The 447,941-nt window shown below is 37.4% G+C and overlaps 1 protein-coding gene across 1 annotated transcript; it reads left to right on the top strand.

Annotated features, from left to right (window-relative positions):
- Window positions 1–83,654: 83,654 nt before the first annotated feature.
- On the top strand, window positions 83,655–376,217 carry FBXL17 (F-box and leucine rich repeat protein 17). Its single transcript, XM_082336203.1, has 9 exons — window positions 83,655–84,631; window positions 96,387–96,509; window positions 99,782–100,039; window positions 100,834–100,965; window positions 166,154–166,261; window positions 177,795–177,925; window positions 278,728–278,804; window positions 359,917–360,059; window positions 374,363–376,217. The coding sequence occupies exons 1-9, from the start codon at window positions 83,864–83,866 to the stop codon at window positions 374,498–374,500; spliced, it is 1,878 nt and encodes a 625-aa protein (XP_082192329.1). The 5' UTR covers window positions 83,655–83,863; the 3' UTR covers window positions 374,501–376,217.
- The last annotated feature ends 71,724 nt before the right edge of the window (window positions 376,218–447,941 follow it).

Below are 447,941 nucleotides of genomic sequence, written 5' to 3'. Positions count from 1 at the left end.
AGCCTCCTTTCAGGTAGTTGTAGAGAGCGATAAGGTCTCCCCTCAGCCTCCTCTTCTCCAGACTAAATAACGCCAGCTCCCTCAGCCACTCCTCATAAGACTTGTTCTCTAAACCCTTCACCATCTTTGTTGCCCCGATAAAAAAGGCATTTTTATAGGAATAAACATTTTCTTTCCTTTTAAAGGAAAGATTTTTCATTATAAAAATCTTAATTTAGATGCAAATACTGAATTCAGTATAAGAAATCATCAATGACAGGGTTTTATGGCAAATGCAGGTGCAAACGGCCTGATTCAGTCTTGGTTCAGCCATATTCAAACATAACCTATTTTATTGGACAGATATCAGTCAAGCTGCTCACATGCCTAAAGAAGATCTTTTATGAGTATGTCTATGGTTTGGTAATTTAGCTGGCCTTGAGACCCTTGAACCTGATGAAAACTGGTAGACAATGGTATGAGGGTATCTCTCCTTGATAGTTTTCTGATTAGAATTTTTTAAACTTTACTGAAGAAACTGCTTGACTTTTGAGGAAGAAAGGATTCCTCGTTCTTTTTTGTAGTAAGTTTTTTTTTTTCCAAAGCTTTCAGATATTTGTTAAATGAAGATGAAAAAAAGTTAGGCCTATACTGTAGTCACTGCAGTACAGTGCAGAACTATGCAAACTATTTTGAAAATCAAATTGTTAATTTTATTTAGAAAGTGCAATTATTTATTGAATATGAAAAGCTTTAAAAGTAGATGAGCACTTGCAATTAAAAGCCAAATTAACAATTTTATTTCCACCAGGCTGCATATGCTAATCCTTTTCTCTCTTCCCTGACCCAGCCTTCCAGTTCTGCACACATTCTTCCACTCAGCCCCATACCTGATTTCCTCTGCCTCATTCCTACCTGGTCTGACCCAGGGCCCACTGTCTAACTCCAGAAGCAGAGAGACTGAGTTCTAAAAGTATCCAAAGGAGACAAAAAGGATCAGGAAAATGAACATGCTTTTGCTTCAGCACTTTCTGTCAATCCCTGGACATACTTTCTTCCAGCCTCTCCCCTTTGCTTCTACATGTTAAATCCTACACATTAAATCTATAACTTCATGCTAAACCAAAGCTGATCAACATCACTACTTTAAACCTGCTGGTTTGGACAACAGTGGCATTGAAGCGTTGTTTCAGACCTTATTGCAAAATCGCCTTCTGAGAAACTCAGCAAACACCTGGACACATGCCGAGTTCTGTGCTGCAACAGCTCAACACCTACTGGGCAGAGCACTTCATGGCTCAACTAGATGAAACAATAGCAGTTGTCTAGTAAAAATACCTGAAACATTCAATTTAGTATCCTGGGTCTGTCTTCCTCTCTCACATGACTCATCTTCTGTAAGCTCATGCTTTAATTTCTGCTGGCTTCCTAACTACCAGAGAATTTTCAGTCTTTCAATCATAATCTATTTGCCCACCATTGTGACCCTAGAAATACCAGAGAATTTGCTCCTTAAATCGTAAAACTCTTGTCCTATTTCGTTAAGCTCTAGGTTTTAAGGATCCTTTTCTTTTTGTTCTTCTGTTTGTTGTAGCTCTTCTGGTACCCTGCCAGTCTATAATTCAGTCAGCACATTTTCATAATTTTGAATGCTTCTTTTCTACCTTTATCTAATTTCTTTGTTTATGGCTCATTGCCTAAAATTCCTGGGTGTGACATGCAAGTTATCTGCATTATACTGCTGATACTCATGTTGAAAAACTTGAAGTTATTCTTAGGGGACAGATATTGTAGCATTATATTACTTCAAGAATTATAACAACTTTAAATTAAATTACATGCCTGGAGGGGAAATATAAATGTAGGAAAGAAAGAGAGGGAAAGTTCCTCATTATCACTCCTTCAAAATGCTAAAGTAAAATGGGAGTCATTGCAAAATCCAACATTAAAAAAAAACTCCTGGATATACTAAAGATCCTATTATACACAAGTCAGTAACACAGAGAAGTTATTATAGAGGTATACTCAGAATAAGGTATACTCAGATTGCAAAGAGATATCTGTGAGGGATAAAAAAAATAAATTGAGAAAATAAATTGAGAAAAAATTCCCCAGTAATCTCAGGCTTTTGACCAACAACATGGTTCCTTGATCCCCAACAAGGGCATATTAATTCTTTCCTGTTGAGTTAGATTTGCTGCACTTCCTTGATGAGTTAGGCATAGATGAATATCTTTTTCTAAACTATTGTACATCTTTGGAAAAAAAACCTGCAGTTTACCATTTTACTGATTCTTTCCCTATTTACTATCACTGTTACTGTAAAGAAATACAGTAAAAAGTTTAAATAACTATACAAACTGTGTATTAAAGCACTGGGGCTTTTGTGTCAGAAACAGAATACTATTACTACCACTATTATGAAAATTACTCTGGTTCTTCTATTATATATCTAGATAATAACATCATAAAACTCAGGCATGGTAAAACAATGAAACAAAGAGCATGTGAGTACAGAGCTGAGCAAACAGCTGAACTCTCTTTTCACCTCTGCCATAGACATTCTACTTATACAAAGCTCTCTCTGCCTCAGTATTTCCATCTATAAATTGAAACATCAATACTTCCCTTGAGGGATGTTAGAAGGTGTAGATTGTTAATATTTTTACAGCATTTTCAAATTGTTTTACGGAAAAGGTGAAAAAAATGCAAATAATAGTATGCAAAATAAGGATATTTTACTTATTCTATCATTGGTTATAGATGTCTAATTTTCATACTCTTTTTACAGATTTTCATTATTACTTGCTATTTTTCTCTTCTCTACCCTTCTTTTTCTCCCACTCTCATTTTGTACTTCATATTTTGAATTTCAATGTCTGTTGCTATGACAACACCATGATCTGACTAGTGCTGCCTTCAGACCGTTTTCAGATCTACATTGTGCTATTTAAAACTACACATTTTGTGTTTAAGGTGTCTGGAGATTTCCTTAGAATAACCTGACAGGGTTTTCCCAATCATAAACTATGGTGCAGATATGCATTCCTAAATCCTAGTACCTGCCATTGCTTTTTTACCCCTGTACATATTACTTTGAATAATTGCCTCTCTAGGGCATGGTGGCTGAATAGAAGATGGTGGGATTAACAGAAGGAAACGTATTTGTTAGTCTTTCCATATATAGAAATATATACACACACACATATATATGTGTACACTTATACAAAAAGGCAGGCACGTGTATGTGTGCACATACGCAATTTGGTTTTCAGCTGTGTGCAAGCTGGAATCTACCACAGAACTTCTTAGAGAAGTAAAAGAAGCCAGCAAGTTCTGTTTAATTTTAAAATAATTAAAACTCAGCAGACATAAGGGAAGATGACCAATGATGTGAGGAAATTCAAGTTGTGGTTTCATTTTTAAAGAGAGTTACTGATCCTTGCCCAAATACAAAAGGAGCCACTCATAATCCAAAGCTAAGGACAAACATTCAAATCTCTGATTTCCTAAGACTATTTAAATTCCTGATAAATTTACTGCTGTTATTATTAATTAGAGTCACAGGCTGCAACCTAGTAGGTGGCCACAGATACGCTGCTTAAGAACTGGAACAGACACACTGTAATCTAAATGTGGGATCTAAATGATGCACTGCATAAACTAGTGATAAGGGACGGGACAGAAGTCCCATAGATAAGTTCCTGGGCGCTTAGACCAATTTAAAAAATAATTACAGAGTTTATGCAAAGTCATTACCAACACTGGGCCCACATTCCTCCTATGACCAGCCCTGGTTTTATCCTGTACGTCAGACTGCATTACAGACTGACACACTGTTTTCATTTTCCTACCTCTAGCTCCATAGAGCAAGCATTGCTAATCCATAATATTATGCCCCTGACTAGTATAAAAAATAGTGCAATCTGCTGTGAAAATTTGTTTCAAATTCCCCTTCAGTTGCTGACTGAAGAGCTAGTTATTACTCTTAAGCTTGAGGAATAATAATGACTCAGCTGAATATCTCTCCTTGAAAGTCACAGGGATTTATGTCTTGCCACTTACTTACCTGGATTGGAGAAAGATGTGAATGTTTACCATTCACACGGTACAGAAGCCACCTTAAAAGAGTTCAGCAGTGTTAAGGCCAATTAATTTTCCAACTGCAAGAAAGTGTGACAGCTGTACGTTGGTATACCTAAGTAAAAGCACACTGAGCTTTCTCTCAGACTGTAGATTCATGATGTGAAATCTTTGGATACAATACCTTAAGTCAGTATTGCTCCCTCTGCCACCCTTCCACTACCACATATTCACCTCCTCAGTATTCAGCATGCCGTTCCCTCACTTCTGCCTGCAGAAGTGTTGATGCAACTGTTCTGCAAAGCAGATAAGGGAGATGACCCAGCTTAAAAAATAGTCTTGCTATTATTTTTAAATATACATAATTCCTTTATATAATTCTTGTTATGCTTTTTTAAACCAGATGTCTTCCCTATCTAGCTAACACCACAGCCAACTAGTTGGGCCAGCACAACTCAGCCACACAAGGCTAGGTATGAGCAGTCAGGGAAGGGGAATGAGTGTGGCAATACCTTAGTCTACTCTTGCCACTAAAGAGTACAATTCCTGAAGCGGCAGACTGAGGTTACCTCTTTGGTGGCGTCATACTAGCCCTCCAAGCCTGGGATAAGAAATCCACTCTTTTTCAGCGTATTTGGTTGCTGCCTTATCTACTCTGAGGAGGAGACAGTAGTGTAATGCACATGCTAAGCTACTTTATATGCTTAAATAAATCATGGCCTTCACTGTACATGTATTTGTATGAAACAGGCATCAGTGTATTGAAAAAAAAACACCTTGAGGACCAATTCCAGCTTAAGGTATTTCTGCCTCTCTCCCACAATGCACATTCCTTCTCCTCTGCTGCAAATGCTACTACCTAGGTTGCGCTGACACAACTGTTGGTAGGATTACATTGTGAACACAACTGATAAGCCTAAATAAAATCCTGCAAACAAGCAAAAAGACTTTAAGACAGGACTTGTTAATCCATCATGTAGAAGTTGAGCCTTTGCCTTGAGACATCAGCATGTTTTTCAGAACAGGTTGATGTTTTAATCCATCTTAACAGATTATGATTATACCGACTATGGTGAAGGACAGTAGTCTTTCTAAAATGTAAGCGGCAGCAGAAGATAAAGGTCAACATCTTGATTAACTTGAAAATCCCCAAGAAGGCAGACAGGAAACAGAAGGGAGAGTTTATAAGATTACAGATTTCTTAGGCATTCTTCCTTGGCTGGTTAAGTGACTTGACATCTTTATAGGTGAATGATGAAGAGAGATTCTTCTCAGAGTTAGTGTACCAATATAACTCTTCCACTAAATCTCTTCCTAGACCTAACAAACAAGTTGCACACACTTGGTTTGTGGAATTAAATTACTCTACTTTTATTTTAAACTTTGGTGCCAAGGGTAATGTCAGTATTAAAACCTGTATAAATCTTTTCCTCACTTTCTCATTTCCGTACTTTGGAGGGTTTTTTTCTGAGTGGGGTATAAGTTGCCCCATATTTTAAAATATTGAGTTTGCTACCTAGATAGAGCTCAAAGAAAAAGACAAAGTATTATTGTTGCCCTGATGTCAGAAATATCTTATTAAAATCCCATGTCTTTCCATAATGGAACTACCCTGCTTGACAATATTTTTGGGTACCTATCAGTAAGAGTACCTGGAAGGACACCACATCATTGCAAACTACAGAGCAGGAGAATTTAGGAAGAGACAACACGGGAATTCCCAAGGCAAAAAATGTCAATTTCGTCATTACTTACTTTGAAGCTTTTATGGAGAGACACAGCGACTTTCTTTAGAAGGTCTCTAAAATGGAATTTCTTCTTATCAGAAATTGCTTTAGATTTCTGGAGCTCAGTCCCCTGGGATACTTTACACATCATAACTCTTCTTGAAACAGAGTGTATTTCACAACTAAAATTGTCTTTTAAGTATTACACAGCACAGCAATAATAACTGGGTACAAAGAGCTACCTGCCACACAGTTTCTGTCTCTCAGACTCCATCCCAAATATCTTCCAACTATATAAGAGCTCACACATCCTTGCCTGGAAAGACCAGCTAGTCAGGTCTGTGAATAAGCATACATACATTCACAAGTAAATTCTCTCAGAACTTGAATTGGGAGGGGGGAAAAAAAAAAAAAAAGGGAAATGGGATTAATAGCTTTCTCAGATTTTAATACAAACTCTTCTACTACTACATGCTACTGGTGAAATTATAGCAAGTTCATTAGGTCATAGCCCTGGAAATTAAGCTGGTGCTTCCTGGTGTATCTAGCATGTTGTGCCACTGGGCATTCAATGAGTATTTAGCAGACTTTACCACATTTATACAGTTTAGACAGCCCCTGAAAGGCCTACTAAGGATGAGTGAGTACACACACACTTTTTCATGAGACCTTTGGTCAGTGAATCACACTGAAACCGGCAGTAGGATTTGCAAATGAGTTCCATGCAACACCAATCGTTATTCCACATAGCGGGAAGCTTTTCCTGTAAGGTACTGATACTGTGCACATTGAAGCCAATGTATGTCAACATCGATGGAGTGGGAGCACATCCAACAGCCAACACTATGAATTCCACAGCTTGCAGCAATATACGCCAAATGCAAACCAGGCAGATATCCGTCTTCTGGCTTTGAACACCTGCAGGTGAAGCTGTAACAAATTGATTAGTGGTTTTTACTTTTTTGCCCTTGTCTGATCAGCTACAGTAAATCAATTGTGCCCTCTAGAATCCAAAGCAGGATAAGACAAGCTTCTGACTTGATTCAATTTCATTATTTAAATACGAAAGTCAGCAAAAGATATTTTAAAGGAAAAGTTAATCAAAATAGTTTGCTTTGTTTCATAAATGTTAAACTCATCTCTATTTTATTCATATTGTATGTGATTATAAATAGTGTTTCTTGTAAAACACAAGATTTTTCCCTGCTCTAATAGGCATTCTAGAATTATGTTGATACCATTTTAGTAGAAACTGCACTAAAATTGTTGATGTAAGTGCAGAGAATAAAATGTCTGTAGCTTATCAGCATTCCTCACTTACTGTTAAATATCAAATTAGAGAAGTTACTTGACTAGTTTACATTAAATATCTGGAACAGTGTTTGCACTTAGCTAAAAAATAATCTTTTTCAACTGTAGGAAATATTGTTTTGATCTGATTTATTATGATCCTTTCAGATAATCAGGCTAGCACATTTAAAGACACATTCTGTTTGTTTCATCTGAGTCTCTTTTTATATAATTTATAAATGCGACAACATGCCTAACCTTGAAAAGAGTGAATGTAGCAAGACTGGTCTTGCTGCATTATGGTGAGTTTACTTATTGTAGAAGACTAAATGGACCTTCAAATAAAGCATATAATCCAAGATTTCCATTGGCACCTTTTGTATAGATTACGCAAATAAACTTTTTTAAGTATCAATCTGATCTGAATCTGATCTGAATTCTCTCAGTGCCAGGAGGCACACAAGGCGTGAACATCGTTCTTCCACTTCGATCGGTCCGCGGCTGCGTGCTCTGGAGTCACCCAAGGGCCACAGCGCAGTCTTCTGTTGTTTTTTTCCTCAAGACATGACCGATCCAGTTCCATCTCCTCCTCCTCGCTTCATTACTGATTTTCTCCATCTCCATCTCGAGCTGATGCTAGTCGTTTCTGCAACTTTTTTTTTTTTTTTTTCTGGGAGGAGGTAGTTGGCCTCCTGCCCAACCCCCATGACTTGGAGGGCCAGTGGTTTTTCTGTCAGGGTGGCCTTCCCTTAGGCTGCGTTGGTTCGCGGCACCTTCTTCAATTTTATCCGGTGCACCCTCCAGAGAGGGATCCCCTATCCACCACCTAGGGGACGCGCCTTCTAGCCGTGCAGCCCCAGCTGAAGGTTTAAGTATCAATGTCTCACATTATTATTCTGTCTCAGTTCAAGCAAGACATGGCAGCATTATTATCTTGAACCCCCTCTATAATAATTAGGAAAACTGTGAACCTAACAAGTATTTGTCACCATTGGACAAGGTGAGATGCCTTGTTCCCAGGCACCTATATTTAAGCATTTGAGTTGTAAGTGAGTGCAGAGAACAAGGCACCTCAAAATGTGATCAAGACTAGCCAGGTGCCAGAGCACAGTGAGGCCCAGCTGCTTCCCAAGGGCCAGTATGTCCCCAGGTGCAGGGAGTCAAGGGGAAGCCCAGGGCTGGCAGGGCAGGGGCCTCACCAGCCATCTCACCACCCCAGGAAGGGAGCAGGGCAGGTGCTGGGCAGGGGGGCAAGGTGTGAAGAAAGGGCAGCCCCAAGTCCAGGGCATCTCACAGATCTGTGAGGGTGGGGCAGGTCTAAGAGCAAGCCAGGAAATCAGCCCACAGGTCAGCATTGGTAGGGTGTACAGGCAGATGTAGCTGCAGACCAGCACTCCTAGGTAGGGGCCAAAGGCCCGGGGCTGAGCTCAAATGGAGCCCCTGTGCCCATGGGGGAGGGCGGCAGTCCATCACATGGGTGAGGGTCCCATATAAGGCTGATCAGAGCCACTAGAGTCGATTAGTGCCCTACCAGGAGATTACCAAGAAGGGATATTTGAGGGAGACGGAGACCCTGCTTGACTTTCTCTGGTTTGCTAACATTTCTTGGACTGGGTGTCCAAAACTGGATGCAGTAGTACTCTAGATGTGGCCTAAGTGCTGCATAAGGCAGGATAATCACGTCCCTTAATCTGTGCTTGTGCTAGTATAGACCAGGATCCTGTTGTCTGCCTTTGCTGCCAGGGCACAGAGCTGACTCATGCTCAGCTTGCTGTATATCAGGACTTCCAGCTCTTTTCCAGCAGAGCTGCTCCCCAGTTTGTTAGTTGTTACATCCGTAACATCCTAACTTGGATACAAGAATATTGCAGAAGAGGGTGTTCAAAGCCTTGCCAGATTTGCAATATAGTCAGTGAATGAAGCTGCAAACTGCAAAGGAAAAAAGTAGTTCAAAAATTTAAAAGTTAAGACAAATGAATGCTGGTCACAGGAGTTGAATTCTGTCCCTGCCTTTGTCGTGAAGAACTTATGTTGTGTTTGCAGGTTAGTAGCAGTTCTGAGAATCACGAACTTGATATTTCATGGAATCATAGAGTCATAGAATGGTTTGGGTTGGAAAAGACCTTTAAAGGTCATCTAGTCCAACCGCCCTGCAATGCACAGGGACATCTTCCACTAGATCAGGTTACTCAAAGCCCCATCCAGCCTGCCCTTGAATGTTTCCAGGGATGGGGCATCTACCACCTCTCTGGGCAACCTGTTCCAGTGTTTTACCACCCTCATCATAAATATCTAGTCTGAATCTGCCCTTTTTCAGTTTAAAACCATTACCCCTTGTCCTACTGCTACAGGCCCTGCTAAAAAGTCTGTGCCTCTCTTTCTTATAAGCCCCCTTTAAGTATTGAAAGGCCACAGTAAGGTCTCCCTGGAGCCTTCTCTTCTCCAGGCTGAGCAGCCCCAACTCTGATCATATTTGTGGCCCTACTCTGGACCCTCTCCAACAGGTCCATGTCTTTCTTGTACTGAGGACTCCACAGCTGGATGCAGTACTCCAGGTGGGATCTCACCAGCATGGAGTAGAGGGGCAGAATCACCTCCTTCGACCTGCTGGCCATGCTTCTTTTGATGCAGCCCAGGATATGGTTGGCTTTCTGGGCTGCAAGCGCACATTACTGGCTCATGTCCAGCTTTTCATCTATCAGTACCCCCAAACCCTTCGCCACAGGGCTGCTCTCAATCCCTTCATCCCCCCAGCCTGTATTGATACTGGAGATTGCCCCGACCCAGGTGCGGGACCTTGTACTTGGGCCTTCTTGAACCTCATGACGTTCACACGGGCCCACTTCTTGAGCTTGTCCAGGTCCCTCTGGCTGGCATCCCATCCCTCAGGTGTGTCAACCACACCAGTCAGCTTGGTGTTGTCTGCAAACTTGCTGAGGGTGCACTTGATCCCACTGTTTATGTCACTAATGACAATATTAAACAGTACTAACCCAGTACTCGTTCCTTGTCTTAGAGTACTTGATGTGGCAACTTCAATGACGTTATTTTAAGATAGGTCTTTATATGCAATTAAACAAAATTTCAGTAAGTTCACTAAGTTCTTCTCTTCCCTGCAATTGTGTTTTTCATGCAGTACAGAAATCATTTTGTAACTTTAAATATAAGCAGTAATAGCTGTGTATTTTCTGTTTTTTTCCCACTCTTCAGCTTTTTAAAACAATAGCAGTATCTAAAAATGTTTCTCACATTCATCTGGAAATGCCATATGAATATTTAATAGTCTAGTTTCAAATCTGCATATGGCCAGCTGTCACAGGATGGCACTGCAGAGAATCTGGTATAACTTTGGTGTAAGATACCAAGACATATCCATCCCTAAATCTAAATTCACTTGATATTGATAGCTTAGAGATGTAGCTATCGTCAAATACAGGAATAAATCCTTTGTTGCTTTGGTCTTGAATCTCATCACTTACTTGGCACAAATTGGCTTCTGTAGATAACAGGTGTTGAGTCTCACCAGTGAGCAAGCTGAAAAGTTTGTTTTCTGTTCTGAAAGTCAATAACATTTCTCCAGAAGACCTGCAAAGGTTTGTGGTACATTCATCTGGGTTTTGTTTTATCTTTCTTATTCTATCCCTGGGAGAAACTGGTAGATAGCTACAAGTGAAAATCATTATCTGGTGAACTGGATTAAAAATAATCAGACTCATAAGTGTTTTTTCTAACTGTAATTTAACAAATTGAGAGTATAGATTTAATGGGCAATAAGATCATGAAACTGTAAAATGGTCACCAACTTAGGCAACTATCTAAGTCCAACTGTTCACCTGCTAAATTTCTTCTTTTAATTTTATTGGTAGCCATTCTTTTAATTTTCATGTAAAATCACCCACACTTTTATTGAGAAAAGGGAAGATGAAATTTAGCTTAGATGAAATTTAGCTTAGAACCCACTTCTTATTTTAGTAGGATAAATGCCCCACATTACAGCTGTGTATTAAATTTTTAAACTTTCTTCTCAAGCTCCTAGGTGATAGCTATGAATTCGGGCATAAATCTCTGATTAAGAGTGCATAAATCATACAATGCTTTCTAGAATACTTTTAAGATTGGAATGCCTACTAATAAAATCTCTGAAATTTATGTAGCACTGATCATCCCCCAGAAACAAAAAATGCTATAAAAATTGTCACTCAGTCTTCTATTCCTGACTCACAGTAATAGCAATGCAATCCAGATCTGTGGGTGAAGTAATTTGTGATAAGCGACAAAGGTTATTTTCACAGCTATTAAATCCTGAGGCTACTAAGTGCTTTGGATATGCCTATCCGAGTATATTCCCTGGCATATTTTTGTCCTGTGCCTACCATTGCCCAAAATTATCCTTGGGCATGATTTGGGAGTCAGAATTTATGGAGGCCTTCCCCCTTCTGACAGGTAGTTTGCTTGCAGCCCCTCTTTTGGAGACCCGCCTAGAGACTTTACTAGAATAGCTGCAGTCATTTTGTGGCTGTTGGCCTTGATTTTCAGGAACAGACCCCGGCACATTTAATTTACTGGTGTGGATGAAGCCTCTGAGTATACTTGGCATCAGCTGCAGTAGCCCTTGATGGTGTTTCAGGGTGCATTCACATCTGTAGGGCAGGAGAGAGGGAAGAGGGTTTCTCGTTCACATGTTTCTTCTAAAAGGGGCACTGACTTGTGCATGCTGAAGTGACCTAAAACTTACCCCTTGTCAGAATGATCTCTGCAGAGTAGTATAAAAGCACTTCCCAACTACTAATTCCCTAAATATATCCCAGGCTGTGAGGCCCTGAAGACTTACTGATGTTGCCCTCTGTCATTATTTGCTGATACTGCAGCCAGTGAAGAACATCAGCATGTCAGCATCACTCAGACAGCAGAAATCATCTTGTCCAATGTTGAATGCATGCTCATATATTAAATATTACATAAAACATTACTCATGCACAAAATGTATGACGCTCAGGGTCTCCGATGTGTTACGGGCTTTCTACTGAGGGCAGATAATACTAACAGTGATGACAGTGTTGGTCATAAGCTGTTTTGCTTAGGCAAAGCTGAGTCGTCAGGTTTTAACGTCTGTCCCTCATGTGCTAGTGAGGCTTCTGGGTCATAGTGCCAATGGCCTGCTCCAGCAGCCAGTGGCTGAAGTACATAAATACTCTTTACCCATGACCACATATTGGGACTGTTAAGAAAGGTGTCATAGCACTGGAAGTATCTGGTCAGGGGAAACTGAAGGTTTCTTTATGCTACCAGATTAGCCAAGGCCATCTTAATAGAGTAGGATCCGATTCCAGAAGTTTTCTTGTGTTGTCTTGTGTTTTCATGTTTCAGAAAAGAAGTGAAGAATTTGCGGAGGTTTATTCAAAATTGTAAAGATTATCTGCTTTTAACAAGCATTTCAAACTGGAAACTGGTTAGTATGGTTTTTAATGCTGGATCTCTTGAAAAAGTGTCAGGGATCCTTTAATAACAATAAGAGGTCAGGCCAAGTTGTTGTGCCCCATTTTAAAAATTGTAGCCTTGAACTGTATCTGCCTTTGAATTTTGCACTAGAGCACATGACCAGAACTATATTAGAGACAACATACCACTTCCAAAATCTCTGATACCATTCCATTTCATACTCATTTTATTCCTTTTATCCCTGAAGATAAGAGGAACCTTCTTGTTTCTCACACAGCCAATTCCAGCAAGTAATATCATATTCTGGAACAAATTCTGATACAACAGAAGAATATTTTAAGTGAAATTGGAAAGGTAAGGAAGAGCAAAGAATTGCTAAGTGTCAGTGATACAAGAGTATTCTTCTGCTGTAATTTATTTGCTGTTTGGCCATGCAGGCTGATGGCATACCATACCCAGAGCTATGCTGTTGGTTTTTGCTGATATAAGTTTTCCAGCCGCTAACATATCATGAAAGTATCATTCTATGGAAATCTTTTTTATGTTTCATTTTCTACTTTATTGGATTTTTTTAAACTTTTGCTTCACTTCCTCCAAGCTTGATATTTGTACTAAATTCCCACTAATTTTTTTTGCTTGCGCTCTAATGATATTGTTGGTTCACTGTCTTACTGTAACTAACAGTATTTTATCGTAGCTAGAGGATTTTTAGATTTCCTGTCACTCCTGGACTTTTTTTTTTTTAAAGAAAAGTACTTTTCATCCATTGTTATCAGAATTTGTACTGTTTTCCTAGATGTGTGTTTGCAAAATTTCTATTTCTCTGATTGATAGATTCAGGACAGTATACCTCATGTTACACTTCAGAAATCAAATTATAAAATTTTTTCTTGGATACTACCTGTTATCTGACAGATTTAGATAGCTGCTATTGTTGATCTCTGTCAAGGGATGCACCTTACTGGAAAAAATATATAATCTGTGTGCTGTTCCACAGAACCATCATATGAATAAGATTCTGTATCTTATGACAGCTTTTGTAAGCATTAGAAATATCAGGAAGAAATTTTGCTATGAAACATGTTGTCTATGATCTGCTTCACCGCTGTACAGTGCTTAGTCTTGTAACCTGCTGTACAAGAACCTCCCATAAAGGAATTCTGACCAAGCAATTTTCTATCTATCTTAAAATGGTGTATTTAAAAAAAAAAAAAAAGTTAGTATAATAGCTCTAAATTTCACACAATCAAACTACAATTTACAAGTGTTTGAATGAACTTGCAAGAAATAAGCCCTTTTGAAAATCTCTATACTACTGTATTTTTTGAAGCTATATAATGTATTTGAGATCAGTGTCCAGGGCTTGCTAGAAAATCTGGCCTTTATTTATTTGTTTCTGTGGCTTTTAGTAAGTTTATTGCTTTATGAAGACAGAATCCAGTCCTTGAATGCAAATTCATGAAGACCTCCAGTAATGCCATGGAGATCCCCTTTCAGGCATGCCCAAGTTACCCAAAAGTGTCCATGGCCACAGAATCTTTAAAAAGCAAGGACAATTAGATGAAGAAAAATATCACTGAAAAAAACCTGATATGCCTAGTCTCCTTTAGACCACTGACTCACGGAAGGAAAATCGTTCTGCAAAATTACACAACACTAATATGCAAATATTCTGCAGAAGCACTGGAGGGAAAGAGGATGCAATAGACCGCATTTTCTTTATCATAATGACTTCCTGTAAGAATTGCCTGATCTATGACTTAGTTGTTCATAAAAATTAAATTATGCATTAGCAGACTTACAATTGGATTTCTTTTTGTATCACCTGTGCATAAAATCTTAAAAGATTTTAATTAGAAGTCAATTTTTAAAATTTCTGTTGTTCCATTTTTATGGAATAATAGGACAAAGAAAGATTTGATACAGGTAAACTACGAGTCTTCCTTTAATTTATTTAAAATAAATCTAAAATATCGATTTTTTGTACTATCTCAGTCCAAATTTTTCTGGTTTCAAAGAGCAAGTGCTATGAGGTTGAATGCTCTAGGTAACAGGCACAATAAAAGACCAGATCATTTTATGTACGAAATGTAGACTCAGCTATAATTACACAGTTGTGGGCCGCACCTTAATAGTGGTCTCTTTTACACAAGGTTTGTGAAAAACTTTATGTAACTTTATTTAAAATATAGTAAGATTTATTTTACTGCAATGTAGAGTAGGGCTTGCAGGGAATTAGTAACAGGATCCTGAAAAGATACAGCTTTTCTATGTGCCTTCAGATGACATTTAGAGATGGAGCTGAGAGGAAGGAGTGAAAGAACAAGAACTTATGTTTGTATGCTATTTATTTTTAAAAATTTATTGAATGGTTGCTCAAACTTACTAGTAGACAAGAGGATCAAGTTACATGGAGTAGGTTTTATTTATCTTCAGGCCTGGAAAAACAAGGGCACTGGCACTCTGAACTTCCCCCTCTGCTTCATTTGACCTGCCGTTCAGATTTTCTGGGGTGAGAGTAAATGTCCAGTATTGTGCCTGTTTGGTGCTTGTTTCCTCTGTTAAGGCTAGTCAGGCTGCTTTGTCAGTTTGGCTAAGTAATGCAGACTCTACAAGCTTACAATCAACAACTTAGACTTCTTTCTTTCATGGTAGTTATTTTACTGGTTGCTAACAGGGCTAGGATACCAAAGAGTTCACCAAGGCTTATAAATTCAGCATGCATTTGGGTTTTTTAGATATGAAGTCTACTTGTAAGAGTAGCTTTCGATTAAAAATGTAACAAAACAGGAGTAAAAAACTGCATCCGTACATGGCGAGTTGCCTGTTTCTGAGACTCAAATGTGTGAATTCTCCAATTTCAAAGGAACACATGGTTTCAGTAAAACATGATCTCTTGATATTTATACACATATCAAGAAAGATGTGAAAGAAAGTCGAGAATGCTGCATAACTGTGATTTAGATAAGCAATTTAATTTCTAATATTTCATTCTTTTGTCTTGAAACCTGTCCTACACCTCATCATAATGGCATTTTGGTTTGGCAAATGGGCTTGGTCAGCTTTTTGGAAAAAGCAGGTAATTTCTACCAGCAGGAGTGTGAGATCTAAGTGCAAAAGAGATATTGACAGAATATCTTTTTAGATGTCCTATTCATTGTTTTCCAGATTTCAGAATATACAGAATAATTACAGTAAGTACAGCAGGTGTTACTAGTGAAGCTGGTGGCCTAAAACCCACAATTCGCATTATACTAGAGATTAGGGTTTCTGCTGAGGTCTCTTGAACCTCCTCTTCCCCGTTGCCCAAGGTGAACAATCAGATCTGAATAGTTGCTACAGAATTATATTAAAAAGGATTAAGTCTTTTGTTACACTTAACTGACCAAGAGAGATTTCTGAAGTCCTCAGGCATGCTGAAGCTCATCCATTACGTGTGGCAACTTCTTGAAGCTTTTTAGCAAACATCTTGAACACTAAATGACATGCTGTATACTGTCACATGGTGTCTGCTTAGACCCATCTGTTTGTACTTGGTGTGGATGATGAGTTCAGACAATTCATCGTTCGGTTCCACACAGACTCTTTCTTCTCTTAAGCTTTACGATTACGGCTGATCTTATGTCCATCTCATTGTAGTCTCACTTCTGGAAAGATGCCCAGAAATTCAGGTAAAGTTAATATACAGTCTTAGATTAGGAATACTGCTTGATATCTTTCAAAAATGGAACTTTTCTCCAGTGAAGTGAGACAGACTTACTTAACTTTACCATTATCTGTATTTCCATGACTTATAAAATCTGTTATCGTTTTGACATCTATAATTTTGTTCTTCCTAGGTTCCAGGCATATTTGGTGTTCACATGAGTCCTGTCAATGTGGGAAAAACATAAAAATGGAAAAGCACTAAACCCAGTAACCGCCAAATGCCAACTACAGAAATGTTCATTATATTTACTAAGTAAGTACTCATATTCATGAATTCCAAGTAGTTTTTAAGGTAGATCAATTAAATTCCTTTTCCCTATAATCATATTTAAAATATTTCTAACTTTTAACCTCTAAACTCATATCTAAATAGAAAGGAAGCCTAAAAGACTCAAATATATTAATTAAAATATACCTTACTGCTATTAAGCTTGATCTACTTTATACCTTATCAATTCGCCTTCATTGTGAAATGAAGTTATGTACAAAACTACAAGACTACTAATGAGGTACTTTAATAAACTAGTAATTTAACCTTCTTTGCCTTTGCTTTATGTTTCATAGGTATAAGAAATTATAGAATATTAAGATTGTTAAGTACTGTCTGGGAAAAGTGATGTCCCAGATTTATACTTTGGTAAAAAAAAGAGTATTCTGCAAAACTGAGCATAAGTTTTAAAAAAATAGGAAAAATAATTACAAGTACTTCCCTGTATCTGTTTGTTCTGCAGAGATCTTGAGAACAGCTCTTCCCCCTTCTAAAAGAATTTTTTCCTAACAAGAAAAAGGAAATTTATTGCTAAAGAAGCATCATCCCATATGTCTAAGGATCATTAGTTCATGTTTTATTTAAAGCTTTCTGTGAAGCAAGAGGATATAGGCTAGTGGGACACTATGAAACTTGCAGAATTTGCTGATTGACTTGTTAAGGGATAGTGCAGCAATCAGAGCAATGAAAAAAATCACACAATCAGAGCAATGTCAACAGAATTAGAAAGGTGACTTTCTGAAGGCAAAACCAAACTGCCAATGTGAATTTTTAATCTAGTTTTTATACTTAGTAAATGCTGTAAGCAGTGTTTTATTTGTTTAACTAAAAGTGTTTCAATTGAAAAAGACAGTACTGTAGTTAGACATAACTTAATCTCAGGTGAGTTTAACATTCTTCAAATAATTCAGCCAGCAAATTTTAGGTTTACTTAATATAACATGTATTAGATGGGTACAATTAACTTTTTCTTGAGATTCTTTTAACAGCATTCATTTTGTATATCACTATTACAAAAAAAATCAGTTGTCTTTGGTAGGAACCTACACATTTCAAAGAAGGTATCAAACTGACTTGAGAGAGGCAGGAAAAAGACTGCAGCAAATCTACTGATTTAGGAGCTCACTGTAACATTAGACAAAACTATGGCCACTGTCATGTCTCAGTGGAAGGAATTAAGGTAGGTAGAGCTCTTTTAAGCTTTTTCCATATTAAACATAAAAAGTACATTGAAAAAAAAAATGCCATATATTTATAGTCAAGTACTCAACTGCTGGAATAGCCAGAATTTAGATTGTCCACCTACCTTTATTTACCTATTTTCTGGCATGCATTATGAGCCTAGTTTTGATTAACTGATCACACATGGTTTGCCCTCTGTCCCCCTCCCCACCCCCGCAGGACTCTTGTCTCGTGCTGTGCACAATATACAGATAATGCTCACTGAACGAGTAACTATTCATCATTTTGTTTCTTTGTTATTGTTCAGTGTATGGTCCCATGCCACCTTTTTAAGTTCTACTATGAAGACAGAATTTTTAATTTCCTCCTGGGCTTTTCTGTGGTGCTCATCACTACAGTGTCGAGTGCTTTACGAATCTTAATGAATTTATCTTCACAGCACTTCTGTGCACTGAAGAGGAATTATTATTCTAATTTGACAGAGAGAGAACAGAGACAGAATAAATTAGAAAATATCCACTATTTTTGACAGTCAATTTGAGGTGTTTATGAGCTGATTTTTCTGATGGTTTACTATTATACAATACAGGATACATTCAGTGCCAGTTGCCTATGTTGCAGGTGTAGGTACTTAATGTTTTCAAACCACAGCAAGGGCCTGGAGTTGCAAGAAAGAGGAACACAAAGGTAGTGACCACCTGCAAAAAGTTCTGTTTAAGTGATTTGGCTGGGAGAGATCAGTGAGAGAGAGGGGGATGCAGTTATTCAGGGCACCATTCCATTCCCCTGAATTTTCAGACCATCCTTTCTTTTCATCTAGTTTCTACTGCATCCGCTGCTGCACATCTTCCAACTTCTGCAAAAGTAATGTAGGGATTATACAGCATCCTACTCTGTATAATTCTGATTTGTCCCTAGAGCAAGACTATCCAGAGAGCACTGGATGAGGAACAAATCTTGCGTAAAATGAATTTCCAAATTATAATGCAAAAACACGAGGGATTTATTGAGTTTGTGTAGGAAACTTCAGCAATGCTTTAAGCTATATTTTTGCATGTGACCTCCTGATTTTTTTTTTTTTTAAAAAAAAACCACAAAGCAAAGCTGTGAACTGTATGTCACCATACAGATACTCACCTGGCTCATGCTGAGTCTTTAGACAGCTCAGAGCTGAGCTGGGGCAATAGTCTCTTTAAATTGACTGACAGTAAAAAGGATTTGTGAAGGATTTGCTGATAGCTCAGGAACTGCAAGATTTGGGAACTGTAAGTTTTAATCTAATTTCTAAAGGAGATTGTGCCACTGTGAGCTCATGCCCCTGTTGCAAATTTGTCTTTTTCTGGTGGTTTCCCTCCAGCCTATGACAGATCCAGTTTTGTTGCTTTATTCCCATTCTGAGTCCTCGCTTCCTCTAGGTGCCCCTTTATCCCTGTTCATCACAGTTCTTATCGTCTTATTCAATCTGCTCCGTCCTCTAGGGTCCCTAACGAGGCCTTAAGCTTCACAGAAAGGCCTCAGAAAGAATGGCTTTCAAAATACCCTTTAGTGAAGTATTGTCCTCGTGTTGCTTTTTAAATGATACCTGTATGCTCATAAATCCAGTTGTTATACTCCTCTTTAATGCATTATAATTCAAAATACTATTATTTCTATGCTATTTTAGCTTAAACCTTATTCCTTCTATTGATTAATAAGCTGCAAGAAAGAAAGATCCATAAGATTACTAACTGAAAAAATTGTATCTGCTGTACCATGAATTTCTTGTGTGTCCTGGATAAATCACGTACGTTCGCTGTCAGTTTCTATCCCATGGACAAAACAGGGGTAGCAATATTTCCATTCTTTAATCCACAGTTTTCCTTGTCCATGTCTGACATGGACATGCTTAACATTATTACTGTGCTTAATTCCATTATTTTCACAGGGTCAGAAGCTGAATTTTTTTTGCCCCTTGGCACTGCTTTTGTAATAGGATCCTGATGTCAGTTAGGGCCTTTGAACTCTATTACAGTTTCAGCAAATAACAGCAGAGTAGCAGCAGTTACTATATACCGCATAAAACATACACAGTGCTGTGTGAAAGATTAGCTATAGCAAAATTACCTTTCTTTCCTGCACAGGACAATATGCAATGATTCAGCTCAAAGCCTGTTTGGTAAAAGTCAGTCATGATATAAGTGGATTTGAAGAATTTATTGCATTTATTTTAACAAGAGAATATTGTCTTTATTTTAGAAGGAGAACATATCTGATGTTGACTCTGACTATGTCATAATAGTATCTACAGCAGCAGACATGAAAAAATAGGACTGTTGAAGAGCATGAAAATTAAAAGTTTGTTCAAAGGAAACAAATGGTTTAGGGGGAAGAAAAAAAGAGCAGAATGTACAGAGGAAAATTAGTCTCCTGGAATAATGTAAATAAGACTTTTAGTCATATGAGGAATAAAAGAAGTGCACAGTAATTAGGACAGGTATGTACATATATATATGTTGTCACTGTGACTTGCAGATATTCATTACTGATAGTTATTGTTACTGAATTCTTAAATAAAATTCACTCGGAAATCTCACAGTCACCATTGTAGTACCAGTTCATTCCAGTTTCAAAAAGTGAATTGTTTTGTGTGGCAGTGGGCATAACAGCAGCAGCACAATGGTAAAACACTATAGATCATTTATAAGAGGAGCAGGACATGAAGACATGTCAGGGCATTAATGCATGCAGTGAAAAGAGGCACCCAGGATTATTTCTTTTTCACTACTTTTTCAGTGATATGTTTTTGATTTTATTTTGCTGGAGGATGGCAGCTGATTACACCAACCCACACGTAGTAAACAACAATCTATGGAAGATGCTTCTTAGTAACCCCTCAGGCTGCAGCAATTCTATCTTATCATCATTGGCTGTGTGGATGTATTTTATCTTCCAACATAAGCAGTTAAGCTCAATAATCCCATTACTGTAGCGAAGTAGGATGCAAGAATCCTCCAAAGCAGAAAAAAGCCAAAACTAAATTAAATACATTTTGAGACATCAAAATATCCTTTAAAAATCTGCTTTACGCAGTGTTGGGACTTCTGCATAGATTTTTGTTATTAAATAAGCAAGTGAATAATCACTAAATGATTTGTAGTTATTCTACCCTGAAGGATACTTGATGGGATTCTGTGTCATGGTTCTGCTCAATATAAGTTTCAGGCAATTGCAATTAGGGGAGTCTGTGAGGAAATACAGGTAGAAACATTTTCAGGATGACAGCATGCACTCATCTTGTATCTGCAGCTCATCCTGCACAGACAGTGTGATCAAGCATCTCATTAAGAGCTTGGTAGAGACTGTGGCATGGTTGAGAGCAAATTGATTAAAGTTCAGTCTGGATATTGATACTAAGATGATGAGACTGGGGAAAGCAACCAGAGGATATGGAAAAGATGTCAGTCCTTTTGCTGAGGATGTACCTCCATCAGTTGTCACTTCAGCTGCCTTCTGAGGCAGCTGAATCTTACTAGATTTTCTACAGCTTTTACATCATCATGTAGCTACATGGATCTGGGTGGCATTTTATTTATTTTTAAACCTGGCTCAGGTCACACTATTGCAGCGGACTGTCCAATTTTGAAACTCATGCAGAATTAAGCTGCTTATGTGTAGAGCACAACATCTTACTATGAACACTTCCTACAAGGTTTTTATCCTTGTCTTCTGCTAGTTCTGGATAGAGCAAGTGTGCTGATTTCAGCTGATAGTACGGAGCACTGAAGCTTTAATAGCTTGGGATCTGACATCTATAAGACCAGAAGTAAGGAGACTGGCAGGTACTCTAGGCACACAACCAGTGGACAAATCACCTCTAAAATAATGTTCCTCATTGTGGCACTTCTTAAACAATTTTAAAATCTTGAAATGGAAGGCCCTATGAATTTTCTGGGTTTGATTTTCTTATAAATAAAGGGCTGATTGTAACAGTATTTCCTATGGAGATACTTGATTATGTAATTCAGTGAATTCTCCTGTATCTTCCTCATCTGAACAAGGTCCGTTTTGGGTGGGGAGTGGGGAACAACAGACTCTTGTGGGCAGAGACTGTGGCACTCTTGACAGCATACTGAGAAAAGGTCAGACTGGGTATCAGCTCTGTGGTGATGAGGCTAGGATAGGGGAAACAATGTGTAAATATATAATATATATATAAATATATAATATATATAATATAATTGGCTGGTTTTAGTTCTGGAGCTGTTATATCCCAATCCTTCCTTGTCCAAGCACTAGTAATAGGTATCACAGTGAAAGTATTAAGGAATAAATCTGGCTGAAAATGTATCTTCTTTCCTTGGTGAGTTTTCAGTTTCAGAGGCAGCGGTTTGCACAGAAGGGTGCAAAGAAGGGCCTCAGCTGAATTTGTGTCTACATAAACTATCTCAGGTACGGTGGTGACAAGTGACAGGGCAATCTCCCCAGCAGGTGTTGGAGCTGCTGCCCCAGCCAAGGTAGAAGCATCCACACAGGCAGAGCTTCGGATGGTGGACACAGCCCTCCAAGACCCAGGCTGCAGGGAGCACTGGGGCCTCTCTCTGATGCCAGGAGCAATGGCCCTCTGTCCTCCAGTGCTGTCTTGGAGGAGCTGTGCCGTCAAATGGAGAAGTTACAGGAGGAAGCGAGCAGGCTACGCAGCATCAGAGAAGATAAAAGGGAGATGACAGGATCTTCTCTGAGATGCAACAGCTTGAAGAGCCCCAGACTCCACCGGCAGTAGAGATGCAGGCAGTGTGTACGCCTAGTATTAAGGTAAGGGCAGCCTCTGGAGAAGATGAAGCTCATGACTTCTGCCGCCAACAGGAATGCTCCTGCCCTACCTTAGGGCTTACAACCACAAAACAGGGTCACCACCCTTGGAGTGGAACAGGAGCTAGATGTGCCTTCAAGTAAAGGATCTGGGCCACCTGACCCTAAACCATGCAAGACCACCAGGAACAAGTGGTGAGTGATCGTAATGGGCAACTCTCTGCTGGGGGGGACAGAGGCATCCATCTGCTGACCTGACCTACGATTGAGAGGTTTGCTGCCTGCTGGGGGCCTGAATCCAGGATCTTGTAGAGGAACCGTCAAAGCTTGTCCAATCCTCTGGCTACTACCACCTCTTGTGCTTCCATATGGATACCAGCAATACTGCCAGGGCAACGAACAAGTGGATGAGGCCCTCTGCAGACAAGAGCAGCCTCACATTGGCAGGACTTTGTCCTTATGGGGAACTTCAACCACTCTGATATCTGCTGGAGGGACAACAGAGCAGGGCATAAACGATCCAGGATGTTCCTGGAGTGCATCAATGGCAACACCCTGGCTCAAGTGATAGAGGAGTCAATGAGGAGAGGTGCTCTGCTGGACCTCTTACTTGCCAACAATGAGGGGCTCGTTGGGGCTGTGAAGGCCAAAGGCAGCACTGGCTGCAGTGACCATGAGATAGCAGAGTTCAGGATCCTGAGAGGAGGGCAAAAAGCAAGATCACATCACTGGACTTCAGGAGAGCACACTTTGGCCTCTTTGCCTGGCAGAGTCCCACAGGATAAGACCCTGGAGGGAAAAGGGGCTCAAGAAAATGGGTTAATGTTCAAGGATCACCTCCTCCAAGCTCAAGAGCAGTCCATACCAACAAGTAGGAAGTCAGGCAAAAATGTCAGGAGGCCTGCATGGATGAACAAGGAGCTCCAGGCAAAACTCAAACACAGAAAGGAAGCATACAGAGGGTGGAAGAAGAGACAGGTAAAGTGGGAGGAATACAGAAATATTGTCCAAGCATCCAGGGATGAGGTTAGGAAAGCCAAAGTCCAAATGGAATTTAATCTGGCCAGGGATGTCAAAGGCAACAGAAAGGGCTTCTGTAAGTATACAGGTGACAAAAGGAAGGCTAGGGCACACTGCTGAAGGAGATGGGGGACCTGGTGACACAGGACATGGAAAGCGTTGAGGTACTGAATGTCTTCTTTGCCTCAGTCTTTACTAGCAAGACTGGCCTTCAGGAGTCCCAGGTCCCAGAGACCAGAGAAAGTCTGGAGCAAGGAAAATGTGGAAGATCCTCTTCCTTGGTGGAAAAGGATCAGGACAGGGAATACTTAAGCAAACTGGACTGACATAAGTCTATTGGCCCTGATAGGATGCACCCATGAGTGCTGAGGGAGCTGGCTGATGTCACTGCAAGACCACCACCATGAAAATCCATCATGGTGACTGGGAGAAGTGCCTGAGGATTCGAGGAAAGCAAACGTCACTCCTGTCTTCAAGAAGGACAAGAAGGAGGGTCCAGGGAACTGCAGGCTGGTCAGCCTCACCTTGATCCCTGGAAAGGTGAAGGAGCAGTTAATCATGTAAACCATTTCCAGGCACATGATGGACAAGAAAGTCAACATGAGTAGTCAGCATGGATTCACCAAGGGCAAGTCATGCTTGACTGACCTGATTACCTTCTATAATGAAATGACTGGCTTGGTAGATGATGGGAGATCAGTGGGCATTGTCTACTTTGTCTTTAGTAAAGTTTTTGACACTGCCACCTGTAAGATTCTCACAAAGAAGCTGTTGAGGTATGGGCTGGATGAGCAGTCAGTGAGGTGGACCGAAAATTGGCTGAATGGCCAGGCCCAGAGGGTGGTAGTAAGTGGCACAAGTTACAACAAGTAAGTTGGAGGCCTGACAATCAGTGTACCCAGGGATCAATACCGGGTCCAGTCCTGTTGGACATCTTCATTAATGAGCTGGATGACAGGGCAGAGTGTACCCTCAGCAAGTTTGCTGATAACACCAAACTGGGAGGAGGGGCTGGTACACCAGAGGGTTGTGCTGCCATCCAGAGAGACCAGACAGGCTGGAGAAATGGGCTGACAGGAACCTCACGCAGTTCAACAAGGAGAAGTGCAAAGTCCTGCACCTGGGGAGGAACAACCCTAACCACCAGTACGTGCTGGGGGCTGCCTGGATGGAAAGCAGCTTTTCAGAAAAGGACCTGTGGATCCTGGTCGACACCAAGTGCTGAACATGCACCAGCAAAGTGCCCTTGTGGCAAAGAAGGCCAATGGTATTCTGCGTTAGGGGCTGTGTTAGGGGGAGTGTTGCCAGCAGGTCGAGGAAGGTGATCCTTCCTCTCTACTCAGCAGTGCTGAGGCTACATCTGGAGTATTGTGTCCAGTGCTAGGCTCCCCAGTACAAGACAGACATGGACATACTGGAGAGAGTCCTGCAAAGGGTCACCAAGATGACGAAGGGACCAGAGCGTCTCTCCTAGGAGGAAAGGCTGAGAGAGCTGTGAATGTTCAGCCTGCAGAAGGGAAGGCTCAGGGGGATCTTGTCAATGTATATAAATACGCAAAGGGAAGGTACAAAGGGGACAGAGGCAGGCTCTTTTCAGTGGTGCCCAGTGCCAGGACCAGAGGCAATGGGCACAAACTGTGAGGGTGATCGAGCACTGGCACAGGTTGCCTGGAGAGGCTGTGGAGTCTCCATCCCTGCAGATATTCAAAAGCCATCTGGACATGGTCCTGGGCAACCAGTTCTAGGTGGCCCTGCTTGAGCAGGGGGGGTTGGATCAGGTGACCTCCAGAGGTCCCTGCCAACCTTAGCCATTCTGTGGTACGATAAGGAATAAATTACATTGTATTTTCTGATTACTTTTTATAGCTTATATTTATTTTATAATCCATTATAGTATGTCATGTACATATAGTACTGCTATAGTCTTTCCTTATGCTGACAAGACACATTTTTCTTGTCTATTATTTCTTGCAGCAGGGACTACTGTGCTGTACTGGATGTTTTAAAGTACTTTGCAGTTCTAAAAATGAATGTAACAGGAAGGCAATTTAGAAAAAAGTAATTCAGCAGCCCCATCTTTCAGTTCTTTAACATTTCACTGTGACTGGTAAGTGAGCTTATGCTAGGTGGATGAGACTGGTTAAACTAGATAATATGTAAGTGTTTAGCTGGATGTGAGGGGAGATTGCTGTGATATAGTTATAAAGCTCAAGAAAGGAGCACTCCTGTAGGGAGTCAGAGGGGCAATGCTAGGACAGTTCACTACAGTAAAAAAAGGGTTACAGGTCAATGTATTCCTCTAAGTTCACAGAGAATGAGTCTGGAGTGACGGGTTAATAATGACTAATTGAAACTGGCTGCATTTCACAGTTACTGCAAACAGGGACATTTCTAATGCAAGATGGCCAGTCTGGCAGTTTTCCATCCTTCGGGAAAAAAAGATCTTCTGAATGAAGAATGAATACTTTGTTCTATTATATAATCTTCTCACATTGATTTTTTTTTTTTTTTTTCCCCTTTAAGATGCTGCATTCTGGCCATCTGGCTGCCTCTCCCTGCCTTTGGCTCTGTTATTGAAGCAAACAAGATAGACTGTTGAAAAGACCAATATTATTCAGCACATTATTGAATCTCGAAGACATTCATACTCAAGTTTCTCACTCTTCCAATAAGCTTTGTTGGAAAGAAAAGTGGCTGGAAGTTGCTGCATGTGAATTTATCAGTGTTTATTTACTGTGAGTGGAATTTTCAAAATTTCACAGTGTGAGATCTTGAATCTCTTTTCAAAAAATGATCTCACAGTAAAACCAGATTGCCAAAAATATGCATATCCCAGATCCAAAAGAATATTTAAGATCCTAATCCTTGTTTAAGGCCTCAACTTTCTATCAATTTCCTTAACTAGGTAGTAGGATACTAAATATTCTATTGGTTCTGTGACTAGTTATCTAATGATAGAAATAGGCACCAGCTCCTACTTTGAGAAGAATCTATGTAGAGTATGTACCTAAATCTCGAATCTCCCATCTATTAATAAAACATGTTGGAATGATCATATAAGAGATGAAAACCAGTTTTCATAATCTATTGGGAAAATGTTGATTGTTAGAAAGAAAGAGGATATGGTACTATATGCCAAAATTGACATCACCTGCCTCAAGTCATTTACAGCCTGGAAGCAAGTTATTTTGAATGCGTACGGATTATTTTCTAATAGGTAAAACACATACCAGTGTCTTTTATACATCATATAATGCCATATATCACTAAATGTCACTAAAGTGCTTGGTGAGCAGCTGATTGCACAATGTATAATGTGTAGGGTGAAAAAAAAACCCTCAAACCTGAGTTACCAGTCTGAATGACATATGCCATGGGACTTTTCCACCAGTGCTACAATATGTTTGAAAACTTTAAAAATCCTAAAGAATAAAGTCTTAAACTTAAGCCAAGATGAGGGGAGAGCATTCCATATCAGACATTATTTTGTAACGTGATACATTTATTTGTGATAAAGTATGAGTTTGGAACTGAATGATTGCTTATTATAACTGATTACCCTTGCATGAAAACAGAACTCAGTCGTGCAACATATACTTGAGACTTCACAAATGGATTTGTAAATCTTAGTGCCTGCCATGCTAAGGCGCTTAAGCTCAAAACGGTAGCCTTCCAAATTCCAGGTGAGCTGCAGTCTATCACAAGGGAAATTTAAGGTCAATAAAGGTCTCAGTTGCTTACACCAGCATGCACTGGGTACCTAATGTTGACTTCTGGGTAGTGTCCTGATATAGCTCAGCTTTTTCAGTGCTGACCCATTCACTGCCTACCAATTGCCAGAGGTTTCTCCAGATCCATGCCCAAACCTTGCAGGGGTGGTGCTTGATCCAGCTATTTATACACCAAACACAGTCACAGCCTAAAGACATGCAAGCTTTAAGCACAGCAAAAAGGGGCAGCAAAAGCTGCTAAAATTACTTTAAGTTTGTGGTATAGTTTGATGGTTTAAGATATATATATGCTTATGAGGGAGATGCATGTCTGGATCTCCCTCAGGCAGAACAGACACCCAATACTCTCAAAGACCAGGGAGTTTCTAGTAGGCTTTCAGAGAGAACATTCTTAATGAGGGAAGAGTGGGATACATCTCCAAGTTTTATGTCCACCTCTTATTCACTTAGATCCATGATAATAAGTTTATCAAAAGAACTAATTAAAAGTGTATTATTGAATTGCAATTCTATGAATTGCTTTGCAATTCAACTTTAAGAGTAACTTGAATTAGTCTTTCTTATACGGCATGCTAACCTGAAAGTTAAGCAAGCAGCTTAACTTTAGTTAAAGCTAAGAAGCACTGTCCAGCGGGAACTGGCTATTGTATGTATTTTAAATTAAGGATCTTAAACATAAATGGCATTTGGAGTCCATAGTTTATGCTGTCCTTCTTTTTAAAAAGTTACCAACACAGGCATCTTGCTCACCAAGAGCCTGTAAATTAGTCTCCAGGCTGCTTTTATACTGGTTTAACAATTAATAAGAGCTATGATACTTGAAAATTTAAATCACCTTTTTATTCAATTAAATTCTACAGAAAGAAAGCCTTTTTTTATTAATTTTTAAAGCAGTACGAAAGCAGGCTGGAGACACTGGGATTTCACTCTGGTTCTGTCAAAAATTTTACCTTACTGTCAAACAGCTACCTGATAGAATTAGGAAAGGAAATGTTGAACATAATATTAAAAAAAAATTATTCAAGTTAAGCAATTGTAACCTCTAGGTCAAGTCTCGGTCACCATTAACCAGCTGAAATTGTTAAGCTTCTACCAAATGCTTCTCTTGGTAGCTACACAGGTCTGTCATCAACATGTAACAATTGCAAAAGAAAATGTTTGGATTTTAAAAAAGCCATTTAAAATAGATATCCTTTGCAAACATAGATGTTTTTTCACATCTGTTAAATTACTTGAATTCCCCTTTTACCAAGATTTGCTTTGTCTTTTGTACCTGCTTGGAAGGCTATGTCATCACCTACCGTATCACGTCAGTTGCTAAAAACCAGGAATGGCTTAAATTTAGGCCAATTAACATACCGCATTCGAATGAAGGAACAGGGCAGCTATCAACAAGTTTAAGGACAGAACAGCCAGCAAGTCTGTCCAGAACCTTGCATCTTTACAAAAGTGTTTGCAAGCAGATGCATGTTCCCTCCCTTTCTAAAAGAATTTGAATCCAGGTGTAGCTTTATTTCTAGTTGTGAACAGCAACGAAAACGAGCAGTTTAAATTTAAGAACTGTCAAGATCTCAGTATCACTTTTTGGTCAGTGGTATCAAAAAATGCTGAGATGATCAAGCTGGCCATAACTGAGAAATGTTCTTTCTAATTTTATGAAAGTTTCCATAGATTACTCTGGAGACATCTAAAAGCAAATTGCCAGTGGCCTAGGAAACTTGAAGTCTCTAGCTTCTTCAAGGATAGCTTCAGCATAGGCCTAAGGAGAGGAAGACATTTTCCCTGAAATGCGAAGTTGTTAACTATTAAAGATCTTCATGCATAGATGTTTTACTTTCTGCAAAATCTTTGTCATATGAGCTCTGGCAAACCTTACTGCAGAGCTTTAAGATGTTATTTCCCCAGCTATCTAACTTACCTTGTGCTGAAGATTATGTCCAGTAGCAGAGTCAGAAAACAGAAGTAAGTTTTTGAGCTTCAGTTGCTCTATGAGCCAAACCTTTAACGAAAAGTTTGGCTGACAAAGGTGGGCTGTATTATGGTCCTGACCTGTGAACAGCTGACTTCGAAGTATGTTGACTTTGTCACATATATATAAGTGACTTCTACCACAGATTTGGTGACAAGCAACTGCAAGGTGGTAAAATCATAGATAGCCACAGCTGTTTGATCATGTGTTTCAGAGTTCTTAATCTGTTTTCTATCTGAAGGATGCTTAATTTATCAGACGTGAAATAAACATTTTTATAGTGCATTTCCCATAATCAACAAAACTCTTTAATGATGAAATTAAACACAACTGATACACTGGTTGATCATTTCAACTGAGGCATGAATAAGTTTAGTGACTGAGCTGCTCTTTTGTCTAAAACAGAGATGAAATACAGCCAGCCTGACCAATCACTTGTTAGATATAACAGGAAGAATTAGTTTTCAATAATTTTTATTCTAGGAAAATATGCTTATCAGAAAAAGATCAGGTTTATAGTTTTTGACATATATGCCAGTCTGTCATGAGAGTCTCTAATTGCCTATTCTAAGCAAAGACATTCACTCCCTTCAACACATTAAAGAAAAATTAGAGCAGATACCCAAAGAGCTGTACCTATAGAGGCTCCTTTTGAACTGCTGAAGAGTTGATGAATATGCTGAACTGTTTTTATATGAGGCTTATGAATAGAACCTATCTAATACCAGGCCACAAAACTGAGAACACGGGCACAATGAGCAGCATGGATTTGCCTCTTTAGGCTAAATTTATTCAGTTATTGGACCCAAGATAGAGGGATCAGGCAATTCCTAAAAAGGGCTGAGAGAGCTGAGCTGGAGGGGATTAAGTAGTATTTCATGGCTCCCTCTTCATTTTGTCTCAGAAGAGAGAGAGCTAAAGGCAAAGGACCCCGGATACCTGAAACCTACTTGACTGGAGATTATTCTACGTACATTTACCGTGCAGTTTTCATTTGAAGAATGAAATGGAGAGAAGGACCTGGATACATTTTGAGGCTTCTATTAATTCCTGTTGGAGTGATATGCCTAGAAATTTAAAGACTTCCCAGAGAACATTTTCTTCTCCATGAATCAGAGGTTGAAAATTTCATATATAATTCTTTAACATGGTCTTCCCATGCACAATATACCCCCATCCCCAGACAGGTTACACTGGCAACCCACTAGAACTTTAAGAAATAAATTAGAAATCCACCATACTGGAGAGTTTTTGTGATTTTCTGTCACTTCATGTAGACAGTGAGTCCTCGCAGACCATGGAAACTGTCTAAAAAGAAAATCGGTCATGAATGCAATGGTCCTTGTATTCATTACTATCATCGCTGCTCTGCATAGTGGTTTCTACTTTTAGCCAGTCCTTTCTATCTGCTTAATAATCTATAGGTCCTCTATAGACTTGGGAAGGCTTTGAGATGTGCAATATTTGTAAATAATATTTAGTTTGTGCCATATTAATTTCCAAACGCCATTATTCTATCAGTGAGATGATCCAGTTGTCTCCAGAGCACAATCCTCCAGTATGGTTGGTATGGGAACACATATGCATGCAGTCTTTTGTATTTACATGGCTTCTGCTGACAAACATTTCCAGTGGTGACACTAAGGTAATACAAAGAACTGACACTACGGTTATTTTTCTAGGAACAGGGAGAGCAGGGCATTTTAATTATAGTATGACTTCTTAGTCACTTCTGCCCTACAGGGCAGTTACAGTACTTTAAAATTACTCCTTCCACCTTTCATTACTGCAAAGAGTTTTTCTAAAGTCAAGTATATATGCCTTTCTAAGACAGCTTATAAGACAACACAAAACAAAAACCCATTTGAGGTTACAACGTATAGTAAATTTGTCTTACGTAAATCATGCCATTGTCCTTGCCAAACTGCCCCATCATCCTATCTGTGTCCTGCCTAGCACCAACTCCCTAAGTTCTTTCTTTACTAGGTAAGGATTAACCACCCTCTCTGCATTGCTTTTTCTCCTTTCTGGGCAAGTGAGGAGCACACTTTTTCACCACCACCTGACTTGTGTGTCTTAGTTTTGGTTGTGCTGTTTGGTCAAATTAGCAACCACAACCTCTTGTCTTTGGCCTTTACCAGCACACGCAAACACGCCTCCCTCCAAGCCATGCAAAGTTTCTGCCAGGTACCAACTCACACTTCCTGCTTCTTTTGTATCCCAGTCACAGGTGAATCAGCCTGCAGTTGGAAGAAAGGTTCTTAATACCTCCATGGAGCAGAATATTACATTACAGGTCTAGAACAATTGGTTTCTTGGCAAATATCTCTTTTCTTTTTCTCTCTGATGCTGAGGATGAAACACTTTGGAATATCCAACGGCATTTAATGAGTTTGGCAAAATAAAGCTAAGACTGTTCATCAATGAGTGTTGACTTTTAAATATGTTACTATATATTTATCCTCTTCACTAGCTGTCTGGTTTTAGCTACTGTTGCGGGTAAGATATCGAGCTAGTGGACCTTCAGTCTGACTGAGCAGATGTCTTATGTGACTTTTATATTTACACAGAAAACGCAAAAATAAATTATTTGGGCAACAAAAATAAGAGGGCAAAACCCCACAAAACTGAGATGAGTCTTCTTTTATTACATTTTCTTTGAAAATTTGGTGCAGGTGAAGCTGGGATAAGAATAACTTCGGGTGCAAATGAACTCTGGGCAATTTTTTCATTTTTTTCCCGCAAGATATTCCAGGGAGTTGTCAGGACTACAGAAAACTAAGTGTAAGTTAAAATCTTGGTTTATTAATCAGTGGTAGATTAAAACTGTGCATCTTACTGTAAGCTGTGTGTTTTTGTCCTGCTTAGTCCTTTGTCTCTATCTTGCGTGAAGCCATCTGTTTTGTAAACACAGCTACCTGGGAAAGGAGGACACCATGTACAGACACTAATCTGAATTCTGAACCTTCTGTTTTGCCAAGTTTTTAGTCAGATTAGTGCAGAGAACTGCAGTTGTGTTGGCAATACTAAGAATGGGGATGGAGGGAGATTCTGTGATGCAGAAGTAGGGCTGAGTCAGTGTACTGGTTTTGGGTGGGCTAGCGTTAAGAAATGGGGAGCAGCTAAGTCAAAAGTAGAATTGTATGACTGCTGAATGTAGACTTTTATTTTCAGGAATGAGACATTACAGCGAAATATGTGTAGCCTATGGAATTTCAACGATACCAGGGGCTCTGATGGTGAAATTGAGTTTATAGGATCTATTGACTTTTTTTCTTCCTCATCTCAAACATCATTCACGGTAATAAAATGATTAATTTTTCATGACAGTGGCAGTCTTCTCTCACAATACCTTCAATTTAAAAGCTTTGCTCATAGATCTGCTGTGATATAATATAACATCAGTGCTGGCAAAAATATAAAAATGATGCCATCTGTTGTTGGATTGGATACAGATGTCAATTCTTTTACTGGGCAACCAATCTGAATTGTTCACAGCAGGACTAAGCAGGGTATCCTGAATGTTCACATCCTGGATTGGCAATCATAGTGATCCAATGGTTACTCAATTATCATTCAGTAACTTAAAACATCTGATAAGCACAAATTAGACATTTAACTTGCACCCTTTTTAACTTTCCAATACCCAAAATTAAATGGGAGTATGCTTCTGGCAGTGGAAAATCAGCCTGAAGGCTTTATGATCAGAGAGAATAATATCTACCAATAATACATGTGAACAAACTATTTTACATTTATTCTATTCCTAATATATCAAGTTATAATTTAGTTTTCCACCTCTCTTTCCTGCTAGTGCTTTAAAGTCCATTCCTGTATGAATAAAGGTGAAAGCATAAACATCACGATGTAAGAATCAATTGTTAAAGATTTAATGAAAGTTCTGTGAACCCAACAGAAGGCCAGGTTTAAACTCAATGACAATGCTCCATGTCTTTTCTATACCATGCCAGTTCAAAATTAATATGAGAGATAATGATGCATTACATGTATAAATATTATTACAGTCAGTGTAATATCCACTGTGATGTTTATTTTATATTACATTCAAATAATTTCTACACTTTTGACCCAAGCAGCTTAGTCAAAAGCCTGGAGTATTGCTGGTTGTTATAATTAGGAAAAAGAGTGCTGATGCCCTTTTAACAACTCCATGTATTTTATTCAAAAGTAGCCTGGTATTTTTCTTGTTTGTATCAACCCATATTTTCCCGGATGCTGGAAGAACTGAACATTTTTCCCATGTTCATTATCTTATGCTATGTCAGCTCTGCCTACATCAAAAGCTCATTCTCTTGACAATTTTTAGGATTAAATCCTGGTCTTCATATAAGTCTTCAGCTATACCTCAGGCTGTCAGGTTTCATACCATGAACATAAGGTGCATTTGGCTTCTTACTTGCAGCCCCTAACAACAGCATTGGCATCTCCTGCTTTTGCAGTGTGCTGCTATGGCATCTCTCCCTGCACCTGGTGTATGCAAACCCTGAAGCAGGAAAAGCTGTGGCACTGTGCTGCAGCCAGTGATGAGCACCCCAGTGGAGCCCAAGGTCAAGATGTCCTGCTACCACGGCCCCGAAGGCAGCTGCTCACTTTTATTGATTTAGCTTACTGTTGAAATGTATCTTACAGATCATTGTTCACTAGGAAGAGATGAAAAGTGTACTACACGCTGTGGTTGCTGAACTGTGAACTATATGAGATCCTTGAGTAGTGTAAAGAATATCCTGAAAAAGGGCACAGTTGTGTGATCCCCGCATCGCGAGGATCATACTTGATCGATCTTTTCACTTTTAGCAGCAGAGAGAAAAATGAATAATACAGAAACAGTTATCGTAGTGGAACAGAGAAAATACGCTTCTAAAAAAACTGAAATTAACCTATGCAAATAACTATGAACTGACTCTGGAATGCCTTTGCTTCCATTTGTGTCTCACTTAAATGAGATTGAGTATAAGCAGCTGTTCTATACAATGGAAATCACTTGTAACAGTTACTGGCAAATTTTGGGCAAAAACATTTCTAAATTAGTCTTTGCATTTAACAATTTTAAAGGAGAAACAAATGTATCTCTGCTGGGCGTGCTGTCTTGTAAAGGGGAAGACGTTCATTCAAGTGCCTGTTCAGAATCAGGCAATTAATGTATTTGATATCTTTGTAGCCTCCAGCCAAGATCAGCATCTGCCAGTTTTGCGGAATATACTGGGTTTCCCACTGTCTCGTCTGCTGAGGCTTTCCAGCTCTACATGAAACACTTGCACTTTGGAGTTCTTGCAACTGGAAAATTCTTATTTCAGTTAGCATTTATTTTTATTAAAAAAAAAAGTTAAACAGCTTTAGCAGGAAAGGCTGTAAAAGCACTGTAAAATGATTAATCACAACAGAGCAACTAATTGACACAGTCTAACTAGTGATTGGTGAACCAGATCTGGCCCACAGGCTGCTTATATCCAGTCTCATATCAAGGGCAGCTGAGTGCCTGCCTGCTCTGCCACAGAAAATTCAGAAAATCCTGCAGTTGGATTGGAGTTGGATCTCCTGACAGAGATGCTGCTGCTCAGGTGTGCTTCTACCCAGCCAGAAGTAGCAGCAGCTGCACAAGAAGAATGAGCAGGGCTCCAGCCTTCAAGTGCATCCACTTGGGGATGCATTGGGGGTAGATGAGATACTTAGCAGTAGCTGAATCTTCACATCCCAAGTATCTTCTCTGGACCAAAGAAAGGTGGGTTTCAGTAATTTCCCCCAAATAATCGGATTGTAAGTATATTCAAGCATCCCTGAAAATCCCAACCGTAGCTTTTGATTTATTTTATTATTCTATATATTTTATTTTATTTTACTGTTAAATAAATATTCAAGTCAGTATTTGTCATTTGCTTTTAAATTCTGTCTGATGTTTTCCTTGAAGTAACATACAGAAAAGGAAAGATTGCCTCCATATTTGGAGATGAAAAGACAGTCTTGCCTGTTACAGGATGTAATGCTGAAATACAAGGACTGATTTCAATCAAATGACATTTTAATTATTTAGTCTGTTTAATCTATTATTGAAAAACTCTCATAATGCAGCTCTAGAAAACCTTCCTATACTAAATTGAGTTTTTTTCTGGCATTGAATCAGAGGTTTTCAATATTTTTAATTAATCATAGCTAGGTTATATGCCCTATAAAATTAACAATATATGAAGCTTCAATATTTCATTGGATCTTAATAAGAATGGCCCACTAGAGCCAGAGAGTTTTTCAAAATAGATTAAGCTACAAAAAACAAATAATTAAACACTGATTTATTTTTAAAACCAGACCATCATTCTCAGATTTCTTCAGCACTTTCTACAACTAGAATATTATTATGCATATGTAAGACTTCATTTAAAAGTTAATCCTCCCAAACACACTTCTCATGGAAAAAAAATTAGATCAATATTTACTGATTGTGCACCTATGAATTCTCTAAGGATTTGGAGGCCTGTAATTCTGACAAAGTTATTGGCAAGGAAGGTGATCCTTTAAATCCCAGCAAGCATATATTCTCATTCAGTCAAGGTCACTTATCAATCAAATCAATGTCATTTCATAAACACCCCTGAACAACTGTGTTCTATTATCTAAATGGGAAGGAGAGGTGTTAATGGGTGTCTAAGGGATGAAATCAATTTAGCTTGGAGGCACTCAGCTGTTAGAACAGTTGTGAACATGTCTGGCTGCTAATATATGCTGATTAGCATTAATATCATACGATGTCTGAAATGTGGCTGGCATGACATTTCTAAACCAATGAATGGTGATTACAACTCTGTTTTCTTTATTCTCTTATTTGAGTAATCGCTTCTGGCTGTGTGGACTATCAGGTTTGCAACATGCACAGTACTGAGTTGGAAGATTTGTACCCACAGGCATCTTCTCATCGCTGTGATCCTGTTGGAGAAGGAAAATAAAGAGCATTTGACCCGTTATTTACGGGCAGCAAAGGGTCCTGCATAGCCCAATGAGAAAGAAACAAAGACCTGCACTAAAGAATTAGAAATATAAGCATATCATAATATGCTTGATATTTAGGCTGACAACATATGCTTGATGTGGTGATGCTGACAAATTGAAGTGGAGTTTTCAAGTGCCGAATTACCGAATAAACTTGCCTTTATAGTCCAGTCCAGTCAGGCTTTCTCTTTGATTCCACCCCCCCAACCCCCCACCCCCAACATGATGCAGATATGATGGAAAAGTTCAGTGCCAGAGGGGAGGCAACGTTGATTAAAAATATCAACAAAACAAAGATAAAACAAATGTTTTGTTGTCTCTGCAGATGAGTAACTTGTCTACTTTGCCATTTCAGTAAAAGAATGCAGAAGGATCAGGAAAAATCAGGGGTGCCCAGACTCTCTGCACCATCCTGGTGTATCTCAAATACTCCAGTGAAGGCAGCTCTGCAACAGAGGTAAACTTGGGCCGCCTGTCCTAGAAAAGGAATCTCTTCCAAAAAGCCTACTCAGAATAAGAGATAATGAAATCTGTTCCTGGAAAACTTTCGGCTTTTATTCAAAAGTATTCAGTGGTTTCTGAGAGAACAAGCAACAAAGAATCAGAACTTGAGGGGGAAAAAGGAAAATATTAAGTAGTTATCAAAACAGGCAAGTCTCTTTATTAAAACCAAATAAGTGTTACAGATAAAATTGGAAGTAGAAGAAGATAGGATTTCAAGATCCTATGAAGAAGATAGGAACCTGAGAGAAGACAGGTTTTCAAATGTTTTTATCCAAGCTTGATAATGCAAGTTTTTCAAGTCTGGGTCATAGAGGAGCAAATAGCTAAACTGATGAAAATTACAAATAATTCAATTTTTATACACAGGAACCTTATGTGTGAAAGTAATAAAGTGTACATACTTTGTGTGCAAGAGGAAACAAAAGCTGCTAAATCTTCATAAGAATTGTTTTTAATTATTATATTGAATCTAGACTGTGTCATATAGCTTAATTTTAAATAAACTAATTAGGCTTTATTCTAAAAAAAAAAAGACAAATTAAAAGAATTCAAAATTGCAATATGTGTCATATTCCAAACACAACTCCAAGGTTTGTCTTGGGTATTGAGTCAGCCAGCGTCAAACTAGAAAACATGTTCAGATGCCTCAAAAAATAAATTGCTAAGCATGACTTCCAAACATAGTTGTCCCCCCACCATACATGAATGACAGAAAACTTTTTATAATGCTGGAATGCCATTAAGGAACATTTAGGGCAATATGATAGATCCACTCCTTGGATGAGTTATACTTTTTGTCATGTCTACTTGTCATACAGGGAAGAAAAGTCAATTTGCAGAGAAAAAATGACATGGGGCATAATTAAAAATTAAAAAAGCACTTTCACAATATCTGTGTAAGAAAACAAGATCTCTGTTAATTGGTCAGAATCAGTCCTTAAACTGCATAGAAGAACACTGGGAATAACTGCAATTGGCTTCTCATGGAAATAATCTTCCCTCTTATATTTTTTAACATGGAACATCTATAGATCATATTTTTTCTCAGCTTAAAGTAGCTTGCACATGCGTTCATTCCCTGGCAACCCACTCCAAAGAAAAACAAAGTCTTATGTTTTTTTTAAATTAAACCAGCAATTGCTTGTATGTATTCAGAAGGATACACTGATGGGCTTGTTACTGATACAAAACCATGGGGTAACCAAGACTAAGGCATGTGGATTTAACCTGTAAATAATTATAGCCACTGTTTACTTTTGCTTAACATAATCCAGATGAAATAAATATTACCAATTAATTTAAACATAAAACAGTTAACAGATACAGTTTAAGCCAATGGTGTAGGTAATTCAGTTGTGGTCATTACTCCAACTCATAAACATAAGTATTCCTTTATTGTCTTTAGAGTGAAACTGTTGAAACTCTAGAGCTTGGGAAAGAAAGAGAAAACAGAACACAGAAGGAGATTTTAAAAAAATCAAAGAAGATAAAAGTAAAGGAGGAAGAGACATTAAAAAAAAGAAAGGATTCAATGCAGAAAAAGCAACCTCATACTCTTGTGCCAGTATGGTAAGTTTTAGTAACCTTATTCATATATTATAAGATTTAAAAATTAACATTTTTCAAATATAATTAAGTAAATAGTAAAAACGATGGAAAAGAAACTCAGTTCTTTCAGAATTAATCTACTTTCAAGATAGAATTTTGGGAAACTATCAAGATTATACTCTTAATGATGTTCAAAATAATTTTAAAAATATGGTTCATGCTGTAGTATTTTTATTGAGATAATGTGAAGACTTTAAAAATCTTTCTTACATTTGGGGCAATTTGGTTCAGGAGTAGAACTGGAGAGCTGTTATTTTTTAACTACTTCAGCTATGCCTTAACTCATTTACTTATTGAAAAAACAGGTAATATTGTTCGTAACAGTATTTCTGAGTTACAAAAAAAACCCCCAAAATTCAAATGAGATTTCCAGTTGCTGAGCTCATAAAAATTGGAAGAAGCGGATTATTTAATGAAGTTATAGGCCTAGGGTTTTTTTCCCATGGTTATTTTGAAAGCATTGTTTTTTTAAAAGAAAAAATGTTTATGTATTTCTATTTTGAAAGTTATAACTGCAAAGCAATAAAGCAATTTAACAATTTAACATAGAAAAATTATAGCATTTGTGACTCTGTATTTAAAATTATGCACCTCTTTAAAAACCTTTAAAAAAAAGTTTTTGAACATATAGACTGATTCTATGTTTTCAAAACAAACAGAAATAATAAGCCAGAATAAACATACATTATTTAGAAAGGACTTCAGATTGTATATTCTTAAAGAGTGTAATTGTTTTGCTTTATTTTAGTATTTTAAGCAATACATATTCTTAAGAATACGAAATAATGGAGATCTGTTAGAAAACAGAGGATGAGTGAGAATCATCTGGACAAGTGGGTACCTGTTAGCAAGGCAGGTGCTTGAGAGAAGGCAAACTTTCATTTTGGGTGTCAAAAGCCCTCTATATCTTCTGCAAGGAGACCAACACAGACATAGAGCAGATTCTTTGCCTCTTGAGGAGACCTGAGGGATGCAGCAAGCATACTTGTGAGTGCTAGTTGAATAAAAAATAGCCCTGGGATGAAATGCCTTCATCCCAGGGTACCTGTATTTCATGTTGTATCAAAGCCTCGACTTTAAAACTTTTAATAGCTTTTCTGTGAAAGAGATTCAAGACGGAGAGAGCTTCATCTGCCTTGTAGTCTTCATGGCCTTGCTATCTTAGTCTGTAATATGTCATCTCACTCATAGCAAATTGCCATGTTCATGAAATAGCAATGCCCAAGTCCAGGCTTCTGTGCTGTCAGTAACATACCTCATTTTACCTGTTCAATGCTCTCTCATGGGAACCACAAAGCTTCACTCTTGTAATAAAGGATGAGCCAGGAAGGGTAGTCTTTTTCTTTAAACATTTGCAGCAGTAATAGGAGTGGATGTCCTCCTTACTTGATGGTCCATGATGCTTTTTTTTACGTCACTAGTATACCCCATGGCCCATATCTTAGCCTATCTTATGGCTCATAAGAAGTCTTTCTTTGAATTCATATGCCTTAGCCTGTTTTTTCAGTAAAACTGGTACTATATAAATGGTTCCACAAGAAATGGAGGTGTACCTGATATTAATGACATAGGTTGAGGAGAAAAGAAAAGAAAACAAAACAAAACAAAAAACACCACAGAAATATTTAGGAACCATTTTATCTCACTGCAAACTTGGTTCTCTATACTTAAATAAGATTGGACTCTGTGAGTACTTGGGTAGGAGACTTTAAAAGAAAAGCTTATTCAAAAGAAAAGCTATCTAACTGGGCTTATGAAAAAATCCAATTTTTTGTACTACTGTTTAGCACCACCTCTGTGCCATGATGTTGTCTGGAGTCTTACCATCCTTATATCTGTAATATCTATGGGGATGCTGATGTGATAAAACATGACTAAATGTAATTTTAATAGGTGAAGAGGTGAGATCAGATTTAATTTCAGAGACTACTTCCATTGCCTTGACAGAATGATATTGCACAGAACAGTTTTTCCACAAAGGTCTTATGTGGTACCTCAACCTGCTCTAAACTTCAAAAATATCAGTTAAGTGCAAGTCATGATTGAAAGAGCTGAAGTGTTCACAAACATGAACACAATGAAGAAACAAAAACACAGAAATGAAAGTAGTGTTTTTCTGCCTATCTGGGCATGCTAGCTGGATTTGCTGACTTACACCCTAACATATACCATGCTAACTGGATATCTGGGATGTATCAAGACAAACATCCTTTTGTATCCCTGTCACCTGAAAAAAGAATTGTCATAGGGTCAAGAGACAATTTAGGATTGTACTATATAAAAGTGGCAATATATACATATATTTTTCACCTCTGTCTTGTCACTTCTTATTAATGCCACACAAGGTTATCATTTCATAGACAAGTTATTCACTTCCTTCTTTACGTAATTTTTTCACCCTTTTGTGATAAAATGCTAATCTTCAGTGCTTTACAAGAAATGACCAGGCCAAAATAGTTTCATAAATTTATTCTTATTCTTCATTTTGTGTGTGTCCAACTGTAAATGCAACAGCAGGTTGGCCGTGACCAAGATGAGCCATACCACTGTGCAAATTTCTAAGCCCTGGTAGATACAGACATCTAGATGTAATAATTTTCACTGTGCCTAAAAGTCATCACATAAAAGAGATAAAGATTGTCTCCATTTTGGCCTTAAGCAGCACATCACTGACAAAAGTTTGTACAATTAGTTTATGCTGTGGAACAGAATTTCACTATATTTTCTAAACATGCAGGAAAAAGACAATTTAAACCCGCCGTAGGTCTCAAGCTGGTATCTCCTAAGGCTTCTAAGTTACCAAGTAGCTAAAAACTGGCCTGTTGTGCTATGCCCTAAAGCAACACAGTGGTGTTGAAACTGTGTCTAATTAACCTCCTGCTAAATTTGAAATGTCAGGAAGGAATATTACTAAACCTCACAGGCTTTTTAACTTGGTAGATATGGATAGTACTAGTTTTTCTAGAATTCAAGTCAATTGCTCTAAAAATTGACTAGAAAGTAATGGATAGCTAGTTTGCATTTAAAAGCCGTGATTTTGCCAAGAGGGAATTTTAATTTTGTCTGTTTTCAACCTAATGGGTTAGGCAGAACTACTATCTGAAATAACTTTTCTGGTCTGCAGTTTTTAAAGTGACATTTGTTTGTAAGCAGATACTTTTTTCCACTGTGGAGCTTTCTCCTCCTATATGTGCATAGAACAATTTTAATCCATATAAATGTGGTAAAGAGAAGTGATCATGTGTAGTAATTTTAATCTGAACATTTGGTTTATGTGATTTAATTCTTGATCCTCAAAAGTTATATCTGGATATTATGCAAAACTATTAATTAACATTTTTCTAGATAGCTTAGTAAAACCAGGTGAGAGGAAAAAGAAAAGGTTAGAAATGAAAATGCCCTCTATGAATCTCTGCCTGGCTGGGCAAATATTAGTTGTCACATATTGATCTTGCACATGTACAATACAAAATAGAGAATATGAATTTCAATATGTTAATTACTTATGGTCAAATTTACATTGCCATATGCAAGAAAATTGATTGTTTCATTAAAATAAGATTTTTTTGACTGGAGTCCAGGAACTCTATGAACAGGGAGGCATATATATCGTTCCCACATTTGTCTTCTACTATTTATGAATTATCTTGCTCATGTTCAAACAAATTTGTCACGGGAGGCTCAGGTTTTACACAAACTCACCCTCTCAGGATAGGTTGCACTGTAAGGACTAAGATTTTAAGAAGGTTGGTTACACACCCCACCCCACCGCTCAGCCTTTCCCCTCCTCTCAACGCCCCCCCCCCCCCCAAGTTTATTTTACCAGCAGAAAACTTCATTTTCCTCCTTCTTAAAGGATACTAGCATACACATACACTTCTGTAACTTCCCAAAGCTGACTGCTATGCAAATGAATGACCCGGTGGTCAAGGTTATGGATGAGGAGAAACTGTCTGCAGCTAAGGAACCTACGGAAATATGCATAATTTTTTGGTGTCCTGCAGGATATGTAGAGAACCCCCTACCCACCTGTCACTACTTTCAAGCCTAAAATGTAATAGATGAGGATGCAGATTTAGTTTGAGAGAAATAAAATTATTTTTCCATTACTACTGCCTATGAGAACTTACTCACCATTCTGGACTTTGCTTCCCCTCCCAGCTATTTTACTTTATCTAGCACCACTGATGAAAAACACCAGAGTTAGCTCTGAATGGTGCCAGTTCGGTCTGGCAGAACTTACTTCCTTAGACTTAGCAATAGAATCATAGAATGGCTTGGGCTGGAAGGGACAATAAAGATCATCTAACTCCAACCCCCCAGCCATGGGCAGGGGTGCCACCCACTAGACCAGGTTGCTTAGGGCCCTGTCCAACCTGGCCCTGAACACTGCCAGGGATGGGGTGTCCACAGCCTCTCTGGGCAACCGGTTCGAGTGCCTCACCACCCTCTGAGTAAAGAATTTTTTCCTAACATCTAATCTAAATCTCCCTCTTTCAGTTTGAAACCGTTCCCCCTTGTCCATCACTATCTGCCCTTATAAAGAGTCTCTCCCTGTCTTTTTATATAAGCCCCCTTTAAGTATTGAAAGGTTGCTATAAGGTCTCCCTGGAGCCTTCTCCTCTCCAGGCTGAACAAGTCCAACTCTCTCAGCCTGTCTTCACAGCAGAGGTGCTCCAGCCCTCTGATCATCTTTGTGGCCCTCCTCTGGATCTGTTCTAAAAGGTCCACATCTTTATTGTGCTGAGGGGTCCAGAGCTGGATGCAGTACTCTAGGTGGGGTCTCACGAGGGCAGAGCAGATGGGGAAAATCACCTCCCTTGACCTCCTGGCCACACGTCTTCTGATGCAGCCCACGATACGGTTGACTTTCTGGGCTGCTAGTGCACATTGCTGCCTCATATCCAGCTTTTCATCCACTAGGACCCTGAAGTCCTTCTCTGCGTGGCTGCCCTCAATAAGTTCTTTTCCCAGTCTGTACTTATGTCTGGGATTGCCTCAACCCAGGTGCAGGACCTTACACTTGGACTTGAACATCATGAGGTTCACACAGGCCCATTTCTCCTGCTTGTCGAGATCCCCCTGGATGGCATCCCATCCTTCAGGTGTGTCAACTGCACCGCTCAGCTTTGTGTCATCCACAAACTTGCTGAGGGTGCACTCGATCCCACTGTCTATGTCATTGATAAAGATATTGAAAAGCACCCGTCCCAAGACAGAGTCCTGAGGGACACCACTCGTCACCGGTCTCCACCTGGACATAGAAACATTGACCGCAACTCTCTGGATGCGTCTGTCCATCCAATTTCTCATCCATTGAACAGTCTGCCCTTCAAATCCTTATCTCCCTAAGGTAGAAATAAGGATGTCATGTGCAACTGTGTCAAAGGCTTTACAGAAGTCTAGGTAGATGACATCGATTGATCTTCATACAAGAAGGTGAAAATACCATTTCTGAGGTATCTGCCCACTTTTGTTTCTGTGAGGCTTTAGTAGTTTTGGACCAGACTGACAGTGCTTCAGAGTCCTGTACGCATGTTAATCATATCCCCCGGAGTTAGTGTAATGACATTGGACATAAGTCTGTAATCAAACTTCTGTTTGGCTGCAATATTCAAGTTATCATCTGAATCTGAATCTGAATTCTCTCAGTGCCAGGAGGCACACAAGGCGCGAACATCATTCTTCCACTTCGATCGGTCCGCGGCTGCGTGCTCTGGAGTCAAGGGCCACAGCGCAGTCTTCCATCGGTTTCCCCCTCAGGACACGACCGATCCAGCTCCATCTCCTCCTCCTCACTTCGTTACCGATTTTCTCCATCCCGCCATTTCTGATGCTCGTCATTTCTGCAACTTTTTTTTTTTTTTTTTTCCAGGAGGAGGTAGTTGGCCTCCTGCCCAATTCAAGTTATCATACTTAAGAGAAAAAGTGGTAGGAATGAGCTATCCCAAATCCACTATCACCTCAGAGTACTACAGTTTAACACGTATTTAAAACTTTCCTAAAAATAGCAATTCCTTGCCAAGTTTTATAGAGTTTGATCCATTTAACTAGTTTATTTCCAGTTAATCTCCCCTTGCCTCCTTGCCCCTCAAAGAAAAGAAAGAGCTTCTCGTTTTGAAATCTGAATTACTCTTCAGTCTTAAACCCTGAAATTTACTGAGGAAACTTCCCTTGGAAAATCCTGCATTAGAATTGCACTGGACACGAGTGGTACAAAATAGGAAGTACACCACCCAGCAAAATACATGTTTGTTTTTCAATGTAATAGCAAGAACTGTTGGTGCCTGAGGACTTCTGAAGTCAAAAGGAGAATACCCTGTGATTTCAGATGACAAATAATATTCAGCAGTTATTGCAATTTGCCGTAATATTCTATCTTTGAAAGCATGTCATTATATTAAACACTAAAGACAATTTCAAAAGTTGTGGTAAGTGACCTTAAATACTTCTTATGGGGTTCCAAAATATTAGGAAATTAAACTTTGGTGGGACGAGTACAGAAGTAGGAGGTACATGGTGCCAGTGAGATCAGCAGTCTACCAAACTGACACAGCCCACTTGGGATGGAGGAAATTATTTAAAGAACAGTTTGTAAATGTACTAGTACGCAATGTTAGTCATAGTCTGCTTATTGGAAATGTTATGATGTGATAATTAGTCAACAATAGACTTGATCAGTAAGGTAAGAAGGCAATGTTTCTCCACCCATTCAGCGTATGCCTCTTGAACTTATGCTTGGATTCTTGCATACTTTTTGGCCAGAGGCTTTTTGGAGTCTCTTCAGTTACTCACTGGAAACTTTTGTGGTGCTCTCTGCAAGACAAATGGAGGGGCCCATGTACATTACCTGAGGGTACAAATTAATGTGAAAAATACCTCTGCTATGTTTGCTTCAGGATTTTGAAACAACTTTACACTATCTTTTACAGCGAAGAGATCCTGAATCTGTATTCTTTAATTCTAGCAGACAACATACTGTCTGCAAGCCTTTCTACTGAATGGGATACACATCAAGCTTAACTGCTGCACTGCATCAATTTATCATTTATGTAATCTATGTCTATTTTTTCACGGGTTACCCTCTGCCACGTAAAATACTCTCTTCACTTCATGGATGTGATAAATGGAACGAGCCCCCGATCTTTCTTTGTAGGTTGAAGTATACCATTAAAAGTCTGGTGATTGCTCAGGTCAAAATCGTCTTGTTGATTACATAGAGTTGAACAGCTTTTTGCTTTTATTTTCACCTTTTCATTTTTATTTCTAGTATCTCTTCTTGCCCCATATAGTCTATCAAATTTTAGAGATGTAACTATGTGTTGTTTTGAGAATACTACTACTAGTTCTTTCATGATTTTTTTTCAAAGAAGTTGTAATAATCTCAAGATATATAAGTGAATAGCAATTATCACTCACTTCTAATACTCAAAAATGATGGATACCTGACTTTTTTTTTTCCTATCTCAGAGACAATTACTTCCTGAGACTATGAGTTAAATTGAAATAACATTTATAAAGTAACAGTGAGATTTAAAGAATGCAGTTGTTCTATATTTTACATTTTACCGATAGGTAGGTATCTGTTTTGCCTCCCAGAAGACCATGCAAATGAGTAGGCAAAAAAAAAATCCCAAATAACTCTTATGGGACACATTGCTCTGGCTGGTTGAGTTAGAATTACAGTTCATAGTGAGATAAATGGGTCCTGTATTTAAAATGTCTTAATTAGCACCTGCTTGACAATGTATTTCTTAAATTTGGCAGATTTGTGGAGCTTCCTTTTGTTTTGCCAGGTGCTTATATTCTGTCTTTGAAATTTGAACTCAACTCTTAACATTTACAGAGGCATTTGACTCTGTCTTCTAAACAGTTTCACATTAAAAAGAATTTTGAAACACCCCACCCCATCCCCACCCCTCCCAGATCGTAACTAGAAGAAGTCAGAAAGAGAGAACTAGTGGTTAGGTCTGACCTAAGGGCAAGGAAATGAGCTTCCTTCCATCGCAGAGGTGAGGGATAAGCAGTGTGCAGTTACACTGCCTTGCTGCCTTTCACTGCTTCCCATTGAGAGTGTGTTCAGAAGTAACTTGTGTGGAAAGATACAATTTCTCGGAACAGCAGACTGACTAAAGAGGTTACGAAAAAAAGGAATAAAAAGTAAAAAACCAAGCAAACAAAATAGAACATCTGCTTTAACTGCTGGGACGTTTTATTAAACGCATAAACCAGAAAGTCTGAATAAAGTAAGAAGTCCTCCAGTATGATGAAGGTGTGCTTGGAATGATAGGAACCCACTGGGACTACCTGAAACACAGCCACTAGGCCTCTGGTGAAATAAGAGTACAAACAGATCTGCTTCATAGTTTCAGCGGAGCTTGTGTGTGCAAGGGATCCCCTGCACCTCCAGCCATCCCCTATACATCTTTTCCTCATACTTTGCTATTGAGAGGAGAGGGACAGTGAAAACGGACGTTCCCCTTACATGAAGAAAGTCCTCCTTTGGAAATCACAATTTGGCTTAAGTTCATTTTTTACTGTTTGCATACTAGAGAGTGCTTCAGCAGATAAGGGAACCCAGCCAACACATTTTGCAACTGTTGTGCCAGCCAGTCTGTTAAGCACAGGAACTGCCAGATTTTTTAAATTTTTTGTGTTTCATTTTCTCTTTTCACCTTAAAGAAAGTCAAGTCAGAAAACAGTGTATCTGCCTGTCTTTAAAAAAACAAACAAACAAACCAACAACCTGCCCCCCCCCCCCCCCCCCCCAATAACCATAATTTTATTCAACACAGGTTTTTTTTTTATTTCATATGTAATACAATGGAGGGAAATGAACACAGCTATGGGTGGAATCATGTTGCAAGACCTTGTGTGTGTACCAGAGTATCCCCTGGGTTGTATATAAAGGCTGTAACATGTTAGTTTTCAGCTGGTTTGGGGGGGGGGGGGGGTGTCTTGGTTTTCTGTGTTTTTTTTTTCTTGTACTATTCTGCTTATGTGACCTTCTTGGAACACATCTGCATTTTAAATACTGTATGGGATATCAATTTTTGGAAATAACAGTCCACAATATTTTCTTCACAAGTGACATTCACAGCTCAAAGTTTCTGAAAATCATTCCACTGTCACTTCTCTTTACTTTAAAATGCTGAGTTATTTGTTTCTTAGTATCAGTGCAAGTACTTCTTTTTGATAACTTAACAAGTACTTGAGCAGTAAGGCTCACGTATATTTTGTAAACAGTCAAGACCCCAAATTAGTTTAAAAAGGACGGTGCTGGCCAGAGCGTTGGGAATGCAGAACAAATTACAGCTAAGTTTAAAGACATATTTGCAATCACAGCTGTACAGTGCTGAGGTAGTAGTATGTTGATCTTTCACTTCTGCACATGATGAAACAAGGTCAACTTGTATTCCAGCTGCTCATTTTGCTACTCAATATGATAGGCCATCAATGCATTCTCTGAAAACTCAAAACAGATACTAGTGTTCATACTAAGTTGGAAAGACATCTCTGACAAGGAATTACTCTTTTTAAACTTTACATCAAAGGCTGAAAATCCAGGACAGATTTATTACAAAGAGTGAATTCAATAATACTAAATTACATGTTTATATTGAATACTAATGAAGTTTTTTAGGAATTGACTTAGAATTAGCTCACCCAATCAGACTGCAGGGAGTCTGTGCAGTTGCTGCCCCATAATGATGGGATTCCTCTCAGCCATCCATTCTCTGTGTTCTGAGTGGTTCTAGGTCATTGATTTGCATAATGACAATGTTATTATTTCCCTAGCTAAAAAAGAAGATGTGCATCTCTCTCTCCTGATCACTACAGTGTTGCCACTCTGACTGGCTCTGAGCCACAATTTTAAAGCCGTTTGTTTGTATAGTCATACAATCTCTGTTCCAACTTTCCAGAAAGTTAAGAGTAATGAACACTTGCATGAAAATAAAGTGATAGTTGAAAAGTTGAAAAAATTAAAGTTTTGATGTGAAAACTGAGGACTAAGGATTAAGATTGAAAGCAACTCCTTTTATTACACGCTTTCTCCCTGCTTTTTATCCAATTCTCTTCCTTCCAAATTCTGTTTTTATGACTGAGTACATATTTTCTCTGGAGACCATTCTTGGTTACCACAGTTCTTTGTGTAAGAAGAATCCCAGACTCAGTTCAAAGTAATAATTCTGTCTAATAAACTATCATTTTTTATTTTTTTTTCATATTTGATTCTGACATTTTCCTCCTATTTGCACTAGTATGCTACTATACTATGTATCTTTTATTTCAAAATAGTACACTTAGGTCAAGGCTAGAATCAAGCCTGCAATGAATAGAGTTAAGATTAATTCAATACATTCATAACAGCCTAGACAGTGGATTTAAGACAGAAACTGGAAAAGGTGTAGGGGAAGCCTACCAGAACGATAAAGGGAATGAAGGATCTGCATTAGAAGAGGTGTCTGGAAGAACATCACTTTTTTGGCCTAGCAACATGAAAGAGAAAAAAAGGATACCATTGCTCTTCGTAAATATGTGAATGACATATTAGGAAATATCCTATGGATATTGCTGACAGAAGACCGAATGGTTATAAAATGCTCATCAGTATAGTTAGGTTGTAAACTAGAGTATTGTTTCTGACTATGAAAAGTGTTCTGCAACAGTTTTTTGGTAGGAATAGCAAGGGTTTGGGCTTCCTTATGAAAGTGTTGGTATACCATGCTTGTCTAAAATAGTTGAGGACTGGATATAATGAAATTATTTGAACAACAGGTATATAAAGCTCAAATCTGGCAGGACTGCTAACAGAGTAAAGGGAATACTGAAAAATTTGTCTGTTGCTGGTGTTTTAAAGACTTTTATCTCCTACAGACAGGAAGTAAGTATCTAAGGAAAAAAAGCTAGCAGAGGTTTGTCAAGCAGAGAACACCAAACTAAGTTTATATGTCTGTTCTGACACACAGTCTCAGTGGATAAACGCGATGCAGCAGATCTGAACAAAACTCATCTAACTATACAGCACAGACAATTCATGGAAACAGCAAGAAAATCCTGCCTCATTAGCAGTACAGAATAAGGGAATACACTTTTTTTGTATCAGGCAAACTCACAGCAATGAACGTACTGATACAAAGACTCAATATGAAAACAAGCGTAATTCATTTATTTAGTAATGACCTAGAGGATGATGTTAATTGAACAATAATTAACTTTGGTAACGAGAAAAGAAAACAGTACAACAAATACAAAATATTCAATGTACTCATGGTCTTATTTTTCTCATCTTGTTCTGATCTATGTGCTAGATAAAGGCTAAGTATAAACCAGCTGCTATGATTATTATTTTTCCTTGTAATCTATTTTTTTGTTTACAGAAAAATCAATGTAAGCTATACCAGATGTCTGATGCCAGAGAAAAGGCTGCGTAGGAGAAATTTCATGAATGCAATTTTTGATTTAGTACTCTGGGATTAAAATATTTTAAAGTTATTTTCTGCTCTTGTGACTTCATATAGTTTAAGTAATTCAAATCCTAGTCCATTCCACTACCTCAAAACAGTGAATGCTTCTCTACTTATTTTTTTATCCTAGTTAAATTAAAAAAAGTATGAGAACCTACCAAAGCTGCTCTAGACAAAGCCTCCTACTGGTAAGGAATGGGAACTAGTTTTTGCTTAGCTCTTTTTGCTGAATATTTTTTCATATTTTGAGTTTAAAAAAATGAGGAAGAGAAGCTAGATAGAGTTTCCATCCTTTCTGCTTGGGACAGTTGCACACAGGAATAACTTCAGAACAAATCTTGGAAGAGAGAGTTAACTAAAAATCAAAGCAAAGCACTGTGAGAGAAAATTTTCTGGTTTAGCTATATTAAAAAAAAGTATATATTTGATAGATTTTCCTGCCTGTTACTTCAAAGTTTAGCTTTAAAAGGGAAAACTGAACCAATAAATATATTTGAACACTGTTTACGAAATCTACATAGACAATCTTCATGTGACCTTACATTTGGTAAGAATGGTAACAAGAATGAAAAAAAATTTTTTGAAAAAAATTGAGTTAATACTGAAATTGACTGAAATTTAAATCCACTGAAACGATTTCATACTACAGAAATGTAGGCTAGAGCCTTCTTGTTTGGTGAAGATACTTACAACTCTCTTGTCATGTCCAAGAGCAGAAAAGAGTCCCTGATAGAAAAGGAATGCAGCAGTTGTTAGTTAGTTATCTGTTTTTCTTCTGCATAAAGCTCTACAGACATGTCTAGTCTAACCCAACTCAGCTTTGAAAAGTCATTCCTACAATAAAAATCTAGTGTATTCAAGGTAATTTTTACTAGAGCATATCATAGGTTAATGAGAAATTCTGGCCCTTCTTCACCCAGCTGAACTCAAATAAGTTTCTCAAATTGTCCTTTAATTGGATTTTGTACTGTCTTGCTTTAAGACCTATTGCTGGAGTACGTTATGAAAACAGAATAAACTTCAAATCTGAACATTATCAGAAACAGCTAAAGCTCATCCATTATCAATGATTCTTGTTCCAATGACAACTTAGGTACAGAACGGTACTTAAGCAATGCAAGTATAAGATGAAAACTACTGGACAGAGAAAAATCAATTTTTTCACCTCTTCAAGGAAAAACCCTTTAGGGGACAGAAAAAGAGCAGACTGTAAATAGTTTATTACTTGATGCTTCAGTCTAATGCAAAGAGCACTGATGCTGACAAGTTGGCATGCAGTCAGCAGTGCCAAATAGCTTACTGTAGCCCAGCAGTTTCTCCATTTGGAGACATATACCATTAGAAATATTGATGTGGAGGAACAGAGGTCAGTATATAACGTGCTGTTTACAAAATGCAGGGTAGACGGAATAGGACAAGATACAGTCTTCAGGATTTTTCATTTCTGGAAAAGAAACAAACCAGCATTAAGTAATGAATTTGCAGTAAATGAAAAAAGTTGGAGACACTTCTGAAAAAGCCTAAATATGTAGATTGCTAGGTTTAAATTCTCTTTCCTCTTCACTTCAAAATTATTTATTTAGACTCTTTCCCACTTTGTAGCCATTGTCACTTCTATCCTGAGCTAAAATGCACTGATACTTCTGGGGCCAGATTCCAACCCAGTATTTGGCAGACAGCAACTCAGTGCCTAATCCCATCGTATTAAGTTTTCACCAGCTCAGTCCCCCAAAGCATAACTTCTGACTTTCAGGCCTGAGCAGAACCTAAATCTTAACAATGCTAAGCTTCTTGGTACTCCATCACATGTATTCCAGTAGGATTTAGATACCAGATGCTCCTCTGCTGTCTCTCATTTGAGGCCTAATGTGATAAGTATATTCAGAGCATGCTGATTTCCTCTATGTGCAATGAACAGGATAACTAAGACACTTAATTCTAGATTATCGATTCCATTGGAAAAAACACGTAAGTCTTTTGATCATTTTGTAAATCTATACTTTTGCTTTAGCACTTTTAGGCTATTAGTCCAGGAATTAGCTTTTGCCAGTTTTGCAAACAACTTCTTATTAATATTATTTTGAAACGTAATATATCAAAAGCTTTATTCTAATTTCTTATGTCATAACTTCAAACTAGCTGTTACTTTTCAATACCCATCTTCTGCTGACTGTCCTTTTTTTCAGGTACTAATCTTGGAATCAGGAATACTTCCATTTTTATCTCTGTTTTTAACATCTATTGTTTCTTAAAGAGATAAGCCACGGAAGAGGTAATAATTCAGTCTACTAACATGTTATAGATGGTCCGTGACTTATCAGCTCTCATCCAGTATGTAAGTGCACTGTCCTGGGCAATTCCATATAGCAAGCAAACTACATTACTAGTTTTGTGATCCACAGAATCAGTTTGTCAGCCTTCAGCAGAAGGATCCTACCTTCTTCATATTTTACAGTGTCTTCATTTGATGCTACAGGCTGATGAATGCAGAGGCTTGCTGGTCCTGCCTGCTGATTTTCTCTTCATCTATGCTATTTATAAAACAGTCACATCTTTCAAACTTAATATTCCTCTTAATCTTTTCATGCCCTTTTCATACCTTCCCACAGCTACTATCATCTCATGTACTTCCATGTGATGCTGTGTTTGGTCTTCAAGAGTGTAACTCCTCATATGAGAAGAGTTCATTTTTAGGTTACTATTTTGTCTCAATCTCTACCTGAAACCATAGATCTGGGATCTAAAAGACAAGCAAGCAGTATCTACTGCCAGCTTGTGAGAGGGACCCCCTTGGGATGAAGAGGGGGACCCCTTATCAAAGGGGGGGTATTGTGTAATTTTTTTTTTTTAATTTGGGGCATAACATGGATATTTTAAAAATATTTCTTAGGGTACTAACTAGTTAGAGGAGAGGGAATTTTCATAGCTGTTATACTGAGTCAAGTACAGCTACTACATGAATTGCTTTGCTCAAATTAGTAAAGGCAGCTGCAGTATATCTGTTCTATTAACTGTATAATATGATAGCTATTAATGAGAAATTTATAACAAACATTTTGCAATCTTAGTAAAATGCACATACTACCTACATACACAGCGGATGTAGAGGGTATTGTGATTCCTGGGCTGTTGTGTATTTTGGGAGAGGGTTTCATTGGCGGTGTAGCAGCAGCACCTGTTGCTGCTGGCACCTCTTACTGAGCTCCACTGCCTTCTGCTATTGTGGAGCTGCATTTCTACTTCGGGATGGCAGTATGCAAGTGAACTCTGAGAGAACTGCAAAGGCACAATATTTATGTTATACCTTCTGTGTTTAATCTTAGTAAGTCACTGTCATATAACTTCAACTATTTGATACCAGTTGAAGTTCTGCACTCTTTGGTGATGGTTATTTTGCAACTGTACAATGCCAGTTATGACAGCAGTACTTACTGCACATTTTCCTATTAAAATTTCCCATATTAAGTGAAGTGGAAAATAATATTACAAGTATTGCGCTTGTGTTCTTTCAGAAGGGTAATAACTTATGCACAGAAAAGGTCCCTTTTGCATTAATCTAAAATACTATCCTTCTCTTTCTGGAAGGAGGAAAAAGGAGGAAATTCCTTGTCTCCAGAGATAAATACTTCTACAGCTTGGTTTTTGAAAACTTGCTGTTGCTGGGTTACATGTTGCTACAGGTAGTGCTCTTCTAAGATAAAAGTCCTTACAATAAATTACCATACAAGGAATTGACTCAGATAAGAAATGAATCTTGATCCTGCAGTATGGGAGGGAGGAGGAAATTGGTTTTCTTGTTTAGGATTTTGGTTTGGTTTTTTATTTTTTATTTTCAAATTCCTGGTTAATTATTTTTCAGGAATTTAGTATATGTGCTGTTGTAATTATTCCCTCTGCAAACTTCTGAAAAAATGTTGCTGCTGATTTGACTACTTTAAGAAAATACAGGTAGAAAACCAATCCAAGGTTTCCCAGAGTCCCCGAAAGCATTTTTTACTCTAAAATAATTCAAGTTGCCTAAACTTTTCTGCTGATGCTGTTTTTTAACCCATCATCAATTAAAGATGGTCTTACTCAATATGCAAAACCCCTCAAATTTGTAGGGTATTATAACCTTCAGTATGGTTACCACCTGGGAATAAGACTCAATATTATTATAACGTGGGACTTGTACATTTTATGTTCTCTTACATTTTTTAAATTGCCAATGTCTCATCTAAATGTCTCATACTATAGAATATGGCTTTAACCTTGAGCTCACTGTATCTGAAGCAGTTGCTGTCACTGAATTTTAAGTGGGTATAGAATCTGTATTTATGGATGAGCTTCTGGTGCAAATTGTCGTGTCTCTACAATATTAAGCAGCATTTGTTCAAGACGCATCTGATGATAGCTTTCATGCAAAAAACTCACAGAAAAGAAATACATTTTTAAGTTAATTACTAACAAATCTGATTTTATTTCAGTGAGATCAGGATTCAGTCCCAGACACGTATATGACCTTTCATATAGTTCAAAAAGTGACCTTTCATATAGTTCAAAGTTGACCTTTTCAACTTTGGGGGTTCTTTGTAAGTATTCTTATGCAGCCAGTAACAAAGCTGTTTGTTTGAGACTTTGTACATATAAAGGCTTTTTCCTTTTAAACACCAAAAGTGTCATCTTTTGCATGTGGTAACACCCTATCAGATGTATGCAGAAATCCAGAGTTAAAGCTAAAAATTAGTGGTTGCCTGTAGTGCCAGTGATCATCATTTAATTTTATATATTCTATACATACAGAATGCAGTACCAGCATGCAAATAAAAAGTTTGAATCTTCTAAGAAGATAATTAGACTTAAAGCAACTATTGTTATAATGATTTGAAACACTCTTAAACTAAAAAAATGAAAAGTACTAATGAAAACTAGAAATTCTCTTGAAAGATACCTTACTGATGGCCAAAAGCCATTATTCCATTATCAGAAGTTACGCTGCGCAAGAAGTCATTTAAGGCAGATGTGCTGATAAAACATTTTTCATGGTGAATGTGCTTTTAAATAGAATATAAAACATGGAAAGTAAATGTCAATGAATATACACTTAAAAAGTAAACACAGGTTCTTAATGAGGAGAATTAAATGCATATCAATGGCCACCACAATCAAGGAAACAATCAGGCCTCCTTAAGTCCTATATTCAGATCACAATTGAGACCCCTGTCAATTCATTATGTGAAGGTTTGGCTTTTATATCTTAACTGGTGGAAACATCAATGTAACTTGCTGAACACTGCCTACCACAGATGAGACAATACATCCATGTTCAGTACCTAGCACCTTTGACACCACAGAGCACAAATATGACCTTGCCCTTAGGCACTGGCTGCACCAGAGTACAGTATCCCATGCAGGTGGCATGGGATATTACATCCACAGCTTTCAGAGCTAATGCCAAAGAGCTGAAGATTTTTCTGTAAGTGTAATCTTGTAATGTTTCAATGACTTACCTCTGAATTGCTCAGCACAATGAAAGGACCCAGCAAAAACAGTTCTGTGCAAACTATTGTACTACCTATGCACCATATGCCAGCAGCAGCATAACTAAGTCAATGAGAGCATTGCTTTGACGACAATAAGATGCAGATGGTTGTCGTGGTTTAACCCCAGCCAGTAACTAAGCACCACACAGCTGCTCACTCACTCCCCCCCAGTGGGATGGGGGGAGAAAATCAGAAGAGTAAAAGTGAGAAAACTCATGGGTTGAGATAAAGACAGTTTAATGGGTAAAGCAAAAGCCACGCACGCAAGCAAAGCAAAGCAAAGCAAGGAATTCATTCGCTACTTCCCATCGGCAGGCAGGTGTTCAGCCATCCCCAGGAAAGCAGGGCTCCATCACACGTAACGGTTACTTGGGAAGACAAACGCCATCACTCCCAATGTCCCCCCCTTCCTTTTCCTTCCCCCAGCTTATACACTGAGCATGACGTCACATGGTATGGCACAGCCCTTTGGCCAGTCTGGGTCAGCTGTCCTGGCTATGCTCCCTCCCAGCTTCTTATGCACCTGGCAGAGCACAAGAAGCTGAAAAGTCCTTGACTAGTGTAAACTCTGCTCAGCAAGAACCAAAACACCAGTGCGTTATCAACATTATTCTCATCCTAAATCCAAAACACAGCGCTCTACCAGCTACTAAGAAGAAAACTAACTCTATCCCAGCTGAAACCAGGACAATGGTGAAACTGTAGATGGCAATGCAGAAAAAGTAGAAGTTTCTGCTTTGTATTTGGAGCAATGTTGGAGATTGTAGCTGTAAAGAATGGCAGAGATAGATCAATCTCATATCCTTTTTTTTAGAAAAACATTAACAGCTTTAATTCAAGATAATCACAACAGTAATACTCCTTAAGAATGGAAAAGTCAATTAAACATAGAATTGCGCCTAGTCCCAGGACTGGCATCCTTGAGAGGCAGGACAGTATGATTGAAGAATGCAAAGAAAGAGGCCAAGAAACAATCAAATCTGATCAAAACAATTTCACTGTAAGATGAAACCTGTAGTTCTGTCAGAAATATGTTTGTCCAACAGGTTGACAGTGTATTGATTATTGTAGACCTGGATTTTTGCAGACACTTTATTTAGTACCATCTTATACTTCAGTTGCTTAGCACAACATTTTATCTGTCAATGATATTTCAAAATTCCTTTATGTATGTCCTACTAATACTTACTGCAAGCTATAAAAACATTCAATTGGATTAAAAATTGTTTCTGGCAGACCTAAAATGGTGTCAAACATGTGAGGTCACTGAACAGAGCACACAGATTTCTCAGGAAACAAGCATTGTCCCAGGATTTTGATATTTTTCTCAGTAACTCAGTGGAAGTCAAATCTCTACTGATAAGCTTTGATGATAACACAGCAGGAGATGCTCAACTTGATGACAAGTTGCTCTTCAGTAGAAATCACTTCCCTGGCTAAATGTTTATATCCAATATAAGGCACTTGGATTTCTGGTTGGTGTATTGAACACATATACTGAGAGGAAACCAATTCCCAGATCTGCGGTTTAGATTTAGTAAGTATTTCCAATCTGACAAAGAAAAAACAAAGCAATATCTTGCACCTTCCTTTCATAGCCAGAGGCAGACTGTGCTGAGCAGGCCCATGTAAGCACATCTTGCCTAGGAACCCTCTGCAATTCCAAAGTCTGGGGTGCACTTGGTACACCTCTTTGACCATTCAGCTTGTCTCATGGGTGATATGCTCCTGGAGGTGCTGTGGACGGCCATCAAAAAACAGTTTGCACTGCGGGAGAAAAACAGTGCAGCTGACCCAAACATCAAAGCTGGTTAACATCAGCAAGGAAGAAAGTACTGTAAACTATACAGCTAACTGTAGTGACATGTCAGAAAAGAAAAAAATAAAATGCTGTGCTATATGCACAGGTCTGCAACGGAGTTACAAAGCACCTATGGTCAATGGGCTCTGGATTTGGAGTGTGACTCAAATTTTGGGTTCTTGCTCTCCTTCCACCTTTCTCTTGTCAGCTAGGGAGAGATTAATCTTTTTAAAAGCTGTAATACAGGGAGAAGACTTAATATGATTGTTGGCAGGGGATTGTTTGTTTTTCTGGTGTGTAGGTCCCTACTGTAATTCACTGTAAGTTACTGAGTGTAGCAGAAAATAATTTGACATTAGGCCCTGGCCTATAGTGTTAACTCCTATCATCTGTGAAGCTATAAATAAAATGAGATCATCCTATTCAGTTATTTTCAGCTGGTATGCTCACTAATGATATCCCTATCCCCAGTAATGAGTCCCTTCAAAATGCCATACAAAATACTCAGGAAATGGACTACAAATAATAAATGCATGAAGAAGAACATTATTGCCTTTTTTGAAAGCACTGTGACTCAGCAAGATGACAGAAGCAGCTAGTATATAACCTATAAAAGTACAATGCAAATTATAATGGGACCCTGGTTTAATGAGAATTTTGGAGTGGTTCTACCTGTACAACAAAGTGGCTTTGGATGTCTAAAGTTGTCTTTCATTTGAACACAAACTAGGATAGAGCAAAGTTTTTGGAAAACATGGAGGAAATGGAGACAGACTGAAATTAAAGGATTCATACACAAATCTTGCCTTGCCTTGTCCACTGTCCTGGCAAGGCAGTCCTCTCGTTTAAGCTCATCTTGAGCTGAAAAACTTTTCCTGGCCTCCTGAGTTGCCGTGAACTTTCAGGACCCTAGGCTCCTCCAAATCCCTATGAGAAGTTTGTGTTTCTGTCTGTCCTTTTTCACCTCTCTCTGCCTGGCCTTGCTCTGTAGGCCGTTGTCACCTTCTCCTGTCCCAGCTCATGCTGCGGAGACCATCAAGGAGAGTATTGATCTTTTCCCTCCAGGCACAGAGCAGCCCAGGACAGAGCAAAGAAGCTACCTTCTTCTTTGCTGCCCAGCCACTCTGTTGAACACATCCAGCTGTCAAGCATGTATACAACAGACTCTGAATGAATAAGCAGCTCTACAGCTACACAAATACTTACTTAAAAAAAAAAGCTTGCTTGCCACCAGAGCAAGTAGCTGTGAGGACTGCAAAACAGTAACGTATTCAACTATAACTGGCTTGATTTGCAGATTGTCTTCTCTGGCTTAAAGTGTATGAGTACTAAAGACACTGAAGAAATATTCATAAAAGGGTATATACTGTAAGATGATACCTTTTGCTATGTTAAGGCTTTTGATACCATCCCTCACAGCACCCTTCTGGACAAGTTGTCCATCTGTGAGATGAGCAGGTTCACGGTGCACTGGGTGAAGAACTGGCTGAACGGCAGGGCCCCAAGTGTTGTAGTGAATGGGGCTACATCTGGCTGGAGACCACTCACCATTGGTGACCCTCAGGGCTCAGTTCTAGGGCCAGTTCTATTCAATATATTTATCAATGATCTGGATGCCCGAGTTGAATGCACCATTAGAAAGATACCAAACTGGGAGGTGCTGTTGACTCTCGCAAGCGACAAAAGGCCTTTCAGAGGGATCTAGATAGACTAGAGCATTGGGAAATCATCATTGGCATGGAGTTTAACAAGAACAAATGCTGGATTCTGCATCTGGGATGGAGTAATGCCAGGCACAAGTATAAACTGGGAGAGGAGTGGCTAGAGAGCAGCCTTGCAGAAAGGATCTGGGAGTGCTGGTCAACAGAAGGCTAAATATGGGTCAGCAGTGTGCCCTTGCAGCCAAGAGGGCAAATCGCATCCTGGGGAGCATCACACACAGCACAGCCAGACGGTCAAAAGAGGTGATTGTCCCACTGTATTCAGCGCTGGTGTGGCCTCACCTTGAGTACTGTGTGCAGTTCTGGGCCCCACAGTTTAAGAAGGATGTGAAGGTCCTTGAATGCGTCCAGAGGAGGGTAACAAAGCTGGTGAAAGGGCTGGCAGGCATGTCCTGTCAGGAGTGGCTGAGGACTTTGGGTTTGCCTAGACTGGAGAAAAGGAGGCTGAGGGGTGACCTCATTGCTCTCTACAGCTTCCTGAGGAGGGGAAGAGGAGAGGGAGGTGCTGATCTCTTCTATCTGGTACACCTGGGAAAGGCTCAAAGGTGCACCAGAGGAGGTTCAGACTTGACATTAAGAAGCATTTCTTTACCAAGAGGGTGGTCAAATGCTGGAACAGGCTTCCTGGAGAGGTGGTCGATGCCCAATGCCTGTCAGTGTTTAAGAGGCATTTGGACAATGCCCTTAATAACAGGCTTTAACTTTTGGTCAGTCCTGAATTGGTCAGGCAGTTGGATTAGATGATTGTTGTAGGTCCCTTCCAACTGAAATATATTCTATTCTATTCTATTCTATTCTATTCTATTCTATTCTATTCTATTCTATTCTATTCTATTCTATTCTATTCATGGGTATTTATGATAGTTTCATGCATTATCTCCACAAAACATACAAAGCAGCCTCTAACAGAGAAATCAAAAGGTTCTCCATCAAGTACTGCATTACTGCATTGGGTGTCCATGCCCAGGCACTGGTGGAGGGAGCTGCAGGGGTGGCCTCTGTGAGGGGAGGCTGGTGTTGTCCTGTGCCGGACACAACGGATTCCATCTAGCTCCAATGGACCCACCCCAGGGCACAGCTGAGCCCCTCAGCCAAGATGCAGGTGACTCTGTAACAACACATTTAAGAACGGTAAAAAACACTGCACAGCAGCTGTGAGAGAGAGGAATGAGAAAAATGGTGGGAGAAAGCCCTGCAGACACTAAGGTCAGTGATGACTGAGGGGGAGGATGTGCTCCAGATCTTGGAGCAGACATTCCCATGCAGCCCCTGGAGAAGACCATGCTGATGCAGGCTGTCCCCCTGTAGCCCGTAGAGGTCCACAGTGGAGCACATATCCACACTGTAGCCTGTGGAGGACCTCATGCCACAGCAGATGGAGATGCCCTGAAGGAAGCTGTAGCCTGTGGGAAACCCACACTGGAGCAGGCTCCTGGCAGGAGCTGCAGCCCGTGGAGAGGAGCCCATGCAGGAGTAGGTTTCCTGGCAGGATTTGCCACTTGTGGGGGACCCATTGGAGTAGTCCAGTGCTGAAAGACTGCACCCTGTGGAGAAGACCTATGCTGGAACAGTTCTTGGAAAAACTACAACCTGTGGGAAGGACCCACTTTGAAGAAGTTCATGAAGGACTGTATCCCATAGGAGGAACTCCATGCTGGAGCAGGGGAAAAGTTTGAGGAGGAAGGAGCAGCAGAGGGGAACTGTGATGGACTGACCGCAACCCCTATTCCCTGTCCCCCTGCTCTGCTTGGTGCAGAGGAGGTTGAAGAGTTGAGAATGAAAGAGTGAAGTTGAGCCTGGGAAGAAGAGTTGGAGGGAGGTGGTTTTGTTTTTGTCTTTGTTTCTCACTATCTTACTCTATTTTTTAAATTGGCAATAAACTAAATTAATTTTCCCTGAGTCCAGTCAGTTTTGTCCATGGTAGTGACTGGTAAGTGATCTCCTTGTCTTTAATCTTGACCCATAAGCTTTGCCATCTTATTTTCTCCCCAAGGAGGAGTAGTGAGAGAGCAGCTGGGTAGGCCTCTGGCAGCCAGCAAAGGTCAGCCCACCACAATTACTCTCCCCAAGTCCAGCCTAGAGCTATTTTTTTTTAACAGCTTTACTCCTATGAATAAGTTGCCTTCAACTTTTAGTTCACCATTGGGAAGCTGTGGAACAAGTAACATGATAAAGGCAACATCCTAATTACACTTCCTGTCAATGTGGGCTGCAAGGACAGATGATTTGTGTGGCCACAAGTGTTATTTTCAGATCTTGTAAGCAATATATTGCTTGTGAACCAAAAGCTGGAAAATACTGATATAATACTGTAAAAGTTAAAAAACAAACAAACAAACAAACAAACAAAAAACCCCCACAAAGACAAATTCTAGTAATGACTTTGAAATGCCGTCAAACTGAACGCAGTGCAGAGGAGGAAGGAATACAGGTTTATAATTTTCCATCTACATACTAATTAAGACTGGATTTTCTTATATTCTGGAGCCTTTCATGCTGATAAATCACAAGTTGTATGTCAAGAAATAATATAAATTGTCTGAAGACTCAGCATAAATCTCTTCAAACTGGAACTGTTCTCTTTTCATCTCCAAATTATTTCACACACTTTGCATCATGAAGTCTTCAGAACATTTAATCCTAATGAAGTTGAATCATTTCAGACATTTTAAGACACTCCAGCGTTTTAGGATTTGTCTCAGGGATAGTATTATTCAGGGAAGTACGACAGTCCTGAACACTTCTCCCTCCTTCCCCTGTGTGAAGTTCTGGTATTAAGATGTGGAACTAAAGCCCAGCCCCCATTATGGGGGAAATGAGTTAAATAAGGAGATCGTAGGAAATGACTGACAAGTTTTGTATCCTATTTCTTATTCTGCCACAGCTTTCCTATGTGACTATAGGCTGTCTTATCCTGCCTGTGCCTCATATTCCCCTTCTGTGCATGTAGATAACAGGTTTTTTTTCCTTTCTTCATGGTAACGTGAATCTGAATTCATTAATCTTTAGAAGTCACTTTCTCCTACAAGAGACACACTTGCTGTGTACAGCTCCCTCAGTAAACAGTGAAAAGGCTCACACTATTCTTTTTCCTTCTTTCCTGCACTTTTGAAGCCATTAGTATTTCAATGTTGGCTCAGACTTCTTTCCAAGACAGCAGAAAAGCCCTCTGTCCTTCTCTCACTTGTGGCTGTGACTGCCAGCGCCAACATCAAGGCTCTTCCTTAAGAAAAGCTGTTTCAGAACTGTGGACTACAAGAAAGAGAAGAGGAGGCTTATCTTTTCAATTAACTTCCAGAAAGATAACTATTAGGTAACTGCTACTGAGGAATCCATTTTCCAGTTCATCTATCCTGTTACCAAAAGCGCCCCGTTGATGTGTATGAAAATTGTTAACAATTATATATGAAAAGTGTGTTATCTCAGGAACAGGCAAATCAAATGATCAGCAAACAACTTATTGGAATGGCTGATTTGGGTAGAAACAGTAAAATGTTTTTGTTGATAAGGGATCAGAGTTTCATGGCTTAATGGCTTCCTGGAGTGGTGTGCCTGTAAGTGGTATGCCAGCTGAAATGGGCATGAGCAAATGGAAATAGTTGTATTTCTCTGTTCTCTCACATTCAGATCAAAGCTTTAATCTGCAGTCTCTGGTTTTAATTATATTAAAACAACTTTAGAGAAAACATTTTTTTTTTTTAAACTTGAAATACTATTCCTCTTAGAAAAAATGCTTTGAATGTGAATTCCACATGCCTTATGGAGGAAACACGAGATTACTTTGTGCATGCCCTACTACTGCACCTGAGGACATCAAGAGTTGTAGGTAGGACTAATTGACTTTTCGTTTCACGGGCACAGATTCCCACGGGAGGACTTACCTAGTAATCACCCCCCAACTTGTACTGTACTATGCAGCTCACCTCAGTACTAACAATTCTGTATCAACAAGTATCTAAACACTTCTAAGACAATGCAGAAAAGACTAAAAGGAGGCAGGCCAAGTGCATCTTTCCTTTGATCTTAACTCTTATGTTCCAGTTGTCTTCCTATGAAAACCACAGCTTCACCAAGCTGTTCCTACTAGTCCCTGCATCATTCCTACCTCATTCAACATAACTACACTTCATGCAATTAATACAGCTTGATTTCATACAGATAATTTCCAGCATCTACTGCCAGCCCCTGCACAGAAAGTGTCAAGATACATCTGAGGCGCCTGTTAAAGTAATAGTTTTTGCTTTTCAAAGACTTGTCACTGCACAAAACATTCTGGAAGAGCATAAGGCACCACAGGGCAACTTTAACTTTATGTTAATAATACTGAAAAGTGACACTAGCTTATTTTAAACATCCAGATAATGACCAAAGCATATATTTGAGTAAAGAACTTAATTCTGAATATTTAACAGGAAACATAATCATAACCAACTCATATTTACATCAGTGTACAAAGTGAAGAATAAGACACAGGATAATACTCAGGGAATACAGACCTGTAATTAATTAATATTAGGCACTACTGCTCAAATTAACTGCAGCTGAGAGAGTACCTCTCAAGCAGTAAAGGAATATTGTATGTGACAAGCAATTTGTGCAATTACTTCTAAATAATCCCACTTTGTAATAAGACAGTTTGAAGGTTTCTGAAAAGAAGCTGAGTAAATATTAAATTTCAGAAGTATAGCTATGTCATTCTGCAAAATTAGGCAGCATATGCTCTAGTTCTTGCAACCACTGACATGCAGTTGTTTTGCTGCTGATTTCCTATAATGGTATGATGATTTCTGCAACTGCCAAACTGCCATAGCTGTGCCACGGTGTCCTTTGCTTGTACTGCAAAATGGAACCACCTCTCTCTGAATCCTCTGAATTATATTTGCCTGCAGGCTAAACGGTGTCATGTAGTGCACACACAGGTAAAAGAGGAATATACTGTACTTTATAGATTGCAACAATAGTATTAGGTGATGTAGACTTTGCCAAAGAAAAAAGCAAACACCACCCATCAGGGTTCAGCTGGGCAAAAAAGTAAGCAACAGGATGAGAGGAAATGGCCTCAAGTTGTGCCAGGGGAGAATGGGCACCAGTTTTCAAGACTCCTGTAAAGCATCTAAAGAACTTTTCAAGGTGTCTTCAACACCCTGAGCAGTTAGAGAAAGAATCACATTTTCTGTGTAACATTTTCAGATGGTTGTTTTGTGGACCATTTTTTCTTCTGAAGAAACCTATATCAAGCAAGCCAAACTTTTCCTGTTTTAATACTTGGAGAAACACTCTTCAAATGCTACCTTATTTCTGTCTCATAGTTCCTTTAGTCTAAAGGAAGTCTCACAAATTGTTTTTTTTCTCCCTAGCTTCGTAGCCCCTGTATTTTTAAACATGAGTATGTAAACTGCACATTATGTGTCTGACAGAGAAGTTGAGCCTAAGTAGCGAAAAGAGAACCTCTTTTACAGCACTTTTATGCACAGGTGGGAGAGAGGCTCTGCTCACTTCCTTGAAAGCAGCATTATGGGCTTTCTACCAGCCTGGGATCCCATTTACCAGACAAAGCCTGTCAACAGCTCAGGCCAGCTGGTTGCATCACAGGATTTCTTCCCTCCATGCCCACATGCCAGATATTGTTAGACAAATGTGTAGGGAGAGTGAAGCAGCAGCCAATTTTGTAAGTAAGTCTCGCATTGAGCATGGGAGACAATGGCTGTCCACAGCTCTCTCTGGCAGTTCCTACACACTTGTTGCACTTTTGTGGCAGGACCCTTCATTTAATCTTCTAGTGCAGTAGAATTGTTGCAGTACATAATTCAGGACTTGACCTTACAACCTTAAGTCCCACATAGCTATGCTGGACTTTGCACATGGATAAAAACTGGAGAGTTGGGTCCATCTACTTAACATTCAACAATGTAAGTGCAATATTGCATATAGCAACTGGGACAGTTTCATGCTACGGCAGAACATTCCTGGTTTGAAACAATCTGTCTCTCTCTTTGGAAACACACTGGTAGGAAAAAGTTAAAACTTGCACAGGAAATTTGCAAAGCTTATTTTATGCACTTTTTAATTCAATCAGTTTTGTTCCCTCCCATCCCTCAGCCATAGGACAGCATGGAACCTGAACAGGCTTGTGCACCCAGAAATGTGTTTCTTTTTCTAGCTAGGCTAGTTGATCTCATAATACATATCACATGCATTTCCCTGCTGTGGTGACAGATGGGAGATATGTTAATTTCATTCAATATGGGTCAAGCCTTTAGGAATATGTCCTATCTTACTAAAATGTGGAAAATGCAGAAACATAAACTATCCTAACAGAAGCATTCATATAACCTGTCAAGGTGTCTCTCATCTTCCTAGACTTTTTATATTTGCCTGTTAGATATTTCTTTAGTTTTAGGAATATGCATTTTGCAAGAGTACAAATGTTTAACATAGCTGCTCTTATGGGAGCAAGGTGATGAAATTTTGAGAGGCTACTGAAAGATGCAGTTTCTCTGAAATGTGGTGCTGCAGCTGCTGCTTCCAGATAAAGGGCCAGTTTGCCTGTAGGTTTTTGCCAGCAATAGTTAACATGAATTCTGGCAAAGGCCCCAATTTTGTTTTCAAAGACAGAGACTGCAGGGAGTTGGCACTGCCTAAAAATGTTGCTACAAAACCAAAGACTACCTTTCAAAAAATCTTTTAGCCATGCTTGATTGTACTTTTTTTTTATATACATCTGCCAAGGTTATAAGTTTATACCATCAGCCTAATAGACACACACTAACTAGGCAGAATAATACAGCAGTGGGTCATCTATTTTCAGCCATTCTGCTGTTTGGCTGCTTGAAACAGAAACATTTATGGGCAGGACAGAGGGATGAAGAAGAGTTCAGACAGGGAAGGAAAAGAATATGACATGAATGATGTTACTAATTTATAATTTTATCATAAAGATTTCTTACAAATTTTGCTTGAAAGTGATTCTTCAAACATCTTTCTTCATGGAAAGTTGTCATGGGCTATCTTACTTGCTATCTTGGGGCTTGTCAAGAAAAAATCCTCTTTAAGTCGCCCCACTTATTTCTACCTAAAAAAGTCAGAGAATCTTAGCTTGGCAGGGGTTGTTCTCAGAAGGCTTCAGCACCTACTCCTATACTTAGACATCCCATACCTAGACAGACTGTATTCTCAGTCTGTGTGTGCCTGCAATCTAATTTTCCTACAATCTCATTTTCCTGCTCGTCTTAGAGGTATATGAGAGAATGAGGAGTGGCATGGGTGGGATGTGGTTGGTTTGTTTGCACTTGAAGGTGCATGTATGAATCCTGTTTGGGAGCCATCCCCCAAAACCCCTCCTGTTTTTTTAAAATTCCTCCCATCTCTTGTAACACTTTTAAATTACTGTGATTGGTTTTATTATACATCCTTTCCAAGATCACTCTCCAACACAGATTAAATGAAGTGAAATCTGCTGACAAGCCTTGATTAGAAATAATGACCCCAGTTAAAATCAGGAACTACTTAAAATGTCAAGTTTCTGTGCATTAATGAATTTCCCATACAGCTTCTCCTTTCTTTTTCTTTGTATCCTTGAAATGACTGTGACCCCTTTAACCAAAAACTAAACACAAACCACAAATCCCGGAAAAAAAAAAAAAAAAAAAAAAAAATTGCCCACTTTCTGGAGTACTGGGTAATAGTTCTGGTGTCTTGCCACATATTCAGGTGCAAAATTTGAGCATTGCTCTAGACTTGCCAAAGGCTTCCTCTGCTCAGTCCAGTTGTAAATGCGTACCAGTCACTTGGACTGGAATGTCAAAAGCTGCAGGTATGATGCTTCCTGCATCACTCCTTTGCATGGCCCTGCCTACAGGAACTCCTACATTTAACTGTTAGTTATGGGGACTATATACACTCAGGTAAGGTAAGTAAGCCTCTGAGCTTTGCAAAATAATTACCGAGGTAAATGGTATGTCTGCGTGGCTGACTTAGTGCAGCATATCACCCTGCCCACCCTGGCATATGCAGGAGAAAGGGAAGGGGCACAGCTCTAGTTCTGCAGCAAGCAGTCCCTTGATGGCAGGCGGGGCGGACATGCAGCTCTCCACTGCTACCTGCCACATCTTAGTAGCAGGCAACTGCTGGCTGTAAATGCTCATAAGCCTTTTTCAAGGTGAATCCTTCTAATGTGACCTAAACTTGACTGATACAGATTTGGTCGCATTTCATATTCACTTGCAGCTGCGAGAGTCCTAAAAAGCTATTGCCCCTTTCCTGACACACAGTATTTGAGTGCGACAACGGGGATATGTTCAGCACACACTAGTACATCAAATGGACGCAAAAAATCTGCGATCTTAAAAGTATTTTAAGCCAGCCCAGGAGGCAAAGCAAACTTCCTACATAGATAATAAGCAAGTAGCAGAAGACACCACATCTTTTAGAGGAAGTAAAAGGTCACATGCCTAACCCCTCCCCCTCTCAGGGATTAGAAGCACATCTGTCAAATTATCAAAATCTGTCATAAAAGATGCACAACTAATCTCATGGTCTAGAGAACTGCATTTATGAGCACAAGAGTTTATCTCTCATTATGATGAGGAGAGGATTTATGAATCCACTATTGGTTGAATGCCCCAATTTTACCTTTCTTCAGATCTTGCAAGCCTCATAACCCAGTCTGAGAATCACAGCTCTACTTTGGAAGCAACTATCATAAATAATAAAAGGTGACCATGTTACCAGAAACTAATTTCTCAACTCTGGAACCATCCAGGAGCGTTGTAGTCATGATGTCCACTTATGACTTGCATCAAACCTCGGGAGTATTGTAAAGTCTTTAATCAAAGCAATAAAAAGATATTCATACACCTATATAACCCAGGCAAATAAATGATTTGAGATGTTGAAAAAAGCATTTATGCGTAATACAGACAGGATTTCCATGGATATGATGAAAATAAGAATAGCCCAGATATTCTCTTTAAGATAGATTTCATTTTGATTTGGGCTGGTTTGTTTAGTTATTTACACAAGGTTTTCACATGATACTTTTGTAAAGAAGAAATTTGCTACAAGTAATTGTAATGATTCTGTGAATTACTGACAGAAATCTAGAGTGAATACTTAGTAAGTTATCAATCAACTTCATTTTCTCCTAAGGTGGTAGGCCCTTCGAAGTTGCATATAATTTTAACTTAAACATGGTACTTCATAGCTAATCTTTAAATATCTGGATACAAAATGATTTTTAGTACTGTAAATTCAACGTATTCTCAAGCGCTTAAAAAAATCGTGAAATGGAAGCAATATAGTGCTGACATTTTTAACATCGTCACTTCATTATAGGATAAATCTTAATTGACAAATGATTAAAAACCAAAAAACCTTGAAATGAAGGATTTCTTAGGAAAGGTTGCTGGAGACTGGAATGCAGGAGTTGTAATGTCTGTAAATAGATTATTACTACACGCTCACTAGAGAATCTTCATGCTGAGAGAGAAGGAAAAATTACGGCAGGTCAGAAGACTGTGAAACATGTGCCCTCTCTTCTCCTACCCTCCCTTTAATTATTGACAGCCTGTCACTTAGGTGCTGTGGTACGATGAATAATAAAACAGTATCCAAACTGCAGTTCTCACCAGGATTTATTCTTCCAAATCTAATGCTGCCATCTTCAGGAAGATCATGCTTCATGTTTACCAGTTCGAGGGTTTTTTTAATGGCTAAGTAGATCATCATGTCAAACAAACAAAAAACTTGTTAATTCTATGCTCTGCCAGATAAGGGATTGATACCTTGCATAAGATACAAGGGGATCTTGAGAGGTTGCCTTCTACCTTAGGATACAGGGTTACCACTACCTAAACATACCTAGCTGTTACGTTGGGCTAAACATTAATGAAAACATCCAACTATTTCCCTTGTTGTAATGAGAGATAAGTGGTCAAGATTATAGCCATACTTGAGACCATAACTGCTAAACACTTCTGAGTATGCATACTGCATGTTGTCAAACACATAGTCAGATCTTTGTAGAAGCAGAGTGCAAACTATTGCAATTAAGCGGGTTGAAATTATGTGTCATATTTATACTTTTTTTCCTTCCCTTCCAACAAAGTAGAACTTTAAGACAGCATTTCAACATCAGATGATTATATTTGCAGAACAAATCAGAAAAGGCAATTTATCCCAGCAAACAGATAAATTGTACAGTATATAGAGTACCCAAGCATTCAGCAGAGCAGTAACATTAACTTTCCTTTTACAGTGCCCTGAAACTGCGATGACCTACTGTATTCAGCCATAAGGATCACATAATGAATTAGACAGGAAAATAGTTGAAATGAAGACTAAGTCTGTAAAGGTATAGATAAGCGGCCAAGTCTTTCATTTAAACACTGAGACACAGATTTTTAAAATTCCTTATTAGAATGCAAAATCAGATACTTATATTTTCCCCCAAATATTTTTTTCATAATGGGAACCACTGCTGCTGTATTACTGTACTGGCAGGATATGATATGATAATACATACATATTGTATTCACTGCAAACGCATCTGAACACCAGCCAACAAAAAACAAGTCAAGAGCAGCCAGCTCCTGACTGCTGTTTTCAAATAAGTATGCAAGTCAGTTAAAATTAGGTAAGCTTTTTATATACCTTAATATCCTATGAAGGAAAAGACAAATTCTAGATTATGTCCTCACAGACTTTCAAGATGTTTCACTTCTTGTTTGTGCTTTTTCTAAAACTGAAATCTGTTACTAGGTGTGAGCTCTCTGATCTCAGAGAAAGTCACCTCTTTTCTATGCTGGAATATTCTTTTATACTTTCATATGCAGCCTCTGTGTTGGGGAACTTATCCTTAAAAGTGATTCCTCCCACCCTCCAAAGAACAACTTTTTTGCAGAACAGTATCTTTAGAAACTTTATGATCTAATTCATCAAACATATCATGACTTCAAAAATCTTCTCCCCATCTTCTCCACCCAATCCTGAAAAACATACTGAAATATGAACCTCCCACACTGCACAGACTGAGATTTGAATCCCTACTAAGTTTTCAGGATAAGGGCCATAAGATATTATTCCCTTCAAATTCTGTTTCTTCTCTGGGCCTACTGTAAGAGCTGGCCCTGTCTTACATTTTCCAGATATTTTTTCCTATTTCTGCTTATGTCTTTTGTGTCAGAAAAAGATCTATGACTTCTTCTAGTCTCTCCTACACTGCCTTTTTTAATTTCCTTATATTATGGAGAAACTTGTAAACTAAATAGAGCTCTCAGGTGTTCAATAGTTGTTCTAATTAGCCCTCTTGGGTGCTTCCTTGCATTATTACAAGGTATGTAACATGGAACATGAATGTTGTTGAATTATCTTACCAGTTGGAGTTTCCTCATGCTGGAAGAATTGCCTCCTGGTCCATCAGGAGTAGGAACTCATGACTGTTGCTGAATCTGCCTCTGCCACAGAAAGGAGAAGCATACTTCTTCTGATCCTTAGTAATTAACATTTTGCTCTTTGAAATATGAAAATTTGACATTGTAAATTGTTGTGAAGCAAAGCCAGTAAGACATTTCATATGAATTTGTAATATTACGAAATATTAGGTAGTGATACTTGATGGGGTGAGGGTGGGGAGGAGGAGATGGAGAAATAAAATATTTTTGTGTATGCTGAACAAAGATCCAAGGAGTTTAAAGGTTTCTGTGGACTTTCAGGTAAAACTTTATAAAGACACTTGCCTTCCCTCATATTTTCTGTGATAAAGTATGTAAGTGATCTAAGCGTGATAACCTGTGGGTTTTAGTCTTAGTATATCTAATATAATCACCACAGGCCTAAATAACCTTTATTAATCACCAACCTTTCAGCATTGGAAAAATAACACACAATAAAAGAAAACTTACTTTGTCAAAATAATGCTTTTGAAACACAGAGCTTAGAACTTGCTCTAATAGTTGTAGAAATCAAAATGCAGACAAATTAAGACAGCTGAAACTTATCCATTGTCCTTTCCCCCAGCTGCAGCATTAGATGAAAAATTGAACATAATCAGCCTGCTCTTAAGGAGTCGCTCAAGTAGCCCATGCTTTCACTGTGTAAAAGTATGGATAAAGTTTACATGCCCAAATGTACTTCCACAGTTGCAGATAAAATGAAAGACTGTGTTACTAATCATTTCCGGGCACTATCACAGTAATGACGTGCACTTATGTAGGTGCCATCTTCCCAGGTAATTTATGGCTAGGTCTCTGTCACTTCCTAGAACAGCCCACCAGTTTCATGCATGTGTACTGCAAATCACCGTACATAGGGTATTTGCAGCTTCACATTGGAGACGAATCCTGCTCTCCTTCCATAAATCTGGAGGAGCTTCTTCAAGGTCGTTATACATTTATAGATAAGAATTTAGATCTTTTATCAGTAGGACAAAACACACTTCCTGCCATCCACCTTCTGTAGGAAATAAATGAAAAAAGTGCCTTCACTGTCTTTCTTACACACTTTTCTTCTGGGAGTTGCTCTGAGCAAATCTCACTGCATTCACTCTTTCAGTCAGCATGCAACACAAGAGACAGCAATGCCTTTCAGCCTGCAGCCCCTCTACTTGCCCAAGAAACAGGCTCACCTCAGTTTTTATTCCAGGGCCAGGAAACTAGACAAAGTGAGAAAAACACTGCAGAGGCATAATTTGAAATTAGAGGCTGAAGGAAGATATCCACTCTTGCTTTTTTTCTCTTTCCTCCCTTGCCTTTTTCCTCACTCCTATGCCTGAAGTTCCATACCAGTGCTCACCCAGTACAGCACAGTGGACCATGTCTGTCTTATTGCCTTGTTGCTATCTAACACGTTCTTCTCTGTGGCAAAAACAGTCAGGAGGAAGGGTACTTCCCCCACCCCCTTCTTGAGCAGAAGCTAGCAAGATATGGGGGGGTGGGTTAACCCAAGAAATGAGTTGGGATGGGATGGATATGGGGTGCAAGCTGGTGGAGGAGCTGCACAGGAGTCTCTAAAAGGCAGGGCATAGTCAGGACTTTAAAAAGAAAGACTTTCTATGTCTTCCCCACACCCCCTACATCCCTGTCTTGGCGTGGCTGCAATCCAGGGAGTCACTAAAAGTTGCTGGGGAGACTAACTCTGGAAGAACACTGAGTGCAGAAAGGAGATTTTTATGTATATCCTTCTAGGTTTCATCCAGCAGGTCTGAGATTTCTCTGCCTAAAAAGTTTGTTGCTCTTGTCTGTGTCCCAGTAAAATACAGCTGTAGAGTTGCAAAACTCTAGGTGTTCTACTTAGAAGGAAAAAAAATACAGGTAGATCCTTTTCAAAATTCTGGCTGACTCACGTCACTATCTCAATAGGCTTATAATTTTTTGATTCCTCCAGTATCTTTGTACTTTTCACTGTTCTGCCCATTTTGCTATTGTCTTTTTTTTTTTTTTTTTAATTCTATCTTCCCAATCTAGTCTTCTAACTGAGGAGCTCTGCTCTCCACCAGCAATACCTTACTGTTCCATATTGGTGTAACCTTTGCAGCTTGATAAAAATTGTACATCTACAGGGATGGAGGAACTCCATTCATACTCATGTTTAAGGGTACTGTTGTGGTTTAACCCCAGCCAGCAGCTCAGCCCCACACAGCCACTTGCTCACTCCCCCTCAGTGGGGTGGGGGAGAGAATCAGAAGGGTAAAAGTGAGAAAACTTGTGGGTTAAGATGAAGAGTTTAATAGGTAAATGTGCAAGCAAAGCAAAATAAGGAATTCATTCACTACTTCCCATCGGCTGGCAGGTGTTCAGCCATCTCCAGGAAACACTTAATGGTTATTGAGAAGACAAATACCATAACTCTGAACGTCCCCCTTTCCTCCTTCTTCCCCCAGTTTCATTGCTGAGCACAACGCTGTATGGTCTGGGGTACCCCTTTGCTCAGTTCGGGTCAGCTGTCCCAGCTGTGTCCCCTCCCAGCTCCTTGTGCACTCCGAGCCTGCCCGCTGGTTGGCTGGTGTGAGAAGCACAGAAGGCCCTGATGCTGTGTAAGCACTGCTGAGCAGTAACTAAAACATCCCTGTGCTATCAATGCTGTTTTAGCGACAATCCAGAACACAGCCCCATGCAAGCTACTATGAAGAAATTTAACTGTATCCCAGCCAAAACTGGTACAGGTACCAAAGGTAGGTCTGTGCTAGCTCTTACTTTTATGTAATTTATTACAGGCTTTATGACTCATCTACAGCCTTTACTCTATGCATGCATTTTTTTTCTTCAATAGCGCATACTGTTCAAATTTGTGTTTCAGTCATGACTGCAGTTCCGTTGGGTTTCTATAGTGCTCTATAGAAACAGAAGGAGAATAAGGAAGAAAGAAGTGACGCTACAGAGTAGACATCCAGATAACATGGACAAACACAAGATCTTCAAGGTCACCTCTCGGCAAAGGATCTTCTGCCTCTTCCACTGGCTTATGCTAATGCTTCCGGGACCTTGACTCAGGCGTTCCAGGGCTGGCCTTTCATATTGCAGACAGTATTAATATTTGCTGCTCCAGAGTTTCTTCCTCTCACCCAAGAGGGATTTTATATGACATACAGCCAAAGAAGCTGTCCAAAAGTCAGTGGTTTTTTTTCAGGTAGTATGACAAGTAAAACAACAATACTGAGTGTTGGAGACCAAACAGCATGCAGTGGCATCTAGCAGTCCAAACCAAATTTGCAGCTTCCATTTATATACAATTTGTCAGTACCTTGCATCTCTCTGGTAGATACAGTTTTCTATCATCTGTTTATCTGATTAATATTCTCTTTATATGTGAAGCAGGGACTCCACTCCCTTACAGTCCCCTGCAATCAACTCATGCTGTGTATCTTAAATTCTTGATTTTCATAGCTGGTCTGCACATCCTCGTTGTATCAGGATTTTGTATGTAGTGTGTACACCTCATTAATGCTTTGAATTTACATCTTGCTTATTTAGTCTGTCACCCAACTGCTTATCAGTCACATGTGCAAGCACCCCAACACATCAATTGCATAGCCACAATAATTAGACTTCTTGTTTTTTAGGTTTTTTCGGTGTTGTTTTAGCTTGCACTGAGATAAAAGCAATTGTAAAGCAGTTAACACACTAAAGGCAAAAGAAAAAGGCTATATTGATCTCAGAACTTTGCAAACTAAGTTGCAGATCTGGTATAAACTAACTATAAATGGATGAAGTTGGGAGCTTAATTGATGATTAATAAATTTAATATGAAAACAAGTTGGCGATATCCAATCATGAAACATATGAGATTGTAGTATAGCTTTTCCATGGGTGTGGTCAGACCAAGAAAGATAATTAGCTTTAAACCGGAGCATGATAAATGGATTGTGCAATAACAGGATTGTGGAATGTAACTGCCCATGATGGCAGATGAATTGACTCTGGAGGTGTCCCTCAGCCCTGTATTTTTATATAGATTCTGAAAAGATGAAACTTGATTAAATATATGCATATGACCAGAAAACAGGACATAGTCTTTAATCTGGCATGTTAACGCTGGATGTCTCAGAACACAGATATTAAGTCATTATGCCTTTTACACAGAGATCACCTAGTTAACAGGCATTAAGTCTTGCTGTTCTCAGACATGCAAATGTTCATTTGTAGGATAAGTTACTGTTTTCACATTACAAACTTTCCACTGTATCACACCATAGATTTCAAGCTCTTCAAAGCTTGAAGTGCACATAAAGTGCCTGGGAAAATGAGGCTTATATCTCTCTTGAATTTTCTATGAGCACACTTCCAAGCAGATACCATAACTTACTGCCTTGATAAAAATGTTGCAAGTTGCAACACACAATTATATGCACACCATAACTGTCATATACACATACTTATTTTGATGAGAAAGTTACAGCAGATTGTTGTAAAAATATCAATAAAAACAACAGCAACAACAAAAACAACAAAAAGGAAAAACTTCAGGTCTCTATTTTGTACTTTCATGCTGTTTCTAAACCCAAGGTGGAAATTCTGCTACTTTCTTCCATCTATTTCTTAATGGCATTCCTAACACACCATTTAAAATCTAATCTTTCCTTTAAGAACATTTTCTCATGAACAGGCAATTTTATGAACTGTTGGTGGGATCAACCCATAGCTATGGCAATATGGCCAAAAATTTCTTACAGATCCAGCTTCCTAAAGGTCAGCCCTGAAATCCAGATGAACATGCACTTGTGGGTATCAGGAGCAGCTACAATATCATAACTATTCTTTTAATTATTATTTCTTGTGTTCTTTTTTAGCCCCAAAAATAAATATCATCCTAGTCTTGGGTCATCAGTCTGTGTGGCCTATTTAAATATGTACAGAGATAACATTGAAAAATGTCACAATCTATTGCTATATATGTAATAAACCTTTAACATCATAAATTGAGGGGATTTTACTGCTTAATTCCTCGGTCATGTTAGTTGTAGTAGCTTTCAGGCTTCCAACATTACTGGTTTTATGACTTCTAATATAATGAAATATAAGCAGTGATAATGAAGAAATGAACTGTTAGTTATATCTTCCTTCTGACGTTAATGCGGTGAAAATTTCACAGCTGATAAAGATACTTGGTCATGTAACATTTCAGCCTGCTTCTACAGCTAGTGGTTCCCGTGCTACCCTTGCATGAAGCAATAGTGACACCCAGTGTTAAAACCCTTGTATTGACCAGAAGCACGCTGCACTTCCCTATGTTTCTCACTTATCATTCAACGTTGTAATTTAAAATTTGTTCAGCTCTTGCAGGCTATCAGAAAAAGAACAGTCTACCATCCTGAAAAATTATCTAAAGCCTCCCTGTATATATGTATGTTCATATTTGAAAAGTCTTGCCTAGATTATTAAAAACAAACTAAAGCTTATTTTTAGTATTTACAACATTCTCCTTTTGAAATGAGATCTTGATCCAATTGAATTTGTTTCACAATTCAGAAACTGTAGCAGCTGGTGTTTTGAGAGAACTGGGTTTCAATTTCAGATGAAAGAGTGAAAGCAATGGAAAGAATCTGGCATTCTCCAGTTGCCTACAAATATCGGAAATCCTTAGGGAACTTTGAAGACCTACTTGATTGAAACAGCTAGATGACTAGACACAAATACGTATGTTTAAGTAATAAAGGTATTTGAATAGAATGCCGTTAATTAGGATGTGGATAAAGGTTACATCTGGCCACAGCTGGTGAGTCCCTGTCCTGCCCTGCCTGCCCCACGGAGACCCCCTGTGGTCCTTGGTACCCTGGCCTCCATGGCACGCTGACAGCATTATTGGCTTGTAACTTGCCTCCTTACAGTGTTCAAAAATTTTATTACATGGGGCAACTTCAGAAATGTTATAATTTCTGATATGCATTATGTCTGCTAACCCTTTTGCGACAGCAGCTCGGCTGTACAAAATACTCCCTTCTGAGATAACAGTGGCATAAAACCACTGAGAGGAACAATCTACTTGGAGAGGAAATAAACACACTGAACATAGTTATGGTAAACATAGTTGTTGTGGTTTAACCCCAGCTGGCAACTAAGCACCAGACAGCCCCTCACTTACTCCCCCTCACCCCGCCAACCTGGTGGGATAGGGAATGAATTGGAAGTGTAAAAGTGAGAAACAAACTCATGGGTTGAGATAACAACAGTCTAATAATTAAAAAGAAATAATAATAATAATAATAATAATAATAATAATAATAATAATAATAATAATAACAGCAACAACACTAGTAAGGAAAAGAGGGGGGGGAAAGAAAAAAGGAAGAGGAAAATAAAGCCCAAGAAAGACAAGTGATGCAAATGAAAACAATTGCTCATCACCAACCGACCGATACCCAGCCAGCTCCCGAGCAGCAGCCCCCCTGCTAACGTCCCCCCAGTTTTACTGGCCTCCCTGATAGTTTTACTGCTAAGTGTGACATCATATGGTATGGAATACCCCTTTGGTCAGTTGGGGTCAGCTGTCCCAGCTGTGTCCCCTCCCAACATTTTGTGCACCCCCATCCTCCTCGCTGGAGGGGCGGTGCGAGAAGCAGAAAATGCCTTGACTCTGCGTAAGCACTGCTCAGCAATAGTGAAAACATCCCTGTGTTAGCAACACTGTTTTCAGCACAAATCCAAAACATAGCCCCATACAAGCTACTATGAAGAAAATCAACACTATCCCAGCCAAAACCAGTACAATAGTGAAACAAATAGGATTTTGCAAAAGAAAGCACACGGATACATAAGAGAATAGTGATAGGTAAAAAAAGTATCTGCTGACACTCCATACATTACAGGGGGTCACTCAGCTGTCTAAACATGGGATGCCATAGAGCAGCTGGTGCTCCTGCAGGCTATAGCTATGCCCTCCATCACATACCCTAGCCCTTTGCGGACAGCTCTGTCACCTGGCACATCTAAGAAAGTGCTACAACTGTTTGTAGGCAACTGAACCCACCCTCTGATTCTGCATCCAGGTGACCTTTTCAAAGCATTTATCAGATGACTGAAAAACATGATTCTACATATTAACAACAGAATTGGCTAAATCCTGATCTTGACAGAGTGGCGAGATGAATTCAGTAAATTAAAATATCAATATAACAGATGGGCAGAGGAGGCAGAAAAAATGAGCAGCAGCAAGTAGAAATTAGAAGCTACTTATTACTTCAAAAATTTGGTAAGGGAAGTTGAAATCATTAGGTGAAATGCCTGGTTTGCAAGGCTTAAAACAGTAAGACGATGATAATGTGTTACTGTCATAATCAAAAGTCACTCTACCAATTGGATTACTGCTGGTTTTCAATCTGACATCTTCTAGAGCAAAAAATTACTAGCATATACAATTTACAGGAGTTGACATTTCCAAAGAGATTTCTCTAAAGAAGAATTCTGAGGGATCCACAAAATTGAAAGACATTAAAAACAAGAACTGGTCTTTTCACAGATAAAGGGAATAAATTTGTCTTAATGTAACACTATAGAAAAGAAACATTAACCACAAAATTGTATTTAATTCTGTACTGGAAAAAAGAAGCAATTGATAATTCTTATGATTTTTTTTTGTGACTGTTCTGCCATCATTTGTCACCATGTCACAAATCTTTGTGCTATCTGTAATTTTATTGACAGTGAATTTATGTTTTACCCCTGTTGTGGATTGACCCCGGCCAGGAATAATTCTTAACCAGTGCAATAAATATTTTAGGCAGTACTCTTAAAACTAGAGTTTCTTTTACTAGCTGAAGTAATTTGGAAAAGTTCAAGTCTAATGCATCCACTATCAACAGAATTTATATCATCAGATTAATTGAGCTGATCCACTATCAACAGAATTTATATCATCAGATCAATTGAACTGATGGGATAGCCTGTCCCTTTTTTGAATATTGCCATACACTCAATGTACTTTTAATTTCCTACAAGTTCTGGTTGTTCTGTTTGGCCTTTAGGCAGAGGGCTTGGGGGATGGAAAAGCTTTTAAGAAAACCAAAAAAACTCCCTCCCCCAACTTCTCTTATTCAAAGTCCTCAGAAGGCTGAGTAAGAAAATCATCCTTGGTGATTAATAGTCTCAGAAGTAGCTTGTCATCTTCAGCTGAGATGAACATACTATATTTGCTTTGAATTTTCAAATAGATTATCCATACCCTGGGTAATTAGTATACATATTCAAGCATGCACCTGGGGATTCTTATTTTGCCTATTCAAATATAGCGTCTCGTTAATAACATACTTTTCATGCATTTTACCTGACATATTTATACTGTGCTGCATTTTTTAAGAGAACCCAAACAAATCATCATGCAAACATTCTTTTATTCACCCATAATGAAATTCTATAATTTTCTATGCTTGATCTATACTTAAGTTTGGCAGCATGGCCACATCAACTGCAAGAAGGGAAGTGGGATGGGAGGGTGGGGAATGCTCTTTCCTTATAACCAGAAAACATTTAACTAGAATAGCAGAAAGGATTTTCTGGTATAGCTCAAGTATAAATGGAGTGTAACCAGTCAACAACTTTCCTAGGTAAGTTCAGATTTGCAACATTTATGAACAAACTATGAACACAGTCTCAGTTCCTAAACAACATTAACAACTGAGACAACGCAAGATCATAGAATCATAGAATTATTTTGGTTGGAAAAGACCTTCAAGATCATCGAGTCCAACCATTAACCAATACTACAAAGCCCACCGCTAAACTATGACCCTAAGCATCACGTCTACGTGTCTTTTAAATACCTCCAGGCGTGAGGACTCAACCACTTCCCTGGGCAGCCTCTTCCAATGCTTGACAACCCTTTCGGTGAAGAAATTTTTCCTAGTATCCAGTCTAAACCTACCCTGGCACCACTTGCGGCCATTTCCTCTTGTCCTATTGCTTATTACTTGGGAAAAGAGACTGACACCCACCACACTACAATCTCCTTTCAGGTAGCTGTAGAGAGCAAAAAGGTCTCCCCTCAGCCTCCTCTTCTCCAGACTCAACAACCCCATTTCCTCAGCTGCTCCTCGTAAGACTTGTTCTCTAGACTCTTCACCAGCTTTGTTGCTCTTCTTGGGACATGCTCCAGCACCTCAATGTCCTTCTTGTAGTGAGGGGCCCAAAACTGAACACAGTATTGAACAGTGAACACACCGGTGCCGAGTACAGGGGGATGATCACTTCCCTAGTCCTGCTGGCCACACTATTTCTAATACAAGCCAGGATGCTATTGGCCTTCTTGGCCACCTGAGCACACGGCCGGCTCATATCCAGTTGGCTGTCAAACATCACTCCCAGGTCCTTTTCCGCCAGGCAGCTCTTCAGCCACTCTTCCCCAAGCCTGTAGTGTTGCATGGGGTTGTTGTGACCGAAGTGCAGGACCCGGCCCTTATCCTTGTGGAACCTCGTACAGCTGGCCTTGGCCCATTGATCCAGCCTGTCCGGATTCCTCTGTAGAGACTTTCTACCCTCCAGCAGATCAACACTCCCACCCAGCTTGGTGTCATCTGCAAACTGGCTGAGGGTGCACTTGACTCCCTCATCCAGGTCATTGATAAAGATATTGAACAGAACTGGCCCCGATACTGAGCCCTGGGGAACACCACTCGTGACTGGCTGCCAACTGGATTTAACTCCATTTGCCACAACTCTTTGGGCCTGGCCATCCAGCCAGTTTTTTATCGAGCAAAGAGTATGCCCATCGAAGCCATGAGCAGTCAGATTCTCCAGGAGAATGCTGTGGGAAACCATATCGAAGGCTTTGCTAAAGTATAGGTAGACAACATCCACAGCCTTTCCCTCATCCACTAAGCAGGTCACCCTGTCATAGAAGATCAGGTTAGTCAAGCAGGACTTGCCTTTCATAAACCCATGCTGACTGGGCCTGATCCCCTGATTACTCAGTTGTACATGTCGCGTGATGGCACTGAGGATGATCTGCTCCATAACCTTCCCCGGCACCAAGGGCAGCCTGACAGGCCTGTAGTTCCCCGGATCCTCCTTCCAGCCCTTCTTGTAGATGGGCATCACATTTGCAAACTTCCAGTCAACTGAGACCTCCCCGGTTAGCCAGCACTGATGACAGATGATGGAAAGTGGCTTGGTGAGCACCTCCACCAGCTCCCTCAGTACCCTTGGGTGGATCCCATCTGGCCCCATACACTTGTGTGTGTCTATGTGGTGTAGCAGGTCGCTAACCATTTCCCCTTGGATAATGGGGGCTTCATTCTGCCCCCCGTCCCTGTCTTCCAGCTCAGGCAGGTGGGTAACCCAAGAACAACTGGTCTGACCACTAAAGACTGAGGCAAAGAAGGCATTAAGTACCTCAGCCTTTTCCTCATCCGTTGTCACTATGTTTCCCTCCACATCCAATAAAGGATGGAGATTCTCCTTAGCCATCCATTTGTTGCTAATGTATTTATAGAAACATTTTTTCTTGTCTTGTATGGCAGTAGCCTGATTAAGTTCTAGTTGGGCTTTGGCCCTTCTAATTTTCTCCCTGCATAACCTCACAACATCCTTCTAGTCCTCCTGAGTTGCCTGCCCCTTCTTCCAAAGGTCATAAACTCTCTTTTTTTCCCTGAGTTCCAGCCAAAGCTCTCTGTTCAGCCAGGCCAGTCTTCTTCCCTGCTGGCTCATCTTTTGGCACATGGGGACAGCCTGCTCCCGTGCCTTTAAGATTACCTTCTTGAAGAATGTCCAGCCTTCCTGGACTCCTTTGCCCTTCAGGACTGCCTCCCAAGGGACTCCGTCAACTAGGCCCCGAAACAGGACAAAGTCTGCCCTCCAGAAGTCCAAGGTGGAAGTGCTGCTGACCCCCCTCCTTACTTCTCCAAGAATTGAAAACTCTGCCATTTCATGATCGCTATGCCCAAGATGGCCTCCAACCATCACATCACCCACCAGTCCTTCTCTGTTCGCAAAAATAAAAACATTGAGCTAAGATTATTTTTCTGTGAACATTGTTGTCTCAGTTTCTCACTCCTGCTCAGTGGACAGTCAAAACTAATTTCTCGTATCTCATGGCAGAGCAGACAAATCACATGTGCTACACTGAATCAGCAGCAGTTGTTCTGCAGATATTTATGGTTCTAATATCTGCCAATAAAACTGCCAGTGGAACAGCTCTGCTGTCGTCTTTAGGGTCAAAATCTTGTTACCAGCTAAGTGACAGTGCACTATGAATGAAGAGTGTATGAAAACTGACCATTTATCATCTTAGTTTTCTTTCTTTCATTCTGCAATCTTTATAGCAACAAAAAACCCCTCAGGAACAGTGTCCCAAAGATCAAATTCAAAGACTGAGCTTTAGTTATCAGGAGAAAAATGACAAGAATTAGGCAGGAAAATTATCTGATGGTGAAACTGCTTGGGAAAAACAAGGTGAGATGAGATGTATCCTTGTCTATGTTCTGCACAAGTCAACTCATTTCAAAAGGAGGTGGCAGGGATGGATCACGTCAAGGTAAATATTAGAGGAATGGGAAGAATTCCTTCTATATGTGTGTGCGTGGTGTCTATATATCTCAAAATAATGGGGCAATATATGTCGGACATGAAAGTGACATACAAAAGTCAGGCACCCTCGCCAGCATTTCTGCAGGAAATACTAGTATGTCATGATATAAGTAAAGACCATGTCACAGTGACTAGTCAGAAGCTGCACAGCCAGGCTTAAAGATGAGATTTATTTTGAATATTTGACATTGCAAGCATGTATTCTGAATGCTGTTTGGTTTGAAGGTTTGACTTGGACCTTCACCTTCTTTTACTGTTGACTTTGTTTGTTCTTATTGAAATATATTTTTGAAATCAGGGAAGAAAAGACCTTGCCAAATTTTTGCCAAAATTTGCTGCAGTTTATATTGATGGACCTCAGTACGCTATAAATTCAGATAAAATATTCTATTACTCTACTTTTATCCAATGGTGTATTTAGTATTTTTCTCATAGCAAACATTTTTACAGAGCTGTTGAAGACTAATAATACAGGTAACAAACAAAAAAAATGGCATCGGGTATTTTAATCCTAATAAAACGGGTATTTTAATAATAAATATATATTATTATTATAAATTATATAATATATTATTATATATAATATATATTATAATATATATTATATTATAATAATATAATATAATATAATATAATATAATATAATATAATATAATATAATATAATATATATTATAATATATTATTATAAATAATTATAAATATATTATTATAAATATATTAATAATAATAAATAATAATAAATAATAATAAATAAATAATAATAAATCGGGTATTTTAATCCTAATAAAAACGGGTATTTTAATCCTAACACAACTTGTTCCTGGGCAAAAGGCCAAAAGATCTGCTTCACAGTATATAACACTGTGCATTTCTTCTGCTGCTCTTTGTAATTTAATAGTAGTACTGCACCGTATATACTCTAGCTATAACTTGCCTTCTCCCTCCCCAAACACCTTTTACTGAAGACAAAATTCTGCATGTATTTAAACCTATACACCTAAGTCAATTTACATCAATAATTTAGAACTGAATGCTGAAACATACAACTGCATTTTGCTAGGCATTGAAGAGAGCCTTAATTAAAGCATTACAGCCCACATTTGCAAAGATTTATGTGCCCTGGGCACCTGCAGCGGGGTACAACACACTGCAGTTAGAGGTGAGGATCCTCAGGAGCAGGGTGCACTGGGATGGAGGCCCCATATGGGCCCTGGTTCTGGCCTGACAATGATTTAAAACAGCAGAAGCCAGGTATTTGCTGGAGCGCGCTGGTGGGAAGGCAGTGTTGACGGAGAGAACTTGGAGAAACGCTTTTGGTCTCAAAGCTTGCGTTACCCTGCCACTGCAAAAACCCATCTGCGGTCCTGCACAGCTCCGTACAATCTGACACCGGTGGGCATTAGCCCTCTCACCTTTCCCTACAAACTGTGACCAAAAAAACCCTTTACTTCAGGTACTTAAAAATATGTATATATTCTATACATATTATATATGTAATAGCATATACACATATATATTAAATGCTTATATACTGGCTCCACTCGATACATCTGTATTTATACCCAGAGTGCATTTAAATAATGGATGTACACCGCGTATTTGGAGGCACGCAGTGGATCTGCACACCCACGCGCGGGGGGGGGGCGGCGGCCTGCGCGGCCGCGGAGCCGTTACCGCCGCCCCTGCCGCCGGGCTGCTCCGAGGGGAGGCCGCCGGGGCCGCCTCTGCCGCCGGCGCCCCGCAAGGCCGCTCCCCGTCGCCGTCGGCTCCCAGCCCGGCCGCTGGCGGCAGCACCGCCGGGCGACGGCTCGGCGGCGGAGCGCCGCCCCCTCACCTCCCCCGGGGGAGGTCAGGGCGGCGGTAGCGGAAGCTTCTCCCTCCCGGCGCCGCGTCCCGGAACCAGCCCCGCCGCCGCGTCCCGTCCTGTCCCGTCCCGTCCTGTCCCGGCCCCGCCACCTGCCGCCCCCGCCGGCAGCATGACAGCGCCCGCCGCCGCCTCCCGCAGGTGACACCCCGCGGGCCCTTCCGCCTCTGCCGCCTCCTATATGGGCCACCTGCTCTCGAAGGAGGCAAGCAGCCTGAGCCGGGACCGGGACCGCCGCTGCCGCCGGGGGAGGAAGGTGCCGCCGCGCAGCCGGAGCTGCTTCCTGCGCGGGCCCTGCATGCTCTGCTTCATCGTCCACAGCGCCAGCCCGCCCGCCCCGGAGCAGCCCCTGCCCGCCGGGGACCCCCTGCTGCCACCGCCGCCCTACGCGGCCCTCGCCACCGCGGAGCAGCGCGCCGCCCGCCGCCTCCTCCGCCTGCCGCCCGCCGCCTGGGAGCCCCGGGGCCGCTGCCAGCGCCTCCTCCTCTCGGGCCTGCTGCCCTCGCCGGTGCGGGGCCTCCTGGGGCCGGCCAGGCCGCCTGGCGAGGTCCCCTCCGAGATGGTGTGCAAGCGCAAGGGGGCCGGCCTGCCCGCCTGCCCGCCCTGCAAGCAGCCGCGCTGCGCGGCCGCCGCCGCGGCGGAGCCCGAGGCCGCCGCCTGCCAGTGCCCGGGGGAGGCGCAGCTCTGCGCCCTGCCCGCCGCCGCCGGCTGCGCGGCGGGCGGTGGGGGCGCGCCGGCCCGGGGCGCCGCCGGGGACAGTGGCGGCGGGGGGCAGCCCGCCTCGCCGCCGCCGCCGCCCCCCGCGCCGGAGCAAGGGGAGAAGGAGAAGGAGCGGGGCGGCGAGGCGGGCTGCGAGGAGCCGCTGGAGCACCCCGGAGACTGCTGCCGAGAGCCGCTGCCGCCGCCGGCCCCGGACATTAACCAGCTGCCGCCCTCCATCCTCCTCAAGGTGGGTCGGGGCGGGAGGGCGGGCGGGCCGGCCGGCCTGCTCCTTCCCTGCGGGGCGGGATCGCGGAGGCCTGGGGCTGGGGCTGGGCCTGGGCCTGCCCCCGCCCCCCGGGAGGCCGCGGGGGTGCTGGTGTCCCTGGGCGGGCTCGGTGGCCGGGAGGTGCGGTGCCCCAGCCACTGCCGGTGCCCCAGCAGCCGACCTCGCTCACCTGGCGTTTGGGAGATAAGTAGGGTTGTGGGTGTGGTTTTTGTTTGGGTATTTTTTTTCCCCCCTTTGTTTTGGTTTGTGAACGGCGTTTTAAGTCATTAACTGGAGGTGAAGACAGACAACACTGCTCCAGCAGCTGCCCTGTAAATATTTTGACCCATACGTGTTAACTTCGTAATGTGTCCTTTGGAGGTAGCTTCTTATATCACTGATGGACTATTCAGCAAGGGGGACAATCACTGTATTTAGTGCTTCTGTGTAGGTCAGAACTACACAGACAAGTTTTTGATGTTGATTGGGAAAAAAATTGTATTGATGTGCATTTTGAGTCAGTTTTGGCTTTACCAGTTTCATAGTTAGCCTGAGTATTTGTAGCCCTCTTGAATTACATGCTTTCATAACCTCTTACTCTGTATCTTCAAAGAACAGTCTTGCTTTCTTTCCTGTCCCTTTTGCTGTCTTTTGGTTCCTGTAATACTGTTGTCTTTTGAGAATGACTTTTCATTTTTAAGCTACTCTGTTGATCTAGTCAGTGTGCTGACTTTCTTCAGCTAAACCTTAGCTAAAAATATGAGTCTGTCTGGAACTGAAGTCTGTGATGTTTTCCATAGTTTGATGTGAGTGTGTCTTTAAATGTTGGGGAATAGGGTTTCAGTATACAGCAGTTTACTCTGGGGTCAGATGGCTAAACTTAAAGCAGGGCATGATGATGGAGGAGTATGAGACGGATCATTCTTCCTGTTCTTTGTATACTGCTAGTTGTACAACCCCAATGTAGAAAGTACTTCCTTTACTCTTTTATTGTCAAACAATAACAATCTACTTACCTGTCTGTCGTGCACATAAAATTAATTATGTGGGGTTTTTGGTTGTGGTGGTGTCTTTTTTTTTTTTTTTTTTTTTGAGGTACATGTGAATATGTAAGTAAGTGTACATCATGTTTTATAGATGCACTATTCAAATTACTTTTTGGCAAATATTTAAAATTCATGAACCATCATATCTGAATTAATCTCTTCTGTGATTGCAGAATTGAAACTTTGTCTTGTAGTTCTTCTAAAAAATAATCCGTTTGCCGCTGTTATTGGAAGATACCTTTTTTCTTTGATATTCTGTTGTTTTAGCATTTGAAACCAGACTGACTTGATTAGTATGGCTTAAACAGTTTTTCTGATCAATGGTATGAGTACTTTCCTGTGGTTACTTTAGTACTCAGTTTCACTTTTTCAAAAATATCAATCTCTAACTCTGCCATAAACCAATTCTTCTAATAGTGAAGGAATGTCATGCCCATCTCACCTGTGGACTAGTTTAAATGTTTTTTCCATATGGTTTTCTGTTTTATATTGACACAGTACTGTTACCGCAAACCGGTCCAAAAACTTTCTAACATCAATTTGGCATTTAGAAAGTAGGCATTCTTTATTGCAGCGCTGGATGCACGGGGGTATCTCCACCTAGCGTGAATACTGTAGGTCATGCCAGCAAAGTATTTGTCAAACTTAAAACATACATATTCATTAATTTTCCAAGAAAAGTCATTAATATTACAGTTATTTCCCAGAAATCATTAACATATTTCCCCTCCCACTGGAGCATGTGCTGTTTAATTCTGGGGATTCTTTCAGGGGTCCTTGGTGGTTGTTAAACTCAAATTTGAGCTGTCCGCTTGTTGACCACATTGATTCCCCCCCCCCCCCCCCCCCCCCACCACCTAATTGTGCTGATTTGGCTGTTCTCTTCTGATAAGAACACGGCTGACACTCCCCAATGTTCAGGGAGTTTCTTGTTTTATGTTCAGACTCCCCATTATCTTTGTTCTGGGTTCACTCTTTCATTCAGAGATTCCTTCTTATCTTACAGGCCTCTCCTCTGTCCTTGGTTTCTGCTGGCATGCTGGTGATTAACTTTCTTCCTAGCGCTACTCTGTCCTTGGTATCTGTCTTCTAAGTAGTCCTTGATGATTAATGTTTTGAAGCAGTCCTTGGTGATTAACTTCTTTTCTGAATCCCACATGTTAACGGTACTTTATTTGTATCTGTACTTTCAATTTTTTTTTTTTTTGACATGTTCCCCACCTCCTCCAATGGTTTTGCCTCTCTAGTCTCCCTGTAGTCCAGCTGCTTCTGCAATGTTTTTGAAAAAGCCTGCTCCTAATTCCAGCAGGTGGAACCAATCTACTCACCTATTGTGGGGTTTTTTGTTTTTTTGTTTTTGTTTGTTTGTTTAATTATGTCACACACTGCTTCCCCCCCCTCCCCCCCCAATTTGCCCTTCAATCCATAGCTTATGCACTGGGTTGATTTTGGGTTGGGTTTTTTCTTTTTTTTTGGCTGCTTCCATAGCATCCTGTTCTGTTACATGACTTTTAACTTCAGAATTCTGACCAGGCATCTTGTTAACTGGATTATACAGGTGCCTAAAGGCCTTCATATGCTGGGTTTTGATACAGATAGAATATCCCAAATATAATCCTTTCTCCAAAGGTGCCGTTTTGTTATGAGAGGGTGGGAGACAAATATACCCAAAGTCTTTACTAAACTTTTCACAGTGGGTAGTGGAGGCACTAACCTTAATACAAGGACAAGAGATTCCATCCTCGGAAGTCTCAGGAGCCAGATCCTGTAGATTTTTGTTTCCTTCCCTTGATTCCCATCCCTGTGACTGCCTGATGCAGTGGTGTTAATGCAGGAGTGGCTGTCAGCCGTGTCTGTATGTGGGCTGGAGACAAGCCCAAGGAAACATTGTAGGAACTCCCAAGTAATAGCTGGCTACTTAGAGGTGGCTGCTGTGGGCTGCTCAGGTGCTGTTCTGTTGCTAAATCTCTCCTAAGTGAAGGATATGGGGCTGGATGGAAGGGTTTATCAGACTGAACTTGGCTTGCTGGTCATCAGATGGGCCCTTCTGAATCAGGAAGTTCATAGTGCAATGTGCCAGTTGATCCTGTTCCCCTGGCTGGGGAGGAGGTCTCTTCTTCAGCATGGGGGATAAAAGAACTGTGGTTCCACAGATCAAACAAGCTTATAGGTTGTTTTGCTTTTCATTTGGTCACTGAAAAAAGTGTTGTACAGTGCGCAAAATTTCATCTTTAAGTGTTGTAGGTGAGGGTGATTACTTTTGACTAAAGGGTAATTTAAATTCATTCTCTTTAAAATCTGAGGGCAACTAAGGAATTACAGATCAGTCAGCTTGACTGTAACCTAAATAGATGTGTGAATGAAAAAAATACAAGGGAGCTGTTTGTAAGCATTCACTGCAGAAGATTACAATATATTGTGCAGTGTATTGCTAAGTTTTCAAACTTTGTGCTGTATCTTACAAATCTGTGCCTATTGCAGTTTCACTATTTATTTCTGGAAAGCAGAAATAAATCTTCCTATTGTACCTGTTACTTCTTTGCAGTGCTGCTGTTTAATCAAAAAAGTTAACTCGTGTAAAATGGTCTGCAGACTGAGTGAACTTAGTCTTGCCAATTCAAGCACTTTAGATGCCCTTTTGAGCTGTATTAACAGGAACCGTGCATGTAGAACGTGGAAAAGAAGTTCTCCGCTGTGCTTCGTGCTTTTAAAGCCTCTGCTAGAGTCCTGCATTAGGTTGTGGTCACTGGGGTCTCCTTAAAAAACCCACAGACAAGTTGGAGAGGCATCAAAGGAGAGCTAGAGGTTGTGGAAACATGGCCTGTGATGGTAGTTGGAAGATTCTGTTCAAACTGCATGACACTTCTATTCAGAAAGAAGACTGAGATGCACTCTTTTGTTAGAATAAAAGTGATTAAAAAGTTCGACTGTGTTCCTGTCCTTTGTCAAATAAAAAGAAATAATAAGCTTAATTTGATGTGAGGGAAATTGAGGTGAGATACTTGGAAAATGACACAGTGTGAGAATATTTAAGCCTTGGCACAGGTGGTGTCTTGTCTCTGAGGTTATGTGAGGAGTTGGGATTTTTATTTATTAATTCTTTTTTTAGCAACAAGGGGGATGTCCTTATCAGGGATGTTCTAGGTGTGCTTGAACTTGCTTCAAAACTGAGAAGGCTGTAGAATAGATGACCGTTTTGATGTTTTCTCTCTGTTTGCTGCTTTTATTGTTATAAAGCATGAACACATGCTGTTCTGTCTGCAGCAGAGACCCTGTCAGTTTTAGCTTAGAGGTAATGCAGTATGAGGGGAAGGTAAGCGTGTGTGTGTATATATATATGTATGCATGTGTGTGTATTTTATTTAATATATTTATGAAAACCTTATTTGAGGCACTACTGGCTCCTTTTCTCACATCTTTACTCAACTTTTTAAACTTATTTTTCTCCCTCTTCCTTTGCTGTAATAACTTACATGTTAGCTTTTGTTGCTGTAATAACTTACATGTTTACTTCTGATAAAGTTGTTACTAAATGCAGTGCTGCTGGCACTGTGCTACTAGCGCTGCACTGAGTGATATGAAGTGGGTTTAATAGACCAGAGCTAGGCCTTTGTTTTTTCCTTCTGACTTTTGAACACTGGCATTTATTTTTAATGAATTTATACCTGAAAAGACTGGATATACATGTTATAGTTGCACTGTCTTTTTTTTTTTTTTTTTTCTTTTTTTTTTTCCCCTCTTGTCCTAGTCAGGAGGCAGAGGCTCATTTTATCCTGTCTAGAGTTTGTGTTGAGCCTTACTTTTAGCTATAGCACTAAGAAGAATGGAAAGGGTTGTGAAACTTTGTGGCTGCTGATGCAGGGAGATAAATGTTCTTTTCTTTTAATCCTAATTATTCTGCTGAACTCCTTTTTCTGTAGCAATAGATAACACAGCAACATAGACTTCCCCCCCCCCCGCCCCTGAAGCTTACTGTCATCTTGTGATTGCAGTAGGGAAATGAACCAGCTTTAACTTCACTGTGCTGTTGCTGAGCTTCTGGAAGTGCAGCTGAGTGGGAAGGAAAGGTGTGCCAGTAGACTATTAACAAAAGCAAAGATAATATATGGACAGTATTTCAATTATAAAGTTCTGAAAGGTGTCCTGATATATTTTGTGATTTGTTGCAGAATTATAAAAATAAATAGGTATTTTACTTTCTACAGGTGTGTTTGAAAAGGTGGCTTTTGTGTAATCATGTAGGTTTTCACATTACATAATGAGTTACGTGATGGAGGAGACAAATGCCTTGGAATGAAATTTCTGCTTTTCCTGAAGGCAGATAGATGCCTTGACACTCACCCACCATGGCCGACCAAACTTCTGCTAATGTTGTTTAGATGTTGCTTGGCTTGGTGTATATCCCCAAACCTATCTATTATTGCATGAAGAAAAACTAGTAGATTACGAGTTGTGCAATGTTTGAATGCAAAGTAAATTAAATGTAACTCTTGCTTTCATTTCCTATTCTTTTATTTGTTTCTTTTGTTCAGGGTGCCTGACCTGTGTTTGATCTTTCACAAATTTTGGTATGTTTTAGTGTCTCTGTTTTTAAACTGTTGTGGTGATTCAGAAGCAGCACAGGTGTCTTTAAGTGAGGACAGTTGGGTGGCTGGGAGTAAAACTTTAGCAGCCCCTTCAGGTAAAGATACTCTGCTTATTCGTCAGAACCCTTTCTTTCCATTGGTAGAAAAGATATGGTATCAGCGTCTCCTGTCATTTCTTATAGACAGAAAATAAAGTTGTGTTTTGCATTACAGCTAAGGCAATCTGTTAGCAAGTGGCTGTTAAGGGCAGTGTCCTCTCCCTTTTGTAACCTCTGTCTGCATGTTCCTGCTGCTAGCTTTGTGCTCTGTAGAATGATCAGGCAATTGCAGAGTGAGTTGATTCAGCTGGCTAATCTCACAGCAATCTAACATTGCAAAACTTTTCCTCAGGATCAGTTGCTTGAAAAGACTTTCTCTGTGTACAGTCACTAAATCCAGTGCAAAATTTCAGGTAACCAGGAGTAGGGGGCCAGTAAACTGTTCCTACTAATGGCAGCTTGCCATAAGAATTTTGGCTGCGATGTGAAATCACACCGTCACTTTTCCAGGCTGACACATTTTTGCTAATCACAAGAGCATTTTTAAATGGGTGTACTGAGGCTCCTTTCAGATGTGTGTGCCTTGAGTTCTTATATCTTTTTCATATACTCAGGTGGTCATGAATCATTCCTGTTTCCCTTGTTCAGTTGAGGGTATGTGTGGATAAAGTGATGGAACCTCTTAAAAACTAAGCAAATGTTTCTCTGTCCTTTGTCTTCTGTTGATAGATGATTCTTTAATTTTCTGAAATACAACTAAACAATAACAAAACTAACAATAACAAAAACATAAAATCACTGGAAGCTTAACTTCTGTATGCCTGCAATTAACAAATACTCTGTTTAACACTTCAGAGTAAAATGTCATGTACTAAGCATGTTCCTTTTATTAAGTGGTACTTTAGAATTATTTTTGATAATGAAACTTCAATTAATTGCTGAAAAATTTGCACCCAATTGATGAAACAAATGAGCAGTTTTCCAATAACGAATGTATCAAGTTCATTAAGCATCATGAAATGTTTGAGTTTACATTTTAATGTTCTTTATGTGTACTGTTGTTGTTAATGCCATAAACTTCTTGGTTTGAAAACAAATCTAGCTGATGCAATGTAATGAAACCAATTTCATAGATACCTATTCTTCTTGGATACAAAATATTTTTATTGAGAAAAGAAAGCTTCATTCACAGAAATATTTAACCTTCTAGTTAGATTGAAAGATCTTTCAAATGAAAATAATGGACAGAAATAGGGGATGCATGGATTCACTTTTTATAATCTCTCTTCTGCCCTGGGGCCTATGGTCTATATTTTGTTCATGTTCATAAAGCTGTAACTTGTTCTTAAAGTTAGTAGTATCTTTAAAGAATGGTATTAGCAATCAACTGAATTTTCTTGCCTCTGTTCCTGAGGCAAAAGCTTCTTAAGTCTGTGCCATCAATAATTCTAACTCCTTGATTGTGGATTTTTAAAAATCTTTTATTTTTGAAATATGATTGTCTTTTGATAAGTTAAAATTCTTTCTTGAATTATGCTTGTGTTTACTTCATATTTGATTTGTGTGATGTGAGTTCTTGATTTTGGAAAACTTGGTGCTGATGATATTGTGTCAGCAAGCACATGCACAATTTTCTAGTATTGTACCTTTTTCATAGTAACATTCATGGGCGTGACTGGCTTTATGACTTCCTTTGATTAGAAGTGCAGTTAAGTGTCTCCTTCATTTGATTGAACTTGGTTTGAGGAACTTGGTTTAAGGCGAAAGCTATAAAATATTTACAGATAAACTTAAGTTTAATGTATAGATTTATGATATTTAAATCTTTTAAGAAAAGATATTTATAGGATGTCTAGGGTTTTTTTTGTGGTGTCTGCCCCCCCCCCCCCCCCAGCCCTGTTCCTGCTAAAATGCTAACAGCGCCAAAGTTCACAGTAGGTCTTTTTGGATACATAGCTTCAAATACCTAACATACGTTTCATGGAGAAACAGCGGGGAAGTGTTAAGGGTGTAATGTCTGAAGCCCATCGCATAGGGACTTGGTGGTGAAAGAGACAATTACCCAGAAGAACTTTTATTTCTAGCTTCTCTGGTCGGACCCCTCAATAATGTTAATCAGCAGCTTCTTCCTCCCTTTCCCATCAATTGTCTTACAAAATATTTATTACAGAAAGTTGAAGAAAACCCCAAAACTTGGTCAGGCACTGTTTTTTGACAGACGGAAGCGTGCTGTGTGAGGGCTTAATTTGGCTGGATTAAAATCAGTTGAACTATCACCTGATCCAGAATTGTGGATTGCCACAGATGTGTGCAAACATGCTGAAGATAGTACTGTGGAATCAGTTGTGTTTTGTTCTTAAAGGTAAAACAACTTATTTGCATGGATTTTCTCCTGTAAGGGGTTTGCATGGTGGTATCTGTCAAGTGCATAAAATTGGACTGTTTGAATTGAATTCAGCAGATTCAGTGTAGTCTGACTGAAAGCTAGCTATGTCTGTTAGTTGACTTTTGCCATCCTGGGCATTGCGTTTTTGGATTTTCTTATCACTGTGGTCTTTAATGAGTCTGTGTGAATGCTTATTTTGAAGCAAGAGCTTGACATTGAAGAACCGAGTGTATCTGGAAAGTGTGATAAGGCCATCAGTGTTGAACATTATGGGGGTTGATCCTTAAATAGGATGTAGCCTGGAGGCCCAGAAAGTCTTTTGCATCTATTGAAGGGGAAGAAAAACCCACTAATCTTAACTATCACTTGAAAGGTTAAAGCAGGAGGCACTGACATCTGTTTTAGGAACTTCAGCAGAACGAGGGTGAGATGAGAGAGAACAAGGAACACAAGTAGGGTTTTTTGCTTGTTTGGTAGGACTGTGCTTCCTCTACCCCTGCCTCTTGCCAATAGGGTAAAAAAAGTGTGAAATGCATCTAGCAAATACTTTTAAACTTGTTTTTTGTTTTTTTTTTTCTTTTGAAAGTGTGGAAGGATATTTCAGTCTCTGGTGCTTGGAAGGAGGATTAGACAGGGAGTTGAGGGGGGGAAAAGCGAGTATTGGACATACAGGTTACATGCTTGAGTACAATTTTCAGGAATTAAATGTGCTAACTAGTGGACCCACTGGCCCCAGAAAGTTATCTATCATATGCAGGAGTTAAATGAACAGCCTTGGGGGTAGGAATGGTTTTAGCTTTCAGCTGTATTTATACAGCCCTGGGAATTAGAAAACAATTTAAAATGTGGAGCAATTAAGCTGCCACAGTATCAGTATATATCTAGAGAATGAAACTGAATTAAAGGGTGGTGAAGGTCATCAAAGTGAGTTGTAGCATTTTATGCATTAATACAGTATTTTAACCAGCAGCTAAGATAATCCCTTAATGTAAGGATGATGTGCCACCAAACTGGAATATATATACACTTTGCTACTAAATTCCATTTAGTGTAATTCAATACATCTTCTTTTAACAACTGCAAGCTCTGAAGAGAAACTGGTATTTTACATGGCATTATTCAGAATCTTTTTATAGTTGGAACTTTTATAGCTACTGCAGACAACAAAACCGGCAAGGCCTTGTCTTTGAACATGTACTGCTTCTTTGGCTACTCCTGTCTGTGCTGGAACTGCTGCAACAACGGCCAGCAGCTGCTTTTCCCCCTTGGTGGCTTCGCTCTGATGATGGTTTCTCAAGAAGTCAATTTGCAATACCTGTACACTCCTTACTTGTCTCTGCAGCTATAATTAAGTACAGCATGGACTAAAACATGACCACAAACGCTTTCAGATATTTCTTACAGAATTATATTGTCTGTTCAGAAATACTGTTTATGTCAAGTACTGAATCAAACTTGCTTCTTTTTTGTTTTGGCATTGCTACTGCTGTGCCTCATGCAGTAGTAAAGCAGAAGCAGTAGGTCTTCTGTGATTTGTGAGGGCTTTCAGCTTTTGATAGGATGGTAGTTGGAACAAAAATTATTTAAGACCTTTCATATTCCCAGTGGCAGCTGAATTAGCAAGTCTTCCCTATTCTATGTTTGCTAAGTTCTTGTTTTAAGAACTGCAAGCTCTTGTTTCTTGAAGTGAAGGTGGTGTTCCCACAAATAAGCACATTTATTTCCCACTGTAGCAAAGATTAGTTAAAGTATTTTATAATGCTAACCTTGGCATCCCTTCTTAATGTTAACTGGAGTAAGTCTGATGTCCATCTAAACATAACATCGATCATATTGCCTTGTTGTCTTCTGCGGTTTTTGTTACTATTAAAAGATTCAGGTGTCTGTTTCATACTGGTAGTAGGAACTCAAATTTCCTACTGCTTTTAGTAACTTAGAATTGCTGAGAATCATCAGACTGTCATCTTTTTATAATGCTTAGAATTATACTTTTGCAGTAGGAACATCAACAAATTACCACTTACTATTTAGTGTTTTTTCCCTGCTTTACTGGGGGTGATGGCATTTTTTGGGTGCTGATCACAGCCACCTCTGTGCATGGATTCACCAGTACAGACAAAGAACTGCAGTGAGAAAGCAGGCATTGATTGTTTCATCCACCCTTCCATCTGCCCATATTCAACTGATTCCCTAATAAGAAACATCCATTGACTCTGGTAATAGTCAGGCAAAGGCCTGCAGGAAAACAGTGTTCATGCACAATCCTTCAGCGCTGTGAGGAGTCTTACATAATTTTGAGTTTTTCATAGCTAGAAGAAGAAGATAGCAGTGATAAATCTTGCAAGCATTTACAGAAGGTGGTAAATTTGATTTTTTTATTTTTTTTATTTTTTTTTTTCCCCACTTATATTTTGCGGATCTTTTAGGAATAGTCAACCAACTCCCCTTCGCCAAGGGGTCTTATACGGATATACATATTTAAAACTGCTTAGTTAAGTCATTTCCTAGAACAAGGGGCCAGTAATGGTTGTTACTGTTGACAGTTTATTATCCAGTCTGTTCTAAAGACCACTGATGTTGGAAGTTCTGCAAGTTACCAGGTATTATATTCCAGTGCTTCATTTTCCTTAGTTTGAGACTAATTGTCCTACCCACCACAAAGAAGATGAAAGCATTGTTCTCTCTAGTTTGTTTACCCCTTTTCCCCTCTCTCTTCCTTGGTTAAGCAGTCCTAGTCTTTTCTTTGAATGTTTTCATGTTTTCTACCTCAGTGCTTTCCTATGGACACTCCAATATTTTCAGATTTTCTTGAGCCCATTGCCTGAGATTGGCTATAGTGCTTCTACTTAGTACTTGATACCCTCATCAGTTGAGTGGGGGGACTGTTTCATGTTTTGCAGTCTGTATTCCTGTGTAAGTATCTTAATGCAGTGATTGCCTTTTTTCATTATAGGATGATGCGTAGATTAAAGTTCATTTGTGATTATAGGGTACCTTCATATGTGACTCTTCACAGACCTTCTTTTTATATTTATTAAGAACTACTTTTGAGGAAGGGCTGAATGTAATAAATGTAAGAGCAATTTATGAGCCTGCCACAAAGTTACGGTTTATTCTTTTTTGCAGGCTGCTATGGTGCTCAAAACCTTGGGGTATAAAATGCTAATTCTGTGCTTAGTTTCCTTGTATAACACTGATTTGCTCTGCTGATCTGCTCCACCATCCCATGCCCTCTTCCCACAAGACTGATGTTTTAGTACCTTTATGACTCTTCTTTTCAATTCAGTTAAGAAATAAAAGGAAAGGTTTTTCTGTCTGAATCAGAATGGGAATGAAAACATCTTTTAAATGGCTTGCAAATAACATTGAGCTAATATTTATATTTGTAATTCTTTAGGTGTGCCATCTCAGAAGCACATTTGAAATTTGGTCTCGGAGATGAGTGCTTGAGTAGGATACATTCTGTTGTTGGTTGTGCTAATGTGACATCAATATTGTCAGCTGTTGGGGGATGCAAGTTTTTTTGTTACTGTCCTTGACTAACCAAGTTGGGGACAAATTCTAAAACTTGGATGCTAATGTATTTCTGTCCCTTACAAGATGGGTTAGTAATAAAATATTTCTGTCGCTGAAATATAATTACTTCTGACAAATAGTATTTTTTTTTCCCTTTCTTTACAGATATTTTCCAACTTATCCCTGAATGAGCGTTGCCTTTCAGCGTCATTAGTCTGTAAATATTGGCGTGACCTCTGTTTAGATTTTCAGTTTTGGAAGCAACTGGATCTCAGTAGTCGTCAACAGGTATGAAGGTATCATCGTGGAAAAATTGTGTTTTAATGACTCAGAATTTGTTTCCAGAACTTGTACTCTTGACCACAGGTAAACAGAAGAAACCCATACAGTGGTGATGTCCCTGCTTTCAGGGTTTTTTATACTAGAGGCTGAAAATCATAGAATCGTTAAGGTTGGAAAAGACCTTTAAGATCATTGAGTCCAACTGTTAACCTATCACTGTGAAGTCCACCACTAAACCATGACCTTGAGCACCACATCTACCCTTATTTTAAATACCTCCATGGATGGGGTCTCAGCCACTTCCCTGGGCAGCCTGTTCCAGTGCCTGACTAACCTTTCAGTGAAGAAATTTTTCCTAATATCCAATCTAAACCTCCCCTGGCTCAACTTGAGGCCATTTCCTCTTGTCCTATCACTTGTTACCTGAGAGAAGAGACTGACACCCACCACACTACAACCTCCTTTCAGGCAGTTGTAGAGACCGATAAGGTCTCCCCTCAGTCTCCGCTTTCCGAGGTTAAACAATCCCAGTTCCTTCATCTGGGCTTGTGCTCTAGACCCTTCACCAGCTTTGTTGCCCTTCTCTGGACACGCTCCAGCACCTCGATGTCCTTCTTGTAGTGAGGAGCCCAAAACTGAACACAGGACTCGAGGTGTGGCCTCACCAGTGCCAAGTACAAGGGGACGATCACTTCCGTAGTCCGCTGGCCATGCTATTGCTGATGCAAGCCAGAATGCTATTGGCCTTCTTGGCCACCTGGGCACACGGCCGGTTCATATTCAGCTGGCTGCTGACCAACACCTGCAGATCCTTTTCCACTGGGCAGCTCTCCAGCCACTCCTCCCCAAGCCTGTAGTGTTGCATGGGGTTGTTGTGACCCAAGTGCAGGCCCTGACACTTAGCCTTGTGGAACCTCATACAGCTGGCCTCGGCCCATTGATTCAGCCTATGCAGATCCCTCTGTAAAGTCTTTCTACCCTCCAGCAGATCAACACTCCCAACCATTTTGGTGTCATGGACCCTTAGATTAACTCCTTTGAATGTAGTTTCTTTTGACTGAGATCAGTTATTAAACAGTGTGAGGAGAAATACTGTTTGAGATGGATTGTGGGTTACCTGTCTCAGTTCTGCATCAGGTAGTGGTAGTTCCATTCATAAGAACTATCAGATCTCATGTTAATTGAAAGATGTACATAAGCTTTGCTGTGGATGCTCTAGTTTGAAGACTGGTCACCTAACTAGTGCTTGCTCAGTCTGTTTTAATAAATTTTCTTTAATTTTTCTTCAACTGATGTGGCTCCTACTAATCAGAAGGCATTGTGTCTTTTTAGGCCTTTAGCTGATCCTAGAATTAAATATGTCTGGGATTCATGGATTTCATTTAGTGAGATCCTTACAGAGCCTAGCCTTAGATTGTTCAGGGTGAGTTTCCTCCTTGAAAAACTTTTTTAAGGATGCCCATGTTGTTTGGCCATCCTCTTTAGGTTTTATCGTTAGTTACTTGCAGAGGTTTATAAAACAATTTATTGAGAGTTTCATGAAAATATAGGGTGCAGGGGAACAACCTTTGGAGGGTCCCATTTGAAGAAGCAGCAACATGAGCTCATCTATGTTGGACATAGAGAATGTACATGGGATATTAGTTTCAGATCCTCAATTCATAAGAAAGTGTGCAAGTTCTCTTGCTTCTAGAGTACTAGTTAACATATTTCTCAAACACTATGGAAAAGTTGTACAGCAGATTGTCTGATTTTTCTGAAGTGACTCCGAAGCACACTCAGACCAGAGGTCCATCTTTTTGCTCTGTAGGTACTATGTGTCAAATCAGTCTTCCTTCATTGTCTTGAGGTGTAGCCTTATTTCTACTATGAAGTTTTTAATGGTTTTGCGTATTAGATATGTTGGGATCTCACTAAAGTTTATCAGTTATGGCATTGCCCTAAGAAACCTATCTTGCCAATTTTTCATTGAGTTCTTAAAACCAATATTAAGCACAAATGTTATCCTTCTCCGTGTGTAGGGAGGGTTTGGTGATTTTGGATTTTTTGGTTATTGTTGGGTTTTTTGGGGGTGGAGGTGTTGGTTTGTTTGTTTAGGTTTTGTTTTTGTTTTTTGTGGTGTGGTGGTTTGTATTTTATTTGTTTGGTTTTTTTTGCAGTTTTGTCATGTTTTCTAGCTAACAGCTGCCTGATAAAATAGCAAGAACAGAGATAAGACTTGCTACTAATGGAAAACAGATTGAATGCAGCAAAGAAAGTGTTTGTTTCTCAGCTGTGTAAGAGAAAAACAAAAGGAATTCATGTTGCTCTCTTGCTGTCTCCAGGCTTAAAACTAAATCTCATCTATGCTAAGTGGTGGATAAGTATGCCTGAATGGTTTTGTTAGAAAGGCTTTTGTCATATGCCACCTCAGGTTTCTTGAAAATAAACTTTTAAAGTGAGGGAGTTCATTGTGTTTTACCTGCTTTGGTTTTGCTTGTTTTGTTTAAACTTACAAGCTTGAGTTTGGAGACCATGAAGAATATCTTATGTTCCTTACCTGCATTGTAGGACTGGCTTCTCTTAACATTATTGGCATGTTAGCTAACTAGAATGTGTACAGAGACAAAGTGGATAGAATCTTTTTTCTTCAAAGGAGCTCTGGGAAGATAGTGCACATATCTGATTTAATAGTCTTTCATAGACTAACAATTAAAATGTGCAAGTATTCTGTTTTAAAACTGAGCAAATAACAGGAGGAAACTTCTGGGTTTTAATTAGTTTTTGTTCTGTTACGGTGTTGTTTCCTTCTCACCCCTTTCATTTGTAGCTACCTTAGGTCACTGTTTTCTATTGTTAAGAAGGCCATTGTTACCTGCATCACTGTCGTATTTGTCTGCTGGCACTTGGTTTTGGATGATTACCATAGCCTAAGTAAAAACCTGTTGCATTTTAAAGACATATAAACCCTTTACTTCTCTGTAAATGCTACCTTAGGTATGTAAGTAGAGTGCTGCTACAGAAGGGCAAGCAAATCCTTTTCTTCTAAAGGATGGAGAAATCTTTGTCTAAAATATGAAGAGGACCATTAACTGTTATTCTCTCCAAGTGTCGGAACAGAATTCTTTAAAGATAACTGTAAAAACTGATCATACCAATACTCTTATATTGGAAAACAACTCTTTTCATTGTTCCAATAGCTTATGTAAATGCATCTTACAAATATGATTTTTTGTGCTAATGAGATTAAAGATGTTTATGAAAAAAGTTAAATTTTAATATTTGGATTTTCTTTACAGGTTACTGATGAGCTGTTGGAAAAGATAGCATCAAGAAGCCAGAATATTACTGAAATCAATATTTCAGATTGTCGCAATGTATCTGATACAGGAGTATGCATATTAGCAATTAAATGTCCCGGACTCCTAAGGTATACTGCCTACAGGTGTAAACAGCTTTCTGACACCTCTATTATTGCAGTTGCCTCTCAGTGTCCTCTTCTTCAGAAAGTGCATGTAGGCAATCAAGACAGACTCACTGATGAAGGCCTAAAGCAGGTAACCATCCATTCCACATATTTCTGTTGTAAATTTAGTATCTTTCAACTTCTTACCAAGTACAAAAAGGGACATGGAAGAAGATAGTCTCTTCTAGGATTTAATTAACATCAGATGACCTCTTCTACTTTAAAAATTGATTTATGGACATGTTTTCTTGGTGCAGTAAATGCTGTTCTCTAGAGACTATACATAGTTGGTTGGGTGTTTTTTGTTTTGGTTTGGTTTTATATCCAGGGATTAAATGATCCCTATTATAATGAAATCTCCAGTTTGACATCCTGTACTTCATCTCTGGCTGACTGCGTTTTCCTGAGCTTAGTTGCTATTTGGAACCAGTGTTTAAGTAATTCTTTTTTGCATCATGAGAGCTGAAGATGACTGAGATCTTTATTTGTTAGGCACGCAGGAAGGTTTCATCAACTGTCTCTCTCTTGTGTTAGAGGAACATTTAGGGTAGGCTGTGAAGGAGTTATGTAGTATATAGGCTGTCAATGGTCTAGCATACAGGTGTTGTTACCTACTTATATGTATGCCCAATAAATAACTTGGTTCTTATGTACTGCTCTTAGTTGCATTTTGTTGACTGCAACTTCATTTTGTCGTGTATGTAATTATCTTTCTTCTTTGTGTATAGTAGTTACAAAACCTGTAAAGAAAGATAATTTTTGGGGGGGGGGGGGGGGGGCAGAGAAGCAGAAAGAAATCTTAACTCCCAGCTCTCCAGTTCAGTCAAATCCTGTTGATCTTTTTCCTTTATTCTTAAATACTTGCTTTGATTTCATTAATTGCAGCTTGGTTCAAAATGCAGAGAATTGAAAGACATTCATTTTGGGCAATGTTACAAGATCTCAGATGAAGGAATGATCATTATAGCTAAAGGCTGTCTGAAGTTGCAAAGAATATACATGCAAGAAAACAAATTAGTAAGTACATGTTATTTTTTTTTTTTCCACAGCGTTCTCATTGTCAAAGCTTTCTCTTCCTTTGTGTCTGTTTAAAAATTTCTTCTGAATAGCTGGTTTTTGGCAGTGAATTGCTTAAAAATGTTCTCTAGCTGCGAAAATTTTGGTTCTACAGAGATAGCTCAGAAGATGACTTGCAGTACAAGTTAAGCTAAAGCTATTCCAGGTATATATTAACTTTTGGTTTTGATGTGACGTTCCAGGAGTAATTGTTTGGGAGATGCCTGATTTGTGTAGGAAAATACTTAATCCATACAGGAGGTTTCTTTTGTTTATACCTGTACGTTTTTCTATAGTAAAAATTGCAAACTTCCCTAAACTAAAAGATTTTTGGAGGTTGAAATATGTCACTTTTTGAAATATGTCACTTTCTCATAAGGATGCAGTAGAGTAGTGTGTCTATATTAGTAGAAGGAAGTTGTTGAGGAGTAGTGAAACTATCTTCTGTCATAATTATAAGCAGTCCCTGAAATGATGCTTTCTGATGTTGAAAGCCAGTATCTGCTAAATGGTATAGTAGAGCACTGGCTTTGATTTTTTTTTTTTTATTTTTTATTATTAATTTTTATCTTTTCTTGCAAGTAAGTAGAAAAATTTGCTTGCAGTTGAATTCTTAACTATAAGCTAATGTCAGGGTTATAACCTTTAGTTTGAAAACTGCTGAACTGGAACAAATAAATTGAATTTGTAAGGAAACAGCATACCTTGTACTCAGAGTCATTTGATATTTGGCTTCAGATAGACAGATAGTAATGCCTAAGATGGTTCATTTGAGAATGGTTTTAAGAAGAAAAAAAAAGCCATTTATTGGGTTTGATCAGAATTGTAGGAAGTTGAGAAATAGGAGATAATGGCCAAAACTGAGATCTCGGAATAGTTCTAATGCAGAAAAAAGGGTGTCTCCTCTCCTCCTGTATCAAAACAAAATCTTGAGTACTGTCAAAATTAGTCCTTGTAGTATTTATCTTAATACATGGAAAATCTTTTAATTAAAAAAAAGAAAGAGAAATGAAAGTTCCAAGAAGCCTGGAAGGAAAGCATACTCCTGCAAAAATTAACTGGAGAAAGGTATGGAAATTTGAAGTATTATTTATCCTTGAATGAAAGTGGAAGAACAGTTTGTGCGTGTTCAAGGTTTGCATAACTGTACTTGATGGTACATGATTATTGTATGTATAAACACCTACGTAAGTTCATGATCATTGGAAAATATGAGGGTAAGGTGTTAATTTGGTCTTCCTTATAGATACGCCTTACACTTCTTGCCATTGAAGTTTTTGTTCTCTTTATAGTCTGAAGTGTAGCCTAAGAAGTTGACATTACAATTGTTAGCACTTAAAAGTTCTGTGGTTTTATTATCTGAAGTGTTATCTAAGTTCTCATTTGAAATGGGACATAGGAAGTTATCTTCTTGTTTTTAAGACAATCAGGAAAGATGTTCTTCACTTGCACTTTATTTGGTTGCCTTCGTTATTGGAAATGTAACATTAATTGTTCATTGGAAATAAGACAAAAATATACACTCTTAAATGAATAGGAAACTTCTTTTAATTATTTTGTCACTGCTGAAAATTTGTCAAGTGACTTATCAAAACTAATGCTTTGCACAATTTTTGATTAATATGTTGGGTGTTTGTGTTTTTTTTTTTTTTTTTTTTTTTTTAAATGTCTAATTTTATTTAAGGCTGCTGCCCGGTCTTAATTTTTCGGGAAAAGAATAAACTTGAGGCAAAGTTGGTTTAGCTTTGTAAAGTCCAAATTCAGCTGCTTGAATCTTGGTCTAGAAATGTAAACATGAAATAAGTTATAAAGCTGTTTCGAACTCCAGGGTGTTGAATCTTTAGAATAAAATAACACTTGAATGATTCTACTGGATGACAAAGCTACAGAAACTGATACGCTTTCCCTTTGCTAGGGGCAAGAGACTTTCAAATCTTGCTGGAAGTGTAATTTGTGTGATGAACCAAGACAACTTGTAAGAAGTTCTTGTGCAGTTGTAAAATAAAAATTTTCACCTTCCAAAAAAAAAAAAACAACCAGGAATTGTTTAATTGTTTGAAAGGGAGTAATGGTTGGTGGCAAATGATAATGCACTCTTTGATGTGCCAAATTCTGTAGGTTACTTTTGTTTTTAGGACTGCCTTCTGAAATAAAACCACTGTTAGTATTTGCTGTGGCACATCTTAGTTCCCACTCTATTGGTGGAGAAGGTGGTTTGAGGAAGTGTATGTGTTTGTTTTCAAAATAAGTAAGTATTCATTCTCTGAAATCAAATGTTCTGTGATAAGAAAAATGTACTTGACATAGAAGGGCTTGGTTTGTGTATTTGAAGTTCATAGATTGTCAGTCTGCTATAGGAAGAAGACTCCTTTCTCCCCCCGCCCCTTCTTTTTAAACAGCTTCCATGTAAAGACTGTACATTGAGTCCATGTGTCTTGTTTTTTATTTTCTTATTTCTTCCTTTTTCAGATGTGCTCAAAATCATGTGACTCTTACAGACAATTTCTATTAATTTCAAAATATGTAGTCCATTACAGATGGTACATGATGGCTGGGTTTTCATGTAGGCTTGTCTCAGACTAATGGATTTTGTACTTCAAAAATACATCTATACAGAGGCAACCAGCAGCCAAATAATGCTTTTGTGAGTGTTACTTTACAGTGAAATGTGGATCAGGCAACACAGTTCAGTTGCTTCATCTGTTGCTAAGTAACTCTATTATCAGACTGCTGAGCAGAAACACAGAAGAATTTATGTTATGATTGTTTAATATACTAGGCATTTCACAGAAAAATAGACCCTTTCCTTTCTTTAAAATGCTGATTATGTCATGGTAATAAGTGAAACCTGCAATTAATAAATGGGTGCAAAGGCTGTGTGAGGAAAAAGTTAACATCGCAAGGCTAACTTAACAACACAAGGTTGTTGTTGTTTGCATAACTGCTTATGATTTGTATCTCTTCAAAATATGTTTATTTTTCCTCTGTCCTTTGAATGGAAGAGTAATTATATGCAAAGCCTCTTTTCTGAAGCACACTGGCCAAACTGGGAACCTAGTGGGGGGAAAAAAAGAATTGCAGGACTTACGAAGTGTGCCAGCAGGTTGAGTTGCCTTTCTGTATCCCCAGGCCGTTTGATACAATCAAGCAATCTCACAGAAAGTCACTGTAAATGCAAGAACTGATTATAACTCTGTCCAGGCAAAACTAGGAAATTCCCTAGCTTCTTGATTGAGTTTAGTTGGACTTCTTATTTTATGGTCATGACTGGAATTGAATGCTGCGAGTATAACTTTTATGTTTGCCTCATGTGAATGATTGATTAATGTCAATGAAGCTGGTGGAAGATGAATTGGTTAATTTCACTGTTAACTTTCTACCAACCCCTCTTTTGTCCCTCCACCCCAGAGAGACAGTACATAGCTTCAGCTGAAAAATCAGAGAACTGCTCCACACTAACATGCAGTACTCTCACTTGAGACGTGGAGTGGGACTCTACTTAACCTGAATTGTCAAGGAAAATTAACACTTTTCATTTCAGCCTTCCCTGGAAGAATGGAGCCCTAAAAGGTTTTAAAGGTTTTGTGACGTCTTCATAAGGAGATGCAGAATAAGTTTTGTGACTACAGTGCACCCAAAGGGAAGGGTTGCTCCTAGAAGCAATTTTGTACAAGCAGTGTGTAAAACCTCCATTTCCTCATTATGAATAGAGTAGACCTAGATTTGGCAGCCCCATTTTAGAGCTCGGAGAAACCTTCTCCACTTAACTATGTTGATTTTACACACTGATTTCTTTTTCGGTGCCTTTCCTTAACTGATTGACTTAATGGCTAAAATCATAATACAATGATTACTGAAACTTAGCAGGTGGGCGTTATAGATTTGTACCTCCCTATTCCACACAGTATGTGTGTTTTTTCATGGTGAATTAGATGTGGATGAGGAGAAGGAGCTTCTAAAGATGAAGGGAGATGGAGTTTTAGATACTACAACAGGATGACAACATTCCTACCTCTATGCTTTCTTCCCCTCCTCTCTTCTCTTTTTCAAGCTTGTTTAGGGGTAGATGGGAGACAGTACTGCCACTAAGCTACTACAGTTGGAATGCTGGCAGCATTTCTCCCTTTCCAATAAAATGATCTTGTGAAGTAGATGCCTGAAAGACAAATCATTTGTCTGATGATTCCCAGATACGTTCATTAAGATGCTTATGGTCTAACTTGACCATGTTTCTAGTTTGTTGTTTGTCTTTCAACTCTGTCAGAAACAGTATCTACTGTGAGTGGAAGAGATTTCAAGATAACAAAATTTTGGTCCAATTGGCAGGGTGTTTGATAATCTTTTTTCATGCTCAATGTGTGAGAACACTTTTATAGTAAGTATTTTATGGATAATTATTTAATGGTGTTTTTAAAATGAGTATTCTGTTAGTATTCTGCCTACTTTTGCAGTTTGTAGCAGATAATGCAGAGTAGAAATTTGTTACCTGTGGCGCTATGTTTGATAGAAGCTATAATACTTAAGATATGTGAATGATACACTTTTTTAGTTTCAGTAAGAAAGAATTAAGATAAACTAAAGCAAACATTTAAGATTTATGTGGTATAATTAAATACTTAACATACCCTTCTACAGCATTGACTGTAATCAACCTAGTATAAAAATGTATAGGACAAAATAAACTTAATTTTCATGTTTTCTGAATAGTCACAGCACAGTATAATGTCTTACATTCTGCCCCCTCCTCCCCATTCTTCATGTTGGAAAGCAGTTCTCTTCTTCGTACATGTCAGCTACAAAACACTTTACTTCAGCAGTGTGCCTGAAGGCCTTTGTGCATGACACAGGACAAACATGGAGAGGAGAGAGTACTTTGCTTTGAGTTTAGTCTAGGCAAATTGATTGAGAAGAGTCAGTATTATTAGGCATATAAACTGCACATCATCCCATGTGAACTACTGAGGTTTAGAATATATAGAAATAACTTACTGTTTCACTGGTAACAAGTAAATGAAAGAGGCTTTGGGGGAAAAATATTCCTAAACAGTGTGATTTCCCTGCCCTCCCCCCCTCCCCCCGTGTTCCATATACTATTTCAATTTTTACATTTAATTACTTACAACTGTTCTTGGAGAAATTTCAGAAGAAGGATCATTTTCCCATGCTGCTTCATGAATACTTTCTCAAAATGCTTTCTAACTAGCTTATTTCATTGTTTTGAGGTTTTGAAAGGAACTATAGTTGTTCCAGACTTTTCCCCTTCAATTTTTTTTTTTTTAAATTGAAAACTTATGTTCTTCAGGAGAGCGTAGCTGGTTTTCTTTGTAGACACAGAATGCACATATAGGACTATTTACTTGCTAAACACATGCATACATATTAAGGATGATGCCAATACTGAGGTTGATTTCTCTACTGTATCTCATAGCTTTGGACAATGATGATTCATCTTCTGCCAAGTATTAAATTAGAGCTTTCTAAAGCAGAAATTCCTTACAGATGACATTGTTGGTAGTGTTCACTAGTAATGATAAAGTCCCCCTTGTATTTTAGTTTGTCAAACACATTACATATGCATCAAAAACTACTAATGTACTGTAAAAATAATGCATAGTTCTTTAAAAATGCATTGAGTAACTATACTGAAACTAAGCTGAGATATGGGAAAACATGCTTTCGTAAGAACTGTTTGAGACATCTGTTCAGTATTAAAAGCTGTTTCGGAAAGTTAGTCTTTCAATAAGCTTCACTTCTGAAACATTGACTCTCTTCATTTTCAGAACAAAATAAAATGGTTTGATCATTTGTTCAGAAATCTAACTGATACAACCTTATTTCTCAGAGTTTGATAATTTCTTTGGTTTTTTTTTGTTTGTTTGTTGTTTAGAACTGTTGCATTTTGACTTGGGCAGTTTCTGTAATACGGTTCTTAAGATAAAACCTGAATGCCGAGTTTGATGTTAATAGAAGAAAAAAAAAAAAGTGAAGATTGTGTGCTCATGCATAAATATGTATTTGCTGTCAAGGCATTTGAACCACTATGCAGGTGTCAAGACTTTTATTTTCTATATAAATATTTCTGTAAACAATCTGGCGATAAAGACAATACTCTGTCGTCACCCTTAGGTGGCGGTATTGACTTTGTAGTGGTAACAGGTCTTTGAGTCCTTGCTATAGTGAATTACCAATACACAGCAGTTAACTTCTGAATATTGTGTTGTTCCCACAGATTCTGTTTTCTCTTCCGTTCAGCTGCCAGGATCGCTGTCTAAGTAGTTCTTAAATGTCTTCAGACTGTTAGTATAACAAAGCTTACTCAACTAAATAGCGTTTGACTCTTGCAGTGTAGTTATGTGTATTTCTTACTGAAGTATTTGAAGAGGTTTGCTTTGTGTAGGTCATTAAATATTAGTAAAGGGGAAGGAGAAAACTGATAAAATTTTGGGACATTGTGGAGTATTTTGTGTGCTTTTAAAACAGAATGAGTTCAAAGAACATACGATGGAAATGTGTACATCTTGCAACAGGTTGTCCAGAGAGGTGGCAGATGCCCCATACCTGGAAACATTCAAGGTCAGGTTGGATGGGGCTCTGAGCAACCTGATCGAGTGGAAGATGTCCCTGCTTATTGGAGGGGGCTTGGACTAGATGACCTTTAAAGGTCCCTTCCATCCCACACTATTCTGTGATCTATACTAGATATACTGAATATAAAGTGAATGAGTTGAAACTAACCACTGCTGGAGATTCTGAGCGAAACTTTGGAGAAAAGCAACTGTTGTTCCTTGATTTGTTTTTTACTTGTTCTTAGATTAGACCACCTTCTGCAATGATAATGCAGTTTTGAACTTGTGGCTTCTTGAAGGCCAAGAATGTGTCTTCTGGGAATGTGTATTGAGGAATACAACACAGGAAACTTTACTTTTGAAGAAATTATTTTATCTGCACCCTTGTCTAATAGCGTAGATTTTCTTATTTATTGCATTCATTTTACTTTTTCAATAGTGTAAAACAGAAGTACTTCAAATGTCTCTTCAGTTATATTTCAAGGGTATGTGTCAGAGAAGCAAACTAATTCTGCTTAAGCCCTTGGTGTCAGATAAATTAGGAGCCCCGTAAAGTAATAATTTTCAGCTTAATGCTTAACACCACAATTTGGGTTTTAAATGCAGTACCTTAAGTTACATTGAAAGTATTTTTCTAGATATTGTTCAAAAGACATCTTATGTCTGCAGGAGGAGATTTTACTCAAGTGTTGCAGGGTGTGGGGTTTTGGATTTTTTTGTTTGTTTGTTTGTTTTCTTCTTGTTTGTTTTTTAACCCTTGTTAATGCTTTTGTCTTTTTGTATAATTTCTGTCTCCCATCCTCCCCCCTCCAAATATTTGTCTTCAATGGAGAAACTTTGTATTTAAGCAGGTGAAAGAAAATTTCATTTTAACATGAATTCAGTGTTTGTGAAACTCTTCAGACTGACAGCATTAGAAACTGAAGTCCTCTTTTTGTCCACTAAACAGGTACAGCGTGAGCAGCAGCAGTGCAAGCTTCACCCCACTGCCCCACCAAAGTGCTGCAAACCCTGACCTAGAGAGAGACCTCTAGCAAGGGTTAAGAGGCTTGTTCAGTCTCCATGCTCACTCAATCGTTACTGTGGCTGCCAACGGGAGTACCCATTTGTGATAGTGGATAGATATCCACATCACAAAAGCACCAGGAACTGGAGTGAAAGCACCAGCTTATTTCATAAAAACTACCGACCATCTGTCAAATGATTTAACTTCACTTACCACAGACCTGGGCCACTGGTAGAAGTGAATGGCTCCATGTCCCATTGCCAATTCCCCAAGTTCAGTCTCTTTATAAATACTAGTGCAGCTTATTTATAGTATATACTATGCAGAAACAAAATGTACAGACTGTAATTTTCTTGTAAAGCTAGTTGTATACTCCTTTCAAATGGTTGACGGTACATGTAAATATGATGGCTTAATAATAAGGTCAGCTATATGGTTTCACTAGTCTGTGCTTTTTTTTTCTTTTTTCTTTCTTTTTAAGCAAGTACTGCATTTATTGAGCTTTTTAACCAACTATTTGATGTTGTGAGTTGACTTGTCATGCATGGTGTGTGTGTATGTGTGTATACATTTTAAAAGCAACTAAGAACTGGAGTTGTAATATATATTGTAGCATTAATTATGTTTTTGGACTCTAGATAGGTTACATGTGGTAGATTAATGTCTCTACCTACTCTACAGCTTAAAAACATTTCAATTTTTATATTAATATAAAATTCGGTATTATACCACTTCTAGTAATTCTTTAGGCTGTAATTTGTTACCACTTTTTATGAATATTTTATGTATAAAAATGTGTAGTATATACACTGTAAATTAACATAATGACAAAGAGCTGAGGAATAAAATAGGAGTGGAAAAGTGGCTGATGCAGAACTTTTTTTTTCTACTTTTTGGTAAACATAAGGTGATTACTTGTTTGATACTTGCAGATGATCTATTTTGCAAATAATTTTAGAAAAGGTTAAATACATTTATTTATATATTCAAGTGATGTCTGCTAATGCCTGCACATTAATGACTGGCATGTTAGTGAACTTGTACATTAAACTTACAAAGTACTGTGATGAATAATATTCTCAGTATTGAAGATGCATGTACTAAAAATCCAAATGGATGGAGGTAATGTGGAAAACCTGAAAGCAACCTACAAGCAAATTGCAGTAAGGTGGGAGTTTTAAATATAAATAAATTTTTATGCTTTCTGTATGCTTATTGAAAGAGCCATTGTATATTGTAATTGAAATACACACCAGAGGCAATGGCAGTATTATAGGGTGTTTCTGTATTTTTAGAACATGCAACATTTTGTTTTTATTAAGCACACTGTCAAACTGCAAATAGAAAGTTAAAATGTAGTTAGTGGTCAGCTCAGAAGATGCCCATACAATTTCTTTACTGTTGTGATATTTTGTCTAATTTGACCTGCTAGCATTTTATGTAAAAATGAACGTAAGTAAAACTAAATTAATAGAAAGTTGCAATAGCACATTGCCTTCAAAAGAGGCTTTAACTGAAGCTATAAAACCTCTGTAATAGTATGTAACTGCTATACTGAAAAAGATGTATGCAGTGAAATTATACATTTTTTTTTCCTCTGGATTCCAGTAATTAATAAATTTTGCAAGAAAACTTATGCTTCAGTCTGCTTACTGAAATGATAAATTGTTACTGAACTATGCAAAATGTTTAAGTTTTATTATGTAGGGTAGACTTACATAAATTTTAATGGACTTAATAGATCTTTAATTAAACTAGAGTGTAGGCATTTGTTTGGTTTTTGGGGGGTTTTATTTTGTTTTGTGGTTTTTTTGGCTTTTGTTGTTGTTGTTGAACAAGTTTTTGAGCTTTTAATCTAATTTAAAAACTTGATGACCAGGGATTGGTAGCTGGATATGGAGCCTTTTTGATTGTTTGAAATATCCATATTTAATTGCCATTTGGGTCAATATCCAAGTATTATCGCACTACTTTAGTCACGAGCAGAACTCCATGATACCAGAGTGAAAAATCTTTCCACTAAAACACGTTTTAAAATGTGTGCTGCTAGATAATAAAGTTACCTAAAATGAGTTGTAACAAAAGCCTTCAATTTCTGTAGGGTTTGGGTTTTTTTTTTTTGGGGGGGTGGGGGTGGGGGGTGGGCAGGGGGAATGAGTTGGTTTTGTTTTTTTAATATAGTGATATCTTGTGGCAAAGAGACCACTGGCAGACTCCAGATGAATCAGTTGTAGTTCTTCATTTGTTAAGTCGGTATCTTGACCCATGTTGTACTTGGTAAAAATCTTCAGCCATTCACTTAAGGATAGCAATAAATCAAAACTGATAATATTGCTCCCAGTGAGCTGTGATGTGTCTTACTGAAAGAGATCACAAGTATGATGCTGTGAAGCAAATCCTTAAAACTGTCAGTATCATTATTTTAAAATGGTGGTAATTTGCATCCATCAAAGATAATACAAATATGCTTTTATTTGTGTAGGACAAAGACAAGATTAAGTAAAAATAATGAATGACAGGCATCTTTGTTTATATCACCTGTTCCAGCAAATTCCAGTTGAACTTTTTATGAAGTAGAAAAATGAACTTGTCAAATTTCTGAAGCTGGATGAAAACACTTTGTTTCACAAAGAACTTGACTGTAACTTTACATAGCTTAAAGTTTTAAGTATGAGAGATCAAACCTTGTATGCAGTTAGGTGTAATGGAAGTAAGTTCCACAAATGTCTACATTCCCTCTTTGCATGCTGCTATAGTGACCAGTATCTGGCAACAAGTATATTCATGTTCTGTCATTGATATTTTGAGATGCTCTTCAAAGTAGTTGTATTCAACAAACTACTACGTTGTTGGCACATCCATCACAGGGCAAATTGAGTGGGCATGGAGAATGAACTGCTCAAGCTATCCTATGTCTTTTTTGAGTCAAAGTTAAATTGTTGTAACTTTTGAACTGCAACATCAGTGCCCCAGATGCATAATTTTTTGGATTTACACGTAGCTGTTGGCTTTTCATTGTAAATTTATCATCCGTATCTAAACCTGGTTTTGGTGTTCCACATTTTACACACGTCCATCATCCTAGAAATTTCAGCCTTATTTACTGTAGAATTTGCTATGGTCTTTCAACTGCCATTGTTCTTTTTATCAGAATGCTAATGCTAAAGAAACTCGTATTTGTCTGGGTGTAGGTGTAGATGTAGGTACCGTTGTACTTACTGTAGCTAATCTTGAACATCCTGTTCTGCCTCTCAGATCTATGTGCAGCTTTGCCCCAATATTTTTCCCAGAGTCCTTAACTTAGTGTTCCTCCTTTCTTCTGTTTTTTTTTCCATATTAACCATTTGAAAGTTCTGTTGTGTCTGAAGCTTTCCTAAAGAAAAACTGGTGTTCCATTTCCTACCAGTTTCAGTTTGGTAAAATTATAAGCCTGGTTTAGGAATGTTTTCTGTATAAACTATGAAAATGTAAATTAGAAAAAAAATCTAGGTTACAAAATTATGGTGAAAAAGTTCAAATGTGAATGGGAAGTATTTCTTTTTTTAATATTTTTCTGCTTAAACAGAAAATGTCTGAGCTGTGTATGAGCTGAAATGGGAAACAGTAATAACATTTTGAAGGGAGACCAAAAAATGGTTGCTACGGTTAATATTATCTAAGTAGTACTTAAATCTCATAGGACAGCATTGGTATTTGGAGGGCTAAGCTATACAAGAAATAAAAGTAAGTTTGTTTCTTTTAGGCTTAGTGGTTAATTGAGAATGAAACGAACGCATATAAATGCAATGATCTTGCCTTACTGGTAAGGGCTGGAAAAAAAAAAAAGGCTACCTACCCTGTATAACTTGATATTCCAGCTCTTAAGAGATGAATGCTGTGTAGGGTAGAAGAGTATATGTGAGCTCACTAGCTGCTTGTATGCCATTAGTGGAAAGCAATCACCAAGGTATGGCTAAGTTCTGCAAAACAGAGTTTGCTGCAAGGAATCAGTTGCACTGCATGCTGCTACTTTCTTCCCATGTGCCATCTCCACTGTTCTGACCTGGGTGATCTCAACCTGTGGAGTGGGGGGCATTAAAAATGAGTAGCTTTCTGCTGGGTTGATACGCTGAGCTCACTGTGCAGTGCACTTGAGAAGGTAATAGGTCTGTCAAGCAGCATGGCTGCTGTAAGGGCAAGAGCGTGCTTGAGGGTAAACAGGAGTGGACAGCTGTGAACTTTTAAGATAGCTTTACTGTTTCATTAAACAATGCTATGAATTCTGAGAACTTCCCCATACTAAAAAAAAAAAAAAAAATAGTGATGTTCTCACAAAGTATTTTCCTCCCTCCCAATAGAAAAAATTACTGGTTTTGTTAAATATAGGCCAGTGAGCCTGCTTTGATGTGAATAAGTGCAATGGCAACTGCACTTTTCCAGAAGACTTCCTCTGACTGCTTCCAAAGATTGCGTTTTTACAGCGATGATCGCACCGTGCAATGGTGCTGCTGTTGAAGGCGTAGCTGTGCCTCTGCTGTTGTCTCCGTTATTAAAACAAATGTCAGTGCCCAAACAGTTTGTTTCTAGGCCTTGTGTGTTTGGAGATGTTACGCCTCTGATGCTCTGTGATTTTGCACCAGAGGTAGGTCTAGCCAGTTTACTGCAGTCAGGCTTTTCAGCAAGGATGCAGTTGCTACAAAGGAGGTGTTTACTTTGCACAGAATGTCAACTTCGCTTGCTACTCTTTGCATCTGTGCAGTTCTCTTTTATTGTATATCCAAATCTGTTCATGTTTGGAGACATTTTATAGTTTTGAAAAGAGACTATTATAAAAGCAGTTTTATATTTTTCTTTAATATTGTCTTAATACTTTTTAATACTTTTTGATTAACTATTTAAAATACATGAAAATTAAAGTTGTGCGTTGCACTGAAGTTGTCTGATTTTTTTTGGGGGGGGGGAGTGAGAGCTGTTAATCTTGTGCATCCTCTTGAAAATACTAAGGACTGCTTAAGTATATATATATACTACTTAAGTATACCTACATTGTCTAACATGAGTAAGAGTTTTGTGATTGTGTTCTTGAAATTGGATTATTTCAACACATACTACATAAATCTGTTTAAAATACAGTTGTTATTTAATGAAAATGTGAATTTCAGGAATGAAATAGTGGTGGAGAAATTCTGTGGTTTAGGCATTTCTGAAAAAACCTTAATTGTGGATACTTCAGATATTTGTATTTTATATATTTCAGAGCAATTGTATATATTTCATTTTCTTCTATTTTTAGTACTGCTCATTACATGTCAGAATATCTTAGAAAGTGTCTTCTTCCTACAGGAGTCATTCTTGTGCTAATGTCTATTTTTTTTTTTTTTTAAATGTCTCTTAGCACTGTACAGTCTGTGATGCTCATAGGTGATAATTTCTCCAGATCGTGAAGTATTTGCAACAAACTTTCAGTCACAAACAAGCATTGCAGTGCATTTAATGAGATAGAAATAGTATGTGTTTGAGCTATGATTGTTTACAGTATGTACATCTTGTAGATGTTCTTTGCTTTTTTTTTTTTCCCTCCTACTACAGAAGTTTTGTCTTACTTGGGAAAGGTATTGCAAATAAACTATTACAGAAGGGTTGCTACAGCTGACCTTCTGGTTTTATTCAGTTGTGATGCTAGTCCTCGGGGAAATGATGTGAAACTTGTGGAACTCTGGTGTCAGTAGAGATGAGTGGTTGATTTTTTTTCTTGCTGGAAGAAAAGAAGTCTGGACAGTGGATTTTAAACTTGAATTATACTACCTTGATATTTATGCTATTATACAAACTGAAAACAAAGAACGTGATCATGCTTTAGAGGAAGTAATTTTTTTGGCGCAAGGTAACAAATTTCCTGTGATTATATCTGGTAGGGCTGTGACGTCCTGTGAAGGTCTCCACCCCCCCTCCTCTGTATTCCTCATTTTTGTTGTGGGTGGAGATATCTGTAAATTCAAAACTTCTTTAACTCTGAAGGTAATTCCAGTGTTTTCACTGCAGGAATGACATTTCAGATAACATGGCAGTAGCTTACTTGTTGCTTTCACACAGGTGACAGTTCAGTTGCATTACTGTGTGGACCCAGTAAAGGACTGGGTAACATACTCATGTAGGTAATTGTTTTCCTCTCCCATAAAGTGCTCTCTTCTTGGACTGAAAAGAATTATATAAACAAGGGATATCCTCTATTGACATGGTGAGATACTACTGTTTTAATTTCTTTTCTTGCTGCTTTTACATGGAAGTAGCCATTAACTCAGCAGTATCTTGGACTGTAGGAAAAGGTCTAATGTATCTGTGAATCTACCCCTTACTTAAATAAAACTTGGGTGAGGTAATGCAAAAAGTTGCTGTGTTAAGTTTTTTTACACTAACTTGGGATTTACCAGTAATTTGCTCTGATCCTACGAAAATGATAGTACAGTTTGCACATTACATTAGACACAAGTAGAAGACTAAAACAAATACTTTAAAATCCTGTTCTCAAACCACAGTTATTTTTAAGGAAAATTCCAAGTATATTTTAAGTAAGTGTTATGACAAGAAATATCTAAATCTGGACACGTATTTTGACCATTTTTGTCAATTTTAAGCTATTTGGTTAGTAATGCATAACAAAGTGGTATCATGTGACACTAATTTCATGATTTGTAAGGTGTAGGTATTTTTGTGTCTGCAGAACAATTTCTACATGTCATTTAGTACTGGCTTTTAAGTTTGAAGATGAATGAGGTGATAGTAGTTCTAAAGCATATTAAAGATACTAAATGTACATTAAAAACAGCTGAAAACTTGGTGTTTGTGGTGGTATAAGCATTTTTGATCTGAAGAGTGTCTCTCTGATTGCACTTGGCTTACATTCAGATGCTACTAGCTGTGCAGAAATTATTGTATAGTATATATATAAATGCACCACCATTTTAGCATGTTATTTGAAGAACAAGAATTTAAATATTTCATTCTATAATATTATTGGTTTTATATTTTTAAGGAAAATTTGCAAGCAAAAATGTAATATTTTTGTCCAGTAGTTCCAAAATAACTTTTAATAGATTCTTATTGAATTAAATATGCTTTGTATCTTTCTACTGTTGGTATTTGTAGGAAATGCTGCTTTAAAAGAACATAAATTTCAATGCATAATAAAAGGCATCAGGCAGATCAAAGATTTAGATACCTTGGCTTAAGACTTTGTGCCCAAAATAAATTGTTCCTTTTATCTGGTAACTCTGTTAATGATGTCATTCTTTATGTATCAGCTCTGCCATGCTGGATTTGTTGGTATGCTGTGGCTGTGTTTACTAGGACAATTGACTTCTGCAATAGTTAGTGTTCATCATAGGAGAGTGCAATCCTCTTCCATCTATCTAATTCTTCAGGAATATTTGTTTCTGACAAATCCGGCTATCTTAAAAGTAACATTCGATTTCTCTAATTTCTAAAGGTTGTAGTTAGTTGTTTTTGTTTAGGTTAGCACTGCAAATTATTTTCTTTGCTGAACTACGTGGAAAGGGGACATAATTATTACTGTTATTACTGGTTAACCTGTTTGGAGTTGTATTCAGAAGACGTGTGATTATGGGTTTCTTGATTTAAGCTTGTCGTGGAGAAAAGTTAGGCTTATGAATATAAGGAGTAATTACTAGTCTCATACACCACGGAACTAACATTTTTGTAAAAGCAGTTGTTGATTTTGAAAACAAATATTATTGAAGAGCAAACAATTAATTTAATATTGCTGTCTGTGCAGTTTGTATTACCTATGTAAATACAGCACAACAATTTCCATTTTAAGACCTTAAGTTTTCAGCTGCATGTAACATTCCCTCCTTGATTACTTTGGGCAGAAATTTCCCTTCTAGCTAGAGAGTCTGTGTGTGAGCAAATATTTTGCTTAGAAAAGTTCTCATTTTTCACAAAAAAAGTAAGAAATCTATATGAATGTCTGCTTATGAATCCTTAAAATGCAGTTTTTCTGTACCAATTAGCACGGGAAACCACCACATTATAAAGGATGTGCTTTTGCTCTTTTATTGTCCTCTGAAAAATACAATTTGCCTGTGTTCAAGCGAAGGTTTGAAAAGAAACTAACATTACTATTTTCTGCCTATATATACTGTCTATGTTAAAGATAATTTATTGTGAGATGAATTACTTAGCTAAATGTATATAGAGCAATGTGGCATGACATGGCACAATATGAATATTTTCTGTTTAGGGTCTGAAAAGATTTGGTAAGGCTTCCTGAAATTTCTTTCCCTAGGTGCTAGGGGTTGCTGTAAGTGTAGGATCAAGTAAAAATAGGCAGTTGTGTTTTTGTGTTGTTTTTTAGTTGGTTAATTTTTCCTCATCAACATCTTACTCCTTGGTTGTTTTTGTGTGAGAAACATGGAAGAAAGAGGAAACTGGGAGCCTCTTGACCCTCTGGTGTAGAAAATGGATGCAACAGTTTAAAAAGACATCCCACTCTTCTCTGGGAGGCTTTCCATCCCTGTAGTAAAAATTAGTGGAAGGAATGTGCTGAAGAACAGACCAGTGCAGTACCATAGAACATCTTTTTTTTTTTAAGCAGCTTTAACTAAGATGCCAAGCTTTTGTGTTGGAAAAATTAAGAATAAAGTTGCTTGGTGTGGGTTTTTGGTGGGCTTGTTTGTTTGTGTTTTTTGGGGGGAACTGATGATCAATTGCAGAATATAGCCTGGGGGTTAAAAAGAATGAGAAAAGTTCTGGAAAGCCTTGCTGGTCAAGTCCTCAAGACAAATAAACTACACTTGCTTTCCCAGAAGTCATATATTCTGTGATATTGAAAAGAGACTTTATAAGGGGTGCTCTAAACTTCCTTCCTACGTTTTTTTTCCATAGATCCCCTTGAAGTTGAGGCTAGGCCTAATCAGAGAATAGGTTCATTGTCTTATGCTGCTCCTCAAACATATCCAGTCTTACAGCCTATTCTGGCTTTTCCCTGGTGGAAGAGAATGGGGAGTAGTGGTCAGATTCCCTGAAAACCAACTTTAAAAAAAAAAATTGCCAAAGTAACATACAGGTGTGGAATAAGAGCTGTAGGTTATGAGCATCAGACTAGCTTGGGTAAATTAATTCTTGAACGTGTTCCATGGTGTATAGTTTCCTCAAAATGAAAAAGTGGGGGGGAGTCACATCTTAAAACATTGAGTCTGCTGATAGGAATTATGAAAAATGGTTTTGGATTCATCTTGAAAAGTGAAATCTCAGACAGCTATACAACATAACGTGAAAAATTAAATTAGAGCCAAGCGGGAGCGTTTTTGCCATAGGTATGCTTCTACCATTTAGATTGCAGGTATAAATTGACACAGATATTTTTGTGTTTTATGCTATGCTACCATTTACATTTTATGAGCATTTAGCAATGGATTTCAGTTATACAAAACTGTCTTTAAAAAAGACAAATGTGTTAAGTAGAGTAAAGGCTAGGAACTGGCTAGTAGACAGGTACCCACTCAGAAATGGTGCCTTATTTCTAACTTTGGGAACTTTTACCTTAATTTGTATGTACTCTGATGTCTTGCTGAAGTCCAATTTTTATATTAACACTGTGATTTTTATCAACTAAATCAAGAAAATTAGCAGTTTTTAAACTATTTGTGTATGAATTTTTCAGCCAGCAATTGCCAAAATCAGTTCTTAGACTTATTAGATGTGAATTATACAGATAGTGAAGCTTTAAATTACTACTATTCAGTAGCTGCTATTGGTAGAGTCCTTGAATTAGTGTTGGAATTGAAGGCATTTTGTCATGCAATATTCCTGTTATTGCTTGTTTTCCTCCTTCTCATCACAAACTTAATATTATGTAAATAATTTCAGTATCAATTTATATAATGCTTGAATTTGGTATCTTAAATTTCACTTAGGGTGAAGAACTCTACTGTGTCAAAATTGTGGTTTGGTTTTGTTTGTTTTCTTTGTGGTTTTGTTTTTTTTTTTTTTTTTTTTTTTTTTTGTTTTTTTTTTTTTTTTTTAAAAAAGCCCAACGCACAACATGATGTGGTGAATCTCATGAGTCATTGCCAATGTGCGAGTTCTTCTGATGGATTGAGGCTGACAATTCAGCCTGGGGGTTTCGGGACAGGAGGCTGACAATTCAGCCTCAATATTCTATTCCTGTTATTATGAAAGTGTTTTTCCTGACCACTGTGGACTGCTTGGGGTGGGGGCGCAAAGGAGGAACTTTCCTTTACCTACTTACTGTATGTTTCATGGGAACCATTTACTTGTTACTGTAATCAAAGTTGGACTGTGGAGTGGTTTTAGTCTCATCTTTTTTGAAACTCTTTGCTCCCCAGCGAAGCAAACAAGAACAGAATTCCAAAGCTTCAGATAAAAGGAAATATTGGACTCTCTTCTTTTTTGAGTGAGAAATTTGGTTTAACAGTAACAGCATTAAAAAAAAAAAAGTAAACTTTTACATGAAGTATGGGATTTTTTTTTCATGCTTTATATAACTATATTTTTGTATATCCACATTTTTTTCTTTACCATTTCTCCTCTGGAAGCTAAATGATTTTGCAGAGGTTTTATCTTTGTTGTTGAATGTAATCCAGTTGTTACACAAATACCAAGTCCTTTCTTTCAGTAACTAACTCACTTTTTTCTATATAGTGCAAGTGGTCTATATCGAAAATGTTTATTTAAAGCTATTATTTCTCTCACAAAGACTTTTTTTAAAATTACTATTTTGTCTTGCAAACTGTTTGAAGGAGGCTAAGGGCCTCTGTGTTTGCAGACCTTAATTCCTTTTCAAATTCAAGTAGTACATTACAATTATGATGCAACCCCATAATTTTTACCTTGTTATTCAGTGTTATTGAGATCCTTTCAAGTTGAGTGAAGTGATTTTTTTGTTGTTTTTGGGTTTTTTTTCCCATCAAGCATTCCTTCTGTTGAGCACCTTTATCTTTGCCTCAAATACTTTCACAGTTTATTTTCAGTTTTCACTTATTGACACCAAGTTTGTTCAAGGTCAGTTTGGTTAGCTTCAAATCTGTCTGATGCCATTAAGACTGGCATGCTCCCTCCACCCAGTACAAAAAAATAAAATTTCAAAAAGATTGCTGTTTCTCATCAGAACAAGAGTGTTAAGGCTTCTATGAAGAGGGAAGAGAAATTACAAGCAAGAATCCCTGAGTTAAGGGCACTCAGTTGACAGTAGGATCTGTTCTGCTTTGCACAAAACAGTTATTCACTAGAATTTGATCTGTAGAAGACAAGCTGATGTGTGCATGTGGGATTGGGTTAGTTTCCCCCCCCACCCCTGGGAGTGGTAGTAGCAGGCACAAACGCATTGTATGCACTGCTGTTATTGAGTGCATGCCATTAATACAGCGCTGAGTGTGCAGGCCTGGTTTGCATGTAAGACAGGGTCAGACTTGGCATTATGCTCACCTCATTCAGATGGCTTCCATTTAGTCTAAAGTAAAGATTAGCCTGAAATAAGTCCTGTATTGATACAACTTTATGCTCAGTCACTGTAAATGTACCTCAATGTCCAGGCTGCAGAATCTGTACACTGTTCTTTATCTTGCTTGACAGGGAAAACATGTCTCTTCTTCTTGCAGTTGATCATGTATGCCCCTGACAGTTATAATTTCAATGAACTTTTCAACTGATTGTGGAAAAGTATCTAGCAGTCTCTAAATGCCTGCTGTCTAATTATAGTTTTGATTATCTTTCAAGATTGCTAAACTTAGGTTTTGTTCTTTTTTACATTGTCTGAGTTTTTTTTAATTCCAGAATAGTTGAAGTATTTGCCTTCTAGGCTATGTTTAAAGTTTCCCATAGGTTGCCATATGCAAAGATGTCTCATCAGTTTGATTCATGTGCATTTTGTTATATTTTGTTCAGATAAGCCAAGAAGTATTGCAAATACTTTTTGGTTTCTTTTCCTTGGGTCTTGCAAATGCTTTTGTCCTCCTCATGATTTTCTTTTAAAGCTGTTAGCTTCGTATTTTAATTCAAATCAGAGATCTGTTACAGTTTAATTTTCACAATTTTGTATACTTGCCCTTCCTGTATTATTTTGTTCTATTGAATTGAAGATCTATTTTGTACCCATTATATTCATCCAGTAACCCACTTTTTAGTTTAAAAAACAAACAAACATTTGGAACAAAGATGGTATAGGGATAGACAGTGATATGCAGGTTTAAATTGTCAGGCAAAATGTGATTATTTTTTTTGAAAATGCTAAGTTTTGTCAAGAAACTGCGGTTGTATTAAAACCTCTGAGAATCATTGTCTGCCTGTCTTTTAAGGTAACCAGCTTCCTTAAATGCACTCATATGTTTACAGTGCTTTAGCATTCCCAGTTAGTACCTTGCACAAAGTCTGACAAATCCATCTGTTGTCTTGTCTTCCTTTATGTTTTTTGTCTGATATTGCAAGAATGGACTTCAGCATTCAGTAAATTGTGATGATGTTAATATAGTGGCCTAGAGCTTCTTGATGGAAAAGGGCTGAGCAGAGACCTCATTTTCTATGCATTCTTTCACTTCATTTCAGGATTATTCTAGGATGCATATGGGGATGTCAGCAGGTTATGATGCACTGTTGCTGTGCCTGATTATCTTGCCACATGAAGTTCAGGAGACCTCGACAGATACTGTGCCAGCGTTTCAAACATCAACAGTTAGATTCCAGAGTTTGATTATTATTTTTAAGTGGAAATAATTGGAAAAATTAGTTGAGTTTTCAAAAGAACTTAGTTAAAATTTAAATAGTGACTGGAAGTACTGATTCTGAATCATTTAAGTGCTAATTAGACCTACAGCTCTTTAGAATATCTGGTTTCAGTTTGGAAATTGAGCAGTTTACATCACTGGGTTCCTAAACTCACACTTAGGTCTTCAAAAAGTTATTTCCAAAGACTTCTAGTATGCTTAGTTCCTATTAATTTTAAAGTATGAGTATGCAACACTGTGGAAGTCAGGACCCTTTTATTTAGGATATCAAATGTGTAATCTTTTAAGAGTAGACTCTGACCCATGTCATGCAAATCTATGTTTACATCGTAGTGGAAAAGTGAGATCGTATCATTGCAATGTGAATTTCAGTTCTTAACTGAACTTCCAGACCGATCAAGGTTTTATATCTTTGAAATATATCTTAGCACACTGAAATTCAAACAACAATACCATTAAAATACTTATAATTAAAAGCTAAAACAAAATCAATTTTATCTTATTTTGTGTAGCACTGTGTGTGTGTAGTTTTTATGCTTTTTAAAATACATTCTCCATGTAACATGATCTGATTTAAATCCTCTTCTACTTTTCTTTACCTGCTGTTAAAGCACACAAGAGTTCCAAAGGAAAAAACATGAATATGAAGAACTCACTCATTCAACTCTCAAACACTTTTTGTCAAAAAACCAAAAATCATATCCTTCCCCTCTCACTTTCTCTACCCTTTCAGTGCTACCAGCCAGCTGGCCTTCAGTGACCTCCTACAGCATCAGTTGGAAAACTTTAATAATAATAATAATAATAATAATAATAATAATAATAATAATAATAGTTGGGGGGAAAAAAAAAGCGCTGCTCAGTTTAACTAGAGGACATTCACTGGCTTTTCTGTTCCGGGGAAAGAGGATTTAAACAAACTTTCCATAACATTTGTTGGATGTGTATTTCATAGTAACCACCATGAAGTTCACCGCATTTAAGGAGACGACGAAGCTGAGATGAAAAGATATAAATTCATGAAGGCTCAGCTTCACAGCTGGTGTATAATCCTTTCTGTTGTCACTGGTGCCCTGGCCCCAGTACCCAGCAGAACAAAGGGAGCTGAATTGGAAATGGTGGGAGCTGGGGAGCCTGTCGCTGGCAGCACATCTAATGGCCATAGGCCTTGTCAGGGCGCAGTGTGATACCCTTTATTCTGGGTGACAGATGCGAGGTGGGTTCTGCGAGGGGGAAGTCATTACTAGTGTGAGGGCAGTGTCAGATCAAAAGTAACCAGCGATCAAACAAGGTAAAGGGCTGTGGAAAACAGGCTTTCTGTCTGGCCTCAGCACCTGCTGGATCACTGAGGGGAATAGTCCTTGTGTGTCAGGTTGCGTTGCTTCCCTTTGATGTATGGTGAATGAGTGGAGATGGAAACTGAAGTGGAGAGGGAAGAGTTTTATTTCACGTTTCTTCAGGGCAATTAAAGGTGCTTTGCTATGTAATGCTGACATGGACTTTACAGCTGAAAAATCTCTGAAAGACCCCTATTTGAAGCGAAATGTTCAGGGCTTGGGTTTTCTATTTCCAGACCTGTGTCTCACTGATGAATTTTTCAATGGTGTTGCATTTCGATGACTGAAGAAAAAAACTGACATTAATATTTTATTTTAGTTTCTTGAAGAAAATGATAAATTGTTACAATTCCGTTATTTTTTCTAAGCTGTTTAATGAATTACTGCATACAAGAGATTAATACTGTGTGGATTTGTTCAGAACTGAAGGATTTAGAATTTTTTTTTTTAGTTAATGTATTCATTAAGGCATCTCTTAGGCTCAGTTTCTGCATTCTGTTCAAAATTTCACAAATTTATCAAAATTTATTTAAACAGAAGTGGAGATGTAGAAGCATATACTACAAGTACGCACATCAGTTTCTTTATGCGTGAAGACTTTTACTATGATTTCAGAATATAAGATCTAGCTAGCTATAAAGTAACAATAAGTGATCACCTGTAAACATTTCAAGTGTGATAATAATACTTGGTGTTCCATAAATAGTGTTCCACTTGTGAAATATTTATCTATACATACATGCCTGCAAAATATAAGTAATTTTACAGCTTTGATGTTTTTTATGGTGTTTCATGACATAGTTCTGTAAATTATCATATTTTATTAAGCAAACTTACTGGAACTTAAGCTAACTTCCTCATTTCTGCATGCTTTTTATTCTATTAAAGATATTTTACAATGCCTTTTGTTATGGTTGGCTGTCTTTATACAGCAAAAGTAATAACAAAAAAAGTTTTTATTAGGAGGCATAATTGTCACATTTCAATTATAAATTTGTTTTTCTACTCTCAAAATAAGAAGTATCCATATACATCTTGTAGACTGTGTCTTATTGAAAATAAATTTTAATCAAATCAGCTGTTAGAAATTGTTCTCTAGTTTATTTAACAATTACATAATCCTTTTTGCTGCTAACTATAATCTAAATGTTCAATGTTTTCTAAAAGAGATTCCCAACTTTTTTTTTTTTTTTTTGGCCTAATGAGTATTTGTTGGGGTGTTTTTTGTTAAATCTGGAAGTGTAACTTTGTATACTGCCCGATATTTCAGAGAGTAAAAGGGTCCATTATTATCTCCCTTGATAACTTAGAATAAAAACAATAAAACTTGCTTAAAAAAACTCCAGCAGTTTTATTATCAGTTGGAAAGCTTTACAGAGTTCAGTATTGACTAAGCAGAATTGAAATGTTTATGCATCTCTGTAGACATTTGAAAGATAGTGCAAAATTAACAGAAACAGTAATATTTTGCCTAAAAAAAATACTGGTGTTCTGAGATAGTTCTGTACATTTGTGGCAGGCCTTTTGTTCTTCATTGTGTAATAGTTCAGCTTTCATGCAACTTTTCAAGTTTTACTCTTACATTAATTGACCTCAGAGTTTCCCATTTGAAGTGACCATGTGGTTTAAAATCAAAATAATTTTTACACATACAATAATTGCAATCAGTGACTAATATTTGTATATCTTTTGGAGAAAAGCATATTTAGTTTGGTTTATTCTTTTCATCACTGAGCTACAGAGAAACAACTACAAATCCACCAAAAAAGAAAATTCAAAATGCATTTTTGTATTCAAAAAGGAAGTTGTATATGGTTTTCATCGTGTTGTAATCTAGATAAATGGGTACCAATTTGCTATGCATGTGTGACTTCTTTATTATGTCTGTTATTGTTATTATTAAGTAAAGTGGGACTCACAATCTTAAAGTCCTTGTGAGCAGTAAACTGTAATACAACTTCAGATGTGGTGCCATCTGAGTTTGCATAGTAATCACTTTGGCCTAAAAATTTGGAAGAACCCTATTACATTTTGCCTATAGTTTTTGTCCCTTTAACAGATTTATCATTTAACATCTAGCTTCAGGCAGTGTGTTTTATCTTCTGAAAGTTAATGTTCCAGATGGCAAAAAATAAAACTATAACAAAACCAAAAATGTCTTCCTAAATTCATTCTGCATTCTGCCTGGATTTGCAACCAATGGAAAAAAGTGTGAGACCCTTTTGAAGGAAATGGGCTGTTGGTCTTTTCTTTAATTATTTTTATTTTTTCTTTGTATCTGTATAGACCCTACTAGAGCAACTTAATGTGATGCACCCATTTTGTAAGTTTTGCAGCCCTCGCTTTCGACTCAAATTAAAAAAAAAAAAAAAAAAAAGTCAGAAATTGCCTAAATTTTATAAATAATGCAGCCTTCTGTATTAAGCTAATTTTGTTTACCTTGAGTTACTTCTCTTAAAGCATTGCATAATTTTAGAGGTATCTTTCATGCATCTAGGAATTGAAGTCTTTTTCATATTATTAGACTATTTATTCTGAATTGTTGTTTGACCTCCCTCCACCTGTGGGTTTTAGTTTTCTTCTTTTTTTTAAAAAAAAGCTTTTCCTTGTGAAAGGTCTGCTTTTTAAAAGTAATGTGAGCATGTGCATCTGCTTTTTAATCCACAGTATTTTACATTTTGATTTTACATGCTTATCCAACTTAGTCTAAAGCCATAATGACTTGTGACGATAAATGCATGATTAGTTGCAGGGAATATGGAACTCTCAGGCTTTATATTCTTTTGTAGACTGACTCCCTCTACATTTCTTTCAAATTTAGATGCCTGTCTTCTTTTTTTTTTTTTTTTTTTTTTTAATAGCATTTCTACCTTGTTTAGGAAGGTAAAATTGAAGCTTCTTTCCATGTTTACTTTCAAAACCTCCTTTTTTTTAATTCTGAATATGTAATGAATTTGCTTTATTTAGAGTTGCTTTACTGTCAGATCACATTTTTCCACTACAAAGCTAAATAACTCTTTGCAGTGTTAAAATGGAAGTTCTGAATCTTAGCAGGAATACTGAAATCATCTGAGCTTCTCTGGGAAGGTACAGTAAGAGAAATAGATATAAAGCTGAGAAAAATATGACTAAATAAAGGGTAGATGGATATTTTTATTATATAAATACAAGCTAATAAGAACATTAGACCTCAGAATAAAAGAAGTCAATCAGCCAGCCTTTTTAGCTAATAGTTGCTAGAAAGGTCTAACTACACTGTAACTGCAGTATATCGTAAAAAACCCGCTCAAGCATTCTGTACTTCAGTGAATAAAACAACTTTGAAACCCTGAGAAAGATTATTGGTATGTTGTGTGCATTTTTGTATACTCTTTCACAGTTGGTGGGGTATCTGTTTGCAAGATGTCACTTAGGCAGTCAGATGAGACCCTTGAGGTGTACCAAAGTATTGACTACCACTTGAGTTTCTTATCTATTTGCTAGAGTGCAGAGAACGAACAGGAGGGGAGGGGTGGGAAAAAGGAAAGCTTGGACAGTTTCCAAGGCCCCAGTGTATGTGTATGAGAAGTTATAATTACAGGCTGCAAGGCTGACTTTTATTGGGCAGGCTTTTCTGGTGGGCTTAGAGCCCCCTGCCATCCCTTCCCAGGTGGTAGCTGGCTTTCATAGCCAGAATTGCTTGACATTCTCAGATGTGGCTAAATGGGACCTCCATCCCAGGGTTCACATGCTGCCAGCTGAAAAAAAGTAACAGATGCGAACAGATGACAAAACAGAAGTGCATAGTAAGAGAGAGGAAGAAGAAAAGCAAAAACAAAAGGTAGGAATAAGAAAGAAGAGGAAAATCGTAGGGAAGGAAGGGATGGCGAAGAAATGAAATGGTGGTAAATAATGAGCTCTAGGAAGTTGTATTTGTATGGTAGGCACTCTTTTTGTTGCAACAAGAACTGCAGTAGAGTTTGCATTTAATATTTTGATGATCTTTGTTGTACAGTGACAGTGTGCTTTGTAATGATGAAACAGTTACCAGGATGGTGAAATTTGAGGGATATTTAATGGTGTTTCTTGTCAAGGCCGTGGGTTGTTGACCCTCTTGTAATAATTTTGCAGGGTAGCTTGTATGTTTGTTTTTCAAATAAGTTTCTTCAAATATTTTTTTTAGTCTTCTTTCTTACTTGTATAAGCTGTATCTTTGAGGTGGCAAAATGCTCTGTAATTTGGAGATCCCCTTAACTAGCAAAATAGATATTAATGAGCATCACAAAAAATCCTTTGCAAAAAAAGAGGAAGGAAGTTGAAATTAAAAAGGAGTGCAATAGGTCTGAAAATGAATAGAAAGAAATTCTGCACTTGACATGCTAACATGAGTTCTAAATTACTTGTTTTTACATTATGTTTAAGTCTGTTTACTGTTCTGAAGGGAAAGGATGCCAGTTTTTTAGATTAGGTAGTTTTTCAACCAACAGAACTTCATTGTGGTTAAAGATACTGCTAATTCTTTTTGGCCTGCCTGAACTGTGTAATATATAAAGTTCTACTCCTAATAAATCAAGTCAGAAATTTGCCACATATTTCAAGTTTGAGAATTGATCTCTTCTAATTAACTTTGATTCTTAAGATGAATAATTCACTATGATTTTGCTTAGATATTAAATATCATAAACATCTCATAGGAATTTTTTATTCTATTTTTTTTTTTTTAATGCAAAAGCGTTTTAAGTCTCAGATGGTGTTTGAGCATGGTAAATACAAGGTCATGTGTGTGCAGTCTGCATTGGCTATTTTGAACATAGTGTTTATTGTCCCTTATATTTAAGAGTACCTTGTAATATTGGTTGCAACATGAACTGGGTTTATTGCATGGAACTGTAATAAATGTGGAAGAGTTTAAAATAATGTACAAGTATTTATGTAAACTTCTAAAATGGAAAAGGCAGTAGGTGTTAAATAAAAAAAAAATGCCATGTGTAACTTGACTCAGTTACAATTTTAACTTTAATACCTGATGAACACAGTCTACACATACTTTGGCAGTGATGAGACCTTCCGTTAGCATCTAAATTTGTAAGCTCAAATATAAATCTTGGATGGTTTAAAAAAATAGAAAATAGCTAATGTACATAAGTGGTGTGGTTTGTTCTCGTCTACTGTCCTTTTTTCTACCTCAGGCTTGATGACCAGTCATCTGCTTGTTAGTCTTGCACTGCTAAAACACAAATAAAGATGTTTCTAGGGATTGATTGAGAAGGGCAAAACACTGAGCTGTAATGGGAAGACAATTGGGAATGTGGAAATTGATCATTTTAAATTTACTTTGAGCACGAGCTGAGTAAAGTGTGGGATGGAACAATCCTTTTGCAACTAGTACTGCTCCAAAAAGAAAAAGCGGTTGCAGGTGGGTGGTTTGTGTGATCTGGCAGATGAATTTTTAAAAGGTGACTTGCTCATCAAATTCTGTGAGATCTAATACTTCTTTTTCCTCATCCATCTATTCTGTTTTTACTCTTTCCTGAAAAAAAATTTAATAAACTTCACAGTAAAGCATAATGATAGAACACTAGTTATACAGCACTCAGGTTATTTCTGGGATGCCGATTTCTGCTGCCTTATGTATGACTAGCTCATCACCTCAAGAATATATCTAATTACTATTATAAATTACTACCAGTCATTTTTGTACTGTTAGAAAAGCTTTTGTAGAAGTTAACAGTAAAAGTATGACCAAAGCATGTTGTTTTTTTATTATCTATGATTTAGCAGGAGAGGGTTGGAGCAGCGTCTTAGATTACAATCTTGTTTCATTTACTGTATACTACTATTTATTTACTTTCATATTACTGGATTACCATTGTGTTTGGTATTTTCAAGGCATATGAATGAAGTGTTTATCTAAAAGGAAGAAAATCTAAGAAAACATTTGATGTGGTAGTCATGCCTCCCCTCCCACTGCTGTTATTTGTGGCACACAGTGCTTTTTCTTTAACATGTTAGTAAGGTCTCACTAGGCATACTGTTTACTCATGATGATTTGATCCTTATCCCCAGAATTTTACTTTCATTATTTTTCTGAATTTAATAGAAACATATAATCAGCTATATTAGTTGTTAGGATTTTTTTTCTTGTCTGTTTCCCTGGGACTTACATTAGCCCAGGATATGCATTTCATAGCTTTTTTTTTCTTCTGTAACTGTATTCTACACTTAAACAATTGCGGATGTATCTAACAAGGACCCAGCTTTTGTTTTGTAATTCTGGTAAGTCTAACGAATGTAACTAACTAACTACAAGGAAGAAATGTTTGCTTTGTTTATCATTAATCACACCACAAACATCTACAAAGTAAAGAACAAGTAAATAAATCCTTCAAAAGGGATGTATGTTACTATGTTTATTACATTTACTAGTTCAGAGATGTTAGTTTGAAGCTGAATACAAAAAATATGTTAACTGAATAGCAAAGTAATAATGGATAGAAATGTCCTGTGTTGACTTTTCCAGTGTGCTTTCTGTATTTTGAACTTCTTTTTGAGATTGTTTAACTATTTGAAAAATTAGTATTTTTATTAGACCTCTTTAAGTGCAGCCTTTTAGGTTCAAGCTTTTATGAAGGGAACAGCGTTCATAGTACTTCATTTTCAGCTTTAATTAGAAAATGCTTTTTCTGTTTCATTCGATACATACTATCCTAAACACTTGTTATTTTGTTGGCTTTTTTTTTGTGCAGGGACTCTAAAGGCTATGCTAAATTTATTGAGATACTTGTTTTTAAAATTTAAATAAGTTATTTTACAGTTAATACATTTTATTTGAATGTACTTTTACTTACCAATACAAAACATGTTCTAGTTAGTGTTCAGTTTTTGCTTTTAATTTTTTTTTTATTTTTTAAATTTATTTATTTAAATGAAGACATTAATGGTATTGTCTTTACTGAGCTTCCATATAAGCAAAAAGAATTTGCAAGTTATGCCAGTCCTATCCAGCACTATGGTTATATGGCAGCAACTTGAGACTTTTTTTCCTGTTTTTAATTGGAATTTCGGAGATCAAAGTTAATGAAAGGCTATATTTTGCTCAACGTGCTTACTGCCGAGTTCTGTGAAGTGAGTAAGATGAAAATTATGATGCCATAATCTGTGTGCTTTTAATGCTAGTGAGCATTGACTGGTATTCTAAATATTGGTATGTCTAACAGCATCTATTTAGCAGGGTGATGTTCTGTTTTTCAGTTCATATGAAAAATGACCAAAATCATACCAGTGTGCTATTATAGCAACTGTCTGAAAACAAATTTAATATTTGATAAAATAATATTGCAATTAACAATCTGTGTATAATACTTGCAGTAAAATAAAAAAAAAAAAGTAAAAATACTCTTTTACTTCAAAATACTTCATATATGTGTGCGTTTTAAGTCCTGAATTTAAGAATCTTCTGGTTTATAAGAGGTGACATGAGTGTGCCAGTGATTTTGCGTAACAGAAAGTTACTCTGTCTTTATACAGTTAAATGTATAATTAAATGCGTAAGTTAATGTAAATCTGTTCTTACAGAAACTATTTAGCACTTGCAGACAGTAATTAAGTTAATTTTTATGTGTTATGCAATCTTTTTTAAAGACAGGAAAAAACCCACTGCATGCAGTATTGAATTCCCATCAACTGTATGTTCAATATCCAGGCATGCACATGGTGTGTAGGGGGCTGAATACCTTAATTTTAAGCTTTGTGCATGTGGCAAATTCTGAGAAATAGAAAGAGAATTTGTAAATTAATGCAAGAACTTAACATCTACTTTCTAACAAATGATAGTAAAAAATTTCTTTGGGGATAAGTGCAAGTCATATGTTCATGTGTGTGTACAATTTAGTAAGTGCAAACAAGGCTGTTGCAAGCCTTTATATCTCCTTCTAAATTGAAGACATGGTATACAGTACCCTTTCTCAGTCAGCTATCTCTTAATTGCTGTAGATTGCGTATGTAACAGAGAAAATATTTTTAAATTAATGGAAAAAGTACCTTTTAAATAAAAAAATAACTTTGAATAAAAAAATGCAGCTAATTAATCAGTGTAGTGCTATTCAGTTAATAGTAAACAGTATTTTTCTTTTAAAATTATTCCAACTATTCTAAACAGTAATAGAAGACAAATAATAATACAAGCTTCATAAATTTGATTTCGTTCCTGACATTTGTATGTGATTAGCCATTACGTGGTTGTTCTTCAGAATTGAATTTAATATATAATAAATGCAATCCATTAAAAAAAAGTAATAGTAGTTTTAATTATTATCAACAATGCTGTGGCTCTGTAGAATAGTCATTGCTGTACTTTGAAATTGCAGAGGTAGTTTCATACTGACCATTTGTATACGCTGTTGCAGCACAGTCTGATTGTTAGTAGTGCCTATTCTGTAATATTAATTTAAATAATACTGTTTATGAAGTATTAAAAATTAATGTATGCTATGCCAGGTACCAATAGGAAAAATATCAGAATATTTACTATCTCCTAAGTTACAGGAATAATCTTGAGGGACAGTATGCAAATAGTTTTAGGTTTGATGCTTGATAGCTTTGTATCAAAAGTCAGCTGTTTGTGCTAAAGTATCTAATGTAAAATTGTTACAGCTGTACAACATTTAGTGTGCTCATTAGTTAGCAATGTAATTGTTGTCAAGAATAGTTAAGGTGTGTTAATGAGGGGAACGGTAGCATGATACCTTGGGTGGTTTTATGCATCTTGAGATCATTAGCAATAAAAGACTGTTATTTAGACCATTTCTTTTTCCTCTATGTGTATTAGGTAACTGTTTTGTTCCTGTGATAAGATAGACCATCTTCTTGCTGCTGTGAACATTAAAGTAGCTTTTTTTTTTTTGTGTGTGTGTAGCTTTTTTTTAGGTCTTCCTTTCTCTTTTGTGCTCTAGTATAGCATCTCACTTTAGGTTCACTATATTGTGAAGGTTATTTAAAATATATGTTTACTTTTGTTTGGGTAAACGTGACTCAGTGTAGCTGAAAAGAACTAATTAATACTGAAGGTCAGGCTGTACGATATAAAATATATCTTTATATGATTATTTCATAGTAGGTTTTTTGCATAGTAGGTAAGTGTTTTGTTTGAGCAAGTCCCTTTTTTTTTTTCCTCTTCTTGACTAGTGTTACGCTGTATGATCCGTGTAGTGCTGAAAGGGAGTAGCTCCATTTGCTCTATTTATAGCTCAAATAAAACAAAACAGATTGCTACCTTACTATGCACCATTTTTATCTCAGTATATGGATAATAATAAATCTGGAGGAAAAAAAAGGTGCGTAAAAGAAAGTACCTCATCACAAGAAAAGGGCTCGTTTTTGAAGAGGGACTAACCAAATGACACTGATGAAAAGAGGTCTTTGAATCTTTATTATCTGATGTAGATGGGTGAGCTCTCAAATTTTGTACTTACGAGTCACATTTTTCAATGCAGTTTGTCAAACCAGAGTATGATTAATCTATCTGTCATTCTGAATTGATATCGGGAAACCTTGTCAGAGCGTACATAATGATGTATGACTTTGTCGGCTTTTGATAGCAATATTATATTTACAACTAACAAAATTTAAACATGCATTGTTTTGACCTTGAAATGAGCTTATTCTGTTCCCTTGATTTGCAAAAGCATGTGGCTCTTGATAAAAAGAAAAACAGCACTTTGCTGGAAAAGTATAGCTCATTTTAGCTTTTTGCACTCATTAATTGTGTTGTTGCACACCAACTCATGTGCTAACAGTTTGTTTGAAATTTGATTATAATTATTTTTTTTTCTGCCTTTCCTTGCTGCCTTTGTGTATGTATCACTTGAAAGACATAAAAATATTTTAAAGTAGCATTTGTATTTTTAGGTACTACCTAACATATCAAAATATTATTTTACAGTTTTATCAGGTGGTCCTGTGCCTAAGACAAGTTTAGGACTGAAGACGAGTGGGAAATATATAGGCAATATATATATTTGACTTGGAAGTCAAAGTGCTTTTTTTCACCGTCAGCAGCAGCTGGCTAAAAGCCCGCAGAATGTCAAGGCAAAGGAAATGTTTGTTCTTTCTCTGTGATAAGCTTTTCTAGATACTGTAACACTGGAGTTTTCCAAATAGGACAAGCTTTCCTTGTCGTCTTGGGTAAATCACCCAACTCCTTTGTGCATCGATTTCTCCATTGACACAACATTGCTAATAAGAGATACCTCTTGAACTGTTTGAAGAACAGTTAGTATTTTCAGTCTGCTTTAAGACTGAGACTTAAGCCTCATGGAACATATTACACTAGTTGTTCAAGTTTGACTCTTGAAGATATATTAATTTAGCTGGGAGTCAGAATAATTGTTATAGTATACGCTAAAATGTTTGGCAATAATTAACACTGAGGAAAAAGAATCTACTCATACAAGTTATAGAATTGTCTGTCATAAAATCACATAGATTGGAATGAACCTCCAGAAGTTATCTAGTCCAGCGTCCTGGGCAAAGCTAGAGCAGGTTGTTCAGGTCTTGTCGACGTGAGTTTTGAATATATGCAAGGATAGAGATTCCACAGGCCCTCTGGGCAACCTGTTCCAGTGTCTGACCACCCTTCTGCTGTTGTAGTCTTGCTGGCACAGCCCATTACTCATGCTAGTGAGGCAAATACTTGGAATATCCAGTCAACTCCTGTGTAGCAATATTTCGTTTCACTGGTGGAGACAGAGAAATTACAGTCAGACTGTAGTGCTTGATACATTGAGTCATTTTTCCAAAAATAGGAAATAATTTTGAAAATCAAAAGCATGGATCTTATTTTTTCCATACTTTTTGTGTAAGTGGACAAGAGATCTACATATCAGTGGTTAAATAATCATTAGTGAGAATAAGAAACTGGACTATGATTTTTATGTTTTCAACTGTTAGCTTTTATTTATATATAAAATAAGTATATTGAGAAATATGTTAAGAAAGGAACATGAAAGATGATGTAGTGATAAATAGAATGGAAAAAAGTAGTTGGAAGTTTAAGAGTATCATTGTCAGTTCATGTACTGTGGTGTATCGTAGTCATGGAATTGTGTCTGAATAGTTCATCTGGGAGTTTTTGGGAGGGGTGGTTACAATAAAGACAAATGGATGAGAAATTTCTTGTGCATTTTTAAGGCTAGTGAGCAAAGGATATTGACCTTTTCAGTGGATCACTAAGATACAGAAATGTAAACATTTTAGAGAAGGTTCAGTGGTACTGCCCTATTTGGAAGACTTTGTTTGCTAGAGAAATATGGTTGTAAAGAGCACAAAACAACTGAAGAGATGAGGAACTCTAATAGTTCTCCCATCAGGTCTGCTATTGCTCATAGGTTTTGGGTTTTTTTGTTTTTGTTTTTTTGTTTTTTTTTTTTTTAGTAAATGAATCCTTTTGTAGGGGCAGTACCTGGTTTTCTATCCATGAATTTATTGGATTATATTGCTAATTTGCTTTATGACTTTACAGCGGGAGGAATGGCATTTCTGACACTGAAAAAGGTTGATGCTGTCTTTGCGCTATCTATGTGCAGGTCCCAGAAAAGAAAGGATAGCCTTTTGGGTAGAAATGGCAATTTCAGAAAACAAACAACAGAAAACCCCACAAAACCCTGAAAGTACTTATGTAGCAAGCACAACTTGCAGGTGAAGTGAGAGGTATTATCCTGTACAATAAGGAAGCCTTTTAGGAAAGTCTTTGGAAGTCTTTAAGGAAAAGTGGTCAGCGGGAGTCAGTCTACGTACAAATTATACTTTCAATGAAGGTAACAATACTAATGGACAAATTCTGTCCTGTTCCCCCGTCGTCCCCCCCGCCATTATTTCCTGAATGAACCACTCCATTCTTCGATATTTTTAATATGAAATACAGGAAAGAGTGGAGGTACCTTAAACAAACCAGCTGAACATTAAAAAGGATGTGTGCTGGAGAATTTGTCATTATATTTGTGGTTGACAAGCTGCTTTGTAAGGACGTTGACCTGAAAAAAATGGTAGTGGACTCAGATGCTCTTAAATATATGATAATTTTTTTAATATAAAAATAGGACCCTCAATTATAGCTTGCTGGAATTGAGAATTAGAATGTGTTTAATGATTTTATTGTATTTCTATATATCTGGCAAAGGAAAAATAAAAAGAACGTGAGTACATGCTTCTGTTATGGTTAGAGTAAGTTATTAAGCTCAGTTCTCTGGATGGAGAGTGTAATTATAAAATTGTAATGGGAGAGATTTTTTTTTTATGCTGGTGAGATAGATATAGGAATTCCTCATCTCCCCTTTGCTAATGGTTGATATTCTGATCTTAAAGGAAAACTGTTACACTGTTCATTGCTCCTTTATTTTGTATATAGATAAAACTGTCATTTTGTGAATAACCCTCAGTAGCTTCGGTCAAGTGAGATTTATTTGATGTCGTTCACCCAATGCGCTTTGACAGGAGGTTCTAAAAAAATTTTTTTATAAAGTTTAGCTTATTCTGATTAGGCCAAAGCATATAGAGTGTGTCTCTTTAGATATGCTGCCATTCTGTAGAAGTGTTTTATGTAATAAAAATGTAATAAAAAAACCTCTCCAGGAATTAAAAAAAATTAAGATCTTCTTTCTAGGAACTGCAGTCCAGTAATTTTGAAAATCCTCTTTTTAATGCATTTGATTTTTTGGAAAAGAACAGTATCTTGTCTTTAACTTATTGGCCAGAATGCTTTGAATGATAATACCTAGCTCTTATATAATTCTCTGCATTTCTAAAGTACTCTATAAATATGGAGTAGTTAATCCTCTTGAAGTGTATCAATATTAAACAGTGAAAGGCTTCATGAAACCCAGACTTTTTCTGATACCTCAGATCCTCAGGCCCACAAGAATTAAAGCTTCCTTTGCCTTTTCATAGGATGTTTTTCTAATCGTATTTTGATGGTGAATGTCTGCAATTAATGTGATCTTTTTCGGAATATTATAAACACATATTCTAAGAATTCATTTACCTCCACTTATGTCTTTTACAACTAGGGGATTGCATATGTGCTTCCTGTTCTTGTAACCATAGAACTAACTAACTGTAACAGAATAATGGCAAGGACTTGAATAGTGCCTACTAAAACATTGGTTCAGATTAAAATAATGTAACAGATTTTGTTCTTTTAAGTGGTGTGTGAGAAGATCACTAATACATGGAGATCTGTTAGCACTCTAGTGCTGAAATTGTGGTGACCTTTAAGTCGTGGTTACTAAGCAAGAGTGAAGGGTGCCCGTTTAGGGTTCATGTGGTTATCTGTCGCTGACTGTTATGTGGCTCTTATGGAAATTACCAAATAATGTAGGTAGAATCAGATGCAAGCCTGCTCTCTCCATCTTTGGAGAGCTGGTTTAGCAAGGTATGTAGCTGATTCAGGATCGAGGGTGTAGAACACAGTGACTACCTCTTTGTCCTGTCTTTGGAAATTCTCTTCGTAGTCTACAGTATACTTGAGGTAAAACCAGGGTTTCAGTTGGACACTCATAGCTAAAGAACCACTATCAATAATACTGATATTAAATACTTATACTGACTGTAAATTTCTTTTTTTATCTTCTGCACTAGTTAGGAATATTAGACTGGAAATACCATTCAAATAATTTCTTCCTGTAATGAAAGATGCAGTTGTTTGTTTTGATCATGTCACTTCTGAATCATTCTGCTACTGTATAATTTTGTTTCCAGTTTACCTTAGCTCATCTGAAAATTCGACATCATATCTACCCCCACAAGTTTCATGTTTCTGCCTTTGTCCACCTTGTGTAAACAGTGAATTCCTTTCTTTTTAAGTTCAAAAGTGTTACTCTCTCACTACACCAAATGAATGAATAGTAGGGATTTTTCTTTATCCTGAATCCAATTCCAGTGGCTTCTTGTAGTTATTTCACTATGCAAGTGTTTGCATTCTGGACTTTGTCCTGTAGTATATTTTAGAATATTTTGTGCAGTATAACTTCCTGGGGTGCTTGCTGCTGCCCCTTCTCCCCTGCCTCGCCTTCCCACCTTCCCAACCTCAAGTGCAGTGTGGTGTAGAAACCAGGGAATAAATTAATCTGTCACAGGAGGGAAGAAGAGTACATGTAGTGTTATATCTGATTAAGTAAAACATGTTTCCTTTCCCTCTTTTTCCCAACCTTCCCAAGGCCTTTTAAAAACATATCAAGAACACCAAAATTAGGAAGCATATTTAGAGGGTGAACTTATTTAGAAAGCAACAGAAAAAGCAAGACAAAGAATTTTGAGGTAATGAGCAAACAGTACAATTTATAATAATTTGAAATTTTATCTTAGAATTGCTTCTGTGAAGCTGTTGAAAATCTTCACGTTTCGTTTTAGAAAACTAACTTGGTGTTTCTTCTCTCTTTGAGAGCAGCTTTCTTAATTCAAGGCTTTCAGTGGAGTTCTATCAACATACATGTCTTTAGTAGCAATTTTATTGTCATTCGCAGTAAGACTTGGAGGGTGAAGGAGAAATGAAAGTACTATATTAAATATAACATTTATAGTGGAAAATCTTAGAATGAAGAAATGTTCCAGAAAGCATTTTAACTGAGATTTCTAAACATTTTCTGTGTCAATATATCTTTTTTATGTTTTGCTTAAAATAAAACTTGTCAGTTCTTTCTATATGAAAATAATTGACTGTCTCATGTTTTGCTTCTGGTCTGCAGGAAAAGTTGTCGTGGTAAAATTTGCACTAAGCTGTGCACATGTTTTTGTTTAAAAATATCACATATAACAAGGCAGTACTTAAAGCAGAGATTAAAGTAAGTGTAATAACTTGACAGTCTACCACAGTATAAACATGGGACAGATACAAAAGGTATTGGAAGTGCAAAAATTACTAGTATAAACTTTTAGAAGATAATTTCTTTAACAAACTGTGTTTTTTCATACTATCATGTGCATTTAACTGTTTAACCTGTGCTTCAAAATGACAATGTATTAGTTTATAACACTGAGGGTCAGAACTTCAACTATATGTCAGTGATTATTTGCCAACATGAATGAGCATCGCTGAAGAATCCTTTTCCATTTCACTTCACCGTACTCATAGAAAGATCAGACAGGTGTAGATAGGAAGAAATTTAAAATAATGTCGGGAAAATTATGCACCTGTTAACACAAGCTGTTATTCTTGTATGAAGTAAGAGTGATAGGTGATATTAGGGTTTTCTACTGCTCTACAATATACTTACTGTATGTAAAGCTGACAAATAACAAGGTAGGATTCTTTAGAGTTACAGCAATGCTTAAAATGACTGCATATTTTGGAAGGAATCAAGTTCTTATTCACTTTTTTCTTCGTATTCGTGCCAGGAGTATTTTGTGAGATCAAATGCTTCATGAAGAGGTGATAATTGCTGTTGTGAGGGAAAAGAATTGTTTTATTTCTGTGTCAGTTTAGGGGAAATAGTTTAAATGTTGGTTCACTGTTGTAGCATGTTTTGACTGAATGTTATAAGATGCTTTAAAATAGTAACACTATCTAACTTATTGCCAGAATGACAAATTAGGTTATTCTATGACACAGGTGTGTGAATTTGTTTTTTTTAGGAAAATAATAGATAGTCTAGGACAATGGATTGATTGTCCTTACATTCTTGTGTTCACTTAAGATCTTTATTGCAAACAAACAACAGAATATCTGTAATTCATATAAATACTATTTGATGTGTAACTCAAAAGATTTGAAATACTTGTTTTTCTCAGAATCCTTAGAAACAAAGTATTTGTTGTGTGTCACTTTCTTCTCTTCCTGTTTTCATTCTTGAGGAAAAAAAACAACGTAATTTTCTAGAGACATAAAAGTATGTCCCAGAAATGGGGTGCCACTATTTTGGATAGGTTGTTTTTTCCTTGAATAAAATTGCTTTAAACGTTAAGTTTTATAAGGACAGGTACGGTAAGAAAGAGCTGTTTTCTCTTTAGAAATATCACAGAGTGAGTGGACTTCAGAAAGCGCATATACGGATACTATTCTTGAGTTGTTCCCCTGGCTGTTTTTGGCAGTGAGATTCCACATCAGCTTAAATGGATTTGATGTTTATTGTTCCAAAACAATACATTAGATAGAAGATGGCTCTTAACTTCATATACATAAGAAAGAGAGGATGACATAGTTCAGAACAAATACTCAAATTTTGATAGGGGCTTCCAGAAATGCAAGGTATTTCTTTGACAAGAGGTATGGTTGAAGATACGATGATAAGTTGATGATTATGTTTGATGATAAGGTGAAAGTGTGTGACAAGTGTTACTGAACTACATGCTTTGAGTTACCTATGGCAACAGGTATAATGTTCAGTATTAGCATGCTCACAAGTCTTTACTGTAATGATTCAAAAGTATGTATTTTCTCTATTAGAGCTTCATTTTGCCGTAGACATAACACTTCAAACCCTCCTGTCATCTGCCAGGGTTTGAGCAAACAAATTTTGACACAAATCAGAAAACTGTGACAGTTGAGTGACAAGCTGTCAAAGGTTCCAGATCAATTGTACAGTTTATTGCCTTCGACTCTGCTAAGCAGATAAATATCAGGAAAACCCCTGAAATTAATCATTAAAAATAGTGCAGAAATTTAAGTGATTTAAGAATAATAGGTATTGAGGATCTTCAGTTATTTCAGGGCTAGAAAGAATGTTGCAGCAATGCTTTTTATAGAAATCATCAATGCTAAATAACTCTTCATATCGTAGGAGTGTTAATTTGAATATTTTTCAAAGATTGTAGCAGAATCATGAGTTAAATTTTAGGGTCTAGAGCAAAGCATGGAAACTAAAAGGTCAGTAGGCCATTTTCATCTCTTATAAATACTGTGTGTGGTAACCAGGTCTGATCTTTGTGTATGCTTAATGGGAAGGGTGAGGTTGGTGACTGAACCCCCGTAGGTTGCTGCTGCACCCTGCTCTTGGAGTCTAGTTGGGATGGAGTTAACTTTCTCCATTGCAGCTGAGCTTTGCGTTTGTGGCTGAACAGTGTTGATAACACGCCAGTGTTCTGGCTGTTGCTGAACAGGTGCTTGCACAACATCAAGGCTTTATGTCCCAACCCCATCCCTCCCAAAGGTCAGTAGGCTGGGGGTGGGTAAGAGGTTGGGAGAGGACATAGCTGGGACAGGTGACAAAACTGACCAAAAGGATTTTTCCATACCGTATGGTCGTGTGCTCAGCAATAAAAGCTGAGGGTAAGGGGGAGAATGCAAGGACATTTGTAGTTATGGTGTTTGTCTTCCCAAGCAATGGCTACACATACTGTGGCTCTGCTTTCCAGGAAATTGCTGGGCATTGCCTGCCAATGAGAAGTAGTGAAAGAACTCCTCTTTTTGCTTTGCTTCCATGTGCACCTTTTGATTTTTCTTATTAAACTTCCGTTGTCTTGACCCACAAGCTTTTCCATCTTGTTTTCTCCCTCTGTTCTGTTGAGGAGGAGGAGTGAGAGAACAGCTGGGTGGGCATCTGGCAGCAGCCAAGGTCAGGCCACCACACCTGTGTAAGTTTTAAATGGAGAGGTGTTAACAAATAGAAGACTTATAGGATGGACTATGCTGAGGATGGACTTACTGCAGAAAATACTAAGTAGATTTTTGAGGAGCAGAAGGGCATCTTTACTTTGAGGGATGGCCAAACATATTTGATCTTTGTAGACCAGGTCTCCTCTTTTCTTATGTTAGTACTCATTCAATTGAGTTTTTTGGTTTTTGGGGGTGCTTTTATTTTTTTTGGTATACTGAAACATAGGGAAGGAGCCTCCGTGTTCTTGTGTTGGACTCTATAAATGCCACACCCCTGCCCCCAAACAACCCTTGCCACCTACCTACCTACCTACAAATGTAGTTGCAGCCTTTCATTTTCACTATGACTTCAGTGTCTGTGATTGCTTACTTGTAGAAACCAACATGTGTAGAATACGCTGAAGACTGTTCTGCCTTTTAGCATTACCCTGTCACTACTTTCTGATTCTGTGATTGTTATATAGGGTAACTAAATATTGCATGAAAAATAAGAAATAAGGCTAATTCTGTGGCTGAAACAGTTATCTCTCAAACTCAGCAAGCCAGTTCATCATTGGTAGACTAATAAAAGTCACTTTTCTGTTAACTTTATGATGATATTTTGTTTTAAAAAAAAATTAATGTACTTTTGACCTATTTGGGAATTCAAATTTCTTCCTTCTGAAGAATAGAATCATTAGATTCTGAGTTATCCTAGACAAAAAGATGAAACTTCTTCAATTTAATTTAGAAGCTTAGTCAGACTAATGAATTAAATCTTTTCCCAGTGCTTATTTTTTCTTTTTTTACCCTGAAGCTGATACTGTTATTATGAAATTGATCTTAAGTATCTGAACGTCTATAAAATTTTGAAAAATATGTTTGTGGGAAGGACTTGAGTCTTCACATATGATTGTACAGTATGTCTCTTCTTCCAGTTTTCTTTGTTCTGGTGTATTTCTTAAGCAGAAGTAACTGCTGAACATTCATTAGTTCAGTCAGTAGAACTGCAAATGTAGGATTTTTGTTCTGTAGACAGGAAGTGAGAATGTTGAAATGAAATAGAGTGGTGAAAATATAAGGCTTGGAAGTTGTTTTAAATTATTAAAATTTGGATGTCAATAAAATGAATTTCTTCATTCTTAAGTCACTATAAAATAGATTTAAAGACTCATTGGCTGCAAGCTTATATCCAGTTGCATGACTGTTGTCTTGGTCAGATACGCATTTGCACTTGGTGAAAAATGGTTCTGGAGTAAAAGTCTTTTTTTGGTAGTATTCAAGCAGTTTGAATTTAGAAAGCCAGGATTTTTTTGTTTGTATGTTTTGTTTTTTGGGGTATTCGGGATGAGATGGCATAACAATCACAGGTTATCTTTGTTTAATGTTAGTAGAAAAACAAGTGATTGAGGAAATACACAACACTATCAATGTCTTGCAGATATGATTTTCTTTATGGTGCTCTCCTGCAAACCATGGATACCACTTCTGCATTGTACATTGAAACGTGAGGTGAATAAAAATTTAATTTGCCTATTCCAAATCGCAAGATTGTTAGAAGAATAAGGACATAACTTGAGTTCTTGACAGTGCACTGGATTCACTGTGCTCATTTCCAATTAGGGATTCATAAAAGATGCTCACTGAGGTCTTCAACATCTTTATAAATTTTAGCATTTTTTATACCATCCTTCTACCCCCAATTTTACCTTATTTATCTTTTGCTAATCTTTCTCTCTTGCTTTAGGTCATGTGCTTGAATTTTCTGGACTAAAAACAGCAAGGTATTTACAGGCATGGTGTCCTTTTGCCTGCTGGTAGTGGTTCTGTGGTTTAGCAAACTGACTTCAAGATTGCATGTATTTGTATTTAGGAATACTGTCAGTAAGAGATGCAACAGACTACATTTTTTTTCATTGGCTAATACAAAAAGTTAAAAACAAGCAATGACACCCCACCCCCCCGAAATTTTCTGTTTATGTTCAGTCTACTTTATTTTGCTTCTTTAATGTTTCTAATCATGGATATTACCAGATATAAGAATAATTTATGAAATTTCATTTGTCTTTTATTAAACTCAAGGGTATCAGGAAATGTAAGATCCAAAATATGACTTTAAAAGCACTTCCCTTCCTTGGATACCTATGGCATCTGTGGTAGAGATGTATGTATTTCCTCTCTTAAAGAGAAACAAGGAAGTTAATGACTAGTGCAGTTTATTTGGGTGCTTCCAAGAATCTCCCAACATACCTGTAATGCAGCATGGAATAAGTCTAAGCTGACATATGGTTGTGTCAAAAAAGGCATTAAAAAATCTGTGTCGTTCTTTAAGGTGACAAAGGAATCTAGCTTTTTTCCCCCTACTACCGATGTTTTAGAACTGCATCAAAGTCTTAATCTTTATCAATGGATAATAAACAAGTAGTGTAAGGTTTTTTGATGTATGGTTATCTCAGACTATTAATGCAATAAAAATAGTTCTTGCAAGTAACATTTTTTTTATTTGAAAACTTTGTATTTGGTAGCATTAATAAGAGTGGATACAGAATTTAATCAGAAACTATAGTTCGTAAGGAAGACGTGACTTCTATAATTCTTACTACATGCTTTCTGTTCTTATAGGTTATTGTAAATGACTTTGTCCCTTCTAAATCTAAAGTTAAAATATGGCATTTGCTAAAAATAAAAACACAGAAATATTACAGTCATGATATTGTAGTAACGTTTTTGAAAACATTTTATGTCCATTTAAAAATAGTATATTAATGGTGAGTGTATTTATTTATTTGGAGTTCTGAAGTATGAATGTAACATTAGTAAGGAATGATCACTTTTTCTAATTGACTATTTCTAAGTAAGCTTTTACAAGGTAGATTAACATTTTTTTTTCTGATTTAAACTTTATATATTTGCAGAAGAAGCATTTTACTTCCTATTAGTATAAGGCTGTTTCATGAGTTTGAATTTGCACTTATATGCAGTTGAAGGGAAGTTATCTTTAACCTTGATGTACAGCAATTTCGTGTAAGCTTCGAAAGTTGTACTTTGTTAGCAAGAATTGCACTGGGTTCTATTTGTGTGTGAAGTTGGGGTGAGGGGGCAATCTAGTTTTAAATTTGAAGTGGGGTTTTATGAATCTGAGCTTCATGTCGTAAATACGTATTATTCATAGTGCATTTAGAATAGCAAACATTTTTTGAATGCTTGGGTTATTTTAAGCAGTTTTCATAAAAAGTGAAAGTGAGGGAACAGTCAGAATGGGGTTGGAAAAGAATGAAAGTCTTGTAAAGGCTTTTCCTTTGAGAGGCACTTTAAAATGTTTCAGAATCATGTGTTTATTTATATTTACTATAGGTTTATTTTTTATTTTAGAAACATTTTACATTTGTTATGTATTTATTTTATATTTACTTGTATTTATCATGATGATGAATTCCAAGACAATCTGTTTTAGATTGCTGTTTCTAAACCTAGCAGTACAAGGTAAATATTTCTGTTAGTCTGTTAATTGAACTTTTGTTATAGCATTTAGCAAACAAAGGCTTTTCGATTATAAGTATGCTGAGTACCATTGAATCTCTGCCCATTGCAGTAAGAAATATAAGAGAAACCCCCCCTTTTTTTTTTTTTATTTAAAGTTTGATGTACTTAGGAAAATCTCTAACCAACGTGTCAGCATTTGTTATTGTCTTCAATTTCTTTTTTTTAATTATTTTTAATTCTGAATAGGTATTATCTGGTGCTAAGTTTTTTAATGATTTGAATGTAAAGATGAATTTGATTCTTTACACTTAGGGAATAATGTTTTAAAATGGGAGCCAGAAGAAAAATAGTTTTCACGTTACAGAAAAATTATTTTGTTCTGTTGATTTTTCTAATGCAAAGAATATATAGCTTGTGTGCAATTTTTTAAAATTTTCACTCTGAAAGACTGACAGAAAAATTCTGTGAGTTTTCCATTATGTTAGCACCTGGCTAAATTTGAAGTTTTCTTAAGGAAGACTGAGGTGTAGTGGTCCAGTACACTGAACTTCTTGATACCTTCCCCAGTATTCTTTGAACTCCAGCTTTCTTTAAAAAATGTTCTTTATTTGTTACTATACAACCATCAGAGGATGTACAAGGAAAAATCATTCCATGTATATTTTGCTTCTAATAAAGTTCCATAAATGAAGTCATAGATGTAATGGACATCTAATTTAAATTGCAAGGAGAGCAATAAGGTCATGAAGGTAGTGGTACATGCTATGAGAGTTTGGGATTGGATCAATTTAACAGAATGATCACCTCACCATGCAGAATTTTTATAGGTAGAAATACTAGGCCTAAACAGGAATAATATATATAGTTTCTGTTTACTGACATCTTGACCGGGATAGTGGCACTGGCTATATGTAGTATACTGAAAGAGGTAAAAGAGGAAGAAATATAATGATCCTGAAGTACAGTAGTCAACAGTTATGGGAGAATTTCACACTGAGATGCAACTGAAGTGAGATTTATAGACTGTCAGTGATATGCAAGAACTGGTTATGGAGCATGTAAGAGGAGATTTAACCAATGGGGTAGTGCTGAGTAGTCCACAGGATCTGGTGCAAAATCTTTCAATACGAGCACCTGTCAGTAAAAGTGACCATTACATATTGTGAATCAATATAAAAAAATGGAGGACCAAAAAATCCCCAAACCAATGGCAGAACAGCCCCCAGACACAGCTGTTAGTGTGCACAACTTCAAGGAAGTAAGTAAAACAAAGCAACTTATTGAAAAGAAGTTAAAATGTAAAGAAAATTAAATCCATGTAGTCAGTGGAGGATATTTAAGGAAGAAGAGGAAGCATACAATAAAAAAGATTTAAAAAACAGCAAAAAGATAACAAGCAAGGTTAAACATGGTGGTGAGAGAAATCATTGGAGGCAAGAATGTATCCATTAAAAGTTGAAGTTACAGTCAGATGAAGGAAACAGCGTCATAAAATCTGGGAGATACATTTAAGTATGCGGTAAAGCAATAAAAAACAATATGAACAACTAGTAAAAGAAAGAAACTATTGAGGAACCTTTTCACAGATGACTCAGCTGTGGGAACATTGTTGAGGGGGAGGTTGTAGGGCCAGCTTGTACAGATGCTAAATTAATTTCTCACAATGCTGTTGTGGAGGACTCCCAGGCTAGAGCCTCCCTTCATAGAGAGCTCATCACAAGTTGTGTTTGAAATCAAAATGCCTGCAGAAGAAGTATGGAGCATATGCACGTACGTTCATGTTTGTTGTGAAATGAATATAAACAAGGTGCTGGACTAGCTGGCATTCACTGCAGAGTTCTTAAGGAACTCAAGCATAAAATATCTGAATTACTAATGGACATGAGTAACCTCCTTGCTTAGTACTGCCTTATCCCCTGAGGACTGCAGGGTGACAAATGCAACATTAGGTATTTTGCTTGTTTGTTTTTGTTGTTTTAATGTTTTTGGTCCATGACCCGGGGATTTATGGGACTTAATTAAGCCATGCAAATGCACTGGACAAAGCTGAAATGATAACAGAAAGTGGAATTGTGGACACTTGAGTAAGATCCATTTGGGAAGAGTGTTTAAAGAGAAAATTATTTCGAAAGGATTAAAAATAATAGAAAAAATGTTTTGGTTGAGGTAGTCCATTTGGAGTTCCAAAAGACTCTTTTGTGCAGCCACCCATTAAAAGCTTCTCAGGAGACTAAGCGTTAGTAGGATAAGAGGCAATATCTGTGAATGACTAAAGAACACTTCAAAACATAGGAAATAGAAGGGCAGGGGTAACGGATTGTCAGTTAAGTTTAAAAAGTTAAGTTACACAAATTATTGAGCTTTATATAACTTCGAAAACATGTTTTAATAAGCAATAATTATTTTAGGTTTTTTGCTGTCATACATGTTAAGTATAATATCGAGGCCTTAATAATTGGAATTTATTTTATTCAAGTGACCAGAAAATCATCTGTTTGTTTTGTACGCACTTAAATTTGTTGATTCATTGTCATATTTATCTAAAGAGGAATAGCGTTGTACTACTGTTATGTAACGAAGAAAGTAATTTTTGTGCCTTTTTTTTTTTTTTGTAATATTGATTATAGGTAATTATGTGTGGAAGAATAATTTGGTTATTGGTGATATTACTCTTTAATATTCTGTTGTATATTTAAAGTTAGTTATATTAAATGCTTTTTTATGTTTATTTCCTTTTATGTGCCGAGATCATGTTAAGGCAGACTAGAAAAGAATTTAGTCAATTTTATTTGATTTTTGTCAATAAAATTACCTAGCATATTTTTATATAGTTTTTACATAATGAAAAAAGTTTCACGGGGACCATCACTTAGAAGCTGCGACTAAAAAATATTTCTTAAAGTCTTTAATACCTTTAACTTCTGTGTGTCAGATTTTTAGCCTTAATTTTTCTGCTCTATCTCTTCCATTTTATCTTTTTATTTTAAAGAAGATGTAGCAAAGTGAACATATGGTAACATATGGTACATGAAGATATTTTATTTAAATTATAGCAAGCAGTTGAATAATAGATTATTTATTATAATTAAAATAATTAAAAAGAGAGGTGTTTTATTTGCCCAAACATATGCTGACTTCAAATATACACTGAAATTATTAAGGACACTTGGGGGTTATGTGTTTTCCTAATTAGTTAATAAGTTTCTCACATTATTAGTATCTTTACTAAGAACCTTAATGCTTCTTCAGTTTAGGAAAATACTTGACAACAGTGTAGCATCAGCTATTCAGTCACTTTGTTATGAAGAGATCATAGAACCATAGAATAGTTTGGGTTGGAAGAGACCTGTAAAGATCTAGTCCAACCTCCCTGCAACGAGCAGGGAAATCTACAACTAGATCAGGTTGCTCGGAGCCCCGTCCAAACTGACCTTGAATGTTTCCAGGGATGGGGCATCTACCACCTCTCCGGGCAACCTGTTCCAGTGTTTCACCACCCTCATTGTAAAAAAAGTCTTCCTTATACCTAGTCTGAATCTACCCTCTTTCAGTGTAAAACCATTACTCCTTGACCTGTCACAACAGGCCTTATTAAAAAGTCTGTCCCCATCTTTCTTATAAGCCCCCTTTAAGTATTGCAAGGCCGCAGATGGGGAGGCAGGAAGCAATGCCACTAAGAAAAAAAGTTGCTTCTTAATGAGGTTTTTATTTTTCACGTGTGAGAAGTTTGTGTTCAAAATATGATTAGGTATAAAAGTTAGTAGACAACATCGATACTTTTTTTTTTGTGTGTGTGCAAAACATTTTGTTTCCCAGAAACAATTTAGCACTTGAGAAGAGTCTCCAAATTAAGTTTACCTGAATTCAGCAGCTCTTCAAAATTCTGTGATACACTCTTCTGTTGCCTAAGAAAATTAAGTACTAGTGGACGTTTTGGAAGAAAATCCCTGTAAGCTTGTCACAGAAACTCTTCAGGCTGATTCTAAGAACAAGGGGAAGAAATGGTGCTTTTTTTTCCAAAAGAAGGCTTGGATGTTATTTCTAGTTCCTCACTGGTTAATAATGATGGGAAAGTAGTTCAGTCCTTCCCTGAAGCTATATCATGTCTTTTGGTATAAGTTTTGCAAGTAAAAAGAGAGGTCTGTGTTCTTCCACCTTGTATGTGCAGCAGTGAAAGAAGATATGATTGATTTGTTTACAACAGTATGTTTTTCTGAAGTGGAAAATTTCTCATGTTTTTGTCAAAAGCATCTATTTGGGTATCCATTCAAATCTAATTACAGAAGGAGAATAGTGGGGGTTTTTTTAAGTCACTTAAAAATTATCACTGATGTTGTTGAATCCCAGTAGTCAGAAAATTATTATCAGTTTTTTGAACAATCTGGTTACAGTTTCAGCAGGCACAGCACAATATGGTCTTATTTAGATACTGTCAGTGCAGTACTAATTCTTTAACCATTTGTGCCTTTGAGCTTCAAATTTTTAGCCATACCAGTTATCTCCAAGCACTTGAAAGATGTAAACATAGAGGAAAAGAATAACTTAAGTTGGTACAAAGCAACACAACTAGGACACAATGCACAAAAGGTAAGTGACTTGATCTTCAAAAATGTTGAGCAAACCAGCAATCGTTTATTTATAGTAAATCTGTTTTCAATCCATTATTTTTGTGTAACCAAATTTTAGGTGAACTGTTTGGTTTCGTTCTAGCCTGTGCTTTACAGTCTGTGTGGCTGCTGGGATTTCTTTGTAACAGCATTCTACATAACATGCATGGAGCCAGCAGGTTCCTCAAAATTTTGGTCCTGTTAGGAGTGAGATCTTTTGAGGAACTTGGCTTTGGAAAATGAGTACAAAGTGAAACATCCCTCACAGTGTGTGCTGACCTGTCTGAAAATGTGTGTATTCTTTGGCTAATGTGTAAATATATGGTGTATTTTATAATATAGTGTATATATTATATTTTTGTAGGTCAAGATGTTATGCAGTAGCACAAAAGTGTTTCTTAGGCTGAGGTTTTGTGTATAGTTTTATATATAGCTTTGCAATGCTTTATATAACTTCATATGCTCGGGTATTCAGAAGTGCTGACGGGAGAGAGTAAGATTTATTGAAAAGTAAGTGAAAAATTATTACCACCTTAAAAGATCAGGTGTTTTTAATACTGGGGATGTTCATAGTTTTGCATGTAACTCCACTTTCTTCTTCTGTACTTTAGCTTCTGAAGATACTGCTTTAACCTTTAGAGTAGCCTAATTTGAAGTATGTGAAATTATAGTTTGTAGTTGAAAATATTAATGATTAGGATGCTGTGATTTGAACTAAGAGGTGTTTAAAGCTAAAACAGTGCTTCAGTAGTAAAAGCAAAGGAGTGGGATTAGAGAGATGTGCAGTCTTTTGTGACATTGCTTCAGATCAGGTCTGTGACCTGAAGCAGTTTAATCTGTGTCTATATAATGGAATTATACTACGCTTTTAGTAAAAACTGTGGAGATTGGCTAATGAAAAGCAGAGCTAGCTAATATGTTTTTAGCAATGTAAGCCTATAAATATAACTTTGCTATAAAATGTTTTTGTGTATTAGAATCCAGAAGTAAGTGTCAGGGCATGGGTTTGAACCTTGACTTCCTGGAGTCCCAGGTAATGAGAAGCACTAATTTAAAAGTAGTCGCTATTAAGAAGTCTACATCTAGTTGCCACCTTCGGATACATTATATAATATCTTTATCTTTCTCCTACCTAGTCAAGTCCCAGTGAGTTTACTGGGTTCTTTTCTAGGGTTTTTTTGTTCATTTGTCAGTGTAGTGGGTGTCTGTGGTGAGGTGCTGGCAGTGGGGTGGCTGCAGGGCAGCCTCTGTGAGGAGAGGCCAGGGCTGCCCCTGTGCCGAACACAGCCGATTCTAGCCGGCTCCGACAGACCCACTGCAGAGCACAGATGAGCCCAGCAAGCAAGATGGTGCCACCTCTGGGAAAGGGGAAGAAATGCTGGACAGCAGAGTGTGAGAGAGGAGTGAGGAAGAAGTGTGAGAAACAATTCTGCAGACACCAAGGTCAGTGAAGGAGGAGGGGAAGAGGTGCTCCAGGCACCGGAGCAGAGATTCCCGTGCAGCCCCTGGAGAAGACCATGGTGGAGCACATTTGCACGCTGCAGCCTGTGGATATGCCCTGAAGGAAGCTGCAGCCATGGAGAGCATGTGCCAGAGCAGGCTTCTGGAGCTGCAGTGCATAGAGAGAAGCCCAGACAGGAGCAGGTTTTCTGGCAGGAACTGCAGCCTGTGTGGGACCGATGGCGGAGCAGTCTATTCCGGAGGGACTGCACCTGGTGGAATGGACCCATGTTGGAGAAGTTCATTAAGAACTGTATGCCTTAGGAGGTACCCTGCACTGGAGCAGGGGAAGAATGTGAGGAGGAGGAAGCAGCAGGCAGGAGATGTTATGGACTGACCTCAACCCCCGTTTCCCGTCTCTCTGCACCCCTTGGGGATGGGAGGATGTGGAAGAGTTGAGTCTGTTTCTCCTGTGACAGTAATTGGTGAGTGATTGCTTTTACTTGACCCATGAGCTTTTCCATCTTATTTTCCCCCCTGTCCTGTTGAGGAGAGGGCATGAGAGAGTGGCTGGGTGGGTGTCTGGCAGCCAGCCAAGGCCAGCTCACCACAGTCAGTTCTGCTTGTAATAATTTAGTGTTCCATCTTTTGTAGTGTCTGTAGCTGGTACAAATCGGTAATTCTCATTTGGTGCCTGAACCTGTCCAAATGTAAGTTCCTGTTGGAGGCTGCCTTCTTTTTGGCTCAATTTTTAGCGAACAAAGTTGATCTGCAGAGAAATTTCCTCTTTCCTGGCGATTCTCTCAACTTTGCCTTTGTAAATTATTGAGGAGAGCTCCTTTTAGAGCATTTGAACATGTGACATCCGTGAACCTTGCTGCGAATGGGAAAGTTTCCTGATCTTACGCAGAAGGTTTACTGTTCTTTGTACAGAGATACAGTTGCTTCTTGGGTACCCTATCCTGAAGTACACCGTCAGCATGACCTGATTGAGTTCCCATATGAATTAAGATGTGCTGCTTTCAGAGACTGAAAGTAATACAGATATTTTTATCATGCCTAGAGCCCAAGTGAGTAAATGCTCTGAATCTTCTCTGGCTCCTTTCAAAGCCCTTCTGGTTATCATTGCAATGCGCCTGAACTCGGTGTCAGGCAAAAACAGGTCAGGTACACTTGAGTAGCTCAGCAGGACACACTGTCTGTGATCAGGTATGTCTAGAATATATGTGTTGATTACAATTTCTTTATTAATTTTTTCACTTTCTTTTTTTGTCCATTGGGACAACCATGAATCACCAGCACCTAGTACTATTCAGAATCTGTAGGATTCTCCGGCTGTTCGTGGTGTTGGATATGTGCAAACTAGGTTTGGATATTATTTTGCTGTTCCTTAGAAATAACGTTCTCTGCTAATGCTCTGTCACAGCACCTCATAAGCAGAAAGATTAAAAATACTTGTTGCTAGAATGCAGTATTTTGTTCTTGCACCTTATTGATCCATAAACACTTTCAGTCTATTGTGAGATCGCTGTTGAAAGACTGAGGAAAAAATTAAGAAACTGCACTTAACAGAAGTCATCATTATAATGACAGGCAATTTAGTTTGAGGTAACTGGAGCAGTGAAGAATGCAATCAATCATATCAGCAAGTATCTTTACAAATTTTATTAGTCTCTGACAAATGTTATACGGATCATCAAGGTCATTTCATAGTGAAGCTGGGATATTGTTTTCATATTCTTACAGCAACAAGAGTGCTTTGAATAAACTGCATGTCCAGTTCCCTGGGGTTCTTGCAGTTCAGTGAAGCAATGAGACAGGAAATAAAAACAGCTGCAAAATAAGGCAGTCGCTTTTTCCTATTTGTGTAGGGCACATTTTAAGTCTAACAATTCTAACTTTGGGGGAAAACAGCTTTTTTTAGTGACATTCACCGTCAGGTATTAAGTCTTTCTGTTTTTCCAGTCCCTGTTAAATGACTTTACCACAGTAAAGCACATACCATGGGCCTTGGGTTAAGTATATTTCCACAGGGCACTTATTGGATCTATTTCTCACAAGAAAATTACCACAGACTTTGTAGCATGTGGAAACAAATATGCATCCCTTAGATAAGATCTCATTAAATTAAAACCCCCAATTGAAAACAAAAGGTTTATTACTATAGATGCAATTTTAATTTTTGTAATATAAGTTTTTTAATATATAGGAAGGATATTGTCCTTTTCCTTCAAAGAGCAAAGTCTTTTCTTATTACACTTCCTTGAAAACATTTACCCAATAAGCTTTTGATGTTGTCACATACACATTTTGGGGAGATACCAAATATGGTACTCCCCCAACTATACATTTTTATTTAGGAAACAATTATTTTCTGCTGGTTACTTGCTAATATATATGTCTATAGTCACTCTGACTACTGGATGAGAGTCCCAGCCTCGTGGGTGTGGTGGTTTTTGGTTGGTTTGTTGGGTTTTTTTTTTCTGCTTTTATCTTTGAAACTCATATGCTTTCTGAAGGATTTGTCATTGTGAACTGGAGGACTGTTTGGTATTTTAAGTTATTGAGAAGAGTAAAGAAGAGTAAAAACCACTAAGCAAATCTGCTGGCAGCCATGATTACAGTTGAATTATGTTGTTATGCTCTCACTACTATACTGCTGTTTCAGCAGGATGGCTATTGGATTACAACACTGTTCCAAAATTTTCCTGTGTAGTAATATTCATTGAATTCTGCCAAGTAGTCCAGAGTCCATGGAGTTTCTCGTTAAATAGGTTCCTAAAGCCTATGAGACTTGGCTGATTATTTTAACTAGTGTAAGGAATATATGGAAACATATGGAAGAGAGTGAAATCACATGATTTAGCACTGTTTGGAAGTATATCTGTTTCGATCCAAAAATAGTTACATTGCTTACACTATTAATACTGGGAAGTTGCAATGCTGTGAAATTTGAAACTTTATTTGAATTCCTAGTCTGCTTGTTACCAGTCTTCCGACATAAGATTTGTGGTTATAATTGTCCTTAGGTAAGATGATTTTTCCTTACATTCTCACCTCCTGGTGTGTCTCAGATGAGAGATCAGATCCTGGCTTTATCTTTGATAAACGCTGTGCTCTTTTGAAGTGTCTCATTTGCTTCCATTCCATTCCTTGATTTTGGCACCTGTTTTCTTCATTTGTCTGGTCTCAATATGAGTGAACAAAATTGCAAACAACTTCTTTTACATACTTCTACTGAATGCGTTGCAGAATTGTGTTCCTTCTCTCTTCTAGGAAAACCTTGCCTGATATGTTATAGGGCAGTTTGTCTTTTGCATGGCTGCATGTAATTGTGCTGGTAGTACTAATCTGTAACCAGGCAATATACCCAGTGTTTTCTCCTCTAATATGTTTCTGGCTGATAAGATCTGGGTTTGGAACGGAAGTTCTAGTGACTTTGTACATAATGCTCTTCAGTTTCGTCCTGTTTGCTTTACACCACTGTTCAGACTCATCCAGTTCTTCATGAACAGGTGTGTTATTTTGATCTGTGTTGATTATACTGCTAACTTCACCAGTAAAGTTCCTTACATTCTGCTTTTTGGAGATTGCATATTCTTCTTAAGAAAACTATTTAATACCTATTTCAAGACTGTTATTTTACGAACTCTGCTTGTAACTGTTCACCCCACCCAGCTCAATTATTCTCTTTTCAATCCAGTTCATTGCTATGTCCATCTTAGCCAGTTCCTTTCCTGTCTTTTAATTCTTATATTGATTTCCACCTTCCTCAGTTTAATAACTTATTTTGTGATACTCTGTGAAGGGCATTACTCATATAAATTGTTGTTTCTGCATTTTTTTAATCCAAGAAAACTCCCACAAACAGTTGTAACAAATACAGATGCTAAGTTGACAGTAGCGTACTTCAGGTAAACGTGTAGTTTATATTTTTTGTTGACCTCTGCATCCTTGTTCTTTCCTTAAAATTTATTCTGGTAATTGTTTGCATGAATTATACTAAGGAGGTCAGAAGAAGAAGAAGAATTAAGTTAATGAGTTTGTGTCTGGCCAGTGAGCCAGTGTCTGGCTCTGCAAGCCTCATTTCAAGCTAACGAGACTAAAACAGCTAAGCGTCCAACTATCTAAGGATAAAGGAACAAGGTAGAAGATGATTTTTATGATTGGCCAGCTGGTCATTCTGTTTTTTCTGAAGAAAGAGGTTGCCAAGGAGAGCCTGAAGAGGCCTGAGGTCTCATTTATATTCTGGTTCTGCAGATGTATGAGGATGGGAGAGTGAACTGGGGATGGAGAAAGACAAAAAACAAAAATAACTTTCTAGCACATTTCCAGATATTGCATTGGGAATAGAAATAACATAATTATTCTTCTGTTTATACTTGTGGGTAGGGAGAACTTCATTCTTGATGTCTCTCTCTCTCTTACTCTCCTCTCCCACCCAAAAAAATTTGCTGACGCAGTAGAACTGAAAGTCATTAAACAGTGTACTTGGGCACTACTGATGGTTATTTGAGAGCTGACCTAATTGATTGCTTTGCCAGAAGCTGGAGATGTTGAAGATGCATTGATTATGCAAAGCATTGGATATTGTATAGTTTGCTGTTTTCACAAAATTGCAGCTGATTTGTGAAGGAATTCATCAGAAGATTTAGGAGGCTGGCAATAGTTTGTGTGTTTTTCAGTAAGGTAATGGCTCATCTTCCCTTATCGATTTGTATAGCTTGTTTTACAGCTCTGGCATAAAAAATTACTTTCCTGCTTGTAATTGTCATATTTACCAATAGAGAAGGGTAGGGTAAAGGTGAAGGGTGTTATATTGGCAAAGATTAGAAAGATCAGGGAAAAAAAAAGCTATTTCTTTCAAAAAATGTTGTTGACTAGCTTGACCAGAAAAAAATGCTTGATATGTCTGTTAATTTGTGTCTATTCAGAAATGGGTTTATTTGTCTGAAGGTATGTTAGTTTTTTGATGATTTTGGGGTTTGTTTCTTTGGTTTTTGTTTTTGTGTTTTTAAACCTTTGACTTTCTTAAACCAAAATGAGAATTTGTGATAATACTGTGTACTGGTTTTGGCTGGGATAGAGTTATTTTCGTCATAGTGCATTGCATGGGGCTATGTTTTGGATTTTCTGCTGAAAAGAGTGTTGATAACATGGGGATGTTTTCATTATTGCTGAGCAGTGCTTACACAGAGTCAAGGCCTTTTCTGCTTCTCACACTACCCCGCCAGTGAGCAGCCTGGGGGTGCACAAGAAGCTGGGAGGGGACACAGCTGGTACAGCTGACCCCAACTGACCAAAGGGCTATTCCATACCATATGACATCATGCTCAGCATATAAAGCTGGGGGGGAAAGGAGGTTGGCTAGGCTACCATTGCTCAGACACTGGCTGGGCATTGGTCAGTTGGTCGTGAGCAATTGTTTTGTGTTTTTTTGCATCATTTGTTTTTCTTGGTTTGGTTTTTTTTCCCCTTCTTTATTGTTTTCTTTTCTTTTGATTTTTTTTTTTTTTTTTTTTTTTTTTTTTTAACTATCAAACTGCCTTTACTCAGCCAATGACTTTTCTCACTTTTACCATTCTGATTTTCTCCCCCATCCCACTGGGTGAGGGATTGAGTGAGTGGCTGTTGTGGTTCTCAACTGCCCACTGGGGTTAAACCAGGACATACTGTCTTAGTGATTTGAGTAAAGTTGAAGAAATTTCAAAATTTTTTTTCTTTTTTTCCCTGCTTGCTTGTTTCTTACTTTTGTTTTGTTTTGTTTTTTCCCCCTTCCTTCTCTGTGATGGCCTAGAGACTAGCAACAGTTGTGATGTCTATTTTCTGAATGTGCTGAACTCTGGGAAGAGCAAGCAGGTTTTTCTTTCTTTTCTTTTCTCCATTTAAAACTGAATTGCTGAACTTCAGCACCCTCTTGTGCTGGTCGTGTCATTATCACACAGCATGCAGGGCTTCACACAAGCCTGTTAGCCGTTGGGTTGCAAATCCATGTGATGACAGGTTTTCCTGTTTCAGCCTCTCTGCATAGAGGTCTGTTTCTGCACTAGGCTTAATCAGGATTGTAGCCGCTTCCAATCACAACTAATGTAGTAGTCCCACTTGCTTTTCTCATTAGCAAGATGCTGTTCTTGAATGCATGTATGTGGTCATGGATTGAAATAATCTGAACACGTCTTTCGTATGCCTTTAGACAACATGTAAGGATAAAAAATCATATCTAACTCATGTTCACCTTCACATCATATCACCTACTTGCTTCTAATACCTTTTATAATGTCTCAGCCATAATTTTCTGGGCCTGTTTAAAGTTTTGCCTTGGTATGATGACAGAGAGAAACACCCTTAATGTCTAGTTTAAAATTGTTTAATCCAGATGACAAAAAGGCAAATGGTGCTCATTAATATGTTTAAGTGCCTCCCTGACTATATTTTGTTTGTGCTTACTGCTACATATTCTCAGTTTCTTTTGCCATCATCATCCAGACAGCCTCTTCAGACTTAACTCTTGATAGATCAAAATTAGTGATGTAAATGATACCACCCAGGTAGAGTACTGTAAATATGATTTTCTTACCAAATAACACTGATTGCTTCCTTCTTCAACCAGTTTTCAGAAAGGAAAAAAGCAAGAGTGCTTTAAATATTTTGAGAACAAATAAAGCAAAACAAAAAATACCCCAATTTTTGTGTTTTGACAAACTACTTGGTGCAAAGGTCTGTTTTAAAAAAAATAACTGAAATAAACAAGTCTGTTACAAAGAATTTGAGGAGATTATCTGTTACCAGCTATAAACACCTTTTCTTTAATGCTTTTTGGAGGTAACTGGTTTTCCTTGCTATTGTGATTAGTTTTTTTGGTTTAATTTGTTTTTTTGTATGGGTTTTCTAGTGCAAAGATTAAAAAAAAATATAGCTCAGTTTCTATTCCAATATTTTCAGGTTTTTGTTAGAGGGTGTAATAGTGTACTATTTGTAGCTGAACAAAGAAAGATGTATAAGGAATAAAGCATAGAATGTGCAGAACTTCCACTTAAGAGTTTTCTTTTCTGGGCTAGATGTGATTGTCTGCTAAAATCTATAAATTAGGTTTCCACTGAAGTGTATGCAAGAATGTATATATGCATCCTATGCAATATCAATTTTTATTTTAACTTTTTTGAACCAAACTGTGTTACTTGAGTCTGAGTCCTTGTGTACATGCATATTAAAGCTCTATTTCTGCTGTTTTAATTTTTTTTTATTGTTGCTATGTTTGGAGGTCGCTCCTACCAGTTACTGCTGATATCAAACTGTGATTGTAATGAAGTAGTCAATCACAGTAGTGAACGCTGAAGATTACCATTTTAATGACTAATTTTCCTGCAGCTTTTCATTGTAGGCCAGTACCATTCATGTAATAACTCTCACAGGGTGTAACATGTTTACTTCTTACCATAAAATTTCTTGGAGAACTCTATACCAATTCATAAATGTACGGACAAGACTCTAAAGCTGCTGTTAAGAGAATCATGATGTCCAGTCTGTTACACTAGCATCTTTGCTGAGAGGCCATATGTTCACTGATTTGTAGTGCTGAGTAGATCAGAAAGCATGAAAACAAACGTATTTCATACAAGTGCAAAACTCAGAGAACCATATTAAATCGCATCCTCTTCCTATTGGTCTTTTCATCATGTCTGATGCATTTCAAGATTTTAAGTACTTCATGATGTAAAGCTGATTCTGTTTCAGATTGACAGAATATGTCAGTTGGCATACTACTTGATTAGACTGCCCTAACAGTTGTTTATTTTGAATTAGTTGCAATACATGCAGTTCAATAAGGAAAAAAAATTACAAAGGAAAAATCTCTTCCTATTGCTTCTAATTATTAAGTGTTTCATTTTAATGGTAGTTCTGTTGTGTGAAGATCATTTATAAATCAACCCAAAAACATTTCAATTTCTATGCAATGTGTCTCACTTTCACTGATGGTAAGCTCAGGCTACGTTTCCTGAGTTCATCTGAACTTGTGATTCCTACCTGTTCTGAATACAGGTGTTTTAAAAAAATGTCTGCTCCAGTTAGGATTTGGATTCTGGCTTTACCTGGTTTTTGTAGGCTAGAATAGTATGGAATATTCTAGACCTTTCATTAATGAAACTTGAAGACTTCTAGTACTCAGATTGAGCAGGATGAATAAGCATTACTGCTGAATGCCTAATACCCTCTCTGTTAGCCAATAATAAAGGTATAATACCATGCCCATTAACCTATATTACGGGCAACTTTTTTCCTGCACATATAATTCATCTTTTTTTTCTTTTTAGGAGATTCTCATAGGGAGAATGTAATTTCATTTTAACACCTTACCATATCAGAAGAAAACCTGCAAGGCTGGTTATAATTTTTAAGTTCTCTGTCCTCCCTAAGAGATGCATTAAAATAAATTCATCCAGTAACATTACTTGTATCTGAAATTTGAGTGACATTCTGTGTGTTGTTTTCTTGTTTGTTTTAAACATAATGGCATATATTGTATAATAAGTGTGTTACCCAAGAAGGCTAATATGTAAATTTCTTTGAGCAAGATGTAGCTATTTTAAGAACCTCTTGTGGTATCACAGTGAATTGTAATGTCCGCTAAATGATTTGTGCTTTTTTGTGAGCTTTGCTGTAGAATGTTGTTTTTAGATATTACCTACAGAGTCATTTAACATTTTTCCATAAAATACCTTTTCCCTCTCCTGCTTGTGGAGTAAAGTTATTAAAGTATGGAAGAAGAAAAACACTGAATTATGAAATTACTTTCTTTGACCTATGCAGCTGTAATCATAGTTCTGCTGCTGTCTTCAAGTTAATTTGTATTTCTTGCAATATGTGGGAAATTCTCTCATTTTATTTCTTCTCCTGTTTCCTATGTGACATGGGATACCTTTCACCAATTAAGGAGCCTGTGCTTCATGTTTAAGAGTGTAATTTGCAACATAAGGCTTTTTCCTTCTCCCCCTTAATGCATGTATTTATCCCATCATTTGTAGCATATGGTGACTGTATGCTTCAGATAGAATCCACATAATCAGAATTGAACAGTTCCTTGGTTTAAATTTTATTTTGGTGGATTGGGCAGGCAAAACTTTTGCACCTGTGACGTATACTGGAAAATGTGGGGAAGTCTTGTGTTTGCTTGTGAAAGATGAGGACATGATAAATCTGTAAATAGTGTATATGGAATGCCATAGGATGGAAGTGTCCTGAAGGTGGGTTGCAAGAAAGATTTTGATATTTGTGTCCACTTTCAGTTTCTGCAGTAGCAATCTTTAGATATTTGCTGGTGGCAGCCTTACCTGTATATTATAGCTGATGATATCAGCTTTGTGATGTCATACTGTTGTCATACTGATGTCATACATACTTCAGTTGTGTAGTTTTATGTGTGGCTAGTATGACTAGATTTAGCTTAAGAAAACAAGGTTAGTTGCATGAAAAACAAATGCAAATGTTATGATTTCTTTAGTGGTTTTTATGGTATAGAATGTACTGTGTGTATACATTATGTTACATTTATAACTGCTACAAGAGTTTCCCCGCTCATTAAAATTACATGGTGTCTCTGAAACTCGAAGAAAAGGTTTGAACAGGAATTGTGTAATTTTCTAGTTGTACTAAATGTTCTAAGTGTCAAATCTTTTTAAGAGAAAATGTTCACTTTATTTTAAGAGATTACCTTTTCAGTCATACTTACTAACTCTTAAAATAAACATGTGATACCAAGGAATATATACTATTTTTCATCTTAAGATTTCTGGATGATTTTGTAGGCATGAGTAAATACCAGACATTTGCTGTCTTCATGTGCATATTAGCCTTAGAGGTTGCAATGCGTGTGTTACCACTGTCATATGTATTAATGCTATGTAGGTGTTACAAGCCTGTGTTATTCATTGCATTGCATACTAGGAATATGCTTACATGGTGGCAAGATGGAGGGATTTGGGGTTTTGGTTAGATATATCGCTCTTATCAGTGTTTTGGCTTGCTTCAGTTTGTTTATTACTTTGTTTCACCAAGGAAACTTCTTTAGACATATTGAAAAATCTGGCAAATACTTATCCCTATAGCATGCCACAATGACACATATAGTAAGTTTTGGTAGAAGGAGAGTTACAGTATGTTCATACTGCTCTGTTGCTTTGTTAATGTACAACAGCATGTGAAAATCTGTCACAAGCAACTATTTCTCAGTTGGTATTGTGTGACAGCAGTGAGATTACCTGAAATAAAAATATTGAGGCAATAATAGATTAGTTTTGCCCATGACAATGATCTGACAACAGAGCAAGCCTATGCTACGATCATAATAGTGCTGTTAATGAAAGGAACACGGATTTGTCAGATTCTTGACCAAGGAAACTGAAAGGGTTTATTTGGGCAGTTAGGAGGCCTTCAGAAGGTAACCAGAGTAATGAACAAGATGAAACAGGTCATGTTTTCTATGTGTGAAAATGACAATGTTCTTCGAATAAAGCAAAAGGAAGTAGACTAACAGTGTTTAATAGTTTGCAGGCGTAATGACCTAAGAAGTTGAAGGGTTGTGTACTTTGAGTATTGCAGCCTCCTGTAGAAATGAATTTTAAAATGAAATTGTATTTGTATTTGAATTCAGAAGTGGTTAAATTAAAATGATTTGCTTGTAATTTCTTACTCACTGGACTAGGAAGGTACATGTAATGTTAAATGTTTGTAAGTGTATGTTTTAGTTTAATACTGTAAAATCTGGTAGTATTTAACTTCTAGTGTAATATTGTGATCTCTGTTTGACCCTCTGTTAAAAAATAATTTTAAAAGTGTTAAGTCAAAATCTTTCCTTGTGTGGCAAAGAGGGATCATCTGATCATAATTCTTTGCAATGACTAGCCTTTATTTCCATCTTCACCTTTTGACAAAGCGCAGTAAATTAAACAACTTTTACCTTGCATCATGACAAGCTGTTGGTGGTTACATTTTAGTATAGAGGTAGCAATGCAAATTTTAAGCTAAGGAGGAAGAACGTATGTAAACACACACCTGTGGTCAGGCACTTTCTCTCAAAACTAGTTAATTGCTGTGATTTTTTTTTTTTTTTAATTTTTATTTAATGATATTTAGTGTCTTTCCTGCTGATAGAACACTGGTAGCCTGGCTGCCTTCGTTTACAGTAGATACAGATATTTCTGTATATGAGCAATCTTATTGCTTTATGTTTCTTTTTTTATATATATTACATCCTTGTGTATGTAACTGAGCTCACTTGTAAGCTGGTGAGCTGAGCTAGTCCAGTATAAATGCCTTCATTCTGTGTGATTTGCCTGTATCTGGTGAAATGAATGCATTTCAGGAGTTTCGGTAAAAAGGAGTAAAACAAGGTTATGCCTGAGGTTAGCCTAACTGCACATTATGGTCAGTTATGGCATGCAAGGATTTCAGGGCAAACAGACCAGGGAAAATGCACATTGTTTGAGTATGTGATGTGAAACATGGTATTAGAGGGCCTGGCCACATGCTTTGTACAGGGCAGTTTTCTGAGTGGGTTGTATGTGGGCCTTAGTTTGTAGTATATAATAATGCACAGGTAGACAAGAAAGTTTTAGGACTGAATTAGCAGATAAGCTTTTTATAAGCCTAGCTCTTTTCAAACATAAAACTGAATTTTAGTAAGTCCTCCCAGACCCTTCCCTTCTTCCTGTGCTGCCCCAAAATAAGTATGGTTAAGCTCATGTCTGACCAAGACAGGTAAAGATATATGGAGTAAGAAACTGGGAGAAAAGGGGTGTCTTCTATCAGTAGTGCTGACTTCCACAGCGGATACTTAAATGTACATTTGTGGCAGACTGACTCTCTACTTACATAAGAGCATATTTTACTCTGGCAGAGTTTGTCCTGCTAGGTGTCTTTCTTCTGAGGAATATTTTACTTATTTTGCAAACTTTTATTTATGTATTTTTACATGGAAAAAATTGCACGTTAAGATCTACTTACATTGCAGTGTATCTGTTTAAATAAGAGAACATGGTGTTCATTCTATGTCAATTACTATTTATATTTCTTTCTCTTTTTCAGTTCTTTCTGTTTCAGCTTCTCTAAGTTTTTATTAATTGTTAGGCTTTTTAGTTGGAATTTAAGTGGGTTGTATTGTTATACCTCAAGCTTTCTTTTTGAATTATCATCTTTGCTTCAGAGCTGTTCATTTTTGCTCCTTCAATTATTGAATAGAACATAAAATGAACTAATACTTATAGCATCTAATTCAGAATAGTCAAAATATTGGATTTCTGTAAAACAATGCAGAACTGGAATTCATATACAATAGGCTGCAATACATAAAAAGAAAATGATTAAACCACGTCTCACTTATCATAGATCTTTTTAATAGGAGCAAAATCTGTGCCATTAGTTCCAGACCAGCGTATTTCCCATTCACAATGCTTTAGTGCATAACTTATAAATCTGTCCTCTTCATCCTATATTACTTTTTCAAAGCAAGACTAACATCAAGCAAGACAGGATGAATGAAAGTCAATGAAGGTCGACTAGACAATCCAATTATTAAAGATTCTTGGAAGAACAGTACTGTGACCTATAAAAGAATTGGGTGTGAATTTCTGTATCTTTGTTGACAAGGGTCATTTCTGTAGAACTACGGTATATTTTCTGTGGTAATCTGTTTTTAGATTATTCTAGTCTAATCTGTTTGTATAGTATGTCTGAATGTCCGTTGTTTATACTCGAAAATATTTGTTAGTTTGCAGAAGCCATATTTATAATACACATTTCATGTACCTGTTCTGTCTCCTGAGTGGTGAAGAGGCCTTTGAGGAAAATGCAACATACAGTTACATATTGCATTGTGAAGAGACAGTGTTAAGATTGCATAATCATTGCATACGTGCCATTGCTAATTTTCCATGCATTTTTTTCATCAGTTACTTATCATTTTTTTCATTCTGCAGAACAGGCCATCTCTTGGGCGCATAAAACACATCGTACAACAAAAGAGGATACTATTTCTGGCACCTACTTCTGGTAGAAATAGTGAGCTGGCCTGCATGTTTGAGTTTAAATATAAAAATTCAAGTATGTATATAAGCCATCTGTGCTAGACACTGCAGATGATAAAATAAAAGAAAGTCTAATTAAGCAGAAGAATGGTTTTCAGTCTTACAAACTTACTTGAGCTTTAAATTTAGCTTTGTTGCTTCTGTTTCAGATCTGTCTGAAATTTACCTACTTTTTTCCTCCCTTCTACAAATAAGTCTAATGAAAAATAATACTTCTGCATACAAGCCTTGTTTTATATTTTTTTTTAAAGCCATATATAAATAAGGACAGATAGGATTCAGTTATCAAGTATTCTCACTGAAGACTAGGTAATTGTACTTGACCATAATACTACACATATGTTTATAAATAAATTAAAAACTATTACATGTTTCTGCTCTCCCTCACCCCTGCAAAAGGAGAACAAAAAGACCTAATACAAATTTTACGTTTTAACCTTTCATCAGATATTTAGTTTACAGGTGTTTTGATCTGATATTTCTGTACATAGTATCTTATATTCATTCTATGAGAAGCCATTCTTGTGAAATTGCAAGTGTGTGTGTATGAATATATAGAAGTATATATGTAGATCTCCCTTCTTAACTAATACCATCACAGGAGAGCGTGGTCATGTGTTAAGAGTAGCTAATCAAACAGAATATCAAGTGCCCTTCATTACAGGCTGTCCGGGTGGGAACCATGTTATTAAAATATCAATTGCTATAAATGACATAGGGTCTGAACAAGAAGTAATATATTCCTAGACACTGGTATAGTAAAGAATGCTTACTGTGGGATTACAGTGCTGATTGAGAAGATTTTTACAATGTTTCCCAGTAAACTCCAAGTCAGCTTCTGCAGGTGGTGGAGTTTTGCTGGCTGACAGCAAAGGATGGGATCTGTTATTGAACTGAGCTTAAAGCCAGCAACAGGTTCAGTGTACTGCTATTTTATTTATAAGTCAAGATTTAAGAACAGAAATTGCTGTTTGCAGTAGCAAAATGCCTGTCTAAAGTGGTGATTTCTACCACAGTAATTGTAAAGTGTATTCAGGTAATGTCACACTACTTCTGACAGATCATAAATAATTTTTCTAAACCTGGAAAATATGAGGCTTGCATGGCATACAAAAGTAAGGAGGAATCTTTTTCTGACTAGGTAGATGCTGCTTATCTAACGAGCACTGAAAAGGTTCACTACTCATCTGTAAACTATTTAATATATGTAGTCATAATCTACTGTTATTAACTTTTACGAAAACTGTTTTTTTCACAAATTTTATTTAGAATGCAGAAAATTCCATAATATGAACAGAAGATATTTAAAGACACAGTAATTTTATTATTTGCATTCAAAACTTCATTTTTTAAAGTCTCCATGCACCCAAATGTCAGCTCTGTGTAAGAAATTATTTGTATTTTAAAGTTTTAAGCTCTGTAATGAATTTGTGATGTTAGCATTTATGCTATTGATTTTTCAGTACTGTATTTTCTTGCTAGCTAGGACAAACCTGTCTGCAATGGAGAATCATATTCTAATCCTCTGTGGAGAGAGGAGGGTAAGATTGTAACAGGATCCTTCTCTCAGATCATTAGCTGAAACAGAGGGTTTAGTTTACCTTCTACAGAGAAGATAAACCCTGCCCTCCCTCCCCCAGTGGTCCTGGTAGAATGCTAAATAGTGCAAATCTGTAAGTTTTTGACTTCTGATAGTATTTGTCAAAGATTTTTAGTAGTCAATATCTTAAAATTCTGAAATAGTTGGTGTGGTTGTCCTCAGCTGAGAGAATTGTGCAAAAATAAAAACGTAAGATCATATCAATCAAAATCAAAGAAGAAGTTTCTTACTACATTGGGTTTTTTTGTTCAAGTAGGCAGACCTGAGACATGGGTTGGGTCTACGCAGATATGACGTGGCCAATATCCAGTTTGTGATTGAATCTGTTTAGCTGACCCTTTTCCCCTTTCTTTTGGCCTGTTTTCAGTTTCACTGGCTTCTAAATACACAATCCTGAAAGACTTGCCTTTTATTTGGCAGATGTGCAACAATAAAAATGTTTGCTCACTGACAAACTGTTGCTTTGAGAAAGCTGCATTAGACCTATAACCATATTCAGTAACCCCAAACCATTACAGCTTATATGTGATGTTGTGCCTATAATCTTGTTGGCCTCCCTTATCTCTGGGCTATCTTTTCAGAAATTGTTTTGCCACTCTTCACCAAGGTCACCATATGCTGCCAGCATGCAGTTAAGTGACATGTTAGTCAGGCAAGTTGGAACTGTGGATAAAGGTGATCCACAGCACAGCAGGAATAATGTTCCTATGTATGTATTCACCTGAGGCTCAGTTGTGGACCAGATGTTTAAGGACTTGTTTTGCTTCCGAGTTCTGTGATAACAAGAAGACATCCTTACAAACCTGGAATGTTCTCAGCATTCAGGATTTACAATTCCAGACACAGTGAGACATTTCTGAAACATTTGGCTGGAAAATACAGATTTTGTCCAAAAATCAACATGGAATTGTGTATTACCATCATTTGCACTGGGAATATGTACTTCTCAAGAAAGAAAAGCCCAAACTTGTTTAAAGGAAGGCACGCAGGTGTCTTAGGGGTACCCATGTCGATATTACATTCTTCACAAAGTTCACAAAATGTTGTCCTTTTGAATATTTAGTCTACATACAAAGTATTACATTTATGCAATGGATTGTGTTTCATAGTTATTTTATTAGACAAAATTATAAAGAAAAAAACAGTTGTAGAAATAAATAAATCACAATAATAAACTAGGTAACATCTCCATTCAACTGATAACTGACAAAATGGTACATTACCATGAGATACAAGTCTGTTGTGGGAAACAGTAAGATCGTGAATTGATGTAGTAAAAATGCTTAGAAAAGGAATATAAACTTGAGATATCACTCAATTCAGATTCTGTGCAGTTAATGATGGGTATAGCATGAGTCTGAAGGATGGCAATAACATAAATTTGTTAGTATTTTCATGTTTGTATATAGTTTGAGAACATTGGATAGAATGGTCTCTTGGGTTATTTGCAGGTAACCAGGATGATGATAATATTTGAATTTGTGGCCATCATTCTCTCTTTTCTTCTGATTCTCCAAGATGATGATTCTCCTCTGCCAAAGATGATCTTTTTACTTCCCTTTCATGAACATATATAGTTGTGTGTCTGTACCTGATGTTTTCTCTCAAACTCTTGAAATAAATAACAGTAGTGATAATAATAATGAAAGTATTGAGCAGCTTGCCAGTGTTACAGAGAAACTAGTTAGACCGTATTAGGTATGTGCTCATATCACCTATTCAATTATTACCTGTATATCTTTTCTTTAGGTGACAGATCAGTCAGTGAAAGCTTTTGCTGAACATTGTCCTGAGCTACAGTATGTTGGTTTTATGGGCTGCTCTGTTACATCGAAAGGAGTCATTCACCTCACCAATGTAAGTACAGTAACTACTTTTAGCTAGTCATTAGTGTGTTTGACTATTGCCAAACCATATGTATCAGCCAGGATAAGTTTATACATATGATGAATAACACTGTCATGGATCGAAACATGACAAGATAAATGAACATTGCGTTATTTGAGCAGACACATTCAGATTTCCCTCTGTAAAAACACTGTACCAAAAACATATTCAAGGGATGGTACTTATTCTCAGAAATAATAATACTGTTCAGGTCAGAAGTCTTTGAAATGCCTAGTTACACCAGATTCCATTGCAAACAAAACAAAATTCCATAATTGGAAGTGCAAAATTCTTAGTGCAAGAAATCTAGACAGACCCCTTACTGCAACAGTATATAACCTATACACATACATTTTGTGTATAGCCATCTTTGTTTTTTAACATAGATAATGTGACAAATACACTTTGTTTCCTTTCCTTTTTCTTTTATGTAAGGGAGTGATGTGTGGGAGAACTTGAGTGAACCTGCAGAAAATAATGGAAGCGTTCAATAAAATGAATGGCTTGGATGAGGTGGACAAACAGCATATTAATTAAAATTCATAACTGAAAGTAAATTCAGGGATCATGCAAACATCAGGGAGAACAAAGGAAGAATGCATCTGGAATAGATAAATCAGTATTTATAGCTAAGAATTTTAAAAAAAGTTCAAAGGGGAAAATGGAACTTGTTATAACTGGTAAAGATGACTGTAGAAATGGGTATTGAATATGAAAAGTTCTGATAAACGTAAAAGTGGTTAAAGAGATCTTGAAGTAGCGAGCGGAGAGCATATTTAATGAAACCAGAATGTGTCTGAAGAAAATACAGGTTTTTTAATGCAGCTGTGCAGCCCTCTTGTTGTTATGTAGAACCATATATTCAGCGTATCTGTAAAATATTTTCATCAGTTTAGGGCAGCTCAGTAGCTGAGGATACAGAAGAATTGGTAACATTTTGGAACACATGCAAAAAGAAATAAGCCGGAGAAATTAATTTGCATGGTAAAGTTTTAGCACCTATATTGAAATGATGTGTAAAAGGAGCATATATCTGTGGGAGATGGAAATAATACAATGATTTTCATGTCCTGTGAAAACTATGTTATGTATAACTATAGGTTATATTTACATACACAACATAAATATAGGAGGTACATAATTTAGAAATCTGACATGGATTATGTAGCCCAAAGCTTTGGGAAATTCCCACACAGATCGCTTTTCCAGTGTATGCTTTGGTTACTGCATTATTCTGGCCTAGATTTGTTGAGTGTTTAATACATGTCTTATCCCTCAACCAAGTGACTTTATAATCCCATGTATTTGATTAAAGAAAAGTCAAGATCTTGATTTTTTTTGTGACAAACATTTAGTTCTAATTTTCTTGTAATGAACATTTAGTTCTAATTTTCATGTGGTTTAATAATAAATTATTAGAAATCCTGATTTACATAGGATTGACACTGTTGTACATAGTCCTTTAGAAAATACCTAGGAGACTGCTTTGTCACAACGTTGAAAAAACTCATATGGGATAAGTAATTGGTGCATGTGCTTTTTGTTGGCAATTGAGACTTGGGGATTCCAGTTTCATTCCCTCAAGCTGTATCCATAGAAACTTTCTGCAGGTTATTAATACTGCAAACACAGTGATGTGGCAACACTGAACATTAGGGGTTGTTCAACCTGGAGAAGAGAAGGCTCTGGGGAGAACTTATTGAGGCCTTTCAGTACTTAAAGGGGGCTTATAAGGAAGATGGGGACAGACTTTTAATAGGGCCTGTTGCGATAGACAAGGGGTAATGGTTTTAAACTGAAAGAGGGTAGATTTAGACTAGGTATAAGCAAGACCTTTTTTACAATGAGGGTGGTGAAATGCTGGAACAGGTTGCCCGGAGAGGCAGTAGATGCCTCATCCCTGGAAACATTCAAGGTCAGTTTGGACGGGGCTCTGAGCACCCTGATCTAGTTGAAGATGTCCCTGCTTATTGCAGGGAGGTTGGACTAGATGGTCTTTAAAGGTCTCTTCCAACCCAAACTATTCTATGATTCCATGATGTACAATCTTCTCTAAGGTTTGCTAAGTATTCTTTCACATATGAATGACTTCCTGTGCACAATAATAAGATGTTTTTTTACATTTATTGCTACTTGAAGCTGAGGTATATATGCATGTGATATAGGTAAGTGGGATGATGCCATATATTAAGGGGAAAAAGAGTGAGTAAGAGATCTTCCCAGTCATACAGTGACTGGGAAATTATATTGGAATTCAGCCTTCTTTACTCTGAAGCTATTGACAAATGATATATGGTGAATCTTGCTGCAGTGACTTCAGTAGTGTTTCCACCTGGTTCCTCTGGCAGGTGTTACTTCCTCATAGTAGACCAGGCTATTTTAACTAGAACTCTGAATTGCACTGAAGCATCTGGCACAGGCACATGTTCCATTTCTACAGTTTTTTGGAGGAAATAAGCTCCAGCAGGGAGTTAAAACAAGTGTCTGGGGAGTAGTAACGTGATCTTTTAACTGCTGCATCTGTCTTTTCTAGAATTCATCTGTTGATAACATCTTTTTTTTTTTTGTTCTAACCATCATGTATTTCTTATGGTCAGTTTTGTGCTGAGTTCTTAACTAGTACTTCATAAGTGCTTAGTAATAATTCCAGTCTCATGTTCTTAGAGAATGTGGATCTGTTCTTTGCTCTACGTGGCCTGTGAGTGTGTCCCGCAAGGCTGTGCAGAGCTAGTTCCCTTCTGTCCTTCTGCTTCTTCTGTGCAAACTGGAGATAACAGCACTGGCCTCTCTTGTAAAATTGCTTTGAGGCTGATGGATGTATAAAAATTGAGTGGTTTATTATTACTGTATTTTCCCCCTAGTAATGTTAGCTGTCTTTAAAAATACTAGCACTTGAAAATTCTGAATTACAGTGCTGCTGAATCGCAGAGCTTTTTTAATGGCTAATTGTGGGGTATGGTAGTGAAAATGTTGTATATTTTAGAAAAAGAAGAAACATTCAGGGTTTATTTTCATTATTTTTCCACTCAACATGGTGATATTCAAAAAAATTTGCTTCTTGAGCAATACCATGTTTATCACACTAGTGCCTTTTTTTCCTTGAATTTATTATAAACTACAAAAAATGCACCTAAAGTAAATAATGATTATTGGGCAAGATGAGAGGCACTACATGTACATACACAGAGAGAGAGAGAAAGCAAAAGAGGGAGTATGTGTATATGCAATTCACAGTTAGACTCCCAGTTAAAACCAGTGGTTTGTTCTGATGATCTAGAATGTTTTATTTTGCTTTGTAGCTGTAATGTGTGAAACTTTCACAAAAGATCTGAATGATCAGTCTATGACATCAGAAAAATTAGTCCAACATTTATCAACCTTGTTTTTGTGGAGGAGGGAAGAACATGTACTGGATATAATGTCACAGTTTTTATCTTCTGTTTTCAGTGCATCCCCAACTGTTGTTCCTTGTTTTATCTTTTTTTCTCACTTGTTTTATTATTTACGTATCTTTCCCTACATGATTTGTTTTTCTTGTTTTCTCCTTTCCTCCCCTCCTCACATCCTTGTCTCTGAAGAGTTTATTGCTGGTTATTTTTTACTTTTCACTTTCTTCTTCTCCTGTAAGTGCGAAGGTCTGTGCAAATGTTCAAAGTACTTCTGCACGTTGGGTGATTGCATTGAAGACAGATTAACCAGATGGGTAATTTTTATTCATTAACTAAGTGTGAATAAGAAACTCCTATATGCTAACTACTGAAGTCGTGATTTTTTTATTTTACATTTTTGGCCCCAAAAATGGTGGTGTTATCTTCCCGTCTTGTGGTAATTGCCTCTCAGCAGTTTAATTGTTGCACTTCTAATAGGATTTTAACAGCTGGCATCAGCAAATCTTGACATCTAGATAAAGTTTTATTTCCAAGCCAGTTCCTTGCCTTCTTCCTTTGAGTTCTGGTATATATGCAAGAGTAATTTCTTTGTAGCAGTATAACTCTTCTCTGTGCTTCTACACCATTGTACTTCTGACAGACTATGTCTGGTAAAGTTTATTACAGACATTTTAATCTAAATATGTGTGAATCCTTGGAGAACATCTTGATCGAAAAAAGTTCCAACTTATTCTTCTAATCACCAATACATGAAGTCAGTTTATCTCAGAACTATTTTTGGAATAATGTGATCTTTATTCTTTCTTTGTCTCATAATTGTTACCCGAGAGTCATGTCCAATCTAACTCAGTCATACCTGTGTCTGAGTTGGTGGCCAGTATGAAGTCAATCAAAATTCAGATTTAAAGAGCAAATATTTAGGACTCATTCAGTGCAGACATTATCAGCTTGACAGACATATAATGATAATCTACACATGACAAGATTGATTTTGCAAGAGCCTTTTCTAAATTGAGGTACTGTATGGTCCCTTTCTTTAGTAACTGATTTGTTTTGACACTAAGTGCTCTGCTTTATGCTCTTTTTATGGTAATATTTCAGCATACCTTCTAATCTTAAAATCATCATGCTTCCTGACTAAGAACATGATTGTTCTTCTTTGGCTAGGTCTAGAGAAAACAGGTTTTTAATCAAATTTATATAATGAACTATATTTCATAAGATGGCATATGATTTATTTGAATCTGTTTGCATTTAAGAAGACGTCCTTTTAAATGTTAGTCTTCCAATCATAGGAAAAAGTCATTAAGTAAGGATTTCTGAACATGGTGATTCTGGGAGATTCTTCGTGAGGATTGGCTTGTTACTTTAAATGTCGTGGTGCTATAGACTGTAAAAGAACTTTTTTACATCTTGTCAAACTAAAGCTGACCATTTTGTTGAATGAAGTTAACTGTGTCCCTCCTAAGAGAGTCTTTTCATCATTTTTAAGAATTTGATAGCTGTACCCAACTGCAGTTTCTTTCAAGTTGCAATGAAGTAAAAAAAGGCATTGCAGAGAAAACAGATTTCATGGTTGAAAGGGTTTCAGTGCTCTGTGGATGTGTGAAACTTTTTAGGGGAAAAAAAAAAAAAAAAAAGAAAAAGGTTCATTAGAGGTACTTGAGAGTAAATAAAACAAAGACAGAGTAAACTATGACTCAGCAATAATGTAATTCATCAGCAACTTTTAGAATTTATAAACTGGAAATAAGCCTTGGAACACGGGTACTTGTCATGGTTTAACCACAGCTGGCAACTAAGCACCACACAGCTGCTCACTCACTCCCCCCTGGTGGGATGGGGGAGAGACTCGAAAGGGTAAAATTGAGAAAACTTGTGGGTTGAGATGAAGACAGTTTAATAGGTAAAGCAAAAGCTGCACACACAAACAAAGCAAAACAAGGAATTAATTCCCTACTTCCCATCAGCAGGCAGGTGTTCAGCCATCTCCAGGAAAGCAGGGCACCATCACACATAACGGTTACTTGGGAAGGTAAACGCCATAACTCTGAATGTCCCTCCTTCCTCTTTCTTCCCCCAGCTTTATATGCTGACATGACGTCCTATGGTATGGAATAGCCCTTTGACCAGGGTCCCAGCTGTGTCCCCTCCCAGCTTCTTGTGCACCTCCAGCCTCCTCACTGGTGGGATTGTATGAGAAGCTGAAAAGTCCTTGACTGTGTGTAAGCACTGCTCAGCAATAACTAAAACATCCCTGCTTTATCAACCATTTTTCTTATCCTAAATCCAAAACACAACACTATACCAGCCACTATGAAGTAAATTAACCCTATACCAGCCAAAACCAGTGCAGTACTATATGTGCAGTTTATATGTGTGTGCAAGGAGCTCCTCTACAATGAGTCTTAATGTTAGAAAGGAGGGAAAAGTATTTGTTTTTGTAGCATAACTTGTAAAAGTATGCATGCAATATATCAAAACCCAAATTGTTATTGTCAGTCATCTTGGAAGGAGTAGCAGCTTAAATACAAATGTCATTCACTTCGCTGTTGTGTTTTGCTGTGGTACGTTACAAAACAAGGGAATCTATTGAATAAATTTGTTTTCTTAATTAACATGTATTTTCAACTCCCTTTCCTCAGGCATTGTTTATTAAAAATACCTACACTCTTCAAAACAACCTTTTTCTGGTTTGTTTTTTGTAAGTGATGAAAATTAAATCTCTTTGCTTATAAAACAGGTTTTGAACATGTATTTCTTATTTAAGCAATGGGAGCTCAATGTTCTGCAATATTTAACTTCAAAAAATGAAATTAGAAGTTGTGAATGTGCAGAACATTAAATCAGTCTATGGGAAAATAGTCTCCTCTGTAACTATTCAATCATTTTCCAATTCTTTACACAATGTACGATTACCGTTTCAGGAATACAGTATATATCAATAATATAGTTCAGTTACTTCAGCTGTTAAGTAAAAATTAATGTATGTGCCTTTTTATTATTATGTCAACAGAATCTATAAACTATTTCTTAAAAAAGAATGTGATTTACAATTTTTTCAGGTTGCTATTTTTTATTTCTTGTGATCATACATTTGCTTTGCGGGGCTTAGACTATTCTAAGAGAGCAATTTATTCCCTGGAGGCATGTATACACAGAGAGTGTCAAGAAAATTAAGCTTAATTAGCAAAAGATGTGAATTTAAAGCTCATTAGGTCCTTATAAGCACTTTCCTTCAGAAATAGTTTGGTTTTAGTTATGAAGAGGATTGATCTTCTGTGAATTGTTCAGTGGTGGACTTGGCAACGTTAGGTTTATGGCTGGACTCGATCTTAAAGGACTTTTCCAACGTAAATAATTCCAGGATTCTATTCTATTCTATTATTTTTAAGGAAGCATATCTGTACAGGAACTGTGGAAGCGTGCGGGCAACAAAAAAAAAGAAGAAGAATTGAATACTTATTATATTCATAGTCCCCTACAATAACAGCTAAATATTTACAGGAGTTGATATACCCACACTGAAAAATTACCTGTGACACCAATGGTAATAGTAATTCTTTATTATCTATAGTATATGAAATTTATCCTAAACTTGAACAGTCTCAAATCAGGCATATTGTCTCTTTCTGGGTTTTTTTTTGGTTTTTTTTTTGTTTTTTTTTTTTTTTTTTTTTTTGTTATTATAGTTTTCAAATGCTCTAGGTTCTTGATTAGCGTTGCATAAATTTTAATATTACAAATTCCAGTAATCAAGATTGAAGTCTTACGAACTCCATAACATTCAGGCACACAAATAGTATGATGATCTTTGATTCTTTAAATATATCAATCTCCATAAAATTTCATTTAAACTAACCAACAAAAGTATTGAACAACAATGATTTTATCATAATTTAAAATATTTGACATCCAGAAGTAATAGGTAATTTCTTAAAAATAGTAGTATCTGATTTTTTAAATTTTAATATCTTTTTAAAAGAACTGAAGCTCTGTTTTTCAAACTTCCTTTGTCCAAAACCATTTTGTGATCTAAGCGATTCTTTTGCGTCTGTCATTCACAGTGGAACAATTCCCTTTCAATACATTTTAACAGGCAATCTCCTCACAAAACCTTTACGTATTGGGCTGTCAATTCTTTTTCTGTTAGTGGGACTGAGAGGAAGGGACCAACATCCTGTTCCCTTCTAATCTCAGTCACCTAACTAGACTCTTTCTGAATTTTAAATGCTATTATTATACTATCTCATACAATTTTAACACTGAGTCAACTTCAGTAATTTCAGCAAGGTTGTGTATATGTGTAGCACACAAAATTAGTTTAACTGTTCTTGCTTTCTCTTAATTCTTTTACTTCATTTTCTATTTCATATTTTTAAGCCCTCTGTCTACTATATGCATTGTCTGTTTTATTGTCACATTAAATATTCCTTTCTCAGTTAAAACATTTTGTCTGCTGGAGTTGAGTTCAAAGTTTAAATTCTGCTCATGCTGAGCATTCTTTGTAGAGCTATAAAATTAAGAGTTGAAGAAAAGTGTGAATATCTGTAGAAGAATGGCCCTGAAATTGTTCATTAAAATGTTTATTGCTGCATGAAGAAAATTGGTTTTGATCAAAAAAAAGGAAAAGGAAAAACTTTATTCATCCTGGTGCCCTAAGATTGAGTATTTAAGTCACAGAATATCCTTTTCCTGTGGAAAAATGCTGATTAAAGGTATGCTATTTTAATCTCAAGATTTATGTATGCACTGAAGATTCAAACATCCCAACTGTCCAATTGTCTGTTTCAGAGAAGTTTAATTTTTTTTTTTATATCATACTACTTTTAGATGTGGGCGTTAGAAGTAGAATATAAAACTGAGGTAATTTTTCTTGCCATTTTATTATGATACTAGTGATAAATAAAGAATGCAGCATTGTAGCATTAGCCCCTTACAATTACTTTTCAGGTAAAATATAAAATAGGAAATTTGTCATTAAAGTATCTATTTCATTTTTTTAATGAAAAATGGTTCCATATGCATTTGTAGCAATTCTCTGACCAGTAATAAGATGTTGATACCTCTGATTTAAATAGGCGAAGAGATTTTCTTTTCACTTGTCATGTTCAGATTGATACAAAATCATGTCAGAAGGTCCAGTCCTTAAGGGAGTGTGTATCTCACTCTGCAGCTCTTGAAAGTTATTCACTCATCTGAAATGGCGATAGTGAGGTTGTATAGATCAAATTATACTTGAGGAGTTTGTATCAACCTGAAGCAGTCTCTTCAAACTTCTAAGACAGTCAGGTTTTCTGGATCGAGTACGTTGTGCCTGATAAAAAGAAGAGTTAACCTACCAAGTAGGTCAGGTGTCAGGTAGGCTGTTAAAAATGAATGAATGTGACTGTAAAAAAGGCAAGTGATGGTTGAGTTACTGTATATTGACTGCAATGGTAGACCATTATTAATATGAAGGAAAGAAACAATGAGGGAATGATCATTCTCCTGTGACAGTAAAGAATAAAATCTGCCTTGGAAACCCTATTAATTTGCTCGATGGCAATACTAGGAATTCAGTTTAGTTTTTGAGTCTACCCATGCAATGCAAAAGTCTTTTTTTTTCCTGGGAAATCACAAATTCTTTCTGCTGCATTCATCATTGCTTCAATGACGTAGATACTCTACTGTTACCTCTTAGCTAATTTGAAACCATGTTAGTTAGGCACTTTTTAAAGAAGGACTGACCTCCATACATTGGTTTATCTTTAGTGTAAGTTCATGGGTTTTACTCTGTAAGTAATAATAATGACAAAATAATCACCTATATTGTCACCTGCTCATAAGAAGAGTGTTGTCGTGGAAGAAAGCATGTTTTAGTTAAGAATTCTGGTTTGTTTTTTTTTTTTAATGGGAAGGTTTTCTACTTGTCTTTGAGGTCTCCTGGTAAATATTTCTTTACTGTCGTAGAACATATGCATTGTTGAATTGTCCAGTGGGTTTATTTCCTGTGTCATAGGCGTTGGCCACATTATTGCCAACGTAGTATAAAGGCTGAAGTATCCAATATGAATAGCTGTATGAAGATGAGGAAAATTCAAGTTGCTCTAAGCTTCCCCTTCTCCTTGTAATTTACGCAGAAAAAATGAGGGATTGGTTGTGAGCTTTTTTTGGGTGCATGGAATGTAAGTCTTTCAAGTGTGCCACGATGCATGGTTACAGGCTCTTCAAGGAGGGATAGGCAGGGCAGGCGAGGCAGGGGGGTGGCATTGTATGTAGTGGAGGGGCCAGAATGCATGGAGCTAGCCATTGGCGATGGCACAGCTGAGAGCCTCTGGGTAAGGATTAAGGGACAGACAAATAAAGCGGATGTCATTGTGGGAGTCTACTATAGGCCACCCAGCCAGGATGACAATATGGATGAGTTATTCTTTAAGGAACTAAGGGATGCTTCCAAGTCATCTGCCCTTGTCCTTATGGGGGACTTCAACTTGCCAGACATCAACTGGGAATACCACACACCTGGTACAAGCAGGTCCAGGAGATTCTTGAGGCATCTGGATGATACCTTCTTGATACAAGTACTAAGAGAACCAGACGGGAAAGGTGCCTTCCTCGACTTGCTGCTTACTAGCAGAGAGGGTCTTGTGGGTGACGTGGCGATTGGTGGCTGCCTTGGCCACAGCAACGACGAAGCAGTCAAGTTTAAATCTATAGTTTAAAAATCTATGAAACTTCCTGCTAGAGCACTATGTATGAAATGCAGAGGGACAGAGCTTGTAAAATCTGTCCATTTTACCAACACAATATCAATCCTTATGTGCTTTTCTCCCTAACAGACAAATAAGATTATCAGAATTTCAATGGGTTTATAACAAGCAGTACACTCCACAGTACACTTGTGGTAGTATCCTAATAATAGAAATAATATTGTCCTGCTTCCTATAGACATACCCTGCAGTTGTTTCTCAGAGGTCAGGCTACTTAATTTTATGCTTGTTCTGGAGAATTTTTGGAAGCAGTATATGGTTTATCTTCAGCGTTAGTTCGGAGAATGTTAAAAACTTCTGGAACAAAGCACCAGAACATCAATTTCTGTAGAAGACTACCTACATTTGAAGTCGTCTTTTTTTCCTTTTCTTTTAATCTTTTTTCTTTTTTCTTTTTTTTTTTTTAACCTTAAATACATTGAATTAATAATTAACTACTGAAGTGAACCGATTATATGATCTCAGTTGTATGCCTTTGCTTAATGAAATCCTTAGTGACTTAAATCACTGAATAGGATTATTTTTTCTCTCTTACAGGGAAGGTAAATTTAATTAAAGTGTCAGTATTACCTAATGCAATTATTTTTCCAGAGTATAACAGAGATTATTTCAGACAGCTTAAAAAGCAAACAGCACTTGGAGGTTATTATGACTAAACTGATCTGTTGTTTAGGGGTACTGCAGAAATCTTTAAAAATTTTCTTCTTTGAATCCATAGCTCATAAAAGTAGTAAGAGGGTTTTATTTGCTTTTGAAGGACATTATAATGATTAACAATAGTAATAAATCAGATTAATCAGTGCATAAATCTTAATCACATCGGTCTGTGACTCCAATTTTTGTTGTTCAGAATATCAAAGTTGTTATTGATGGCTGTGCAGGTGAGACTACAGTATAAATACTGTATTTTCCAGGGAGTTTGTAGTATTTACTTAGTTTGAAAGCCTTAGACTCTGGAGTCTTTAATCACATGAATTTGAATCTAAGCACAAATGTGCTGTCTCCCCTTCCTTTCATGCCCTATTTTTCTTATAATTAAATGAGCTGGTACGCTACCTTGGTATCTTACACTCCATATAGTTAAAAGGAGGAAGGCCTAGGCCCCTGTTGTAGATGTATTGGATCATCAGTGAGAGTGTCTTGATTTCATGGAGTAACTGAGTGCCTGTATTCCAAGCTTGCTAAAGTTGGATTCTATGAATATCTCTGATATGTTTCCTTTTCATGAAAAATAAAGAAATCTCATCTTTCTTGACTAGCTCACACATATTATACATGATTCCAAAAAGTTTAACAGTTTTTATAAGTTATGTATGTGTACAGATTTCACATTATTTCTTTCTATCATATTTGTCTCAATAGCTAAGAAATCTTTCCAGCTTGGATCTACGTCATATCACAGAACTGGACAATGAAACAGTGATGGAAATAGTAAAGAGATGCAAAAACCTTAATTCCCTCAATCTGTGTCTGAACTGGATCATTAATGACAGGTAACTTCATTATAGCATCTAAAACCAGTATAAAGCAAATTTAACTAGTTGTATTAGTTGAGAATAATTCCTCATGGCTCGGGGGCTGGAGGAGATCAGTAAAAGCAAGCAGTGTTTTCTGAGTGTTTATTCTTGCTTGTTTTGGGTAAATCATCTAGAGTATTTGTATATTTCTGTAGTGGAGAAAAGTTTAGTTATAACTGGATGGCAGCACTAATCTGTTCCCTGTAGATTTCATGAGAATGTGCTATTTACCGTGCGTGATTGAAATGTACAATTGCAATTATGACTCCTTCAGTAGGTAGCCAGGATTTAAAGAGATTTATATGCATACAAACAATGGAGCATATTTTTGATTACATAAGGAAAAATAAACTGCTCATGGGTTAAGTAGTGGAATTCATGGTTTTTTAGAAAGCAACAAGTCCTTCATTTTTTGGCAAAGAGACTCTCCAGAATGAGACTGAGAGAATAACTGGTGTATTACCTTAGGCTTTTCCTTTTGACTAGAACACCTGCTATCCTGCTGTATTCAGTCCTTTTGATCAAGTAATTTATTTTAACATTAAGTAAATACACACACATGATGTTTAGTTATATTGCAGATCCGATGAAAAATGAAAAATACTGAGAATTTAAAAAGTGGAAGTTTCCTTTTAAAATGGGAAAATTGAGCAAAGCCACTACCTCAAGGTTCACAGGAAAGAACATTTTAAATTCCTTTTAACAGATTGGTTTATTATAACTGGTGCTTTAAACAAAAGGAAAGAGACACTTTTAACAGAGACGAGTTCTAAAACATTTTCATATAAACCAGAATGATGTATTTTAGCAATTGTACTTCTTCCCCATGGTTACAGATTTTTTTGCTAACATACTCTCTTTCAAGGTTTTCTGAAGTCTTTAGGAATGTACTAAAGTGTAAATGAGCTTAGACTTTGATGAAATTATGATGTTCTAAAAATACTAAAATTGAAATGTGTTGAATAGGAAATACCATTGAACTTTCACTATAACTCCTTTCAGCATTTAAGACTGTTTTTTGGTTTTGCAGGTTTAGGTCAGACACTTAAGGTAACTTCAGTGGTTTTGAAAGCATTCAGTTGCCTCAGATCTTTCTGTCTGTAGGGCCTTATTTTCATATGCAGAATAAGGCTACTGTAATGAAAAATTTTAGAATAAAATACTTAGAAAATTTTAGAAAAAATACTAAGAAAAATGTGAATTTAAAAGACGGGCACTTTTCAGGTTTTAATTGAAGTACTTAGAAATGGTATGCCTTTCTGCATGAACGCTTTGAGTAGGACAATCTGCTAAGTATCATCCAAACTGATGTTAAACTGTTCTTGAAATTACTTTGCTAGAATTACTAGAATAAGAAATACATCTTATAATTATATGCATATGACTCTAAAACTTCATATTAAATATAGTTAGAATTATGAAGCTTAACAAGAAAAGGAAACCCTTTCCAGCAATGACAGATAACCTGCTGTTGTATGTAAACTTTTAGATCATTGACTTTTGTCTGTGTAGTTCTTTCCATTTTGTGTTTATTTCTGATCATACCCATCAGTACTTTTTCAACATGTGACTGATAACTAAAACTTGACTACAAATTTAAGTTTAGCTATTTAAATCAGCCTCTAGCTAAAAGCAAACAAAGAGACACTTTAGAAAATAATTAATGCCTTTGTTAAATCTTATTCATAGGCAGTCATTTGGCAGTTCAAGTATTTTTCCTATTTTACAAGTGATATGAAGCTCCAAATACTAGTCTTAAGTGAATAAAGTCATTTCCCCTGCTCCTCCTAAATGCTGAATTAAGAATTGCTGAAAATTCTATAAAAGGAACGTGATACAACCTCTGGGCTTTAATCAATGTAGACACAGGTTTAGCAGAGTATTATTAGCCTATTCACTTTGAGGGTATGAGTGATCCTTCAGAATTTCACAGCACTGTTCAGGTGCTTACCTTGGGTAAAAACTCAAGTTAGTTTAAACTAGCTAAATTAGTTTATTAATGATTTACTGCAAGATGAGCTTTTCTTTTTTTATTTGATGGCTCCTAGTCAGAGAGGATGTCAGAGGATATTCTGCGTCTTAATACCTTTGAGTAAACCTTTTGTTTATCATTGTCTCCATCACATATGAGATATAGCAGTCTAATGTTTTACCTGACTCTTGGTTTTAAAACGGAGAGATCAGTTCCACCACCTCAGCCTCCCACTCCCCATTATCAAGCCTACTTACTTGTAAGATCCAACTATATAGGGCTTGTATTCCAGATTTTTTTTCAAACTTAACAAGACACTTTTTTGTTCTCTCTAGAATGACTGAAGGTTGTTTGTTTTTTTTTTTTTTTTTTCTTTTCTTTAAAGCCTTGAAAAACTGTTTTCCTCCATTCCTTTGTGCAAAATCAAGGGTGAAAGAAAACTAGAAAGTTCTCAAAAACACCGGTATAGATGAAAGATCTGTCTGTGAATTATCTCTCAAAGTTAGTTCATTATTGGTAGGTTTTACAGCAGAAGTAAATCACTGGTTTTAAAACTTTATTTTAGATTTCTTTATTGTTTCCAGAAATCCATAAAAATTCTTCCGATAAGCAGGGCTGTGGCCCCAGAATATTTATAGCACTCTCGTACTTGTGACACAGTGTTAGATCTAATGCTGTGACCGTTACATTTCTTGCAAAGTAGCTGAAAGGAACTGAAACTTAGAGTGTAAGATCTCTGCATGGCAGGCAGTTGCTAAGATTTTTGGTGCTGTGATTCTTTTGCACATGCAATAAGTAACAAGAACTATTATTTCCCTGTTTTGATTAAAGCTATTTTTGTTTTTGAAAGTATGCATCTAAAAGGCTTATGTAGGGCAGTAAAAAATAATTTATTTTTACCTAAGGCAAAAAATATGTTCAGTATGTTCACTCTTACCATTAGTTTTAAAATGAGAGAAAATAGGTCTCTTATAATGACTTGTAAAAAAAGTCTTTAAATTTGAGAGTTAAGCAAGATCAAAAAAAGACCTATTAAAGTAATCTAACATAATGATTTGTTCTGTAAGTATTACAGCTTCCTCAAAAGTTTCATATACTATTTATCATGTTGGTTAAATATGTTATAGAAACAATCCTACTACTTCTTTCGAATATGAACAAAACCAAACTTACAAATTCTTCTAGTATGCATCATGAGTAGATTAGCTCAGATCTTTGCAGTTGGAAAGAAGTAAAAGTGAGTTTTCTGTACATGGTGGTGTAAATAATACACTCTGAGGCTTGATTTAAATAACCTTATCACCCTGAAGTTGTCTTAATGGTCACTGCATGTGTTCTTTTGAATTTCAATTGATACAATCAAAATAGTGACATCTAGAAATAAATCTCATGGAGGATTCAGGAAAATGTAGTATGACATACTGGGAAAGTTTTCAAGGGAGAATGCTTTTTCTAATAGTTTGAGGAACATTTGGTATGGATTATTATTATTATATCCATAAATAATCAAGGAGCAAGCAGCAGTTAATCTAACATTTTTTGTGAATCTTGTCACTGTGGACGTTGAGTAGCAGTTCACTTCAACTTCTGTATTACATAATTCATGTAGAGATAGACACTTAAAAACTGTGCGGTGACTGTGAAGTCTTTAGAGTATTTCTGTTTGCTTAAGTCATCCTTCTTACTAAAGCACTCCCTTAGTAGTATTTGTATAGAGGACGTTTGCCAGCCCATGTTATATCTATGGTTCTTCTAATAAACATAATGGTGCGGGGACTTGTGTAGGTAAGGTAATGAACTTTATCTAGAGCTACAGTCAGATTTTTTTGGTGCCATAGCACTGCCAGTCATCCAGGATAAGATTCCACCTGCATAACGAAATTAATGTTTGGTTTTGCAATCAGAGGACAATAATTTCCCAACCATTCAAGAACTTTGGTCCTCCTTCTGTAGGTGGTGCCAAGCGTTCTTGTAATAATATCTCAATAAAGCTGTATTTTTTCACATAATTTATCACATACTGATTGCAGTGTGACTTTTTTAGCAGGTGCTGAGGTTTGCAGAGCATCTGGAGGTTGCTAAGAGTAAGCTATGGTTGTGACTTGGGAGGCGGATATGCAGTATCTGCATGGCACAGTAAAAAAGCGTGTAATGTTGGTTGGTCACCTTGTAGTGGTATTGCTTACCGCCATCAGACTTCTGATTAGTGATGTGGGGGAAGATAAGCATTATGTGCACCTCCCTGAGCTTTCAGCACAGATGGGAAACCTGGATTTGGTCTAATTATAGCAGTTCTGAGAAAGCTGCTGTCCTTCTGTAGTGCTTCCATGAAATATCACTGTGGATAAACCAGAGTAAATGGTGTAATGGGACAGTCTCCCCATATTGTAATGATTAAGACTTGTTGGTGAGGATTCTGGTTGGAGTCAAAGATGGAGGAACTTGGAAGCACAGACTTTTGATAAGGGTAGTAGTCAGGAAGTCGAGACATTGAAGAAATTCAGAGGAAATGTGGTAAATGGTTGAAAGCCAGACCATAAGCGAGAAAACCAAAATGTTTGTGCTGCAGCACAGTTAGGAGAAAGGAGCATTTTCTCCTTTGAAGAGGCTCCATCTGCTTTATTCTGCTGGGTCAGTAATGCAACATCATTTTCTCAGGATTGGGTATCGTACTTGTTGGCATAGAGCATATGGGGGGTTCTACAATGTCACTTAGCAGAGAAAATTGTTAACATAGTCTTCCATATGCTAGAGAAGTGTTTAAAAAATTTCTGCTGCCTGCCTACCACGAGTTCATGTGAACTCATGTAATAAGCCTTGGGAGCATCTGCTGTGATCTGGATGTGTTGTGGGTAGAGGATACAATGCTGAAGATGGTCTCAGCAGGTGATTAGCTTGCTATGTTTAGTCCCAGAGCTGCTGGTGTATGTGAATACCCCAACATTTCATTAGCAGACATAAGCATCAAAATAGTAGCTCAGTTCTTACAGTATATTTTTAATAAAATGCAGGATTAGTGAATGCTAGAGTTATTTTCAAGAAAAATAATAAAATGGATCTTCTCTTCCTGAAATTATAAATCTCTGCATATTTAATGTGGAAATTATTTTAATAAAATTACTTCTGAAATAAAAATATATAAAGCTTTCAGCTTGCCTATATTTTTGCACAAGCAAAAATGTTCATTTTATCTGTGGTGACTACAAATGCTAATACAGCATCTTAGTATTCATCACCTTTGATCTAACTGAAGTGGCAATGTGCTTCAGGAGCACTAATACTTATTCCTGTCATTTCGTATAATCTGGACTTGGGGATATAGTAGAGCCTTCCAGAAAAGTAACTGTACTTTTATATGATATTTGTCATGAATCATTCTAGGTGAATACTAGCATTTCTTAATTCTAATTTAATTTCATCTTTTCAGTGTTATCTGGAAGATGATCTCCTTTGAGTTCTCTGCATATTTATCAGGTGTTTAGTCAGCTACATTAAAAACTTGAACTCCATAAAAAGTTACATAATGTAGCACAAATTAATTTTACTTTTAAAATTACTTATTCCTTTGAATGTCATACTTTTTAATTAAATTTGTAAGAAAATTTGCTTCACCCTGCAGATGTGTTTTGTAAAATGATTCGAGGCTGACTGTCATATTTTTTTAAATTTCAAAATAAAGCATAGAAGTTGGACAAAGGAAGATAATTGGCATGCTTTGGTGAGTTATGTACTTCAAATTCTGGGTCTTCTTTTTTTTATTTTTTAAGTGATTATGAAAATTATATGAAAAAGTAAGCCTTTGTGATTAGTCCAGAGTGGTGGGTTAGTGTTGGCTGGCTGCCCAATGCCCACCCAGCTGCTCTGTCACTCCTTCCTCCATGCCCCCACAACAGGAGAGGAGGAGAAAATAAGATGGAAAATCTCATGGATCGAGATAAAGACAGGGAGATCACTCACCAATTACTGTCATGGGCAAAACAGACCTGACTTGGGACATATTAATTTATTACAAATTTAAAATAGAGTAGGATAGTGAGGGAAAAAATGGCAAAAATAAACCACTTTCCCTCACCCTCCCCTTCTTCCCAGGTTCAACTTCAGTTCTTCATTCCCAACTTGTCTACCTTTTCCCCCTGAAACAGCACAGGGTGGTGGAGAACAGGGATTGCAGTTAGTTCATAAGACTTCATCTCTGCCACTGCATCTTCACGCTTTTCCCCTGCTCCAGCATGGGCTCTTGTACTGGGTTTATGTGGGCAAGGTTTTGGGAGTGGGGGGGCTGCAGCAGTGGCAGAATATGCCGGAAGCTGCTCCTATGTCCGACAGAGCCATTTCCAGCCAGCTCCAAAATGACCTGCCAGTGGCCAAAGCTGAGGCAGTCAGTGATGTGATAACATATTTAAGAAGGGTAAAAAAACATTGCACAACAGCAGCCAGGAGTCAGAATATGTGAGAGAAACAGACACCAAGGTCAGTGAAAAAGGAGGAGGTGCTCCAGGCACGAGAGCAGAGATTCCTCTGCATCCTGTGGTGAAGACTGCGGTGATGCAGGTTGTTCCCCTGCAGTCCATGGAGGTCTGCGATGGAGCACGTATCCACCCTGTAGCACATGGAGGACCCCATGCCAGAGCAGGTAGATGTGCCCTGAAGGAAGCTGTGACCCTGTGGAGAGCCCGCTCTGGAGCAGGCTCCTGGCAGGAACTGCAGCCCACGGAGAGGAGCCCACACAGGAGCGTCTTTTCTGGTGGGATTGTGACCCTGTAGGGGACCCACACTGGAGCAGCAGTCCATTCCTAAAGGACTGTACCCTGTGGAAAGGACACATGCTGGAGAAGTTCTTGAAGAACGGCTGCTTGTGGAAAGGACCCACATTGGAGAAGGTCGTGAAAAACATCTCCTGTGGGAGAGACCCCATGCTAGAGCAAGGGAGGAGGGTGAGGAGGAAGGAGCGACAGAGAAAGTGTTATGAACTTATTGCAATCTCTATTCCCCATTTCCCTGTGCTGTTTGGTGGGAGGAGGTAAAGGAGTTGGGAGTGAAGTTGAGCTCAGGTAAAAGCGGGGGTGGGGTGTGGGGTATATTTGAGGTGTTTTCGTATTTGTTCTTATTTCTCATTATCCTACTCTGTTTAATTGGCAATAAATTAAATCAGTTTCTCCAAGTCAAGTCTGTTCTGCCTGTGATGGTAATTTGTGAGTGATCTCCCTGTCCTTATCTTGACCCATGAACCTTTTTCATCTTATTTTTATCCCCCTATCCTGCTGAAGAGGGGCAGTGAGAGAGTGGCTTGATGGGCACCTGGCAGCCAGCCAAGGCTAGCTCACTACAGCTCTCTACAGGCTACTGTCCTTCACGAACTGCTCCAGTGTGAGTCCTTCCCATGGGCTGCAGTTCTTCAAGAAGAGCTCCAATGCGGGTCCCTTCCATGGGGTACAATCCATAAGGAACAGACTGCTCCAAGCATGGGTCCCCCACAGGCCACAGTTTCCACCAGAAAACATGCTTCTGCATGGACTTCTCTCCATGGGCTGCAGCTTCCCTCAGGGCATCTCCATCTACTGCAGCATAGGGCCCTCCACAGGTTGCAGTGTGGACGTCTGCTCCAGTGTGGTCCTCTATGGGCTGCAAGGGGACAGCCTGCCTCACCATGGTCTCCTTCAGGGGCTGCAGGGGAATTTCTGCTCCAGTGCCTGAGCACCTCCTCCCCTCCTTCTTCACTGACCGTGGTGTCTGCAGGGCTGTTTCTCTCACATTGTCCTCACTCCTCTCTCTCAGACTCTGCTGTGCAGCATTTTCATTTTCTTAAATATGCTTTCCCAGAGGTGCCATCATCTTGGCCTGATATAACTCTACTAAAATATTTTATGGCAGTGTCTTTGACCTAAACATACAGAAAACAAAAAATAAGACTATTGTGTCTGTTAGCTATCTCTACTATTTATATTCTTCCATAAATAACTCGTTTTATTCTTGTCATAGGTTAGCCTTGTCTAACAGCCAAATACCCACCTAGCCACTCATGCCCTTCTCAGCAGGACCAGAGGGCGGGGAGAGGAAAAAATTGGAATGAAAAATCTCATGGGCTGAGATAAAGAGAAGGAGATCACTTATCGGTTGCTGCTGAGCACAAAATAGATTTGACTTGGGGAAAGTTAATTCCAATTTATTACTAGTTAAAATAAATTTGGGTAGTGAGAAGCAGGCAAACATTAAAACAATACCTTTCTGCCTCTTTCGCAGGCTTAACTTCGCGTCTTCAATCCTGAGTCTTCTGTTGCCCTAAGCAATAGAGGGCGATGGGGAGAGTGGTGTTACAGTCAGTACACAGTGATTCCTCTCTGTTGCTCCTTCCTCCTCACAGGTTTCCTCTACTCTGGTGTGGGCTCCTCCATGAGCTGTAGTGTAGGCATCTGCTCCAGTGCAGTGGAGCACCTCGACCTCCTCCTTCCCTGACCTTGGTGTTTATATTGCTGTTTCTCATGCTCTTTTCTTTTTCCTCCTTCTCTCTGTGTTTGCTGGGTTTTGGCTTGTTTTTGTCTTTTCTTAAATATGCTTTCACAGAAGTGCCACCATCTTGGCGGAGGGGCTCAGCTGTGCCCTGGGTCTGTTGGATCCAGCTGTGTCTGGCACGGGGCAGCTCTGACCTCTCCTCACCGAGACCACCCTAGAGCCCCCCCTGCCAGCCCCTGGGCATCTGCACCCCTAGAGTTGTTTTCATTTCACAACTAAGAACAAGTTACCAGGGGTCAGGTTTTTTTCCCTAACCAATTAAAATGTGAAGTTGCATGATTCTTCTTACCATGATTATCGAAATAGATACTCTGTAATATTTCATCACAACATTGAGGTAGCATTTATGCTACAATGTTTCAACTGGTAGTCTTGGGAGTTGTCACTCATACCTTATTTCAGTGAACCATACATAATTTAGTTTTTGCTCTTGTTGCGCAATATTGTGTGAGAATGACATCTTTGATGCCCGAGAATGTAAGATGAACTTTCGGCGTGTCTGGCAAGGTTTTGGTAGCAGGGGGGCTACAGGGGTGGCTTCTGTGAGAAGCTGCTAGAAGCTTCCCCTGTGTCCGACAGAGCCAATGCTAGTTGGCTCCAAGACGGACCTGCCTCTAGCCAAGGATGAGCCCGTTATCGACGGTGGTAGCACCTCTGGGATAACATATTTAAGAAGGGGAAAGAAAAAAAAAAAAAATGCACAATTGCAGCTGGGGAGAGGAGTGAGAATATGTGAGAGGAACAACCCTGCAGACACCAAGGTCAGGGAAGAAGGAGGGGGAGGACGTGCTCCAGGCGCTGGAGCAGAGATTCCCCTGCAGCCTGTGGTGAAGACCATGGTGAGACAGGCTGTCCCCCTGCAGCCCGTGGAGGTCCACAGTGGAGCAGATATCCACCTGCAGCCCATGGAGGATCCCGCGCTGGAGCAGGTGGATGCCCTGAGGAGGCTGTGCTCTAGCATGGGAAGCCCTTGCTGGAGCAGGCTCCTGGCATGACCTGTGGACCTGTGGAGAGAGAGGAGCCCACACTGGAGCAGGCTTGCTGGCAGGACTTGTGACCTTGTGGGGGACCCACGCTGGAGCAGTCCTAAAGGACTGCACCCCATGGAAAGGACCCATGCTGGAGCAGTTTGTGAAGAACTGCAACTTGTGGGAAGGACTCACGTTGGAGAAGTTCATGGAGGACTGTGTCCCATGGGAGGGACCCCACTCTGGAGCAGGGGAAGAGTGTGAGGAGTCCTCCCCCTGAGAAGGAAGGAGTGACAGAAACAACACGTGATGAACTGACTGCAACCTCCATTCCCTGTCCCCATGTGCTGCCAGTGGGGAGGAGGTGGAGAAAGCGGGAGCAAAGTTAAGCCCGGAAAGAAGGGAGGGGTTGGGGGAAGGCGTTTTAAGAATTAGGTTTTATTTTATCATTACCTTAGTCTGATTGGGTTGGTAATAAATTAAACTGGTTTCCCAAAGCGGAGTCTGTTTTGCCCATGGCGGTAACTGGTGAATGATCTCTCCCTGTTCTTATTTCAACCCACAAGCCTTTTGTTAAATTTTCTCTCCCCTGTCCAGCTGAGGAGGGGGAGTGATAGAGCAGCTTTGGTGGGCACCTGGCATCCAGCCAGGGTCAACCCACCACACCGCAGAATCTAGTAGTGGCCACACATTTGTGCCATTCTTTATAACTCTGGTTTAAACGTTACATTACTTTTCAGTCCAGTCTGCAAGTGGTTTGAAAAACATTTGGGGTATGGTTCAACACATATCTCAGCAGTTGTCCCCCAAATCACTATCCTTATCAGAGTTAGCAGTCCTTTCTGCTTCTAGTTATAAGCCTTGAACCCACTTTATAAAGGCTTCTGAGAACAGTTACTTTGGCATTGTTATCAAAGAAATTATTTTTACCAACATTTGATTGGAACAGATCACTCTCATACTGTCTGCAAAGTTTAACCAATGATAAAAATCAGAATGCATTTTCTATAATTAAGTGTAACTGTCCATTTATTGAGGTTTTAGCCCACAAATTCTACTTCTCTCTATGACTGCTATTAAAAGAAATAGTTTTTTAGGAATCATTTTCTGGTGGAAGCGGATGTTATCCAAAAGAGTAAAACTTTCAAGCTATTGTTATGATTTGCTGCTCTTATCTTTCTTCATGTACTTGAAAAGTGGGGAAAATAGTCTACTTTTGTTACACTACTGAAATGTATGATAAATGAAGCTCTGTAAATAGTGAAAATATGAGGAGGGTGATTAAGTCTGACAATTCTCATGTAAAAAACTCGAGATGATAAATATCTCCTGTGATTAGTTATTAATTTAGTGCAAGGGACTAGCATCAGCCTAAACAATTTTATGAGTTGTGGCATAAAAAAAAATTTTGGAAGATAAGTATGCACTTGTTAAACCAAAGGAGAAATTGCTTAGACTTGATTGGCAATAATTAAAAATGGCAGACTCGACACAAATGTGGCTGGACTATTTTCTGTATGACATTTCTTACAGAAGTTAAGAAAGTGTGATGTTCCCTGAAGGCATGGAAATGACAGTGTGTTATAAATCTGAGTCCTTAGTGTGTTATGAAAACTGAAAGGTTTTGTATATGTATCATTTCTGTACAGATAAAATATTTGCAGTGTTGCAATTTGAAGTAGTACACAAACATAAAAAATCCAACCTACCAATGCTCAGAAAAGAAGATGTAGTCCTTATTGCAATTACAGTTGCATTCTGAGGTTACAACCTATAATTAACCATGCAGTCAGAATAGACACAGTACTTGAAAAAAAGAGAGAGGAAGGGACGCCTGTCTTAATGATTTACTGCACTGACTATATTGTTTAGAGTCTGTCAGTATATCCATTATAAATACCATTTGAAAGGAGCATAACCATGTTCTAAATTTGCTTTAGGCTATTCCTTGCTGCATGGGTTACAAGATCAAAATTAAAATAATTTTACAATTTTTGTTTTTTTTTTTTTTTGTGTAGGTGAACATAAGACCAATGTTATTGGTGGGATCATGCTACCATATAAACAGGAAATGTGTCAGATGCTGTATGCTAATTGCCTTCAATCCTGATGAAGTTAACTCAATGATCCCCCCCTTGTTCTCTTGTTAAAACCAAAGAAGGCTGGTTTATGATGGATTTTCTATGATTTTAAATGTATGTATTTTTGTGTGTTTGGAATTCAAGATTAACCAATAAATACTGACTTGGAAAGGAGATGAAACAATAATGTGCCTTTGAGAAGTTGTAGTAAGCTTGAAGAGGAAGATGATAATGAAACTGAAGTCGAGTTGACAGAATGAATGACTAGGTAGTTCTGGAATTGGCAGTAATAATGCAATGAGGAAAATAGGCAGTAACTTAAACTGAAAGTGGTGGTCATGGTGATGCCTGTAGGGTATAGGCAGTGAACAAGAAGTGAGTGATGGAGAGAAAAAAAAAAATTAAAAGGCTGAACAGCGACATATGTTTGGATTGGAGTCTCACTGACTTCTCTGCATACTCTGTGATCATGATCTACTGATTTTCAGAACCGTGGTGAAGTGGTCTGAGACTTCCTTCAGTCCATGCATCTAGGTTTTAATCTCATGGAGTGAGGAAGAAACTGGTGTATACCCACCTCTGTGTGCCAGAAAGGAGGTGGGACTCAGACAGCTTGTACAGCTAACCTTTGGAGGGGCAGAGTGTTTCCAGACCTCAGAGTTCTAATACACACAGAAAAGACAGGAAACACCCTGCCCGCTCATTAAATATAGCCTGAGTTTTTCATTGGCAATCATTTTTATAATCTGTGGAGTGTTCTCAGGCATTCTGCCACCCCTGGAGTACCGTGTCTATTTCTGGGCTCCCCAGTACAAGAAAGACATGGACATACTGGAGAGAGTCCTGCAAAGGGCCACCAAGATGATGAAGGGACTGGAGCAGTTCTCCTAGGAGGACAGGCTGAGAGAGCTGGGACTGTTCAGCCTGGAAAACAGAAGGCTCAGGGGGATCTTGTCAATGTACATAAATACCTGAAGGGAGGGTGCAAAGAGGACAAAGCCAGGCTCTTTTCAGTGGTGCCCAGTGCCAGGACACGAGGCAATGGGCACAGACTGAAACAGAGGAGGTTCCCTCTGAACATCAGGAAACACTTTTTCCCCGTGAGGATGACCAAGCATTGGCACAGGTTGCCCAGAGAGGTGTTGGAGTCTCCATCTTTGGACAAGAGCTCTAGCTTGCCCTGCTTGAGGAGAAGGTTGGACCAGATGACCTCCAGAGGTCCCTGCCAACCTCATCCATTGTGTGATTCTTGTACTAACACTTGCTGTTAGAGATAGTTTGTGTTTTGCTTGTTCAGTTAAGAAAACTGGTGGTAGAATAAGTGTGCTTCACTGTAGCAGCCGTCGTCCTTGCTGGCTCCTGGTTTTTCAAGGTTTGTAATGATGTGTTTGGACAGACCATTATCTCCTGATTCTGGAAAATCTATTAGCCAAGCAGGACCTAAAGAAGGTCCTCAAGGATTGTAAGACATATTGACATCATTGTCATTTATGTTATTGCTTACACTAAAGAGTGAGAAAAAATTGGTTTCTGCTTTCATTCTTTCCGTTTCCGCCGGTACCAATTACCTCCTCCTACTCTGCCTTATTTCTTGTCTTTCCTTTTCCTCCCCTTTGGATTTCATGTAGTAAAAGTCTTAAGTTATCTAGCCAATGGCATTTAACAGATGGTTGTGAGCCTATGGTATTGAGAGAGTTAAGAGCAATGCCAAAAGTTGTGCACAGAACAGGTTTGCCAGGTTGCAGTCAATTCAGACTGTGGTCTGTAATCTGCTACTGTTGCAGTGCAATTGAAAACATTGTTTCCAACGACAGAGACTCTTCTATATGTGATGTCATCCCTCCTTCCCCCACCCCGGCAACACTTTCCTACTTTTTCTTAAAAAAAAAAAAAGGGGGGGGAAAAGAAAAAGCAGGACAAGGATCTTACTGCCATCATCAATGTCTAATCTTAAGTAGTTTTGGGTTTTACCAAAAGAAGCCAGCTACTACAATCTTTATATGACCTAAAAGATTGCTGGAAGACCATTTTCTTTATAAATTCTCCTCATTTCTAAACGGGTAGAGTTTAAATAAAACTAGTTTAGAAGTACATAGTACTTTGTATTTCAGACATTCATATTTTTCTCGATGAGTTTAAAACATTTTTAAAGGTCGTTATTGCCATTTACATGATCAGACAGTATTTCTGATGAAAATCCCATTTATATTTAACTGCTTAGTTTTACACAGGGAAAGAGCCACCTTTGCTTTGCTGGGTCTATTTAGTTCTTTACAGTAGTACTTCTGTTTCCATTGTGAAAAGAGATCATGTTACCTCTTGAGATGCTGCAGCTAGCTGGATTTACCAAGACCTGCCACCTTGTCATTAGTAAAGGCTTGTTCTAGATCTTTGATGAAGCATATGGATATCTTATAACAGAAAAGTTCTCCTCATAAAGAGAGAAGTATCTTCTGGAGGAATGGCACTGCCAGTAGTGTTTTCCTACCTTCGTTCTTAAATTTTCCACAGTCAGAGGCAAAGCAAGCTACAATGAAATATTAACCTACTTGGAAAGCTGTTTAAATTGTGTGGCTAGTAAAATAAATAGATTTCTCTTTTCTTCACCTTTAGGACAAGAGTCTTCACAAATAGAAATGACAAGTCATTAATGATTAATACTTTAATGCCATTCCTATAAAATGAACTAATGTACTTTTAAATGAATGTTCTATAGAAGTCAGAAAAAAAATAAGCCATACATGATACGTCTGGCAACACAGAAAAAAATTTGTGTGTTAAAATAGAACTTACACTCGTTTACCAAGGTTAGTGAAATTAAAGTTTTGGAATGATTTCTGATATATTTTGATACTTTTTCCATTTTATGTATTTTTAGTTATTTTTCTTTCAAAATGTATATATTTTAAAGTTTATGCTTTTGTTTCTTTGTTTTATTTCATATTTTTATTGCAAATGTACGCATACACATACAATATAGTGTGTATGTAACAAAGAGAACTTTGAACATAGTATGCGTTGTTTTCTGGGTAGGTGGTAACAGATTTTTACATTTGTGCAGGCATGCTAAAGGTGTTGAATGAATGAATGCTTCCTATTTAGGGAAGTCTAAGTCTAGGTAAGAGTTACATCTAGGTAAGTTTCTAAATCGAGTTACTATAATTTGTTTGCTTCAGGAGTAACATAGCAGACAGTAGTATTTTTTTAGTTGAAACCACACTGTGTTCCAGTTTCAGACTTTACCAAGAGTTAGGCATGCTAAACCCTTTGTGCCAAAACCTAAGGCTGGATGCAGCATCTAAAAAGCCTGGTTGCAAGAAAGATGCAGTCATTTGCTGCTTATGGACAGTGCAGAGCAGAACAGAACCCAAAAGCTAATTTGGTCGTCGACCTATTATTAAACAAATGGGAATTCCTTTATTAAACTGAATTTCAAACTCACCGAAGTGTACAGTGGATTACCTGTTAGTTGTTCTGCTCTTCTCTGATTCTTTCCTGCTACAAATTACTATTAGCTAAACTTTATTAAGAGTTACGCAGTACTGTCAGTGCATGATGCTAACTAAGCTCCTTGAAAGTCCTTTTTAACACTACTAGGTTGCACAGTTTACTCCAATCCAGAAATCAAGCGTGAGTTGATTTAAAAAGGGAAAAAAAGAACCATATTAGATTGGAAGAATACTGAGATAAATTTGATTTTCACAATACTATTTTTGTATTTTTTTGATTACTGTGACTGAGAAGATATCTGTTTATGTAATTCAGAGTAAAAAGCACTCTTGAAGTATTTATTTTCTTACCAGAATCTCTTCAGGTGAATTTTACTCGCAAAGTCTGGATATCATTCTATTGTAGAAGTTGCTTTTCCATGGTGATCTTGGCAGCTATCTATCAACAAGGCATAACAATAAGCTTGTTAGACTGAACAGTGAATAAAATATTACTAAGCAAGGCCTGTCAGATGGCATTCAAATATTCATGCAGTCTTTTCAGATATTGAAAGTACTTTCCTACTGTGAATAAAGTACTTAAAGCAGAAGGTCTTACCTTCAGAATTTTATAGCTCTATTGTTTACAATCCATATATTTCTTTTTGCTGATAGTTTTCAGTGGTTTCTTTTTCTACAAAGCTGTATGCAGTGGTTCTGATTTTTTTTTTAAAGTGATCCTTTAAATTTTGACATATATAGGCTATATTGAAAGAATGCCTTTCCTCAGGTATTTGATATAGGCTAGATGTTTTATTATACTTGCATTTTAAAAACAGCAGAAAAACTAAAAACATGAAATAGTTTGGTTAAAAAATCAGATGATTAATGGTGTATTATGACTATGCTTGTCTTTACCGATATATGACCCAATTCACTAAAAATAATTTATATAGATAGTGTGAATCTGTAGTCATTTAGACTCTTCTCACATAAACACCTGTAAATTTAATTTCTGGGTTCTAACATTGTTTAAAACTTTTAGCTAATAGAACAGAAATGTAATTGATCATTTAAACTTTCAAGAAAGTGTTTCTCTAATCTGTATTGCAAACTGTATTTTAGTCCCATTTGTACTTTCAGACATACCAATTAAATATTGGCCAGCTAAATTTGGCTTAGTAAGTTTGTACCATTCTTTAGCATTTCAGCAGGGGAAAAATAAAAAGTGTGTGCACAAGTTTTCATCCAGTAGTTGTCTCCTGGCCTGGGAGGCTGTGGCAGGAAACAGTGGCAGTGTGGCAGTGAAACATTGTCTTGTTTTGAAAAAAGATTTCTTATCACAGGCTGATTGAGGGCTATTAAGAATTTGCTTAAATATTTAAAATCTTGAGTCAAATTTTAAAATAAGCGTTTCAGAAGAATTTTCAATAGCACACACACTTTTATTTTTGCCTGTACCATTGTTTTGATTCATTGCTATCCTATATAGTATATGTAGCTCAATAGTCAATACTATTGAATCTTTGCTGAATTAAGTTTGCAAAAATGTGTCCTGATTAGCCCTGATCTAAATGGTGATATATTAATATATCTATGAATCTGAATACCTGTGACTTTTATGAAATAAATAAGGTGAAGCACTGTGAAAACCATGATTATTTTTAAAAGGCAGTATAAAGGTCAGAGTTTGAATTTTCACTGTTATATCCATTATTTGCTAATGTACCAGTCATAAAACATAGAAATTGGGGTTTATCATTTGTTTTTTTAAAAATTATGGATAGGTTGGTCTCTCCAAGGACTGTTCCAAACACCTCAATACAATGAATGTACAAAGCTGTACTGTAACATATAGTAATATAAAACTTCTGCCTTTTAGAAATTAAAGGAATATGCTGTTTTCACATTGGTTTGATTTTTATTTTTACTTTTTTTTGTAAAATAGTTTTCCATAAATTTGCATTACAAATGGCTGTAAGTGAAGGATAGACTTCATAAAAACCCTCCCTGAAGCATTTTTTTGTGTTGGCTGCCAAAATGGAAACTGCCAGGATAGAAACAATAACAGGTGCCGATTTTTTTTTTTCTTCTCTAGATCTTGCCCTAGTCTTTGATCCTTTCATTTACAGGCTTATTAATACATTAATTATTGTTTATTCAGTGTTTACTGGCTTGAGTTCAGATTTGATTGTTTACACATCTAACAATCACAGAATTTAGCCTTTAAGTTCTATAAGTTTGTCCTGAATTTCTGTGAAATTTTTCAATTTGTATAAATAACACACTGTATAGGCTTTTCGGGTTTTCTTTTTTAGTGCATAGATGTCTTTTGGAACAGAGATGATTAGTATGGCTATAAAGCATTATGCAAAATGCAGCTGAACAACGGACTTTTTCCTGCTAAATTAGGACTTTTCAAACGACTAACTACGCTTGAAACAAGAATTATATCAGGAATTAAACCATCTTGTGTTGGAGATAGTTTCATGTTGTTAAAAATAAAAATGCATTCCGTGCACAGAGTAGCTGTGGCTACTTGGCTGAACCAGAAGATGGTGACAGTGCTCACACAGCTGGGAACATTTTGAGGGCTAGAGTTGCACTTTGGCAGGAGCTGTGATCAATGGGAAAGAACTGGAATGGGCTTAAGGCTACTTGGCTGCCCCCAGCCACTCTGAATGTTATAGAATACAGTGACATTATCTGATACTATTCTATTAATTTTGTCTCTGGGCAATTTTTGCTCTCTGGTACTTAGCTTTTTCATGCTGTCTTCATGCACTGTCCAGGTGCTCCCAGCAGCTTGACTTAATTGTCCTTTAAAAAGAGTTCACTTAGCGGTGATCATCCTTTGCAATTTGTTTGGACATTACCCTTTATTTTTCTTTGTTATTTTCTTTATTGTTAGTATTTTAAGTCAAGCCTATATCTTCGTTTGTACAGCATGTAACACAATCTTCAGCCCAATCTTCGTGTTGTCAAGACAATGCTCCAGCCGTATGCCCTAGCTTGTGAGGGATGAGAAGGCAGGCTGCTGTGCCTCTGTGTCTTAGAAAATTTGTCTTTGCAGTCAGAAGCTGCGATTCCAGACCTTGCATGCTACCATCAGACAGTGGATGAACAAAACTGGTGTTCATGCGTGGTTTAGGTGATGATTTCCAAGTAAGCATTTCCCTAGACATTCCCAACATATATTTTTGCAATCCCTAGGTCCTAAGACAAGGACTCAAAAAATGACCTTAAAGCTAAAATATGTCACTGGATCTTCAATTTAATTTCAGGAAATTGTTTTCTCACACTTCTCAGTCAAGCTTCCCTTTACATAGATACTTCGAGTATTCAAAGGGTAAAATAAAGTATTGCAGAGCAAAGTAAAGCTCCTCCTTCTGAGACTGCAAATTATGCTAGTCGTTGTATCAGGAGAGAAAGCCTTATAAGCACACACCCTTCTTCGTATACTGCCTATTGCCTGTCATTGCATCAAAGTAGCCTTTATTATAGTAAGTCATACGGTCATATGAAGATTAATATATATTGTTCAATTGCATCTTAAAAGGACTGCAGGAAAAGCAAATAGTTAATTTTTTTTAGGTGCTTTGGATGAGCATGAGCTCTCAGTTTACTGTATATTGAAATCCGCTGGTGGTATAGTTTGGATAAGTGACCCAGCTATGTTCTATTTAAAAACCACCATTTGAATAGCAATGCACTTGTAAATGTCTAGAGACAAGAGCTGCACAAAAATCCCTCCACTTTTGGAAACAGAAATTCTTTCAACAAATACATACAATGTTAATTACTCTTACAAAATACTTTCAGAGTGTGAGACTTGCATGTGATTTAAACCATTATTTTTACTCACTCTCTGTAAGTACAGATGATGTTTTACAATTTTTACCATAAAGGTTTCATCATCTAATGTAAAATTTTAATGTTTCCTGAAATTTCAAGATACTTTTTTGCACTGAAATATGAAAATCTGTGTAATATCCATATACATAAATATATGTACATGCATGTATGTTATGCAGAATTTGTTCAGGAACTTCAAAGTGAATTTTTGTACAGAATTTTCCATAAAGACTGTATGTTTGAACATAGGAGGAGAAGTTTTACTGATCAATGTACAGTGTCAAGACTTCTAAAGTCATACATCAAGATCAAATAGTGTTCTAGAACTATTAGATTAAAGCTAATAATATTATATCATTAAATCTGTTTTATGAACTTAATCTTAGAAAATTGATATGATTTCCCCAAGCTCATTGTAACATCATTTTTAAAAACAGGATTAAAATCTTAATTACACTTACACATTCTAGAAGAAATTAATTTCATTGGTTTTCCACATGTCCGTTGCTAGTAGCTGTCCATGTCTATCTCATTAAGTAATCCCTTCCCAAAACAGGATAGTCTGTAATATCCCATTAACAATCATGGGTATTTTGATAAATGGTGTAGCAGAAAGATCAGAATATATTATTTTTTTGTCATCTCACCTTTGACATCACACTGTAAGTATCTGCAGAGGAGAGGAAGGGGTAATGAAAAACGAGGAGACAGTTCTAATACTGAATTAACCGATGTAAAACCCAACTGTTAGGAATTGCTAAGCCTTCTTGACATGCACAGGTGGTTTAGACTGTTTTTGTATAAAACTAGATACTCGTTTTACTACTTACAAAACAGGGGCTCTAAGTGAGCCAAAGGATAAGTGAAAGTGTGAATTGTCAGGAAAAAATTCTTATTATGGTAATAGTGAAGGACACAAATGTTCATTTAAGACACAGTAGTTGGGAGATTGGATGATGTAGAGTATTTATAACATTTTTGTCACTTTTCATTATAGTATATGATTTAAGACAATTTTTTTCATTCTGGCTTTCACTCATGAATGCAAGTGTAAAATGCTGTTCTGCTGTAACATTAGCATAAAGAGGTGATTGAGAATCCCATACTTTTGCTTTTTATTTAATATATGGGAAACGATAGAGGTGATGATTTGTCTAATTGCTCTACTGTAGTTACAATTATAGAGAAAAGGTCAATCTAGTCATTGTCAATTAAACTACGAAAGAAAACACGTTTATAGTTCTGAAGAACCATAATGTCAATTTTATGCTGTTCATCAGTGTATAACACGTTTGTTAGGATATATAAATCTTATCTTTCTTAGAATTACAGCAGACTTGCTCTATTACAGGCACCTGGTGCTGCTGAGTAGAGATAACCTTAAGTATTGTCTGTTAGTTGCATATGCTTTCATTGTTGCATGTTTCTCAAGATTTGTGTACAGTAAAACCTGACTACTTTAATGAATAGAAATGGATGTGCCAGATTGCAATTTGACCGTTCTGTTTTCACATGGTTAACACACGATGGGTGACAGGACAAAATCTGTAGCTTGTAGCTGCTATAGTTCTGTCGGCATCAACTCCAACAAATGATTAGGCAATACTTGTTAAAATTGTAAATGCTCTGTTTTAGGTACACTCCCTGCCCCTTGGGAAAGTGTAGTATCTCCTGTGGGTACTATTGTAGGAAATACTTTTGTAAGGACTTCGTGTACTATGATTACTCTTAAATGATAGGAGACAAGGTAACGAGCAAGCACAACAAAGTAAATCAACCATGTGGATACAAATACTACGTGAAACTCCAGCCCTTATGATTGGCTAGTAGTCATTTTGTCTTTCTGTCCTCTATTCCAGTAGGACTGACAAAGTGACCCTCTTTTGATGTACTCCTTCTCTTCTTCACTTTGCTAGTTCATGGGAAGAGTTGTATCGCCCAGGAGCATATTCAGGCATAATGAACAAATGCCTTTGTTGTTGTCTGCTATTCTGCCACTTTAAGCAATCCTGTTTCTGCACTTTTGGCTGTTATCTGCAGTGGCAGTAGCATCTCAGTATTGGTCTGGCTGGCTACTGCATCCACCTCTAACTAACTTGGTCAAGTTTAGCTGTATATGGGTGGACAATATAAAATGAGTTTGCTGTGCTCTGCATCTTTAGGGAGCAGTTATGATTTTTTTTCATCTCTTGTTGCTCTGCCAGGTCAAACTTAAATCAGCCTCACAGCCAGTCTTCTGATCATAGTGGTGCAGACTAACATTTTTGCATATGGAAGAGCTTGGCACAACCATAGGAATAATGGGAAATAGTCTTGTGGGTTCAAGTTCCATTAAAGTAAAATTTGTCATTAAAAAATGGGAGCTTGAGAAGCAAAAGTTGAGTATTTCCCAGCAGTATTTTCCCGTGTTGTCTATGTCTTATGGAGCTTTTAGGAAGACTTTTTTTCAGGTAGAGGTGATAAAAATGAAGAACATGGTTTCTTGTTTGTAGCTGCATAATAAACTTTTTGTGAGTTTATTCCACAATGGCACTGAGGATGTAGTAGAGAGTAGGAGCAATAACGACCATGAAACTATTTTTACCTACATACTAAAATATGCAAAATAATTTGATAAATTTGTTTTTTCCTTGTTAAAGGGAATGAAGTTTAATAGAGCCACTCTCATTGTCTTTAAGTCACTAGTTTAGCTTCTTACAACTGAAGACACTGTCTTCTTCACATGATGTCAGATTTTGTACATAAAAATGATTAAATAATAAACCTTAAAAAGACTTACTATGTTATTACATGAGGAGATTAGATGTATGCAGTATTTTGAAATTTAAATGAATACATAATAAATTAACTGGTCTATTTCTTTCTCCCCTCTGCGGTTTTTTGGGGGGTTTTTTGGTGTGTGTGTTTGTTGTTGTGTAAACACAATCTTCTACACACCATTAAGGCAATATTGTGCAGGTTACTCTAGAAACACAAACATCCAGTAATGCAGTACTTTCTAATGAGAGAAAAACAACCAACCAGCTCTTGATTAAGAATAAAGTACTATGTAAGTAGTAAATTTAATTCAAAACTAAACAGTAAAAGTTACTGGCCGTTTCATCAAATCTATCTGAATGAGAGAACAGCATTCAGTAATGCAGAGTAAATTCTATTTCAGATTCCCACTTTATTTAACAAGGTGACATTGATATGGAAACTCATGTGATGCAAATATAAGGTCATATTGCATTGTTTGAAGGCCTGTTTTTTTCGTGCTTACAAAGACTTTGAGACCTCCTTCACCTTTAGATTGGACTTGCATAATCTGAAATGGTTACAGAGTTACAGCAAATACCTAGATTATAATCCATTCAAAAATTCAAACTGGTAATAAGGCTAGACAAAGAGTATTTATAATGCATAGTAATGTTAAATATTGCAATACTTGAGCTAATTTTGATATAGTTCACATCAAAAAAGACAGCAATGTCTTAACCATGACACTCTTTTTTCTACTTTCTTCTCTTTCCCTACTCTTTTTTCTTTCACTCTTGATCCTCTCCAGGATACACACACAAAACAGAGGTTAGTTATCAGCATAAGTCAATATAAGTACACTCCTAACAGCTGTATTAAGTGTGGTTATGTTTCTGTAGGTTGTCATGAAAATGTGTTTTGCACTAAGAAATTGTTGAGACCATTTTTTATCCAATAAAAGTTTCAAGGACTGTCAGTGTATGGTAACATCTTCTCTGCAAATTCGTTTTTAATCAAATAATCAGCAAGGAACAAATTAATTCTAAGGAAAATGTTCAGAAATGGGAGAACACTAAAAGTTTCATAAAATTGGAAATAATTTCAAAGGAGTTGCACCAAAATGGATAGGTTGTTGAGGGGCAACGAGAATCAATTCAGTGGAAATAGAAAAATGTCTTTTAAAGACTGACAGTTACAATCAAGGTTAAGGTTTGTATTGAAGTTGGTATTGCTTTTCTTTGTGAAGAGTTCAGTAGAGGAACGTAAAATGATATAGCAATCTATGATTAAATATTTGTACATTTGAAGTCCTCATTTCTTGTCTTAAATAGAAATCACTCAAGATATAAAAATGTGAAAAACAGATTTCTACACTGTTGGAACATAATGAAAAAATAGAGTTTTTCTCCAAATAAGCCAATTATTAATCCACATGCCTGGAAATACCCTAAGAGAAAAACTGAGTCTTTCATCATACCTGAAAAAGAAAGCTTCTCACTGTGTCAGACCACAGGTTGTTTTCTTATGTTGCCAACACCTAATAGAGCTGTATATGCCAAATTAGAACATTGATTCAAAATTAATAAAAAAAGCAATCTAGAAATTGACTTAACCTCTCATTTATGCCTTTAACTAAGGAGTTATTTTGTTAACATATGATATGAACATAGGAAACACACTGTTGAAAGATGGATTGCTTTTGGGATACACTCTCTAGCAACATGATGGAGATATTCACAGAGGTATTCATAGCAGTGGAGGCATCCAAAATACCTAGAAGGCAAAACATCGAATACTAAGGCACCATATTTAGAAGGAAGGTATAGAACGGTAACAAAAGGCAGAGGCATAGACAGCTGCTTATAGCTGGGCCCAGAAGAACAGGAGCTGTGAGTCAGCTGATTTTTTTTTTTTATCCAGGTGTGTAGGTTGGCGTAATTCAAAAGAACACACGTGACAATGGCTGTGCAGCTATTTCTTCTGAGGCATTTGCCCCTATATCACCTGACTGGCTGCAAGTCCTACCAGGCCCTCCATAGGTTCCTGGACAATCTTACCTTGGTATATTTGGTTAGAGCAGGCTTTGGAGTTATTTCAGCATCCCATCATTTGTTGTGTTTTGAACCAACATTTTTGCCATGCAGTGCATTTTTGATCGCTTCCTTTTCAGGGCTCGTGGGGAAATCCTCTTGAAAGGCCAAATCAGCGTTAGATGGACCTTGATCTTCTCTCCTTCCATGGGCTACGTACCCCTGTATAGCATCTTTTTTGGCTGTGTTTATGGCTTTGTTTTGGTATTTTTGAAAAAATTTGATGAAATGGTGAGATGTAATAGAGCTAGTATTACTAGGAGCTGTGCCTCAGGATTGCACGTATTGTGGGCGTGAAGTGGGAGAGGAGTGAAGGTCTCGTCAGACTAGAGTCTCCTGCTTATTTTCCAAAAGAAAGAATAAACTGATAGTATTTGGGGCTAGATGCTATGTCTAGATATTTATATTTGTATTAATTTATGTTGTAAGTGAAGTTGCAGCTGTTGTTTATCCCATTCATCTTATATTTGTGTTTTCATCTGGTTACAAACATTCTGGCAGATAAATCTTAGTACTTTCAGCAGGAAGCTATAGAACAACAGGTTGCAGGGAGAAGGAATTGTGCCAGGGTTTTGAGGCACTATGACCTTTGCACTTCTCTGTTGTATGGAAAACAAGGGACAAGGTAGAAGCTGTTGAATTGATTATGATTTCATAACCTTTGAAAGGTAAGGCTATATAGGATATTGGCTGTTAGGGGGCTTTGATAGACCTTGTAAAATAATTTTCCATTACTTTTAAGTGTGTTTCTAAGGATCTACAGAGAAGTAGAGCCTAGACATCTGCAGTGCTTGTCTTGAGCTCTTCGTACACAGAGCAGGATACTGGACTTTTGGGAGGGATTGATGGATTGAGACACTGAAATTAACAAGCTGAAACAGTGTTGCATATAATAGTTCAAGTTTGACCCACACATTTTGCTAAATACTATTCGTTAAATAATGTATGCTCAGAAGTTATGAAAGAGTAGTTGAATCTTAAAGTTTTAGATTAGTTTCACACTAAATATCAAGTGCCTGAGGAAGAGAGATTGTATTTTTAACATCATCCTGTATTGTAAGCAGAATAAGCTTTATACTTAAGAGAAAGAGAAAAACATTATGTATTTGTTTGCATAATAGATTGGTTAAAAAAGAAAATTAAGAAATGCAGAGACATTTTGGGAAACTGTATGGTCCTGTGAATATGGTATCAAAGTTGAGTGCTATTATAGGCTTTACTATTACTGTGTTGTTTAGCTTAACTCATTTAAACTTCCAATGAGCCTATTTCTTCCTTTATAAAATAAGAAGGGGAAATGATCTTTTTAAGGACTACTAATTAAAATATCACAAATATTTATTGTTTTGTCTTCAAAGCACAGCTGAAGTGGAGAGAGATCATTCATTGTATAAATTGGGTATTGAATTTAAGAAAAACAGAAATGGCTATATTTCAATATCTAATAATTTGAGTATCTGTCTTAAGATTTAACAGTCTGATACCATACATCAGATTTTCAGTATTTGTAGCTCTGCAGGATTCTTTTCATATACTGAAAAAAGACTAAATGAAGTAGAGTGTAGTATCATTTATTTATAAAGTCAGCGTTTTATAGATTAGAGATTTACTGTATTCATTTTTCATTTGTGCTGTGCTTCCCAAAAAAAGGAATAGGAATCTATTAAATACTTGCAGAACGAGATCAGAATGCATCACTTGCTGCTGTGGTACTGGGAATTCTCTAATACTTAACAGAAGCTGAGATTTGTAGCTGTAGTATTCCCTTGCAAGGGACATAACCTTTGATTGCTCAGGAAGTTTCTTCTTTCTTCTTCCTAGTAGTCTTGTTGCATTTCTTTCTTTTTCAAGCAACAGAATAGGGACTATGAAATACTTATTTATTCATAAATTTAAAGACTAGTCTAGCTCATATTTATAAATCCAATTTTTATATCCTTCAGAATGAAGGTAATATCATCTTTCTTTTACTTTAGAATCTTACACTTTTTTTTTTCCATGCATTTTGCTTTCTTAATTTGAACCTAGGTTGGTGTCATATATTGGAAGAGGTTGGTAAGAGATCAGCAGTCATTCATTATTTGTATTTGTATCTTCTAGATGTATATAAAATTACAGCTGGTAAAATCTGTGGATGATGCAAGAAGGAGGAAAGTAGTAAATAACAGTGAAGATAGACTGTTGAAGCTAAGCTATCTAGATTATTTTAGTGAACTAAGCCCATGCTGAGAAAAATGCATTTCAGTATAGCCATATGCAAAATTGTATATTTAGGAAGAAAGAATGCAGAATATACCTACACAATGGGGCAAGAGTTACACCTTTGAAAGCAGTGATTCTGAAACAGATTTAGAGATTATGAAGAGTAAAGTGAACTCAAGCTACTATCTAAACATGACAAAACGGCATTTGTTGAAAGGGGCTAGCATGAAGGAGCTTATTTCTTCTTTGCATATACCCTTAAAAAGGATAATATCATAATGTGACAAACAGTTCCATTATTAATATTTTTTAAAATAAGATAATATATTCTTCCAACAGTTTGGAAAGATTCAAAGGTAATTGACTTGCAAAACAGGTGTAGAAGAGTTTTAAGAACTTTTTTATCAAAAGAAGCATGGCCAGCAGGTTGAGGGAGGTCATTCTGCCCTTCTACTCTGCTCTGGTGAGACCCCACCCGGAGTACTGCGTCCAGCTCTGGGATCTCCAGCACAGGAAAGACATGGACATGTTAGAATGGGTCCAGAGGAGGGCCACAAAAATGATCAGAAGGATGGAGCACCTCTGCTACGAAGAAAGGCTGAAAGAGCTGGGGGTTGTTCAGCCTGGAGAAGAGAAGGCTGTGGGGTGACCTTATTGCGGGCTTTCAATACTTAAAGGGGGCCTACAAGAAAGGTAGAGACAGACTTTTTAGCAGGGCCAATAGCGATAGGACAGGGGGTAATGGTTTTAGACTAAAAGAGGGTAGATTCAGACTAGATATAAGGAAGAAATTTTTTACAGTGAGGGTAGTGAAACACTGGAACGGGTTGCCCAGAGAGGTGGTAGGTGCCCCATCCTTGGAAACATTGAAGGACAGGCTGGATGGGGCTCTGAGCAACCTGATCTAGTGGAAGATGTCCCTGCCAGTTGGACTAGATGACCTTAGAAGGTCCTTTCCATCCCAAAGCATTCTATGATTCTATGAAGATAAGTTGGTGAAATTTTTAGATCTGTAAATAGGAATGAACTTGGATTTGGAAATAGACATTTAAATCTGAAATAAAATAATTTTTAAAAAATAATTATATCTTAGAATAAATTACAAAGGAAAGTGAGTTCTGCTTTTTTTTTTTTTTTTCCAGGTTGTAGCTGACATGTCTTAAACTTTCCATAAACCTCTAGCTTACTAGTATACAATATAATTAGAATAGGATCAGTCAGCTTGGATCTCAGGAGGTCTCTAGTCCAACGCCCTGCTTACAGCAGGATCAGCTGTGAGACCAGACCAGGACAGTTGAGTATCAAAGTCTCCAAGGACAGTGTCTGCACAACATCTCTGGGCAACTGGTGCCACTGCTTGACTCTCCTCATGGGGAAAAAGTCTGTTCAGACACCCAATTTGAAACTCTTGTTTCAACTTCCACAGTTTTTTCTCGTTCTCCCAGCATGCACCCCTATTAAGAGCCTCGCTCTGTCCTGTTGATGATCTTGTAGGTACAGAAAAGGTGCCTTATATCTCCCCAAACCACCTCTCCTCCAGGCTGAAAGCACCCCTCTTCCTCTGCCTCTCCTCACAGGGCCTGTGCTCCAGCCCCAGACTGTCGTGGAGGGATACTGTCAGCCTTCTTTGCTGGCAGTGTGCATTGCTGGCTCATGTTCATTTTGCTCTTTTCCAAGACCCCAAGTCCTTTTCTGCAGACTACTTCCCACCCAGTCAGTCCACAGTCTGTACCATTGCAAGGGGTCCTTCCCCTTGCAGACAAGTGCAGATGAAGATAGTTAATAAATTTCAAATTGATTTAATGCATTTATTTCATTGTTATAAACTCTGTTGATGTTTGAAAATCCTGAGAAACAGGAATTGTTTTGTAGGATCTTTGTGTGACATAAGTGCTTTAGGATTGCTTGCCATTTATATCAAGAGTTCAGTAGCTGCACAAACTTATCATGGCTAACCTCTCTATCCTAAGATGAGCTTGTTGAATCTTGCTCCAAATAGTAGCAGTTAGTTCACAAAGTCATAATAGTGTCTTTTGGGAGGAAAAGAATGCCAGTGGATTAACTGTTGATACTGTGCTACAGAGCCCAAACAGTGGGTGAATACAGAATTGTTTAGATGTATAGAATGGCAAATTTCATTTTACTACTGTTCCTGAAAAACATTGACAATTCATCCATAGCTACTGCATGCACATTCTTAGCTTTTGTGGAAGTATTTTATAAATAAAAGTATTGTACAAAACTCTTCTATGTTCTTTATTGGTAAATCCAGGTTAGTTTATGCCCATTTTCTGGCTTTTTTTTTAATGTAACATGGTGCTGTAGAATAGATCCCTGCAACTTCCATAGGACTCTCATATGCCTGCCAAAATTGGGCAAGAACACATGCAAATTATTTTATTTCTCTTCATATACTATCTTTTTTTTTTTCCTTTTTTCATGTAACTGAAAGCATGGCTATAGTGGGTATTACATAACCTACAGTAACCTTTAAAGAAAGTCTCATATAATGTATGCTTCAGGCAGTGATCAGCCTCATAAATTCTGGTTCACAGTACATCTGTGTAATTTTTGTTAAAGCCTTAGGATATTAGCAGGGCATTAAACAGGCCGTTTTTTTTTTCTTTACATATTGTGTAATGCTTCTGTAATGTCTCAGAAAAAATTGGTGTTTAGATATAATTAACCTAAACAGCTTTTAAGAGATTACAAGTTGAACCAGGCAAAATGGCATAAGCCCTTCATGTTTTATTAAAGAGCCTTCTTGAATGGTTTGTACTGTCCCATGGCTGCAACAACTTAAATGTGAGATTCTTCTTTTTTACAGGGTATAATCATGATTCTGTTTCATGTTTTATGCAAGCCATGTCTTATGTAATAATTTCATTTGAGCCTTGTGTTTAACTTATTCAGATTTAAGTTTTTCTTATGGGAAAAGTAAGGAATTTAGGAAAGCAGTCAAGTAACTTAAGTAATTTGTGAGAGCATATTTGAAGAGGAGATACTCAACATCAAACTGCCACGGTTTAAGTGCTTATAGTAGGGTTAATGGATATATATCTTTTCCTAAATAAAAAAAAGTACTTATTGGAGCACTTGGAAGGCATTGGCAAAACACTAGGGCTGATGCAAAACTAAATGAAATTAAACATATTTCTTGAAGAAACACTGAGAAACACTTATTTTCAGTTTGCAACTCAAGGTATTTGGTGTGGTTATTTAGGTAAGATGGGTGTAGTACCAGTATTTTTTCTTTTTACTGGAAAAGGCAGATAATAATAGAGAAGTAAACTTTATTTATGTTTTATGAAAAACTGGAACTTAAGCACTTAATACAACTCACCTTTTTTTAAAATGAGGGATTATGAAGAATATTGATGAAGTTATGCTAGCAAATGTAATTTACACAGATTTTATTAAAACTTTTACTGTTCTTTATTCTCTCTGTTAATGGAGATTAATATAATTAATACCAATAAAGAAATACTTTTGCACTTCTTCCTCTTGCTGCCACTTACATGACAAAATCTTGCCTGGAAAAAGCTGTCAGGATCATTTATGTATGCTTCACCCATATTAAAAAGAACTGTCTTTGGAACAAAATAGCATTTGATATTGGTATTGCAAGTGTGATGTCTTGTTCTTCCCCCACCTTCTTATTGTATTTAATTTCTGTCCCCTTTATATTTGGAAATTAATACACGTAGGAATTGTTTGGGGCTACAGTTGCCTGAGTTTGTTTGGTTTTGGTTTTCCAGTAAATTGGATTTAGTCTTTAAATGTAATTGCAGTTGCATAGTAACTAAAAAAAACAACAACCAACCCAAAACAAAACAAAAAACACATAAATGGAGAACTGTACAACATTTATACTGTTATCTCTCTTTGAATATGTTATATCCTCTGACATAGATGTATATATTGCAATGCCCAAATGTAGTATCAGATTATTAGAAAGAGATTGTTAAAATATCTGGGAAGGAACTAAATATTTAATAAGTTGCTGACCCATAGTTGTTTTTTATCATTCCATAGGGATCATTTAGTGCTTTAATCATTGAAATCTGCAAGCTGGCCATGTACATACTGATGTTCCCTTGCAGTACAAATGAGAAAAGGTTCATTGTTGCAGTGCTCAGGGGAGTATTAGGCAAACTTGCTTTGTTTTGGGTGGCCAAGAGCTTGCGACATGGTTGTATGCTCCTTGACTAGGCAGGGATTGTAGCTTTAATATTAACGTGCGAACAGCAGTCATCCGTTCATGCCCTGTGCATAGTCTAAATGAAAAACAGTCTTTTGAACACAAAAGCTGAGGAGAGGAGAGAGATTCATCCTGAGCTCTGAAAGTGAAGGTGATGGACTAAGTCTGAGCAGAAAGAGAGTACTCACCTGATAGTTTTTTGGAAAGCAAGGCAGGAAGGTGCCTCCTCCTATGGGGCTACTCAACATATTGGTGCCATGTATTGCTAAGAGGAATGCTTGGTCTACCAGAGAAGAAAAGAATACCAAAGCCATATTGTGTCTTGGGCTTTTAAGCAATGCCAGGAGAATAAATTGGTCTCTGTTAGTATAAATTCACTTTCCAAACTAGCTTGAGCAAAATACTCCTGTATTGCTGGTTATTGTTACTGCATGAAGAGTTTCATGAAAACATGATGAGCCAAAGGCTTTATGGGTGCTGGAAGACTCTCCCAACAGCGATGTATATTCTATTAAGAGATTCTAACAAAATAATACCGCTATGCCTGATAGAAATTAGAGCTCCCTCACCTGAAGTAACTAATAATGTGGGTTTTTCTGCTTGTTTGTATATGACTCCCAGTCACAAAATTACCTAAAAATAAGCACATGAATAATCCTGTACTTCTTTTGATTGCTAAAATCTTGCTAAATTCATTTGGATATATTCAAGTGATTAACTTGAGCATATGCTGAAATACTTTGCTGAATTGACTCTTAAATTGGCAGAGTGGAAAGAGGAGTTATAATCTCCTTGTTCTGCAATACTTCATCTTTCAAAAACTGGATTTAAATGAAACTACTGTTATGAGGAATATGTAAAAATCAACTTTTAGTTCATTGGTGAACTGATTTAATTAAGAGAATTGCAGATGTTAGTTCAAGCACTTCACAAAGCTTTATTCCAGGATAGAAGTGCTTGAAAATGACAACAAGAAAATGGTTGTGGAATGTCTATACTAGCACTCATGGTAGTTAAATTTGTATTGCTTGTGAGTCCGTTAAAACCCAGTTAAGTATATTGAATTTTTATCTGTGGAGACGAAGTCAGATGTATGTTGGTTCTACAAGATCCAGACATATGTGTTTCTTCAGGGCCTAAGTCTTATGACCACAGATTTTCTTAGTTCTCACAGATCTGCATTTTGTTAGTTCTGTTGGCCCAGTTCACTCATATGCTACTTTATCTACCCTATAAAAAACATCACAAATTCTGATTTGTCTGCAGTGGGTCTGCACTAGGTTCCCTCTCTGTAAATCTCTGTGCCAAATAGCATGCGGAAACGAGAAATATTTTTTCAGAAGTTGTTTTCTTGGTATTATTTCCCAAAAGCTTTTATAAAAAGAAATGGTGGTACAAGATTTATGAATTTTGTTTTAGACAAAACCTGAAAATCTCATCTTAGAGTTGTATTTTAATTATACAGATACCAGAGGACAAATAGTTGTTTTTACTTCGTAACACTGGTTGAAAAATGGCTGAAGCTAGTGCAATATGCCAATTGTCATCTTAAAGTGTGTGTATTCACAATAAAATCATAGCTCAAAGGAATATAGACCCTTAACTTTTATGGATGCAGTTAAACCATGCTGGTGTTTGTCAGTATGTTTGCTTTATTTCTTTTCTTCACCAGCTGCCTCTCTGAGCTATGAGACAGCCGGACTGTGCGGCGTTTCAGGACCTCGGAGAGCAGCTGGGGCACCTACTGACTCACGCTGTGGCGAGCAGCACCTCCGGTAGCCTCTGGGCTTCCCAATAATGGAGTAGGTATAGCTGGCTAAGCATATCTCCTAATGCAAGCAGGAGCTTTAATGAAGTAATTAAATTCAGCAACTTACTTGGAAACACGTGTTGACAATTTTACTGTTACTTCTCAATAAAGTGATCCCAAAAAGTTTCTCAGTTGCTGTGTGAAAACAAATGGCCCAGACATACGTGATGCAAAATAATTTCAGAGAGCCCTCCAAAGAGAAAAAAATTATCTTCTACCTTGATCTTCATATTCCTGTTTCATTCCACAAAAAGTATCATTTGTTTGTTTCGTATTACATTTTCTCTACGTAATATTGTGTACTAATCTAGTCTGTCTACGTACCTTTCATTTAGCGATCATACTATTGCATTTTTAATTCTTTAAACCAGAACAACCTAACAAGAAACTGCTGAGTAAGGCTTTTCTTTTTATTTTTTTTCAAATTTCAAACTTAAAGTGTATTTCGGAAAAGCAATAATTGCAATTAAAATGCAATTACATGTAAAATGTAGAGGCAAACCAAGTCAACATATTGTAACAAACTGACATTTTTAAAAATAATTGCCCGGTATTTTGTGGACTGAGATTGTCTCTTGAGTTGCTTTGAGTAGATTTGCAGAAAAGATATGGAGCATTTGGAAGTGTAAAACACAAATTGCTTATAATTCTGGAAATGAATACAGATTTAGCTCATTAAACACCTTTTAAGACCCACCTGCTGCTGGAACAAAGTGGGGGGAAAAATTCCCATAAAAGACATGGAAGGAAAACATTGACTGCAAAATAATTACAGTTACAGTGTAGCCTCTAACTTTTCCCATGAAGTTGTGATTCAGCTTGCAAGAAAGATGCAATTCTGAACAAGTATACCAAAAAATAAATAGAAATATTTGTGGTGATTAAAATTCTGAATATTCTCTCTATTATCTTATCATGAGATGATGATGTTAAATCCACTGTGTAAGGATCATACAGCCACAGCACATTTTGATTCTAACCTAGATCAATGTTTCTTAAATAAAAATCTTCCTGAGAAGGCACTTAATGACATAAAAATAAAATAACAACTTTGCTAAGTACAACTAAATAGAACTTTGGTAAGACTATTTTTGAGTACAAGCTGGAAAATACTTGGAAAAGAGTCTGACAATAGAGAATTTAGGGATTAGAAGAAGGTTTCCAAGTCCTTCTTGGACATTTCATAGATATAGATTACATTTGAAGGATTTGGAGCTCATTGCTTCTTCCCTTGCATTGCTTCTTATGCAGTTTTGTTTTACCTTTCCTGGTTTGGAATAAGACGCCTTTACCTTTCCAAGAAAATCTTAGTTAAAATAACATTTATCTTATTTTATATTCAGACAGGGGAAAGGGGAGGTGCAGGAGGAAGGTCTGTCTAGAGGCTTTCTAGACTATTGTCTGTGCTGACAGTGCTGGATTGCTGACTTTTTATGGCTCAGATTAACTTCTACAATTAAGGATGCAAAGTTAAGGCTGCAAAGGATTCTCCCCCCTGCCCCCCACCACTTTTATCTGTGAGAAAGTATTTGCAGGGGAAAAGTCTGTGCACAAAAAATGGACACCTACTAGATGCATAACTAGATATGTATGACCTGAAACCTGTGCACATCAGTTGCGTGTTTCAACATTTCAGTCTCTCACAGCTGTCTCCAAAACCTGTAAAGACCTACAGGAACGGTCAGCGGTTATTTTGCTTGTGCCCATAGAAACCTGTGCTTTTTTATTCAGTCTTTTAAAATGTAAAGCAATGATAGGGCAGTACTGCCAAGTGCATGTGCTCTGATCTGATCTGCTTTCTGGATCTGGCAGCTGCAGACCAGCTGTGCTGACCTGAGTGATATCAGGAGACTACAGTCAACCCTACAGAGAGGCTCTGTGCGGACAGGCAGCAGCAGGGGAGCTCAGATTAGTGAAATCTGTTTTTCTCTGTTAAAGGAGTGAGATAGGCAAGCTGGGTCCTGATGACAGCCTGACTTTGGATCCATGTGAGAAACCAGAAATCATACATGATTTCAGTAAGAACTGAAGCAGTCTATTCTGGAGTTTCTCAAGAAAGCCAAACAAAATGACTGTGTTCAGTGCTAGTATCCTGGTGTTCTAGTTGGAGTGGTGCTAGTAGCACTGCTACACCTAATATTGTATCCTTCTGTTTTGCGTCTGTATCTCTGCTCCTGTCTTTATGAGTCCTGTGGAAAAAGTTATGGTTGAAGCAGCTTAACTTTTCTTGCTTTATTATCTGATAGGGTTTGATAAATACCTGGTTTCAAAATACCATGTTTGAAAATAAAGAATTTTCTGCCTATCAATTCTAAGCTGAATATTCTCCTCTCTTCCTGTCACTAGTACATTAGCAACAGACAATGACAGAAAGGAAAGGAGGTGATGAGAGACAGAGGAGGACTGTAAGCCCAACTGCATAATTAGATTGTAAATCCTTTGAGGCAGAGTGATAAGGGGATAAAGCATAGGAACAAAACTGATGTTACCAGGATCACCATATTAACCTGCTGTGTCCGGAAAGCATTATAAGGGTCTAATAATCATTTTGCATCAGTCTCTCTCCCAAATTTTTTTACTCTACTATTGGTGCAATTATTTTTTTTTCATGTCTAGTCTTGGAACTTGCTGATGTTGGTTTTTTTCATATAAAAAGCATGTTGAGCTGTGAATTATGTAAATAAATGTCAAGCATGCTGCAAAGAGCAGGAATACAGTGCACCCCCCAAAAAAGCAGAGAGATGATTGAAAGTAAATACCTTTATCACATACCCTAGCTGAAAAGCTGTGCCAAGGAACAACCCACTTACTCTAGAATAAGTAGAGTGTGTAGTTTGCTTTGTCTCTTCTTCTCATGTTTTATACCTGGAATTCATCTGTCTTAATAAATTCTTCTTCCTCTACTCGTCACGTATTGCTCCCACAGTGGAGATCAAGACTGGTAGAGGTCAAAATCAGAGCCATTAGTGCAACTTATAAATGACTTTAGGTTCTAAAGGGTTCATAGAGCCATCATATGCTTCATCATTTGTGTGTAATGCTTGCCCTGAATAACTTCTTTCTGTGTACATGTACAACCACCACCACAAAAAAAAATTTACGCCCTGAGGTGCCTCTCTATAACGACAGTTTATTTGAAAACAAGAGAGAGATTGACCTTAGGTATCTGATGCCATGATTGTTTTTCTTATGCTTGTCCTGCTGCTGCTCATGTCTTTTTTCTCTCTGCCTCATAATGCAATAGTGTTTTCTTCTTGCTTTCCCTTCTCTAAATTTGGTGCATGAAGATGGCCTAAAGTTCTGTGCTGTTGTGTCAACCTCCAGAACTTTCTGGTCTTTGTATATTTCATGACTAGTTACTGTTTTGAGTTGAAGAGGTTTTCGTGACTAGTAATTTAAATGAACTTCCCTAGATTGATTAACATTCACATACTGAAATCAGGTTTGTGTTTGGACAGTCTTCTGGCTTCTTCCTGTTCACTCTCACCCGTACAATTTTTCACACTCAGAATTTTTCCCTTGTCTGATGTTCTCTTTATCCTTCTGAATAGCGCTATTCTTCAAACTACCTCCTGTAACTTTTACAATTAAAAAATAATACTGCTCTCACCTCTGCTGAATTTATTTTTATTGCTCCCCTCCATCACCAGTATCCCTGTAGATTTTGTGTTGCTCACTGTTTTGAAAATAAACTCATCAGAGTATCTTGACGTTATGGATCTTCTAACCATTGGTAGCTTATCTCAGTGATGCTAACTCAGTCAGTTACATGGTGAATATGTGACAGGGTCAGGTTTAGATTGCATTAATGTGCTTGTGGATTTAACCAAACTCTTCCAGCAAACCTGGGCTGAGACATTTGGAAAAAGGATTTGTGAAATATGATTAGAAACATTGATTTTTAGTAGCTGGTACAACTGAAACTCATATTAATTTCATTATGTAGTCAGTCGGTATTTTAGAATATATTTATTTGTCCATTTGTTTGTGACTTCGACTAAGTTGTATGAAAAAGTAACCATCCATGTGCATCAGTGCCTGATTTCTTTCACTCTCTTGCACAAAATAAACTATTTAAACAAGCATAACAGACATTTCACTGCTTTTGAGAACCATGGATCTTTTTGTAGATCTGGCACTTGCTATCTTAAAATCTCTCAATAAATTTGATTGAGCTACCTCGTGACTTTGATCCTTTGGAAAAGCTATGTGTGGAAGAATCAGTTTTGCCATCTTTGTTTTCCTTAAAAGATTCCTTAAAGAGTTACAATACCAAATTTTACTTAAGAGTGTGTAATGTCTTACCATAACAGTCATGACATAAGCTTTTTGTAATGCTTGCTTACGCTGCCAGTACCGCAGTGCAGACCCATTCTCTGGTGTCTTGCTTCCAGAGTGAATGAAGGCTGCTTTTTAGTTGGAAGCTCATTTAAGTTGTGCTTTTTCAGGTCTGAATTCCAGTTTCTTGCTGTCAGATGGCATTATTGCTAATTTTGAAAAAATACAGAATTGTTACTTTTTCAGCCAAAATCCGTTTCTAGGCTTGTGTAATCTTGACAAACAAGAGAGAAATGATCGTGTTTGAAAGTCTAAGGTAAGAGTCATTGAAAAGCTATGCAACTCAGGCTGACTTAATTGTTATAAAAGTTTCTGTTCTAGTCATCCTTTTGAGTATGTGCTAAATTACAGTGCAAGACAGTAGCATCTCAATGAATGCAGTGTTTCTTTTGGTACAGGTGACTGAAAATGCTAATTGTACTGTCTAAGGAAATCAAACACTCTGATTCCATTTTTCTTTCTACAGTTTGACAATGCCAAAGTAATCCAAAATACATCAGCCTTTATGATGATGTCCCAATCTATTTTTATTCAGAAGCTGCTACTCTTGATTGTAAATGGTTGCTGGGTTGTGCCTTAGGTTGCATATATTGGAAAGCAGAAGGCTTGCATGTCTGTGGTTGACAGGGGGTCTTATAATACATGATAGGTTTTACTACCAGCTCTTAAAGTTCTTCCAGCTCATGGTTTTTCCAGCACCAGATGGCAAAATCTCTGCGGGACTCCACTGACAAGTGAGGAACTTTGCATGGGTTCTAGGGGATCAGTGCCTAAGGGAGTTCTAACTGGTTGCAAACCTAGTTCGCAGTTATTTGTCACATAACAAACATCACGTGTGATAAATGTCATGTAATGGAAAAGTAAGTCCTGCATTCATGTTTCATTGTATCAGTAAGTGAGTTTTTTCAAAATAGCTTTTAATTTTACAGTAAAGAAGAGATGTAATTTATCCAGGAAAATTCTTCAGATGAACTGACTCTATCTTGTTAAGTATCAGATAGGAAAATGTATCTTTTAAATGATATTAATTAAACATAGATGAAGCAATTATCATTGTTATAGCATTGCTCTGGCATTATTTGGTAATGCATTTTGTGAAAATAATCTTGGTACGTTTTGTCCCTTAAATAACATATAATGAAAAAAAAAGGTTTTCTGAATGTATGACTTCATATTCTGAAGCTCATTGTTGGAATCGTCATCAGCTGTATACTGAAGTGTCTCCCTGTTGCTTCTTTCAACAAGTGATATAAGAGATGAACATCTCATTAAATTTTAAAAATGCATTGGAATAAAGTGGTGCTGTGGAACTTCTCATGATTTTTAGCTGTGCTTTGTAGACTTCTATTGCATTTGAAATTTTCTGAGTGAGATGACAACGACCAGAAGATTTTTTATTTTTTAATATTGGAATACTAGTTGCTTCAGGGCGAATTATGATAAGGTGACAAACTAAAGTCAGTGTGATGTTAACCCTTTCAATTCTCCATTTATTTTACAATGCTTTTGATTTGATAATATATCAGTGGCCAAGCTGGTTTGGCTGCAAGTGTCCAACTATTTACATCTGCAGTTATGAGATAGAAGATGTATCTAATACTAACCAAGTGTAACTATTCTGTCATCACTCATGCATCAGAGCTCTTGCAATGCTAACTAAATGTGTGGCTGACAGGTATGCATTTGGGAAGCATCTAAAGGAATTTTTTTGCTTCTTTAACAGGATTATATCTTAGTCCTGCTTTGGGATGTCAGGATTTTTTTCACATAGCATCTGCATAATAAGACTTTTTTAAAAAGGTAAAAGAAACAAAAAAAAACCCCAAACCCCCAAACCCACTTTCACTAACTTCTGCATAGCTTCTCCATAGTTACTTTATGGCAGACAAAGAAACCTTTCTAAAAAAATACCAGATCTTTCACATAATGACAGTTCAGTTTTGAGTGCATGAGGCTTTTGTCTCACTAACAAAACAAATATATGTGTGTTCTGAAGACATAACAAAAAGGTTTTATAGATATGCTCTTAACTACCTTTGATTTAAGATTGAACTTGTCTTTACTGTTCCAAACAATATTCTTGTCTAGTGGCCACCTATTTCTGCTGTTTTTCTGGTATGCTTCTAGCCCATGTCCAGATTTCTTTTTCAGAAGAACACGGGGCTTTCTGGGTCTATAATATGTGATAGCCATATTCTTGGTTCATGGTATCTGAAGACTACTGTCACTCTATGATATTTCTTTTTGGTGATTCAGGAACACCAAGACCTGTTGGCAAGGTCATTGTGTTGGCCTCAGAAGAAGAATGGAAGTTTTTCTTATCTGGGTATTGAGGTGTACCTCTGCCAGTCTACAGATTCTTTCAAATATTCTGCAAATTGGGTTCTTGGTGAACCCTCAAAGATCATCCCTAAACTTGCTCAAGTTAGAAGCAGATCTGGACTTTGTAGCCGAAGGCTTATCTTTTTGAAGATAAGATTTCAGTAGTTGCGTTGTAGGACTGAGGACACTGGGATCCCACACCAAGGGTTTTTGGTTCATATTAGTATGCAAGGTGCCCTGAATTTATGTGATGACATATGTCTAGCTACATCTCAGAAGCAGGCAGGTGTAGTTATTGGAGAGGAAACACAGAGATTTCTTCCTGGTCACCATAGTAGATCTTTAAGTGAGACTTTTAAGTAGTGTTGTTGAGCTGTATATCAGCTAACCTTCCTGGAAATTTTCTGTGTTGCGTGTTTCCATAAACAGAAGGTTGAGAGAAACAGCAGTTTCTGCTAAGGCCTATTTATTTCTATTTCTACTGTGTCAATGTGCTACAAAGCACTAAGTCCTGCTGGATTTTACTAGAGCCTACATGAATAGGAGGGACTCTTTGGACTACCTCCAATCTGGACATTGCAGAATGATCAACTGGAACTCCATGCATACTTTCAACTATCCTTTCTAACATGGAAGGATTTTAAACAGATGCCATGTTTGGCAAAATAATCACCTTATTGTTCTTCACTCCATAATCTGAGTCTGACCCTGCCATTACTTGAAGTCACCCACAGTGAAATATGCAGGCAAAGCAGAAGGAGAACGTGTTTGTTTATGACTTCAGTTTCCCATATATAATTTGTCATTGTGTCTCCTTCTGTGTCTGATACTCTGGAAAGCAGCAAATGGGAAATGTGAACCATGTTGGATAAATTAAGAATGGTGGCTGAAGAAAATCGAGAGGCGTGTCCATCTCTGCCTCTCAAATTTCTTCAACTGGTCAAAAGAGGTGATTATCCCACTGTATGTAGCATTGATGCAGCCTCACCTTGAGTACCGTGTGCGGTTCTGGGTCCCACAATCTAAGAAGGATGTTAAAGCACTTGAATGCGTCCAGAGGAGGGTAACAAAGCTGGTGGAAGGGCTGTCAGGCATGTCCTGCCAGGAGCGTCTGAGGACTTTGGGTTTTATCTTATTTTGGAGAAAAGGAGGCTGAGGGGTGACCTCATTGCTCTCTACAGCCTCCTGAGGAGGGGAAGTGGAAATGGAGGTGCTGATCTCTCCTGCCTGGGGTCCAGTGACAGGGCACATGGGAATGGCTCAGAGCTGCTTCAGACATTAGGAAACATTTCTTTACCAAGAAGTTGGTCAAACACTGGAACAGGCTTGCTAGAGAGTTGGTCGATGCCTCATGCCTCTCAGTGTTTAAAAGGCATTTGCACGACGCCCTTCATAACATGCTTTAACTTTTGGTCAACCCTGAAGTGGTCAGGCAGTTGGACAAGATGATCATTGTAGGTCCCTTGCAACTGAAATATTCTATTCTATTCTATTCTATTCTATTCTATTCTATTCTATTCTATTCTATTCTGTTCTGTTCTGTTCTGTTCTGTTCTCTCCTGTAAAACTTATTTACAGACAGTACATCTCATATAAACCCAACCAATGGTAGGTAAGTTCTTTGATTTGATTGGAGGACTCCTAGACACAGCAATAGGTTACGCTCCCCAAAGTCTACAAGACTCAGTTATGGCTTTTACAGCTTTGAGTCTCTTAGACAACATCTAGGAGATCAGGTGGTATAGACCTGCTCTGAGGGTCTTATGTCTTCCCATTCTTAGAGTCATAGAATGTTTGAGGTCTGTAGGGACCTCTGGACATTGTCTGGTCCAGCCTCCTGCTCAAGCAAGCTCACCTAGAGCAGGCTGCCCTGGACCATGTCCAGATGTCTTTTGAATATCTTCAAGGATGGAAAATGCACAGCCTCTCTGGGCAACCTGTGCCAATGCTTGGTCATCCTCACAGGGAAAAAGTGTTTCCTGATGTTCAGAGGGAACCTCCTCTGTTTCGGTCTGTGCCCATTGCCTCGTGTCCTGGCACTGGGCACCACTGAAAAGAGCCTCAGTCTGTCTTCTTTGCACCCTCCCTCCAGGTATTTATATACATTGATGATCCCCCTGAGCCTTCTGTTCTTCAGGCTGAACAGTCCCAGCTCTCTCAGCCTGTCCTCCTAGGAGAACTGCTCCAGTCCCTTCATCATCTTGGTGGCCCTTTGCAGGACTCTCTCCAGTATATCCATGTCTGTCTTGTACTGGGGAGCCCAGAACTGGACCCAGCACTCCAGGGGTGGCCTCACTAGTGCTGAGTAGAGGGAAAGGATCACCTCCCTCGACCTGTTGGCAATGCTCCTAATGCAGCCCAGGATGCCATTGGCCTTCTTTGCTGCAAGGACACATTGCTGTCTCACGTTCAAATTGGTGTCCACCAGTACCCCCAGGGCCTTTCCTACCAAGCTGCTTTCTAGCTGGGTGGCCCCCAGCATGTACTGGTGCCTGGGGTTGTTCCTCCTCAAGCTGCAGGACTTTGCACTTCTCCTTATTGAACTGCATGAGGTTCCCATCAGCCCATTTCTCCAGCCTGTCCAGGTCCCTCTGGATGGCAGCACAACCTTCTGGCATATCAGCCCCTCCTCCTAGTTTGGTGTCATCAGCAAACTTAACTGAGGGAGCAATTTGCCCCATCATCAAGTTCATTAATGAAGATGTTCAACAGGACCCAGTACTGATCCCTGGGGTACACTGCTAGTTACCAGCCTCCAACTAGACTTTGTGCCACTTACCATCACTCCCTGAACATGGTCATTCAGCCAGTTTTCAGTTAATTTCACTGTCTGCTCATCCAGCCCATACTTGACCAGCTTCTCTATGAGGATCTTATGGGAGGCAATGTCAAAAGCCTTACTGAAGTCAAGGTAGACAGTATGCACTGCTTTCCCTTCATCCACCAAGCCAGTCATTTCATGATAGATAGTGATGAAGTTCGTCAAGCATGACTTGCCCTTGGTGAATCCATGCTGACTACTCCTGATGACCTTATTGTCCTTCATATGCCTGGAAATGGTTTCCAGGATTAGCTGCTCCATCACCTTTCCAGGGATTGAGGTGAGGCTGACCAGCCTGCAGTTCCCTGGGTCCTTCTTCTCATCCTTCTTGAAGATAGGAGTGATGTCTGCTTTCCTCAAATCCTCAGGCACTTCTCCGAGTTGCCATGATCATTCAAAGGTTATTGAGAGTGGCTTTGCAGTGACATCAGCCAGCTCCATCAGCACTCATAGGTGCATCCCATCAGCGCCCATGTACTTATTTATGTCCAGTTTGCTTAAGTATTCTTAAGTATCTTCCACCAAGGACACATCTCCCTTGCTCCAGACTTTCCCTCTGGTCTCTGGGACCTGGGATTCATGAAGGTCTGCTGGTAAAGACTGAGGCAAAGAAGGCATTCAGTACCTCAGCCTTTTCCATGTCCTGTGTCCCCCACTTCATTCAGCAGAGGGCCCAGATTTTTCCTAGCCTTTCTTTTATCACCAACATATTTAAAGAAGCCCTTTCTGTTGCCTTTGACATCCCTGGCCAGAATCAATTCCATTTGTGCTTTGGCTTCCCTAACCTCGTTCCTGGATGCTTGGACAATGTTTCTGTATTCCTCCCACGTTACTTTTCCCTGCTTCCACCTTCTGCATGTTTCTTTTTGTGTTTGAGTTTTGCCGGGAGCTCCTATTCCTATTTCTCTTGTAGAAAAGACCTACACAGAATTAATGGTATTCCTCCTGCTCAAACAGATCATTAAACAATTATCAGAGGATTTAAGCAAGCATACTTTATTCCGTTTGTTTCCAAGAGGAAATAATATTCCACTTGCTGCAGGAGGAACATTGGGAGCCAACACCTTTGTCTGCTACATGAGGTTTTGAATTTCCTGAGGCAGATTTATCAAACTTTTATATAAATGTCTCTGTGTATGAGATTTCTTTGTTTAGTGTCTGAGACTATATTATATATTCTTGAGTATCTCAGCTTATTTGTATTGATCATAGGAATCATAGAATCATAGAATCGTCAAGGTTGGAAAAGACCCTTAAGATCATCGAGTCCAACCATCAACCTATCACCGCCAAGTCCATCTATACCATGTCTTCAAGCACCACATCTATCCGTTCTTTAAATACCTCCAGGGATGGAGACTCAACCACTTCCCTGGGCAGCCTCTTCCAATGCTTGACCACCCCTTCGGTGAAGAAGTTTTTCCTAATATCTAACCTAAACCTCCCCTGGCGCAACGTGAGGCCGTTTCTTCTCGTTCTATCACTCGTTACTAGGGAGAAGAGACCGACCCCCACCTCGCTACAACCTCCTTTCAGGTAGTTGGCCGCTCCTCATAAGACTTGTGCTCCAGACCCTTCACCAACTCCGTTGCCCTCCTCTGGACACGCTCCAGCACCTCGATGTCCTTCTTGTAGTGAGGGGCCCAAAACTGAACACAGTACTCGAGGTGCGGCCTCACCAGTGCCGAGTAGAGGGGCACTATCACCTCCCTGGTCCCGCTGGCCACACTGTTCTTGATACAGGCTAGGATGCCATTGGCCCTCTGGGCCACTTGGGCACACTGCTGGCTCATGTTCAGGCGGCTGTCAACCAACACCCCCAGGTCCTTTTCTGCCAGGCAGCTCTCCAGCCACTCCTCCCCCAGCCTGTAGCGTTGCATGGGGTTGTTGTGACCCAAGTGCAGGACCCGGCACTGAGCCTTGTTGAATCTCATGTAGTTGGCCCTGGCCCATCGGTCCAGCCTGTCCAGGTCCCTCTGCAGGGCCTTCCTACCCTCCAGCAGATCGACACTTCCACCCAACTTGGTGTCACCTGCAAACTTGCTGAGGGTGCACTCGATCCCCTCATCCAGATCATCAATGAAGATGTTGAGCAGGACCGGCCCCAGTACTGAGCCCTGGGGAACACCACTCGTGACCGGCTGTCAACTGGATTTGACTCCATTCACCACCACTCTCTGGGCTCGGCCATCCAGCCAGTTTTTAACCCAGCGCAGAGTGCACCCATCGAAGCCATGAGCAGCCAGCTTCTCCAGGAGAATGCTGTGGGAGACTGTGTCAAAGGCCTTACTAAAGTCCAAGTAGACAACATCCACAGCCTTCCCCTCATCCACTAAGCGGGTCACCTTGTCATAGAAGGAGACCAGGTTAGTGAAACAGGGTCTCCCTTTCATAAACCCATGCTGGCTGGGCCTGATCCCTCGGTTGTCCCGCACGTGCTGCATAATGGCACTCAAGATGATCTGCTCCATGACCTTCCCCGGCACCGAGGTCAGGCTGACAGGCCTGTAGTTTCCCAGATCCTCCTTCTGACCCTTCTTGTAGAGGGGCATCACATTTGCTAGCTTCCAGTCATCCAGGAGCTGCCCGGTTAACCAGGACTGCTGATAAATAATGGGGAGTAGCTTGGCCAGCTCCTCTGCCAGCTCCCTCATTATCCTCGGGTGGATCCCATCTGGGCCCATGGACTTATGCACATCCAGGTGGAGGAGCAGGTCAGTGATTGTCACCTCTTGAACAACTGGGACTTCACTCTGCATCCTGTCTCCGTCTCCCAGCTCAGGGGCCTGAAAAACCCGAGGATGACTAGCTTGACTATTAAAGACTGAGGCAAAGAAGGCATTAAGTACCTCTGCCTTCTCCTCATCCTTCGTGGCAAGGTTACCTTCTGTACCCAACAAAGGATGGAGATTCTCCCTGGCCGTCCTTTGGTCACTAACATATTTATAAAAACTTTTTTTGTTGTCTTTAATGGCGGTGGCCAGTTTAAGTTCCAGCTGTGCCTTCGCCTTTCTGATCTTCTCCCTGCATATCCTCACAACATCCTTGTAGTCCCCCTGAGTCGCCTGCCCCTTCTTCCAAAGGCGGTAAGCTCTCCTTTTTTTCCTGAGTTCTAGCCAAAGCTCTCTTTCCAGCCAGGCCGGTCTTCTCCCCCGTGTGCTCAACTTGCGGCACATGGGGACAGCCTGCTCCTGTGCCTTTGAGATTTCCTCCTTGAATAACATCCAGCCTTCCTGGACTCCTTTGCCCTTCAGGACTGCTTCCCAAGAGACTCTGTTAACCAGACTCCCGAACAGCCCAAAGTCCGCCCTTCTAAAGTCCAGGGTAGCGGTCTTGCTGACCCCCTTCCTTACCTCTCCTAGAATTGAAAACTCTATCATTTCATGGTCGCTGAGCCCAAGACAGCCTCCAACCACCACATCGCCCACCAGGCCATCTCTGTTTGTAAACAGCAGGTCCAGCGGGGCACCTCCCCTGGGTGGCTCGCTTACCAGCTGCATCTCCCACACAGTCCAGGAACCTCCAAGACTGCTTCCTCTCTGTTGTGTTGTATTTCCAGCAGATATCTGGTAAGTTGAACTCTCCCCTGAGAACAAGGGCTAGGGATTGTGAGACTTCAGCCAACCGCTTGTAGAATACTTCTTCTGTTTCCTCGTCCTGGTTGGGTGGTCTATAACAGACTCCCACCACGATATCTGCCTTGTTAGCCTTCCCTCTGATCTTTACCCATAAGCACTCAATCTTATCATTACTGTCGTTAAGCTCCAGACAGTCAAAACACTCTCTAACGTACAAGGCTACCCCTCCCGCTCTCCTTCCTAGCCTGTCCCTTCTGAAGAGCTTGTAGCCATCCATTGCAGCACTCCAGTTGTGCGAGTCGTCCCACCATGTTTCCGTGATGGCGACCACATCATAGTTTTCCTGGCGCACAGTGGCTTCCAGCTGCTCCTGTTTATTGCCCATGCTGCGTGCATTGGTGTAAATGCACTTCAATTGGGCTATTATTCTCTTCTCCCACACAGGCATGCCACCCCTAGGCTCATCCCTAGCAAGCCTGGTTTTATCCCCTTCGCCCTTCGCATCTAGTTTAAAGCCCTCTCAAGTAGGCCAGCTAACTCCTGGGCCAGGAAGTTGTGTGGAAGCTCATTTGAAATGTAGAATGGTATCAGAAAACTATGTATTTCTTCTTTTGAAGACTTTTCTATTTCTTTGCATAGCTGGACAGAATCTTCTGGCTCTAAGGCCAGCCAGCTTTCAGGAGTATGTAACTATTTTACCGAAAGTGAGCGTGAGGGGTAATAGTGTCTCATTTCTGAAAGCTTGAGTCTTATTCAAGTAGTGGGAAATCTTTTTAAGTTTTCTTTGACAGAAACCCCCTTGACAGGGGTTCATTTTGTCTAGCGACACACGTGTGGGCATTTAGTTCGGGTATTTTTAGCCAGTTATTTTTTTATTGTTATTTATGTGTTTGTCCATTCCATACAAACAGTTCTGTTCATATGGATAGCACTGAAAACATCTTTATCAGAGTGTAAAAATAAAATGTTGATGAGTGTAATGACTTATAAATGAACAGCGTCTAGCAATATTATGCACAAGGGCTTTTTTTGTTTTGTTTTTTTCCCCCAAGATATCAACCAATATAATAGACCACTGTAGCGGGGACAGTTTCCTGAGCTACATCTGTGGGAAAAGAGTATTTACAGTTTTTAAAAATTATGAGCTTTCTAAAGCTGTATTGGCTAGATTTTGTGTTGTCAGCAAATGGAATATTGTTTTCAGTTCTTTGTCTTTTAAATACTGCTCAGGGACTTACGTACAGTATAATTGATACACGCAGAAAGATTTAGAATTTTATGTTCTTTAGTGTGCCACGCTTATATGGAACAGAAGAATGAGACTGGGAAAGATATTTTCCTCTGAGAATGATACAGATTATTGCCTGAATGTTTACACCTCCTAAACCTTTTTTGCAGTATATTTTCATACAGACCTGGTTATGTAGCCAAGTTGTTACAGAATAATATTTTAGGACAGAAAAGACCCTTACGCTTGTTTTGTTAATACAGTTTTAACACAAACCAGATTTATTTATGCTATTTTGCTCATAAAATTATAAAAGGTATTTTGGGACAAGAGACACTATGCAATCATTCCTTGCCCACTGAGGGCATTGATGTTTACCACATAAAGACCTCATTGTTCTGCTAACAAACCATAAACCCTTATATTGCCACACAGTTGTTCTCAGTAGATGATCTGCTTAAAAGAACAGATATATAGCATATGTGTGTGTAGGGAGCAAATGATACCCCTCTTCCTAAGGCATTTAAGCTTCATAACAAAAGCCATTCCCTTACTCCATTATCAGGAAGCACGCAAAGGTTTGTCAGGGTGTGAAAAGAGAAAAAAAGAATGGTTACTAATTAATAGAATCCTTTGCCCATGCTAAGAAAAATTTCTTAGATACTTGAATGCATTACACATATGTGTGTAAGTGTGTGAGTGGATTTGTGTGTATATGTACAAAGTATTTCATTCCCTTAATAGTGTTATAGTATCTGAATTGCATAGGAATTTCCATGCAAGTTCAGGGCCCTTTCCGTACATTAGAGTGATATACTGTTTTCAAAATGCTCCCTTCAAGGGCAATACAAATATCAAGAATTCAAAGGCAAGTTTAGCTGAGTCCTGTGCTGTGAAATATGGAGAATGGAGTCTTTGGTATTAGGGTTGGTGTGTTTTTCCTTTAGTTACCTGTTGTTTACGCGTATGTCCTATTGCAAAGAGAATCAATATTACACCCTCGCAGGACTGAAGTATGTAGAATAGAATGTAGATACACTAGAAGTGTATTTGTACAGTCTAGAAGGACTGATATAATACAAGGTAGAAAGGACTTAGTGGGTACACATAGAACCCACAATTTTAAATGTAAACCTAAGTACTGCCACACAAACAGAAAGACTTGCATCTGTACACTTGCCCACTTCCTTTAAATATTTTTCTCACATTGAGCTGAGATGCTATAGATAAGGCACTTTGATATTAATGAAGAGGAAACAAAATAATAAACTTGGTATGTCATATATGAAAGAAGAAAGAGAGGCTTCTAGAGGGGGAGAGAATAAATAAGCATCTTTTGTCAAGTCAGACCAGACTGTGACACATCACTCAGTAATTTATCATGGCTTTTGCCTCTCCTCCTTTGAATGTTCCCACAAAGTGGAGTAGCAGAGAATATTGTAGTTGAGATTACTTTAAGTGAGTTCTAGGTTTCATATGTATATATTTTAAAATTTTAGCCAGGGCAGTACACCATATACCAGCTAAGGAGTTACATCATTCAAACCCAAAGTAAATGGAGCTAACAGAACTAGATGAAAGGGTTATAGGATGGAATGATAGAATGGACTGAATTAAGTTATTATGTATTTAATGCTCTGTAGAGAAATTTTTTTCAGAGATAAAGAAGCATAATGGACTAATAGGTAGGTTTTAGGTTCACAATGACAGCTTGAGTATTCTAGCAGTTAGGTGGAGGAAAAACATTGTAATCATTCTTCAGCAGAAACTGCATGGCTTATAGATGGAGGCATCACACTGTGCTTTCCAGCACTGAATTACGCTCCTTAATATTGAAAAGTGTCACAAAAACCAATTTGTTCTCTTCTACCTTTTCTGCTGAGCTTATTGAAGAAGATGAGTATGGATATTTAATTTATAGGAGTTACAATTACCTCTGTTCTTCTGCACTAGACATAGGGTCTTAAGTTGTACAAGAACTTATTTGTGTATTTATGACCAATTCCCAAAGTTCCAGTGAAGAGGTTCTCTGGTCTCCTGTAATGCACTGCTATGTAATATTAAAGAAGTTTAAACCAGTTGGGATAGTTCTCAGTTCAGGAAAATATACCTGTTCAGCAAAGCAAGCAAGCTTCAATGTAAATGCAGTAACTTAAAGTCAAGTAGTTAATTCAGTGCTTCGTTGAACAAGGATGAACTTAAACATTGTGCTTTCCTGATTTCTTCCCCAAATGAACCAGTAGATCAATGTATGACCATGTTTGTGTAATTCCACAATGTCTGGTACTCCTAGTTCTACTTTCTTAAGTGTTTGGCCCATGTTTCTTCAGTTAATGTCCATATTTTTTAATTGCATCTTTGCAATGTCAGCCCATTTCCTAGCTTATATCTTCCAATCTTTTTTTAGGCCTACCTTGTCCCTTGTCTTCACATATAGTAAATGAAGTTGTCTTTCCCAATTTCCTTTCTCTATTTTTCAGTTTAAGGCTACCTCAGCTGATTGCAGGCAGTCATATTAAACAAGTCTGTCAAGAACAACCTTTTTTGTGAGTGTCTTCCAAATGCTGAACTTGCAAAAACTCCACATAGTGAGTTTTCATTAATTTGTCAATTTTTCCACCTCCTGTCAGAGTAGGAAGAATCTCTTATCAAGGAGTTTGTGTAAGTGTTACAGAGCTAATTTTAGGCTTAGATTCTTTATCTTTCATGCTACAGCATAAAATGGAATTATTACAGTTTGATTTTCATATTAAAGGATACATTTGTAGTCTTACAATAATTTTTAATTATTTGTAAAGTGACCAAACTTGTGACATCTGCTAAGAAAAAATAATGATTGAAAGCCATGATGCCATTATTTGTAATCAGATTAGAGTATTATCCTTCTCTAGATTATGAGAAGACTTCATAAAATGGAATTTTCTGCTTTAGTATTACCTACTTTGTGTAGTCTCTTTACATTATCCCCAGCCCAAAGGGAAAGACAAAAATAAAAGGGGAAAAACCGCAAATGTATGAACAAACAATACTATCTTTCTCTGCCACTTATGAACTCAGTATCATGAATTTTCAGCAGTGTTAAATGTAGGATATTGACTTCAATAAAACATCATGAGACCTATGTACCACTGTGAATTTAAGAAGGAAGAAGGGAGTACCTGAACAGAGTTGAGAGTATGATATGACTACTCTTTTAAAGTATAATGTTCCTGGAGACCACATTAGATTATGTTGTAAAGTCAGTAAAGAAGTATCCCATACCCCTGCACTCCTGATAGTAGGCATTGGGAAGAGGAATTTTTATGTTCCAAGCACAAATAGAACTATTATAGCTCCTTGTACTCTTCCTACAACCTGTGTGTTTCTCTTGAATAGCTGTGCCTGTGCGATCAGGTTCAGCAACTTATCAGTAGTACGCTTTCAGGCTCAGTGAATCCAGTCAAAATCACAGCAGATCCAAGCCTCCCAGTTTGTACAGACACAAAAATTCTGTTACAGTTGTGTACTGGCTGCTGGTCAGTATTGCAAATTGCATACCTTTCTAAATTTCTATCTTCTACAAAGCACGTGTGTATATAAGAATAGCTTTAAAATGTTTCTATCTTACTTAAGGATATGTTAAGAATTGTGGAGTTTTGAATATAACAGCTTTATTTCCTATTATGGGCTGTAAAATTATTTTCTTGCCTAATTTGCTTCAATCAAATCTTTAGTGATGTGTGTATAGTTGTCCTTCAGTAACAATGAAATTCAGTTATGAGAAATGATGATTTATATTAATTTTCACTCATTTTCATACTGAATTTATAATAATTTTAAAATCAAAGACCTTAACCTATTTGGAACTTGATTCAATGGAATTACTCACTAACAACTGAAACCACCTTAAAAGTAAGCAAATTTTAAAGGTTGCAATGCTACCAAATATTTAAAGGGCACGATAAATCAATAAGCAATTGTACAGTTTCTTAGAGGGTGGTAGGCAAAGATTAATAAATTTGTAATTGCATCATGAAGTGCCAACTCATCTGTTAGATTTATCATTGAGTATTTGCTACAGTAGGAACAATCACAAAATCAATTAACTGGCCTTCTCATTTGGCATTAGTTTATGGGAATTGTTGTATTTGCTATTCAATGCAGATTCTTCAGGAAAAAGCAGAATGTAACTGAGAGAGAGGCTTTGATTGAAACCGCATTAACCAGTAGGCATGAGTGATTGAAGTAAGATATTCTATGATAACAGTACGACTCAGATATTTGTGTAACATTGGCTCAGATTTAGGGTCACCTGTTTTTGTATGCCTGGAAAAATGTCTGTTTTTTTAGGGTATTTTGAGTCGTTGTATAACCAGAATGCATAGTTATTTAAAATGAGCTGAGTTTATCTTGGCTAAAGCTGTTTCTTGGGAAGTATATAATGCATTTTAAAAAATATATAATCCAGGCTGAATTGAAGCTTATATTTGTGCAGCTTTAAAATATCTGCACGTATTTTTTTTCTTTTCTAGAAAAGGTTTTTGTCTTAAAAAATAAATTAGAGATAGGAACAATGTTTATTTTAAGAGTAAATCTAACATGTTAACATGGCTTTAAACAAACTTTCAAATTTTTAGTCAAAACTGTGAACAAATACAGACTTCAGGCTTTTTTTCTGTTCAAAGAATACATGTATTTTAATACTTTAGATAATTTAGATAATTTCTGAGAAAGACATATTGAATAACAAGATTATTTTGTTCTAACTTAGTACTATAATTTGTTGTGGAAGGCATTGTAATGCTATTACGTTAGCTCAAATTCTCATTTTGTGTTTTCATTGATGTGTGTTAATTGCTTAAGACAAGTAATTGAAATTGTTCTAAAAATCGTACAAGACGAAATCTATAATGAAGGACATCATGACTTCTATTTTTCACTTCACAGTTGAAAACTAAGCTATTCTTTAATTAGGTTTTAGTCCCTTAACCCTTCTTGGCTTGTTTCTGTCTGTGTTCTGAAAATCACTGTCTGCAGTTAGTTGTTTGTATGTATAAATTCAGTGGTTCATTCTAGTGCAGATCAGGTCATTCTGGAAGAGTGAGAAATGTTACTGACTTTCAAGCAGTTTTTGCTGCTAAAATGGCTTTGTTGGAAATGAAAAGAGCTTACATTAGCACTTGTTTGAGGTTGCTTCTTTGTCAAAGCTAGAAACTTAATGACGGTATGAATTGTCACCTGACTATATATGCACTATGAGAATATACACTGTTGTAACCAAAATATTTGACTAGAGTCATTTTAGAAGGGTTAAAATGTCATCCAAAGTTTTGAGTTTTTCATTTTGATTTTCAAAGAAAAATATATGCCAATCTTTGACACTTCCAGTTTCTGTTTTCTCCTAATTTTGACCGTCTAGTTTGCAGCACGTTTTGAAGAATTGAGCCCAGTTCATCTGCATAATTGATCCTCTTACTTGAGTCCTGATTCTGCCTTTCTTAATGTTAGAAGTCATTGTGCCTCACTTTGAAAATCATGACAATTAAGTTTTTGCTTTTTATTTTATGAGTATACGCTTCTGTGTGCCTCTTCTGCCTGTTACTTGTGCATATGAATTCGAGAGTGGGAGGAGAGGATAGTAGGCTACATGAGTGGGTCTCTTCATTTCAGTCATGAGCACCTCAACTCAGTGTTTCTCATAAAGCTAGAGATCTAAAAGACTATGTGATAAGCTATTTATCCACCAATAAGCTATCCTGTAAGCAAAAGCCTGTAGCCTCTCACTACCCAACAGGGAATACTGAAAGCAATTCAGAGGCTGTGATGCAAGAAAGAATTTGAGAAATTTAAAATATTTTGAACTTTATTTTCAGATTCAGAAGCTAATCTTAGGGGAGAAGGTGATTGGCTATAAATCAAACAATAAGGTACAAATCGTGCCAGTTGTATAAACATTTATTTTGCCAGCAAATTAAATGCTGCTTATTCCTCGTAGGACATGAAGATGCATCCAGGAAACATATTTGTAGCCACATTACACACATTCAGATACTAAATAAAATGTACAGTGTTCTGTTCTCTTTTCTATTTTCAGTTAGATGTAAAGAGATTCAGTTATACCAATTTGATGGTTCATTTGGGCTATGACTATTCACTTAAAAGTTCTGAGTAGTGAAAACTAACATGTTACTTACTTGTAAATAATAGATTTGGAGATTTTTTTAGCATCCTCAGATGTGATACAGAAGAATAATCTGACTGCCTTTTTTCCAAGGAATATCCTGAAAGCCTACCAAAATTAAGTAAAATCGTAATGAAGAGCAAGTGAATAGAGACTTTCAATTTTTTTTTTCACTGTAACTGCTGATTTCTTTTTCCATAATTGGATCAAATATATTTGTTAAATATAAAAATGGAAGCATTGTTAAGAATCTGGAAACGAAATACTGAAAAGTCAAAAAGCCCTTAATATTATATATGAATTTCTGCCTTCATCGATTTGCTTGTGGTTATCCTCTAAGGAATGAAATTTGTTTGTGAAATGAGTATTGTCCAAGTTCTGTGCATCTTAGTCATATGCCTGCTTCTTTTAAACAGTGCATGAGTAAAGCATATGTTTTGTCTTTCACAGTATAACATGTAAAGCTGCATGTAATGCAAATTTAAATATATAAATTAAAATGTAAGTGATGCAGATTTAATGAAACTTTTCCCTTCTGAAATTTGAAATGGACAGTCTTTGTTATTTCAGTCATAACACTGGATTAATTTTAGAATTCTTTCATCTTTGTTTTATTGTCATCGCCTTTTTGAAGGGAATGAAGGAGCTAAAGAATTCAGTTGAGATGCTGTCATCAGCAGATCTTCTACATAAAATACTCTGATCTGGAAATTTAAGCATGAAGTCCTCTTTCCCAACCGTCTCTGACTTAGAGAACTTCCAGAATCCAATCTGCAAGATCGCTTACCTGTAGTTACATTTCAGATCCGTACAAATCTGAAGCTTTTTCCAGAAATGGGATGCTGAAGAGCTGTGGCTTTGAATTGAGCTAAAGTATGAGGGTTCTGAGTTGACACATTTAGATATCCCAAATTTTTTAAAAATACTCAGCTTCCTCAGATTGCCTTAGTTTTGTTCTAATTTTTCAAGTCTTACTGACACGCATCAACAGTGAATGTTCTAATTATCTGATGAACTGAATTTGCCAAGGACAACTTCAAGCTTCACTTGAATTATATTTGTTTGATGTTGTAAAAGTAATTTTTAGGTTTAGACTAAATTGGAGAATTTCCATGGAAAACTGAATGTTTGGACATTCCAAATAATTGGTTAGGATAGTCTGTAATTGGGAGCTGAGCTGTAAAGAGACACAATTCATTTCTAGTTTACTGGTGGCACTTTTTAGCCGCATTTCTGGTTTCTATCCAATAAATGTAGTTTCAGAATTTAAAGGTTAATCAGATTGCTGTGCAGGGTACTGTGTGGGATTTTTATTATGCCACTTCTCCAGCCAATAATACAGAAATGATCTGGTGCAAACTTTGGAGCCAGGTTGAGAAATTACCCATGTGGGTGTTATGTATATCCCTTTCAAATACCAGGAGTATGTTTTTGAAAGAAAAAGGAAGGAAACTGTCTGTCTTTTCTAGATCACACAAAACTATACACTGTACTCTCTGTATACTATATTATATATTATATGCAACTTATATTTATTTTAAATTTGTCGTCATAGTATATGGGTTTTAATTTTCAATGGCCCATTCTGTACTACAGAACAAGTTAAAAGTTAATTTTTTAGGATAAAACTTTTATTTTCTAATTCAGTAATTAAGTATTTCCCCACTTACGCTGGGTGATACTGAAGTTCAAGAGAAAAGTAACTTGATGTAGTTCAACAGCCACTTCATAAATCAGAAGAATTAACTAGGAACAGTACTACATTAGCACATTATGCCAGCGGCTCAGCTCTGCATACAAAACATGGGCTTATGTTCTCCTTGAGGTCCTTTGACTGGACCTAGCATTCAGCTTGCACTAAATGAGCTCTGGCTGAAGCTTGGCAGGAACCGGGAAATGTTGGTATGTGTTGTAATGAATAGTGGAACATGGAAAGTCTCAAGTGTGTTGGCACAACCGATGTCTCGGTATGATGAGCTAAACATAAGTATTATTCACTGAGAAGTCTCTGTGTCTTTTGGAAATTAAGTCTTGGCCAGTGTACATTAGGTCTGTGTACACATATTGAATTTATTTGTCTTTAGACTGTGGTATTTCATTCATAATTAAATATTTAAAGCAAAGTTCTAAAGAGGTTCTTGAATGCATTGTCCTTCAGCTATGCTGAAACAAGTTGATGTAAGGATGACATGGTCTTCTCCCTTTATTTGGTAGCATTCTTCAATTCAATTGAGTTCAATCCAATCCAATCCAATCCAATCCAATCCAATCCAATTCAATTCAATTCAATTCAGTTCAGTTCAGTTCAATTCACATCAAAAGCTTTAAGAACAAACTCACTGTACTACCTACATTTGCTAATACAAACTAGCATAGAAATTTATGGCTGTTGGTATTATAGTGCTTACAAATTCTGTAGTAATAATGACATTTTCAATTAAAAATGTAATGCACATTTATATCCTGAATAGCCCTGAATTTGCAGTCACACTTCCAAACCCACCCCAGAATACATTTGAAGAACCTGTCTTCTAACGGAAGTCTGCTGTATGAGTGCAGAAGAATATGAAAGAGAAGTTACTGTCTAAGGTTGTGAAAACTGATATGGCTATCATTTCTAAAATTATCCTTCTTGGACATTTTCAGCACTGTTACTCTTGTTCCCTGAATTTAGTAACTTAGCAATATAAGAGATGATTGAGAAAAACAGTCAGGTTAATGAATACAGGCCTTTTACCTGTTAATGAATACAGACATTTCAAATATGACTCACTATTGTGTTCAGTAGTTCTGCAGTCATGTAATTGTTTGTCGAAAGTGTCAGTCTTTGCTAGATCATGCAAAACTCCCTAGATCATAGAAAAGATATTAAAATTATTTAAAGAAACATAAATCATTAGTGTGCATAACTTTTGAACTCTTGAGCTAACTTCATGGTGGGCAGGAATTTGAATGTTTAGCAACTGTTCTTATAAGAAACAGTAGTACTTCTTCATGAAACAAATACACTTTTACAAAATGTGCCAAATCTGTATTCTGCAGAGCCTTACTGAGTAAGTAGCTGAGGCATGGAAGTCATACAGATAAATTTATGTTGTTACATGCCTCAAGAGTATTTTTCAGTTGTGTAGGAAATGTTGCTGGACTTTCTTGCTTTGAGCAAAAGCATATTTGTCTTGCAGTGCTTGTTGTGTAAATTCTTACAGTTGAACAATAATCCAGACAAATAAATAATTTGTGTTTATACTTTTTTTTTACATATTGGAAAAATATTAGTCAAATTTAGTGATCTTCCGTGAATTTAACATCTCGCAACTGCTCTCTGAAGTGCACCTTGCAGATTTCAAGTTTTCTGAATTCTTGCCATGAATTTCTTTAAATTTCACTAAAGCAGCTTGTAATTTCTAAAGAAACATATGAAGAAGAACTTACATACACTGTACAGTGTCAACATCACATTAAATGCCTAATACCCAGTATTTCAGTTGAAATTCTATTGACACAGAACTCCTGCTTTCCTCTTCCCGTGATCGTTCTGAAACACTATGTTATAGCAGACTTCTCTCTTTGGCCTGTCTGCAGTGTTCAGCCAATAAGTTTGCACATCATTTAAAGTAGCGTTCTCCAAAGCAATGTGAGTTGATTATGGCCAAACTTTGTGTTATGCTTAGTTCAGGATGTTGTAGTGGTTTAACCACCTCTGTTTTTTTTGGAGTTAAACTGCTCCTGTGTAAGGTCATTTTCACAGGCTACATACCACAGAAAGAAGAAATGAATGTTCTGCTTGTCTAACTCTGTGATCTTCCTGTACAATATAGTACTTGCATGAGAAGATTGTGACTCAGTTATGATGCCTGTGTTTTATAATAGATGAAGTACTTACTGGGAGAGTACTGTGATTATTTGAAAATGTACACCTACTAAAGTTGTTCTGACATATCTATTTAATTTCAGTTGAGCAAAATTAGCAATGTTGAATCAGTGCAATGCATATTATGGGGGAATTTTAATTGACAGCATTCTTCTTGTTCACACACAGTGACATTCTTTATAGACTTTGAATATTATGTAATTTATTTATTTGTGGACAAAAAACAGAGTGAAGTTCTGGAGAATTTCTGTAGTGAATTTCTTTCCATTTTGCAAGCAAAATTTGTTTTTTCTAAGAGTGAATGGAAAACTATGATTTTTTACAGTGTTTTGTAATCATAAATTTATGAATGGCATTTGCAGAGATTAAACTGATAGTTTAAAATATTGTGGAATTCAAAAAAGATAGTTGGTGGCGCTAAAAAAATAATAAATAATAAAAACTAATATCTAAAATAATAAAATTAAAAATAAAATAATAAATAATAAAAAAGTAGTCTCAGTGTTGGCAATCCTTCCACAAGTATGGTCGAAAAATGTGTGCCTGACATGTTCACCTAGGAATGAAGAACAATCATTTTGGTGAACAATTTTCTTCTTATAAAACCATTTTATAAGTAGTACAGACATTACTGGGTTTTACTCATATTTTCCCTAACTATTTACGAAGTTAATGATTTCTAAGGCTTTGTAGAAGATTCAAGCAATCACCAATGAGTATATAATTTATTTTGTGCTTAAAAAAATCTAGAGGTACTTTTAACTTGTTTATACAGAAGTGTGTTTCCCTTGTGGTTTGAGTCTCTTCTTTAACACAGTAGTCTCATGGCACTCAATTTGTATAGAATAATGGGTGAAGGAAAAGCACGTTTGAGTATAGAGGTTATTTTATCAGACCTGTATTTTAATGATGTGGGTCAAGAGAACTTTTATAAATATCTGTTATTGAATAATTCCAGATTGGTAGTACAATACCATAAATTCCTGACAAAACCATGATATATTTCTTCTATTTTACTCACCATTTCTGGTAAAATGGGCTGCCTATATGATTGTAACACAGAACTTAGGGGTTAATAGGTAATACTAGTATACTGAATCATTTGTGTATTCCACTTTATCTAATAATCTGTGCTTTGTTATTGAGCACAAATGGAAATTTAAATGCTCATTTTAGGAGCACTGTATGTCTTCTCATCTGTTGCCTAGTGATTCTGATTTCATGTTTATTTAGATTACAGCAAACAATTCAACTGAGTTATCTCACAGAGCATTTCTATTACATCTAAAATAAAATGAACTTTAAGAGGGTGCATTTGCTTTTTCCGTGCTACCTGCTCTTCTACAATGTGACTTCTGCATGCCCTGAGATGTTTAAAACAGACATCCTCAGAGTTTAGGATTTGAAAGCTTGTTGAACATTATTACAGTTAAATATATTTGTCCTTTTGGGTTGCAGTTCTCTCTGTATAGTCTCTTATTAATCAAAATGCAGCAAGAGTGCTATTTTGGAAGATGTTTTAAGTTGTCAGTACAGCACTTATGAAAAGTTGTGAAAATAATCCTGTAAGAAGTTAAAAGTTGTTAGACTTGCTCTTAATTAGGGGGGGTGGGGTGGGTGATATGTGAAGAGAGAGTAACACTCGATATAGCAAGAGTATTTATAATTTAAGAGTATGTAGCAGTGCAAATTGTGTTTGTGGCTTTTAGATAAGTTGCAAGATGATTTTCTTATTCAAATTCAGATATTTTCTTACCACCTTATATCAGTGTGTTCTATTTGCATCTTTCATATTTTTTCTTACTGTGACAGATACTTAAAAAACAAGAACTGGTATGCTTTTTTACTCTGTTGCAGAACAGGACAGCAATTCTAAGAAACAACACAAACCTTTTGCACTTGCATTATTTGGATCGTATTTGTTTAAAACATAACAGTAACAAATTACTATATAGTAGCAGGATGAATGGAAAAATAGGTGGAAAATTTTTTAGTCTTGTTTCAGCTGTTCATGGTTTTAGTCGAAGTCAAAGGTGGTTGTTAGCTGCATTTATTTATTTTTTTCTTCTAAAATACATTTTTAAATATATTCTAGTCCATCAATAATATTGTGTTACCATTCTTATTCCAGTGAAATGCCTCAAGGTAACAATTACTCTGCTGAAATTGGGGGGGAGGGGTGGAATGAGATTTTAAAAGACTCACTTTGTCAGTATACTTCAAAAGTGGAAAATAGCTTTTAACATAATTCAAACTTTTCAAGCTTTCTTTTTAGAAAACATTTTTTCTTCAAATGTCAATGCGATTTATGTTAGATCATTAAATGTGCTCTTACCTCCTGGTTTACTCTACCTCCTGCAAAAAGAATAAATCATCCATCTATATCGGTACAGTAAACACAGTTAAGGACTCCTAAAAGCATACTTAAAGTTCAACATGGAGCAAGTGAATTCCCCTCTTGTCTCCACGAAAAAGACAACATATCTTAACTGAGCCTCAATATGTGATACACAAGAGATACCTCTCTCTCCCTTGCCAGAATAATTGGAAGTTTTGCAAAAAGGTGAGTAGAAAGGGCAATATTCCATCACTGGATTCCAGTGGAGAGATTATGGAATATACAGATAATACATGTGCTATACAGATACATTTTATTTTGTGTGTTTCACATATACATCACTGCAGATGAACGGCAGAAGGTATTACAATACCTTCCAGGCAGAAAAAATGCTATCACATGCAGAGTTTTAAGAAGTAGTGGTAATGAGTGACGACAAGTCAAGAAGGTTTTAATAACAGCACTTATTGAATTGATTGAAAATACATAAGGGGACAGGTAAGAATATTACCCATTGTAACCTGGTATAATGATACTTAAAAACATCATTTTATTTGCCTGTTAAAAAATTGTGATAGCAAGTGGATGAGATTGCAAGCTTACTCACATTTATTAATTATACTAAATTTTTAGTTTTAATTAAAGTAGCTCTTTTGAGACTAAACCTTTTACCATTAGGCCATTTGAAACCTATGAGATAAAAAGGAAGAGTTCTTTCGGAATATTATTTACATGATTTTAATTAATGATTATAATCTCCATGGTCATTTTTGAAAAAGAGCATTTAATCCCTTAACCAGTTTTCATTATGTGCATTTTGCAAAAACATGTAAGCCCTGCAGGCTTACTGTCTCCATTTTTTTTCAAACTGAACTTATTTTTAGAGAATTTTGTTTTGTTCCTGCTCCAAGTCCCATTTCCTATCATAACACCTGTTTCTCATGCAGAGTGAACTGATTGGTAGAAAAGTAAAGTTTGCTTCCTTTTGCCAAGACAGAACATAGCCCTTGGCAAGGTTACCTTTGAAAATAGTTTTTCATGCAGAGACCGTGTACAAGCACTATTGCTGTTGCCAAGATCATCTGACTAATGAAGGGTCGGTGCAATAGTGTATTCTTTCTCGTTGCTGGCGGCACATATATGTAGCATTTCTTCTGAGAAAAGGCACTCTAGCGTTTCAAACAGAAGCTAGAAGTTCAACCTTCTAGGAGGATGGTCAGTGTTAGTTTTTATTGATAACATAGAAGAAAGCAACTACATAGGAATATGAAAGATAAATTCTACTGCAAGCTGAAACTCTTAAAAACAATGATTTTTCAAATGGTTTTTAACAAAAATCAGTTTGAAAACTTTCATGTTTACAAAGTTACTTCTTTGAATCTCAGAGCAGGCTTATGCTTAGTGTTCCATATTGATGATTTGGGAAACTGATTCCTAACTAGAAAAGATTAGCATATAGACTGAATTTAAAGGTCAGAACTTCAGGAACTCACTTACAGATTAATTATTTTCTTTTTTCCACTTAATGCAAAAATGTGTAGCAAAAAAAGATGGAATTTTCCTCTCAGTACCAGTTGTGTTTAGAAACCCTGGCTATTATTAAAATTCCATTTTTTCCAATGTGTGCAGCAAATAATCTTTTCTGTGACACAGAATGAATACCCAGGTATCTTTAACTCAGATTTTTAAGTAAAAGCTTCCAGTAAAACTTATTTAAAATGGATAGGCTGTAATCCGTTAAGAAGCCAGGAGTTTCTAAAGTAAAATTTTAATTAAAATGTTAAGTGTCTCACAGCTATAGAAATATAAAGTAAGTATATATTCTAGCAACAAATAAGCAAATGAAAACAAGATGAGGGAAGTTACTTCAGGTAACCAAATTAGTAGCTACTCTGTGGATGTCCTCAGATATTTAATAAAAGATTTTAACTCAGAAAGTTCCTAATAAACTTCTCGTATATTATGATTATTAAGAAACCATGGTAGTCCATTCACATGGAGCACTCTTCAAGATGAGGGCCTTAGTTAACAGCAGCACTCACGGTGATTAGAATTGGCTGCATGTTAACAGCAACTGAACTCTCCTTTTATAACTGTCTTTTCCCAGACTGCTAACTAACTTCTGGGAAAAATGTCTATGTCTTATATCTCAGATTACACTTAACTGGTTGCAGAAGACATTATTTTCTTTTTCTTTTTTTAATATCATTGTATGGCAGAAAAAAGATTTTGTTGTTGTTGTCCCTAGTGTACATTTCTGTACTTCAGCTTGATAGAACTTATTTTTATTATAATAACTCATAATATCTTGTTTTCATTGCAAATACATTTTTTAAGTAATCAAAGCATCCCTATCATGTATCTTAAATAATAATTGTGCCTTGAAATTTACTCTTAAAATAGGTTTTTGTAAGGAATCTTTGCTTGTTTTTTTTTAATTGATATTTAACTTTTTAATTAAACATCAGCACTGTACGTGTGAACTGAGGAGTTCCTATGGGATATACTCTTGATACTGCACCTCTTCAGTTCATTACAGATATTGTCATTTTTGCTTTCAGATACAGATTCGCTCACACTCTTTGGCTTGTTGAATACAAGCAGCACAATGGACAGACAAGCTAAATTTTTTGCCTCTTTTAAGTTGGCAACATAGCGAAAGTGTAAACCCATCATACCCAGCTTGCATGTGTAGGCACACAGTGAAATTAACTGAAAACAAAAAGTTATCACCTTTGAACAATGGTAGCCACCACTCAATATCCCTGCGGGAATATGCTTTGAGAGATATTGTTAGGGCATAAAAAGGTGTGCTAATAGAGAGAGGAATAGCCCTCCTTACCAAGGCAAGTCTGGCTGCAGTCCTGTGAAAACAATAGTATATGTCTGAAAATCTGAAAGAGGTCACCTCTTTAAATTCTCTGATAATCTACTATTTTTGAACTTGAGTCCTGACCTTTCTATTACATTTTAGCAGGCCCTTCTATATGGGAAATTTGAAATGCCCTGTGTTGTTCTTATAGCATTACTGGAGACCACAAAGATCTCATTGGACGGTATTCATAAATCTATCATATTCATCTGTCTGTCTTAGGGAGGGTAATATCTCAGTACCTCAAATGTAGTTAGCCACTACTGAGAAAGTCCTCCAGAGAGAAACTGAAAACTCAAAGCCACCTTGGATAGGCAGTGTCTCTCCTTTACCTCTTACTGATTATAAAGAGAGCTCGGGAAGCTTGGCCTTGCTGAAGTTAAGCTTTGTGAATATCCCTCATGATACTCACACTCTTTCAGGGCCAATATTAAAAATGCATTTTTTAACTAAACACCTTAAGGTGCCTATTTCAAGATTCATAAAATTGCTTACATACTAACTTTATGTAACTTATAATTTTATGGAAGATATGGTAAAATTTGCCCATGTAATAGAAATGGAACCCATGTTTTTACATGCAAAGTGAATGCAACCCTTATTAAGAAGCTGCAGGATGCTGTGTTTCTTCAGGCTTGTCATTTGTTCTTTCAAAACAAGGAACATCTCTTCTCTTGTTCTGATTAAATAAAACTGTTTGATAACAAGGTCGTAGATTTGCTGTTGTATTTAATACTTCATTGAACCACGTGCCATTGGTTTGAAACCATCTCTTTGTGTTAACATGACCTGTACATATCACAAACAGAGTTAAGTGTGTCTAAAATAATTTTGAAGCTTTCTTTGTGTGCCAGTAATGAACTTTGTAATTAAATTGTCTTAGGTCTTGACTAGCAGGATGATTAGTTCATCCTTTCATTTTTGGTATATATTTTTCAAAATCAGTATATTTCCTTGCTTCATCGTCAATAGTGTTAGCAGACATGAAGTGCTTGCTTACAATGAGGCATATATGTTGTTATGTGTGTAAAAAAATGTACTGTAGAATCTTGAGCTTAATATCAGTATCTTGACTTCAGATTTTAATTGGATGTTTACTCTTGGGGCATGAGGCTGACATGAACAGCACCATAGGAACAACACTGTTTCTTGAGCAAAGTTAATTAATCTTTCTCCAGTTTTCTAAAGTCACTTCTGAGTAATTGTGTAAATTGGACCCATTGCTATAGCTGTATGATAAGCAAGATACCACCCATTATTGTATAACATATGATGTACCATGCACTTGATAATTCTCAGAGATTTTATTAGTTATCCCATTAGTCTGAGAATTATCAAGTGCAGGATGAGTTGATTATTTGTTCCTTATTTCACTCTTTAAAATACAGAAGCAACACCTGTAGCACTTTCTTCTTTTACATATTTTAACATTTTCTGCAAGCTTGTTCAACATAATACATTTGATAACCAAGGCAGCTGGTTAAACTGAGGTTTGCAATGGTAAGGTCACTGTTCTGAATTTAATATGGAATCATAGAAAATCTATGCAGCAGGGGTCTGTGGGGATCACCTGTCCTACGTGCTTCTGAAAGCAGGGCCTTAGGTTATCAAGGGCCCTGTCCAGCCAAGTCTTGAGTATTTCCACTGGGGGAGATTCCACCACTTCTGGGAAACCTGCTCCAGTGTTTAAGTTCTGTCAGTGTTGTCTTAGTCTCTTCCCAGTGGAAGACTGACAAAAATACAGAGGAAGGAGAGAGGAAGCTCTGAGTTTTATCTCATTCCCCACCCTTCCCCTACCCACCACCCCGCCAAAAGAAAAAAAAAGTCCTAAATTACAAAACTGTAACAATTAGCTAAAACGCATTCCAGAGGAAGCAGGTTGTTTCAATATTTCATTTGACTCTGACTAAAATTGCAGCCAAGAACTGGAGCTTGTGTGTTGGTTTAGTCCTTTATGTCAGCAATGACAAGTTCAATCATACTTTCTGTCATCTTTTAATTGTTAGTAATTCATCAAAGAAAAATCACTATTCTGAACTTTGAACGGCAGTTCTTCAGGGAATTTGCTGAGATGTTCCCAATTTCAAACAGTATTGAACACCTCCTGTTGAAAAAGTAGTTATTAGATCTTTTTCCATTGTGTTTCCAGGGCAGCCAAAAATACTAATCAATTTTGAAAAACATAGGTCGTAAAAGCTATTATTTTTACACTTCACATTATTCAAACACAATTTCTTATTGCTAAACATATAACACAAATACAGCTTTTCTTTGAAAAATTAAAGTAGTTTTTCTATATTTAAAAACAGGAACAAAGACCAAGTCTAACTTAGTATGTAATTTTTTTACTGATGAAAGTCTGTGATTTTTTCCAGAAAGAACTAGTGTCTTAAGATTCTGTCTTTTGAACTCTTATCATGCAGACTGAGTAGGACACCAGTAAACTAACTAATATTAAAGCTGATTCAACCAAAACTTTGCCCTCTTGCTTATACTGTGTACAACATTTTCAATTTGTAAATTATATTTTTGGAGTGAAAATCCATTTATTTCTTCTGTATGTTAATCTTCGTAGGTATTTCTTTACCAAATAAAGCAATAGCAATGCATTTTTTGTTGTTTTTAAACTTCATTTTATAAAAGAAAAATAATTTTTTAGACTTGGAAGAAAAATACTACTAATGCACCTAATATTCAGTAACTCATTTGGAAGAGTTTCATTCCTGAGCACTTTGGTGTTAGAAACCATATGCTTTTACATGATATTCTCAAGTCGAATATCAGCCATAGCTCAAATATTTGTAAAATAGGCTTTATGCTTAGAACAACTTTAAAATTGTATGCTTTTGAAAGAGGTTTTGTTTTTTAATAGAAAATTGCTTGTTAAGAGGTAGTGTTTTTATAATTACCAGTGTCTTCCTATTCAATAATTTATTTACTGCACTAAACTGTAACAAAAGTTTATTAATGAAGGCATTGATTCATTTTATCAGCTTCTCTGTAAATAATCGTCACATGTAGAACCCCTTGATCTGAACATTTATTTATACTGTTCCAGCTTACCACTTCATAAGCCCTCTCTCCATAATGTTTTCTGAGGATTCTTGTTGAGAAGCTGCTTTTATTACAGTTCAGATCCCTGCTATGCTCCCACATTTTGACATACTCTTTTTAAGAGATTTTTCACAAGATAACCGAACAAGGCCTGACTAATCAAGTCCAATTTATGATGCTGCTTCTAAAACAAAATATATACAAGTCTGGAAGCTTCTTCTGACCTACTAATCTCCAGATAAATTCTCTACCATTCATGTTAAAATTTTGTGGAAACTCTGCATGTCCGTTTTAAAGCTTGATCCCTTGTCTTCATAGGGTGGTCTTAAAAGTTTTGGTATAATGAAATGGCTCACTACCATACCTTTTCAGCTAATTTTTCATACTTCAGCATCACAGCACTATGGTGGTCTTCTTTAGCCCACTACTGTTGTACTCCTGTATTCAAACAAGTGCAACATATTCCAGTGCACTCTCCACAGCATCACTGGTGTACCTTATTGTGTTGCTTTCTCAAATAAAACCTATTGGGAACAGCCCAGTCATCAGTGTTTTCTTCCTGCAGCTATTTTTAGCTTGGATTTATGTATACGAATGAGGGGCAGGCTCAGGGACAAACTCCAATAGCTTCAGTAGTCAAATCAGAAGACAACATTTGAGGCCAGTGGGCAGCAGAAGCTTGGGATCTGCAGCTGCAGTGTATGACCAGGCAAAAATAAGTGTGAAGTTAATACAAGTACTGGATATATTGCACTGGATAGTCTAGTTGTCAGGGAATGAAGGGCTGTACAAAAGAAGTTTGTGAGTAGTAACCATTGGGTGAGACTGGCTGTTGGGCTGTGACTTGGTTTAGGGACTTATTCTAAAGGCAAATTCAGATCAAGGGGTTGGAAGGATTGGGGACCTCAGGTTAGTGCTTAGACAGTTTTCCTGTGATGAGATCTGTGCTAAAGAGGCCAGGTGGAATGAACATGGGAGTCACTTAGTTGAGCTGTACACAGTTGTGTCATTTTTAACTTGTGGTGTGGAATAGTGCTAAAATAATTCTTAATCTAGATGCTTATTCAATATGTTCTTGTATGGTACATAAAAGATTGGTGCAGTTTGAACTTCTATTGTACAAAAAAGAAAGGTCTGCTGTTTTCTCTGCCATTTTATACCTTGCTGTATTACTCGCCTCTTGTCTGCCTCACATTTTTCTATTGAATTATCTCATCCTTCCTCCTCTCCTTCCTAAACCTTGTGCTACAGTAACATGAGTGGTTTAAAGAAAACCAACAAACACAGGGGTGCTTCTACATGTTTTATGATTTTCTCAGCACAATACAGTGATTGTGGAAGTCTTTTACAATCGTGAAGTGGTGGAGACCAAAGCACTGATACCTCTTCAGAAGCAGCATAATGTTCTATACCATGGGACATCTTCCAGATCATGACAGTGATCACTGTTCAGAGGTTTTCAGAGCCATATGCATGTAGACTGCCGCAGAGCCATAGAAAATGAAGCTTGAAATTAATCTCTGTTTGAAAGTATCCTGATGTATCTGGATCTGTCCTGTTCTTAAAAATTCCCTTCCTGGAGATTTCACGTTATTCCTAGACAATCTATTGCAGTGTCTTATTTTCTCACTAGTGGAAAGATTATGTTAATCTATAAACTGAATATTTCTTACTGCAACTCAAGACCACCTCACCATTGATCAGGAGCAGAGAGTATAGTATATCCTGTTCCTGTTTGCAGGGCTTGGAGTGGATGAGTGTGTTTAAGTCACCTCTTCCCAAAACCTCCAGTTTCAGTCCTTGCAGATCATGATTTCTAGCCTTTTGATGACTCTTCCTGCTTTTTTCTCATCTCTGGAGCAATTGGTCCACAACTTTCTTGAAGTGCAGGGCTCCAAATTTGTTATGATACTCTTTATCAGCAGCACTGAATAAAGAGAAAGAATTAGCACTCAAGTCTTAAAAGCTGTAGTTGTTCAGGTTATACAATCTTACACGATTGCCTTTTTTACAACATCCTAGTATTCATTTATCTTCAGTTTATTACAAATTATAGTTCACAGATTTTTTTTTCTTAAGTCATACCCTACTCTGTATTTGCTCTGTTGATTACTCTATAGTGGATGTAAGCGTAATTATGGGACTTACGTAGATTGGACTATTGCTAAATGGAGGACTTTTCACTTGTCGTCCTTGAATTTCATCGTGTCTTTTAATCATTTCTATAACTTGCTTGCTCTCATTCTGAATTCTAATTCAGACATCCAAACTGCTTTTTGATCTAAGGAGCACACATTTTAATCCATTGTCCAGGTCAGTCTGAAGCTTGTTATTTTCGTAATTGAGTTAGCCATCTGGTCATAGGTGATTCCTGTAGTGAAGACTAAAGTAAAAAGGGCATTTAAATCTGGTCTTTCAGCATCACATGTTGACAGATTTCCTTAGCTATTGAATGATCTAGCAATCCTTTCACAGGTCTTCCTGTAACTACTGAGCATACTTCCAGCATAATTTGTGTTGTTCTTTGTCCCTTGCTAGTTTTGTTTTGGTTTGCATCTGGTCCTTCCTGATTTTGTCCCTAAATTGTCAGTCTGTTATGCTTGTTCATTTGACACAGTATCCGTTTCTATTTAATCACTTCTGAGTTCAAGATTGTTGAAGAGTTATGATTTATCCACAATGGCTTTTTTCTTGCTATTCTTCCTCATTCTGATAAATTGTGCTTGTTTGATCAGTAGTTTTGTTTCCTTAATGACTGGAAAGAAAGAAGGAAAAAGAGAAAGGAGACCAGTTAGTTCAAGACTTGAAATACTTGGAATATAACCAGTTCATAGTGACTTTAATTTGACCTCTTATTTCATAATCATTTTCATTAAGTTGTCTTCAACTTTACATTCTCAGCCCTCTAGTTAAAATGTGTCCTAAAAAGTCTCAGTTCTAGTTACCTCCTTTGTCAAAAATAGCCATATTACAAAACATTTGGGAATTGTCTTGTCTCTTCTCCAGGTGACTGAAGTCTCAGGTCTTCTAATTCAGATTATCGTTTCATAAAAAGTGTTATTTGTGATGTTGCTCTCTAGCAAGTTCTTCCCATGAAAATGCAAAGTCCTTGCTCAGTCTGATTCTGTACTTCAGAAGGTGTCAACTGAATATTCCTCATTATAGCTAGTGTTACTGTTTTTTTTCAGTAATATTAAGTATTTTTAGAACTTGGAAATGACTTGTTATTTTATAAGCTCAAAGTGTTTTATTCCAGGGAAAAAAAGTGTGTATGACCATAGTTACTGCCATAACTTTTTATATGCTTTTAAACCCATTTGAGATACAGAATAATACCATAGCTTACTGCATACGTACTTGTAATTGTTGCTCTCCTATGTTCTTTATAACCAGTGAAAAATCAGTAATTAATAGCCTGTCTGAGTATGATGATTAACCTTAAGTAACTAAGATTGTGGCATCTTACTCAAGTTAGCAAAGAGTTGTTGGTGAGGCTGGTCTCGCTAATGGAATCTGTATTAAATACTAATTAAATAACTGTGTGAGATGGCCCTAATGTTGTGAAAATACGGCTAGGAATCTCCTTTTGATTCCAGCATTAGTGAACTGTGATAATTTTACATTTCCGTAAGAAGTGCGTTATTCATCTTTAACACAGTTTGTGTGTTAATGCATTTTCTTTTTCATGTAGGAGTAAATACAATAATTATCTCCTAAATAATAGAAGTAGTCTTTTTTCAATTAAGAGATTGTGGATTTTTTTTTTTCTCAGAGATGATTTCATAGTAAAATTTCTACTGGCATTTTTTGGCCTAACATAGTGCACTCTGATTATTTTGCTGGGGTTGTGTCATAGTGGCAAAACTTAAATTCTTAATCTATAATCTATATTTAATTGCTTTGAGAAGAAAATTCATCGGGTCTTTATGAAACAATGTCTTGGAGTCAAATGCTATTTGGGTTTTAAATTTAAAATACCTGTGTAGAAGAATATTCCACCTGAATCTTGCAAGAAGATTTTTTAAAGGCCTTTTTTACAGGAATATTTTTTTCATGTATATACAGATACAAAACAGTTGTTCTTAAGTGGAAATTGTTAATTATTGAAGGGTTTCTGCCATTAAATAATACAGGATTGAAACAAGTGGATATCGTTCTGCTTGAACTTAGAGGCTCTTTATTTTATGAAAAGGGTATCCTCAGGATGTTTTATGTATTACAAAGCATGGAATTAAATTATAAATTAAATAAAACCATTATGTGGGCCTTAGTCACACAGTAAAACTGATCTGTCCAACAAACCAGTCAATATGGCTGAACACTGGTACAGTAAGTGTTTTTTAACTAAGTTATACATGTTTCAAACAGTAACTCAGTTACAGCATAATATTTTTCTGTGCTGTTATTTAAGGTAATGCAAGTTCCATCTTGTTAAGCTTTGTGAAATTAGGAATTAGAGATTACAGAGACTGGATTTTAAAAATTAATTTAATGTGAGATTTGGACTGGTTTACAGTTTAAAAACACTGTAAAGGACAAAAATCTGTCTACGTATATAAACACTGTATATTCTTGTATGTATATATAAAAGTAGAAATCTAAAACAGTGGCCAGTGGCTTGCCAGTCGTTCAACATACTTCTGCCACCTGCTTTCTGAAGGAACTTTTTGTCTGTGGCTGACAGCACCCCTCTCAGACAAACAGCGTCTGAGGTAGGCAGCTTGGGAGGATCACTAGTAAGGTGGGACGGGATGTTACAGAGCTGTGCACCAGCGTTGCAGCCGACATGAGCAAGGCTCCTTCTGCAGAACAAGGCTCCATCCTGCATCACCCCCTGCAGCAGTCGTAGTGCAGCAACCCGGGACCTTCATGAGGGAGAGGTGCTTTTGGCACAGCAAGGGGACACCGTGCCACAGGCTGATTGTCCCCAGCTCTCTGGTGCTGCAGTGGCAGCTGAGGCGCTGGAGTCACAGTGACGCTGTGCTGCCATGCTCGTGGTGAGGATGCAAGACAGAGGCTAATGGGAATGAACTGGTACAGTTGTGCCAGTTCAGATTTCCACGCTACGGTCAACAAATACAGTGAGTTTTATCTGGAAGTATAAATGTATCATCACTGTCTTTTCCTCTCTGGAAACATTTTTGCTTACTTTCAAAGCAAATACAGTATTTTCATACTGTTATTTTATACTGCTTCTAAGTTTATTATTAGGCTTAAAGATCATGCAGAGGTCAGGCATTTGATCTGCAGAGCATAAAATTTGAATGGTGAATCCGATAGATAGGTTAGGATAAAATGTACAGAAGGACAGCAGGGCACAGGAAGAATTTTCGTTTATTCATATGTCATGATGATTCAAATAGCTTCAATGTACTAAATAACTTTAATGTATTCTAGTGCGACTATATGTATGTGTTTGTGAAGAGTCAAAACAACCCTGGGAACGAAGCAAAACTTATCGCAATTAGGCTGTAAGAATTTGTATTAAGCTTGTAATTGAGAACATCAAGTTCAGTGATGCTGTTAGTGAAGGAACAGAGGTATCCCAAGGTGCTGACAGCACAGACAGGGAGGCTGGCACAACACGGTCCTGCTAGTCACAGGTGTACCAGCTTCCCCCTCCCGAGGGCTTCAGAGCCGTGCTGCCAGTCTCCCTGCCCTCCTTTCCTCCACTTTGTAGTGAGTTTCCCCTAATAGCTCCTGCCCGTGTGAGAGAACCACCTCAGGTCAGTGTCATGCCTATTTTGTGCTAAGGCAGTCTTTAGAGTTTCTATGGAACAGTGCTATAGAGAGCAGTCTTTCTTTTATCCCTCTTTAAAGCTTCAAGGGGTAAAGCCTTGCCTTGAAGGGAATCCACACTGAGGCTCTCAATGGACTATGGTGTTCGTGCAACAGAACTAGCAAGAAACAAGAAAAAAAAATGAAAAATGTTTAAAAAAATAATTTAAATTCTAGTAAATGGGGTGATGAGGGAAAGAATCACTTTGAGGGAAGAATCACTGTGTTTATTATTATTGTGTGCCATAGGTGTACAGTAATAAACAGAATATAATTATGGAAGTCTTAATGTGATATTAACTATGTAGTTTAATTTATTTTGTACTGTAGCATAATTTTGTATTCAGGAACCCCTTCAGAGACATTGCCTTCAAACCTTTACATTTTTAGACACATTGAGGTTAAAAATAAAAATGAAAATAATTTATTTCTATAGTTACTAAATTTATAATACTTCAGGTATCCCTGGAACTTCCTATGCCACTACCTCATAAGTATATAGCACTGATATATAGCAATGAAAAAGGAAAAATAGAGTAATACTGTTTTCTCTGATTGAAGGCAATGTTACCATCAAGAGAATCTGCCCCAAAGGTTGTACACATTTCCACAGGAGTTACAGATACATTTTCTGTTGAACATGTTTCTGTAGAACAGTAAAATATTGATTTTGCCTCTGGCTTCCTTGGGATTGACTTTTCATCCCCAGAGTTAATGTTAAAAATAATATTGGTTAAAGGCCACCTCATGGTCTCTTCTTTTAATTGTACATCTGGGTACGCCAACTTACACTTTTAATGTCTAAGTTGCAGTATGGTTACGTCTGTCTAAAATATTAACCAGGTAAGTAACTTCTAACCCTATACTAGCAGCACAATGGTCTGTCTCCTTTGATGAAATACAAAATTAAAACCATTACTCAAGACAGAGCTGTAATAACAGCACGTATCATTTGACATAAAGTGCTCAAACTTTGTAAAGTGCAGAAGTAATATCCCTCTTTGGTCTTCGTTTAACAATTGTGTGCTTTCACAGGCTTTTCAAGAGAACATTTTAGACACTGGAAGTGCCTGGAAATCAAATCTTTATTAAATATTTATGGGGGAGGACACCTAATGACTTCTAGGGGACTCTGAAAAGAGATTCAGTATCCATGGAGTGCACTTATCATTGTTTGTTGTTATTATTGTAGTTGTTATTAATTATTTAAGTGCTGGCAATTTGCTCAAAGCTGTACAAGACACAAAAAAATATTATTCCAGCCTTTAAAAACTTTGTCTTAATCAAACCGATGTGTAAAGTAGACTAACTCACTATGGAACAGACACTTCTAAAAAAGCAAGCCTGTTTACTGAGAGCACCTTTTCACATTGCCTCACATTGCCTCTTCTTTCCCTCTGCCATCCTCGCTTATCTACCTTGCAAGAGCAGAAGTTGCTACAGGAGGCAGATGCGTGCTGTTGGAGAAGGAGTAAATGAAGGCCACTGTTTGCTTCCTCACATTTGCAGTAACTACAGGGACAGCTCTTTTGCTTTTTTCATTTCCCCTGTGACATCTTGCTGGAGAAGATGGGAAGGGGTACTGTAACTGTCTCCTGAAAGAGGAGGCCTGCATACCCAAAGGCTTTGCGGACCTCAGAGGGGTCAGGACAAAAGAAAATGGGGCCAGAGTTCTCTGTGGACTGGGCACTTTTCAACTCCCTTTTCTACCAGACTAGAAGGGTTCAGTTGTTTCTGCTTAAGAGTTCATACATTTAGTATGCTGTGCATACACTGGCAGTTTCGGGGGGTGGGGAGGGTGGGTGAAAATAGATTGGCTGCTTGGCATACCAGTATGGAGTTGTCATTGCATACGTACAGGAAAGTACAGGAGAGAGTGAAGGAAAGAGGTGCAAAAACTACATACCCAATGCTGCTGGTGGAAAAAGGGATATCATTTTTAAGAGGTATTCAACATCTAGGCTAAATAGATCCTCATAAGATTTTTAAAAGACAAAGCAGACTAAAATTATGAGGAGGCTTGTTTTAAAGGGCAATACAATTTGACAGCAGGTGGCACGTTGTATGTAGCATGTTTATTTCAAAATAGTTAGATGGGAGTGATACCAAACAAGCAACTAGACATTTTAACAGCTTGTGTACATAGAGATGAGGAGACAACAATTGAAACCTCTGACCTCAAATAATGAGGAAATAGTACAGGATAAAGTATTGTCATCTCCCTTGAATATTTCTGTAGATTCAGACTTCTGTTTTGCAAAACAAACAAGCAGCGGGGAAAGAAAAAGAGTGCAGAAAGAAGTTTGAGAATCATCAGCATGTGAATGAATTTACACAAGAACAGAGGATAAAATGACAAAGAATTAGAAATGGGAACCACCAGTAAAATAAAATTAGAAGAAAGAGAAGGCATCAAAAGATATGATCACTGAAATCCCAATGCCAAGGGGTGTTCAAAACCTTTGGAGAAAAGAATGACTGAGAACAAAGTGACCGCAAGGATTTTCTAGGATAGGGAAACAGGAGCCTGTGAGAGCACTTCTTTGAACTAAGCTGGAAACAAAGCATGCTAAATTAGATTGCAAGCCATTCAAAAGCAGTAGCAGGTAAAGAGGTGAATGTGTGTGTATTGGTTCTTGCACATAGCTCCTCCAAGCTGTGTTCATTACAAGGTATGATGAACTCAAACCATTGGGTATATTAGGTCTTATATGTTAATTAGGAATTGATTATGGTTTACTGGCACAGTCCTGATTTGTGACTCAGCTACAATGGTATAACAGATCTATGTGTGTTGTTTAATGTATATCTGTCAGTTGCCAAAAGAAAGACTTTAATCTAACTAAATCAATAAAACATTTGCAGTTTGGTGCACAGTTACTTCTGGTTTTGACCATTATCCGATTTTTCAAATATTATTTAAAAATAGAAAGCTTTAACTTTTTAGGACCAATGGATTCCTGTTTCAGTTTATTACACATTTCCAGATAGTTTAATGTTGGAGAATGTTTACTTCTTTAAAAACAACTACACTGGTTACTTTAGTTTGTAAAGGAGAACAACATCCACAGATCTGAACTGTCTTCCGTGAATTTAAACCATGTAAGATTTTTTAGATGTTAAATACATTTAAAAAAACAGCTCTTGAAAACACACATGTAAAGAATGATCACTTCTAAAATTAAATATTGAAAATCTTAGTTTGTTGCAGTTTTCCACTGCAAACCTTTTGCCTCAAAGTTAGAATGATGTAATATGTCATGCTAGCTACCTGGTCTAAATTTGTACCGCTATGTGCATGGAGTAGACTTTGGAATATGGTGGGGAAAACTATGGGAAAAAACACAGAGGAAATGGTGATAATTTTAGTTATATGATTGCCATGATAACTAAAGGAAGATGAGGAGCTCTTCATCATGCTAGCTGTGGTTTATCTGGACATGAACAAGTTGCACTTTGGTAAAGTTTACAAAACTGCTTTTGCTCCCAAGTGTCATTTTGCATAATAAGGAAAGGAAGGCAGAAAGCAGTTACTGAGCTTTGAGAGATTAAATTAGAAGTCTTTATGAAAATTATAGGATCATAAAAATGTAAATCTGGAAGACTAATAATTTATTTTAAATTCATTCTCCGTTCTGAGGCAATTATCAAGTGTACTAGGAATATTCATCACAAAACTATGTCTAACCTCTTATACCACACTGCTTCCTAGGAAACCTGTTTTAGTACTTGACTATTCTGACAGTAAGGTGGGAGAACATAAGCAAAACAGTCTTTGCTACAAGTGATTTTGTTTTCTTCCAAAAATCATGGAGAACAATGTATCAGTGTCTTTTTTAATAGCTACACTTGATGTATTGGAAATCTGTTGTTACATGTCTCCATCTTAGCCTTTGTATCAGACCACCTAAATCCAGTACCCCCAACCTGTCATTTCATTGCTAAGCATCTGTCTAGAGCTGATCTTGTCCATTTTGGAAATGGCTGTCCTGAGCTGGAAACAGAAGGCGGTATGAAACAACAGTAGAAATCACTTCTTGTGCCTCACACATCTTAGTTTTATTAATGCAATGCTGAATGAGATTCACTTGCATCATGCTGTTGACTCTTGAGTAGTCTGTAATAAGCTGAAATATTCTACCAGTCTTTGGTCTGTTTGCTTTTATCCTTACCAAAGCGGGAACAATAAATCTCTGGGTTTTTTCTCTGCTTTACTCTGTAGAGGGGTCTAAATTTGTGTGTATTTCGAAAGAAAAGAGGTGTCGAAATCATGATTTGTTTTTATGTTATAGTATCATGAGTAATAAATTATTTTTAATTATTCAAGGCTTGCCAATGAACTCCTGAGTACTTCTGGGCATGATCTGAGTTACAGGGAAAGTGGGAAAATATTCTTTATAGGTTTTTGTCATGTGTAAAATATAAAGTTTAACTCCATAACCAAAAAGGGGAAGGATGTGATTAATAGTTGTTTTGTTGTCAGTTGCTTGTGAGGGGATGTGTAAGAGTAATTTTTTGAAAATTAATGTAGTGGAGCATGACAATTTTCTAAGTAGTTTGTAATCAGAAATCTTGAGTCATGTAGTTGTTAATAGTATATTAAATCTATTAAATATATATTGGTACTACAGTTGTCAACCTTCCACTTTCCATTTTCCTACCATACAGGCTCTCTCCCTCCTTCGCTTCTCTTTCTCTCACTCTTGCCCCGCCCCCTTCCCCCTTTCTCTCCTCCCCCCTTTCTCTGTCTCTCTCCCCAGCTCTGTTTTTCGCCGCTTGCTGCACACTCAGCAGTACAGCAGCAATTTTCAGACCCTTGGTTGTGAGAAAGTGCAGAAGGAAACTGTCAGAAATTCTGGTGGTCTTTTAATATTTGCAGTATGAAATGGAAATAGCTCTCCTTACAAATAAATTACCAGGAAAACCAAAACCAAGTGAAAAAATACTCTTGCATTTAAATTACTAAATTTAAATAAAATTAAAAGGTTGAGGTCAGAGCTGGGTTAAGGGGGGAGAACTACAAAAACAATTTGATTGCCTAACTCTGATAAGAACCGAGAGTTCTGCTGAGGCAAAGTCATCATGCCCGAGATCATCCACAGAACAGGCACCAAGGTATACTTTCTCATCAGATAGCACTGGTTCAGGCTTATCAAAATCAAATTGGCAAGCAGGAAGCCAGGATTCAAACACTGTTGGTTGCATTTATACTTTTAGTTCTTCACCTCATATTTCTTTATGGGTACTAGTCATCAAAGCATGACAATTTGTAACTAAATGGTTGAGAAGTCTATATTTATATGACAGCCCAGTGCTCCAAGTAAGCTAGATCACATCCTACATTAATGCAGCCCTCCGCTGTCGTTGATTTGTCCTACTGAGGACCGTTATCTGCATCTACACAGCACTGCATTGTGCTATGTAGACAGTACCTAAATTTTATTTTTTTCTTTGTGAGTTGGGAAGATATACTATATCTATACATATTGAAGTAGTCATGGAACTCAATATATGTTTAGTTGGATTCTTATTGTTTACATTTTATTAGAAAACAATTAGGTTAAGGCATAAGGGGTTTTTTCTTTACTGGCAGTGTGTGGAAAGCTACATTTGGATGAGTACTGGATTTGGTTGAAGTGCACAAAACATTTTCTGATAATTTTTAATGTAGTTAATAGTTTATAGTAATTTTTACTCTTGATTTACATCACATATTCACAGTTAATTTTAAATAGCTTTATTTCTGATGCAAAGATGAACATAATTACATTTTAAATTAATCAGACAAAATTTGAGATGTGTGTTTGTATGTGATTGTATATCTATGTATCTCTCTAAATATATTTTAACATTTAAATAAAATCTCTTTCTCTTCCCCAGGCTGAAAAATACAATCCATAGAAGCGTTCAGCCCAAATTAAGGAAAATCATGTAATAACTAGTTCCATGACACGTTGAGAGTAGTTTCCCTGAACAGAATAACTAAGTATGAACTTAGAGTTATTTAGATTTCTTAGAAAAGGTGTTTTCTGCAAATATGGAGGGAACAAAACTGCCTTTTAAACAAAATTTGAACCAATTGGCTCTTGCATTATTTTTTACAGTTAGAAGTACTGTATTCTGTGGGGTTCTCACGGTGCGTGAAAGAAATGCACACAAGAGAAAGAATTGTTTTACGAAGAGGTGTGAAACCTGAGATAATTTATGGTTAAGATTTTAATGATGGCATTTACAAAGTTAGTTATTTAATTGATCTATGATCCTTAACAAGTTCTGAGGACACGTGGTTCCTCATTGGAGAAGATCATGCTAAGAAATATCAAGTTCTTTCAGTATGTTTTTGAGGCATGTCAGATTTACTTCTTGTCTTAAATTTTTTTTCTATATTATTGATGTTTCATGAACAACCACTTGATATTGACACCCTGGAAGTTTATTGCCTTGTGTCCTGTTCCTGTTTTTCTGATTGGCAGCATTGGAAGGGCTGTAGTGAGACAATTCTTATTGTGTATTGCTGCCCATAAATGTTTTTGATAATCATCAGTTTAGACACTGAAATAGGTATGGAAGGGGTACTGTATTGTTACAGTTGTAGGTGATCTCTTCTAAGATTGCTGGAGGTCAGGTAAATTGCTGAAATTAGCAGGCGTGTCTGTTTTCTTTCTGTATTGTTGACTGGAGATTGTTGATTCATCTGCAAATCATGTCTGTGCAAGGACAGGGAATGACTTGGGTGTGTTTTTATCTCTTTAAATCTTGTTTTGGACCTTAATGGGAAAGTGCTCATGATCCCTAGAAAAGTTCTTGTGCATGATTCTGTCTCGTGATGCATGTTTTTCAATATTAAGGATTTTATAAATAAATAAACAAACATGGACTGTGGTGATTTCACTATGAATGATTTTACTGTGGATTGAATGAAATGCAAGCATAAATGATAATTAACTACAGAGATTTAGTCCAGGCAAAAGTGATGCTGGATATAGAAGCAAGCACAAGGCAAAGCAAGACATAATATTCTTCAGGTATCTGTCTGCCATCATTGATCAGTTCAAACTAATTTACTTAGGAAATCAGTAGGTGCCAAGCTGATAACTGAAAAGACTGTGATCTTTCAACTATACACTAGTTTATAAGACTAAACAAATATGATATAGTATTTTATTTAAAAACGGGGTTTTTTTTATTTACACAGTATTTATAAAGCTGTCAGTGCTGAAAATAGAAAAGCTTCTTAATTTTCCTGTATTCATTTATTTATTTGTTTGTTTGGAGTGCCAGGGGCAGTACCTTTGTGGTGCTGAGTACAGCTGTCCATCCTATGCTTACTTTATCTTGGAGAAATCTTTGGGGTTTTTGAAACAAAAATAAAGTGAATACTGATGTTACAATTGCAAACCTTTGTTTCCATGTTTATTCTTGATACTTTCTTCATGCTTGGTGTTTTGGTAGCCGGTATTTTTTATTAAGTCATCATCTTTTTTGTAGTTCTTTCATGGTTTAATTTTTTTTTCCCTTCAAATTCAATGTTTTAAAATATTATTGACACAGGAATTAAATGATGTGAATAAAAATTTTATGAATGAAAAAGGTTTTCAGATAGTAATGGTAATAAATAAGTTCAATTAGCATTAAAGAATCAAACAGCTGTGGTACCCAAGTCTTATCCAGTAGCTTTATTATTATAAAAAAAATTAAACCATCCTGCAGTATCGATTGCTTATAATGTCTGTCATTAAATAACTCAAAGAACAACTTCTAGGTCCTACTCAATGAGCTGACTTTAGAATAAATGTCCGTTAGAACACAGCTTTATAATTTAATGCCTAATCTCAAAAATATCATATTTTCATATATATCAGCACATCACATATATGACATACATCAAAAATATAGTTATATTTTTAAAATATTTTTTACCATTACCTGGAGGTTCTAATCTCATACGTTTTTCCACGTTCATTTTGTTTACATATTTTTCTGTCATATAATCATATTTTTCTATCATTTATATCTTGTTCTACTTTCAAGGTACATTTACAATCATGACAAAATCGGAGAAGATGCAGCAAGTGATTATTTTTTCATCCTTTGTGCATTCTTTTATGTCCCCACTTTAACGTTTTAATTAGCCCAAAAAGCAAATTGTTGGCCTTTCTAAATGTGAGCATAAATAACACTTTGATTCTACCATTCAGTTTTCAGGGGCTTTCAGTGATTAAAAAATGTATTTTATATTAATTAATTGCTTGATAATCAAGAGTCATGTACCCTGTTTTTATTGAATTTTATACTTGCTTCTTCTTTTATTGACATTGCATTATCTGTAAATTATTAAGAACATTTTAAGTTTTAAGTACAGTTGTGTTGTCTTCTGATATGGGATAAAACCTTATACATAGTGACAGACCCTGATCCTGGAAATTGCTTTGTTTTGGTATATCTAATTTTCTTCCCCACATGATCTCTAGCTATTTTTGTGGCCTTTCCCCCAGTAACTCACAGGAATATTCAGAGGGACAGTTTCTGAATGCTGTTGCTACCCCAGCAGTTTATGAAAGATCTATCTGAAGCGTAGGACTGTAGGTTTTCTACTATTGTGCCAGGAATTTGTAATGATGTGTTGCAAGGCAGGGGTCTAAATAACTTTTTGTTTTCTGAGAAAGGAGAACTGAACTATATAAAAAATTTTCATTTTGATGTCTGTTGTACGAACATAGAATCTCAGTGTAGATATGCTTGATATGCTTGAACTTCAGTGGTGGTGTTAGCTTACATAAACTCTTATCAGTTTACAAAAGTGTATATACTGGTATTATTTCTCAGATTTCTCTAGTTTGATCACACTTCACTATTATTTTCTTTTAATGTGTTCTGTAATGACTTAATAATCATTCATAGCTGTTTTGTAATTGACGAGCAACTAAAAAAAAGGGTCTAATGTAAATTAAATTATTTTTCTTACGATGAATGTATAAACCAGTATTAACCTGTATAATCTGTATTAATCAGTACAATCTTTATGGCAAGATTGGCCCTTTGTAATCTGTCTTCTGCCTGGGGCAGGAAATAATTGCATTGTCCTGTGACCAGAAATGAGGCTATGTTACATTTAGTTGTGGTTGCCCTTCCTCTTCATGCTTTTTATGGTTAAGAATTTAACGGCCAAGAAAGCTGAATAGAACTGCTATTTTATTTCAGAATTTTGTTTCCCAGTTTCCTATGCAGCTATTTGATGATGCTGATGATAAAACTTATTGAGGTATAAATGAGAAAGGGCCATATTTCTCAGGTCACAGAAATTAGTGAAAGCACATGCATGTTTGAGGTTTATTTTAAATGTGACCATGCATCATATGTCCTAGTGGAAATTATTTTTGCTTTGGTTTATGAAGTAGGTACTATATTACAAAATGTCTGTGTTTTTTAAGGGGTTAAATTTACACACTATTAAATGAGCTACAGCAGCTTTCACAGATGCATTAATTTAGCAAATGCATTTGTTGTTAACTGCTCCCTTGACAATAACGAGAATTGAATCACCAAGCCCGAGAGCTAAAAACCTCTCCAAATTTAGCCAAATAGCCAATGCTTTGTAACTATGAGTTTCAGCAGCTCATAGCCTCTGTGTATTGGGAGAAAGAGGGACTTGTATTACACACTTACTTTTGGAATAGATATCCACTTATACTGGAGCCATGATGCAGATAGTCACCTCCTAGAGGCGCTGGCTTGTCTAAGTGAGGGAATGACTCTTCTAGTAACATGGTAGCCATCACAGTATGCCCATAGTCATACGGTGGAAGGGTGTTTTGGTGACAGTGTTTGGCAGTGGAAAAACTTACTCATGGATGGAGCTGTCATGCACACCAGCTGGCAGATAAATATACTGTTCAGGATACCCTTTAGAGAGCCCTTCAGATCAGCCAGAATGTCATGTTCAGATGTCTTAAAGTATTGTTTGGTGTGTTAACTTCACCTGGTAAGGGTTTCTGTGCATAGTATTTGCAGCAATTCTTGAAATATCAGAGAAGCATTACTGGTTTTGATTAACTGAGTGAATGAAGGATTACGAGCAGGTTGGGATTTTTTTCTCTGAGCATTTCTGTGGTAAATTTGCCATGCTTTGCTGAATTACTTCTCTGTAGAGAAAATTCATATTTTTTCAGCTTTATCTGGCTTTGAGAGCTTTGGGATTCATTTTAAGTAGTAATAGTGTACAAAAAAGTTCCCAATTTATTGTGTAAAAGTAGAAGGGTGTGACTCATCATTTTGTAATTCCTCTGCATTTTGGTAAATTCATCTGGATTCCTGATTTTAAGGGGGGGAAAAAGCTTTTGAGGAGAGAGGATAGGCGAGCAACATTTCAGTGTGTTATACCAAGTGAGGTTCTTGCTGGCTTTCACTACTTATGTTTTAACCTCCTTTTCAAAATATTTCACATCCTAGGCCTCAATATTGTAATATTATGCATGTTGTCTTTTTTCAAAAGAACAGATTTACAGTTGGCACCTATGGTCTTCAGGGAGCACAAGGAACTGGGGTGCAAATAGTAGAGGTAGCTTTCCTATCCAAAGACTTACATGCATAGCTGGCATTTAGAGAGGTTATTAAAGGGTAAGAACCTGTAGATTGATTGTTTCTCTGCTCCTTTGAAGGTGATGCATTGTATGCTATGTTTTGCAGAAATAATGTTACATCTGGACTGTGAATATTTTGTTCTGATACACCTTTATTCTTGCAGTTGTCTGTAAAGAGGATAACATAGGTTTTGATGGCTCATATTTAGGGGCATTTTTTTACTTTGGCTGGGATAATTGCAGCTATAATTTGAAGTTGTTCAAAATTTCTTTGTAAATAGCCTTACTAGTCTCCTGGCAAGGTTTATTCTTCAGACTTTCAAGGCAAGGTGGTTGACTGAGCTGGACTTTTTGTCTGCAGTATTGAGGATTTTCTGTAGGTTGGTCAAGACTCATGAAAGAAGAAAACAGTTTTTCTCTTCATGTAGGATCTGGGCATTTCATGGCTTTTGTCTGAGGTATTAATGGATGGTTTAACAGCCTAGGGAGGTATTGTGGGCTCCATATTCCTCTATGGAAAAAGCCACTTAATTGTTCTTTAGGCTCCAGCTTGTTAGAGGACAGATAAATAGTTTGCTCATCCCAGTATGAAGCTGGATGAACTGTTTATTTGTTTTCACTGGGACAGAGGAAACTTCCTTATCATTCATCATGAGTCTGAACCAACAACAAAGTAAATCCATGAAGCCCTGGAGGTCAAATTGCAGCATTCTTTTTATATGTCTGGCAGGAAGACTTGTCATCACTTATCTTCCCCATCTTTCTACTCTAACCCACTTTATATCCTAGAATCATAGAACAGATTCTTCCAGAGCTTGTTTAGGGAAGGTCAAACTGCCAAGTGATAAGGTGAGAAGAAAAGAATACAGGAGGCTCAGTAATGTGTTGATCAAAAGCTGGAAAGAGCCACGGATTTTTTGGATGGTTCTAACTTGTTGGCATGACCAAATAATTGAAGAAGTAAAAGGGTAGCATTCAGCTTGATTGTAGGTTTGGGAACCTTTAACCCTGGTGGAAGGAGATATTAATCCAAGACCCTCCTTTTTCTAGCATGGTTCTTAAACAGACTGAGATCTCTAGGTGAAGGTCAAGGGTTCTTTATTTGCAATGTAGATGCTGATTGTGCTTGAAGGTATATTGTACTCGTTAATTACAGTGGTGGTCTTCAGTGTGCCCCATATTTCTGTGTAGGTGTTATAATTTTTTCTGGTACCAAGATTAATCAGTGCCGATACATGCTATACCTTGATACATACTATACCTTGTTTTGTACCCTAAGGATTTCTTTACCCTGGATTTCTAGGTTGGTAACTGCTATCCTTACACTTTCCGGGGTGACTCTGGAAGCGTTGTTGCCCTTTCTGGTTATGAAAAGTAAAAAATGTTGGGAATCAAACTAAAAGAGCCACTTAAACAAAGGAAGGAACACTTAAACAAATAGAGAGTGAAGGTATGCGTATGACATGCTCCCTGCCCTGGATCATATGCCAAAGGATCTTTGCATCAGATTATGCAACACAACTCAAGAGTTGAATGCAGGAGTCAAAGTGAGAGTTGTGTCCATTCTTTCTGTGATGTTGAACGAAAGTTTAGATGGTTAGATCCAAGACACTTGCATAATAGAAGGATGAAGGGAAAAATCTGTTTCTTGCGGAAAATCTGTGACAAAATACTGCTGCAAATACTTTTGACAAGATGTCAGGAGTAATTTTTAATTTTCTGGGAGTGTTCTGACTAAAGGGCATTGTCTGGTTACCTTATTTGAAACAAAAAGCTCAGTATAATTGTAGGTCTTCAACAGTACTGATATAAAACTGTATAAAAGTATACATTTGTAGCTGGATACTCCACTTCCTTCAGGTAATGCTTCCCCATGTACCCTAAACTGTTTGAAACATTTGATGTTCGTATAGTTTACTGTGAAACACTGAAAACAAGATGTTTTCAATACCCAGCTTCAGGCAAAATGCATCTCCTTAGGAGCATAGATCTCTCCAATAGTCCCCAATGTCTTTTATATGTCTTCCTCTAATGAAAGCCAGTTGTCAATCCTATTCTCAAATACAGTTTGAGACAGTTTGTACTTATATGAAGTTTTATTAATTCTGCTTTTCAGTGCAAAAGATCCTTCCTGGCTTATTACAATAGCCACTGTACTGTTAAATATAAGGCTATTTTTAAGATTTCAAAAATTCATGAAAAGTGGCTCAAGAGTGTTCTCCTATTTGGCATTGTATGTTGAATTATCTTCTTAATTTTGTTGCCATACACTGCTGTTGTCAAGAGGCTGTCTATTTAGTTCAGCTGGCAAATAACCATACTGTTAGAAATATTCCTATTTTTATACGTAAGGAGACATATTTTATCTTGGTTATAAAAACCAGACAACTGAAGCATCTGCTTTCAATGCACTTAAAAGGAATTGCATTGATGTTTTTGTTGCAGAAAGAGTAAAGAAAATATATTTTTCATATCTGAAATAAATGAACTGATGTTAAGAGGCTGTGATTTTAAAAAAGGCATATGTAGAAGTGAAATCATATTTGCTGTAGTTATTTCTGCAGTAAACTAGTATTGGCTCTGACACATGTCTAAATGTATGATACACAATGTGCAGAGGTTCCTTTGGAATCTTGATTTTTAGTGACTTTTCCTGAGAATTATAAAGGGTGCTCGTTCTCCCACATGAGGGTTATCTATATGAAGCAGGCAACCTCTAATTCATGGCTTGAAGCCCTTTGATCTGCTACAGATAGCAGCCTCTATCATTTATATTGAACTTCCCACTTATTCTGGAAAGCTGGACTGATTTTCCCCTGTCTCATGCATTCCTGCTAGATGTTTTAAGATTCAGAATTTCAGCTACTTTCACGACTACTGATTGCTGCCACAGTTTTAGAAACATCAGCGTCAGCATGAAACACTTGAGGAAGTGTTGAGACACCTTTCTGGAGGACTGGGAGGAAATCTTACTCACTTTTGAACTGAACAACAATAAAAACCCACTCTGGATGCTGTTATGCATCAGTTTTCTGCAATTTTCTAGGTTTGAAACTTGAATATAAAGTGTCCATTCCTGTCTGCCTGCCCCTCACTTGTAGATAAATGCCAAAAGAAGGCAAATTCATGTAAAATTCTTCAGATAAATCAGTTTTGTATCTCACATGTACACATGTTCTTTTTTTTGGCTCCTCGACACATTTGACAAATTATTCCATGTGACTATGTAGCAACTTACATTTTCAGAAACAAAATTCAGTATTTAATTTACATGTATTTTCATACATATTTATCTGGCTTTTATTCATAGGGTTGCTTGGGAAGCTATGTATCTGTTTGCAACTGTAGTCACGTGTACAAACGTAGATGTTAAAGTTAATACTCAGCTCACACTTCTGTCCAAAAACATGGACTCTTAATGTATTAAGGCCTCTGTAATACTTATTACGTAGCATATCTTATTATAACTGGTTGTATTTACTCGTCAGTGATGGTTATGTTAATTACTTGTATTGTTTTTTTCCTTGATTTTCTGTAATTGCACAGAAAATGAAAACAACTATTTTGAACTTCATTCAACATAAAAAAGTCTTTGTTGTTTTTAATTTTCAAGGTATCTAACTTGTAACAATTTCTTTGTGAGATCTGTAAATCCATTTTTAATTATTCCCTAAAGATATAAGGTTTCTTTTTTTCTTCTTGGAACTATGTATAGTTTTTTTGGGGGTGCTTTATGTTGTTATATGTTTTTTTAATTTGTATTTATGCTTAATATAAGGAGCTTGAACAGAACTGTGAGCAGCTATTTTTTGCCCTGTATAAGGTCTTAAAAAGAACCCTGAAACCGTTAATTAGGCTTCACAGTATGTTTGGGAAGTGTATGGATAGACTGAGTAATTGCAGGGAAAAATCTGCATTGACAATTGCATTTTTTCAGCAGATACAAGATACAGTGTCAGTATCTGGGTTGTTAACTGGCAGATTCGACACATAAGTTAAAACAGTCTAGTTTTATCTTTGATTTTTAATATTACTGTTTCCAAAGGTGTTCCTTTAAACATTATTTTCTTTAAATGCTTTTTGAACTAGAGAATTCCTTTTCCTACATAAAACTTTTATCTAGCTCATTTATTTTTATACTAGGAAATATGTTTTTTCCTGATGTCTTAATATAGTCTGTTTTGTTTATTTTCTTGTCACTTGATTAATGTATTACAATGTGTTATTTACCTCAGTCTGCAGTTTTGGAAGCTTTTCATGGATTACGTCTCTCCTCCTACTCTCTTTCCCTTTTCTATGAAAGAGGAAAACAAATCACTTTTTTTTCATCCCATTTTTTTTTTCTTTCAGAGGCTAGTACTTGATTGTGAGTTTGTAGGGGATTATAGAGTATGATAATAAGTTGTTAATTACATCACTGTTATTGTCTTCAAAGACCACTGCTGAAATATTTGAGAATCCTTAAGAACAGCTTATCAAGAACCTTTATATGCCTTTGACCCTAAATTGAGTGCTTTTAAAGATTAGTGTCCACTTCTCTGTTCCTTGATCTTGTTTGGTTGAGAGGCCTACAAAGAGTTATTTGAATGACTGAGGTTTTGCTGGTTTACACAAACCACTGAGATCATAGCTGAATCATTTTATGTGAGGCATAAACAAACTTTAGAAACATGTTATATATAAACCCAGGGAGTATAGTGGGGTTTTTTGTTCTTTTTGTCCTATATTTTGTTATGGTAAGACGAAAAACAGATTTTAAAAGTTCCTGGATGTTTGCAGAGCATCTTTTTTTTTCCCCATTACTTCAATACTTTGCAAATTTTTGGGGAAAAGCTTTAATTCTTTAAGTTTATTGCAGTAACAACAGGTACAGTGAACTTTACCTGTCTTCCTAGCATTTCCTTTCAGCAATTGTAGGCATAAATTCTTCTTTTATGACTCTTTTTCTAATAGATCTACCACGTTAAGGAGGTTTTGCAAACTGTATAGGAAATCAAATACTCCCACTGTACAAACATAACCTGAAAATTGTCTTCCACTGTGTTTGAGAAAGATCACTTCTTTCCCCTTTAGTAACCCTTGAACTTGACTTGAGCTGTTAAGTTGTCATCTCATCTGTTAAGCAATTAAAATTAGTCTGGATAAATACAAATGAAAATTATTTTGAGTGTAAGTCAACATACATTTAAGTGGACACTGGAGGGAGACTGTGTGGTTAAGAAGGTGAAAAGAGAGTAACTAGTTTCCCCTTTTGACTCCTCAGAGTACTTGCCAACCCATCCTAACCATTTCAGGCTATAGCCACCTGTGTACAGTGACAGCACGCAATGATTATTTAAGACAACAGAAAGAAGTGGACACAGACACTAAGTTCCATATCTTGATATGGAAGTTCCATATCTTGATACATAAGCTGTTGCAGCCCAAGTCTGTGTGGGCTCCTTTACCATTGCCTCTTTGTTTTTATGTGAAAAAAAGACAGACCAATTAAGTTTCTGGGATGTTTGACAAACAGTATCATAGGTACGTATTTAGTATGGGAATCTATGTTGGTGGAACTGTATAACTAGGTAACATAGGAATGGACCCTGAGGACTTCTTAGGCTCATCAGTGAGTTTTTGATACTTTTAACTGAAATAGCAGTGTAAATGGTAACCTCTTAGCAATAGGACATGTCCTCATCTGCAGTCACAAATCAGTTTTGAAAATTTAGATTATATGATAGTGTAGGGTCATCTTAATTTCTGGGATTAAAATAATTCTAACTGCTCTTAGTTTTAAATTTGTGCTGCAATCCAGCCAATAGATCCATAAAGCCATTTAACAGAGATCTTTTTAGAGGAGATAGGTGCTATGTAAGTAGATAGTACTATTGTTAATAAGTATGTGCAAGATGGTATGTGTCAAGGCATCCTGAAATCCCTGTGCCACAGCTTATAGTCTTATTTTTGAAGTAAGGAGCCCAGAGGGTGGCAGTGAAGGCAAAGTTATCCAGTTGTGTCCAAGCATTTCTCACAAAGATGAGCAAGGCTGAAAAGTAGAGACATTTTAGAAGTCAACAGGTTACCACTGGTAAAAAGAAATGGGCTGAGGGGAAAAGGGAAATTTCTTTCTGTCTCCAGCTGCTTACAGGAGAGACACACAAGAAACCAAGATCTGAGATTACTGTAATCACTGTGGTATTTTGTGCAGGGACAGACTTTGGTTTCATAATTTCTCATACTGAAGGAGACTGAAAAGGGTTCAGAATAATGTATTGGGAGTTGATGGTAGTTATGATAGCTGATGCCAGCTGATGGGCAAGAATTATAGCTGTCTCTTTATTCCTATGCTAATGAAGTTATTAAGGACAAAAAAGTCTTCAAATCCAGATTCAATTGAAGAGGTACATAGATTTCATTTAAATATCTCTTTCACTTGCATATGCTTTGTGCGATTTCAGTTTCTTGTATCATGATGCTAAAGATTGTGGATTATTATTGTAACAGCATATTACATTAACAAAGGCTTATGGATTGTTTTAGGATGCCTTTTATGTTGCATCCATTTCACTGAAACACTATTCTTCTAAATTATCCATTAATACCTGTTGTTTATATTCAAAATAAGATTAATTAAAATTCATTTTAAAAGAGGGGCTATCTTTTTTTAAACACTAACTGTTGACTAATTGGTATTAGCTAATTATCTGGATTTGAAATCAAGCAAATCTGTGGACAGAAGATTCACAGTGTCTCTAATAATTATAAAATCCTATAGAATGTCTTAGTCAGAGTGAGTGAAAGGTATACACTTTTGAAATTAATTATTTCTGATGAATGCTAAGAGTAGTGTTCCAAAAAGCATTTCTTGTTGACTTGTATATTAGTTGAAGCTCTTTTTCCTGTAATCAGAGTGTGGCTGCAACTGTATCCATCCCTGACATGGAAAAGTTTGTGTTGACACTTGTGGGATTTCTCCTTAGGAGAAAACTAGCATTGTTTTATGGAGTGGCTTATATTCATATTATATGTCTAATTTACATACATAACATGGCAGTGCTTTGTTTGGGGGTGATAGTAAGGGGTGGAATTAGATCCTGTAAAACCTCTTCCTCTCTCCAGTATATCTGCACACAATATGCTACTGTAATATCACTAGCACTGTTTTCATATTCTTATACAAAAAAATGGGAAAATCCTACATTAACAGAAGTATAGAAAAATATGCAGATACTGTATATCTGGTGTGTTTTCATCTATGTTATTAATTAGAAATATCAGTGCATTAAAATGTTTAAATACATCTTTAAATGCCCAACATTTCAATCTTGAAACATTTACAGTACAGATAAAAGATCTTTATCTGAAAAACATAGCATTAAAGATCACAAAGACAACAAACTACATCATGATCATTATCATTTCTATCTAAACTGATGCCTCCTTATTATTTACTTACTTAAATGTGTGGTACTCTATTTAAATATACAGTTTAGAGGTCTTGGTGCTGCAGTGATAGTAGCTGACTCTTTAATGTTACCCGAAATATCTAAATCTTTAGCAAAACCAGTTAGCTGTCATCTGGAGGTCATTCAAGTGAAATATAAATACGTGATTCAAAGATCTTTTCCTTCTTGTACCTTGCTGAGCCAGTGTTCTTAATGTGAGCATGTCCCTCTGCTTATAACTGTATCATACAATGGGAGGGAATCTTTATCAGCCATGATTCATCAATTATAAATTTTTAAGTGAAAATACAAACCATAACTAGGAATCAAGAAAAGTCTGTTGGAAAATTTCATTAGGAAACAGTCACATTCTGCACTATTTGCAATTTTGAAAGGTTCGGAAAATCTTACTTTGTAAGATTCAAATATGTAAGCAACGTATTTGTAAGAAACAAATATTTCAAAAACTTCTTTACGAGGTGCAGGTATAAAATTAATTTAGTGGTAAATGAATTACAAATTAAAGGTACAGATACAAATGCTTTATCTGGTTTTGTACCTATGATGGTCACCAGCTTGTTTGACCACATGTTAGAGTAGGAACCTGCTGAATTGAAAAGCATGACTGGTGACAGCCTGAGTTATAGATTCTGTTAGTCTGTTTGGGTCTATAACAGATTGATGTAGTCTCAGGAAAGGATATGATGTTGATTTTCCTGTGACATGTCACCCGTACTCCTCATGATCTGCTACTTCAGCTGGTTGCTCCACTTAGCATAGAAACATTATTTCACACTGATCTAGTTTACGTCTCATTGCTGTCCCAAACTCCATCACAGAGTAGGTAAATTTTATTCAGTAGATTAGAGGGGATGGAGTTAGGTTGAAGATGCTCAGACCTTATTTCATCACGATGATGAACAAAATAATATCTTGAGGTGCCTAGGATACTGTGATTAATTCTGCCAGAGCCGCACAAAGAAGTCAAACAGGAGAGGGTCATCATGTTGAAATCAATGGAGGAGAAAAATCTCAAGGCGTATGAGCTCTGCTTACTGATACTCCCCTTGGTTTTGCCAGAAGAGAAATAAGCAGAGCTACTGTCATCAGTTTCTCAACAAAACCAGTAGAGATACTGAACAGAAGTTTAGCCACATACATGAAGAATTCATCCTGATGCCAGAAGGAAATAAGTGAACTCTTTTGTAAACCTAGGATTAAACCCAAAGTCACTGAAATCTAAAAAGGCATTAGGATTCCACTTATTAATGGAGTTGCCTTACTGAAAACTTCATAAATACAGTTGTGTAATAACTGGCTAGAATGTGAATATGAAGAGTCTGGCTCTGCTTTTTGTGGCACAATTTGGTAGTTGTTTATTTGTTGTAGAAGAAACTGGTATCTTATCTTTGAGCAGTTAAATAATGCTAATTCATTCCATCCATGGCCCCAAGCAACAGGTTTTAGCCTGACATATCACTACCTGTATGTTTTCTGGTATGTCCGAGACCAACATTAGCTAAAATGCATCTCCATAAGCACATATGATGCTAATTAGTAAAGGAAATATTTTAAGGTCTTGTCAACACTTTGAAGTAACCAGAAGTGGACGTAATTAAACCTGTCATCAAGCCAGTCTGGAGGCCTAATACTGTTTCTGGCCACATCACAGAGAATCTGTACCTGAAATTACAGATTGAAAACTACTTGCCATGGCAAAGAATTTTGCATTTATGATTTATGGAGAAATGTGATTTTTCTTCCATGGGAAGGATCATTCTGTCTAAACCAGACTCATCCTATGTACTTGATGCTGAAAGTAACAAGTACCAGACAAAATACAAAATTGGAGCAACAGGCAGAAACTCATTTTTCAATCCAATGTGAACACATTGCCTGTGCTTTGTGAATTGCCTTGGCTGCCCATTCACCTCCTAATGGAATTCCAATCCTGCACTTAGAAAACAAGTTTTCAGGCCTCCTGTAAAGTTTGGGATCTAAAGACAAATATAAACTCAAATTTACCTGTGTCTATCTTAGGTACAGGCAGATTAGTAAGAATATAAAGAAGGCTTTTATGCAGATGAGAATTTGAATTTGTAATATGTTACTAAACTATGTCGAGCAATGAGTAACAAATTCCTTATTGTGTTCTGCCAATAATCCAGGAATTACTTGAGGCTTCCATGTGAACCTTGAAAACTAGTAATTTAGTCAGAACTAAGAGAGTGAGAGCATAATCTTTTCCAATTATCTTTGCCAGTATAACTTGTGAATATCTTAGTACACAGTGGATGCTACTGAAAACAAGGTGTCCTCTGGCACAGTATTTATTCCTGAAGTACAGAATGTGCTTATGTTATTTTAGAGATTTCTTCTTACAGTTTTTCTAATAAGGTACAGCAAATGCAGTGGCAGCCACAGAAATTCTGAACACAACAGATGTCAGAACAACTTTGGCAAACAGTATCTGCTTTGAATTAATTTCTTAATAACATAAAACATTGTGTTGAATGGTGGACACGTTTGTTCCAGCTGACCATCAGCATGCTTCTGCTGTCTGAGTTGCTTAGCTGTCTGGAAATAAAAGTGCAAAGTGAGCTTATGTCTTCTTAGTACTATTCCTTCTGTGATTTCTCGAAGTTGCACATATGGAAAATATGTAACATTTTCCTGCCCCCCACTGTTTCTATCAAGCGCACACACTAGTTACTTTGCTTTTCTCTCATCTTCCCTGGTGAGTGAAGAAATGTGCCCGTGTTACTTTTATACAGAAATGACTTCTTACACAGACAGACTGGCAATTCCAACTCTGTTTGACCCGGTTTAAGTGACTGCCAAGTATTAGAGCTAAGACTAATGTGGGAACACTGTCCTTTTCTTGGAAAGCTTCAACCATCAGCAACGTTTATTACTTTAATGCAATATATTTAGAATGAAAATGTATCTCTTTAAAGTTGTGAATGAAATAAATGCAGCTTGCTCTAACACTAATTTAAATATATTACTACAGAAAAGTAGGGAAAGACAGATCTGCAGTTAAGTGATTTCATAGATTTTTTTATATTTTATTAATAATGGTTTATTAAAAATTCTATGGAATGATAGTTACGTATACTGGTTTATTAATACATTGCAGAATTCTTGCCCGAGTTCTCCAGAGAGGCAAAAATACAACCCATGGAAATTTCCTTGGCTTTTTGAATATGTAGATTTTAATTGACTACATAATTTCTAATGGTTTAGACAGTTGCACCCTTGTGGGTCCAGTTGGATCAGTTTAAGAAATAATTTGAATCTGTTTCTGATTGTCTTGCAGCAGAACATAATAATCACTGTCATAGCTGAGATGCTATTAAGGAATTAGATGACTATTCCTGTTCTGTTTCAGTGCAAAGTTGCCGGAAAGACATCTAAACTTAGACTGTCAAGATTTAGGATCTTTACATCAATGAACAGAGAAACTCAGCTAGAAGATTATATGAACTGTTGCGTGTGATGGTTTGTTAAATGCTTCTGACAGATCAGGAAGAAAAAATTATCAATCTTAAAATTTCAGTCAAAATCCTTCTACTTGTTCTTAAGTTTTTTTCTCTTGTTTTGAGTGGCAATTTGTTACATTTTAACAAACAACTAGATTTTGGGGTAGCCAATGAGACAACACTGATTGCAGATACAAGTGCAGGCAGATAACACTAAGTCATGTTTCTTTTACAAAAATATTAACAATGCTATGATACACCAAATACAAATAATTACCAGAATGCTCAATGCCCTAATAAAATCAGAACCATTTCAACAAGACTCAGGGGACCCTTAGACAGGAGGAACTGAAAAAAGTTTCTTCACTTATATCTCACTGTGTAAAGCATCAGTCATCACATTATATAAAGTTAATTTATAATCTTCTTGTGCTTTTGGACTTCTGAATTCTACAAATATGTCCAGGGTGCTAAAAATTGTTTCTGTTGCTGCATAACTGCCTAGGAAACTGTGCATTTTCTGTGAGATTCGAAGTGGTCACAGGGATCCGCCTTCAGGCTTGGTTAATAAAGCTAATTTTTACAAGTGACATACATGCCATGTAAAAATGTAAGTCCTTGATTTAGGTATAATATCTCCTAAGGTTTAGTTTTAGTTTACAGATTTTAACTATGAATTAACCTACATGTTGAAACTTTCCTATTTTTAGCTGCAGCAGCAATTTAGACTAATTTTCTTACAGATTTTTTGGTGATACTTTAAATCAGGAACACAAACAAATGTCTCCTTCATTTCATTGTGTTTGTAGTTGCTCAGTTATGAATTTTCCATCTACTGAAAACTGCCATGTTTTCTCAGTACAGTTTAAAAGGTCACAGTATATCCTAGTATTCTGTTTAGCCACATTATTTTCCAGTAAGATTACAGGAAAAGTTCTTCTGTTAAGTACTTTTAAAAATTGAATAATATTAGGTGAAGTTCATGCATTATTAGGTTGTATTAAAATCTGTATTTACAGAATATAATTGGCAATCTGCTAAGATGACATATAGAAAGAAATACTGCTCTTTCAGTTTCTAATAAATATTTTTGTTAGTATCTATCTTGTCTGAGTTAAAAGGAGGCAATTTTACTTCATACAAAGCACAGACAGTACCATTAAGCTTTTTTTTGTTGCTTTCGCCAAGCAGTGTACCAGCAGTAGAAATGCTAGCCAGCCAGCCTTATAGAAAGGAACTCATAGTCATTTCATGAAGAGGTTCTGAAATTTGCATTTAAGCATTTTTTTTAAAAAAGTCATTGCTATCTCAGTGCATTCATTCTAGGTTAAAATGAAGTTTCTAATAACCTTGACATTCTTATCAAGATTTATATAGTACTTCATGGCAAATCAAGATTTTAGTTGGGAAGGAGGTTTTTTCTCAGCTGAAATTTTTATGTTAAAAATTTTCTGGTAACCTATGATGTATGTTACACATCAAATTTCACATACAAGCTTTGCTGTGATGCTACGCTTTGGGTGAGACCTTAGTGTACTGGCCTTGCCTGAGAACTGTAGAATTCAGTTATTGCTCACATTCTTTAATCTCTCTTCTTTATAGCATTTGTCCAAAAATGCATTGAGCTTGATATTTTCTTTCATCAGTTTTACTAACATCAGCAGCATTAAATTAATGTAACAGATCTACCAACTTGCTCTAATTCTTAAAGTATAAGGAGAATTGGACCTCAAATCAATTTCAAAGATATATGAATTATGATGAGTACTGGATTTTATTTTTTTCCTCTTTGATTATCTTGGCTCTTCTTCTGCTCTATCATCATTTTATATAAGCAGAAATTCTCTACGAACTTGAATGTCCTTCAGCAGCAGAGGAGAAAGATCAGATCTGATGATAGGACTGTTCTGCAGAAAGCTTCCTTATGTCCTGTAAAAAACTTTACTTTTTTTACTGTCTAATGAAAGAGATTACTTCTCTCTGTAAACTTTGTTCACCTCATATAAATTTAGATCATGATAACTCTTAGCAATACTACTGCTCCCAAGAATAGGATTGAGAATATTTATCAAACTTTTATAGGGATTTCATGTTTTCACAGAACTGAGCCTTTACCAATATTTAAACACCTCTGTTTACAACACAATAAAAAAAATAGATGAATAGAATGTGTTTCCATTTTGGAAAGGAGAAACTGAGGCAGATATTTTGCTGTTTTCTTAAAGTTAGTGGGAGAGACCCTTGATGAAGTCCATTCTCAGTCCATATCACCCATTGACCATGATCTGCCCTGTCATTTCAAGAAAGGATAGCCTTTAAAGGCATACATAAATGAACAGCTGGTAGAGGTTAGGGTTTTATCTTTTATTTTTAGGGTTTTAAACTATTTTTTGCCGTTGTTTATTTCTGTTAAAGCCATTATGGTATCTTGTTCCTCCAAGTCAGAAAGGAACCAAAGGCCACCTGGAATACTACTACATGTAAATGTCAGATAGTGGAATTAAGCAATTTGCTAAATCTCTCCTTTCTTGGCCTAATTGCTTGCTGGATTTACATGCAGTCAGGGTAACAGGAATTATAAAGGCATTTAATTTTAGATAAGACTACTAATAAATATTTGAAAATAGATATTTATTGCTGAAAGACAGGGCATAATAGCTTAAGCACAGTGCTGATTAATTTATCTGTGTAGCTCTCTGATTGGAGCTTGCTTGCATCTGACTAGCTCAGAGCACAGGCAGACACTGTGGGACTTGTCTGCTGTTACCTTTGTAGTTTGTGAGTTCTGGTGGGGAAAAAAAGCTCATTTATTTTCCTGTGCTGTAAGTGGCAAAACTATTTGGTAAACCTAATTTTAAATTACATTGGTTTTCTAAAGAATACCTCCCTGCTAATCAGAACTTAATGACTGCCCTAAGATAATTGCTGTTAACTTCTATAACTAGTGGCACTTTGCATATTGGCTCCAGAAAAAAAGTGCTTTTCAAATTCAGTTTGTGTTTTTGATGGAAAGTCTTACCCTGTTTTTCTTTCTTTGTGATTTATATTGTTTCTTATAGATGCAGTTCTTAGTGTTCAAACTAAACAATTTTAAAATACATATGTTGAATGTGATCGGACTGTTAAAATGACAGTGAACTCTATGTACCAGGATAACTAAATGTTAAATAAAAATCATACCTCTTATTAGTATAAAGTATTAGAAAACAAATATATTGAAAGAGATATGTTCATCATAATGTAAATAAAACGATCAATAGAAGAGAATCCTGAACCAAGAATATGTATCCATAAGCGTGTGAAGCCCATCATTCGTTGTTATGAGGTTTTACAATGGTTTATAGATCTCTCAGTAAAAAGTTAGTCCTTTCACTATTTTAGCCTTCAAATTATTCCTTCTGAGTGCAGAAGGTCTCAGATTACATCAATTTCTTAAGACTCTCTATGTGATTCTGTGGTAAGAGATTTTGTTTTGTTATGGGAGAGGCTTGGTTATTATATTGCTTTATTGCCTTCCATAGGAATGTTTAAGTCATCAAAACCAATGACTGTGAGTATTATTTTATATGCAGCTACTATTTTCTGCCTGAATTTAACCTTTGAAACACTAATTTTTGAGGAGCCCCATGTATTTCTTTGTAAAAGGTTTCTGTTTTTCCATTGTCTATTTTAGCATTCTTGTTCTTTCCAAGCTCTCTTTTGGTTCCCAGTAGTGGTCTTGGTTAGGTTTTGAAAGATAGTAAGTTGTTCACTTTGCTGCTTAGAGACAAATGTATGCCAGCCAAATGCAAAGAAGCCATGTAAACAGTCTAATGTTCATTTTGAATCTTACTAAGAAAGTGTGTAAATGTTTTGGGTTTTTCACACCTCTATGGTGAGTGAAACTTAGTCCTTTAAATTGTGATGTCTTAACCAGTATATGGCAACTCCAATTAGCTTCACTCAGGGCTGAAGAGCATCTCAGACTGTAACAAGGTCTCCCAGGACCACTTATACCACAAATACTGTAGTCATATTGTCTTATTAGTTCCTTTCGGTGTCACAAATATCATTTTCCAGTGTTTTTAGAATTAGACAAAAACCATACAAGCTGTGTATGTATATAGAAAAGACAATTATTTTCTATAACTCAAGGAATCTTTTGTATCTTTTCTTACAGGTAGAAGCTTGCACAGTTTAATTCATTAACCTTAGGCTTTCATTTAAGTCGAAGAATATAGGGATCAGTTGGCTAAGAGAAGAAAGTTACAGGGTTTTGAATGACTTATTTTCTAATTTGTCTTTTTTTTATTATTATTTTTAAGCTCTTAGATTTTGCATTGCATCATGGAAAGTCAGAAACCTTGACTTTGTGAATTCATTGCACAGATTCATATGTGGGAGCCATCAACATGATGGGCCTAAATTTGAAGTTATCAGTAGACATATCTATGTCTCAGTCATGCAGTTTTGTTACTTTTGAAGAAGAGACTTGTTTGCAGAGAAGCTTTGCACCAGTAAATCTTTGTACATTTAAGTAATTTTTCTGGTCATGTATACAGACCAGGTGGGAAGAGCAGTATATGCAAGTACATGTTAGCAGAAAAATTTCCATAGATTCTGTAACCCAGATTGAGAGTTTTTTCCTGGTATTAACTGCTGGAATTTTAGCAGCATTATAGTTATATCCTTTTCTTCTTGAGGTTTGTTTAGCTTTTCAAATAGGAAGACATTTTTAGAAATTATAACAGTAAGAGGCAATCTTAGGTTTGTTAGTCTCTGAACATAATGAACTTTGGGATGTTGGAATGTTGATGTGTTCAACATCACGGTGCTGAGCAAGCTCTAGTTGTCTTGCAAACATCTGTGGCCTTTTAACTATTTTGTATTGACAGTAGATAGGTATGTTTTTAGTTATATTCTTGGTTTCTGAAATATTGTTTGATTGGCTTGTTTATGTGAAATCAATTTCTGCTCATCTTCTTGCTCCTGATTGCACTGTGAATTTCATAGTGTGTGATATTATTCTTACTTTTAGAATCAAATGCAATAAAACTGAATTGCATATCAGTCTGTCAGAGAACAGCATTCATAAAATATTGAGTAGATCTAGGGAAAGCTTGGCATAAAAATATGTTAGATAATATTTTCAGGTTTAATGAATAAGAAGTTTCTTCCTAAAATAAGTATTTCATGTTCTCTGTTTTGATATTTTCATGTCTTACATGGTTCTAAGTAATACTCATTTACAAAGTAAGAAGTGAAGAGATTTCAGCTTTGACCACCTCTGATACAGACTTGTATATTATCAAAGCTCTAATTATAGTCTTATTTCTTTATTCCTTGGCTAATGAACCCTTGTCTCATTTTTGCTAGTAAGTTACTTTGAGTGTGAAAATTACTTTGCTTCCTGGAAGAATGTTTATATTTTAATACATTTGGAGGAAAAATGTAAAAGAAATATCTGTGTCCCTGTAACTTTCACTGCTTCATCTGGATGTTGCATGTGTTTTCATTATTAAAATTAGTAGGATGAGCTGGTAAAAGCCTGTTCAGTAGCCTTAGGTTAGGAGATTTAAAAAGATCTCTCTGCCTTGGCACACAGCTGTTGTTACCATGTCCAAGAGTTATCATGTTAGCTCCCTCACAGATAGGGGTTAATCTCCAAGGTTTTTTTGGGCTCAATTATCTGTTTTTCTCACATCTGTCATTTGCTACTGCTTTAGATAATAACTTCTCTTCTTTTATTTACCAGTATTATGCTGATTTTTTTAAGGTTAGGCTTCTTTGTTGTCTAATTCAGCAACATTGTAAATATAAAGACTTCCAAAGATAAATACGGCAATAATCTGATATAATTTGGATGGGTTATTACAACAGAATTAACAGGACTTGATCCTTGCTTTCTAGCAAAGGTTAATTTCACTTTGTTCTTTTAACCTTTTTCCTTGCTGTCATATTTAACAAAAATTAAAAGGTAAAAGTAATAAATACATAACTACTCTTATTTTTTCTTATGTTGTAGAGAAATCAGTTGTTACTAACAATTATGTATTGCATGACCCTCTACAGAGCAGACGCTAATGAGGCCATATAAAGTGCTTCTTCTGTCTCTGCAAGTTGATTTACATGAGGATGATCTATAGAAAGGACAATAGAAATTAAAACTGACCTTAGATTGGCTTATGCAAGTTATAGAAGGCAGACAAAAAACATATAAATTCAATATTTCAGCTACATTTAGATTTTTTGCTTCTCAAACTAGATGTGTCATTACCTCATTCTTTTAGATGTTAGGTGATTTTAATATTTTCAAAAAACAAAAAGAAATAAGGCAATCAAAGCTACATTTTTCGCCTTTTTTTTTTTTTTTTTTTTTTTTTTTTCTGTTTAATGGAAATAGCTAAAGACTGTGAAGGTTTTCTTTTCCCATTAGGAGAAAGTGAACAGTATTTCATTTAGATTCCAAGACGTCACTAAGATCAGGATTGGAGTCACACAAGCCACTTGAAAAAACTTTAACCCTTAGAGCGGCACTATGTGGAAGGATTAAAGGATATATAATCATAAAGGCCACACAGGCAAATACTTCTGTCCTTTGCTCCTGGAATCAAGTGACTGACTGCATCTAAAATTTTTTCTCAAACACTCAATTTGTAGCTCTCTTTATTTGTTAAGACAAGCTTGTAAATATGTACTGGCAGCCTTATGGGAGGGCAGACAGAAACTACAACTTCCTTTCTTCACAGCTGAACCAATTTTGTTTGAAGCCAGCAAATGGCCAACAGCCATTTAACTGTATAAGGATGCTGAAGGATGCACGTACAGATATATCTATGTGCAGATAATTCAAATTTGACACTGATTGATTGAAAATTTGTGCAACTAAAGTTGTAGGAACAATTAGGTAGTCTTTTATGTCATCTTGACTGTCTTGTGGTGATATTGTTAGACACTGATTGCTATATTGTATTTTTGATTAATTGTCTCTCAATAAGTAAAAATTATCAAAAATAATTTGAAAACTTGTAGAGTCATTAGATAAAATTTTCAAAATATTTTTCTAGGTTCAGAATTTTTATCCAAGGTAAGAAGTGTTTCATAATCTCAACATTTTGCTAAATGGTATATGCGATAAGAATCAGTAATAGCTTCTTTTAACTGCAATGTCCATTCACTTTTCCATTATATCTTATTTGCTGAAATGTCTAATGAACATACTGTCTAATAAAATACAGGATAATGGTTTTCTATTTATTCATATTACTAGTATTAGCAATAAAATCTCATTATTAGGAAGTATTTTTCTGGAATAAATAATAAAAAATCTTTCTTATGGCCTAGTTGATCTCGATAAGCCAGTTAACAAAGATGACTGTCTTGTTCAAAATCATGTCTTACAGGAACAGAAGACATTTTTGATGTCTGTAGAGTGTGCTTAATGCTCTAAATCTTAGCTGGTTTTTAGGAAAATAACCTGATGAAAATATATAATTCTGAGGTTAGTTTATATTAAAAGCATAGTGCTGCTGTAGAGCTTCTAAAAGAAAAATGACTGTCATGCTTGCTAATTTTCTTAGCAGAGAAGTTGCGGGTTTAAACGAGCATTGAATCTGGAGGTTCACCCTGTTTTTCTTCCATGTCAGGGGTTACCATGTTAAATATTTCTCTCCTTTCTTTGTATATTCATAAAGTAAGGCAACCTTTTCCCAATTACAAGCATTGAAAAAATTTTCTAAATATTAATCTCTCACAGTTTTCAAGGGTTGAAAATGTGTAATAGCGGTAAAGGAACTACGATTATGGTACTTTGTCGGAGGCATGCTATTTGTAGTAGTGAATTTTCATTCTAGATTTTAGAGGAAGGTAGCAGAGAGGGGACAAATGGATATGAAGGGCTATCATTCAGATATTGTGGTATTGTACGCTGTAAGAATTAGGTGGTTGCTTTTAGAATCGAAAACTGGCAGCACGAACAGATAAATCGGATTGGGAGATAATCTATTGGTGGTGGTAAGTGGAGGAAAAAGGTCCCTGAGGATGTAGGTGTATTTTCCAAAAGTTATGACAAATTCAGTAATATCTATTTTTTTCAAAATTGGCAAGTAATTTAATTTTGTGTACAGGAGGAGGGTTGATTTAAGGACGCAGAGTAGATGATTGGGTAATTGATCTGAAAATTAAAGAAGAATATATTGGATCAGAATAAATTCTTATGATTTATTCTATAAAATACACTTTTAAAAATGTCTCTATGTAGAGAATAGCATAATACTCATGTTAGCCGATCTAATGAACAGTGGTGCATTTTATATTAATGGGATGGAAAATATATTTTATTAATTATATTTTTGAGTGATACACTGTAAACAATGCAGTTGTAAACATAACTAATATAGACTTGGTCGCAAGTATATAATAAGCTCCAATTTTACAAGACAATTTTAGTTTTCATATTAATTTTCTTGCTTACAAGAAATCAAACAAGGAGATTAACAGAAAAAAACTTATGTGTTTCATTGCAAATTCATCATAGTTGTGACAAGGCAAACAGATGAGCTGTCTTCTCATTTATACAAGCTTCTCTAGCAACATATTGGAACACCAATGGCATGTAGGATTTCATGACCTGATGAATGCTGAGTCCTGCAATAATCACTAAAGAAATACAAACATGACTTTAAAATTACATTTTCTTATCTTTTGTCCTCATTACAGTGCATTTATAGTTCTTCCCTAGAAGAAAACTCTCAAAGCTTAAATCTTGCAGTAGATACTTCCCAAAGTTATACAGGAATAAAGAAATGGAAGTTCACATTTGTATTATTTTCCAAAGGACTCGTCTGTATATGTTTCAAGCTACTCACATATTCAAAGACTTATGGGAATATTGATATAAAAGCATTTAATGTAAAATAATATTTTTCTCCAGTGTATGCATGTAACCATATGCATTTTCAGTGAATTCTATCAAACAATTCACAAAATGAAGAAATTGAGATACAGTACATTACACTTGTGGATTGTGGTCTTGCTGATTAAAAATGATCTATTGTCTATTAAATGTGATTTTACTGTATGTGTCTTCCAGATGTGTGGAGGTGATTGCCAAAGAAGGCCGGAACCTGAAAGAGCTGTATTTAGTATCCTGTAAGATCACTGACTACGGTACGTAATATACCTGTATCTTTGTTTTTGTGAAGATTGAGCTCTACTAGCTTTGCACAGGGACTCTTATTTATAAAAGAGTTGGAAATGCTATAGATAAAAATTTTCAAAACCTTTATCCATAAAAATAGGAAAAGTACAAAAACTGTTTGACATGCTTAAAAATACCTCTGGTTAGAAGTATGAAAGTCAGTGTACATATGTGCTGTGTTCCTTATAGAATCGACAGTTACTGGGCAGACTGGGTAGAGTGCCCTTTGAATTGTCCTGGCGACCAGGAGAGCATTTGAGAGAAAATTCAAAAATATATGTGCATGTCCCAGATGCTGTAAAAGCATAACTAAGCAACTATGCGTGTGGATTGATTGTCTGTTGTAGGCCATAAAATTTGAATGAACTTGATGATCCCTTAAAAATGCTGTTATGATAAAATAGAGAGGAGCACCTTAGGAATTAGGCTTTCTGTCTGATAGGCCACATAGACAGACAGAATTTGTGCTTGGAATAAGAAAACTTCTTAGCACTTGAGTGTGTTTGCAGAGGCTGCTTTGGTTTATCTTGTTTTGTTTTTTTCAAATAAGATACTAACCTCAAATAAGACACTTATTTCTTCAATAAGGCCAAATACTTAAACATCTATCTCCCATGTACATGCCTAAATTTCAGTAGGATTTACAAACTGTATCTTTGAGATGTGCATCTCAGATTTTCTGATTATTTTATTTACCATTCACTCTTATTTTAACTTTTTACTCCATAGCTTTTATAAAGAATGACTATGTCAAAGTGATAAATTACCTTTCCAATGGTCACAAACTCATTTGTTTATTTTCCCCTTCACATTTTGCACTTCACTGTGGTTTGCATGGGTGCATTCAAGGGTATGTTGGTCTGCAGAGTTCAGCTCACCTCCATATTTGAACATGAGCTCAGAATACAGGTGTAGCACTTGGGGGAGCTCTGGGACATGACAGAGGAGAGGGAGCATGGGCCTATACCACTGTTTTCTCTGGTCTGCAGTTGTTTATAATTCCATGTGCAGAACAGATCTTGCCAAAGTTGAAAATAGATTTTCTTGGCTTGTTACCACTTGGCCAGGATGAATTTGTGAAATAGGAACTGTCTGTTGGAAATTCAGGGAGGGGAATTGTCTGTAGAACACAAAGTGAAAATGAAGGTGCTTCTTGTCACTGCTATAGGGTCAGAGGTGCGGGACCTCATTTGGAAGTGAGACTGTCCATTTGTGTATTATAGATCTACTAGCTGTACTTTTGTCCTTTCTGACTTCGACAACCCATGTAGAAAGAATTGTCATGGGAATAATGGAATCCACATCTTGAGGATCAATAATTTCTCAAACTGATATCATCCGTCATTGCCGGCAGTTACTGAGAAGAAAACAGGATTTCTTCCAAAAGTAGGGAAACACACACTGAGAAACTGAAGCAAAGAAACTGAGGATAGTGAAAGTCTTGTTTATGAAAGAAGGGAAAGAGGGGAAAGGAAGTGTCCATGACTATATGAGAAGTGGGAAGTATGTTTCACAGCATGAATGAGTGGACAATATATGTAGAGTTTGGATGATTAGCTTGGCATCCATAGTCATCCAACCTGGGCTTCTGTTGACTTCTGTAGATCAAGGCTCACCTGTCACTAATGTGTTGGATTCTGCAGTCATTCAATATTATTGCAGTCAGTTACTGGGACTTCAAGAACATTTTCAGTTGATAGTGTTGGTACTAGGTTTTACTATTCACTTAAAAATTCGACTACTTATGCTAATACAGATCAGTAAGACGTCCAGCAAAACAACTGTGATACTGACTGATTTTTGATACATTATTAAGACTAATTAATTATCATTATAATCTTCAGCATATCTCAGCATGCCAGCCTGACAAATATATTCATCTGCTTGTGATATCTGAGGTGAAAATGTAAAATAAACTGTGGCAAAGTAGAATTTGTAAGCGTAATTTATGCTTTGTAAGGAAGTCAAAACTTTACCTTAGATTAAAAATGTGACAGTAAGTGAATATTAGGTTAACAAGAGTGTTGCAGGGTGCAGCCAGGCTTCACCCTTTTACTTTCTTCCTTTTTCATTTCCTGATACTTCAGTGGAAGACTTTCCCACATTTGTTTGTGGTGCTGTTAAGTTAAAAAAGTGAGCTCCTTACAGTGCTGCGAGCTCAGTTTGTCATTGAACTTCCTTTATCAAAGAAGCTGCCTCTCTTCTACAAAGAGAAAAGAGTAGCCATTCTCTTCCTCAGAGACTTTTCAAGCCCTCATGTCCTCTGCACCTTTGTATTTGTGGCAAGTAGAGGAAATCAGCTGAGAAGCATGTGCCTGACATGATCCCTTGTGGGATCATTCAGGTGGTCTTACAAAGACTTACAACTTCACATGCGTAATTTTCAGGCTCCATCAAGAAGTAAGTAGCGTCTGAGACTCTGTGAGGCTGTGACTGGGTGGGAGCATAAGACTGTATGCAACTGTGCTTTTTTGTTTGATAATCCTGAGGGTGAAACACATAATTGTCCTTGCTTTGGAAATTAAAATCTTGACACCAACTTTAAATTGGAACTGTACTCATTTTCACTGGGTTTTTAAAACATACCTACAGCTGATAACCAGATTTCTTGCAGCTTGATGGAGTACGGATGCAGGCATGGAGTACAGATGCAGGATTTTAAAAGCCCTCTTTGAAACTGTTCAACAACAATTTTTGATGCTACAGCAGTTAGAGGAGTTTTGACCTCTGGGACAAGATCATAATTGCTTAGCAATTCAACTGGAAAAAAATAAGTACTGCTAATTTCCAACAAAATTTGTAATCATTTGAGACAGTAATTAAGCAAAAATAATAATAATAATAATTGCAGTAAATAAAGAAAATAATTGCAGCAAAAACTGTTACTGTTGCCCTGCAATTAATGCTATAGGTATGTATGTCTGAGGTAATTTCATGTACTCTAGTGAAGACTATGAAGTGTGAACTTGTCATTTTATTCATTTCATTCTTTTGTTTTCCGATTTCTACAATAAGATTGTATGCAAAACTACCAGACAGACCTGCTTATATGCAATTAGTATTCTTAAAACACACTAAACTACTAAATTTTATTTTGAAGCCTAAAAGATTAATTAAAAACCCCTACACCCTGAAAATGCAGCCATAGGCAGCATTACTTTCTCTGACATTTTACTGCCCAGAAAAATGTTTGATTATATTATACAAAAAGACAGACAGAAGAGGATTCAAAGAGGAATTGAAATACGTGTACATACTAAGAGTTGTTAACTGGTGAGAAAAAAAAGAACGTATTGCTCTATTCCATGTTACATTATGGTTAATTTTGTATTTTTTTGTATACAAAAAAGTATATTGGTTTACTTCTGAAAAATTTATAGTATGATATCTTTATTTATGTTTGTCTAGCATAATTTTCTAAAAATCCTTTTTTAATTAATAATGTTTGTTACAGTGTAACATGCTAGGATGCTGAAAATGAGTTTAAAAGTTTCTTCAATCCAGCACATTGTTAAACACTAAATAATTACTAGAATTTACCTAGACTGACAAGAGAGACTGAATTAGTATCATCTTTAAGGTAAACACCTGTTTGCCCAAGAACACAGACAGATTGAAGTTAAAGCTGACATTAGTTCCTCATATCATTTTGCCCTTTTGTTAAACAATCATGAATTAAGCATGGATTGTCAGTGTTATCTTTGAATTTCCTGCCTTTTGTTGATTTCTGTCACAGCCTTAACTTTACTTAAACATAGGGGGGTTTCTATTTAAGCTACTACTAAGAACTAATAAGAAAGCTAGGCTTTCTCAGCTGTGGGGAGACTGTGTGTCAAATGAATTACGTTGATGTGAAGATGTATACCTTTGAGCTAGGGCAGCAAGCACACACAGAATTGTGTAACTGTCTTTTCAATTTTATGCTCTAGTTCTGGGTTTTATTGATATCCTTAGTGTTGGGAATTTGTTTTAAGTAAATTGTTACTTACAGAGTTTATAATGGTGCAAAGAAGTGAGATTTTGTGTTCAAAGATGAAAAGATTTGATGAAACTAGCCTGTGAAACAGGACTAGATGTTTTAAAGGTCTCATCTTTCAGTAATGTTAAGTGTAAATTTGCTAAGAATTGCTTAAAAACTGCATTCTTACCAGTAGCGAAAGATAAAAGTCTCTAAGGCTTTACTTCCACTTTAGAAGTCAGACCAGTGGTCTTTGTATGTGCAGAAAGCCATTTCAAGGCAAGCTTTAAATTGTAGGCTTCCACTAAGAGAAAAAAGAAAAACAAAAAAAAACAAACCAAACACCACCCACCCACCCCCAAAAAAACCCAAACAAAAACAACTTTTGAAAAAAGTTTAGAAGTGTTCAAAATCAGGACTTTGTACAGCTGCACCATGAGAAATCACTTAGGAAATTTCTGAAAAACCGAAGTACCCAAGCTGTCATTGATAGGAGTGCAGTTAGCGCAGTTCGAGGAATATGTTTATCTCATAACGATTCCTGTCAAGTAACCTGCAGAAGATGACAGTTGTCTTGATAGTTGTCTTGTAGAATTTCCATTACCTAGTAGTTCTGGATTTTGCCTAACTTAAAAAGTCTATATTTATAGTTGTAAAGTAATTGCACAAAGCTTTTCAGATTAAATGCTTGGTACAAGGATCTGAGATGCACTGTGGTATTTTGCTGATACCTTGAAGATTCTGAATCTTGAAAAAGAGCTCTCTAGATATGTAGCCTTTTTGTTTTCTAAAATTGTGAGTATTCCTTTTTTGTATTGCCTCTTTTCTTCATTTACTGATATATTTAGTATGTCTGCGGACACACGATTTTTTTAAAATGTTTTTCTTCTATGAGAATGTTTGCTGAAACCGAGTTTCAGCAAACTATAATTGAATTATATAGTTTTTATTTTAAAATGTTATAGATTGGGCATAACTGCTACACGCAGATGTCTGGAGGAATAAGATAGTGTTTAACTGTCACAAGACGAAACATAACTGTATGGTGCATTTTTTTTCTTCATAACTAGATTATGGATTCTTTTCTGAGAAGTGAGATACAGCTGACAATGTTAAAATAGTTTTCCAAGATGCTGTTAAATTCTAATGTTTTAATATTTTGGCTACGTATGCTTTCTATTTTAAAATAGAATATTTTAATTATCAGGGGATCAGGTCTTTCTACTGAATAATACAGATAAATCCCATGAGAGTCACTTGAGTTTTCTCTCCAATATTTAGCATTTGTCATGTAAATCATAAAGAATAAGCATACTGTGGGTATTTCCTCACAAAAGAATGTTTCATTTCTGCTTCTCACTTGGCTTACTAAATCTCTCTAATGCTTGATCTCACTAAAACTATTTCTTTCCTGATTTTAGCCTTTGAAAATCTATTTTTAAAACACCATGTCTTTTGTACAGTATTGCTTGGAAGGGAAATACATTTTTGTGGGATAAATGCAGCACTTATGAATAGAGAGAATGGAACAGGTAGTAAATACATTTTTGAGTTAAAAAGAGTTCATCTGCACACATTACTGGTTTGCAATCTTTTCCTTAATTTATATCATTTACATAAATATAGCTTTCATTTTCTCTTTCAAAATTATTTTGAATTGCTTACTGAATTATTGAGTTCCAAGTTTTCCTTCTTCTCAGCATCAATCATTCTCATATTATATTTTCCTATCGTGTGCATATTTTTTTCTCTTTTGTACTCTTTTAATGACCAGGGCCTCTGTTATCTTCTTTAGTCGTTATGTATGTTATATATTTATGTATGCTTGTGTGTGTATAAAATGGTGGTGTTATATTATCTAATTACTTTATATATTTCTTGCTATATACATATGAAAGAAAAATAATATATATATCTATTGCTTTCTTATAAACTTATTTTTCTTCCTTTCCACAAAAGAATTTTCTCTCTACTTTGTGTTCTGTTACTTAACTATTCAAAAACCTGAACTCATTGAAGTAAATCAGCAGGATTGTTGATGTTTAGTGCCAAATTTTGAGGTTCTTTGCTTAGTTTTAAGGTTTCTTTTCTGTTGATAGGCTGCAACTTTAACTCAAGTAGACTGTAAGAATTCATTACCTGAAGAATAAGTAGGTGGTAAGCAATTTGTACTGTTGTATGCATTAATGATACTTACTTCCTTTGACAAAATCGCTAGCAGCTAGTAAAGTGGGTTTGCTTGCTTTTATATGAAAATGGTCATTCTTTCAGAATTCTGAAGCAAATATTTCTGTAGAAACTCTGGTAATTATAAGGATCAGTGAAAGCTTATTCTAGCAATAGAGGTGAATTACAGAGTTTTATGTAGTTTGACAAAGCAGCAATACACAGTAAAACTTACTATCCCTTCCTCCATTTAAATGGCATTCCTGTTTATTTTGGAGTGTGCAGAGTGAAGATTTGTAGTCTTTTCATGCATTTCAGAACCTCTGTACATTTCCCTCTAGCTAGGAGAAAAAATTATAGAGTATATAGCTTTTGTAAGGATGTTTTTCAACTTATTTGTTCTGATTTTTTTATATTCCTTTTACATTGTTGTTTTAGCTTGGAATAGTTGTTCATATGCACCCTTGCATGTATTGACACCTAATTTTATTTCTATAAGGGATCCTGTTGACATTGAAACCAAGAAGATTGTTAATGTGAGGGAAGATAGCTATATACTCTTGTATTTTGGGATTGGAACCCTATCAGAGGACAACTTCTTTAGTTCTGTGTAAGAATGTTTAAGGAGTGAATAGATAACTTTAGTCACCTGTCTGGAGTTTTCAGTAGAAATTGTCAAACTAAAACTTTATTAAAAGCAATCCCTGAAGCAGAAAAGAGCTCTTGAACAATCTTTCAGCACCATATATAATTCATTACTATCAAAACCCAAATTTTCTTTGTGTAAGTTTTATCTGTATTCCCAATGTTCTGAAAATTCCATGCAGTTTTCTTTAAAAGTTGATTTGAGATACCACTGTGCATCTTCAAGACCCACACAGTGAGATAAATTACTGCAATAGTGTATTTCTCAAATAACATATAGTTGCAAGTCCTTTGTCCTACAGTACCTAATAAAGGATTCTTTCTTTGAGCAATGAGATAAGACAAACTTCCAAACTATTTTTTGTCATGCTAGAAGGTGGGTTGTCCCCCTTAACCTGTACCCTTAAAAATAATGTTAGTGTAATAGCCAGTTGGAGGAAGCTGGATTTAGATGCACTTCTGAATCATGAAGTTGAACAGAGCACAAGCATATGATTTTTACACAGTTTGTTCCCAGTTCGTTGTTCTAAATGTGGAAAACGGAGATGTGTTGTACTTCAGGTTTGGTTTGTCTTGTAGAGAGATCCACAGGTACTGTTGTGTTAATTTAATTTCTTCTGTGGGAAACTTAGTGGTTTGGGTTGTTATTTCCATTCTTTGGTGACAAACTTGGCGGTAGTTTATCAATCACAATAGAAAGTATCATTTTGTGCTTTTTTATCTCCAGAGAGAGGTGCTTCAGTTAATCTTTGGAAAAATAAACCTCCTTTCTGAGTACCAAAACACAAAATATATTTCTGATATAACAAACATTGAAATGGCTACAACCTCTGCCTATATCACCAGAAATACATTTTCAGGTTCTTTTTTATTCATTTACTGTATTTTCTGTGTTAGGAAACTGTATTATAATACTGAACTTTCATTTGACCCAGGACCCAGCTTCTGTTCTCTTGTGATATTTGTATTTCCTGTTTTATATGACCTTTAAAAAATAACATAAAGCTTTATTCCTTCAGTGCACGTGTTAACCCCTGTATTGAAAACAGTGTGCTAGGTGCCTCTTCAGTGAGCTACCACACAGAAAAAATATTTTTGAAATTATTATATCTAAAAACTTGGTGTTTGCAGCTCAAGACTGATTTAAAGTGCAAATAAATGATTACATGTAAACTATGTAATTATGATCATATTATGAACATTACGGTCATTGCAATTTGGTTTTGTATTTTGGTAAACCCCCCCAAACTACCAAAGAAATGTATAGTCATTTTACATTTTTGCCTTGTCTTTCATTTACATTTTCTGACAAACACCAATAATGACTCGCATTAACACACTTTTGCTGTAGTCCAGTTTTGTATTTAATTTGTTGAACTTTTGAATTAATTTAAAATTTTCCCCTAAACCACTTCATTTGTTAAGTAGCAATTACCAGTATACTTCAAAAAATCCGTACATTACCTATATTTATATTTATTCTTATAAAACTTAGTATTAGTCTCAGTAGGGATTATATAAGGGTCCCTCTCATAATTTTAAATTTAAAAGCAGCATTTGTATTTTTCTTAAGTGAGAGAAAACAGAACTCAAAAAGGAAAAAAAAAGGAATTAGCCAAGTCTTTTTCCATTTAATCAGTTATGATACAAAACTCTGGTTGATATACGTAATCATACAAGTAAAGAGTTGCACCATATTTTAAAGTGGCTGTGCTAGTTTGCAGTTGCAATTTATTTCTTCTAAATTCTAGGAGCCAGTTTTATGATCCCCTTTTTAATGCACTACAAAATATATTTTAACAAATTACATTTTAAAATTAGCATGTTACTTCAGTGTTGCCTTAATAAAAGTGATTATTTTCTTCAGGCAGCATCCAAAAGGGAGATTTCCATTCAGAGTGCTTAAATATGATAACTGTGGTTTAAAGTTCTTAGCAAGTAATATAGTCATTTCAACATAATTACTTAAACTAAGTTAAGTCTTTAAAAATATTATTTTTTGGTGGTAGGATTGCCTTTCTGTATTCTATTTGTAACTCCTCTTGGCTAGTTGTTGAATTCCAGTAATACTCAGATTACTTAAGGGAAGAGTCATTTTGTCCATAATCTGACTGTCTGCCTGCCTTTAAAAATATATATAAAAGTACTTCATGGAGGTACTGATAATTACTAATTCAATTATTTTGAATGCCTAAATTTAAGAAAAAAAATATTCTTTTAATCATTTCTGTAGTCTCAAGGATTGCACTAAGAGACTGAATACCTAGAAACAATTTTTTTCTTCAAATGTCTGAAAAAATACTGATTAAGATATTGATGTAGTTCACTAGAATAGAAATAAAACCAAATGGCTAATATCACAGCAATATGATAAATATTGTTTTAGAGCCTTATTTTTTTAATAAAAAATGAAAATGCTAAATGAAAACAGTTCAGTGGTTAAGTGTTTTTAAGAATGGAAAGGAGAATACGAAAACAAATTCTAAACCTATTGCATCTCTGCCTTGTGGCATGTTACTGAGGCCTCATTATGTATATACATTAATAGATCAATTTTGTTCAAGTATGGCATCTGTGGCCCAATATTTAAATATCAAGAAGTAGGGACTGTATCTTTTTTTTATTCATATTAGTTTGAAACATGAATTATGAATCAACAGTGAAAACAGTAATAAAAATTCTAATAACATGTATTTTTATCAACTTGTGTAAGAACAGAGGATACATCCAGAATGTATTTTATGTTAGATAATGAAGTAGAATGAGTGGTACTTCTGCCCTACTTTCCTTTAATTGTGGTGATTCTGGGTTAGCTTTGCTGTGACAAAAGCATTTGATTTTTACCTCTGTAATGAAGTATACAAAGAAGTTCATGTTGTCTTTGTAAACTGTAAACTCTTTCCACACCACAGTACAACAGAGGGTAGAAACTGTTCTGTTACTGATGTAGGGGACATGATTCACTTGATAAATAATCTGAAAGACAAGTAGTCAGTGTGCTTTCAAAAATTAATAAATTGACATCAAAATTTGAGTTTGGTCATCTTGAAAGATTTGAAGAGTTTTCTATAAAAAATTAGTCTCATAGTAGCTTTTAAGTTATGTATTTTAGTTCGTCATAAGTCAAGTGGGATCATTTTAGCTTTTGAAATGTCAAGTATCTTTCCAAAACACTCAGACAAGATTGCTTTATTTGCAGTTCTCTTTGGCTTGGTGCCATTGCCCCTAATTTTTAGCTACAGATACTGAACCGTATTACTTCTAATTGCAAGATGCCTAATACAGAAACGTAGTAAAATATGTCCAAAAATATGTAGGTACAAGGTTGTTAGTACAAGGAGAAAGGAATAAAAGTAGATAAAGGGAATTCTTGCATAATGTAAGAAAACAAATTTTATATATATAAAATTTTTTAAAATATGCAATATGGATTCTTCTGTTCATTTTTAGACATATTTTGTAACTGATAAATGAAATAACTTCAATGGTGTAGGCCTGTTTAGATACTTTAAAAAAGAATACAAATATTGGGAATGTTTGAATGTTATTAGCTGGATGTAATGATGTAGTTTTACAAAATTCTAAAACTTTTCAGTAACCTGAAGATATTAGTACTTTTTAATTTTTGTCCAGGTCAATGTTTTGTTGGGTTTTTTAAAACTTTTTAAATAGAATTTATGTTATACATGATGCAACTATATTATCTTTCAGGAACTCAAGAACTTTAGGAACTTGGTAATTCTGCCATGTACAAATATTAGAATAAAGATGAAATGCAAAAGAAATTTTACATACTACCAAAATTTGAAAGCATTGAAATTGTAGCTTACATTTTTGCATAAATCATTTTCATTTGAAGATGTAGTAGCAGCATCTCTCTCTGCTTCAAGTATGGAAGCGTATGTGTTCCTTGGTTAAATCTGTAGGCCTATGTCAGTAATAGTCTAGTGTCAAATTTATGTTGAAAAGCACTGTAGCTTCTGCTACAGCACAGTGTTGCCTGTAGCTTTCTTGTAAACCAGCAGGGGTATTCGGAAAAAAGTGAAAGCTTCTTTTGGCTGCTATATTTTCATGTTGGTAAACCACAAGTTCTTTAAGTTTCATTTTGTTTTGAAAAGAAACGCAGTGAAGAAAAATTACATTTCAGCAGCAATACAGGTTAAAGTTCTCTAACATTCTAACCTACTAGCTCTGCTGGTAACATCTCCTTTATGAAAAGTGAAAGAGAGGAGATCATACTACTTAATGTGTGCTGCCTAGTAGAAAGATGCATAGCATAATTAATGTAAAACAGTTACTGGTCTGGTGCAACAAATCCCAAATTATGTGTATTGTACATCTCCTATATTTCTCTCACTTTTCATCTGAATCCCTGCTATTTCCCTAGAAGCAGAGGTTTGTATCTCCTTTGACGAATTACGTGGAAAACAGCAGTGGAGTGTAACCTTTACTGTTAGTCTACAGTTGGCTCTTTTTCTTTTCTTCCACCACAAAAAAAATTTGTTGTCTGACTTAGTGTATCGTTTTTTCTTGATTAATGTTAAGGAGGAACAAAAGCAGTGTAACAGAGTTTGGAAGCTATTTCAAGACCCAAACTTGGGGAGTCACTGTCATAACTTATGATGTCCTAGAGTGGCATTGCTGTACCTAAGTTTTAGGAACTTAGTCACGTAGAAGAACCCAGAACTGCTGACTGGGAACATGGTATCCTTTAGGTTTTTGGGTACCTCAGATGGCCAGGCGGAAAGACGATGCTAAATGGAAAGTTACTTGGAGCTACATTTTTAAGGAAAAATGAGCACAGGAACATACTTAAAATTTCACTCCCTTTTCTTTGATTTGTGTGGTTCAGTAATATCACATTCATCAGTCAGAGTGACGGTGGCTGGTGTGTTTTGTGTTGAATTTGGTGTCACCAGCACATGTGAGGAGTTCTTTGAGACCGTGTACTGGAATGACTCCATGGAGGACTTTGTTCTTTCTTTCTGGGTCCACACGGGACTGTTTAGATCAGGGCAGTTCCTGTATATGCTGAGAAAGTGGAAAAACATGTTAATAGGGAATTTTCAGTGAAAAAGAGGTACTTTATTTAGGGTGATACTTTCGGCAGCTACTAACTAGTATACTTACTCGAACCAAATCTTGGGTTGAAGTATCCATTTTTTGCCTGTAAGTCCTTGAAGTGATGCTTGTGTCTGTCACTGAAACTAATGATAATATCCACAGATTTCACTTTGGGTACTTAAATGATCTCTTCTGTTTCTCTTTGGTAATTTAGGGACAAATCAGCTCCTTATTTTTCCTAGTTGTAGTTCAACAATTTTATATAAACAGAATTTGTTTTCTCTACAATGCTGTGTTCCTGTCACTTAATTAAAGGAGGAGGATTGAGAAACCATTTTTATCAGATGTTATTACTAAGAAAAAAGAAGCAAAAAAGAAATCTGTTTTGTCCTTTAATCAATTAATGTGCAAGTACACCTTGAAACTAATAGAGACTGCAAACTGAAAGAATCCTAATTCACTGAGGTCTCTATCCCCCCTGCAATCCATATTTTCTTATGAGCTGTGATTTATGACCAGTGAGGTTTTGCACGTGTTTTGTAAAAGAGGCTAAAAGATACACTGGCTTTGTATCAGCACGAAGTCTTTTTGTGATCTTATGTAGAGGTTTGCCAACAGCTGTGTGCTTACACTTGTATGCATTTAACCATAACTGCACATGCATGTATAAACACGCACACAGAAAAAAATACCTTGGATGAGTGTTCTTACCTTATATTTGTTTCTTATATACTCATAATTGAAAAATTGCCTTTAGAGTACAGAAATAGCACACAAGGATGTCTTTAAGGGAAGAGAAAGAAGATTAAATAGCAGTTTAAAATTTTTTTTTACATATTTGACTTATAATGCAGTTGAACATTTTATGAGTCAAGTACGTTACTGGTGAATTTCTTCACATGCATTCCTGTTATTTTTTAAATCAAAATAAAAAGGTCAACAATGTAGTCTTTCTGGTAGAATAAAGTACAATTTGATTACTTTCTGCTAATGCATAATACCATTTAATTTGATTTTAGGAAGAGGAAGGTCTCTAATGGAAAGGAAATGGACTGTATAAATTAGGTGTGCACTCTTATATTTACCTCTATTCATGCAATTGTAAATATTGCTTCTAGTGCAAAACAAAGAAATTACAATACTTGAATTGTAAACAATTTTGAGAAATATACATGAAATGTGCAGGCACAAAACCTGTTTCAAGTTTACAAAGTGCCTGAATCTCATTGAGGTATCTAACCGCGCTGTGGTATTTAAAAAAAAAAAAAAAAATAAAGGTAATTCTGAAAGTTGTGAGGACTAATGACACCACCTACCACACAAGAACCCAATTCCCCAGTTCATGGAGATTTATATGAGTCATGTGGAAAGATTGATTGTTTCAGATAACATACTGTCATGGTTTAACCCCAGCCAGCAACTAAGCACCACACAGCCGCTTGCTCACTCCCCACCCTGGTGGGATGGGGCAGAGAACTGGAAGGGTGAAAGTGAGAAAACTAATGGGGTGAGATAAGAACAGTTTAATAATTGAAGTAAAATAAAATAGAATAGTAGTAATAGTAGTAGTAATAATAATATAATAATACGATACTAATATACAAAGCAAGTGATACACTATACAATTCCTCACCACCCACTGACCAATGCCCAGCCAGTCCCCGAGCAGTGATCTCTGCCCCGTGGCCAACTCCCCCCAGCTTATATACTGAGCATGACGTCCTATGGTATGGAATAGCCCCTTGGCCAGTCTGGGTCAGCTGTCCTGGCTGGGCCCCCTCCCAGCTCCTTGTGCACTGGGCAGAGCATGGGAAGCTGCAAAGTCAGTGACTAGTGTAAGCACTACCTAACAATAACTAAAACATCAGTGTGTTACCAACATTATTCTCATCCTAAATCCAAAACACAGGACTATACCAGCTACTAGGAAGAAAATTAACACTCTTCCAGCTGAAACCAGGACACATACAGAAACTCTGTAATACTTTTTTAGTATAAGTACACAGAGCTCTTTCTTTAGATGAGTGAAATTTCCTATCCACACATCTATGCTCTCTTCCTTATGTAAGATGGTCATGATTCTCTAATCATCATAGTTGCAACTTTGTGTATTGTCACTCATCTGATTACCAAAGATTCCAGTACTAGAGATTTTGAAGCAGCTCACAGTTTGCAGATAAAAAGTCCATAATCTTGAATCAAGATTTAACAAAGAAGCATTTGTGTAGTTCCTATGGAAAGTGGCTTAGCACTGCACACAGAAAGTTAAGCTTATTACTGTACTTGATAATGGAGCTACTGACAGGTCTTTTGTTCAATGAGAGTTCGTGCACGTCAGATTGTGAAAGATGGAAAGCCTTGTTGGTTTTTTTGCTGACATAGACTTTAAATCTTGAACATCTGATGATATCACATAGGGAATAAAAGCAGCTTTAGATGTATGGGAATAAAAGCAAAAGAATTCTAAATAAAACCAATCAGTCACGGCAATAACAAGTGCAGCTACAGTTTAGGGAAGAAATCCTTGGATTTTTTGCTTTCAGCTGGAACCTTGATCTTTTCTGGAACTCAGAAAAGATTCTGCTTTTCAAACTTTTAATTGATTATGTAAAATATTTTCAAATTCTGCTACACTAAATACAGTGTTGATGGTAACTTTCAACCCTCTTGATGGTCTCGAGACTTCTGGTCTTCTGTTTTGGAGACATCAGCCTTCACTGCTATGTTCCAGAACATTTGGAAAAAAAAGAAAAAAATCAAGTGTTAACTTTGGCCATGGCAAATTTTGGATGTGTACTGCTGAATTTCAGTCACTTTGTATGAGGAATGCTACTGCAGGTGCCTTCTTATGTAGACCTGGCCTCTTTCCACTTTCCTAATGTTTTCATAAGTGCAGCATAGGTATTTTCCACCTCTTCCAAAGTTAAGAGCCAAACCACCTTTCTCTGAAAGGCCAAGCAAGATAGTAGGCTCACCTAGAAGTCACTAATAGGTGCTGGCAGGCCTTGGGAATAACAGAGGAGAAGAGGGGTCCAGGGATTTGATCGTTCCAGCAGTTGACTCGCCCACATGGAGTTAGGACATAGTTTCAGCCAGGGGAATATGGGCTGTGACATGGGGAGCTCTGAGGTGAGACCCTCAAGAAAATTGGGGAATAGGGGATTCCTGGCCTGGAAAGTACTCAAGTATTAAAGCATAGATAATTTTATCTCAGGAATAGGAGAAATAGCAGGTATGGATGTTAGAGCAGACGGGGTGGGGAGAGGGTCTTCAGCAAGGGTTAGGGGATGCCCAGGCCACCCCTTTGCTTGGGGAATCTGGAGGGATCAGAGGGATCTGGACAAGCTGGATCAATGGGTTGAGGCCAACTGTATGAGGTTCAGCAAGGCTAAGTGCCGGGTCCTGCACTTCGGTCACAACAACCCATGCAACTCTACAGGCTGGGGGAGGAGTGGCTGGAGAGCTGCCTGGCGGAAAAGGACCTGGGGGTGCTGGTCGACAGCCACCTGAACATGAGCCAGCAGTGTGCCCAGGTGGCCAAGAGGGCCAATGGCATTGACTGACTAGAAAATCAGTAATCTGATTACAACTAGATACAGTATTTATGGGTTCTGTACAAACTCTTGGGCATACAACTTTTAAACAGATTTCAGAAATATTGTTTGTGTCATCCAGCATTTGAAAGCTGTTTTGTGAGCTTCTTGTGAGTATCAGGGTTGTCAGTTTAAAAGTGGAATTAGCTAACAGACATTTTAAAACACTTTTGTCTATACAAATAGCATCTGAGCACCAAGAGAGCAATATTGATTGATAAAATATTTGTTGCTCTGTCTAGAATCTTTGGCACCAATTCATTGTTCTTAGTGAGGAAAGGATAGGCTAAAATTACATAAAACTAAGTTACGTGGGAAAAATAACTGCATTTGTGGTAGGGATACATAATATACTTGGAGCTGTTTTATGTCATTATGGAAGTATGGATTGCTCTTCTAAAGTATAAGTAGTCAGACTGACATTTTAAAGGGAAAATTAAGATTGAAAATAAAAAATGGATATAAAAGTGATGTGATCCAGAAAGCTCACAAATTGATCTGTTACTCTAATAGTTTAAATAGAGAACTAAAAGCCTCTTTCTAGTTTGATTCATGAACAAAGGAAAACTTAGTATAGTAAGATGTGAAATATTAGGAAAAACTCTCTCTATTGAAAGGAACCTGGGAAATAATTCTCTGGCCATCAAGGTCCAGGAGACATCTTTTCTGTCCTGTAGTCACAGGTAAGCTTCAAACTCTCTGGCAGCAAATAAACAGGGAAAACTATGCACAAAATACATGTCTGCTTTAGAGTCCAAATTAGGCAAGCTGACCTGCAGAGTCACCACTTCAGAAAGAAAAATGGACACAGCCTAACGTAAGAAGCTTTGCAAATGCATTCGTCAGAGAGAAGTCAGCAGGACAGGAGACTGAAAACTATGAGCAGCAGAGAGAGGGGTTTATTTTCTCTGCTTAGTAGAAATTGGCTTCCTGAAGTTTTGCTTTTGGATATCATAGATGACTAGAATTATTTGGAGCTTATCAAATCCCTCTCAGCCAGCAAAATAAGTAAGCATTAGAATACATGATATAAAGAAGCAGACAGTTTTCATGAGAAAGACCATGGTATTTTGTACCTGGAAAGCGCTATTTTCATAGTCCCAGATGTCAGCTACACTCTACAGGCACAAAACCAGTCATTCATCCTGCCTAAGTGTTTCTCTATTGTCCTGAAAACTGACATCTGTTATTTCCTGCAAAGACCTGCATTAATTATCAGGCCAAGACTCCTTTTTGTAACTCTTTGGCTTACTGCAGAATTGTAACAAAATTAATGATGAAGTTCTCATGTTTTTTTTCACTTGACAGATAAGGTTGCGTTAAGTGATGGGATTGGAAGAACCCAGGAAACTTTTCTTCTTCAGGTCTTTATATCTTCTTGTCTGTTGCAGTGGTAGCACAGTTCTGAAGTCCCTATGCCTTGGCATAAGAATCCAACCCTGCCTGCCATGATTTCATAGTTGTCTGTGCAAAGTAGAACATTTTGCTCAGTTTCTAGTCTTTTCTTCATGCAGTGAGTATTTTTTAGTCAGGTTGTTCATTCCTGCCCACTATTACTGCATGTTTGACTTCCACTCAGCCTCTCTTCATATGGGCGATGCCATTTCCTAGATTTCTCTTTCACTGCCTCTGGTAGGAAGGGCAACTTATGCATGTTTTGAGATGCAGAATAACTGTATACACCAGGAGTTAGTGAAAAATAAGATTCAGTTTGCTCTCTCTGTTGAGAGTAGTTTTTGTCTTTATATACCAGAGTAGGTCAGAAGAAGGGCAGAATCAAGCCTTACGGAGAAATAAGCCAGAGATTGAGAGAAAAGTTTTGAAGAAGCAAGAGGTATTTAAAGGAAGGTGGAGGAGGAGGTATAGAATATATGACATGATTGAAAAAAATTAAGTTGTGCTTTAACGTGTGATCTACCTTACATCTCTGCTTTTGAATTGTCTTCTCAGTCTTGTTACCTACTGGGAAAGACAGATTCCGAAATTGACTGCTGTCACGTTTCCCTTTATTCTCCTTCTTCCTAGGAGAAAAAAGGAGTAAAAATTTGATATTTGGGGTTATTTATATCTCTTGTAACTTACATAAAAGAAAGTATATGTCCTCTATTGTTACTAGTACTTTCCATGTGCTATTCAAGGAGCTTTACATGCTTTATGTTCTCTATGTGTGGGACAAGACTGATTATGCATACTTTGAGATGCAGGATAATTGTCTACTCAAGCAGTCTACTCAAGCAGTTAATGAAGCATAAAGTACAATTACTAAATTCCTACCCTGAATTATTTTGCTATAGCTTTCCTAGGTAGGCAAACCAGAAGAATTGTAGAGCTATCTTGCACCTTCTGGATCAATACTATATCACGGACCATCTGCAAGGCAACAGTCTGACCTACTTCATATGTAACGAAATGGTTTAATATCATCGCTTAGTCCTACCACATAATGAGCAAAGTCTTCTATAGGTTGGAATCATAATGTTTTTTAAGGGAAGGTTTCTGTGTTATATTCATGAATAATAAAAAAACCTTTCTAACTTTCATAAGGAAATCTTATGCAGCAACATGAAAATTGGAAGAGAAGATAAAAAAGGAAACAGTTAACTGAGTGTGAAACTGTTTTGTAACATTTTTCATTTCAAGTGCCTAAAAGATTTTGTTGAAGAATTTTTATTTTGTTGTTGATGATGGTCTTTTTTTTTGCAAGCAGCTGTCACAGCATATTCTAGGGTAAAACCTAAACCCCTTAAACAAAGCTTTAAAATGGAATTGTAACTAAACTGGTCAGCAGTGTTTTGGTTTCATCACTTTAATATCACATAGTCCCTAGGGAATACAGATGTATTAAATTGAAAAATGGAATGATGATTTTATCAAATGACCAGTGTGGTAATTGTGATGAGATACTTCCATGAATGGAACAGTTTTCCAGGCATGCAGTGATTCTTCAGCAGATTTCTGCCTTATGATTTTGACAAGTAGAAGAGTGTTTGTTGAACTAGCAAGGAAAAACACCAATTTCTAGTATTGTAGGAAACATTTTTCTTACAAATAAATGATCTATACTGAGGTAGCAATTTATCTGGCATTGAAGAAAACAAGCTGTTTTCGGGATTAAAGCTAAATGTCTTCATGCACTGTGTTCACAAACGAACATCAACAGTCCTACTTCTGTTTACTGCAAACACAGTTCAGGAGAGCATCCTTGTTCAGGAAAATATTGAAGTACCAGCTGCTATGAATACAGATGGCTTTAAATGCGAGTTTAACTATTATGTGAAAGTAATGCTTGCATTTGCTACATATAAGAATATTAATAGTTAGGTGTGGTGCTTCTTTATTTATTCGTGTTGTTTGTTAATAGCCTTATAGCAAGTGTATCTGAATGAGTTACGTACACAGCTCCAGATGATTTGTCTCCTCATGACTTTTTTTTACTTTATAAATGTTGTTGTTATAAAATGCAGTCTAAGCACTGGGCAGGTACGAGAAACATTTGCTTCTTACTTCAGAAGGCAGAGAAATATGGTATGTGTACTAGAGCAATTATTGACTTGCATGTTTTCAAATAATAATATAATCTGAGGTATGAGGAAACTGAAAGAGTTAATAAGCAAAGATAAAAACATAGATGCCTGTGCTTAGAAGTCTTGAACTCAGTAGCTGACACATTAATTTTGTATCTTGATTTTTGTTTCAGTGAATATTCATTTTGGTGTATGACATGTTGGGGTTTTTTTAAGTGGAGGATATTTATTTTCAACAAGTGATACAGTTTTCAATGCAATGATATACTGGGAAATATATAAACCATTATTCTGAATATAGCTTATGTTTTGGTTTCATGCTGTGGGGAAGGATTAAGAGAATCTGCTAAAAGAACTAGGAAGCAAGGCAAAGACTTAAATAAGCTGCGTATCAGCAAACAAATACAATACACAAGTTAGCTGTACAGAAATAAGCTGCTTGGCACCAGCAGCTTTTAAAAGCATACATAGAGATTCTGTAGGGACCATCCTATTTATTCCTTGTATGTGGGAGATTTTGCTTCTAGTAATTTTGCATTTTGATGTGTATATTTGACCAGCTTCTACCATTAACTTTGTATGTACTGCTAATACTATTGCTGTTAGTGGTATAGGCTGTAATGATAAAGGCTGTCCTTACTTATCCTTCGTGCAGTAAGAGTTCATTTTGTTCAGGTGGTCCTTTATGAAAATATGAGTGATGCGCACATGCAATAGTAGGTTTTTCAATAATACCTTAAAAGCTGCAGAAATAACTTTTCACTTTAATCTTGCTAGCAGTCTACTTTTTGGAGGCAAAGAAATAATGTAATACCAATTGATTGTCTATAAACCTGGAAAAATTGATGTTATGTTGATAAAAAATAACATGTTGAGTAGTGCTGTTTGCCACATTACTACATAGTTTGTAATGTAAAAGGAGAAAAAGCTCAAGAGGCCAAACTAAGATGCTTCCTAGGACAGTCTCTAACATATCAAGGAATGACATGACTTCAGAGAAGTCAGACTGTTCTCCAAGGTAACCCAAGAATAGCTACACCATCTGTACCTCATGTACTGGATTTTTAGTTTTCTCTTGAGACAGCTGGCAATGTGCCATAACAGCCTGATGCCAAAAGTAAATGGCTCATCATCCCTGAACACCCTTACATATCAGCTACAGAGGTGTGTAGAAATCTTTCAAAAACAGAAATCTGATCACAAGACTGAAACATCTTTTTTCAATTAGCTTGGTCACTGAAGTTTATCAGTCATCTTCATCCTATCACAAGAATTTGTGATAAACCTGTTTCACATGGATAGACCTAGTTTCATGTGTAACTGAGGTGCAATGGTTTATTTTTTAGTCATTTCCTTTTTGACACTTTTGATTTAAAATTGTCCATGTGGTTAAAAAGAAACCTGACATTTGCAAAACTGCTTGAGAGGGAATAGATTTGTACCTCTGACATAATGACATAGTGGGTTATAGTATTCTTCATGTTAATTTGTTCTGGTTCCATAATAAAGTTAATTTGTTCTAGTTCCATGGTTGATTATGTTTCTAGGATGAAGGAGGAAGGGCAATGTGGGGAGAGACAAGTTATAACTCTTAATGTCCTGGTTTAAACTCTATATGTGTTAAACACTGTCATTTATTGTCTCACAAAAAACTAACATTAGTTGCATGATCTTTAATACATCACACTGAATATTTAAAATTAATTTACCAGTGCTTACCACATATCTGTTTAGCCTGGGACTATTTCTGTCACAGAACAGTCTGGAATGGATATGGACCAAAACTTAAGTAGACATACTACTTTTTGCTATGTTAGCATCCTAGTACTTTTTTCCAGCATCTTGTTCTATAAGAATTAACTCTGCTTTTAATGAAGATGCAGCATGTTCATATGATTATAACTACTGCATATATAACCTATTTTGCAAGAGATGTGTGCTAACTGGGCCAACTGAGTCAGAAATGTTAACGTGACCTTTTTATTGTGTATTAATTAAGCAAGATGTGAGTTTCAGATACAGAAATCTCACTTGATTTAATCCCATGGTATATAAACTACAGAATTCAAGACAAATTCTTAAGTGTCCTAAGGCTAAGTCTATGATAGTAAGCTATAGCAGTAGGCCTTTTGTTTGGATTATTTCAGTTTGTCTCCCATTTGAATATTTCTCACTAAAATTTAATGTTATAAGTTATTGGAATGTTTTGTAAACTTCATTTTCTTTCCCATGAGTATGCTTACAACTGAGGTAAATATGTATGGCCCCAGTTATTTCAAGAGATGTCTATATCCCAAAATGTTATAAACAGCAGATGCTTTAGCAATAACGGGACTTCTGTCTGATGATGTTACTTAGGCATTACTCAATTTCTGCAGATTTCCCCTTTAGGTGTGGAACCTCAGTACAGCTTAGCTTCAGTCCTGTGTTTGCATGCATTGGTCTCTTTACATCAAAAACAGGGGGAAAATTGTTTTGCAAGGAAGATGGAAATATGTTTGGTGAAACTGAAGAATGTCGGCATCATAGATGAAGGTAGATCTTGAAAAATACAGGCTCCTGTGAAGAAGTGTGCCTGACAACTTGATGATTAGGTCAGGAGCTAGTAGTTGTTTTGGGGAGTTTTAAAATTCATCCTTCTCATATTGGTACTGCTTGTTACTAAATCTCATGATATGCTAGGTCCTGTATAAGCGCATGCTTATTATTTAAAAGCTAACATGCACAAATTACACATATAGTAATTTATGCCTGAGGTAGGTAGAAAGTGAAGGTATTTTATAATGGAAATGTGACAGAACTTTAACTGGAAAGGCTGTGCAGGGCATTGGTGTAATTCATCACCTGTTCTGTACATTTAGGCTGTTTTCTAGAAATCCATTAAATATGATAGGAAGATGGATTGTGGTCTATTTCTGAATGACATTATAATCGGTACATATGGTAATTAAGATCAACTTATAGAAATGTTGTCTGCAGGGTCCATCAGTTGGCTAGAAATTTGGAGGTGGAAAACTGAGGTAGGTGGAACCTAGTAATTTCAGAAGAACTTCTAGTTGTAGAAACAGATTCAGCATACAACAAATATTTTTCTGAACTTCTGATTTCTGTTAATATACATATAATTTCTTCAAAACATGTTAAAGTTCGTAGCAGTGTTTCTGATGCTTAAATGTGAACCAAGGGCTTTAGAGCTGTAAAATCAAACGTCCATTTACAACAACATAAAGGACAAGATTGCTGTTCAACTAATGATACCTCCTCTGTGAGATTTTTGTATTACTATCTCTCAAGTGGATACCAAATGGCACAAAATTTATTGTTGTCATCATATTCTGCTTTCTTTAAGGAGACTCTAATCCAAACAAAACACAGAGACACGTATGTGCTGGTTTTGGCTGGGATAGAGTTAATTTTCTTTATAGTAGCTAGTATGAGTCTATGTTTGGGATTTGTGCTGAAAACAGTGTTGATAATACAGGGATGTTTTTGTTATTGCTGAGCAGTGCTTACACACAGTCAAGGCCTTTTCTGCTTCTCACACCACCCCACCAGTGAGCAGCCTGGGGGTGCACAAGAAGTTGGGAGGGGACACAGCTGGGACAGCTGACCCCAACTGGCCAAAGGGCTATACCATACCATAGGACGTCATGCTCAGCATATAAAGCTGGGTGAAGAAGGAGGAAGGGGGGACATTCAGAGTTATGGCGTTTACCTTCCCAAGTAACCGTTATGCGTGATGGTGCCCTGCTTTCCTGGAGATGGCCAAACACCTGCCTGCCGATGGGAAGGACTGAATGGATTCCTTGCTTTACTCTGCTTGTGTGCACAGCTTTTGCTTAACTTATTAAACTGTTCTTATCTCAACCCACAAGTTTTCTTGCTTTTACTCCTCCGATTCTCTCCCCCATCCCACTGGGGGGGGAGGGAGCAAGCGGCTGTGTGGTGCTTAGTTGCCAGCTGGGATTAAACCACGACAACATAATATTTAAGGTAGATATGACTGTAAGTATATATTCTATGTCATAAAAACAACTTAAAACTGAAAGTGCAGATACCTGAAAAATGTATCCCTTTTGCTTACAAGTGTAGCTTGACAAACAGGCAGTGGGGCATGTGTCAGACTACAGTATGGCTGAGCAATGACTCTGCAGTTGTTATGCATTAAAGGAAATCCACACAAGTTCATGTACTAACCATGTCATTGCTTTCATGTTTTCATAAATGTTAATGTCTTACATAAGTTTGAATCTCAAAAAGGTTGAGAATTGTTTACAAAATGAGCACTATGAGTATGAAGGTAAATTTGTGAGTATTCTGTATGTGGTCTGTAGCCAGCCATCAAAAGATGCAAGAGTGTTGCTTTGTATTACATTTTATTTACATTCTTCACAAATTTTTAAGGGACTGCTCAGTTAAGCTTCTTTTGTTTGAAAAGGAAAACCCAGCAGCTGAAAAGATATCCAAGATCTGAAATGTGTAGTCTCCTGTAATATTCTTTCTGGCACATGTCACGGGAAAATAAATGAGCCTGGTATCAGGCCCTGAAGTTTTGTTAACACTGAGTATTTCGAACGTGAAAGAGAAGCTTCAAATAATACATTCCTTTGTAATCCATACCCAAAGAGAAGTTTGAATACAGCAGGCTTTTGTCACTATTTTGGTTCAGTTTTTGTTACTTCCAGCAAGTCCCTATCATGAACTCAGACCCTGTTGTGAGGTACTGCAAGGCCAACATTTACACTTTAATCTACACAAAGCAATAGAATTAAAAATAAAATAAAATAAAAACAAAAGATAGATTGTTGTGATCATGTTCATTAAATTTTACACTCAAAAATCAGATGAAAGTTTCTTTATAGGTGGGAGTGGTAGTATCCTCTGTTACTACAATATCTTAGTATTCATAAAACAATTGCTTCTTATCCCATTTTACGAAGCAGGAGCTTTAGGGTTGAGATTTTGCCATGTTTAGCATTCATCGCAGGCTAACCCTTTGTGTTGGTCAAAATGGTTAATCATTCTTCAGAACAGTACAAGATGAAAAATATTGCTTTCCCCATGTTAAATGTGTTATAGACCTTTTTGCTTGAAATGCTGTGGCACCTGCAGACTTCGGAAGAGGCACTTGACACTTAGAAGAACATGGTCTTAGTATCAGAGACTGCCCTCCTCTGGAAAATCCATTTAGTTAATCTAAGCTAAAAATCTTTGGAGCGTTGCAGCTCATACAAGCTTGTAGAATTTGCAAGAGTGAAAAATCTGAAGCCTTATTAATGTTAGGCTTAAGTCCCCACTGCTCCCTGGGCTGACCAGAGCTACCATCGCCATAGAACAAAGAACAAACTGGGGAGAATGCTTCAGCACAGAACTCATCCTGCCTTGCCTGCTTTCCCCATTTGTGAGCTGAGCTAGGGCTGGGTGTTGCAATTGAAAGTAGAGCATTTGTCTGTTTTGTGGTGGCAATAACCCTTTTGCTGACAATTTGGTATCATGACAAAGAAGGCTCTGTTTCTGAAGCCGAGCAGTGAAAATTATGCTGAAGGGAAGGGAAAGGGAATAGGGAACAGTTCAAAGAATATGAACTGGAAGCTGGGAAAAAAGGAAAACCCAGGAGTGACAGAAAAGAAGGTCAAAACTAAGAAGACAGAGATGAAGTAAGAAAGGATCAAAAATAGTAGAAGGAGGACCATAAGACTGGATAGTCATCTTGGGAATAGAGAGAGGGGAGGCTGAGTGTTGTAACCAAGAGTTCCCAGCTTGCGCTCAGGCAATCCAGACTTCCAGCCACACTGGCTGAAACAGAAAGAAACTCCAAGAGTTAAACAGTCAGGTTTGCCCAGCCATGCCTAAGGGTTAGTCAGGCAGGATCTGTTTAAAGAAGATGAAATGGGCTTGATGGGCAGTCAGTCTCCGATGCTTCTGTGCCAGCTCACAGGGATCATGATGACTATGATGAACATGGATGGGAATGCATGATCATGCAGTTCTCCTTCCATGCATGATAATACAGTCTCCTTGGACAACTCCCATTACCTAGAGTGAACTGGTTAGAGCTGGTAGCTCTTGATGATCATTCTCTGGGCGTATATATATGTGTGTGTGTATAATCTCATAAAATCTCTCATGTGTGTGTGTCTGTGTGTGTGTAGGTGTATACTCTCATAAAATCTCTGATGCGGTCCCGCCTTGAATACTGTATGCAGTTTTGGATGCCTCAATATAAGAAGGACATTGAACTATTAGAGTGTGTCCAGAGGAGGGCAACCAAGATGGTGAAAATTCTTGAGGGCAAGACTTAGGAGGTGCGGCTGAGGTCACTTGGGTTGTTCACCTTGAAGGAGAGAAGGCTGAGGGGTGGCCTCATCACAGTCTACAACTTCCTCAAAGGGAGCAGCAGAAGTGGAGGTGCTGATCTCTCTCTGGTGACCAGTGATAGGACACGAGGAAATGGAATGAAGCTGCTCAGGGGAAGTTCAGATTGGACATTAGGAAAAGGTTCATCCCTGAGAGGGTGGTCGGCCACTGGAAGAGGCTCCTTAGGGAAGTGGTCATGGCACCAAGCCTCTCAGACTTCAGGGAGCATCTGGACAATGCTCTTAGTCACATGGTTTAGTTTTAGGTAGTCCTGCAAGGAGCACGGAGTTGGACTCTACAATCCCTATGGTTCCCTTCCAACTCAAGATATTCTGTGATACCATGATTCTATAAATATTAATGAGGTTAGGGTGGATTCTACGTAAAGTGCGACAGACTCCAAGAGTGCTGGGTCTCATGAAAGGGAGGGCCTTACTGGGACATGTGCTGTGGAGTGGGCACCAGTTCTCACCAAGGGTGTTGGGTAGGAAATAGCTGCTTTTGAGTTAGAGCAGCTCTTTGACAAAGAAGTACTGACACCTGCTTTGAAAGTTTCAGGTTGTTGGAGGAGATAGAGCAGCATAAAGTTGTTGCCATCCTTTTAGAGTGACTTGGATTGAAAGTGCTGAGGATCAGGTGCTCCCATGTGGTTCTGGGGTTAGGAAGTGTGGCCAAGAAGCATCAACGTGTTGGCAGCTAAAGGCGTTCAAAAATTCTGCCCAGCCCTTGATAAGGACGAGATTTTTCTTGCTCCTAGGCAGAGACTCAGGTGTTCGCAACTAGTCATTCCTTTTGTTAATCAAGATTGTATCCTGCAGCACCAGAAATTCATTTAAACAAGTATATGACTTAGCAAAAACATTGCTTATTTTTTACATTTTTAAGTTAGAACACAGCAAGTGTCATATTTTCTAGATTTTTATTTGCATACCTGTGATTTGTATCAGGCACCATTTGCCTAGAAATTAGGAATACAACTTAAATGTGCAAAAACAACATCTAATTTTTGGTGTTATTGGTTAAATAAAACTACAGTGAATGCATGGAATGCATAAGAAAATAAAGAGGCTTATAAAACATGTTTCATACTAATAGTCCAAACACACTGAAATTGTTTAATCTCTAGCTAGGGCAGCATTCACAGTTCACTGCCTATCTATTGCCACAGGTAGTAAAAGAAGAATGAATACCAAATAGTAGGACTTAAAACATGGTGAAACACATCTTAAACTCTTATTTACCTTCTAAAAGATTTTATGTTGCTTTTGAGTAAGTAATAGTCCTCATATGAGGGAATTGGAGAGTTTCTTTATTCCCTCGTGTTTCCATCGTATTTTCCTATTGTGAATGTTAATAAAGTGGTGCAGGACATTCCTTAGCTATTCAAGAGTTGTCCGTAGTACAATGCATTTGTTTCTGTATGTGAAGGTGTTTTTCTTTAAGAAGTTGTTAGATAAAAACTAGAAGTGTGTTTGTGTGCTCTTGAAGCATGTCTGGGCTTTAACTGTGAAGTGATGATGTACATGTCCAGGACATTACAACTTAGTCATAGATGCTTATAATACAGTAGCTTCCTTTTTCTTTCTGACAGAAATATGTCATCTGATGTTTACTTGGGAACTTTTCTTCCTTTCCCTGCAGGGATATGTAAATACAGCAAATCACTTTTTGGCCTAATTTTTCTTCTGCTTTTTAAGTAAATAGATGGTAGAGACAGCCTTCTATATTTTACCTGGAAATATTTGTGAAAAAACAGCATTCAGTGTTTAGGGCGTGCTCACCCTGAGGATGTTGCATCTTAAGAGTGAGCTTGATAAAACCACTGTCCATGTAGGTAGGATAGGTGACTGACTTATAGCCAGACTTTTAATTAAGGAGTGGAAGTTACTTGCACAGATAAAAGCCTCATCTTTAAACTACTTTCTGAATTTCTTATGAGGCTGTGGGCTTGGCTGATGATCATCAGTTTTGGAATCTGGGAAAAGTGGCAAACTGTGCTGTGGGTCCTACTCAGCATCCAGAAAGATCTGGCTTTTGAGATTTAAGTTGTATTGTTACAGCATTTCAGAAGGACCTGGTGCAATACAGGAAGAGGGTATTGAAGGGCTTTATAACCTACCTGACTGGTGTTGGTTCTTGGCAGTCATTTGATATTAATTTATAGAATATCATAATGTTACGATAATACAGTAATATTATTGTTTCTGGGCAGTTTGTGGCTTTTTCTACCATCTTTGAGGATACCGATACTATGACAGAATTAATTTTCTACCATATGCAGATATTACAGCATGAAGCATTGCACAATATTTGATCAATTATTTCTAATCATTAGTTAGTACCTATCAGTTCTGTGACAAAATTGGCTTTTAGCTGATGTAACCCCTCCTTCAGGGGACCACTCAGTAGGTCTTACATGGAATTCTTACATGGAATCACCCATTTTGAATCCATTTTGACTATAGTCAGCAAGGGGACAAATAACCTTGAGATACTGGAAAGTACTGAAGACTAATCTGTGGTGTGGTTAGGATGCAAAAGTATTGTTTGTGGCTGGTAACCAACCTTGCAAGTCAGGGTGTCGGTAGAGCTGACTAATCTTAAGATAAGTATTTTGGAGAGATGTTTTGCAGAGTGCTTGATGGTCATCAAGCATTCTTCATTGTGGAGACCTGGACTGGGTAGTAACAGTGGGAAAAGGGAGAGCATCCTTCTGCGCTTCACGTATGCAAGGAATTTCTAATGCTAGAATTTGGCCTTAGTCTCAGTATCTACCATTTATAAGTTTGTTACAAGGTGCTAAAAAGACAGGAAGATGGGGGCATGGAGGAGTGGGGGAGTGGAAATCAGCTAATGGGATGGAGTGCACTGCTACTAAAGCAGCGGAAAATCTGGCAGCCTCATCAGTATTCTATCAAAGCATTTGATTTTGTAGAACATACCGATATAACTTATCAGTGTCATTAGCAGTGACGCACCTTTTGCTTCCAAACTGAATGTGTGCCATTTACGTTTATTTCTAATGCTTGTTACTAGAGTTAATAGGTAAATGTTATTTTAAAAGATGCCCATAAAATTTAATTATTATTTCAAAGCTGTTTTAATCATGTTTATAAATGCTAAAATGTTATGAATTGAACAATTGAATGAATCATTCCATCATTGTATAATTAAGACTGACTAAAAGTAAAATTATATTTTAATGGCTCTCTTCTTTTCCCATCGAGGCCAATGGCAAGAGTCACATTGACGTCAGAAAGTGCAGGATTAGGCCTTAATATGATCTGCCTTTTTTGTGAGTAACCTCATTATAAATTGCTCTGTCTTTTTTTAAAAGACAAATGTTTAGCTGACTGTTTAGTCACTCACTCAAAGCTTGCAGATCGAAAAAATGCTTCTAAGCTAACATAAATATTTTTCTTAAAATCTAGCAGATATTATCATTGTTTTTTCAACCCTGAAAACAGATTATTAAAACAGAGATCCTGTTGCCTGAGGTTTATATCTCTAACTATGTCACTAAATGTTACTAAAAGACTTTTTTAGTCTATGTAAAATTATTTAGTGAGAACAACATTAAAATTACCTGGCTTGCTTTGAGATACATCCACCTCTGATTCTGTTGCAGTGGCACAAGGCTGAGTGCAGCTTGGTGCCATTTCAAAGCGACAAGCTGGACTCAGCCATTTTGGGCTCAGCTCAGCTCTTTAATTGTTGGTGCAAGTTTGGATTCAGAAAACTGGAAATCTCAGTAGAATATCAAAGAGATAACCACAGCAGGGTGAAGTTTGTCTCAGGGACATTAAGAATATCAGGCCAAAGGACTGTAGTGAAGTATGGAACTGAGAAGAGTAATGTGATTGCTGTTGGGGTTCACAGTCCTCCTGCCTTTTAACACATGCTCTGGCTATGAGTATGTGAATTAATTGATTTTTTTTTCAACTCCTGAAACAGAAAAGGCAAAAATATTTTTTTTTTTTATTTAGTGAGGTGAAAGAAAACAAATATGACATTTGTTTGATGCTGTGTTGCTTTTTTTGCTGATGATTCCTCTTACGTGTTTGTATGAAAAGCAAGAGAAAGGGAAGCTTCTGCTTTATATCATGCCAAAGCTGGATTTCACACTCACTTCTAATGATGCATCACTGTTTTTCATAACTAACTAAACACACTCTTAGTGTGTAAGCATTTTATACAAAATTTACCAAATCCAACTAGGAAGAATTGAGAAAGATCAAATGTTGAATATTCTGTGTAGGCAGTGGTTAAGTTATTATCTGAGAATGTAAGGAGTTTTGTTTCAAATTCTTGGCCTGACTCAGGTGGACTTTGAAGTTGTGCTTTTTGTATCTTGATGATTTCTTGAACTGGGGAATTAAGAGGGACAAGGAAAAGAAGAAGAAACAATAGAAATCACCAATTGCTTTTCTGACAACTTTATGCAAACAAAATGCCAACCAAAAACACTGACATGCTCCCAAATACTTTTAGAATGGCTGAAACTGTTTTTTCTAAAATGTGCTCTATTTGTCAGAAAGTTTGTCTCATTTCCAAATAGAAATAATTATCTCTTATGAACTCTGTGATCTGAACATTGCAGCTATAGTGTAAGCGGTCTTGTGTGAATCTATATGTATCTTAATTCATCAAAATATTATTTTGCAGTAGTTGGTGTTCAAAAAGATTTTGGATCTTTTTTGAAAGGTTTTACATCTGTGAGATTCCTTAAAATGAAATAAGAAATAGTGGTGGGACATTTTTCCTGTGAAGTAGAATATTAGTGCACAAAATAGTTCATGTCTTTGTGTTACTGAGATTAAATTTGAGATCAAAATGTATGTTATAAAGAGCTCTTTCTTTCCAGATACTTACTCTGAAAGGGCATTGCTACATGCATTATTTTGTAGCTGTTGTAGTGTACTACATTCAATTTATTTCCTTCATGAAATACATTTTTTCTTATGGAACATTTTAAAATGGAAAATTCTTTGCAGCTGACTCACTGCTACTGTGGTGTTAATTCTAAACGTATATTTTTAGGTTTTAACAGTGTAACCCAAGACATAAAGAATGCATACCTGCAAGAAAGCTTATGGCAGAGTTGACACATACAGCCTTTTTGTAAATGGGGACAGAGGTCTGTAACCCAGGTAGTAAATTCACAGGTGTAAGAAGTGTAGCTTAGAGAGAAGAGTGGTCAAGACAACTGGAATAAGAACGGTTTGTTCAGTTCATTATTCAGTGTGCATCTTGTGACAGACTGAAGAAAAAAAGAGACATAAATCAGAATCCATCTTTTCCAGTTCAGAATGAAAAAGAAAAATCTGAAAGAGCAGTGTAGTGTAATTGTAATCTAATACTATTTTATATTCTCTATTTCTTTGGAATCAAAGTTTTAAAAACTTGTGAAGGTATCCACACAAGCTCTTAAACCTAGGTAATTTGTTCCATCTGACTTTAACATGTTTTACATGTGCATTTAATAATGAGCAAAGTAGCTAGGCCAATAGTAAACCAGTACAATATAGACAAAAGAGAACACTGATTTAAGGTCATTGTGTCAAATGCAGCAAAGTACTCTGTTTATAGCATGTCAGGAATGGCTTTACAATTAGCACTAATTACTGAGAAAAAAATCAAAACAGCAGCTTTAAGGAAGGACACTTTTCAGTGCAAGATCAAAGCCATGTCTCTACAGAATAGCAAAGCTATTTAATTGCACTGAAGTGCTAATTGGATTTTGAGGTGCTTTCATGTGTTTCCCCCAATTAGCCAGTCATCCCTGACCAAATCCACCTAAGAAGAGATTATGAGTTTTAAAACTTTTGTCTGCGCAGTTGTGACTGGAGGTAGCTGTGTAAAAACAGTAGTGCCTTCTTTTTATGTAAATTGAGGTCTTTCGGGTCATGTTACGAGGCTTGCAGGGATGAATAGGTAAGGAGCAAAGCAACCCCACACTATGTTGTAAACAATTATGTAGATATTCTGTCATCTCGGTATCAGTGCAAGAAAATAGAAAAGCTACAGCTAACCACCTTTTTTGTTACTTAGTTCGTTGGATTTTGATCCCCCAGGAAAGTTTTGTTTTCAGAGGTTTTATCTGTGCTCTGCATTTCTGTTAATTAGACAGAATTATTTACTTTTAATATTTTTTAGGGAAAATGTGCAGTCTTTTCCTAACTTTTTAAATAATTTAATTTGTATTTTTCGTATTTGTAAAAATTACTGCAATGATTTTTTCACTAGCCTTATTTATGACTTTTAATTAACATCATACATTTATAAAAGCACGAAAAGTCAAGGTACTGGTGACAATTGATAAAACTCATGCAGTTTCAGAAAAGCTATCATTTGTCAGTAGTTGAGCTATGTCAAATACTCATAAAGTGTAATCCCTCTAGGCAAGGTGCAGATGCACTGTTTTCCTATCAAGATTTCTTCTGTGTCCTCAAGAGTCTTACATCTTCCTCTTCCAGATGCTTAGACAACTTGCTCTCATCCAGTCATAACTGTAGTGAGATTTTGAGGAAGCAGAGACTTTTCAGCCTGATAGAAGAGAGGCACAAAGCAGATTTGTCTCAATAAGGATGTAGTAAAGCCTTAAATCAATATGCTTTTTTTTCTGTGTCTCACTGAGCTCAAATAGTGACATCATGCATCCTTGAAGAACTCTGTATGAAATCCCATCAGAAATTGCTCACAAAAGTCCTATTGAGATTTGTCTAATAGAGCAAAAGGACTTGTACAAAGCAGAGTCCACCCAGATTACCAAGATCTTGCAATGCATTGTGGTGGTGGGACTCATCACATGGCTACTGTGCAAGTTACCCTACATGAATTCTGAGTATTCACACTGTAAAACCCTGCTTTTGTAGTCACAGTGTCCTAGCTGGTGCTGTCTTCCTCCCTGTGTGCTACAGAGCCCCTGGGATGAGTCCATTGGGTTTTGTACTTCCTTAGGATGAGTTTTTCTCTTCAGTTAATTAGTTAGTTGTAGCAGACTCAGAACCTTTGTGTGTGCAGTGGAGTAATTGTGGGAAAGTAGGGTGAGATGATAAGTAGTCAGGAGCTTTAAGGTTAGATGCAGGAAGGGACTTGAGTGCAAACCAACTGTGTGCTGCAACAGCTGCATTTTGAGACCCTGTACAGAGGGAACTGAAGATTCATGGAATCATAAGAGTGAGTAGGAACCAGCATGGTTCTGTGACCCTTGGATTAGAGGAAAACATTTGAGTTTGGTGACAAGCATCCTACTTCCCTTATAAGTTTGTGCATTTTACATTAAACATGCAACATATATTAAACATGCACGGATACAGTATAGTATGGATGCAGAGTTTTTCCGTCGAACTAGGGGATTTACTGTTGCTCTTGGTTACTTGGTAAACTACGGGGTATACTATTGCTCTGATGATTGCTTGAAATCGAAGTACTCCATCGAGCAAACACCCTTGACATGTCTTCATGCTACACACTTGACATTTTATTGCGAATAAGGTCTTTCACCCAAGGCTCTCATAATTTAAGAGGCAACATAAGCAGCAGGCCTGTCATGCTGATTTCAAGATTGTTTTTTTTCTTTTAGAGCATTGCATGACAATATATTCCTGATTAGTCATTTGAATACTGGGTTGACTTTAAGGGAACATATAGTTCCCTTGAAACCATTTTCTTTAAAGTTTTTGAATTGTGTTTGAATTTGAGAAACATTTATTGTTTTTAGAAAATGTTAACTTCACCTTGTAAGACCTAGTTTCATTGCTTCGTGACTGTCAGAAGACACCCAACAGAGAATATCACTGGAATGAATTCTGTAGGACTTGCATGCAAAATACATACATGCATGGGAAGTATTCTTGAGTTGTAGTTCATTTTTATTGCTCTCAAACCAAAAGCTACTGTGCTAATGAAATGTCAGAATTTCAGAGCCCAAAGTACATAATTTGCTTACCAGACTAGACCAATAGGCCAATAAATCCTGCATCTAAGAATAACTAGGATCACATGCTTTACAGGAAGATAAAAGGGAAATAACATGTCCATAGAGGAAGATTAATTCTAACCCCAGCCTGGTAGCAATCAAGCTGTAGCATTTTCTAAGAAGTTTCGACATGAGAAAGTAAATGCTATACTGTAATTTTAACATAGTCCAGTTGTTTATTCAAGTATTTTATCATACTTTTCTGTTAATTACATATTTTATATTTGTAATGAAAAGTAAATAATGTCACTGCTTACTCTTTTGAAAGTACTTAGCAAAGTATTTAGAGTATGCATTGTAGCTGTGTAAATGGTATTATTACTAAATTTACCATTTCATGACTTTTTAATTGTATTTTATCAGCCCACAGTTGTTGGTACCTTACATTGACAGGAAATTGGTTTAAGATTAGAGTCTTAGTTTTAGTACATTGTTCATTTCTACCTATAGCAGCACGTTCTGTACTTTTACCTAATGCCATCTGAAATTCTTCTAGCTTTTAGATAAAACATACTCTAAATATGTGCATATACAAATCTGATAGTATGAACTGTACTCTTACCACATGCTGTATGGCTATGTTTATCCTTTTTAAAAATTAGAACTGTTACTTATCCAAGGATCAAGCATCATGAAAACAGTAATTCCAATATAAGCTTTCAAGCAAAAGGCTTGTCCCATTTTGGTTTTATTTCCTGTTGAATTATTCCTCTGTTTCATAAACAGTTTTTATATTGGCTCAGCTTTCGGCCTTTCCTAGCTGAGACTGGCAACAGTTAAGAACCTGTAATTTAGTTAGTTAAGATTGTTTGTTAAATCACTTAGAAGCAGAACTGAAAAGTCTCAGCATTAATAAGAGATCTTTTCAAATACAGCTGGGACAGCAGACACACATTTTATATTTTAACGCTTATTCTGCTCTTTCACATGTAAATAGTTAATGCTTTGTTATTACAGAATACAAGCTTTGCACCACAGCTTTTATATCTACTAATGTGTTGAAGTGGAGTTTATTCACTGTTAGTGCCTGAGTTCAATCAGAAACTGTGTCCTTGTATGACCTTGGTCACTGGCATTTTCATCCTTCTTTGGTGTTCAAAAACATATTTTTAAAGGAAACTTGAAAAGCACCAGCTTAACTGGATCTATAGTGTTTGGGAAAACTTCTTTCTAAAGTCTATGAAAAAAAGTTAGCTCAATTTGCATTAAAAGACTGAAGTGTTCCACTCCTTTATGCCTTTCTCTTTCTTAAATGATCCAGTTTTTCACAGCGTCTATGTGAACATCATTACCATATTGCTCTCAACACTTCAGATCCTGCCAGGGTCTGAGCACAGTGAAATACAATGGAGGATAAGGGTGCTTTGCAACTCGTAGGAACAGCCTTTGTTTGAAAGGCCCTGAGGATGAGCATCAACTTTTTTGTTTTAAGTTCTATGAGGTCATGGTCCTTTTCAGTTTTCATCTCCCTGTTCTATGTGCTGAAGGACTGGAAGTGATTAGAAGTCCAGGCCATTCTAAGCATTCCTACATAGGTTTTTATTCTGATGAAATTGAAGTTGGCTGCTGTCTTTTTTGTTTCTTTCTTTTTTTTTCTTAATATAACCATCCTCAGTGTATTTTGAATTTCAAGCAGTTTGTATGACTGCTGAAGAGCATCTTTGTAAGAGCAAGTATAGAGTGAACTTAAGAGTACAGATCTGAATATTATCTTCAGAAAAATTAGCTCACTTTGAATGAAAGTATAGGTTTGAAATAAATAAGGCACAGATGATACTCTATCACTATGAGGCAAATTTTTGTTTAAAATAATAAATTACAGTTTTCTGACAAGTTGAAGCCTTTTTCATGGAGAAGGGCTGTTGGTGACACTTTCTAAAGTGCTGCAACATTTTACTAATTTTAAAAAGTCTGCCTCAGATCGATTGCGACCTTATCAATAGGATAGTCTCATTCATCTCCTAAGCAGGCTGCTGTCGCATTGCACGCTAATAGCTTTCAGCTGCAGTTACTCCTTTTAGAAGATTCAACACTTGGTAATGCTTTCAAATGAGCTTTAGAGAAGGCAAAGCACTGTTGGTGGCTTCCTTCAAGACAATGCTTTTCACTATTAAATTCCTAAATTGCAAATCTAACTTACTAAACTTTAACTTACATGAAAGTAAAGTGTCTTCTTAGGCATGATTAAGAAAAATATGGTAGATTTATAGTAAAAAAAAGTTTTCTATGCAATAATTAATACTATCAATAACATATTTACTTCAAATAGTTTTCTTAGTTGTAGGTGATAAGCATAGAGTAGTCCATAACTATGGCTGTTTGGCAGTCTTCATTAGATAGCTGTTTTCAGTTTCTTTACAATTTGTCCAAAGCTTTGGGATTAATTTCTCCATGGGAGATGTATGTTTCAGTTTAACCTTCTGAAAGATAAGCAGTTCAGCAGTTTTCAAGAATTAAATTGGGTTGCTTTGTCCATGTTAACCATTAATAAAATAATTTCATTGAGTAGCTGTCATGACTTTGAAATGACATGAAGTTTGAAGGCAGGGTCATACTGGTGTAATCGCTCTTCTTATATAAATTCATCCACATATGGCTAAATCATAAACTTTAAAAAAAACCTGCTTGCCAAGCCACTCTCCATTATTTATCAGCAGTCCTGGTCAACCGGGGAGCTCCTGGATGACTGGAAGCTAGCAAACGTGACGCCCCTCTACAAGAAGGGTTCGAAGGAGGATCCCGGGAACTACAGGCCTGTCAGCCTGACCTCGGTGCCGGGGAAGGTCATGGAGCAGATCATCTTGAGTGCCATTATGCAGCATGTGCAGGACAACTGAGGGATCAGGCCCAGCCAGCATGGGTTTATGAGAGGGAGATCCTGTTTCACTAACCTGGTCTCCTTCTATGACAAGGTGACCCGCTTAGTGGATGAGGGGAAGGCTGTGGATGTTGTCTACTTGGACTTTAGTAAGGCCTTTGACACAGTCTCTCACAGCATTCTCCTGGAGAAGCTGGCTGCATAAGGCTTGGATGGGAGCACTCTACTCTGGGTTAAAAACTGGCTGGACGGCCGAGCCCAGAGAGTGGTGGTGAATGGAGTCAAATCCAGTTGACAGCCGGTCACGAGTGGTGTTCCCCAGGGCTCAGTACTGGGGCCGGTCCTGTTCAACATCTTCATTGATGATCTGGATGAGGGGATCGAGTGCACCCTCAGCAAGTTTGCAGGTGACACCAAGTTGGGTGGAAGTGTCGATCTGCTGGAGGGTAGGAAGGCCCTGCAGAGGGACCTGGACAGGCTGGACCGATGGGCCAGGGCCAACTACATGAGATTCAACAAGGCTCAGTGCCGGGTCCTGCACTTGGGTCACAACAACCCCATGCAACGCTACAGGCTTGGGGAGGAGTGGCTGGAGAGCTGCCTGGCAGAAAAGGACCTGGGGGTGTTGGTTGACAGCCGCCTGAACATGAGCCAGCAGTGTGCTCAGGTGGCCAAGAGGGCCAATGGCATCCTGGCCTGTATCAAGAAGTGTGGCCAGCAGGACCAGGGAGGTGATAGTGCCCCTCTACTCGGCACTGGTGAGGCCGCACCTTGAGTACTGTGTTCAGTTTTGGGCCTCTCACTACAAGAAGGACATCGAGGTGCTGGAGTGTGTCCAGAGAAGGGCAGCGAAGCTGGTGAAGGGTCTGGAGCACAAGCCTTATGAGGAGCGGCTGAGGGAACTGGGGTTGTTTAGTCTGGAGAAGAGGAGGCTGAGGGGAGACCTTATTGCTCTCTACAACTACCTGAAAGGAGGTTGTAGCGAGGTGGGGGTCGATCTCTTCTCCCTAGTAACGAGTGATAGAACGAGAGGAAACGGCCTCAAGTTGCGCCAGGGGAGGTTTAGGTTAGATATTAGGAAAAACTTCTTCACCGAAGGGGTGGTCAAGCATTGGAACAGGCTACCCGGGGAAGCGGTTGAGTCTCCATCCCTGGAGGTATTTAAAGAACAGATAGATGTGGTGTTTGAAGACATGGTATAGATGGACTTGGCAGTGATAGGTTGATGGTTGGACTCGATGATCTTAAGGGTCTTTTCCAACCTTGATGATTCTGTGATTCTATGATTCTATATATTCAGCCAAGACTTATTAGAGATCGGCAGTACTCGGTCTGTAGTGGGTATTGTGTATCCCTTCACAGCTCTTCATGTAAATTGTCTTGAAAGAGGGAACATTTTGTGGCACAAGTCTTCAGGGACTCTCAGCTGCTAATGGCAACTTGAAAGTAACCAATCATTTTCCCAGAGGGAGAAGTCAGAGAAGAAAACCTTTCCTGTGCACCTTGCACTCCTCCATCCAGCATTCTGGATCCTGGCAAGCCAAAAGGAAGGAAATTATTAGGAATGGGGAGGAAAGAGCAGAGAGGTTCAAAGTGGAGGTCAAGGGAGAAGGCATATAAAGAAATGCTGGGAGATCAGAAGGTGGTTGCTGGAAACATGGGAGGAGGGTAAAATCAAAGTGAAGGGGAGGGATTAGAGCTACAAAGAAGGCAATAGTTTGAACGCTAAAGAGTAGAGGGCAGAAGATGTTGGGAGAAAATAATCAGGAGCTGGTCAAAGGAACAAGGGACAACATGAGCTAGAGACAACAAGAAAAGAGTGAGGATCGGGACAAACAAGTTTATACTCACTAGAACATATTCCTCCAGAATCCAGAGATTTTGTGTAAGCTTAGTCTTAAGAAGGAGAAACAGGATGTTGCATGTTTGTATGAGACGCACTGGTGGTATTTGAGGATTTTTTAATTTTATAGTTTTACAGATCTTAAGAAAACTGTATGGAGAAAAGGGTATTTAACATTAACATTCCAAGTACTTATTAAGATGAAATGCACTGGTGAGGAAAATTCTGAATTACTAGTTGCTTGGTTATTTTGTGTACATTGCACGATAGATTTTAAATATCTATTGCATGATGCTTTTCATCCTCTCCCTTGAACAGGATGAATTGTGTACTGAGGACACATTGGGATTGCAATGAGACTGTTGTCTGTAGTACATCTGCTTCTTTTATTGCGGAAGTTGGAAAATATGTAGTGGATGAATTGGAGACTGTGGAGGAAAGTATAGTGTCATGCTAAGGCAGCTAGATGCTCTGCCAGAGAACTGAATTGCTGCATGCCTCTGCCAGAGGGTTCTTGTGTGATGCTGGGCAAGGGATGTATCTAGACTTTTTATAGGCCTTTCTGTGTTCCAGTGTATCGACCTACTATATTTAGGATGCATAGGTGAAGTCAGGATGCTCACATGAGATTTGGTGAAAACTTCTGTTGCCAGGCATTTCAACATTATTTGATGGTTTCAACCCTCTGGCTATTTCTGGCTCTAATCTGCCTCTCAGTTCCTCATGTGTACAATGGTGATGATAATACAATTCTGTCTAGTTCACAATATAATTATGGACATACCATCAGATCTTAATTTTTGTAAAGAACAAAGATACAGTAGTAGTATCACCATATCCCTAGGTTGTAAGCATAAAAGCATACTGTATGCAAAAATAACCACTTGGTACATTTTGAGGTTAATAAGAAATATTAAATAGATTCTCTTTCAGTGGCAAGCAATCTATTCTGCACTTTCAGTGTGGCAGGGTTTGTTGGGATCTCATGCTTAATTACTGTTCTGTCATCATCACATGGAGGCATGAAGGATGAAACTAAGGTAAGCAGCTAACCTCAGTACTAGTTTTGCCTAACTTTTGTGTGTTTGGATTTACAGTGTTCCTTATCACTCTGTTTGCATGCATATTTGCATCTGTTTTCCCTCTCCTACAAATAAATATATATATATTATTTTTTCAGCTAATTTCAGCTAATTCTCAGATGTATTAAGTTCCAACAAATTTCATGAAAACAGTCTTCTGGATAAAAGAGAGAAACACCAGTGGTTGCCCCACTTAGCCAAACGTCCAAAATGCCATATGTCGTTTTTTATTAGATGTCCAAAGATCCAGGTAAAAAAGAGGTACTATGAATGTTCTAATTGTTAGAGTGAATGCTATATTAGATGTCAGGGTCCCTCATCCTCAGACAGGATTTTTTTTCGAGTTGAGTTCTTTAGTCCTTGATGGCTTTTCCTTCTTATGTTGGTTCTCTTGATAAATAAAAAATTATAGGTTTTCCTCTACAGTCTTAGTGTAATGCAATTAAAAACTCAATCAGCAACAACACAAATCCTTTGGAAACTAGGCTTCATTAATTCATAAGATGCTGTAGCTAGTTGTTACATTTTTTATTTTATTTCTTTTTTAATTAATGTGATTTTTAAAATACGTTGGCAGAAATGCTGAAAACCCTTTTGTAGTAACAGGTCATGCCATTGCAAGAACTCATGGTCCTGTTGTGTACATGGTGACCTAAGGCCGGTAGATCCCATCATCATGCACATCCCATCTGCAGCGTAGGACTCCTAAAGACTGGGTCTGTGCCCACCACCAATTCTGTCCAGTCTCTCACCATGTCTAACTACATTTTGTGGCCTGTTGCTTCTATAACCAGTACCGATGACAAAGTTTCTGTTCCCCATACAGTGTCCTCAGTAGATGGCTTGATTCTGGGGCCATGTACTAGTGTATTTATTTGGCACAGTGTAATACCAAAATAAAGAAACTTGCTGTGTTTGAAAACATTTATCTTCGTTTATTGAAACAGTTTATTGAATCTGTTACTGTATGTGTAAGGTATGCCTTCACTACTTGGGGTAATGCCTGCTATCATGATACTGTTATTCCCATTCACACTGAGCTGCACAAGAGCAGTCATTAATCTGCAGTGTTACTGTGCTATTTATCGCAGCAGCATGAGTGACTGTAAAATCTCTAGCAGCAAACTGGGGAATACACTTATGCAAGGCATTGTTTAAAAGCAGAACAAAAAGGTCCCTGAGGTCCTTGCCCTTCAGAGCTTGTACTCCACGTATAAAACTGGAGACTAGAGGTAAATAAAATGAAACTGGAAAATACAAAGAATCAATGAGATAATCCTGGTCAACATGAAAGACAGCAGTCTCAACATGCCAGTGGTGTGACACTGATGGTGATTTTCAAGAATCTGTGATACTTGGTGTGCTTAAACTAGCAAAAGTTACTAGAGGCTGGAGGGTAAGAGATTGTAAGAGAAGTCTCATATTTTTATTACTTGGGTCACATGCAGTTTCTGTAGGCTGGTGTATATTTAAAGTTAGTTGAGAAGGGTTTTTCCCAAGTAGCTGTTCCTGAGCGATTGTGTGTATGATATAGAGTATGCTGTACTAGATCTTTTATAAATTATTAGGCCTTTCCACCAGAATTCTGAAAGTTCCCTGTGTGTCCTTTAAACTATCTCCCCTTTTTCACATTTCTTCCACTTACGTTCTTGGGCAGGATTTTTCAGCATGTTCAGTTTAGACAGCATTATTTTTTTTTAACAATTGGAGAAGTACATGCTAATCCTTATGCTTTAAAATATTTAAGTCATCCAGTTCCAATCTGTCTTAAAATTTCATCTTTTTCTGGTAAAAAATCTCTTCGGTTTCACTAGACAATGGAAATACTGAAGGGATGTAAACAACTTCAGAACTCTTGCCTGTAATAAAACCTTAATAATTGATGTTTCAGATGCTCTTTCAAATCTGAGTGTGCCTGAATGTATGGAAATTTATACTGGATATAAGAAATCCTTCTTACATGAAATCTTTCTTACATGATTGTTTAAAAAAATTCATTAAAAAGAAGATAATAGCATTTTTGTTCTCAAAGAACATGAAAGAAATATAAGAAGATGGAAAGATACAAAGATGATAACTTTAATCTCATTGCTAGAGAAGATAGTGTCTGAGATTGAAAGCAAAATGAGATAAAATTGGTCAGTGAATCTTGAAATCAAACAGAAACATGAATTGGCATACACTATTTTGGGACAGAAAAAGAAATTGAGAAAAATATGTGCCAGAGTCTGGATAATTTTCTGGAATATCCTGTCGGTACACATAATAAAAAAAAATGCACACCTGTGTAATTCAGCCAATTCTAATCTTGTTTTTCATATTAAGTTTTTATTTTAGAATGATGGAAACCATTATAAATAGTGGAGGTGCCTTGCAAAAACAATTCTTACTTATTTACTTTCTTGTGTAAAAACTTAATGTCTACATTGTAATTGATCAGAATCATTGAAAATATAGAGGAAAGCACTAGCAAAAATGTATTGCTGGACTTGGAAACAGGATTGTGAGAAGTGAGTTAGAATTCTCAAACACATTGTCCTGAGACAGCAATAAAACTTGCTTTATGCCAGTAACCTCTGACTTCATGCATGGGTAGTCTGGTATGCTGGCAGTATCATCTGTGTACTGTTTGCTACAAGGTAAAGGTCTTGATGGCTTCCTCTGCTGTTAAATATGTCCTCAAAAACAGTCAGTTCTTCAAATATATATGTTTGTGCTACATCGAAAAGGCAAGAGTTTTGAAACTCATGAATTATGATAATAATTCAAACATTGCCTGTATTAATATATGGCATCTGGAATTACAGACAGCATGTTAATCAACTAGCATGCCTTTATTTAGATGTGATGATTGTCACAGATGACTCATGAATCACTACTGTGCATGAAATATAGCTTACAATTACTCATTACTAATATTCTAATTGTTTTCCAAGTCTTCTATGTATTCACATCGCTACATAAAAATTATATATTTATAAACTATAAAGCTACCTATACATTCATAAGCTCCTTGGCATTATCCTTGTATGTTAAATATCCTAAATTTAAGGAAAAATGTTTCTAAAATGAGGAAGGCACTATGTGGTGTCTGTGGACAGCACCAAGAGGAAAAAGGCAAAATTCTTGAGAATGACGTAACTGCAAAAAAAGCAAACAAATTTGTACATCTAGTGAATGTTAAGCATCTTAGATTAAATATATTTCTAGTATGACCAAAATGAAGGTGAAGGGCATATGTATATAAGTGTGTGTCCGCATGTGTGTCTAAGGATGTATATACATATCTACATAAAAGTTCTCCAAAGAATAGCTTTGTATTTGTGAAGTTTGATGGTGATAATTTCTATTGAAAAATATTTTACTGTATCTCAAAATTCAGGAAAAGGGAAATTTTTATGGCAATTATCTTTAAACTGTCTTAGAGCCTTGTGCTGGTTTTATACTAATTGACAGCTTCAGCCATATCACCTCAAAACATCTGATGAACTTAAGACATTTATGTGTCTTTCTTTGTACAAATATGCTAAATTCTGGAAGATAATTGAGATTTATGTTCATACTGAACTCCCAAAATTATGCTTTCTTAGTTTTTACCAGGCTTGATCAATTAATTCATGCCAGTGAGTGTTACCTACCACCCTATGCGACAAGATGCAAGATGGGTCTTGTGATATAGTGTAGGTGCAGACCTGTTGTGAGTGGTAGGAAGTTGTGTCACAGCTGATGTACTCATACAGCAGCATTAGTTACACTGATGTTATCCGCTGAGTTTCCTTATGTATACCTGATTTTTTTCTTTTTTTTTTTTCTGGCTCAGGAAGGCATTTAGGAGGAAAGAAAAGGAAGAATGAACCCATTCTTCTGCATTTTGCTCCTATGTGAACATCAGAGGAGAAAAAATTGTGGGCTAATATTGGTAACAGTAACTTGAATATTGAAATTATTTTAGGATAGGGAGGATCTATTTCTGTGTACTTTACCACAGAGCCATTGTTTACTCTGGGCTAAAATGGCGAAGTTATTTAAAATTGGGTATACATCTTCTGCAAGGTGAGATTTTATGAGACTTGAATAGAATACCGCTCTTTTGTGCATCAACTTCAAAGATATTGGGAAGAAATCTCAAACTTTCTGTTTAGTTGTTATGGTTTTCTGTTCCATTTAATATTTGTATGTTACAGTATATTGGTTTTAGAAAGAAGTTTATTTTCTGAGCGGCACAACTAATGAAGCATGGTTTCCTATGGATTTGCATTTGTGGACTGAGCTCGTGTTGAGCCCCTGATGCCTAAAAGCAAGGATGAGTTCACACTGCAAATGTTTCCTCCATGTGAGCATTGATGGGTCCTCAGAAAGCAGTTCTCAAAAATCTCCTAAGTTAGCAACTTTGAGACTCCACCTCTGTCAGACTTGGTTGGAGTTGAGCAATGACTCATGTTCAAATGGGGCAATGGGCTTTGCAGGTTTTGTTGGTTTGTGGAGGCTAGGAAAACGCAAACTTGGGCACACAGACACACACAGGCACTGAATGTGCTTAGTTTACCCTCCATTTCCTTAGGGCACCAGGCCAAAGACCCAGTGCCAGTTATTGGCAGGTCTGATCTTAGTCGTACTGCCCCGAGTGACCATGCTGTCACTATACGTAGGTGCACAGTCCACTGTAGAGAATTATGAAGCCTGGAATTTACCACAGTAAATTTCCTGCAGTGATGTGACTAAATATGGAAAGTAGTATGTCATGGCAGTCAGCATATGCTGTAATCTGTTCTTTTGTCCTAGTAAATGAATTCTGTAGTCAGCTCTGCAAATCAATTTACTTCTAGTTTTCAAAGATTCAGTTTTGGAACTGAGTGGAATTTAGTGGCATTTACATTGCGATACACAACTGTTAAGAAGAAAGAACAATAATCAGTGTTAAAAGAGCTAAAATTAAAAATCCTTTTAAAAAAATTCAGGATTGAAACATTCAGGAAAAATGCAGGTTAATATATTTGATTTGTTTTGTATGTTGGATTTTAAGAATATAGAACAGATGGCGGAAAAGGCTGTTACTGACTGTGATACTCCTTAAATTTTCTTCTTGTAAATTCCAAGTTCATTGTTTTTTCTGCACTAATTATTTTGTTTCTGAAATAAGTATTTCAATGACATATCATGAGATGTGTGGTGCAAATTGATCATGGATTATAAGTAAATTCGAAATCAGAGGCTAATACACTATTGTACATCGTTTTCTTTATGGCTATATTTTATAGATAGAAATATTTTTTAAATCTTATTTTAGTAAAATACTGAGTTATTGTAGATGAGATTGGTGGTAATATTTTATCATTTATCTTTTTTGGTTCTCAAAACAAATAAAGCAGATGTCTGAAATCATAACATATTGTGTTAATACACTTTAGGGCTTTTTCTATGTAGTGATGAATTAGTGTATATAAACACACATGAATGTGGGAAATATAACTCAAATTAAATTCATCTTCTGCTGCTGGCATAAACCAAGGGCAGAAGAGAAATAAAATCACATTTGATATAGTGTTGGGTTATATATATTTCATTTCTATATTTGGAGTTTAATTTTGCAGATCTCTTGCTATAAGTAGTCCTACTGAAGTATATTATGTTCAGTGTGCAAAAAGTTGCATCTATATGCATGGATATAAAGTAACTGCAGTTTGTGTAGTTACTTAGATGTAGAACCTCTGCGTGTATTAATTGTGTTTACAATCACAACCTTAATTGGAAATTAGTATTTCTTTTTGAATAGGGTGGATAAAATTACAGAGGGAGACATCAGTTACCAGGCAAAGTTACCTTGTCCCTTAATATCCTGCACTTTTATTATTATTTTCACCTTGTGTGAGCACTAGAAGGAAAGAACATATGCTACCTGATAGCTAGACAGCTCTCTGTTTAGGAGGATTGGTGTATTTTAGTTGGATAAACAATGGCATAAAACAACTGAAAATGAACTAGCTAATTTTTTTTTATTCCACATTTTGATACAGAAATTTTTTAAATAATGCATAATAATTAACTTATAAGAACTGTTGCGCATTTCTAAATAAGGACTGCAACTGCAAAATCTTACTGAGATTAAACATCTTATTAAGTACATACTAAATAAACTTCAGATAAACAGATTTTCTTTGATCTCTGTGGGGACAAATCAAGCAATAGAACAAGAAATAGTGACATAATACTGAAACAACATGAAAAATATAATTGTTGATCAATAAAAGAACATCATGCTGTGAAAATGTTATTACAAATGGCAGTAAAGAGCTTCTGACTAAACTCTTTCACTGGACTTTTTTTTTTTTTTAATTCAAAACCAATGAATAAAAGTGTTTAGAAAGATCTTGCAAAGTCAATACCAGTCTCATCAGTTCTCTTTTCCTTATGAGCATTAACACATGTTTTTAGTTACACTTTATAATTTTGAGACATGGCAAGAAAAACATGACATGAAAAACACCATAAGCTTATTTTACTTTTCCAAAAGGGCATTCTTTTTCCTCAGTAACATGGAGGTTCCTCTGCAATTGGATTTCAAGATGAGGGGTTGAGTCTTAAGGGTTCAGAAATAGCTCATCTCCATGACATCTGTTTCCTCAGACCTACAGGAATCTTTTAAGTTAATGCTCTCTGTCATTAGTAGCCGACCCTCTTATCTTTTTCTATGCCTGTAGTGTGTCTGAGTCTCTAGGAAGAGCCAGATCTATACAGAGAGAGGACAGAGTAAGATGTCATGTGAATTGTATTGATTCCAGGTGTCTCTTTGCCAGTCTGTGTGTGAGGCTTGCATGGATTCCCTAACTAAAATGTCAGTCTGCTCTTGTGCCCAAGATTCGTGAGTGCTGTAAGCAGAGAGATGTAAAAGGGAGGGAGAACAGATGGAGAGGACAATCGTCTTCCAGCCCAGTCCTGGAGAGTACAGTTTTTCAGTCTCAGGCTTGTAGACTGAACCTGGCCTGATAGGCAGGATGGATGGTCAAAGGGTACCATAGTACTCCAGAGCAATGGTGCAGCTGCGCCGAGATGCGGACTATTGAATCACCTTTAGTGGACTAAATTCAAGAATGAATGGGGGTTTTTTTGCTCTGTATTACATTAATAAATATTAAATTAATAAATACTCACCACTGTTCCTAGGAATAGAAGGAAAAAGTGTGCATAGTCAACACTGAAGTCAAGGAATATTTCTCCTTTTTTAAAAATCATTGCTGAAAATAGCTAAGAGTGTGGAAGCACTTCTAATGATAGCACTGCATAGAGTTCAATATAACATTAATTATTCTTGTGCCACTTAATGCCCACAGGTATTTCAAATGCACAGCAAGAACTACTGTAAAAATACAAGGAAGTCTTTAAATTATACAGGTTTAAAAGTGAAACATATGGCCATTTCCTAGAAGATATGTTACTAGTAACATAGCATATGGGTGTCCATATGGAAAGGATTGCACTGCCAGCGCTGTAGAGATTAAACTAATATATCACTACTAAGGAGGTACAAAAATGTGTCTTAGTCACTTGCTGATTATCAGTGTTGGTAATGGAAGTCTTTGTTTTGTTTATTTTTTTAAAATTACAGGGTACATAGAGTGATTATTTGTAAAGGCATAGATTATAAAATTGTAAAATATAGCTATAGGGTATTGGTAGATCTTCATAAGCTAAATCTAATATAACTTACCTCATTTCTGTAACAGTGTACTTACTGTACGCTGCTTCAAAAAATCAGTCCATTTATATTCACAACAACAAAGTGATTCATGCTATAGTGATTCAGTTATACTCCACAGCTATGTTTTTTAAGCCACTCATGAAGTTCGTTCTTTCATTCTGTCCTTTCACTGGTAGAGATTCAGTGGGGCATTTGTGTGCTCCCCCGTTTTCATACCTGGCAAACAAGCATCCTTTTGTGTCACATTTTTCTCTACCTTATTTATTTCCTTCCTTATTCAGACTATACACCTCTTTCTTGCTATTTTCTATTGGTAACATCTGGAGCAGGAGGGTATTCCTCTATATGAACTTGAGCGATTAGGAGAAAATATCCAGACTGCCCTGACATTGCGCTGCATCGGGAACATAAGCACTTCCCAGCAGTGTCTGGTCCAGCATTTGAGTTAACAATTTTGAAGGCTAAAGTTTGTATTGTTATATATTTGATCCGTCACAGACAGTAGGTGCTTCAGAAATACATGGTAGTCAGGTACAACACATTCTTACTTATGCCTAGGATGGATATTCTCCAACAGAAACACTTGGCTGTGTGATTGGTTTGCAACTGAGCTGATTCAGAGATTATTCACATTTCTGCCTACTTTTATTTTCAGCAATTGGACATGTTAGTGATAGTGGCAAAATCAAGATTGCTGGCAGAACTTTGTTACACTTTCATCAAAGATCTCTATCCAATTTTTTGTTAGCCTTGTTAAGGTTTTCATGGAAATCATCTTAAAGTAAAGCCATCTTGGGAAGAAACATTCATAGGATTTTCTTGAAGGTGTGCTTGAAGGTTGAAGGTATTTTTGCAGGTGAGGCTAATAAAAAGTAATAATATTCTAATCTGATGATGTTAAAGTTTGTGTCCAGTACAGAACACCTAACTGCCAAGCATTGTGTAGTGCTTATTTCTTTTTTCCTTTTTTTTTTTTAACCTGTGTAAATGGATTATGTATTCTTCTGAGGTGTATATCTGCAGCAACCTCCTAGACAATACCTGCCTGTAGCAATTAAATTAAATAAAAAAAATGCTTTCGTGGCATGCTAGTGAAATGCTAGTTATGCGAGACTTGCTTTCGGTGCTAGTCTTGCAGTGGTTCATACAAAGTCTACACTTAGACAAATGACAACGTGAAATACAGCAATATCAATAATAAAGCAAAAATGTATTTACTAAAAAAAAGGTAAAAATATGCTAAGCAGATTTTGAGTTTGAAGTTATTAAAGCTCACTAAATGACAATGTAAGATAGCGGGTGAAGAACTTTATTACATGTTGGTTCATATCCATCACTAGCAAGTATCATATTTTAATAATGTGGATTTTGTTAAAGCAAAACAAAATAAATTATACCTATAAAAATGATACTTTAAAAGTATGGCATGACTATGTTATGACCATTACCTATGTATGGCAGAAAATATGTAAATAATTGTTAAAGTTACTTATGTTTGCCTTCCATTTTTAGTCAGAAAGTGTGGAATTCATCTCACCTTGTGTTAGTCATGAGTCTAAGCCATCTGTACCTCTTCAGATGGTGAGGAGCAAGACCTGTGTCCCCAGGATGATTCATCTGTTTCAGGCATCTCCAGAAGTACCCCTCCACTGAGCTGAGTACAGAGCTTAGTTAGGCGAAGAGCAAAGATGAGACTTCTAACTTTCCATGGCTAAAATAAGATGAGATTAATCCATCCTTAATTTTCATTTTAAATTTTATTACTATACCTTAAAGGAAGAATACAGCTTTATGTTGGCAAACAGTTCATAAGATGTTTAAGTGTGGAAAAACAACTGGTGATACAAGCAAATATTGTCCTATCTTTCATACTTAGTAATATCAGTAGCATTTAACATCAACCTTAACCATGCACTTAGTTGCCTGGTAATTTGACAACAGCTTACTAAAGAATACAAAAATTAGCAAAGAATACCAGGACAATTAGGTAAAGACAAGGTTGCTTGATGCAAAAGCACTTAAAACATCCAGCCCCTTTTTTCAATCACTTTTTAAAATTGCAAATATATTTTTCTGAATCCTGGTAGATTATCAAATCAACACATACTGTAGCATTTTTACAGATTTCTTTTTAAAGCAACAAAATTCAGCAATTCAGAATTTTCTTTCAGAAATTTTAACAATTGTTTCTTTCATCTTAACTACAATTGTTTCTTTCATCCTCCTAAAAACTGAGAGGCAATACAATATCTAGTTCTGTTGGGAACACATTATTAAATTTCTCTAAATGCTCCAGTTTTAAGCTTATGCAACCACTAACTTAATTGTACATTTGCTATGAGATATGTCTTTGTGAGAAGGGTAAGTTTGGATGCTAAAAATTAGACCAGCAGAGACTAAGCAAATTGTAATGGTGATGGTCTCAGGTGTCGAGGGAGGAATTCAGACATAAATCCCACCCATAACATCTTAGCTGATTCATCTAGCAGGATTGGAGTCAAAAAGGCAAAAAGACGTTTAAACAGCTTTTTAGGGAGAATCATGGAATTGCACTCAGAGTGCCGGTAAACTTCAGGAAGAAGAGAAGGATAGCTGTGAAATCAAAAAGAAAAGACAGAAAGTAGTCTGTGGAAAGAGAACATAGGGAGCAGAAGTGTCACATACAACTGTGCCAGCTGCAGTGAGTTTAAGTTAGTGTCTACTTTGGGATTCTTGCTCCACTGATTAATGGGAATGACAGCCTGCCTACTGTAGCTGTCTTCTGTATTCCGGTAGTTGTATATTCTTTTAAAATCTTGAGCTAACAAAGTTAAGGATCATAAAGTTAGAAGTTGATGTGTATTTGTGCAGATGCCTTCAGTGCCTGTGGCTGCACTGATACTGCTCATGTACCAAGGAGGTGGAATAGATGTGTTTATGAGGCACGGGGGCACAGGCAGAGTAAGACACTGTGTCACTTCTGGACTGCACAGGCTTGCTCCCCAGCCATAAGCTATGGAGGACTTGCCCTGCACCTGTCTGTAGAACCATGCCTCTCAAGACTACCAAGGATGAGCTAGTATGAAAGTTTGCTTAAAAGCATGCAGTGGTAACTATTTTGGTGGGAAGAAGAAAATTAATCTTGATGCCTTTTGCCGCTGGTCATCCTTCTTGTGAGGCTCACCATAAAATATATGTGATGGAGACTACCACACATACACACCAGGAAATTCCCAGACTAACTGAATTGATATGTAAAAGAAACCCTTTTTGAATACTAGAGTAGTATTTTTTTAATGTTTCTAACAGATGTATAGGTTTCCATTCTGAGAAGCGACTTTTTAAAATGCCATGCTAGAATTCTGCTTGTATTGCATTTCGTTTATACCCAGACCAGGTTTCCTCAATTCATAACTATGTGTTCGGGGGTTTGTTTTTTGTTTTTCCTTTTTCCTCCTGATCCTGCAAAAACCTTGGGCATCTGAACGTTAATCTTGATTCTACTGTGCCTCCTCCCAAATGCTGGTTACACAGTATATGTACCCTTTATCACCAGACAGGTACCCAAGTGGAAGTCAGAACTGATTTCAGTTTGCATGCAATACAACTACATATGCTGCTTCACTTCTCTGCCTTGGGGATTTAAATCTTGCCCATATGATACGTTACACTGTTTTAATTAAAATGTTTTTAAGTCAATGTAGTTAAATCTGTTCAAACTCCTTATACAGAAGCACTTAAACCTGCTTAACCTTTGCTAGAATTGGTTTAGCTAACATTGATAAATTGCTGAAGTAAGCTAAATCATTTTAAGTGAGGTCTTAGCTGGGGTAAGTGCATTTACATTAGATGTTTGCACCAGTTTAACTGGATTTAAAATCAATCAGTTTAGTTAAATCGATGCATTTTTCCTTGTATAGGCATGACCTTAGTTAAATAATTTTGTTGTTGTGTGAAGCGTGATTCTTGGGGGAAAAAAAAAAAAACAACACCTTTCTGAAATACTTATTTTTGTTTCTAACGTAAATTGGCTGAAGGTTTGAGTACATAGTTGAGCTTAGGACAGGTTTGCGATATCTGTAAATCATGTTTAAGATTCCTTGGCAGTTCTGCTCAGGATGGGTTTATTTTAGAGGGAGGAAACTGTTCACCTTTTTGGAACTGAGAGGTCTAGAATCTCTGCCAACTGACCTTGTAACTTTTCTCAGTGTTTCAATCATGATGATGTGATATAACAAATAATTGCTCACTTCACTAATTTGTCCAGAAGCAAAAACATATTTCTAGAATGATTTCACCAAAAGAGGCTGTTTAAGTTATTAAAGAAAATAAACCTCACTGTTCTTTATTATCTGTTATTGTGGATTTAACAGATAGCAGTAACATAATGCAGGCATATAATTTTAAATCCTTGATCTTTTTAAATAAAATTCTGAAAGTCAATACAAAAAACTGATTAATGGAATTCATGTTGAAAATTTTTCTGCTTTCTGGTCCAGTATGAATTCTTGTAGAATGATCTTGGGAACTCAAGTCCAATCCCCTAATGTCCTTCCACATCCAAAAATAAATCTCAACTATCTGAAGAGAAAAAGCTGATGGCTTATGTAAATATTGTTCCTTCATGAGATGTGTCATCCAAATGTTGCTGTCCACCTTGTCAGCAATTAGAATTTTTCAACTTTTTTAGTGTGCTTGGGTTAAAGTCACACTCGTTAGATTTGACAGAAAAAGCTGGAATAGAAATATAATTTGTTTTATGTGAAGTACTTTGGGTAATAGTTTGGGAAACTGTATTCAGCTTTACTTTGTCATCCAAAAGTAGAACAGTGTACATAATACTAACCAGGGAAATAATTTTTAGTTATTTTTTTTATCTTCTATCACCTAAGATTCAATTAACATCTAGCTGTATTTTGTGCAGGAAAGTGAAGTAATTTTCATCTTTCAAGTCAGAGACTTAAATAACTGCTTTTATTTTACATGCTAGAAAATTATATTTAAATTGTGGTTTTAACAACAACATCTTTAATAGATATACTTTGCATAATATGATTATATATGTTGCTAATCATCCACCTATAATACATGTCAGTATTCCTGAACAAAGCTGGTCTTAGGTACCTTTGAATTCCTAGGTAAAAAGGCAATAGATACTTTGTGTCAGATTTTAAAATATGTTGGAAGATACATGCTGTGTTACTTAAAAATTGTTTATCTCACTGAAATTGTCAAAGACTGCATAGTAAAACTTTAAATTTGTCATCTTTTGTTCCATAAAAAAAAAAAAAAAAAAAAAAACACCACTATGATAGGCAGCAATCCTTTCTTATACAAAGGTTTCCAGGGCAAAGTAATAGTAATTATGGAGTAGTGCAGCTCTCCGGAAGCAGCATTTCCAGGAGAATAGAGGATGTCTGTTAGTCCATGCAGATGGGTCTGATCTCTCATAATACCCCTAGGATTCCTCTGGTTTTATGGATAACCCTCATAGTTTAATTCACATCAGGTAAAATGCTAGAGCCCTCACAACTGAAAGACACTGGGAACCCTAAGCAAGAGGATTAGAGTTTGGCATTTTGTTTTCTCATCTCATGAACTACTGTCTGCAGAAGTGAAAAATTGAATAGACTTTTATCAGCATAAACTCAAATCTCTTGTTCGCCTTAGAAAAACTATATTATTTTCCTGAGATAAAAGTTTTTTCTTCATTTTTGTAGATTTCAAAATACATCTATAATACGATCATATTGTCTTATACCAAAATATTATCTTCTCCCAACTGTCTATTAGTGTAATTACGTTTCCATTCTATAACTCCTCTTAATGGCTCTGGATACTCTGCGGTACATGCTGGGTACTGGGCTTTTGCCCAGTAACGCTTGAAATCTGAGCTATTACATGAAAGATCCATCTCAAAAAATTTTCAGCAGATGCACTTTGTCAGGATTTCTGTTTTCATATCAAAGTTCATGATAAGGAGTCTGAAGTACTTGTAATGCATTTGTGCTGATTTCTGTACTCTGGGTTCTTTTGGTACTACCATGCTGAAATAGCCTTGAAAATGTTCCAGTGAAATTTGCAGCTGCACATATATTCATAGCACGATTGAAAGAAAAAAATTTAAAAGATCCTGGATTCATCCAATTTGATCCCAGACATGTGGTTAGCATCTGATTCTTAACTTTTAATGTAGATTTCTGCAGTTTGTTGTGAAGGTGTAGCAAAAAATTTGAGATTGTGGCACATGCTGGCATGTCTGTCAGAGTTACTTTCCCAGCTGTTTAAATCAGCCTCTACCAAATACTCATTGTATATGTATGAATGTTTTCATATAGCTCAGGGAGTGCTCTCACTATATGCCTGTCTCATTATATCTAATTACACTGAACTGTAGTCTCAATATTTTGTTTTTGTTTACTACATAGTCTTACAGGGAATTTGAAGGCAGACCATTTAGCTACGCATTTGCTTGGAACTGTTAAAGCTGTTAGTAATTCATGTATTGTTTTGGGAAGAACTCCAAGGTCATAAAGTATTTTAGATACAAAGAACTGCATGTGAGAGTTAGGAGTGATAAAATGTTTTGACATACAATCTCTGAATCCTTTTCTTCCCAAAAAATGAAATCGAAAGATCACTTGCTTGGGCAAAGTACCAGAACTGGTTATTGTGTCTTTTCAGTCATCAGAGTGCTCAATATTGACAGTCAAGTTTCTTCTTACTGTTGATATGGCAAGATCCATTGAGGGACCATATACAGTGAGAAGGGGAGAGAGAGAGAGAGAGGGAGAAAGATTTTACCTTTCATTGCTGATATTTTTTGCCCTCCATTAAATGACATCTGGATATATAAACCATAAAAGACTGTGTTTGACAAAGCAAGGTTTGAATTATTTGGTCCTTTATATCTAAAGATATTCTATACTTTCAGTATGTAAGTGTAGACATTTGCCACGTAAAGTATCCTATAAAGTATCTTTTTGAAGAAATCAGTTTAAAATTGATAATATTTTGAAATGTGATGCTTTAAAGAAGCATCTATATGCTGTTTGAATAATTGATGTAATTATAAGTAGGTATGCAACTAACGGAAATGTGAAAGCACTCATCTTAGAACTGGGAAAAGATTGATTTCTGTTCTCTTTGTAAGAGGTAATTCTAGACCAAGAGTAAGCCTGTTAATGAAAAGAGATCCTTTTTCTGAAAGCATGGGCTGTCCATCCAGCTGCTGTCAACTTGTTTTAATGCCACTGATCAAAAAAGCTGCAATCATTTTCAAAGGCTTTTGACCTAAGTTCATTTTTAATCATTAACATTTACTGAAGAAATAAAATTGCTCTGCATTTAAAGACAGTGCCTGTGTCTACAGGTAAAATGCAATTTTATTGTTAGTGTTTAGAAAAGAAATCTCTATTGAAAATGAAATCAACTTCTTGCTTGCCAAATTAAATCATAAAACAAAACTATCTTACATAAATACCGCATAAAAAAAGTTTTAGAGCCCTGAGTGGAACAGATTGCTACTGTATACTCACTTCACTGCAAAACTAGTCAAAGGTTCACTGCAAAGCTAGTCAAAGGATTCGGTTTCATTTCCCTTTTTAGTCTTGGTAAAAGCTATTCCTGAGAGTTTAAACATGCGCCATAGGCATCCTATTTTCCCATTATTTGGCTCTACATGCTTCTTCTCTTCATGAGACTCTATGATACAACTAGGTTTCCTACACCAGTGGTCAAAGAGAAACAATATATTCTCACACTTATTATTATTTAGAATCTCTTTTGTTATGGATGAGAGTATGTCTAAAGGCTGCTTTTCCCAGGACAACGCTAATGTTTTTAAATGGCCTCTGCAGGCAACCAGAACTTCAGATCTCTGAGAGTGACACATGAAGCTCTGAAATACTTTCTTTTCTGCACTTAAATGCCAAAGAAGGTCAGGCAAAAAAACCTAGGTGGAAAAAGTGTAATTCATGCTGTTGCGTGGGAAGAGTGGTAGTGCTTGCAGAACAAATGCTCAGCTTTGAATTAAAAAACGGTGGTTTATTATTCCTCTCTTCCCTTTCTGGCATTCTGCAGCAAAACTTGGAGTGGCTATATATGGTTTCTAAAGATGCAGAAACTATTAAAGAAAAACATTAAAAGCAATGAACACTGCATAATAATGCCCTATAATTAATGTCAATTAAATTTTATTTTATGTTTGTATTGCATATGGAGAAGGCAGCATGTCAAAAGACTAAATAACCTGGGGTAAAAGCATCAGGAGATCCATACTTTGTTCCTATCCCTGTCACAGATTTCTTTATGTCTTAGGAATTACACTTAATCTGCCGTGTTCTGATTTCCTATCTGATAAAAATACCTTTTCTGAAAGGGTATGTTCTACCTATGATACCAATGCTACAGGCAAGCCTTTATTCAAGCACATTTTATTCTAATTACATGTTTACATTGGAATAGTGCTTCAAGACCCTTACCAAGACTGAAATCTCATTTTGGTGCATCACCAGTAAGTGTTCTTAGTATAGATGTAGTGAAATGCTTCAGCAGTGCAACACAGCACATGAACTACAGACTCCTATCAGTTGCCGTAGTGTAAACATGGAATTTAGATATGGGTTTGTTGTTACACTTGTTTCTATTTTCTTTGAGGAAATTGATACAGTGAAGAAAATCCTAGAAACAGAACAGCAGAAAAAATAGTAGAAAGTTGCTATGGGATTAGCTGTGTGCATACAGACTTTCAAGTCTTCTAAGTACTCAGACATTTTATAATATATCATTAAAAGTGAAAAATAGGTACCAAGTTTCTTCCATATGAAGAGTATCACCCATGATTCCCTGTTATATGGATGATACATGGTGTTAGATGCACTGCAGTTGATGTAGGAAGACCCTTGTGTAAAATCCTTAGTTAACCTTGAAAAGCAATGAAGTTTTTGAAGGGTCAAAACAAATGGATTATGCAAAATCTTGAGGAAGGTGGTCCTTTGATAATGGGGAAAATTAACTGTAAAATTGTATTTGTTATTTCTCTTTTTTTTTTAATCTTTTCTGATAGTTACTGTATTTACTGGTATAGGTAGTATTTACTGGTATAGCAAAAAATTCGGATAAGTTGGTATTCTTTCCCAAGTTGAAAGATAGTTTTTAAATTGTGTGAAATAACATTCCGTTTGTCCTCTTAGCAGAAAAAAAAAATGAAGGAATAACACAAATTAATCAGATGTGGGTTTTTTATTCTTCCTGGAAGCAGACTTTCAAAATCTCTCTAGTCAAAATAAAGAGGACCTGATCCCATTCTTTTCAAAAAAAATCAGTGGCAACTTTATAGCTGATGGTTGGAGAGGTATTGACCCTGAACACAGCACTATTTTTGTAAAGTGATTTTCAGAACTCCATGCAATAGTTCATCAATTGAGGAAAAAGCCTATAATCAAAACCTATGCACATACACAAGAGGGAAATCAGCTTCATCCTGGTTCTTTGACATTTTCTTGCTTTTGAGTGGATATAAATAGAAGTGTGTGTATCAGCTTTTCAGTAGTTACCCTGCAATCAGCTGGCCTAAAGAGACATTTCACAAGTTACATTTTTCATCATTTTTTCATTGAACATTACACTTGGTCTTTTTCTTTCCCTCTGTTTCTGTCTCTGTCTACATATATTCATAAAATATGAAGGATAAAAGAGCAAAAACATAATTAACAGGGAGATGAGTTAACAAAAGAACCTGTTGAAACTTATTGTAAATTATTATACTTATTTATCTATTACTAATGCAACTATTTGACAATAATTCTCAAGTTTGCAGCTAGAGTAGTCAGATCAAAAAAGGATAAAAGAAAAATAATTTATTATTTAATTAGATCATGATTTTTCTAATCTGTGAAACCTATTTTATAAAGAACATATCTATTCCTCAAAAATCTTGTTTAAATAGCTTAGTTTGATTTAATTTACACATCTTTTATATTTAGATTTTAATTCTTCCATAAGGACAATTTTTATTTCAGCGTTTTTCTGGATGATATAGGGGATTGCATTTGAAAAAGGTGCATATGCAGGTATCTCATTTACAGTCAGAAAAATACTACTACTCAGAGAAAAAATCAAGATAACATAATTTTTAATATGTTTTGAAATAAATTCTGTGAGCTACCTTTTTATTCTTCAGTTATGGACATACTAAAACTATTTTTAATTTTAAAATGCAATGTCAAATCTAAAATTTTGGGGTTGTATATAGGAAAGTCTTGAAAAATCAGGTTCTTGATGAAAAGCAGTGAGTTTCAGGAAGAAATCAGCAAATTGTTCTTAATGAGAACTGCCTTTGTAATAGTCCACATCCCAAATTGGTTTTAAATGAGCTACTATTTTTCATAAATAGTCTCCATTAGCTTCTCAGCTTGGTCAGCTTCCTGTTCTTGATTCACCTGATTAAACACGTTTCCAAGTGGTCTAGTCAGTATGTAATCTGTTCTAATGCGAGGTGTAAGGGTGAACTCTTTCTTGCCCAAGAACCTTTTTGCCTTCATTTCCACTGCCCTTTTGGAAATCACTTCAATAAAATTGACTGTGAGCGGTGCATACATACATGTTACATTGGTACACCTGGCCAAACGTTAAAGTCTTTCTTCCAACTTCTGGTGTCTGACTGTTCACACTGCCCTGAAAGCTGGATCACCCTTTTCAAGAAACCTAAAAAGTTATCTCAAATTTTATTTTCTCTAACATTATTTTTTCTTCAGTTTCAATAATTGTTTGTTACAGTCCCCCAGAAATTGTTTGCCCAAGACTTCAAATTTTGCCTTTGTTATAGGATTCTGTGCTGATATGATACACCTAAAGCAGAGTGAGGAGTCTTTTAATGACAGTGATTGCTCAGGAAAGAAATGTTGGTTTATATATTCTACTTGTCGGTAATGAGCAATATTCTACAATCTGTCATGAGTGTGGGTAAACCTTCCTGCTGAGATAGTGGTTTAAAGAAATACAGTATTTAATGTAATTTAATGCAGCCACAAAATGATCTGGATCCTTCGTCATGAAAACCAGGATAGTACCATTGAAGTGAATGAAACTTCAGATTATGACAGGCTAGGTCTGTCTGAATGACTGATAATGCCTATTATAATGTACTTGTGCTGCCATACTAAGATACAGTTTTCAGTGCATCTGGAAAATGGACTGTAGGTGTGACTGAGAACAAAAATGTTTAACAGACATGAAAAATTTCTCATGTTTTGCTTGAAGCAAGCTTCTCTGTGATTCAAAGTGCTCCTACCAGCCTGTAATGCTGAAAGTAACAATTCTTAGCAATGATTTTGTAGAATATTTCTTAGGGAAGAGCTTCTTTTTCTTTGGGAATAACCTTCTTGTTGCTGAAGAAGAATACAACTGAAGCCATTCTCTGACTACATCCATAGATTTTCTTTTGGAAATTTTCATGTAGAATATCAATACCAGGAGAATTGTAATTTTTGTCTCACAAAGATAACATGTAGAACAGAATTGCTTCACACATCTAGAAAATATTTACACACTAGGATTTTGTTATGAGTTCTTGAATAATGAGGGAACATTAATACTAAACTCTGTCAGTTCTACTGCCCACGTGGCCACGTAACTGATGTTTGCTACTGTAGGCCTTCAACTAAACAGAAATGGCCACTATTATCTCTGTAAAGTTGCTTGAAGAGAACAAAATTCTGTGAAAGTATCTTAACTAAAAGGGTCCTTATCACGCTTATTGAACACTACTAGGGATTGATTTCTTGATAATGTATTATGCAAACTGAGGGGGGCTGCATGCATACTAGCTGACAAGTTGCTGCAGTGGGAGTTGTACACCTGGCACCATCACTCCAGTGACCAGCATCTCACTTCTGTGTCATTTCTGGTCTATAGTAGTTCAATCTGAGCTGTTAATTTACTTCAGAACTGAAGTATTTCCCACATGGCAGAGAAATTCTCTTAAGTGTCGTTTCAGAAAAACTGTATCTTGCATTTACTAAATCCAAAAAAAGGAGACAAATCTTGTTACTGTTTTGCATTAGGAAACATCTTCTCATTGAGGTGAAAGGCTATAAAATCATATTAAATTATTTTTCCAGTGCCTTTTTTTCCCCTAGTATTTGATCTACCTAGTTCGGGGACAAATATATTAAAACAAAAAAAAAAAAATTACTAAGGCAAATGTGGTTATCTATGCTCACCAGTATATTTTGGTGTCCTAACATGGTGCTTAACCCTATTTCGCTAAAATTATGTGTGAAGTTTATCTGAGTGTAGTCTCAGTAGCTAAAAGATTTCAGAGGTTAAATAGAATCATGACAAATGGATTCATTACTCTATATAGTTTACAGTCCCTGTAGAAATGGAATTTGTGAAGAGGTGAAGAGGTGAAGTTGGCCTTACATGTGAACTTTCTAAATCTATTGGCAGTGAACATATATTCTAGGGAGATGAGCATCATCTAACTACTTACTAAAAATGCAGGAAGATAATGTGAAACCTATGCTTAGGCCCTGTGGAACTGGCAAGCATCTCTTCTAGTTGTTCTGAGGCAAGGAACTTCTACAGTTCCTAGTGGAGCTATGCAGCTATTTCCATGGCTTTAAAGTTGCAGCAAAATCTTCTAGCACTGACAGATTATGCTTTGGAGGCCTGTTAAACATTTAGCTGTGGTGAACACTAAATATGCCTCAGCAACAGGTTTATTGCCGTATGAGGTACTTGTTTCAGATGACTAGATTGTATGTGTAGTATTGATCTGAACCAGTGAGCAGTTCAGTTGATTTAGAACAAGTTATTATATGCATTTAATTTCTGAAAATTGTCTCTGAAGTCTTCAATGTAGAATACCTATTCTTCTAAGAAATTGTTTCTTTTAACAGTACTCATTAAAAACATTTTGGCTACATGACTATTTTCTAAAATTGAGCAGCAAACCCATTAATATAAGGCTTAAATAGCTGGGGTTTTTTTACTCCCAATACAGTTTGACATCTTTGAGGTATTACAACAGATAACAGACCTAAATCTAGGTAGCTTTTCCACTCATGTCCAAGGATGGGTTAACATAATAAAGTAACTTCTTCTACGGTTAATGCACTCCCTTCTTTAAAGTATTCCAGTGTTTTCCTTTAGTCAGTGGGGAAGATGCTTACATTTTGGTTTATAATGGAATCCAAACAATTGAAGTCAAATTGCATTTTTCATTGAGATGAAAGAAGACATTTCTTTCTAATTCAAGTGTATAATAAGGACAGAGATATGGAAGAGGGCTGCCCACATAGCTATCAAGTTATACTACATAAAAGTGATGTTTTTCAGCAAAAGCGATTAGCTTAGAAGAAGCACCCAGACAATTGATTTTATACCAGATGATACTTATATTTGCTGGTAAAGCATTCCGTATATGAAATTTTTTCAGTTGTTCTCTGCTTTGAAATGATTAAATAGAAGTAAAGAAGCAAGAATTATGTTTGGTGAGGAGACTTCAAATTTTTTTCCTGGCTATGGTCTCCACTTCATTAACTCTTGTCTTCATCTACTGACTTGAGAGCATATTAAGGCAATGTGCTCTTCTTGAAGCTATGTCTGAAACCTGTTGTAAAATTCTGTCTAGAACAGAATATTGCAGCTTGATGCTTCAATGGATTCTCTGCAGAACTTTTCAATATATACTACAGAGCGTGCTCTAGTTTTTAGGTACTTTTTAACTGCATTCAAGATGTTTATTTTACTGTAAGATCTTGTACGATTTTGTTCGAGATAATTTCTCTAGGCATGTTCTGGCCTAGAAGTTAAATTTAGCTCAACAGCTAACTTCCAACAACTAGAATAGAAAAAGACATTATAGTATCTCATTGTAAAAGACTGATGATTTCATTCAATGTCTCAGGATCCTGGACTTTAATCTCCCAATGAACCATAGTGTGTCTGTCTTTGTAAGTGTAATCTTCACATTTTTATCTCTCTATTGAGTCTTTTTAAAGAAGGAGTGGGTGTCTGTGGAAGGCTTGGGGGCAGGGAGTGTTTCTTTTAAAATTTTAGAAATTTTGAGCCAAGTGATGAAGCAGTTGATTCTTTGGGTGCCTTGTTAATCTTTTTAAGATGTCCAGGCAGATTTCATTAGTACATTTATACTTTTTTGCATTTAATAAATGCGTGCTTTTGTTTAAAATAAAGCATCTTCGATATGTATAATATGGTGTATTTGCTGGTTTAAATGTGACAATAAAATTGGCAACAAACTCTTCCAGGCCTCTAATGCATTTATACAAAATAAAAATGCACTTCTGTTTTAAATATACCTTCATCAGGGTACCTATGGATTCATACTAGCGGTGTTCAGCCTTCTTTAACTTGTGGATCTCTAAACATTTCTAATGGAAATGTGGATGTTCTAGAAATATGTATAGATTAGTGGATGTTGTATTTGAGTCTTCCATGGAGCCTTCAGAAGTATTGCAGATTCCTGCAGTCCACAGAACACTGTTTGAAAACCACTTCCTTATACCAACAAAAAACTAATCTATGTTCATTCTCTCTTAACCAAATCATGCAGTCATAAATTGAGTGGTATTATAGAAATATGGATTAGTTCATTGTTGCATTTGAAAAAAATGAAGAAACTTTGCATTATAAGCATTTTTTTTTTTTTTTTTTTTTGTGGCAGATTTACAGTGTAATTCTGTTAAAACTCTTAATCGTCTTGGCTGTACTATTTTCTGTTTGTGTTATGCTGTTACCTCTGGCTATTAGAAAGATAAAGGCGAATTTGTACCTGGTATAATTCAGACTTCTGCTTCTCCTTTACTGAGTTTAAAATTGCAACCAAGATATAACCTGATATGCAACAAGATATACTTGAACATGACTGGATTAATTAAAGAACAGTCTGTTGCTTACTGTACTATTTATGAACCCTTACAGGGGCCATCTGTTTATGACATAGTTATGACTTGTCTCCTTGTAATTCATCTACTGTTCTTATAATTTTCAGTGTCATTTTTTCCAAGAAAACAGAATCTGGTTTGTTTTGTTTAGCTTTTTGAGGTGGGAACAGGAGGAGAGGTTACTTTCTATTTACATAGACATCCCACAAAGGAAATATTTATTTAAATTTGATTTGCATGGAAAATTAACTGAATTCTTAGACAAAAAGAGACCATGACGTAGTGATGTACCTGTAATTACAACTTAAGACTAAATTCCTAACTTGTCATCTTAATGAAAGGTTTTCAGTAAAGGAATATACGTTATATTAACAGTATATGATAATCCATTCTCCAATATAATCAGTCAGAAACACACTCCATTTCAAAGAAAATAAGAAGATGGGTGAGCTGGGGCTTTTTTCACTGAAACTCTTCTGTGAAAATTGTCTTCTTCATCACTTGCACTAAAGTTTAGAAGACGGAAAAAAAGGTCTTGCCATTTGGGAATTTCATTTGTTGGAATTTTCAGTCTTCTTAGAGGCTTTGGGAGTGACTTTGGCATAAAGTGAACCTGGAAAATAGAAGAGTAGAGAAACTTTGACATCTCCAAACCTCCAGCTAGCTTTATTCTTTTCTCATTTTCTTACCTTCTTTGTCATGGATCTGTCATCCTTTGAATAGTAATAGGCCGATAGCAAGGGAGAAAAAAGTCCACAGTTTGCTGGCAAAAAATGAGTGGGTAAATGAAGATCATCAACCATAACGGAGTTTGTGTCTCCCACCACTAGTGAAAGCTATAGCTGCTGTACCTGTATGAAACTTTTTCTGTATGTAAATAATATATTTTTTTTTCCCCTCCAAGATAAGGCTTGGTTTAGTAAAGCAACTTCAGTTTCCTGAATTTTTAATGTGGCTATGTTGTGGAGTGCAGTGAAAAAGGATTATGGCTTCTGTTTCAGTTTACCATTCATAAAAGTTAAGTACTCCATACACCTCTGAAATATATATGGTACTAACCTCTCAATGACATCTTACTCATTTCCTGTGTGATTCTGCAACTTAATGAATTTCTGGACGTATTTTGTTTGCCAAAGTAAATTAAAAAGTAAGTGTATGGATAATTTCTAATTATCCTAATTTTAGTGTCACTTGCATTGGAAATAAATCAGTAGTTAATAGTATATGCTCATTGTTCTTTTGGGTTTGGATATTCTTTTGGGTTTGATTCCATGTTGAATTTTACTGTTCAATTTACAGATGAAGCACTTAGTTTTCATAATTACTTAATACGGTAGCAGCTATGATGTTCTTGAGTATGACTGAGGAACAAAAGGGCTGAAAGAAAAAACAAAGTAACAGACAGAATCGACAGAAAATATTTGAAATGGCTGTCTTCAGAAGGCTGGAAGAGCTATCATATGTAGACTTATCAGAAGGTACTGTTACCTAGCAGTGTCCTGACTGATGTTCTAGCTAATAGTGGATTTTACAAGGTAGGTTCTATGCAGCATCGTATTTTTTTGAACAACCAAAAAGTTTAAGTACAAGGGATAGAGGTTTACAGCAGTAAGCACAGAGTTGTAGCACAAGTACTGTTTTGGATGAAAAGAAGTTTGAACGGTTTTTTTTTTAAACAATTACTGTCAATATGATTGAAGACCGAGATAGTGAGGCAAAAAGCAATAACAAAATGCGGTGGAAGTCCATTTCAGATTTGGGGAAGTATTAGTCTGCAATATAGTAGAACAAAAGACATCCAGAATAAAAGCAATGCTCATGGCTGAGAAAAGCAGAGATATTGATCTATTGCAAGGATGAAAATTATTTTTTTACACTACATGCACAAAGGTGTGTTCGGTGTTGAAAATTATCTGTAGCAGCACTGTTGATATTTCTGAGTAATGTTCAGGGAAACTTATGGCTAGCAGAAAGAGCAGAAAAAATACTCTTTAACTCCTTGACAAAAGTTTGGTTTTCTTTTTCTCCTCTTACTGTGAAGAAAAGAGGAACTATAGATTTGAGTTTAAATGTGATTATATTGACCTTTTCTTTTTGTCTCCTTCATGCCTGGTCAGTAGTTCTTATGAACATACAATTCAACTAAATAGTAATAGTTTTGGAATTTCAGTAGTATGCAAATTAGATGTAAGTTTGGAAATAACTTACCAACATATGTCTCACAAGAAAATTGCCTTTATACGTGCATGCTCTTGGAATTTCTTGACCCAGAATGTTTATTGAGGACTGGGGGCCTGTCACCTGTACACCAAGTGCTCTGTAATGGAAAAGAGAGCAGTACGGTCCCTGTAAATGCTGTCAGAGGACAAGCCAAAGAAGAGTGAATTTATCTGCTGAGATCATGTGTATCTGGAAATTTCAGTTAGCAGCAGTTCGGCTTGCACTTTCATGGTCACTGTTATGCTAACACTACAACTGCTTACCCTTCTGGGTTACAAAACAGAGAATTATTCACCACATTCTTCCTCATAAAATTCTAAAATTCATGCTCAGAAGTATAAATAATACTGAAAGGAATTATTCTTTCGGCAGAAAGGAGCAAATGTGTTTCTTCAGTCTGTATGACTGTTTACACATCAAGAAAAGACTTCAAAACTGCTGCAGATGTGCTACAGATAAATGCTTGCCACTCTCTAACAAGATTCTATGTATACCACTCCTCATTTGGATAATGTCTGAATGTTTGGACCGTTCCCATGAGCTAAAATTTGCTTAATTTTTTATGAATTTTACCTGATAATAGAACAGGCTGCTTCGACATTCCCAGAAAGATTGTTCTTACAGAAGACAAGGCAAGATTTTGGCCTCATTTATCAAACCACTGTTGAAGGGAAAGACTTTTCTTGTGACAAAGTGAAACAAAGGGTTTTCTGTAAGACTCAAATGTAGATCCAGTAGATTTTTCATAGGACCATTTTTAGACTGCAAGTTTTAAACTTTATTAATGAGTAAAGGTACTAGAACCTGAAACTTCCAGTGGTTGTCTGACTTAAGATGTGTTTCTGTGTGACTGTCACTGTCATCACTAAGATGACTTTCACTTAAGCTTGCATTCAGTAGTTTATTAATTTAAGTGTATATATGTATATAAATGAACACATGCAGTGTCATTAAAAATTCCAAATGTTATTGAGTGTCACATCCACAATGTATCAGGGATCTTTTTCTTCCTCCAAAGCTTTATCACAGATAATATTCATAGACATTGCCTATCATTTATGGCAAACGTATTTAATATGATTTTCAGAGCTGCATAAAGAAAATTTAATACTTCATGTATCAAAAATTGTTATTGCCATGACAGCACAAAATGTAAAGAAACAAAATAGCTGACACACAAATAGACTTTATTACTGGACCATATAGCTCCCAGTATACAGCTTTGGTTTACCTTATACTTGGGCCACTGGTTATATCCCAATTTGCAAACAAAGAGTGTCTTTTTCAGTATTAAGGCATTCGACTTTTTGGAAAAATTAGTACCTGATAAAAAATTGGAGAAATTTTTAGCTTCTAAACTAGTGTTGTCTGTGTGCATGCCAATTCTTTATCTAGCCAACTTAAAAAAAAAAAATTACTTCATTAAAAGCTTGATTTTTATTTCAGTTTTTAGTTTATTTTGAACAAGGTGTCCTGAATAAAGTCATTAGGTAAGCTATTGCATTCTTACCCAACATAAAAGGGAAAAACTTCCATGTTTATATTAAGCAGCCAAAAGGAAAATTAACGCCCACTAAGCAACTTAGATAAGCAGTCACTTTAGCAACCGGCAGGGCTGTGCATTCTTATTTTGTTTAAACCATATTTATAGCGTAAATTTGGAATTTTATTAGTGTGTAGTACTAATAATTAGAAATTATCTAATTGGCACAAACTCCTCTGTATTTTCTGATCTGGTTAAATAAAAATTCCAGATTTGGTCAGAGAAAAAAGGTTCTACTGTGCTAAACTGCTTTCCTGTATCATTCCCAAGAAAATGGCCTTTACTATTAAGGGACTGTATTAGATGCCTGAATGTGAAGTACACTGGAGAAATACTTCATAAAACAAGTATTTTTCAAGCCCTTAGGAACTAACATTTTTTGTTTGCATTTCATCATGCTAATTATTGTTTAAAGAGTTCCTTAGGTGATTACACTCAGCTAATTTTATGAAGTTTCATTCTGTTCATTACACAGGACAGCTAATTAATGCTGGAAATGTTATTATTCTAAGGAAGATTCTGTAACTGTTCAGCTACAAACATCTTGCAGATGTACTGTAGGTGTCATTATTTGAAGGCAGTTTGATGACTGCACTGAAATATTCTTTAAGAAATTACAGATAAATTCTTTTTTCTTCATGGAAACTCGACTCTAGCTGTCGTACTTGAATATTCACAACACATTTTGGATATTTAACAGGGAGGATCTTCAAAATGAGTTCCCTGAAAGTAGTTCCTTTGTTATTTTTCAAGCTTGCTTGTGATGATTCACAGTATGGAACCTTTTTAAATTATCTTCATTTCTCCCTGTCAGTTGTACTCACTCTCAGCATCCAGTTGTATTGATTTATATGAACAACCTCAGTTTCATTAGTCATAATGAAATTAATGGCAAGTTACATCACTTTTCTCTGACTGTGTTTTCCAAAGCAGAACAATATAACCGCATTGGAATGTATTATATGTTATATTAACAGGCACAAAATCCTGTGTTAAAGTTAATTTATGTTGAGCTGTGGAGTGATACATGCTGACAAAAACAGAAAAATGCAAAATTGAGGCTGACAGTCTGTCCTTCCCTGATTGTATAGATTTTTTGCAGCAAATGCGGTATGTAACTTCATGCTGTGATTTGAGGCCTAAGCAACAGTCAACACAATAGGAAATAGTCAGAGAAGTCTGTCAACCACTGCATCAAATTTTATTGTCCTTTTTGGGTACCTTTAAAGATCTAAAAGATACTTTCAGTAACATACTTCAACTCAGCAATTTTAAGAAAAGTATTCTATCAATTCCAGGGTTCATCAAAGTAAAATAAATACATACAGAGTATGTATAAAAGCATATATTTCAATCTTATTTTATTTTTAATTAATAAAATTACATAGGGTTACATCTTGATAACAGCTTAAAATATATTTTGGCACATATATATGTGATTCTATTATGTGTTACTGCATATCTGGAAGGTTAATCTGGACCTTGAATTAGTTGCATGAACCCTCTTCGCACCTTCTTCCACAGGTGTCCAGTATCCTCTGTTTGTGAAGATTCAGCTCTCTTTGACAAAACGCAGTGCTTGTACTTCTGCTGATCACTGCAAAGCCTTCAAGAGCAAATGATATTCCCAGAGCTGTCTTGAACACTCATGTGCAATTGTACTCAGGCATAATTAGATAAGAAGTCTGCGCAACATATGGTTGTAAAATAGATACTATCACTGCCTGTATTCATATCATCCTGCCATATCCTAGCTTCGTACCCTCTCCTGTCCTACTTCGTTTTCCCCCATCAGCAGTGGAAATAGAAACAACATTGTTCCCACTATACTTGCACTATATGTATTACTCCTGTGTAATCACATTGACTGATGACTGTCTTCAAAAAAATGTTGCTAGTGGTCAGATTCAGTTTGGGAAGGTCTGTGTTGTCTCATAGCTATAGCTGTCCAAAGGCTTTTGAATCATCGAGTCATAGGATCATTTAGGTTGGAAAAGACCTTTACAATCATCAAGTCCAACTGTAAATCTAACACTGCCAAGTCCATCACTAAATTATGTCCCTAAGTGTCACTTCTACACACGTTTTAAATACCTGCAGGGATGCGAACTCAACCACTTCCCTGGGCAGCCTCTTCCAATGCTTGACAACCCTTTCAGTGAAGAAGTTTTTCCTAGTATCCAATCTAAATCTCCCCAGCACAACTTGAGGCCATTTCCTCTAGTACTATCACTTGTTACCTGGGAGAAGAGACCAACCCCCACCTTGCCACAACCTCCACTCAGGTAGCTGTAGAGAGCAATAAGGTCTCTCCTGAACCTCGTTTTCTCCAGCCTAAACCACTCCGGTTCCCTCAGCTGCTCTTCATAAGTCTTGTTTGCCAGACTCTTCATCAGCTTCATTGCTTTTCTTTGGATGCACTCCAGCACCTTAATGCCTTTCTTGTAGTGAGGGGCCCAAAACTGATCACATTATTCGAGGTGCGATCTCACCAGCTCTAGGTCTTTAGAGAGACTTTCTAAATATAATAGCCATATTAATTTTAGTTCCATAGATAAAAATTTGTTGTGGATGAATGAAGGCAAAATTAGTGTACAAAGTTGCTTTTCTCCAGCTAAATAAGATAGACATTCAAAATAAAATTACAGTATCTGAAAAGTAAGAAAGAGTTGAAAGATCAGTGATGGAGCAGATGAATTATTTTGTATGAATGCTGTATTTCAGACTTCTTTTTTTAATGCTGTGGAAATGTCATAATAGTATCTCAGTCACATCACTAAATAATGCCTATTATTGCTGCTGTTTTTCAGATTGCTTTTCTAAAATAATTCTAAGCATTACTCCATTTCTTCAATATGTTTTAGACTAATTCTGACTTTTCTGCCACCCTCTGAAGCTGAATAATTTCTTCTTTATGGACTTCTTGAATCTCATCTTTTTGAAATAGCAGCTTTCAAACTGTCATCCTCAAGACTGTGGGAAGTAGCCATTGGACCGCTATTAAACCCGCAGGTCTTTAGCAGAGAAATTTGACAAGCAGGATGTGTGGTGGTTTATGGGACATATTGAGGCTTGGCATTGAAGTGGTTTGTTTGTTCACATTTTTGGCGGCTGACTGCATAGCCAAATTATTACAGATGTGCACGGGGCAAGCAAAATACAATGTTTGATGCCAACATTATTTTTTTTAGGAAAATTTTTTTTAAAAAAAGCCCAAAAGTAGTTATAGATGAAACATAATGTGTCAGAGAATGATATTCCAGGGCTGTAAAGAGTTTTAATAAAGATGTTAATATTCTGTTATCATATATTCATGGATTTATGTGGGCTATATAGATATGTCTATGTATATATGTGTAGGAATTTTTTCTTGCTTCACTTTTTTAATTTCATTCTCTTGCATGCTCTTCTCTTCTTTCAAAATGTGTTATATTTCACATGATCACTCACCTTCTGTCCTGCCTAGCCCTTTCACACAGCTGGTTGCCTTTTTATAATATAATCTATAGTGTCTTGAAGTCCACAGAATTTTTTTCATTCTGTTCAGTGCTGTTCTGTCAAGCCCCTAGTCCAAGTTCCTAGGCATACAACTTTAGAAGAGTACACAGTGATTCTAACCCTATTGCATGAATCTCAGTTTTCCAGTCTTCGCTTACCATTTTGCCAGAAGACTGAGTAAGGAGAATGAATATGAACTAGCTCAGTTAGAAAAATAAATATGCAGTTCTTCATGAAAAATAACCTGCACTCCTAAAGTAGAGAACTGTAAATACTGTATCAATATCTTTAAAAGGCATTGGGTGTGTTTCTGGGAGTTAAAAAATATTGCCCACATATGTTTGTTGAAGTGCATGAACAGTCTGTCTGATGTAACACCTCATGCTCTACGATATATTTGTTTTTATTGCCTGTTACTTTTTGTGTGCTTTGGTGAACAGTCAAATATCTACCCTCTTGCTAAGTACTGAACAGTTATACACTAGGAGTTTTACAATGAAATCCAAAACTTTTAATAGCTGTTTTCTTCCATTTTTAGATTGTATACCTAAAATTTTATTTTTGTAAGCAGTTTTTATATTCTAGTAAGTATTTATTTGTCTCCTTTGTCTCCATTTGATTCAATTTTATGTACTAAAAATGTATTTATTGTATTGCTGCTAAGTTCGTAGAAACTTAAGAGTTGTTATACTGAATCATGGTTTAAGTAGTCATTGTTTTCACCATCCAACAGTGTGAAATTCTTTAGTGTATGACAGAAGTAACATTGTCTCCTTCTTCCAGTCTTCTAGTCTTTTTGATGTGTAGTGTTTCAAATTGATTAATTTATGAGTCCTCCTTTTTGAAAGGGCAAGATGCACAATTCTATTGTTCTTCAGCTTAGGACTTCTGTTTTCAACATTTTCCTTCTGTGGCAGAATGAGTATAGACCTCTGTCACAGATGTCATCCTTTGTCTCAGCAAGTATCTGCAGACCATCAAGCAGCCTTTTCAAAGTCAGTATTTATTAATCAGAAGAATACAGTAGCTAGAGTCCTTATAGAGTCCTTAGCCGAGATGGACAAAGCTAAATTTGCAAAAGAGTATGTTCCCACATCATTTAGGATTATTTCTGTCATTCTCCAAAGAGGCACGTTCTTGGCTGATCCCACAATTGAACAGGCTAAACAGCTAAATTCCCTCGCTATGAAAACTTCTTCTTCTGTCTCTACCCCCTCTCTTACAATCCCATGTGATTAAGGACTAACTAAAATTTTGCTTTTTTGACAATCAGCATTTCAACACCCTGATTTTTGTTTCATCTTTGAAATCTGTACTTGCCAAACCCAATTCATTCACCAGAAGTTTGGAATAATAAAAGATGGTTAATAAGTGATTGTAATATAATTAATTATATATATACATATGTACAATTATATGCCTATTATTATCTAATAGCTTATAATTGTATATTAATACATATATATTTAATAAGTGATATAAAGTGCGTTTTCTAGCTTCTGCCAGTTTAACGTCTCAAGCTGTTCCAGCAAAACATTAAGTGAACTTTATATCTGGTCTGTATGTGATATTCTGCATTCTGTGACTGTCTCTATAGCCCCTGAAGTGCTCCAAGATCCGGCTTTTTCAAAGCACTCACAGAAGTTCATAAGCAGTGCATACACCAGTTCTCCAAACAATGCCAGATTTCAAAAAAGATTGTTTCTTTCCTACCTTTCTAGGTTAATGCATTGCATGTACCTCACGTCACTCAGGATTACAGCCTTTATTTTTAATGCTGTCTAGATAGGGGTTTTCACTATCATCACTAGTGACTCTCATCTCTGAATGCTACTAAGCTCCTGCATACAGTAGTAACTTGGAGTAACAGCTTTCATAGGTTAGGAACATGTTGTTTAAATAAGGTCAAACCCCATTATCTGTTTTGAAAAGGTTGTGTTTAAATTTCCTTGTATATCTCTTGTTCCTGTTTTAAGGTGTGCAGGTAATTTTTGGTGTCTTTGTTACCCTGACACAAAAGGTTCTGTCTTTGGACTGGAAAAGGAAGCAGTCATCTTTAAGAATCTGTGGCACTTCTTCTCAATACTCTCCTGGTGCAAAAAAAAATTATTTACATATCCCTTGTCCACAGAGTCAGTCATGTCATCACTGAAAGGCAATCAGGTTGACTGGGCTTGGTTTCCACATGGTAGAGCTGTGATAGCTGTTCCCAGTCATCTTTGTGTCCTTCAGATGTGCCTTCCAGGAAAACTGGCTCCGTGATTTTCTTGAGGATTGAAGTCAGACTTGCTGTCTTCCATTTGCAATCAAACTATGTCTGTGGCAATGATGGAAATTAATCCTATGCAAAATAATGCAAAGAAAACAAGTTATGTTTTAGTGCCCTCAGGCAGGGAAAAATAGAGCTGTTCTAACAGCTTGGTCCACAGCAGCTATTTTGTCTTAAGACCATGGGGTTAAAACCAGCAGCTACTACTACTTTCGCAATCCATCTCTGAAATGGGTATTTTGTAATATTTTTATGAGAGGTCTACAGTGAGGACAGAACCAAATAAGCTGCATGCCTTTGAGTTTCCAGTACTAGTATCTTTTTCCATCCTCATATTGAAGATTTTGGCATTTTCTTTGTTTTGGCTTTTTTTTTGCTGTTTGTGTGCATTGAGTAAAAGATGTTGTTGAAATGGCTGAAATGTCACGGAGCCTTTCTTCTGCACTGATAGAGTTTATTTAGAATACAGATGTATTTAGCATTAATTCATTGTTGTCAATGCTGAAATTTCTTCTTAAGAGAGTCCTGTAGAAAATACAACAAACCATTTTGTATGATTTTGTGCATAGCTTAGCCTTCTTAGTGTGGTCTTCTGGAGAAACAGCTGTTTAACACTTGTTACGTTAAAGATGATTTTGAAAGATTATTCTTTTCTACTTTTTTAATTTCATTTCTAGTTTATGGCAGAGTTTTGCTTATATTGTAGGACAACAGGTAGTTTTTTTTAATAACCTTTGTACAAATGTGCTATTTTGTTTATGGTTTCAGTCTGGCAAAATATGCAAGATAAAAAAGTAAATCAAGCGCTAAGATTAATTCTGCTTGAGAAATCATAGCCCTCTAATTGCCCCTTGTTTCTAGGGGTTTGAACTGTAGGATAAAAGTTGATTTAGCCGTTGCCCTTTTTCTGTCATAAAGTTGGCATTGAGTAGAGCAGTGTATACTGTACCAACTTAATGGTAACCATGTACCACAACCAGACCATAGCTGGGTAGCTATATACCAATTACTTTTATGTCTCTTACAGTAAAAATAATATATTACCTGTATTAAATATATTTTATATAAAAAAATATAAAATAAAATACTTTTCCTGCATAAAAGCAGTCTCTGCCATCTTTCCTCTCACAGGCATTAGGTCTTTTCAGTTCCTTGGGACCTTTCTTGCCTCCAAGAAAAATTTTCTTTAGGCTTCTTTAGGTAACCAATACTTTAAATAATGAGATTTTCTTTTCAAAAGGGAAACCAGAAATACATTGTTTTAAAATGTACGTGTTATCTCTTTCAAACAGATTTTTAGTCAAAATTACAGTAGTATCACTAGTTAAGCAGTTTGCCACCATACTTCCAAATAAAGGTATAAATAAATAAAATAAATAAAATAAAATAAAATATTCATCCAGAGAGAAGGGATTTAACCAGATTTCCTAAACTCTTGGAGAAAACAGGTTTGCTCAAGGGATACAGTCTGTCTCCTTTTCATTTCCTTGAGGCATCTTATTAGATTGGTTTCCCAGTGTGGTCATGCCCTTATATCTTTCTGCATTTTATTGCAGTCCCATACTTCATTCTCAAGAAATATTGCCCATAGACACATATGCACAAAGGTATAACAATAAAATTATCACAGGAGACCTCAAGCAGCCTGAGGCAGGTGAAGACAATAGAAATAACAAAATACACCAAGTATGTTAAAATGCAGACTTGCCATCTGGAGAGATGATACAGCATTCCATCAGGAAAATTTTTCAGGCTGGGCAACTTTTTTTCTAACCTTCTTTAGGATTTACAAAAGCTTAAGTCTTTACCTATTTACATACCCTTCTGGTTACTGTGTTCTGTGAGTGCTTGCTATAAATATTAAAATACTACTAGTGTAAAATATTTTAAAAAATAACACTGACCAATCTTCCTTTTGCATCACCGCCATACTGTGGGGAAAAGGACTTAATTACTTCCCTGTTTGCTTATTACATGGATGTATGTACTGAAAGGGAAACTAGTTAGAGAATTAAGATTGACATTTGATAATGAGAACAGTGAAGTTCATGGTTACCTCCTCTATTTCTGTATTTATTTTTATTTCAAGGGAACTGCTCGTACATTTAAAACCAGGAATGTATTTAAGTGCTTGATTATAAATGGGATTGGCTGAGTTCCCTGGCAGAAAGCCAGTTCTTGTACAAATTCTGTCTCTCTTGCTTTGTTGTTTCATGGTGGCACTGAAATGTAGCTGTTATGTGAGGTCATGACTATAAAAGAAAAAAATATATGTCGTACTACCTGTCAGCTGGATGTGCAAAAGGCTGAGCAGAATTAGACTTTTGACTAGGAAACCAGCACACCCTGAAATTTTGGAGTGGTATACCCATGGTAGCCTTTATTTGGTAGCAGATGAACTACAGTGCTTGATGCATAATTTATATCAGTATATGATGAACAAACATTTATGTAGTCATCAGAATACCCTTATACATTTGAAACAGGAGTAGATGACTTGTATAAAAAGTTGTATCATGCAGTGAGTTTTATACAAATGTTTTCCATTTAAGGCAGAAGCAATGTGAATTGTGAGCTATGATTTCTCTGCTGGGTGAGCAAAGTAACAGAGAACTCAAGCAGTGATTTCTTCAACCACTGTCTGTAATTACAGCAGCAAAACATCTTTTGACACGTGGAAATGGGATTAGGCATGTACTCTGTCTCTGCACATAACAGATCAGCTGAATTGCAAGACCTCATGTAATTTGCATGGCAGATGATAACCATCAGCCTCATCGATGCAGGGGGTAAACACAAATCCTATCTGTTAGTATCATGTGGGCAAAATAAGCTTTTGCTTATGGCATCAAGATTTGCTCTGAAGAATCAAATTCTGTTGCCTGAATTCAGGGGAAAAAAACTGAAGTAACTGAAAAATTTTCTGGAAAGAAGTTCTTATAGGTATGCACTTATAAAGAAGAGCCTTTTCTATGTATAAGCAATATTTATGTTAACTAAATATTCAATACTTAATCTTGTATACTGTAGAGGATAATATTAACATATGTAAGTTAATGTTTTATTTTGTAAATATGATAATATATTAAAATTAGTTGGCAATATATTGTCTATATATTCAACTGTATTTTACAATTGACAAGTGTTTGTGTCTAATTGCGGGCTGATTTATAAATGCTTTTCCACAAATCACTGGAAATGGAATATGAAATTAATTTTGGTGACTGGTAAAGCTTCAATGCACTCAGATGTTTATAATTTACCCGCATCATTTACATTTTTCTCTTTGTTTCTAATTCAATAGAATTAACGTAAATGAAAGATAGAAAAGACTGTTTATATTGGCTTGTTCGGTCTATCTTGTATGACATTTTCTTTGTAGCCTTTCCAGAGCTTTGTCCACTTATATTTTCAATAACTTAGGCTGATGAGAGTAACTCCATAACTCCAACAACAGAAGGAAAGTATTTCACAGTCCGCTAAGCTGAACTGTTACACCATTTTCTTAACATCTAAATGTATAGGTTTTTTTGCTAATTTTATTTTTATTACATTTGCTTATTGCAATTTTAACTCTCATAAACTTCCTCACAGTTTTTTTGTACATCAGGCTCTTCAGGGGCTAGTAGATGGCTATCAAAGCCACCTTAATAGCTTTTGGCTCTATAATAAATGAAAGATAATGGAAAGTTCCATAAGAAGACTATTACTTGGTAATACTTGATTGACTGATTGATTTCTACTGTCTGTAAAACCCTTAGAGAGGTTAGAAATTTTAAGTTCTAATTCTTGCACATTTAAATGCTTTTGACATTAATGATAAAAAGAACTCAATAAACAAATGCTAAAATGGTTATTGCATGAATGCATATATATGTGTAATGTCCTGGTGTCAGGGTGATGTCAATCATAATGAATTTTTGAAAACATTTCTATCCAGTCCTCACTGAAGGCTGACCAAATGCAGTGCCTTTTACATATGCAGTCTGTTAGGTGATGATAGGAGAAAAACAGCAGCACAGTTAAACCTCACAGAGCTTTATTTTCAGTTAAATTGAAGTAAGATTTATTGATTAAGGAAGTACTCTATTGTGTAGTAGGTGTGTGTCAGTAAAAATATGTTTAATTGGATGTAGTTCTGCTTAATACACCATCTTTCCAAACAATGTTATTTGGTAAAATTATGCAAAACCTGGAGTATTTGCTTCCAGGTTTAAAAATAAATTAAAATTAAAAATACATTAAATTAAGAGTGGGACAAAGATCAGTTGTTCATACTAAAGATACATATGCTATTTTTTCTGTTGTAGTGACTTGGGAATGGTCATGACTAAATTATATGTTATCTATTATGTTAGATTACTTTTTCTTTTTTTTAAACATATTAGTGTGATATCTGTTTCTGTTTTTGTATATATATATATATATATATATATATACACAAAATCAAGGAAGAAAGCCTCAAGGTGATAAACTGCCAACTACAGTTTCCAAAAACAATCCTGCAACAAAAATACAGCAGTCTCACCCCCCCTCAATTTTGTTAGATACAAGAGCTCAGCGCCTGCCTAGATCTCCTCCAGAAGCAGTTGAACCGTGACAACATTCACATTGCAACCATTGGTTTCACAGTTTACAAACAGTTAAACAGAGACCTTTGTTCTCTCTTAAGGCAGTAATTTCTACCTGTAGTAGCGGATGCTACTATTTAGCTATGTCATTTTAACTTCAATCAGTCTAAAATAAAATGAGGTGAAATTACTATTTGCTTTTAATGGTGGTGCACTACAGACAAAATTTGTCTTGTTTTTCCTACTGTTCCAGCTAGTCATCTAAAAGATGCTACCTCTGCCTACAAACCTTGGCCTGTATATGTCCTTTCACCTTCTCAGCTACAACAAAGTACCATTACAACTGGAAAACATTTTTGCTTAATGCAGCTCAAGGCTGTGGGGTGATTTTCCAATTCCACTTAGAGACACTACACTTTATCTTCTGCTGTGTAGGACCTGTACATCAGTTGATTTCCATTCCACCAACCGAGCTCTGGAAAAAGAAATATGAAATCTTGCTTTTGCCAAAATAAATGGGAGTATAAAAAAGGAGAGAAAAGAATTGGATGCATTGTTAAATATTCACATGCAGAGAGGTTCATATGTCAAAGCCAGCATCTTTAAACTCCATGGTGGATTTTTGTGTACCCACCTCTGCTTACTTTCAATGTAATGTGTTCTTCTGTTTGGTCACTCACTATGTTTTTAAGCCCAGTTGTCATTAGTATTGAAACACTGTTCTTTACTGCTGATTCTTTACTTTCACTGTTCTTTACTGCTGATTGTGCTACAAGTTCCTAAGTCACAGAATCCAAAGTTAGTTTGTAAGACTTTTACTGTATGTTTCCTTGCTAAATTACTGCCAAGCTTTCTGAGAATAGCAATGTATTCTGATTATTGTGGGCAAATGCAGAGCGGAAGAAAAGCTGTTGAGCAATGCAAACATTTTATTAGCTGAAACTTGTGGCTTAAAGTATTTTGCTCATACAAGCACAAGAACTGCGTATACTCAAGACTTCTAGAAGAACTCAAGGGTGAAATAGCTGAGCTCCTAGCTGCACTGTGTAATCCTTCACTTAAACCTGCTTGACTACCACAAACTCGCTTGGCAGAGGTATTTCAAAAAAAGTTTCAGGGAAGATCAGAAAAATATTAACTGATAAACCTGACATCTCTGTAAGGCAAATTAGTAATAATATGGAGTACGATTAGTGACACATGAATAAATATGACATATCTGGGAAGAGTTGACACAGCTTTTGTTAAGAGAGGTTGTGCTTCACAATCATATCAGACAGGGTACTTTGAAGAAGTCAGGAAGACCTGGTTGGCGCAGTCTGTTGGAATTTCCAGAAAGCATTTGCAAAGGAACTAAGGAGTCATAAAAGGGGAAGTCCTGGATCAAGTTTTAGGGCAGGTTCAAAGCACACAAGGGAAGGTGGTTTTCAAAAGAGAAGGTAGCTGAACTCAGGGACTCCTTGCCACAGGGTGTTGTGGAGCCTAAAAGATTTTGTGGGTTACAAGACTGATTAGATGAACTTCCGGAAGTACAGAGGCATAACCCCCAGTTCAAAAAGTCCCTGACTGCATTTTTTTTCATGTGAGAAAAGTATTTTTGGAAAAGTAATGTTACATTTTCAGCTGTTCTCATGGCCTTTCTTTATCTTCCACTGTTGGGTGCTGATAGAAACTGAATAGAGTATCTTTTCTCTGACCAAGAGCATTCTTGTGAGGGTGCAGTCTCACACATTGACATTTTCTCAAAATATCGTCATTGGTGTTTTAAAATGGCATACCCTCTATGCGTTTGATAGATGAACTGTTCCAATATATGACTACAGGGTAACATTGTACACTCTTGTCAAAATGTTTGGTTTTCCAGAAAGATGTCTGGTAATCTGGGGACAAAGAGTTGCAAAGTATAAAATAAATATGTTATTTTCTGCTAGCATGTGACAGAATATTATACGTCTTCAGCCATCTGTAATGCAGTAACTGATTTATAGTGTCATTTGTAATTAAATTAGAAAAATGTTGTCAATTGTTCTTATGTATTAGAGAATGCCCAGCTATTTAATACTGCTGAACAGAAAATCAAATATGTGGATCTGACATCTGGGGGCTCTGTAGGAATGGTTAGGGTTGAGACAGTGGTGAGGAATACTGCAAGGGAAAGGCCAGACAGACAGAAATACTATGCATTCAGCAGACCCTAATCTAAAATATACCCCAGCGATGGTTAGCGTAAGACATACCTGATGCATAGATTAGACACAGAGATTGATTAAAGCATGAAATTTCATTCAATTATTTGCATATACATGAATGTGGAACACAGGTGAAGACAACAGATTAACAGTTGTCTGAAAATCAGTCTGGCACTTCTGAACTGCAGAATGTGTTCACTTAGAAAGCCCTGCTCCCCGGGTGTCACAGTTGGATTTTTTTGGTTTCCATTCCATTTTTTATGTATCATATTGATACGTAACATCCTGAGTTTTTTTATTCCATTTTGTATTGTCTTGTAAGTACTGCTAGTTGTACCAAAACACATGGTGGTTGTTTCATTTTATAACTGAAGTTGTGTTCTGGCTTTCGTGATAATTGACAGAAAATAGTAACGACAATGTAGTCCAAAAATCATACATATACACTTTGACTTATGGAAACTTACTTATGCTTTCCAAATCCCAGGGATGATCTTTTTCAGTCTTTTAATACTACAGAGAAGTAACACCAATAACAATTGGCTGGTTAAAGTATAGATGTTCAGAAGACAAGCAGTGAAGGTGAATTTTGCAAAGAGGCTTCATGATCTGTTATTTGATATTTATTTTGTAATTATTTCAATAATTATTAAACCCTTTTTCCATTATGTAAAAGGTAAAAATATTTCTATCTTTATATAATAAATCCGTAAAAATTAACTGAGATTTAATTAAGGTCCTGCTCTAGAAATTAAATGCTTTACCCCCAAAAATGCCAAAATACAAACAGTGACATATCAAACGAATTAAGATGTTTTAAATTATGTTTTGTTATACAATGGTTTTCTATGAATATTCTGTTATAAAGTGGTGTATATGAATAAGACAGAGAATATTTTATCCTTCCAATTTGTTTAATATGTGCATGTGAAGATGCCTGCATGAAATTTCATGCTTGAAGCCATCGTTTTGCCACATTCAGGGCAGCTTCTTGGACTAATGATTCTCAGGTTATATTTTAGTCTTGGGCATTCTGCACACAGTATAACACCCTTTTTTGGTCTTTCAACAGCATGATCCTCTACGTTCTCTCTAATCTCAGTCTTGTGAGGGAACTCCCAGAAATTATATCTCTAATTTCCTTTAATGTCTTTACTAGGAGAATTGTTTGCCAGTGTGATCTGATGATCTTTTATGTCACTTCCATAAAAGTATTCTCTATTGATCTTTTTCTCTTTATCAGTTTTACATGAAGCATTGAAAATGACAGAATATGATTGTAACTTTACAAGAACTAGTAAAAATATTAAAATACCAACAGTATTTGAAATTTTATTTAACTGACAATATTCTAATGTACTGGCAGGCTTTCAGTATTCCTGCACAATTTAAAGTCTATAAGATTTTCTGTGGTGTTACAATAATCTATAATTGCTATTCCTTTCATTATTGCAAACTAGATGCAGAAAGTTTCCGACTCTGTAATTTTTATTAAAGTGATATTTTAAAAGAACTATGTAAAAAAAAGTACAAAGTTTATGTTCTGCTATACATATATTTACGTATTTGCAAAATTAGGACTTGTTTTTTAGGAATGTACTGTGAAGAGAACAGGAAGTTGGTATTATCCTACAAAAAAAAAATGAAACCATAATGAAACTATGTAGATGATTGTATTATAAGTTCATTGTGTCGGTGACAAAATTCAGTTATCATTGTCCTTTTTGGTGAACTGCTCCAAGAAAAAAATTATGTACTACTGCACCTTCCAGAGCTTCTCAGAATGTTTTTGGCCTTTTTTGGCTGATTATGTTTGCAAATCAAGTCCACCTAAATATTTATAAATTATCAAATTATCCTTACTGCTGTCTACCATCAGTACAGGTCTTTACAGAACCACTGCAAGGTCAGGTGGGTTCTTCGTCTCTGCTTCTATATCTCAGTTACAACCTGATTATCTGAGACTGTCATCTGGCATATCAAGAGCTACCAGCAATTCATAACTCCTTTTTTTTCTCTTTTTTTGACAGTAGGTTCTGTAGCATGAACAGAACTGGCCCAGAGCTGCTGGAAAATCATCGCTTTAAAGATACTTGCATTATTTGGATTAAGTCACTCATTCATCTTCCTTTTCAGCAACTGCATTATAACTACAGTTAAAAACTGTAAACGTCCTACCCCTTGGCTACATGCAGATGGCTGACTTCTACACCAGAAGCCTTGGACTTTTTTTTTAAACTAAGATTTTAGCTGCTGAAGGGTGTTGCTCATTTCTGTTAATAAATCCCAACTTGACTTAACAGTTTCCAAGCCTGTATTTCCTGAGAAGTGTTCTAGTCCATGGTGACCAGGGTGCTAGTGATTTGTATCCTTTCTGTCATTCTAGCCGAGCCATGTCACGACAAAGCCTTCCCAGCCTGTTCAGAAGCCTCGTGCTTTCTCCTACCTACCATTTTTCAGTCCTTTCAGAACTTTGAGATACTCATTCCTTTGCTTTTATAAAGGCTGAAGTTTTTGTTTTAATTCCTCCTGGCCTTTTTAATTTTTTTTATTTTTTATTGGAAAAGTGTTCATGAAGAAAACATGAAAGTGAGACATATCGTTGTTATTACATCATGAGTCTGAACAATGGGAAACAAATGCAATTTTAGAATATAGATATAAAATGTATGACATAAGATACCTGCAGGGTTTTCTAAAACCATTTGTTTTACTGACACAGAAAATGTCCTGTTATTCTCTGTGCTGTCTTTGGAATATTATGTTGCTGAAAAAAAAGTGTTAATCGTATAAAATCAGTTATTTTCTCTGAAGAGTGAGGTAGAATTGTTTTTATTCTATAGTTACTTCAGTTAATCGATCCTTGATACTTCGAAAAAAAGTAATTAAAAGAATTTGTATAGAATATCTCTGCTAACTGGTCTGTTTATCTTGATTGATAGAAAAATATATAGGAAGATCTGTTTATGTGTTTGTATGTATTTGCACATGAGTGTATTCCTAATTTGAAAAGATAGCTATTTCATAGTTAAAAATGCCGAAATACAAGATCTTTTACGAGGTACAATACAATTGCTTCTCAAAATTTAATTTCAGCATCTTTTAGTGTATACATAGAACTAAGCTTACCTTCTCCACGAGCTATATATTTCATACCTTTAATATCTTTACAGCTCTGATAGCCATTGGACGATACAGCATGACAATAGAAACAGTGGATGTTGGATGGTGCAAAGAAATTACAGACCATGGAGCCACCCAAATTGCACAAAGCAGCAAGTCTCTCAGATATTTAGGGCTGATGAGATGCGATCAGGTAAGGAGTATTTGCATGAACTGGTGCCTGCTTCTGAGCGCACGTGAGAATGAGTGTTCATGTGTGTATGTGTGAGTAAGGGAGAGAGATGGGAAGGTTTATGTGTTTCTGTACAAATAGGTTTGGTAGTCACTACTGTGGTAACTCTTTTAGTGTACTGTGTTCACATGTTTAGCTAAAAAAGTGAACTAAAAAGAGTATTACAAATTTTTGCTGACATGGATTTTCAAAATATACCCACAGGCTACACCCACAGCCTGAGGTGCTCACAAAAGTTTTAAGTAAAAAAAAGTCTAAGGGTTTTGAATATTTTTGGCTAAAAGTGATTGGTATGTTGTGTCATTACTATGACAGACTACTTTGTTTTTTAAAAACAATGAAAAAAACGAAACAAAAGAATAATAAAAATACTTCAGTGTTACTTCCGGTGGTTTTCTATACATCTGTGTTTTTGCTTATATATAATGGTTTTGAAAACACAAGGACAAGGATTTTGATAAAACTATAATGCTAAAAAAAGAAAAAAACATACTGAATTTCCTATTATATAGCTTTCCTACTTGGAATATATTAAGAATGTCTCTAAGTTTTAGCACTTTATCATTAGAAGACAAGAGGACAAGGCAGTCCAGCTCCACCTCACCCTGTATATAGCCTTCAGGAATCATGTCTTTGTTGAGAGAAGAGAGATCAAGAGGCCTGGGAACACAGCAGAAAGAGCTAGGAGTCATTGGAGGTTCAGAGTCTCTGATCTCAAATCTTCAAATGTAACTGCAGGGATTGTTTCTTTTCCAGCCATCATGAATGAAATGTCCAGCTTGCGATGCCCATCATAAGCATGTCTCTCAGGCTTGCAAATTTCTGATTGGATACAGCCTGTGGAAACACAGGTTTTTAGTCTAAGAAACTTGTTGCTCAAAACCACTACCTTGCATGCCTTGCAGTGCTTTATAGAAGACAGTTACAAAACCCAGTATTTCAGCTAGCAAGGTATAATAATTTCCAGGTCAGTTGTAAGGTCAGAAATAGCATTTTGCAAACCCAGCCGTAGACAGTTTCCAGTTTGAGGGGAGGTTGAACACTTTGGAAGAATTGCTCTGTCTATTAAAGCTGACTCCACTTAATGTCCTAAACATTAGTGTTTTATAAGAGCCACAAGACGAAAAGAGCGTGTGAGTGAGTCTGATGGATTGTGCTGAGATTATGTACTTAAAGAATGTTCAAAGGGTTACTTGACCTTGGGAATTAGATCTGACCCTGAGTCACCTGATTGATTTTACACATATATTTATTTTGTGGATTTAGCTAATGTTGAACAATCAACAAAGATCTAATAAGTGCAATAATTTTATCCTGTCTTCAGCTGCTATAGAAAATCAATAATCTTGATGCTGAAAACAAGTTTTACTACCTCATCAGTTAAACTATATGTACTACAGTCTGTATTCCTCTAATTGCTGGTTAATGCTTTCCTAGTTCTTTACGAAGGATTATACGTGATCTTTTGTGTTATGAAAGTCAACTGCTAAAAGGAAAAAAGAAATATTTTTTGAAAAAGCTTCAAGGAAGATAGAAAAGCAATGTTGACTGCATGCCCGCAAGTGCGTGTGTGTTTGTGTATGTGTGTGTGTGTGTTTGTGTGTGTGTGTGCAGGTAAACGAGTATTCAAAGTATGGTAGATAAAACTTGTTAAGAAATGAGTAAATGCTGTCACAGCAAACACTGTAGTAGTAGGACTACCACTGGAATTATTTTCTTGCTTGCAAAGCCTTGATGGGAAAAATAGCTCCACAGACAGAATGAAGTAACTATCCTTGACTTAAGAGTTTTTGGCAGCTAGAAGATGCCAGCTCCCTTTTTCCACTGCAAATGAACAGAGAAATTACTGAACAAAATCATGTCTTCAACTGTCTCTCCCCAATATCATGCAGAACTAATTTTTTCCAGTGGCTGCTCTATTAAATTTAAAATGTCAGTGTCCGGCACATCATTAAAGAGAATTCTTGGGTGGTGCAGAAGGGTTTATTTAAATGCCCCGTTGACTGAAATTCTTGTCTTTGGACTATTATCAGCTTACAGTGAAGAGACGGTTAGAAGACTTGCCCATTCTAGCCAGCCTTCCTTTTCTAAGGTACTGACTATTACGCTAGTACCAGGTAGCATTTATGCCTTTCTAAGAATTCCCAGGCATTGGAGGGGAAGTACTTAAAGACAGTTACGTAAGGAACATATGTAAGTAGACTTCAAATGGTTACCACTAAAATACTCTTTATGACCCAGGCTGTTTGGAATTTCTTTGATATGCAGTTGACATAAATTAGAGGCGTCAAGGGTCCTCCCAAGAAAGATCAGAGAGGCTGCAAGCCTGGGTAAAGGCAGGCTCTGTTTTATGCCATTGATTATCTGAGTGCCTCCAGGCAATGTGCTTCAGTAGATGCAGAGCATTATTGATCCACACCATGAAAATAATCAAATTATTCATTTCTCATCAAACTACTGCTGCCATGACCTTTCTTTTTGTCATGTTTCTTACCATCTAACATGCACACCACAGGAGCAATATGGTCATTGCCTTAAAATAAATGTCATTGTGTTGAGAAGTCTCGTAAAAAATGCTGACTTTACCATGAGGTCGTCATAATGAGGGAATATATTTAAGTTGGAAATTCTCTAATAAGCATTTTAACACTATTTTTTCAACATTTAAGTGTTGCTAAATAGCAACGTAATCACTATTTACAAATCACATACAGAAAAAAGTCAAAGATTATTAAATGCTGAAAGTCTTTCAGAACTATCCATAGTAGACTTTTGGTTTAGAAAACACGTTTATGCTTAGATACACAAAATCTAAATATCCTTTTCAATGTAAAAATATTAGAGGCAATGTTACTGAGCAAATGTCTCCTTTTTTTCTAATTTTCCCTAGCACCTCCATGACATAGGCAAATTTGGCTTTCCCTGCACTACACAGCAGTGGTCTCTGAAGCCTGGAGAGAGCTCTGAACGAACTGGTACTACTGGAAAGGTGCAGGGCAGTGTGGACACATGGGCATAGGTCCTGATAGCAGCCTAACTGCCAAAGTACACTACCTTGTCCAGGAAAATTAGCACTCAGCAAGGCTCATAAGATACTGTCATATAGACGTGGTAGTATAACTTATTGCTTCCATTTCTGTGAATAGCTCAGGAAATGCTAGCTTGATCTCTACAGGGTCCTATATTGTACACCATAGGTACAATGAGACACATACCATTAGTTTTCTGTATCAGAGAACTGAGAGACTATGATCCAGACTTCCAAAAGTATTCAGGCATTCAGAAAGTAGATCCTAAATATTTTTAAGTACCTATATTTTGGACAATGAAATTCCCCAGTTGCCTGCATACAAACATCAACACGTGCTTGGAAGCAGCTAGGACCCTTCTCCCGATCCCTCTCACAGTACAGGGTATCAGCTGTGTGCAAGTATGTACTTGTGTGCATATGTATGAGTGGGTCTGTACAGGCACCTGACAGCACTTGGGACTGCACAAGTCATGTGTTCCATAAAAAGGAAATGTATCCATTCTGAGTCTCCATTTGTTTTGAAAGCAGTAAGAGATAAAATCAGTAGTTATTTAAGTCCTAAGCAGGACATTTTAGAGGTTTGTAATTGGAAAAAGCATAAAATACATAGTATTTCTGTTTTGCATTCTGGTGTTACAGTCTACATTCGTGCTGTGCCCCACTCCCAGGGGCAGTTAGCCAGGCTTCATTCCCTGATGTTGCCTCTTCCTGATGCTCTGGCAGCACAGCAAAACCACAAACTCCCAGTTTCTCTGCATAGAGGTGTGCTGTGCTGTTGTGGGCTGCAGCCCAAGGTTGTGTTTTGGGACTTGACATGGGTGTATGGGAACACATAGCTGGTTTGTGTACTGTTAGGGTACACTGAAGCTCTGAATTGTCACCTCAGTAAATACTGAGAAAGGCACAGAGTTGTCTCCAGAACCAGGGGTTATATTCATTTCACCTCAGTTCAGTTCCCCCACAGCAAAAAGAGAATATGACTGTCCATTCTTCAAACCAAATTTTAATTGTAGCTCTGTATTTTTTTATCACAGCTTGGGAAAATACATATTTTAAAGTATAATTCGTCCTTTCCTTTAAATACTTTAAATACTTTGAGAGAGGTGTGGGTAGTTATGGGGTACTTCCTTTTCTCCCACAAACACTATGACATCAGGATTCCTAAGAGCTGTACTTGCATCCTAAGGGCATAAAATGATGCCTACATCAGATTCACAGGTTCAAATCCACACATTTCAAGCTTGTTTTTCTGAACACAATTCTATACATTCCTACCCCTAAACTAATCTAGATCATATTTACTTATTGTAGTTACTTAATTATTTCTAAATATTTTGTATTTCATGTTTACAAAATAAATCAAAGAAAGAGGGCGACGTTCTTTATGCTATTTATTGCTAGAACTCAATTTAAAGATGTCTTTGTAGCACTTCTTTATTGTGATTTCACAACAACCCAAATATCTTTAAATAATGGCAGTTTGAAATCTTCACCTTTGTGGAAAATGGCTGGGTATCACCTAGGAAATAGTAGCTAAAAACTTGATCTGTTTTTCTAGCTGATAGCTTGGCTGGTTGAACAATGTGTCAGAATATTCTTCCTGTAGAGTCTGCAACTTTTCTCACACAGATTTTCATATTTCAAGATCCTTTTCCTATAGCTGTGGTACTATTTGCAATGGTTATCAGTAGTGCTAACACATAAATGGAAGAGACATTTCTTGGGAAAATATGCAGAAAAATTACACTGAAAAACAGAGGGTGCAAAATTCAACATTCACAGCTATGTGTGAATGAAATGAAGTGAGTCTGACTAAGTTGGCTGTGAATGGATACATAACTTCAGTTAATAGATCATCATGGGCTTTATTCCTTGCTTTTTGCTTTTTTTTTTTTTTTTTTTTGAGAAATTCAGGTTGCTTTTCATGAAAATACTTTTGAAAGCCTGTAGCGTATTCCAGATGACTTTCTCATGTGAATCATAGCATGTATTTCCTATTACAATATTACTGAGATGTTAGAGCACAGAAATTGATGGTCAGTACAACTGACAAAAAGACACACTCTTTTATATTACCACAGATAGGAAGGAAGATAGATGACCCCTAAAAATAAAAATGATCCATTAAGAAATCATTTGCATCTTAGGTAAGAATAAGTTTTTTAGAAAATCAGTAGATTTTTAAAATAATTTATCACTTTATCCTTCTATAAGATCTGTTTTAGAAATATTTGTAAATATATATCCTGTGCAAACTGCAAATTATTAGCCTAATGGGATGCAGCTCCTGTTGTATATGAGGAAATGCCAGCTTGTGAAAAAAACTTACCAACTCGGGGCAAAAAGAGTTTTCCATTATATAGAGAGATATATGTTAGTAAACGTGACTGGAAACATTTTTACCCTACATCCACAGACTTTTAATTCACACAGGTAGTCTGTAACTGAAGTTAAGTAAGTGAAAAAGAGATAAGATCTTAGTTTCTAGAGATACATCTTTAAATTTCAAATACATTTTTGAGCTAAACTGTTCTTAATTAACAGTAGAACAGCGAGAGTACAGAGCCTTGGCTTGTTTTAATATAATTGTCACAGCAATTTGCCTTCCACCTTTAGAAAACGCTAACTATCATTAGCCTGATCAAAAAACCTGACAAATTGCTACTATTTCTTCTTTTATATTTTAAGGGCTTCATTTTGAGATTTGAAATTATGGTTTTGTGATGTTCAAGAGGATTGAAAATACCCAATCCTTCCCTTTAAGAAAAACTCTATAGCACTTATTTTCTCTTAAATCACTATAATTTGTTCAAGTTACGTTGCTGCATATTAAAAAGGATACACTGTATTTTTTAAAGTTTTATATGTATAATGTAGGAGCTGCCATTGATATGTCTCTCTATGAATGATAAAGATTTTAGATTGATAAAATCTGTGAATGCCATTAGAAGGAAACTAAAGTTATCCTTGCTAACCCACAACAAAAGGAAAATAGCATTTATTTCACTTTGGTTTTCAATACAACAATTTTAAAAGAGTGAACAATACTTCTTTTTCCTTAGCTAACGTGTGTGAATAAAAGCATCTGCTAAAATATAAAAAGGATTCTTTATATAAATTGAACTTTTTGTACTTCTAGTTTAACCATTTCTTTACCAAAAGATTTTTATCTTCCAGGCTGATAGTTCAGCAACAAATCCATGGCAGTAGGCTGAAGATGGAATCTTCCTGAGTTGAGTCTGTCCTTGTTTTTAAAAAGCAACCACTTGACCATGTCATACTGTAATAGAAAGATGGGCCCTCAGTTATCAATGGTTCAAAATCAGGATAAGGCTAACTATTAAGGAAAAATGCAACATGAAGTAGTCAGCATTTTTATGACAAAAAAAAAAAAAAAAAAAAGAGAAAAAATTTTTAGAAGCGTTGGCCCCTGGAACTTCCAGTCATTTTTGCCAGCTGGCAACTTTTGAGAATTATTTCTCTATTAGTTTTACAGGCCATCATTTTGACAAGTATTACAATAATGTGCTCAAATTATTGTTAATGTAGCAGAATAGGAAGGAAAATATTCAATGCTATTAATTCAACAGGCAGAAAGTAATCTGAAAGAATATTTATCACTATATAAATAAACACTGTATTTTCACTGCATATGGGTCTTTATTAACTGCAATTTTTGTAAGTAAGAACAAAGTAACACACAAAGTTTCATCATAAATTTGAAATGCTTATGATACTGGTAATATTTTTACCTTGAAATCTTGTATAGGTGGAGTCTAGAAGAAGTTCATCTGATTGAAATGAACAGAATTAGCAAACCAACCAACCAGCTCCTTTAGAATGGCTTTTCTGATTTAATAGAAAAGTAAACCCTCACAATAAGCAAAGAGAATTGAGAATAAAAACTTTATCACTTATACAACTTTAATATTCAATATTGTGTTGGCAGTACTGATTAGGACAGCAAGCCCTGAAATGATGGCTCTCCTAGAAAACTATACAAACTCACAGAGACCTAAAATGGATTATTTTCTTAGTTTGCAGTAATGCAGTGACTGCAGCAATGGTGCAGGGACTGGCAGTTTGAGGCAATAGCACTCACCTGTGCAAACAACCACAACAATGAATTTCATCCCTCTAGGACTCTACCCTTCTGTTGAGATTTAAGCAAAGAACTCTAAAGGAGCTATACTCCACAAGCAACCTTGCTACTTTTTCTGAAATCCTTCCAGAAGTACTACCATTGACTATTAGAAGGTTTGTGTATTCCACTTATTTCACTTCACAAGACAGAAAAGATTACAGATATTTCTGTTTACCCGCTCCTTCCCCTTTCCAAATATAAGTGGGAAATTAATTGCTAAGATTTAACACAATTAAGTTGTTGAATGTCATGATAATAATAGTACATCAGACTGTACTTGTTAATTTCATTATTTATGAGTCCACAAATACAGTGTTTGTATGTGTGTGCACGTGTGTTTTGGTTTTTGTTTTTATTTTTAATAACAGCATCCATTAAGTCAAAGTACATTCTTTGCTGAAACCATAAGGGACTTTATTTGGCCTATAGGATATTGTGCTAATATTGGTAGTGCTCTTATTTTATTAAAGTCCTAAACAAAGGTTCTGCCCCTGGGCATGAGGGCAGTCACTGAAACTCTGTGGAATATGTCTGCCTTAGCTGATCAAGTGCACTTCACACAAAACGTTTCCAGAAATCTTTAATTTTGTTACGGCTACAGGCAACAGTTATAATTGGGCCACCTGAGAATATAATTCGTTCAACTATTAGCAGAAAAAAAATCAAATGAAGTGCATTTTTTATAAGACACTGACTTGAAGAAGCAAACTACAGCTTACAGAAGAGAAAATGTGTACGAAAATGTGTTTCTTAAGAGCTCCAAGTGTGTATATTTTGGATTTCTTTGTTCAAATATTAGAGAAATTGGAACATAAAATGTGTCCGAAATCCATCATTATGCACATATACCAAGACTGTAGAGTCATTTCTTTGTCCACTATATACAAATCTGGCTTTCATGTAGTACTACTCCATGTATACTGAAACAGAAACGCACACAAATTTCAGTATCCCTAATGCTGCAATACGACTCCCTAAAGCAAAAAAGTCAGTAACATGATAAGAAAGCCCTTTTAGAACAAATCAATTTACATTTCTTTTGTGTAAAGATGGCTTTGTGATTCTTTATATGTAGAAAGGTAATGATAATACTAGTGCCCTGCTAGTCTTTATTATCAAATATCATCTGTATGGCAGTCCTCAAAATCTTTTGGTGTGAATGCTAGTTCTCACCTGCTAACATTTCCCTAAAATTCTTTACAAGTACTAGACTTCTAAAATTAAGCTAGCAGTTCTATATGTTATTAATGCCTTTCTGCACAGATATTGCAGACTAACCGTATTATAACTTGGTCTGTTATTTTTTATTAATGACTGGCCTATAAAGTTATATAACTGAAGATACCTACCTGTACGGTCTTCAGGAGGAGAGTGCCCATGATGTCAGCACTCTCCAAAATCAGCTAGCCACATGCCTATTCCAAGGGCTAGATTAGACACTATGCAAAAGTTATTTCAGCAGTCCATCCCTGTATGATGCTATGAACCACTGAGGAGAATAGGCAAGTTTTTCTAAGAAGTTCAATACTGCACCTTTGCATTAATCCAGTTTTGCAAGTCTGAGATTTTTGCATGTAAGCCTAGGTTTGGGGGGGCTTGGGGTTTTTTTATATGGCTGCTTATTGATTTCAGTTACTAACTTGGAATGGAGATAACTTTTTCTTTTCAACTATCAAGTGAATTGGATGTTACCCTGAAGCTTTTCCTTATATAGGAAACCTTTTAGATTAATGGTGAATACTTCTTCACTGTGTAGAGCAGCATAAAACTTGCAGTTCAGATGATAACTCTACTCTCCCTTTTCAGTATTGCTCTAAATGACACACCACAGACATTCTTGGGACATTTCAGTAGCTTTAGAATCAGAACTGCATTCTAAGACTGCCCTTGATACACCTATAGGAGGAGTTTTTGCGATCAGTAGGCAGTCTTACAATTCTTCTTAGAAGTATAGTAAAGGAGTTCTCTCAGTTAAAACCAAAGCTTTTTAAAGCCCCTTTATGTGCCACTTGTTACTGCAATCCAAGAGATCTCCTGGACATGATATCAACTAAAGGCAGGTTAACTGAAAGTAAGTAGGAAAGTCCTGTTTAGGCAAAGTCCTTAAACCTCTGCTTCTGTTCCTTATTTGTGAATGACGCTACCAGTCTCATTAAAAAGAAATGTTTAGTTCAACTGATGGTTTCAATTGTAAGCCCTAATTTATCTTAACAGGATTAGGAAAAATTGAGTCCCTTGAATTTAATAAGATCCATCCTAGGAGCATAATGGAAGCAAAACGTAAAGAAAAATAGACCCTAGCCCTTTGGAATCATTTGATATCTTTAGAAATTCCTGATTTTGGAATCTAGAAATGAAAGAAAACAGTTCTGAAATTATCACTAGAGTTCTGTCAAATGACGTGACACATTTAAAAGCAAACCTAAAAATTATCTAGTAACTATTTATGCTTGCAGTTTGATTTTTTCCATGAGAACTTGTGGAACATGATATAAAAGAAATTACTCATGGTGGTCCGTGGCAGATGTAAGTGGTGTACCAAGCCAGTAAGTACTGGTGATCAGACCAGATGAGTAAGTCTAGCACACCAGATCAAAAATCTGAGTGAATATTTTTCCATGAGTAGCTTATTAATAGAAAACCATAGTGTCAGTTTATCCTGAACCTGAAAAATCAGCTCATAAATGCCAGTTAGTTTATTCTGGGAAAAATATTTACAGACTGGAGGGGTTTTTCAAGCTTTCTGTTGTAGGTAGATCATTTTACCTAAAGGAGAGGAAGAGTTTTGAACACTCATTTCTCATTTTTCACAATATTTCGCCCATGTTATGACTACAACTAGCAGAGTGAGATTAAAGTCCTCCAAAGAAGCATTCCTAAAACCCTTTTGTGAATGTTCTTCCACTTCATATGGACTAGATGAGTATTCATGTTCTTCTTTCCCAGATGAATTCCTAATTATCACATGAGGAAGTATTCTTTTTCTCTAGTGCAGATAATATTTAAATACTCTCTGCATAACCACACTATCATCAGAAGAAGAAATTAAGGAGGTCCCACCCAGATAACATTTGTCACAAAGTCAAGTATATTCTCCTGGGAAATAGGCGATATGTGTTCAGGTGTCTTTAATCAAAAAGGATTCAAAATCATGACTTCTAGGTAACTGCTTTAATTGAGTTATAAGGAGATGATATCACTTATTCATGCCAGTTTCTGTAACCCATCTTCTCCTTTGTTTTTTTGAATCTGTTCTTTGGCCTGGAATAAATTCTTATTTCAGCAAGAAAAAATAAGTTTCAAACCAATCTTTGTTGTCATTTTCTTTTTCCTGTTTGATGACCAGGATTTACACACACCTATTACCTTGACTCTTAATGATAAGGACTGCATTCTTTCATTATGTGTTAAAACATAATTGAAGGGCTGTTCAAATTCAAATGAATGATTATATATTGATAATCTAACTAGTTTATCTTCAGACAGTAGTCTTCCTTTTGACAACTCAAAAGATGAAGATTAATGAAAGTTCTGCGGAAGAAAAATATAACATTTTAAAGCATATTAAGATGTGAAGATTTCTAGTTTTCATTCATTCTACAAGACTGTTCAAGCTCAGAAGGGAAAATTGCTCTGTTTGTGTAATGAATTTATTCTGGCAATGGCATTCAGTACTTTTGTTTTATCACCAGCCAGACTGGGTCTTAACAAAGAGACAGAAGCTTGTGTTCTAATGGCTAGGCATAAGACTTCTTTTCATCTTAATCCTACCATTAAGGGAACTGATGACAAGGATACTAAGGGAGTTGACATAGCTATTATTTATCTCATTCATTAACAAAGAACAAAATTTTGATTTCTCTATTTTCCTGTCTTTTAGATAGTGCAGTTTTAGTCCAGTACTACAGAAAGTTTAAAACACTAAAAATTTTAGACTGTTTTAGTGTTTGACCTGACTTTTCTCATGGTAAAAGAAAAGCTTTCAAAATCTTCTGGTAGGGGATCATTTGTGGCTTAACTGTCCACATTTGTTTCTCATCCTGAGATCCATGTAGGTTGTCCCACTGCCAAATAGGATCCTTTTTCTCCCTCTTCTGTTGTGTAATCTTATATTGAATTTATTTTGTCCAGCATAATTTTTTAACTATTTGCTGTTACTTTCTTAGGATTAAAAATATTTACACTTAACTAAAAGTTACATGTATTTGATTATTTATCATGAAGCTTGGAGGATAATTTTTTCCTCTATCATGAGAGTAAACTCAATTTTTTAAACTCAAAGTAATTTCTTTCTGTAACTGTTATGGTTCCAAATGTGTACATAGGATTTATCACTACTTTGCTGTTTAATAACACTCAAGTTATTGTCTAGGATGAAACTAATAATTTAAAATGTTCATTTAACACTCCAGCAAAAATGCAGAAAACCTTCTAGTATTCAGGTTTTGGTCATGAAATAGCCGCTTTTGTCAGTGTCACTTCTGCAATGGTTTTACCTGCCTTCTGCATGCTCTTTTTTATTTTGTAACTGTATTTGGCATTCAATACCAAAAGTTTCCTTCTCCTGTTTAGTAAAGTAATAATAGCAATTAGTAACAATTGTATTAAATATTATTTTATCCAGTTACAATTGTATCAGAAAAAACTTAGGAAAATTGGCTAGTCCTAGGTGGTTTACCATAGATTTCTTCATACGTTTAAGACTAAAAGATACCATTGTAACATCATCTGTCTTCCCGAGTATCATGGCCCATGCTATTTCGCTTAATTAGCCTTGTAGTAAATACACTACCTTATACCTAGCTAGACTGTAGCTTCTGGAAATGTGTTCAGTCCTGAGTCAAAGACACCAGGACATGGAGATCATTACCTATCTTCCTGTGTTTGAACATCATCTTTGTAACAAATTCTCCTTATTATTTGTTTCCTGTAACAGAAAATCTCCTTATCATGTTGGCTCTAAAGCCATAATATCCATGCTGTTCTAACAAATAAAGCCCAACGGGTATGTGTCAAATCATAATAACCTCTGTCTACTAGTAATGTTTGCAGATACCTAGTAGATAAACAATATCTCTTAAGCTTCCCATTAAGAAAGAGCAGAGTGAGCAGCTGTCTGTGGTAAGCATCTTCATTGTGGCTGAGTTAACTATTAAGAGAAGTTTCTGGTAGTATGATAGGTTCTGCCATGGCTGTCTGCACCACAAATCTAAAGAAAAGAGGCTTTTGACTATTTCTGAATAGGCAAAAAGTAACAAATGCTGCTACTTTAGGGGATTCTTCCCTTCCAAGAAATATTTCTATGAAGTGTTGCTGACAGTTTGAAAGTATGTATTCAGCTATAAATATCAAATATTCTGGAGGATTTGTGCTATCTCTGATTTCATTTTGTTTTATTAAAAGTCACTTCTTGTTTTTCAGCACTGGAAGATGTTACTGTAACGTAGTAATTTGCCAAAAGAGTACAGTTTGTGCTATGAAGGGAAGTTGAACCAGTTTTCTATCCAAGTCAGTCTCAGCTAGATGAAACTTCCAATGAAGATTGAGTGTTTCTATTATCAAAGCAGAAGAACTGGATATTGAACCTTTCATTTATCCTTGTCATTGGGTGCAATCACTGTTCAGAAGGATGCGTTCCTTGTTATCTTTTAAGGACAAATATATTATTAGATACTGTGGTCACTGTGCTTTAAAATATTATTCCCAAGATGGATCTTTGTAATGGTAGTAAACATTTTAGTCTAGTTTTTTACTTTTGGCCTTGAATGTGGAACACCATGGGGAAGAAAGCAAATCATTATATCAGTTGTACATTCTACTGATCTAGGTGGTTCAGTATTTAAATGTAGTATCGATGCATTTTAAAATGCCCAAGTGTTCAGCAAAGATTTCAAAGAGAGCTACCTAGAAGTTATGGTTCTTAGGTTAATCTTTTATTTATCTAAAGGCTGAAGAAAACTGTCCACTTCTGTGATACAACTGCAGTCATCTTAAAAATAATTGACAAATTAATGCCCTCAGAGCGCTGCCATTGTAAAGGTGTTAGGTTTAGCTAGGCTTGTCTGATTGCCTTGTTGCCTTGTCTAATCAAGAATAAAGGTGCTACCTTTGATGTGTAAGATTTCGGAGGGACATCCCAGACCCGACAAGCTTGTATGTTTTGATTATTGATTGCGCCATTTCTGCCCACAAAACCCTTTGTGCAGTGTTAGCCTCACACCAAAAAGCTAACATAAAAACTACCAGTGATGTATGTAAAGACATGCAGGACTTTTAACCTTTGGAAAAGTTGACCTATATTGACAATTGGTAAATTGATCTACCTGCAATATAGAATACTTTGCATTCTTTTCCCCATGTTTAGTCATGTTATCTCTTATTTTTTCATTGCAGCCACATTGATAGCTTCGACACAGTGCAAGTTCATTTCAGTAAGGTTAATTTGGAGTTACTACTTAGTATGTGTAAAAGTATCATAACTGTGCCATAAATTAATTAATAGATGTAATCAATTTTCGTTTTCCAAAGCCGAGAAAATCTTTCATTTCAAACCTATGTGTGCTTGAGCAAGTTTGAATAAATATGCTTCTATTTCAAGATAGAAATCTGTTAGTCTGGGCAGCACTTTGTTAAACAGAATGGCTTTTCTTTGAATAATTAGGTTTGGGGCTCTATGAGTGGCCAGCATAGTCAAGCCTGGAATGAAAATAGTTTAATAGATTGTTAAGCATTGTTGCAGTTTTCTAAATGAAACTGTTTTCAAATGGAAACTATTTGTCTTTTCTGTTTGCTTACAATTGCAAATAATCAAACAGTATTTACTAGAATGTTATATAAAACTTCTCCCTTCACAATAAAATTGAGGTGTGGGTTTGTTTTGTTTTGTTTTGTTTTGTTTTTTTCTCTAACAGAACATTGCATTCTGTATATTTGTTTTGTGATAAATGCACCCGAACCTATAGTATCAGTGAAGAGCCCGATCCTGCAAGTTCTCCCAGGAGTCCAAAGTTCAATCGTTCATTTAGCTTGTATAATGTTGCCCTTTTTATTCACTTTTTGCACATCACAGATTCTTTTCTTCGATTGCAGGTGAATGAAGCCACAGTGGAGCAGCTAGTGCAGCAGTATCCACATATAACCTTCAGTACTGTACTACAGGATTGCAAGAGGACATTGGAACGGGCTTATCAAATGGGCTGGACACCCAATATGTCTACTGCCTCTTAACTTCCTATACCAACATAACAGTTCCACTCTGCTACATTCAGTAGCTCTAATGGGGATTGCAGAGGATTCACAACCTTTCATATGATGCAATATTATTGTGAGTTTACAGAGGTGACAGTAAAATGGCAAAAGCCGTACACTGACTTTAATGTACTGTACAACTAAGTACTAATATTGAAGCAAAACTTTAGAAATGCATCATGGTTTTGTTTGCATAAAAGATATAAAAGACTATGGCAGATTTCTTGAAGTGGATTCCTACTAGTTCTCTGGATAGTTTAAGTTATAGAAGATGTTAAGCTTGTTTTCCTCTGTTTACTTTGCCTTGGTCATGTGTGTTTCCTTTGATTTGTAAATGGTAACTCAGTGCTAGCACCAGTGCAGTTGATCAACAGAGGCCTGTGTTGAAACTGGGAGCTAAACTTGATACTTATTACTTACTAAAGCTACCCCAGGAGTTTTAAGATGCACAGTAGTAAGAAAATCTACAAAGAATTGTGATTTTGTTATAAACATGTTGATAATTATACAAATCATTATTTTAAACAGAAATCTTAGTAAATGATCTTAATGACAGAATGGATATTTAATGGACAATCTTACTTCTTTTCTTTCTATCACTGAACAGAATTGATATCCTCTTTCATTTTGTTTTGTTGAAAATAGGAGATGCTGTAGAGATTTCCAAATCTTTCCACCTTGCCATTTTTATAAGTGAGTTAACAGTGCTTAACCTAACACTGATAACCAGTTCCCACTTCATAAAGTCAAACAGTAATTGAATACACCAACTATCAGAAATAAGTTAACAGACATTGTTTAAATATCTGATTGAAAATAGTACTTTTTTAAATGAACTTGCCTCCTCTGACTATGCTGTTATGTTGCTGAATTAGGAAGTTCAGATGGGAATAAGCCAATAATACAATTCCTCTCATTTCCAGTGTGGTTGTTATTTTCCAACAGATCTTACAATGCCCTGAGTGCTTACCTCAGGAAGCCCATCTAAACACGAGTCCCATCGTGGGTATCATTTTGTAGGATCAGATGCTTCTTAATACAGTGTATGCGAGAAAATACCCAGAGTAAATATAAAATGATTAATTTTCTGTGTGTCACATTGCATTCTAAGGAGTTAAATTTGACCAGGGGATAGTGAAAATACAGACATTGCAGCTTCAATTTGAAGTTGCATTAACCTTTAGAGTATTACCATTTGTTTAAGAATGTTTTCAGGTGTGTAACACTGGATATTTGTTTTTCAAAGGTTACAGCATTTTAATCCAAAGTATGAAATGCCTAAGCTTCAGCTGAGGAGTTGCCATTATTGTCAAAATGTTTTGCCAATCCAGAAGGTCTAATGCAGCATAACCTAGAAGCTTGTTTAGTATGGCAGTATAACTCTCTGTAAAACTGTTTGTTGATTTCCATAGCGTAATTTTTTACAACAGAAATGTCAGCTCACAGTAATTCCAGTGAGGTTGTTGAATGTTTTCTTATTAGACTTTTCAAAATGGGGATGAACTAATTTCTCTGGAAAAAATATATGGTAAAGTTTTTGCTTTAAGTAAGTGGTAAATACATGTGAACATGTGTAATGCTAGGCTTTTTATTTACTGCAAAATGGCAACAATATTTTTAGAATAAAGCCAATGGATTATATTGCAGATATAGTACAGAATTTTAGTCATTTTTCATTTTATGTCTTTTTATGAGTGCATTAAAACTGTTCACACAATTTGTAAGTTTCTATTTTTTCGTGAAACCTTTGATCTTGCAATGGGTTCTAATAAAGACAAAGGATGTGGTGTCTTCTGTTTATCTGTGCTGCTGGCTGTACTTAGACTATGCTAACACAAAGACTGAAATCTTCAGCCTTGAATGTGCAGAACTCATCTGGACATGGTCCTGAGCAAACTGATCCACGCTGGCCCCGTTATGAGTGACACAGTTTTAGATGACCTCCAGAGATCTTTTTCAATCTAAAATACTCTATAACTCTAAGGTTTTTTTATATATTACAGATCTAGTTAGTCATCTCTCTTCACTTCTGCCATTAGGTCACCTCCAGTAGTTTTGCCTTTTACTGGCTATTCATCTCTCTCTTATTTTGCTGAACATATTAATCTTTATAGATTTCAGTGTGGCTAATTAATTTCCATGAATCTTGGCATTTACATAATTTGGAAGTTTATGTTGTACAAGAATTCTAGACGGAAATATGTTCTTCAAACTGCAGTGTTGTCATAGACAGCTCTTTAACTTCCTTATAATAAATCAATGTCTCCTAAGTAGTTTTATAGGAATAAATAACAATGTTGCACACTCTTTAACTTTTGAAATGTTATTTAGGGGAAATACCATTTAAATGAAAAAGAAAAGCTATTGCCTCCTGTAAAACCAAAAATTACCCTTTTTCTCTTACTCAAAACTTACAGTGGATTCAAAAACTCACAGGCAGCTTACATGCTGGATTGCCTAGCTTCCAACTGGCCTTCTTTACTGACAAAACATCTTTGTTCCTTCAAGATCTTTGTGGGAACCTGCCGTTAAGGTAGGTAACCTGTGGCTCAGCATTTCCTTTATCAAAGACATTTCTAGGCCAAAGGAACTGGGCTTGTTCAGCCTGCAGAAGAAGAGGCTAAGGCAGGCTCTAAGTGCTTTCTTAACTAAGCTTAACTTGTAGAAAAAAAGACAGATAACCTTTATTTTCAGTCATTCGCTCTTCTAAATCCAGGTGTAATTCTGTTTTAATGCCACTCAAATAGTTCACTTGGTGGTCACTCTACCCATCTCCCACCACTTAAAGGCGATGTGGAAGGCAGTGTCCTCAAGCAATTTGTCCCACCAGGGGAAATGGCTACCATGGTGTTTTGCATGCAGATTCAAATTCACTCTGCACAGGCTCCTGGATTAGTGGAAAGTTTAGAGTGTTGCCAAATCCAAGCTGGCATACCCCCCTTCTCAGCAAGTTCTCTGTGTAGTACTAGGCAGCTTCTAGTCATCTTTGAGCATGGACAAAGTGAACTTCTCTGAAAAATATTACAGAAAAGGATAAACTGATCCCAGGATCGTCACAGGTGGCTACTGGTAGTGACTTTCAGCATCTCAAAACCATTATCCAAAGGTCTTCTGTGCTACTCCTACAGCAACCGACTCTGCGTAACCTTCAAAACTCAGCCATGGCCCCAGAACCCCACTGGGTTCACTCACAGAAAACATTTCTTCCTCTGTAGGTCCTGCAAAAGAGTTTGAGCCATCCTTCATAGTTTTGTAGAACTATTAAACTTACTTACCAATCTATCTAGCTGGGTTTTCAAAAACAGTATTTGGTAAAACAAGTTGTAATCCCTTTTGAATGACAAAATAGCCCTAGTAAGAATAATGAACAGTTAATTTTTTCAGGCTCTTAGCTGGCTTCAACGTGAGCTCACTGACATCCACCCAGATTCTCAAGAAATAAATACGGCCTTGCTGATGCTTAATAAACTGTGGCATTGACAGGAACAAAATCAATGAATGGCAGCAGGTCACATATACACAATGGTTACATGAAGACATAACAGAGGCACAAAGCAAGCTTTTTAGGAGGCTGACAGAGCCTTCTTCAGGTGATGTGATCTTAAACAACAAGTTGATGAATTCATGTGGCAGTTCCCATATATGATAGTGTTATATAAGACTATAATGTAGACATTTACAAACATGAACTTCTTTTTTTCTTCAGTATCACTGGTTACAGAAGTCTGCTGACCCTTAAAACTACAATTGAGTCATCTGATGAGGAACAGTAGCATTAACTCTTGGGTTACCACATACCTGTTAGTAATATAATTTCTTTGTACAAAAATATATCTGAAATTATCATCTTCTGTCAGTATTGTACTTGATCTTGAGAATACAGAATATGATACAAGTTGTTTAAAATAGGGGCTTTCTGGTTTTGAAAATTTTTTTGACAAGGGGTGGAAGGTTCAAGTACTATTTTCCTCTTCTTTTCAGTTTGTATAGACATTGATTCACAAGACACTTATTTTTTGTTGAGAAATACGTGAAAACTCTGCATTTAATTGGTTTTCAGAGTGGAGGAGAGGAATTGGAAAGAGCTTTTGTTTGCCCAAATGTTGGATCAGGTTTGCAAGCTAAAAAAACTAAGGCCTACTTTCAGGTTAGGAACAGAATTGTGTGGTGTTTTCCTAGTTCTGCTTGATACATTATAAACAGCTCCACTCATTAAATTGTCTGTAGTTCTGCTGAGGAAAAGAAATAGACTTTTTTAACTGCAAAAGTCTATCAAAATTAAGCTAAGGACTTCCTGGTAAATATTTGTTTAAGCTCTCAAATCCCTGTAATCTCTTATGCTTCAACTGTTCTTGATCTACTACATCTTTTTTCTGCTTCTAGTCAGTCTCACCCTGGGAAGTAGCATTGAGCTGACAAGTGGGTGTATGCAGAGCAAAACATTGAGCTTTACAGACAGCTGCTTATTGATCAGACAACTGCACACAATTTACTTTCCTTTTTTTTTTTTTTTAGAAAGAGACAAAAGTACAGAAATATTTAATGCTGGACATCAAGTCCAAAGCAAATGAAAATACTCTAATTCCATGTCATAAAATAAAGATAAAAAAATTAGGGTTTGAGGTTTTTTAGATATCTATAAAATATTTTATATATCTTATGCTTGCATGGCTAAATTCAAGCAAGAATAAAATAAAATACTGTTTTGTAACAACACATCAGGATGATTAGGTAGTGAGAGTAATTTCTGAAATTTCACTTCTAAGTTGTTTATTCCACAACCAAGAAATTTTGGCCAAACTGACTGCCTCCACTAAATATCTTCAACTAAACTACAGGCATCAATAACCTCAGGGTAAGAAACTTACACATGTCAAATATCCACAGTTCAAGCAAATGAAACGATTCATTTGGTATTGTGTTTCTGTGATGTTCTTTTTGCTTATACTCTTTCAGGAATTTAAAAACCTAACATAATATCCTATTCTTGAGCATTTCTGCTTTGCTTGATCCACTGCTGCAATGTGAAGGACAAAATGACTAAGGAAACAGAGCTGTCGCATGGATGAGATATTATACAACAGTTAAATCAGAGAACCCCAACATTTCATATTACCGAGTGAAATATTTCATCCTAAACTTCTCATACAAATGAAATGAGCTGTTTCTCCTTTCAGTAAAGAAAGAAGAATAGAAAAGGGAGAAAGTATTAAAGTTAGTTACAAGAATTCACTGGCTGTTCATTAAACAGTGTTTATACCAAGAGTGTCTGTCCTGCTTTTAGCAGACAGCTCATTATTTTATGGGTTTTTTTATATTTTTAAGTCTTGTTTTACATAAAACTGAGGTCACTAAATTATTTGAGATTCGTTACCTCCCTGTGCTTGGCTCCTTGCGTGTATTGTCCACAGATGCAATCACTGTAGATGATCTGAGTTGCTGAAGAACAGACAAATAGCTCAGCTGTTCCTCTGGATCTTTGTCTGCATTAGGCTCAGATTGACACAAATAAATAGGCTAAAAGTCCCACCACTGCAGCTGTGGTTGCTTGACTGGAGACACTTTCACAAACTGGAATAAGGTAGCACACAAATAAAGGTCTGTGTAACAGCTGCATCTCCACAGTTGTTAAAAAGAAACTCAGGCCAAAATTTTTTTTGTTTAGGTTTTGGGTTGTTTTTTTTGTAAAGCCTGTCAGGATTATGTAAGGTAAATCCAAGTGGTGCAGCTTCATGAAGTTTTGCTAATGGGATCATGTTTCAAATTTATTTCTGGGAAAATATCAACAATAACAGCAAGCTGAACTGTTTCCACTTCCATGTTCAGGCAGGTCTCTCTATATGTAGCTTATGAAAAGTGTGTATAAATAAGCTTTAAAAGTCTTAAAATGAAAAATTTTCCAACCAGGATTATTGGGCATTTCCAGCTGCTATGAAGTCATAAACACTTCTGGACTGAAAATTTCATCATCTCATGCTTTCATCATGTACCCCATGGCAAAATGCTACAGCCTTTGGTGTTTTCAAAATCCTAACTGTTAGAGAAAGCTGCAAAAAATTTCTTAGTGACACTAACTCCCAGTGAGCACAGTTAACTTGTCCCAGGTGCCTTGCTCTGTCTTCTCCTTGAAACAAGACCAACATCTCAGTCCCTACCTTTGACGGACTAAAATATTGTCTTCATGCTGTTGTTTCAGTGTATGGTCACCTTTCTGGGCCATAGTAAAGCATGTTATGTGAGGCCTAGTCTCTGAACGAATATAAACTAAATAAGTCTCTGCTCTAAGGGGTGGCTCTCTTTTTTTTCCTCTAAAATAGGCAGAAAAGTAATACCTATATACAAAACAAAATGCTTCATATCCTTCTTTCCTTGGAGACAAATGAGAAACAAATGTAGTGAATGTTAATAACCTTGCTTGATGCTTTGAAAGATGCTCAAATACTGAGGTGAATGAGCAAGATAGATAGAAAATATAGAAAAAAATATTTTTCTTTAAGAGAAACTTGCTACAAAGAAACATTTCTGATTAGGGAGCAAATGCACCTGGAAATCTTTAATGGCAACCAAAAAGGTTGCAGCTAAAGAAAAATTACTTTTTAATGACCCTGCAGAAGTGTGAAGAGAATTCCAAAGTCCAAATGCCTTCATGATCTTCCCAAGAGAACAAGGGAAGGGTTTGTTCATTATGAGTTTTCAAGTTTTACTCTTTTTTATTGAAGAAAAATAGGGGCCCGGCAATGAATAAAGATTAATACAGAATTTTTGAAGCAACAGAAGTCATGAAAGCCTAGGGAAACTGTGGACCATTCAGACCAATGTAGTTTAAAACAGCAGTAAGGCTGAACTGGAGTATAAAATGGGTCTGAAAATCAAGAGATACAACTTCAGTCTGGTGGTGGCCTTTGACTAGGCACTGTGTATTTTTCAGCACGTGACATTAGTTTCTGTGGCAACACTTCTCCTGGTAACCTGAGCAGTGCCAGGAGGACTGCTGGGCTCTCAGGTCACTCCACCAGTCACCAGCACACCTTGGCCCATGACTACTGACTCTCTCCTAAACAACTTCAGTGTTAATGATGCTCAGTAGCCATCTCCTTAGGCTCCCTGGATGCAGCCACTGCTTCCTCAGGGCAGGAAGGTTTAATGCCACAGGCATGCTTTGTCCTGTACCCATCAGCCTCAGCACCAGAGAGCTGTCCTGGGCAAGTTCGATTTACTCATACAGACATAGCCTGCATGGCTCATCTGTTATTTGCAGGTCACAGTTATCTATCAGAAGCTGCTTCTCTATGTCATAGATCCCAAAGCACAGCCCTGGGCATAGGCATCACCGTGCCCCAGAGCATCAGCCTCACTCACTCCACTGCAGGGCAGCAACCCTCTCCCAGCCACTCAGTGAAGAAGAGGCCAGGGAGGGCCCCTGGCCAGGTTGGGAGCCAAGGCCCCTCTGCAGCCTCAGCACAGGAGTAACCGCAGACCCACTGTCCATCCTGCCTCTCTCCCCAGCTGCCAGTCAGTCAAGCAAGGGTAACTGCAGGATGGGACAAGGCAGTGAAGGTACTAAGGCAGGATGACACAAAGAGTACAGTGATAAGGGGGTGGCATCACCATGAGGGCTCCTGAATTCTTACAGAGGAGGAAAACGCTGGTAAACTGAAGCCTGTAACTTTATCCCCACAGCTTGTTCATGAGTTGAGCTTTCCTGCTCTAGAGCAGAAGTTTTCACTAATTGCCTCTATGGTCTGAATGAATCACTACTTTTTAGCAAAATTTTCTGAAAGCAGAACTTAAATTAAGGAATATTTCTGTACTTAGTGCTTCCTGCAACAGTACAGGTATTGAAGTCTCTTGCTAGCATAAAGAGCAAATGATCTGATGGATTTTCTGTTTGAATATACGCCATTTCCTCTATGTTCTCTTGTGTGTGGCTTCAGAAATAGTTAACAGTAGGAAAACTATTTGTATTGCATTAGCCAGAGATAGGAGAAAAATGCATTTATGGATCAATGTAATCCAGTCATTGGTTTATGGTTGCAAAGTTCTTCAGGGACTGTCACAAATTCCCAGCTGTCCATGAGTGCTGGATTTTGCAACTGCATCTCTGAGATATCTGCAAGGCATGTAAAATCATATATAGCCAGGCAGCTCCCTGTGACTTTGCATCTGCAAAGGCTTGAGAACTATCCCAGCAAGGATGTGCAGTAAATTAAGCTCAAGAAATTTGCCTGTGAAAAACTTGCCTCTGAAAAATAAAGATCTTGGGTAAATCTTCCATGGATGGAAGCCTCTTTAGCAGAGGTAGAGCTGAGAAAATGCAGGCAGATGTTAAATACTGAAATTATTACCAGCCCTCGGAAACTTATTTTCCTGACCTTTGAATGTTTGTGAGTGTGTGTACCCATCATTTTTTTAAATAAAGTTCTGTTGATATTCTTAAGAACTGGAGAGAAATAGTATATCTGAATCCATAAAAGAAAAAAAAAAAAAAAAAAAAAAAAAAGCACCTATCTTTCTTACATAGCCTACAGCTCAATATACCATGATATAAGGATAAGATTTGGCACTGGCAGAAACAAAGATGCCTTGTGTCGGATCTTTGCCAACATGACAGAATATGTTTGGGAAGTGGCAAGGGCAACATTAAAGGAAAAGAAATTCTCCATAAGTAAGATCAGCCCATCTGTTTGTTTCTAGTCTGGAAAGTTGCCCGGTATACCTGGGGGAGGAGAAAAGTGTATTTCCATAGCATGAACATGTGGGGATAAAGAGAAATAACATGAATTGGAAAACAGAAAAAAACTTGGGACAGCTAATGACCATAAATGGTAACTCTGTGCATCATCAGAATGTGGAAGACAAGAATCACAGATTACTACTGTTATTAGGCAAAGGGCAAGAATTTCAAAAGCCTCTGTGTGACTCAGGTGACTAAGTCCTTGAGGCATTTTGGAAATTTAACAGAAGATGCCCATATATTATTATAATAAAGGGCTATAGAAATTTCTCTCTTGCAATTTCTTTTTGTAAGTCAAGCCTGCATCAATAAAAGCAAAAATAAGCACTTCCTTGCTGCATGTACATCTGCCCTTCCCTCCTCTTGTTTGATGATGTCTAATAAAGGGATGATTCTTTTCCCCTGCCAGAAAGCACAAGTAAAATAAATAAGAAACAAGTGATATGTAGATTGTGCTTCCTTTTAGGATGTATGCAAAACAGCAGCCTAACTTGCTGGCAACAACATTGCAGACTGTTTTTTAATTTATTGGCTTGCCTGAAGTTTTTTCTTTAACCAGTCTTGCTTGTTTAAGGTTCAGTTAAATCCACTTCTAAAGCTATTGTTACTATGTTAACATTTTTATGCCAGTTAGCACAAACATAATCTGAAGGACACTTCATTGTCATTACATTAATCTATGTACTTATATATGTGTTAATATGAGATTTATCATCTTAGTTACACCTTGTTCTTGACCCTTTGCTTAGAAAATACTTAGTGTTAAGTACTAAGTACACAGTATTAGCATTTGTACTAGCATTAGTACTAGTTATAATACTCAGTAATACTGAATCTTCTTTGTAGGTGAAGTCACAAAGCATTAAGATCCAGCAAAAGGTTCCACAAAAGAGTAGAGCTGCTACCCTTCTAATTTTGAGCAAATTTTGACCTTAGTCTTTTAAATAAAAATGCCATTAGACACATATAGGATATATCTAAAAATTGTGGTGTCTATTGTAGTTTCCAAGTAAGTAATATACAGGAGCTCACACCACCTTGGAACTTACCTCCTTCCTCCCCTAGGTTTGAGTTTATTCCTCTAAGTGTACATAGTCTGAGCTGAGGACCTACAGAGTGCCGAAGAATATTAAAAATCCACAAACAGAACGGTGTCTACTATGCAGTCTAACCTGAGTTCTGTCAGTTTCTGCAGACTCTGAGGAGACGGAAGTTTTTGAAGCCTGTGAAAAAGCTGCTGGAGGGAATAAACAACATTTTCTCATTGAGAAGCATAGCTTTTATAAAGTGCTTGGTGCTGAAAAGAGCAACAAGGTCTTCCTCAGGTCAGTCAGGAAGCGAGAAAAGAGTAAATACTACTTTTTAACAAGTTTCCAATGAGACTTAACAGTGGCTTATACAAAAGAAAACACTTACTTAGAAATTATTTTCACTCCTAAAATAAAGCTATCTCTGGTAGCAGTGCAAGACACAGTAATAGAGTAGGTATGTAATATAAATTACAGTTAACATTTACCTTAAATCTTCAGACCAAGAACATACTACTAATTGGAACAGAACTTTTTAAAGTGCTATCTATTTAAGCAGTTGATGTATTTTGTTCTGTCAAGAGCTGTTCACACTACGACGATATTAATACTTCTAACAAAACTAACAAGAGACCTTCTAAATCTGATGTTTTTTGTATTTCAAGTGGTTACAAAAGTAAGTCTTCTTCCTTGAAGTTGTTCTAACAAGCACAGTAGAAAATCACTTAATCCTTTCTAATGGAAAAAAAAATAGCTGTTTGCTTCTGCCCTATTCCTAGATGCAATCTCTTCTCAATGTTCATGCTCCGTGGACATTTTTTTTCCAAAAAATTCACTAGCATTCATCTCAGTATTCCATTCTTCATTTCTTACTTTTTTTTTTTTTTCTCAGCTTTGATCTGTTCAATAGAAAAAACAAACTATAGAACAGACAAACAGAAAATAATCTGGTATAAAGCCTAATTCCACCGAAATCAACAAGACCAAGAATTCATCAGCAAGAGCCATCACATGATCCACACCCACTCCAAATCAACAGCAGGCAGAATGCTGGACATTCTCCATGAGTTTCCTGGTTAACAGAAAGCTATGTTACTGCTGGTACTCACGCATTTACTGAGAATGAACCTATTAAATAATATTGCTGGGCACCTGCACTGTAACACCTACCAATCTAAATGAGTCTTGGTACTTGAGTTTAATTGATAGGCCACATTCCTGCTGCTCTTTCTGCTCAGTTTCAGAGTCCTTCACTTCAGATTTCAAATATAACAGATTTTTGGAAAAAATGAATCTTTTGTTTCAAAGCTGCATTTAATAAAATAATGAAGAAGTGAAAGCCCAAGTTCTCTCCTCCAGCCATCTGGAGTTCAATCTCTCCTTCTTAAATCCTGCTCTACCTATCTTCAAAGTTAAATTTGTTTCATCCCTTGGATTCTTTAGCATCTTCCCTTCCTATCCTATTCCTGCTCCAATTCTTCAAGGAAAAAAACCCAGATGTTTAGGGTCAGCTCAATACAGTAGTATTTCTTCCATTTCAAACCCTTCTCTGTTTTGCTTTGTGGCCTGTGGCTGTGAAAAGGGGCACAGTTTCATGTTCCTAATGGAATAAAAATGATGGTGTGCTGCTTTCTACTACCATTTCTTCATCCCCCAAAACAGAAAAACAATAGACCTTTGCCTCAGAGAAATTATAGTGGTGATGCATTTGGCCACATCTAATAAGATGAGCATTTTTCTCTTTTTAACTGCATAAACCTTCTCTCTTTCCACTCAAAATTTTAACCTGATCTTTCTATAGCATTTACATTGATAAGCAAGTGGGCTTTTTAATAATTTACCCATGTTGCTGCAAAGAGGGAGGAAAGGACTGGAAGTTTAAAACACGAAGGAGAAAAGTTAATTTAAAGTGATGTTTGGTAAAAAGTCCCCTTTGAGATCCTGTTGTGTAATTGAACAGATTAAGAGAACTGACAGTAACTTCACGGTATGCCTAAGTGGAGGTCTCTACGGGTCAACTCTCGGATCTTGTGCCGACACGTTAAACAAGTTTGTCAATTTTCCATCAGATTGATTTTTCTCACAGGTCTGGAAGCCTCGTCTCATTTCATCTTATTTCCACAGGGGTTCTTAACATTGCAAACTGCCATTTACTTTTGTCTCAAAGTGTGAGGAATGATTTTTATCTCCGAGTGGCAATCACGGCAGGCAGCTCCAGCTCTGCTTACAATGTCGCACATTGTCCTCCTTCACCAGCTGGGGTTTCTTTTGTGTTTTTCCCCTCTTTGGGAATGATGTGGATTTTTAGAATACATTCAAAATAATTATTAACAGAATGTACTTAGGGCAGATGTCTGTAGTCTCTGAAGTGAATAAAAAAAGCAACAGAAACCGTAGGGTTTTTTCTTTGCAGTTTTCAGCATAATGAGGGGTCAGCTTGAGAAAGTATGATGTCTCTGGGAAGGTCACGAGGAAGACTATTAACCTCTCTTTACATTTCCATGTCTATTATCCCCTCCTGTTAATGTCAAGGGAAGTTATGTGCACAAAATAAAGAGAGAGCATACTTCTGAATAGGTGAATACTGCTGAAGATTATAATGGTATATATTTGGATTAATTGCACTAATGACAAGAATCTACTCTTACTCTACACCAAGTTAAACAGGGGCAAAATTTGTCTGCAAGCCTGTGGGACCTGATGATATTGTCATATGGTTGTACAACCATGCAGCCCCCTTGACTCAAACTAAGCTACTCAGAACTTAACCACTTTGTTGACCTAATGACCTCTTGTTCAAAGAAGACTGCCATTTGTACCAGTGGTATGAGGGTAAAATCACAGGAGACCCCAAACCCCATGTTTTCTCTTGCCTGCATCTCTGATAGTCATTTCCTTGTGAAAACTGGCTGTAGTCAATCATTAAATCCATAATAACTGCCACAGTGTTTGTAAGAACTTCTCACAAGCATCAGTATCTCTGTCAGATACAAAGCAATGAGCCTGATTCCTACTTTCCTTGGTGCTAGTTACATCATTCTGCCAATAATATGGAGAGACTCCTCATCCTTTCTTTTGGAGCCTTGTGTGATGTCAAGGTTTCAATACAAATGTGAATAATGTCCATTATTTTGTTCTCTGAAACGTGATCTATTTGACCCAATTAAGTGACCAAAGACAATGTGAAAAGTTACCAAATCATTTGGTTATAAAAATTTATCACTGTTTTAAAATATTTGCCACAATTTTAGAAATCTATGTAAAAAAATATGGAAAAAAAAAAAACCAAAAACAAAAACAAAAACAAAACTTGTAGTGATGATTTTTGCCATCAACATGACTAGAAAGCAAAGCAAACATGAAGACTGGGGCTGTTGAACTGGTGGCCCATGGGGCATTTCCAGCCCATGAGGAACCACTGGATGCCAGCCCAGTACTGAGCACCTGGCATGAGAGACACTGTCCCCTGTCAAAAGTCTTTCCATGGAGCAGGTGTGCCTGCAGTCTTGCTGGTTGCTCAAGGTGTAAGGAAAGAGGTGGGTAACCCAGGAAAGCCCCAGGGACCCCTGCAGTTGGACCCACACTAGACTGCCTCCTGCCCTCACACTGTGGAAGAGGTAGTGGAGACCTGGCCACTACCTGGGGAGAGCTGCTGCATGGAGGAAGGCTGGGGCAGGATGGTGAGATGCCCTTGAGGTCAGTCCATGGGGCATGGTGGTGGGAAGGCCAGGGCAGAGGTTTGGGAGCCACGGTCACATTGAGGATGTGAGGGGCTGGCGAAGAGCGGGGGATGCTGAGTGGTTCTGCCCTTCCTTCCTCCTTCCCCCATTCCTTCCTTGTTTAACCTTTAGTGGACAGTAATGATCCAAGGGTGTTTTTCCTAGGAGAGTTGTTACTCTCTCCACAACCTGCACAGTCCCAGGTGCTCTCATGAAATTGACTTGCCAGAGACAGAAATGTGTTTAATGAGTTAACCTTAAAAACCTGTGCTGAATATTGCAAATAGCAAAAAGAAAGGGATATCTAATAGATATCTTTTTTTTTTCCCAAAAAAAATTGATCTTTCTCTAGTTCTATTTTATATTCTTTAGTTACAACTAGCAGGTTCCCCCAAAAAAAAGATCTGAGCAAAAGTCCTTCATTTCCACATTGTGAGTTACTCAGCCATAATGAGGGATGACTTTGTTGTGCCAATGGTCATGTCCATGACAGGTCAGTTTGATTTGCACAGGTCAGCTCAGCACATGTTATTTTTTGGCAAACCCTCTGGAGAGTCTCCTGGGTGAGCACTTCCTTTTTGTCTGGATTTGCAAAAGGAACAGGCAAACTGCCATGTTGTGTTGTTACAGCTTAATATCAAAATACACAACAGCAGACTGTGTTAGTAGGAAGGCATGTAAACAAGTATTTACAGGCTTTTGATCATGGTGTAGATGCCCCTAACAACACTGCCTGAAATGGTAATCTGTTGCAGAGATAGTTTAGTGAGATAAAGTGAGATAGTTTAATGAGCTTTAAAATATAAAAATAGGTTTTTTCAGCTGTTATCAGTTTCTCTGTAAACACTTCCCCAAAGCTGAGCCTTCACCACATGAATGAGGAACTGCTTCCACTGCAGCCAGGCTGGCAGGAGGATGGGGCTCAGCAGGGCAGCCCGAGATCTGCCAGCCCTCCCCTGGGGTCAGGCACCCCAGCCCACCTCCTCTGTCCCACCTACCTCGTTGCCTTTGCCCAAGGTAAAAAGGCTCTTCCCTTGTGCCCATGCAATGGCAATAAGAAGACAGGCAGTGGGATGGATTTTTTATGGACTCCGTGTGTACCCCAGAAAGAGAAAAATCACAGTCTTCTGGTTATTTAGGCATTTCAAATGTGGCATGAGTGTTTAAAAATCTTACGAGAAGTTCACTGCAAAGTTAGCTTAATAGACACTTCTCACAATTAAATATTTTAGACATCTTACATTTTTCCCATAATTCCAACAACAATTAGATCACAGTATGGATTAATTTCTTGTCACATCCAATTTTAAGCGGCAAGATGTTTTGAGGGAGTGGAACACAAAAACAAGTTGCTGACATTTGTAAACTCTCCCTTTTGTTGTACACGTAAACATAAAATAGCTGACATTTGGCTCTTTTGTCCTTCCTTCCCTGCTTGTTCAGTGTAAATATTATCCAGACAGACATGTTAAACAAATATCATATTATCTACAAACACAGATATATAAATCTCATTGCCCTGGTCAGCAGCTCAGGACCAAACTATCCTCCTGAGCAAGTCTGATCTGTAAGTGACCTTGAGCTAATTGCTTTCCCACTCTGTTACATGAAGGTCACTATACTTTCTAATCTCACAAAGTTTATTTGTTTATAGGTAGCAATACTGTATCAATACCAAAAAGGTAACCTCTAAATTGTATTTATATTTTTATAGGGTGGAATTGCAGGATGATTTATAAACAAATTTGTGGCACTCTTTTCTGGTGACTGTAATTGTACAAATGTAATCAAGCTATAATGAGTTTGTTCATCTATTTGTGGGATGGAATGGGGTGCTGAAATTGACAATTTTCTGTTCAGTGGCAGAACTACAACCTGTCTGAAAATTAGCAAAAGCTATGCCTGCTAATACTCCATACTTCCCAGTGCAAATGTCCTCAGCAGTGCATGTCTTCAGAATTAGTGTCTTAGTGCTGTCATCTTTTAAAAAATACTGCAGGAGAGTTGGCTAGTACCAAACGTGTCTGTCCTGTGCATTCATTGCTGAATACTAAATGCTCCAGTCTCTCAAGATCCCCTTAAATAAGAATGCTGCTATTTTATGCTTTAAGATTTTTGTTGGTATGTGAAAACATGAATAACCAGTAAAGCTTATGCTTTGCTTTAATGACAAGCTCTGTTAAGTAATATGATGGCCTCTGTGGTGACTTCTGTAAGCAATGTCAATGCTCAGCATATCCCAGGATCAAACATCTCATGAGAAAGGACCGAATTGATTCACTGTTTCCTGCTTTCTTATTGAATGCTTTTATTCTCTTTCATAAGCAAGTAAAACTCCAATCATATAAAATGAAGAGGTTATGGAGAAATGGCAGCAGTAGCTAATTAGAAGAGCCATTCTCCCCTGGGAGCTGATTCTGGAGGAACTGCACACTTTAAGGCCCTGATTCAGGGACATATGTCAATACTGTGGATAGTGCTTAATCATGAAATCAATACTTCAAATTAAGTGCACGTGCTTACCACTTGGCCAGAAGCTGGTTTGCAATAGCATTTCCACACTGTTTAAGAACACAGTACTAATTTCCTTTGAAACATTTTCTTATCGTTTTATTATTCAACTCTCTACAGAGCTGCTTTCCCTCATGAGACTCAGTAAAATCTGAAGAGATTGTTACCGATTGTGTCTTCAAACCAAACTGTGACTTCAGTTTCCCCGAGAGGGGAAACTTTTGGTGAAACATTTAGCTGTGAACGGGTTTACAAGCCCTGACTTCCAGACTCATCCTCAGCAGCTAGACACCAGTAACAGTGGAGGATTCTTGAATATGTTTTTCTTGTGAGCAGCAAAACTGGCCAGGGCATATTTATGTTTGGGATTTTTTTTGCCTTTCTGATGGTTATCAGAAGGCAGGAAAACATAATGTGTATGTTTGGCTCACTTGGGCTTTGTCAGAATCTGGGCTGTGCAGCCAGTGTGGCAGGTTAGCCACAGCAGAGGCAGAGACATCAAAGATGACTGAAAGGCCTTGAGCCTTTACTAAAAATCTAGTCTGCAACTGCAAAAATTGAGAGGCAAAAAAACTCCTAAAAAACAACTAAAAAAAAATCCCAAACCTAAGAGAGCAAAACAGAGTTGTGGATGCCGAGACTGACCTTTAGAAACCTTAAACTGATCCATGTTAAACTGAAGCTTTCTTCTTACCTTGCCAGACTTTTGCAGCCTCCAATACCACACCCATTGTTTATCCTGCAAGCTGGTGACCAAGCTGTTTGTGCCAAACCCATTGCATTTACTCCATCTTGGAGACGCTGGTCTGACCCTATGCTGGTCAGGAATCCAAGGCACAAAAGTTTCAGTGTACAAAGGGTAGGCAGACTGGAAAAAAAAAAATGTGTACACTTTTTCTAATTCTGAGCTTTGGTATAGATGTGACAGAAATTCAACATGTGATAAAATTTGACTAAAAGATAAATATGTGTGTGTATAAAGATATAGGAGGATAAAGGTACACACCAAAACCAGGATGGAGGTCTGATGTCCGAAATAATGAGCCACAATAGGTGAGGATAGCAGCAGTGGCAAGAGAAATATTTAGACTACAGGTAATGCTAGGAGAAAAACACTGTTCTTATTTCTTATAAGCAAAGCTGGCTTCTCTTTATAAATAAATCTTTCCTCAGATACAGTTGTGCATGGAAAATCTGAGAGCATACAGTTTAACTGATACATTTCATGGATGTCTGTAGGGCAGTTACTCTTTCCCAAGCAGGACAGTTCATTTTGAAGTGGCCATTGCACAAAGACCACATGTAACTGACTTACTGTTCATATCATGCTTGCAGTATGCATGCAAGTGTGCTTGCTCTCAGTAGCCTCACACTGGATCTCCACCTTCTGAAACCCAAGCTGATTCTTCACATTCACTTCAAAATTAGCAAGTGATTCATTCCAGCATGCTAGCAATAGCAGAATACCAGCGTGAGGACACCTGGAGCAGTACCTTTTAGACCTAAATGCACAATATGTATTAAGCCCAAGTCATTATCTCACACCTCAGATAGTATTAAAGGGGAAAAAAATAGGTTTAGCTGACATGTAAAGTCCACCCAGAAATACCAGTCTGTGAAAAACAGTCCTTTGCTTGTTTCTAGGGGCATGGAGCTGTGATGAAGTCTTTAGCATAGCCTGTGAAGATGTCATATTATTGGCAGCCTACCCCAGCCACTTGTGGTCTTACCACTTGGAAACAAGCTATGAAGACCCTATGCTAACTGCTTGGTTATTATTAGTTACTTGATATTGCTACTGTTGTAGTCCTAGTGTCTTTCGTCATGTTGCTTGTACCTGCTCACATGCTGGAAGTCAAGGAATAGTGCATAGATATAGTGAACTCTATTTGTGTAGTGGAGTGGGGCTGCAGCTCTGAAACCACACATTGAGGGCTGCATTGCTGACTGTGGGGTCAGGTGGCTGTGGGGTTGTGGTGGACTGACCTTGGCTGGCTGCCAGGTGCCCACTCAGCTGCTTTCTCATTCCCCCTCCTCAACAGGACAGGGGGAGATAATAAGATGGAAAAGCTTGTATGGGTTGAGATAAAGACAGGGAGATCACTCACTGGTTGCCATCAGGGACAAAACAGACTCAACGTGGGGAAAATGAATTTAATTTATTGCCAATTAAAATAAGTTTGGCAAGTGAGAAAGAAGGACAAAAACTAAAACACCTTCCTCTCCCCACCCCTTCAGCCAGGCTCAACAGCTATCCTTCATTCCCAGCTCCTTCACCCCCTCACTGCAAGCAGTGAAGGAGGATGAGGAAAGGGGGTTGCAGTCAGTCCATGACAGCTCCTCTCTGCTGCTCCTTCCTCCTCAGGTAGCTTTCTTACATTTTCTCTGATGCAAGATAGACCCAGGGTGCATTTTTGGCCAGCCCACCTGAGCACATAAGGAGACTGCATAATGGCCCTGCCAGGGAAAGCAGCGCATGATTTGCAGACAAAGACTTAATAAGTACCAGCACTTCCAAGACCCAATGGGAGCCTAAAAATGGATGTGTGCACATTTCCTTCCCTTCTGGATTCTGTGGGGCTGTTTACAAGCAGTTTGGAGAAGTTGGTTTTCCCAGTGGGGAGCAGACCTCTGGTTAGTAATCAGTAAAGGAATCCTTTAATATTCCTCTGACTGGGCAAAAAAAGAGGTGTGTACTATAGATTTGTATTGAAAGGACGCTGTCCCCCCTCGTCTGAGGAAGCGCCTGTGATAGAAAAAGATGGATAAACAAATAATCCTCTGGTTTTAATGAACACATCCATTATATCAGCAATAGTTATGGCAACAGGAATTATGTACTTTGAGGCAGCATCTCTTGTGCCTTGTAAACACCTCAGCCTTCTGTCAGGGCCCCCGCTGGGGCTATTTACAGCTTCAATATTACAAGGTAGCTACTGTCTAATTATACACAACTGGATTGGTTTCTACCACTCAGGTCCTTGGTTAACCCTTAATAATAATTAATTTTTTAGTGTTACTCTGTATATCAACTTAAAACTTTCAAGATGCTAAGGTGTCCCAGTAGACTAGAAAACCTATTAAGATATCAAGACATGCATGCTTTGCAACTTCTGTTTTCGTTAGTGGTAAAAGAAAAAAAAGAAGAAAAAAACTAGAGAAAAAAAAGGGAGCAGCACAAAGTCATTGGAACTGGGACTCTGAGCTTATACAACAGCACTTGCATTGCAAGAGGCCTGTTGTCCTAATTTACTTTTAGGTTTTTTTAACAAAGAATTAGCTTGCACTCAGGACTTGTTCCAACACACGAGTGTGTTAATCAGATCTACATTAGGCAGCCAGTATGTGACACACAGCCCTGGCTCAGTTGATTGAGTTTTCCTCTCTGCTAAGCTTGAAGGGATTTTATTTGTCCTGTCAGTGGGGGCTGCAGTCTTTATGTGGGCATTTATTTAAGTCTTCTTGTAAACAGAAATGGCCTGCTTAGAGGAGATGAAGTGAAGGAAAGGGAATATCTGCTGTTAGCGTAGCGCAGTTCGTCATAGTGACGTCCTTTGAACCAAATGATCAAAATTATTCTCGGGTCCAGACCAAGAAGGCAATTAAAACCTTCTGCTCAACCTGCACCCACAGACTGCATGTTTACACTGGGAAAAGGTGAAGCAGTAGAAAAAAAATTCTAATCTATTTCTCCCAGCATTCCTCCATTTCCTCCCATAGCATTTGATTAAAACTATAGGCTGGGCCCTGCTTTCTTTGTCACAGGTTGTAATCAAGCAAATCAGGGAACATGCATTTCTCTCAGTCCAGGAAACATTCAGAGATACAGAAGAACAGCTGGTGAGAAGTGAATATGGAGCCATTTGACAGGAAGGAAGATCTACCCCTGAGAGCAATTCCAGAGGAAATAAACATCAAAATGAATGACTTACAAGGCACTGTAACCTCATTTGTTGGCAAATTGAATACTCTTACCACACATATAAATATTCTTGAGCAGAGATCAGATCTTGTGGGCTCACAGCTATTAAAACAGCACAGTTTTAACAGCATGCAAGGAGAGGCTGAACAAACATCTGAGCTGTAAAACTCATTAATGAGCCATCATAAAATAGTAAAATTGAGAGTATAAATGCTAGAAAATCATGTCAGGTCTCACAGTATTCACACATAGATGAACAGAGGAAAGAGCAGGGAGAAGAGCACCTCAGATGGGGCGAAATAGCTCTGCTGGATGAGCTATAAAAGGACAGGATGCTCCAGCTGTACAGAACAGGTCGTAGCTGCTCTTCAGCAGGAGGCATCCACAAGGACTATGCATCATTCCAACCTGAACGGTTTGTATGCAACACACAGGCCTTTTGGGCTGATCCCTGCTGCAGTTTGATAAGCTCAGGGTAGAACAGGGGGATAAAAACCTCTACGTCCAAAGCTGAGAGTAGGTAAAAACCAGACGGACTAGTAGATTCATAGTACTATACCCAGAGTGGGACTGTGGTAGATACTGGAATGAGAGACTGCTAAAACAGGAGGGCTCTCAGTTTTGCACGTGGCTTCAGGCTAAGGTTGACAAAATGTGTTTTCCTTTATCACCTAAAGGGAAAGGAATTAAAAGGAAAACAGCCTATTTTGGGTCTCTCCAGGAAGAGAAATATGGATTAAGAACATGGCTTTATTAGCTCTGGGAGCCATTTCTAGAACTCTGTGTTTTAACCAGGAAAATTATTACATTATTAAATAAACCTTTGGGTATTCATTCAAATTTGCTTTTCCTCTTTTATGTTTAAAGCTTCAACAACTGTAGCAAATGCATGTAGAGGTGTGTGTCAGCCCTGACAATGCAATTTACATGATGCTTGTGTTGCATCCTCTCTCTTTAAACCCAGGAGAGAAGGCTGTGATTAATTTAATGGTAAGGCTTCCTGCATTTATCAAAATGGCTAAAGCTAGGGGTTTTTCTGTGGACGCGTGAACACAGAATGTTTATTGTCACATTTTCAAAAGGCATACTTTTTAGAGAGAATATTGTTTTCAGCACACAGTTGCTGTATTTCTGAGCCTAGATGACATAACATTAATTGTACAGTTACTCATTTGCCCATGCAAATGTGGCCACTGGATGTCTACACTGGTGGATGAATGTGATCATATGCAAAATGAAAACCATTACAAATTCAGCCTGAGGTACCTGAAAATATGTAAGAAAGAACCGCTTTTTTTACAGCTCTGTCCTACTGATATATTCTGTTTCTATTTCTTTCATTCATTACAGGGAGATATTGCAAGGTTTATGAGCTTCTCTAAATTTGCTAATGGACTTATCTACTAAAGCAGGACCTTGAAATATGCGTGTTCATTTCCCTGAACTAATATTCTTTGCCATTTTATTCTTTGCAAAACTTCATATCACTTAAATTTATTTAGCTAATTTCCAAAATAATTTTGGTTTGGTTTTAATTTTTCATTTGTATAATGTGGGTCAGAGGCAACAAGAAATAGTCTGGATGTCCCTAAATATTACCTCACAAAATGTTGCATGAACATACCAAGCAAAAGGCAGGGTAGAGGGAGGACTGGGACAGAAATAGCAAAAAAGCAGCTCTAGAGGGTCTGGCAGTGATACAGTGTGCAGCATTATAATGGCATCATACCCTCTCAGCATGCTGCTTTATGTAAGATGAAGCTGTTTTTTCGCCTTCTCAATTGCAACTTACAAAGACAAAAGAGTGTATGATAGGGTTCTCCTATCTAACGTTTAAATCCAAACTTTTCCTGTGAAATTCAGTTTTTATTTTTTGGCAAAAAAGCTTCAGATGTTGCCATTTTATTTTTTTTTTCTCCTTCTACTTTTTCCTTTTTTTGCCTACGCCTAGGCAGGCTAATTTTTAGTATTTCCATTTGTAGTTTTACTTTTCTCCACCTTTCCATATTCCATACATTTTTATGCTTAGAAAGGTTACAGAATGACAAAAGAATGGAGATATACTGCAGAATTTTGCTCTGCAACTTGAAAATACTGCAGAATATTTGAAAACTGGCTGAGCAGAAAGGAATGAGGATATAAAAACAAAACTGAAAAAAACACATTTTATTTTATACAGAGGCAACAGAGACAAAAAGACAATAAATACCAATTTTTGTTTTGTTTTGAAATAGTACAAAAAAAGTGCTTCTGTTCCCAAATTTTTCCAAAGTCTTTAGGTAAAAATCAACAATGACATTTATAAACCAAAATAAATCCATTTCCTAAAAAAAGTTCTAGCATGAAGGAAACATTTGGTTGAAAACCCTTGATCCTTCCTATTAAAACCTCTTATTCCAGTCACTAATACCTAGATTTTCAATCATGCTCCTATTTCTGTGGCCCCACTGTAGGTGCTGATCAGAGGTTCAGTGGTCAGTTAAAACCATAACCCATTTGGTATGTACTGGTATGGTGATGCTCCATCACCTGTATTATAAGTGGATAAACTGTGGACCTGCATTACCTTCAAGCAAAAACCAAAGAAAAACTTACTATATAGTCTAATAAAATGCCAAGTCATAATTCTTGAAATGATTTATTGCTTTAAAAATTTATTTAGACAAAAAATTCTATAGGCAGTCACAAAATTGTCAAATCAGAGTGTTATCTTATTACAGAGCTTGCACTGTAATTTAAAACACCAGCTCAAGACTCAGACAGTCTAATGTATGTGTATCCTCGGGTTTTGTACAGTGTTCATCACTGCATTTTGTAAACTCTGCTGAGTGATCTCTGTGTGGGGCAAGTTACGTCAAAACAAAACAAAATCAATATCCTGCTACACATCACGGGCCTTCAGCTTTGATGGGCCCTTGAAAGAAAAGGCTTGTCTTCAGGAATGTTTGGGAAAACAGAGAAAGGTTAAATAACCAGGTGTTCATTAGGAGACTATTTCAAGCACAGTACGCACATCCATGAGTCAGCTTTGGGGCTAGCAGGTGGCACAGGTACAGCATGCTCTGCTGTCAGCCCAAGTTAATAGTCAATTTGGCAGCCTTGCTCCTCACTAACTGTGGATGAAATCCTAGCCCCACAAAAGTCAGTGGTAAAACTCCCACTGGCATGAGTAGAGAGGGGTTTAGGTTATGCTTTCTGCAATAAAAGGCCAAAGTTTATGTTCTTATTGTACTGATTGGAGCTGGGAATGAGAAGCTGGCAAGTCTACGTTATGTCCTCTGCTTGGGTTTCGTCTGTCTTGCCTCCATAGTCCATTTGTTTGTAAAATAGCTGTAAAATTGTCTACTTCACAAGTATGTTCACTGCCTTAAATTTATACTTTGGGATGAAAATGGTTCTGTAAATGCAAAGTAGTAATAATCGTGAAAATTTTGAATTCTACCCTCAGTGTTCATATTTATGTAGCAGCAAGCTGAAAACATCACAAGACAAAAAACAAATATAGACCTCCAGAAGTCAGTTTAAGCCCCAAGCCAGTGCACTCCCTAGCAATATTCCCCTATTGCTCTGCTGGGTGCTATCAAATGATGTGACAATAAACAGAAGCACTGGAAATGGAGCAACAGCAAAAAAAAATCAGGAGTTCTTCATTGCCATATGAAAAAATATCCCCCAGTGTTTCAAATAAATTCTCATCTCATTGAAGTCATCTTTCTATGAGATGTATTAATATATTTTAAAAAACAAGCTCTCTGCCACATTGCAAGTTCCTTGTTGACTCATTTGGTGGCCCCTGACAGAGCATCAGGAGAGCTGTATTTGGAAGGACACTGGGGGGGCTGCAGATTAAACAGGCTTCTGACTGCATTCAATTTTCTCTAGTTTGGGGAGATTTTGCACCTTTCTTGGAGATTGTACCAGCTGGGATTAGCACATTCCATTTCCTGCACTCCTCATAAGGCTGAGAACTAAAGAAAATTAAAATAAAGGTCAGTGAACTTGGCTACAGTTTTCTCTTGCTAAAAATTTCTCCATATGTTTGCTTCTTTTTGCTTTGATCACATCTTGTTTTGGCAGGCTATACGTATGTGTGCGTGTGTAGGGCTTTCATGTTTTTCCATCCCGCTATGTAACCATTGTGTGGATTCATCAGGATTCAGCCCATTTCCATTCACTTCTGTTTATGGAAATAATTTATGTTTAACTTTGCTTTCAGTCTTTCATCAAATTTGTTCTTACTTAATGATTGAGGAGAGCTCAAGGTGCCCCTTTTTCTGGCTTTGTGTTGGCGGTGCCCCCTTGCCCCTCACCGCTCCCCCCCACCCCGGGAGAGGTGTCCTCTCCTGCCTAGGCTGCAGGACCACACTGTCCTGCCCGTCCTGCTGTGGCCCCATGGCCTGCTGTGGCACATGCTCTGCAGTGTCCTGGAGACACACACACATACACACATGAACACCCCATGGCCTTACTTAGCAGGCCCAGTGCCAAAAGTGCTGTGTGGGAAATCATCTAGAGCCTCTGTAGGAGTCTCCTTTCTGCCAGCCCGCAGTGTCAGCCCTGGGATTTTGGGGGCAGGACACTTGTCTCTTTTGTTCTGGACCAAGGGCACCAAACCTATGTCACCCAGCCCATCAATCTGTCACTTGGTAGTTAATTTGGGCCATTTGAACAGACTGGATTTAAATCAGTAAATTAATTGCCACTACCAACTAGCCAACTGCTAATCTTTACATATTTATACACCTGTTTTTTCTTATCATAGTTCTGAAAAAATACACAAAGGACTTTTTTTTATGTATCAACACCCACCTCTTGGAACAGATCTGACATCAGGCCTGACAGCTTTAAACTGTACTTGCTGGCTTATGTATGTACTTTGGAAACCACATGGCAAACGCATGAACAATTTCTATTGACGAGCTTTCACTGTTAAAAAAAAAAAAAACAAAGCATAGGGCAGACGAGGCAGCTCCTCAGCAGTGCCTGCAACAAGCCAAGGAGAGTGAGTGAGCATGAGGGCTACCTTAACAGCCACCCGCAAAGCCTATGCAAAATATTCATCTCAGGGCCCAGGATCATTGCACACTCCCCTTTGCTTGCCTGCAGTACACCACCCTTGCCATTTAGTTGTGTGTTCAGAGGCTTTTTGCCAATTCCCCATTAGTGTATCGTAATGAGGTTCAGCTTCTGTTTGATTTCCACAATGAGTCTGAGCAGCAGAGCCTAGAAGAAGTCAAATAAGGGCAGATACTTTATGCAACCGGATCTGAAGTATGGCTGAGCTCAACTAAACCTAGAGGGGACAGCAAAGAGCAAAACAGCTTAAACTGGTCAGGCCTTAGTGGTTTTCTTCCTCCTGCCTCTAATTCCACATTCTAAGCATCTTGGGCCTACAAAGAGATTTACAGTGTATGTCATTAGAGCTTCTTTTAATTTCCTTTTTTCTTTCTCACTAATATATTTCAAGTTAATTTCAAGTTAAATCTCACTAACTCTGAGGCTCCCAAAGCACCTCCGCTGTACTGCTCTGTGTAAAGAGACTTTCTCAAAAACCTTTAACTTGTCACCTTCCCATTTCACAGTGAGTTCAGGCGAGTGAAAAGTCATGGGAACACTATTCTCTGGCATATACCACACTACCCATAACTTGTATCACAATAAATCTTGCCAAGTAAAAAACATCTGGCTCCCATGACTACAATTCTTGCTTCTTGCTTTATAGTGCAGTTCAAGTGAGCAAACTAATGGATGAATTTGCAATCTGTAATTCCTGCTTAGCTAAGAGATTAAAAAGGAAGATTAGGATCAGAGTGAGGGAGATTTGCAGGTATTATGGGCAGAGAAAATGTTAAATATTTGAGTAAGTAAAATACGTAGATAAATGTATTTAGAATTTAGGGCTTTAATTAATTTAACATATGTCAAGAATACTTCCCAGTCAAAATCCCTGTCAGCAGTTCAGGGGTCCAATAACAACCACTGAAAAGAAGGGAGAGGTCTCACGATCATTACCCCGTGTTCTCGTGGGGGACTTCAGCTTGCTACAAGAAAGACATTGAGCATGTCCAAAGAAGGGCAATGAAGCTGGTGAAGGGTCTAGAGCACAAGTCTTATGAGGTGCAACTGGGGGAACTGGGATTGTTTATGTTGGAGAAAAGGAGGCTCAGGGGAGACCTTATTGCTCTCTATAGCTACCTGAGTGGAGGTTGTGGCAAGGTAGCGGTCAGTCTCTTCTCACAAGTAATAAACAATAGAACAAGATGAAATGGCCTCAAGTTGTGCTGGGGAGATTTAGATTGGATACTAGGAAAAATTTCTTCACTGAAAGGGTTGTCAAGCATTGGAAGAGGCTGCCCAGGGAAGTCGTTGAGTCCCCATCTGTGGAGGTATTTAAAAGACGGGTAGACGTGGTGCTTAGGGACATGGTTTAGTGGTAGACTTGGCAGTGCTACGTTAACGGTTGGACTTGATGATCTTAAAGGTCTTTTCCAACCTAAACGATTCTGTGTTTCTATGATTCTATGATTCTGAAATGTAATTCAGTGCTGCAGGAGATTCGGAACTGTTTACAGACATTTTGTACTCGAGACCTACTTACCCACTTCCATTCACAGAAAACCTGGCACCAGGCTGAGTACCATCTGTGAAGCTCTGCATGACAGAGATCTGGTGAGGCACTTGGGAAGACATCTATTTCTCATCACGTGTAGTTTTTACTAGCAAACAGGCTGTGGGGAAACCTGCAAATCATCAAAGCATATGCTACCAGGGGAAAGAAGGAAAAAACACTGCCCGTGTTCTGTTGCTCGACTAGCCACTCTCCAACGGTAATATGGAAAGAGAGGTGAATCTCAAGGGCGTTGCTACCTAGAGCAGTAAATACTGCAAGCATGAAAAGTAAAGCATGCATACAATAGAAATGGACCATTACCAACACACCGTTCAAAGTGCTGAGGCAGGATTGGTGGTGTAAATATATTAGTGATCAAGAATAAAAGAAGAAGTAAGAATACCAGGGCATTTTCATTGGTATGGATGGCACTGTGAGATACTTCAGAAAGCATGACAAATCTAACGCAATGAACAAATTAAATTAGCTGGTGGAAAATATGTACTGGGAGGAATTTTTTAGTTGTGCTAATTGTTATGTTTTACAATAAGAATACAGCACATCAGTCTGATCAGCTCATCGAAAACCTCTGTTTGGTTATACAGCTGTGGAGAAAAAGCCAGACTTAGAATGCATTAGAAATGGAATAGAAACTAATATCTACAATTTTATCATGTCACTATATACAGCAGCACTGAAGTACCTTCACTTGTTATTCTGCTCCACTCATTTTCCTGTGTCAGTTATACAGCAGAAATTAATAAAGATTCAGAGGCTAGATATGAACTAATACGTAACTGTCCTGACACTTCTGAGTTCAAGTGACAGGCTCTCCTTTCGACTTCTTGGTGAACTGATTAATGTAACTATTAATGAAAAGAAAATGAAGCTGAGCGACAAAAGGGTAATGCTTTCTCTCTCTTCCTCATCTATTGAAGAAATTATGTCTTCAATTACATAAATTAAACTATGGCCCATTCTTTTCCCAGGTCAATGAACACCCATGCTACCTCCTTCTCCTCAGTCTTCACAGTTAAGAAGGAATACAGCACTGAAAAAGATCATATGCTTCGTATGCCCCTACAATGTTAAAAAGTCACGCTATGAAAAACTGTGTCAAAAAGCCACTGTTTCCACTGTGGACTCACGTGATGGCCTGCGGCACAGTCTTGGAAAGGGTGGCAGACAGAGCCTGAGTAATTGGAAACTATGATGTAGATGGTGGTGGTGATGGTGCACCACAGTGTGCTAAACTTGTGCCCTTTAGTTACCACAGCTCTTGAAGAATTCATCTCTGGCAATCACATATACCAGGAGGCTTAGTGCAGCCAAGTGATAAATAGGGCAAATTGGGTGCAGATCAAAGGGTCTTTCGTAGCGTTCATTCACAGGCATGGGCAGACAATGGCTTGCTAAGTAAGGACGTGGCAAGGCATGTGTGAAAAATGATCCCTCTGGCAATAATTCTACCAATGACAGATAATCAGAAATTTAAATGTTATTCTCATCTTCAGAGAGTTCCTAAAATAATGGAGGATGCATAAAACCATTTGTATTTGAAGAAAGAAGCTAAATAATTTAATATTACAGAGCAGGATGCACAGCACTGGGCAGATAAATGATGAAATCCCAGTGCAGTCTATCTTGTGCAGTTGCTACACTAATTACAGATCAATTACTTCCCAGTTGTTTGCAACCTTATCAAAGAATAGTAAATTTACTGAGAGCAAAATGTGATAAGATGTCTTTTCATTATTACAGTAGATTTGTTGAAACAGCTCTGACATTGAGATTAATAAAAGCTTTCCCAAAGGTAATATGATCTGTGTGTATATAGTTAGAATTTTAAAAGCTGAAAACTTGATCCTAGGCGCTATCATGAAAAGTTTTGCTTCTATTAATTGTTATCATGCAAACATCCATAATAAGAAGAGGTGGAGGAAAGAAAAAAATGAGTCTGATGATAAACTGAAAGCTTGTTATAAAAATATAAATATACCTTTTGCCTTCCACAGATCAGATAATGAATGAGAGTAAAGTACAAAAACTGAGAAAATCTGCAATTCATATTTTAAGGAGGGTTACAACACTGAAAAGTGAGTGCAGGAGAACAAGGGATGACTTTTGTAGATTATTAGCATGGAGAGAAGAAAGCAGTGAACCTACAAAATATCAAAATGACCGAAATACAATTCTGTACTTTGAGAAGAGCCATTACACATCAAAATAGCTTGACTTTTTCCCCCAGAATTTCCAGTGTCTTGACTTTTTTCCCAAGAATTTCCACTGACTTGCTGTGTAAATCCTGAGAGCTCTCTCTGCATGAGTTTGCATATCAGCAATATTAACTTAGTGTCCCAAAACTTGTTCTAAAGGTAAATTTATAAATATTTACTGATCCCAAGTTTTGAGATTCTGGAGAATTATTATGATTGCAGTGTTATTATTTTTCAGTTCTTTTATAGCTTTTTGGAGGTGCTTTGGGTTTGGTTTGGGTTTGGTTGTTTGTTTTTTTTTTCCCCCGCCAAAATCAGCCAGACTTGGAAGAAAATAGAGCTTAGCTTGTAGACATCTGTCAGCAATAATTGAATGGTTTTGTGGTTATGACAACTGTTTAAAATACCATAGCTGTTACTTGTTACTGTTCTGCTCCTCTGGGACAACCCAGGCACTCTTATCAGGAGTGGATCCTGCTATACCATCTATTACTCTAGGACAGTTTAATGAACTAGTGAGTTCAAATGAGTCTGAAGCTTAATTTGTACACTCTCCAATGGGACCATGGATATTGGGCTGCTAGTCTAGACAAGCTGTAACTCCAGTGGTGCCCAGGAGGAGAAGAGATACAACTGGCCCTAACTGCTTTCCTGCATGAAAGAGGACAACTCTTTATCTTCAGCAGGTAAACTTAGGAACCTTCTGTGCTGTGTGCTCTTCCTAAGTCTTGGCTTCTGGAGGAAAGACTTGGCACATGGGCTGGAATGGAGCTGGACAATTAGGAGATCAGGATCCCATGGCTCACTGCATTGCTCTCCTATTACTCAGACTAGACATCTCTGTCAGTTCTGCCAAGTGGAAATAGTGACACTCCAAGATGAAACAGTCTTCCAGGATGCCAAATTGCTAGTGGTTCAACAAGTCCAGCTCAGGTAACAGCAGATTTTCCCCAAACCTCTTTATTGTTTGGTTTTTATCAGCTCAATATTTTTTTTTTTTTTAATTCTTTCAGTCATAATGCATACTGTGAAATACAGGTTTACTGAGTTCTATTGGAATTGGATCAGGTCCTCTATTAAGATGACTCTTTCCATTAACTGACCATAGAGATGACTTGTATATTGAAACCAGCAATCCTGAACACCATGGCTCTGAATGTTCAGAAAATAACAATGGAATGATTAAGATGTTTTTTGTTCCATGGAACTCTGCCATTTATGAAAGGACAATAAAAATTAATTTGTTAATGGTAGTAAAGTATTCTAAAGCAAAAAAAAAATACAATTTAGATATGATGTATTGAGCAATGCATTTTTCTAAAGAAAATTAATTAGGAAATAAAATTACCTATTATTTTAGTTAACATATATTCCAGAAAACAGAAAAAGAATAAGGTTCAATTTAGTGGGTAATTTTTTTAAATAAAAAAATCCCAAATATGGCTTAATATGCCATAAATTTATAAAGGAGTAATTTCATATCTTCAATAAATACAGCTTACTTTCAAATGAGTTAAAAGAATTTAGTACAAAGATTCAAAATCTGGGAACCTTGAAATTCAGACTGTCTAATTCACATGGCTCTGACCATATTTTATCAGGATGTGTGGACCATGCTAGGAGACTTTGAAAGAGACTTCAGGGTGAATCTTAAATGGATCCATGTCCCTGCAATCTTCCTCAGCATTTCCTGTTCCAATCAAGCAAATATTTCTCAGAGTTTTAGATCCCATTCTCGGGTGCCTAATTCTTCTCCTGCACTCAATTCAAGCTTGCAAGACAGGATTTAACCCAAGAAAATATGTGGGCTAAGGTTCTGAAAGATAGACTGTTGATATGTACCTGTCTCTCCTGTGGATCTACCCCCTAAGGATTTGGGAAGGTAACCTTATCAAGGTAACCTTAACCCGTGATTTTTGCTGATGAGCCTTGAATTTGAAAGGCACTATGCAGTCATGGTTGAGTTGTCATTACTAGGACTGTAACAAGGAGTGGCAGTCAAGACACTTGTGTCTTTGAAAGAGATGGAAACTGGTATTATAAATACTACATCAACGTGTAGAAAAGGTTACTTTTCACCTTTGCCTAGCTGTGGAGGTGGTATCTTGTAGGTATTCTCAGAGGGATTAATCACCTTTTGGGAACTAGAGCTTGTGTAAGGAACTGGAACTGGTAGCTTGTGCCACCTCTGCTCAAGGACCCTGAAGAATCATACTAATTTCAGGGATTTAAGCAACCCCATGTGCTGTCCTAATTAATTTTTAAAGAGCAAGTGTAGCTATTGACAATTTTCATGGCTTAGGGTCACTCTTTGGTTAAATTTCTTTCTTGTTTTAACTCCTACTTATACTTTGAAAGCTGAGAATTTTTGGAGGAAATATGCAGTTCTGACTCCAGAACTGACACCAGTGCTTATTGAACTGTTTAGAGCTGTGTTGCATCTGGCCCACAGATGCTAGTGAAACCTATTACAAAAGAGACCAATAGCAGGAGTTGCATAAAACCTGAGACAGACATCAAAAACTGTTGAAGGAATGGTAAGACAAGAGAGGAAATTGCATAGAATAAGATTGTTTAACTAGGCACGAAGAGACAATAGTGAAAATGTGAAGGAGTTTTTCAAATAATTGCAAGGTGCTTATGCAAATTATAGTAAAACTGGAAGCTCTTTTCTTTACCTTTGCCCTGCAGCATGATAGATTACAAGGAAGTACAAGCACACTCAGAACACAAACAAGGAAATCTTGATTCTCCTGGGGAGCAGCCAGTCTATGGAGTTCACTGATGTGGCAGGTCCCCGAGTTAACTACTCTGGATACTGGAAAGATCTTTATAAACTTATGACAGCTCACAATATTTATGGGCTTGTACATTAGAACAGCAATAAGCATAGTATAGAAGCTCTGTGAGCCAGAAGATGCTCACTCTTATGTTCAGTGCATTTGGGGTGTCTCCCCTGCTTGCACACAGGCACATGGAGCTGCTTCCGAAGGCTCTGGTGTGGGTTGTCGAATGAGGAGGGAAACTACTCCCAGTGGAAATGGTGCCATGATCCAGCATAGCAAATCCTGTGCTGTTAAATCAAGGCTTTAAAGTGATTTCTCAGTATTCAGAGAGGCCTTTCCTTTTTAGGCAACAATGGAAAATAATCTGGATAGACCCTGACCCTTAACCCACAACAGTGAATGTCTCAAGCATGGTACAACGGATCAGAGTTGTTCTTAGTGCCCTTTGCCCTTTAGCATGTCTGAAAGGCAAACTTCTCACAGAATCAGAGATAATCACTCCTGAATGCTTAGCACCCCTGGGGTTTCAGCCTTAGGGCATGGGGGGTGTAAAGATGACCTCCTGAGGACCCTCCAGCCCTTTTCCTTATAATTCTGTGATTCAAACTGTCAACTAGAGGTATTCCAATGAATTTTGAACCGAACACAAGATCAATGTGACTTACCAAAAATATTGCCCAAGCATTACTCATTAGCATATAACTTCTATTAATGAGCCAAGTTTCTTTCACTGATTGGTTTTGTCACTCGATATGCTAGAAGCATCTCACACAGCAGATGCTGATTCTGTGTGTGGCAGGGCCACTTCACACCCAGGGGACTGAAAAAGTAACGTTGTTCAGAATTCTCCAAAGTCTAAACAGAGTCTTTCATGATAAGCAGATGAATAATGGTCCAAAAGTCATAGATCTGATTAAACTCTTTAATATGTATTACCTCTTACCATATTGCATGCAATCACCTTGCCCCAGGGTTTGTCCAGGATTTCTGGAGTTTCCCAGGTATGGGGAGGCCAGATGGAGAACTATTTAATATGGATGGAGGCCAGGTGACTGTCAAAAGCAGTAAGATTGGTAAACCTGCATTTCACGTCTGTTCTGCAGTTTCTTTTTCTTTGTCACAGTGCTCTAGAGGTCCTCAGTTTGGGGTATATGAGGAACAACATTTATAACTGTTAACTTTTGTGATAAAGAAAAGCTATATAGGGCCAGCATTGACAAACACATACCTAGGCCCTAATGATTCAAGTCTCCAGAGGGGTGCTGTGCTGGTCATCTTTGCTTCTCTGCTGGCTTGCAGCATGTCCTGAAAATGATCTTCTGTAAGCAAAAATCTAGTCAAGAAGAAGTTTTATAAGTATAACCATTTTTTCTTCACTCTTAGGAAAATTAAAGGGCCTGACTTTTACAGCATTTAGTAGTGCAATTTGGCATGGCACTAATATAGAAGGGAGGTTCCTCCCTTCCCTTGTTCCCTGCCCTGCTGTAGGTGGCTGTCAGATATAAGTCATAACTGTGATTGCTCACTCTGGAGTGGATTATGGCTGCTTCTGGCAAGTCCTGGGTGTATACAAGGTAACTCCTCTGTAGTTCTCCACGCTTTCTTTTCCAGGTGGACTTAGAGTACATCATCAAAAACTGAAGAATAGCCCACTTCCTCACATTTTTACAAGCAAGTTAGAAGCCTCTGTAGTTTTTTCATCTGACTGCACAAATATCCCTTCAGATAACGGCTGTACTGTTTTGTGTGCCCGATCTTAAAGATGTGAGCTCTTGGAAAGTTGGTCTCTTCAGAATTTAAGTCTTTAAATTCTGCCTAGTTCCTTGTGAGATGCAATGGAAAGTGCTAAGACCCTCTGACAGTCTCCAAGGAGTAATTCAGAGGATCTGCATGAAGCCCTGAGGGGAGGTTCCCCCCGAGATCCTAGAGAGACATGTGGGATTTGAACTGTCCCAATGGGAGCCAAGGTTTGTAGCTTTCACTGTCCTGGGGTCTGTTGCTGTGAACTTTCACTCATAAATTTTTTTACCAGAATGAAAATCACTATAGAATTAATGTAATGTAATTAGAAAGTTTAATATCCCTCAGCTCTCTGCATTAGATTTATGTATTAAGTTACCGAAATGGACCAGTGTCCAGTCAGGACAGCATTTTCCGGACTCCTGACTCACTGGCGGTCTGGGGCTGAAGTGAGCTAAGTAATATTGTAATAATTCTTACAAATTATTTAACAAATATTAAATTGTTTTCTTGAAAGGCTACTTCTGCCACTGCTGATTTGTATCATGGTGTCTGAAGTGCTCTGCTTCCCTTTAAAGCTTTTTGTGCTGAAGCCTCTGCCTTCTGCTGCTTTACCTGTCTTGATCTTTTTGCAGATGCCACTTCAGAATTGAAGATAAGGGGCCATCTAACATAGCAGCATTTTTTTTCTATGGCCACTAACGTTTTTTCTTTTTTAGTGCCTTTTTTTTTTTTCTTAAAAAGGTACCTTTGTCTACAGCTTCCTGCTACAACTTCAAGGAAGAGACATTTATCTATTACCTTGCTGCTGCACTGTGAAAGTCATGAATTATGTTCATCTACCCAGATAGATTTTCACCCTGCTTTCAGTAGGTCTCCATTAACCCGCATCTGCCAAATTAAACTGACAGGTTTAGAAAAACTTGACACAACAGATTCTAAAATTAGGTCTGCTACAAAAATCAGAGGGATTGAGACCATGGTTTCCTCCCTCTGTGCAGCTTTAGTTGAATCAGAGTGACATGATAATACAAAGAGGTAAAAGGGAGAAACAATGTTTCAGTCCTCCTTTATAGTAGGGTTTTGTTATTCTTGCTTTAAATTTCAGTGACAAAAGTGGTTCAGAAATCACTAACAAGAGTTTTCTGACATAGATGTGCCTTGTGTTCCTTTACTGGGGGCTTTATTCCTTTTTTCTTTTCTTTTTTTTTTTTCCCCCTTTTTTTTTTTTTTTTATTATTCTGAGGACTTCCAAGGACAGTATATAGAGCAATTGTTGGAAAAGAAGGGAACATCATTTTAAAGAGAAATTGCCAAGCTTAATTGGCCAAAAATTGACACGAGCTAAAGTTCCAAAAAATGAAATCCCTACAGCCAGTGTGTATTCACCATGAAGTGCAGTCAGGGAAATCAGGAATAATATTTTAAAAGGACTTTGGCCACAGTTCCCAAATAATCAGCTGTTTTAGCTGAAGTCTTGGCAGTGAATCCACCAACAGGCTTGAAAACTTTCTGCATACTGAGAACACTGGGGTGAGCCCCGTGTTTGCTTGGTGCATGGGGGCCCAGGGCAGGAACAGTTCCTGGGGTCTGGTACAACTCTGCTGGAGGTCTCCTACTGCCAACCAGTCAAAAGTGTTGGCCTGGTGCCTAAACATTTTAGGAAAGTCTTAGAGGTCTCAGCTCTTCCTCCTTTCAGCTCCCCTTTGTAGGAGTTTGTTAAAAAAACAGGCTGGGACCTGGGAATCTCGGTACATCTACCTAGCAAATTGTTTGGCAGGTTGTGTTTCTGTGAAGGTGAAATCCATCACTTCATAGAGGGCCAAACTGAAGCTGCACTTTGGAACAGGGAAAATACCTTTTTATTCCATAATACCACTCCTTTCACTGAACAGCAGTCTTGTACTGTTCTTCACTTGAGGTGATCTTGAATGCACTGAATGTCAATATTTTAGCATGTTTATATTTTGTATTAACTCATTGTCAATATTTAGTTAGTTTTACAGGATTTAACATTTTATAGCAATGACAAGACCTCATGTTACCATGTGGTTTCCCTGCAGTTGGCTACATTGATACAAATGTCTGCAGCCCAGAGATTTTAATATTTTAAAATGAATGTAACACATGTAACTGTAACAGGCTATCAGAGTGATTTTAGGTTACTTTTATCCTAAACAAAATATAAAGCTGAACTATCTGGTGGTTTCTTTATCAGACTCCAAATGAATAACAGCAGCATTGAGCAAATGAGTTTTATGTTGACATATGCTGCAACACAGTCTCACTGGACTTGTTTCTCTGGGATCACCGGTAAATCTAACATTTTCCCCTGGGTATTTCTCAATACTAATAAAATCGTTTGGAGTTCTGCATCCCCTTGAAGAACTATAAGAAATTTTGATTTTAAAACAATAAATCTCTGCTCAGCAGACTGCTTTGTTTGGTTGGTTTTTTTGTTTGGTATTTTTTTTGTTTTGTTTTTTTTCCAAAATGAGTAAGGACTGTGTTGGAGATTTTATTTTGGTCAGAGATCAGTGCCAAAACCCTAGCACTTCATTATGATAATTTAATCGAACATCTTTAAGAGCAGATTGTTTTGTGTTATCTTTCTGAGTGGGCTATCGCACACCATACTACATTATAGCACATGCAGATCTCAGTATGTGCACAGATGTTCCTGTGCACATGCGTACACGTAACTTGGTTTGCATAGATGTGCACGATTTATCTGTATCACAAACAGGGTTGCAGAGGAACAAAAGTAGATCTTTCACCAAGAATATGTTAACGACCTCTAGAATAGTTGAGATTTGGACCTGCTGAAGCCAGAATTCACAAACATGGATTTTTTTGTTGTATAATATGTATCTCTGTATTATTGTGTGGTAAGAACACCTTCCTATGGCCCATAGCATTTTTTTAATACATATTTTATTTTATTTTTTTTACACAGCCATATTTTCCTCTGCAAATGTTATAAAAGCTATACACAATAGGTTTATTTTACTATTCAGTTAATTTAAAACTCCTGTTTGCTGGTCCAATTTAAACAACTGTAGGAGATCAGACTGAAACAAACAGAAAAAAAAATTACTTCCTCCAATGTTGACTTTCAAATTGGCTGAAGGACCCCAGAGATTAAACGATGGATGTTTGGTATCTCTCTGTTAGGATCATTTTTTATTTTTAATAGAAAATTTCTGACTGAGACAAAAAGGCCAAGCAAGTTAGTGCCTAGCAAAGTATATCTCATGTGGATAAGGCAATGGGAAAATAAAAAATCCCAAGCATCATACAGCACCTCAATCCCTTTACATGAGCCAAGCATCTTTGAAGCTAGTAGTAATTCATCCATCTATGGATCTACATCTGTTAGCTTAATAGGTGATACAAGGCTGGATTTTAAATGAGTCTAACCCAATAACTAGACTTATGTAATAGGCTTTTCAGGAAGACAGAGAAGGAAGCCTTAATGTTAAGAAACCCTAGCTCAAAGTATCAGTTCCAGTAGCTCCAATGGCTAACATTAAACCTTTCTGTCTGTCTGTCAGTATGACTTTCCTTTGTATTTGCTTTACTCTGGCTATCACATTTGCACTAAAGCTCCTTTTGCCCTGCCGTTAACCTATATGAATGCACAGGTGTGTGCATAATACATGAACAAAGAAATACTATTGTTTCAAAGAATTTCTTTCTCATGGTTGTTGCTGCAAAAAAATGCACATCACATGCAACTATTTTTCTTAATTACTCCTGAAATGTTACTGATATTATGTGTCCCACTCTCTGTCACTCAAACTACATTAAAAAGCATAGTAAGGAGCAAGTTTCTGTACCTTGGTTGTTCATTAAAAGGTTGTATCTTGTTTTCTGTTACGGGGCTGATCAGGCAGAACATGATTTTCTCTTCCTGTACACTGGTCTAACTCCATTGACTTCAGAAGAATTACTCTTGATTTATTCTGGTGAGAGATGAAGAGGCTGCTGATTCTCTACCTTAGATGAGTTGCTGGCACAATAGCAGAAATATTATATGTGTTGGAGAAAAAAATACGGTGTGCACAAGCAGAATGTCCCACACAACTCAGTTAGTTTAACTTAAGAAATGTTTTCTCTCAGAAAATGCCAATAAACTAGAGCAACATTTTATTTAATGGTGTGGAAAAATTCCACAATATAGCCATATGAGAAATGTATTTAATTTTCTTTTTTTAAGCAAGTCAGCAAGTAAGGCAAGAGTGCATATTACTAAGTTTGCTAGCACAGCCTAGAAGAGCATATTGAAAGATCCCCTGTAATGCACAATTGGACACAATGCTAAGATGGAGTGCTTTGTGCAGCTGCAGAGCGCTTTGCTGAACTGATTGGTTTCAGATGCTGTGAATCTCCAACCTTGTTATTGGCAGACATTAAAACAACAGCGTAAACCTTTTGTCTCTTATTCTCTCCTGATTATACAGGACATGGTGGGACAGAATAAACATAGCCAGGCATCTTTGCTCTGGAGACAGTTTCAGTAATAAATACAACCCTGGCATAGGGACGCACAACTCTTGTTGACTTCAGTCAGTGCTACACTGGATTACTCCTGGGATGAGTTTGATCCTCTGTCTCTTTCTAGTAATGAGTGCTCTGGCAAGAGCATTAAGCACTACAAGCAGAGAATTAGCAGCTCCAGTATTATCCATGTTGTCAACAGACATGGAGAGCAAGAAGGAGGCAGAAGGAAAATATTGTCTGTGTTTTACTGCTTTGCAAATATACACTGATTAAATCAGCAGCAACACACTGACAAAGTAGGACTTTTTCCTGCTCCCTTGTAACTGTACATAAATAATACATATTTAATACAGTTTAAGGCATTTAGTTAGATGTACTAACTGCAAGGGAAAGTAGGTGGTTAAACAGCAAGGACTGTAAGAGGACTAGATGTGATGGTGTCTTTGAGAGGTATTCACAGTACTGAAAAACATTTCATACATAGAAGTTGCAAAGCAGTATGTATCCTATCTTGAAAATAGATTGTCAATATTTTAACACGAATAAGGAAGCTCACGTTGGCAGTAGGAGAAGTCTGGGAATGTTTATGTATGTTCTTGTTAAAGCTGGTGTGTTTAATTCGTGTCTGAGCTCCAAGGAAAGTCTTTCTGTTCAATATGATTTTATTTCATGACAGGGCAAGGAGGGCTACACTCTGAAAAAAAGGACTAAATTTTAATAACCTCCAAATAGGAAAAAAAATATATTGAGACAGAAAAAACAGGCATCAAATCAGACAGAAAGAAGTAAAAAAGAAATTGGCAGCCAGAGACAGGTGAGAAAAGAACAGTAACAGGCATACCAGGTTTTCAGAGACACGTCTTCTCTCTCTTTCTGTCTCTTTTCCACACTTAGCAATGAGACCACCCACTTGCAGCCAGCACTCACCCTGCTCCTGGTGCATCCCTCTGGCCTGGGTCCAGCAGGACTCGGACCACGCTGGGGGCTGGAGGGAGGCACAGGGGAGGTAGCTGGAAGGGTGCTGTCTGCTTCCCCTCCTGTCTTGAGTGTTCCTTCCCCGCTGCCCCACGTCACGGTAAGTGGATGTGCTTTGCCTGTGGGTCCACGAGAGCCTATGGCCAGGAAAGGAAAGTCTGGGTATCCCATTTGATCAGGGCTGTCAGGTGGGGAGGCAGCACCTGTACCACTAGGCCTTACCCTCCACCACTGTGCCAAACAAAGCTTAGTCCCAGAGAGATCTGGCTTTGAATTTTTGTGCCTTTCTCTGTCTTCCTCCCTCTGTTCTATTTGCTCTTTCATCTTCTTCTCTTTTCCTGTATGTTTCTTAGAGCATGGGCCTGATCTTTTCCCACACTTCTGGAGCACCAGACGCTTCCTATGATACTGGGTAAACAACAGTCTTCTGAAAAGTCCTTTTGTGGAGTGTGGAGGATGGCCTGAATTATTTTTTTTTTTGGTGTTAATCACATCTTCCCCCCTGAGTTTTGGGCTTAGATGACTATGAAAGAAAACTGAACACTGTTGTTAAAAGCTTGTGTTCTACCTACACATGGGTTTCTGACTGAAGCTCAAGGAAATCATATACTGAAGACAGTTATACATTTTCAGACAGAGAGAATATAGCCCTGAGGTTTGTTACATTATAACACCTTGAAAAGAAAGGAGCTTCAAGCTAGTTAAGGTTTGTTTCTGAGCTAGATGAAGCTATGCAAGCTGTAAATGACCAATAAAGTCTTTTCAGTATAATTGCACTGGGAAGTTATTCCAGGTATGTCTGTGGACTGAGTTTTGTGAGTTTATCTGTATAAATGGTTTATAGAAATAAATGTCACATTCCCTGCTAAAATGAGAGATACATGGAGCTTCTATCATGAATAACACAAGCTTATCAGAGATAAAAGAACCGATGAATTATAGCTATAGTTTCCATATTTACTACTGCAAGCTCTAATTTTTTATCCTATGAACAAGTAAACTGTGAAGGGATGGATTGATTTCTGATAAAACAAGAGCTGATAAAAGCCCTGGTGCAGAATGAAGTATATTTGGGTTGTTTATAGCATGCAATTAGTTCTTCTCCCTAATGTCCTGACCTTCTCTGCTGCTACTAACTCAAGACTATTCTCTCAAATGAAGTGACACTGCAAAGCAAAATATGCACTTCTTCCTGGCAAAGGTGATATAGGACAAACCAACATGAAAATAGGTTTTATCCTAAGCTATAGGTCTTCTGCCAAGTTTCAGAAGCATAATTCCCTTGCTAGTCTTTCCTTTAGGGCAAAGGAGATTTAAAAGAACACTCTGAGTAGCTTCTGAGCTTCATCTGAGAGCTTCATCTAATGAGCTTCATTTTGGTACAGTGGAAATCAAACAACATACAGTGTGTGAAGAAAATGACATACTTAACCTTGAGGCAGTCATTGATTCAGAGAATGTTTGTTGGAAGGTTACTCTGGAAGTCATCTAGTTCAGCTTCTCCCCTGAAGCAAAATTATCACCAGCTATAGATCAGGTAAGGCATGACTTTGCCTAGAAGTCATGAAAACCTCCAAGGGTGAAGATCCTACAAACTCTCACTACTCCAGTGCTGCACTTGTGATCTTTTTCAGGAATTTTTCCCAAACATTTAATCTGAACCTCCCAGCTGCAGTAAGTGTTCATTGCTCCTTTTGATGTTATTTTCTTCTAATGGAAAGAGTTTGGCTCCATCAAATCCAGCAGTTGTAGGCTGCTATCAGGCAACCTCCACATCACACTAAACAAGTCTATCTTTCTCAACTTTACTTGAAGGTCGTGTGCTCTAGGCTCCTAACTATCTTGGTAGCTTCTGTTTGATACTCTTTCTCCTTACCCCTCTTGATCTGGAACCCCAAACTGGACACAGTATTTTAGGTGCAGCCTCACAGGGGCTAAGAAACAATGCATAGTAACTCTTCTTGATCTGCTGGCCAGGCTGCTCTTAGTAGGCAGTATGCACTTTCCCTTATTTGTGATGTGATTGCAATGCTGACTTATATTTTACTTGGTATTCACTGCCAATTCCAGGCATTTACATTAGGGCTGCTACTCAGCTAGTCAGTTCCAGCCTGTATTTGTGCATGAATTAGGCTTGTATGCCCATGTGCAGAATTTACACTTCTTGAACTGTATAAGGTGTCTGTTGACCAATCTTCAAGTTTCTCGAGGTCTGTTAGGACTGAGGTTTTACTTTCCAGCTTAATAATCTCTTCCCCTTATTTACTATCATTCACAAATTGCTTTCTTAGCATCCAAGTAACTGATTAAATTATTGAAGCATATAGGCCTCAACTCATTTTTTTCCTATCTGCCAACCAGATACCAAGCTATTGATTACTACTAATTAGGTCGTCTTCCTTGTTCAACAACAGGCCCATGTTCCTTTCACTACTAGCATACTTAGTAAAGCTACATTATCCTCTAAGTCTAGACCTGGGTTTAGTTCCACCTGAGCTTTGGCCTTCTCCCTAAGTACTATAGCAAACAAATCTTATATTTTAGCCAATCACTACAGGTGGCTGGGGCATGTGACATATTTTTCCTAAACTGTTTTCCCTGTTATATCCCCATAATATCCCCAGGGTTCACTGGTTTTGGTCCAAAGACCACCAAAAAACAAGCCTCTGATTTCATACTGGATCTGTACTGTCAAGAAGCTCCTTTATACAGGATGCAATCCTCCCTCTTCTTCTTTTCTTCCCAAAGAACCCTGTGCTCATGATGCACAGGCTGTCCCACTCAGTCTCTGTGACTGTGCTCACACTGTAGCACTGCAACCAGTCATAGCCTTGAAATTCTTCCTGACTGTTGCTCAAACTCCATACACTAATGTAGAGATGCTAGAGGCAGATCTCAGAATGGATTTGCCTCTGAGCACAGACTTGATTCACTGGCCCGTATATGCTGTCACAGAAATACACTAGCTGTGGCAAAGCTAATCAAGAAGCTGCTCAAAGATTGGAGGCTTGATAGAGAAACATACTAAAGGAGAAACAACAATCTGTTTTTAATGGACAACTCTAATCATTTAGAAATAGTCATTGGCCCTGGGTAATGGCCAGTCTTGATCCTGCAGAGATGGCAAATTTTATAATGTACCCACCACTAATATTACACATGACTGAAGCATGGGACACTTTTTTCTAACCTCCTTCCCTTCTTCCTTAAGTGTCTATGTGCCAAAACTTGAGAGCAGACTGCCTATCACATGGATAACTATAGCATTATCATTAAATCACAGCATGAGCCACCCCTGCCTTGTATCTGGGCTTCATTCAGTGACCCCACTCTGACAACAAATTCTACAAGTAAAATATACAGAGTGCAAAAGAGTTGCTGCTTCTTTTGCTCTGTTTACTGGCCATTATATTCAGCTTCCTCATTGGTGTGTCTACTATTTCACACTTTCATTTCCTTTGGTACTCTTGGATGAGTTTTATCTGAGCCATGTGATTTGCTGTACATTAATTACAGGGGCTGCTCCCTTGGATTCACTGTAGCAATATGTCCACCACTGTGGTATTTGCATACTTGTCTGCCAAGGCCATTACTCTTCAAAATCTATCAGAGTTCCTTTTTTTTCTCCATAACACTTTTGGCCATCTGTCCCATTGACAGTGCTCCATTCCAGCATGTCATTGTAGCCACAGTATTCTCCGTGATAGCTTCTCTGTGTTACCTTCTAGTTTCTTCACAAAATCTGTCAGGATGGGTGAGGTTTGCTCCAGTCTATGCTTGTCTCTGACAGAGTTTCTAACAACTGTTTCACAATTGTTAACCTACTCACTTCAGCCCAATCCAACAAGAGCATTGTAAGGAACAACCATCTCTACAAGCATACCTCCTTCTTCTCAAGGAAATTGTTCAAAATAGCTGCTTTTTAGACACATATTCTGTAAATGTAACCATATTCAGGGTCTGGTGGTTTGTGGTTTTCATCCCACCGAAGAAATAAATGAAAGTTTGCCTCACTCTACACTGTTGTTGGCACCTATTCAAAGGTGATCACCCAGCCCAACTTAAGTAAGGATTGGTGAAGACTTACTAGAAACATGTCCATTTATACAAGCAAACAAATCCTTGAAATAGTTTCTTCAACAGCTGTTGTCATCACTGCTGTGGTTTGAAGACTGATTTAGCTGCTATTCATGGACTATTAATGTTCCTTTCTAAATTGCATGAAGTTGTAAACACAGGAGCATCATCACCTTATTTTCATCATGCAATCCTCAGTGGTACTTAGATGAATTATTTCTTTCTAATGGGAACTCTGATAAAAGTACACAAATCTTACCTTTCTCTGCCATCAATTCCTCTACACTAGGTTGAGAAGAAAGCTTCAGCTTCTGTCACATTCCATGGTGCAGCACAACGTACCAACATGGAGAAAGTGCCTCACAAGCTTACGCTATGTTTATAAGTAACTTCTCTTACCATCTGCATTTGGTTATTGACAGAAACAAGACACTATGCTAGATGGTTTGGTCTGATCTAGTAGGACTAATTTCATCATCTTATGTTCTTACCTTCATGACCCGAAGTAGAGCCTGAAAGGGTAGTGCAAGGGTCCTGTCTGCTACATACACCCTGTCTTACTACAGGTATCTGCTTGCAGCCTACTGGGTTGTGCCTTACTTCCTAGGTAATCAAGTTGCTCTCTGTAGAATTATGATTTTATGAGGAAAAAAAAATCTGTGAATGAGAAGTCAAATTTACTCCTGTCAGTATTAAAGGTGACCAAAGCCGCAGTAGGATAAAAGCTGCAGAACAGGGGAGAGTGGCTGCAGTCACAGAAAATGGCATACATTGTTCTTCTGTCCATAGATACGGGGGGAGCTGGGGAAGAGGCTGAAAAGCAGTGCCTTTTGGCAAAAGGGTGCTGTCAGTATTATCAATAGCTGTAGTGACCACCCAAATGCCTGTGGACTGCTAGCAACAAACACAAACTTTCTCCGTTCAGATAAATTCCCCTGGGACAGAGGGTCTGTTTGGCTTAAAATATGCATTCTTTATATTTCTCTGCACCTGTTGTCTTGAAATAGTCAGTATCCCTTCTTATTTTGTGGTAGTTAGGCTTTGGGACTAACTGATCAGAAGACTATACTTCAGGTATAGTATTCTATTGTATTCAGATAAATTCTTTTCCTTAATACTTAGATATATTGTCTTGGAAAAATAGGACTACTTGTAAAACATAAAAATGCAAGCCAAACAGTTTCTTCCCCCATTAACTTGAGAGGTGGCTGCCGATCCTCAGGTTTTCTTATTTAATATAATACTGATCTACTGCTTTATGAAATGTTTATGTTCTGACAGTCCTCCCCTATGGATCTCTCTAATGCATATCACAAAGGCTGCTTGGTTTTTGCACTGTGTTCAGGATTGTCCTTTTATAGCAGAAATAGCAAGCATTATTTGTGCAATGGAGTCGCTCATGTTTTATGATGGTTTAGGGTAATGTGGAGTGAAGGTGGCCCAACTATAAAAGCATTCAGTTTATCTGCTACAATGTAGTCTATCATACAGTATGTTGCATTGTCAGCAATATTATTGTTTCATGCACTGAGCTGACTGTACCTATCCATTCTAGAAAAATGTTTAAATACCTATACAAAAACTGGTATGTTTTTGTATCTTAACACCCCCCTACAACTACAAAACCTTAATATTCTTTGCTATGTTTTCTCTAAAAATACCTGTGAAATGCTTGCTGGATTTTAGAAACATCAGATCAACAACCCAATGACCTATCTTTATCAACTGAACCGAACAGGAACAGCTACTGGACAGATACAGGCACTATGAAAAGTTGGATGTGCTCACAACAGGTGACCTGGAAAGCCTGCACAAGTTTCCAACAGTCTCTACACTCTTCCTTTTGTCTTATCTACCTGGAGCAAGACCTCTGCATATGCTTCTGAACAGCTGATGCAGCTGAAGTCTTACTTGGATTTGATTTGAGCTGATGACCATTGCCTGTGAGCATTCACCTTCTCTATTCTAATGCACACTACAAGTCAAAACTCACCTGGGTTCAGTTTCTGAAAAGAAATAACTTATATTTTCCCAGACTTGGATGTTCCTGAGGATTCGCAGCACTGCTTTATTCTTTCACTCCCTGACTGAAGGATATTAGCAGTGTGCTGTGGAGAAAACGTTTCCTACCTCTGTATTCCTCTGTAGATACATAAAGGGGTTCCAGCTTTAGCTCCCACCTTCTTTAAGCACAAAATCCTCAGGAAAGAAAGTACTTTTTTTTTTTCTTTTTTAACAAAGAAGCAGTCAGCTGATAGCTGATAAACACGCAGTGGGCAAAGAGCTGGCTCAGTGTACTGAGACTCTTGCCACGGCAGTAGCATAAGTTTAGAATGTGCAAGGGTATTTTTATTCACTGTAGCTAGGAAGAAATTAGTAAAAGTAACAGAGAGACTCATTTTGTGCCTGGTATCTTTTTTGCTGCTGTCTTTTATTGACTAGATCACATTGACTGTGATGCTTCAAACACTGTAATTCATCAGACAGATGCTGACTAGCTACTTGTTCATTGTTTATTTATGAGCAGGGAAAGATTTCCAAAGGTGTTCAGATAATTTAGAACCCAGCAATCAATAAATATGTATTTTTTTAGGTTACAAAATAATAAACCTAAGTTAAATTATATTTTGTTGTATGAGAGAAAAAAAATGAATCCTCAAGAGGCAAACAAACTGTTGTTACTGAAGGAATTAGCCATTCAGGATGGACTCAGCTGCCTAACTCCTCATTAACTATTTATTAGTTCCTTGGAAGGAAAAATCTACTATACAGTGAATTCCCATCAATATTTAATATAGCAGTGCCTGGAGTGCTGGACTGAGTTTCTCACTTGTACAGACGGCATAAGCAAGGTGTATACTGCCACATCTCATAATGGTGGAAATCTCAAATAAATCCCAAGGCTTCTTTCTTTTGTTATAGTTTACTTTATATACTTCTTAGAATTGTTAATGACCTGTTGCTGAGCATTTCTGCAGGGTTCATGCCAGTCCTATCCTTTCACACACACAGCAAGTACACTTATTGATCATCAAGCAGTTTCATCTGAAAGCCAAAAATACACCATATTGACTTAATGCTACCATCTTCTGGTTTGGAAGGTACCTTTGCTAGCCTCACTAGTTGTCCATTTATTTAAATTTTTTGATGTGATTGATAGAACTGTCATATCTGAGGTTTCTTTGTCTTACTGCCCTAGTTTTTGTCCCTGATACACAAAACACACTATAAAAATAACTGGGCCGTCTTCATTAATACATTTTTCTTTCAGTTTCAGAATCATCCATCATGGTCAGAAAACTTCACCAAAAGCTTGCTAGCTCTTTTGCTATTTCTATACCATCTGCCCACCTGTCCAGTTCCTAATTATAGATACTCTGCCATCACAATTAAATTTACAGCTGCCAGATTACAGCTAAAATGGTTTACATCACACTTTTAGCCAAGCCTTAGCTCTCAAGCTCTTCCATTTTTCACTGACCGGGGCCAGTTCCTGACCTAGCATGACACTGCAGCAGGGACAAAGGAGTATATTAGTGCTTTACTCTGACAGTGTCATATCTGTCTAACCTGTCCTGAAAGAGAAGTGTAGGAACTAGTTTTGCACTGCTCTGTGGCAGAAGGTTTCATGACATTTGTAAGATGCTGCCTGTTGAAGAACACTAAATGATCTTGGTCTCAGTACCCACAGCTATCCCCAAAAAAGGTAGTGTTTTTTTTTTTTTTTTAACCTCAAGGTAGCAGAGACTGCCATGGATTGGCCACAAGTGGAAGAGAAGCAGTCAAATGTGAAATTTCTAAAAGACTAATGAATTAACTCAAATTAATACTATTTTAAGGCTATCCAAACTGCCTATTATTTTCTTATTTACTCTATCACCCTGTTCACTGCAACCTAATGACTCTGTTTTGAACTGTCTGCAAAAATATCTTGCTCTGAGCTGAAGATAATCAAAATATTCTTCTTCCCAACAGACTTGTACACAGTAGCCCATTCATTCCCACTTAGGCATGAAGTAATCTCCATTACCTAGCTGCCACAGCTGGCAATGAGGCAACAGACCTAAAGAAAAAGAAGTGATTTGCCTGTTCTCAAAGCCATCTGTCATACGCAATAACCTGCTAAGGCCTTAGCAGCTAGTGGTGATGTGATATGAATTTGGCCCTTTTGATTTGATTTCCCTTGCAGCCTCAAAATGTTTTACGTTTAATTCCTTTTCTCTGGCTGCTCATATTGCTCCATGATGATCACGCATTCTCTCCTTGTTTCATTTTGCAGGCATTTGGGAACAGTGGCAACATGCCATGAAGATTGGGCTTATTCCACTTCGTTCCACTTACTCGACTGTTCCACTTCATTCTTTAGTGTCCTCAAGATTTATTAGAAAGTTTTATCTTACGTAGCACCCAGTCCTTCTGCCAGATGTACACGAAAGCTCTTAAAACTCAAAGCAATCTATCTGTCAGAGGAGTTGCCAATGACCTTTTTACAACATTGTTGACCTGTTAATCTAGAGCTGTCACTCAGAATGCAGAACTCATTGTATTTCTGGTAGGAGATTCTCAAGAGCACATGGTTTGACAAAAATGGCTAGAATTAGCAAAACATATAAACAACTTTTAGGCTACCATTAGAAATAACAGTATCTTACAAAATTTAAAAAAATAATTATAGTATTTACCAATGATGTAATTTATTTTCAGATGAGGGACTCAACTCAGAAAGCTAGTAATGCCTGCATTGCTTTTTACATAAGTCTTCTCTGGGGAGAATACAGTACATATCCAGCAGTACATATCCAGCAGATAAATCAAGCCGTCAGATGATCATGCTGTATTTTACAAATTTGAGTTGTTAGCTGGAGAATTCTGGATCCATAAACTTGTGAAAAGACGTACAGCCAACTGTAGACAGCAGGAAATCATTTGAGGGTATTATCACCAATGTCCACTTGCACTGGAAGTCTCCTGCCCACTTGCATCCCTATCTGCTAACTGTGGTTTATAAACCAGACCTTACCAGTTTGCCTACTTCACAAATGCACTTGGATATTAATGAAATGTATGTAATTGTATACTAAATGTTAGTTATGATGTAGATTGAACATTTGCTCATCTTCCTATCTTTCCCTCAGATAGTGAATTACAATGTGCTGAACAATTAATTTTCATGCACAGCTCATTAATTAGGAAGAAACTTGAAATTATTGGCCTGGCTCTATCATTTCAGATGATGACAAACTATTTTTCATTGGGTTTTGGGCTTGATTAGCACACAATGAGTTTCCACTGAGTACTCTACCTCTCAAGAAACTAGTAGGACATTTCAGAATGGAAGTTTCATGTTGGAATGAATCCTCAGAAATGGGCAGCCTGTAGGCAGATGTGTGAGAAGGAGCAGGAATGATGGGACACCCTTGTCTGAAACTGTACTGCATATGAGGGATGGGAGAAGAAGGAAAGACCTGTGACATGCTTTAAATCACGAAGAGTGGCTACACTTTCCACCCATCAAATACCACCTGGTTCCCACATCTGGTGTGTACAGTTGGGAACTGGACAGAACCTACACACTGTGCTACAGGAGGAGGATGGTAAGCAGCAGTGCAAAGGGAGGGTCCTTTTTTTATTTGTCAGGATTCTTGCTTTTTCATGTTCATCTGTGACTTATTCTGTGTTCGAGAGTACAGCTTTTTAGCATATATTCACTTAAATGTACTTACACAAATACATACATTGACAGTAAGTTTGCAGACAACACCAAGTTGGTTGGGAGTGTTGATGTGCTGGAGGGTAGAAAGGCTTTACAGAGGGATCTGGACAGACTGGATCGATGGGATGAGGCCAATTGTATGAGGTTCAACAAGGCTAAGTGCCGCATCCTGCACTTGGGTCGCAACAACCCCAAGCAACGTTACAGGCTTGGGGAGGAGTGGCTGGAAAGCTGCCCGGTGGAAAAGGACCTGTGCTGGTTCACAGCCAGCTGAATATGAGCCAGCAGTGTGCCCAGGTGGCCAAGAGGGACAATAGCATCCCGGTTTGCTTCAGGAATACCGTGGCCAGCAGGACTAGGGAAGTGATCGTCCCCTTGTACTCGGCACTGATGAGGCCGCACCTCACATACTGTGTTCAATTTTGGGCCCCTCACTACAAAAAGGACATGGAGATGCCAGAGCGTGTCCAAAGAAGGGCAATGAGGCTGGTGAAGGGTCTCGGGAACAAGTCTTATGAGGAGCAGCTGAGGGAGCTGCGGTTGTTTAGTCTGGAAAAAAGAAGGCTCAAGGGAGACCTTATCGCTTTCTACAGCTACCTGAGAGAAGGTTGTAGAGAGGTGGGGGTCGGTCTCTTCTCACAAGTAATAAACAATAGGACAAGAGGAAATGGCCTCAAGTTGAGCCAGAGGAGGTTTAGTTGGATACTAGGAAAAATTCAACCCTTCACCAAAAGGGTTGTCAAGCATTGGAAGAGGCTGCCCAGGGAAGTGGTTGAGTCCCCATCCCTGGAGGTATTTAAAAGACGTGTAGATGCGGTGCTTAAGGACATGATTTAGTGGTGGACTTGGCAGTGTTAGGTTAACGGTTGGACTTGATGATCTTAAAGGTCTTTTCCAACCTTAATGATTCTATGATTCTATGATTCTGTATTCACTTTATAATAACAAGGTTATAACCTTGCTGCAGTAGCAACTGTGCCTAGCTGTGTTTATGTACCACTAATTCACTCAGGCGTTACATGTATGTGGTCTGCTCAGGTCTTCAAATCAAATGTAATAACAGTATTATGTCAGAGTTTAGTGGAATAATTCATTTAGCCTATTCATGCATTTGTAAAGCTATTAGAATAATTCAGAGTCAAGCGTACCTCCCAGAGGAATACTGTGGTCTTAGATCACTATTTACTTTGAGATCTTTGCCTGAAAGGAGTTAAAATAAACGTTAGCTGGGTTTTGAGCATATCAGTCTTTGTTTTTTCATCTCTGCTCTTTAAGGTAATTTAAGAAAAAGGACCATAATCCATTTAAGGAATGTATTTCTTTCAAAAGATTTTTGGATTAAAACACTTCTCAAGTTTGACTGACACTGGTTAGTGGCCCTGGTGATGTTCCTATTACATTAAGAATGTAAGAAGAACAGCTGCACGAGGTCAGACCAAAGGTATGTCATGTCCAGTGTCCTGTCATGAGAGTGTCATCAGGGACAGCTAGAAAAAAAAGCATCAGTAAAGGATAAGCATAAAAAAATCCTGGATGGCAAATGCACTCTGACTTCACTGCTAGAAATACTTAGTCTAATGTATAGATCTCAACTGTATTTTTATTATGCTATCAGCTTCTTCAGAGTGATGTGATATAACAGTCTGTGCTATCCCTGCTGTTTTCATTCCTGATGACCCCATTAATGCATTAGCTAAAGTGCATGTATCTTAACATGATTGTTTTCCTCTCTCTGTGGAAATAACTGCAAAAACACTAAGGGTCAGGTCACGTCAACTGTAACTGATCAACAGACCCTCACAATAGAAGAAGGCTCAGAGGAGATGGGCAAAGACATGTGCTCATGAAACTCAGGGAAGAACACAAGAAGTGACCACAGCTGTTGTAAAGAAGGCTGAACTTACCTCAACACAAAGGAGACATAAGAGTAGCCTTTGTTTTAGATCAATGGCTCTATCAGTTGTGTGGACTAACTAGTGGTGTAAATGGCCTTCCCTGAGTTAAACAAAAAAGCGTGAATGTCTTCCTAAGCCAGGAGACCAGCATGGGGGAAGTGTAGAAGTGGCTCAGCCCAACATAGAGAATAAAAACTGAGCAACCAATAACATGAAATTTGACAAGAGCAGCAGGCTTGAGCTGGCTTCAACCCATGTATTCCTTCCCAGTGACTGGGGATGTCCAGCACCGTGATGGTAAGCATATACAGACTGGTAACGGAAATCACATTTTTGTTGTTATTCAACCGCATATTGCAATTGCTTTATTATCCTTGTGTTGTGATTTCAGTATATTGCTGTATCATTCCACTGAATCAAAATCCCATGTAATGTCAAATATCTTAAAATAAGTAAATTTGGTATTAAAACATGAAAACTGTCCTTGCGTGGAATATCTAAAAGAAACTTGTCAGAGAGTATTGGACTCTAACATCAACCTAGTCCAATAAGACAGAGGAAAACCTAATTTTGATCATTTTGATTTGGAACATTTTCTAATTAAATTGAAACACATGCGTTGCAAGACTGTAAATCTCATGCAGGAAGAGCAATTTTTTATGGATACAGCTAGCAAGGATGGCATAATATTAAAGTACGAGGAAATGTTTGAATGGCAGAATAAAAATCTTCATGGTTAGATCCGCAGCATTAGGGAATATCTTCTGAACAGAAGGTGAAGATTCAACACTTGGCATCTGAAACTCCACTGGCAAAATCACTATGGACTACACCAGAGGAATTTTGTCCATCTTTCTATAGCATGTAATTTATTTTAAATCTACTGTATATGCTTACAATACTCCTTCTTTCTAACTCTAATAAATCTTTGGTTTTCTTGTCACTGATGTCTGGACCATTACCTCAAAAACAGAACAAAGAAAGTCAAGAATATAATTTATGTTATTAAATGGGAAATATATATATTTTCAGGTGGAAAAATCAGGCTACAGTGATCTAACTAATGCAGAATAAAAAGAACTGAATAAAATGCAGTTTACTCATTGTTCAAATGCGTATAAAGATGGAGGTCCCAGAGGAACAAAGCAAGGAGACAGTTTCTTAAGGATTGTTCTAGTCAGTTTGAAAGAAAGCAAAATGCAAGAAAGGAGCTGTGCTGGTTTTGGCTGGGGTAGAGTTCATTTTCTTCATAGTATCTAGTATGGGGCTATGTTTTGGATTTGTGCTGGAAACAGTGTTGATAATACTGGGATGTTTTAGTTATTGCTGAGCAGTGCTTACATAGAGTCAAGGCCTTTTCTGCTCCTCATACTGCCCCACCAGTGAGTAGGCAGGGGGTGCCCAAGAATTTAGGAGGGGACACAGCTGGGACAGCTGACCTCAACTGACCAAAGGGATATCCTATACCGTATGACATCATGCTCAGCAATAAAACTAGGAAGAAGGTTGGCAGGGGGGCCGCTGCTCAGGGACTGGCTGGGCATTGGTTGGCTGGTGGTGAGCAATTGTTTTCATCTGCGTCATTTGTCTTTCTTGGGTTTTATTTCTCTCGCTTTTTTATTTTCCTTTTCATCACAATATGCTGCTGACAATTATTTATTTTATTTTATTTTATTTTATTTTATTTTATTTTATTTTATTTTATTTCAATTATTAAACTGTTCTTATCTCAACCCATGAGTTTTCTCACTTTTACCTTTGCAATTCTTTTCCCCAAATCCCCCTCGGGTTGGGGGAGTGAGGGAGCAGCTGTGTGGTGCTTAGTTGCTGGCTGGGATTAAACCGTAACAGCCCTTTTTGGCGCCCGAACAGGGGCTCGAAGGGTTTGAGATAATAACAGATTGACCAGAGTGTATTAGAAGGGATTTATATCTGTTAACAGTTGTGGGTCATGATATTGATTCATCTGTTCTCGATATTAGTTTCTGATCTGCGCCATGCCCTTCTTTTTTTGCTGTACATGTTAAAGATTAGTGCTCTGTAGTGATTAGTGATGTTTTGCCTGGAGGATTTGTTATTAAAACACTGACCTTGAGCTTAATCTGGTATTTGGGCTCTGTACTGAAGCCATTACTGTACTTTGGGTACCATCTCATGGAGACAATTAACAAATATACTTCTTCCTCTGAGAGGTTTTTTGTGTAGGAAATACAGAATGGCACCTTTGCTACCTTCTTCTGTGATGTTTTCTCCCTTGTTACAATAACTTTGCACTATCTTGAACATCCTTGAGTAGTTAAAATACTTCTATTGGTATTTATTAGGAATATTGCTTTGGTTTTGTCTAAGGCTAACAAGCAATTTAGGAATATGACTCAGGCTCTGTGAGAGTATGGTCATGGGTGGCACGGCATATGGGAGAATATGGGCAGATATCTAGAGAACTTCTTACCTCCAATGGTCTGGAACTTCACTCCCGCACAACTACAGGATCCTGATGAAGTGATAGAATGTTTGAAAAAAAAAAATGCTGTGGCTATTCCAAAGGGGCACAACTTAACACACTGTGCTGGGCCCTGGCCAGCACCTACCAAACACTGCTTGACATTATGCAGCACCCTCAGGGAAAAGAGAGGGAAAACATACCAAAAGATACCATGGCTAAACCAGACACTGTATCAGTTGCCCTTATAACTAAAAAGAAAAAATGGAAGCAGAAGTCAACTCGTTTAGTAAGGGATGAAGAGCTTCTCCGAAGAGGGAGCAGGAGAAAGAATCAGGAGAAGCAGCCTGTTCTGCAGCAGAGCAGTCATGAGAACAGGAGGAGGAAGAGGCTGAAATCATAAATGAGACAGAAACCACCTGATCCCTATCCCTAAGTGAGCTGTGAGTATATGAAAAGATTTTAGGCATCAACCAGGTAAACTAGTTCTCAGTTTGTTACTCTGGTGCTGGGATATTGGGGCCAACAGTCAGGAATCAGAGGGTAAGGAAGCCCTGCAGCTAGGATCCCTTGCTAAGTATAAGGCCATTGGCAAAGGGATTGGAAAAAAGGCAAAGGGATTGGAAAGTCAAGTGTTAAGTTGAGCACTTTCTGTTAAGTTAAGCAAATGGACAAACATTGAGGGAGGTATCCAGTATCTAAGAGAATTAGCCATGTTGCAAGTGAACTATAATAACCCGGATGGTGACCAGGCATCAAAGACACAGCTGAAATCTGGTGCACGCGGTCCATGTGGTGAAAGTTTGTATGAAATGCATAGATGTCATACACCCACACCCTGGCAATAATGAGCTGGACAGACACAGAGGCACCAACTATAGATGAACTGGCCAGACAGCTCTGAGAATATGAAGATAATCTCGCTTCCTCCATGGGGGCCTGTGTGTCAGCTGCGGACAGACTGACTCAAAAATGTCTGAGCAAGCCAAGAAGGATAGGTCTTCCTCACGCACTACAACCAAGGCCTCAGCTATTAAGAGTCAGCCTTTTTCTGTTCAAGGGAAAGGGTACCAGTGGCACACACCACATGCAACCCTGTGGTTCTTCCTGCGTGACCGGAGGAGGACATGAGGAAGTGGGATGGTGAACCTACCTGGAGACTAAAAGCTTGGGCACAGGAACTGCAAGGAAAAACAACTGCCAAAAAGCATCCATCCAGAAAAATTACTGCTCCAGTGTGTGTTGGGCAGGGTAGAAGGGCTGATCATACTTTTCACCCTGAGGAAGGGACTTCTGTTTTGCAGTTACAAAAATAATGACCAGATCTAGAGGGGCCCTGCCTTTGGCCAGGTGGGGACAACCGGGTTTACTGGACTGTGTGGATTCGATGGCCTGGCACCTCAGCCCCATGGGAATATAAAGCTCTAGTGGACACCAGTGCACAACATACTCTAATACCATCAGATTACAAAGGGGCAGTATTTCTGAAGTGACGGGAGGATCCCAAGAACTGTCTGTGTTGGAAGCTGAGGTAAGCCTAACTGGGAACAAGTGGCAAAAGCATCCTATTTTGACTGGTCCAGAGGCTCCGTGTATCCTTGGCATAGACTACCTCAGAAGAGCATACTTCAAACGCCTAAAAGAGTATCGGTGGGCTTTTGGTATATCTGCCTTGATTACGGAGAAGGTTAAACAGCTGTCTAGCTTGCCTGGTCTCTCAGAGGATCCGTCTGTCATGGGGTTGCTGCATGTTGAAGAACAGCAGGTGCCAGTTGCTACCATGACAGTGCACTGGTGACAATATCGCACCAATCAAGACTCCCTGGTTCCCACCCATAAGCTGATCCAGTGACTGGAGAATCAAGGAGTGATCAGTAAGACTCATTCACCCCTTAATAGTCCCATATGTCCAGTGCAAAAATCTAATGGAGAGTGGAGGCTAATAGTGGACTATCGAGGCCTGAATGAAGTCACATTGCCACTGAGTGCTGCCATACCAGACATGCTCCAATGAACTGGATTCAAAGGCCATTAAGTGGTATGCAACAATTGATACTGCCAATGTGTTTTTCTCAATCCCTCTGGCAGCAGAGTGCAGGCCATAGTTTGTTTCATTTGGAGGGGCATCCAGCACACCTGGAAACGACTGCCCCAGGGGTAGAAACACAGCCCTACCATTTGTCATGGATTGATACAGACTGCACTGGAACAAGGTGAAGCTCCCAAACCCCTGCAGTGTATTGATGACATCATTGTGTGGGGCAACACAGCAGAGGAAGTGTTTGAGAAGGGGAGAATAATAATCCAGGTTCTTTTGAACCTGGTTTTGCCATGAAACAAAGTAAGGTCAAAGGACCTGCACAGGAGATCCAGTTTTTAGGAATAAAATGGAAAGATGGGTGTTGTCATATCCCAATGGATATGATCAATAAAGTAACAGCTATGTCTCCACCAAAAAAGAAACACAAGCTTTCTTAGGTGTCGTGGGTTTTTGGGGAATGCATATTCCAGGTTATAGTCTGATCGTCAGCCCTCTCTGTTGAGTGACCCAGAAGAAGAATGACTTTGAATGGGACCCTGAGCAGCAGCAAGCCTTTGAACAAATTAAATGGGAGATGGTTTGTGCTCTTGGTCCAGTCTGAGCAGGACAAGATGTAAAAAACGTGGTCTACACTGCAGCCAGGGATGATGGCCCCACCTGGAGCCTCTGACAGAAAGCACCAGGGGAGATTGGTTTTGGAGCCAGGGATATAGGGGATCTGAAGCCCATTACACTCCAGCTGCAAAAGAAATATTAGTAGCATATTAAGGAATTCAAGCCACTTCAGAAGTGGTTGGTACTGAAGCACAGCTCCTTTTGGCATCTCGATTGCCTGTGCTCGGCTAGATGTTCAAAGGGAGGGTCCTCTCTACGCATCATGCAGTAAGTGGGTCACACTGATCACACAATGGGCTCGAATGGGAAACCTCAGTTGCCCAGGAATCCTGGAAGTGATCATGGACTGGCCAGAGGGCCAAAACTTCGGAGTGTCGCCAGAGGAGGTGACTCTTGCTGAAGAGGTCCCTCTGTATAATTACCAGAAAATGAAAGAAAAAACATTGAAGGTGGAAGGCTACTGTGTGGAGTCCTGCACGACAAGTTGCAGAAACTGCTGAAGGACAAGGTGAATTGAGTCAGCTTGCAGAGGTGAAAGCCATCCAGCTGGCTTTAGATGTTGCTGAACGAGAAAAGAGGCCAGTGCTCTATCTCAATACTGACTCATGGATGGTGGCAAATGCTCTGTGGGAGCAGCTATAGCAATGGAAGCAGAGCAACTGGCAGCACAGCGGTAAACCCATCTGGGCTGCTGAGTTACGGCACGATATTGCTACTCAGGTAGAGAACCTGGTTGTAAAGTACGTCACATAGATGCTCACATACCCAAGAGTTGTGCCACTGAAGAACACTGAAACAATGTGCAGGTGGATCAGGCCTCTAGAATTGAAATGGCTCAGGTGGATCTGGATTGGGAACATAAGGGTGAGCTATTTATAGCTCAAAGGGCCCATGACACATCAGGACATTTAGGAAGGGATGCAACATACAAATGAGCTCGTGATCAAGGGGTGGACTTGACTATTGATGCCATTGCACAGGTTATCCATCAATGTCAAACATGTGCCATAGTTAAACAAGCTAAGCAGCTAAAGCCTTTTTGGTATAGAGGATGACGGCTGAAATATCAATATGGTGAAGCCTGGCAGATTGATTATATCACACTACCAAGATCCCACCATAGCAAGCACCACGTGCTTACAATGGTGGAATCAACTACTGGATGGTTGGAAACATACCCTATGACCCATGCCACTGCCCGGCATACTATCTTGGGCCTTGAAAAGCAAGTTTTATGGCAACACAGCACCCCTGAAAGAATTGAATCAGACAACGGGACTCATTTCTGAAACAACCTTATAAACACCTGGGACAAGGAGCATGATATTGACTGGATGTATCACATCCCCTATCATGCACGAGACTCTGGGAAAACTGAACAATACAATGGACTATTAAAAACTACACTGAGAGCAATGGGCACCGGGACATTCAAGCACTGGGATACACATTTAGCAGAAGCCACTTGGCTAGTTAATACTAGAGGATCTGCCAGTTGACTTGGCCCTGCCCAATCAAAACCCCTCTGCACTGTGGAAGGAGATAAGATCCCTGTAGTACATATAAGGACCTTGTTGGGAAAAACATTCCTTCCTCAGGAAAGGGTAAGCCTATTCATGGGATCATTTTTGCTCAAGGACCTGGGTACACTTGGTGGGTAATGCAGAAGGATGGGGGAGTCCAATGTGTACCTCAAGGTGATTTAGTCACCATTTGAGTTACATGTTATGGGAATTACTGTAGAAGGAACCCCTTGTTGCTACCCTGGCTAGGAGCAAGGGGAGGAGTTCATTGCAATGTTAAACCCTATAACCTGGCCCAAAAGGACCAGAGATGGAGACTGTAATGGAACAACCTTTAAATTGTTGTAACCCACCATTTCAGTTGCATGTTATTGGAATCACTATAGCAGGAACCACCTGAACTAATGGAGGACAAACCTTACAAGAAGCAGTGCAAGTGCAGCAGTGACCTGACTTGCACTGGCTTTGGTGCCCAATAACCACGCAACACACCACCTCTCCTGTCTTGAGTGATCACCACAAGAGATGGAGCCCAAAGTCATGGACTAAATGAACCCAACGGACATTTCATGGATATTTGTGACATTTATGGACATTTTAAAGACATTTCACAGGGGTGGTCGACAGACTAAGGGAATGATACCTATGTATTATATCAAAGGATGGGCAGGGCGGCATGGTTAATGAGGCTTTATTGGATAGTGTGGGACCTGAGCATGACATAAATGGTGTGGAATAAGGGGTGGAAAATGTGCTGGTTTTGGCTGGGGTAGAGTTCATTTTCTTCATAGTATCTAGTATGGGGCTATGTTTTGGATTTGTGCTGGAAACAGTGTTGATAATACTGGGATGTTTTAGTTACTGCTGAGCAGTGCTTACTTAGAGTCAAGGCTTTTTCTGCTTTTCACACCGCCCCGCCAGCGAGCAGGCTGGGGCTGCACAAAAAGCTGGGAGGCGACACAGCTGGGACAGCAGATCCCAACTGACCAAAGGGATATCTCATACCATATGACATCATGCTCAGCAATAAACTAGGCAGAAGGTTGGCAGGGGACCACTGCTTGGGGACTGGCTGGGCATCAGTCAGCTGGTGGTGAGTGATTGTTTTCATTTGCATCACTTGGCTTTCTTGGGTTTTATTCCCCTCTCTTTGTTATTTTCCTTTTCAGTACAATATTTTATTTTATTTTATTTTATTATTTTATTATTTTATTTTATTTCAGTTATTAAACTGTTCTTATCTCAACCCATGAGTCTTCTCACTTTTACCCTTTCAATTCTCTTCTCCTCATCCCACCGGGCTGGGGGGAGTGAGCGAGCAGCTGTGTGGTGCTTAATTGCCAGCTGGGGTTAAACCACAACAGGAGCAGAGGAAAGAAATGTGGGGAAACAAAAAAAAGATTCGTGAAAGAAATTCTTGCAAGATGCAGTTATTTCCTGGGGATCACAGAAGTGCTAAAGTATGTAAAACTACAAAAATATGGTGCATAGAAAGGCTACTGACTCATACCTTTAATTTCCCCCAAATTTAAAACGTATGCCTGAGATACGGGAACACACAGATTTTTACGTGCTACTTCTATGAATGAAGAGTCTGGTATTCCTACATATGATGCTTGAATGGATTAAAATGTAGCAAAGTATTCATTTATGCTACTCTTATTTAACGCACAAGCAATGGAATAGAGAAAAGGAAGCACTGGTCATTTTGGCAGACCAATAGACTAAAAGGCTTCTTTAAAAGCCACTGCTTTTCTCTTTAGTGTGAATAATCAAGTGCTTATGAGCCTCTTTATTTGTTTGATTCAGCTTTACTCAATAGATATAATGCAATAGTCAGAGGTGTAGGTAGAGAAATACTTACCTGTGAGAAGTGAGAGGATCTGTTACCTTTATGTGGCTTGCTGAGGCCATGTGCATCCTGTTCTAGTAACCACACCAAAAAATGCTGAAAATTATGAAATTGTTTTGTGAAGAACTACAGCAATGAATTGAAAACTGAAAAGCAGGTTATTACTGAGCTCCTAGAGTCACTCAGTTGGTCCAATTTATCAAAGAGATGTTTCAGTCAGAGGGAAACATAAGCACCAACTAGAAGAGAAGACACACGATGGTAACAGAGCCCTTTTACATAGCAGACAAAGGCTACATGAAATCAAAAGGGATAAAAGCTGTAGCTCGGCAAATTTGATCCAGTTGTATGGCAACTAGTTTTATACTATTACCATGTTACAGCTGTCCAGGGATATCTGATTGTCCATCCTTCAAACTTTTTAAATCCAAGGCTAGACATGATTTGAGGAGAGAGACTCTTCAGCAATCATAGAGGCCAAGTGCATTGAATTTATAGGGACACTAATATTTCAGATCAGATGAATTATTACAACAGTCCTTTCTGGCATTCAAAATTCTGAGCCTAAAAGTAGGTTTGTTTTTTTTTTTTTTTAATTTAGTGCCTGTCATCCAAGGGATTTTAAGTGCTTAACAAACATTAATTTATTAATCCCCTCAACACTTGTGAAAAGCAGGTAATTATTACTAAATCTGCTTTGCAGATATGTAAGATGTGGATGAAAGAGGTTAAATGATTTGTCAAAGGTTGTGCAACAAGCAAATATCCGATCTGGACTGCTGGAAAATCTAGGTTGTGAGTACTCTTACAACTATGATAACTGTATTATATATTATATTCTGGATAGAACAACATCGATCTTTTAATTTCTTAGCAGTCAGGTGGCATTAACTAAGTATTTGTAACGGTAAAGAAACAGAACTGAACAGAGGAGGTGAGGGACTGGAGTGCTGATCTGTGAACCTGAGAGGTTAGTGAAAAGATACCAATACAAAGAGAGAATACAGTTTATTTAACAAAACCAAATCCAGCTGATGATATTAGTAAAGTTTGGGGTGCAGTGCTTTTTCTTTGTCTAAAAAAGATGGTGGAACACATTTGTAAAGACTTTAAAAGGCAGTATTTATTGAAGCTACTCACCACAGACAGCATGCTCTGACTTTCCACTCCCTAACTGATTAAATACAGCTTGGTGCTGCCTGGTATCAGCATGAAGGGTGTTCATAAATCCTGGCCTGGATTATGCTACATTAAACTGGGCAAATTCCTGATTTCACTTAAGTCAGTAGTAAAACTCTTTCAGACTTCAGTCTTTTAATTTGTGTTGCTCCAAACTCTCAATCTAAATTTTTCACTGCTATTACATTTTATTTCTCCCCTTATGCTTGCCTGGGGAGTAATTTCTGCCTCTTGTTTGCAGCATCCTGTTAAATGGGCCCACAGAGAACCTGTGAAAATGGAATGAAAGCTCTAAGGCATGCCTTTCCCAGTGTTTTCTCTGCAGCACACTTCCTGAGTTGAGGAGCTTGGTCCTAATAGAAGAGTATTTTGGGTATTGCTGGAGAATGAAGCCAGTACAGCAGCATTCCACAGTTCTGGTTTCTTAATGGAGTGACTCCTGCAGAAACCATGATACCATTAGGTAAGTCTTCCTGTTGACTATTCAAGAAGAGCTGAGGAAAGCACACCAAAAGGAGCTGTAGGTTTCAGAACTACAATATCATAATGTTGTATTAGTGGGTAACAACCTGCTGAGCCAGCAGTGATCTGTCATCCACAGCCATCCCTAACTTCAGGGACCTACAGAAAACACAGCTACAGACTTGAAGCAGATGCTCCTAGAAAAGTACCAAACTGAAATGCCTCAGACCTCCCAGCCAAAAAAAAAAAAAGCAGAAGACAAAACTCGTCTCTACCTTCCTTTGTAAAATATATTTAAATTGCTGAGTACCTAAACATGGCATTTTATAATTTTTGTTCTTGTGGGGCCACTCAGGCTTCAGGGTGGATTGTCAGTGTCTAGTGGTGATTCTTAGAAACACAAGAATACAACAGAGGAAAGGATCTCCTAGGACTGAAACCATGAATTCAGTGCCTTGCTACGGTAGGCAACCTTGCTTCACATTACTGCTTGAATAAGCATGGGCTAGTTCATCACTGCTAGATTGTTATGACTTCTGTGCCTACTTGAATCATCTCCTGTTTGCATATAATATCAAGAAAAAATGCTAATATAAGACTGAATGTAATGCATTATTTCATTGAAACTCACATTCAGCCTCATATATTTTCCCTTGTTTACAACCAACTATATTTTCCATATATTCTCCTGCACACTCCTTGACTAAGCAAGATCTATCTTCATACCTGCAGAATGCAATAAATCAGAGAATTTTCTTTTATACTTTGGAGTGAAATTTGCTTGCTTCTGAAACAGATTAAAATATATACCTTTTTTTTTTTCTGCTAGCTGCAAATAAAACACAATTATGTTAGGAGATCTGGTACAGGATTCTGAGATTTAACACCATTTAGTTGCATATTGCAGATATTCTGTTTGGTGCTATTAGGTTACTTATTCACTGTGAGTGAAATCCAGATCTCACTCAAGTCCAGGAGGCATTTTGCCTCTATCTTTCTAAGCAGACCAAATAAAAAACTTCAACTGTAAAAGGTCTAGGCCCATACATATGACTGAGAAGTTATTGGCAAGCAAGGCTGAATACTTTCAAACAATTGTTATGCATATGCAGTACAAACAGTAGTATATTGTGTATGTGGAAACTTTGTGCAAGTCTGAGACCTTTACTGCATCTGTATATTTTGATGTTAAACTGCCACTTCTTTTAAAATGCATACTACCAAATTACAGCCAGCTCTTACAAATCAGTAACAAAAGCAAGGAGAAGCTAGAGCGTTTCAGGGTAATACAAGTGCAACTATAGCTGCCAAATGTAACCTGACTTGCTTTTTAAGTGCAGTTGCTTAAATGAGTATAAGAAAAACAGATAAATACTGTAGATGAGGAAAAGGGGAAAGGACAGTAGAAGCATCTTGGGAAAACAATACAACAAAGCATCTGTTTTTTCAGTTCTCTAAAGGGCTGACATGCAGGGTACTGTTCTTTTCCAACCTTTTTTCTTTTTAAATGCTTCCAAATAGTTTTAATATATTCCATCTATGCTTAGAGAAAATAATGAACTGACGAGTAGATGATACTTTGAAGGGATTAACTGACTGCTGCGGAACAAACTAGATCAACTGCAAACTAGCCCAAAAACTTGGTGAACTTATTATTTATAGGTCCTTTCCAACAGAAAAGCAATATAGCCAAAATTAAGTAGTCTTTCTTTGAAAATTGTAGTTATTTTGATAAACAGTGCTGTCAAAACAACAAACGTGAATGCCACAAACTCTAGATCATTCACTTTCATGTAAGGTTTACAAGGTTTCTTGTGAGAATACTTCATAGTTAAAGTATGTCTTCCCCTGGGGATCACACAAGCATTTAATTTTTGTTTTGGCATTGGGCCCACTGTGTTTATGAGGTTCTTTGGAGAAGTGGAATTGAAGACCACAAAGGAAAAATTGAGAGTTACTTATTTTAAACCATGATTATAACCCTTCAAGATTTTCAGAAAAAATAGGCTTTCTTCCAGATATATATGTATAAAAAGGGATTTTGTTGCAAAAAAGCTTTGGAGTTCCATATTTAGCCTACCAATATAAACAGTCATAACAGGCTTTATACTATAGGGTTATTTATCGTGCTATAATGATATCCTTTGCTGTTTTGCCCAGTTACACTAAATACCATGTACTACACTTTCTTGATCTACAATGCACAGTATTTTTGTTGGCAAGTGTAAGTTTGCAGGTAAAACTTCAACTCAATTGAATATTCTTTAATTTTTTCACATAAGCTTTTCAATTATTAATGAAAATTTATCATACATTTTATTGATCTTGATTTCTCATCTATCACATATCTAAACTTACACTACAGATACAAGAATCCCTTAAGTCCTAAAGCCTATGCAGTGGAGCATGTTCTTACAGATACAAGGCATGCAAGGGAAACCCTGCTGTGGCAGGTCTGCATGGTATTGACAAGACTGTGTAAAGTGGGTTGCTATAGCTTTTCTCATAAGTGACTTGCAAGCCACCCTTTCTGATGATTTGCATAGATTCTGGGCACAATCAGTTATATTTTCTAATAATACACTAATTTTCTTTTACTGTGACTTGTGGAAGATTTAGGTGCTGTAGGCCTAATCCTGTTGAATTCAGTCCTGTAAAACTCTAGGCATCCTTTACTGCACTGAAGATAATGAGAAATGAATATGCTCAGTGTGTGACAGTCTCACTCAGTGCCTTCCAGGAGCAGGAAGTTTAACTGAGCACTACTATACAGCAGTTGCAATGTTAGTGGTGCACTGTGTTTGAATAAAGAACATCCATTCTGCTGCTTATTAGGTAATCTAGACAAATGCATAATTTAACCTCAAGGATCTGTTAAATGGGAAGATGTGGCAATAAATTACATGGCAAAATCTTCTGATAAAGTTCTGATATTCTAATACATGTTAAAGGAATGTCAAAGTGGTCAAGTCCGAGGTAACTTAGTAATAAAAAACCCCACTGTGATTGTTGACCTCAGATGTCGAGTGTCACATTCTGGTTTGATTTGTCTGGGGGTTTTTCCTTTTCCCTTTCTTTCTTTTTTTTTTTTCCCCTCTGAAGTAAGGTTTAATAGCTACACAAAATTAATTGTTACTCCTATTTCTTTGCTCAGAGAAGATGCAGCAACATTTGCAGAGCAGAAAACATCAGTTGTCACTCAAAATGAAAACCTTTTTACTGTCATAAATGATAGCAGATCTGTTGATTTCATCAGCAGCCTTTAGAGTAACATGATTTTCCACTCTGTTTCTGCCATATGCCTGTTGACAAAGGATTTCAGAAGTATAAAACAATTACTGTTTGTTTTCTTTTGTTTATGCAGAAACGCTAAATGCTCTAACGCAAAGAATACACAGTGGATTTTACAAAATATTAATAATCCCTTCTAATTAAGAAATCTGCTTATGAATTCTTTTCATGATTGTATTTCTACCATCTTATGATTTATCAGTAATTGCTCAATTCTTGACTTCAGCATTTCCTCTCCACAATTGTAAGATAGTCTTATATTTCAGAACTGTTCTTTAGTCATCTGTTAGCTGGATTCCACTATCTCCTCTGGTTTCTTCACTTTGAAATGGAAGTTTGATATAATTAGTTCTGAGAACACCTTTCCAATGTCAAATATAAGATGCATGTCTTTGGACTACAGATGGCAAAGGTCCAAGATGAAGGACAGTAAAAGCAAACGATTGCCAAAAAGATGTTAAATTAATTTCTTAACTGTACAATTCTTCTGTAACTTCAATTTCAAAAAGTAATATTTTCATGAACAATTTTCATTTAGCAGTGCAAAGTCTGTACAAAAGCTAAGCTGAAATGGAACACGTAAAAAAAAATCATAATGAAACAAGAAGCATCATGAGTGCCAAAAGAGTACTTTCTCTCATCTAAGTTTTTGACATTATGGTCTAAGAAAATAAAATTTTCATATTTTCTTCTCACAATGGTACAATGCTTTGCAAGACTATGGCATAACTGATGATAAGGAGAATAATATTCTCTTAGAACTGGCACAAAGCAGACAATGTCATTCAAACTTTTGTAATGTTTTCATAAATTCATTCTCCACTACATCCACAGCAGTTTCACTGACAATGAGACTATAATCAAAGTCTTGCTAAGCAGGCTTAACAAATTTTAACCTGATTCCTTTTCTGCTTCTGGCTTTCCATGACGATTTTCAAGCTGGCATTTGTCAAGCTGACGTCTGTTTTGTTGGCATAGATCAACAAGGCAGCTAATTCTGCTGTGTTCTTGTTTGGCTGAGTCTAATCTACTGGAATTCAAGAGTCAGACAAACTCAGTTGACTGTGTGCAATGGAAAAGGCTGCATATGAAATCTACAGCAGAAGTGCTATGTTAGCGGACCTCTCTGATAGAAGGATAGAGGGTTAAGAAAATGTTCTCCTAGTCCCTTCTCTCATGCCCCTGTCTTGAAAGCTGTGGTTTAGTTGCTTTCCAAAATGTCTTTGATAACTCTCCTCTTTCTCTTGTGTATTGGAATTGACACAAACACAAGACTGCAAATGCCAGGCAGCCAGTCATGAATATGAGATCTGCTATTTAAAAAACACTTAGGGTTCACCCTTCAAACTCTACTCCGCAAACTGTGCAGAAATGTATTTTTTAAATGAGAAGGTGGATTTTCTCTTAGTCACATGACTCTAAGAACTGGCTTTTTCATGAAAAACACTGTTGTACAAACAGTATAGCTAAAGACACTGCAAGTGTATTTCGCATTGCCTAAAGTAAATGTGACTTCAGCATTTCATCACTGAAACTTCTGTCATTTCTTTCATACAACTAAGACCTTCCCAGGTGCACAGCTGCACACAGACTTCTCCAGAATTTGTTTGCTAATTAATTGTAATAATATATATCAGTCTTGTTTCTGTTTGTTCTTTTAACCAGATAAGATTTTCTCCACAACACAAAGGACCTTGTTCCATTGCTGCAGTAACAGTGGAACTGTTCCACAAAGTAAACAGCACTGGTGAGAAGCTACACCCAGTATCCACTGAGGTAACCTTTATGCCGTGCTGACAGCTGTCTTGAAGACCACCATTGGCATAGACCATGTGCCATCTGTGGCACATAACATCTCACTGTCAGGTCTGTTGCTTGTTAAGAAAGCAGTTCCTCTGCAAATGGCTCTCCAGCATGTAATGCACACAAAGCTTGCAATAGCAAAGGAGCTCTTAAGTTTCCTAATGGAAGGACTACCTTGTGCCATTTAGCTAGCTTTGCATACAAACTTCTTAGAGCTGTCTTTAGACTTAAAAACTCTACCTATTACTTGTGCTGCATATCAGCGCAAGGGCCTCTGGTGCTAACAGAGCAGAGCTGTAGCATGATCTGTAATAACCTACTTTGCAGCTCTTTGTTGTTCGTTTTTTTTTTCCTGTTGATTCATTTTCGCTAATGTGAGTAATGTTAGTTGATGGGTGGTGCTGTGTGAGGAGGCAACAGTGTCAAAGTCTAAGACTTTGCTATGCTCTAGAAGATATGCTCAAGCAAGCACAGAGTTTTGCAACAGATAGGATCTGTTTATGATTTTATGGCTTATGATTCATATGTGAGATGGGCAGCAAGAATAATGGTTGCAGTTTTGCAAACTTAAACTGAAAATGATCCTGAATGCTGATTAAATTCTGAAAAGTGTTAAAGGGTATCTTGGGAATTTTTTAACTCTTGTAAAGTGTGTTATTAATAGTAAAAATTAATAATCATGTTTACTACATAGGGCTTGAAGGCAATCAAGTACAGGATTTCCATCATGTTTCCAGATGATAACAGCAGTCCACCCCTGCCTTGATCTTCTAACTTGTTTTTCTTCACTTATCTGGACACAGAGAGAAGAAAAACCCTGCTAGCTGTCCACCCGATGCAACAAGACTTGAACAAGCAACAAACAAAAGACAGCATGCCAATAAACAAGATCAATGATTTGTCAACTAATCAATGTATTACTCCAAAAATGAGAACCACAAATACCCACAAACACCTGTTTCTTGTCATGTATTATTTTTAATTCAGTATTCAGCTTTACCTGCAGGTGTACCTCTCTTGGTTTTCTGTTTTTTTGTTTGTCTGTTGTTTTTTCAATCTCCTTCTGTCTATTTTGGAAAGACGGCTTAAAACCAGGTTTTCTAAGCAGACACTGATGTTCTAGACCACCAGCTGCAGTCACTCTGTGCAGAGAAAGCATCCTGAAAAGCTCGCTTTCATCAAGAGGACTCTGGAAAAATGCAGTCTCAGCATGGGCGTTTGAACAAGCAACACAAAATACCATTTAAAAATATCACAAGGTCAAACAGGATTATTATTTACCTGAACTGATTTCAATCCTGCCATGTCATCCTAGGAGAGGCACAGATGCTGAAATAAGAGCCTGCTCATGTAATATAAATTGTACAGTGTGTATGGTATATCTGCTCATTACAGAACTTTTTGCAGGAGTGAACAGGAATCTTTGGGATAGCTATATTCATACTGTCCACTGTATCTGATTGCTTTTTTTGTCTTATACTTTAGTTTTACAGTATAGTACTTAATCTTTCTTGTACCTATGAGCTTTAAGTACTTGTTTCTACAGTGATAATACCAAAATTGAAGGTTTTGTAAGATACTGGCCCTATAATAAATTAAGATTGAGCAATAGCTTTCAAAAGCCTTTTAAAAAAGACCTTTAAATTAATGTCTTTAATTTCAAGAGTGTGGAAGAACTGAAATGGATGGCAAAAAGGAAAGCTATACATTTATCTTAGGGCCATGGATTCTCTTGCTTTGGCTTTATCCCTGGGCTATTTCAGTTATTCCTATTGACTCAGTATTAATGACAAATCAGTGCAATGGGCTTTACTTTTTGTAAAGCCAGAAACTGTACATAGGATCTTGACTGGGTAGAAAGAAATGCTTTTATTTGGCCTTTCAGAATGACAGTATTAAAAATATTTTAACTTCACATAGACATAACTTTAGAGCTCTTTAAAGTGCATCAACAAACAAATTCATCATAATTATTTAGCAAACGAACAAAAGTATTTGTAAAGACAAACACAAACTTGAATGGCAACACACTATATCTAAGTTATTACCTATATATATGGAGGGAACATCACACTGAACTTCAAAGTGGATTTTCTTATTGTCTCAAGGGGTAGATAAGTACCCCGCTTCCCTTTATGTTTTTGAAAATCTCCTACCTTGTAATTCTTTTTACTGCAAACTTTGAAAAAAAAATCATAAAATGTCAATATGAAGCCAGGAATTCTTTTGTTTTCTTCTCAAAGTTTTCTTCAATGTATTAAACTGAAGTTTCCAGACTAACATCCAAACAGTTATGTGCTGAAGAAGTCTTGCCTAATTTGTGAGCTGAAGCTCTTTTGACTGCTCAGCCAGACACGCAGATTTTGAACTGACAAATTGAAATGGAAGCAAAGATGATAACTGTAGATAATTTTAATTAAAAATGATAGCAAATTCTTAAGAACTATATGCAAAAAGAAATATGTATGATTTCTGGACACAATAACAACCCTGAAAATGTCTCTGGATGATATCCGTCCCCCAAAGTTGCCTAGAGTTCATTACTGTATTTTACGTTATGGCATTTTATTTTTTATACAAGGATCTCAAAACTACTCCTTTGAACATCTAAAAACATGAAGTTATTGAGCCTCAGTACAGCACAGTAAAGTAAGCATATATGTTATCTCTGGTTGGTAGAGTGGAAAATGAGGGTTAGAGAAGCGAGGGAGTTGCCAGACAGTTTAATAAAAAGAATATTGAGAATCTTCTTTTAATTCCTCTGTTCTAGCCAGCCGAAAATACTCACACACACAAATCAGGTCAGGTTTGTCTGCAGCCATTTCATTCTGTTCTCTTCCATAAGATTATTCCTTCTTCCTAGGGGAAAAAAAAAAGGAAAAAAATCCATGTATGCAGTACACACACAGAGTCTCTCACAGGTAAACGTATCTGAGAGGGAAAAAATATCTTTAAGTTAGAGAAATCACGTAGAAAGAAAGCTCTTATCTTACTTGAGAATATTTGCAGTCAAACAATGAATACACTTCTCTGTAAAGAATTCAGTGATTCTCTGTAACAGTATTATTTATGCCTTTGGTACCTACTCCTCTCATATGGAAATTAGTCTAAGATTTGTTCTGTATTACTCTTTGACAGCTTACAGTATCAGGGATTACAGTAAAAGATGAGAGTATTTGTAACGATTAACCATTCTGTTCAGTTATTAATTTGCAAAACTTGAAGCTGAGTTTGCTTCTAAGTCATTTTTCAGCAATATATTTATGGGATCAGAGTGTGATTAAAAATATAAGAAAGTGTGATGCTTTCAGGTCCTGAAAAACACATTGCTAGGGGTACCACCAATAAACAAAAAAGCTGTATTTTTATACAGTCCTTTTAAGAAAACATCAAAGATAAATTAAACACAGACCAGCCAGAGGATTATATATTTTTCTGCCCAGCTACCTTTAATCAAATTCTACTGAAATGTTAACACATGATTTAAAGATACACATTTTCACAAAATTTAGACCAAAAAGTTTTGAAATGCAGCTATATTCTTCACTGATTTGGAGTACGCATCCATTTTTCCAGAAAGGTCTTCCCTTAATTCTCTGGGTTTTAGCAAAAGGAAAAAAACCATGGGATTTACTTGTTTAACTCACTTAAATCCGCTTGAGTTAACATCAGAAAAAGCTGGATTGGGCCCTACTAGTTAGTTTTACTTCTGAAGCACTACTCAAATTTATAAAAGATGAAAATCATACACACAAGCTATAGGAAAAATGTAGGGATATCTTTGTTATTTTCTGTGCTTCATGGGTGCTAAAGTATCTTTGAATGGCAAAGCAAATTAGTTAAATTATTTCAACAATACTACCTACCTTTTAATGCCAGAAGTCATTTTTTATCTGTTTAAGATGCTAAGTATTGCTGAACAATGATAGAAATACTATGTGTATTTTTAAGGGAAATCAACAAAGAAAGAAAATCTACAGATTTATCACTTTTCCCTGAGAGAAAGCCTTAAGCTGTGCTTAGTTTAATTATTTTGAGGTATGTGATCAATTAGCGTAGTAACTGCAGCACAGCATATCAATACACTGAAATTCTGTGCAGATACCAAGAAAGTACATGCCGTACAGCATATGTTAAGGACTCGTTTGTGCTGTGAAGCTGGAGATCCAGGGGCAGCTACAGAGGCTTGTCAGAGGCAGTTTCAGACACTTACTGTGCATACATACATACGATTTTTTCTAAGCACTGTATTCAAAATAGTTCAACCGATGTTGAATCACTTGTTAACAGTCTAGCTTTTTGCCGAATGAAGGCTAATGCCAGAGGCCATTGGTATACAGACACAGTTTACAACGGTGATATCAATAATTGTTTAATCATGTAATCACAAAAATGGAGAGTGAACTAGAAGTTGGCATGCTTCTGGGTATTGGGTATTAGATGGGTTCATATGAATTCATTCTGATGTAACAAGAGCTCACTTTCTGTTCATTAAGGTATTATTTTTTTAGTCACAGAATTAATTTACTACTTATTTTGAGTCTGAAGGATTTATGTCTTTGTATTGTTTATAAACTAATAAGATACAGCCACCTACAGCTTGCTTGCTAAGTAAAGTAGGGAAAAAATATATCTTCCTGCTATAGTTAGTCTTTTTTGGAGGTTTTTTTTCAGTTATCAATAGTTTGACTCCTTTTCACAGCTTTGTATGTGTTAAAGAAAAACCCAAGTACCATAGTCCTTCAAGGATATTTTATATAGTAGATTAAGCTCCGATTCTGCTATTAAAAGGTGTTTTAAGTTGTACAAACTGACCCTGCACTCTTTCCCTGTGATGCTTCTCACAAGGCATGAACAAAGAGAAAAAGAAAAATCATTACGCTTTCCTTACAAATGTGGCTGAGGAGATTCTTTGGAAAAAAAGTGTTATTTATTCTGCTTCCTGTAATGGCGGTGATTTCCCCATGTCTGTCTGTGCTGGAGAAAAAAAGACTAATGAAACATTGGATGTGCCCATACCTATTCAAAGAACTCGGTTCAAAGAGAGCAAAAAATTCGAAATGCTGGGGGTTTTTTAGATGAAAAGGAATGAAAAAAGTTTGGTTTTATAGTGACTGTTATACCTGGAGTATTCGGCTGATGTACTTCATACCCGACTAAGACTAATCTACAGACGTCAACATATTAATAACAAGGCTGGGGGAGACGATAGGGAGACAAAATTTAGACAACTTTTTAGGCTTTTGATAATAAATACTTGAAAATTGTACAGATCCTTTGGTACAAAAAAAAAAAAAAAAAAAAGAAAAAAAATCACGGGATTCGAGCGTCTCTTTTTAACTTCAGTCTGTGCTCCCTCGCTTCAATCACTTCCGAGGGGAGGGCAAAGAGCAGAAATCCCACCGTCCTCCGGCACACGGCCGGACAGATGCAGCGGTGCGGCCGGTGCAGATTAACCGGGAACCTCTTCCCACGCTGAGAAAAACTGTACCAAAGGAAAAAAAAAAAAAAAGAAAAGAAAACAGAAATGAAGGGGAAGCCGAGCCATCCCGGCCCCGCACGCACGACGCCGCCGGAGCGAGGGACGCGGGTCCGGCCCGCTCTGCCCGGGCGGCGCCGGCCGCCCCCCGCCTCCCCGCCCTGCGGCGCCGGCCTCCGCCGCTGGGGGGCGTCGGGGCGCTTCCGAACGGCGGCGAGGCGGGCGGCGCGCCCCGGCCCAGCCCCGCGGGCCCCGGTCGGCGGGGGCGCCGCGCAGGCCGCCGTCACCCCGGCAACGCCGGCGGGGCGGGGGCGGCGGGAGCGCCCTACCCCCGGAGGAGGCCCCGCCCGCCGCCCCGCCCCGCCGGGCCCCGCCCCTCCCGCGGGAGCCGCTCACCTGCCCGCGCCGCGCGGCCCCGCGGCTGGCGGTGGGGGGCCGGCGGGCGGAGCCGGCGCTGTTCGGCGGCGACGCGGCGGCCCCGGCGTGCCTGCAGCCGCCTTCCCCCGCCGGCGGTGGCAGGCGTGCGGGCGGAGGCGGCGCGTCCGCCGCCGGCGCGGTTGCTGCAGCAGGGGCTGAAGGGCGAAGCAGAGCAGAGCGCGGTCTCCTCCCCGGCCGCGGGGCCGCCGCCCGGGTTTCGCTGGCTCACGCAGCGCCTGAGCGTGCGGTTGCGGGTTGCCAAGCGATGCGGCCGGTCCCGCCGCGCAGCCGGTGCCGCGCATCGCCCGGGGCGTGCGAGCCGAGCCCCGCCGCGGGGGAAAGTGGGGAAGGAGTTTTCTTTTACGGCGGAATTACTCGGCGTAGCGTTTTCCGTGGCAGACGGAAACTCATCCGTACACAGCCCGCGTAAACCCTGTCATAGCGTCCGGCGTGGAAATGGTTACATTTCGCAGTAAGGCTGCACAGGAACCACTCCGACGTCTTAGTAATTCAATTAGTCAGGTTTCCAGAAGGTGGGGTTGGGTATTTTTTTGGCACGGAGGAGGAGAAGCCTGGGACGACGCCTCCATTCTCGTGTTGCAAGCCAATCAGGTTGAGGTGTTAAAAAAAAAAAAAAAAAAAAAAAAAAAGGCAATCTGTAAGCAAACAGCAGGCTGTGCCCTGACTGGCTGCGCCGCAAATCCCCCCCTTTCCCAAGTAAACTGCATGCAAAAATCCCACATGATCAAGCAGCAGCGCCCGTGCTCCGAGCTGGCTGCTTGCACCTCCTCCTCGCCTTCATCCCTCACGCACACCGGCGCCAGATCCCGCCTCGGACACACGCGTGTGCATGTATGTATGCGTGTGTACCTCCGTATACCGCGTATAGATCTCTGCGGCTGTCTATCTCACACACGCATGCACAGAGACAACCCAGCACGCCAGGCTCCTAGCTTTTCCAGGCTGCTGATGTCGGATTTACACGCAGTGAAGGGACCGGTCATTGCAAAAGGGGGCGTGACTGTTTAAAGATTTTTTTTTTTCCTCCCATAAAGCAATTTTTTTTTTTTTTTTCAAAACTGACTTTTGCCCCTCCAATCCTCGTCGCTCTTTACGATCCCTCCCTGCCTGCCGCTGCATTCAAGTTTATTTATTTGCCTGCTGGCGTGGTATATTTTTCCTTGCTGCTCTTGCTGCTGCTTCAGAGGGAAAAGGGGAGCAGCTGTTGGGCAGGACCAAGAAGAACTGGGTTTTTTTTTTTTTCCGATCTCCTTATGTAGTCATCTGAGGGGTGGATTCTTTTCCTCTCACCCCCCTCCCTGCTCTTTCAAACTGTTTTGTCCTTCCGCAGAAGTTGATGTTCCCTGGACTGGACCCTGCTTTATCACAGAGAGGCTCCGGGAGGCTGAAGCCGGAGATTTCCGCACCTCGCCGTATCGCTCCCTTCGTCCCCCGAGCAGGAGAGGCCAGCCAAGACCAGCATCATCAGAGGAGTTTGCAGGCTTGATTTTCCACTTCTCCGAGGTTTTGCTCTTTTCCACGCCCTCTCATAAAACATATTTTTATTTCCATCTCCTTGGTTTCCACGCCGCAATATTTCTTGGATTGGCCGTTCTTTTTTTTTTCTGCCTTCCCCCCCCCCCCCCCCTTTTTTTTTTTTGCCGCCTGTGCTGTTGCTCAGTCCTTGGTGCATCCACCGCCCAGGAACAGGAAGGACAAGAAAACCACTCCACAAAGTCTCCTTCAAGACACTCTCGGTGCTGCAGAACAGGCTCCCCAACTCCATCAGCTCGGCAAACAAACTCCTCAGGGCTTTTGCGTTGCCCCCCCTTTTTTTTTATTTTTTTCCCTTTTTTTTTTTTTCCCTCTTTTTTGTTTGTTTTTCA

The sequence above is a fragment of the Platalea leucorodia genome (genome assembly GCF_965183815.1).
Source record: "Platalea leucorodia genome assembly, chromosome: Z".
NCBI lineage: Eukaryota > Metazoa > Chordata > Aves > Pelecaniformes > Threskiornithidae > Platalea > Platalea leucorodia.
The sequence above is the reverse complement of the archived record's forward strand: the minus strand, read 5'-3'. Positions and strand labels throughout refer to the sequence as shown.

Coding starts and splice junctions, on each gene's coding strand:
- FBXL17 (XM_082336203.1), top strand. CDS start 83,864: ATGGGCCACCTGCTCTCGAAGGAGGCAAGCAGCCTGAGCCGGGACCGG. Junction 166,262..177,794: donor GAGTCATTCACCTCACCAAT/GTAAGTACAGTA, acceptor TTGTCTCAATAG/CTAAGAAATCTTTCCAGCTT. Junction 360,060..374,362: donor GGCTGATGAGATGCGATCAG/GTAAGGAGTATT, acceptor CTTCGATTGCAG/GTGAATGAAGCCACAGTGGA.